The sequence below is a fragment of the Pinus tabuliformis genome, chromosome 1_1, assembly GCF_031772625.1.
Source record: "Pinus tabuliformis cultivar Carrire ecotype Pingquan chromosome 1_1, CPIR1, whole genome shotgun sequence".
NCBI classification, from domain to species: Eukaryota; Viridiplantae; Streptophyta; class Pinopsida; order Pinales; family Pinaceae; genus Pinus; species Pinus tabuliformis.
Genome location: NC_142297.1, coordinates 967,947,483 through 968,524,198, shown reverse-complemented (window position 1 = coordinate 968,524,198; position 576,716 = coordinate 967,947,483). Strand labels below are relative to the sequence as shown.

At 39.6% G+C, this 576,716-nt stretch overlaps 2 protein-coding genes across 2 annotated transcripts; one reads left to right on the top strand and one right to left on the bottom strand.

The window, feature by feature from the left end:
• Positions 1 to 94,485: 94,485 nt before the first annotated feature.
• LOC149217731 (alpha-mannosidase-like) lies at positions 94,486 to 562,806 on the bottom strand. The gene is made up of 29 exons (XM_089391406.1): positions 562,597 to 562,806; positions 562,394 to 562,486; positions 560,753 to 560,841; positions 560,482 to 560,656; positions 559,690 to 559,809; positions 559,486 to 559,578; positions 559,320 to 559,391; positions 558,979 to 559,092; positions 525,787 to 525,887; positions 525,608 to 525,701; positions 525,321 to 525,488; positions 525,083 to 525,169; positions 517,588 to 517,653; positions 517,368 to 517,424; positions 455,255 to 455,474; positions 454,907 to 455,046; positions 439,275 to 439,322; positions 439,078 to 439,137; positions 438,830 to 438,901; positions 370,391 to 370,438; positions 369,922 to 370,041; positions 317,467 to 317,532; positions 223,007 to 223,119; positions 222,764 to 222,848; positions 96,910 to 97,020; positions 96,726 to 96,821; positions 96,169 to 96,216; positions 94,936 to 95,004; positions 94,486 to 94,846 (listed from the first exon to the last, which is right to left on the bottom strand). Exons 1-29 carry the CDS (start codon positions 562,804 to 562,806, stop codon positions 94,658 to 94,660), a joined length of 3,024 nt encoding a protein of 1,007 aa, XP_089247532.1. The 3' UTR covers positions 94,486 to 94,657.
• Positions 102,019 to 104,988, top strand: LOC149217732 (uncharacterized). The gene is made up of 2 exons (XM_089391405.1): positions 102,019 to 104,069; positions 104,180 to 104,988. Exons 1-2 carry the CDS (start codon positions 102,137 to 102,139, stop codon positions 104,773 to 104,775), a joined length of 2,529 nt encoding a protein of 842 aa, XP_089247531.1. The 5' UTR covers positions 102,019 to 102,136; the 3' UTR covers positions 104,776 to 104,988.
• Positions 562,807 to 576,716: the final 13,910 nt, after the last annotated feature.

The window sequence follows — 576,716 nt, the reverse complement described above, 5'->3', positions numbered from 1 at the left end:
GCTCATGCATTGATGTTTCATCTTTGTTGTTGTTTTGATCATTTTCTTATGAAAGAAATGTGATATTTGAGAGGATTTTCAATGATTTGATATATATGATGACATTCTCCCCCTTGGCTTACCCAAAACCATGTCCTCATGCTTGAAATGCGGTCTTCAAAAGACAATGTTTGCTTCTGGCCATTTGTTTATCTTCCTGGAACCTGCAAAATCTTCGTACTTTTTATGCATTGAAATGTAAGTTTATCATAAGAGAGAGGTGATCAATATCTCTATTTATGAAATTTACAAAAACAACTGAGAATTGGTACTAATAAAACAAATTCATGAAAGAAAAATAGAAAGAATTTATACCTATGTCGAAAATAGTGCCTCATTTTACCTGTTATATCTTGTCAGTAATTTGTTCATTCTTTAAATGTTTCAAATTCTGATGATTTCTTTCTCATTAGGTATATCTTGTCGAGATATTTCCAACAATGCTTGAATCGTCGAAATCCGATGTCATATGAGAAATTTGTGCTTATTTGAAATTTGGGTGAAACAATGAAGATTGTCATAAGGTTTCTCAGTTGCAGGATTGTGCCCTTCCTGCATCTAAAAATATTGTCTATCTTCTTTGGCTGAGCCATGGCATAATATTTTCCAGTTTGTGATGTCGTTGGCTTCAGTACCTAAAACTATCATTCTTCCACCTGCGCTTGTGCTCCTCATTCACAATCGTTTGTCTTGTTGCAAATTTTTCCTTCCAAGGGTTAGTAAATCGGTGGTTCTTACTACACCAAAAAATCGCAAATTTATCCTAAAAATCACAAAAAATTGTTTGTTTATTTGTTAGTCCTATTCTATTGAAAAAGAAATCAAACATTCTCTTAAGTATAAGAGAATTTCCAATGCATCCATTTTCGCAACAAGATCATGAGTAGAATCATATCCAAGTTTGAAAAGTAAACGCTATTGAGTTCTTGGACATGATCATGAAGACTGATTAGTTGAAACCAAATTGGAATGTGATCTTTAGTTTTTTTTATTTTCTTCAACTATCATAGCATGAAGCTCTTTAGGTCTTGTTTTTGCAATTGGATGTATATATATATATATATAATGAATGGGGGCTTGATTTTAATGTTCTATTTTTTTATATGCAAATGAAAATAAACTTAAATGAAAAATGCCTATATGCATCTAACCCCAAATGAAAATGAACTTAAAAAAAATGTTTCCTAAACAATCCTCCTAACTTAGTTACATCTAAGTTTGCTTCCTTGGCAACCACGCCAAAATGTTGTGTGATTTAATTGTTTGTTAAATCCCTGCCATTTAATTTGTCAACCCGAGGGTTTCATAAACTTAGAAGCAAACCAAAATATATGGGACCTCAAATGAGATTTTTGTAGGAGGTTTGTTTAGAATGGAAATAAAGAATGGAAATGCATATGACAAATAACTTCTAAAACTAAAAAGTTTCTAGTTCAAGATGCAACAAGCAAAGGAAGAGGCTCCAAATTCAGGAGGCCCTGGTTGTCCTTCCCCACAGTACTGTCCTCAAGAAGAGAAACTAAAGAGCAACAATATGTGATGTATAGAAAGCAAGAGAAGAGGCTCCTAACATAGGAGGTCCTGATTGTCCTTCCTCATAGTTCTATTCCAACAACATTACCATTGCATAAACTCAAAAATAACTTGAAATAAAGAAAAGGAAATGAACTTTAATTATTGTTCATACCAAATAGAAGGAGAGCCTAACTTAGACTCTTGGTTGTCCCCTCATATGCTGATTGGAACTCAACTAAAATTCATTCATAAGCATCAAAAATCAAGAATTCATAAATAACTTGAAACTAGAAAAAGAGAATGAATTTCAATTATTACTCATATCAAATGGAAGAGAACCTAACTTAGACCCTTGTTTTTGCTTTCATATGTTGATAAGATTTAAACTAAAATTCATTCATTAATAATGGAAAATCTTCAAACATCTAAGTAATTAAATGAAAATAAAATCTATGATTAAATAAAATGTTTCTTTGATCCTTTTAGAGTGAGCTCAATTCTCTTAAGAACAAAGTGACAAAGTATTCCATAAATTCATATATTACACTAAGACAATTTGTATCTAAAATTGTAGAAAGAAAACTTTATTCTATTCCATCATAAGTTAGGATACATGCTCCAAGTTTATACAAAAACATAAACAACTAACTCATTAATGGAGATCCATTAATCCCTCCTAGATCCAGAAATCCTTCATATGGTTACAACCAATATGAGACACATATTCCTTTATCAATGATTTTTCTCCATGAGATATGCTTGACCCCTGTCCAAAATCTCCTTCAAATCTTCAAGAGAATTTGAATTTGGGTCTTGGAGGCCACATAAGAGTGTCTTGGAACCTTCCAAATCACCTACACATGTAACCAAATGTAATAGCCCCGAAATAAAAACATGTAATTAATTAGATTAATCATGCGATTTATAATCAACATGCAATTTATCAACTAATTAACATCAAATTTCAAAAGTATGAGTAGAGACAACTTACCTGTGGTGATGATGTTTTTCACTTGTGATTTCAGGGTTGAACTCTAGTTGAATTCTGCTAACTGCAACAAAGTCTTGGGGACGACTCTCCACCCAACCGTAGGCTCAATTGCACAAAATATTTCTACAACTAGCCACCCCTGAGCCCTCAATCAACGTACTACTGCCAAGGAATCATTTGTCTCACAACACTATTCTCCCAAGAGAATGGATGATGGAATGCCTCTCATCTTCCTCACCATCTATTAAATAGAGCAAACTTTGAAAGGGGAACCACATGCACACACTCCATGTGTCAACATGAAACTTTACTGCTTTCTTGTTTTATTTCTTTTGTTTTTACTTTTTGATAGCTTTGCTTATTTTTACTATTTTCCTGTTTATTTATATTTATATTTATTTAAAGCTTTAGTATTGTTATTTATTATTTATTTACTACTACAATTTTTTTATTTATTGTTTATTATTTATTTCTTGTATTTTAATATTATATTATATTATTTATTATTTATTATTATTATTATTATTATTATTATTATTATTATTATTTATTATTTATTATTAAGGGACATTACATACTCCCCCACTTTAAGGAACTTCGTCCCGAAGTTAAGTTGAATTATTTTTATTATTATTATTATTTATTATTTATTACTTCATGTTCGCCAACACCCTCTGCTGAACTAGTATAACCAGCACGTATCGAAAGTTTCACAACACCCGGGAAATCCCAAGGAATTTCTGTCCTTTCTCCCACTTTCGGAACCAGGCATAAGCCTCCCCGATCTGTATCCCAGTCCAAGGCTCGCGCCTGACTCAGACCTCATCTGCCCCAAGGCAGGCACCCGATACGGTACTCAATGACTCCGGGCATCTCGCAAGGTTGGCCCACTCCCTCCACAACTACTAAGGTGCACAGCCCCAAGTATTGAAGTCCTTACACTCCCAACAGACTTCGGCATCCCAATCCAATAACAAGCACCTAGCCTACAACATCAGGCACTTGGCCTCCTTAAGATGGTCCCATAGCCCTTCAAGAGCTATCCATCAAGAGCTACATAAGACAAAGGAACCACTGGCATATGTAGTGTTGATTGAGTTTGTCCCCAACCCATATGGTGTTACATATTCTCCCTCGCAAGTATGGGCTCCTACGAGATCATCAAATAAACCAGCCCTCTCGGCCCATTTGTGATTTCCTGTCAATCACCACATCTCAACATGCAACCAATGCATTAGCTATACCATCATAGTATCATAGAAAATAATCTACATGCCAACTCTTGCATGTCATCATGATAACATAACATCATTGTTAATCACCACATTCTCATGTTATAAAATCTACTTGCAATTACCACATGCTTCACATCATAATATCCTCATAAGTTACAACATCAACATATGAACATCAAAGATATATCAGGAAATCATATAATAAATTAACCGCATGTCGATATAAGTCATGTCATAACATCATGGTCTTTATGCATATCATATCTATCATGAGAATTCAACATCATTATCATAACAAATAAATAAATAAGCACCACATATACAACATTAGCCTCTCATGAGAACTATATCCATTTACCACATACCATCATATCATGAAACATCATTAATATGAGAATCGTCAAAATACTTATCAAATATAGAACAAAATACACTATAAGCATTCTTATCATGAATTAATTTTGTTTACATATATAAACAATGAATGCTAACTATGAATTAACATTATTTAACATCCCTCTAGGATCTATGTTATCTCATAAATACTATTAGTGTCATGCTTTAATCAAGATACCAATTGCTTTTCAATAATCGTTTCATGTTCTCTCAACTAGGAAGTTAGCTATTTATACAATAGGTAGAGTCGTTTAAGTAGATCTTTGAGCCTCATCATCTTTAGCCTTAATCTCTAGTCATGTATTATTCTTTCCCCAAAGAAATTTAATGAAATTCATCATTAAGTTATTACTGACTGCACAATTATTCTTTGAATGCTCAATATCAAAATTAAAATATCCATGATCACTATATATATTTTGTTTATCCATTATAGTGTTATTCTTCTTAATGGGACACAAACACTAGGTCATCATTGTTGAAGTCTTTTGTCATGCTCATTTGCAGAAGGGAGGGTTGATCCTTGGTGAATTATCCTTCACTCGGTGAAAGTAAATAATCGTTCTTCCCTTAGATCAATACACCCAATAAGCATTACTTATGTATTAAGTCACTATAACTCAATGCTCACGCTCAATTCATCACACATACTCAATCATTCACTCTATATACTATAAAATTGTCATAAGTTGTTTGCCTTATTATAACTTTTTTTTCAAAATTGAATAAGTAATGAGATATAATTCAAGCCTTGCATTACTTTCAATTAAAAATGTCACTAATATAAAAACAACTTCATGATTTAAAGTGCATATCAACACACCCATTAGCTAATTAAAAAAAACAAGATCTTTCATATTTCACATAAAAAAAAATTTAATATAACTTTATCATAAAATATATATATAAGCCTTCCTATTATCACTTACTTAATTTATACTAAACATTTAAAAACAGTATTTTACCGTTGTTGTTTTTGTTGTTGTTGTTGTTGTTGTTGTTGTTGTTTTAAGCCACCTCCAACTTGTACCATCTCAATTTAAATATTTAATTGTAAATTTCCCTAACTATACTCAATCAATTATGTTAGAAAATCCAAAATTTGTTCTTCATAATCCTTGTTTTAAAAAGCATCATATCTTCAATAATAGTTATATTTTGAGTCTGTTCTACACAATTATGGGAAAACTCTTGGTCTATTTGTTTAATCTAATCCTTGAGATCTCATGTCAGTTAGGTAGCTAATGCAGCCTAACATTTCATTAAAAAAAAATTGTTTATTTAGAGAACTATATGAGCATAACATTGAATGAATCTAGGTTTCTACTAGACTTACATGTGAGAATGACTTCACTTTTAGTTCTCATGTGTATAACCTTGAGTCAAGTACTAATGTAAACATAAATGAAACATGGCTCAGGAAATTGAGATGTTTTTAATGTGCACATAAATTTAATGAACATGCATTTTGAAAGTATACATTTGATTAAGTTCTAGGCATGTATTTTTGGAAAAACCCCTTTTTGTGAGCTAGGGATGTAGCCTCTACTCTGTTCTAGCTATTGTTGCCGCTGATCAAACCCTACTCCAAACTAAACTACAGCTCTCGATACACATACATGGTTCTATCTCTCTGCCTTGCGGTCTTTTAAGTTCCCATTAACCCAGTTTAATCATCTATATATTAAATTTATCCTTTCAGTTAACCCTCCTGAATTTTCCGCATTAAATTAATAGCCTTCCGTATTAGTTTAGCTCCCATCGGTTCTCTGTCATGCGATGAATCAAATGAGCATGCTTATTATTCAATCCAGTGTATTTGCCTCCGCTTGTTTAAGTTTTTTCATTCCTATTAAGCATAGGAGAACAGAGTAGCGCAGAGCAGAACATGTGGTTAAACTTACTAATGAAATGCATGAACTAGAGGGTTTAGCTGATAGATACAGGGTAAACAAGTCGATTAAATTAATTAAGAAATATTCTGACTGAATTAGGGTTAGTCTATTGGGAGAATATGCCCATATCGGAGAATATCACAAACATGAAGTCCAATACGAAGAAGAAGAAAGATGTGAGATCGATGCTAAGATTGAGATTGATCACCCAACTGGAAATTTAAGCAGAATTGATAAGTGGAGAAAGAGATAGACCAAGAAGAGTTTTATATATTTTGTTATTGATTAAATGGACAAAATAGTGCCGAATTCACAAGCAATTATATTCAACTATAATAAACTTAAAGTAATTTGCAACTTAAATACAATGTGGGGAAGTGCCCAGGTTTACCCACGAGGTTTTGCTTTGGGAAAAAAAATAGTGAGTCAAACTATGGGCTACTCTCCATCCACCCAATTGTTTGTAATCATGAGTGCAGATCACTTATCTTGAATCAGCAATTGACTGCTGCATTTAGATATTAATAGTTGATAAACAACTTAAATCAATAGTATGTTGTTTCGCTTTATATGCTATAGCTTCTAATTGATTTTCTTATTATAGTGTTCTTTATCTCCTAGATCCTGGCATCTAAATAGTTAAAACTTGAATACAGATTTTTATCATCACTATTATAATGACACGTCTGGAAAAGGTTTCCAAAGCTAGATCAGGTTTGAACACATGATAACCAGCAATTGCTAGAATGTAATGACACACGAATAATGCCAGCACATAATCATAAATATGAGATCCATACATGCCAAGTCAAAATTTTCCATAGAACTTGTCATTTTTAATCTTCGTTGCCATGAGAAGTGATATAAAACCATTTGTGTCAAGAGAATTCTCACAAAAGAATCAAAAGTTTGACATAAATTGAACAGCTCGTATAAGCATAAAAGCAATGAAAACCTACTCATCCAACCCATCATATTAATCCAATCTCCCAACATTCTCTAACTGGAAGAAAAAATTTACTTGCTGAAAACAAAGAGTAGAAGCTTAATACTTCTGAAGTTTAAACATAGAATATCTATTCTCATTTTTCATTCGGTATTGGCACAGGCAAAATGGCAGCTAAGAATGGTATGCCTAAGATCTTGCAGAGCCCGACAAAACCCCAAATAAATACCTAAAGTGTTATCCATAACAACAAAGGGATATCACACACTGTGGTATGCTTTGGTATGCCTAAAATGTTAATTGGACAATTTAACAACAATGTTGCAGGGTGTATTCTCTGTAAATTAAACTTCAGTTTACTGATCCTAAAAAGACATCTTCCCCAACTATTGAAATAGAATTTTTAAGCTTACTATTTTCAAGCACATGAAATCAAATGTGACACACCACTGTCTGCGACAGAGTTCTTGGCTGCAATAGATATTGAAAAGTGGCAAACCATTTTACAATGTTTATTGGCATGTCAATCATCTATAACTACATAACTGGGCTCTGTTAAGGACTCGTCAAGGCAGGAGCGTAAGAATATCACTCAAAATTTACTTTATAAAATGTGACTGTAATATTCCCTTTTAAGTGGATAGAATCATTAGGATGTGACTATAATTTTTTTTTTCGTTAAATCATTTAGATCGAAGTTTTCTACATTAAAATGTCTATAGGCCCTAAGAGTTGAACCTACCTCTGATACCATATGTAACAGCCCCAAAATAAAAACATGTAATTAATTAGATTAATCATGTGATTTATAATCAACACGCAATTTATCAACTAATTAACATCAAATTTCAAAAGTATGAGTAGAGACAACTTACCTGTGGCGATGATGTTTCTCACTTGTGATTTCAGGGTTGAACGCTAGTTGAATTCTTCTAACTGCAACAAAGTCTTGGAGACGACTCTCCACCCAACCGTAGGCTCAATTACACAAAATCTTACTACAACTGGCCACCCCCGAGCCTTCAATCAATGTACTACTACCAGGGAATCCTTTGTCTCACAACACTATTCTCCCAAGAGAATGGATGATGGAATCATGGAATGATGGAATGCCTCTCATCTTCCTCGCCATCTATTAAATAAAGCAAACATTGAAAGGGGAACCACATGCACACACTCCATGTGTCAACATGCAACTTTACTTCTTTCTTGTTTTATTTCTTTTGTTTTTACTTTTTGATAGCTTTACTGATTTTTACTATTTTTCTATTTATTTTTATTTATATTTATTTAGAGCTTTAGTATTGTTATTTATTATTTTATTATTATTTATTATTTATTTACTATTACTATTTTTTATTATTGTTTATTATTTATTTTCTTGTATTTTAATATTATATTATATTATTTATTATTTATTATTATTATTATTATTATTATTATTATTATTATTATTATTATTTATTATTTATTATTAAGGGACATTACACCAAACTCATTCCACCTTTAGGTTTAAGCAAATACATGTTATTTTTCTAACTTTTAATCCTAAATTCACTTTTAATATATAAAATAAATAACTTTGGAAAATGAAAATATGAACCCATATGGTAATGGAAATATAGGGTTATGTAATGATAATGTGATGAAATGAGGTGACAAAATGAGGATAAAGGTGAAAATGGAGTGAAAGTGTATGTTAATTTGGCAGCCCAACAACATTAATAACTAAATTTAAAGTCTTGTCATACAATAAGAAAAACAAGGATTGCAAGAAATCTAGTCCCTGCCGATTTAATAGGAGATCGAGAAAATTTGACAAGGAGATATGAGTTGAACATCATTTACTAAAATTAAATTTGTGTGAGTGGTATATATTATGTGTTATAAGTATGCATTGAAAGAACAGTTCTGCCTATCTAAACCAATTTTCTTGGATACACAACCTAGCGTGCCTGCAAGGGGACATACCTGCTAATCACAGACTTCAATAAATCGTATTGTGCGGCGATTGCACGGTAAAGTTGACAACAAAAAAATAATTATTCACAACCTATTGAGATGGGTGTAAAACAACTTTGCTATTTTTTTAAATGTTTAAAGATCCAGATTCATTTAGAGATTTTAAAAATCATTTGGTAAGAATGAATTTTCATTTTTTTTCACGTAAATGTTTGCTTAAGGTACAAAAAATAGGTAGCTAGACGTGTAGACTTTAAGCTTTGTAAACACTTTACATTGTATAAAATTATTCTTGTCACTTTAGTTCATCTTATATGATGCACAAAATCTATGTAAAAAAAATCTACTTAACTAGCTAAAATAGCTAACTAGTGACTCAAACTTATAAAATTCTATGCGATAAGAAAAATGTATCACAAATCCCAAGTCATAGCATCTGGTGTTGGGTGTCGAAGAGTGGAAACATAACAGTTGTGTTGGAAATAATACTGAGAGGGGGGGTGAATCAGTATTATTATATCAATAAGTTAATTTTCAAAACTGATTTGTATACGCTACTTCATCTCAGTGAACTAGCGTGTATACGCAACTATACTTAATGCAACTAGCGTATATGCAAAGATCTTTTGATTTACCCAAATTATCATGCATTGAACTTTAACCAGTATATCAGGAATTCTTTAGACAGTGCAGTAAAAGCATAATAAAGCATCACACATGAGCAACACACAAGAACACCAAGATATAAGGTGGAAACCCAATGTCGGTGAAAACCATCTGTTGTTGTCGTCTCTGTCTTCTTTTAATAATAAGAAAAATGTGTTTACAATTTTTGTACTGGTGTAGTCTTATACCAGTACGCAGGATTCTACCTGCAGAAGGCTACAACCTTCTCTCGTTCCCCAGCTTCCACTGGAAGGGAGATACAACCCCCTATCTCTTGTACTAGTTGATATGCTTACTAGTACGTAGGTGCCGGCCTACAGAAGGATACAACCTTCTCTTTTCTTCCAGGGACCATGTTTCATAAATTTTCATACTGGATCCATCAACAACATCATTCAATCATCAAATATATCTGTATCAACCAATCACCTATTGAACCAACCACAACCAAATCAATCAATCACTTTGACAACCCATCAATCTGATCTTTCAGAATGCTATTACCAGAATATAGTAACCAAAACCCAAGCCAGTACCTAGAACACTGCAACAAAAAATAGAAGCATCTAAGACATATTTTATAAGGTATACACTACTTCCATGTGTCGAACCTGCGTGCATACGCGCTTTTCCCAAAGTAAACCGGCGTACGGATCTGCAAAACAAATTTATGATGTATATGTTGTTTTGATATGCAGAACCAGCGTATATACGCCCCTTTTATAAAGTGAACCTGTGTATAGATATGTAAATGATGATTTAAACATTACAACAATTCCAGATTTCAGTCATACCCAGATCATCATATTTATAGACTAAAACATGCGCCAATTATTCAGATACATGATCAAACCACATAAAGATAGCTCACTTCAAGCCTTAAGATCCTGATACATCATTAGATCTTATCCTTCATCAAGTGCTAAGGTTCATCCTTGGTTCAGATCAAGCACAGCACCATAAGCCAATATCCTACATATTAGATCTCACACTTTATCAAATATTCGATACTTGCCCTATTTGGCCTAAAGATCTTCTCCTCCTTTTATAGTTTGTATGCCTTTCTCAATACCATGGAACAAAACCACTTAGGACCAATAACTTGGACCAAATACCTAGGGTCAATGCCTTGGACCTGATACCTTGGACCAATACCATGGATCAAAGTACTATGGACTAAATACTTTGGACCAAAAACTTAGTTTTCCAAGGTATATGTGCTTTTCCTTTTGTGAAAGTGCGTGTGTACGTATACACGACTTGTATACAGTGAACCCGCGTGTATACGCGACTTGGCCAATGGTGAACCTGCGTATACCTCTCTTTCTTCATTCTTTGAAGTCTGATCTGTAACTCTGTGTTGTTAACCTACTGTACTGTCTTCATTCTGTGAAGTTTGATCTGTAACTCTGTGTTGTTAACCTGTTGTATTGTGATTTGTCATCTGAGTGAGTTGCCATCAAGGACAACACCTGTGTCCTAATGCCAACAATCTCCCCCTTTGGACTTAATGGCAACACCAAGTCACTCTCCCCCTTTGTCATCAAGGGCAAAGGGTCATGCTCCCCCAAAGTACATGTTGAACTCTCTGATATGTTGAAGTGTGATGAATGAGCTCCTATGATCAAATCCATTCTCCCCCTGAGCACAAGCAAGGTCTACAAAAAGATAACTTGACTCTATACATACATCACCAATGACCTTCCTATCACCAAAGACTCATACATACATCCATCTCCCAATCAAATGGGGATATACCAAATTTGACTCAGCCACCCAACCAAGTGGGGATATACCAATTGTTTATAAAAGAAACATTTCATCGTCCGTCCCATGCATAGTGGGGTTACAAATTAGGTCTTTTCATGACCTTTACATTAAATTATATACATGACATATGTAATAGAGACCAAATATCTTAAACAAGACCATGATAGTCATCAGCAACTATCATCAACAGGAGCATCCAGACCAGCAACCATGTTCTCCCCCTGAACTTGTTCCACCTGAATAAAAAACAACTATGTGAATCTGTATCGAGATCTTCTAAGATAATGCCAACAATGCATTATTAGAAGCATATGCTCCCCCTGAACCTATGTTGGATGTTGACTGTCAGATTTGATCATATATCAGAAGAGTTATCAAGCCATCATCATCAATTAGATATACATCAAGTTATCAACAATTTATGAGAGCCAACATATTTCCACATGTCATCAACAGATTGTAACCATCATCAAGCAGAGCATATAATTCACTAAACCATATTAGACCCCTTTCTCCTGAGTCTGGCCCACTGCTTTTCCTCAAACTAACATATATGCGACTGTACCCACAGAAACCAGCATGACTACACTTCATGAAACTCGCGTATAACCACCTTTCTCTGAAGAAGATAGGATTTAACAGTAGGATGATGCAGCAACTACTCCCAGCTTTTGTCTAAGATATTCAAATGTCTCTCTGGGTAGTGGTTTAGTGAATATATCAGCAACCTGTTCTTTGGAGGGAACATACTCCAATTTAACCTTTTTTTCAAGCACCTGTTTACGTAGAAAATGATATTTGATGGGTATGTGCTTGGTCATGGAGTGCATGACTGGATTCTTTGAAATACTAATGGCACTTGTATTATCACATAGAATGGAGATGGGTGGAGTACATGTGATCTAAATGTCTTGCAAGGTTTGCATCATCCAAAGTAGTTGTGTGCAGCAAGATGTAGCAGCCACATATTCTACTTTAGTTGTAGATAATGTAATTGAACTTTGTTTCTTGCTGAACCTGTTATCACTCAGATTTTCCTAGAAGTTGTAAGAAGAGGAAAGGGGTCCGAGGTAACCACAAACCAACTTTTAGACACAGAATCTAGCCAATCTGTGTCCAGAGAGGGCTCTCTCTTTAGGATTTAGCTTTGTTTTATAAGGTTTTAGGCTAGTTATGAAAGCTTTGGGATTTTGGTTGAGTTTGGTGGTGAAATTCAATAGCAGAGGGTTGGAACTGAATAGTTCAGGCCATTGGGCTAATGGAGTCAAAAGAAATGGCTCAACTGGATTTGGTTTCTCAACAAAGGATGGTTTCACAGGGCAAGATAGCTAAAACAGGGATCAAATGATAACTTGATAGGATGGAATGGGCTTAAAGGGATGAAGGGAAATTAAGAATCCTTCAACATATTTTAAGAAAAAAGAACTTGAATGATCACCAGTAAAGAGCAATTAAGAATTCTTTAATAAATGATCAAAATGATTAAACTAGAAAATAGGAGCAATTAAGAATTCACTGTTCATGCTAGTTTAGAATGAAACATCAAGAATATAAATGATTGAAAACAGATTGCACTGAAGCACTTTCTGAGTTAAGTTTTTTCGTTTAAGTATTCAGATATGAAACATAATTGATATAATAAACAAGAAAACAATACCACATGAGTTATAAAATACTTATTTGTCCAATGTATTGCACATGAATCCTGTGAAAAGTCCTTTGTATTAATTCTTCATCCAACTAGCCATGAAAGATTTGTCCAACAGCACTTTATTCCAAAATAATCAGTTTTACAGCAATGTCTAAGAATCCACCACCAATACTCCGAGTGGGGGTGTATTTATACAAAAAACTTTACAATAAAATATCCCATAACAAAGTGAGATATAATCTAAGATGACTAACTAGAAGTTACATGAAGATAGGGCCAAATGGTCTTGTAGGTAGTAGATAAAAGCAAACTGACGGTTTGTTGTCCCTACTCTTGAGAATGTACTGGAGTCAGGTCCTATAATTTGGCATTTCACTATCTTTGATGTAATTCTGTCCTGGCTGCCCTATATTTCATCTTCTTACTGATACACTTTATCCTGCTCTGATACTCTTTACCTATTTGCTCTCTGTTCATCCTCTTTACCCTCATTGACTGTAGTAAAAAATCAAAATTTACCTTTTACCAAGGATAAATTACAAAATTTCTAGCATTTCTTCCCACCATTTTGGCTGTGGTATTCTGGTTTTCTGAAGTTTTCTGAGGGTCTCATCAGTCTCGGTATATCTGAAAAAGGTAGGCTGAATTGGAAACAAGTGTTTGATTTCATGCTCGACATAGAACAGGTTCTCTAGACTGTCATAGAGAACTCTGCCTGTAGGCAGTGCCTTTGATCCTGATGCACTTGTTGATGAACTTGCCTGGTTGCCTGCATATTGATTCAATTTATCCACATAGTCTATATGCCTCATTAATTTGTCATTAATAACTAAAGGACTAGGTAGCCCCTTGCTCTGCAAAATGCCAAATTTGTCCATAAAAGCATTAATCTCTGCCTACATGTCATGGAATCTTCTTTATAAATTTTGCATCAAAGTTCTTTTGGTCAATACCCTTTTGATTTCTAAAATGGTCCCTATTCTGTCTTCGATGCCAAGTTCTTCAAGATGGTATTTATTCTTATTATTCAAAAAATTTATGAGCCTGTTGGCTTCCTCAGGCATTCTTCCTAATTCTACTCTTGTCCTTTGAATTTCTTCTTGGGCTACCTTTACTAAATCAATCTGCTCAAAAATTATTTGAATTGATGGCCAAACATCATTTATTGATTGAGTGATGTTTTCCCAAAGAATTTTTCTAATATCTGCCAGAGGCTTGTCAAATGTAAGGTCCTTTTCTAATGATTTCACTTTGTTTTCTAATCCTTTAATTTCCCTTGTCTTTTCTGCAACATTTATTTTTGAGAGATCATACCTCTGCTCTAAGTTGGCATACTGTTCTTTTACTTTTTCTAGCTCTAAAACGTGCAGTGTCATGTCCTCCATTGATTTTATCAGTTCCTCTGTGCTCAAATTGGTAGTATTGTCCTGTAATGCTCCTATTGTTCCTGTTGTCGCTATACCTATGACCACCTTTGTTCTGGCTGCTGGAATGTTTGGTGCCAGAGCTGTTCCAAGGTGTTAGAGTAGGTCTGGTCAGCCCTCTGTCAGAGATCAAAACTCTTTATGCATTTCATTTTTAGGTGTCCCGCTCCATTCATTCAGCTGCATTCTGCTAGGGGCATGCCATGATCTGATGGAGAAGGTCATGCTAGTCATTTCCCCTCGTGTCTAGCTCCTGCTGGCTTAGGTCTTTTGTCAATGATCACCAAAGTCCATGACAGTCAAGGTCTGGTCCTTTAATGGACAAAAGTCATTTTCAGTCATTAGGTCTAGGGATTAAATCAATTTGGTCTTTAAATATGTCCAGTAAAGCCATGCAGGCCAGAGTGATGCCCTTGTAAAGTAATGATTCATAGAGTTTCATCGTCATATTGATAAACTTCGACTGTTCTTCAAAACTCTGTTTTGAAGAAAAGTCAAACAGTGTCATTGGTGATAAAATTTTCAAAGAGATCGTCAGTTGATTTCTTCAGATGCAGTCATGGTTTCCGTGGCCAAATGTCCTGTCGTGCAATCCCTGCAAAAAGTGCCAAAAATTTCATCATTTGAGCTACAATTTCAAAGGGAAAGTGAAAATCAACGTTGCTATTAATTAGTGAAAAAGTGTCAAAACATAACATTAGAAAAATGGGTTTTTGGAGAAGAAAAAATCTAACCCATCACTTCCAAGTCTTTATAAACAATTTTCCACCAAAATTGAAGTCATTGTGCAAATCAAGTGCGTAGGGAGACATTGCAAAAGGTTTGAGTGTGCATCGTGGTGTTTGGAGCAAAGTTGGAGGCGGTTTACAGGGCGCGGCGCATATAGACAGGGGCGTGGCGCACACAGAGCCCGCCCGCAGTGCAAATTCCTAACTGGCGCATCGCACACCCAGAGTGCGGCACACTGGGTATTGCGTGCGGCGCACACAGACAAAGGGCCAGAAACAGTGCCAAACTCCCTCAAATATTTTGTGAAGCTCATCAAATTGCAAGATATCACAAACAACACCCAGGTTCACCATCATTAAAGGGCAGCCTAATTACAGTATATAAACAGCACTCATGGCATCTGAGGGTTCATCAGAGTATGAGATAGAAACTCACAGTGATACAGCTTCAGGAGAATAGGCTCCCAGGAGACATCACATGAGTGGAAAACATGTTAAGGATGAGCCAAACACCCTCACTGAATTGCAGGCATGACCTCTTGCTATGTCATGTTTCCATCACCTAGCATGTTTGGAATTTTGTCAAAGGGTGGCAAATGTTAGAGTTCATCATGAGTTGGCTCGTCTTTTTGTGCTTCACCTACATGGAGGTCAGTCTATCTTGGCTGGGGTCACCTTCACATTGACACCCAAAACTATCTCAGTGGCAATAGGCATACCAAATGTTGGAGAACAGTGGCATAAGAAGAAGAAAGTGGATAGGCAATACTATGAGCCTTACATTAAGGCCAGTTGTTTGAGGCACCTCACAAGAGTCTTCCCATTCAGATATTTGAAAGATGAGTATGCTCCGCTCATGAAATTGATCATGAAATACTTCAGTTGTGAGGGGAGGTTCTCTCGCCTATATGCCTATCACATCAAGTTGCTCATGCACTTTACCAGGGTGCGGATGATAAACCTCCCATTTTTCATTTGCAAGAACATAGAGAGGATGAACAATTTCATGCAACATAAGACCCCTCAGCAGCAGCTTAACAGTGTTTATCACTTTGCTCTTATCCGGATTTTGGTGGATCATCAGTTGGGATTGCAGGGCATTGCTTGGGAGGACTTCATCTCCTGTGACTTCTTCAGCACTCCACAGGTAGTTTAAGAGGCAGAGCATGAGACAGGTGGTCCTTCTCATCAGTATGAGCGCCATGAGGCCACTACTATGCCAGTATTCATCACCTATCAGAGAGGCAGTAGACATTTGTTTGCAGCGGAAAAGCGAGTGCTATCCCCACCCAGGGTGGAAGGGGCCTCGCTTCCGGCATCGATGACACAGGAACAAGACAGAGGTAAAGAGCCAATGCATGATGAGGGGCCTTCAGGTGAGCCATTAGGTGAACGAGAGATATAATTTGTTCTCCTTCATGATGATGAGACAGATACAGAACCTACAAATGTAAAGCTTAGAGAGATCATCCAGGAGCAGTAATCAGTGATTAAGGCCTTATCCCTTGACTTGGAGAGGGCTAAGTTGAACATGAAATACCTGGAGTAGAGAAACAAGCAGCTTGAGGATCAGTAGGTGATTATGGAGCTACAAAACATTCGTGAGCATCGCCAAGCTGCACAAAGGAGAAGAGTTGAGCTCACATCATTAGAGCAAGAGATCAATGAGGACGAGGAAGCCCATCTCGAGAGCATTAACATGCACTTGGAGAGGCTGCTGGACAAAGCCGACAAGGACCTTGCCTTACTGAGACACATGGCTTTCCATTACAGGGCACGAAACATGAGTGCAAAGGCCTGAATAAAGAGTTTGAAGGCGAAATTGAGCAAAGCAACAAGAGAGGCAAAAGAGCAAGATCAACTTCGAATCTTGGCTAAGGCTTCTTTGGCACAGCATAGCACCCCATAGAGAACCTCCAACCCAAATTTCAAGGAATTTGGGGAAATTTTGGTCACATGACAAATTTTTGGGCAAAACACAGGTTTTTTCTCTCAATGGCGCGGCGCTAAAAATTGGGAGCTCCAAATGAAGAATGGTTTGAATTTTTGGATTCAACATGAAAAATCACGACTACTGGTGCTTGGACAAGAAATTTGGGCAATATCTGAGTCTCCAGGAGGTCAAAAACACCCAAAAAATGACCTCTCTGCCCCTATTTTGACACACAGGAAGCAGTCTTGGGAGAATGAAGATTTGGAGGGGCAAATGAGCACCAAATTCAGAAATTCTAGTTGGGTTAGAAAGTAGACAGGATAGGCTTTCCAACAAGCACACTTGGGCACATTTTGGACTCCTGCAAGTGCCTCAAAACAGGCTCCAAAGTGGCATGGCGCACACAGGGAAAAATGCCAAATTTGCCTCTGTTTCGCGAAATTTCGATTCGCGACTTCTCCAAGTGGGCCCGCTCATCTAAATTTCAGTTTTTTGGCACCTAAGGTGGCATTTAAAGTATTTTCTCTCCATATTGGCTTCTATCCAAGTGGCGAAGGAAGGCAAACGGTCACCCAAGCCATTTGTCATGTTTGTAACGCTACACCTGTAGCTGATGCTTGGCTCTTCACCTCCATTTTGTAATGATTCGAGTAACTCTCCAACCCTTGGGCGTTCTATCTCTTCATAGAAAATTCTATATATTGTATGCAAACTATTTGCAAAGGGTGGTTGGCTGTAACTTCTGGGAGACTGTGGGAAAGAAACTCTGCTTCTTCACTGTATATTTTTGACAGAGAATTAATGAAAGGCAGCGGCTCTGTTTCATGATATTCATGTGGTTGTGAGTGTAGCAAATGTGTCTCTTATGTTTTCATATGTATTTCGTTATGTTTCATAATTCAATTCATGTTCATTTCCAGTGAAATTTTCTGAGTTAGATAAGGTAGAATTCAATTTTATTGCTTTGCCTGTGGGAAAATTTCATGTTTAGTGTTCTTCTTCTGTTGAAAAGGATTCATGTTCCTATGCCCTTTTCACTCTCCTAAACAATCTCTCCATTTCACGTTATTTCAAACTAAATTGCTACACTTCCCGCCTACCTTGCCTCACGAAGCAATCTGTGCCTTTGTATTAAATTCTCTGTTCTTTGCTGACTGTCGGTCCCATACCATCCCAGAAGCTCAGTCATTCATAAAAAATTGTTTCTTGTATCCCTATTCACTTACTAGCCTAAGATCAATACTTCATTGTAAGTCATCTCAGGCCATTTTTTGTTTATCTATTCACTGAGCGTGACTCGGAGAGAGCCCTCTCCTGTTCTGGTAGGGCTAGCTACCAGACTGAGTGTGGTTTGTGGTTACCCTGAATTTTGCCTTCCTTCAGCCTAAGGCAGATTTAGGTGCTAACACAAGGGTTGATGGGACTGCAGTCGAGACTACTGGTGTCACATTGGGAGGCTGAGAGGTTGACTCTCCCTGCTTGTCCTTCAATGCTTTTTCTAGTTCTTGTTCAGTCTCATTCCGTCGTTCATTAAGTTTTAAGAGTAAATCCATCAGCTCATATTCATATTTTTTTATTTATGATCTCAGCAGTCTGTGAATGCCTTGAAGGAAGCAGCTTTAGCTGCTTCCTTAAGGTAGCAATATCTTCATCTTTCTTTTTTATTAAGGCTTCTGTAGCCTTCACATCCTTGGGATCATGACCCAATACAATAATTATTTCTTCTAAAGATTTTATTCTATTATCTTTAGCCTATGAGGAGGCTTTCTCCAGCTGTAATTGGGCAATTGTGTTATTCAAAAAAATTTCCAGCCTTTGGGCCATCATAGCCTTACAAGTCAAGATGGAATAAATCATCTCTCCAGTTTGTTTGTGCAATTCAATTTGATCCAAAGGATGAATATCCTTTGCCATGACCTCAAAATTGGTCCTGAGATAGTCTGCTGCTGATTGAGGTTGCTGCATTTTAGGTTTGAAATAATGCATTATCATTTTACCTTCTTTGATGTCATAGGTTGACATCAATCTGTTTTGATTGGTGGGAGCCATTTTCAAATATTGCTTGTAAACCTGAAGCCTCAATGGATCATTTCTGGATTTTATTTCTATAAATGTCTTCTTGATATCTGAAGTGTCCTTTCTTGGTGGTCTGAAAGATAATACCTCTGCACTTTGTTGTCTCTCTAGCTCCTGTCTCTGTGACCTAGTAGATGTACCACCTACTGGGAATGTTTGATGACTATCTACTCCTCCTTTCCTTTGACTATCAGTAGTCTCTTCAAAAAATTCCTCCTCTGAAAGAGGATTTAACCTTTTCCTTTTTGCACCAAGTTGCTCTGAGGGTCCACTGGTGGGGTAGCTACTTCCTTGTCTCTTTTTTTATTCCTTTCCTCATTCAGAGGAGTTTGCAAGATTTGAGGTTCTCCCACATTGCCCTGAGTTGTAGGAGTTTGCATTTGGGCCTGTTCCTTGGAAGTTTCAGGCTGTTTAGACATTGTAGACTGCTCTGTGGCTTGGGCATTGGTCTCTGGTTCCTTTCCCTTGGATGTTTCTGTAGCTGGTGTGCTGGTATCCTGTGAATGTTGCTGAGAGGTTTCAACAGTAGAAGCATTGAACCCTGACCTCTATGAAGACTCAAATCGTACCTGCCAAAAAGAATCTAGGTCAAGTGTTTTCTCAAGATCCCTCATAATATTTTCTATATTGACCTGTTCACTATCAGCTTCTACTAGGGTCCCCTCCCTCCATTCATCCATATTGGCAAATTGTTCAATCTCTGGGATTCTATGGTGTATATATGGTGACAGTCTGTTCTTCATTATTCTATCACAGATAAAGCTATTAGGGTCATATGGCCTCCAACCAAAACTTTTGTGCAACTTAAGATGATCTTCTAGAATTTTCTCTGCTTCTCTCCATGCTTCCCTATCGTTGCAGACAAAAGGGCCTAACTGATTTTTGATTCTGAGTTGAGCTTTCTTTTTGGCTTTATGAAAATGGACCAAGTCTGAATGTATCATTTTTCTGAAATATTCCAATGCAAACAGTCTCATTGGAACATATTTTGGTAACTTGAAAGGGCACACCCATATATCTTGATTTCTGTATGGTTCTTGTACATGTACGAATCACCTATTCTGTACTACTTGGAAAGCTGTAGGATCCTCTTAACGTCACCACTAATCCTGGGAGGGGAAACCCCTGTGTCTAGTCATTTTAATGTCTTAAATTGCTCTACATAAATTATCAATCCGCGTATCGTAAACTGATGAAGTGTGGTGCACCATATGTGCTTAGTTAACCTTTTTCTTACTTCGTTGTTTTATAGATTTTATTTTATTTTGGGGTTTTGTTTTTGTTGGTTTCCTAAAGTGTCTAATGCAAATGGAAATCATATTCTAAGGTCTTAAGAATACTTTTAAAGAACATGTATGGATATAGATTTCAAGACAAGGCCTATGTCCCTAATGGTAACTTCCAAAACTTAGAACTTCAAAAGATCTCAAAACATGTTATTGATAGAATTAGTACTTAAACAAAAGTGTAAATATGCAGCTACCTCAATCAAAATGGAATGCAACAACCAATCAATGAGCTAGTGACTGAAACCCAGTATCCTTGCTGCTGTATAAAAAGAAAACTGAACTTAAAGCAATTCAAAAACTATAAGCAAAGTAAACTAAATCATATTACATCAACTCATATTCTGACCCCTCACCATTCGACTCGCTCTGGCTATAGGAGGTAATCATAAACGAATTGAGCAATCTGGTATCTAATTTGCATAAAATGAAACTAATATTAAACTACACATTCATACTTCAATCCCTCACCATTCGACTCGCTTGGCTATAGGAGGTAACTGAAAATGACATGAGCAATTCAATAACTAACTTGCAGAAAAATAAACTAATATCAAACTACGCATTCATACTTCAATCCCTCACCATTTGAGTAGCTCTGGCTATAGGAGGTAACTGAAAATGACATGAGCAATTCAATAACTAACTTGCAAAAAAATAAACTAATATCAAACTACACATTCATACTTCAATCCCTCACCATTTGAGTCGCTCTGGCTATAGGAGGTAACTGAAAATGACATGAGCAGTCTAATATCTATCTTGTAGAAAAGTAAATGAACAAAACAAAACTGAAAGAAATAACAATGCTGGAATTAGAACTCAGAAAATAAATCAGAAGAAGGACAAGATGATTCCATCATGTCATTAGTCATTAAAAAGCTATGTGCATTACTAATCTACAATCAACCAGTTGAACACACTTGCATGAATTAAAATTGCATGAATGAAAAATCTAATCTATCAAACTTGAAAGCAATCAAATGACATAATGAAATCAAAGCAAAATTTACAAAATGAAATCTACTCTACCTTACATTCTAATATGCTTCATGACATCTACTTCACATCTCCTTCCATGTTGAGAACATCAAAGCTTTATTCAAATTCTTCAAAATTACAAAGTACAACAAAACTCTCCAAAGCTTTCAAAAGCCATCAAGGAAGAACTACAAACTCCAAGCTAAAGAAATTACAAGCTAAAAGACTAACAAATGAAGGAGAGAGATATCCTATTTATACAAAAAGATGAGAAGCCATCTCATTAATGAGAGTCCATGAATCTCTCCCTCTACTTCTAGAGTCCCAATCAAAATAGGAACTGATAAGACATATGTCTTCTTAGAGTTACAATACAATTAGGAGATGTGACACATATCCTCATGATCCCATGATTCTTTCCACTCAAATTCGAATTTAGCCTTAGAGTGCCACATAAGGGTCTTTTAGAAGCCTCCTTTCAACCTACACATGTCAACAATCTCAACCCATTTGTTAGGTATAAGCATATGCACATTATTTTTTAATTTTTAACCACAAATTCACTTAAAAGACTTAGAATTAATAAAGATTGGAAAAAACATAAATGTGGCCCAATGATAATGAAAGTGAGATGAATGTGGTGACATGGTAGTGAAATGGAGGTGATATAATGGACATAATAGTGAAAGTGTAATGGAAATGAATGACATTTTCAAGACTCAACATACCCCCTAACTAAAGCTATTGCATGTCCTCATGCAATATATATTACATTAACTCTTTTGATCCTTGAGCTTTGGCTTAACTTTGCATGATATCATTTGATAACTTCTTATTTCTGCAAAGTGTTTTACTTGAATTGCAACATGGTTGGTTCTTGTGTTACAACCATTTTTTTGTTGTTGCCTTCTATTTTGATCTTTGAACTTTGCATAATGATATTTTGATTATTTTTGCAAAGTATATCTTTATTGGATTGCATGATGGTTGGTTTTTGTGTGACAACCATGATTTTGTTTGTATCCAATTTATCCTTTAAGCACTTTTTCAAAAGCCATTGTATGCTCATAATAGCAATGTAATAATTAATATATGTTGGAAGTATGTGGGCTCTTGAATATGATATGGACATGGCAAGATATGAATATGAATGTATTCCACCCCCCAACTGATGGTATCGACAATTTTATGAAATGAGGAAGAGAAATGTTTTTCCAACAATTATCATTCTAACTTTTTATGGAATTCTATGCTCAAAAGTTAGAAAATGATGTACCTTCACTTACCCTTTGGAATGGATGAGTTGTATGTGTAGTGGCTGAAAATTTCTGATCATATTCTTCTTCAAGTGGTTGAACAAGAGTTGTCATGGATAGAGAGATAATATGACTTTTTATTGCTTCTACTAAAACTTGTTGAATCTGTTCCAAAATGCTGAAAATAATAGTCTTCATGTCTTCAAAACTCGTTGGCACAATTCCTACTATGTGAAAAGATGTTCTAATGTCGAACATAGTAGGGAAATTGTTGGCTTAGTGGCCATTAATTCATGCCATTAGTCAACACGAGAACTCTCACCATTGATGACAATGAGAGTCAAGATGCCCAAACACATCTTGCTAGGTATGAATGAATTTGCCGGTGTCGAGTCACCTAGAAGATCTAACGAACAAGGGACATTAATGTATTCACATTGTTTGTCAGCAGGAGGACTTGCATTTAAGGCATGCAAGCCTCAAGGTGTTTTTACAAAGAACTTAGACTCAAAGGACTATGGACTCAATAATTTTCATTGAAGCAGGACTTATTTGCGGAATGGAAATGATAGGAAATGGAAGATGAAAATAGAAGATGGAAATGGAGAGTAGAAATGGCAATGGGCAATAAACATATGAATGAGCCTCTTACTTTTATTTGTGGGTTATGAATGAAGAAAAAGAGATGGAAAGTATATGTGAATGTAAATGGAAAATATGGAGTGAATGGTTTATTATGAAGTATGGATGTGATAGAGACAATAGTATCTGAAATTTTTTCAAGTGTTTGGATCTGATTTTGCATCAACATATTTCCTCTTTGTTTCTAATCATCATTTTATGAAACAAATTGGTCTCTTAGAGAGACACCATTATCTTGTAGTCATTTGTCCTTCCTCCTAGAACCTGCAAAAAAAACTAATACTTCTTCTGCAATGGAATGTAAGATTATCAAAGGATAGAGATGGTCAATCTCTCTAGTTATGATATTTACACAGAAAACTAAGAATTTGTATTAATGAAACAAGTTCTCAAAGGAAAAATCAAAAGAGTTTATACCTGATTTGGAATTAGTGCCTCAAGTTGATGTTGCTTCTTTTCAGCAATTTATTTCATTATTTGTCATTTCAAACTCAAATGATGGATTTCTCATTGTGTAGATCTTGTTGAGATCTTTCCAATGGTACTTAAATCATCAAAATCTGATTTTGTATGAAAAAGTTAGGCTGATTTGAACAATGAGGTTTTTCTGGCTGCGGAATTAGACTTTAGCTGCGGAATGTGCACAGTTTCTGTAGCTAAAAATCTTGAATAAAAAGTTAGCCATTCATCTTTCATTATCAATCCAAAATTAATCAATACCTTTAGAAAAGTGAGCAAATAACTTATTCATTTCATTGATTCAATTTTTTTTTTCTTGACATGCAGTGACTTAGTGTGGCGACTCAGTGATAACACACAACTTGACTTCCCTTTGACCATGGTCTTTTTCATTGAATTGGATCAAATGAATAGGACACCATCCATGTACTGACATTCCCCCAGCTACCCATGTGGCTTGTTTTTCTTGATGACACCTGCAACCTAGAGTTTAACAAAACAGCTGCGGAAAGTTGAACCAGCTGCAGAAAGTTGAATCAGCTGCGGAAAGTGGCTGAAACAGTCAACCATCAGACGCATATCCCTGACTGCCCCTTTTATCTAGCTAAAGAAAGTCCAAGTCTAAGTGTGTTCAACTGATTTAGCTCTCCCAATGAGCCCCATTATTTTTGTTATTTTTTTTTGGTCTAAGCTTTAAAAGCAACCCAAAGTGATCACTTGGCAACACAGGAAGAGTCAAAATTTGAGACCGTACTCTTTTTATGGGAGAGACCAGGAATGGGATTTTTCCCTATCATATCAATACTCTCGACCTCAAAATTTTGAAAATGGCAAAACATTCTATCCAAACGCTTTTGCAAGAGACGATTTCCAGTTAGCATTTGATTAGCTTTAGTATCATATGTCCAGCCATCCTGACCAGGTCTCAACGTCACCCAAGCATCATACCATCCATAAGGAAGAGGAGGAGCACCATCCAGCTTATCATCCTAATTCATATCTCCTCCAAAAACAACATTTGGTAGATTATTCAATGGTTTACGTAAGGGAGTTAAAACAGAGCCGTATGATTTTTGGACACGTCTTTGCTGTTGGTCGTGAAACTGAAGCACAATCACGCGTTGCATGGGACTGTTAGTCATTAAAGATGTGTAATTAAGATTGAACACCAGCACATAGTTGATTCCTAATTAGATTTCTCTTCCTCAGGCACGCCGAATTACATCACAGCCTGTTCATTTAATTGAAATTCCGTTTTTTTACACGCGGCAGGCAAAAATGGGCTCCAAAGAACCGAGGATTTCTCCCAGACCGCCACGAATTTCTTAAAACGATTTCTGGGTTATCTAATTGACCCTACTGGCGAAAAAACCCATGTTTTATTTTTTTCAAATTCATCTCCGTTTGGCCAAATCATGCATTTTAAGTTAGACGTTTTTCTCAGCTATTACGCATTTTTTTGTTTTTCTCTGTCAGGTGTATTACACAGGTACGATGACAGGGCTGAAGAATTGGGGCAATGTATTTTGGAATGCAAATAATCTTAATCAATCTGGAGTGGCTAGAACCTTCAACGATTCATGAAAACCTTCACTTATTTTTTAGTACAGGTGATTCCATACTGACCCCAAAACCTGTTCAATAACAACGTTGTCTGTCAGAGGAATCCTCTGCGTGTTTATCTTTCTATTCATGTAAGTCAGCTCTCCAATATTCTTCAAATTAGGATAGCCATAAGTCACATATGTTTCACTCATTTGCAACATATTCACAGTTGCTTTGTTCACTTTCAGGAATACTCCATTGAAGATCTGCCTCAAACGCAGTAGTTGTAAGATGAATAATGAAAAGCAACTTGGCTTCTAGAGTCTTCTTTCGTTCACAATTTTGTTGCAAAGTCCTGCACCATAAATACCTATAAACTAACCAGTATACCAAGAAGGCCACTAAGAGATCAAGGTCTAAGGATTTTGATGCTGAGAAGGTTTTAAAAAAAATTATGTCACACAAATTGGACTCTGCACACATTATTTTGAAAGCCACACAAGGTTTTTTTTTTTCAATTGGCCTCATCTTAACAGTCCATGCAATATGTTGAATTTGCACTTTTTTTAATTATTTTGTTAATAAAATTATATATGTTATATTTCCAAAAACTAAAAATATACATATATATTTTACTAAACAAAATAATAAAATTTATTATATTTTTTTTAAATTGTTTTGTTAATAAAACTATATGTTATACTTTCATAAATTAAAAATATACATATATATTTCATTAAACAAAACAATGATTTTTTTTTTTTTTTTTAATTGAATCAATTGAAATGATGAAGTTTATTTTGTCTCCATTTTTTTTTTTCTTTTTTTTTTTAACATAACAATTCTTTTTCTGATCCTCCAGATCACACAAAGTGCAGGAGGAGAGCATACTCAAGCATACTCAAGAATTATTAAATTTTTTTTTACTTAACAATCCTTTTTCTGATCCTCCAGATCACACGAAGTGCAGGAGGAGAGCATACTCAAGAATTATTAAAAAAAATTCAGATGTAAGAAATAAGGTCCCCTAATTACACTTCCCCAGCAACGGCGCCAAAATGTCTAGTCAATTTAATGTCTTAAATTGCTCTACATAAATTATCAATCCGGGTATCGTAAACTGATAAAGTGTGGTGCACCATATGTGCTTAGTTAACCTTTTTCTTACTTCGTTGTTTTATAGATTTTATTTTGTTTTGGGGTTTTGTTTTTGTTGGTTTCCTAAAGTGTCTAATGCAAATGGAAATCATATTCTAAGATCTTAAGAATACTTTTAAATGACAAGTATGGATAGAGATTTCAAGACAAGGCCTATGCCCCTAATGGTAACTTCCAAAACTTAGCACTTCAAAAGATCTCAAAACATGTTATTGATGGAATTAATACTTAAACAAAAGTGTAAATATGCAGCTACTTCAATCAAAACGGAATGCAACAACCAATCAATGAGCTAGTGACTATGAAACCCAGTATCTTTACTGCTGTATAAAAAGAAAACTGAATTTAAAGCAATTCAAAAACTGTAAGCAAAGTAAACTAAATCATATTACATCAACTCATATTCTGACCCCTCACCATTCGACTCGCTCTGGCTATAGGAGGTAATCATAAACAAATTGAGCAATCCGATATCTAATTTGCATAAAATAAAACTAATATTAAACTACACATTCATACTTCAATCCCTCACCATTCGACTCGCTCTGGCTATAGGAGGTAACTGAAAATGACATAAGCAATTCAATAACTAACTTGCAGAAAAATAAACTAATATCAAACTACGCATTCATACTTTAATCCCTCACCATTTGAGTCGCTTTGGCTATAGGAGGTAACTGAAAATGACATGAGAAATTCAATAACTAACTTGCAGAAAAATAAACTAATATCAAACTACGCATTCATACTTCAATCCCTCACCATTTGAGTCGCTCTGGCTATAGGAGGTAACTAAAAATGACATGAGCAGTCTAATATCTATCTTGCAGGAAAGTAAATGAACAAAACAAAACTGAAAGAAATAACAATGCTGGAATTAGAACTCAGAAAATAAATTAGCAGAAGGACAAGATGATTCCATCATGTCATTAGTCATTAAAAAGCTATGTGCATTACTAATCTACAATCAACTGGTTGAACACACTTGCATGAATTAAAATTGCATGAATGAAAAATCTAATCTATCAAACTTGAAAGCAATCAAATGACATAATGAAATCAAAGCAAAATTTACAAAATGAAATCTACTCTACCCTACATTCTAATATGCTCCATGACATCTACTTCACATATCCTTCCATGTTGAAAACATCAAAGCTTTATTCAAATTCTTCAAAATTACAAAGTACAACAAAGCTCTCCAAAGCTTTCAAAAGCCATCAAGGAAGAACTACAAACTCCAAGCTAAAGAACTTACAAGCTAAAAGACTAACAAATGAAGGAGAGAGATCTCCTATTTATACAAAAAGATGAGAAGTCATCTCATTAATGAGAGTCCATGAATCTCTCCCTCTACCTCTAGAGTCCTAATCAAAATAGGAACTGATAAGACACATGTATTCTTAGAGTTACAGTACAATTAGGAGATGTGACACATATCATCATGATCCCATGATTCTTTCCGCTCAAATTTGAATTTGGCCTTAAAGTGCCACATAAGGGTCTTCTAGAAGCCTCCTTTCAACCTACACATGTCAACAATCTCAACCCATTTTTAGGTATAAGCATATGCACATTATTTTCTAATTTTTAACCACAAATTCACTTAAAAGACTTAGAATTAATAAATATTGGAAAAAACATAAATGTGGCCCAATGATAATGAAAGTGGGATGAATGTGGTGACATAGTAGTGAAATGGAAGTGAAATGGAGGTGATATAATGGACATAATAGTGAAAATGTAATGGAAATGAATGACATTTTCAAGACTCAACACCCTGTCAATAAGGTAGTCGTTGGATGAACAAATTGATCAATGAACTCATTGTATGAGTAAGGGGAGTCTAGGGAGGCATCGAAGATGGGACTCCAAAAGATGACAGACTTTGGATTGCCTTTGGTATCAAGTTTCATGACAGGGAAAGGGAAGTTTTCTGACTGATAATACAACATGAGATGATATATGAAGGTAGTATACTTGAAAACTCCTTCATTTTCCAGTCTCAAGAACTGGTCATGAATCTTATTAGCAATATAGGAGGCATAATCATACTTAATAGCAGGGGGTTGTCCAGGAGTAAAAATTGACAACAACACTAGGGTTACCTCATCAACATATTCACTAGTGTTGAAACCCATAATTAAAGATATCATATCAACAATGAGTCTTCCCATATCTGTGAAGAAAGTTTGAAGATAAGGAGGTGGGCCCTTAGGCTGATGTTTCTGTAATATGAAAGTCTGACAAATGCGATTCAGTTCTGATTGGGATAATTGAGTTGATTTCTCAAGTAAATATCCCATGGAGATGGGAGTGAGAGCTTGACTGGAGTGGAATTGCAACATTTCATTGATGGATTGAGCAGTTATTGGGAAGAGGACTGTTTGGCTTAGAGACATAACTGCTCTGCGGTTAGGGTCATAATTGGCCTGGCATTGATGAATTATACCGGGGAAAACATGGACTGAGGAGAGAAAATACATGGGAAGGTTAGATTCCCACTATCCAATGATGCCAGAGCCATTTAGGTAGTTGTCTCTACTTTGGCAAAAGACTTTAAGGTGGATTTTATCAGTGGATAAGTCTTTTATCTAGAAATCTTTAGCTGCAAGGGGCAGATAGTCTAAATCTTTATGAGGAGCATTCATGGGTGGAACATTCAATGCCGCAGGGGTTTCCATTTCTGGTTCTTGTGGATTCAGAAAGGGAATTCAGGTTTTCTGTGGGAAATGGGTGAAACAGAGGGTCTGGGAACTTATGTGACAAAACAAAGACTTAATTGTAATGAACTTGGGTCCTTTTTTGTCAAATTACAGTGAAAAATGATAACTTGCAGGGTTTCTTTGGGAATTGGGTAAATACCTATGTTCGGGGGATGAACAGTGAAATAGCAGGTACTGGTAGTGGCTAACAAGCTCTGGGCTGTGTCGGCTGCAAGTTTTTTGAGCAGGTTGGCGGTTGAAAACCTCAGACAGTTGACCTCGATGTTCTTTGCATGGGAGCACAGGTTTACAGTACAAAGCGACGAAAATGACATTTGTTTGTTTTATTAACAAAGTCAAGGGTTGGCGGGGGTTTTTGGTTTTCGGGCGGGTGACGTCAGCGGGGAGTGAAGTGATGTTTTGTCGTATGCGGGAAAGTGGTAAGCGGTTTCATATCGCACCACTTTTGGGGAGGGTGCTAACAGGCCTCGGACCAGCGATTCCATAGGTTTAGCGATGCGTGGCAGAGGCGTTGTGCGAAAACCACTTTGTGATCGTGCGCTAACGCGCGGTCACAAAGGGGTGTGTGATATTGATAATAGCCGTCGCATATGGGAGGTGTGATCAGACAGTTAACGGGAGGCGCAATGCGATGGGGTTTAACAACGGCGGGCCCAACACAATTAAGGTTTAATTAATTATATCGGGGGTGGTGTGATAGGTCGGGGAGGTTCTTAATTAACTGTGAGGGTTAATTAATTCCTTATTAATGCAATGGAGGATCAGGGTTGTTAACTAGTTACGAGTTAACTAGTTAATCCCGTTTAAAATGTATTTATGGTTATAACTTAACCAAAGGGGCGAGATATATAGAAATTTTGGGGTTTTTAATATATTTAAATAATACGGGAAAGGGTGAATTTTTGTGTGGGAGTTATATAATATAAGTTAATAGTTAATATGGTAATGTAATGAAAAAGTGCCAAGTAAAAAACATTTAAAATGTGTATTTTAAACTTAGGCTAAAGTGAAAAAAGGGTTTTTATGGGGTATTGTGTAATTTTCCTAAGTAAAATAAGGTTTTACTTAGAGAAAGACTTATTAAGGTGAATGAATGATTTATGGGTGGTTTTAAATACTTAGGCTTTTAAATTATTGGACCGAGCGTCTGGTCCCTCCAGAAGTCAGAGAAATGCTCTGAGCCCCTCCAATTTAGCATGCCTTAGTCCTTAGGGGAATTTAGTGAATAATTAGGGAAAATGAGAAGGGGAGTTAATTATTTTGACTTTGCTTTGCTTGAGATGCTTGTAATGTACTGTATGCCTTGGCCTTGTGATGAAAGTGAAAGATTAACACATTTAGAGACATTATTCATCACATGTGATTCTGCAACATCATCTACCTACCCTACCTACTTTAACCTAGCATTTTTTCTTCTTTGTTAGGGTGCACTTAGATTGGCAAACCCTTATCAAATCTTCCTTTTCTTTTACATGGCAAAGCCTATCTAAATCTGCACTTATTACATCCAAGGCCTCAGATTAAATTGTTGAGCTCATTTTATTTACTCTACCTATCTACTTATCTGCCAAGATTACACTGTTTGGTCAGACATTTATTATCTATTTCTACAACATGAAATTGAAAAATGAATTAGCCAAGTTTAAATAGTTTGACTATTCATGCATTGTGGCATAGGTGACAAGCTGCACACAATTGCTTATTACACAAAGTAAAAAAGTAGTGGCATTTAGACTTGCACACTTTTCTGGTCTTTTCTTTTTGTTTGGGGTTCATTTTCTTTCATTTTTTGACCATCTTTTATTCTTTTTACACTTTTATTTTTCTTTTAGGGTATACCCTCTTTACATTTTTTTTTTTTTGAAAATATGGAAAACCTTTGCAACAAGAAAAGGTATGAACATATTACATAGCTCATCAAGTCAATCATGACATATGACACCTATTGGTATAGGGGCATAATTGTGGCTCCACTTGGGGATGGCTTTCCATGGTGGAAAGTCAATAACAGTAGATCAGATAGCCTCTGGATCACTTTGACTATATTCTGCAATCTTCTTTTCCCTGTTGCTTTATTATATGTATGACAATGGTACTTCTAAAGCTTAGGGCCTTCTCTTCAAGCTTCAACTCCAAAAGTCACTGTCTAATCAAAACTGTGACATTACAAAGGATATAGTATGTACATGTTAATCATCATGATAAATCCTAATAAGTAGGATCAAAGTAATGTTTTAACATTCAACCATTGACTGGTCCTTCTTTTGATTTTGTGCCATCCAATTTTTTTAGAAAATATGTGTTGTTTCCTTGTAGGGCATGGATAATATATGGCCCTTTCCATAGGAAGTCAAACTTCCCATGTTTCCCCTTATCTTCTCTTCTAGAATCCCATCTTAGCACTTTATCTCCAAGGTGGAAATCTTCTGCCTTGGTTCTTCTGTCAAATATCTTCTCAAGCTTTTCCTACCATATTTGGGATCTTTGGTACACCTCCTCTCTATTCTGCTATAAATTGATGGTCTAATTTATCCTCCTTTGGATATTATTAGGTTCCACTTGAGCTTCTTGAAGTAATTTCATAACAAGAACTCCTAATGATGAAGGAAACACAACCTCCATACCATACACTAACTCATAGGGACTAGTGTCGATGGATTTTTTAGTTGTTAATCTGTCTGCCCATAGTGCATTTATTAGTTTCTTACGCCAAGTCTTTTTATTTTCTTCCAACAGTTTCTTAATGATATTAATAAGGCTTTTGTTGGAAGATTCAGCTAAATCATTCCCTTATGGATAATAGGTTGTGGAATGGCCTAAGGAAATGTGGTATTTGTTGCAAAAATTGATCATCTTTCTTGATTTAAAAGCTGCAGCATTATCAGTTATGATTTTAGTAGGGCAGCCAAACCTGGAAAATATGTTGGTTTCTAGGAAACTTATGATTACCTGAGATTGGTTGTGGATTCTATGCATCCTTGAAGTAAATTGAGCCTGATTTACCTAGTGGTCTGCTTTATGCCTTTGCTGACGATTGTCAACCTATTCACTACTCTTTACTGCATCAAGATAGCTTTTAGTGGAGGTTGACAGCTTCTGTGCTTGAGATGCTTCTTCAGTATATCCAAAACCTGTCTTTATCAGAGGAGAACGTTGCACTTTAATAATTTCATTTACTGTTTCTGATCCTTTAGAAAATCTAAGATTGAGAGATTTTGTTTTCTCAAGATCCTTTCTTAGACCCACAATTTCACATTCTAGTTTTTCATTGTGTTTTTCTCTTTCAGCAAGTTGGTATGTCAAGGTATCTATAATCATATTCTTTTCTTCTAGACAGATTTTGAGTTTAGAGATTTCTTCATAAAGGTCATCTTCATCTAAAGCATCCAAAAAATCATCATCTTCATAAGCCATCAGAAGTCTATAGTCATTACTATTTTCATCTTCATCACTATTTGATAAACCATCGCTATCTTCATGAGTATAGTAGCTCTTTTTACTTACACTTTGTTTTCTATTCCATTTTGCAGATTCCTTCCCTTTATCATATTTATCTTTATGGGGACATTTGGCAGCATAATGACCGACTCTACCACAAGCAAAACATTTGAAAGGTAGTTTACCTCTGAATCTTTTGGAACCCCATTGAAGCTTCTTGACAAAGTTTACTTCCTCTTCTTCTTCTGAAAGATGTCCTGATTCATTGAGTTCTTCTTTTCCTTTTGCTGAAGCTTTAAATGCAGCTTCTCTCATATCTGATGGACCTCCTTTTCTCATCTCAAAGGCAGTTAAGATTCCGTGCAGTTGTGTCATAGTAATAGTTTGTAGATCTTGCTTTTCTTCTATGGCATATACTTTTGATTCAAACTTAGCAGACAAGGATCTTAAGACTTTTTCAACTAAGGTAACTTCTTTTATCTCTTCACCCGGATTCTTCATGCAATTAACAATCTCATCTATACGTAAGAAGTAACTAGCTATACTTTCATCATTGTGCATCTTGAGAGTTTCATATTGAATTTTGAGAATTTGCAGTTTACCACGTTTTACCTGAGAGTCTCCTTCGTAGCGTAGAACGATTTTGTCCCATATTTCTTTGGTGGATTTGAGCTGCATAACTTTGACAAACTTTGATTCTGACAAACTTACCAACAATGTATTGACAACCTTGGCATTGGTTTCATATTGCTTTTTACCTGTCGTATCTGTAGGAATTGCTGATGGAAATGTATATCCTCCTTCCACGATTTCCCAGACATCTGTTCCAAGTGATTGAAGATAGGTTGTGGTTCTTACCTTCCAATAAACAAAGTTTCTTCCATCAAAGATTGGCAGTCTGATGGATCCCCCGCTTTCTTGATTACTCATGATGATGGATCTTCCTTCAAGTGATCAAGCTTCTTCTGAAGGACCTGCTCTGATACCAATTGTTGGAAATAATACTAAGAGGGGGAGTGAATCAGTATTATTAGATTAATAAGTTAATTTTCAAAATTGATTTTTATATGCTACTTCATCTCAGTGAACTAGCATGTATACGCAACTATGCTTAATGCAACCATCATATATGCAGATATCTTTTGATTTACCCAAACTATCATGCATCGAAATTTAACCAGTATATCAGGAATTCATTAGATAGTGCAGTAAAAGAAGAATAAAGCATCACACATAAGCAACACACAAGAACATCAAGATATAAGGTGGAAACCCAATGTGGGTGAAAACCACCTGCTACTGTCATCTCTGTCTTCTTTTAATAAAAAGAAAAATCTGTTTACAATTTTTTCACTGGTGCAGTCTTATACCAGTACACATGCTTCTATCTGTAGAAGGCTACAACCTTCTCTCGTTCTCCAGCTTCTATTGGAAGGGAGCTACAACCTCCTAGCTCTTGTACTAGCTCATATGCTTACTAGTACATAGGTACCGGCTTACAAAAGGCTACAATCTTCTCTTTCTTCCAGGGACCACATTTCATAAATTTTCAGACTAGATCCATCAACAACATCATTCAGTCATCAAATATATATGTATCAATCAATTTCCTATTGAACCAACCACAACCAAATCAATCAATCATTTTGAAAACCCATCAATCTAATCTTTCAGAATGCTATTACTAGAATAAAATAACTAGAACCCAAGCCAGTACCCAGAACAATGCAACAACAAACAGAAGCAGCTAAGACATATTTTAAAGGTATATGCTCCTTCCATGTGTCGAACCTACGTGCATACGCGCTTTCCTCAAAGCGAACCGGCATACAGATCTGCAAATCAAATTTATGATGTATATGTTGTTTTGATATGTAGAACCAGTGTATATGCCCCTTTTCTAAAGTGAACCTACATACAGATCTGTAAATGATGATTTAAACATTACAACAATTCCATATTTCAGTCATACCTAGATCATCATATTTACAGATTAAAACATGCGCCAGTTATTCAGATACATGATCAAACCAAATAAAGATAGTTCACTTCAAGCCTTAAGATCCTGATACACCATTAGATCTTATCCTTCATCAAGCGCTAAGGTTCATCCTTGGTTCAGATCAAGCACAACACCATAAGCAAATATCCTGCGTATTAGATCTCACACTTTATCAAATATTCGATACTTTCCCTGCTTGGCCTAATGATCTTCCCCTCCTTTTATAGTTTGTATGCCTTTCTCAATACCATGGACCAAAACCACTTAGGACCAATACCTTGGACCAAATACCTAGGGTCAATACCTTGGACCCGATACCTTGGACCAATACCATGGATCAAAATACCATGGACCAAATACTTCGGACCAAAAACTTAGCTTTCCAAGGTATACGCACTTTTCCTTTTGTGAAAGTGCGTATGTACGTATACGCGACTTGTATACAGTGAACCTACATGTATACATGGCTTGGCCAATGGTGAACTTGCATATACCACTCTTTCTTCATTCTCTGAAGTCTGATCTGTAACTTTGCGCTGTTAACCTGTTGTACTGTCTTCATTCTATGAAGTCTGATCTGTAACTCTATGTTGTTAACCTGTTGTACTGTGATCTGCCATCTAAGTGAGTTGCCATCAAGGACAACACTTGTGTCATAATGCCAACAAGTTGGTTCTACCTTCAATGCCATGCCATTCGTCTTTCTACTTCGACAGTTGGAAAGTTGCATGTAAATCATTTTACCATGTTGCTCATACAAGCATGGTAGGCAGAAAGGGTTAGGCGCGTCAACCTAAGAGTGTAATTACCAGTCGAAGGGCCACCATCGTATTGATCTCCCAATGGTATGTTGGATCAAGGTCCTAGTCTATAGCACACTTAAGGTTATTAATGGTAATATTTTGTTTGGCATAGTGTATATGAAAGAGGAAAAATGTAGGATTGAGAAAGAAGAACTTAAGAACTGAATTGAAGTAGAAATTGTTGCCCTAAATTTTCTAAATAATAAATAGGGTGTAGATTATTTTCAAGGCAGGGAATGAACCAACAGATATGGAGGTGGGAATTAAGGAAATGTGTTTTGAGTTTGCAGAAGGCCATGTAAGCTACCATGGCGTTGTGGGTGTGGGGATACTAATGGTTTCTATGGCAGTGGCAATCCTAGCTATGAAGAGTAGGTATCTGAAGAAGCATCTTCCTCCAGGGTCCAGTGGGTGGCGTCTAGTTGGAAACATGTTCTAGGTTGTATTATCTCAGAAACCTTCATGTGTGTGGTTCGAGACCTGAGAGGTAAGTTCAGCCCCATTTTCACTCTCAGAATGGGGTATAAGACTCTGATAATCATCACGTTCGTAGAGTTAGTACATGATGCCCTTATTGAAAAGGGGGCACTCTTATGCAATAGGTTTCCTAATACTCTGACGTAGATGTTCTTCAGTGAGAACAAATGCTCTATAAATTTGGCTGAGTATGGATTTGTGTAGCACACCTTGTGCCAGAATATGGTGTCCGAAATGATCACCCTCTCACACATCAAAGACTTCAATTGGATTCATGATTGGGACATCGAGTGTCTCATTCAGAGGTTGGAAATCGACATAGGGCAAAACCAAGTGATTGTATGTGTATTGGAGAATGTGTGGTTTTCATTTTTCAGCATTTTGTTCTGTATGTGCTTCAGGAAGTTGTTAGTGTCAGTCAGTTTTTCTTGCCACCAGTGATCAAATATTCTCTTTCAGGATGTCCATTAGGGTTTAAGGTCAAGCTTTTATCATTTCACTAGGTCTTCCATTCAAAAACTTTGGTCACTAGATAGTGTGTCTAAGTTGTTAATTCCTCCTTTACAAATTGCCATATTTTGGTCACTATCATCATACATTTGGATGTGCCACCCCAGAAAATATTTATGGTCATATCAGTCTCATTATCATGGTTTTCATCCATCTCACTATCATCCATTAGGTCACTAGGGTTTTAGTCATTGAATTTCTCATTCCATTCATAAATTGGCATGTAAAGGAGTAGCGATACAAAAAAATGGTTCAAAAAAGTTTCATTTCAAAAGAATATTTTGTAATAAGTTTAAATAATCTCAAGTTGTTTTCAAAAGGTTCACAAGTACATTATTTCCAAAGTAAAATTGAGAAAAATATATGGTAGGCTACCCCACTTCTCAAAGCTACAAAAGATCAGTTTTCTCTTATTTCTCTCGTTCATCACATTGTCAAGGGAGATCTCATCCATCGTCCACCATTTCCTCACAAGTTTAGGGCCATACACTCTTAAAAAATTAGTCTTTTCCCTCAGTCGCTACGCTTGTTCTCCAGTCATTTTGATTTTCTTCTTTTGCTACACTTTTCCAACTGCACATTGCGCTTTTCCTTAAAATGTTGCGCTTTTTGTAGTGATGCTACGCTTTATGGTAAAAGGCTTCTACATGGTTGCAGAAGGTATCCAAGCTCAGCAAAAGCTCTCACAAGGGTCAAACAAGTAATTGTAAGCCTCTCACGCTCTCTTTCACTCAGTTTACCAAATCTTATGGTGTGAAAACTTATCATTGGCTCCTACGCTGTGCTTTTTTACCAGTCTTGGGAGAATTGATTTTTGAGGGGAAAAACTTGGTCTTTTTTAGTGCTTGAGGACTCCATCATGTAGCAAATAGAAAGATATTTCTAATGAGCTATCATGAGCTCAATTTGGATTTCAGGAAGGCCTCCAAGAGTAGCCTGAAATATCACACTACGCTTTTCCTAGGCCACATTGCGCTTTTTCCAGGAGGCCGAATTTCATCTACAATTTGACCTGATTTGAATTTTTACCTATGTAAAGATGTAATTGATAATTTAATCATGTAACTAAGATGTAATTATGCTATATGAAAGTTAAATGAGGTAGATACATGCTAGTAAGTCTTTTGTTTTGGTCAAATGAATAAGTTTTACTATATGGAGGGTTTGTTTTAACCTCCCTAGTCATTAGGGTTTTGGTTGAGACCTTTGAGGAACAACTCCACAAGTCATGGATTCAATACCTGAGTGTAGGAAATGATGTTTTATTCTATATGTATCATTTTCTGAGTCATCTGAATGGTTGGACTTGAGAGAAGAGAACTATTGTAGCTTGTACTTAGACATTTTTTGGAATCAAAGGATACAGTTTGCAGCTATTATCTAGGAATTCATGTGTAGTAAGTTTGTGATGTTTTTTTCCTCTGTTATTACTTTATATGAAAGATATTCACCTTTTGTTTCCATGCATCAACTCTTCAATGGTTTTCCTTACAGTTTATAAACATAATTCTTTACATTAAGCTTTGTTTTGATGGAAAATTATTATATGTTACTTTCTCTCTTGCTTAATGAATTCATGTTTCATGCTCATTAAGACCTTTATGCTTCTTCTAAACACCATACTACATCGACAAACCTTAAAATCCATCACAAAAGTATTGCTACCTTGCTCCTTCATATCTTTGTTTTTGTAACCCTTTGATCCTCTGACCTAGCTACCTGGTTTTTCTCCCTTATCCAGCAACAAAACCCTAAATTTTCCAAAACCCACTGAGCCTAGCTATCTAGCCTAAAATCCTTTACATTCCAATCATCTTTTGGTTGTGATTTCATAGAGAGATCCCTCTCTGGTTTGGTAGGGCTAGCTACCAAACTAAAAGTTTGGTGTGTGGTTACCTCCATCGATTCCTCTCAGCCTGGGACATTGTGGAGAATAACATTTTGGCATCGTTGCCAAGGAATGACTGTTATATTATTCCTGGGATTATTTCTATAAGTTCTTTCAAGACTGGTTCTATGAGTGACAGATTCTAGTATCCAAAGAACGCTGATTTAAAAAATCACATCAAGTTCAAGCTGTAAAAAAACCCTGGATCGTAAAAGATACATGAGGTCAAATCCTGACCCAAATCCACCTACTATTGTTGATGATCTTGAGAAGTTTCTTAAGAAACTGAAATACCATATTCCTGAAAGTGAAGACATTTATTTTGATATTCAGTTTGAGCAATCTTTGTTTCGATCTAAATCTGATTCTTCCCTTTCGGAAGTGGTTTTTGACCTTATTAGGCTTGATTCCTACCTCCCTTCTATTAAATCTCTCTCTTCCAAAATTGATCATGAATTGTGGTTAAAATTTGATAAACTTCAAAGCATAGTGGACCAACTTCAAATCACTACTGAGAAAGCTTACATTCAATATCATCTTGAAAACTTGGTTGTTGCTTCATCCTCCACTTCATCTCCAAATACATCAGCTACATCATCTGCCATAGTTAGTTTACCACTATCTCCATTAGTGTTATCATCTCCTTAAACACAGCCTATTGTAATACCTACACAATCCATTATAGTACATCTACTACCTCCTCCAGTAGTCATGGCACGGTTTGCTCCTTTACTATTAGTTGGTCAACTTGTTGCCCTACCTCAGAACTATGGTCAAAGACTCCGTCTTTTTTATGGAACTTCAGAGATCACAACATAGCAACATGTTGACAAAATGATAGACTTTATCGACCTTGAAGAGGTTGATGAGGAGGATGCAAAGATGAGAATCATAGCCCATAGTTTTTTTGGAGATGTAAAGAAAGGGTTTCGTAGTTTGGCAAACAATTCCATCAATTGTTCCCAGCGGTTGATAGAGTTATTCATAGTTCGGTGGCAGGAGAAGAAAAATCTATTACAGATTTGGGCTGAGTATAGTTCCATGAAAAGAAACCCGAATGAGACAATGCATGAATTTACAACACGGTTCAATCTAGTTTACAATTCCATTCCTAATGATATCAAACCTCCCCCTGGTTTAGCCCTCTTCAACTCTCCTGATGCATTCGATACAAACATGGAATATCATATTAGGGAGAGAGATCCTACAACTTTGGAAGAAATGTCACGCAATGCTATAAGTGTGGAAGCTAATTTTATTATCAAGAAGTCCAAAATCAAACCAGAGAAACCTGAGAAGAAATTTACCATCAAGGAGGAGTCTTCTTCTTCTTCTAAGGTAAATCTTGACACTTTGATTAAAACAATGGAAAGAATGATGGACATAATGACTATCATTGATAGAAAAGCAAAGCCTTCGTTAAGGAATCCAAACTACAGGGGACAACAACAATCACAGTTTCGAAATAAGCAGAAAGAATGGAAAAATCAAGATCCTCAGGGACAAATCAGAACACCATTTCAGCAAAACTACACACAAGACCTGGAAGATGATGAAGAAGAAATTTCTAAGGCTAATCATTTCTTTGAGGAAGATGAATTACCTACCTTTTTGACTGAGGAACATCAGTTTTCTTAGGAATCAATAATTCCAAGTGATCAGCAGCTTGTCCTTTCCAATGATGATTCATGGGAAATGCAGACATGATAGTATAAAAGGGGATATTAGATTTCCCTCAATCATTTGCATAAACAATACAACTTGAGGAGTAGAAATGTCCTTGTCACACTACATCAGAAAATGAAAAATGTTCTGAAAGACACATCGGATAACAAAGCAGATCGTGTAGATCAAAACAGAGAAAAGAAAAAGAGACTGTCATTCTAAGTCGAGATAAAAATAATGAATCTTCTACCAGCAATGTGAGGAAGGACAAGTAGGTTCAAACTAAAAGTCAAAAAAAGGAATCTCAAGCCAAAGGACAGCCTGAAAGGAAGGACACTGCAGCAAAAGAGGTAGACAAGCAATCCAATATGTTTAGCTTAGAGAATGAAATTTACAAATTGAAGGTTTCAATTCCTCTAACTGAACTAGTCAAAAATGAAAATTACAAATTCCAAATTGTTAAGATGTTGAAAGTAGATAAAATGTTAGATACTATCAATGTTGTTGATGATGAGCCTGCAATTTTATTTGGTCCAGCTATAGAGGGAAGTCCTGAGGATAATGAAGTTCCCCCTTTCTATCTTAGTTTGAAACTCCATGAGTTTATACTCCATAATGCCATGTTAGACTCTGGTGCCTCACATAACCTGATGCCAAAAGCTATTATCAACAAATTGGGATTAGAAATCACTCGACCCTACCATGACTTGTATTCTTTTGATTCACAGAGAGTCAAATTCCTTGGCCTTATAAAAGATATGGTATTTTCCCTCGACAAAAGCCTAGCCAAGAATGTGTTGATGGAAGTAGTGGTCACTGATATACCTCCACGGTTTGGCATGGTTCTTTCATGGTCTTAAGGGGCAAAGTTGAAAGGAACCTTGCAACTTGTCTTTTCATATGCTACTATACCAGTATTTGGGCATCTTAGAAAACTATACCAGGAGAAGAAGATGAAATTCATGATTAGTAGCAAAGAAAGACCAAATCATCACCCAATCCACGTTGTACATACCGATCTAGAGCCCTTTATTTTGTATAGTGATATGAATCTAGTTGATGATGATAGTCAAATTGTTTAGATTTTTGAATTTTTGAATGTCATAAGTAATGTACAAGAAGATTGGATTGCAGAAAAACGGGAAAATGATGCAGAATGTTTGAATCCAAAAAATTCACCCGAAGAGATTGTTGAGAGAGTAAGTCATCCTCCAGAAAATCAAAAAGGTCAGTCTTCCAAAATTTTGTTTTCGGGTGAAGAAGAAGGTCTTTGGACCATGGAGTTTGATGGTGCATTGGGGAAAGAAGGAGCTAGGATCAGAATGTGGATTCATGGCCCCTAGCATCAGTCATGTAAAATTCCTCAGAATGTAAGATTAAGTTCTTATAAGTTGGCTTTTGATTGCTCAAATAATGAGGTGGAGTACGAAGCACTGATTGCTAGCCTTAAAATTCTGAAAAAGCTGGGAGCAAAGAAAATTTCAGTTTATGACGACTCCAAGTTAGTAATTAAATAGGTAAAAGGGGAGTACCAAGCCAATCATACAAGGATGTGAGCTTATCGAATTGTTGTCCTTGACATTCTTAAGACTTTTTCATAATATACTTTGTCTTTGATTCCTAGAACTCAGAATATTATGGTTGATTCCCTTTCTACTACAGCAAGTATGGTTAAAATTCCTACCTGTTTAAGTAAGAAGTATTCAATTCATATCAAGCATCACCCAACTATCCCTAACAATCTGAGATATTGGCAAGTGTTTTGGGACGGCAAACATAATAACTTTTTGCAGGTGGGGATGAATTTCTAAATTCCCATATTGATGATACATGTGATGAGGATGATCAGGAAATTGAAGCAACTGAGGTTGATGCATGTCAATTGAAAGACAATAACATTCCATGAGTTCTTGTACCTTTTGAAGAGTTATTTGATCATGATGATGTCGCTAAAAAGCCTACTATGGTCCCCACAGAAAAGGGTGTTGAAGATGTAAACATTGGTACAGCAGACAAGCCTAATAAGGTCAAATTGTCAAAGTCTTTATCTCCTGAGATTAGAAGTAAGTATATTTCTTCGTTAACAGAATTTTCTGATGAATTTGATTAGGATTATTCAGATTTAAAGGTGTATGATAAGAAAATCATTCAACACACTATACTGATCAAACCTGATCAAAATCCATTTCGCCGGAAGCTGAGAAGGATTAATCCTAAGTTGTTGCCATCCATTGAGAAAGAGGTAAACAGGATTTATAAATCTGGTATTATAGTTCCTATTCGATTTTCTGAATAGATGTCCAATCTTGTGCCAGTAAGAAAGAAGACTTGGGAGATTCCCCTTTGTATCGATTTCATAAATTTGAACAAAGTATCCTTAATGGAAAATTATCCCATGTCGAATATGGACCGTATCCTACAAAGGGTAGTAGGGTCTTCCAAGATTTCATTGCTTGACGGATACTTGGGCTAAACTCAAATTTTATTGCACAAGGATGAGCAATTGAAAACAACCTTCACGACACCATGGGGTACATTTATGTATGCCAAAATGATGTTTGGATTAAAGAATGTAGGACCAACACTTCAGCGAGCTATGGACATCGCTTTCGCTAATGAAAATGATGTTTTTCTAGTTATTTATTTAGATGATCTCACAGTTTTTTCTAAATCTGATGAGGAACACTTACATTATTTAAGAATCGTCTTTCCGAGATGTAGAAAATTCAGCATTTCGTTGAATCCTGAAAAGATCCTTTTCACTGTGGAGGAAGGTAAGATGTTAGGGCACATCATTTCCAAAGATGGCATCTGAATTGACCCTGCAAGAGTTGAAGCCATTTAGCAGTTAGATTTTCCGAGGAACAAAAAAGAAATTCAGTCATTTAATGGGAAAATTAACTTTTTAAGGAGATTCATCCCCAACCTCGTTGAACATTTGAGAGAGATGACAGACATGCTGAAAAAGGACAACAAGGTAAGATGGTCTGAAGATGCCAAGAAGTATTTTAATGCAGTCAAATTTTCATTATCTACTGCTCCTACTTTAATCAGTCCCGACTATACTTTAGATTTTATTATATTTTCATTTGCCTCGAAGCATACTTTAGCAGTTGTCTTGATGCAAAAGAAGGATCAGAAAAATGAACAGCCCATAGCATTTTTCAGTTAGACAATAAGGGATGCAGCACTAAAATACAACATTATTGAGAAGCAGGATTTGGCTTTGGTGAAAGCGCTTAAAGACTTCCAAGTATACATATGCATTCTCACACTATAGCTTATGTTCCAACAACAGCAGTAAAGGAAGTCCTTATGTAGACTAATCTAGAGGGTCGAAGGGGAAAATGGATAGCAGCAATGTTAGAATATGATCTGGAAATAAATCCAACAAATCTCATTAAGGGACAGGGTTTGGCCAAGCTCATGGCCGAATCTAATTTGCATGCATTAGATATCAACCTAATTGCTTCCCTTTCCAAAGAAGAAGCAGAAGATTCACAGGTACATGTGTCAAATATGTTGACTTCATCTCCATGGTACTCCGACATAGTTTATGTATTGCAGCATTTAAATCCTCCCCCAGAAGTTCCCAAAGGTAAAAGTAGATCATTAAAACTGAAGGCTTCAAAGTATTGCATTCTTGATGTTGTTTTGTTTTGGAAAGATCTGGGTGGTGTATAGTTAAAATTATCTAGTTGAAAATGAAGCGAAGGATGTGATGACTAATTTCCAAAAAGAAGATTGTGGTGTCCATCTCTTTTCGAAAACTAAAGCCAACAAAATTCTGAGGGCTGGGTTTTATTGGCCTACTATTTTTGTTGATGTGTAAAAAATAGTAATGAGCTGCGATGAGTGCTAGATTTATCAAGGGAAAAGAAAACTTTTTCCATTGCCTTTGTAGCCAGTTTTAGTTTCAGCTCCATTCCAGCACTGGGGTTTTGATTTTGTTGGGGAAATACATCCTTCATCTTCTGCACAACACAAGTGGATCTTGACAGCCACAAACTACTTTATAAAATGGATTGAAGTAATCCCAACCAGGCAAGCTACTGATTCTGTTGTCATTCAGTTTATTGAAAGTAATATCTTGTCTAGATTTAGCTACTCGCAGAAAATAATCACCGACAATGTTGTTGCTTTTAAGTCCAAGAAGATGGTGGAGTTTTGCGAGAAGTACCATATCACATTGGGGTATTCTACCACTTATTACACGCAAGGGAATGGCCTGGTTGAATCCTCTAATAAATCGTTGATCAACATCATCAAGAAAGTTTTGTAACAAAAAGAACTGGCACAAAAATCTCATTAATTCTTTATGGGCAGATGGAGTCACTACTAAGAAATCCATAGGCATGTCTCCTTTCCAGTTGGTGTATGGGGTTGATACTATTTTTCCTTCATCCCTTGTTGTTCCAGTCATGAAAATTCTGCAGGAAGTGAGTAGCGAACTGAATGATGTGCAGTGGAGGATAAGTCAAATGATCCATTTACAACAAACTAGGGAAGAAGTATTTCAAAATACTTCCAAGCTTTAGGAAAGGATTAAAAAGATTTATGACCACAAGACTAAAGAAGATAACTTCAACATGGGCGATGTGGTTCTCCGTTGGGATGCATAGAATGAAGAGAAGGGAAAACATGACAAGTTTGAAAACCTATGGAAGGGAATGTACAGAATCTTAGCCTTCAGGGGGAAGAATGCTTATCGGTTGGAAGAAATGAATGGGCAAAGTTATTTAGGAGGAGTGATCAATGGTAGGCTTCTCAAGCACTACTATACCTAAAGAAATTTACGGAAATTTTCATGATCATTATATATACCAATTTACATTTCATGTCAAAGTTTACAATGGCTATTTTTATGAGTTTGAAGCCCGAGGAGAAGGCCATAAGGCTTCTTTGATTAACTGTTAGTTTAAAGTTTCTATTTGTTTTGTTTATTGTTTGTAAAAGTTAGTCAATCAATTTTTAGTTTGAATTTAGTCTTTTCTTTTTTACCCCATGCCCAATGAATAAGGCTACTAGGTCTACGATGTTATTAACACCTCCTAGGGAGCTGCCATCCCCAGATGGAGCCAATGTTAGTGTCAGTCAGTTTTTCCTGCCACCAATGATCAAATTTTCTCTTTTAAAGAATGTCCATTAGGGTTTAAGGTCAATCTTTTATCATTTCACTAGGTCCTCCATTCAAAAACTTTGGTCACTGGATAGTGTGTCTAGGTTGTCAATTACTCCTTTACAAATTGCCATATTTTGGTCACTGTCATCATAAATTTGGATGTGCCATCCCTGAAAGCTTTATGGTCATATCAGTCTCATTATCATGTTTTTCATCCAGCTCACTATCATCCATTAGGTCACTAGGGTTTTAGTCATCGAATTTCTCATTCCATTTCATAAATTGGCATGTAAAGGAGTAGTGATACAAAAATGGTTCAAAAAGGTTTTATTTCAAAAGAATATTTTGTAATAAGTTTAAATAATCTCAAGTTGTTTTCAAAAGGTTCACAAGTACATGATTTCCAAAGAAAAAGTGAGAAAAATATATGGTTTCCACCCCACTTCTCAAAGCTACAAAAGATAATTTTTCTTTTATTTCTCTCATTCATCACATTGTCAAGGGAGCTCTATCCATCATCCACCATTTCCTCACAAGTTTAGGGCCATAAACTCTCAAAAAATCAGTCTTTTCCCTCAGTCACTGCGCTTTTTCTCCAATAGCTGCGCTTTTCTTCTTTCGCTGCACTTTTCCAACTACACGTTGCGCTTTTCCTTCAGACGTTACACTTTTTGTAATGATGCTACGCTTTGTGGTAAAAGGCTTCTAAATCGTTGCATAAGGTCTCCAAGCTCAACAAAATCTCTCACAAGGGTCAAACAAGTTATTTTAAGCCTCTCACACTCTCTTTCACCTAGTTTATCAAATCTTATGGTGTGAAAACTTCTCATTGGCTCCTATGCTACGCTTTTTTACCAGTGTTGGGAGAATTGATTTTTGAGAGGCAACACTTTGTCTTTTTTAGTGCTTGAGGACTCCATTGTGTAGAAGACAAAAATGGATTTCCAATGAGCTATCATGAGATCAATTTGGAGTTCAGGAAGGCATCTAATAGTAGCTTGCAATCTCATGCTACACTTTTCCTGGGCCACGTTGCGCTTTTCATAGAATTCGCTGCGCTTTTTCTAGGAAGCTGAATTTCATCTACAGTTTGACCTGATTTGAGCTTTTACCTATGTAAAGATGTAATTGAGCATGTAATCATGTAATTGAGATGTAATTATGCTAGATGAAAGTTAAATGAGGTAGATACATGCTATTAAGTCTTTTGTTTTGGTTAACTGAATCAATTTTACTATATGGAGGGTTTATTTTAACCTCCCTAGTCATTAGGGTTTTGGTTGAGACCTTTGAGGAACAACTCCACAAGTCAAGGATTCGACCCCTGGGAGTAGGGAAATGATTTTTTAGTCTATATGTATCATTTTTTGAGTCATTTTAATGGTTAGACTTGAGAGAAGAGAACTATTGTAGCTTATACTTGGACATTTTCTGGAAATCAAAAGATATAGTTTGCAACTATTATCTAGGAATACATGTGCAGTAAGTTTGTGATGTTTTTTGTCCTCTGTTACTACTTTATATGAAAGATATTCACCTTATGTTTCCATGCATCAAATCTTCAATGGTTTTCCTTACAGTTTATAAACAAAAGTATTTACATTAAGCTCTATTTTGATGGAAAATTATTATATGTTACTTTCTCTCTTGCTTAATGAATTCATGTTTCATGCTCATTAAGAAGTTTAGGCTTCTTCTGCACACCATACTACACCAAAAAACCTTAAAATCCATCACAAAAGTATTGCTACCTTGCTCCTTCATATCTTTGTTGATGTAACCCTTTGATCCTCTAACCTAGCTACCTGGTTTTTCTCCCTTATCCAACAACAAAACCCTAAATTTTCCAAAACCCACCTGAGCCTAGATATCTAGCCTAAAATCCTTTACATTCTACTCATCTTTTGGCTATGATTTCATAGAGAGAGACCTCTCTGGTTTGGTAGGGTGAGCTACCAAACTAAAATCTTAGTCTGTGGTTACCTCCGTCGATTCCTCTCAGCCTAGGACATTGTGGAGGATAATAGAAGAAACTGGAGGAAGACATTATTATCCATGTGGAACATGTTATGAAGGATATTTTGCTAATTGTGGAGCCCCAAATACATGATTTCTTGCCCATTCTCAAGCCATTTTTTGCCAAAAAATAGAACAACATCAGGAAGTTGCAGCGGATCCATATGGACAACATTTTGCCTCTCATCAATGCCCTCTGCACGGTTCTAAAATAGGGGATTCATACTCACCCAAGGTCCCCTGATGGCGCAAATGTGTATATCAACTCACTAATGAAGCTAGAGCTACTAGAAGGGCAACATATGTTCTTTGAATGATTTTGTGCCCAAATAGAACCTATCAGAATCAAAGTTACTTAAATGTGGGATATGAGTACATACTTAGCTTCAGAATACACCTCCATTTGGATATTTCTCTTCATCATGACTATTTGAATTTAACTGACTCTCCTGACCGCCAGAACTGACACAACAACTACTATGTTGGAATGGGAAATGCTTCACATGGTGATGCACCAATATATTCAAGAAACCCTCTATCAAGAGATTAGAAATGTTGTGGCTGACAGGAAAGTGGAGGACACAAACATTGATAACCTTCCATACTTGAACGTCGTGCTGAAGGTGACCCTGCGATGACACCCTCCAGGTCACTTCGTCTTGTCACACTCAGTCTAGATGACTACAAGCTGAGGGGTTATGAAATTCCCTACAAGGCCAATGTGGAGTTCTACATGGCATGGATGTAATTAAGTCATACCATAAATTGCTATCAATGTCTATTTCATATATGTCATATCTCCAACATCATCAGAGCTAGAAGCTTAAGCTGCAATTGCAGAAATTGATTGCATTTCAGACCCTAAATTGCTACCAATGTCTATCTATGATATATTACATGTATTATCATGAATGAATGAATATTTGTTTGTTTATTATTACAAAAAAATGAAAGAGGAAAAAGGTCAAATAGGTACTTGATTCCTACATTAGAAATCTCATAACTAATTAGGTTTGTCGCTTACCTGTTGTTGTGTCCCCATTTAGAACGTACGACTAGTTAAGCATACAATATGCAAGCTTGAGAGAAAATTTTACATGAGCTATTAATTACATATTTTTCAATTGTTTTGGTTAAATCATGATTAGAAGTTAACTTACTATGCATGGTGTAGCTGCAAGATTTTTTGTGCACAAGTTCCAAAAGACTTGGAAATTTGGAATTGCATATAACTTTGTCTCTAAAACTTGGAATTTCAAACACCTTAATTTTAAATGGCACATAATGTTGTATAATTTCGAATTAAAGATAAATTTTAGACAACTTCAAATGATGAATATTGCTCTTGTATGCTTCCCTTCAGAGTAAATTTCTTTGGCATAATATCAAATTGTTCGAGAAGCTTGGTGATATTCCTCAAGATTTAGTTTGTGGCTATGGTTATTTATTTCCCTCAAACCATCGCATTAATATTTAACACTAGTTCACTTGCTTGCCTCCAATCACCATTAGAATTAGATCTGTGTGTGGGAAACTTCTGGAAGTGTGATTAATCTAATCAGACGGTGACTCAATAATAACTTGAGCTATTGTTCATATGTAGAGAGGTTATCTGTCTACAATTTGGCCACAGAAAGGAAGTATTGTGTCCAACACCAGGGAGGTGATGACATGCAGCTTGCCACGAAGTTAAGAACTGCATGGGATATGTTCTACGATGGCTTAAGCTGTGGACTGCATTAGAGTGGTGGTATTCCATATATGTATTATAGTGGAGAAGCAAAAAATTAAATGTTTCCCAAGTAATGCTAAGTATAATCTAGCATTAAATTAGCATTCAAGTGAAATTTGAAACGATTATCCTAAGTTTTAATAAAATCACATTCTTTTGCGTGCAATAAGAGGTCCAAGTTAAAACTTTGCATAAAAAATTGTTTGATCAAATATTTCCGTTGAAACATTGGTTAAACCATGAATATAATGGTTAGTTAAAGAAATTTAATGCTTGATAAATGGTCATCGATCATTATAGTCCCTACTATGTTGAAAGCAAGGACTAATCAGAGGGTTTTTTTATCGTGTAGAACTTGACAAGTTGGGGTGTAACACTATAATATACAAGTAGATGAGATGGATCTTAAAACTTTGATATCTTCGAGTGGCGAACATTACCGGCTTCACACTATCAACAACACTTTGGAGGGAGAGCGACTTAAAGAAGAATTCGATGGGATGTAGAGATGGATTGCTTTTGTGTTTTTCCTAGATTTTGTGAAACAAAGTAAGACTTCATGCACTATCTCAAGCATAATATAAATGGTTTATACTATAAATGGACTCTAAAGTATTATATTACATTTTTCAAAGGTAAAAATCATTTTGTTAGATATTTAATTAATTTTATTTAAAATATTATTTTATTTTTCATAAATTATTTTAAGTTATATATTAAATAATTAAATATAAAAATCGAATTATGAATTAAGGGTATTTATTTGAAATAGTTTTTAATTAAGATGATTATATTATTGAATTTACAATTTTTATGTAAATGACTAATGATTAACATTTAATTGAGATTACAATTAATTTGTTAAAATTTAAGAAAGGTAAGAGATTACTTAGATTTCTTTATATTGTTATTTTTGTGCTTGAAAAGCATTAAGAGAAATGCTCAAATACTAGCATAATTTTTATGACTTAGAATGTTAAAAATATTGGTATTGTAGTGGGTATTTTGAAATTGTGATTTAATTTGCGTATAAGTGGGCACTCTAAAAGAAAGCACTTATCATTTTCAACTTTCTTAGTTTCACAAAATTCAGATATTCTTTTGCCCCACAATGTATTGAGAATTGTTCAATGATTGATTTTATTTGATCTTCCATATTAGAGTTGACCACCACCTTGTAGTATCTTAATTTTACTTTATTCTCTAATTCCTTATTACACCACGTATTCTCTTTAAATTTAGATGTAATACCATTTTTAATATTATTAGTATTTTGCATAATTAGTTATGAGTTCTTCCTATATTCCCAAATGATTTAACTAAGACTTGGAAATTTTATGTCATCCATACTTGAGTTGGTGGTGATTTTGGCTAGGGTTTGAAATAATTTTGGTTACTATCTTATTGTCCATTTTTTTTTTATCTTTTGTTCATACATCAAGTACCTAATTGTAACCTTTCTCTCAATGGGGTAAAGGTTCACTTTTAGGAAAGGATATGATAGGGTGTATTTATTTTAATTTTGAAATTTCAAGTTATAAAAATCTTTCTCAAATCTACTCTATGTTTGTCCAAGATTATCTAGAGATAATGCATCAAAAAACTTCACATTCATATAATATAATGGGAGTGATGATAATCTCAAAGAGGAGTTTTTTTTCCCTTATCCAAAGCTAAAAAATTCCATTAATTTATAATTATTTTCAAGCCCATTATAAGCTTTCCACTCTCCGTTTAGCCTTTTGTAAATGCTATAGTTCCAATTGATGTTGTGTGGAATATTGTTTTTAAAATATTTGTGAAGCTAATTCCTCCAAAGTTATTGTTGTCGTATATGAAAGTATCATAGGTGATATTTTCTATAATTAATTATCATAACCTTTTTTTGTAAATGTTCATAGTCACGCCTATAGTAGAGAAAAATCCCTTAAGAATTCTTAGTTACCTATTGAGGCCCTTGGGGCATAAGAAAATGATGATTGAGTAATTGAATTTTTGGATTTTCAATGGAAGTGGTGTAAATGTATTCCTTAATTTGATATTTTTTTATAAATTGGTTATTTGCATGCTTATTATTGGGGAAAATAATTCCATACTTATAATAAATGTTTGGTATAATGTTTGAGCATACTAAATACATGATGTTACTAGTATTATTAATGTAAAGTTCAATATTTTTACAATCAAGATTCTAATGATGAGTGACCTAACTACCATTTACCATTGCACTCAAATACTATGTCAAATCAAGCGATTGATATTAAGTGAGCATGGCTTGAAGAGAAAGCATTACAAACATGGTTGAATCCGTCTTCTATTCAATTCCCACTACGTCTTGATTCAACAATTCAAAATCTCTACATTAACACTAGTTCTTCACATGTTGATTGGAATGAAGGCAATGATATAGAGGTTGGTATGGATGATTTCTTATAGGATACCCATGCCATGGAAGGAATGTTATTACATGAATTATAGTAAAATAAACTAGGGGATGACATTGACATGGCCAATACCTTCTTCAAAACCTGAAGTCTACATCCACCACCCCTCTTTGGACATGGATCAAGGTCTACCCAACAAGGGACAACAATGTTACTATATAATTTGAAAGAAATTTATGGTATGCCAAATGCGTGCTTCTCAACACTTTTGTGGCAACTAGCTATTAAGTCCCTTTATTTTTTAATTAATCTTACCACATAATGAAAATTGAAAAAAAATTATTTTATACATGCTCGATAACAATGTTCATTGCTATTTCCCATTTATTGCAAGTTTCTTAAAGATAAGGTACTTTTGAGTGATAATTCATTTCCCGACAACTACATAGAGGAAAAACACACTACAAATGTTGGTGGTTGAGTAAATATCATACCATGCATGCCTAAATGATTATATTCTATGTAGAGATGAATATGTAAGAAATGAGATATGTCTAGAATATGGGAATGACATTACAAGAAATAATAAATCAAAGGTAAGGTGCATGGTCCTCCTCATAATATATTGAGGAACATTCCTATAATTCCAAGGGTTTAAAGGGTCCTTCGTTTCAAACAATTAGTTGTGTTGCAATGGTGGCATGACTCACATAAAATTGAGCCAAGATTTATGTGAATTCCAACAAATTCAATAACCATGAAGCATTTAGAGGATACATGGCTTGCTAGTTTCAAGAATAAAGTACTGAAACTATGATTGAGAATATTCATGGATGGAGTTAACTCATATTCCTTCAAAAACACCAACAATTCTATTTGGCTAGTGGTAGTGAACAAATAACAATATCCCCCTATGGTTGTCTATGAAGGATGAACAACTTATGCTAACTCTTACTAGTTAGGAGACAAGTAAAGAGATTGGATATCTACCTCCAACCATCTATAGATGAATTTAAAAAATTCTAGGAAGGGATACATGTATATGGTGTGTTGAAACCCATCCCAATGGAGAGGTCTTTTACGTTGTCTAGTATACATGCATACACCACACACAATTATCATGAACGAAGAGTTTTCTTTGGTAATAATGTTGATTGATTTGCTTAAATCTATAATGTTATTTGGGATATTTAATTTGAAGCAACTACCTTTTTAACACTGATGTGTTCCATATACAGTAACATTGGAGGTCTTGTAACAAAAGGGTATCATGAAAGTAAATGTTGTGGATCCTCTATAAAGGCTAGGTGGTCTAATCACCTAAGAAAGCTAGTGGATCACTACTCGAGGGTAGTCCTCCCATAAGAACACCCTTATATAAGACTTGTGTATGATTTCAATGGTAATCCAAAGAGAACCCATAGACTTGAAATAATGACACTAATGGATTGGATTAGGGAATACAAAACAAAGAAGGAGAAGGAAATTGTAGAATTGTTCAATTCAAATGAGGAACCTATATTTAATTATCCTAAATTTTTTGAGATCTATGTTGAGAAAATTCCTATTGGGATGAAAAGGAAGTTCAATATTTTATAGTATTCCATATTTGAAGTATCTTAATATTCACCACTTACTATTAATTTCTTGAATCTATTAAACAATTAGTTCCTAGCATATTTATGACAAATCTACTAAATAAATGAATGACTAGGTTCTTAACACAATTATTCAATGGAAGCAAAATTACAAACAATATCAATCGCATGTTACACATAAATTTTTCTAAATCAAATCATTTCTTCATTAAATCTTATTCATAACCCACTTGGGCTCTTGTCCAAGGATAATGACCCAAGTGAGAAATTTGTAGTTACAACATACCCTAGATCCAATCGAGAAAATTAGGCCCTAGATCCATCTTTGATATCCTTGGTTGATTTGGATCTCCTATGCTTCAACCTTACACCTTCCTCGAACCTGGAATACTTGAGTTGATTATCACACTCCTCACTTGAGAAAATATCTCTCTCAATGGCTTGTTCCATTGTATGGTGTGTATTTCTGCTCTCCTTTGCCTTTCTTTTATAAATTTACATTGAGCTAAATCCCTAACCCTAATATCCAAAGTGATTTATGATTTAGATTAGATTTTTCCTCGCTTGATATCGATGGTTGATATTAAAACATAATCACTAAGGTAAATACTTTAATTTTCCTAAGTTTATTTAGATCAATTGTTAACATACTTAATTATGTGATTTTCCTAAGTCAGACTTAGTCTAAGTTACAATAACACCTTACACATACTTGAGCATGTGTCATAAGGAGACTTTGGGTGACTTATGCATGCCTAAGCTACAAACATCAACACTCCCCCTTAGTGAGGTAGGTACTTCTGCCACTTGGAGCTTGCTTTGATCTTGGAGCTACATATTCTTCCATGGTTTCTTCTTTTGGATTGGAAGCCTTCCCTACCATATGGTTTGGAATCATCCTCAAAAACTTTCTCCCTTTAGATTTTTTCATAGAAACCTCTTGCTTCTGAACATCCTATAAGGTCATTGCATATCGAGAGACCCTCTTGATAGACTTGGAATAATCTGCTAAGAACTCCTCCCCGCCTAAACCTAAATTTTGACTCCCTTTGAACTGATTAACCTTTAGATATTCTCTCTCCTTGTTCTATGTCACTATTCTTCATCTTTCCATTGCTTGAATAGGCTATACTTTTAACCTAAAAATGTTTCCCTTTCTAATTCCAATGACATGATCATTGCATGAGATACATCCACAGGTCTAATCAGTGCATGTACATCATAGAATGATACAAAAAACCCCTTATTTTATATCATAGAGACTGAGAGAAAACTCCACCCAAGTTCCAAAACCCATAACACATCCTTCACTTCCAACCTACCTCCCAACTCAAGCTAGAATATCATTATTCCAACCCCCTTCACTACATGTTTGATATCAACACTATTAGACTCCGTCTCATGTTAGAGATTGATTCTTCTTCAAAACCCTGTTTTGAAGAAGAAATCATCTAATGTATTGTTTTAAATTATGTAATTTATTCTCCAGCTCTTCAAAAGGCAGCAGTGACTTCACGCTCCTATCCCTGCACAAACACAAAGTCAAAACATCATCAGCAATCAGAGGCATCATGTGTTTTGACACTGCAGATATGTATGGGCCTTTCACAAATGAAATCCAAGTTAGCAAAAAGGATTGCCCCGTGAGAAAATTCAGCTGGGTATAATAAAGCGGCAGATGACTCAAGAAGCAAGAAGCTATCCGACAGTCAAAAGTGGTTATTGGCGTTATTACAAGAGGAAGAAAGTTGCCTGACATATTTGGAGGGATGTCCATCGAGAGCAGTTTTATATCCTAGCCCTTTTTCTTCATTGCATTCTTGAATTAGTCAGGAGCATCTTTATTTAGTGGAACAAGACAGAGCCACGGTTGAATATCAGAACATTGTATAATCTTTCATTGTCAGAGATGAAAGTGTAGATGCTAGTGTCTTCAGGTAGGCTTTACGTTACGTTGGCATTACAGCCAAAGAATCACTCTGGCTAGTTTATGTGATCACGAGCCATGAAGCTGATCTGTTGCTTTTGTCTCATGAAAATGGCATCATGCCTTGGTGAATTTAGATATGGATCAGGGTGTAATGGTAGTTTTCCATTATCTGCATGGCGTTTGCTTTCATTCCTTCATCTTTTGCTGTGCCAATTGTAAAGGAACGTGAAGTCAAAGCAAAACACCAACAGATTATTAGCGGGGTTTCTGTTCTTACTTATTGGATCTCAACTTATTAGTGGATCATTTCTCTCAAACATTGAGCGGAGGCACAAACTTATGAGCCAGGAGGACTCGGGCACGCTACAGAGGGACTGCTCTATGATTAATAGGAGGATCAAAACTGACTATTATGATGTTTTACATGGATGCAAATATGGTCTTGACCATTTAAAAACTGAATTAGTGCCACCAGCAGTATTAACTACTTTTTATATATTTTGTGGAGAGCAGGTATTGCAAAATGCAGGTATATATTTTGGTTATCTTTATGGTGTTACAGCTCCATTGCAGTTGGATGACAGTGAAGAGATTCAGTGGTCAAAGCTGCTTGCAAATCTGCCTTTGCGCAGCTTATTGCTCTATATGGAAGATCACTGGACGGCATATGAACATTTATTTCCATGGTGGACTCAAAGGAACAAATGCCATAGCGGATCTCTTTCAGTAAATTGTTTGTGAGCCATTTTTTTTTTATCAGCTCAGGACAAAGGAACAGCTTGGATATCTTGTGAAATGTGGCTGTAGGATGATATATCGTGTACTGGGATTTTGTTTCTATGTTCTGTCTTCGAAACATAGCCCACCATATATACAGGAAAGAATAGATGCATTTATCGATTCAAATTGTGGAAAAAAGATATTTGTTTGAAAGGCTGGAACTGGAAGCAGATGAGTTAACCAGTGTACAGACATCAGATGTTATTGATTGGTATAATTCATTTCTCAACCCAAATTCTTCGCAGTGTCGTAGACTAAAAATTCATGTATGGGGTTGCAATGCTCATAAGGCTGAGGTAGCGGAGTCAACAAAGTTAGGTAATGTTATTGATGATGTCTCCGCACTGAAACTTACTAGCGAGTTTTATCCACCATTATGCTAAAATCGTGTGCCTATCAAGTGAATCTTCAGTCAGCTCCATCCGTTATTTAATGTATGGCATCTCAGTACCAGTCGATCCTGTTATTGCGATTGAAACATGTTCAGATGTTCTGCAACCTCTTCTAGTCGAAATAGATGGCAACGTTGATAGATATGGAGGACCTGTTCAACAAAATCAACAAAAATATATCAGTGCCAACAAAAATAACACTTCCAGTTTTTGAAACGCAGTATCCAAAATCACATAATACAAAGCTGGTTTATGTTCTTCTCCTCATGCTTCTTGATACATCAGCAAAACCTTTATCGAGGAACTTTTATTGGCTCCATTTGTCCGGAGGAAACTACAAATTACTGGAGACATATAGATCTAAAAAGAAAGAACAGAAACATTCAAGTGACAGAGACAAAAGGGGTTGGGGATATCTGGAAGAGCAGTCTTTACCGTTTCTCATTCAACAAACAACGCAAATGTAGGCGTAGATTCATATGTTAGTTTCATCAGTATTGTACCACGCTCAACCGATATGCCCATCATGAAAGATTCGGTGTTCTGGCAATTGAATACTCCGGCATTCAATTCAATATATGCGGTGGATTTACTCCAGATTAGCAAAGTCTTTCCCTAATTTCGGTAAAATGGCCAACGCATTGCAAGATGGCAAGATTTGGGAAGCAGTTGCACACCATTAGATTGCCCATATCTTCAGATCGACACCTGTGAACGCACTTGTGAAAAGGATGTGTTATTCCATCTTCAGCAGCGCTTAGTGGTTATTGTTTTTGGTTTTTTTTTTTTTAGTTTTATTTATTAAATAATAATAAAACAAATCCCTCATCTTGGGGTCGATTGGTTTTCCCCCAGCTGGTTTTTGTTTCATATTTGGTGATGTTAGTTAAAACAGCGCCCCTGTTTTGGGCAGCAGTTGTATTAATTGTATTAAAAAATTCATTTGTAAAGAATAGAGGGGAGGGGAGTTTTTCTGAAGCGCTGGGAGCTGCTGGAGAAGCAGAGAGCTTTTTATTGTACAGTTTTATGACAGAGAATTTAATGGAATTTCACAGCTCTGTTTGCTGAGATTCATGTGGTATGTTGATTTAGCATAAGTTTTTCCCTTTGTCTCATATGTAAACTGTTATGTTTCATTCACCTCATGATCATATCTATTTGAGCAAATGAAGTGATTAGGTAGGAATTCATAGTATTATATGCTCCTCCTATAAGTTTGTTCAATTCAATGTTTTCTTCTGTTTAAGGAGGATTCGAAGTATTATTTGCCCTCCTTAGCTCCTCACCGGTCTTGCCATCCCATTTGAAACCAGATTTGGTGTTAAATTGCATGCCTACCTTGCCTCAGTTGAATAACCTGTGTAGTCATTATATTTCTCTGTTTCAAGCTGTGATTTTGCCCATGCAGCCCAGAAAAGCCCCGTCATTCCATTAAAAAACCCCAAAAATCATTAAATCAACCCCCCTTATCAATTTACTAGCCTAAAATCTTTATTCTTAATTGGTCAGCGTAATCCTATTGAAAGATCTACTGAATCTGACCCGAGAGAGCCTTCTCATACCTCGTAGGGCTAGCTACGAGGTGAAATGGTTTGATGTAGCCTTGAGAGTTTGTCTATCTCAGCCTAGGTGAATTCCAAGCGCTAACATAGTGGCGACCATACTGGGGAAGAACAACTTGTCTGTTGATTGATGTGTTTGTTTCATAAGTCTTAGACGGAGCCTGAAGTTACGCCAGAAGCCTTCGAAAATGCTCCTGTTTTACATCAGCGTTAGTAGATAAACGCTGCTTCAGTCAATCTCCGTGAGCTTGTGAATACGACCACTTCGATTGCATTTTACCCCAGTACATATATCAAGTTCAGATCTGATGCTGATGGTGGACAGCAGTCAGACACTTATGCAGGCTGAATCATTCACCTGGCGACTCCAACTCGATCCAGACATTCCAGTGCCTGTTGATATGTTCATGCAATGGTAGGGTATGTGGCAGACCCTGCACTTTGTGAAGCTCTAGATGGCATTAGAGAGTTGTTAGCGGATATTGAAATTAATGAAGAATTTTTCAGTATTTTCCTTCAATGTTTGAAATCTCCGAAGCTTCATCTTGAAGGCAAAACTAGATTTTATGAGTTAGTTGTTGAAAGAGTTGAAAATGAGATTCAGTATCTCGATGAGCAAATTCAGTCTTATGATTTCCAAGACCCTAAAAAGTTCTTGGAAATCCTTCCTCCTTCGCAACAAGCAATAACAGACTTGCCTATAGAGGTATACATTGACAATGTGCAGCTGGAAGCATGTGTTGCAGAGTTGGGGCAGCCAACAGAGTCCGGTGTCCGTGATCCTATTGCGGCATACATGGATACATTTTTCAGGTTGATTGACAGATCAAGCTGTCTTTTCCGTGACCAGGGTCATCACGTGCATGAAGGGCTGCCAACACTTGCATCTGTGACTTCGTGGCAGCATTCTCAAGTGGCTTCATTCTCAGGTTTACTTGAATGGTTAATATGGCATTTTAGCATTACCTGATCTATTATTTGTACAGCAGATTAGAGTAGGATTTGTAAATAAATAAGCAGCCATAAAGGCAGCATCTTGTTTTAGTTTGCTTGAAGATTGTTTGAGTTCAGTTTCAGTTGGGAAATAAGTCAAGAGTTGTGTTGATGATGACTCCATTGCCCAATGGGTGGAGGCACTGGTCTACTCTCCCAAGAGGTCTGAGGTTCTTGGCACCTCCAGGAAGCTGCAGCTGCCATCCCAAATGGAGCCAATGTTAGACTCCGTCTCATGTTAGAGATTGATTCTTCTTCAAAACCCTGTTTTGAAGAAGAAATCATTTAATGTATTGTTTTAAATTATGTAATTTATTCTCCAGCTCTTCAAAAGGCAGCAGTGACTTCACGCTCCTATCCCTGCACAAACACAAAGTCAAAACATCATCAGCAATCAGAGGCATCATGTGTTTTGACACTGCAGATATGTATGGGCCTTTCACAAATGAAATCCAAGTTAGCAAAAAGGTTTGCCCCGTGAGAAAATTCAGCTGGGTATAATAAAGCGGCAGATGACTCAAGAAGCAAGAAGCTATCCGACAGTCAAAAGTGGTTATTGGCATTATTACAAGAGGAAGAAAGTTGCCTGACATATTTGGAGGGATGTCCATCGAGAGCAGTTTTATATCCTAGCCCTTTTTCTTCATTGCATTCTTGAATTAGTCAGGAGCATCTTTATTTAGTGGAACAAGACAGAGCCACGGTTGAATATCAGAACATTGTATAATCTTTCATTGTCAGAGATGAAAGTGTAGATGCTAGTGTCTTCAGGTAGGCTTTACGCTACGTTGGCATTACAGCCAAAGAATCACTCTGGCTAGTTTATGTGATCACGAGCCATGAAGCTGATCTGTTGCTTTTGTCTCATAAAAATGGCATCATGCCTTGGTGAATTTAGATATGGATCAGGGTGTAATGGTAGTTTTCCATTATCTGCATGGCGTTTGCTTTCATTCCTTCATCTTTTGCTGCGCCAATTGTAAAGGAACGTGAATTCAAAGCAAAACACCAACAGATTATTAGCAGGGTTTCTGTTCTTACTTATTGGATCTCAACTTATTAGTGGATCATTTCTCTCAAACATTGAGCGGAGGCACAAACTTATGAGCCAGGAGGACTCGGGCACGCTACAGAGGGACTGCTCTATGATTAATAGGAGGATCAAAACTGACTATTATGATGTTTTACATGGATGCAAATATGGTCTTGACCATTTAAAAACTGAATTAGTGCCACCAGCAGTATTAACTACGTTTTATATATTTTGTGGAGAGCAGGTATTGCAAAATGCAGGTATATATTTTGGCTATCTTTATGGTGTTACAGCTCCATTGCAGTTGGATGACAGTGAAGAGATTCAGTGGTCAAAGCTGCTTGCAAATCTGCCTTTGCGCAGCTTATTGCTCTATATGGAAGATCACTGGACGGCATATGAACATTTATTTCCACGGTGGACTCAAAGGAACAAATGCCATAGCGGATCTCTTTCAGTAAATTGTTTGTGAGCCATTTTTTTTTATCAGCTCAGGACAAAGGAACAGCTTGGATATCTTGTGAAATGTGGCTGTAGGATGATATATCGTGTACTGGGATTTTGTTTCTATGTTCTGTCTTTGAAACATAGCCCACCATATATACAGGAAAGAATAGATGCATTTATCAATTCAAATTGTGGAAAAAAGATATTTGTTTGAAAGGCTGGAACTGGAAGCAGATGAGTTAACCAGTGTACAGAAATCAGATGTTATTGATTGGTATAATTCATTTCTCAACCCAAATTCTTCGCAGTGTCGTAGACTAAAAATTCATGTATGGGGTTGCAATGCTCATAAGGCTGAGGTAGCGGAGTCAACAAAGTTAGGTAATGTTATTGATGATGTCTCCGCACTGAAACTTACTAGCGAGTTTTATCCACCATTATGCTAAAATCGTGTGCCTATCAAGTGAATCTTCAGTCAGCTCCATCCGTTATTTAATGTATGGCATCTCAGTACCAGCCGATCCTGTTATTGCGATTGAAACATGTTCAGATGTTCTGCAACCTCTTCTAGTCGAAATAGATGGCAACGTTGATAGATATGGAGGACCTGTTCAACAAAATCAACAAAAATATATCAGTGCCAACAAAAATAACACTTCCAGTTTTTGAAACGCAGTATCCAAAATCACATAATGCAAAGCCGGTTTATGTTCTTCTCCTCATGCTTCTTGATACATCAGCAAAACCTTTATCGAGGAACTTTTATTGGCTCCATTTGTCCGGAGGAAACTACAAATTACTAGAGACATATAGATCTAAAAAGAAAGAACAGAAACATTCAAGTGACAGAGACAAAAGGGGCTGGGGATATCTGGAAGAGCAGTCTTTACCGTTTCTCATTCAACAAACAACGCAAATGTAGGCGTAGATTCATATGTTAGTTTCATCAGTATTGTACCACGCTCAACCGATATGCCCATCATGAAAGATTCGGTGTTCTGGCAATTGAATACTCTGGCATTCAATTCAATATATGCGGTGGATTTACTCCAGATTAGCAAAGTCCTTCCCTAATTTCGGTAAAATGGCCAACGCATTGCAAGATGGCAAGATTTGGGAAGCAGTTGCACACCATTAGATTGCCCATATCTTCAGATCGACACCTGTGAACGCACTTGTGAAAAGGATGTGTTATTCCATCTTCAGCAGCGCTTAGTGGTTATTGTTTTTGGTTTTTTTTTTTTTTTAGTTTTATTTATTAAATAATAATAAAACAAATCCCTCATCTTGGAGTCGATTGGTTTTTCCCCAGCTGGTTTTTGTTTCATATTTGGTGATGTTAGTTAAAACAGCGCCCCTGTTTTGGGCAGCAGTTGTATTAATTGTATTAAAAAATTCATTTGTAAAGAATAGAGGGGAGGGGAGTTTTTCTGAAGCGCTGGGAGCTGCTGGAGAAGCAGAGAGCTTTTTATTGTACAGTTTTATGACAGAGAATTTAATGGAATTTCACAGCGCTGTTTGCTGAGATTCATGTGGTATGTTGATTTAGCATAAGTTTTTCCCTTTGTCTTATATGTAAATTGTTATGTTTCATTCACCTCATGATCATATCTATTTGAGCAAATGAAGTGATTAGGTAGGAATTCATAGTATTATATGCTCCTCCTATAAGTTTGTTCAATTCAATGTTTTCTTCTGTTTAAGGAGGATTCAAAGTATTATTTTCCCTCCTTAGCTCCTCACCGGTCTTGCCATCCCATTTGAAACTAGATTTGGTGTTAAATTGCATGCCTACCTTGCCTCAGTTGAATAACCTGTGTAGTTATTATATTTCTCTGTTTCAAGCTGTGATTTTGCCCATGCAGCCCAGAAAAGCCCCGTCATTCCATTAAAAAACCCCAAAAATCATTAAATCAACCCCCCTTATCAATTTACTAGCCTAAAATCTTTATTCTTAATTGGTCAGCCTAATCCTATTGAAAGATCTACCGAATCTGACCCGAGAGAGCCTTCTCATACCTCGTAGGGCTAGCTACGAGGTGAAATGGTTTGATGTAGCCTTAAGAGTTTGTCTATCTCAGCCTAGGTGAATTCCAAGCGCTAACAAACACCAAACTCCACATGCAATTCTAAGTCCCACTTAGTCAAGCTATCAAACAACTCTTGTGCTCCTTTAATATATCATATGGATCCACTATCTATTAGACATGCACCAACTGATATGATGCTCGAGGAAAGGTAGGAAAAGTGAGAGGCCAATTTCAAACTTCATAGAAAACTCTACCACCCAAGCTTCTATTGACGCAATTATGATTGGCTATATACCTTTCCACCCATATTTGTCTTTGGACACTATGGGGCATAATATCTTGGCATATGATAAAAAAACGCTTAACCTTAGTCAAGTCCTTCTTCGTCCTTGGCTATGAGGCTGACTCCTCACTCCTACTTGAACCTTTTCCCTTGTTCTTCATTGTCTTATTGATAAAAGCAAAATCCTCATCATCTTCGGTCTTATTGGCCTTAGCATATTATTATAACCTCATCCCCTCCTAGATTCAATCACCATATACCTTCTCAAATCGTGGTTGGTTCTCTTGAGCATCGAATCCTTTCAAAAACAAATCCCATGTCTTTGGGAAGCCATTCAACACCAGCCTTACTAACTTTGTTCCATCCACATTTTCCCCCATTTCTACAAGCTTATCATGGATCTAGGTTATCTTCATTAGGTAACTTATCATTATGTCAGATTTGGTCATCTTCGTGGACTAGAGCTTATCCCTCAACGTCATTTTTTTGTTAATGATCTTGCTTTGGTATAAAACCACTAAAGCATTAAACATATCCTTGGATGGCTTATTCTTAGATAAGTTAGGGACTAACTGGTCCTTTACTGCATCCAAGAGTACCATTTATGCACTTATCTCCCTCTTAGTTAGGGAAACCTTCTCCTTCACATTTGTTGCCTCTAGAATCACGTTATCAACAATCTTCTAGAGATTGTTTTCCTTGATAATTAGGGTGACCCTAATTTAAGGCTCCATCTAGACTGTGTTCAAACTAAAGAGACACTATAGTCATCTTGACAGGATCTTCAAAAAAAACTACCTGCTCCTTTAGGTACCCAAATTGTAAATTAATCTATTGTCACTTTATAGCTACTGCCTGTTCCTGAAACTTCCATTTCTATGGTTGAGTCTCTGCATAATGTTACATGTTAGCTCCATATATTCACTCCTATGCAATGAAAAATGGTTGGCATTTCTGTGTTGACTGAAAACTTATACTACCCCTCCTCTTGTAGCACTCCATGACCCTACAACACTCCTTGTGGTGGTTACTATTGACATAGCTACCTAGTGATCAACGGTTTTGATGGCCCAATCATAGTCATAGATGACCCAATTACACACCTCTTTAATTTTTATTTTACCTTTAATTTCATTCAACCACCGTACAATGTACATAATTTTTTTCTTTTCAACAATTTGGTTGCCATATTGTATTGCTTTTGGCCTTCTATTTTTTGGCCAATAACTTTGTTGCCTCACACTATTGCAACCAAACTTGGATTTGGCAATACCTGTATGAACTTGGAACCCAAAAAATTCTTGAGACTGATTTATTAGAGGTCAAACTCTGAGACCATGTTAATTTCCTAAACCTAACACCTGCCAATTAGTTCCTAATATATTTATCATAGATCTATTAAATAAATGCACAACTAGGTTCTTAACACATTTAGTTAGTGGAAGAAAATTAAAAACAACCTCAATCACATGTGACACGTAAAAATTATTCCCAATCAAATTAGTACTTCACTAAATCTTAATAAGAACCTCTTAGCATCTCATCCTAGGATAATGGCTCAACTGAAAAATTTATAGTTACAACATACCTTGGATCTAATCCAACTGATTAGACTCTAGATTTGTCCTTGATATCCTTGTATGATGTAGATATCTTACAATGCACCCTTGTACCTTCCTCAAACTCGACACATTTGAATATCACACTCTTCACTTGAGAAAATCCCTCTCTCAATGACTTGCATTATTGTATGTTGTCTCTTTATCTTCTCCTTAACATTGCTTTTATAACTTTACAGTGAGACAAAATCCTGAATCCTAATCTCCAAACTGATTGGCAACCAATAGCAGATCTCGCCTCACTTAATATTGATGGTTGAGATTAAAATATAATCACTAAACTAAATTCTTTACTTTTCCTAAGTTTGTTTAAATCAATAGCCAACATAATTAATATGTGATTTTCCTAAGTTAGACTTAGGCTAAGTTACAATATCAACTTACTCATACTTGAACAAGTGTCCTAAGGAGACTTTCGGTAGATTTTACACGCCTAGAAACTTAGGGCTATGCAGAAGTACCTACCCAATAGATCCCATTTGTATATTTACAAATATTTCATCTTCTTTATGGAGGCGCATATCATTGAATAAAAGTGACACATTGTTTGTTAGGATATATCTTATTTCATTGAATACTGAAATGATACATTGGACACGAAAACAAGTAAAAGAGAGGCTTGTCCCTCTTTCTCTTTTAAAAAAGGTGATGTCCAATGCATTCTGAGGAAAGATGTTCTTTCTATGGGGAATGATGTTATATCAGGTGTGAAGACACCTTCTTTATATGGGTCAGCTCTATAACATTGCTTCACTATGGAAGGGAATTTATCAAGGTTGAAATCACATGACCATCTAAATTTTCTAAGGGTATGTATATGTAACACATGATTTTTTTTCTATAGTGTAGGCTAAAATATACTATGCACTCATAGTTTTATGGAAATTTATAACGATGTGTCTATTATTTTGTAGTGTCATTATCATTTTCTCATGCATGGTTGTGTGAACAATGACTTTCCAAAATCTCGTGACATTCCATATCGAAATTATCTACATTTGTACATTGGATCACATCTAAGGAGATTCATATGGCTAGCATTCCATGATGGAATGGAGAAATAGTTGAGATTTTTTGTGTGTTTGAGAAGTAATTGTCCACAAGTTTATGGACTTACAAGTCCATATTCTAATTCACCTACCTAATGAGTTGAATTAACTAAGGTTCTCTCATGTCATTCAATGAGATTCATAGAGAGGTACATGAAAAATTAAAGAGTTTTGTTTGACAAAAAGAAAAATTAAGGGGCTCTATAATAGTGGGGTACATAATATATGAGTAGTTCTATTATGCTAGTGGGTACATCAAGAAAATTGATGACACACCAGAGGAAATGGTATTGGATGAAAAATATGATGAGGACAAAAGTGAAAGTAAGCTACTCCAAACAAATCGAAAAAGGTACATGACAAAGAGTAAGTAAATAACTTTTGTCAAATTTGTATAGATCAACTATTTACATTAAAGTTGATATCTTATATTTGATCTCATACCATTTGTTTTGTACTCTTGTGTACAATAGTGAATTTATAAATGATGAAATCAATAAATTTATTCTTTACAATGCAAACACAACACAACCATAGGTCATGTTGTATGAAGAGAACATAAGGAAATGGTATAATGATATGAAAGCATTCATGCTATTGAATTGTAGGAGCATGCCTTATCCCGATAATTTAAAAGATATATACTAAATATTTATACCAATAGCTGGGTGGAAAACCAAATCATAGAGATATATGACATGCTTGGTCATTACCCATATGGAGAAGAGGTGGATGCACTAAACATAGGGATCGAGTGTAGCAACACTATAATATCTCTTTGAGTATCATACATTTGAATTATAGGATGTATTATGCTTTTATTAATGCTTGGTTTACTAAACATATAACAACAAGATGTGGATGTTGAACTTTTAATCCCATCATATTTACGAGAACGTGAAGATATACTAGTAGTGTGCATTTATACATGAAATAAATGGGAACGATGGCTTAAGGTATGAGCATATTTGGCAGTATTTTGTGTGAGCTGGTTGCTAGCATGATGACAAGCACACTCATTGATCTCACCTGGTTAATTACTAAGACTTTCTTTCAGTCAGTCGGTAGTTGTTTATGTTTTGAGCTCAAGGTAAGTGAGTCTCTTATGGTACATGAAGGCTTTAATTTCCTAGATTTATGGGGTTTTCCATGCCACAAAATGTGTCAAACTGGAATTCTCCTTCTTGAGTTCTCACACACTCAAGTAATTAGTTTTTTCTCTTGGCTTTGTTTCGTTCAACCTTGTGGTGGTGGCCTTCCACATTGGGGCTCTAGGTCGCAAACATTGGGGTTTGTTAGCTTTCTCTGGATGTCATGTCATGGGTTAATATTAAGCAGTCGGTCCATAGTCCTCTAGTCACACTTCCCTTTGGATCAAACTTAGAAGGCGAGACAAGATGCGATTACAGTCTCAAATTTTTTGTGAGAGTGCTCACTCCTAGAGTCATGATGAGAGAGAGAATGCATGCTTGTAGATGCACAATGGGAAGAGGAGGCTTAGGGAGGTGGTAGTTTCCAACATGTCTTAACACAAGGTCAAATATCTTTCCCTGAAGCACCCCAGTGCATTGAAAACCCCTTCCCATCCACTAAGGTTGACCAATATAAGGGTCTTCTGCTAAGAGGTGGGCACCACATTTTAGTGGAAAATCTCTCCTCCCTGGTTTCCATGCAAGATTTATTTAGCTTATTGGAACAAATAGTCTTTCATGGAATAAAAGAAGGTAAGGAAGAACTGATAGCAAGGTTGAAAAATTTGGAAGAGAGGGTCTCATCCCTTAACAAGAAGTAGGATCTTTGTTTATCTCGACTTCAAATGTTATCCTAGGGGTTTGAAGAGGAACCTAATTTTGACAAGCCTAGTAATACTCCTCTCTAGGGTAGTCCCATACATATTGAAGGAAAGAAAGGGTAACCTCATCAATTCAGTTTCATTATTTTTTGTAATGTCCTATGCAAACTTGGCCATGAAGCCAAAAAATAGAATATATTTTGATGGATTTTTTAATTTATATAGAATAATACAAGAACAATATTATTTCTTAATGTATGATATAAAGGCTTTAAGCATGGTTTTGGTACATCAAGGGATGGTTTACCATAGGGAACCCCTATTTGTTATGACTGTATGCTATGTGTGTTATGCTTAAGAATATTAACATAGTAAAGAACCTTACAACAACAACAAAAAACTAGACATATGACACCATCCTTTGTTTGTATTTTTACAAGTGTATTTGTTCCCATCTATGTGGGAATATGGACGTTATTTTCGCATTGAGGATGCCAATGTTGAACACATCCCACAATCTTGTGGAGTGGAGGTTAAGTTCAAACAATCTAGTCATGCTAAAAATCATGATCAAAACCTAATAAAGGGGAAGTTAGGTTATGTTAGGAAGATATAAGAGATCATGCAAGTTGACTTTTAGTCTTTTCAATTTGTTAATTTTAGTTGCAAGTGGTGGAATACCTTTGATCGGATAAATTTAAATAAATGTCATGATATTGGGATAAAATGTATTAATTCTAAAAAAATGTTGGCTAGAACTAAGGAGCCTTATGTTTTCCCAAATCACTACAACCAAGTGCTCTTTTTATCCAAATATATTGTATGAGGATTGATGGTTCTTAATGAGACATGATATGTGATCAAAATTTCTTTTTGAGAACATTAATGTTATAATTCCAAGTAAGGAAGATAACCAAGGTAATGGGAACGAAGAGTGATATGTAAATGTTTTATTTGAGCATTTATATTGTGGATGTGTCATTTTATTGTGGACATATATAATTAGTTAGTTTTGTTTTTTCCCTGCATTTTATAGCATTGAATATGAAAAAATAACAACCATTTACAACCTCATATCGAAAATGCATTAAACAATAAAAGCACAATATGTAGCTTTGATTATTTTTGCTATCATTGTTATTGTTTACTATATTAACATATATTTATGCTAACTTTTGAATTACTAAGAATTAACTCAGACTTCACAAGTTGATGATATATTCATATGATACAATAGTAAGGATTTATTCTAATTATTTATAATAAACCAACGAATGATTAGCCTCCAAAAATCTCCTTTTAATTGTCATTAGATGTGTATCTATGACCAACATATGAATGGGCGTGCAACATGTAGACCTTATTGAATGGATTACTTACATTAAATATTCATAAACAAGATATATGCATTTGCGATATACCTACACTTGGACTCCTTTAATTGCTCCTTTTCCCCACTTCTTTTGGATGGTAGAATCTCTTCCCTAGTCATCTCCTTAAGCTAATCCAATTCTTAATATACTTACTCCCTTCCTTGTTTATTTTGTTTAATGAGTTTTATTAATATTTGAATTTTTTTAATAATAATATAAACCTTATTTAATTTAATATTCTTTTAACCATAAAAAATTAATTACTTTCTTGATGAACCAAATCTAATACTTATATTTACTTATGAAGATATTCATAAATTTAATGGTAGGGTACAAAATTACGAAGTCATGTACACCTTGAGTGAGCCTAATGGTTAAGAGTGGGTGTTCCCTCCTAAGAGGTCACAGGTTCAAATATGGAGAAAAGTATAATCAAATAAAAAATTGTAAAACCATTTCAAATCGAAACTTGTTATTTTTATTTATATTAAATTAATTTAATTTAATATATTATAATAGCTGATTAATAAAAATTAATAAAATCTATGGGAAATTTTTAAAAATAATAAAATACTGATTCTAATAAACAATTATATTATAACTTTGTCTTGTAATCTATCAATACTAAAAATTAATAGAATAACATTATTAGTACATCATTATTTAAAAATAATAAAATATTGATCCTAGCAAACAATTATATTATAACTTTGCCTTGTAATCTATCAATACTAAAAATTAATAGAATAACATTATTACTATTAGTAAATAATTCTATCATAATGCTATTATTAAAATACAATGAAAATACATAATTATTTGTATCACAATAATTTCACTCATCATATTTATGTATTTTATTTGTAAACATGTTTAGTCAACATATTCTATCTTGTTGTACAACAAATAATTCATCATGAATAAGAGTTAAACATTATATGGCATTGATGGTTATAAGTTTTTGCGAACACAATCAAATTAAAAAATTTCATAAAACTAACATTAAACATGTGACGTTAGTTCTAAATTTAAATGAGTGATATATATCAAATTAATTTAAAAGCAAAGAAATTATTAATATTGTTAACCATTAATGTACTCATATTAAATTATTTTTTGGATTAAACAACAATGATAGGATATGAAAATACATAATATACATGAGCGATAAAAATATCAAATATACTTGTCAAATATACATCTCCTCAAATTAATAAACATGTCATACATCTACAATAAAATATACAACAATCAATATGCATGCCAAGTACCACTGCTAGATAGGTACACCACTATAGCCAGAGGCATTAGTTCCTTTGCTACCATAGGTAAATGGTTTATCAATACCCATGTTAGATGGAAAATTTAAAAATAAAGCTTTAAATAACTCTCCACTAGGACCAAGTACAACACTTGATGTAAATATAGTATGCATAACATCGATCATTAGTGTAATTTGTGTAATAGATGTGGAGGAGGAGGAGGAAGCATGGGTGGATCTATGTGGGGGGTAGAAGTTGCTAACACATGGATGAGGAAAATTATTAGTGGATGGTGTTACCAATGACACATGTGGAGGAGAAGGAGGAGGACTAGGTTGAGGGAATGCTAGTCAGTTTGGTGGAGCACCAGGTGAAGGAGATGTCAATTGTCGTAGTGGATGACTAAGTGGAGTGGATGCCAATTGGTCTTATGGAGGAACATATGGAGGGGATGTTGGTTGATTTATGATTCATATTGGATCATAATATTGTTTTTCCTCCATCTTGATTCTTTCAAAGTGGAAAATGTGGAGGAATTAACTCACAAGAGAAATTTTATCGATGGGACCTAGTATGGTAAATTGGAGTATGAAACCTTCTGAGAGCATTTTGAGGCATCAAATGATGCTTTTTAGGGGTAAAAATTCATTGCATTAGTGCCACACATTTTTTTAATATTCTAAACATAACGACCTTTCCAACAGGGAAAAAATTGCCTCAATATGAGTATGTATTGAAAAGTTATGTAAATTGGAAGTTGAACTTCTTGTTTTCACCAATATAATATAATAGGATGCCATATCAGCCACCATAACTCATGGAAAAAGGTCTAGCCACGTGATTATAATGAATATAACTATGGAAGAGTCCATATTGTAACTTTGGTTAAGAGTTGAGGTAGTCAAACCTAACCACTAGTAGGTAATCAAGTTGTGTTATAAACGGCCCACCACTTGGAGGAAAAGGGGGTTCCATTCTTTTCGAGTACATTTGTTCCATAGATGAGAAAAAATAGACAAGAAGGATATGGGGAGAGAATATAGAGAGTATTTGTACATTTTAGTAGCCCACGAGCCACAGGTCACACTTCTTTGTACTAGCATCCATTTTTTATTCAGAGAAAGAGAGCAAAGATGCCTCACTTTCCAACTAGGTTTTCTCCCGAAAGGGTTTCCTAGGTTATATCTTTTGTCAAGTCATGGTTTGTGAGTATTTAATTTGTTTTTCTATATTTTATGCATTATTTTAATTTGCATGTATATGCAGTAAATAGTAATCTACATATCCATAAATCTAAAAAGAAATAAACCCTAATAGTGTATATTTTGGATTTTTAAATATAGTTTTATCAAATATGTTGTGAGGAACTGTCTAGTGGAGTATCCATGGTAGTTTAGGAATCATATTGGTATAAAAGTAAGTATCTTTGGATATATTTTGTAGGTTTTTAGGGGATCTAGATCAGTTAACCCAAAATTCATAAAACCCTAATCTTGGTTGGTGAATTTGTGAATAACCCTCCTAATTCAGCAGAGGAGAGGTTTTCGTGAATGGAAGCACAAGTTGAAGATATAATACATAATGTACATCTCCTCATGTCGATCCTAAATAATAATTTTGGGATACTCAAAGAAGATGGGTGTTTTAATGCAAATGATAGATCAAAGGGGAGATCAAGAGATCGGGAAGAAAAAAATAACTAGATGAAGAAAGGACCCGAAAGAGATCAACCCAGTTCAAGTGTCATGAACCATTCACAATCCTTGTTCAAAATGGAAGCAAAGGTCAATATCAAGCCATATCGAGGTGAGATTGATGCTCTGAATTTAATTAATTGATTGTAACAATTAGAAGTGTATTTGAGTTTTCATCATATCAAGGTGTTAGAAATTAGCTAGGAAAAGTGTTTTCCACATAGGCTTGGAGCTAGCATGTGGGAAATTTTCCTAAAGTGGCTTGGGATTTAATTTAACTTTATGAGATATAAAATTAATGAGAAAAAGTGTGCTTTATTAATGTTAATGATAGATGAAACACGACCATTGGATCAAAAGGGCACAAGATTAAATCTCATCCCTTGATCTTGGAGGCTAGGTGGAAGGTCAAAGGACACCATATCTTATATTTATAGTGGCATGAATTTCAAGAAAGTGTTGGCATGAATCCCAAGGAAGTGTGTGAATTAATTGTATGCAATACAACAAAGAAAAGGTAGTCCATACAAGAATCTAGAGGCACAAAAATTGAGGTTGAGGAGAGGAAAATATTTATGAGAGTGTTATATTGTACAACAATTGGTTGCATACTATCCAAGGAAATTTTTGCTCTGATTTTTTGGTTGTACAATCCATAGAAGATATACACTTCATAAATTCGTGGGCACACAATTCGAGGTAAGACATACAATGATTTTGGGGGCTATTATTGGCTCAAAAATTGAGATAAGTCTGTAATTTCATTATTGGGTTAATTATGCTACGTAAACTTTGATTGTTGAAGCATACTAATAAAATCCTCCCACTCCTAAACCAATTTTCCCTCAAGGTATTTTCCAAGGACTTTTGTCCAAGAATTTTTTAGTACAATTTCATGGTTTTTTTGAGTTATATGTTGATTTGAAAGTTCAGAATTTGTCATCTATGTTGTTGTTCATATCATAATTTTATTTTTTGAGTGAATGCAATTTTATGAGTATAGTTTTTATTGGAATTGTAACCTAAGTGTTGACAAAGTGTTTGATGAAAGTTCTACAAGTGAAATTTGAATTGTAGTGAACTTTTTGAGTGGTTTTCTTACATGGTATCAGAGCTTGGTTGTTCAGATTGAATCAACAATTGGGACAACACCTTGTACTCAACCTTTGCTCATCAATTGAAAAGGATTTCTTGCTTTTGTCATGGCTATTGGTTTGCATTTTGAGGACAAACTAGAAGGAGCTTCAAATTTCAGTGCATGGAAGGAGATGATTGTACTGATATTGGAGGAGAATGAGGTGTGGGACATCACACAGAATGTGTGTGTTATTCCTTAAGATCTAATTTAGTTGGTAGCCTACAACAAGAAGAAGGTGAAGGCAAATATAATTCCTTTTGATGCAGTCAAAGACCATGAGATTCCTCATATCATAGGTAAGACCCATGATTTTGAAATTTGGGAAGCACTTTGCAAATTATATCATAATACAAATAAAAATAGGAAATTGGTGCTTAAGGAGAAACTAAGGAGCACCAAGATGACAAAAAATACGTATTCTCTTCATAACTTACCAAACTAACACATATATGTGATGAGTTGAGGGATATTGGATAAGAAGTGGATGACTCTAAGCTGGTTAGAATTGCCTTAAATGACTTTTCTAAACCATGGGATAGCTTTGTGCATGGGATTGTTGCTAGGGAGAACTTGCTTGATTGGGCAATACTATGGGATGATTTCATGTAGGAGGAGCTAAGACTTGGGGGTTTCTCTTCTAGCCAACAACTTGGAGATGATGAGGAGAATGTGGCCCTTTTAGCTAAGGGCAAGAAGAAATTCAATAAGGGGCCCAAGGATGGGGCCAAGAAGAAGGGTGAGTAGAAGAAGGATATGAGAAAATTTAAATGTTTTTCTCACCATAAGATGGGACATTATGCAGTGACTTTCCAAAATAAGAAGAAGAAGTAGGTTGTATCCTCTACAAAGGTGGATGAGTTTTCCACACGATTTGAGAAGGAGTGCTTGTTGATTGCTTTCCATGCTTCTAGTGTATATTCCTTAGATGCTTGGTAGATTGATAGTGGATTATCATGCTATATGTTTTGTGTTAGAGAGTGCTTTATTGATCTCAGAGAGGATGGATTTGTTTGTGAGGTGGTACTTGGAGATGAGACCACAGTCAGGGCATTGGGCATGGGACTATTTCTTTTGAGAGGGAGTCTCAGTTTCCTATGATAGTGAGGGATGTTTTGTATGTCCCTAGGTTGAAGAAGAACTTGATATCAGTTTCTGCCTTAGAGGATAGGGTATTTGAGTTATTATTTATACATGGATAGGTACTCATTTACCTTAAGGGGTCCTACATCACTTTGGCCAAAGTGATTGGGATTAGACATGAGAAGTTATGTAGGCTCATATTTTAGCCTAGTCATGCCCTGATTCATAGCAGAAGTAGTAGCAAAGATATATGTGATCTATGGCGTAGGAGGATGGATCATTTACATCATGGAGATCTCCGGATTCTAAGGGATATTGTCACAGGATTACTTGAGTTCAGTGTGGAGCATGGGGATGTGTGCAAAGGGTCTGATATTGGGAACGCCAAGACTGATTTTCCAAGCAATGATAGTAAGGTAGTTTTTATACTTAATTTGTCTCATTATGATGTATGTGGTATGGTGTCTTTAGTCTCTCTTAGTGGTTATAAGTATTATGTTATATTCATAGATGACTTCTCTAGGAAGACCTGGATCTACTTCATGAAGACCAAGGGTGAGGTCTTCAAGTAGTTCCAAGAGTTCAAAGCTCTTGTGGAGAACTAGACAGGAAGGAAGATTCAAGTGTTGAGGTTGGATAATGGGGGTGAGTATACATACATTTCCTTCAAGGAGTTCTATGAGAAGGAAGGCATTAAGAGAGAGTTAACAATTCCTTACAACCTATAGCGGAATGGGGTTTCTAAGAGAAAAAATAGGGTCATTGTGGGAGAAGCTAAAACTATGTTGCATGATCATAGTTTATGATTATTTGGGTTGAGGCTTGTAGCACTACAATATATGTTCATAAAATGAGTCTTCATTGTGCATTGGGAAGGAAACTCTTGAGGAAGCTTTATATGGGAATAATCCTAAGGTTGGGCACTTTTGGATCTTTGGGTGCTTGACATGGTCACATGTACCTTCGGAGAAGAGGTAGAAGCTAGAATCCCCTGCAGAAAAGGGTATCCTTGTTGGGTATAAGGAGACTTCAAAGGCTTACAATAGATACATCCCTTCCTTGACAAAGGTTTTTTTGAGGAGGGATGTGAGATTTGAGGAGGATAGAACATTTTAGATACCTTTGGAGGGAAAGAAGCAGGGACCTCATGCACAAGGTCCTCAAACCACAGGGCCACAAATTTTAGGATGTACGAGTTCATTTGGCACTAGTTCTACACTAGTTTTAGGATGTACGAATTCATTTGGCACTAGTTCTACACTAGTTTCAAGTTTCACTAGATCCTAGATTGTCACTTCATAGGGTACTAGCACACCTAGTTCAATGTCTCAGAGCACTAGTGGACCATCTTCGAGTGTAAAATATTTGACTACACATTTGGTAGACGAGGAGGATGAGAAATCTTATGCCACTCCACTATGGAAGAAATTCAAGAGGCTACAAGAGCTCTTGAAATAAGCTAAGGTGTTAGTGGGAAGTCCCAAGAGCATTATCACGGAGAGTAAACCACTAGAGAGTTTTGTAGTTACTTGGCTATGGTGTGTAACATACAAGAGGTATAACTTTCCTCATATGAGGAGAAAACAAATCAAGAGGTCTAGACAGATGCCATGATGGAAGAGTATGCTTCCATCATGAATAACGATGTTTTGGAGGTGGTACCGAGACCATAGAGGAAGTTAGTTGTGACTTCCAAGTGGCTATATAAAACCAAGTATGTAGTGGATGGAAAAATAGAGAAATACAAGGTGATATTTGTGGCAAGAGAATTCTCACAGGTGGAGGGAGTGGGCTATAAGGAGACATTTGCACATGTTGCATGATGCACTTTGATCAGAGCAGTGATCTTCATTGCAGCAAAGATTAGGTGGAGGATACACCAGATGGATGTGAAGACCACATTTCTGAATGGGCTTTTACAGGAGGAGGCGTGCATTGAGTAGCCATAGGGATTTGATATTCATGGGAGAGAGTCTCATGTGTGTAAGTTGAATAAAGGCTTGTATGGACTGAAGCAAGATCCGAGAGTTTGGTACTTATAGATCGATTCATACTTGCAGTAGATTGGCTTCAACAAGAGTGGGTTTGATCTAAATATGTATTATATATGTATTGGTGGGGAGCCTCTCACTCTTTTCTTGTATGTAGATGATTTATTTATGATAGGGGAGGAGAGACTGATAGTTGTTTGCAAGCATGTTTTTCCTCCAAAGTATGAGATGAGGGGCACCAGGATGATGCATTATTTTCTTGGGATGGAGGTGTGGAAAGAAGATGGGAATATTTTTCTAGGGTAGAGAAAGTATGTAATTGATATTCTGAGGATATTCAAGGTGGAGGGTTGTAGGCATATGCCTACATCGACGATCACCAACTTCTAAAAGTTTAGCACTTTTAAGGGAGAGTTGGTGGATCCTACTTTGTGATGAGCCTCGGTATTGCAATAAGAATGCTGCAACTCCCAAGTCTACCGACTTTAATTATCAACCTGGGATTCATACAACCTTAAGAGGTATCGACACTATATGTGCGGCATACAATGTGTCCTTCCTTTGCTATCATGATGTAATGGAGTGCATGTACTAAAGTCAAATCCTAAACTAATTGTAGAAAATGAAATGTTTGAAATGGAACTTTAACCTATCGCAAGAAAGAAAGTACAAGGAAAGAGACAGAAATCAAATGCTAAAACACGCCATTTTCTAACTAACTGCTAAGATGCTTTACTTCAAAAGAATGTTAAGTTAACATGTATGCAATCCTACTGTCCTAAGCATGCAAATTCAAACCATCAAACCTTCTACTATTGTGCATGAGAATGAATAAAATAAATCTGTTTTTCTTTTTGTCTTTTTTTTCATGTGAGAGTGTGAAAGCTAATCTCTTTTGGTGATGTGGCAGGTGGCTTGGAGATGATGGTGAATGGTTAGAAGGCTTGGGGGACAAGTAGGGACCCTTTGCTAGCTTCCTAGAGGATTTTTCCTCAATTCGGCCTCAAAACAAGCCACTACAAGAAAACCTACAGGATCCCCTAAAAACCTACAGGATACAACCGAGAGCAAAAGGATGGATGTTGAAGGTGATGGAAAGCTTAGGGAAGGTGGTTGGTGGATGGAATGAGGCAAGGGAGTGCCTAGGACCACTTCAGAACTCAAAACAAAAGTTGGGAGATGGTCGGATTTGCTAAAAAAGCTTGGAGAAGTTTCCTTGTGAAATGATGAAATTGGTGAGGGTTTAGTGAAAGAAAGTGAGGACCATGGGTGGATGAAGTTGGGATGAGGTTGTTGACTATGAAATCTCTCTGTACTCCTGAAACACCTACACTGCATCAAACATTGATATTTACCCAAAAATCATGCAAACAAGAAGAATTTCAATTATCTAAAGGAAACATAATTTCATGAGCTAGTTGTCTACTTCATGCATGAGGAAAACTTTGTAGAATGATATAAAACATTGATGAGATCTAATGGAAGACTGAAGATAGAAGAAATGGAAATCAAATCCTACCCTTGAAAACTAGAAAAATGTTGACCTAAGTGTGGAGAAAGAGGGTTAAAATGGTCTTGATGGCATGGAGGTCAAGTAGAGGCCTAATCCCAACTTCAATGATGGTTTTTCTCAATTCGGGCTCAAAACAGGCTTTCCTACAGGATGCTACAGTGATTTCCTACAGGATGTACAGATTTACTATAATTCATCGAATGACCAAGCAACTCAAATCCAAATTGGATGGGACAAATTCTGTTATTAACTATGATTTCTTAGGTCCCCATTACAAGTGGAATCACTCAAAAATACCTATGTAAACCCATGCTAAAAAATAGAAAAACATTACTAGTCGAAAATCTAAAAATTCAAGAACTAGTGAGCTATTAAATCTAAAAAATGCCTAATCAAATCAAGTTCAAAAGCAATGGGGTAACTTTTGCTATGAACTAGAATGTTTTTTTGGTCTAATTCAAGTGGAACCAACTCGATTGAAGCTTGTTAGCATGCTCTAAAAAATAGCAGAAATTTATTGTTCTTTGCTAAAAAGGAGGTCCAACAATCTAGATTTGGGAATAAGAAGACTAATCCAAGCAGCTCAATGATTAATATGAACTTCCAAAGATTTTCCAAGGATGAAATAATGCTTTTGATCCTGCAAAATAACTTACATTAACCATTTAACTCAATCCTACAACAAGAAATCATTAATACTAAATGCAAAAATAGAAAGAAATAAAAACAAGAGATGCATGTGAATAAGTAGTGAAAAGAAGGAAATAAAATTATACAAAAGGGCTTTGAGGTTCCTGGGATGGCTAAGCCCAAGGAAACTCAGAGACCTATGGAGGAGAACAAGATTTAGAAGCTGAACATGACACCAATCTTCATTATTTTCATCAAAACAATTACATCCCTACAAGAAAATACAATGGATCTGCAAAAATATGAGTTCTCTCCACAAGAACACTAACGAAAATCTATATCTAGAGGCAAATTCGACTTGGTACTTATAAAAATGATTAGGAATCATTCCCCATGAATGGAGGAAGCTTTCCCCACCAAAATCCTTTGATTAGTGGATATGGTCCCTTGATTAGTGGAACACATTCCTAGATTTTCTCAATCATTGGAGTTCCACAACCTGTGCCATAGTTCAATAATATCTTGTTGATTTATTATTTATTATTGATACTCCTGTAATAGGGAACACGTCCCTAAATTATCTCCTCCTCCAAATCTTCATAATTTTCCCAATATTCTCATAATATTCCATAAAAATAAATAATATTAGGCACAAATATCCAATTATTCATAAACCTTCCTAATGAATATATTAAAGTTAAAAATAAATTATCTAATGTAGAAAGAGAGGTTTAATGTGCTGAAGGATGGTCATAGGCCTTAATTTATGTTTTAATTTAGAGGCATGGACCTTAATTTATGTCTAATTTAGAGGCCCATTACTTTGTATCATCATCTCATTGGTTCCTTGATGTATTTGATCAACACTATGCTAATCTTGTGTTTTGTTGTTAACCTTCTCAGTCAATATTAGGTGGACCCTAGGAGTGCATTGGATTGCAGCAAAACATGTGCTAAGTTACTTTTAGGGTACAATGGATTATGGATTGGATTAAATGTGAGGAGATGGAGTACACCTGATTAGCTACACAAATTCAAATTGGGAAGGCAGTGTAGAAGACTAGAGGAGCACTTCCAAATGTTACTTCAGTTTGGGCTCAACATTTTTGTCATGGCTTAGCTGAAAACAAAAATAAGTGGCATTGAGTTTTGCAGAGGCAGAATACTTAGTACCTAGTCAGGCAAGTTTTGAGGCTATATGGCTTCGCAAGTTGTTGGTGATTTTGTGTGGAGAGTAGTAGGATCCCACTACGATATACTATGATAATCAAAGTTTCATCAAACTCTCGAATAATCCAATATTTCATAAACGGTCCAAACATATTGACATTAGATACCATTTCATCTAAGATCATGTCCAGAGAGGAACAATGAAGTTGGGATACATTTCACTAATGAGAGTTGCAGACATTCTCATGAAGTCCTTTATGAAGGGAAAATTTGTATTTTTCAGGGACAAAATGGGAGTGGTGAAGAACACTTTCCTATCTAAGAGGGAGTGTTAGAAATTAGCTAGGAAAAGTGTTTTCCACATAGGCTTGGAGCTAGCATGTGGGAAATTTTCCTAAAGTGACTTGGGATTTAATTTAACTTTATGAGATATAAAGTTAATGAGAAAAAGTGCACTTTATTAATGTCAATGAGAGATTAAAACACAATCATTGGATCAAGAGGGTCCAAGATTAAATCTCAACCCTTGATCTTGGAGGCTAGGTGGAAGGTCAAAGGACACCCTCTCTTGTCTTTATAGTGGCATGAATCCCAAGGAGAAGCTCCATTCTTTTTGTTGAGTGAGAGACTCATGTGAAGGGAGAAGGTCGAGCTGAAGGAAGGAGGACGAATTGTTGAGTATAGCAGTCAAGTGGCATGAATTTCAAGACAGAGTGTTGGCATGAATCCCAAGGCAGTGTGAGAATTAATTGTAGACCATTCAATAGAGAAAAGATAGTATGTATAATAGTCTAGAGGCACAATAATCAAGGATAAGAAGGGCACAAATTTTTGAGAGAGTGTTGTAGTATACAACAGTTGGTTGCATGCTTTCCAAGACAATTTTGGTGCTAATATTTTGGTTGTACAATTTGTACATGATGTACAAATCAGATAACGACGGGCACACAACTTGAGGAAAGTCATATAGTGACTTTGGGGGTTGTTTTGTGGCTCAAAAATCAAGATAAGTATGTAATTTCATTGATTTGTTAATTTTGTTGTTTAAACTCTAATTGTTGAAGCATATTAATAAAATCTCCCCTCCCAAACTAGTTTTCCCTCCAAGTTTTTCCAGTGACTTTTTGATCGAGGTGCATATTGGTGGCCGCCTGCCTATTCCACTTGGACCCCCAACATTGTTTTCTATTAGTTTCCTATTTTCAACACAGTTTCCTATTTTGGAAGTTTTCTATTTTTGGCAAATTTCAGGTCCTAAACTTCTAGAGTTGTTTTTAGGCCCTAAACGATGTATTTCGGGGAAATGAACAAACATAATTTTGCTGTCAAAATTTTTGTCCTCAGATAGGCCTTTCTAATGAACTATCATACACACCAAACAAATATCATATGCCAAAGTTACTACCCTGAGAAATTGACATTTTAACTAACCCCATCAGGGCCCATACCTTTTGGCGCTTCATCTCCTAGGGTTAGCTTTTTGAATGATTAAGGTTTCTAATTGTTTCTTCATGATAAAAAGGCCTTCGAGCCTCATTGTAACAATGTTCCGAAGGCATGTATCCATCACATCTCTTCTTAGAGATAAGATACCATCACTAGAGCTAGTTTTTCAACATTTGTTATTTATTAATTGAAGTTTAGTTTCACTGTATCTCTATGTTTCTATTTTAAATCTATATTTTATTTCATTCCTTCATAAATCCGTATCACTTTTGTCAAAAATATTTTTAGTACAATTTGATGGTTTGCTAAGTTATTTGTCGATTTAAAAGTTCAAAATTTGTCATTTGTGTTGTTGTTTAAAAAAATCAGAATTATATTTTTTTGAGTGAATGCAATTAAGTATATTTATTATTGGAATTGCAACCTTAGTATTGATAAAGTGTTTGACAAAATCTCTGCATTTGAAATTTTAATTCTAGCGAACTTTCTAAGTGGTTTACTTACACGAGGAAGAACAAAATATTTCATTTTCACGATTGAAATTAGAGGGACATGCCTTGACCTGGTGCAAAATACACACAACGAACTTGATGTTGGAGAGAGATCCTTTAATGACTGTGGGAGGAATTTAAAACCCTCATAAAGTCACAACTTTACCTTATCAGATATGTAGAGGATTAGTGGATCTAGTGGCACTAATTCAGGCAGAAGTAGGGGAAAAGTGTACTGGAGTACACCATAGAATTTAGAAAGATGGTCACAACTTAATGATTAGGGAGATCCTTTAATGACCATGGGAGGAATTTAAAACCCTCATAAAGTCACAACTTTACCTTATCAGGTATGTAGAGGATTAGCGGATCTAGTGACATTAATTCAGGAAGAAGTAGGGGCAAAGTGTACAGGAGTACACCATAGAATTTAGAAAGATGGTCATAATGTTAGGTATCTCTCCAAAGAACCCAAATGCACTCGTATGTTCCTCAGGGGTCTACACAGTCATCTGCAGAAGTAAGTGATGTTATTGATCCTAGATCGGTGGACGAGGCTTGTGTACAAGCATAATACCTGGAGAACATAGGATTGAATAAAGGGAAATCAAGTGGATTGAAGCAGAAGGAGCAACATGATGCTTATAAGGAGGGGAAGAAGAAGTGGAAAGGGGGAAAAGATAAAAGGATGACAACCACAACACACCAATGAAAAGTTCCCAGCAACCATTGAAACCATTGCAACATTTACAACAATGTAGAGGAGAAGTGTTGGAAGTTGAATCCAGTGCTTAACCCAAAGAAAACAAAGAAAGACAACAAGAAGAATAATCTCATGGCCACCTATTTGAGTAATATGGTTGAAAGAAACTCTTACATGAATGAGAAGATCATATGTATGTCAATGTAGAAGGAGGTGAATCTAAGTAGCCTTCAACAATAGGAAGAGAAATAAATGACCAAACTCTTCCATATAAAGATATAGGTCAAGAACACAATGATTGATTCTTTGTTTGACTCAAGATCACAAGAGAATCTCACTGTAGCAGAGTTGTTCAACAAATTATGATTGGAGGTTCGTGATCATCTAAGCCCATATCTATTAGAATGAGTAAATAAGGATTTAGAGTTTAAGGTAACAAAATAGTGAAAATTTGGGTTTGCTATCAGTGTTGATTTTATGGATGAAGTATAATTAGATGTGGTTCCCCTTGATGTATCTGGAGTGTTGTTTGGAAGTATCTACATATACATGCAAGATGCAATATTCATTTGAAGATCCAACTAGTACCAGTGCGTCAACAATGGAAAATCATTTCCCATCAACTTGCATAAAGGCAAGTTGAAAATTCCGTTGGTAAGTGCCAACCAAGCCAAGAAATTGATTAGTTTTGACAAGACATGTGTTTTACTATTTATAAGAGAAAATCAATATGTAGAAGAGTCAGTAAGAGGAAAGGCATCCCTTAAGGGGTGTACTAAGAACTAGAAACAATAATGGAAAGAGTTGCTACAAGCATACAAGGATGTGTTATGGGAGCCCGAACCTAAGAGGAAAGTGGAGCATGAGATCCAACTATTGATGGACTCCTCATTGCCAAACATTGGGTTGTACAGGGAATTTTTTATAGAAGCAAGTGAGGTGAAGAAATAGTTGTAGAAACTATTGAAACAAGGTGTAATTCAACCAAGTACATCACCATGTTGGTCACCCATCATCATTATACCAAAGAAGGATGGGAGTTGGAGGATGTATTGACTACAAAGTGTTGAACAAAATGCCGCTCAAGAACAAGTACTCCCTACCTAGGAGAGATGATCTGTTGGATCAATTGCAACAAGAAAAATACTTTACCAAGATGGATTTAAGTATAGATATTAGCAAGTTCAAGTTAGAGAAGAAGATCTTTGGAAAATTTCCTTCAAAATCAGAAAATAATTGTATGAGTGGTGAGCCATGCCATTTGGCCTATTCAATGCATCGACTATATTTATGAGGTTAATGAATGTTACTATGCCATTTTATATATTCATTTGTTATTGTATATTTAGATAATATGTTGGTATACAATGCTACCTAGGAGGAGAACATCTCACATTTGATCCACACGCTGAAGACATTAGAGAAACACCAACTACTAGCAAATCTAAAGTGATTTTTCACATCATTCATTAGTGTATCTGGGGTATGTGATAGGTGGAGAGAGTTGAATATAGATCCTCTCAATATGAAGGCCATCATGAAATGGTTGGTGCCCACTAATGTTTCTGAGTTTAGTTGGGGTAGCATAATACCTAAGGAAATTCATAGCCTCATTTTCAGTGGTAACAATGCCACTCCATGCCATAACATCAAGTGGTAAGAGTTTTTAGTGGGGAAAGGGTTAATAGAGGGCCTGTAAGGAGTTAAATAAGAATATTGATCAAGCACCAATTCTAGCATTACCTAACTTGCAATAGTCATTCGAAGTGGAGACATATGCAAGTGGGTATGCTATGGGAGTGGCCTTGATGCAAGGAGGAAGTCATGCATGTTACATTATGAAGTATTTCATGGGGCAGTTCTTAATTTGCCTACCTACGACAAGGAGCTCTATGCCCTAGTGCAAGCTATGAAGAAGTGGAAGCACTATCTAATGGGAAAGGAGATAGTGATCGACATAGATCACCAGCCACTATAGTGCCTTCAGGGCCAAAGTAAGCTACAATACTCCATGAATTGCAAGTGGAAGAGGTTTTTATAGAAGTTTCATTTAGTGATCAAGTATAGTAAGGGCATCACATACAAGTTGGTCAACATGCTTTCAAGAAGCCATTCACCCATGATGCATACATAGAGGCACATTCATAGGATGAGGACTTCAAGGAGGTCTTTCAACAGTTGCAGAGATAGAGGCATGCATGATGGTGATAACACATTTGACTACCATCTACACAATGAGTTACTCTATAGGTTGGATAAGTGATGTGTTCATAAAGGTGAGAAATTGAAGTTGATTAGATAGGATCACACATCCAAGGTTTCAGGGTACTTTAGTGTAGGGAAGATAATGGCCAACTTGTTGAGGTATGTGTATTGGTCCAAGATGTAAGAACAAGTAGATAGGTTCATAAGAGGATGCATGCTTTGTTGTACCAACAAGCCTAGCAGCAGGAAACAAGGTCTATACCATCCCTTACCTGTGCCCACTCATCCCTGGAAAGGCAGTTCCATAAACTTTGTGGTAGATTTACAAACAACTAGGAAGGGACATGACTACCTATTCTTAGTAGTTGACATGTTCAACAAGATGCATGTTTTTATGCCCTATAAAAAGACCATAAATAGGAAAGAAGCATCAAAATTGTTCTTTATATAGGTTTGGATGCACTTTGGGATACCAAGGAGCATAGTTTTAGACAGAGATACAAAATTTCTCAATGAAATTTGGACTACATTGTGGGAGAATATGGACACGAAGTTGAAGAGGTATACAACATTCCATCCTCATAAAGATGGGAAAATAGAAGTAGTCAACAAGACTTTGGTGCAACTTTTGAGGGGTTACAATCATAAGCATATGAATACTTGGGATGAAAATCTGGTATATATACAACATTCTTATAACAGAGAAATCCACACTTCTACTGGTAAGTCCCCATTTGAAATGTGGTTTGGATATTTTCCTCCTTCACCTTTGGATATTGCATATGGGTAGCAAGGAGTGAGGGAGGATCTTACAGGGGATGCCTTAAGGGCTGAAAAATTTGTAGAAAAGATCACTAAAATATATATACAGATACAAAAGACATTATAGAAGTCGCAGGAAAAATACAAGGCCAAGCATGATCGACATAGAATAGAGAAATCATTCAAGGTGGGAGAAAGAGTATGGTTATAGTTGAGCAAGGAGAGGCTACAGGGTCCTAGTAAGAAAAAAAAGGTTTTACTATATGGTCCCTTTGATATATTGGAAAAGGTTGGATATAATTCCTATAGACTCATTCTACCCCCATACATGCATATTTACGTAGTTGTAAATGTAGATAATTTGAAACTCTATGAGCGAAGAGGAACAGGTCATATCTTCTGTAGAGGATTTGGCGCTAGATTCTCAAGTAGAGTTGACAAAAGATACAATTTTACAGAAGAGTTATAGAACTACAAGACATATGTAGCATTACCTTTGGCAGATTGGGTTGAAAGGACAAATTCCAGACAAGGCTAAATGGTACATTTGAGAAAAGGTGGAGGAAAAATTTCCTTACCTCATTTAGTAGAAGCTTTTGAGAACCAAAATCCTCCCAAAATGGGAAGGCATAATAATTATTAGATAATTATATTTTTTTTTACCCATATCAATTCTTTCAGAGTGGAAAATGTGGAAGAATCAACACATAGGAGTAGTCTTATCGGCAAAACCCAGTTTGGAAAATTGGGGTATGAATCCTTCTAAGAGAATTTTGAGGCATAAACTGACGTTATTTGGGGGTAAAAATTTGTTTCTTTAGCGTAGCACCTTTTTTTATATTCTACACATAAATACCTTTCTAGTGACAAAAAAATTGCCTCAATCAGAGTTTGTATGCAAAAGTTATGCCACTAGGAAGTTGACCTTCCTATTTTCACCACCATAATTTGAGAGGATGCCACATCAGCCCCCATAACTCATGTAAAAGTGGCTATCCACATGGTTATCATGAAGGTGGCTCTAGAAGAGGCCGTACTATAACTCTGGTTAAGAGTTGAGGTAGCCAAACCCAACTACTAGTAGGCTATCGAGTTATGTTATAACCAGACCACTAGGAAGAAACGGGAGTTCCATTCTTTTCAAGTGCATTTTTTCCATAGATGAAAAAAATTAGTAGAGATTGATAGGGGGAGAGAACATAGAGAGTATTTGTGCACTGTAATAGCCCACAGGCCACAGGCCATACTTATTTGTACTTGAAATCATTTTATATTCAGAGAGAGAGAGTAGAGAAGCCTCACCTTCCAACTAGTTTTTCTCGCAAAAGGGTTTCATGGGTTATATCTTGTGTCAAATCATGGTTTGTGAGTTTTTATTTTGTCCACTATTTTCTGCATAATTTTAATTTTCATGTATATACAATAAACAATAACCTATAGATTCAAAAATCTAAAAAGAAATAAATCCTAATAGTGTAGATTTCAGATTTTTAAATATAGTTTTATCAAAATTGTTGTGATGAACTTTCCAGTGGAACATCCACTTGCAATTTATCGATAAATTTAATGGATAACTAGATGGTGGAGGATTAGGTATAGGGGATGACAATTAGTTTGGTGAAGGGCCAACTAGAGGGGATGTTTGTCAGTCTGGTGGAGGACTAGCTAGAGGACCAAACAATGGAGGATGAGGGGCATCATCCTTAGAGGTTTAGACAAATGAATGAGCACCATTCCTCAACCTTTGGATAAGGTTGAGAGCACCAAAAACATGATGCGTGAGTGACGTCATGTCATAAGGAAGGGTTACCCATAAGTCAAATAGCTCTAGCTTATATAAGAACTATTGGACAAACACATGAACCATTCCTCACCTAGAAATAAGACTACATATATAATTCACCACCTAAATTCATACTTTATAATTGGTCTGCATAATATGCTAGGTCTATATACTAGAGGCCATTGATCTGCCTCATTCATCTTGTGATCCTATTGGGAAGGTTCATTATAATGGATCATGTGCTTTAAAAACTAAAAGAAGTCAAATAATACAATCCACTTTGAGAGGGAAATCCCCTTTTACAATGAATTCAATATACAAGATAAGATGAGATCCTTGTAAGACTAGGTCTCATTAGAATATTTTTAGAGGAGACAAATGGTATAATTATAATGAAAGGGTATTGTTCCCACCAAAAGTGCATAAGACCTAGGAGAATTTTTTTCTAGCCAACCACCCAATAACCCTTTGGTGACCCATAAATATCTTTACATTAGATCTCTCTACCTATGCTCCAATTAGTGCTCTCTCTCATATGGCATGCTTATTAAAGGAAAGTGGGTCATCTATAGGAAGGTACACTAGCCTTTTTTGTAATAATGTTCTTTCATTTAATTTTTTAGGGAAACCTAATATAGATCACAAGTCAAGTTGAATGATTGAATGCTCTTGATTTCACCCTTGTTCCCATGCTTACCTAGGAGGTTTTCCCTTGCCCCTAATCCAATATCACCTCTCGTGAGGTCCTTCCTTTAGGAGGGACACTAATAAGAGGTACTAATTGATATAACATGCCCAAAGTAATCCATACTTTCCAATTTCCATGTTTCCCATTATTATCCACCTCTATTCTTCAGGTTGATTATCATTGGTCATTGGAACTGGAACTCTATATTCTCATCACTGAGTCATGGCCCAAAAATGTTCCCTAATAGGTTGATGTAGTTGAAATAAAGATAAAAGCATATGAATCCACAAAAAATAAAATTAAAGATGAAAAATATGGTTGGGACATAATAATCACATTGGAAAATTCTAGCATGAACTCTACCCCCCTCATTAGCCATCACCTAGTTGCTCAGCATTTCATGCTCTATCTAAAAAAAGGAACTCATGAATGTCCCAACCCCAATGAGGAAATAACCTGATACATATTTAAAGGGTATTGGAGAAGCATAAAGCAATTTTAATCTCCTAAGCTATGCAAGAACGATAAATAAATCATTAAAATAAAACAAACACAAAATGTTGGGTGTGTATTATATTCTTTCCATGACTAGTTGCACGTGTGGGGGGAGAGGGTACCCCTTGTTCATTGCGTTGGGCACAGTCGTGGGGTCACAGGGGGGGCGCAACCTCCCTTGTCAAGGGGTTTTATGGGGGCATTAGCCCCCCTACACGAGGTCTGGGGTAGTGCCCCAAGAAAAACAAATTGGACCCTATATTAGGTGGGTAGACCTACTTATGGTTTTGGGCATGATGGTTTTCTGCCCATGGTATTTTGTAGATCCAATCAAGGGAACTATAGTTATGTTCTAATCCAGGGTTAATGGATTGGGGTTCATGAATGGTTTGACATGTATATATATGTATTGTAACATTGAAAGTAATATAATGAAAAATCAATCTAGTAGTCCCGGTTTTGGGATGCAGGGGAAATCTCTATGTATTTGTTTTATATTCTTGTCATTTTTTATTTTTTGTTTTTAGAATTTGTTTGCACATAATTTCTATACAGGGTTAAAACCTACACAAAAGGGGTGTAAAAAATAGGTTGAGGAAAGGAGTAACTCATGCCTATATGATTATTGCCTCTTCTCATTATAACATTTAGAGATGTTTAACATCCTTGAAATGGCACCATGACTATGGCCAACTTCCTTGAAGTCTTGCCCATTCCATCACAAACTTTATCACATGCATCATAGGATTGAAGAGTCTACCTATGAAATTCCCTTCTTCTTAGGGGATAGAAGCACCTAATAGGTTCAATGGCATAATCATCCATAACAAAAGTGTGGTAACTTGCTTACAAATCTTGACCTAGAAAGACATTTTAAGGAAATCTTTGTGTGAACTATTTTTGTGCCCCTGACAGTGAATATGGAGTATGATACTTTAAGGGTTTTTGTCCCTAATGATTTATCTTGAGGGAATGTTTCAAGTAATTCATTACACATGCAACATAGATCCCTTGAGGGATGGATTGACACCTCTCTAGCACCATTGAAATGAAGTCAAGCCTAATTTTGAGAGAATATGTGACCTTGCATCCCCAACATTGCCCTCCAACTATGAACATTGGAATTTAAGGAGCCCCTCTATAATTTTATGCCCCTTGCTACACCTCCAAATGTTAAAACACTGAGCCAGGAAGCTAAAGAATTTGCTTGATTTATGATGTGCCCAAGTGGATCTAGGACACCCCTAAGTTAGCCTTAACCATGTGTGATATACATTTACTTGTTCCAAATCCCATAAAACAGTGGAGACTATTGAGATGTTTTTGCAGTGCTAGAACACCATGCCTCAGTTCCAACACTTGCTCGTGAGGTTTCCACATCATCCATGCATCCCTAGAAGGGTGATGTGAGCCTCCTTAATGATGACATCATGATGGAGGAGATGTTACTTAGAGATGTACCCATGCACTTTGATGATGTAAATTGGTGTGAGGAGTACTATTGGACCTACTTTGTCACTTGCTTGATGGAAATGATCATTTTAGGAAGATGACCTCATGTTGAAGATAATTTATTCACATATGTGTGGGAGATTTGTGATTTTTTCTCTTTTTTTTAGCATTTTGTAAAGTTCTCTTAAGGTCGACTTGTGACATTTAGGCTTAGTTGAATGCTCCAAGCAAACTATTAGATATTTTTGTTGTAAATTTGTGAAAATTGACTTGGTTTCCATCATATAACTAAAGGGAATTCACTTTCACTAATTAGATTTCACTCACTTCTCTCTAAAAGGAGTGCACACTAGTTCTCTTGATATTTTCTCTTGGATGCAATGTGTATTTAGTGGAGCAAATTTTCTTGGGAGGTAGATTTTTGCATAGAGAGACTTTTTTCATTAATGAAGTGATTTTTGATGGAATAGTTTAAGTTTATTGTCATTTTTCTTCCATTTTCTAAAATTAGAGTTTATATTGTTCCCCATTAAAATATGCAATATCTTTCTTGAGTTATTGATTCTTTGTCATTATGCAAAATTCTTCTTTCAAAAATCCATCAAAGGAACTTAGCCTATGCATCCTTTGACTTTAAATATCCCACATAAAGAGGTTTCTAGGGTTATTAAGAGAAGAATTTTGATCTTCCACCCTCTTCATCCAAGAGCCTATATCATTGACCTTGCCATAATTAGCTCCATTTCCCAGTTGATTAAAGGCACTAGTCTAGTAGTGGTGACCATTTTAAATATTACCTCTCCTTCCTAACTTTTTGGTAAGTAGGGTTATGGTTTGGTTTTAATTTTCATTTTATGGTAATTTGGCATCTATATGTCATTATCCTATTAATATAAGTTATATTTAATAAACTAAAATGGAAAAATATGTCATTAATTGCATTCTTCACCATAAAGTAGAGTTGACATCTAGATTTTTAGCATTGATTTATGCATATAAAACCAATAAAGTTTCCTTATTCATTGCTTGCCTCTTGATATCCTCTGATCCATTGTTGAATATATAACTTAGAGGCTATTTCTTTGGTCTTATATGCTATAGCATGTTGTAAATATGCATAATATAAAAACCCTAGTTTGTAATAGCTTTCTTCTAGTCCATTGGGATTGGTGGAAAGTGTGCATGACTACTGATAATTTTTATCATGGGCATCAATGCATTTACAATAAAACTTTCCATAACCATTAGACCTTTGATATTCTTGAGCCTTTACTCATTGGAGATCTTATTTGGTTATATTATTTGCAAGTCCCTTAGAGATTAATTTTCCTAAGGTAAAATACCCTTTGAGCTTTGTTAGGGAAGCCTCCCCTATGGGAATAACATCAACCACGAAATTGGAGAGATCCCACTGAGGTGATAGTGGTGGATAATTTCATTATTGCTTTAAGACCCAGTCTGCCCAGTGGCTTTGAATTAGGCTTGCTAGATTGTGGTAATGTTTTCAGCATTGTTGTTTGGGAGGAGCTGAGTCCTTTCACTCATGATCTAAAGTCTATTCTTCAATTATTTTTTATGAGAACATCCAAAAGATAAAGTTAAATTTCTTGAATAACAACTCCTAATTATGAAACAAAAACTATATAAGATTTTTCCAATTAAAACCTACCAAATATTATGTAAGGATACTATTGATAATCCCATCATTGATAGGTTCAACATGATTGTATCTATAAAACCATGCATTGAATACACTATCTCTCATCATTATTAAGTTGGGCATTAATATCCTCCAGCTTGCAAATTTCCTTTTTCAAGGAAACATTTTCTAAATGAGGGATATCCTTAACATTCTCCTCCAAATCATCAACAAGGTTAGCCTTGTTCTCAAATTCATTTGTGATATTATGGAAAAAAGTTTCCATGGTTCTCCCTAGGATGTCAACCCTCCTAGCTTTCTCAACCGTAATAGTTTGAAATAGAATAACTTTAGTCTTCAATTGATTCTTCAATTTTTCATTCTCGATTTATAATAGGGCAATGATGGAGTACAATATTATGACATCATCACAAAGTTGATCAACATCCTTCTTCTAACATAGATTCTACAATATTTTACCCATCTTGATAAATTATTCAAACATAATAAGTTGGTAAATGAACTCAACGAGGAGTAATCTCCAATCCACCAATCGATTCACAAGAAGTTGAAAGTCAATTATGTATTATTAAAACTTAGCAAGAAATAAAATGTATCCTGATAGTCTCGATCAACTGTACTCAAATATCGATTTTCATACTGATAAGGTAAAGTATTATGCCATAAATCTCCAAAACACAAACTCCACACATGCAATGAGAATTTGTTTAATTCACTAAACATTAGTCTTTTTCTAGTTGAACAATGTGTGATGATCATGTTAAGATTGATTTCACAAAATAAATATTCCACCCACTTAAATCAACAGAGCACACACTACCACAAATTTCCTTCAGTTTTTGTTATGAAGCACCACTTCATGATCTCCCACAACTTGCAGCAATCAATCGAAGAGATGGGACACTACCAATATCTAATTGGTGTTGCGATCCTCATGTATTCAAAAAATTATATGGATGTGGAGATGTAGCCCCTATATAGGTGGATCAAAATCCACATAGAGGAGGAACACAATAACCAACATTAATAGATCCACAAATCTAAGGCAACGAGTGATGCTCTCCCATGACTTGTATAAGGTCACACTACTTAGGGAACGTTGTGATGTAGGCTACACAAATTCATCTAGGGAACGATGGACTGCTACAAGGTCCAAAAGTTATAGAAGACCATGGACTTACTGATATGGAAACACCCCTTCCAAGGCCTCGCGAAGGAGATCACCCATGACTTTAGGACCAACCTTGCTTCTAGTCCTCCATAGTCTCTTGTTTACCCTCTAAATGAGCTTATACTTCAACATGCGAAACCACATGATGACTAAGCTAGAGAACCAATGAATGGAAAACTAGGGATTAGGCGGATCAATCACACATTGCAGATATAGGAGTGATCTTGCACTCGATGCAATTTATAAATCCTTAGAGAAAATAAAACTATTGGTATTGGAGTTCCAATCGGTGCACCAATATCTAATTATAGTGCCCATCTTACGTTGTCAATTTCCATTCAATTGCAATTAGATTAGTTGGGCTAGGATCCTAAAGTGGCTAACTAACACCTAGCATTTCAAGGGACTTAACGATTTTCATAGCTGTCCAACCTCAAGCAACAGTAGACAACCTTTATCATAGACAACAATTCAAGAGAGTTAACAATTTTCATAGCTCTTCAAACTCAAACAAAAAATTGACCTCATTGTTATGTATCTCATTTCAGAATATTCTCGAAATCAATAATTAAGATAAAAATGACTACAACTTGGAAATATTCTCGAAATCAAAAATCGAGATAAAGATGACTACCTCGATCTATGCCTCAAACAATAGCAAGCAACCACAATCTACATTACTCAATCAACAATGTACTCCTGTTTAATTTGATCTAATCTATGTGTATATGATATAATCTATTACTTGGCCAATCCATTATATCCAAGAGAATTGTGGAAGTGTGACCTTACCAAAAAGCACCATTGTCTTGGAAACCAAAGCAGGTTGATGAAAGTGATCAATTCTATTTGCATTAAATAGTATCATATATGGATCATTGTGCAGATCAATTAAGGCAAGTTTGAGATCCTCGAGTTGCAAATCCAAGAGGTCAAAAAGGGAGTGCCACAAATCTCTAGATCAAGGAAAAAATTATGCGATTTGAGAATGAAGGGCTTGATTTGGATGTAGCACACGAGATTGATACAAGAAGCCTTTTTTGTAGTGTGTTTTGTATAAACTTCACAAATTCAAACATAAGATGCACAAGCCAAAGGTTTCCTTTGACATGCAAATCGACAATGCCACAATAGGTCGAATTGTAATGGAGCTTTGGCACTGATGTGGTGCCAAAGATGGCCAAGAACTTCCACATGTTGTGTAATGTTGTCTATGATGTGGAAAAGAACACAAACTATACCAAATCTAGTATACGCAAGTGAAAGATCACACACAACTTCTTAAATCAAAGAAATAGTAAAGACTTAGGCAAATAAAAAAATGAAATCTTCAATGTCTTGGAAATAGAGAATATGGAGTTGAATATACCTTCATATACAAATTTGTAAATCAAAGAAATAGTAAAAGCTTAAACAAATAACAAAAATGTAATCTTTAATGTCTTGCAATGGAGAATATTGAGTTGAATATGCAGTCAAGGTAGGAAGCATCCCTCTATATTATGAAAACATATTAAGAAAGGTATATTAGTTAAGAATAGTTATGATAACCAAATATTAAATGAAGTTACAATTAATAACAACTTGTTCATTGAAAAAACGAGAGGGATTAAAGGAATAATTAAACATATTTACAATAAAGACAAAAATAAATTTAATGAAACAATAAACCAAAGAGAATTAAATAAGTAAAAAAATATATAAACTAAACACTAACTGCAATACATAAAATAATAAAAACTTAAATTAAAATTAAAAATTAAAAAACTTAAAAATAAACTATTAAATCTAAATCTAAATTAATCTCTATAAAAATATAATTTTAAAAATAAACTAAAATTGAATACTTTTTCAGTTGGAAAAATAAATAAACTAAAATTGAATACTTTTTCAGTTGGAAAAATTAATAGCAAAAAAACTAAATAAACTAAAATAAAGTTAACAATAAACTAAAATTGAATATCCATTTTTCATTAGAAATATTAATTAACAAAAAAAAAAACTTACTTCAGAGGACTTAATATCCTCAATAAGAATATGTTTTTTGTTTTTTTAACATTTAGTGGACAAAATAGTAAATAATGTCTGCCTTATCTATTTTCAATGTAGAACCTTCAAAATTAGTTTTTCTAAGAATCTAATATGGTTGATTTTTGTTTTTTTCAATGTAGAACCTTCAAAGTTAGTTTTTCTAAGAATCTAATATGGATGATTTTTGTTTTTCAAAGAATCTAATATGGTTGAATTTTATTTTAGTTATTTGGAGGTTGATGTAAAATTTTCAAATCAACTTACATATGAGGAAAAACTTAGAACTTATATAATTTTAAAAATAAACTAAAATTGAATACTTTTTCAGTTGGAAAAATTAATAACAAAAAAACTAAATAAACTAAAATAAAGTTAACAATAAACTAAAATTGAATACCCATTTTCATTAGAAATATTAATTAAAAAAAAAAACTTACTTCAGAGGACTTAATATCCTCAATAAGAATATGGTATATTGTTTTTTAACATTTAGCTAGTGTTGATACGTGGACAAAATAGTTAATAATGTCTGCCTTATCTATTTTGTGATCAATGTAGAACCTTCAAAGTTAGTTTTTCTAAGAATCTAATATGGTTGATTTTTGTTTTTCAAAGAATCTAATATTGTTGAATTTTATTTTAGTTATTTGGAGGTTGATGTAAAATTTTCAAATCAACTTACATATGAGGAAAAAGTTAGAACTTATACTAAATTTACTTAAAAATTTAAGAAATTAAATAAAATATGTTCATTTTTAATAATATCTTAGTGATAACATATTCAGTAGTACAAATTGGGCGCACTTTGTTGTTTATTGGTAGTGTTTGAAATAAATAAAGTGAAAATATATAATTTCCTAAAAAAATTATTAATCAATAGTTAGAATATAATGGCCACATGTTATGTTAATATGATGACCAATCTCTTCAATAACAACTTAAACGATGTACGTCTAATTTCTTTAAAAAAATATTAATCAATAGTTAGAATATAATGGCCATATGTTATGCTAATATGATGACCATTCTCTTCAATAACAACTTAAACGATGTACCTCCAAAAGAATTCTCTAGAGGGTATATGATTCATAGAGTTATTTGAAATTCAAAATAAAAGTACGAATTTCCATAGGCCCCAACTCGACCACCATGTTATCATCGAGAGGGCGACCTCTTATGCCCACACCATCCATACCACTGTCACCTACTACTTTCCATTTCAATCTCTTCATTTTTGACTTTTCTTGATTGGCGGATAAACTCATTTCTTTCGCATTCAATATCTGTGTTATTAAAATTCAATTTATCACTTATTAAAACAAATGAATACCAAAAATAAATGAGAAAGAGAAAGAAAATGCTATGGACTTACCATTCTAGTGGAAAAAACTCTTTTAAGCTCAACTTTTGCAATCACTGAATACACCAGGTCCTCTCCGGCCTAAAGGGCAAACAAAATGTTAAAAAATATAAACAGAGGAGTCTTCTCTTTATTCTCAATCTATCTGATTAAACCTTTTTGTTTAATTTATAGGTCTATACATTTACTACCTTTACAGGCATAGAGCAGAAATACTCAATTCTAAATCTCTGGCTTAGAGGATTTTATTAACAAATGAAAAAGAATATAGTATGACACATATTCTTACTTGGGTAGAATATTTATTTACTAGGGTGGAATCTGGAAGTTTTAATTATTATTATTATTGTAAATTTGAATATAGCGATACAATTTTAAGTTAAATTACATTTTTTCCTTGATTTAAATTGTATTTTTAATGTATAAATGAATTCAGTTTTATAAAAAATGTATAAAGGGATTTAGTCTTATAAAAATTTTTGTGACATTGTACTTATTCAATTACTCAAATTTACAATTCACAAAAATTCTAATTTAATTTTAGACAAAATTAATTAAAAAAAATATTTAAAAAAACCAAAATCTAAAAAGTTTAGACTATGCTATCTTTATACATTCATGACCCACTTTTATTATTCAAACAATGGTGTAGAACTCCCAAAACTTGGATGCTTGATTAAAAAGGAATTACATTTTAGTCAGAAAATTCACCATCTCTTAGAAATATGGTTCAGAGTTCATAAGATCGTTAAAAACTCACTTGCATATAGGCATATACGCTCTCAGACAAGCATGCTAGAATATAGGCAAAAATAAGTAAATCACATTTATACATGTAAAACTTAAACATGCTTGTGCATTCCTAAATTTTGTAGTAGCCTGTTACTATTAGCATTCCTTAATGCATATGTTTAAACTTTTTGGGAGGCAATATCCTAGAAAATCTATGCTACATGTTAGTCATTATGCTTATTCATTAATCTAAATTCAGAGTTCCTTTTGACATTTTATATGTATATTTGAGACTTAAGATTGAGAGGAGAAACATGTTTATCTACTTGAATGTAGGATATTATATTTCTCAAGAAGTAAATTTAAAATACTTTCAAACAGACTAACCTATACTTGAGTGTGGGCCATTATTGGCAAACAAACTTATAGGAGAAAAAATATTTGCACTCCAGTAGATGAAAATTCTTGCAAACTGACTGACTTGAGTGCAGGCCATGGTCTGAGCAATCCTACCTCATAAAGATGAGCCAATCGAAAAAGCACACTTCCATCTTCAAGCTCCTGTTGTAAACCAAAAGTTCTCATTAGTATGAGAGGTGACCCTAATTTAACAGTAATTATAAAGTCACTTTGCTCCACCTGTGAAATAACAGCAAACACCATCTTTAAATATTGTACTGCTTCTTAATGGATCTCTATTTTTCTTTTCTTGAGGATAAAGACACATTGAAAGGGAGATTCATATTATAGTTATTATTATTGAAAGTGATTGGCTTCAATAAGCTAAACTGGAAAAATTAAACATAGGGTCCCCCTTGCATGGGACAAATTAATCGAGGACTAGTACTACAGAGGGGTCTTCTTGCATATGGAAGAGCCAATGCACACATGCCCTCAAGGAGATTGAAACCCTGAATGGTAGCTTCAAAATCCACCTCCATCGCCATTGAATCACAATAGGCCATATTGTTTTCATTAATATAATTGAAGGAAATTGTGAATTTTAGGAAAGCCAAACATTGTTTTTGTTTAATGTAGTAAAGGAGGCATAATGGAAGTGCGTCAATAACCTGAAGGGTGATTATTGCAACGTTCTTTGGTAAAGAATAAGTGGGATCCATTGCCGTGAAACTAGAAATATGAGAAGCATTCCAGTGGTCTCCATCCTGTCAAAACAGTAACAGAATGCATTAGTGAAGCAACTCAATTATTTGAAACTTGAAAAAAACTACTCAGCAGAGAGATGTCCATCACCTGCTCTGAGAAGGCTAATAGGAGTGGAGAATAGACTTCTTGTCCAGTAGTACGACGCCACTGTGCACCGCTTCCCACGTGATGGATACTAATATAATATGTACCTTTCACCTAGCAAAGAAGAAAACATTTGTTGATATTCCAATGTATCATATTCTTCTACAATGCACAAACAAACAAGCAACTCTCTAGATACTATATAACAATGTGCGTGTTATTAACCATGTCAATTCTGATATCAATTGAAAACTAGAGCATTGCACCTAGGATAGTGCACAAACACCAACTTGCATGAAGTTTGCAATAATGTCAGTTCGCATCAATTGCCTTGATGCCTCTCAGCCTAATCTGAGATGGATACAGAACTGAAGATCGAGGAAATGTCAGTTGAATGAGAAATGAGGAGCAGTGTTTTTCGGGATAAGAAATGATCCCCCTGCACTATGCATATCATGCAGATAAGAGAGTCCAAATCCATTTATGGTTCAAAAGTAATCTACAATATGTTATTATGCAATGGATAAAAGAATAATTCATCTGATAACCAACACTCCATCAGGTAACAGTAACTACTCAATAGAGATTTTTTATTTGGATAATGGAAAGAGGGTCGAGATAGAATACAAGGTGACAGTGGTAGGAGAGCCAAAGGAATTTAGTCACAGATCCAAAGTCATGATCTCATGGGTATTTTTGTTATCAAGAACTCTAGAGATAATTCCATGTCGACAGAATGCAAATAAATTATAAATCTAGATTTGAAGATCTTTGCAAAGGTAAAAAGAATGCAAGCTAATTGATTAAATGCATAGAATGAGAGTGTGGGTTGACCATTGGAGGGATACGAGTTAATAAGGTTGGATGCATATAAAAATTAGAAGGCATTAATAGCAGTTGCCAACGCATGATTGTGTTATTAGTTGTAGCTCTAAGTCGCACTGACTTGAATCTGCATTAAAAATTATAATTTCTTATGAGTATCTCACATGGCAGTGACATGGAAATAGTGTAAGCAGACAAGTATGTGAGTATTACAGAATAAAGAATCATTTACCGTGAGTATCTCACATGGCAGTGACATGGAAATAGTGTAAGCAGACAAGTATGTGAGTATTACAGAATAAAGAATCATTTACCGTGATACATTCAGCATGTAATAATACATACATATTCTATGACACTCTCTATAATATTATCCAAATAATATTTACGAGCATTTGATGTCATAACTACGCTATGGACAAATACGAAAGCTAGTGATGGAGCCATCTAATTGTGTAGCAAACTTCCTTCTAGCTGACGAAATCCAATGGTAAAGTCAGAGTTCCAATCGACTCATAATTCTGATCAATTCTGAGGGTCTGGGTGGATTTAGATGGGAAAATCCCTTGGCATGTCGTTCCACCATACACTAAATTTGGATATGGTGAAAATCCGATCATGCTTGGAAATTATGTTGGATTTTTGTCAGATTTGTGGTCAGGAAGAGGTCCTTTTGCTAAAATATTAGTGTAGTTTAGTTAGTGAAAACTGATTTTCTTTTTTTTGAATCTAGGATAATCGGTAACTGGTGAGAGTTATCCTGAACAGACCCAGGATCAAATCTGATTGGCTGCCACCTTCTAGCCAAGACACAACAGGTCAATATATACTCAATGGGATTTGAACCCTCATCTCGTGGGTATCACCCAACAAAACTCACGGCTAAACCCCATATCACTGTATGTGAAAACTGATTTTCTTACCTAATGCTTTGGCTTGCAATTTTGGGTTGCAACGTGATGTTGATGATCTGAGATTAGAGTCTAAGATTAGTTTAGTTTAGTTAGCGAAAACTGATTTGCTTCCCTAACACTTTGGCTTGCAATGTGATGTTGATGGTCTTGGATTAGAGTATAGACACATGGTATCGTGCTTGACTCAAGACATTGATGGCATTGGTATATATTGTGGCGTTATTGGGGAGTGATATAGCACACACGGATTGCCTGATACAAGCCAAATGGCATATGTAACACCACAAGTCTTGACTAACCGATAATATGAGTAGTTAGTTTTGTGTTTATGGCTTAGTGTCGTAACAATTATAAAAATACAAGTATAGACATATAAAGTAAATCAATTATGAATTTATGATAGGTATTAAAACATTCATTTTATGATACATCTCATATTGTCAAGATTTAAAAAATTCATAAAATTTAATTAAATTGTAAACTCATTTTAAAGTAGTAGTATTATTATTATTAAAAAAATTAATATATGAGTTAAACATATATACATTTAAAAAAACTGGTCATAAAATTCTTAAACATGGAGATTCACCTCTAATTTACAATGGAGATTCTTAACCTGTAAATAGGGTTTGGTACAATATCATGAGTTATCAATACGACATGCCCAAAAAACCATAACTCATTATATATATATATATATAATTTTATTTTTTAATAACTTTTTTAAATTAAATTGAAAAGCAAGTAGGGCATAACTACATTTGAGATAAATCTCAACCCTCTATCCTAACTGCAACTAAAAATATTCTTTGGATATTATGTAGAGATAAAATCCCTACAATTCTGGAAGCCTTATTCCAAAGTAGAAACACCTACCACATGCCCAAAAAGAAATAACTCATTTCATATATATATATATATATATATATATATATATATATATATATATATATATATATATATATTATTTTAATTTAATTTTATGACTTTTTAAAATTAAATTGAAAAGCAAGCAAGACATAACTACATTTGAGATAAATCTCAACCCTCTATCCTAACTGCTACGAAAAATATTCTTTGGATATTATGCAGAGGTAAAATACCTACCATTCTGGAAACCTTATTCCAAAGTAGAAACTCCTATAAATGTACTAACTTGGGATATATTAACTATTTATAACATGTTTGATGTATCAATAAGTATGGTGATGCAAGTTGTCTTCCATCAAATGGTGTAGTGGTGCAATGACATGACAATGGAACATTTTTCTTTTGATTGGAAGACTAGATGGTGGGACTACCCATAGGGTTTTGAACCAATGACCATCACACAAGGAATGTCTTAACAATGCACCCATTGACAAACTATTCTACACCCCCTGGGCTAACATGACAATGCCATGTTATTTGCTTGTTGATATTTGTATTTTTTTATGATGATATTTTTTATTGGTGATGATACATGACTTAGTCAAGACCACATTGAAAAATGTCAAATGATGGGAGAACTCTGACACTTCAGGAATCATAAAGAAAAATATGGAGGGACCCAAGCTAGTTTTAGAGAGTGTTGCATGGGGCAAGGTTCCCTAAGATGTATAAATTACTTGTTTTATGTGTGTGTTTACCTTGCTTATGAAAGTTTAAATCTTAACTAGAGTTGTGAACTGTAGAGATACATATGTTGAACCTAAGACCCTAAGCGATAGGTCTATGAGGGTAAAATGTGAAATAACTATAGACTTGTTCATCAATTTTTCATAAATGGTAGTGAAAGACATGGCCTTGATTAATAATTTAAAAAAAAAATGAAGAGTCACCTCCACAAATCTATATAAGATATTAGGCAAAGGGTTGAGGCTCATCATGGTAGCCATAGTGGTGGAAAGGAAGGATGAAATTTTTTTCCATTTATTGTCAAAAGAAATTTTTTCATGATTTGAAATTTAAAACAAGAAATTCAAAATATACAAAAAAATTGGGAAATTTTGATTTTAATAAAAAACTGCATTATGATTAAGAATAATCATTAAATGAGGGAAAGCACCTCTATGAGGCTAAGATTGGAATTTTTTAGGGGTTATTTCTTGTTGCAAAAATTTGGGATTTAGGGTGAAGGAGTTCATCATTGTCATCCACCAAAATTGGGAGGGCGTAACAATTAATTAAATTACCACCAAAGAAATTTTCTTGGAGTAAGGATTGATTTATATCTACAATTTTCATATTCCCTATTACCCACCAAAAGTGGGTGACCCATAGGAGAATTTTTTTCTCCTATCATCTCTTCCAGCCGAAATCCAACAACCCCTGATAGCCTCTAGTACTTGATGACGATGTGCCATTCATATCTCTGCCACCTACATTAGTCATATGTTTCCTCGCCCATTTGGCAAGAGTGCATGTTGGAAGGTGGGCTTCCGATCAAAAGGTACTTTATTCATTTTGCAATCGGGTGGTTATGCTTGTTTATATTTTGGGAATTTGACATGGATTATGGGGTAACCTAGAAGGAGAGGGGTTTTTATTGTGATCTTGTTCCCTCACCTTAAATGGGAGGTTAATATTTCATCTTACTCTAGTGGGACCTCCTCTAATGGTCCAATGGGTATAGGAGGGGCATTACTTGGAAAAACCCGATTGAGATAGCACAGTGTTATCTCTCCCTATTCCATGCTTACCACTTTCCACATTACGTTACAAGCCCCATATTCCACCTCCCTTCTTCGGGTTCAACTTACCATTGGTTCTCTGGGATTTGGCACCTTACATCCCCATACTTTGGTAGGGACTGGAACTTGGGCCTAGGATGTTGATGTAGCTAAAAGAACCATAGTTTTCAAAACCGTTCCGGTCTGACCGGTTACCGGCCTAACCGGCCGGTTAGGAGGCTCACCGGTCAGAACCGGTGAAAAAACCCGGTCAGCACCCTAACTTGCCCAGATTTTAGACCTAACCGGTCAAAACCGGCCGGTTTAGGTCCTAACCGGCCGGTTTTTTGCTAACCGGCCGGTTCCGTCCTAAACCGGCCGGTTTAGGGACAGGCCGCCGGTAAAGGTAAAAAGCGGACGGTTTTTTGCAGCTGAGGGCGGTTTAGGGTTTTTGGGGGTGAGGGAAAGGGATTTTCCCTCCAAAAAGACCCTCACAATTGCTATAAGACACCCCTCTCACCCTCATTTGTCTCACACAACTGATTTGGAGTGTTTGTGAGTGTTTGTGAGTTTGTTTGTGAGCTTGGAGAGTGTGGAGTTTTTGCTGAAGTAGTCATCTTGGAGTTGGAGTTGGAGCTATTTTGGAGATAGTGTGTAGCTGTCAGTGGAGTTGCCATCATCAAGAGGAGGCTAAGGAAGCTACTTTGCATTTCCAGGTAAGGATTTGCACTTGATAATTCCTCATTTGGGTCTGCTGTCCATGAATTAATTTTTTTGTGCTATAAACTTCTCATTTCAATGATCTATCATCTATGCTAAGCCTATGAACTCTCTAGCTCTATGCTATCAAATTTTTTAGCTTGCATGTGCATTTTTTTTCCTACATTTATCATTGGTTTTCCATGTTCCTTAGCTGCAATTTTTTTTTTAAATGGCAGATTTATTTGCAAATTGTTATTATTTCAAGCAAACATGGCTCCAAAAGGAAAGGACAGTGCATGGGCTCATTGTGATGTAGTTGAGGGAAAAATGATATGCAAATTATGCCATAAATCTATTGGAGGTGGGGGTATTCTTAGGTTGAAACAACACTTGGCTGGGGTAAGAGGCCAAGTAAAGCCATGTGATGCACCAAATGCACTGTTAGGTCCTATTAGGGTAGAATACATTGCCAAGCTTGAAAAATTTTATGAGGATAAGGCTAGGGAGAAGGCCATCCAAGATGAAATTGCAAGGAAGAGGGAATTAATGGAAGCCATGAATCTTATGAAAGACAGTGGGTATGATGATTATGAGATTCAAGACTCCACTTCTATCCCTTCCACCAATGACCCCTTTCACTATGTTCATCCTTCTGTTGGAGTTGGCCAACCATCAAAAGGAACAAAGAGACCAAACATCCAAAGTTATTTCTCATCTTCTGCCAACATTGCCTCTTCTAAATCTAATCCCACTTCCTCCCAACCAAGTTCTCAACCCACTTTGGATCAACATTGGAAAAAACAATGCAAAGAAACTTCTCACCAATACATTGCTAGATGGTGGTATGATTCAGATATCCCATTTAATGCTGCTCGCTCACCTTATTACCAAGCTATGTGGGACTCTGTTATAGCTGCAGGAGAGGGCTTCAAAGGCCCTAGTATGCATGACTTGAGGGGAGCTCTTTTGCAAAAAGAGATATCTTCCATTGATGAGTATTTGACTGAGTTTAGAGAGTCATGGGTCAAAACAGGTTGTTCCATTATGTCAGATGGATGGACCGATGGAAAGAACCGCACTATCATTAATTTCCTTGTTTCTTGCCCTCAAGGAACCATGTTTTTGAAATCAGTTGATGCATCTGATAGGGTAAAGGATGCAAGCCTTCTATTTGAGCTTTTGGATAACATTATTCAGGAAGTTGGGGAGCAGCATGTTGTGCAGGTCATCACTGATAATGCCTCAAACTATGTTCTTGCTGGAAAGATGCTTGAGGCCAAATATAAGACCATATTTTGGACTCCATGTGCTGCACATTGCATAGACCTCATGCTTGAGGATATAGGCAAGGTGGAGTGGGTAAAAAACACTGTAGAGCATGCCAAGTGCATTACAAAATACATTTACAACCACTCATGGGTATTGAGCCTAATGAGGAAACACACTGGAGGCAAAGAGCTTGTTAGGCCTGCAATTACGAGATTTGCAACTCACTTCCTCACGTTGCAATGTCTCAATGGTCAACATAGAAACTTGCAGAAAATGTTTTCCTCTGATGAATGGTCTGAATCTCGGTGGGCTCGTAGACCAGATGGAAAAGACACCAAAAAGAAAGTGTTAGACACTTATTTTTGGAAAAGGTCTGTAGAGCTTGTGAAAATTACCGAGCCCCTTGTTAAGGTGCTAAGGTTGGTGGATGGGGAAAGATTGGCCATGGGCTACATTTATGAAGCTATGGATCAGGCAAAGGAGCAGATACGGGCAGCTTACAATGACAGGTTAGCTAAATATGGCCGTATATGGGAGATCATTGATAACAGATGGAACAATCAACTCCATCGTCCTATACATGCAGCCGGGTATTTTTTGAACCCAAGGTATCACTATAAAAATCGGCTAGGAGATCAGCATGATGGGGAGGTCAGAGCTGGATTGATTGATTGCTTGGAGCGCATGGTCCCTAACCATGTAGACCAGTTGGATATACATAGACAGCTTACTATTTTCAATCAAGCAAGTGGTACTTTTGGCAAAAACTTGGCAAAGATGGCAAGAGATGTGGACCAACCAGGTAAGCAATTCCAATTTCCATTTTGTTTTTCATTTCAAGTTAAAATTGTTTACGTTCTTTACAATTCAAATTATAAACTAAGTTACTAATTATTGTCTTTTTCTTTGCAGCACATTGGTGGGAGTCATTTGGTGGCCAGTGTCCTCAATTGCAAAGGTTTGCAATTAGAGTCCTCAGTCAAACTTGCAGTGCTTCAGGTTGTGAGCGCAATTGGTCTGTTTTTGAGCGCATACACACGAAGAAGAGAAACCGTTTGGAACAAAAACGGTTAAATGATCTTGTTTTTGTGCAATACAGCCTTCGACTGAGGAGGAACCAAATGATGAGCAAATCACCTGATCTAGATCCCATTGTGTTGGACGATATTGATCCAACATCAGAATGGGTGGAGGAGACTGAAGATCCTGTGTTTGACGCTGATTTTGATATCGACATGGCTTTAGCGGAGGATGAGGCAGATTATGTGGCGGCATCAGAACCAGGATCAGTAGCGGCATCAAGGAAAGGCAAGGAACCAATGGAAGGCACTAGTCGTGCAGGTCGACAAACTCGTGCTTCCACTAGGTCCACTTCTATTGTCATTGGTGGCATTGATACTGATGTTGCAGATGAGGCAGAGGCATCCTCAGACTCTGAACCAGATGATGTCTATGTAGCTCCTGATGATGATCATGTGTCTAGTAGTGGTGATGATCTTGATGATTGATCATGTGTACACTGTAGACTTGTAGTAGGCCAATGGCCTCATAGCTTGCAGCATGGTTTTTGGACTCTATAGGCCATTTAGAGCCTCATTTCTTATGTATTTTGCTATTTTGTCGATGATATGTATTGCACTCGGTGCCATTTTGATATATTCACCTTTGCATGGTATATAAATGAGCAAACTTTGCATATTTTGTCTCTATTGGCTTGGAATCATGGTTTTACATCTTAAAAATAGTTTTTTTCATTAAAAATTAATTATTTAATGTATTTTTTAAAAACCGGTTCGTTTAGACCAAACCAGTCCCGGTTAGACCGGTTCCGGTCGGTAAACCGGTTAGCTAGGTGGACCGGTTCGGTCACCGGTTCCGGTTTTAAAAACACTGAAAAGAACAAGAAAAAACATATGATGGTCACAAGTAAAAAATAAGAAGATAAAAACGCAAAGGATGGTTGGGACAAGTTGATTTTGGGTAGTATCAGATGTGCTATAGCTCCGAAATTTTGTGGAAGGGCTAGAACACATGATATCTCCAAGACCGAGAAATCATTTGGTGAAATTCCACCCGGATTTTGTTTTATTAAAATAATTATATTTTTAATGAGGTTCCTAAGTCTAAACTTTGGAAAATAAAAATAGTAATGGATATTAATGAAAATATGGGTGAGAAGCTTCTAAGTGACAAAGATGAAGTCTAATTTAATCTTATCCATTGATTAGGCACTTAATCTCGGTCGTTGATTCATCAACAAGAAAAGTATAAGAGAAGGCTTGAGGGTCAATTAGAGATACATTAATTTGATCAATGAGTTCGATTTTTCTAGGGCGTGGGTTCTTGAGAAAATCAAACAAGTGAGCTGAGTTGTAGTGAAAGGGGTAGACGCAAAGATTTGGATTGAAGAGGGAGTTCTGAGCCAAAGAGTACATGGTAGAGAGGCAGCTTAAGCATCAGAAAGGTAGTGCAAAGGCCTACGCAGCGCAGGAGGGGCACATGCAGAGTTGACACAGGCCAGGAGGGCCTCTTGCAATGGAAATGCAGAGCATTCGTAAGAAGTCCAAGATTTTGCTGCAGAAGCGAGGTTTTGAGCCGGGAGGGCTGAACAACAGTCTTCCTCCAGCAAATCAATCCAGTAGAAGGGGTGATGCAGTCATCTGAAGGCAAGATACTGGCCCACATAGTGATTGCGTAGGGACTTCGCAATATCTATAGGGAGGATCCAGGTCGCTCATTGGATTAGTTGTGACTTGGGGAACGAGGTAAACCCTCATATTTATTTCTTGCTGTAGCGGCAAAGGAATCAAAGTCAAGAAGGAGGAAGAGTAGGATGCAACTATTGCATCAGTGGGAAAACAAGGGAAGCAAAAGAGGAAAAATAAAGACATATCCAAAGTCAGATGCTTCAGATGTGGGTAACTGGGACATTTTGCCACTCAGTGCCCTCAAAAAAAGGTCAAGGAAGAGAAGTCTGAATCAAAGGTTGCTCCAGCAAAAGCTGACAAGGAGGATGATGATGAGGATTGTTCCATGAGTGCTCATGCACCTCTAGGAAAGAGGTGGGGCGATATTGAGTTGTATTTGGGAGGACTACACCGAAAAGGTCAAGATCCTTGAGGTGCCCAAACTCTTGGATCACATACGGCTACGAGAGCCCTTAATGACAGTAGCAGAATGATGAGAGCCAGTTAGTGCGAGGGATGATGGAGCGACAGTGGCAGAGCTAGAGTGCCAAAGTCTGAAGCAGCGTAGTAGAGTGTTGAGCAGTGTGGGAGGCACAAAGAAAATACACCAGCGATACAGTATCATTAAAGGGTCAGCGCAGGTTAGCAACAGAGGTAGCTTCAGCATCACAGGGTATCTAGACAGACCAGCATGTCATCTTTTGGGTAGATTTTTCAGTTTCTTACTTCTCAGCAACTGAGTTGCAGTGCAGTAGTTAGCAGTGGCAGTGGTAGTGTCATAGGCAGCAGTACAGGCTATAGTAGTGCAGTGGATGAAGGGCAGTCGGTCGAGCATCAGCAGCACAGAGGATTGATGCCATGGATCAGTGTGCTACTTCTGTTGGGAAGTATTGCTAGAGCACATTCCTCGCTAAGAGGGAGTGTTGATTTGGGGTAGCATCGAATGTGCTCTAGTTTCAAGATTTCGTGGAGGGGCTAGAACACATGAGATATCCAAGACCCAGAAATCGTTTGGTGAAATTCCACCATAATTGTGTTTTATTAAAATAATTAATATTTTTAATGGGGTTCCTAAGTGTAAACTTTGGAAAAAAAAAATATTAATGGGTATTAATGAAAATATGGGTGAGAAGCTTCTAAGTGACGAAGATCAAGTCTAATTTAATCGTAGCCGTTGATTAGGGACTTAATCTTGGTCATTGATTCATCAACAAGAAAAGTATAAGAGGAGGCTTGAGGGTCAGTTGGAGATACACCAAGTTGATCAGTCAGTTCGATTTTTCTGGGGCTTGGTTTGCTAAGAAAATCAAACAAGTGATCTAAGTTGTAGTGAGAGGGGAAGAAGCAAAGATTTGGATTAGAGAGGAAGTTTCAAGCCAAAGAGTATGTGGCAGAGAGGCAACCTGAGCATCAAAAAGGCAGCGCAGAGGCCTACGTAGCCCAGGAGGGGCTCACGCAGAGCTGACGCAAGCCAGAAGCGTCTCTTGTAATGGCAGTGCAGAGCATTCGTAAGAAGTCTAAGGTTTTGCTAGAGAAACGAGGTTCTGAGCTGGGAGGGCTGAACAACATTCTTCCTCTAGCAAATTGATCCAGCAGAATGGGCGATGCAATCTTCTGAAGGCAAGACGCTGGCCCATGCAGTGATTGCATAGGGACTTCACAATATCTGCTGGGAGGAGCCAGATCGCTCATTGGATCAACTGTGACTTGGGGAACGAGGCAAACCCTCGTATGTATTTCTTGCTTCCACGATTTCTCTATAAAGGTTAGCCGGTGTGAGAGGCAACCTGTTGTACTCAGATTCTGATTGCTTAATAATACAAACCCTTTATCTGTTGCACCAATTTTCCCACATTGGGTTTTTCAGGGACATGTCCAAAAATAACGGCATCCCTTGTTTGTTTGTCTCATCTATTGTTTCAGTTTATGATTTGTATGTCAGTGTAGTCTGCAGTAGTGTTTTCATCACTATTTATAAATTAAATAACTTGTTGAGTGAAATAACAAGTAGGAGATGCTCAACCAGTGACTGCAGTAGGATTTCTATTTATAAAAGTTCAGAAATTTTCACAGTACATACACATTAGCACATGGGAAAAATCCTAGCATGAGCTCTACCACACTCATTATGGCCATCACCTGGTTCCTAAGCACATGTTTCTCTTCATATTATGAGAAGAAACCCTTGCATTTCCCAACCCCTAGTGGGCAATGAGCTGCCTCACGATTAAGGGGGTAACAATTGTTATACATCATTCAAAGAAAGCTCTGACCCTTTGATCTACGAAAAATAATACAAATAAAAATGGAGAAAAAGTAAAAGTCACACAAGAGGGGTGGAAAAACAAAGACCAAGTTGGTAACTCATGCATCCACGATTGGTCCCTTCCCACATCAATAAACTCAGAATGAGGATCCCATCATAGTTGGTCCCTTTGACCATGGTACTTTACCATAAATTGTTCTCCGCTCTGTTCCATCATTATTCACATGACACCTATTAATTGGCGGGTGGACCAAGGATATGTCGTGTATTAGCTTTTTAGCCTCAGACAAGTGTTCTAGTCTTGAATTTGGTTAGAGAGGCTACGGAACACAAGAGCTCCAAAACCCAGAAAATGTTTCAAGAGAAAAGACCGAGAGATGGCTCAATTAAGTTAATCAATAATTAAATATTTTCCAAGTCTAACTTAAGAAAAGTGATTAATTAACAACAATTAATTGAGAAAGGTGGGAATTGTCTAGAAAATCACATGGATCGACTCAGAGATTATCTTAGCCATTGATGGAGATTTAATCGAGGCCGTTGGAGATCCAACGAGAGATTATAAGACTAGGTTGATGGGGTTGAGGAGGAACACACTAGAGTAGCGAGTTTCCTTAGTAGAACGAGCTACCCAGTTGCAGAGTTCGAGCAGGGAGAAGAGTTTGAGCCAGAAGGAAGCAGAAATGAGAGGGAGATCAGTAGCAAAATTCCGGAGGAGTTTTCCATTGTCAGAAGAGTCAGCCAAGGGAAATCGAAGTTATCCACAAGAGGTTGCACGGGGGCTTAAGTAGAGCGTCAGAGAGGCAATTTGATTTGGCAAACAGAGAGGTCAATTTAGGTTTCGTAGGCTGAGATAATTTTCTAGAGGGCTAAAGAGTCACTTCCAGAGGCAGCAACAAGTAGGATGCCATCATCAGAGGAATATTCCGAGAAGTGTGAGTTTGGCTTGTGCAGAGGCATCACAGAGGCCTACACAAGGGTTTTCAAGAGCCAATTTTTGTGGCTCGTTTGTTGTAGGATTTCTTGTGGAGGAGGGGAAATTCCCTCAATAATTTTGCCAGTATTTCTCTCAAAGAGGATTTCCAGTTTGGTATCCATTTTATTGTACTTAGATTTGTTGCTGAAGAATTAATAATAAAACCCCCAACTGCTACACTAATTTTCTTGTATTGGGTTTTTCCAGGGACATTTGTCCAAAAACACTGGTGTCAATTTTATTGCGTGTGCGCATTATTTTCTCAGATCCTACTTTTTATTCCACGATACTTTTTATGGTGAAGAAATAACAGTGTGAATTCTTCTTTTTTGTTGTAGCAAATAAATTGCTTAATAATTAACTAGTTAGAAGAATAATTTCTAGTTGTTGCATTTCAAGGAATTTTCACATGGTGTGAGAGTGAGTTTGACAGATTAGAGGCTCAGAGGGAGAAATTTCCCAGTTCATAGGGAGTTTGAGCGAATTCCTTCTAGATTTGTGTAGAGGTCCAACCATGCAGTGTGAATTGTTACGTAGAAGTTTTATTTTCAACTCCAGGTGGAAGAAAAAGTCTTAACTACCCAGAAGAAGTTCCAATAGGCAGTGGTAGCGCTCAAAAGCAATTCTGGTAGGCAGATCAGATAGTTCATTGAGTAGATTTGGGTGTAGTGATATTTCAACAAGATTTGTAGTAGTAGATCAACGTCAGGAGGAAGAGAAATTGCACACACAGAAGGAGGAATTTCCACATTTTCCCTAAAGGAAATTTGTGATTTCTAGTTGCAGTGGACAACATGAAGATCTATGCATTCCAGGAGGGAATGCGATTAGCAGTGTAGGCAGCCGAGCAGGAAAAGGAGGAGAATCCTATTTATTTCTCTGATTTTATTTTTGCAAAAATGGACTCAACAAGAATTCAAGATTAGGATAGGCTAGAGGGGCCATCAAATTAATGTATTTGGAAAGCAAGAATGTCTTTCTGCTAGATGAGCATGGTTTGAAGATGTATGCAAAAAGAGTTATTTACATACCAACAAATCCTAATCAGCTGATGATATACAATAAGGAGATGGCCAAGGTGAAGAGATTGCTTCTTGATAGTGTAAGGATCATCTATTGTCACACTTAGCGACCAAGAATACGACCAAAGAAATGTGGGATGCTATCGCCATGCTATATCAGAATCCTTCCAAGAAATGGAAGATGTACTTGAAGGAGAAGTTGAGGACCACCAGGATGAATAAGGGTGAAGGGGTCACTCCTTATCTCACTAGAATTCATAATATCTGAGATGAGATTGCAACAGTTGGAGATGCACCTCAAGAGAGTGAGCTAGTGCATATAGCCAGTAATGGATTCACACCAGAATGGTCAAATTTCTTCCAAGGTATTACTAGACGAGATCATCTCCCTAGTTGAGATCGATTATGGTCTGATTCCACAAATGAAGAAATGAGGCTCGCTCTAGTTGAGAGCGACATTAGCAACAACAATAGCATAGGATCAAAGAGTGTGAATGAGGAGGAAAATTTAGCTCTTGCATCAAAGGGGAAGGCAATGAAAGGTCCCAATGAGGGACAAGGCTCATAGGGAGGAGAGAAGAAGAAGATGGATTTGATGAAGATCACATGCTTCAGATGTCGTGAGCTTGGTCACTACAATACCCAATGTCTGAAGAGGAAGAAAGATAAGAAGGAGAAGCAGGAGTAGGCAACAGCTTTAGCAAAGATAAACAATTTTTCTTCTAGACTAGAGGATGAATTCTCTTTGTATGTGACTATAGCTCCAGGACAGAGGTGGGGAGACATTGAGCTCTAGTTTCCAAAGTTGTAGAGATTTGGGCAGGGTCCAAGGAGGACTACATCAGACAGGTGTTTCCTCTTGGATAATTAAGCTTGTAACAGGGGCCCACCATATTCAATAGTAGTTGGATCAGTGTCATATGGCACAGTCAGATCTTGAGGGATGGTTGCAAAGCTAGTTGCAGTCAGTTATTGAGGGGCATAGAACCAGTCATGGTACAAACAATTAATCAATGGACAGTTGCAGAGGCTAGTAACACTCAGAACCTCAGGAGATAGTTGTGATCCATAAACATAGTTGATTCAAAGTTTAGTTCTCAGTTACAGCAACAACATGAGACCAGTCGCACCGTAGTGCAGAGTTGGCAGAAGTACAGGTTGTATAGTGCAGTGTCAGTAGCAACGAAGATGCAAGGTGGTTCAGCTCCAAAGTGATAGATGAATCAGGGTTGCGCAATAGCTAGGTGGGCAGTGGTAAGTTGTCACAATTTTCATACATCAACAATGTGTATGGGAGGATGTTATGAGATAGAGAGTGATGGAGAGAAAACCTTCTTTGCTAAGAGGGAGTGTTAGTTTTGTAGCATCAGAGACAGGTGTTATAGTCTTGACTTGGGTCAAAAGCTAAGAAATACAAGAGCTCCAAAACCCAAAAAATTTGCAAGAGAAAACACCTAGTGATGGCTTAATTAAGATAATTCATCAATAATTAAATGTTTCCTAAGTCTAGCTTAGGAAAAGTGATTAATTAACATCAATTAATTGAGAAAGGTGAGAATTCTTTAGAAACTCACATGGATCAACTCAAAGATGATCTCAGTTGTTGATGGGGATTTAATTATAGTTGGTGGTGATCCAACGAGAGATTATAAGAGAAGGTCGATGGGGTTGAGGAGGAACACACTAGAGTAGCAAGTTTCCTTGGAAGATTGAGCTACCCAGTTGCAAAGTTTGAACAAGGAGAAGAGTTTGAACTAGAAGGAAGAAAAGGTGAGAGGGAGATCAATAGCATGATTTCAAAGGATTTTTCCAGTGTTAGAAGAGTCAGCTGAGGGAGGTCAAAGTTATCCGCAAGAGGTTGTGCGGGTGCTTGTGAAGAGCCTCACAGAGGCAATACGATTTAGCCAATAGAGAGGTTGATTAAGGTTCTAGTGGATAGGTTAAATTTCCAGAGAGATGGAGAATCACTTCCAGAGGTATCGACAAGAAGGACATCATCATCAAAGGCAAATTTTGGGCAGTGTGAGTATGGCCTGCGTAGAAGACTGTGTAAGGGTTTTTTGAAGCTAGTTTTTGTGGCTCGTTTGTTGCAGGATTGCTTGTGGAGGAGGGGAAAATTCCCTCAATAATTTTTCCAGTATTTCTCTCAAAAAGGATTTCCAGTTTGGCATCCATTTTATTGTAATCAGATTTGTTGATGAAGAATTAATAATAAAACCCTCATATGTTGCACCATTTTTCTGTTAGGGTCCCATCCTAACCCCCTTATTCATGTAGTAGGATCGAGTCATAGTTATAGTTAAGTAAGGAGTCAATAAATCCCATATTAATAATTGTAAGTGGTTAACCCGCAATTAATGACAGGACCACAGTTAGTTGCAAATGGGCCATGGTATTAGATAGATGGTATTAATAAGAACCATGGTATTGATCCATGGTATTGCATGTATGAGTCATATATAAAGGATAGAGACTCCCTGCTAGGAGCAGCGTGTCTTATTTTGTAATCGAGCTCTGCTCTATTGGAGGTTGCCCCCTCAAAGAGGCAAGTGAACATTGCTTTCTGAATAATAAAATACTTGTTGTTGTTTCTCACTATTCTATGTTCTGGGTATATTTCTTCGCATATTCTGTATTCCGGTATCGTCTTGCAGATTAAGAGCATAACAAGTGGTATCATAACTCTTTCCAGGGCTGGTGGGATCTCCATTTCTTAGCAATTTTGTTTTGGCTAGAGACGTGTTCCGGCGTCTTTAAACCACGGGATCTGTCATTGAGCGCATAAACCTGTGGATTTGGGGAGGCATGCACGCAGGAAATACAAGAGGTGGTCACGCTTGTTGGACTCCCTTGTAACCCCAGTGGGTACCCCTTCGAGTAGTAGCGCATTAGACAGAACCGCGCACGGACTATCTTCCAAGTACCCTCTGGTTATATCGGAAGCCCCCTAGCTCCTTTGAAACCTCGCCACAGATAAACTGTCGACCGTCTTGCTGCTATAGTACACCGAGAACAACACTTGGAGAGATTACTCACCCATACAATAGGGTAGTCGGGTTGTACGGCTAAGGGTACGGTTGATCCTCCTTAGTTAGAGCCCTGAAACATTAGGCCGAGTACTACTGTAAGATCCTTATGTATATTGCGATCTGTAGCACCTGACACTCCTCGAGACCATAGTTCCCTTTTCTATCTTGGGATCACGCATAATCTCTGCCAGATCAGATCTCGCAAGTGGGGTTGCAGTAGCAGCAGACATCAGTCCCGCAGTTCCGAGTTAGCAGACCAGCCTTTCTGATCCATCAGATCCGCAGCAGCAGTCGGTGCCGCCGCTCAGAGCTATCCGATCAGCCATTCAGATCTCTCAGATCCACCAGATCTGAGTAGTTGTGTGGGGTTCCTATACCGGGGTGTGATTTTTGCAGGACTTTTGGTAGCATTGACATTTTGGGGATTCGGCTACTGTAGTATTCCTAAGAAAGGAGTAAAACTCCGTTAGGAGTTTTCAGGCAAAAAAAAGAGACCCCCCGGGGCGCTTATTGGTGATCTAGCCCATAAGAATCAGGATGACGAGCTGAGCAAGGTGGTACCATTCAATTGTCAGTGAAAAAAAATTTCGGGCGGTCCCAAATTTCAAGTACATAGGATCGGTGCATGGTAGAAACTAGAGCTCAAACTATGGCCAATGAGAAGATCGACAAACTTGAACAATCCTTGCAATCCATCCAATCTCAGCTTGACAGACTAACTAACACACTCTTTAAAGGCAAGGAGGAAGCCTGCGAGGAGGTGTATATTGGCAATGGACATAGTGAGGGTGAGTCTAGCCACTCTCTTCACCTCTGGGGCATCCACCAACAATCTCGTCCGCGACCTCCCAAGTTGGATATGCATAAATTTGATGGTACTCACCCGGCCGCATGGATAGCACAAATGGAGCAGTATTTCAATCTGAATAACATCTTAGATAATGAGACTCAGCTTATGGTGGGGAGCATGTACTTGGACAATGCAAGATGGCAATGGTGGGAATGGAATCAACGTTGCAATGGAAGTTTTCTGACTTGGTGTCATCTGCAGAAATGGCCGAAAGAAGAAAACATGGATTATGTTACTACTATGATGAAAAATACTCCCCAGGTCATAAATGCAAGGAGCCTAAATTTTTTCAATTTGATGCCACTGATTACAACTCATCGGAGGAAGCCCCACCACTTCAGGAACCGGAGGAGGTATAAGAAGACAACCAGAAGGACAATGTCCCTGACGAACCAGTTATTTCGCTGCATGTTTTGGCAGGGATTTCTTCAACTCAAACTCTCAAAATCAGAGGTTTTATTAAACATCGCCCAATAGTAGTCTTGATTGATAGTGGAAGTACACATAATTTCATCCATCAAAAAGTCGCAGAAGCAGTGCATTGTTTTGTACGAGCAGTTTCTAACTTCCAAGTCCAAATTGCGGATGGGGGAACAATGAAATGTGAAGGCCGCTGTGAAAATGTCAAACTTCAAATGGGGGATTATCAGTTGAAGACCCACATGTTTGCCATACACATGGGGGGGTGCGACATTGTCCTTGGTGTTGAATGGCTTCGCACTCTTGGGCCAATCACAATGGATTTTCAGGAGTTATATATGAGCTTTAAGCAGAACAACTCCACATATACCCTCTGTGGACTCCACGCAGGAGCTCCCTCTATCATCAGCTCACATAGAATGGAAAAATTGCTAAAAAAGGGCCATCATGGAGTTATCGCTCAATTTAATGCCATATAGGCTGTCAAACCCAATTCTCTACCAATTCATCCTGAGATGCAACAAATTTTAGATAACCATCTGCCAGTATTTGACAAGCCTCATGAGCTTCCACCCTCGCGAGGGGAACATGATCATAGCATCACCTTGGTTCCAAGGGCCCAACCACCAAATGTGCGCCCATACAGATATCCATTCACCCAAAAGAATGAAATAGAAAAAATAATCAAGGAACTTTTGGAAACAGGTGTCATTCGTCCCAGCATTAGTCCTTATTCATCATCGGTGGTCATGGTGCTTGAGAAAGATGGGGAATGGCGGATATGTCCAGACTTCAGGGCCCTCAATAAGTTGACAGTCAAAGATAAATTTCCCATCCCGGTTGTCGATGATTTGTTGGATGAACTCAATGGGGCTCAATTCTTCACTAAGTTGGATCTTCGCTCAGGCTACCACCAAATTCGCATGAAGGAAGTTGACATTCCAAAGACTGCTTTCAGAACTCACGAAGGCCATTATGAGTTCCTGGTCATGCCATTCGGTCTTTGTAATGCCACATCTACTTTTCAGAGCCTTATGAACCACCTTCTCAAACCATATCTCAGGAAATTTGTCCTTGTCTTCTTCGATGACATCCTCATCTATAGCTGCACTTGGGCCGCACATCTTTAGCATGTAGATCTGCTCTTACAACTGCTCCGCAAGCATAAATTATTTGTTAATATGTCCAAATGTTCTTTTGGCATGAAAGAAGTTGAGTATTTGGGCCACATTGTGGGGCGAGAAGGTGTCAAGGTGGACCCCAAAAAGATCCAGGCAATGCAAGTACCGAACTAGGTGCATAATTGAAAGTACCAAACTAGGTGCAGAACCAAAAGTATCGAACTGGGTGTAGAGCAGAAAGTATCGAACTGGGTGTAAAGCAGAAAGTATCGAACTGGGTGCAAAAATGAAAGTACCGAACTGGGTGCAAAACTGAAAGTATTGAATTGTGGTACCGAACTTGGTGCAGAAGTGTAGTACCGAACTAGGTGCAGAATAGGCCAAAGGTGCAGAACTGTTGATACTTTGACTTTGACCAGATTTGACTATTGGCTAATATTTTGGTCTTTGGTTGGTTATTCTCTTAGAGAAGTCAAAATTTGACTTGAATTATTATTTGTGGATTTTTTGTTCATTGTACTCTCTATTGAACATTTTATGACAATCTAATAGAAGAAGAATTTCAAAGGGTTTTCCCCATAGTGGGCTTTTCCCTAGATTCTGACCAATCCTAGTTCCTAGGTCCCTTATATTGGCCCCTTGCATCATTGACGAACCCATTATTGTCCCAACTCCTAGTGGGCGATGAACTGCCCAACCTTAAGGGAGGTATTCATTGCTATATCATTCACATCATGCTCCCATCCCCTAGAGCCCGAGCAGTTATAAAAGAAAAATCAATAAAAAGGAAAAAGGTATATGAAGAAGGGTGGAAAAACAAAGGCCGAGGTAACTCATGTACTATGGTTTCTCCTTCTTACATATAAACACCTAAGTGTGGGATCTCCTCATCATAGCTACCCTTGTACCATGGCATGTATCTTGGAACCTTTCCCTAATGCCCCACTCTATTCCATCATTATATCACATGACACCTACCACAGGATGGATGTACCATGGACCTTTCATTCCCTTAGAGGTTGAAAGCACCTAATAGGGTCCTTGATTACCCTCCTTCTTAAGTTAGAGATACCTGTACACTCTAAAGCGCATTATGGAAGGGCATGCTACTATGAAGTGCCCACTTGGTTCCATGATTTGTAAGATCATTTTCTCAATTACACTAATGATTTGTTGTACTGAAAGGTGAGGAGACACATTGGATCTTACACATGATTGTAGGTAGGTTTTCATCTTGGTGTTTGGTCTCCTATACAGGGTCCAAGCCCTCCAGAGGTTCATATTGGCATTTTTAGGATGTGCGTTGAGAGCCATAAGCCTCCACTACCGCGGAGAGAAGATAACCATGCCATGGTATCCTTCACCACCATTCATTGCTCGCTCGTTTCCCACTTATTTGATGATGATGATGAACCTGGACCACCTTTCTCAACCAACTCCACACTTGCACCACACACTTGGCAGTTGATCCAAGACCCAGTTAGGGTTGTGTCTTACCATGGGATATATACGGAGGGCTTGCATCATCCTTTCAACCATTGCATATGGGATACATGCTTGTTCAATTCAGTTAGAGACCCATGAGGATGTGTTTGTTCCCCCACAACCACTTGGGAGCACCACAGGCAATTTACTTGGAGATCAAGGGCCCATCCCCTTCATCACTATTTTTGGAGCCCTTCCATTCATTTGGGCACATATTAGACTTCACTAGGCCTTCCAACGGCCCTCCTAGTTATCGTATTATCACTGTGGCCCTCTTGAGAGGCTTATTTTTCATACTATGGGGCTATTTGGTGGGCTTTTCACTAAAAGTGTTGTTATTTTGCACATTATTTTACTTTAGGGGAATTGTTAGTCTAAAATAGGCTATTCAAATCCCTTAGAGGATTGTATAAATAGAAGAGAAGACATTCTCTCCTATTCATCATCACTTGGATTTGGGATATATATTTCTAAATATTTCAGACCTGCAATTTGTGGATTGCTTTAGATGATTAAATGCATTTTGATGTGTGGAATATTTTTGTTATCTCTCTTGGAGCTTCTATTTGGAAAGTTTATGGATGGATATACTCTTTTTGTCATGTAAGTGTTATTTTCATGTGAATTTCATAATGTTTCATGTCTAATGTATGGAACGCTATGTCACAATTTTACTTGCGCCCTAAAAACTAATGAAAAATTATGAAACACTTGTAATGTTGGCTTGTTTTAGTCTCAACTTGGGTCAAAGAGGCTAAGAAACACAAGAGCTCCAAAACCCATAAAATTTTCAAGAGAAAACACCTAGAGATGGCTCAATTAAGATAATTAATTAATAAATAAATGTTTCCTAAGTCTAACTTAGGAAAAGTGATTAATTGACATCAATTAATTGAGAAAGGTGAGAATTCTTTAGAAACTCACATGGATCAACTCAAAGATGATCTTAGTTGTTGATGGGGATTTAATTATAGTCGATGGTGATCCAACAGGAGATTATAAGAGAAGGTCGATGGGGTTGAGGAGGAACACACCAGAGTAACAAGTTTCTTTGGAAGATTGAGCTACCCAGTTGCAGAGTTTGAATAAGGAGAAGAGTTTAAATTAGAAGGAAGAAAAGGTGAGAGGGAGATCAATAGCAAGATTTCAGAGGATTTTCCCAGTGTTAGAAGAGTCAGCTGAGGGAGGTCGAAGTTATCCGCAGGAGGTTGCGCGGATACTTGTGAAAATCCTCAGAGAGGCAATACGATTTAGCCAACAGAGAGGTCGATTAAGGTTCTAGTGGATAGGTTAATTTTCCAAAGGGATGGAGAATCACTTCCAGAGGTAGCTACAGGAAGGACATCATCATCAAAGACAAATTTCGGGCAGTGTGAGTATGGACTGCGTAGAAGACTGTGTAAGGGTTTTCTGAAGCTAGTTTTTGTGGCTCGTTTGTTGCAGGATTGCTTGTGGAGGAGGGGAAAATTCCCTCAATAATTTTTCCAGTGTTTCTCTCAAAGAGGATTTCCAGTTTGGCACCCATTTTATTGTACACAGATTTGTTAATGAAGAATTAATAATAAAACCCTCATATGTTGCACCATTTTTCCCACATTGGGTTTTTCCAGGGACATTTGTCCAAAAACACTGGAGTCAATTTTATTGTGTGTGCATTATTTTCTCAATTCCTATTTTTGATTGCACAATATTTTCTATTGCGAAGAAATAACAATGTGAATTATTCATTGTTTTCCATAGAAAATAAATTGCTTAATAATTAACCAGATAGAAGAATAATCTCCAATTGTTTCATTTCAAGGAATTTTCATAGGGTGATCTATTAGCCACTCCTAGTTAGGTACGTAACACCATTGCGAGTTCAAAGCCTTAATTTTGGAAGGGAAGCTTTATTTTAAGTGTCAAATTTTCCATTACTTCCAATCTTGGTTCACTTAGATGCAAAAATGATTAAATGTACCTAATGATGTAGTTATTGGCACTGGATATTGTGCATAATTGTTAGGTTGTTCCACTGTCATGGCTTGGGAAACTTAACTCGGGGAGTGTTGAGAGTCGTGGGTCTCCGAGCTGTACGAAACTGGGTGAAGAACCGAAAGTTTCTAGCAAAAGCACCGAACTAGGTGCAGAATCGAAAGTACCAAACTAGGTGCAAAACCGAAAGTATCAAACTGGGTGCAAAACCAAAAGTATCGAACTAGGTGTAGAGCAGAAAGTATCGAACTGGGTGCAAAACTGAAAGTACCGAACTAGGTGCAAAACTGAAAGTATTGAATTTTGGTACCGAACTTGGTGCAGAAGTGTAGTATCGAACTAGGTGCAGAATAGGTCGAAGGTGCAGAACTGTTGATACTTTGACTTTGACAAGATTTGACTATTGGCTAATATTTTGGTCTTTGGTTGGTTGTTCTATTGGATAAGTCAAAATTTGATTTGAATTATTATTAGTGGATTTTGGTTCATTGTACTCTCTATTAAACATTTTATGACAATCTAATAGAAGAAGAATTTCAAAGGGTTTTCCCCATAGTGGGCTTTTCCCTAGATTCCGACCAATCCTACTTCCCAAGTCCGTTATATTGGTCCCTTGCATCATTGAGGAACCCATTATTGTCCCAACTCCTTGTGGGCGATGAACTGCCCAACCTTAAGGGAGGTATTCATTGCTATATCATTCACATCATGCTCCCATCCCCTGGAGCCTGAGCAGTTATAAAAGAAAAATCAATAAAAAGGAAAAAGGTATATGAAGAAGGGTGGAAAAACAAAGGCTGAGGTAACTCATGTACTGTGGTTTCTCCTTCCTACATATAAACATCTAAGTGTGGGATTTACTCATCATAGCTACCCTTGTACCATGGCATGTGGCTTGGAGCCTTTCCCTGATGCCCCACTCTATTCCATCATTATATCACATGACACCTACCACATGACGGATGTACCATGGACCTTTCATTCCCTTAGAGGTCGAAAGCACCTAATAGGGTCCTTGATTACCCTCCTTAACTTAGAGACACCTGTACACTCTAAAGCACATTATGGAAGGGCATGCTACTATGAAGTGCCCACTTGGTTCCATGATTTGTAAGCTCATTTTCTCAATTACACTAATGATTTGTTGTACTGAAAGGTGAGGAGACACATTGGATCTTATACATGATTGTAGGTAGGTCTTCATCTTGGGGTTTGGTCTCCCTATACAGGGTCCAAGCCCTCCAAAGGTTCATATTGGCATTTGTAGGATGTGCATTTAGAGCCATAGGCCTCCACTACAACAGAGAGCAGCTAACCATGCCATGGAATCCTTCACCACCATTCATTGCTCGCTCGTTTCCCACTTATTTGATGATGATGATGCACCTGGACCACCTTTTTCAACCGACTCCACACTTGCACCACACACTTGGCAGTTGATCCAGGACCCAGTTAGGGTTGTGTCTTACCATGGGAGATATACGAAGGGGTTGCATCATCCTTCCAACCCTTGCATATGGGATACATGCTTGTTCGATTCAGTTAGAGACCCATGAGGATGTGTTTGTTCCCCCACAACCACTTGGGAGCACCACAGGCCCTTTACTTGGAGATCAAGGGCCCATCCCCTTCATCATTATTTTTGGAGCCCTTTCATTCATTTGGGCACATATTAGACTTCACTAGGCCTTCCAACGACCCTCCTAGTTATGGTATTATCATTGCGACCTTCTTGAGAGGCTTATTTTTTATACTATGGGGCTATTTGGTGGGATTTTCACTAAAAGTGTTTTTATTTTGCACATTATTTTACTTTAGGGGAATTATTAGTCTAAAATAGGCTATTCAAATCCCTTAGAGGATTGTATAAATAGAAGAGAAGACATTCTCTCTTATTCATCATCACTTGGATTTGGGATATATATTTCTAAATATTTTAGACCTACAATTTGTGGATTGATTTAGATGATTAAATGCATTTTGATGTGTGGAATATTTTTGTTATCTCTCTTGGAGCTTCTATTTGGAAAGTTTATGGATGGATATACTCTTTTTGTCATGTAAGTGTTATTTTCATGTGAATTTCATAATGTTTCATGTCCACTGTATGGAACACTATGTCACAATTTTACTGGTGCCCTAAAAAATAATGCAAAATTATGAAACACTTGTAATCTTGGCTTGTTCTAGTCTCGACTTGGGTCAAAGAGGCTAAGAAACACAAGAGCTCCAAAACCCAGAAAATTTTCAAGAGAAAACACCTAGAGATGGCTCAATTAAGATAATTAATCAATAATTAAATGTTTCCTAAGTCTAACTTAGGAAAAGTGATTAATTAACATCAATTAATTGAGAAAGGTGAGAATTCTTTAGAAACTCACATGGATCAACTCAAAGATGATCTTAGTTGTTGATGGGGATTTAATTATAGTCGGTGGTGATCCAATGGGAGATTATAAGAGAAGGTCGATGGGGTTGAGGAGGAACACACCAGAGTAGTGAGTTTCCTTGGAAGATTGAGCTACCCAATTGCAGAGTTTGAACAAGGAGAAGAGTTTGAACTAGAAGGAAGAAAAGGTGAGAGGGAGATCAATAGCATGATTTCAGAGGATTTTTCCAGTGTTAGAAGAGTCAGCTAAGGGAGGTCGAAGTTATCAGCAGGAGGTTGCGTGGGTACTTGTGAAGAGCCTCAAAGAGGCAATACGATTTAGCCAACAGAGAGGTCGATTAAGGTTCTGGTGGATAGGTTAATTTTCCAGAGGGATGGAGAATCACTTCCAGAGGCAGCGACAGGCAGGACATCATCATCAAAGGCAAATTTCGGGCAGTGTGAGTATGGCCTGCGTAGAAGAGTGTGTAAGGGTTTTCTGAAGCTAGTTTTTGTGGCTCGTTTGTTGCAGGATTGCTCGTGGAGGAGGGGAAATTCCCTCAATAATTTTTCCAGTATTTCTCTCAAAGAGGATTTGTAGTTTGGCATCCATTTTGTTGTACTCAGATTTGTTGATGAAGAATTAATAATAAAACCCTCATATGTTGCACCATTTTTCCCACATTGGGCTTTTTCAGGGACATTTGTCCAAAAACACTGGTGTCAATTTTATTGTGTGTGCATTATTTTCTCAGTTCCTATTTTTGATTGCACAATATTTTTTATTGTGAAGAAATAACAGTGTGAATTATTCATTGTTTTCCATAGCAAATAAATTGCTTAATAATTAACCAAATAGAAGAATAATCTCCAGTTGTTTCATTTCAAGGAACTTTCATAGGGTGATCTATTATCTACCCCTAGTTAGGGACGTAACACCATTGCAAGTTCAAAGCCTTAACTTTGGAAGGGAAGCCTTCTTTGAAGTGTCAAATTTCCTATTACTTCCAATCTTGGTTCACTTAGATGCAAAAGTGATTAAATGTACCTAATGATGTAGTTATTAGCACTGGATATTGTGCATAATTGCTAGGTGGTTCCACTGCCATGGCTTGGGAAACTTAACTAGGGGAGTGTTAAGAGTCGTGGGTCTCCGAGCTGTACGGAACTAGGTGAAGAACCAAAAATTTCTAGTGAAAGTACCAAACTAGGTGCAGAATCGAAAGTACCAAACTAGGTGCAGAACCGAAAGTATCAAACTGGGTGCAAAACCAAAAGTATCGAACTGGCTGTAGAGCAGAAAGTATCGAACTGGGTGCAAAACTGAAAATTACCGAACTGGGTGCAAAACTGAAAGTATTGAATTGTGGTACCGAACTTGGTGCAAAAGTGTAGTACCAAACTAGGTGCAGAATAGGCCAAAGGTGCAAAACTGTTGATACTTTGACTTTGACCAGATTTGACCATTGGCTAATATTTTGGTCTTTGGTTGGTTGTTCTCTTGGATAAGTCAAAATTTGACTTGAATTATTATTTTTGGATTTTGGTTCATTGTACTCTCTATTGAACATTTTATGACAATCTAATAGAAGAAGAATTTCAAAGGGTTTTCCCCACAGTGGGCTTTTCCCTAGATTCCGACCAATCCTAGTTCCTAGGTCCCTTATATTGGTCCCTTGCATCATTGAGGAACCCATTATTGTCCCAACTCGTGGTGGGCAGTGAACTGCCCAACCTTAAGGGAGGTATTCATTGCTATATCATTCACATCATGCTCTCATCCCCTGGAGCCCGAGCAGTTATAAAAGAAAAATCAATAAAAAGGAAAAAGGTATATGAAGAAGGGTGGAAAAACAAAGGCTGAGGTAACTCACGTACTGTGATTTCTCCTTCCTACATATAAACACCCAAGTGTGGGATTTCCTCATCATAGGTACCCTTGTACCATGGCATGTGGCTTGGAGCCTTTCCCTGATGCCCCACTCTATTCTATCATTATATCACATGACACCTGCCACATGACGGATGTACCATGGACCTTTCATTCCCTTAGAGGTTGAAAGCACCTAATAGGGTCCTTGATTACCCTCCTTCTTAACTTAGAGACACCTGTACACTCTAAAGCGCATTATGGAAGGGCATGCTACTATGAAGTGCCCACTTGGTTCCATGATTTGTAAGATAATTTTCTCAATTACACTAATGATTTGTTGTACTGAAAGGTGGGGAGACACATTGGATCTTACACATGATTGTAGGTAGGTCTTCATCTTGGGGTTTGGTCTCCCTATATAGGGTCCAAACCCTCCAGAGGTTCATATTGGCATTTGTAGGATGTGAGTTGAGAGCCATAGGCCTCCACTACAGCAGAGAGCAGATAACCATGCCATGGAATCCTTCACCACCATTCATTGCTCGCTCGTTTCCCACTTATTTGATGATGATGATGCACCTGGACCACCTTTCTCAACCGACTCCACACTTGAACCACACACTTGGCAGTTGATCCAAAACCTAGTTAGTGTTGTGTCTTACCATGGGATATATACAGAGGGCTTGCATCATCCTTCCAACCCTTGCATATGGGATACATGCTTGTTCAATTCAGTTAGAGACCCATGAGGATGTGTTTGTTCCCCCACAAACACTTGGGAGCACCACAGGCCATTTACTTGGAGATCAAGGGCCCATCCCCTTCATCACTATTTTTGGAGCCCTTCCATTCATTTGGGCACATATTAGACTTCACTAGGCCTTCCAACGACCCTCCTAGTTATCATATTATCACTGTGGCCCTCTTGAGAGGCTTATTTTTCATACTATGGGACTATTTGGTATGCTTTTCACTAAAAGTGTTGTTATTTTGCACATTATTTTACTTTAGGGGAATTATTAGTCTATTCAAATCCCTTAGAGGATTGTATAAATAGAAGAGAAGACGTTCTCTCTTATTCATCATCACTTGGATTTTGGATATATATTTCTAAATATTTCAGACCTGCAATTTGTGGATTGATTTAGATGATTAAATGCATTTTGATGTGTGGAATATTTTTGTTATCTCTCTTGGAGCTTCTATTTGGAAAGTTTATGGATGGATATACTCTTTTTGTCATGTAAGTGTTATTTTCATGTGAATTTCATAATGTTTCATGTCTAATGTATGGAATGCTATGTCACAATTTTACTTGTTCCCTAAAAACTAATGCAAAATTATGAAACACTTGTAATCTTGGCTTGTTGCATATGTTAATCATATTGGCAAGAAGAACGGATTTTCCTAGGAGTAGGTTGTGCACCTTTTACCTTAAAACTCTATCAAATCTTTCATATCGAGTAAAAAGTATAAAATTGTCATGTAGATGCATCCATTATTAGTGAAGTTGCTTCTTCAGGCCTCCTTGGAGAGTTCCTAAAATTTGATCATTTTGACTCCAATATTTCCAATAGCCAAGTACTGGTTCTAGATCCTTGATGGTCAACCCAACAACTACTTTTCTTTCACCCATTTCTTTTTTTTTCTGCCCGAACTGTAGAAGGCCAATTAGGGCCTAGCATGAATTGCATTAGATGTGAGAATTTTTGAATCTATACATCATAAATCCTATTGCAATCTCTAGTTTATCATCTCCTACTTGTTTTTACATTCAACAAGTTATTTAATAATTAAACAGCGATGAAAAACACTATGCCGCCTACACATCCATACAGACCATGAACTGAAAACAGAATGAGACAAATAAACAAGGGCCACTGTTAGTTTTTGGACAAACGTCCTCGGAAAAACAAAATGTGGGAAAACCGGTGCAACATCTCTGAGGGTTTTATTATTAAGCAGTAGTTTTGAATACACTTTTCATGCCCTCTTGGCTATCGAGTTATAGAGATAAAAATATACTGGGAGAAACCTAAGTGATATTACCTCACTTCACCTGGCAAAAATCTCTCTGTTCCGGCAATTGGACTCATCGTCCCTGGCTACAACTGCGCTGCCCCTACGCAGTAGTTGCATGGGCCTGTGCGGAGCACACTCGAACACTACATCAGCACTGCGCCGCCTCCTCTGCCTCCTTAAGCTCTAACGTCAACCTTTCTGGTTGATTTTGTTGCTCCCCAGGTTGAATTCAGATTTTTGTTGGAGGATGGCTCTTCCCTATCGCTAGAAATGCATGGACCCTTCCTAGACCAGCATCAGACTCCCAAGGACTGCGCTGCCTCCTCTGGCATCTCTCTACCCCTCTCTGTTGTGTATTCGAGGTCCTGTAGAAGATTCTCCAAACTCATCTATCCCTGCCCCTTTGCTGCAACAGATCACTTGTTTGATTTTCTCAGCAAACCTCGCCCCAGAAAAATCGAACTCTTTGATCTCTCAAGTGTATCTCCAACTATCCCTCAAGCCTCCTCTTATACTTTTCCTGTTGATGAATCAACGGGTGAGATTAAGTCCCTAATCAATGGCTAAGATTAAAACAGACTTGATCCTCGTCACTTAGAAGCTTCTCACCCATATTCTTATTAATACGCATTAATATTTTTTCTTTCCTAAGTTTAGACATAGGAACCCATTAAAAATATTAATTATTTTAATAACTCCTCATCTGGGTGGGATTTCTCCAAATGATTTCTGGGTCTTGGAGATCTCATTTGTTCTAGCCCCTCCAAAAAAAATTCATAGCTAAAGCACATCCGATGACACCTAAAATAAACACTCCCTCTTAGCGAGGAATGTTCTCTAGCAATACTTCACAATAGCAGCATCACACTGATCCACGACATCGGTCCTCTGCGCTATTGATGCTTGGCCTGATGCCCTTCATCCACTGCACTGTTGTTTCCTGTACTACTGCCCATGACTCTGCGACTGTCACTGCTACATCTATACTGCAGCTCCCTCTCAAAATGTTGCCTCATGTTGCCCATAGCACTGCCACTGCTAATTGTTGCACTACAACTCAATTGCTGAGAAGTAAGCAACTGAACTTCACCCAAAAACTAACACGTTGGTCAGTATGGATACCTCGTGATGTTGAAGCCACATATGCCACTAATTTGTGCCGACCCTCTGCTGCTACTGTGCTGCTGCAAACTGCTCTGTTCCTGTCGCACTGCTACAACATCCACTACACTCCCTCAGACTTTGGCACTCTATCTCTGCAACTATCGCTCCATCACACCTTGCTCCAACCGACACCCGTCTTTTTTCTACTGTCTTTAAGGGCTCCCGCGGCCGTATGTGATCCAAGAGTTTGGGCACCTCAAGGATCCTACCCCTTCATGTCGTCCTCTCGACTACAACTCCATGTCACCCCACCTCTTCTCCAAAGGCATATGAGCACTCATGGCACAATCGTCATGCTCGCTTTCCTTGTTAGCTTTTGTTGGAGCAGCCTTTGAATCAGAAACCTCCCCCTTGACCTTCTTTTGGGGGCACTGAGTGGCATAATGTCCTAGTTCACCACAATTGAAGCATCTGACCTTGGTTATGTCCTTCTTCTTTCTCTTTTTCTTCCCTTTCTGTCCCGATGATGCGAGAATTGCATCCTCTTCCTCCTCATTCTTGACCCGGTTTCCCTTGCCGCTACTCCTTATCTTCGTCGGCCACACATCCTCCCAACTGGGGAGAATCGCTCTGCCCAAAATACTTTGGAAAAATGTCTCCCAGTCCTCGGTGACTGCATTCAGGGTAGTCCTGACCATTAACTCAGGATCTGGTGTAGACCCCATGGAAATCAACTGGTCGCAAATCCCTTGCAACCTGAGAAGGAAGGGATTAATCCCCTCTCCCTTCTGCATCTGGTACTGCCTCAGTTAATTTTCTAATAGCATCTTCCGTTGAACGGAAGAGCCTTGGTACAAGGTGATCAATGCCTCCCACATCTCCCTTGCTATGTCCTTCTCATCAATGTGTGGTACTACATGATCTTTGACCTGGTCTAGGATCATGCACTTGGCCTAGCTTGGGCCTCCTCATATTTCTGCAACAGATCAACATTGACCAGAACATCAACTAATTTCAAGGCGTATTCCTTGATGTGATGTTTGTCTAGGATTGCAAGGATCCTAGCTTTCCAGATGAAAAAATTGGATGCTCCATCCAATCTGTCATGATCCCTCAGCCCATTCACTGCCATCTCTGCTCAAAAAATAGGATTGGTTCTCTTCTCCCTCTCTTGTTGTCAATCTAGCAAGACTTGGATCTGCATTTCTTTGGCACAAGAAAACCTCTAAGGAACAAGCTCCTCTAGATTCCCTCTGAGTCTTGATTTCCTTCACGGAAATCCTCTGGCCAAATGTCAAATCACTCCTCTCTAATCCTCCTTTGCTGTTGCAACCCAGATCTAGATTTCTTTGGCTAGAAATCTGTCAAGGTAGTGACTCCCTCTACCTTGGCTCTATCTCCACAAACAATGTTCTACACTGACAGCAACAGTGTCCCACCAGCTCCTCAGATTGAATTTGTTCTGCTCCTCCAGCCCCAGCAACTAGCTAATTCGAACCTCTCAGGCTTTGTGCTAGCCTAGAGAGCTGACACAGTCACTACATGGGCTCGTCTCTGGCTCTACGTCACCCTATACAGGCTCGAAATGCTGACATAGGCAATGTGTGAGCCTTTGCGTCACTCCTCTGGCTCAGTGTCACTCCTGCAGCTGCTCCTCTGCCTCTGAAACAACATTGTCACTCGAGACAACTACTTCTCTATAGAAAATTCTTTGGATCTCTTGGTTGGTGTCTTCAGTCTCCTATGATCTGCAATGCTCTGATACCATGTGAGAATTTTTGATTCTATACATCATAAATCCTACTGTAATCACTAGTTTATCATCTCCTACTTGTTTTTACATTTAAACAAGTTATTTAATCATTAAACATCAACGAAAAACACTATTGCAGACTACACATCCATACAGATCATGAACTGAAAATAGAATGAGACAACTACACAAGGGACACCGTTATTTTTGGACAAACGTCACTGGAAAAATCCAATGCGGGAAAACTAGTGCAGTAGCTCTAAGGGTTTTATTATTAAGCAGTAGTTTTGAATACACTTTGGGTGCCCTCTTAGCTATCCAGTTACAAAGATAAAAATATATTGGCAGAAACCTAAGTGACATTACCTCACTTCACCCGACAAAAATCTCTCCGTTCCAGCAACTAGATTGATCATCCCCATCTACAACTGCGTTTCCCCTACGTAGTAGCTGCTTGGGCCTGCGTGGAGGCACACTGGGACATAGCGTTAGCACTGCGCTACCTCCTCTGCCTCCTAAAGCTCTGACGTCAGCCTTTCTGGCTGATTTTGCTGCTCCCCAGGCTGAATTCAGATTTTTGCTGGAGGGTGGCTATTCCCTTTTGTTGGAAATGTGTGGGCCCTTCCTGTCCCAACGTCAGCCTTCCAGGGGCTACGTTGCCTCCTCTGGCGTCTCTCTGCCTCTCCCTGCTGTGTATTTGAGGTCCTGTAGCAGATTATCTGAACTCAACTATCCCTGCCTCTCTGCTGCAACAGATCACTTGTTCGATTTTCTAAGCAAACCTCGCCCTAGAAAAATCGAACTCTTTGATCTCTCAAGTGTATCTCCAACTGAACCTCAAGCCTCCTCTTATACTTTTCTTGTTGATGAATCAACGACTGAGATTAAGTCCCTGATCAAGGGCTAAGCTTAAAACAGACTTGATCCTTGTCACTTAGAAGCTTCTCACCCATATTATTATTAATAACCATTAATATTTTATTTTCCTAAGTTTAGACTTAGGAACCCATTAAAAATATTAATTATTTTAATAACTCCTCATCCGGGTGGGATTTCTCCAGACTATTTTTGGGTCTTGGAGATCTCATGTGTTCTATCCCTTCCACAAAATTTTAGAGCTATAAAACATTTGATGCTACCCAAAATCAACATTAGAGACATATCCTTGTGATGCAAATTGGTACAATACTGCGATGTCATTTTCTCTAAGTGCCCTCAAAGTTTCAAGCAATTCCTGTGGCTATTTTGACAGAAATATCAACCCCTAGCTCCAAAACTATTTCTATTCTTCACCTTCCTTGGTTAGAGGCATTTCTAGGGTCATTTGCTCTTGAGAACTTTTTGGAAGCTCACCTTTATTCGACCATTTCTTCTAATCCTTGCTTGACCTAGTCATATTTTTTATGATCACCCCAAACCCTAGGCCTCCCTTGGATCTCTTAGGTCTCTCTTATGGCCCCAACCTTTGTATGATATATATTTCACAAAACCTTAAGAGAGGTCCTCCTCCCTTTCTAGGAAACCTTTATCTAGGCATAATTCTTACATTGAATATCCTTTCACCTAGGTCTAGGCCTCCTTCCCTCAAGACTTTCTTGGAGAGCCCTTATTTTGCCTCTAAAGCAAGCAACCTATTATCTGAGCCTCTCCTTTGAATGGGCTTATTGTTATTGACCTCATCATTCTAGTGATTTCCACCATACCGAGATTCCTCCCATTAGTGAAAGTTCATAAAGTGCAGGCGACATTGACTAAGGTGACAGTGGGTCCTTGTCCGATTGTTTCCATTTGGTCTAGTACTTGCCCTTTAGGAACCCCTCATAGGATACAAGCTATATTTAGTGGTAACAATTCAAAGGGTAGGTGATCGAATGAGAGATAAATTCAATGGGGTTGTAGGCTACACGATATGCCAACAAGGGTAAGAACCAAAAAGGAAGGAAGAAAAATAGTCGAGCATAGTAGGAAAGGAGGAAAACTAGTCCCCTGGTTGCAATTGGTTAAGGAAAATATTTTTTTGTAGTCAATAGGTTCTAAAGACAAAGGAGTAGGTGGAACTATGGATTATGGAGTCAATGCCATACCACAAGAAGAGAACATTGTTGGAAAATACTGAGAGGGGGGTGAATTAGTATTCCTTAGAAATTATCACTTTTAAATATTTTTAGAGCATTAGTTAATATTCAATTATTGACTATTCAATGACCACAACCAATTATGAGTGCCATGCCACAACCCCATAGGGTTTTAGCCCACTAACTGGGGCTACTAACTTCAAACGCAAATAGATCTCAAACCGTGAAGAACTGGGAGGCGTACCATATTTCAACAAAAACATATCGACGAGTAGAATCCATCGAGAAGATCTTTGATGCAAAATAATATGAGTTGTCAAGTCAAAATTCCCTTGCAAGATCGGGGTAGCCCCTGGTGCTGCTTGGGTTGACATCAATGACAACCACTGATCAACAATCTCCCCCTTTGGCATTGATGGCAACACAAGTACTCCCCCTGCAATCATGACACCTCTTCCTACTGCCTTCTCTCCCCCTTTGTCATCAATGGCAAAGGGTAACTCCCCCTGACAAACAACCATCTTGTGGACCTGTACACACCTCCACTCCCCCTTTCTACTCAAGTAGATAAGAGAAAGAGTCTAATGAAAACTTGGGAGAATCCCAATCTTTTGGCAAAGATACTCAAATGCTTCACGAGGTAATGGTTTGGTAAAGATGTCAGCAATTTGTTCCTTTGTGCCAACATATTCAAGCTTGATATTCCTTTCGATGATCTGCTCTCTAACAATATGATATTTAATCGGAATGTGCTTCGTTTTGGAATGCATCACAGGATTCTTGGAGATACTGACAGCACTGGCGTTATCGTAAAATATGGGAATAGGCTCATCAAACATGACTTGAAGATCTTGCAAAGTTTGCTTCATCGAGAGAACTTGTGTACAACAAGCTGCTGCTGCGATATATTATGCTTTTGCTGTGGATAACGAGATTGAAGACTGCTTTTTACTTAACCATGAAACAAGACAACCACCTAGATAGAATATTGCTCCACTGCTCTCTTACGATCATCAACACTTCCTACCCAATCTGCATCTGTATGAGCTTGGATAACGAGATCATTTCCTTTGAGATGCAATAGACCATATTTCGTTGTGCCCTTAAGATATCGAAGAATTCTTTTGACGACAATAATATGAGATTCTTTTGGTGCTGGTTGGAATGTTGCTACTTGTCCAACTGCCTGCATCACATCAGGCTGGGAGGCTGTCACATATAGGAGACTAACAATCATGGATCTATACAACCTTTGGTCCACATCCTTTGATGAATCTTCTAATCTTAACTTGGAACCTGTTATCATGGGGGTAAGGACTAGCTTGCAATCTTCCATCTGGAATTTTTTGAGCATTTCCTTGATGTACTTAGTTTGATATATGAATATTCCTTTATCCTGCTGAGAAATCTGAAGCCCCAAAAACTATGTCAACTCGCCAAGCATAGACATTTCAAACTCACTTTGAATTTTTGTGGGAAAGTCTTTACTTAATCTGTCATCATTGCTTCCAAAGATTATATCATCCACATATACCTTGATAATCGTTAGGTTATCTTGATCCACTTTCACATAGAGATTGTTGTCAATGCTTCCTTTCTTGAATCCTTGTTGATGTAGATACCTATCAAGACGATCATACCAAGCCCTAGGAGCTTGCTTGAGACCATATAATGCCTTCTTTAATATGCAAACGTAGTTTTCTTTGTCAGTGAGCATAAAACCTTCGGGTTGTTCAATGTAAACTTCTTCTTCCAATTCACCATTTAGAAAGGATGACTTAACATCCATTTGGTAGACCTTGATTTTTCTCGAGCATGCATAAGCAAGAAACATCCTGATAGATTCCATTCTGGCAACAGGGGAAAATGTTTCTTCAAAATCGATTCCTTCAACTTGTGCATATCCTTTGCAGACTAATATTGCTTTATTCTTGGTAACATGTCCGTCCTCATTCAATTTGTTTCTGAAGACCCATTTATTTCCAATAATATTTTTATCCTTTGGTGATGGAACCAATTCCCAAGTGTCATTCTTCTCAATTTGATCAAGTTCTTCATTCATAGCTACTACCCAGTGTTCATTTTGACTAGCTTCCTTAAAATTGCTAGGCTCAAAAGTTGCTAAAAGGCCAAGATGGGATTGTTGTGATGAACGAAGTTTTCGACTTCTTCTAGTTCCAATTCCTTCATTTATGTTACCGATGATATGATTTAACGGATGATTCTTTTGATACCATTCTTTTGAACCTTTTGGAGAAACTTCTTGTATATCCTGCTAATCATTTCTTATTTCTTCTTGGTTGACTGGTGTTGCCTTATTTGATTGGTCTTGTTCTGGAGCTTCTTCTTCATCCTTCATAGATTCTACCTCAAGCCCCTCAAATTTGCTTGAAGAGATGATCTCATTGTTATCCTTTCAAACATAGTATTCGTCAAAAGTAACATTTATACTTTCAACTGTTCGTTTTTGCCTTAGATTGTAGCATCTATAAGCCTTTCTTTTTCATGAATAACCAACAAAAATACCTTTGTCAACACGCGAATCGAACTTGCTCAATTTTTGGTCTTCTCTTTTGATGTAGCATTTACTTCCAAATATTTTTGAAGTATTTGACATTAGCTGATCTTCCTTTCCATAGTTCGTATGGAATCATGCTACAATTGTTCCTGAGTAGGGCTTTGTTTATAATAAATATGGTAGTATCAATTGCTTGAACCCATAATTTATTGTCTAAGTTTGAGTCTTTTAACATGGTTCTAGCCATTACCTGTATGGTTCTGTTTTTTCTTTCAGCTACTCCATTCTGTTGTGGTGTTCTAGCTGTTGAGAATTGCCTTTTTATTCCATGTTCGTCACAGTATTGCTGAAATGATTTGGACGTGAATTCTCCGCCATTATCTAATCTTAGACATTTGATCTTCAAATCGGTTTCATTTTCGACCAATTCCTTGTAGATTTTGAAATGTTCGAATGCCTCGACTTTTTCTTCAGAAAACTGACGGCTGTCATTCTGGTGTAATCATCTATCATTAACATAAAGTATAATTCACCGTCTAAACCTTTTGTTCTCATAGGACCACATAGATCATTATGTATTAATTCCAATGGACATGACACAAAATGTTCCTTTGTCTTGAACTCAAATTTTGTTTGTTTGTCATGCCGATAAGATTCACATATCGTATTGGTAGGTTTTGAGATTTTCAGCATTTCTCTAACTGCTTCCTTTTTGCTGATCTTGACCAAACTGTCGAAATTTATATGTCCCATTCATTTTTGCCATGACCAGCTCTCGTCTTCTTTTTCCAAGAAACACCCTTTAGGTGTTGTTGGCATTTTGGCACAGGTGTGGCGCTATGGTACAGGTGTTGTCCTTGATGGCAACTCACTTTGGTGACAGATCTCAGTTCAGGTTCTCAGAATGAAGAAAATCTTGTATACGTAGGTACACCTTGCCGAAGACGCGCATACACGTGGGTTATTCGTTCAGAAGTCACGTATGTGTATACACGCACTTTTATGCACATAAAAGCGCGTACATGGTGGAAAACTTATTTTTGGTCCATGGTTGTTAGTCCTTGGAACTTGAACCTATGGTTGTGGACAATGGTATCTCGTCAGAAGATTTGACCCCAGGTTTTGGGCCCTTTGTATTGTTTATTATGGTTTTGGACCGTGGTATTGTGGAAGGCCTAAAACTATATAAGAGGAAGGAGATCATGTGGCAAGGAATCATCTGAATTATTATTGAATATCTGATAATGTACGAGATCTGAAATATTGGTGATTAGCATTGTGGAGTAGATCTGGATCTGAATGAAGGAGGAGCCTTAGCGAAAAGAAGGATAAGTTCTATTGATGGGTCATAATCTCTTGGCTTGAATGATAATATCTTTGCATGATTTTGATCTGTTATATCTGGCACATGCGTGATCTATAAATCTGATAATCTGGGTTAATCAGTGCCTGAATAATTGAAAGAGCAAATTATGTTTGTAGATCTGTACGCAGGTTCAGTTCAGCAAAGGCGCGTATGTACACAGGTTCAGTGAAGGAAAACACCGTATACGCAGGTTGTTCCATACGCAGAAGCGTATGCATGCAGGTTTCAGGCCATTAAAGTAGCGTATACATTTTGAGTTGTGTTTTTGTTGCTTCTGTTTATTGCTGCAGTGTTCTGGGTTCAGTTTTGGTGTGTTTTACTGTTATTGTGATCTGGATACAGTCGTCAGAGAGGTGTTTATGTTGATTTAGTTTTTGGTGAAAAGGTGATCGGTTGATGCAAAAATTCTTAATGGTTGATTAATGTTATTTGTGGATCCAGTCTGAAAATTTATGAAACGTGGTCCTTGAAAGAAAGAGAAGGTTGTAGCCTTCTGTAGGCCAGCACCTACGTACTAGTATCTTGGCTAGTGCAAGAGCTAAGGGGGTTGTAGCTCCCTTCCAGGAGAAGCTGGAAAACGAGAGAGAGTTGTAGCTCTCTGCAGGTTGCAGCCTGCGTACTGGTAAAAGGACTGCACCAGTACATTTGTAAAAAGAAGTTTCTAATTAAAGAAAAGATAGAGATGAATTGCAGCAGGTGGTTTTCACCCACATTGGGTTTCCACCTTATATCTTGTGTTCTTGTGTGCGATTGTCTTTATGCTCTGCTTTACTGTTTCTGGTTACTGGTTATTTGCTTCTGAATCACAGATTAACAATCAACATCAGAAAGATAAAATAAATTAAAAGTTTGCATTGTATACACGGGTTTTCTTCTGCAATATTGCGTATATACGCGGGTTTAATTAACTGAAGTAGCGTATAGCAGTTGATTTTGAAAAACGAATATTTGACTTAATAATACTGATTCACCCCCCCTCTCAGTATTATTTCCAACAATTGGTATCAGAGAAGGTCCTTCTGAAGAAGCTTGATCACTTGAAGGAAGATCCTTTATCATGAGCAACTACAAGAGGGAAGCATCAATCAGGCCACCGGTTTTTTATGGGACAAACTTTGTATATTGGAAGGTAAGAGTTACTGCCTATCTTCAATCGTTGGGTACAGAAGTCTGGGATATCATAGATACAGGATATACTTTTCCAGCAGCAACTCCTATAGATCCGACTGAGAAGAAGAAATATGAAACAAATTCAAAGGCGGTCAATACTCTATTGGGATGTCTATCTCAATCAGAATTTGTGAAAGTTATGCAGTTAAAATCAGCAAAAGAAATATGGGACAAGATTGTCCTAAGCTATGAAGGAGATGATCAAGTAAAACAAGCAAAACTTCAAACCCTCAGGATTCAGTATGAAAATCTCAAGATGTATAATGATGAAAGTGTGGCTAACTATTTTCTTCGTGTAGATGAGATTGTTAATTGTATGAAAAGAGGTTGTTGTGGTTGAAAAAGTTCTAAGATCTTTGTCCCCTAGGTTTGAATCTAAAGTTTCTGCAATAGAAGAAAAGGAGAATCTACAAAGCCTTAAAATGTCACAGCTGCACGGTATTCTAACTGCTTATGAAATGAGGAAAGGAGGACCATCAGACAGGAGAGAAGCGGCCTTCAAGGCTTCAGGCAAAGGCAAGTACTATGAGTCAAGACACGTGTCAGAAGAAGAAGAAGAATCAAATTTTGTCAGAAATCTTCAACGGGGTCCTGGATGGTTCCGAGGTAAGTTACCTTTCAAATGCTTTTCTTGTGGAAGAGTCGGTCACTATGCTACCAAATGTCCTCATAAGGATAATATTGACAAAGGGAAGGAACCTGTTAGATGGAACAAGAAACAGAATGCAAATAAGAAAAGCTATTACACTCATGAAGATAGTGATGGACTTTGAAATAGTGACGAAGATGAACGAGGTAATAAATATAAACTTTTAATGGCTTTTGAAGATGATGACTACATGGATGCTATAGATGTAGAAGGTTTTTCTGAAGAGATGACTAATCTCAAAATCTGCTTAGAAGAGAAAAGTGCAATTATTGATTCTCTACAATATCAACTGGCTGAAAGGGAAAAACATCTTGAAAAATTGGAATGTGAAATTGTTTGTCTTAGAAAGGAGATTGAAAAAACAAAAGCTATTAATCTTAAATTTGTTAAAGGATCTGAAACTCTGGATGAGATTATCAATGTGCAGCGTTCTCCACTAATCAAGATAGGTCTGGGATATAATGGAGAAACATCTCAAGCTTCTACCTCCAAAAGTTATCTTGATGCAGCAAAGAATAGCGAGTAAAGGCATAATAGAAATCATCAGGTAAATCGGGGACAGTTTACCTCAAGAACGAATAAAGACTATCAAGAAAATCGGGGACAAGCTACCTTAAGGACAAACAGAAGCTACAATCAGCCACAGGTAAAATCTTCCCAATTTGCCTCAAGAATGGATGTCAGTAGAAACTACAATTGATTGGATGATAGATTTGATAATCGCAGGAGTTTCTTCAATGGCCAATGTTTCTCTTGCCATAATTTTGGTCACAAAGCAGCTCAATGTGTTGCCTATAAGACAATCATGACTAGAGAAGCTCAAAAACAAAGGAATATGAATGGAATCACGAAAAGGACTTATAACAACTTTTCGGCCCTTGAAAATGAAGTTGAATGTTCTATTTGTAATAACTTTGGTCATGAAGATTCTGAATGCAGGAGCAGGTTTTGGAAGACAACTCAGAAGGAACATACCTCAAGTGCCAGAACATGGAGAATGAAGGAACCACAACCAAAAAGATGTGGGATAGCCTTCTATGCAGAAGGATAGGAAAATATATGGTATATCGACAGCGGATGTTCAAAGCATATGACAGGGGATAAAGAAAAACTTGAATCGTATACTGCAGTAGAAAAGGGAAAGAAGGTGTCTTTTGGAAATGATACCCCTGCAGCCATAAAAGGAAAAGGCACTGCTCAGTTGAAAGAACAGGTCAAAGCTGGAAATGTTTTGTATGTTAATGGCTTGAAGCATAATCTACTAAGTGTTAGTCAGATGTGCGATCAAGGAACCGAGGTAATATTTCGATCAAATGGATGTAGTGTTCGTGATCTTGATACAGGAGAAACAGTGATCAAAGGCAGAAGAACTCCAAATAATCTATACATATTTGAAGAAGGACAACAACAATGCTATTTAAGCAAGGATGATGAACACTGGTTATGGCACCGGAGGTTGGGGCATCTAAGCTTTTCACAAATAAGGAAAGCATGCAAATACCAGGCAGTTCGTGGTCTTCCAGATATCAAAATTCCAGACAACACCATATGAAAATCATGTCAGTTTGGTAAGCAAACCAGAACTAACTTTCTTGAGAAGGAAGGATCAGCTAGCAGGCCTCTTGAGCTAGTCCATACAGATGTATGTGGTCCATTTAGGATGAGGTCACCTCGAGGAGAAGAATACCTTATACTATTCATTGACGACTTCTCCAGGTTTGTTTGGTTAGGACTTATGAAGCACAAAGACGAAGCATTCAAAAAATTCAAATCCTTCAAAGCCTTGGCTGAAAATGAATCAAATTACAAAATTAAGTGCCTCAGGTCCGACAGAGGTGGGGAATTTACCTCAAATGATTTTTTTGATTTCTGTGAAGAACATGGAATAAGAAGGGAATTCTCTATAGCTAGGACTCCTCAGCAAAATGGAGTGGCGGAAAGGATGAACAGAACAGTCCAACAAATGGCTCGTGCTATGCTTGATGAGTCTGAAACTCCCGCAACCTTCTGGGGTGAAGCTGCATACGCAGCAGTTGTTATTCTCAACAAAACAAATGTCCGAGTGAACAGCACTCAAACTCCTCATGAGCTCTGGTATGGTGAAACTCCTTCGGTAAAGCATTTCAAAATTTTTGGGAGCAAATGCTATATTAATAATACTGATGAGCAGCTTGGCAAACGTGAACCTAGAGCAGATGAAGGCATTCTCCTTGGTTATTCTCCCTACAGCAAAGCATATAAGTGTTACAATAAAAGGCTTGGAAGAATTGTTGACAACATTGATGTAGTGGTTAATGAAAAAGGATACATCCCTAGGGAAGTGAATCATGAAAATATCAATGAGGATGAAGACTACTCTCTAAATCAGACAGATGATGAAGAAGAACCCCAAGAGGCACCAGAGGAACAGATAAGGATAGAAGAAAAGACTCCATCCAGGTACGTTCAGAAGAATCATCCAGAATCTCAAATTTTGGGGCAGAAAGAAGCAGGTATACAAACAAGAAGAACAATAGCAGAAGCTTCAAGCTATTTGACATTGCTCTCTTCCACTGAACCACAAAATGTAAAAGAAGCATGCAAAGATGAGTGTTGGTTAAGGCAATGGATGAAGAGCTTGAGCAAATCGAAAAGAATAACACTTGGGAGTTGGTTCCTAGACCAAAAGGCAAAAATGTCATAGGAACAAAATGGATCTTCAAAAATAAGTTGAATGAAAATGGGGAAGTGATTAGAAACAAGGCCAGACTTGTTTGTAAAGGGTATGCTCAACAGGAAGGAATAGACTTTGAAGAAACTTTTGCCCCCGTTGCTAGAATTGAGGCCATCAGAATGTTCCTTGCTCTCTCTAGCTTCCAGAAGTTCAAAGTATTTCAAATGGAGGTAAAATCAGCCTTTCTGAATGGAGACTTAGAAGAAGAAGTGTACATAGAGCAACCAGATGGCTTTATCCTTGGGAATGATCCAAATCTTGTATGCAGACTTAAAAAGGCTCTCTATGGGCTTAAACAAGCTCCAAGGGCTTGGTACTATCATTTGGATAAATATCTTCATCAACAAGGTTTTTCAAAAGGATCAGCAGATAGCAATCTCTATATAAAAATTGAAAATAACAAATTGCCAATACTTGTTGTGTATGTAGATGATATTATCTTTGGAAGCAATGAAGAATCTATGAGTCAAAGCTTTGCCTTGGTGATGCAAAAAGAATTCAAAATGTCCTTGCTTGGAGAACTGACATACTTTCTTGGATTGCAAATCCAACAAAATGAAGGCGGTATCTTCTTGTCTTAAACCAAGTACCTCAAGAAGATTCTGAAGAAGTATGGCATGGATGATTCAAAACCAGTATGTACCCCCATGGTTACAGGATGCAGCCTCAGTGCAAATGATGAATCGGCAGCAGTGCATCAACCAACCTATAGATCTATGATTGGAAGTCTTCTTTATTTGACAGGTACCCGACCAGACATCATGCATGCAATGGGAATAGTTGGAAGATTTCAGACAAATCCAAAGGAAACTCATCTTCAGGTAGTCAAGAGAATCTTCAAGTACCTTCAAGGAACTCAAAACTATGGCTTATGGTACCCTAGAGATACAAATCTCACATTTCATGCTTACACAGATGCAGATTGGGCCGGAAGCGTGGATGATAGGAAGAGCACAAGTGGTGGTGCATTCTTTATGGGTTCCAGATTAGTATCTTAGTTCAGCAAGAAACAAAGTTCGATTGCTTTATCTACAGCTGAAGCGGAATATGTGGCTGCTGCATCTTGTTGCACTCAAGTTCTTTGGATGATGCAAACCTTGCAAGATTTTCAAATCACATGTACTCCACCTGTCTCTATCTTATGTGATAATACAAGTGCAAGAAGCATTTCAAAGAATTTTGTCATGCATTCAAAGACCAAGCACATACCTATCAAATATCACGTTCTTCGGGAACAAGTGCTTGAGAAAAAAGTCAAGTTGGAGTATGTTCCTTCTAAGGAACAAATTGCTGATATCCTCACCAAACCACTGCCCAGGGAAACTTTTGAATATCTCAGACAGAAGATGGGAGTAGTTGATGCTTCATCCTGCTGTTGAAGCTTGTCTGTATCAAAGAAAAGTTGGTGTACGCAAGTTGGAGGAGGGGAATCTGCGTACATACGCCGATTTATGCAGGTGCAGTCGCGTATATGGAGTTCTGAAGAAAATCAGCAAGGACAGACTCTGGTTGAAGAGAGTCTGATATGGGTCTATCAGAGACCATCAGGCACGGGTTCAGGGGGAGCATATAATCTTCTAATAATGCATTGTTGGCATTACCTTAGAAGCTCTTGGTTCTAGTACTCAAGTTGTTTTTGGTTCAGGTGGATCAGCTGCAGAAAGGAGAACAGAAGGAGAACATGGTTGCTGATATATACAGTGATTGTCAGAAGCTGCTGATAGTAGTTATTGGTCATTTGCATAAGTCTTGATATTTCGTCTCTATGTCATGTATATTATTTTATCAAGGTCATGTAACGGCCTATTTTGGTTTCCCCACTATGCCTGGGATGATTGATGTGATTGGTTGTCATATGTAAATTTCTGATGTATCCCCACTTGGTTGGGTGGATGATCCCCACTTGGTTGGGTGATGGTTGTATGTATTGAGTCTTTTGGTGATAGGAAGGTCTTTTATGATGTATATGGTTCTTCTTGAAGAACATCTTTTTGTAGATCTTGCCTACAGTCAGGGGGAGCATGTTCAACACAGCAAAGCAGAAATATCAGCATGTACTCAGGGGGAGCACAGCCCTTTGCCCTTGATGACAAAGGGGGAGAATGACTTTGAGGATCGTGGGGTTGCCATCAAGTCCAAAGGGGGAGATTGTTGGCATTTTGGCACAGGTGTGGCGCTATGGTACAGATGTTGTCCTTGATGGCAACTCACTTTGGTGACAGATCTCAATTCAGGTTCTCAGAATGAAGAAAATCTTGTATACGCAGGTACACCTTGCCGAAGACGCGTATACACGTGGGTTATTCGTTCAGAAGTTGCGTATGCGTATACACGCACTTTTATGCACATAAAAGCACATACATGGTGGAAAACTTATTTTTGGTCCGTGGTTGTTAGTCCTTGGAACTTAAACCTATGGTTGTGGACCCTGGTATCTCGTCAGAAGAGAATCAATAATTGCACTTTTCTCTTCTAAGCAGATTTTGAGATTAGTCATCTCTTCAGAAAAACCTTCTACATCTATAGCATCCATGTAGTCATCATCTTCAAAAGCCATTAAAAGTTTATATTTATTACCTCGTTCATCTTCGTCACTATTTCAAAGTCCATCACTATCTTCATGAGTGTAGTAGCTTTTCTTATTAGCATTTTGTTTCTTGTTCCATCTAACAGGTTCCTTCCCTTTGTCAATCTTATCCTTGTGAGGACATTTGGCAGCATAGTGACCGACTCTTCCACAAGCAAAGCATTTGAAAGGTAACTTACCTCAGAACCGTCCAGTACCCCGTTGAAGATTTCTGACAAAATTTGATTCTTCTTCTTCTTCTGACACATGTCCTGACTCATAGTACTTGCCTTTGCCTGAAGCCTTGAAGGCCGCTTCTCTCCTGTCTGATGGTCCTCCGTTCCTCATTTCATAAGCAGTTAGAATACCGTGCAGCTGTGACATTTTAAGGCTTTGTAGATTCTCCTTTTCTTCTATTGCAGAAACTTTAGATTCAAACCTAGGGGACAAAGATCTTAGAACTTTTTCAACCACAATAGAGCAGAAATATCAGCATGTACTCAGGGGGAGCATGTTCAGCACAGCAGAGCAGAAATATCAGCATGTACTCAGGGGGAGCACAGCCCTTTGCCCTTGATGACAAAGGGGGAGAATGACTTTGAGGATCGTGGGGTTGCCATCAAGTCCAAAGGGGGAGATTGTTGGCATTTTGGCACAAGTGTGGCGCTATGGTACAGGTGTTGTCCTTGATGGCAACTCACTTTGGTGACAGATCTCAGTTAAGGTGCTAAGAATGAAGAAAATCTTGTATACGTAGGTACACCTTGCCGAAGACGTGTATACACGCGGGTTATTCGTTCAGAAGTCACGTATGCGTATACACGCACTTTTATGCACATAAAAGCGCGTACATGGTGGAAAACTTATTTTTGGTCCGTGGTTGTTAGTCCTTGGAACTTGAACCTATGGTTGTGGACCATGGTATCTCGTCAGAAGAGTTGACCCCAGGTTTTGGGCCCTTGGTATTGTTTATTATGGTTTTGGATTGTGGTATTGTGGAAGGCCTAAAACTATATAAGAGGAAGGATATCATGTGGCAAGGAATCATCTGAATTATTATTGAATATCTGATAATGTACGAGATCTGAAATATTGGTGATTAGCATTGTGGAGCAGATCTGGATCTGAATGAAGGAGGAGCCTTAGCGAAAAGAAGGATAAGTTCTATTGATGGGTCATAATCTCTTGGCTTGAATGATAATATCTTTGCATGATTTTGATATGTTATATCTGGCACATGCGTGATCTATAAATCTGATAATATGGGTTAATCAGTGCCTGAATACTTGAAAGAGCGAATTATGTTTGTAGATCTGTACGCAGGTTCAGTTCAGCAAAGGCGCGTATGTACGCAGGTTCAGTGAAGGAAAACAGCGTATACGCAGGTTGTTCCATACGCAGAAGCGTATGCACGCAGGTTTCAGGCCATTAAAGTAGCGTATACATTTTGAGTTGTGTTTTGCTGCTTCTGTTTATTGCTGCAGTGTTCTGGGTTCAGTTTTGGTGTGTGGTACTGTTACTGTGATCTGGGTACAGTCGTCAAAGAGGTGTTTATGTTGATTTAGATTTTGGTGAAAAGGTGATTGGTTGATGCAGAAATTCTTGATGGTTGATTAATGTTATTTGTGGATCCAGTCTGAAAATTTATGAAACGTGGTCCTTGAAAGAAAGAGAAGGTTGTAGCCTTCTGTAGGCCAGCACCTACGTACTAGTATCTTGGCTAGTGCAAGAGCTAAGGGGGTTGTAGCTCCCTTCCAGGAGAAGCTGGAAAACGAGAGAGAGTTGTAGCTCTCTCAGGTTGCAGCCTGCGTACTGGTAAAAGGACTGCACCAAAACATTTTTAAAAAGAAGTTTCTAATTAAAGAAAAGATAGAGACGAATTGCAGCAGGTGGTTTTCACCCACATTGGTTTTCCACCTTATATCTTGTGTTCTTGTGTGCGATTGTCTTTCTGCTCTGCTTTACTGTTTCTGGTTACTGGTTATTTGCTTCTGAATCACAGATTAACAATCAACATCAGAAAGATAAAGTAAATTAAAAGTTTGCATTGTATACGCGGGTTTTCTTCTGCAATATTGCATATATATGCGGGTTTAATTAACTGAAGTAGCGTATAGTAGTTGATTTTGAAAAAGGAATATTTGACTTAATAATACTGATTCACCCCCCCCTCTTAGTATTATTTCCAACAGGTGTCTCATCCAAGATATATATGTCATTTGGAGTTTTGCTTGTTGTAGCCACAATTTTACCAAACTTGCCTTTCTTGATTTCACATTTCTTCAAGTTGAATAACATCTTGTGTTCTTGATCGTACAACCTGTCTAGCACTGAGCAAATTGTGATTCATATTTTCAACCAGCAACACATCCTTTGCTAATGCATCCTTGCTTCCAAGAGTGACCGTACTTGCTCCTATGACGTTTGAAGACTTCTCATTTTCAAAAGACATTGTTCCATCCTTATTTTCTTTCAAGGATATGAACTTATTTCTATCTCCAGTCATATGTGTTGAGCAACCACTATCAACATACCATACATTTCTGTTGCTTTGAGCCTTGAGAGCGAGAGCACACCTTTCAATCTTCCTTTTCCATACTTGTTCATTCTGATTTTGCGAGAATTCCTTTGAAGAACTTCCAAGTCTACAATCTTTGGTCAAGTGTCCAAAATTGTTACATTTGTAACATTCGACATCATCTCTCAAATGATAAAATCTGTTGATATTTTGCTGAGTTCTGGAATATCCATTTTTGAGAGATCTCATGGAATTATATTCATTCCAAACATACATGCAACATTTTTAAGCTCTATGTCCAAAACTTCCACATGAATAATAATGGTCATAAAATATAGTTTGATACCTGGGAGGAAATCTTCTTCGAGGAATTGTCTTCCAATGTTCTTCCTGCGAGTCTTGATCTCTCGATCTAGCTAGGAGATCTACCTGCTTGGTAGATTTTGCATATCCATCTTCTTTAGTTGTCATAGAAAGACATGACTCCTTTTCAAATTTTTCTTTGTAACCAAGGTCAGTCTTGTCGTTGCATGATCGTTGGTTGTTGATGAGTTTGTCCAAAGTCTTTGATCTGTTGGCATATTTTTGAAGAGTTTTTCCATTTTTTACTTCCTTTCGTAAAGAAATAATTTCAGCTTCCAATGCTTCTCTTTCCTTGTTGCTTTCCTTTAATTCTTTCCTTTGCGATTCTTCAATTCGTTTGTATTCTTCAACCTTGATTTTAAGATTTAGGACCTGTTCCCTTTCTGTCTTTAATTCTTCTTCAAGAGCGTTGACATGCTTCTTCTCGGCCTTGAGCTCTTTGATAACCCTGCTCACTTCATTCTAAAATTTAACCTCAGTCATTTCTTCTTATTCGTCTCCTTCTTCGTCAGGTGCCTCTTGCTTATTATGCTTGGCCATAAACAATACTCTTTCATTGAATTCTTCTTTGTTATCACTGTCTTCTTCGGATGAGAATCTATATTCTTTGGAGAAGAAACTTTTCTTAAACCATTTCTTCTTGCCTTGCTTGTTGAACTTCCTGGGACTTTTATTTCCTTTCGTAACAACCTCATTTTTGTGAGGACATTTGGCTGCAAAATGCCCAACCTCACCACAATCAAAACATATTAATGGAAGTTTACCTTTAAATTTTCCCGTACCTGTTCTCATTTTCTGCGAGAAATAGGCAAACTCTTTATCTGAGAATTCTTCTTCATCTTCTTCCTTTTCCTCATCCTTACAATTGCAAGTTTTTGCTTTCGGAGTTTGCTTGTCCTTACTATTCTTCTTGGATGCGGAAAATGTTGTTTCTAAGTGAGATGTGCCATCCTCTTCTTCAATCCTCATTTCATATGCCATAAGAATTCCATGCAATTCATCTATGCTGAGATTGGTCATATTCGATCTATCTTCCAAGACAGATACCTTAGGGTTAAATCTTGCTGGCAAGGTTCTGAGGATCTTTCAGACAACAATTTTCGTTTCAACAGGTTCTCCCAAACCTTCCAATGTATTTTTTGTTTCATCAACATGCTAAAAGTATGCAACAATATCTTCATCTTCCCTCATTTTGAGTTGCTCAAATTTTGCCCTAAAAATTTGAAGTTTTGCTTCTTTCACCTTTTAGTCACCTGCATATATATTTTCAAGCTTGCCCCATACCTCTTTAGCAGTTTTGCAACTCAATACCTTAAGATAAACAGATTTGATAAGCCCACTGATAATAATATCTTTAGCCTTTGCATCATATACCATATTTTTCTTACCTTGTTCATCCTGGGTCGGTGTGAAGCCTTTGTCAACGATTTCCCATACTTCGTATCCTTGCGCCAGTAAATGAACCTGCATTCTTCCACTCCAAAGTGCATAGTTATTTCCATTGAACAAAGGAACTCTATTCTTAGTATACTCCATGATCTCCTTCCAGTTGTTAGACTGCTATTGAAGGAACCAAGCTTTGATATCAATTGTTGGAAAATACTGATGGGGGGGGGGGGGCGGGGGGGTGAATCAATATTCCTTAGCAATTAGCACTTTTAAATATTTTCAGAGCATTAGTTAATATTCAATTATTGACTATTCAATGACCACAACCAATTATGAGTGCCCTGCCACAACCGCATAGGGTTTTAGCCCACTAACTGGGGTTATTAACTTCAAACGCAAATAACTCTCAAACCGTGAAGAACTGGGAAGCATACCATATATCAGCAGAAACATATCGACGAGTAGAATCCATCGAGAAGATCTTTGCCCCAAAATAATATGAGTTGTCAAGTCAAAATTCCCTTGCAAGATCGGGGTAGCCCCTGGTGCTACTTGGGTTGACATCAATGACAACCACTGATCAACAAACATGTTAGTTGATGAGGTATTGTAGAAGAAGAAAGAGTTAGTGAAGCACATTCCTAATCATTTTCAAATGTCATAGCACCAAAGGATGATAGTAGCATTGAAACTCAAGATCTGATGGGTAGTTGGAACAGGAACGAAGAATCTGTGGATTTGCAGGGGCTTGAGGAGAGATATAATTTGCAGCAGAAGGATCATGAATTATCTCTTCTAGAGAACTTATCAAAGGCTCTAATGGAATTATTGGGTGAAATGGTTGAGTATTCACATTATGGACCAACCATCAATGAAATAGTAGTTATAGGCCTTCTAGATGATAATCACCAAGAGCACATTCAAGGAAAGATTAATAATCTTATAGAAGACCTCTTACCTCTTAGCGATGAAGGAGAAACTCGGGAGGCTAAAGGGAACAGTATTAAAGAAGGATAGTGAGCTTAAAGAATGGAGGATCAAGACTACTAGGATAGCTATCAAGCTTCTTAGTATTGAGGAGCAGTTAAAACCCCTGTATGGAAACAATGGAAACATGTTCTTGAATTTCTTTTAGTAAGAGTAGTAGGTGAGATGTACAACAACCCTCTTAAGAAGTACATAAGCAAGGCTTGCGGTCCATTGAGTTCACAATTGTAGGGGAGTAGAATTGTGAGTAATGAGTAACCTTGCACATTATTGCTCAGACCACATAGAGAGAAGGTGATGACACATAAGCATGGGATGGATGGATGGTATGAGTGAGTAGGAATCCAAGCTTGCTAGTAGTTTGAGCAAGATGGAAAATATATCAGACTGCAGAATTAGGAGATAGAACATTGATGTATCAACATCCCAATGATAATCAAATTAGTGTCGTGCCAGCATGGTGGTTTATTTTAGGGATTGTTGATGGTTAGTGGGGAAGACAGTCCTTGGGAAGTCATGGATTACAGAGGTGATATGGTGAAAGTTGACATCTACTTTGATAGAGGTCCCTAACAGTTAGAATGGAGGGAGATTATGAATTGGTACTGTATCAAATGGGAAATTTATGGAAGATTACGTCTAGCCAGGGGTATAGCGCAATTGGATTGTTCAGGCATTGGGGATGATAGATTCCCTATTTGGCAGTGGGATCCAGGTGGATTATCCCCTCGTATGGCAAGGCTTTACCATGCATGGGAGAACAACTGGAAGGTAGGATGTACAAGAATCGATAATATCCTATTGATGTAGCAGGAGTTTAGCAGAGCCTTCTTTAGATTCCCTTGGGATCCAGGAATTGGTCTTTGCATACAAACTTTAGATTCCTGCATTTCAGTGATGCAACATGGATTCTTCATATTCATTTGGGATCTTGGTATCAAGGTTAGAATTGCTTGGGGTCAAGCAATTTCAGGAAGGGAGGATTGCAATTGTAATATTCCAACTAAGAAATACCACAAAATGGTCACCGAAATTTTTGAGTTTTAATGAACTTCTTTAGTGAGAGGTTTCATAAAACACTCTGTGTGTATACTTCTCTAGGTGTAATTTTTGTTTAATTAACCCACATAATATGCACAATGGTCATTGGATTTCATGAGAGTACACCAAAAAGATATGAGTGATTTATATCAAATTCAGAAATTGTTAAAATTGGCAACTCGGACCAAATTCCACCTTGGGACAACTCATATGATGGAGATGATTATTGCATTGGATTCCTCTTTTCGAGAGGTACAAATTTGATATAAAAATCATCTCATTCGAACAAGCATAAGTGGAATTTTGAATTTATTCTCTCTCATGCACAAATTGTTAAGGTCGACCTCAGTGTAATATTCGTAATTAGCCATGGCTAATTGGAATATTCGATTTTGTCCAATTTTTGCCTTCTATATTTATTTGTAAAAAAAAAGGTGAGGACGGGGGACATAACACACTTTTAGAATAAAAGTGACCTCTTAGTAGCACAACGTTGTGACTTAAAGGGGAGCCAAGGGGGCCAAAGGGGGACACAGAAATGGAGCCCACGTAGACACATGGAGAGACTGTGCAGGAGGGAAAGAACACGTGGCAAGAGGGGAACCACGCAGGAAGAGGTGAGCCTTGGGATTGAGAGAGGCAAAGGCTATAAAAGAGAGAGGAGCCCCTTCATTTTGATCATTCAGTTATGTGCATTTTGAGTTAGTTGTTTCGACTTTTGAGCACGCTTGTTGTTTAGCTGGTCTGCAACACTGTTTAGTGCATTGAGTGTCTTCGTTCGGAGATCTCACCCTTAGCCTTGGGGGACTTCGAGTGCTTACTCGGGAAAGGTATTCCCATTGGCATTTCAGCAATAGTTTTATCAGCATTTCAGCAGCAGTTTCATTAGCATTTTGGAGGACTGCACAACACTGATAGAGGGACGCAGTTCTTTCTGGCAGTAGTGTTGGATTGGGGTTTTTGTAGGAGGATTTGTGCTGGGAGATTGAGCAAGGGGGCAGCCCTTGCGTATTGGAGGACTTTTGGCAGAGTTTCAGGAAGAGTTCTGGAGGGGTTTCTTCAGTGGCAGCGCAGAGCATTGAAGAACTACACAGATCCCCAAGGGGTTGATTTTCGGGGGTCGGCTATTCTAGAAAAGATTTTTGAGTTTTATGGGGTTTCTTGAGTAGAGCCCGATTCCAGCAACATCCACGCAACATCCACGCAAAGAGGCCATTCTTTGTTATTCTGAGAGTATTTCTTCACTTCCCTTGTGCAAGTTGAGGTGCCATTTTTCTGATCACCTCCTGTACTCATTTTATTGCTCAGTATAATAAAATGGCTTAGCATTTCATGTTGCATTTCTTGAGTATCTGCTTATATTTCTTGTTTACATTATTGTATGTTGTACCACTATTATTTTGTCATTTTTGGGTTATTATATCATTTGCACGTATTTGGTTGGAGTTTTGCTGGGGTTTGAGGAATATTCTGGATTTGGGCTATTACAGTGGTATCAGAGCATAGATCTGGCTCAGCCTGTGGAGCTGGAAATCTATGACACAAGGGGAAAAGCCTTACATTTGTTACAGTGGTAGGAGATAAGGAGACACTGGGCATAGGTTGGAGAATACCTACGGAGAGGGAGACTGTGTTCCGGTGGTGGACGCAAAACAGGAGGAGCCTATGGTGGACACAAAGCCGAGGGATCCGATGGCAGACAAGGAAGGAAGAGATTTGTGGATATGCTCCTCAAATCAGTGCAGGATCTGTCAAGGCAAATTGAGGTGATGGGGCAGAGATTCACGACAGTAGAGGCCAGACAGCGTGAGAGCCCACAGGTTTTTCAGATTGGTGAGGGATCAGGTGCATCCCATCATTTGCCAGAGCAGCATGATACTGCGCAGCAGGTGGCCTCGCATGCCCCTACACGCTCTACCATGCCCACCTTCTTAGGAGCAGACACGGGGGCCGGAGCCCAGCAGGAGGCAGAGCCCGGTCATATGGGCGATTATTTTGCAGAGTACCAGGCCTATGGGCAGGAGTTCAGGGATGCTCTTTCATTCAGAGACTTTGTTCAGCTCCAGCGGGATAGTAGACCCCGCGACCATCACAGAGGGTACCGACATTACCATGATGGTGACACCCACCGTGCAGCGAGTAGATTCCACTTGCCTACGTTTGATGGTTCATCAAACAGTTCGGCAAAGTCTTGGGTGGAGAAGCTGGACATTTATTTCCAGCTTAACTAGATGTCGGAGACAGAGGCCATCAAGGTGGCAACATTACATTTGGATGGTGAAGCCCATGATTGGTGGTTTCATGGGATGGTTACACTCAGGCACTCTACAATGACGACATATGCGGAGTTTACCAGGAGATTGATGGAGCGATTTGATTGGAGGGATCCAGAGCAGCATTTTGTTGAGCTGACGAGGCTCAAACTGACAAGGAGCCCAGAGACCTACATTGCAGATTTCTTGAGGGTCTTTGTGATGGTGCCAGACCTGTTCACAACGCGGAGGGTCTATATGTATGTTGAGGGGTTAGCAGAGCCACTTCGGGGTCTAGTTCAATCCACTAGACCAGCCACACTCAAGGAGGCTATCAGCAGGACTCGGGACTTACAGGATGTCTTACCCAGGACCCGGACACCTTACCCCCAAAGACAGCCTTTTCAGTCTAAGGGGAAGGATGTGAGGATTCCACCTCCAAAGGGGAATCCAGGACGAGTACAGATTGAGGACGATGTCAGGAGGGAGCTGAAGAAGAAGCGGTTGTGCTTCACATGTCAAGAGCCATGGGCACCGGGACATAGATGTGCTGATGGCAAAGCACATTTTATTGAGGTATTCTCCGAGAGCAGTGGAGAAGAGGATGACGAGGATGATGTGGAGGCAGGAGATAGCCATGCCATACAAGGACCTTTGCCTCCACTGGCAGTAGCAGGTGGTGCATCTTTTGCACCCACCGGAGGGGCCCTTGCAGCATTGCGAGGAGTTCCAAGTATCTGACGCTACGTGTACAAGGGACAGTACGTGGCCAGCAAGTATCAGTGTTGGTTGACAGTGGGGCAACCCACAAATTCATCAATGCACAGATGGTTAAGTGGAGAGGTACACAGATAGAGAGCTTCGATGGGCTTTCAGTTTTGGTCCCAGGGTATCAGACCATGACGTGTGCTCGTTATGTTCCAGAGATTTCAGTGACGATGGGCACCTACACATTGACTGGCCACTTTTTCGTGGTCGATAACGCGGACACCAACATGATACTGGGTGTTCAGTGGCTTATTACTCTAGGGAAGGTCACGACGGATTGGAAGACCCTAGAGATGGAGTGGGATGATGAGAAGACGAGGAGGCATGAGAAGATACAGGGACAGCACACATATCCACCTCAGACTGTGTCAGCTCATCAATGGAGGCAGTCTTTCGGAAGGGAGACATAGAGTGGGTAGTAGAACTACGTGCATCAGAGGTAGGGACTACAGGGCAGATAGTACATCCAGAGATACAGTACATCCTTGATCGGTATGCCATAGTGTTTGGGGAGATTCCACCAGGATAGCCACCGGATCGGGGGTTTGAGCACACCATCGAGCTTGAGCAGGGCATATAGGCAGTGATCACCACGCCCTATAGGCACCCCAAGGCCTATCGGGATGAGATTGAGCAGGATATCTAGGAGTTGTTGGCTCTTGGGCACATTCGACCGAGCACGAGTCCTTTTGCTTGTTTTGTGGTGTTGGTGAAGAAGAAGGACGATACATTGAGGATGTGCATTGACTACAGGGCCCTGAACAAGAAGACCTTGAAGAACAGGTGCCCCATACCCAGGATTGATGAGTTGATGGACGAGTTGAGGGGGCCACGATTCTTCTCAAAGATTGATTTGAGATCTAGGTACCATCAGATTCGCGTGAGGGAGCAAGACATTCCCAAGAACGCCTTCAGGTGTCACTATGGGCACTTTGAGTTCTTGGTGATGCATTTTGGGCTAACCAATGCCCCCAGCTACATTTCAGTCCTGCATGAATCACATATTATGTAGTCACTTGAGGAAGTTTGTGTTGGTATTCTTTGATGGCATTCTCATTTATAGCAGGACTTGTGAGGAGCATCTCCAACACATTGAGACGGTATTATGTATCTTACAGGAGCAGCAGTTCTATGCCAAACTCTCCAAGTGTGAGTTTGGGTTGACGAAGATGTTGTATCTGGGACACATCATAGGGGTGGATGGAGTGAGAGTCCACAAGGAGAAGATCAGGGCCATCAGAGAATGGCTGGAGCTGAGAAATGTGACGGAACTTCGAGGATTCATTGGCATTTGTACTTACTACCAGAAGTTCGTCAAAGGTTTCTCATAGCTTGCTACACCCTTGACAGATTTGATAAGGAAGGGGGCATTCAGTTGGTCAGATATAGTTGCAGTGAGCCTTTGACAGGTTTAAGGAGGTTATGAGCAGCTGCCTAGTGCTTGCATTGCCAGATTTTACGCAGCCATTTGTTTTGGAGTGTGATGCATCGGGAGAGGGGATCGGCACAGTGTTGATGCAGGGAGGTCACCCTATAGCCTTTGAGATCCGGAAGCTCCTTCCGCACGAGAGATTGTATTCTATATACGACAAGGAGATGCTAGCCATCATGCATGCATTGGCTAAGTACCGACAGTATTTGGTGGGTAACAGGTTTAGGGTGAGGACTGATCACAACAACCTCAAGTTCTTTTTGGAGTAGAAGCAGCTACAAGAGAGGCAGCAGAAGTGGATCAGCAAGATCCAAGCATATGACTTTGACATTGAGTATGTCAAGGGTAAGAACAACATGGTAGTAGGTGCCCTTTCATGTAGACCAGCCACGTTGTCTCTTATGAGCTTGGATACAGACTGGAGAGCTCGACTCTTAGTAGAGTACACCAAGGACAGGTTTGCATGTGAGGTTTTGGATGGGCAGGTGGCAGATGACACGTGGAGGGTGGTCGATGAGATCATCTATTACAGGGAACAAATCTTCTTGACTGAGGTGTCTCGGCTCAAGAAGAAGATACTCCAGGCATCACATGATTCACCATTGGCACCTACGGGGCCATTAGGGAGAGGTTCTCATGGAAGGGCCTTGAGGAGTATGTACTCCAGCACATTCAGGAGTGTGATGTTTGCCAGAGGAACAAGGGAGAAATGAGCCATCCCGCAGGACTGTTGCAGCCTCTTCCCATTCCGGAGGGGAAATGGGAGAGTATTTCGATGGACTTCATCACAAGGTTGCCCATGGTGTAGAGCAAGGATTGTATCTTTGTCGTCGTTGATCGACTGACGAAGTACGCACACTTTTTTGCCATATCCGCACACTATATAGTAGCACAGGTGGCTGAGCTGTTCTTCAAAGAGATCTTCAGGCTACATGTTCTTCCTAAGACCATTGTTAGTGACAGGGACAGCCATTTCATGGGCGGGTTTTGGCAGAAGCTTTTCCGGTTGGTGGGGATGGAGTTGACACCGAGTACCAGTTATCACCCACAAATGGATGGGCAAACAGAGATAGTTAACAAGTAGCTAGATGGCTACTTGCGTAACTATGTCAGTGGGCAACAAAGAGCATGGTTGAAGTGGTTGCATCTAGGGGAGTACTGCTACAAAACTTCACATCACATGTCCATTGGTATGTCACCATTCTATGCCTTATATGGGTATCATCCTTTATCTTTTGCTGACATGATGTTTGGTGATAGTAAGGCTCCTAGAGCCAAGATTTGGATCCAAGAGAGTCAGGATATTCTCCAAGCTCTCAAGGATAACATGGCTACAACACAGAACTAGCAGAAGCTGTATGCCGACAGGGGTCGGGTGGAGAGACAGTTCGAGGTAGGGGACATAGTCTACCTACGATTACAACCATACCGACAGTCGTCACGAAAGCAGAAGGGGGCTGAGAAGCTCAAGCCCCACTTTTATGGGCCTTACAGGGTGATACGCAGGGCTGGACAGGTTGCATATGAGTTGGAGCTGCCCCAAGGCAACAAGATTCATAACGTTTTTCATGTATCATGCCTGAAAAGGCATTGGGTCAGCAGGTGACAGTGACAGATGAGCTACCACCCATGGATGACAAGGGGCATTTGGTATTGCAACCGAAGGCTATCATTGATACCAGGGAGAGGCAGCTGCGGAGCAAGACGGTCCAGGAATTCTTAGTAAGGTGGAAGAATTTGCCGGATGAGGATGCCACTTGGGAGAGTGAGAAGATCTTGCAGCATCCATCAATTCAGTTACTTGAGGACAAGCAACATTTTGTCGGGGGAGACTGTAATATTCCTAATTAGCCATGGCTAATTGGAATATTCGATTTTGTCCAATTTTTTCCTTCTATAGTTATTTGTAAATAAAAAAAAAAACAAGTGAGGACGGGGGACATAACTCACTTTTAAAATAAAAGTCACTTCCTAGTAGCACAACGTTGTGATTTAAAGGGGAGCCAAGGGGGCCAAAGGGGGACATAGAAATGGAGCCCACGCAGACACATGGAGAGACTGCGCAGGAGGGAAGGAACATGTGGCAAGAGGGGAACCACGCAGGAAGAGGTGAGCCTTGGGATTGAGAGAGGCAAAGGCTATAAAAGAGAGAGGAGCCCCTTTATTTTTATCATTCAGTTATGTGCGTTTTGAGCTAGTCGTTTCGACTTCTGAGCACGCTCGCTGTTTAGCTGGTCTGCAGCACTGTTTAGTGCATTGAGTGTCTCCGTTCGGAGATCTCACCCTTAGCCCTGGGGGACTTCGAGTGCCTGCTCGGGCAAGGTATTCCCATTGGCATTTCAGTAGTAGTTTTGTCAACGTTTCAGTAGCAGTTTCATCAGCATTTTGGAGGACTATGTAGCACTGAGAGAGGGACGCAGTTCTTTCTGGCATGAATGTTGGATTGGGGTTTTTGCAGGAGGATTTATGATAGGAGATTGAGCGGGGGGGCTAGCCCTTGCGTATTGGAGGACTTTTGGTAGATTTTTAGGAAGAGTTCTGGAGTGGTTTCTTCAGTGACAACATAGAGCATTGAGGAATTGCGCAGATCCCCAAGGGGGTGTTTTCGGGGATCGGCTATTTCAGAAAAGATTTTTGGGTTTTTCTGGGTTTCTTGAGTAGAGCCCGATTCCAGAGTTTTAGCTTTTTCCGAGGAGGGGAGCAGTCCCAAATCATCATTTGTTTTCTAGCAACAGCAACAGCACAACAGTTCTCCAGCAGCATCCACGCAAAGAGGCCATTTTTTGTTATTCTGAGAGTATTTCTTCACTTGCCTTGTGCAAGTCGAGGTGCCATATTTTTGATCACCTCCTATACTCATTTTATTGCTCAATATAATAAAATGGCTTAGCATTTCACGCTGCATTTCTTGAGTATCTGCTTATATTTCCTGTTTACATTATTATATGTTGTACCACTGTTATTTTTTCATTTTTGGATTATTATATCATTTGCGCGTATTTGGTTGGAGTTTTGCTGGGGTTTGAGGAATGTTCCGGATTAGGGATATTACACTCAAATTAATGTAGGCTCAAGAAGCCCAATAGACGTGTCCTTTCACCCTCAACGAATTTGTATAAATAGGAGTGACCTCTCTCCTCATTTTGGCATCACTCACTCATCATTTCTTCTCTCTCCTAATCTGATTGGTTGATATAGCTTGGTGATCATCTCTCTCTCTCACACACATGTGGATGAAGGATGAATTTTCTAGGTCAGATTGCAGGCCGCTTCAGAGTTCCAGGACAACGTTCACCAAGGCTTCATTGATCAAGTTTGACTGGGTTTTCTGAGCAGAATTTTTCTCTCTTGAGACCGCATTTATTGGCACAAAAATCGAGGTGTTTGGGACTATTTTACCAACATTGACTTCAGGTTGACTTCTGTTTTGACTGCAGAAAATCACAGCAAATTTTCTCTCCTTTAACTGGGTTTGACCGAGTTGTTTTTGGCAGCGTTTGACCTCCTGTTCAGGCTGAATTTGACCAAGGAAGAACAAGCTTCTTTGGTGTAGTTTTGTTGTTGTTTTGACCAATGTTGACTTTTTGGTTAGGGCTGAAATTGACTGCAGTCGACTGTAGAATTTCATAGGGCTGATTTGATTGTGTATTGGGCAAGTGAATTTGATTATTTCACTCTCTCTCTCTGCTGAACTATTGAATAATAATAAGAAGATCTGATCAAAGGGTTTTCCCCACATTGGGTTTTTTCTCTGGCATCCATCAAATCTTGTGTCCTCTTGTCTTGGCTTATCTTCCGCACATGCTTTTATGTTCTATCTTCATTTACTATCAATGTGATTAATTTAATGTGATTGCTACTGGAAATTTTCATTGGGATACTAAGGAACATTGAAGTAAATTGTGCTAAGCATAGAACATACCATTGTTATCTAAAATTAACATGGAATCAAAGCTCAAGTGAAGACAAAGCACAAGCAAGAGTGAGGAAAAGCAATCACTAATAGAAGTTGTTGGACAAGAACTAGGATGTTAAAATTGGCAACCAGGGCAAAACTTCATGTGGGTCATCTTATTCATGGCTAATAATATTTTTATTAGATTCCTCTCGTCGAGAGGTGTAGGATTGATATAAAGATCATCCAATTCCGATAAGTATTCATGGAGATATGAATTTATTTTGATTATAGAATTATTATCAAGCCGACCTACAACTCATGTAGGCTCAGAAGCCCAATAGTCGTATCTATTCACCCACCAACGTTGTGTATAAATATAAGAGGACTTTTCCTCATTTGGACTCACTCATCTCATCACATCTCTCTCTCTACTGCGCAGATATGAGTTTTTTCTCTACTGCGCTGAAATGGGTCTCTCTCTCTCACACATGTGAAGCCGGAAGCTGTTGAATTTGAAGCTGCAACTGCAGAAGTAAAGATTGACTTGCGTGGCCTAGAAGATCTCCTCTTTGGAACTGCGCTGTAGGTTCATCTGAACCTCCTTTGAAATCCGCAACTTTTGGTGGTGGAATGAAGTCAATCCGACGAACAGTTTGCAAGATATCGACTGCCCTAGTTTGAAGCCGGAAACTGCTGAAACTGAAGCTGCAACTGCAGAAGTAAAGATTGACTTGCGTGGCCTAGAATATCTCCTCTTTGGAACTGCGTTGTAGGTTCATCTGAACCTCCTTTGAAAGCCGCAACTTTTGGTGGTGGAATGAAGTCAATCCGACGAACGGTTTGCAAGATATCGACTGCCCTAGTTTGAAGCCGGAAACTACTGAAACTGAAGCTGCAACTGCAGAAGCAAAGATTGACTTGCGTGGCCTAGAAGATCTCCTCATTTGAACTGCGCTATAGGTTCATCTGAACCTCCTCTGGAAGCCGAAACTTTTGGTGGTGGAATGAAGTCAATCAGACTGTCGGTTTGTGAGATATGGTCTGCCCTAGTTTGATAATGAAGCCGCTAATGCTGATGCTACTGATCTAGGTTTTGCTACTGCTGATATGAATCAGATTTATTGTACTATTTCTCTCTGCTGAATTGTTGAAGATAAAAGAAGATTTGATCAAAGGGTTTCCCCACACATTGTGGGGTTTGTCCCTGGCTAGCCGCCACATCTTGTGTCTCTTGTCTTGGCTTGTTTTATGTCGATCGTTTAATGTTCTATCTGCATTTTACTTTATGTCCATGTGATTGCTAATCGGTGGAATATAATAAGAAAAAGAAGTAAATTGTTATAAGCATAGAACATACCATAACTTAACATGGTATCAGAGCTGAGGTGAAGACAAAGCCCGAGCAAGAGCAAGAGCACTCATTGAAGAGAAGATTGGCAAGGCTATCCTAAAAGAACTATGGGGTCCTCAACACTCTTTCCTGCCGAAGACAAGCTGACTATCAAGGAGTGTTGGACCATGTAAGAGGCAATATTGTTGAGCCTGCATCAAATGCATCTGCTGCTGCCTGGAACAAATGGAAAAATGGAGAAGTCAAAACAAAGAAGATCATCCGGGACTCTATCGACAAGCGCTTGGTGGCCTACATCTCTGATCTAGACACCTCCAAGGAATTCTACGACAGACTCGTGAGTTTATTTAAAGTTAATGATGCAAATCAAGTTTTGTTTCTTAGAAATAAGTTGAGGGAAATCAAGAAGGGTAAAGATGAAAGTATGCAAGCATACTTCTTAAGAATCACCAAGATCAAGAACGATCTCCTATCTATTGGGGAAACCATTACTGACAGAGAAATGGCACTCACAACTCTCGGAGGATTACCATCTGAATGGTATGTGTTCAGGACTACTCTTTTGAACAATAATGTAATTCCTAGTTTCGAGGAATTAATGGCTAGATGCATTCAAGAACAAACAAGGGTAGAAGTGCAAGAAATGCCCATGCCTAAAGGTCCTCCTGCTGCCTTTTCTTCTCATGCAAAGAAAAGAAATAATTCCGGGACTAAATCAAAAGGAAAGGCTGGACCTAAGGCTAGAAGAAAATGACGATGTTACATTTGCGATAAAGCAAGTCACTATGTATGAGATCATGAGCATCATGATGAATGAGATCATGGAAATAAAGGGCAACATGAGATCATAGACATATAGGATAGCATGATGATGATGCACACTAGTTTGAGCAGCATTATGATGGATAAAATCATGGATATGGGCAGCATGATGATAATCATGATTAGAGAAGCATGGTACAGTATGCAGTGGTGCAACTCGAAATCCCTCTGATGGCAATCAAAGGAATGACAAATTCAACAGCAAAGGTAAGAGGAGAGCTGGAGATCGAGGAAGAGGACAACCATTCAAGAAGGCTAGAAAGTCCAGGATGTACTAAATGCACCTGACCTCAAAAGGAACCTAGTGTCCATCTTGGCAATGGAAGACAGAGGCTACAAGGTAACCTTCAGCAATGGCAAGGTATGTATATGTAAAAATAATGTTAAAGATGCCTTTACTCTTGGGTTTAGTGTTGATTCATTACATCAGGTCGATGGAAGTCCGCTAGGTGTCATGTCTTGTGACACAACTCTTTAGTCCGAACTTTGGCATCGGAGGTTTGCCCACCTTCATTACAAAGCTCTACCCGATGTAAGACAGTTGGTAACAGGGATGCCCGAATTCCAAATAGAAAAAGAAGGTGTATGTCGGGATGTGCCAAAGGAAAGCTCAAAAGGGGACCATTCCCCTCAAGCCAAAGCAAGACCTCCGATATATTACAATTGGTTTACTCAGGCATACCTGAGGTTGGCATTAAGAGGGAGACTACTACACCACATACTCCTGAGCAGAATGGTGTGGTGGGAAGGAAGAACCACACGATGATGGAAGCTGTCCGGGCCATGCTACATGATCAAAGACTTCCAAAGTTTCTATGGGCTGAAACTACAATCACCGCCGTATATGTACAAAATCGATGCCCTCATCAAGCATTGGGTTCCTAGACTCCTGAAGAAAAATTCACCGATATACGACCATCCGCTCGATCATAGCCCTTGCCGCTTCACAAGGATGGAACCTACATCAAATGGATGTCAAGACTGCGTTCTTGCATGGCTTGATCAAAGAAGAGGTCTACGTGGAGCAACCCGAAGGATTTTAGATTTATAATCGAAAATCTCATGTATGCAGGTTGAAGAAAGCTCTCTATGGGCTGAGCACCCGGAGCATGGTATGAGAGGATCGATAGCTACTTGATGAAGCTGGGATTCACTAGGAGTGAAGCCGATCCTAACCTTTACTTTAAGGTTGAAGATGACAAGCCTCTCATACTGGTGTTGTATGTGGATGACCTCTTTCTAACAAGTGCAGACCCTCTCATTCACAAATGTAAGAAGGAGCTGGCCTCTGAATTTGAAATGAAAGACCTAGGACTGATGCACTACTTCCTAGGACTTGAAGTGTGGCAAAAGCCAGGAGAAATTTTCCTATCTCAAGGAAAATATGTGGTGAAGATATTGGAAAGATTCGGAATGGTGGACTGCAAGCCTGTAACTACTCCGATGGAGCTTGACTTCAAGAAGTTAAGCGGTAGTGCTGCTGGACCTGTTTTACGAAATGCTACAGAGTATCGGCAACTCGTCGGAGCATTAATGTTCTTAGTGAACTCCCGTCCAGATATATGCTTTGCAGTCAACACGTTGAGCCAGCATATGGTTGAACCCCACCACATACACTGGATTGGTGCCAAGAATCTGCTGAGATATCTTCATGGCACTATCACTTATGGGTTAAGATACATTGCCAGAGATGTGAGACTATTTGGATACACAGATGCTGACTGGGCAGGCAATGTGGAGGATCGTAAGAGCACTTCCGGTTACTGTTTCACCTTGGGATCTGCTTCGATATCCTGGATGAGTAGGACGCAGAAGTCGGTGGCTTTGAGCACCGCCGAAGCAGGATATATTGTTGCTAGCATAACCTCGTGTGAGGCAGTATGGTTGCGAAAGCTCTTCAGTGAGCTGTTTGGATTTACATTGAATACCACTGTGATTCTCTGTAACAACCAGAGGTGGGATTCGATTATTGAGGAATCCCATATTCGTCAATTGCTCCAGCAGATAGACATCATCTGGGATATGGTAAGTTGATGAGCAAGGAAGCTCCATCACATTAAGATGATGTACAAGTTGATACACCTTGTCAAAGCCCCGAGGAAAGATCTAATCTGTGATTTTCCCAAACGACTTGGAGTCGGCAAGAAACCCTTGTACAAGGGTCCTACATGTTGCATACATTGAGCTCTGGGAGCTCTGAGGGCTTGCGGTTCCTACTGGAGCAACATATGACCACAGGGTGACTCACCCTCCCCTGGTGGTGCACACTGGAACAAGATGATTCGCTCTCTTGTGGGACAAGATGATTCGCTCTCTTGTGGAACAGGATGATTCGCTCTCCTGTGTAGCAAGATGATTATTTCTCTTGTGAGCCCTGGATTGATGTGTTCTCCATGGCAGCGTGGATTGATGTGTTCTCCACGACGATTGTAGCAGGATTGATGTGTTCTCCATGGCAGCGTGGATTGATGTGTTCTCCACGGCGATTGTAGCAGGATTGATGTGTTCTCCTGTGAGGCCTGGATTGATGTGTTCTCCATGGCAGCCTGGATTGATGTGTTCTCCATGGCAATTGTAGCAGGATTGATATGTTCTCCTGTGAGGCCTGGATTGATGTGTTCTCCATGGCAATTGTAGCAGGATTGATGTGTTCTCCTGTGAGGACAGGATTGATTAGTTCTCCTGTCGAGGCATCCTACCCATGCAGTCTGGGACTCATGGGAAGTACCTCTCATCTGATCAATGAGCAGGGAAATGAAGTTAGGGACCATAGTAGTACCGATGGATGCATCGTTGTAACTACCGTACTCCCTATGCTAGGATGACCTCCATTGATCTGGGACCAATGATACTGGTCTGGGACCAGTGGTAGGAGTTGTGCCATACTATGACGCTGACTTCGGGTCGGTTGAGACTGGTCTGGGATCAGTGGTACATACTCTGAGACTGACTTTGAGTCAGTGGAGGATGATATTGGTCTGGGACCACTGGAGTTGTACTCACTATGACGCTGACTTTGGGTTGGTTGAGACTGGTCTGGGACCAGTGGTACATACTCTGAGACTGACTTTGAGTCAGTATGATACATCCTCGATCATTTCTTCTTCTTCATAATTCAGACAAAAGCAGAGTAAAACAGAACAATGCAAGAGCAGAGCAGAACAGAACAAAACAGTACAGATCAGTGCAGGGCAGAACAAGACAAAGCAGAACAGGCAAAATAGAGCAGAGCAAGGCAAGGGTCAGGCTGTACAAGGCAGTGCATTTGATGGATGAATAGTAACGACCGATAGTCAGATTGCAGATGAAGTTCTCCATGGTTGAGAGGGAGTGTTAAAATTGGCAACCAGGGAAAAACTTCATGTGGGTCATCTTATTCATGGCTAATAATATTTTTATTAGATTCCTCTCGTCGAGAGGTGTAGGATTGATATAAAGATCATCCAATTCCGATAAGTATTCATGGAGATATGAATTTATTTTGATTATGGAATTATTATCAAGCCGACCTACAACTCATGTAGGCTCAGAAGCCCAACAGTCGCATCTATTCACCCACCAATGTTGTGTATAAATATAAGAGGACTTTTCCTCATTTTGACTCACTCATCTCATCACATCTCTCTCTCTCTCTACTGCGCAGATATGAGTCTTCTCTACTGCGCTGAAATGGGTCTCTCTCTCTCACACATGTGAAGCCGGAAGCTGTTGAATTTGAAGCTGCAACTGCAGAAGTAAAGATTGACTTGCGTGGCCTAGAAGATCTCCTCTTTGGAACTGTACTGTAGGTTCATCTGAACCTCCTTTGAAAGCCGCAACTTTTGGTGGTGGAATGAAGTCAATCCGACGAACAGTTTGCAAGATATCGACTGCCCTAGTTTGAAGCTGGAAACTGCTGACACTGAAGCTGCAACTGCAGAAGTAAAGATTGACTTGCATGGCCTAGAAGATCTCCTCTTTGGAACTGCGCTGTAGGTTCATCTGAACCTGCTTTGAAAGCCACAACTTTTGGTGGTGGAATGAAGTCAATCCGACGAACGGTTTGCAAGATAACGACTGCCCTAGTTTGAAGCCAGAAACTGCTGAAACTGAAGCTGCAACTGCAGAAGTAAAGATTGACTTGCGTGGCCTAGAAGATCTCCTCATCTGAACTGCGATGTACGTTCATCTAAACCTCCTCTGGAAGCCGAAACTTTTGGTGGTGGAATGAAGTCAATCCGACTGTCGGTTTGTGAGATATGGTCTGCCCTAGTTTGATAATGAAGCCGCTAATGTTGATGCTACTGATCTAGGGTTTGCTACTGCTGATATGAATCAGATTTATTGTACTATTTCTCTCTGCTGAATTATTGAAGATAAAAGAAGATTTGATCAAAGGGTTTCCCCACACATTGTGGGGTTTGTCCCTGTCGATCGTTTAATGTTCTATATGCACTTTACTTTATGTACATGTGATTGTTAATCGGTGGAATATAATAAGAAAAAGAAGTAAACTGTTATAAGCATAGAACATACCATAACTTAACATAGGAACTAGTCCCAACGATGACTACATCTTACTTTAAATCCGAGGACAAGCTTAAGGACAAATCCAACTATCATGCATGGAAGATGTCTCTATATTTGACTTTGAAGAAAATGATGCTATGATTATGTCAAAGGAAGAGTAGTAGGTCCTCCTTCAAATGTATCCACTGTTGCACAAACAAAATACAAGAAAGGTGAGGTTAAACCTAAGAAAATTATTGTTGATTCTATTCACAAGCCTTTGGTTGCCTATATTTCTGATTTGGAAACATCTAAGGAGATGTATGACAAGCTTATTGGAATGTTCAAAGTAAATAATTGAAATGAAGTTCTCTTTCTCAAGAACAAGTTGAAATACATCAAGATGGATAGAGGAGAATCCATTCAATCCTACTTCATGAGGATTACCGAAATAAAAAATGATCTCCTATCTATTGGAGAAGTTATTGGTATCAGGGAAATCACTCTTATTGCACTTGGAGGACTTACAAGAGAATGGGATGTGTTTAACACTACCATCCTCAACAATAACAGGATTTTGGGATTTGATGAATGATTGGCTAGATGCACATAAGAGAAAATAAGGGTGATGGAAAGATAGAAGCCCTCAAATGGAAACTATCCTATTGCTTTCTTCGCTCATGCTAAAAGGAAGAACAATGTTGGTCCAAGAAGACAAGGTTTGGCCATTTCGCTAGAGAGTGTCCTCACAAGAAGGATACTCCAAGAGATGATGACAACAATAAAAACAACTACAAAGGCATTGGTAATCAAAGGAACAACATGTTCAACAACAAAGGAAAGAGGAATGCTCTCGCTGCTCAATGTGGAAATGGTCGTCCTCCCAAGAAGTCGAGAAAATCCAGGTATGAAGAAGTTAATGTTGTAGAAAAGAAAAAAGAATTTTATCTTATTTTTTCACTTACCACCGCCTCCCTCTAGATACATTGGATCATTGGTTGATTGATAGTGGTGCCTCAAGGCACTTCATTGGGTACAAGGAGGCCCTCTCAAGCTTGATTGAAAATAAGAATAATATGGAGATTATACTTGGGGATAATACCACTTGTCTCATGAAAGGATTGGGACCGTTACTCTTCACTTAAATCAAGGTCAAACCCTTCACTTACAAGTGTTGGAAAATCAAAAAGGAAGTAAAGATTTTCTTGATCTTGATAATTACTTGTGATGTTTCTTATTATTATGATTCTTTGTATCTTCTTTCTTTAGTTCATCAAGCAATTACCAAAAGCAACAACACATAAAACAATGAACACAAGATGTAGGCACATGCCAGGGAAAAACCCCCCTCAAGGGGAAAACCCATTCAAAGTAATTCTTCCTTTCAATAGTATTCTTTGAGATTCTTCACCCTAGACCTTGACCAGACCACCTCTCCACACCAAGTCAGCCTCCAGAAGATTGACCTCTTCCCAGCAACTTTGACTATGCAGCAACTTGAAGCAGCTAACAGCTTTTGGTAGCAGTCCAACATGGAAGACTTCGATCTCCCAATCCAAAGCACAAAACGGAGAGATACCACCACCAATATTTCAATTTTCATTGACTCGTTAGACTCACCCAAACTTGCATTCACTTCGACTTCTCGGTAATAGACTTTCCCAGCTACCCACTTCGTACTTCTGCCCAACAACAATATTTTCGCACTTCTGCCCAGTAGAGAGAATTCGAACTTGATGAGAAGTGATGCTCCAAATGAATTCAATGTCCTTCCTTTTATAGGCTTCTTTTGGGGTCGAATAGGGTCTTAGGTCGACTTGATATTCCCTTAGGCCACCATGGTGTGGAGGTTTCATAATTCATATTTAACTCAATACTTAACCTTTTTACATGATTTAAAATCCTAAGAAGGGTCTCTTTAAATGTACAATAATTCTATAGGCTCAGAATAAATCTTGGAAGTCCTCAATGGGGAATTTGACCTAAAACATGGTGACCCAAGCATGAAACCCATGCTTTAATAAGTCACAATAATAATAATAATTCTTTTCTTTATTATTTTGACAAGTGCATTACATAATGACTCAAGTACATTATTGAAGACCGAACATAGTTACATTTTCCAACACTCCCTCTTAACTAGGGAGGTATTCATAATGTACATATACAATGGAAGATCTCAAACTATATGAACTTTAGGCACCGCAATGCCATGGACTAGATTCCTAACCGGGGAAATCTATCCAACCAGTCACTTAACAATTTAGGCATCGCAATGTCATGGACTAGATTCTTGACCAGGGCAATATATCCAAGTCGGACTAAGGTGGACTCAAGATTTCAGCCCCTCTAGGTACCATAAGGCTTACTTTCTAACCACCAACCCAAACATACAAGTGTGTATCCAAAACAGAGCTCAATAAACAACACCACCTTTTCAATTTCAAGATTCCAGACATCAACACAGAGTGTCGGTCTGATGTCTCCCAAGGCAATGCTTCACTCGCAAAGCCTCAATACCCCTTGATCTAGCAGATCAAGAATGACCATTCTCTCCCAATCAAACTGATTGGTAACCTACATGTTATCAAATCGTTCAAGAGATTCACCTATACAAACACAACCCCAATCAATAATATACTTTCACATGTACATAATTAAATACAAACCTTCAGGGTCTTACAGACAACTTGATGTTGCTTCTCAACTCTTCATAGTAGGACTATCAACTGAATATTTAACAGAATATTCCTCAATAATATGTTTTCCTTCCTACTTCTCATGAAGCAACATATCCTCCGAAATTCATTATTCTATTAACACCAAGTTAAGCCCTCCCTCTCAACTAGGAAACACATCTTTATCCGGACTCCCTCTTAATCTTAGGGAGATCTCTTCTATTCGTGCTTTCTCTGGGAGATCAGCTTCTTCCTTTTCGACATCAGAGAATATTTCATGGCTTCCAACCATTTCATCAGAGTTATTATCATCCCCATCATGCTTATCACATCAATGAACATCTTCACCAAGTTGAAGATTGTGTACCTGCACAACTTTAATAGCAAGTACAACCAAAACTATAGAATCATGATGTTAGCCATATCAGAATCACAAAAGCATTTCATATATATATCAGATACCCAAACTTAATTATAAACAAGAGACATATACTCTTCAACATCTTGCTAGGGACTTTGTCATACACCCTAGACTACTTCAACTTTCATTCCATCTAGAGTTTCAATGTTACTTCCAAAGGTATGACATACCTTCCTTCAACATATAATAAACCCTAGAAACAATTTCACAAATATAGATCTACAAAGTATCTAACAATATTTCAAAATACATAAGTTAGACTTCTCACTAGGGATTCATACAAATCCTAGATTTCATACAAACAAATCAATCAAAGTCAATCATAGCTTAGTCATTAACTTGACCAACTTCCACTAGGGTGGTTCCAAACCCCTAGATTCTTTTTTTAATCAACCATCAATTAATCACTAACACGACCAACTACTACTAGGTTTAGTTGCAAACCCTATATTTCTGAGCAATCATCAATCTCAACCAAAAAATCAAATTTCAATAAATCTCTCACACATCTCAAGTTATCATATATTCATCATAAATTTCTACTTCAACTAAGGTTCAACTCCAAAACCATAGAATTCACAAATTCGCCAAACTTTACACAAATCTCAAATCATCATATTCCAGAAATTTTGCTTTGACTAAGGTTTAATTCCAAAACCTTAGAATTTCATTTTCACAATCTCAACAATAATTACATACATAGATCTCTGATTGTTACATATCACACTAGACAATGTCACTACTAGGATTTAACTGCTAAAACCTAGATTTTCAGATATCATCATCCTAGAATCTTAGACAAGGACTTCCATTAAATCCTAAAAGTCATGACTATCAGTGACTACATCAACACATATCTAGGAATTCATAACCATACATAAGCATATCATATGTCCAACAACATTAATACATCTTGTCCTAGACCAACCTAGGATTTCAACCAAAAGGACATATCTATATATGCCTAGATTCCATCATCATGCAAATATATTTCATATCATGTGTTAGTCAAACCCAACTTCACAACAATATCAAATAAGAGTTAGACACACAATCATTTTGATTACACTAGGGTTTGATCAAGTAACACACACATACCAAGGAAAACATTTTAAGACAATATAAGGGTCTTGCTCGCACATTCCGCCAAACCCTAATGAACTAGGGTTCCAATGTAGAACACACATTCCACCAAAACCTAATGAGCTAGGGTTCCAAAGTAGAACACGCATTCCACCAAACCCTAATGAGCTAGGGTTCCAATGTAGAACACGCATTCCACCAAACCCTAATGAGCTAGGGTTCCAATGTAGAAACATAGCAAACCCTATATTACCAAAACTTCAAAGGTTCCAGGATTTTAGACCTTATCATTCAACCCTAACAAGTTAGGATTTCCCAATCATACCAAAATTCCAAACATGAATTCATCAATAAGACTTCAACTAGCATTTCACAATATCCCTAAGCAACTTAGGATTTCAGACATTCACATTAGCATACCCTTCGGTTAGGGTTTTCCAAAACCTGTCTAGGGTTCTACATAGTCAATCAAGAATATGAGTGGGGTGGGTAGATTTATCAAGAGATGAATCACCCAAACAAGAATCACTAAGATTCAATACAGCTAGTCATAACAAAGTTAGTAATAGATCATCAAATGAATAATCATTTCAATCAATGTATTCAAAACATACCTTTGAATCTTGACTAACCTTGTCTTGAGAGATCCTCCTTTAAAATGTTTTCTTGATCAAGCAAACAGAGGGAGGAAGGTGATTAGTACTTAATATAATCAAAACTAAATGAGTACATGAACCCAAAACTAAAAAGACATGAGATACTTATCTTTTGAGAGTTGTTGGGAGATCCCTCCAAAGCTTGAGGGAAACCTACAAACTTAAAGAAATACAAAGAAGTCTTTTCCAAAATATGTTAAAAACCTATAAATTCTAAAATATATAAAACAAGTTATGTAAAGCAAATAACTTAATAGTGTAAGTCCCTAATGTCGGATTCTTCAAGCTTGACTTTCTTTGAGTCTCATTCTTCAACAAAGTTGGCTTGATCTCTTCCTCTCTTCTTATTCCTTGGATTCTCGGGATAGTCACTCTTGTAGTGACCTTTCTTATGACATTGATAGCACTTTATCTGTAATGTCCCAAATGAGAAAAATTTGGAACAAGCTCTTCAAATAAAATTACTATTCATTTAACAGAAGATTGCCATGTAAAATAAAGACAAACAGAGCACTGCAATCCATAACACACTCAATAAGAAAAATCCTCAACTTTATTATATTAGATAAACTGGGGTTTTACATGCACACACAACCCCAAAGAGTTGAGATGAAAAAATGGCCTCAAATAGATCTACAATATTGTTGCAAATCAACCTCCAAAACAAACTGAAAATCAATACACTGCAACCTATGAACCCTGAATGGATTCACCAAGGGAAGAGATGGGTGCTCGCCCACTCTCACTGAATCACCCGAGGGTTTCTATCTTGGGGCTACTGCTAGAGTAGAGAACCAAGTTCTCAACTTCTCATACAAGAAAGAATATCAAATCCAAGATGTATCCAAATGATCTCCTCCTCCCCTTTTATAGATCCGATGGATAGATCTCCAAGCCTCTAGAATAATCTTATTTTATTATTTTATTATTATTCTAGAAGCTCCTCCATTGACTTTATCTTAAGTGACCCTTTAATTTTATTTTATTTCACTTAAGTCACTTTTGGCCCTTTTTCTTCGATTAATTAGTTTTCCTTAATTAAATGACTAATTAAGGTCATTTTTCACTAAGGAAAATTAAAAATCCCCCAGCGTACTCTCTTTGGCCACTAGAAGTCTCTTCTTAGCATCCCATCCTGTAGATCTTTTCGTTCCGGTTTCAACGAGCTATTAGACTAAGGTGTTCTATCAATTAATCTCCTCGGAATGCCACCTCGAGCATAATTAATTAAGTTATGCCCAATAATAACGTTGATTTCTGAAAGTTGTCGAAATGCGATGGAACGAAAGAAAAACTGTGCGGATGATGAAATATGCCAAGCGAATGCCATCAAATCCCATAAAAACTCCTCAAAACTCCATCGAGACCCCCGATGAAATAAACCTGCTCCACTGACCTGGCCATCTCCTGCCCTGGAAATCCACCTTGGTTGTACTACGAAGAAGAATAAAAATGGGGAAATGACACTATCTTAGACATGTCAACTTTATTCTTTGGTCCCTTTGATCTCTTTCCTTTATGATGAGGAGCATAATAATTTGATACTCCTTCAGGATTGGCAACCATTGAGATCCTTAATTCTTCTTGACTACATGCGGTCCATAATTCTTCAAAGGTGGGAGCTACGTTCCAATTGTTGATACCTGAAACAAATGTGCCCCAAGAGGGTGGCAATCCAGTAGTGATCACCAATTCTTTTTCTGGAACAATCTCATCAATGGGCAAGAGATTATCCCTAAGTCTAGCTATCTTCACAAAGAAGGTTGCCACAATATCTTCTTTAGTCATCTTCGTATTCCTCAGCTCTTTCTTCAAACTTGCTACTTGAGCAAGGTTCTTAATAGTGAACAGCTTCGACAAGGCTTCATACATCTCCTTGAGCATGATCAATGTTAGCTATGAACGGGACAAGATTTTCTTTTATACCTTCTACCATAAGAGTCATAGCCACCAATTCTAAATCGCTGAATTTTGCTTTGTTGGCATCACTAGCTTCTTTTGTAGGCTTCTTTACATTTCCTTTTACCAAATCTAGCACCTTGTTCTTCTCGAGGATTAGGTCAATCCTTTTCTTCTAGGATTTGAAGTTAGATTCTCCTTCAACCTTGTTTTCACCGTTGATAGAGTTAGACATATTCCTTGAATATGATAGATTCTTTCCCTGAGATAGTGCCTACGAATGGATCTACCTTTTTCTTCTTTCTTCACCAAAGCTCTAATTCCATGTTGGAAAATCAGAAAGGCAGTAAAGATTTTCTTGATCTTGATAATTACTTGTGATGTTTCTTATTATTACGATTCTTTATATCTTCTTTCTTTAGTTCATCAAGCAATTACCAAAAGCAACAGCACATAAAACAATGAACACAAGATGTAGGCACATGCCAGGGAAAAATCCCCTCGAGAGGAAAACCCAGTCAAAGTAATTCTTCCTTTCAATAGTATTCTTTGAGACTCTTCACCCTAGACCTTGATCAGACCTTCCCTCCACACAAAGTCAACCTCCATAAGATTGACCTCTTCCCAACAGTTTGGACTATGCAACAACTTGTAGCAGCTAACAAATTTTGGCAACAGTCCAACTTGGAAGACTTCGATCTCCTAATCCAAAGCACGAAACAGAGAGAGACCACCACCAAAATCTCGATTTTCTTTGACTCCTTAGACTCACCCGAACTCGCATTCACTTCGGCTTCTCGGAAATAAACTTTCCTAGATACCCACTTCACACTTCTGCCCAGTAGAGAGAATCCAAACTTGATGAAAAGTGATGCTCCAAATGAATGTGATGTCCTTTTTATAGGATTCTTGTGGGGTTGAATAGGGTCTTAGGCCGACATGGTGTGGAGGTTCCATAATTCATATTTGACTCAATACTTAACCTTTTTACATGATTCAAAAGCCCAAGAATGGTCTCTTTAAATGTACAATAATTCTATAGACTTAGAATAAATCCTAGAAGTCCTCAATGGGGGCTTTGACCTAAAACATGGTGACCCAAGCATGAAACTCATGCTTTAATAAGTCACAATAATAATAATAATAATAAATCATTTTCTTTATTCTTTTGACAAGTACATTACATAATGACTCAAGTACATTATTGGAGACCGAACATAGTTACATTTTCCAACAACAAGAAGTGTTTTATGTACTTGATCTGAAAAAGAACCTAGTCTCAGCCCCACGGGGGTAGGTGAGTTGGTAATCACAATGCGGTGAAGTTCGTTAGAAAGGCGGGCTCCGTACTGAAGGTCACGAGTTCAATTCCCTCGGACTAACCCGGAGTTGTGGAGAGGGGGGAGCGCAGTTTCCCAGGGATTACAGTGGTAGCAGTAAGAATCGGCCCCATGTAACACGAGTTGCAAGGCTGCTCCAGTTGTCGATTTCTCTATTAACAAAAAAAAAGAACCTAGTCTCTATTTCTATGATGGAAGATAAAGGTTTCAAGGTGACTTTCATTGATGGGAAGGTTCGTGTTTGGCAAAGGAACCCGAAAGATGCATTCACTCTTGTATTTATGGTTGAAGGTCTCTATGAGGTTGGAGGAAGTCCGTTGGGAGAAATGACTAGCAATAATTCTCTTCAATCCGAATTATGGCACCAAAGATTTGCTCACCTTCATTACAAAGCCTTACTTGATGTAAGGAAGATGGTCATAAGTGTGCATGAATTCAACTTAGATCACGAAGGATTTTGTCAGGGATGTGCAACTAAACCACATACAAGGGGACCATTCCCCTCAAGTGGAAGTCAAATACCGATATTCTTCAATTGGTCCTTATGATCTATCAGGTATGTTTCCTGTAACATATTTTGTTGGATATTTGTACCATGCAATTTTTGTGGATGACTTCTCTCACAAAACATGGATATATTTCTTAAAGAATAAGGACAAAGTGTTCAAACGGTTCCTCTCTTTCAAAGCCTTGGTTGAGAATCAAACAGGGAAGAATATCAAAATATTGAGGACCGATAATGGGACCAATTATGAGTCAAACGAATTCAATGACTATTGTAGAGAAGATGGCATTAAGAGGGAGACCACTACTGCATATACTCCTAAACAAAATGGTGTTGCCGAAAGGAAGAATTGAGCTATCCTAGAAACCACTCGTGGGGTGAAGTTTTTATGGGGTGAAGTTGCCAACACCACTGTGTATGTTCAAAATAGATGCCCACATCAAGCATTGGACTTCAAGACACTCGAAGAAGTTTTCACCGGTAAGAAACTTGATGTTTCTAATTTTAGAATTTTTTGGTTGTCCCATATATTTTCATGTGCCGAAAGAGAAAAGAAACAAGCTAGATGCTTATGGAGAGAAAATAATGCTTGTGGGCTACAGTGAAACTTTGAAGGCAAATAGAATCTATCCGCCTGATCAAAGAGAAGTGGAAATAAATCATGATGTCACTTTCAATGAAGATTTTGCCCTTGGGAAAGTCTGAGATCTTCCTATCCCTAGGAAGGACAATGATGATGATGCAAGAAAGCATGATGAATCTCTGACAGATGATCTAATGCCCAATGCTGAAGGTCCGATGGATCCCACTGACCCACCTCCTTGTGAGCCCTTTACTTCAAGAAAAATATCGTTATGGCTCAAAGATACTCTTGAAGATGTCGAGAGACATGTTGCACCAAGGGGAACATTTCGTGAAAGAAAGAAGTTGTAATATTACAAACTTGGATAAACAGTGATATGTAAAGAAAAAACCAATGCAACACCAAAAATTTTAAATATTCAACAAATACATATAAAAACTCCAAAAGTAAGAACTAGTTGAGCCATTTTATTAATCCAATGGAGCAAGTACAATAGTATGAAGTAGTGAACCTGGGCTTGCCTTAATGGCAAGCATGACAAAACCCGGGTGATAAAACAATAATCTCAAATAGTTCTAATAATTGCTCTAATGAGGCTCTGCACTGCCTAGAAAACTACACTACTCGCTGAAAAGGGACTACTAGAAATCCCACCCCTAGTGCTCAGAAAATTCTACAAAATTAACCCCAAGCTCCTTGACCAAAACCCACAAAAACCTAGAAATGGTTTGTTCTGGTTTGGACCTCCAAAAATCTACCCCAAAGAGGCCCTACACCCTCCAAGATTGTTGAAGCTCGCGACCTGCAAATATACCAACAAAATCCTCCTCCAATGCTCTAAAAAAGCAACAATCACCTCCGCTAGTGTTTCCCTTGCTCTCCCGACAAGAATCAGCCTCAATAGCTGAAACTCCAGCTCCGACATGTGCACAATATTCTCCCTCTATGCTGGCCTAGGAAGTGCAAAAACCCCACTAAATAGAAGCTCTCTCTCTCTCATCTCCAAAACTCACCCAAAATTCATCCAAACACCCAAGCCTCCCTTCCGAAATTTCTTCCAGCCAAGTTTCATCTAAAAGATGTCAAAATAACAACTCGGACTCTCCTCATTGCATCCTCCAAGAATACGCACCACCTAGAGACACCGGATACAAATGCTAGAAATCACAATGAAAACCTCCTCTGAAAGAATGTAGATGAACCTCTCTAGGGTGGCACTCGAAGTCCCTTGAAGAAAGGGCGAGCTCTCCGCTTGAAGAACTCTTGCTAAACAAGTGACTCGACTAAGCAGCTCAAGCAACCAAAGAGAAATTTGATATGCCAAAGATGATCAAATGAGGAGTGTTTCCTTCCTTTTATAGATTTCGTGGAGCTCTTTTCCCTCCATTTTCCCTCCATCGTGGGTCCCTCACTTAACCATCGACTTCCCCTCTCATGCAATTCGAACTAGGGAGTGCGTATTTTCCTAGTGTGGGTGGCCCCCATGCATAACTTAACCAAACCAAAATAAATTGCTACTAAAGTCTAAGTCTCCTAATAAAATCGAATGGGCCCCATCTCCTCCAAAATTGGCCCCAAAATGTAGAGATTAATCCTATTCCAAATTAATTTAGGAAGGGACATTATAGTCCTCCCCTCCCAAATGTTGCTTGTCCCCAAGCAACTTCAATGCTAGATGCTCAAGTATGTGCTCACCCTCCCAAGTAGCATCCTCATCCGGTAAGCTCTTCCAACACACCAAGTATTCTCTAATTATCCTGCTTCTGAGCTTCCTTTCCCTGGTCTCCAAGATGGCCTCCGGTTCTAAAACCAGGTGCCCCTCATCATCAAGTGGAGGTAACTCCACAACTGTTGTAACTTTTTGCCCCAACGCCCTCTTGAAAAATGAAAGATGGAAAATATTGTTGATCATGCTCCCTGGTGGTAGCTCCAACTCATAAGCTACCTCTGCAATCCTCCTGATCACCCTGTAGGGCCCAAAAAATCATGGTTGCAGCGTTTCGGGCCCCCTTCTATTTCAGAGTGGACTGCAAGTATGGCTGCAATCAAAGGTACACCAAGTCCCCTTCCTCAAAATGTCTCTCCACCCAATGCCTATCAGCATACATCTTCTACTGATTCTGAGCTTGCAAATTGTCCTTAAGAGCCTTGTGGATATCTTCGCTCTCTAAGATCCAATCTTTGGCATTTGGGGTCTGACTGTCTCCAAAAACAATGTCAGCAAAAGATAAAGCATCATAACCATATAAAGCATAGAAAGAAGTCATACCAATGGATATATGATGTGTCGTGTTGTAATAATACTCTTCCAAATGCAGCCATAGAATCCAAGCGTTTTGGTGCGCTGTAACATAGTTCCTGAGATAACCCTCTAACCATTTGTTCACCCTCTCTATCTGGCCATCTTTTTGTGGATGGTAACTAGTGCTCGGGGTGAGCTCAGTGCCAACTAGCCTAAAAATCTCCTGCCAAAATCCCCCCCATGAACCGGCAATCTCGATCACTGACTATAGTCTTAGGGAGTACGTGCAGGAAAAAGACCTCCCTAAAAAACAACTTTGACGCTTGTGAATCTGAATACCATGTCAGAATGGCAACTAAATGTGCAAACTTGGTCAGTCGGTCGACCACCACAAAAAAGCAATCCTACCCTTGCATCGAGGGAAGCCTAGTGATGAAATCCATAAAGCTACTCTCCATTTCCCCTCAGGAATGGGAAGAGGCTGCAATAGTCCTGCTGGATGGGTCAACTCCCCCTTGTTCCTTTGACAAGCCTCACACTCCTACACATATCTCAACACGTCCCCCTTGAGGCCCTTCCAGGTGAAGCACTCTCTCACTGCCATATAGGTCTTCCTGAACCCTTGGTGTCCAGACAAAGGAGAATCATGAGCTGCACGAAGGATGCGCTCCCTCAACTGGGACCCTGAAACCAAGAATATGCGCCCTTTGTAGTATATAACCTCATCCATCACCCTGTAGCGCTCATTTGCATAGCTGCCCTCCAAGGTCTCTCATGCCCGACGATCCTTGGAGTACTCTACTAATAGTTGTGCCTTCCAATCATGGCAAATTCTCATGAGCAAAAGTCCTAGGGTATCCTGGATAGTGCATCTGCAACCACATTGTGCTTTCCCTGCACATACTCAATATCAAAATTGTAGGCCTGCACCTTGCTGACCCATCTCTGTTGTCTATCATTGAGGCCCTATTTCCCCATGAAGTGACGAAGACTATTGTGATCCGTCTTCACTCGAAACTGGTTGCCCACCAAGTATATTCTAGACTCCAAACTTGCCCAATGCATGCATTATGACCAACCAATGTTGCAGGAAACGTCCCCCCTCAGGATCTAAGGCCCAAAGCGCATCCCGTACGGATTAGTACAGGAAGCGTCCTCGGAAGTGCGACTCCAAAATTCGGAAACGTGGTTCTGCTTGTTTTGGACGCTTCTTGGAAATTCTGGAAGCGTCCCTCCCAAGTGCACTTCATACGGTGCTTCGGCCGTACGAAGCGCGGTGCTTCGGAGGGCGAATCGTATGGTTCCGTACACGCTTCCGGAAAAAGCGTCGTGCGGGCTTAAAAAATCGATTTTTTTATTTTTTGGTGAGTTTGCTTGTTGGGGATGGGTCCACCTTGGGTTAGGGTGAGGAATGAAGGCAAAATAAAAAAAAAAATAAAAAAAATATAAATATAGCAGATGCTCCCTCATGGTAATGTTAAATTCTTAAAGTAAAAGTGACATTCTCCTTATTTTTCATTTTCATCCTTTTACTTAAATTTTTAACATTACCATGAAATGACTCAGGATGTTTGAGAGTGGTTCCAGCCTCATTGGACTTCATATGGAGAAAATAGAATTTCATATCCTATTCAAAATTCAACAGACTTAACAGTTTTCAGGAATTCAGGATCAATGGGATTGTGGCATCTCATTAGATTATATCAAGCATGAAGGTATGCGATTAGCATTTAATCAAGAGCACCAAGCCCTATATGTACCCTAGTGTTGGTGGTGTTAATTGTTGAACTCCTTTGTCACGCCCTTAGCAAAAAATTACCTTTCAATCAAGTCAAAATCATCAATCAAGCATGTTAAGCTTTTTCTACCATATTTTAAGTCTTGAATTAGGTAGTTTGATCAAAATTGGGCAATGTTGACTAATATCCCTAGACAATCGAGGTAGAGGCAAAGGCTAGACAGGAGGAGAAGAATCTAGATTCTAGATGGTTGATGCATCTAAATGTTTGATGCTTGAATAATTAACCATTAATGTACAATGGATGCTATATCTATATTGATTTATGCAAAAATATGCATGTTTTCATGTCTTCTACAACTAATTTGGTATTTGGGATGTTTGTTTTGAGTATAAATGCAAAAAAATATAAATATATATATATAGCAGACGCTTCGCTTCCTAGATTTTTGGAAAATGATGCTTCCGCGTCCCTGCTTCCAAAAAACGTCCCCATTTCTTCCCTGCTTTGTGCAACATTGTGACCAACATCTCCTTGTCATATATGGAATACAACCTCTCGTGTGGTAGGAGCTTCTGACTCTCAAAAGCAATGGGGTGCCCTCCATGGGACAAGACTACCCCAATTCCCTCACCCGATGCATCGCACTCCAATGTAAAAGGTTGTGTGAAATCCGAGAGTGCTAATACTAGGCAACAACTCATCACCTCCTTGAGGCGATTGAATGTTGCCTGAGCTTCATCTGTCCATGCAAAAGCCCCCTGCCCTAGAAAATCGAATTCTTCATCTCTCTCTGTGTCCTCCAATTGACCCTCAAGCCTCCTCTTATACTTTTCTCGTTGGTCCATCAACGGCCAAGATTAAATCTCTAATCAATGGCTAAGATTAGATTTGGCTTGATCCATGACTTTTGGACCCTTCTAACCAAGTTTTATATTAATACCCATTAATATTTTAGTTTTCCTAAGTTTAGAGTTACGAACTCCATTAAAAATATTAATTATTTCCAAACCGGGTACAATCTATCCAAACCATTTCTGGGTCTTGGAGATCTGATGTGCTTTAGCCTCTCCACCAATTTTCACGGCTATAGCACATCTGATGCTACACCAAATCAACACTCCCTCTTAGCGAGGATTGTGCTCTAGTAATACTCCTCACTAAGTATCACCCTGATCATCCAGCATCGGTTCTTATGCCAATGCTAGGCCTCCCTGCCCAACATCCTCTAGACTGTTGCATCCTGTACTTCTCCCCATGGCCGTGCCACTGCCACTACTGCATCCGTACGAAAGCTCCCTCTGCATTTGTGCTGCTGCCCATGGCCCTGCCACTGCCACTGCCACTGCCACTGCTACATCTACACTGCATCCCCTCTCATCATGCTGCCCATAGCACTGCCACTGTTAACTGCTGCACTGCAACTTAGTTACTGAGAGGTAAGTAATTGATCCTCCCAACTCTAACATCCCTGTCAGGCTAGAGACTCTCTTGATGCTGAAGCTCCCTCTACCGCTAACAAGTGCTCCCTCTACTGACCTCTGCGCTGCTGCAACAACTCCATGCTTCTCGCACTGTTGCACACCTATCTGTGCCATCCTGCATTGGTGCAATACTCCCGTGTTTCTCGCACTGTTGCATCCTGCTAGCCTCTTCGCTGTCCCACGACAACTCCACTGTAGCACTCTCTATCGTTCCATCAACATCTGTCAGTCCTGCTACTCCTTTTCAGGGCTCTTGTAGCAAGGTATAATCCAAGAGGTTGGGTACCTCAAGGATCCTGCCCCTCATCGCCTATAGCCCGTCTGACTACAGCTCGATGTCTCCCCACTTCCTCTCAAGTGGTACATAAGCACTCATGGCACAGTCGTCTTCTATCTTGACTTTTTTCTCTGCCCTTGCTGGCACTGTCTTGGTCTTAGAAGCCTCTCCCTTGCTCTTCTCCCTAGGAAACTAGTTCGCATAATGACCCAACTCCCCACAATGGAAGCACTTGACCTTGGAGAGGTCCTTTTTCCTTTTCTCGTGCTTTCCCACAGATGCTAGAGCCGCATCCTCCTCTTCCTCCTTCTTTATTCTGACCCCTTTTCTACTACTCCCTGCCTTGGTCAGCCGTCTAATCTCTTCTTAACAAAGATCCGCCCACAATTCCTCCCAATCCGGAAGGCTTGTCCTACCCAGTATGCTCTGGAAAAATACCTCCCAATCCTTTGAGACTCTGTTTAGTGCGGTCCTCACCAACATATCCTCATCCGGCATGGCCCTTATGGAAGTTAGCTGGTCCCAGATCTCCGTCAATCGCTCGAGGAAGATATCTATCTGCTCTCCCTTCTACATCTGGTATGACCACAGATGATTTTCAAGCAACATCTTCCTCTGCGCTGAAGTATGCTGATACAACTTCTTCAAGGCCTCCCACATCTCATTTGTCATATTCTTCTCGACAATATGCGATACCACATGATCCTTGACGCCATAAAGGATGATGCACTTTGCCCTGCCCATTGCATCCTCGTACTTCTCATTTTCATCTGGGTCAACTAGGATTGCTATAATTTTCAAGGCGAAGTCCTTGATGTTATACCTGTCTAGAATAGACAAGATCCTGGCCTTCCAGACCACAAAGTTGGACGCTCCGTCCAGCCTATTTTGATCCCTCAGCCCATTCACTGCCATCTCGCTGCTCTTCTTTCAACTCTTATGAGTCTCTCAACTTCCCATCTGGAAGTTCTCGATTCGACTCCCTCTGAGTCTCGATTTCCCTTCAGGAAATCCCTCTGCCAATGTTGAGTTGCCCCACTCTAATTGTCTGTGCAATTGCACCACTGATCCGGATTCCTTGGCTAGAAATCCGCTTCGGCAACAACTCCCTTAACCTTGGTCTTGCCTTGTTAGGCACTGTTCTGACCACAGTACTCCACCATCTTTGCTCCGCAAATTACCCACAGCCTCCTATGCCCCAGCAACAGAAGAACTGAGCCTCTAAGCTCTGCGCAATCCCGGCACTAGCAAAATCTGCACCTCCTGGCCACAGCGTCAATACTTCCTGACTGAGAAAGATGACAGGGCACTATGTAGGTCAAGTCTGCTCCTCTCTGCCTCTGCGCTGATCCTCCTCTTGGCTCAAACTAATGACGTAGGCCCTCTGCATCACCCCTTCCTTGCTGCTTTCTGCTAGGAACAACTTTTGTCACTCGGGACAGTTGTTTTTGCTGCTACTGCTCTGCTCGGCTGATGCCTTCAGTTATCCTGTGATCTACAACCATGCTCTGATACCATGTTGGAATTTCTAAGTTTAACCCGTTAGAAATTCTTCCTATATTATCTGATTTATTTATTCCTACTTGTTGAATTACTTAACAAGTTATTTACCATGTAAATACTGAAAATAAATACAACTACAATATCAACACATACAAATCATCAATTGAAAGTAAACAAGCACACAAGTGACATCGTTGTTTTTGAACTAATGTCCCCGGAAAAGCCCAATGCGGGAAAATCGGTGTAGCTATTCAGAGGGTTTTATTATTATGCAGTTTCAAAATACAACCTGGGTGCCAGAAATGGCTCACCCAACAAAGAATGCCCTCGGCAGTAGTACCTCTCAATTGGAGACCGATATTCCGGCTAAATCACTGGATGAACAATCCCACAGCAACCCTACAGCTTCTACTGCTCTGCGTCACTCTGATAGCAACATCATCACCCTATCTGGCTCTCCAGCTCCCAGTCTGTCCCACGAAATCCTCCAGCACTGCCTCTAGGCCCTGCGTCAGCCTCTTTGGCCTCTGCATCAGCTTCTGGAGCCTCTGCATCAGCCCCTAAATCCTTTGCATCTCACATGCTAGCTTCTCTGGCTCTGTGCAGCTCCTAGCTGCCTCTGCATGGCCTCTAGCTAGCTTTGCACCAACCTCTCTCGGCTCTGCATTGATCCTCCTGATACTAACTCTGCCTCTCTGCTATGTATTCACTGCCCCTCAGCTACAACTCAGATCACTCACTCGATTTCCTCAGCAAACCCTCCCCAGAAAATCGAATTCTTGATCTCTCTCTATGTGTCCTCCAACTGACCCTCAAGCCTCCTCTTATACTTTTGTCATTGGTCCATCAACAGCTGAGATTAAATATCTAATCAATGGATAAGATTAAATTTGGCTTGATCCATGACTTTTGGACCCTTCTAACCGAGTTTTATATTAATATCCATTAATATTTTATTTTTCCTAAGTTTAGACTTAGGAACTCCATTAAAAATATTAATTATTTTAATATTTCCCAAACCAGGTACAATCTGTCCAAACCATTTCTGGGTCTTGGAGATCTCATATGCTTTAGACTCTCCACCAATTTTCATGGCTAGAGCACATTTGATGCTACCCCAAATCAACACTTCTCCTCGTGCACCTTGACCCCATATGCACCTATGATGTGCCCCAAGTAGAGCATCTTTGCCAATCCAAACTTGCACTTGGACATCTTTGCATAGAACTATTTCTCCTCCAAGATACACAATACTGTCCCTAGATGTTGCAGGTACTCCTCCCATGTCGTGTTGTAGATCAAGACATCATCAAAGAACACTAGTACAAATCTCCTCAGCTGACCTCCGAACACATGGTTCATGCATGATTGAAAGGTAGCCGGAGCGTTGGTCAACCCAAAAGGCATGTCCAAGAACTCGAAATACCCATAATGACACCTGAAGGGTGTCTTCGGAATATCCTGCTCCCTCATCTGAATCTGATGATATCCAGAGCACAGATCTATTTTAGAGAAGTACTTGGCTCCTCTAAGTTCATCCATCAACTCATCAAAACGCGAAATGGGATACCGGTTCTTCAATGTCTTCTTGTTGAGGGTCCTATAGTCAATGAACATGCGAAGAGTCCCATCCTTCTTCTTCACCAACACGACTGAAAAAGAGAATGAACTAGAACTCGGTCTGATGTGGAGAATGAACTAGAACTCGGTCTGATGTGGCCCAAGGCCAATAGCTCCCTGATGGCCCTCTCAATCTCATCCTTATAGGCTTTGGGATGCCTATAGGGTGTAGTAATGATTGTCTGCAAACCAAACTCCATCTCTATAATGTGCTCGAACCCCCTATTAGGTGGTTGTCCTAGCGGTACGTCTCCAAAAACTACCAGATGTCTATCCAATACAATGTTGCACGAAGCGGGGACGAAGCGGAAGTGTTTTTTGGAAGCGGGGATGCGGAAGCGTCATTTTCCAAAAATCTAGGAAGCGAAGTGTCCGCGGAAGCATCCTCTATATATATATATATATATTTTGCATTTATACTCAAAACAAACATCCCAAATACCAAATTAATTGTAGAAGACATGAAAACATGCATATTTTTTGCATAAATCAAGATAGATATAACATCCATTGTACATTAATGATTAATTATTCGAGCATCAACCATTTAGATGCATCAACCATCTAGAATCTAGATTCTTCTCCTCTTATCTAGCCTTTGCCTCTACGTCGATTGTCTAGAGATATTAGTCAACATTGCCCAATTTTGATCAAACTACCTAATTCAAGACTTAAAATATGGTAGAAAAAGCCTAACATGCTTGTTCGATGATTTTGACTTGATTGAAAGGTAATTTTTTGCTAAGGGCATGCCACGTGACAAAGGAGTTCAACAATTAGCACCACCAACACTAGGGTACATATAGGGCTTGGTGCTCTTGATTAAATGCTAATCGCATACCTTCATACTTGATATAATCTAATGAAATGCCATACTCCCATTGATTCTGAATTCCTGAAAATTGTTAAGTCTGCTGAATTTTGAATAGGATATGAAATTCTATTTTCTCCATATGAAGTCCAATGAGGTTGGAACCACTCTCAAACATCCTGAGTCATTTCATGGTAATGTTAAAAATTTAAGTAAAAGTGATCACTTTTACTTTAAGAATTTAACATTACCATGAGGGAGCATCTGCTATATTTATATTTTTTTTGCCTTCATTCGTCACCCTAACCCAAGGTGCACCCACCCCCAACAAGCAAACTCACCTAAAATTTAAAAAAAAATTGAAAAAACGCTTTTCTAAACGCTTTTCCGGAAGCTTTTCAGGAAGCGTACAGAAGCGTACGGGAAGCGTACGCTTCCTCCTCCGAAGCGCCACGCTTTCGACACCCGAAGCGTCGTATGAAGCACGCTTCGACGCTTCGGAAGCGGCCACACTTCCAAATTTCCAGGAAGCGGCAAAAAATTCGAAAGCAGCGCTTCCGAATTTCGAAAGCGCGCTTTCGGCGAAGCTTCCTAGGCGCTTCCGTACGATATGTGCTTCGGGGCTTGGAACCGTGGGGGGGGGGCGCTTCGTGCAACATTGATCCAATATTTCCTGTATGTCTGGATGTGGTGGCTTGGTCTCCCCCAGCTTCTGAAATCCTCAACTCCACTACCCACGTTATGTCTCCATGCCTCAAATTGGCCTCCATCCTGTGGGCCAAAATTGTCTGTGGAGGATATGAATGCATGCCCCGAAGAACCAGTAAACTCCATCTCTAGCTGCCTCCAATTGGTGGTAACTCGGCGATGGGAATACAACCATGGATGCCCATCACCACATTGGTGTCTGGTAAGTCCACCACAAAGAAGTGGTCTGTCATCGAATAGTTCCCCATGTTCACTGTCAGAGTCGGAACATATCGAGTGCACTGCATAGTTCTATCTCCTGGACCTAGAACTGAAAACCCCTAAAACTCTACAATGGTGATGCCCCTCCTCTGGACCATCTAAGCATTAATAAAATTATGGGTGGCCCCACTGTCTAATAAAACTGAGACACTCTGCCCCTGCACTATGCCTCTAATCCTCATGGTCAAAAATTTGGGAACCCCGCACAAAGAAGCTAGGACTCCCCCAGCTGGTGCAAAAGGTGCTCCACCACATGGTAGTGGTGGTGGTGGTCCCTTCTGCTGGATCCTCGCTGTCTCCCCCACCAAGCTCCAACTCCACCTCATCCTCCTGATCATTTTCCGAGAAGACCTCGATGTAATGGGCCTTGCCTACTGTGCACCGATGGCCTGGTGCCCATGGCTCTCGACATGTAAAACACAACTTCCTCCTCCTGAGGTCTCTCCTGGTCTCATCGTCCAACTGTCCCCACCCTTGGGCTACTCTCTGTGCTGGTGGCACTCTAGTGTCACTTCCCTTCTGAGGGTAGGGAATGCATGGACGAAAGGGTGCTCGGGTCTTGGGGATGACCCTCTCGTACAAGTCACTACCTCTAGTAGACTAGATCGTTTGCGTGACTTCACCAGTCCCTGCAGTGGCTCTTGCAACCCCTCCACAAATGTGTATACTCTCCTAACATCTGACAAATCTAGCACCATGACTGAGACCCTCCAGAACTCTGAAATATAATGCCCGAGACATCCTGTCCTCCTAAGCTGTGTCAACTCCCTGAAGTGAGCCTCTGGATCCCTCCAATCAAAATTCTCCACTACTCTTCGTGGGAAGTACTCATAGGAGGTCACGTTGGCATGCCCCAAAGTGGACAAGCCATGAAACCACCAGTCGTGTGCCTCCACCTCCAAATGCAATGTGGCCATTTTAAAGGCCTCTACCTCCGTCATCCTGTTGAGCTAGAAATATGTATCCAGCTTCTCCACCGAAGCATGTTCTGTGCACTTGGTAGTGCCATCATGTGAAAATTTGAGAATCCAACCTAAATCAACTACTACAACAATTGATTAAACGTCTTCTGTTTGTTAATTACTGAAACAAATTATTTACTGCTTCCTACAACAAATATCGAAGCTAATACAACTGCAGCCTTCACTTAATTAATTAATTTTCCCAAAACAAGAACAGAACAATAGAGAAAGATACACACAAGTGACAAAGTATTTTTTGGACAAATGTCCATGGAAAAAATCAATGCGGGAAAACCGGTGCAACAACTCTGAGGGTATTTATATTATTAAGTAGTAGTTTTTGAATACAACTCTGGATGCCCTTCTGGAAATCCAGTTACAGAGAAATAAACTGGCAAAAAAACTTAGTGAGATTACCTCACTCTATTCGGCAAGTCCCGGTTGTTCCGGTAGCTGAACCAGCTGTCCCCGGCTATCTCTATGTTGGCCCTGCGTAGGCCCTGCATAAACCTCAAAAGTCTCTTCGTCAGATCAATTGGGAAATGTATTGCCTTCTGGAGTAGTTTCCAGCCTTCTTGGCTTAGAAATGTCAGCTCCTTTGCAAAACTCGGACTTCTACTCTGGATGACTGCGTTGTCTCTGCGTGAGCCCTTCTGCCTCAACGTTAAGCTCTGCGTGGGCCCTTCTGGTTCAGCGTCAACCCTTTTGGCCTAGCGTCAACCCTTTTGGTGTCTCTTTGCCTCTCTCTACTGCTTATCCTGGGTCCTCGAGAAGATACTCCAACCCAACTATCCCTACCCCTCACTGCAATAGCCCACTATCGAAAATCTCTCGGCAGCTCCTTTGTTCTGCTTCAGAAAATCGAACTTCTAAACTCTCTTTGTGTGTCTTTCCAAATGACCCTCAAGCCTCCTTAAATAATCTCCTCGTTGACATTCAACAGCCTAGATTAGAAGCTAATTGACGGATAAGATCATTTCTTCTTGATCCTCGTCTTCTTCTAGAAGTTATACCCACAGTTTGTATTAATATCCTTTAGTTATTTTATTTTCCTAAGTTTAGACTTAGGGTCCCATTAAAAATAATTAATTATTTTAATAAAATTGTTTCTAGGTGGAATTTCCCAAAACTCTTTCTAGGTTCTTTAGAATACATGTGCCCAAGCCTCCCTGCAAAATTTGAGACTTAGAGCACATCCGATGCTACCAGAAATCAACACATCGTAGGTGGTTAAAGTACATCTTCCTAATGGTGCGTTGCATCTCATAGTTCTGCGTACCATGGGCTCTGTTGACCACTACGTGTCAACAACCCATAGCAGTACACCCCCTATTTTCGCAAAAGGGATAGCGCCTGATCAATATGTCCGTGCCATCCAGCTATTATCATCAACCTGATCATTATGTTATAATGTAAACGCATTCTGCATGTATATGATGTAAATAATCTCAGCAGATCCATGCCATGTATGTAATTGCCTAGGTAAATGTATTTTTTTGGTGACGACCTACATTCTGGGAGGTTTTTTGTCTCACTGATCCATTCTCGGATGGTCGGCATAGTTTTCCTTCAGTGTCACCCCAAAGCCGGAATGTATTTTGTCACAGGGATCTTAGGCGAGTCCTAGTGTTATAGATCGAGTCTATGTAAAAGTGATTTGGGAATAACATGGTTAGGTTATTTTATTACAATTTTTTTGGTCTGCTAGATTATATTTGTGCCGCAGAAATGGGTAATCTGTGAGGGTCTATTACAGATGGGTTTTCCCCCTTATGATGTAAAAAATATGAAAAGCATGATGTAAAGTGTCTTGAGGGTTGGAAAAATAATTTATCCCCTCATATGTTAATTAATTAAATTTTCTGGCCAGAAATTGATTAAAATCCTAAGCCAAAAATTTAATTAATTCTAAGCCCTAGGTGAATTTAATTTTTCCAAAGGAAAAATTCGTTGATCCTTAAAAAATAAACTTAAGAGGTCTAGGGACTAAGGTAAATTGATTATTTTGATAAATTTTAAGCATTTGATCCCTGGGGTTAAGTCAAAGTCAAAATTTTGAGGAAATTAATTCAAAATTTTAATTGTTGAATTAATTAAAATGCATTTTATTGAAAAATCTAATTTCCTCAAGAATTTAAAATGTCGACGGATGAGATTAAAACAAATTTTGATCCTCATCAACGGTCGAGATTGCTTTGACAAGGATTACTTGAACTAGCCGTTGGAGGATTTATCTTTAAATAGGAAGTCATTTGTCAATAAATTCATTCGATCTTTGAGTCGTGTGCTAAGCGAAAAGCTCTCGTGTAATTTTTTTTGAATAATAAAGAAAGACTTTGGGGTTAATCTTTGTCGGTGTTACTCTTCATGGAAATACAGTAAGATGTGTCATTCTTCACGCGTAATTTTTTTTTAGCCATTGATGATAGCTCCTAAAGAGTGATTTGATTACAAGTATCTTGCTTAGTTGTTGGAGTTTGAATAATAATCTAAAGTATGAACGTAATAGCAGGTATCTCTATTTGTTTGATTTTTATTATTGTTTTCTCACTCTATTTTGATGGTTGAATTGAGTTTTGCAGGAAAGTCTTGATTTTTAGAACATTAGGTGTTCGGGGAAGTTTTCAATTGGATCAGCCAACTCCCGATCCGTGTTTTCTGAAGAGCCCAACTTAATTTGATCCCGGGCTTGTCATAAGATTTTTACTGGTGATGCATGAAGGGTTTTGAGCTAAGCACCTCCTTTAAAATTTAAAAATTTATTTATTTTTATGTGCGGAATTAACAGATCTGGATTTTGAGAGCCTTAGATCATCAAATTTGGGAGCAGAGTCAGACTCACACTCCTCAGATCTGATAGATCTGCCATTCCTGTGCATAGATCTATAAAATTATTTTTGGTTTTCTGACTTGGGTTTTTTCTGGGTTTTACTTTTTATCATTTTATATATCGTTTGGGTGTTTCTTGTTGTCTTGCAACTACAGATCTGAGGAAGAAATTTGTGTAGAGTCTAGATCTAGGCCCTCAAGGGTAAGATCTGGATCTTTGGGGTTCATCAACATCATTTTGCAGGATATTATTCAAATTAATTTGCAATCCAAGGAGTCTTAAATTTGGAAAATTTTATAAGGGTTTCAAATAAATCTGAAGCAGAAGGATTTAACATTTTAATCAGAATTTCTGGGGTTTTCTGGCTACCATTTGTCTGAGTTTTTCGATCTGCTGGTTGGGTTTTCGTTTCGCTGCAAAATTTTGATTTTTTTTTACAAGGCCCACAACCTTTTGCTGCTACTTGCATTCTCTACGAATCTGCAAACCCCAACCTTGTTGCCATCTCTCCCATCTACATTTTCTTCAATCATCCCATCACTGCCTTCAAACTCTGCAAATGCATCCCTCTGCCCAACTCCTTTTACCCTTGAAATTCGTCCATCGCCTTGTTGCTCTACCTGTGAATTCCTCTCCTACTACGTGTGGTATCTCCTTTTCCTCACAGTGGTTCCGTCCCACAGCTCTCAACTCTTCACATCCCACCTCCGTTTTCCTCACTCCTTAACTCTTCGTCCAGCCTGCAGCCATCATTCCACATTGTTCTGTCTGCAAACGCTTCTTCTTAGCTCGTAGATATCCTTTACACGTTGTTGTCCATCATCATTTGATCCACATGTCCAAACCCTCGGCCCTGACGTTCCTCTTCATTGGCTTCTCCTCCATCCGCAACCATACCCCTCTGCAATCTATCGAGTTGCCATCCCTGCTCCTCTCTATGTCGCCTATCCAACCTACAAACACAAACAAGCCCACACTTCCTCGCTTATCTTAGCCCGTGCATCACTTTCCCTCGGTCTCCTCATCCACCGTCATGTTTCAAACCTGCACAACACATACAAAAAGCATTCGATTTTTTTTTTAAGTTTCATTTGTTTATATTTGTATTCACTTTTAGGTTTTGGTTAGTTACGGTTAGAATATCAACCCTTTTTTTATTTATTTCATTTGTTTTGAATGTATGTTAGGGTTAGCTTCCTTTTACTCATTAGACTTGGTCATGATTTTTTATTTTAATTTGATTGTTGTTTTGGTTGGCTTTCGATTTGTTTTATTTTAATTGTTTTGTTTGGCATTTTATTTTTATTTTTTATTTCATTTTGTTTTTATTTATGATTTTTATTTTTGGATTTGCGATTTCCCTTTTATTTTCGATTTGATTTTTTTTATTTTGATTTTATTAAAAAAAATCTAAAAATTAAAAAAAAAAAATAAAAAACATTTAAAAAAAAAAAAAAAAATGGTGGCTAAGGAATTAAATTAAAAAGGGATTTGCACTATCACATTAAAATTTTTAATGTGGCCTATGGCCCATTAAAAATTTCAATGTGGCCTATGGCCCATTAAAATTCAATTTATTAACCCTTTGATTCGTTTTATTTCCGTCACATTAAAAGGTTTTGATTTCTTCATTTACCACATTTAATTAATTTCCCAAGGAACAATTGAATTGATTACATAAATTTCTTCGATGTCATTCTGTGGTAATATTTCTCTATGGTCAAGGTGCAATAAATGTTTTAAATCATATTGATTGTTGGAGAAAGTTAATTGTTCTAGAATGGATCATTAATGAAAATTATTTTAAATCTAGAATTTCTTCCATATTACAGTTTTGGGTGTTTACATTGATTATTCATTATTGTCACTATTCATCACATATTGGAAAATTGTTCTGGATAATTTGTTTTTACTTAATCTACAGTTAACTGAACATAAAGGCACTGGTCTATAATCATTTCTATCTTGTGGTCGTGTCTTGGTTACATTAGCGTTTAATCTATTCATTTGAGTTAATCAAGACTCATTTACATTCGTCAAGTTGTCTATCTTTAAATCTCTTAGAGCTTATGTTCCACAGGCTATTCTCATTCATTCACCTTAGGGACTACCCCCCTTGACTTGTCTAGGAGAGAGTCTAAATGGAGTGAGTAAGGATTAGAGTGATATCCCTTACTCTGAACGTTGTTGTGGTGCCTAGACACTTCGTGCGACAACAGGCTCCATAGCCCTTCCCCTTCTCATTCTGCTTGAGCTGGAAAAAGTCTCCGAAAGATAGTGCCTCTCTGATGTCTGCTCCCATGGACCGCCACTGCCTGAAATGCTCCCCCATAGGTGATTTATCCTCAACTCCTCCTGGTTCACCTTGTGCCAAAGGTAAGAAAGAAGGTAGAGTAGCTCGAGTTGGCCCACTCGATGATGGAGGTTGCACAGTGGTCGAAATATGATCACGCTGTTGAGGGGCCCTCGAAGTCTCTCCAAATAGAAACTCTCAGTGAGTGCTCTACTCCCAGTTCTGCATTTTGATCTCATCCAATATCTCCTTCTACAAATTTGCCAAATCACTCAGTGCCTTCAAGAGACTATCAAAGGAAATCTCTTCTCTGCTCTTGGTCTCCCCGATGTCTTTTGTTACCACTGCCTTCCCACATTCCTCTATGTCTAGAGTGATCTCTAACTCCCTCTCCCTGCTTTGATACCTTTGCCTACTGTAAGTAATATTCTGTCAGTCCTCCTCACTCATAAGAAAATCCCCCATTGTTGAGCCAAGATCTGAGCTCTGGTACCACTATAATGTTCGAAACTTGCATAAACAATGATATGTAAAGCAAAAACAAATGCAACACCAAAAATTTTAAATATTTAACAAATACATATAAAAACTCCAGAAGCAAGAACCCGCTGAGCCATTTTATTAATCCAATGGAGCAAGAACAATAGTATGAAGAAGTGTACCTAGGCTTTCCTCAATGGCAAGCGTGACAAAACCCAGGTGATAAAACAATAATCTCAAATGTTGATAATAACTGCTCCAATGATGCTCTGTGCTGCCCAGAAAACTACACTGCTAGCTGAAAAGGGACTGCTAGAAACCCCACCTCCGGTGCTCAGAAAATGATGAAAAACTAACCCCAAGCTCCTCGACCAAAACCCACGAAAACCCAGAAACGGTTTGGCCTGGTTCCGACCTCCCAAAATCGAACCCCAAGAGGTCCTACGCCCTCCAAGATTGCTAAAGCTCACAGCCTGCAAATATAACAGCATAATCCTCCTCCAATGCTCCGAAAAAGTAACAATCACCTCCACTAGTGTTTCCTTGTCTCTCCCGACAAGGATCAACCTCAATAGCTGAAACTCCACCTCCCACGTGTGCACAATATTCTCCCTCTACGCTGGCCCAAGAAGTGCGAAAACCCCACTGAATAGAAGCTCTCTCTCTCAGCTCCAAAACTCACCCAAAATGCAGCAAAACACCCAAGCCTCCCTTCCGAAATTTCTCCCAGCCAAAGCTCCTCTGAAAGATGTCAAAATCACAACTCGGCCTCTCCTCACTGCGTCCTCCAGGAATACGCACCACCTGGAGACACTAGATACAACTGCTGGAAATCACAATGAAAACCTCCTCCAAAAGAATGTAGATGAACCTCTCTAGGGTGGCACTCAAAGTCCCCCGAAGAAAGGGTGAGCTCTCCGCTTGAAGAACTCTTGCTAAACAACAAGTGACTCGGCTAAGCAGCTCGAGCAACCAAAGAGAAATTTGATATGCCAAAGATGATCAAATGAGGAGTGCTGCCTTCCTTTTATAGATTTCGTGGAGCTCTTTTCCCTCCATCGTGGGTCCCTCACTTAACCATTAACTTCCCCTCTCATGCAATTCGAACTAGGGAGTGCATATTTTCCTAGTGTGGGTGGCCCCCATGCATAAATTAACTAAACAAAAATAACTTGCTACTAAATTCTAAGTCTCCTAATAAAATCGAATGGGCCCCATATCCTCCAAAATTGGCCCCAGAATGTAGAGATTAATCCTATTCCAAATTATTTAGGCAGGGGCATTACAGAATTCGAATAGGTACCAAGGGTACGTATCTTCCATGAGTACCATTGTATAATCTAAGCCATGTACATTCAAGGAAGCCATGAAACACCAAGTCTGGAAGGATGCGATGAACGAGGAATATGAGTCGATCATGAAGAATGATGTCTGGGATGTGGTTCCAAGACCCAAAGACAAGTTAGTGGTCACTTCAAAATGGCTTTACAAAATCAAACATGGAGTTGATGGGAGTGCTAAAAAGTTCAAAGCTAAGTTCATTGCTCGAGGCTTCTCTCAAAAGGAAGGAGTGGACTATGATGAGATATTTGCAATCGGTTGCCCGATATACCACCATCCGTTCGATCATAGCCCTTGTTGCCTTGCAAGGATGGAGCCTACACCAAATGGATGTCAAAACTCCTTTCTTGCATGGCTCGCTTAGGAGGAATTCTATGTAGAACAACCAAGATCACAAGACACATGTATGCAGGATGAAGAAATCCCTCTATGGGTTGAAGCAAGCCCCCAAGGCTTGGTATGATAGGATAGATAGTTATCTTATAAAGTTAGGATTTACAAGGAGTGAAACTGACCCGAACCTATACTTCAAGGTTGAAATGGACATGCCTCTCTTTCTGGTCCTTTATGTGGATGATCTCTTTCTCACAGGTGATGACCTTCTCATTCATCAATGCTGGAGGGAGTTGGCTTCCAAATTTGAGATGAAGGACCTAGGACTGATGTACTATTCCTAGTGCTAGAGGTCTGGCAAAAGCTAGGTGAGATTTTCCTTTCTCAAGGAAAATACATTGTGAAGCTACTTGAGAGATGGGGAATGGTGGATTGCAAGTCCGTGTCTACTCTGATGGAGCTCAACTTCAAGAAGCTATGTGGAAGCGCTGTTGGGCTCGGATTAGTGAACCTTTCTGAGTATCGCCAACTTGTGGGGGCCTTAATGTTCTTAGTAAACTCTTGTCTTGACATATGCTTTGCTGTAAACATGTTGAGTCAATTTATAGTCGAGCCTCATCACATTCATTAGATTGTTGCTAAGAATCTCTTGAGATATCTTTGGGGCACAATCCACTATGGACTTAAATACACTACCGGAAATTTGAGGCTTCATGGATATACAGATGCTGACTGGGCTGGCAATGTGGTGGATCGTAAGAGCATGTTTGGGTGTTTCATCTCTTTGGGGCTTGCTTCACTACCTTGGATGAGCAGGAAGCAGAAATCAGTTGCTTTAAGCACCCCAAGGCCAAAAACATTGTTGCGAGTATGGCCTATTGTGAAGTTGTTTGGTTGAGGAATCTCTTCAGTGAGCTATTTGAGCACATGATGGATACCACCATGATCTTCTGCAACAACCAGAGTAGGATTCGCCTTTCACAGAATCCCTTGTTCCATGACTACTCAAAGCACATTGATATCAGGTACCACTTTATTTGAGATATGGTACAATGAGGAGCAATAAGGTTCCAACACATTAGGACAGATGAGTAGGTTTCAAACATTCTCACGAAGCCTTTGGGGAAGTTCAAATTCTTAACCTTCCGAGAGAGAGTTGGAGTTGTGAAAAGACCCTCGTACGAGGGTCCCGTATGAGTTGGACACTGAGCTCTGGGAGCTCTTGGGGGCTTGGGGTACTTCTTGGAGCTATGAGCGACCATAGGGTGAATGTTTCACCTTCCCCTAGTGGTGCGCTATGTACAAGGTGAGTGGTTTACCTTCCCTTGTGACACCCCATGATGGTGGACATGTATGTAGGGTGAGTGGTTCACCTTCCCCTATGATTGAGATAAGCATAAGATGAGTAGTTCACCTTCTCCTATGGCATATGAGCAGGATGAGTGGTTCACCTTCTCCTGCTGATGCCCTAGCATACATCCTACCCATCGAGTCTGGGACTCATGGGAAGGACCTCTCATCTGGCCAATGAGTTGGGAAAAGTGGTTAGGGACCATAGCACTACAAATGGATGCATCGTGTACTGTCGTACTCTCTATAACTAGGATGCATTGTTAGATTTTGTAGCATTAGATGTCTTCTAGCCATGAAATTTGGTGGATAGGCTAAAATACATGTATTCTCCAAAACCCAGAAATCGTTTTTGGAAATTCCACCTAGAGACAACCTAATTAAAGTAATTAATCATTTTTTAATGTTTCCTAAGTTTAAACTTAGGAAATCTGATTAATTAAAGGGTATTAATTAATTCATGGTGAGAATCTTCTAGAAGAAGACATGGATTGAGTTTTAGTTAATCTTAGACATCGATTATGTTTTAATCTTGGTCATTGGTACCTAAACGAGAGATTATAAGAAGAAATTCGATGGGGGTTGGAGAACACACTTTAGACACCAATAATTCAATTTCACTCACAAATCGATCTCTAGAGTAGCAGCGCTAAGTTTTTAGAGAAAGAGATAGTGAGCTTGATGCAATGAGAGATGGGCAAGGATAGTAAGGTTGAAGGAAGTTTTTCCAGCTCCGGTGAGTGCACTATAGAGAGGCAGTGAGGACCACAGAGAGGTAGAGCATAGCCACGCAGAGGCAACACAGTGTTTCAGAGGGGATTTCGTATTTTGCTGGGGAGAAGCAGTGATTCAGTGCCAGAAGTCGGAGAGAGATTCTAGAGGCCAGGAGGATCCATCTTCTAGACAATAGTTGATCAAATAGAGAGAGGGAAGCAGTTCCAAGTTGTGGGATGTAATACTGCATACGCTGATGTAGTGACTGCGCAGAGGCAACAAAGAGCCGCTCAACTTGAGCCAAGATCAATGTATGATCGCCAGTGGGAGTGAGATTTTTCTCACTAGATTTATTGTCAGTGATTTCTCTCTATGGATTGCTAGATTTGAGCATCCATAGTCTTGTACTCAAATTTACTACTGCATAATATCAAAACCCTCAGTTGCTGCATCGGTTTTCCCATGTTGGGTTTTTCCGAGGACTTTAGTCCAAAAAACTATATTTTTGTGTGTGTGCATCTATTCTTCCAGCATTTTTATTTTTCGCAGTATTTATTTTGTGAAGGTTGCAGTGTATTTAATTCGATATTTGTCGTAGCACACAAGAAGTAAATTGTTTAATCGAATTAACAACTAGAAGAATTAACATTAGTTGCTACAATAGGATTCGAGATCACCGAATTTTCACATGCATGGTGTTCACCAACTTGATCTAGGATCGAGGACAGATTTTTGTTAGTGGAGAGTGGTAAGGTCTTGTGACTCATTCTCGATCACTTCTTCTTCACTATTACTTCATGGTTCAACACGGCAAAGCAGCGTAGTGATGACAAAGATGGTACATGATGACAGGATGGCATGACGATGACAGATGGAGTGGCAGGTGGAATTCTCCCTAGTTGAGAGGGAGTGTTAAATTTGGAAACTAGGGTAAAATTCCACCTTGGGATAGCTCATATGATGGATATGATTATTGCATTGGATTCCTCTTTTCAAGAGGTCCAAATTTGATATAAAGATCATCTCATTCGGACAAGCAGAAGTGGAATTTTGAATTTATTCTCTCTCATGCACAAATTGTTAAGGTCGACCTCAACTTAATGTAGGCTCAAGAAGCCCAATAGATGTGTCCTTTCACCCTCAACGAATTGTATAAATAGGAGTGACCTCTCTCCTCATTTAGACATCACTCACTCATCATTTCTTCTCTCTCCTAATCTGATTGGTTCATACAGCTTGGTGATCATCTCCCTCTCTCTCACACGTGTGGATGAAGGACAAATTTTCTGGGTCAGATTGCAAGCTGAATTTCAGAGTTTCAGGACATCATTGACTAGCATTGATGAAGGCTTCATTGATGAAGTTTGACTATGTTTTTTGGGGCAGACTTTCACTCTCTTGAGAATGCATTTATTGGCACAAAAATCGAGGTGCTTGGGGATGTTTGACTAGCATTGACTTTAGGTTGACTTCTGTTTTGACCATAGAAAATCACAGCAGATTTTCTCTCTCCTTTGACTAGGTTTGACCAAGTTGTTTTGGGCAGTGTTTGACCTCCTCTTCAGGCCGAGTTTGACCAAGGAAGACCGAGCTGCTTTGGTGAAGTTTTGTTGTTGTTTTGACCAGTGTTGACTTTCTGGTTAGGGCTGAAATTGACTGCAGTTGACTGCAGAATTTTACAGGGCTGATTTGACTGTGTATTGGGCAAGTGAATTTGATTATTGTACTCTCTCTCTCTCTTTGCTGAACTATTGAATAATAATAAGAAGATTTGATCAAAGAATTTTCCCCACATTGGGGTTTTCCCGGGCATCCGTTAAATCTTGTGTCCTCTTGTCTTGGCTTGTCTTTTGCACATGTTTTTATGTTCTATCTGCATTTACTGTCAATGTGATTAAGTTAATGTGATTGCTACTAGAAATAATTGGAAATTGTCATTGGGCTGCTAAGGAACATTGAAGTAAATTGTGCTAAGCATAGAACATACCATTGTTATCTAAAACAAACAGAAATACAAATATATCATGTTGATACAAGCTTTTATGAAAATAAATCTGAATATAGCACATTTGTAATTAAATTTGGAACAACATACACAGTGCCCAACAATGCTCTTAAAACACTTTAATCCCACTACATATTCTTACAAGATTTGAAAAATATTTGGATCATTGTCATATGCAGTGTTGCGGGGGTGCGCCCCCCCCCCCCCCCCACTCGATCCCGCTCCCAATTTGCACTCCGGGCGGGAGTGACTTGGGAGCGGGTCGGGAGCGCGCTCCCAAAATCGCTCCTGGTAAAAAAATTGTGCTCCCTGCCAATTTCGGGAGCGGATTTGGGAGCGTCACTCCAAGAGCGGTCAGGGAACAAACACTCCCCACCACTCTCGGGTTATAAAATCTGCTCCTGGAGCAACGGGCACGTAGGGCGGGAGTGAATTGGCAGAAAAAAAATAATAAATAAATAAAAATTCGGCGTTAAAAGAATCGATTTTTTTTTATAAATTGGGGGAGGGAGGGACATAAAGGCTTCATTGTGACTGTGAGAGTTGAGTGAGAGGCTCATTTGAGGAGGGAGATTGAAAATGTGAGAGTGAGGACTAAGGAGCAAGGATAGAGTGAGACTGAGAGAGAGGAAGGTGCCAAGGAGAGAGCAAGGAGCAAGGAGAGAGCAAGGAAAGAGAAAGGAGCAAGGAGCAAGGGGAGATTGGAAGCATTTGAGGTAAGTTCGCCGCTCTACAATGTTGAATAGAATGTTTAGCATTTTTTTTAATGTTTATTAAATTATTCTTAATTTCTAAATAAATAAATAATTTTTTTCCTATTTCGGTTTCTCATTGCCATCGGGCCATTCCCATTCCATTTTATTAAATTTTGCAGATTCAAAACTACAGATTTCAAACATCATGGTTATATTTCTTGGCATTTTCTTCTTCTTGGTTCATTTTCTGGTTATTATGGTGCTGGAGAGTAGGAAAAAGAGCGTTCAAAATGAAGAAGGGGATGAAGAAGGGGGACAAAGTGGATTTGATGAAAACACCGATGAGGAGGAGCTGAAGGAGAGTGAACATGATTCAGCTCAAAAAACTAAACAAGACCAAACCCCATTGTGGAAATATGTTAACAGGCCTGAAGCAGGGAAAGGGGGTGGAACCACTAAATTTCATTGCCCCCATTGCAACAATAATTACACAGGTTCATACACCCATGCCAGAAAACACCTCTGTGGGAAAATGCCATGGGATGGAGATAAACAAATAGGAATCAAAACTTGTGCAGGTGTGTCAGCAGCAGATAGAGCCAAATACATAAGGGAAGAGGAGGAAGCCCAATACAAATCTAAAAAATCAAGGGGTTTCTTTGAACCAAGCTCACAATCACAAGCACAAAGAACTCCTTCAGCATCCTCCCAAGGTAGTGGATATGGAGGCACAGGGTCACCAGGTTTAAGGCGTAGAACCATATCAGATTTCCTTGATGAAGGGTGTAGGAATGATGTGGATTCAAAAGTTTACAGGTTTCTCTATGCATGTGGGATACCATTCAATGTTCTTCGCTCACCTTATTGGCACGAAATGGTTTCTGCCATAAATGATGCCCCTAAAGGATACAAAAGCCCTGGGTATGACAAGGCAAGAACCGTTGGACTTTATCATGAAAAAGCAAAAATATCACATTCTTTGAATAGAATGACAAGTTCTTGGACTAACCATGGGGTGTCCATTGTATCTGATGGATGGACAAATGTAAAAGGCAAGCCATTGATAAGTGTTCTTGTTGTGTCTGTTAGTGGTGCCATCTTTCTTTCAGCATATGATTACTCAGACAAGTTCAAGACCAGCATCAACATTGCAAAAACATTACTTGAAACAATTGACTGTATTGGGCCATACAATGTCATCCAAGTCATCACTAATAATGCTCCTAATTGTAAGGTAGCGGGAGCAATTATTGAGGATAAATACCCCAAAATATTTTGGTCTGGGTGTTTGGTTCACACATTGAACCTTTTGACGCATGATGTTGTTAAGAACAAAAATGAACAATACAAATGGATTGGTGATTTGTACAAAAAAGGCAAACAAATGATAAAATTTATTACAAATCATAGCAATACCCATGGCCTTTTCTGCAGTCACTCAAGATTGGAGTTGTTGAAGATTGCGAGGACTAGATTTGGTAGCTATTATCTCACCTTCAGGCGCCTTTTGAAGGTAAGAGAGTCATTGGCTAGCATGGTATCAAGAACACACTGGCAAGTATTAAAGGAAAGGGCTACAAATGCAGTTGACAAGCAAGGTTTTGAACTGGTGGAGGAGGCCGCTCTTGATGGTATGTTTTGGGTACGTGTGAGGCAAGTATTGGATTTCACCAAGCCTATTTATCACATGATTCGGTTTGCAGATACAGATAAACCAGTGATTGGCGAGGTGTATGAGTAATGGATACCATGTTAGGGCAAATAAAAGATATTGTTCATAACAATGATCCCAACTTGTACAAACGGATTACGATTTTGTGTGTGTACGGTGGAATAAACTTAATCTTCCACTACATTGCTTGGCGTATATCCTTACACCAAAATACTACTCTACATCTTGGTTGGGCCAACCTGCACTAGGGGGTGGGGTTAGGACCAAACCCCATATAGATGAAGAGGTATCTAAAGGATATTTGGAAGCATTAGAAAATTTGATACCTAACAGGGAGGAATGTGCTAGTGTGCGCCTTGAAATAGGCAGATACTTCAGTAACACTGGTTTGTTTGGTACCTTCCATGAAATGGAAGACAGAGACAAATTTGATGCTCTCACATGGTGGGAAACATATGGCGGTCATGGACTTTTGCCAAAATCACAGGTTGTAAATACTTCTTCTGCAGAGAGGTGTTGGAGCACCTACAACTTCATACATAATGTGAAAAGAAACAAACTCAATGAAAACCGCGCAGAAAGCTTGGTTTATGTGCACTACAACTTGAGGTTGTTGACTCATTACTGTGATTGGGCTTATGAGGATCCAACATATAAAATTTGGGACAACCACCAGGAGGATGACAATTTGGAGGATGGCACTATACATCTTGAAGAACTGGGAGAGGAACTTATAAGGGAGGAAGATGAAGCAACAGCCATGCCACCCCACCATCCAGTAGCAGTGCTCGAGTTTCGAGTCTTGTTCCTTTGCTGTCGCCACCTCCATCTACACCCTCACGTGGAGGGCATGTGCCTTCTAGTTCTGGTCGTCGGTCTGTGCGGGAGACTCCTAGAAGACCACCACGACGTGCTTATACATTAGACTCTCGTGGCAAGGGCCACATGCAGTAGTAGATAGTAGATTTACAGTTTACTTGTCTTTTCCAGTTTCTATTAGTTTTCATAATTGTTGAGTCTTGAGTCTTGACTCTTTCTATCATAATGATATTTTTTGTAAACAATATATGACTATGAGTCGTGACAATGAAAGTTTGAAGTTGGCAATTATAACTCATTGGTAATGATTCTGAATTATGAATATGATGCTTCGTGAAAGTTGTTTCTTTTCATTCCATAGTTCATTTTATAACATTTCATTTCATGTTAAGTTGTTAACAGTTAGATATTATTTCTTGTAATGGTTAAACTTAGCTTACAAGTACAACTTTGGTGATCAATGATGATAAATGTTATGTATTGAATTTTCAATTTTGAAAGCTTGAAGTTGAAACTTTAAGATTGATGAATCATGATTCATGAAACTCAATTGTGGACGTGGTTGATGAAGATTATAACTTCTAGATGATTGATGTTATATGGTTCAATGATCAATCTATGTATTTTTATGTTTTTTTATATCTAATTCATCATTCTACATGTTTTTGTTGACATATATGTATCAAAATATAAAAAATATATATATTATATAAAAATCGCTCCGGGGTTCACTCCCAAACTGGGAGCTTTTGAAATGTCACTCCCGCTCCCATGTAACACTGGTCATATGTAAGAAAAGGCATATAACTCAGATTTACTAGCTAATATAAAGGTTCTATATTAAACAAAGTTAAGAAATCTGAATTTAGTTTAGTTGTTTGTACCCTGGAATCTTCACTAATGATAAGGATGGCAGCCCCTTCAGCCTTCAGCTCATAAATCAGCAAATAACAGTGATAATCCAGCAATGTATACAATCTGGAATGATGGCTCTATGAGTTAGCACACACAGAAAACTAGTTTTTAACCTTTGCTCCAGCTAGGAATACGCTACAGTACCTTGGATCAGCTTCACGAAATGGACAATGTGCCAAGGAATGCTGCCCTCTCTTAGTGCAAAATTCAACCACAAAGATGACAGCTCTTGAAGACTTGACATTTGGGAATTAAGTAATATGACCTCCTCTAATTTTGATGTCAAATGCCAAGAAAATGTCAAAGGACTGTGTTGCTTCACCTGAGATAATAATTTTGAAAAATGCCAAGACATGTGTCGCTTCACCTGAAATGATAATTATAAGTCTGGTCTGATCTTTAGTGTGCAAAATGTAATATTCCTAGTGGAAATATTAAGTGATAAACAAAGCAAGATCATGAACATGCAACCAAAATAATCATACATGCAAAACACATCAGTGAACACCCAAAATAATCTCCAAAAGCTGAGCCATTTTATTACTGAAGCAAAATGGAGTACATCAAGTGGAAATAGAGAAACTTGGGCTTGCTACAGCAAGCAAGGCAAAACCCAGGTGGAGATAGTGAAGCCCAAGTGCTGAATACGCCCCTCTCCAAAGACTGCGCTGGCCCAAAAACTGCTAACTGCTGCTGCTGTAGGTGAACTGCACTTTCTTCCCTCTAAACAACTCCAAAAATTCTGAGATTTTAGTCATGAGCTCCCCATGCCAACTCCATCAAAACCCAGAAATATTTCAGCCCAACTCCCAAGCTCCAGAATACCCACAAAATAGGGCGAAAATGCCCACTCTCCCAGCTAGTACGCACCACCAGAAATTGTTGTAAATTCTTCCCCAAAAATCTACCATTTCTCCTGAAATTTCCCTTATTTCTCCAACTCCCACCTGCACCAATTTCTCCTTGCCTCTTAACCCTTGCGTAGGCCAGCTAGTGACCCTCTGTGCATGCCCAGAAATTGCCCAATTCACTCCCAGAAATTCCCCCAAATTCAGGCCTACAAAACACCACTAACCTCCAGCCAAATCCCAAGGGAAAATTCCCTCAAAACCCCGGAATCTGATCTGCACTGAAGCTGGTTCTCCCAAGCGGTGCGAGTTCCTCTTCTATGCCCAGTCTGCCCACAGAATTCACTAGAAATGCCTGAAATTGCCTCTGGATCAGCTCCCAAAATGTGTGCTAAACTCTCCTAGGGATGGCACTCAAAGTCCACCGAAGGAAGAGGTGAGATTCCCGCTTGGAAACCTCGTGTGTTGAACAACATGGTGTAGACTTGGCTTAGCGGTTCAAACGTACAAGAATTCTGTTATCAAATTGGCAAAATGTTCCAAAATGAGGTGGCTCCCTCCTATTTATCTTGGCTGCCTCCTTTCCCTTGTGAACCCCATCAATTTCGACCCCCTTTGCCTTCTTCTCCCTCCAATTCGACTTGCCTCCAAGGAGTTCAAATTTCTCTCTCTAGGGGTGGCCCCCACACTCCACTAATTTCTAAATTTTCTCCCATCCTCTAATGTTTGCCCAAAATTTGCCTAACCCCCAAAATTGCAAAATTGTGTGGCTGCCTTAATAAAATTTAATTGGAGGGAACATTACAGTCCTCCCCTCTGAAAAGTTTCTTGTCTTCAAGCAACTGTAGTGTTGGGTGTTGTAATATGTGTTCTACATCCCATGTAGCGTCCTCCTCTGGCATCCCATTCCATTGAACAAGATACTCCTTGATGACCCTGCTCCTGAGTTTCCATTCCCTCACCTCCAGGATCGCCTCCGGTACCAGAATCAAATGCCCCTCATCTTCTAGCAGTGGTAACTTGGTGGTTGTTGTAACATGTTGTCGCAGTGCACTTTTTAGGCAAGAGACATGGAATATGTTGTGCACTTTGCTCTTGGGTGGGAGCTCTAGCTCATATGCGACTTCTCCAACTTGTCGACTCTAACCACTCTACAGGTTCCATACAAACGTGACTCAATTTTTCTACTCCATTCTACTTAAGAGTGGACTGCCTATAGGGTTGGAATCTTAGAAAGACTAAATCCCCAACCTCAAAGTGTCTCTCTACTCTGCCCCTGTCTGCATATAATTTTTGTTGGTTTTGGGTTGTTTGCAAATTGTCCTTGAGAGCTCTAAGGATGTCTTGGCTCTCTTGGATCCAATCTTTGGCCCTTGGGGCCTTGCTTTCTCTAAAAATCATGTCCACAAAATTCAAATCATCGTAAACATACAAGGCACAAAATAGAGACATACCTATAGACATGTGGTGGGTGGTGTTGTAACAATACTCTCCCAGATGAAGCCACTTCTCCCATTCATGTTGCTACCTGATAACATAATTGCACAGGTAACCTTCTAGCCCTTTGTTCACGGTCTCAGTCTGACCATCTATCTGTAGATGGTAATTGGTACTCGATGTGAGCTCAGTCCCCACCAGGCAGAACAACTCCTGCCAAAATCCCTCCCATAAACCTGCTATCTCTGTCACTATCTATGGACTTGGGGAGACCATGTAGCCGGAATACCTCCCTAAAAAACAACTCGGCTACCTGTGAGGCTGAATACCGAGAGGGTATGGTGAAGAAATGGGCGTGTTGTCGCATAGATTGTCACGACAACGCTCAGACCGGGGGCTGTCACCCTGATCCCCGATCTCTCCGTTTAAGCCGTCTCTCGAGGCTAAGGGGGCTAGACCCTATGGGATGAATGAAGACCAACTGTGGACCAGTTGGGTTGGGAGACAGAACAAGGCGATTTAGCACTTGAATGGTTTAGAAATTAATGTACCAGTGCCTTATGGAGTTGATGATTAAATGATTATTTGTTAGATGTTGCAGAAAATATGAACCTTGTAAAACAATAATTTACCATCAAATAACCCGAGCAATGCAAGATAATCGATAAACGCACAACGCTTTAACAATGTTCCAGCAATTAAACTTCAAGAAAAATCAAATGCTTTAAATGATCATAAAATTTAAATGCTGACCAGTTACCACTTTCAAATAGCTAACTTCAAATAAATATTTAAGTGCATTTAACTATAGAAAAGTGGAACATAAATACCATGAAAGACGCCAATAAATTTTCAATTTTTTGTTAAGCTTTTCAAAAATTTTAATATATATATATATATAAAATAAACTTTTAACTCTAAAAATAAAACAAAACTAAAATAGAAATAAAATCTAATCTAAAGCTAATAAAAATAAAAAGGAACTTTTTCAACTTTTATGAATTTTTTATTTTTTATTGATTTTTTTAATCAAAATATAAACTTTAAGTAAATCTGAAATAAAAAAAATAAAACAAAACATTAAAACTAAAACCTAAATAAATAAAATTTAAATCTAAATAAAAAATCTACTTTTTTTTTTAATGTTTTTGATATTATTTAAAAAATAAAACCAAAACTAAATTAGAAATAAAAAATTAAACTAAGACCACAATTAAATCTAATTAATACTAAAACCTAAAAGGAAACCTTTATATTTTTTTAAAATTTTAAAATTAAAAATCAGAATAAAGCCTAAATCTATTTTAAACTAAAAAATCTAAAAATTAAAAGGAACCTTCTAATTTTTTTTTTTAAACGATTTAGATTCTAAACTAAATGAAATCAAAGTTGAAACTAACTAACCAAAATAAAATGGAAAAATGAAACTTAGGTTAAACTAAAACTAAAATCTAATTTAATTAGCAAAATAAAAAAATGTAAATTAAAATCTAACTAAAAAACTAACGTATGCATAAAAAAAATATGAAAATTTGAAATCTATCTAAATCCTAAATTAAACACCATAGGCAAACAAGCTAAAAAATGAAATCGATCATGAATTTCCTGTTGTGTGTATGTGCAGGTTGGAGAACAAATACGGCAGCAGAGGAGATCCGCAGCTCGCGTGGAGAAATCGATGGTAGATGGGAAGGGTCTCACGCAGGTTTTGAATAGTCAGTCGAACAAGCCAAGAGGGCACCACGGAAGGGCAGGTGGACAGCAAGGAGAGAAGACGAGTTGGAGCTGCAATGAGAGAGAAAAAAGCAGGTTAGCCGAGGGAGTGAGGGAATGAGGACTTGGATTGGTAACGCAGTGTATGGCAGTGGTTTCACGCAGATTAGCAGCGTAGGATTTAGGAACAACGAGGGGAAAAGAATGCTGGAGAAATAACGTGAAAGAGAAGCTGCTGTTGGAATATGCTGGGTGATGAGCAGATATAGCTGCGGGATTTGGTAGACGGCTGGAGCAATGGCAGCTGCGTGGTTTTCAATGGTTTTTTTTTTTCGAAGTGTGGAGCTAACAGCGTGAGGTTTTTGAGCTGCGTGGGCAGCACAATGGATGAAATACGTAACAGGTAAGGGAGAAAAGGCCTGAAGAGAAGGAGCTGTGGGCCAGGGAAGGAATGGCCAGTGTAACAATGCCAGAGAGACTAACTAAGGAAATAAAATAAAATAAAATAAAATAAAATAAATTTACCCTAGTCTATTATTAATAATAATATTCATACTATTAATTTGAAATTAATATAATAATATTAGTTTGGAGTTAATATAATAATATTACTAATCGTTAATACAATAATATCACTATTAATAACAATATTTTAATAATTTGATGTTAATATAATAATATTGCAAAAAATAAATAAATAAATGAAAAATAAATACTAATAATAATAATTATTATTATTATTATTATTATTATTATAATTATAATTATAATAATTTATATATATTATAACCGTTAAAGGTTTCTTTAACCTCGTGTTCATATAGCCGTTGAAGAACTTGCATGCTCTATTTAACGGATCGCTCAAAATTGTTCCTCAACTTGTCCTGACGATGAACCACACTAGTTGGTTCGAAACGCGTCGACAAATGATTCTCTATGTGATTTTGCCGAAATCATTCTCACAATCTAGTATGGATCACAAAAGTCTGAACTCTTTAAAAAGTGAATTTGTGATGGCAAGACAGTGCTTGAGGGGGAGTGCAAGCAAGCAGCAAGTGAATCGATGCAGATGGTAACGAATCTGGAGATGGTGAAGCAGCAAGGGTTTTACCCAGTTCACAACAATAATTTTTTTCGAGAAATTTTTTCCTGCAATACAAACGAAACCCTCTCAAAGACTTCCAGATCTGAAAGCAACTGAAATTGAAACCCTCGGTCAGCAAAACTGCTTTGATAAACCCTCAAATTCCCTCGGAAAATTTGAAAATCCGCTGATATCTCTGCAAAAATGATGCTGAGGCCAGATCTTACCCTCTAGGGCCTAGATGTGGTTTCAAGCAAAAATTTCTCCTCAACGCTGTAACCTGTAAGCTGTTCCTGAAAGTAAACAGCGAGAACCTGAAAAATGCAAAAAATAAATGAAACCCTAAAAACCCTAAGAACCAGCTAAATAATTACAGTATTTACAAATTTAAGGCTCTAAATAGCCACATTTATTGCTATGCCACAGAAATATTTTCAGAATTTAAATTTAATGTGAGATGCTTTAGAAAACCCTTCATGCATTCATAAAAAAAATAAAAATTAAAAAAATTTAAATAATAAGCTCAGGATTAAAACTAGCTGGGCTCTTTCAGAAAACACAATCTGAGAGTTGGCTGGTTCAGCCGAGAACTTCCCCGAACGCCCGTTAATGTAAAAAAAAAGGGATTTCCTATACAGCTTAAAATCAACCATTAACATAGAGGGAGAAAACAATAGTGAAATCCAGATCAAATGGAGATACCTGCTATTATATTTCAGAATCTAAACTATCATTCAAATCCCAAAGATCAGACAAGATACCTGTGCCTGAATCAATCTTCATCAAGCTATCATCAATGGCTGAAAATAAAATTATGCAGAAAAATACAACATCTTACAGCATTTCTAGAAGAGTAACACCAGCAAGATTTTCAACCCCAAAGTCTTTTTTATTGCACAAAAAATGACTACAAGAGAGCTTTCTTTAGCACCAGACTCTCAGATCTCATCTGATCTCAAATGACCCCTAACACCCTATTTAAAGGAAAAATTCCCAACGGCTAGTTTGAGTGATCTCAAACTAATCTCGACCGTCAATGAGGATCAAATTTTTTTTTAATCTCATCCGTCGAATTTTTAAATGAATTTTAATATATTAAACAATTAAAATTATGCATTTATTTACCCAAAAAATTGACTTATTATTATTTTATTATTTTATTTTATTTTTCAAATTTTAATTTATTTTTTAAATTTTATTTTATTTTATTTTTTTATATTTTTAATTTATTATTTTTTTTTTAATTTTTTTTTTTAATTTTTTAGTTATTTTTAAAAAAATTATTATTATTTTTATCTATTTTTTTATTTTTTTTATTTTTTAATTTCTATTTTTTGGATCCTCGAACTTAGCCTTTGGAAAAATTACCTAGGACCTAGGACTTAGGACTTATGAGGCGATTAAAACATTTTCTAACCCTCAAGACACTTTACATCATGACTTTTACAATTTTACATCTCAAGAGGAAAAACCCATTTGACATAGACCCTCATGGACCACCCAGTTCTGCGACCATATATAATCTAGCATATCAACGCACTAGGATTCCCCTAAGATTCTAATGACAAAATTCATTCCGGTTTTGGGGTTAGGCTGAAGGAAAACTCTGCCGATCATGGATTGGTGAGAAAAAAAACCTTCCGGAACATTAGATTATCACTAGAAAATTAGGTCCACCAAGGCAATTTACATACATGACTCAGATCTACTAAAATTATTTACAATTTACACATGCAGACTGGGTTTACAAAACAATATGATTAGACTGATGATGACAGGCACGGACACGTCGCTCAAGCGCTATCCCTTTTGTGAAAAAGGGGGGTGCACTGCTATGGGTAGTTGACACGTAGTGGTCAACAGGGTGTACTTGGCCAGCCGGTCAACCACTACATAAATGCAATCTCGCCCCTACACAACCGACAATCCCGTGATAAAATCCATAGACATGCTCTTCCATTTCCTCTTAGGGATGGTCCTCAGTTCGCAGTCAGCAGTGCCTTGCAGCCCCAACTAGCTCATTGTGCCATTTCTCCGCCACTTTACCCATCCATGTGCCCACTCACCCATTTGTCATGGTCATATGTTTGAAGGTGGGCCTCCCAAACCTAAAGGTATATCTTGTCATTTGGTAATTGAGCACTTTAGTTTGCTCATTGTGGAAATTATTGGGCATGAATTAATGTGGGGATTTGGCGGAAAGAGTGGACTAGGCCTCTGCCCTTGTCCCCTAGATCTCTTTTGGGGTGTTAACCTTGAACCCTAGTCCCGTGGGATCTCTTTTACTGACTTTTGGGCTTCTGAGATAGTATTTCATGGGAAACCCCAATTTTGGATGCGTGGTCCTGCTCCGTGATTCATACATATCATTCCCTTTCCGCTTATTATACTCCCTTTCATCACTTCTCCCACCTGGGTCCACATTCCTCCACTGGGTCCACATAGGTTCAACCACCCCCTCCCCTTGCCCCACATCTTGGGTTAGACCTAGAACGAAGCCGAAGGTTGATGCAGCTAAAATAAAAAGAAAAAGCATAATTGGCCACATTCAACAGGAAATTGTACTACAAAATGCAAAAGATGGTCAAGACAAACACATTTAGCACGTGGAAAAAATCCATTACATGAGCTCTTCCCCTTTCATGGCCATCACCCTGGTTCCTAGAGGCCCTTGACGAGTCTCCTTTATCGTTCAGGAACCCTTGATTGTCCCAACCGCTAGTGATAGATGAAGTGTCGCACCTTAAAAAGGGGTATCCACTGCTATAATTTGTACGTCATAATCTCATCCCTTTGAGACCCTAGCAATTAACCAAAAAAAATCACAAAGGAAAAAAGGCGTTTGAAAAAGGGTGGAAAAAGCAAGGTCGGGGTAACTCATATACCACGATTTCTCCCTCTTATACATTATTTGCCCAAGTATGGGGCTTCCCTTTATTAGATACCATTGTGCCATGGGATGTGACCCAAGTTGTTCCCCTCTATCCCCTACTCCACTCCATCATTATATTACATGCCATCACCATTTGATGGATGTACCATGAACAAATCACCCCCTTTAGAAGTAGAAACCACCTAATAGGATGATTGGTTAACCCCTTTTGGAGCTTGGAGACATTGGCACATGCCAAAGCCCACTATGGAAGGGCACGCCATTATGAAGTGCTCACTTATTATCCATAGTTTGTAAACTCTTTCACTTTATTATTTTAATGACTTGATATGTTGGAAGGTATGGGAACGCATTGGATCTTATGGAGGATTACAGATGGTCTCCATTTTGTGATTGGTATCCCCATATGGGATCCTAACCCTCTAGAGGGCTACATTGGCACATGTAGAGTGTGTGTAGAGAGCCATGGGTCTCTAAAGCAGCAAATACAACCACACAGATCCCCTGAGTCATTCAGAGATTTCTTATGGTTCACCTATTGGACGAGGAGGATGCACTTGATTCACCATGCCTAGTTAGCCCCACAGTTATATGATGCACTTGGTAGATGACCTAGGACTTGTATGGTGATGTGGCATCACTTATACCATTATCCAAGCCCTTGCATATGGTCTACAGGCATCTTCGACTCATTTGGAGACCCATGAGGACATTTGTGTGCTTCCACACCCACTTGGGAGCACCACAGGTTTATCACTTGGAAAACAAGGGGTCACCCCCTTGTCCAATGCTTTTAGGAGTCCTATTTCACATTTTGACACTTATGGACTTCATCAAGCTCCTCCAAGCCCCAACGACATGTTTTTTGATCATTTCGACCTCTTGGAAGACTTATTCTTTTGTTTATGAGCTAGTTTGGTGGGCTCGTCACCAAAAGTTAGTTATCTTGTACATTCTTTTATTCTAGTGGCTTAATTAGGCCTAATTAGCTAAATCAAACTCATTTGAAGTATATAAATACAAGTGATGTAAATTCATTTTAGATCATCACTTGGTTTTGGATTTGTATCTCTTTAGAGATTTTCGCTATTCCTTCTTGGTGGATGAAATTTTGGAGGATGGAATGAATTTTGATGTTTGGATTATCTTCTCTTGTCTTGGAGCTTCTTGATTGGAAAAGTTGTTGATGGTTGGGTATATTCCCTCACATGTAAGTACAAATTTAATACTATTATTTCTTTTACTTTGTCACATGCATTGATGATGAGATTTTCGCTATACTAGGGCTAATTGTTGCATTCATTATTGCGAAATTGTGGAATTATGTTTCTAGATAATATCTCTCCATGTATGAGCCATGTATGTTGAACGAATCTTCCTAGGGATAATTCTATGGTCGAATTTATCTTGATAAGACATCTCATTTTTAAAAATGAAGTATAATTTAAGGTCACTCTCTTTTGCCCTAATGGTAAGTGAAGTTGTCCTTGAAGCCTCCTTGACCTAGAATATCAAATTCATTCTCATTATTCTTCTTGACTCCAATCTCCCTAAAGGATTAGGCACTAGTCTACCATAAGGTGATCACCCTAAAACTATTTTTCTTCACCTTCCCTTCTTCTCTCTAGGTCTAGCCCCATTAGGTCTCCTAGGGCATCATTTTCCCGACAAACTACCCATAGAAAAACTTCGATCTCTTGGCCTCTTATATGTTGGTGTGTCTCCTAGGTCTCCTCCAAATTTGAGGAAATTCCGACGGTGGGATTGTGAGATATCCCAAGCCCTAGCCTTGAGACCGGTTTTTTCTCTAAGTTCCCCTAGGTTAGTACCTCATAGGGATCATTGTGTCACCTTTAAACAAAGATTCTTTCTTTGATACCCTTCTCTTCCTTGTTTAGGTCAATCTCATCATTGGTTTCTAAATCCCCTCTGCTTGACCTAACCTGGGTCTACTTGGTCCCGTATGGTCCCATCCAATGTTGCAGGAAGCGTCCCCCCCCCCCTGCCCGATTCTAAGGCCTGAAGCACGTCTTGTGCGGATTTGTATAGGAAGCGTCCCCGGAAGCACCACGCTTCCGCCTGTTTTGAGTATAAATGCAAAAAAAATCAAAATATATATATATATATATATATAGCAGACACTTCCGCAGATGCTTCGCTTCCTAGATTTTTGGAAAATGACGCTTCCGCGTCCCCACTTCCAAAAAACATCCCCGCTTCGTGCAACATTGGTCCCATCTCTCATCAAAGTCAACTCTTCAAATACAAATCGGGAATCAAAGTTCCAAAAGGATTTTAGGGATTAAGAAACTCATTTGCAAGTCACATTCCTTAAAGCTAGCCCTTAAATCCCATCCACCTATCCTAGAGAACCTTGCACCTTGCTTAAGAAGCAAGCAAGTCCCACTCTTGAGTTTCTCTTAGGGAAGGGTCATTGAAATCACTTCATATCCACTTTATTTTATCTATCCTCCATAAGTGATTCCCTATATATATCGGGTCTCCCCCATTGGTTAAAGTCCGTAAAAAGTAGGAAGCTTTAGTTGTGGTGACAGTGGGCTTTAGCTTCATTGTTGCTCTTGACCTACCAAGTTCCCCTCTAGGATCCCTGCTAATTTGAGCGGTAAGAGGTACGAGTGCATGCTCCTTAGCAACACTAACTTCCCATCTGGCCGTGTGAATTCCATCTCCAACTTCTTCAAATATGTGGTCACATGCCCCAAAGAGTAGAGCCACTGGATGTTGATTTGGGGTAACATTGGATGTGCTCTAGCTATGAAAATTGGTGGAGAGGCTAAGGCACATGAGATATCCAAGACCCAAAAATGGTTTGGACAAATTGTACCTGGTTTAGGAGATATTAAAATAATTAATATTTTTAATGGAGTTCCTAAGTCTAAACATAGGAAAAATAAAATATTAATGGGTATTAATATAAAACTAGGTTAGAAGGGTCCACAAGTCATGGATCAAACCAAATCTAATATTAGCTGTTGATTAGAGATTTAATCTCAGTCGTTGATGGACCAACGAAAAAAGTATAAGAGGAGGCTTGAGGGTGAGTTGGAGAACACACCACAATGATCAGTCATTCTATTCTCTAGAGCGAGGTTTGCTAAAAGAGATAGAATCAGTGATCAGCAGCGAGGGGCAGTGAATACATAGCAGATAGGAAGAGTTCGTACCAGAGAGACAGCGCAGAGCTGTGAGAGGTTGACGCAGAGGCAGCTGGGTGCTACGCAAAGGCAGCCAGTAGACGCCAACGTGTGAGACAGAGAGGGTCTAGGGGCTGATGCAATACCTCCAAAAGCTGACGCAAAGCCAAGAAGCAGCGTTGGGAGGATTTCGTGGGGCAGACTGGGAGCTGGTGAGCTGAATATGGTGACGAAGTCCCTATCAGAGTGACGCATAGTAGTGGGAGCTGCAATTGTTGCTATAGGATTGTTTATCCGGTGATTATTTAGCTGGAATATCTGTCTTCGAGGAGAGGTACTACTGCCGAGGGCATTCTCTGTTGGGTGAGCCATTTCTAGCACCCTAGTTGTATTATGACAACTGCATAATAATAAAACCCTCTGAATAGCTGCACCAACTTTCCCGCATTGGTTTTTTCAGGGGACATTGGTCCAAAAATAATGGTGTCACTTGTGTGCTTGTTTTCTTTCAGTTGATGATCTATAGATGTTGATACTGTACTTGTGTTTATTTTCAGTATTTACATGGTAAATAACTTGTTAAGTAATTAAACAAGTAGGAAGAAATAAACCAGAAAGTACAGGAAGAATTTCTAATGGGTTAAACTTAGAAATTCCAACATGGTATCAGAGCGTGGTTGCAGATCACAGGATAACTAAAGGCATCAGCGGAGCAGAGCATTTGCAGTAGAATTAGTTGTCCCGAGTGACAAAGCTGATCATTACAGAAGGCGACAGAGGAAGGAGTGATGCAGATGGACTGCGTTGTCATTCTAGGCCAGAGAGAGGCAGCATAGAGGCTAAGGGAGGCAGAATCAGGCTCACACAGAGCCACGCAAAGGCCAGGAGCCTGATGCAGTTGGCTGTGGGAGCTGATTTGCTGGTGTCAGGATTTCACAGAGCCAAGTGGCTCAAGCCTTCAGTTGCTAGGGCATAGGAAGCTGTGGGTAATTTGCGGAGCGAAGCTGGTGGGGTACTGTGGTAGAACAGTACCTAACAGGGAAAGACCAAGGAGGAGGGAGTTGTTACCGAGGCGGATTTCTAGCCAAGGAATCCAAATCAGTGGTGCAAATGCACAGACGATCAAAGTGGGGCAACTCGAAGTTGGTAGAGGGATTTCCAGAAGGGAAATCGAGACTCAGATGGAATCGAACTGAGAACTTCCAGATAGGAAGTTGAGAGACTCAACAGAACTCGAATAGAGGACTATCAGGAGGGAAGTAGAGAGACTCAAAGGAGTTGAAAGAAGAGCAGTGAGATGACCGTGAATGAGTTGAGAGATCAATATAGGCTGGACAGAATGTCCAACTTTGTGGTCTGGAAGGCCAGGATCTTGTCCATTCTAGATAGATATCGCATCAAGGACTTCGCCTTGAAAACAATAGTGATCCCAGTTAAAATGAGAAGTACGAGGAGGCAATGGCTAGGGCAAAGTGCATTATCCTTAATGGGGCAAGGATCATGTGGTGCCGCATATTTCTGAAAAGGATACGGCAAATGAGACGTGGGAGACCCTGAAGAAATTGTACCAGCATACTTCCATGCAGAGGAAGATGTTACTTGAAAATTAGTTGCGGTTCATAGTAGATGCAGAAGGGAGAGCAGATAGATGTCTTCCTCAGTCGATTGAAGGAGATCCAGGACCAGCTGACTTCCATAGGGGCCACGCTGGATGAGGAGACGTTGGTGAGGACACACTGAATGTAGTTTCCGAGGATTGAGAAGTGTTTTTCCAGAGCATACTGGGTAGGTCGAAGCTTCTAGATTGGGAAGAATTGTGGGCGACTCTTCGTCAAGAAGAGATCAGACGGCTGACCAAGGCAGGGAGTAGCGGTAAAGGGGTCAGGATCAAGAAGGAGGAAGAAGAGGATGCAACTCTAGCATCTGCGGGAAAGCAGGAGAAGCAGAAGAAGAAGGACCTCTCTAAGGTCAAGTGCTTCCATTGTGGGGAACTGAGTCATTTTGTGAATCAGTGTCCGAAGAAGAAGAGCAAGAGAGAGGCTTCCAAGACCAAGGCAGCATCAACGAGGGCAGAGAAAGAAGTCGAGGAGGATGACAATTGTGCCATGAGCGCTCATGTGCCACTTGAGAATAAGTGGGGAGACATCGAGCTATAGTCAGGAGGACTACAAGCGATGAGGGGCAGGATCCTTGAGGTACCCAACCTCTTGGATTATACCTTGCTATGGGAACCCCGAAGAGGAGTAGTAGGACTGGCAGATGTTGGTAGAGATGGATGAGGATGAAGCAGCGGAGAGTGCTACAGTGCAGGAATCCTGGGACAGCGCAAGGCTAGCAGGCTGCAATAGTGCGAGAGGCACGGGAGTGTTGCACCAGTGCAAGATGGCACAGAGAGGTGTGCAACGCTACAAGATGCATGGAGTTGTTTCCGCAGCGCAGAGGTCAGTAGAGGGAGCACTTGTTAGCAACAAATAGAGCTTCAACGTCGGGAGTGTTTCTAACTTGATAGGGATGTCAAAGTTGGGTGGATCAGTTACTTCTCAGTAGTTGGGTTGCAACGCAGTAGCAGTATGCAGTAGCACGAGAAGGGGATGCAGTGCAGATGCAGTGCTGGGTGTATGGACCAGCGGCAGCACAGATGTAGAGGGAGCTGCCGTACGGATGTAGTAGTGCAAAGGATGTTGGGTGGGGAGGCCTAGCATCAGCACAGGGACCGGTGCCGGATGATCAGGGTAATGCTCAGTGAGGAGTATTACTAGAGCACAGTCCTCACTAGGAGGGAGTGTTGATTTGAGGTAGCATCAGATGTGGTCTAGCCATGAAAATTAGTGGAGAGGCTAAGGCACATGAGATCTGCAAGACCCAAAAATGGTTTGGACAGATTGTACCTGGTTTGGGAGATATTAAAATAATTAATATTTTTAATGGACTTCCTAAGTCTAAACTTAGGAAAAATAAAATATTAATGGGTATTAATATAAAATTGGGTTAGAATGGTCCAAAAGTCATGGATCAAGCCAAATCTAATCTTAGCCATTGATTAGAGATTTAATCTCGACCATTGATGGACCAACGAGGAAAGTATAAGAGGAGGCTTGAGGGTGAGTTGGAGAACACATCAGAGTGATCAATCATTATATTCTCTAGAGCAGGGTTTGCTAAGAGAGATAGAATCAGTGATCAGCAACAAGGGGCAGTGAATACATAACAGAGAGGTAGAGTTGGTACCAAAGAGATAGCGTGGAGCTGGGGAGGTTGACGCAGAGGCAGCTGGGTGCTATGCAGAGGCAGCTAGGAGAGGCTAGCGTGTGAGACGTAGAGGGTCTAGGGGCTGATGAAGTAGCTCCAGAATTTGACGCAGAGGCTACCAAAGCTAACGCAAAGCCAAGAGGCAACGCTGGAAGGATTTTGTGGGACAGAGTGGGAGCTGGTGAGCCGGGTAGGGTGGCGCAGTCCCTATTAGAGTGATACAGTGCAGTGGGAACTGCAATTGTTGCTGTGGGATTGTTCATCTGGTGATTATTCAGCTGAAATATCTATCTCCGAGGAGAGGTACTACTGCCGAGGGAATTCTCTGTTGGGTGAGCCATTTCTGGCACCCTAGTTGTATTCTGAAAATTACATAATAATAAAACCCTTTGAATAGCTGCACCGGTTTTCTTGCATTGGGTTTTTCTAGGGACATTGGTCCAAAAATAACGGTGTAACTTGTGTGCTTGTTTTCTTTCAATTGATGATCTGTAGATGTTGATACTGTACTTGTGTTTATTTTCAGTATTTACATGGTAAATAACTTGTTAAGTAATTAAACAAGTAGGAAGAAATATACCAGATAGTACAGGAAGAATTACTAACGGGTTAAACTTAGAAATTCCAACACTAGACACCCATCACCACGTTGTTGTCTAGTACATCAACAACAAAGAAGTGGTCTGTCATCAAATAGTTTCCCATAGTCACCTTCATGCTAGGGACATATCGAGTGCACTACATAGTCTTGTCCCTCGGGACTAGGATTGAAAATCCCTCAAAACTCTCAGTATGTATCCCTCTCCTCACTACCATTTGTGCATCAACAAAATTGTGGGTAGCCCCATTGTCCACCAACACTGACACACATTGCCCCTTCACTGTGCCCCTGATCCTCATCGTCAAGTACTTTGGCACTCCCCGAAGTGAAGCAATGACTCCCCCTATAGGCAGAAAATGAGCTCCTCCAGGTGGGAGAGGCAGGGCTCCTCCTTCAGTAGCCTAGTTCCCACCATCACCTCCATCATCCTCCAGCGTGACATCATCCTTCGGCTCACTATCTGAGAAAACCTCTATGTAATGGGCCTTGCTCTTGGTGCATCTATGCCCAGGTGCCCACAGATTCTGACAGGTAAAGCATAACTTCCTCCTTTGGAGTTCTCATCTAGTCTTCTCATCCAACTATCTACGCCCTTGAGTCTCCCTTTGTGGTGGGGCCCTGGTGTCTTTGCCCCTTTGTGGAAAATTTAGCCGAGTGGGTACTGGTGCTCTAGTCTTAGGAATTGTGTCCTGCAAATCTTGGGTACAACTAACTATGTCCTGGAGAGTAGTAGGTTTGCTCACCGCACCAATCTTCACAAAGGTTCAACCAACCCCTCTACAAACAAGAAAACCCTCCTGGGCTCTAATACATCTCACATCATCACTGACACCCTTAAAAATTCTGCTATGTAGTGCTCTCGGTGGCTTGTCTGTTTGAGCTAGGTCATATCCCTAAAATGTGCCTCGGGATCCCTCTTGTCAAAACATTCCACAACCCTCCATGTGAACTCGTCATAAGAGGTCACACTGGCATGCCCTAATGTAGATAAGCCATGGAACCACCAATCGTGGGCCTCCCCCTCTAAATGCAAGGTAGCCATTTTGATGGCTTCCACCTTTGTCATCTGATTGAGCTGAAAATATGTATCTAATTTATCCACCCATGCTCTTGCAAAACACTTGGGAGAGCCATCAAATGTGGGGAGGTATAATCTCCCAACAATATTCTATAGCTCTGAGCTTTGCATGTATGAGCCTCATGGTCCCTTCCCCTTATTACCTTTCTTGAGCTAGCAATAATCCTTGAAGCTCAAGGCAGCTCGAACATCCTCTCCTTGAGACTGCCACTCATGAAAGTACTCCCCCATAGGCATCTCGTTCTACCCTAGCTTCTCTCCAGCACCGTGAACCAAAAACATGGGTATGGTAGACATTGCAGTGTTAAATTTTCTTAGGGCTATATCGTTCTTTGCTTTGATAATTGCATTTCATTATTTCCATATTAAGTTCACCCCATAACATCATAACATTATTTAGATTTACATCATTATTCAGCAACATATGCAACTATGTAGAAAGAACAATATCATCATCAATGCAGTGGAACATAAAGGAACAATAGAACAACATTCACACATAGAGACACCAGGATTGGTCGGAGACTAGTGAAAAACCCACTACATGGAAAACCCCTTAAAATTGTTCTTCTTATTAGATTGTCATTGAATGATTTAACAAAGAGAGAGTAAAATGATCCATATATTTCATCATAAACCTATCCAGCAAAATCAACTAGACAATATCCATGAAACGAATCCAAAAAATCCAATAATCCAAAACCCTAATTCATAATCATGTGATCAACTATTTCTAACTGAGGTCAACTACCGAACTCTGTAGTCAATTGGAAAAATATTCGGTCAAGTGAAAAATTCAACCTTTAGGTCTCAACCGCAAGGAATATTTGTCATGTATGCAGCTAAAACCCTTTAGCTGAATTCATAGGCTTGCATGCTTGCGACTATAGCTGAAAATTTCTTGTTACAAGCCTGCGATGGTGACTCAAAACCCTAGACACATGTGCGAGCCAATTGTAGTGCCCACTCTAGTCTCCTGACCCTAATACGACATTATCTTAGACACTCTATTCTTCAAGGACCTCAGATTGAGGATCTGGACCCATGACACTATTATTAGCGATTGAGATATTCATGGTTGTGATGTTATGAATGCATTCCATTGATATTATGGTAGCATGAATGGTTATGTATCTTATCTATCAGTATTCTGATGATTACAATATTAATAGTTAAGTTGGTCTCTATTTGAAATTATGATGAGGGTAGTAAAGAATATGTATGCGCTCTACTAAAAGCATAATGAGGATAAATTTTATGGATAGGTATATTTCTATGATGTTACGATGTTGATAGCTAAATGAATATGTATGTTTCCATTGATGATTATTGATGATAGCCATGAGGGGTGTGTCCCTACTTCTTTTAGTTCAGACTTACAATGGACAATGATGTGAATGACCAGGGATTGTTAATGATGCTATTATGATAACTGACTAACATTGAGAAACTGTGTTACTGATGATTATTGAGTATGGCAGGAAACCATCAGAAGCACTCGCATATGACATGTCGATGACACCTGGTTTGATGAAAATTTATATTACTTTACCTTTGAAAGTCTAAGTCGATCTTGGAACCTGCCATATATGTTTAACTATATTCTGATGATATATTAATGGTTGTAGGCACAGATTAGTTGCTTGACCGAATGACTCACATATGGGTGATGGGGTTGTACAAGTGGATGGAACTACATGGGAGGGGTGGGACAGAGTCCCTGATCTCACCCACTAGCACTCCCGCCATGACTTGGGCTGGAAGGGTTGAAGCACCTTTGCCTTGAAGATCACGATGCCATGAGGGCGGGTTCCAAAGTTGGTTCGCTCATGAGGACTTTATCGGGGGGCGCGCATCAAGGCGGATTCCTTGATCCCCGACACCATTAGTCTCACTATAGCAGGCAACATAAGAGATGATAGTGGTCTATGACGTTGCACTATATTTTCCCCTCGTAATCACTGGATGCTTGAAGGGCAAGTGGTGTGGCACCCTTGGAAATTCAGGGGAATTTCTTGAAGGGCACGACCAACTTGGCACCCTTGGCATCACAAATAAACTATTAGGTGTGGCACCCTTGGAACTTCTAAGGAAGTTCTTGAAGGGCACAACCAAACTGGCACCCTTGGCAGCACAAATAAACTATTAGGTGTGGCACCCTTGGAACTTCTAGGGAAGTTCTTGAAGGGCACAACCAAACTGGCACCCTTGACATCACACATAAGCTATTAGGTGTGGCACCCTTGGAACTTCTAGGGAAGTTCTTGAAGGGCACAACCAAAGCTTGGCAGCCTTGGAATCATTAAAAATAAATAATAATAAATAAATATAAGCAAGGAATGAAAACTAGGTAAATTTACATCAAGGGTAAATGATGATTAGAAACCAATGTAATTAAATCAAAAATAAAACTTGAAATAAGGGGGGTCATAGGAAGAATTAAAATAGAGTACCTTAAAAACTCTACCCCTCCCATTTTGGAAAATACTAGGAAGATTATGTGGTTTAATTAGGAAAAAGGGGAAAGACAAACATAATGGTAAGGATAAAGATTAATCCTAAACTAATTTAAACCTAATTAAGAAAAGGGGAAGGTGAATTAAAATGAGAATAATAAATTAAATTTAGAGAAAGGTAGAAAAATTCCATGTGTCAACAACCAACATAAGAATATCCATCTAGGAGATAACCTGAGTTAAATTAGGGAGTAGATTGGGGATAAAATCTTGACTCATTAATTGACTTCAAGTAATGAACACAAATTAAGGAATAAAAGGGGGGAATCAAGAGACAGCTAGGAGAAGAAATAGGAATCTTGTTGAGGTGAGGAAATATTAGTTTTAAATAAAAAATTAATTAAATAATTTTGGGAGACCCTTGATGTGAGAATGACACATGGGTGGGTGAATAATCAAGCTATTGAATTATAAAAAAAAAGAAAAATAATTAATTATGCATGACATGACAAGTGTCACCTATGAGGACTCCTATAAAAGAAGGGGCAGGCAATGGGAGAAGGGACTTTTGGGGAACCCTATGGTTGGATGGATGAGATGTTGTGAGAACAGTGATTACGAAGCTATAGTGAGTTTGGTGAGGTAGAGGATTTAGAGAGGGGACTCTTGAGCCAAGGTGTGCTCTCCTCTACTAGCTAGTGTTTGTCTCCATTGTACAACCCCATTGCAGCTCGGGGGTCCGCGGGGAAGAAGAGTACCCAAGGAGTAGGCTGGGAGGTTAACCAGTGGGTCTTTGCATTTGGTTCAAGTGTGTCATCACTCACTCGCGGATGTGACCAGCTACAAGAGAATACCAGCAACAGCAGAGCAAGTGGAGTCTCGCCTTCTGGTGAACGGTACATATGTATTTCATTACTATTGATCTTAGTTAAACGTATGAAATGTTATGATATGTTTCCTGAAATGTGTGGCTGGTATGTGTGTGCTAAATAAATTTGAATTTTCAATGCGTTCTTTTCTGGTTGTATTTGCTGTTTTAAAAAAAAAAATGTATATAGTCTGGATGTGATCCTCACACTATACCAATATTGATACTTTACATAGACAATATTTTACATAGACAATATTGACCTATTACAAAGTGTGACGTGACTTCATTTACATGATAATGACTCTTTTATGTCTAGATGAATAAACCCTAAAGACTCTCAATGGAAGTCTTGACTCAAAAACAAAATCCCTTGCTCATGAAACCCATGAAGCAAGTCAACATAATAATTACATTTTTCTTATTTACATCTCTTTACATAAAATCATAATTACATGTCATTATGAAGACCGAACCTAGTTACACTTTTCAACAAGACTCCCCACTACTCCATTTATTGGGTTAGCCAATGTATTAGCGGGATGGTGGATCCAGTGATTGGACTCAACCCCATTTTCATATTCCCACCAGAGTTCTAGACAACACCAGTGACAGGTCGAGCTGACAGAGGAGCATGAAGACTCCATGAGTTGTCTTGGCATGTTGGCCATGTGTGGGGGCATTTGATGATCAGTCTACCTTGGCAGGGGGTTGTCAGAGGAGGTGGCATTAGTAGGCCACCACATAGTTCCTTGTATGGAGAGGATGATTTTTGATGGATATATGGGGCACAAGGGTAACCGAGAAGCAACACCCTAGTGACACCCGCACAAGTACAGAGGGAGATTCACCTGCCAAAACTCTCAGGAAGGATCATAAGGGAAGGTCCACTCATTTGAGGTTATGGAGATAAGAGAGTGGATACTATGGTACTGACAAGATGTGGACGGATACTTACTGACTCACTTTTAGACCATGGCATCCAGGGATGTATAGGGGCATGCAGTGGTGTGCAGCGATATGCAAAGGTGCACGGTGGTGTGTAGTGGTATATAGGGTGGCACCGGGGTGTAGGGGTGGTTCACGTCACAATGATTTTCCTCATAGTGTGACAGACGCATTGATATAGGAGGGATGCCATTTGATCTGAGGCGATGCGATAACATGTAGCAAGGTCTAGCAGTTCACAAAGATGTGCAATGGGGTGCAGTTGTATGCCAGGGGGCATGAGAACCCATGGTTATATGCAACAGCGCGCAAGGCTGCACTGCAAATTGGGGGAGTGCTACTAGCAGGGAGACTACTTCAAGAGAATGTTAGGCATGCCATTAAGGGGGACATACCCATGTTTAGAGAGTGGTTTGGTCACAAGGCTGGTCAGGAGTGTCCACGCGAGTTCTCGACCATACCCTTCAGGAGCCTAGGCATCTCTCACTCATTGGCATCACAGGAAATTGAGGGGAGCCTTTTTGTGTCCGATCGAAGCATACGTTATGGATAGCAGGACTTGGGAGACTTGCTTGAGATGACTCTATGGGATTCATTGCATCAGGGGCACGGTAGGGATTCCCTAGTGGAGGAACAATGTCAGTACGCAAGTTGGCAACCACAGGCTAGGAGATGAGGTGATATTCTACAGGGGTGTATACCGTTCATCTCTAAGCCCACACTTGGGGAGTTGATCATGGGTGGGACATGTGCCTCTACTTCAGTAAGGCTTGTTGGGATCCTGCATGAGCAAGGGATACTGTGTACAGTTGAGGGAATTTTCCAATGGGTATTCGAGCTTCATACATTGGCCTTGCGTCAGCTTTCTAGGCCTCTGCATCAGACATGCTGGCCTCTCTGGTGCTCTGCGTAGCACTTGGCTGCCTCTGCATGGCCCTTCGTGAGCCCTTGCTAGCTCTGCGTCACTCTCCTTGGCTGCTGCACTGCTCTCCCGGCACAATCTCTGCCTTCTCTGTTTCTTTGTACTCAATGCCCCTCAGCTGCTCTCCCGATCACTGATTCTATCTCTCTTAGCAACCGTGCTCTAGAGAATAGACTGACTGATCACTCTGGTGTGTTCTCCAAGTGACTCTCAAGCCTCCTCTTATACTTTTCCTGTTGACATCTCAATGGCCGAGATTAATTCGCTAATCAATGGCTAAGATTAGATCTGGCTTGATCCATGTCTTTTGGAGCACTCTAACACAGATTCATATTAATACACATTAATATTTTATTTTCCCTAAGTTTAGACTTAGGGACTCCATTAAAAATATTAATTACTTTAATATCTCATTATCTGTTTAGAATCTACCCAAACTCTTTCTGGGTATTGGAGATCTCATGTGTCCCAACCTCTCCACCAAATTTCGTGGCTAGAGCATATCCAATGCTACTCCAAATCAACAGACCCTATAATTTTGGATGTGTGTGAGCCAAAAACAAGAAGAGAATGGAGCAATGTCTCATGATGATTGTCCAAATGAGGTTGAGGTCACTTGTATTTATAGCCTTCCAAGGGTGTCCAATTTTCAATAGTATCGCCATTAATAAAATTTGTCAGAGGATCAGATCAAACATAAAAGGTTTGGGAAACATAACACTCAAGCATGTGTTTGAGAAATCAAAACAAGGAAGCAGATAACTATGCCAACAAAGCACTTGAAAGATTAGGTGGGATTGTAAAAGAAAACAATGAAGTCTATGTTGAAAACATACCATGAATTCCATAATTATGATGAGGACTGAGAAAGGAAAGAAATGGAAAGAAGCATAACAAAAGGAAAAAAAGGGTGATCAAAACTTCACTCCAAGAGTCAAATTGTCTATAGAACACAATGAAGATTTAATAACAGTTGATCTCAAATGCAATCTACATGGCTCAGAACACAAAATCTACTCAATCCCAAAAAAGCTACAAAGCACATATGATTAGGAACACAAGCATCCTTTAGTACTAAGAAAAGACGGTAATGGTCATATCAATTACAAGCAACAGGATCGAAATTGTCACACAAGATCAAGGTTTGTTACAACAGGCAGTTGTACAAGCACAAGGTCAATTCGCATCATGACTTTTACCTATAGCAGCAGGTTATCCCTCCGCCCTGAGTTCAATAAATCGGTAGCAGAGCTCAGTAATCTCCACTACCCAGAAAAATCAGCCTATCCACACTCGGGCCTTCTCATAAGTGATCCCCTCGCCCACAGTCAGCCTGAAGCCTTTATCTTGAAGCATTCAGCAGTCAGTCAAATTCTCCCTCTCAACTCATCAAGTTGTATTTCCAAGCTCAAACTTCACCAACGGGGGACATCTTCGCTGACATTTGCTCCACAGTGCTCTCCCTCAGCTGTCTGCTCCTCTGGTTCCCTTTACGCCTATAATTCAAACTCCCAGAATTCTGTAATAGTCTCTCCCCATATCAACGTTGCCTTCCCCTGTTTAATACACAGGCTGTCTCATAGCCCTACCGTCCTCACGCATCATTTTCTTAGACTAAGAAGTACTCTCATACTGAAAGCAGCCTCTCCTCCTCAACGTCCTCAAGCCTCAGATTTTCTGGAGCCAACCTCTCCATCTACTTTTTATATTTCACCAATCCATCATCTCCCAGCCAACACCACAGATCAAGACCACTCCACAGATTGGTTTTGGAACACAAAGCAGGGTCAGAGCTACATAGTTTTTCTCAAAGCTTTGGAGATTTGTCTTCAAGAGGCCAATAATCAGAACTCCACCATCAACAATAGAGGAACAAACAGAACATATCAAAGTAAGAGGGCCATCACTGGGACCAAAAAAGACACAGCCTCTACAGTAAATCAAAGCAACAGAATGGCCTGCAATCCACTAGAGAGAGCAGAAAAGAATGACAACTGCCCAACTTGTAGGGCCAATAGATTTATGATTGGAAGGTTTAACCAAGCTTTAAAGGACCTCAGGGCAGAGATGAAGACAACCAATGTGTACAAGCAAAGAGACATAGATTTACAGAGAGCTGAAATAGAAGATCTAAAAGACAAATGCAAACACTTGGAAGAAATAGTCGAGTACATCAAGATCCACAATCAAAGCTAGCGAGGAGAAACATCCTCTAGGTGCATCAAGAAGCGCCGCCCCCAGCAAGAGGAATCAGTAAATCAGTTCTGGTGATCTTGTCTCTTCTATTAATGCAGTGCAAATATAGTTTGTTTCTAGGACAATATGTAAGGCAATATGCCACTTTAGTTTTTGAATTTTATAGAATCAAGGATGAAAGTGTAGATGCGGGGATTGTGCTCCCATTTTGTGCACTACATTTGAATCAATCTTCTTTTGAATGTATAAGGAGCTCGCTCCTTTTCTTTTTTGCAATATAAAAAAAAATACCCGACTATGTTAAAAAAATTATTGAAATGCTGATAATTTCTTGTGCAAAATTGTTCCATTTCTTATTGAAAAATTTATGGCACATTTTTCTGAAGCAATTTCCTAAAAAAAATAATCAAATAATATTAAGGAATATTACATCAACTTACTATCAGACACATTAAACTACATATATTGATAAAAAAAAAAATTACAACTAAAAACATTTTTGAAATCACATACTGTTAGTCCTTGACACTTTGATTGATCACAAACAGTTTCATTAAGAGGTTCACCAACCCCTTTACCATCATCATAGAGCAATCGCCTGGTAAAGCAAAAAAGAAAAATATTTTAGATTTTCTAGTGTTTATATGAAATGATATATAGAAATTTGAAAACTCTCTAAGAATGCTATAATATTTAATAATGATGATGATAATGTGATATTTTGATTTCTCTCAATTATAAAGATACTCAAAAAACCTGTGAAGCATTAGTTCAAGTTGCCCATCTTTAATGCTTGCACCTCCAACAGCACGATCAACCAAAACTGAAAATTCAGCTTTGTCATCCATCATATAGATCCCAAGGTTAAGCTGCAAATACTCACAGAATTCAGTAATTCGTGAAGCTTTTGTGATTGAAAAACGGAAAAAATATTTATGCAGGATACTATAAGGTTCACGAATTCACCGAAATAACTAAAATCTTGAGACAAAGTTGCATATTAATATTCATCTACATTTGTTCTTTTAAATATCATTATCCTTCAGACAGTTTTTACCATAAGGAGCCTATATTTTCTATTACCTAAAAAGGAGAATTCATTTTCTTTTATCCTAAGAATATCAGTCCATAAGAAGTGCCATTTTACACTACATTTTTCTTAGGGTTTTCACCGCCTAAAATTTTAATTAGGTTTTGGTTTCACATGTTCTAAAGATGACCCAATAACTGAAAGTGATGCATTCTATCACACAGCAAATCCTTTTCATCTTTGGTGAATGAGGCACCAATAAACACACTATTAAAATTTAAGGGGAGATTTTCACATCAGAAATCACATTAATTTGATGAAGGACCTATATTTTTATTGCTTATTAAATGATGGATGATACATTGCTACATCTACCTATGAGTAATAAATAAGATGGGCGGATACTTGAACTGTCACTCGTGTCTTAGATAGAATGTTGTCCTTCAATTAATTGCAGTGATCTATACAACAAATTGGACCACTGCTTTAGACAATTTCCTTTTCTTATAAGATGAAGCCATGCAGGGAGTAATGAAGAATATGCTTAAATGCACAATCTTGAAATTGATTTCTTCAAATGCTGAGCCTCCAAGAAATAGAATAGAAGTGCATGAAAATACTCCACAATCAATGACAATATCAACGTGTAAGGAATAAATATTGAAACAAAAGGAAAAGAGCATATTTCATTCATAATGAAACTGTAATATCCCTAAAGAAAATTTACAGTAATAAACAAAGCATGCATAGTAAAAATACACAGAAAAATTGCACACAAATCAGACCACGATATAGAGCCAAAAACTGCACTGTGCTAAGCCATTTTATGATGAAAGCATGGGGTTACAATCTAATGTTTGGAAAGTGTGCACCTGGACTTGCCTAAGGCAATCTAGCAAAATCCCAAGTGAAGAAGACAAACCCCCCAAAGCTGCTGGCTGATCTCTCTATGGCTTTGCGCTGAACTGCCCAGAAAATAAGTTGTTGGCTGTAAACAATCGCTGCTAGGGCCTCCTCCTGTTCTCAGAAAATTCTGAGAAATTAACCCGGTGATCTCCTCCAATAACACACAAAAACCCATGAAGGAATTGGCAAAATGTTGACCTTGGAATTTCGGCCCAATTTCCCCTGGCTGCTGTTGTTGTTGGGTATTTTGACCCACCTGTAAATTCTGTTGCTGAGTGTCCCCAAAATGGATGAAATCTTCAACAATTCTCCTTCCCGGACTCCCCCACAAATCTCAGCCCCAAACTCCCTTCTCTCCTCAAGTCCCACATGTGGCACTAATAAGGACAATGCAGTCTCTACGTTGTTGTTGCTAGAACTCCTCCACACTCCCACTACATTGCTCCCAGATCAATCTGAAAAAGATGAGACTTCCTCGCGCTGACACTCGAAGTCCACTGAAGCAAGGGGTGAGATTTCCGCTTGGAAACCTCTTGTGCTCAACAACACTTGCAGACTTGGCTTCAGCTCAAGCGTGCTAGTGCAAGAGAAAACTCAAATGATCAAGAATGCCCAAAAGTGATTGTCTCCTCCTCTTTTGTCAAAGTGCCTCCCAGTTGCCTATGTGTGCCCCATCATCGACTTTCCCCCACCAATTTCCCTCCAATGAGTGTGTACTTCCTATGGGGCCATATTTCTGCATGAGTGGCCCCCACTTACCACTAGCAATTCAATTTTCTCACCTTCTCCTAATGTTTGGGTCTCTTCCTAACTCCAAAATTAAAGTGGGATCCCCAAACCCACTTTTCTTAAGTGCCAGTACGAAATAAGACAAAATTGGGCAAAATTGATATTTCCCCTTAGCAATATTCTAAGTGGGAATGTCATAGTCCCCCTCGCCAAAACGTTGCTTTTCTTCAAGCAACTGCAATGAAGGATGCTTAAGTATCTGCTCTCCCTCCCATGAGGCATCCTCATCTAGTAGGTTCCTTTGCCTAATTAAAAATTCTTTGATAACCCTGTTCCACAAGTGCCTCTCACAGGTGTCTAGAATAGCCTCTGGCTTCAAAACCAAGTGCCCCTCATCATCCATGGGTAGTAGCTCTATGGCTGTGGTGTAATGTCCCAAAATAGGAGAAATAGTGATATGCAAGCAAATAACAATTTTTCACCATAGAGATTTCAAAGCAATTAGAATACACCCATAACAAACAGAAATATGGAAGCAGATGAGCCATTTTATTATAAACTGGTGCAAGAATACAAAATATGGAAGGAATGCACCTGGGCTTGCCTCAAAGGAAAGCGGAGAAAAGCCTAGGTGAAGCAATGACAATCTGGAGCTACAATCAGTTGTCCAACTACTGCACTACGCAGTCCCCAACAATTTTGCACTGTCTGCTACAAAGATATGGCTGAAAAACCCATTTTCTATGCTCATAAAATTCTGTAAAAGTATTTCTAGGCTCCTAAAGCAAAATCCACAAAAACCCAGAAATGGTTTTTCCTGGTTTTGACCTTCCAAAATTGACCCCCAAAAAGTTGTATGCCCTCCAGAGCTGCTGAAGCACACTGACTGTCAATACACCAACAAAATCCTCCTCAAACACTCTGGAAAGGTAGCAATCATCTCCACTAATACTTCCTTTATTTCTCCCGACAAGGAACAACTCCAATGGCTGAGTCTCCACCACCCACGTGTGCCCAGTCTCTTCCTTTTGTGTTGGCCCAAGGAACTACGAAATCCTCACTGAAGAAAGCTATCACCTTCAGCCCAAAAACTCACCCAAATGAACAAAAAATCACCAAAGCTTCTTTCCCGGAATTTCTCCTAACAATATCTCCTCTGAAGAATGCAAAGGACCTCAACTCGATTTTCCCCCTGCATCCTCCTGGAATACACACCACCGTAAAAACTCTGAATACAAATGTTGGAAACCACACTGAAAATCACCTCCGAAAGATTATGGATGAAACTCTCTAGGCTGGAACTTGAAGTCCCCCAAAGAAAGGGTGAATTCTCTGCCCGGAAAACTCATGCTAAACAACAAGTGACCCGGCTAAGCAGCTCGAGCAATTGAGAAGAAATTCGATATGCCAAAGATGCCAAATGAAGAGTGTTTCCTCCCTTATATAGATTTTGTGGAGCTCTTTTCCTTCCTTTTTCTATCCTTCATGGGTCCCTCACTAAGCCTTCGATTTTACCTCTCATGCATTTCAAACCATTGGCTTGGGGAGTGTGTATTTCCTTGTTTGGGTGGCCCCACATGCTACTAACAAAATCCAATGTAACTTACTTCTAGCTCCTAAGTCTTCTAATAAAAATAAAATGGGCCCTGTCTCATCCAAAATTGACCCCAAAATGTAGAAATTAATCCTGTTCCAAAATAATTTAGGAAGTGACATTACGTTCGGTCACTTGTTGACCCAGTGCCTTTTTCGGGCAAGACAAATGAAAAATGTTATGAACCCAACTCTCAAGGCTAGTTCTAGCTCATATGCTACCGCCCCAACTCTCCGAGTGACTTTGTATGGCCCATAAAAGCGAGGTTTGAGCTTCTTGGGCCCCTTTTGTTTGAGTGTCCACTGTTTGTATGGCTAAAGTCTCAAGAAGACCAAATCCCCAACCTCAAACTGCCTCTCTACTCGACCTCTGTCTACATAGAACTTCTGGCGGTTTTGCACAGTCTGCAAGTTATCTTTGAGAGTCCACAAGATGTCGTGGCTCTCCTATATCCAATCCTTGGCCCTAGGGGCCTTTCTGTCTCCAAACATCATGCCAGCAAAAGATAATGCATCATAACCATACAAATCTCTGAATGGTGACATACCTATGGACATGTGATACGTTGTGTTGTAGCAGTACTCGCCCAAATGAAACCACCATATCCATGCACGCTGATGGCCCATCACATAGTTGCGTAGGTAACCCTCCAGCCACTGTCTACCCATCAGTCTGGGGGTGATAACTGGTACTCGAAGTGAGCTTTGTGCCCACTAGTCGAAATAGCTCCAGCCAAAATCCCCCCATGAACCTGCTATCACGATCACTAACAATGGTCTTCGAGAGACCATGAAGCCGAAATACCTCCTTCAAAAATAGTTCGGCCACCTGTGAGGCCGAAGACTGGGCTGAGATGGCGAAAAAGTGAGCAAACTTCGTTAATTGGTCCACCACCATGTATATGCAGTCCTTGCCCTAAACTATGGGAAACCCAATAATAAAATCCATCGACACACTCTCCCATTTCCCATCAGGGATAGGAAGAGGTTGCAGCAACCCTGCAGGGTATGTCTGCTCACCCTTGTTCCTCTGGCATGTGTCACACTCTCGGACATGCCTCAGAACATCATCCTTAATGTCCCTCCATGCAAAACGCTCCCTGATGGCCCTGTATGTCTTGGTAAACCCCTAATGCCCTACTAATGGTGAGTCATGGGAAGCCTACATGATCTTCTCCCTCAACTGGGAGTTGGGTACTATTAAGTTATGGTATGTTCTATGCTTATAACAGTTTACTTCTTTTTCCTATTATATTCCACCGATTAGCAATCACATGTACATAAAGTAAAGTGCAGATAGAACATTAAACGATCGACAGAAAACAAGCCAAGACAAGAGACACAAGATGTGGCGGATAGCCAGGGACAAACCCCACAATGTGTGGGGAAACCCTTTGATCAAATCTTCTTTTATCTTCAATAATTCAGCAGAGAGAAACAGTACAATAAATCTGATTCATATCAGCAGTAGCAAACCCTAGATCAGTAGCATCAGCATTAGCAGCTTCATTATCAAACTAGGGCAGACCATATCTCACAAATCGACATTCGGATTGACTTCATTCCACCACCAAAAGTTTCGGCTTCCAGAGGAGGTTCAGATGAACCTACAGCGCAGTTCAGATGAGGAGATCTTCTAGGCCACGCAAGTCAATCTTTACTTCTGCAGTTGCAGCTTCAGTTTCAGCAGTTTCCGGCTTCAAACTAGGGCAGTCGATATCTTGCAAACCGTTCGTCGGATTGACTTCATTCCACCACCAAAAGTTGCGGCTTTCAAAGGAGGTTCAAATGAACCTACAACACAGTTCCAAAGAGGAGATCTTCTAGGCCACGCAAGTCAATCTTTACTTCTGCAGTTGCAGCTTCAAATTCAACAGCTTCCGGCTTCACATGTGTGAGAGAGAGAGACCCATTTCAGCGCAGTAGAGAAGAGACTCATATCTGCGCAATAGAGAGAGAGAGATGTGATGAGATGAGTGAGTCTAAATGAGGAAAAGTCCTCTTACATTTATACACAATGTTGGTGGGTGAATAGATGCGACTGTTGGGCTTCTAAGCCTACATGAGTTGTAGATCGGCTTGATAATAATTCCATAATCAAAATAAATTCATATCTCCATGAATACTTATCGGAATTGGATGATTTTTATATCAATCCTACACCTCTCGACGAGAGGAATCTAATCAAAATATTATTAGCCATGAATAAGATGACCCACATGAAGTTTTGCCCTGGTTGCCAATTTTAACACTCCCTCTCAACCATGGAGAACTTCATCTGCAATCTGTCTATTGGTCGTTACTATTCATCCATCAAATGCACTGCCTTGTACAGCCTGACCCTTGCCCTGCTCTACTCTATTTTTCCTGTTCTGCTTTGTCTTGTTCTGCCCTGCACTGATCTGTACTTTTTTGTTCTGTTTTGCTTTGCTCTTGCATTGTTCTGTTCTACTCTGCTTTTGTCTGAATTATGAAGAAGAAGAAATGATCGAGGATGTATCATACTGACTCAAAGTCAGTCTCAGAGTATGTACCACTGGTCCCAGACCAGTCTCAACCAACCCAAAGTCAGCGTCATAGTGAGTACAACTCCAATGGTCCCAGACCAATATCATCCTCCACTGACTCAAATTCAGTCTCAGAGTATGTACCACTGATCCCAGACCAGTCTCAACCGACCCGAAGTCAGCGTCATAGTATGGTACAACTCCTACCACTGGTCCCAGACCAGTATCATTGATCCCAGATCAATGGAGGTCATCCTAGCGTATGGAGTACGGTAGTTACAACGATGCGTCCATCGGTACTACTATGGTCCCTAACTTCATTTCCCTGCTCATTGATCAGATGAGAGGTACTTCCCATGAGTCCCAGACTGCATGGGTAGGATGCCTCGACAGGAGAACTAATCAATCCTGTCCTCACAGGAGAACACATCAATCCTGCTACAATTGCCATGGACAACACATCAATCCAGGCCTCACAGGAGAACACATCAATCCTGCTACAATGTCGCCACGGGGTGTACATGTATACCACCAGGGGATAGTGAATAATCCTGTGGTCATATGCTGCTCCAAGAAGCACCCCGCATCCCCCTGGAGCTCTCAGAGCTCAATGCATCATACATGACCCTCATTGGAGGGTCTTTGAACAACTCCAAGTTGTTCACGGAAAGTCGGAAATTTTACTTTCCCAAGGGGTTTTGTCAGAATGTTGGCGACCTGTTCATCTATACCGATATGATGGAGCCTTATAGCTCCCCGTTGCACCATATCTCGAATATAATGGTATCTGATATCAATATGCTTGGAGCGATCATGGAATACGGGATTCTCTGACAAACGAATCCCACTTTGGTTGTCACAAAGGATCACAGTGGTATCCAATGTGAATCCAAACAACTCACTGAAGAGCTTTCGCAACCAAACTGCCTCACAAGAATCCATGCTAGCAGCAATATATCCTGCTTCGGCGGTGCTCAAAGCCACCGACTTCTGCTTCCTGCTCATCCAGGATATCGAAGCAGATCCCAAGGTGAAACAGTACCCGGAAGTGCTCTTACGGTCCACCACACTGCCTGCCCAATCAACATCAGTATATCCAAGTAGTCTCACATCTCCGGCAGTGTATCTTAATCCATGAGAGATTGTGTCCTGAAGACATCTCAGAAGATTCCTGGCATCAATCCAGTGAGGCTCAACCAAATATGAGCTCACAATGCTAACTGCAAAACATATGTTCAGACGGAGGTTCACCAAGAACATTAATGCGAATGAGTTTTTGAAACTCAGAGGCATTTCCCAAGTCTGGTCCGACATCACTACCATATAACTTCTAAAAGTTAAGATCCTCGAGGTAGTCACAGGCTTGTGGTTCATCATACCAAATCTTTCCAATATATTTACCACATATTTTCCTTGAGATAGGAAAATTTCCCTTGGCTTCTGCCACACTTCAAGTCCTTGGTCCTTCATTTCAAATTCAGAAGCCATCTCCCTCTTACATTTGTGAATGAGAGGGTTTGCACCTATTAGAAAGAGGTCATCCACATACAACACCAGTATGAGAGGCTTGTCATCTCCAACCTTAAAGTAAAGGTTAGGATCAGCTTCACTCCTAGTGAATCCCAGCTTCATCAAGTAGCTATCGATCCTCTCATACCATGCTCGGGGTGCTTGCTTCAGCCCATAGAGAGCTTTCTTCAACCTGCATACATGAGATTTTCGATCATAAATCTCAAATCCTTCGGGTTGCTCCACGTAGACCTCTTCTTTGATCGAGCCATACAAGAACGTAGTCTTAACATCCATCTGATGTAGGTTCCATCCTTGTGAAGCCACAAGGGCTATGATCAAGCGGATGGTCGTATATTTGGCAACAGGTGCAAATATCATAGTCTATACCTCCCTTCTGGGATAAACCACGAGCAACAAAATGAACCTTATACTTTTCCATACTTCCATCTGCTGCATGCTTTATCTTGTAAAGCCATTTGGAAGTAACAACAGTCTTGTCCTGGGGTCTGGGAACTACTTCCCAAACATCATTCTTTATGATAGACTCATATTCTTCGGTCATAGCATCCTTCCATACTTGATGCTTGACGGCATCTGAGAATGACGAAGGCTCATTTTGTATGATCGTGCTCATGATGGTCAGGTATCCTTGATACCTATTAGGTTTCTTACTTTCACAAAAGGTTCCTCGGGGTGCAGCATGTCCTTCAGCATCATCAAGTAACCCCTTAAGCCATGAAGGCCTCTTCCTAGAAGAGGAAGGCTCATATGGAGGAGGATCAATCGGATCCATGGGTTCTTCTATATCAGGCATTGATTCATCATCCTTTTCTTTCAGTTCCCTGGTGTCAGCTTCTTGAGAGCTCCTCAAAGTCGGAAGATTGATCACCTTGCTAAGAGCCATATCTTCGTCAAAGGTGACATCATGACTAATTATGACTTCCCTTTGACCGGCTACATAGATTCTATAGCCTTTAGTATTTTCACCATAGCCCACGAAAATTCCCTTCTTTCCAGATGCTCCCAATTTATTTCTTTTCTCTTTCAGCACATGAAAGTATACAGGGCTTCCAAAAATTTTAAAATGAGAAGCATCAAGTTTCTTACCGGTGAATTTTTCTTCAGGAGTCTTGGAACCCAATGCTTGATGAGGGCATTGATTTTGTACATATACGGCAGTGTTTGCAGCTTCAGCCCATAGAAACTTAGGAAGACTTTGATCATGTAGCATGGCCTGGACAACTTCCATAATTGTGCGGTTCTTCCTTTCTGCCACACCATTTTGTTCAGGAGTATATGGTGTAGTAGTCTCCCTCTTAATGCCAACCTCAGGTATGCCTGAGTAAACCAATTGTAATATATCGGAGGTCTTGCTTTGGCTTGAGGGGAATGGTCCCCTTTTGAGCTTTCCTTGGCACATCCCGGACATACACCTTCTTTCTCTACTTGGAATTCGGGCATCCCTGTTACCATATGTCTTACATCGAGTAGAGCTTTGTAATGAAGGTGGGCAAACCTCCGATGCCAAAGTTCGGACTAAAGAGTTGTGTCACAAGACATGACACCTAGCGGACTTCCATCGACTTGATATAATGAATCAACACTAAACCCAAGAGTAAAGACATCTTTAACATTATTTTTCCATATACATACCTTGCCATTGCTGAAGGTTACCTTGTAGCCTCTGTCTTCCATTGCCAAGATGGACACTAGGTTCCTTTTGAGGTCAAGTGCATTTAATACATCCTAGAATTTCTAGCCTTCTTGAATGCTTGTCCTCTTCCTTGATTCCCAGCTCTCCTCTTACCTTTGTTGTTGAATTTGTCATTCCTTTTGATTTCCATCAGAGGGATTTCGAGTTGCACCACTGCATACTGTACCATGCTTCTCTAATCATGATTATCATCATGCTGCCCATGTCCATGATTTTATCCATCATGATGCTGCTCAAACTAGTGTGCATCATCATCATGCTATCCTATATGTCCATGATCTCATGTTGCCCTTTATGTCCATGATCTCATTCATCATGATGCTCATGATCTCATACATAGTGACTTGCTTTATCGCAAATGTAACATCGTCATTTTCTTCCACCCTTAAATCCAGCCTTTCTTTTCGATTTAGACCCAGAATTATTTCTTTTCTTAGCATGAGAAGAAAAAGCAGCAGGAGGACCTTTAGGCAAGGGCATTTCCTGCTCTTCTACCCTTGTTTGTTCTTGAATGCATCTAGCCATTAATTCCTCGAAACTAGGAATTACATTATTGTTCAGAAGAGTAGTCCTGAACACATACCATTCAGATGGTAATCCTCCGAGAGTTGTGAGTGCCATTTCTCTGTCAGTAATGGTTTCCCCAATAGATAGGAGATCATTCTTGATCTCGGTGATTCTTAAGAAGTATGCTTGCATACTTTCATCTTTACCCTTCCTGATTTCCCTCAACTTATTTCTAAGAAACAAAACTTGATTTGCATCATTAACTTAACATAAACTCACCAGTCTGTCGTAGATTTCCTTGGAGGTGTCTAGATCAGAGATGTAGGCCACCAAGCGCTTGTCGATAGAGTCCCGGATGATCTTCTTTGTTTTGACTTCTCCATTTTTCCATTTGTTCCAGGCAGCAGCAGATCCATTTGATGAAGGCTCAACAATATTGCCTCTTACATGGTCCAGCACTCCTTGATCTTCAAGGGTTAGATCGATAGACATCTTCCATCCGTGATAGTCAGCTTTCTCACGGAGCTTGTCTTCGGTAGGAAAGAGTGTTGAGGACCCCATAGTTCTTTTAGGATAGCCTTGCCAATCTTCTCTTCAATGATTTCTCTTGCTCTTGCTCGGGCTTTGTCTTCACCTCGGCTCTGATACCATGTTAAGTTATGGTATGTTCTATGCTTATAACAATTTACTTCTTTTTCTTATTATATTCCACCGATTAGAAATCACATGTACATAAAGTAAAGTGCAGATAGAACATTAAACGATCGACAGAAAACAAGCCAAGACAAGAGACACAAGATGTGGCGGCTAGCCAGGGACAAACCCCACAATGTGTGGGGAAACCCTTTGATCAAATCTTCTTTTATCTTCAATAATTCAGTAGAGAGAAATAGTACAATAAATCTGATTCATATCAGCAGTAGCAAACCCTAGATCAGTAGCATCAGCATTAGTGGCTTCATTATCAAACTAGGGTAGACCATATCTCACAAACCAACAGTCGGATTGACTTCATTCCACCACCAAAAGTTTCGGTTTCCAGAGGAGGTTCAGATGAACCTACAACGCAGTTCAGATGAGGAGATCTTCTAGGCCACGTAAGTCAATCTTTACTTTTGCAGTTGCAGCTTCAGTTTCAGCAGTTTCTGGCTTCAAACTAGGGCAGTCGATATCTTGCAAACCGTTCGTCGGATTGACTTCATTCCACCACCAAAAGTTGCGGCTTTCAAAAGAGGTTCAGATGAACCTACAACGCAGTTCCAAAGAGGAGATCTTCTAGGCCACACAAGTCAATCTTTACTTCTGCAGTTGCAACTTCAAATTCAACAGCTTCCGGCTTCACATGTGTGAGAGAGAGAGACCCATTTCAGCGCAGTAGAGAAGAGACTCATATCTGCGCAGTAGAGAGAGAGAGATGTGATGAGATGAGTGAGTCCAAATGAGGAAAAGTCCTCTTATATTTATACACAACGTTGGTGGGTGAATAGATGCGACTGTTGGGCTTCTGAGCCTACATGAGTTGTATGTCGGCTTGATAATAATTCCATAATCAAAATAAATTCATATCTCCATGAATACTTATCGGAATTGGATGATCTTTATATCAATCCTACACCTCTCGACGAGAGGAATATAATAAAAATATTATTAGCCATGAATAAGATGATCCACATGAAGTTTTGCCCTGGTTGCCAATTTTAACAGGTACTAAATAAATCCGACCCTGGAAGTAAATCATCTCGTTCATCACCCTGTACCTGTCATCTTCAACTGCACCATCAAGGACGTCACATGCAAGTCAGTCCTTGGAATACTCCACTTGTAACTGCCCTCTCTAGTCTAGTACAATGCTCATTAGTGAAATGGTAGTTGGCCTCCTGGACAACGCATTGGCTACCATGTTATGCTTTCCTTTGACATTCTCAATGTCAAAGTCATATGCGTGGAGCTTGCTCACCCACTTTTGTTACCTCTCTTGCAACTATTTCTGCTCCAAGAAGAATCTGAGACTGTTGTGATCTGTCTTGACTTGGAACCTATTTCCCACCAACTATTGCCTGAACTTGGCTAGCGCATGCATTATGGCTAGCATTTCTTAGTGTAAAATGGAGTACAACCTCTCGTGGGTAGTAGCTTCCTGCATCAAAAATTCTCCTACACCCTCCCTTGATGCATCACACTCAAGTAAAACGGTTGTGCAAAATCTAGGAGTGCCAACACTAGGTAGCTGCTCATGACCTGTTTGAGGCACTTAAAATCCTCCTGCACCCCATCTGTCCACTTCAACGCCCCTTCTTCGTCAAATTGGTGAGGGGAGATGCCAACTGAGAGAATCCCTTCACAAACTTCTTGTAGTAGGTGCAGATACCCACAAAACCCCTCAACTCCGTCACATTCATGGATTTTGGCCAATCTTGGATGGCCCTGATCTTCTCCTCATGGACTCTCACACTGCTCTCCCCAATAATGTACCCTAGAAAGAGCATCTTCGTCAAACCGAACTCACACTTTGACAACTTAGCATAAAATTGTTGCTCCTCCAAAATACACAATATTGTCTCCAAATGTCGCAAGTGTTCCTCCGAGGTCTGACTATAGATCAAAATATCATCAAAGAACACCAACAAGAACTTCCGCATTTTCCCATAAAACACGTGGTTCATGCAGGATTGGAAGGTGGAAGGTGCATTGGTTAGCCCAAAAGGCATAAACAAGAACTTTAAGTGCCCATAGTGGCACTTGAAAGTTGTCTTAGGGACGTCCTGATCCCTCACCCTGATCTGGTGATATCCCTAACACAAGTCAATTTTGGAGAAGAACTTAGCCCACCTAAGTTTGTCCATCAACTCATCTATGTGTGGGATAGAGTAATGGTTCTTCAGGGTCTTCTTGTTGAGGGCCCGATAATCGATGCACATGCGTAATGTCCCATCCTTCTTCACGAGGACAACTGATGAAGCAAAAGGGCTGGAGCTAGGCCTAATGTGCCCAAGTTCCAATGACTCATAAATGGCCCTCTCAATCTCATCCCTGTAAGCCTTGGGATGTCTGTACGAGGTAGTAATCACGGTCTGTACCCCTATGATCAAGTGCTCAAAAAATAGCTCAAAAATCAAAGTTGTCAGATTGGTGTGAAACCGGATGACTGCGTAGTTCTCATCATCCTGAATCCGTCATAGCTCGTTTCGTGCGAAACGGACTTTGTATGACTCCAGAAACGAGTTTTGTCCACTTTCCCAAACAGGCAAATTTTTTTAAAAAAGGACAACCCAGTCATCTGTCAGTACTATTGACTGTGCATCCTTACTGCTGGCTGGGTGCTGAGGTGGTAGAGCTGACTATGCAATTTGACTGGTCAACAGTTTATTTCGGCGAATGAGGTGTTGACAAGTGTCGTTTTATTATGGATGCAATTGGTGCAATCTTATTGGTTGGAATGGTGGCCAACCACGGGTTGACACGTGGCCCAGCCGGAGGCCGCCACGTGGTAGCCCGAGAGGGCACCAAAATTTTGTTTGAAGATCGAGTGAAGGGAGTGGGGGTCGAACCCGTGACCTCCCAACTCTAATCCAAAGCCAATACCATTGCACCATAACCGTTGTCGCTTAACCATATAGACTTCAAGTTATATTTAAGTTCACGTTGTCGCGCTGTATGGAAATGAGCCAACCCGTGTGGGGCTAGCCACAGTTGCAATTATATAAACTGCCCATGTGACCACTGTGGCGGAGGTGGAGTGGGGGCCCGAATAGCGAGGGCTGGCCGTTGGCCTTGGCCCCCAGGCACGTGGCCCCCCATGTGACCTAAATTTTCGGAAATTAAGCGTTAGTGGTCTTTTTAACTATCCAACAATTTCACCTGGTTTTCGGCGAAATTTTCGCTCCATTAGCACACTTTGTGGGCGAAATTGTAGGATGATGCCGTATTTTGGGGAATTTGTGGTGCGATTAGCAGAGGATTGGGAAAGGCCATAACTTCTTCAATTCTTGACCAAATCAGGAGCAGAAATAGGCTAGATGGCCATTTTTGGACATTCTGGACTAATTGGAGTAGGTTGCAGAAGCATTTGAGCACTGTAAACACATATTTTTAAACATTTGAGAATAATAGAGAGACCAGATCCATTGAATGTTGGACTAAGGAGATGAGTTCAAGAGGGGTGAACTCCTTCATCATGTTCCTATTATGATATGTTGTCAGTGATGTTCTAGACATTTATATGCTGTTGTTCAATTTCTTATTTATGTTAAATTGCTCATAAAATTAACATAAAAACTCATTTTCACTTGCAATAAACTCATGAATCCTTAAGCACATGAATAACATTTTGTTTATAATCTGAGGAGGATCATAGCATAGTAAAACTAATATTCCTAATTAGATCATTTTTGGTATCAGAGCACTAGGTTTGCTTTGTGCAAGAAGGATTTAACTATTTGCAAGTTTTTGTCATGCTTACAAGGTTAAAACTCAAAAGAGGAGAAGGGAAACTGGTTGAAAGCCCTGAAGTTGGGTCAAGGGGAAGGAGGGAAAGGTTGCCACGATCTCCAAATGAGTATGGCTCATGAAGGAGAACCTACAAACATGACAGAGGATGAGAAGGTCTTCAGAAAGGCTTTCTTTGATATGACAAAGATGGTGAAGGTCCTATATGAAGAGAGGAATACTAGGTTGCAGGGTGAAGCTCCAAACCTCCACGAGGAGAAGGTTCTTCAAGAGGAGGTAAACCTCCACCCTCTCCACCATCTTCTTCATCTTCTTTTCAACAGGCATCTTCACCCTCTTCCACTAACACAACCCTTACTCGTACTGATCAACATACCTCAAAAGGCACTGGTAAATCACCCTTATTAAAACTTGATGTTAAATTTGATCTACCCATGTATAATGGTGAAGTGAATGCAGAGAAGCTTGATAATTGGATTCGTCAATTGGAGGTAGAGATTCAGTTAGCTTCCTTGAAAATAGAGGGTGCAACACTAGTATTGTGGAAATCAAAGACGCAAGAGGAGATAAAAAAACACGGTAAGATCTCAATTTCTTGGTCTAATTTCATTGCTGCAATTAAAAGAAAATTCTACCCTCTAGCTTATATGCAGAAAGCCATCATGAATTGGAAGAACTTTATACAACTTAAAGGTCAAAATGTGCAAGATTACACCCAAGAATTTAGAAAAAGGTCTCTAATGTTAGGTGTAGATTTGCAATCACAAGACACGTTGTTGAAGTACATAGAGGCTTTAGACAGTTACCTTAGGCATACTATCTTAATTTTAATCCCAATAATCTAGATGATGTGTGTGTGCAAGCCACTCATCCTGAGGCAAGAGAGAAAAACACTCCAAAAGAAGGTAGTAAAAATCCATATAAGGGTAAAGAAAAAGAAAATGGTTTTAAAGAAAAGAAAAATGCATCCATTAAAAAGGAAGGAGAGAAAACAATATGTAAACATTGTTCCAAAGAGGGTCACGATGAAGCTAATTGTTAAAAGCTTCATCCCAAGATGAAACCAAAGAAATTCAGCAACAAAGGAAAAGAAAAGACACTTGCTGTCATTCAAGAGGATTTAGGATCCGATTCGGGTGATGAAACTAAAATTACAGCCATGGGTGTTGTTGACCACTGGAGTGGCACCTGATGATTATATGAAGACTCCATGCCCAAGGATGATCCAGAGGACAATTGTACCATTAGATATCATCAGTCAACAGAGTTTTTTAACTCTACTTCTATCTTCTCATCATTTTTCTTGTACCCGAATTCCACACCCTGCGAGGAATTGTAATAAGTGATACTATTAATGATGAGTTTTTGAGTCTGTAACAGGCCTAGGATGTTGGGACTCGATCAGAAAATGAGTACACCTTGGAGTGCTTTTTTTATCTGGTTAATTATCCCTTCTTTTTCAGAGGCAGATAATTTTTTGGGTTTTTCACTCACGTTTTACCCCAAAGCCGGGTTGACAGTTTGAAGGTTGAGCCCCTAACACATCTTAGTGTCTAGAGTCGATGTATATTACCATACTAGATAACACAAAAAAATTCGTGGAATTTGGTTAGGTCTAGGTAATCATTTTTTAATTTTTTAGATTTTCCGCACTACGAAAATTGCTAATAAAATTGTATTTGTAATGTAATAACTGATGTCTAGAGAAGTTGTATGGGGTATGATTAATGAAATTTGCACCTCTCACCTTCAACTTTCTGTTGTGACACACTTTGATGAGTTAAAAATGTGTTTTGAACCCTCAAAACTCACTTTTCCTAGGTTTAGTGGGAAATCTGATGATTAATTAAGCCAGAAATTAAATAAATAGAGAAAATTAAATATCCACACATGTTAAATGTTGTGGAAATGAGGTGGAAAATTATGGGGGAGTTAAAGTGAAGTCCCAAGGTGATGCGGACTCCTAAAATCAAGGAAAGGACATGTGCTCAAATAAAATCGAATTTCTAGCATTAATGGAGAAAGTTGCTTACTTGGAAATTCGAATTTGTGAAGTTAATGCACATTTGGGAGCATTTGGGAGAATATTTGGTGGAAATTTTTGTGGGAAATTGTCTCCACATGGGTTACCACCCATATACACTTGTCATTCTATCATAAAATTCGAATTTCGCACGTAAGGGAAGAAGAAAATGATGTCCACTTGCCAGAATTCGATTTTTACACTAGGCATTGGAGCTCCATTCAACAAATTCAAATTCATCTTTGGGGTTATCACCTCATGCCACTTGTTTAATCACTTCTACATTGGGATTGGCTCCAATGCCATTTGTCATTGTCATTTTTCATTGAGATTTTCTCCCAATTCTCTATATAATATAGCCATGGGCTCTCATATGATATCATATAATAAGCTATTGGGCTTGAGAAAACTCTATCATTTTGTACTTGCATATTTTCTTAATATAATCAAGACTTTGGGGATATCTGGCTAATGTTATCTTGGCGTTATGAGGTAATGTCCTTTCATACCACTGCTATTGTGTTTAATTTCTTTCGCATGTTGAATTAATGTTAGTTTATGCTTGCCATCTTGCTTGGATTGATGTGGGAAAGTTATCTTGCACATATCATTGATTTAGAATAGTATTCTAGGGATAAGCTTGTTAATTCAGTTTAGAAGGAATGCTTGGTTTCTCTTATTCATTATATTTCTCTAATATTGTGCAAACTAATACGTGTTCAAATGTATGGGAAAGATCTTTTGTATTGTGTGCAAGAATTCATCTGAAAATGAGAGAAATCTCAATTAGATTAACTCACTTCTAAAATCACAACGATCCAAGACTCAACCATTTTTTCGCTTCAAGTTTTCAATCCAACGAAGAGAAAAAGGGAGTTTTCTTAATCTATAGCTACTTGATCATCCATTTAAAATTCAAAATACTTCTTTGATTCTATTTCTTTCAAAGTTATATCTCCTATTCAAGAGTCATTTTTAAAGCTAGGCAAGTATGGGGGTTCACTCCCATTACTTGAGCTAGTACTTTGTAAATTAAATTTTGAGTTTAATTTTGGTTTATTTTTTTATAATTTTACACTGACAATTGGTATTTTTTTTGTGTTCTGCAGCCGATAGGCTTGAGCATTGGGCAGCAAGGAGCTTGAGGAGAAACTTTGGAAAACTACTAACTCGTGTGTATGCAGGACCCCTTCACGCTATCCAAACACTGATTTCTAGAGAGGCCATAAGCACTTGGGAGAGAGTTGCAAACTCATCAAGGCCATGTGCCTTTTGAGCCTTGTGAATCTCTTTTGCATAGTTTTTTCCATCTTCAAGTTTGTTGTTGTTATATTTTTTGGGGAAAGAGTCTAGCTTTGTTAGTCTCATCTTTGTAAAGATCACTCTTGTATTGTTGGCTACCCTCTTAGAGGCATTTTAAGCGCTAATAAAAGATAAAAGATTTTGTTGGAGGGAGCTTGGGACTTTTTCCATGGCATCCCCCTTCCTCGTTTAGAGGAGGGATTCTTGTGGGTGGCCTAATCTTGCTTTTAGTTTTTTCTTAACTTTCTAGCTTTTAAATTTCATATTGTGCATGGTTAAAATCAATACATTTCACTCCACATGCAAATTTTTACTAATCTTGTATTTAAATTCCCACATGCATATGCTCTCAAGTTTTGCAAACTATTTCTCTTTAAAGCATTAGTTTAATTTTGGGAATTAACACAATTTGCAATTCATCTAGGCATTTTAGTATAGGAAGGCCCCAAGCTTCATTAAAACTTACCTTCAACTTAAGTTGGTTAAATAGACTTTTAGGGGCCCTCTACCTCTATTGACTCCTCATTGTGAGATCCAAACATTTGGGCGAGGATGAGGTCTGAGGACTAGAGTTGAATTATAACTTTGCCTTAGCACTAATTAATAAAATAAACCAAGAACTCATTCCATCATATTTTCTTTGTTTGCAAAGTTCCTAAATTTCTTGCTATCTTGATGGTTTAAAGTCTCACATGCAAATCTTATTTCAAAAGGCACTTTGGATGCAAGCGTTGTAATCTCTTTTAATCTTGCAACAAGTTTAATTTTCTTGTACTTGGAAATTGACTCATATTTTGGTTTAATTGCATATTGTCATGAATGTTTGATTTCACTTTCAAGTACTATGGGTTGGAAACTTAATTGCATGTTGTCATCTTGGTCTAACATTTGAGTTTTTTTGTATCCTTTTGAGAAGTATAGTTTCCATGCTTTGATTTGTAGACTTATTCATCTTGAAAGCATTTATAATATCTCGTGCTAAAAATTTATTGTTTCAGTTTTCAGGGTTTTTTGGCTTTCCATTTGAAAGAATTTCACTTCATTTGAAGCAAAATACAATTTCATTTCTTAAAGAGAAAATACTTGGAAGGCACTGGTTGTTTATGTATTTCATTCTTATCTTATGATGGTTATTGATCATATCAATTTTTGCTTATAAATCTTAAATAGATAATCTATTTAACTCTAACAATTCTTCTAGAAACTCACATCTTTTTTAACTTAAATTTTCATTAGGGGCCACCCTCCTTAGCTAACCTAGGAGATAGCCCACTCACATAGTTACGCAAGTAGCCCTCTAGCCACTTGTTAACTATCTCTATCTGCCCATCCATCTGTGGGTAATAACTGGTACTCGGTGTCAACTCCATCCCCACCAACTGGAAAAGCTCCTGCCAAAACCCGCCCATGAAACTGCTGTCCCTATCATTGACGATGGTCTTAGGAAGACCATGTAGCCTAAAGATCTCTCTGAAGAATAGCTCGGCCACCTGTGCTGCTGTATAGTGTGCGGGTATGGGAAAAAAGTGTGCATACTTCGTCAGTGGATCAATGACGACAAAGATACAATCCTTGCCCTGTACCATGGGCAACCCTGTGATGAAATCCATCGAAATACTCTCCCATTTCCCCTCCGGAATGGGAAGAAGCTGCAATAATCCTGCGGGATGGCTCATCTCTCCCTTGTTTCTCTGGCAAACATCGCACTCCCGGATGTGCTGGAGTACGTCCTCCTTAAGGCCCTTCCATGAGAACCTCTCCCTAATGGCCCTGTAGGTTTTGGTAAACTCCTAATGTCCTGCCAATGGTGAATCATGAGATGCCTGGAGTATCTTCTTCTTGAGCTGAGACCCCTTAGTCAAGAAGATTCGGTTCCTGTAATAGATGATCTCATCAACCACCCTGTACCTATCATCTGCCACCTGCCCATCCAGAACCTCACATGCAAACCTGTCCTTGGAGTCGTGACCTTCCTGCATCAACCCTGCGTCGATCCCCTCTCCCGACACATCACACTCCAAAACAAATGGCTGCGCGAAATCTGGCAACGCAAGCACTGGGCAGCTGCTCATAACCTCCTTGAGACTATCAAAGGCTCGCTATGCTGTATCTGACCAACTGAATGCCCCCTTCCTCCTCAAATCTGTCAAGGGTGCAGCAAACTGTGAGAAACCTTTGATGAGCTTCCGGTAGTAAGTACAAATGCCAATGAATCCTCAAAGTTCCGTCACATTTATCGGCTCTGGCCATTCTCAGATGGCCCTGATCTTCTCCTTGTGGACCCTCACTCCGTCCACTCCTATGATGTGTCCCAGATACAACATCTCCGTCAACCCAAACTCACACTTGGAGAGTTTGGCAAAGAACTGCTGCTCCTGTAAGATACGCAATAACGTCTCAATGTGCTGGAGATGCTCCTCCCAAGTCCTGCTGTAAATGAGAATGTCATCGAAGAATACCAACACAAACTTCCTCAAGTGACTACGGAAGATGGGATTCATGCAGGACTGACATGTAGCGGGTGCGTTGGTTAGCCCAAAAGGCATCACCAAGAACTCAAAGTGCCCATAGTGACACCTAAAGGCCGTCTTATGGAATGTCCTGCTCCCTCACGCGAATCTGATGGTACCCACATCTCAAATCAATCTTTGAGAAGAATCGTGCTCCCCTCAACTCGTCCATCAACTCATCGATCCTAGGTATGGGGTACCTGTTTTTTAGGGCCCTATAGACAATGCACATCCTCAATGTACCGTCCTTCTTCTTCACCAACACTACAGAAGAAGCAAAAGGACTCGTGCTTGATCGAATGTGCCCAAGAGCCAGCAACTCCTGAATAGCCCGCTCAATCTCATTTCGATAGGCCTTGGGGTGCTTATAGGGGGTGGTGATCACTGCCTGTATGCCTTGCTCAAGCTCGATGGTGTGCTCAAACCCCCGATCCGGTGGCTGTCCTGGTGGAATCTCCCCAAACACTATGGCATACCGATCAAGGATGGACTATATCTCTAGATGTACTGTCTGTCCTGTAATCCCTGCCTCTGATGCACACAGCTCCACTGCCCACTCTATGTCTCCCTTCCGGAATACTGCCTCCATCCAATGAGCTGACACAGTCTGAGGCGGATATGTGTGTTGTCCCCGTATCTTCTCATACCTCCCTGTCTTCTCATCATCCCATTCCATCTCTAGGGTCTTCCAATTCGTCATGACCTTCCCTAGAGTGATAAGCCACTGAACACCCAGTATCATGTTGGTGTCTGAGATATCGACCACAAAAAAGTGGTCAGTCAACATGTAGGTGCCCATCATCACTGAAAGCTCTGGAACATAACGAGCACATGTCATGGTCTGATCTCCTGGGACCAAGACTGAAAACCCATCGAAGCTCTCTGTCTGAATACCTCTCCGCTCAACCATCTGTGCATCGATGAAATTGTGGGTCGCCCCACTGTCAACCAAAACTGATACTCGCTCGCCACGTACTATCCCTCGTACGCGTAGCGTTAGATACTTGGGAACTCCTCGCAATGCTGCAAGGGCCCCTCCAGTAGGTGCAAAATATGCACCACCTGCTACTGGTGGTGGAGGTGGCAAAGGTCTCTGTATGGCATGGCTATCTCCTGCCTCCACATCATCCTCGTCATCCTCTTCTCCACTGCCCTCCATAAAATGTGCTTTACCCGCAGCACATCTATGTCTCGGTGCCCACGGCTCCTGACATGTGAAGCACAACCGCTTCTTCTTAAGCTCCCTCTTGACATCATCCTCGATCTGTACTCGTCCTAGATTCCCCTTTGGAGGTGGAATCCTCACATCCTTCCCCTTAGACTGAAAAGGTTGTCTTTGGGGGTAAGGTTTCCGGGTCCTGGGTAAGACATCCTGTAAGTCTCGGGTCCTGCTGATAGTGTCCTGGAGCATGGCTGGTCTAGTGGATCGGACTAGACCCCGAAGTGGCTCTGCTAACCCCTCAACATACATATAGACCCTCCATGCCGTGGATAGGTCTGGCACCATCATGGAGACCCTCAAGAAATCTGCAATGTAGGTCTCTGGGCTCCCTGTCTGTTTGAGCCTCGTCAGCTCAACAAAATGCTGCTCTGGATCCCTCCGATCAAATCGCTCCATCAATCTCCTGGTAAACTCCGCATATGTCGTCATTGTAGAGTGCCCGAGTGTAACCATCCCATGAAACCACCAATCTTGGGCCTCGCCATCCAAATGCAATGTTGCCACCTTGATGGCCTCTGCCTCCGACATATGGTTAAGCTAGAAATAAATGTCCAGCTTCACCCAAGACTTCACCGAACTATTTGATGAACCATCAAACGTAGGCAAGTGAAATCTACTCGTTGCACGGTGGGTGTCACCATCATGGTAATGTCGATTTCCTCTGTGATGATCGCGGGGCCTACTATCCTGCTGGAGCTGAACAAAGTCTCTGAATGAAAGAGCATCCCTGAACTCCTGCCCATAGGCTTGGTACTCTACAAAATAATCGCCCATATGGCCAGGCTCTGCCTCCTACTGTGCTCCAACCCCCGTGTCTGCTCCTAAGAACGTGGGCATGGTAGAGCGTGTAGGGACATGCGAGGCCACCTGTTGTGCAGTATCACACTACTCTGGCAAATGATGGGATGCACCCAATCCCTCACAAATCTGAAAAACCTGTGGGCTTTCACGCTGTCTGGATTCTACTGCCGTGAATCTCTGCCCCATCACCTCAATCTGCCTCGACAGATCCTGTACTAATTTGAGGAGCATATCCGCAAATCTCTTCCCATCCTCGTCTGCCATCGGATCCCTCTGCTCTGCGTCCACTACAGGCTCCTCTTGTTCTGCGTCCACCACAGGAACACAGTCTCCCTCCTCGTAGGTATTCTCCAACCTACGTCCAGTGTCTCTGTACCTCCTACCTCTGTAACAGATGTAGGGTTTTTCCCCTGGTTTCATAGATTTCCAACTCCACAAGCTGAGCCAGATCTATGCTCTGATACCACTGTAATATCTCTAACCCGAAATATTCCTCAAACCCTAGTAAAACCCAAACCAAATACGTGCAAATGATATAATAACCCAAAAAGGACAAAAAATAACAGTGGTACAGCATGTAATAATGTAAACAGGAAATATAAGCAGATAGTCAAAAATGCAGCGTGAAATGCTAAGCCATTTTATTATACTGAGCAATAAAATGAGTACAGGAGGTGATATCTCTAACCTGGAATATTCCTCAAACCCTAGTAAAACCCCAACCAAATACGTGCAAATGATATAATAACCCAAAAATGACAAAATAACAGTGGTACAGCATATAATAATGTAAACAGGAAATATAAGCAGATACTCAAAAATGCAGCGTGAAATGCTAAGCCATTTTATTATACTGAGCAATAAAATGAGTACAGGAGGTGATCAGAAAGATGGCACCTCGACTTGCACAAGGCAAGTGAAGAAATACTCTCAGAATAACAAAGAATGGCCTCTCTGCGTGGATGCTGCTGGAGAACTGTCGTGCTACTGCTGCTGCTAGAAAACAAATGATGATTTGGGGCTGCTCCCCTCCTCGGAAAATGCTGAAACTCTGGAATCAGGCTCTACTCAAGAAACCCAAAAATATCTCCTGGAATAGTCGATCCCCGAAAATCACCCTCTTGAGGTTCTGCGCAGTTCCTCAAAGCTCTGTGCTGCCACTGAAGAAAACCCCTCTAAACTCTGCCTGAAACTCTGCCAAAAATCCTCCAATAGACAAGGGTTGGTCCCTTGCTCAATCACCCAGCATAAATCCTCCTGCAAAATCCCCAATCCAACACTACTGCCAGAAAGAACTACGTCCATTTCTCAGTGCTGCGCAGTCCTCCAAAATGCTGATGAAACTGCTGCTGAAATGCTGATAGAACTACTACTGAAATGCCAATGGAAATACCTTGCCCGAATAGGCACTCAAAGTCCCCCGAGGCTAAGGGTGAGATCTCCGAACAGAGACACTCAATGCACTAAACAGTGTTGTAGACTAGCTAAACAGCCAGCGTGCTCAGAAGTCGAAACGACTAGCTCAAAATGCACATAACTGAATGATCAAAATGAGGGGGCTCCTCTCTCTATTATAGCCCTCGCCTCTCTCAATCCCAAGGCTCACCTCCTCCTGCGTGGTTCCCCTCTTGCCACATGTTCCTTCCCTCCTGCGCAATCTCTCCATGTGTCTGCGTGGGCTCCATTTCTGCGTCCTCCTTTGGCCCCCTTGGCTCCCCTTTAAGTTACAATGTTGTGCTACTAAGAAGTGACTTTTTATTTTAAAAGTGAGTTATGTCCCCCATCCTCACTTTTTTTATTTACAATTAACTATAGAAGGCAAAATCTGAACAAAATTGAATATTCCAATCAGCCATGGCTAATTAGGAATATTACATGTAGGCAGGTGTAGGAGGTAGGGTCGACAGGTGTGAAGGGAAAAGAATTCATTGCTAGCACGAGTATATAAAATTGTCACACTAGTACTCCAAATGAAGAAACAAGGATTGAATTATTTCATGTAAGGGTAATCTCAAAACATACAAAAATTGACACACTATTTGATAGTGGGTCTCAAGCCAACTTGATATCTGATGATTTAGTCAAAAAACTTAATCTTGAAACCATTTTACATCCCAAGCCATATCCATTGGGTTGGATATGCAAGGACACAAATTTACAGGTTACAAGAAAATGTATTCTTTGGTTTGCAATCACAACAAACTTCATTGACGAAGTTGAATTAGATGTTGTACTGCTTGATATATCAGGAAGGTTTTTGGGTAGTCCTTACCTCTATGATAGAAAAGCAATCTTCTATCGTCATGAAAACAATTACCACTTGTTCAAAGATGGTGTGGAGTATATTGTTCATTGCAAGAAACGAAATCTTTCATTAGTTAATGCAGGGAAAATGAAAAGACTAGTGAATTCAAGCAAGAATTTAGTGCTTCTTATGATCAAACCCAATGTTGATGTTGATTATGAAGCGTTTGATGGTTGTAATTCAAAATTGAAAACTGATTTGGCTGATGTTTTTAACCATGATGATGAGGTTTTTCATAAAGCAAAGGGATTTCCTTTCAAGAGGAGAATCCAACATGAAATACCATTGCAGCAAAAGTGTCTTCTTTCTAACATTGACATGCGTCGGATGTCAAGAAGGGAAAGTGCAGAAATAACAAAGAAAATCCAAGGATTGTTGAACAAAATGATCATCCAACCATCTCCTTCACCATGTGGTGCACCTATTGTTTTGGTGCCCATGAAGAATGGAAAGCATTTCATTAAATGGGATTCAAGAAGTGGCTATCATCAAAGTAGAGTTGTTGAAGGAGACATATGGAAGACAACATTCAAAACCAAGCAAGGTTTGTTTGAATGGCTTGTTATCCTTTTTGGTCTTTGCCATGCTCCTACTACTTTCATGCATATCAAGAAAGATGTATTGAATCCATTTCTAGACATGTTAGTCTACTTGGATGACACTTTCATTTTCAAAAAATTTCATTATGAACATGTCATGTGTGAGAAAGAAATACTTGATGTCTTATGTCAGGAACATTTGTTATTGAAGAGGTCAAAGTATATGTTGGATAAAAATTCTTTGATGTACTTGGGCCATAATATTGGAGAAGGTGAGCTAAAATTAGACCTCTCCAAGGTTGATGCCAATATGGATTGGTCAATGTTGAAGATAGTCATTTGTATAAGAGGTTTTTTGGGAGCAGCCCAATAAGGAGGAATTTTTCTTTTAAATTTACTTCTAATGTAGCTCATTTTCATTCTTTGGCAATTGTGCAAAAGGTCTTCCAATGGGGAGGAAAAAACAAGAGGCATTTCCTGCTTTGAAACAAAAGATCAATTCAGTCTTTATACTTGTTCTTCTAAACTTGAAAAATTCATTTGAGTTTCAGGTTGATGTATGTGACTATGCCATGGGCGCAGTCTTTATACAATGTGGTAAGTGTTGATTTGGGGTAGCATCGGATGTGCTCTAGCCATGAAAATTAGTGGAGAGGCTAAAACACATGAGATCTCCAAGACCTAGAAATGGTTTGGGCAGATTCTAACCGGTTTGGGAAAAATTAAAATCATTAATATTTTTAATGGAGTTCCTAAGTCTAAACTTAGGAAAAATAAAATATTAATGGGTATTAATATAAAACTGGATTAAAAGGTTCCAAACGTCACGGATCAAGCCGAATATAATCTTAGCCATTGATTAGAGATTTAATCTCGACCGTCGAAGGACCAATCAAAAAAGTATAAGAGGAGGCTTGAGGGTCAGTTGGAGAACACACCAGAGTGATCATTCATTCGATTTGCTAGAGCGGGGTTGCTAATAAAAGTCGAATCAGTGATCAACAGTGAGGGTCAGTGAGTACTGGACAAAGAGGCAAATATAGTGTCAAGAGACCAGTGCAGAGGCAGAGAGCGAGAAGCAGTAGCCAGAGCAAGCCACACAGAGCCCAATAGAGACAATGCAGAAGCCAAAGGGCCTGCGTCATCCACGCAAAGGGCAGCAAGAATGATGCAAAGGGTCCCAGAGGCTGCACAGTGCCTTAGAGGGATGATGCAGAGGGTTCTGAGGTTGACGCAAATGAGCAGGAGGCTGACACAGGGCTTCTGAGTTGCTGGAGAGGGTTTCGTGGGACGGGTTTTCTGAATACTTGTTTCCCAATAGAGAGGTATTACTACCGGTTATTTTTCTTTGTCGAGTGAGCCAGTTTGGCACCCAGTTGTACTCAAGTAAATAATGCATAATAATAAACCCTTAGAATAGTTGCACTAGTTTTCTCGCATTGGGTTTTTTAGGGGACGATTGTCTAAAAATAATAGTGTCACGTGTGTGTTTGTTTTCTTTCAGCTGTTGATTGTAGATGTTGAGGTTCTATTGTGTTTATTTCGTTATTTATATGTTTTAAATAACTTTTCAGAATTAACAAGTAGAAGAAATAAACCAAGTGAATACAGATTAAATTTCTAAACGGATAGAATTAGAAATTTCAACATGGTATCAAAGCGTGGTTGCAAATCATAGGAGAGCTGAAGGCATCAGCTAAGCAGAGCATTTGCAGCAGAATCAACTGTCCCGAGTGACAGAAGTTGATCCTTGCAAAAAGCGATAAAAAAAGGGTTGACGCAGAGAGACTGTGTCATCAGTCTGGGCTAGAGAGAGGTCAGTGTAGAGGTTGAGGAGGCAGAAAGAGGCTCATGCAGAGCCACACAGAGACTAGGAGGGTTGACGCAGTTGACTGAGGGAGTTGTTTTGCCAGTACTGGGATGGCGCAGAGCCTAGAGGCTCAGTCCTTTAGTTGTTGGGGCATAGGAAATTGTGGGCAGTTTGCGAGAGCAAAGATGGTGGGGTACTATGGGCAGAACAGTACCTAACAGGGCAAAACCAAGGTAGAGGGAGTTGCTACTGAGGCAGATTTCTAGCCAAGGAATCCGGATCAGTTTTGCAGGAGCACAAAAGATCGGAGAGGTGCAACTTGACGATTGGTAGGTGGATTTCCAGAAGGGAAATCGTGACTCAGAGGGAGTCTAGTAGAGAACTTCCAAGCGAGAAGTAGAGAGACTCAACAGGAGTCGAAGAGAGAACTTCCAGAGGGAAGTAGAGAGACTCGGAGGAGTCAACAAAAGAGCAGAGAGATGGCCATGAATGGGCTGAGGGATCAGGACAGGCTGGACGAGGTGTCCAACTTTGTGGTCTAGAAGGCCAGGATCCTATCCTTTCTAGATAGACATCGTATCAAGGCCTTCACCTTGAGAACAATGGCGATCCTGGTTGATCCGGCTGATAATGAGAAGTACGACGAGGCAATGGCCAAGGCAAAATGCATCATCCTTGATGGGGTCAAGGATCATGTGGTCCAACATATTGCCGAGAAGGATACAGCAAAGGAAATGTGGGACACCTTGAAGACGTTGTACCAGCATACTTCCGTGCAGAGGAAGATGTTACTTGAGAATCAGTTGAGATCATACCAGATGTAGAAGGGGGAGTAGATAGATCACTTCCTCGGTCGGTTGAAGGAGATCCGGGACCAACTGACTTCCCTAGGGGCCACGCCGGATCAGGAGTTGATGGTGAGGACCGCACTAAACGCAGTCTCCGAGGAGTGTGAGACATTTTTCCATAGCATACTGGGCAGGGTGAGTCTTCCAGATTGGGAAGAATTGTGGGCGGTTCTTTGCCAAGAAGAGATCAGACGGCTAAGCAAGACAGGAAGTAGAAACAAAGGAGTCTGGATCAAGAAGTAAGAGGAAGAGGATGCAGCTCTGGCATCTGTGGGAAAGTAGGAGAAGAGGAAGAAAAAGGACCTCTCTAAGGTCAAATGCTTCAACTATGGGGAACTGGGTCATTATGCGAACTAGTGTCCGAAGAAGAAGAGTAAGGGAGAGGCGTCTAACTCTAAGGCAGTGCCAACGAAGGCAGAGAAGGAGGTCGAGGAGGATGACGATTGTGCCATGAGTGCTCATGTACCTCTAGAGAAGAGGTGGAGTGACATTGAGCTGTAGTCAGGAGGACTACAAGTGATGAGGGGCAAGATCCTTGAGGTACCCAACCTCTTGGATTATACCTTGCTACGGGAACCCCGAAGAGAGAGTAGCAAGACTGGTGGATGTCGGTAGAGACAGATGCGGATGAAGCGGCGAAGAGTGCTACAGTGCAAGAGTCCCCAGGCAGTGTGAGGCTAGCAAGCTGCAATAGTGCAACAGGCACGAAGAGTGTTACACTAGTGCAGGATGGCACAGAGAGGTTTGCAACGGTGCGAGATGCAGGGAGTTGTTGCAGCAACGCAGAGGTCAGTAGAGGGAGCACTTGTTAGTGGCAGAGGGAGCTTCAACATTGGGAGTGTTTCTAGCCTGACAGGGATGTCAGTAGTTGGGTGGATCAGTTACTTACTTCTCAATAACTGAGTTGCAGTGCAGTAGCACGATGCAACATGATGAAAGAGAGTTGCAGTGCAGATGCAGTGTTGGGAGAAAGGACCAGCAACAGCATAGATGCAGAGGGAGCTGCTATACGAATGCAGCAGTGGTAGTGGCAGGGGCATGGGCAGCAGTATAGGATGTAGTAGTGCAGACGATGTTGGGTAGGGAGGCCTAGCATCATCACAGGTACCAATGCCATATAATCAAACTGATGCTCAGTGTGGAGTATTACTAAAGCACAACCCTCGCTAAGAAGGAATGTTGATTTGGGGTAGCATCGAATGTGCTCTAGCCATGAAAATTTGTGGAGAGGCTAAAGCACATGAGATATCCAAGACCCAGAAATGGTTTGGGAAGATTCTAAACGGTTTGCGAGAAATTAAAATAATTAATATTTTTAGTGAAGTTCTTAAGTCTAAATTTAGGAAAAATAAAATATTAATGGGTATTACTATAAAACTGGGTTAGAAGGTTCTGAAACTCATGGATCAAGCCAAACTTAATCTTATCCATTGATTAGAGATTTAATCTCGGCCGTCGAAGGACGAATCAGAAAAGTATAAGAGGAGGCTTGAGGGTCAGTTGGAGAACACACCAGAGTGATCATTCATTCGATTTGCTAGAGCGGGGTTGCTAATAAAAGTCGAATCAGTGATCAACAGCGAGGGGCAATGAGTATTGGACAGAGAGGCAGAGATAGTACCAAGAGACCAGCGCAGAGGCAAAGAGCGAGAAGCAGTAGCCAGAGGAGGCCACACAGAGCCCAGCAGAGACAGTGCAGAGGCAAAAGGGCTTGCGTCATCCACGTAGAGGGCAGCAAGAGTGACGCAGAGGGTCCCAAAGGCTGCGCAGTGCCTTAGAGGGCTGACATAGAGGGTTTTGAGGCTGACGCAGAGCAGCAGGAGGTTGACGCAGTGCTTCAAAGTTGTTGGAGAGGGTTTCCTGGGAAAATTTTTCTGAATATCTTTTTCAGAATAAAGAGGTATTACTGCCAATTGTTTTTCTCTGTCGGGTGAGCCAGTTTGGCACCCATTTGTACTCAAGGAAATACTGCATAATAATAAACCCTCAGAATAGTTGCACCGATTTTCCTGCATCGGGCTTTTCCGGGGGACGATTGGCCAAAAATAACAGTGCCACTTGTGTGTTTGTTTTCTTTCAGTGATTGATCTGTAGATGTTGAGACTGTATTGTGTTTATTTCATTATTTATATGTTTCAAATAACTTGTTCAGAATTAACAAGTAGAAGAAATAAACCAGAAGAATACAGATTAAATTTCTAAACGGATAGACTTAGAAATTTCAACAATAAGCCCATTTCATTTCATTCAGAAATTTTCAGTGGTGCAGTGTTTAAGTTGCAACGACAAAGGCACTTTCATTGGATGGGTTTTCTTCTATTATTCCACTTGGTTAAAAGGAATAAGAAAGGTATAAGCGACAAGTTTGTTGATGTACATTCTAGGCCTAATGTTTCTGTAACTACTTTCCTCAAGCGTCATTTTGTTTTACATGAAAGTTATGTTCAGCAAAATACATACTTTCAAGATGTACATTCAAGCTTGAGTCAAAAGAACCAAGTAAAGGAATTTGTTTACCATTTGAATCATAATGTGTTGTATCATCTTGGTAAGAAGGATGTTGCTACTGATATTAACATGGACAAAGCCAAAGAGTTCATTGAACGAATCCAAATGGTACATCTAGCAGTGCAAGATCAGCTTGAAAAGAGCAAAGGCAAGCACAAAGCAAGGCACAACAAGCATCGTGTAGATCACAAGTTCCAAGTCAGTGATGAATGGATTGAGTTTGGAAAGGTGAGGGAACTGTACCATCACTTGTTGAACAGTTGAAAGTGATCTTTTGGGATCCAAAAGGCTTCCAGTAGGAAGAATGATTAGGTGCTCAAAAAATAGATCAAAATTCAAAGTTGTCAGATTGGTGTGCAACCTAGACAACCGTGTAGTGCTCAACATCCTGAATTGGACGCAACTTGTTTCACACAAAACGAACTCCATATGACTCCAAAAACAAGTTATTTCCACTTTCCCAAACAAGCAATTTTAAAAAAACAAGACAACCTAGTCAGTAGTCCGTACTATTGACTGTGCATCTGTACTTCTGGCTGGGTGCTGAGGTGGCAAATTTGATTGCGCAGTTTGACCGGTCAACGGTATATTTCGGCGAATGAGGTGCTAACAAGTGTCGTTTTATTATGGGTGCAATTGGCGCAATCTTATTGGTTAGGATGGTGGCCAACCACGAGCTGCCACATGGCCCAACAATTCTCCTTCCCGGACTCCCCACAAATTTCAACCCCAAACTCCCTTCTTCCTCAAGTCCCATGTGTGGAACTAACAAGGACAACGCAGTCCCTATGTTGTTCCTGATGGAACTCCTCCGCACTCCCACTATGCTGCTCTTGGATCAATATGAAAAGAATTAGACTCCCTCCTTGGGCTGGCACTCGAGGTCCACCAAAGCAAGGGGTGAGATTTCCGCTTGGAAACCTCTTGTGCTCAACAACACTTGCAGTTTAATATTCCTAATGGAAATATTAAGTGAATAACAGAAACATGCACTATAACAACAACTAGGAAATTCAACACATACACAAGAAATCAAAACACGAGGAAATGCACCAAAACTCTAAGCCATTTTATTTATTTTGAGAAAAATGAAGTACAATAAGTATGGAATAGGAACCTGGACTTGCCACAACAAGCTAGGTGAAACCCAAGTTGGAATTGTGATGCCCAAGTATTGGAATAACTCCACCAAAAACCTCTATGTTGTCCCAATAAATGATTGCCACTAGTGTTGTAGGTGAATTGAGATTTTGACCCTCAAATCTAGTCCAAAAATTCTGCAAAATTAAATGTAGACTTTCCACATCAGCTCCAACAAAGCCCATAAATATCTCATGCACTCAAGTGGTGGAAATGGTTCCGAGATAAATTGTGCCCTCCTCCAATAATTTATGTTGAACTAGGAATTCTGCCCTCAGAAGTGCTCAGAAAATTCTGTAAAATTAATCCTAGCCTCCTCTCACCAGACCCACAAAAACCCAATAAGGGTTTGCGCTGAATCCACTAACCTCAAGTGACCCCCAACAAGTGTGAATTACCCAATTTGGCTAGAAAATGCCCCAGAGAATGGAACTATTGTAGGATGACCAAATTATGCCACTGAAAACCTCCCAAAGTCCTGCAAAGATCCCCTTCGGAAATGGCCTCATTTCTCCAACCCAAATTTCCTCGAAAAGAAGCTACCTCTTGCTCATACACAGATTTGAGTTAGTGAGCTTTGCATGCTATCAAAATGAGAGGGAATTCGTCCCAAATTTTGACGTCACTTGCTACCCTACAAAATGATCCAAATCTTCGACCTTAACTGTGGAGAATGCTCCTCTCTTGAAACCTGGAGGTGAAATATCGACGAAGGCCAAGCTCATCCTGCCTAGGTGTCTCTATGATGTCAATATCTACCCACCCATTGCTAGTCTCGATCCTAAGCTGCAACTGAAGAAACCTGCCTCGCCAAACAATGGAGGCCTTAGTGATCCCCCATGTGTCAACCCCAAAGTGAGCTAGATCACCCTCTGCTATGGTCCTTCTCCTCACAAGATGGAGTGGTCTGTCAACCAACTGAATCCCTAGATCCCCTAGCCAGACCTGTTGCAACATAGCTCTAACAATTGCTAGAATCTCTTTGTGCCTCATCCCTATTCCCTGCATGCAACCAACATATAAGACCCATATATCATGCACTAATTTGATGCATGCTAAACTACCATGTGCCTACCACTGCGTAGAATTGATGATTGTTGGAAGCCACTTGTGCTAAATAACTACCCCCTGAAGGCAGCCAATAGATGGGTATCTGATACTCATAATCGACTCATTGTATGCAAACCCGTCCTGTTCCTTCCAACCATCACCACTGAGTCTGCCATCCTCCCTCTCGATAACGTGACAATACAATGTCTGGAGGTCAGACACATAATAGAAAGATACCTTAGTCGTACATGGTATCCTCTGCTCATGCATGGTCCTAACATGCACTGTGGAAAGAGTGACACATGTCTCCCTCATGACCAGCCCCCAAGGAGTAGGCTCCCTAATGAATTATATGCCACCCCTACAGATGATCACCACATCCCCCAACCTGTGGCTATCAACTCGCGCACCGACCCAATTCCATCGCTGAGAAGTCTCTCTCCTAGTGCGTTGAGTATCATCCTAATATCTCGGGTGAGTTGCCTGTCCCCTGTTGCTCACGCCCAGAGTGTCAAAGGACAACAACCAAATTGTATGTGCCTATAAGTGATGAATAAGAGGGACATGCGTGCGAATTCCCATGGATACCATCGAGCATCACTCATCTGCATCCCCATCAATCTTGGGTGAACTACACGCAAAGGCATGCCCGGTGTCCCCGTCCATAAGTCTCCCTAGAGGCCATCCTCCAAGACCTCGTTGTGCAGCACCATATGCCCATGCATCCCACTGAGTATCCCTGTACTCCTTGACCTGGCACTGTACCCTGTGGCCTATCCCTATACACCACTACATATCTCGTGCTACTGCTATACCATCCTGTACCGTCCCATATCCTGCTTGTGTCACTGTACCTGGCACTCCCTGCGTGTACTCAATGTGATGTGAGTCGCTCAATGCAAACCAACATGCTACATCAAACAACCACGCATCTCCATGCTCCTCTGCAAGCCATTGCTCATCACTACATACCTCTATACAACACTGGATGCTAGGGTCTAAAATTGGGTCTGTATGCATTAATTCACATCCCTTTGCATAACACTGGACTCTGCAGCATATCTCTGTGCACCCATGGGTACCACTTCTTACTGTCGAACCATCCTGTATCATATTCCACCCCACATGCACCAACACATCCACCACTCTGCTAGTAAGCCCTCCACTGTGTGAACTATATCTCTTCATCTCCCTAGATAAACCTAAGCGGCCTAACTCCTCACATGCTAACGTGAATGACACTACTAATCCTATCCTCAATAGCTCCTGTGTCTAATATACCAGTGAGAGAGCATGGTCTCCATACAATACCTTATTTGGTGGCCTGTCGATGCCACCTCCTCCTACCAACTCCTGCCAAAGTAGGCTAATCATCTTACAATCCCATGTGCACCCAACATGCCATGACAACTTAGGAACTTTTCCTGCTCCTCTGTCAATCCATCCTGTTACTAGTGCTATTAGGAACTCTGAAGGGGATATGAAAAGGTGTTTACACATAGCCACTAAGCCCATCATGCAGCTACTACCATCACCTACCGACTCCACGATGTGATGGAGAATCCCACTTGGATTCCAACAACAGTTTGGCCCTCGAGCCTCTCTGGTAATCCATAGCCTACGCTATTCTATGGCCATGGATGCATCTAACCTCCTAGCCAACTCCACTAGATACCAACTCAATATATCTCACCATCCAACCCCGAGAGAGGGATCGAATGCACAAACAACCAGACACGGAGAAAGTCCTCCATCCTGCAAATGTTGCACCCTGTGCAACTCATCTCACCTCATCTCGCTACTTTGGCCAAACCATGTAATCTTCCTGGGTAACACGGACTCTCTCTCAACAACACGAGGAGGTGGCCGAATAATGTTGGAAGCCCCATCGATGTATGCCTGAAGGGGACTATCGTCTGAAAGCATGACAACTCTGTTGGATACCGAGGCACATAAATGCTCCTCATTGATGTTTGACTCCAAGGATGACTGCTCATCCTCCACCATAGGCTCAACATGAGCCACTAACTTCCACTCCACAGTTAGCTCATCATGCATAACATCCTCAACAATCAGTGATAGGTAGCTATCGTCTAGAAACTTTGTCACAGATCTGGATACCTCTATACCTATCGGCTCCTCATCAAAGGTGGATATGTCTCCAGGCACCTCACCAATACGATGTGCCTTGCTGTCACCTGAAAACTTGGACACAACACCAAGTACCTCATCAACGGTCGACATCTCTTCAACGAGTGTATGCCCAACTGTCTCCTTGCCAACCATGGCCCCTTCAACTAATTTTTCTTCTTTTTCCTTGATCCTCCTCCTCATCCCTGTGTAATTCCATTCAATTCCAACTAATTTGTGCATGTCTCTTAGTTCACAGAACTCCCAAAAGGAGAGGGATACCTGAATGTCATATCCCAATGAGCTTTGCGCACTATCAAAATGAGGGGGAATTCGTCCCAAATTTTGATGTCACTTGCTACCCTACAAAATGATCCAAATCTCCGAACTTAACTATGAAGATTGTCTCAACAAAATCTTGGAGTCTCCAACCAACTATAGCTGCTCCAAATGATGTGCCACGAATTCCTTCCACGCCCAAGAAATGTGCATAGCTGGGAAAACTCCTGCAATGAAGCTCAAAGAAAGCCCTAAATTCGACTCCAAAATTACCTCACTAGGGAGACACTCGAAGTTCTCCGAAATGAGGGTGGAATTCCACTTGGAATTTATGGTGCTAAACAACACTTTTCTTCTTGTGCTAAACAACCTCAAGAGAAGATTAAAGGTGAAATGTAATAGTCAAAGATGATTAGAAAATGAGTCCATCCTCCTTTTATAATCCCTCCCCATGCTTTTAGACTCCTTGTTTAATTATTATTTTATTGGTGGGGGGCATTTTCCACGAAGTGAATTTTGCCTCCATTTTAACAAAATAATAATTTGCTGCCAATCTCCAATAAAATAATACTTGCCACCTTTCTCCAGGATAATATTTGCCCCTTTAATTAATATCACCAAAATTAGGCAAAATTCTCATGCTCACAAAACTGGGAATATTACATGCAGACTTGGTTTCACCTCAAGCATGCTAGTCTAAGAGAAAACTCAAATGATCAAGAATGTCCAAAAGTGATTGCCTCTTCCTCTTTTGTCAAAGTGCCTCCCAATTTCCCATGTGGCCTAGCCATCGACTTGCCCCCACCAATTTCCCTCCAATGAGTACGTACTTCCTATGGGCCCATATTTCTCCATGAGTGGCCCCCAATTACCACCAACAATTTGATTTTCTCCCCTTCTCCTAATGTTTGGGCCTTTTCTTAACCCCAAAATTAAAGTAAGACCCCTAAACCCACTTTTCCTAAGTGCAAGTACGAAATAAGACAAAATTGGGCAAAATTGATAATATCATAGAAACAAGGAAATGTTGTAAAAAATTAACTTTATTTGCTTATGGAAATCTTAGACCCATTCCTCAACATTAATCTGAGGACAAATGTTGGTGGTGGGAATCCCTATATTTAAGTAATAATCTTTTCTGAGACACATCATGTTCATGGTACACTAGCTTATCAAAAAATTCACTGCCCTTTCAGGGCCATTTTAATACATTTTATCCTTCCAATAATTTTGTAACTAAATTTTTTCCAAGTGGTATATGTAACACAAAAAACTTTCAATCAAACATATCCTTATTGTGCCCTATTAGAATCCATAGAATGGTCATACACTCTTCACAATATTTCACTTATTAAGGACTTGTGAGCACCAAGTAATCAACATTTACATAACATTTTAGCCACATTAAACATAGAATACTACATCCAAATGTAAGGAGTTGCACTAGAGGGTTTACATTTTATAGAAAAGGATTGATATTGTTTTAATGTATCAAAGGCGGTCCACAGAAAGTTCAACAAAATGGAGGATGTAGCAACAAAACTATTATTGAAGTATGAAAACTGATAGCTTGGAGACTTGAATGTAAAAATACACGAGGTATTTTAAATAATAATTTATTATATATAAAAATGTACAAGATGATATAAGATGTTACAATGAAGCCCTGCTTTTATACCTCAGCAAGTGACCTTTCGTGAATGGGCATGTCTTTTAGACATGCATGTTCAATTAATTTATTGACTATTTTTTTTTTTCTCGGCAACACTAACTAATCTATATTATTATATACAGGTAAACATTACATTCACAAAAGACTGGCTGCCCAGGGCCAACTGTGGCTCCTTGGGTGGCTCTATCAGACTCAGAATTCTCCCTCGCAGGGCAATATTTCCAGTTTAGACCAGTACACATGACACGGTGATGTTTCCATGTAATACCAAAACGGCCCACGCAGGGGCATCCCACAAAAGACGCATGACCCAGAAAGACTATAGTAGCCGCTAACATGACCCAGAACAGAAAGACTATAGTAGTCGCGAACATGACCCAGAACAGAAAGGAAACAAACAAAGACATAAGACATAAACCAGATACCAACCGAGACCTCGTACCAGACCTGAGAGTAGGAAGCAAATGCGAGGGAGTGCCGCTGGGAGTTACTCCTCTGGTTTTTCTTCAAGGATTCTGCACCAGCCTTGTCCCTCTGGGATGCCATCCCACACTGCCATGGGATCTTGCGCGGGGGCTGGCGGCGCTTGTTCTTGAGTTCGGGTGGGGGCTTGCTGAGGCTCCCTCTCTGAATTACCCTCTTCATTTGATGGCTCCCCCATTGGGCGCTTCCCCCTATTGCCCTCTGGACGTTCCTCAGCAGGGACCAGTTGCGATACTTCCTCATTCTCCTCAGGAATTTTGGTAAACAGAACTGAGATGTGTGCATTAATGCCAGCATTGTCCCTGGAGCTGCCCAGGGTAAAAATGACTGAGCCAAACGCTGGGAGCATGGGCACTCCATCATTGGAGCTGCCAGCCTCCAGAAACTGACTGACTGGAATTGGGGTAGCTCCCGCCCTTCTGTAACAATAGCAGCAGCAGCAGTGATGGTGAACATCCGCTGCAGGGGGACGTGAAGATTCACCACGCCCTGAGCCTCTTCTACACGGCATCCTTTCACGCAGTCGCACCATGGTATCCGCAGCTTCCTTATCTTGTTCCAGAGCAGAGGAGGGCCTGTTGTTACTGCGTTCCCTCCCAATTGATTGCCGTCCCCAAATTGGCTCGAGGCAGAGCTCAATTGAGCATAGACAAAGACTAGGAAAAACAAGCATGGAGCGAACCTCGTCCGAGCTCTCAGCATCAATATCACAGCATCTTCGCTTAGAGATCTGAGTAGCTTTCTCGGCGCTCTGAGCCCCGCACAACAACATTCCATCATTCTTAAACCCATTAACATTCCCTTGGAACTTGCCCGCATTGAATGCTCTCTGCAGGCTCGCCATCGCCTCCAGCGCCTTCATTAAGGCTACCATTATGCGTCTCCCGGCTTAATGTCTCGGCGGCGAGAGGCATTAAAGTCCTCTGATCATCACGTGGCAGCCCATGCTGGGCATGTGGCTCTCCATGTCCTAGCTCGATGACACCCGCATCCGGGGAATTTAATGACTATTTAACCTAAATAATATTTAATTATTTAATATTTATTTTTATTTTATTTATCTAATTGTTATGAATTATATTCATAACATAGCCTTTTCTTTCAGAAGCTTTGTCCTCAAAGCTTTAATGCTAGGGGTTTTTTTCACTTAGTGTCTGTCGTCTCGTCGTCAATTCAACTGTAGCTTATCAGTACTATTTCCTTGTATATATTCTTTTATTTTATTTTATTTTATTTTTATTTTTTTATATATATTTTTTAATAATACTGTTTTGTTTTTTTTTTTTTTTAATTTTTTTTGTAACTCTATATATATATATATATTTTTTTTTTTTATAATAATACTTTTTCCTCTTAATTTTATATATATATATATATTCTAACTTTTTTTAAATTTTTTTTTTTTAATATATATAGTTTTATTAAACTTGTCATTGAAACCATACTATGGAACGTTATGACGTTTGGCAGGTAATAACGCACTAATATGGCACATAGAGATTCTCTCTTTCTAATAAGGCACTAATATGGCACATAGTGATTATTTATTTGTCTTTCTATACATCAATGTCTAGTTTTATTGGATGCCATGTGTCCCATCGATCACCAATGCACATCTTCTTTAGTATTTCATTCCCTCAAACACTCTTCTGGTTCTGCATGACTTGTGCATAGATATAGTGCTAGGCAAGAATAGGAAGGCTCTGAGCGAATAAGTCTCTAGCGACGATACTGTAAGTTTTACTGGTCGGATGGAAAGCATCCCAAAATACGTATTTGGATGGATCCGGGCATATTGGCGTCGTGGGGGTGGCCCTGCGTAGATCAACTGCCCCCCTCGTTTCATCAAAAATAACTCATCGAAGGCTTCAAAGATATCTATACTGGGTTGATGGACAGGGCAAACAATGGTCCGCCCTGTGTCCACGATATTCCTCACTGTTCTCATGATAATGGCTGCTCCACGGGCATCCAATCCTGAAGTTGGTTCACCCATGAATAACATCTTCCTGGTTTCTGAACCAACTTCGGCTGGGAGACGAAGCCATCCGGAATAAATGAGGGATTCATAAACTGTTACATGAGGTGAATGAACGTCGTTTTGTTCGCAGTAGCCTGAAATCCTCGCAAATGTTTCTTGCTTCTTTGGATAACCAGATATACTAATGTTGCCCTCTATGTAGCCCCCTGTTTTCCTCCGGGCCAATACGTTCATCAAAGTAGTCTTACCAGCTCCGCTAACTCCAACAAAGGCCGTGAGGATACCAGGTCTGAAAGCCCCACTAACATCTCTCAGCAACTGCAGCCGATCCTCTGGTATGCCTTGTTTCTTTACATCCACAGGCATGTCGACAAAATAGTTGATATGTTACATGGAAGAACGATGAGGCCAAATAAAGAGGCACCTTCTTTGTAGATATTCTAGGTAAATTTCGAGAGAGACTGGAGGAGAAGATCCTGGAACTGGTCAAGAGTATAATGTGCTCTTGTACTGGGATTGATATAATAATTATTGATAAAGTCATTGGTTCCTGTGGTTAACGTAAAGAAAGCTCCTGCTATTACCTCGCTAGTATTCTCCCGGCCCAACATATTCACAAGTTGTTCTGCATAATGCTTGAAGTTATCCACCTGCTACTCCAAAGTTAGAACACTAAGAGCGAGTGACATAGTATCACTGTACCCAGAACCAGCAGAAGCAAAGTTGGCATCAGTCAGAATCTGCGGTCCTTGAAATTGACGATCCAAATATAGCTCCATCTCTCGCTCTTCCAGAATTTTTGTATGGTCTTCAATTATTTCGAGCTTCGACTTTCTACACGCAGAAAAAAAAGTTTAAAATAGTCTTCCATTTCCAGCCTTAATTCTCTTTGTGAAATTGCACTTCTTACGATGGAGATATAAACTTTTCTTCAAAGCAAATAGTGTTGAAATAAAATCAGAATACTCAGTTCTATCCTAACATCAGGCATCTTTTATCAAAAAAGATCCTTTAGCTCGGAGCTGACATCAAACCTCATCCCACCATAAAGGACAAAAAGAAAACAAAGAAATCATCTCATCAGAAACCTGATATTTATCAAAAAAGATCCTTTAGCTCGGAGCTGACATCAAACCTCATCCTACCATAAAGGACAAAAAGAAAACAAAGAAATGTCGTTGCACTTAATTTTCCAAAGAATAAATAAGGCAAAAATCCTAAAGCATTACCAAATCCTTGCAAACTTAAGATGAACTGGAGAGTTTAAATAGCCAAATAATGTAGGCCTCTCCCAACTCCTATCCTGAAGCAATCTTGAGCACTAGTCCTTAAGAAACATCCAAAATTGCTAGACAAATTAACACTCGCAAAAGATGTGCTTAACTATCTTTGAGTACTAGCAAATAGTGAAATGGCAATAAAAAAATCCCACTCTTGGCTACCCTAGCCTTTGACAAAATCCTCTTGGGATATCACCAACCATGCAAAAAATATCATCTTGTAGGAAAGTAGAATCAACCCCACATTGTGAAAGCAATGAATCCATCTATTTAAATCCATGGAGAGCTAATGATCACTAAGCACTAGGGATATTTGATGTCTTTGAGGAAGCATGTAGTACAAACAATGGGAATCATACACCAAAGGTGGAAAACCAAAGCACTGTTCAGGACGGTGCAACAACGCTCAAGACGGGTTGTCACTCTGATCGCTACCCTCTCCATTCTAGTTGTCTCCTAGTAGGCTATGGGGGTGGTCCCTATGAAATGTGACGATGAGAAACTTGTTGATAACCAACAAGTCCGATAGACACAACTGAATGACCTAACAACTTGGTTAATTTAGCAAGTTTAGAGATTTGATTAGATTATCTTGAAAGACCAGTGCTTAAATGGAGTCAAATGACTTCTTTATATTGAATTATTTACCAAGTAACCATTTGAATAGTTGCTACCTTAGGATGGTTCACTATACTAAATGAGATGCAAGTCCTAAGATCTAAGTGAGATGCAAAATATTCGTTTATTTTAAGTTATATGCCTACCTAGGTAAATTCTTTCTCTTGATTGTTTCCAAGCTAGTCTCTAGAGTAGGTTGTGAGAGAGAGACCAAGGGGAAGCAAGCTATGGACTGATTAACGATCCCTCCCCTTAAGTTCTAACCACTCGATGCCTTTGGCGCTGCAGAGACTGTAGCATTGATGACTGCAAGGTCACTGTGTTAACCACTAAAAAAGTTTTATTGACCAAGCTTATACTTGAAAGTAAGTTAATTAATGCAAAACTAAACCTAAGATGCAAGTGCACAATATGAAGGATTAATCTTAAGGTGAGATTTTTTTTTTTTGTAAGCTAAGGAGAGACCTTCTTTTTCTATTAATGCAAATTGAAATCACTACATGCATGTGGTGATCTCAACCCGCCCCGAGGGGAAACTGGGTTTCTTGACCACCTTAAGTTTTTGATAGCCAACCAAAAATAATAGGTTCTCATTCTGTCTTTCCATGCTTTATACACACCAACCTTATATCTACTAAAGCTGTTTTTTGTCTGCGTATTAAAATAACAAAGGTCCTACAGGTAACTAATTATCACTAGAGAGAGACATTATAGAAACCTCTAATTATCATGCTATCTCTACTGGTTCGCTGGGCCTGCCTGTTGCTCCTTCTCCTTCTTGATTCCCGATCCACTCGCTTGTAACTGCTGCTGAATTTCGTCCATCTTCTTATCCTGCATGAACAAGGTGATTTGGATGTTCCTTAGCTCCTTTCTCAGATTAGAAATTCCTTGGGATAATTCTGCCATTTCCATGGCCACTTGTTCCATAGCCTTGGTCAGCGTTCTCTTCATAACCCAATAGACGTGAAGAGACTGTTTGTATAAAGTCATTCGGCCACGTGTATTGCCCGGATCCGGGAGAAGGTACTCCCAATCCTCTAATTCCGACTCTGACTGAGCCTAAATTGCCTCCTCTTCCTTAAGGTGAGATTTTAAGTTATGAAGTACTTCATGATAAATTATGATTTCAACTTGGAACAATAAAGTACTTAAACAACGAATAATGACAATCTTCACCACAAGAGAAAGTTTTCAAAATAAACAGTGCCAAAAAATGTTACCAATATTACCAATGAACAATGCATATGAAATAGACAATCAAATTGACAAGAACAATGCTTCTTAACACAATCAGCAACCTTCAATATTATAACAATGGAACATCAGTATGCCAATTAGATACATGAGAGAGATGGACACAATTAGATTGCTTTAAGATTCTTCTTATCACAATTGCGATTAGACTCGATTAAGTGCTTTGAGAGTGACTTATATTAATCGAGATTGTAAATCCACAAGAGTTAATTATTCCACAATAATAATTAAGAGCAATTAATTCACTTGTCCAATAGCCAATGATAGCAATGAAAAACTAGAGCATTAATACACAATGTTACATTTTAAACCGATTAGCCAATCTAATCAAATAATTACCAACTAGAGAACTTGCATTTGTTAATGCAATGAGAGATATGCTTATGCAAGAGTACAAATGGATGCCAATGATACAAGAGATGCAAAAATGAAATGATATGCAAGATGGGGTAGCCAAGAGACTAATGATTTCCGCAGTAAGAAATACACTCAATTCCAATAGAAAACACCTTTTCATGATTCACAAGATGCAAGATGAAAGGAAAGATTGCAAAATGAAATTAGATGACCTTCAACACTTTTTTCCACCGCTGTAATTTTTATATCAGACCTTATGCAGTATATATCAGACCTCAAATTATTGTGACAGCCTTCAAGAAATGATAAGATATGCTAAGTATGCAAGTCCAATAAGTACAAATGATAAACAATGATAAAATATGACTGCTAGCTTGCCTTTATACCACTATTATGTTATTTACCCTTTGTTGTAGATGAAATTATATGGCTGTAGCAAACATATGTAATATTCCTAGGGAAAATTTACAGTAAATATGCAAAGGAAACATAGACAGAAGCCACAAAATTAAAACACACAAATCAGATGACAGAAACGCACCAAAACTATGATGCTAAGCCAATTTATTAAATTCTGAAGAGGGTACAATTAGGTGCTGGAAAGAGTGCACCTGGGCTTGCTCAAGTGTCATGTCCCCATTTTTTATTCTTCTTCATAGTACAACCAGGGTGGATTTCAAGGGCGGAGGATGGCCAAGTCAATGGAGCAAGTTATGTCATCAGGGGTTCCGATGGAGTTTTGAGGAGTTTCTATGAGGTCCGATGACATTCGCTTGGTATATTCCATCATCGCACAGTTTGCCTTTCGTTTCGGCACATTCTGACAACTCCTAGAAAACTGAGTTATTAGTGGGCTTGACTTAATTAATTACGCTTAAGGTGGAATTCCGGGAGGAATATGTGGCAGAACACCTTAATGTAATAGCTCGTTGGAACCAAAACGAGAATATCTACATGGTGGTATGGTTAGATGAGACTTTCAGTGACATGGGGAGACATGATGGCTAATTTACCATTTTCCCGCATTAAAAGGAATATTTTAATTAAAATAAAAGAGGGAAAAGTGCTCCATGATTAAAATAATAATAAAATAGGAGGTTCTAGAGGGGTCCATAAATATTATACAAGAGGAGGATCAGGCCATTGGAGGACATCTTGGAATTGATTTTGTTTCTTGTATGTGAGGTTGAGAATGTGGTTTTCTACTCTAGCAGTAGCCTCAGGACGAAAACCCTCGGGTGATTTAGAGAGATTGGGCAGGCACCTATCTCTTCCTTTGGTGAATCCATTCGGAGCTCCAACATTCTTCTCGCTTAGCAGGGCACCACATCACCTGCTGGTCGTTGGCCCTGCGGGCCTTCTCCCTACCATCATCCATCGTTGTGCATACTTTGTGGCATCCCCTCTGCATCTGTTCCCTACACCATTGTGCCTCCCACCGTCATCTTCCCCTATTCTCCGCAACTTCTGTCCACGTCCCCGGCTCACCTGTTGTCGCCCCTTTGTGCTTCCCCGATGGTTGACAAACCACGTTCGCGGCGTGACAGTGTAGCTCCATCGCCGTTAGTAGGATCCATCCACCGAGTCGTCCATTCGACAACTCCTGACATACTTTTGCGGCTCCCTCCTATCTCTGTTACCAAGGTTTTTGAAACTGCCATCAACAGTCACCTATGTTCGGACTACCAACGGTTGTGACATTGGTCAGCAGGCATGGCCAATGTATATTCTATTATATTATATCATATAGTAATTAGATTATAGTTAGTAAAATTTAATTAATTATATATATATATATAGATAATTAAAAATAAATAAAAATTGGGTCCACTAGGAAGAAAAAGAACAAAATGGGTCATGATGATAATTCAAAATAAAATTCAAAAAGAACTCGACAAGCTACAGAAATACCTTGACGATGTCAAAAGGAAGCAAGATGATTTTGGAAAGACTCAAAATGACATGGCACAAAATATCCGAGCCATAAAAGACATGGTGAGCCAGTCTAATAGAGGAGCCAATCCACCCTCGGCCACGCAAAGTCCTCGGATCCCAGAAGACGAAAATTCTCCAAACCCTGGATTTTTGAGGCACAAGCAGCCGAGAATACTAGAACTACACTTCGAAGGAAGCCAATATTATACTAAGTCTTCTGGAAGGAACCATCTTAAAATTAAAAACGAATTACCTAAGTATGATGGTAAGGACCATAAAGGCGTCGTAGTATGGGTAAATAAGATGGACGCCATCTTTTTAGCAAACCCACTACTCTAGGAGCAAGAAAGGGTCATGACTACATCCAACTATCTAGAAGCAGAAGCCTATGATTGGTTTTTGTGGTGGTGTTCTAAATGTACAGGTTGCTTGTTCAATTGGAAAAACTTAAAAAATGCCTTGCTGAAAATATTTCATGACGAGGAAGAGGATGATGTATACGAGAGATTCGTTCACCTCAAATAGAAAGGATTGGTGAGTGAATACACTCACGAATGGGAAGTGTTAGAAGTAAGGCAAAGAGGATTTTCAGATGAAGAGTTATTAAAAATGTATCATTGTGGCTTTAAAGATTATATTCGGGAAGAATTAAAATTACATAAACTCCAAATCATTGAGAATGCCAGACACACAACTATAATTATCGAACAGAAATATAAACTCCATAAGGCACCATATGTCAATAATGAAAAATCAAACAGTTACTCCAAGGTGAAGTCAAGTAAACCATCATCAGAGAACACCAACAAGTATGTTCCACCACCAATTCGCAATGAAGGAAAACAACAACCGATTATCGAAAGAAAAAAGGATGGCAAATGTTGGAAATGTGGAGACAAGTATTACACGGGACACAAATGCGCAATGCAAAAACTTAACAACTGCGAAACAGAAAAGAAGAAGAATCTTGAGAAGACAACTCTAACGAAGAGAATAATGAAGAAAATGCAAAACCCTAATGTAGAATCAGAAGAGGATATGCCACAAATTTCTTTGGAAACCATCACAGGGATAGCTCAACCATAGACACTAAAGCTTAAAGGTCACATCAACAAGCAAAACTTTATCATTCTAATAGACTCACGGAATATGCACAACTTCATAGATGTCAATGTCACAAAAATATTGAACGGTTTTGCTTACCCTGTAGAAAATTTAAAAGTTATGGTAGCAGATGGAAAACAAATAGATGGAGTAGGAAAGTGCCATAAAGTCAAGTTGCAACTAAGCGAATATGAAATGGAGTCCAGTTTCTATACAGTCCCCCTAGGGGGAGTAGACGTCATTTTAGGGATACAATGGTTAAAAACACTAGGCACGTATTCAACAAATCACCAAAAGCAATTCATTTAATTCAAATTGGATGGAAGGAAATATAAGTTGTTTGGGTTTCAAGTTCCACCAACTCAAGTCATCTCCACTCAGCAGATGAAGAAACTTATTCGCAGGGGAGCCCCAACATTCGTTGCACAATGTCAACAGTTGGAGTTATTATTGATAGAAGGGACTCACCAACCATCAAAAATCTCATCCTTGATCCAGAAATACGAAAAGCTTTTTCAAGGTCTGCCAATTAAATTACCCCCTAAAAGGCAAATTGAACACATCATCAAAGTCAAACCAGACTCGACACCTGTAAACATTAAATGATATCACTATCCCCATCACCACAAGACAAAAATGGAATGATTAATACAAGATCTATTGAAGCATGGAATCATTATGAAAAGTAGAAGTCCTTACGCTGCACCCGTAGTATTGGTTAGGAAGGAGTAGTCCTTCCATTTGTGTATAGACTATAGATGGTTAAACAAAATCACTATCAAACATAAGTTTCCAATTCCGTTCATTGATGAAATGCTAGATGAACTACACGGTGCAGAATACTTCTCAAAATTAGATCTAAGATCAGGGTACTACCAAATATGGGTAAGACTAGAAGACGTTGAAAAGACAACATTCAAAACTCACGAAGGGCATTATGAATTTAAAGTTATTCCATTTGGTTTAACAAATGCACCAACCACCTTCCAAGCAACCATGAATGAACTTTTTCACCCATATTTACGAAAGTTTGTATTAGTTTTCTTCGATGATATTCTTGTCTACAGTAAGACATGGAAAGAACATCTCAAGCATCTGGAAGAAGTATTACATGTATTGGAGAAGAATCAGTTCTACGCCAAGTTATCAAAGTGTACCTTTGGGCAAAAGGAAGTTGAATACCTAGGACATGTTATATCTAAGGAAGGAGTCAAAGTGGATCCCAACAAAATCAAGGCAATCAAAGAATGACCCAAACCCAAGAACGTATCCAAGCTAAGAGGATTTCTAAGGCTAACCGAGTATTACAAAAGATGTATAAAAAACTATGCACATCTGACAGAAACCCTGACCAATATGTTAAAGAAGAATGCTTTTAAGTGGAATGACCAAGCAGACAAGTGTTTCAAGAATTTAAACGGAGTAATGTCAACCACACTAGTGCTAGCGACTCCTGACTTCTCCAAACCGTTTATAGTCGAATGTGATGCTTCGGGATTTGGAATTGGAGCCATATTAATGCAAGATAACCACTTGATAGCATTTGAAAATAGGAAACTTAATAAACGAGAAGGTTTGAAATCAACATACCGAAAGGAGATGCTCGCCATCATATATGCTTTATCAAAGTGGCGCCAATATTTGCTTGGGAGTAAATTTTCAATCCGAACCGACCACAACATTCTTCAATTCTTACTTCAGCAAAAGACATTATCAACTGAACAATAGAAGTGGATGGAGAAGCTGTCAGCTTTCAACCTAGAAATATTGCACAAGAAGGGGAGGGAGAATGCCGTAGCTAATGCACTCTCACGTAAGGATGACGACAACACAACATGTGCTGCCATGATTGTTGTTCCGGAAAGACTAGATGAAATAGAAGCCAAATATGCCAAGGATGAGGATTGTGACTTTATGATTAAAAACATCAATCAATATACCAATTTCGAGTGGAAGAATGACATAATATGGTACAAAGTTAGAATTTACCTAACACGAGCATCCAAAGTTAAGATGAAGATTTTAAAAGAATCTCACAATTCGCTTGTGGCTAGACATGTCGGATTCTTCAAGACTTACTACAACATCCGGCAATCATTTTATTGGAAGGGCAGGAGCAAGGAAATTCATAAATATGTTGCAGAATGTGATGTGTGTCAAAGGAATGAGAGTGAAAATATACCAACCCCAGGGTTGTTACACCCACTACACATTCCAATTTAGAAATGGGAAGAGATTTAGATGGAATTCATTGAAGGACTACCTGCATCTGACGGTAAGGATAAGATATTTGTCGTAGTTGATAGACTCACTAAATATGCCCATTTTGTGGCCATCAAAAAAACTAACACCACTAAGCAAATTGCGTAAATGTTTTGTAAAAACATATACAAACTACATAGGTTTCCCAAAGTTATAGTAAGTGATAGAGCCGCAAAGTTCAAAGGTAATTTTTGGAAGGAATTCTGCCACTAGGCAGGAATATCCCTCAACATGAGTTCAACTTATCACCCCCAGATAGATGGTCAAACTGAGGTCATGAATGAATGCTTGGAAACATATCTCCATTACTTCGTCAATGATAAACAAAATAAGTGGACCCACTGGCTACACCTGGCGGAGTGGTGGTATAACACCACCTACCATACGTTAGCTAAAATGACACCCTTCTAAGCTCTCCATGGTAATGAGCCACCCAGATGGAAGGACTTTGCACTACTTGATTCTAGGGTTCCAGCCATCAAAAACCACTTAGAAGAAAACCAAAGAATCATTAACTTATTAAAAGAGAATCTAACAATGGCACGTAATAGAATGAAACAACAGGTCGATCGACATCTCACTGAAAGAGAGTTTGAAGAAGGAGATTGGGTTTTTGTCACACTCCAACCTTATAAGAAATTATCATTAAAACAACAAGGGAAAAATAAACTATCACCTAAATATTATGGGTCGTACCAGATAATAATAAAAAATAAGTAGTGTAGCCTATGGATTGAAGCTTCCAGATAAGTGTTGAATCCATAATACCTTCCATGTATCAAATCTCAAGAAAGTACTGGGGCAAAACCAAAAAGCCCAAACAGAGATACCAGAGACTGATGAAGAAGGGAGGATCATCTTAGAACCTAAAGGCATACTCACTACTAGGGAGAAGGCATTACGGTACAAGACAATAAAGGAGTACCTCATCAAATGGAAGAAATTACCAGAGGAAGATTCGCCCTGGGAGTCAGAACGTTTCCTTCAGCAACACTCGAAATTACCCATGCTTTGAGGACAAAGCATTTTTAAGGGGAAGGCAATGTTACGAATTTAAAATTAATAAAGAAAACTAATATTTAAATATTATGAAATTGATTAAATAAATAAGCATAAATAAATTAATTAACAAATTATTAAAAATTAGTTAAATCAAAGAGACTCCAGTTCCTAAGGGACATGTCTCTCTCATTTGGGCATGGCCAGTCAACTCTTATTAAAGGAGCACCGCCAGAACCCTGTAAATCATCATTCTGTCAATTAATAAAATATTGTATTCTGTTATATTTCAATATGTTTGAAATATAATAACAAACAATGTACGGTTGATCGTACCATCCCCACTCTCTCTCTCTCTCCTAATTGACACTTCCTTCTCTTTCCTATCTCCAAGAGTGCGAGTTCCCTCCTTGGGTTAAACTCTCTTTCTTGTGGCCCCCACATTCCATTAGAGCCACAATTTTTCCCTTTTCCTCCTAAGTCCCAAAGCCGAAATTGTGTCCTCTCCCAAAACTCATCTCTAATGCCGAAAATCAAAATTGGGGATATTACAGTCCTCCCTGCTAAAAATTGCTTGTCCTTAAGAAACACCTAAACAAGCGCTCCCCCCATGATTGTTGATCAACATTAAGATCACCAGTAATACCGGGGTCCCAAATGTGCCATTGAGCCACTCGCAATCTGTTCCCTAACCTGTCATAAAGGAGTCCCCAGATACTAGGGACCCAAATCATCCCACTCAATGTGAAGCACCCCTTGCTCCATGCGCAAACCCAAGGTGTAGGGGTGTGAGAGTCCTCCCACCTCCTGTCGGTAAGTAGAGCACCTCGATGCTGCCAAACCCCTATCAACTCCACAGAAAGTTGTCTCGCAGGAAAACCAATCCTGGATACCTCAAGAGGGAACTCCTGAACATACCCAAGTCCCATAAAATAGATCCCTCATCCTGGCGTGCCAATCATAGCCACCTCCTTCCAGTCATATAGCCACCCAAGTGAGGTGCCATCCTGTCTCAACTAGTCTCTTGGAAGTGAAGTCGCTGCTACCAAACGAAGTCACAATGGTAGATCTGGGTGACCCCCCCCCCCCTGTGAGAACCCACTCTCCCCAATCCGTAACCCAACTACTTAGCCCTGTAGCTCTCGAGTCCCAAACTAATCTCAAAGTGAGTCCACCAAGTGGATGTTGCCCCAGTCTAGTCATAACCGCAACCCCTTCGTGCTCTTGCTGTGAAAATTTCTAAACTGAAATTCTACTACTGCAGCAACTGATTTATTTCACCTACTTATTATTTACAATAAGTTATTTATGAAATATCTTCAGCAAATATTAAAATAAATTCTACTGTAGTTATCACACAATTACCCAGAGAAAAATACATGCACAAGAAGCAATCACATCAACACAATTATTTTTAGACAATTGTCCTCGGAAAAATCCAATGTGGGAAAACCGGTGCAACAAATGATGGCTTTATTAATCTTCAGCAACAATTTCTTTTACAAGGAATGATTTTATAGAGAAACTAAAAGAAAACACATGAGGCTTTCCCTTTGAGACCTTTTGACACTTTGGAGACCTTGCTCCCACTTCTGCATCACCCCTGCGTGGCCCAACATGGCTCTGCGTCCCTCTGCGTCAGCCTGCGTAAGCTCTGCGTCTCTCCTCTGGACTGTGTCTCTCTCTGCGTTGTCTCCCACTATGCCTGCATCACCTCCTCCTCACTCAATACCTACTGTTGATGCCCTCCTCTTCCTCCACCCTGCAACTCTCCCTCTAAAATCGATCTCCTCTACTTGAGAATCGATTTTCCTTGAGATATTGAGTATCTGCCGGTGTGTCTCCAAATGATCCTCATGTCTTCTCTTATACTTTACCTGTTGACGAATCAATGGCAGAGATTAAGTCCCTAATCAATGGCTACGACTAAAACATACTTGATCCTCGTCTCTTAGAAGCTTATCACCCTTATCTTTATTAATACCCATTAATATTTTTATTTTCCTAAGTTTAGACTTAGGAACCCATTAAAAATATTAATTATTTTAATAACTCCTCATCCGAGCAGAATTTCTCAAAACAATTTTTGGGTCTTGTAGATCTCACATGCCTTAGCCTCTCCTCCAAGTTTCAAGGCTAGAGCACATCTGATGCTACCAAAAATCAACACTCCCTCTTAGCAAGGAATGTGTTGTAGCAATGTTTCACTATAGAAACATCACACTGATCTTCCGCATCGATACCTGTGTTGATGCTTGGCCTGCTGCCTCACATCCCCTGCACTGCTGCTTCCTGTACTGCTTCCCATGACACTGCCACTGCCATTGCTGCACCTGTACTGTAGCTCCCTCTCAACATGATGCATCATGTTGTCCATAGCACTGCCACTGCTAATTGCTGCATTGCAACTCATGATACTTATCCATTTCTACTACTGAAATGGATTCTTTATCATCCCCATCTTCTCCCTAAAATAAATGAACTTTGTTCTTCCTAGAGCCTTGGTGAGGATGTCTGCCACCTGTTCTCCTGTAGGAGTGTATATCAACTATACTGCTCCTCGTTGGACATGGTCACCGACAAAGTGACACATGATATCAATGTGCTTCGATCGATCATGAAATACTGGATTCTCAGAGGGCTTGATGCAACTCTGATGATCACACATGATCCTGGTCACTTCCATCCTTCTCTTGAATAGATTCACAAGCAATTTCCTAAGCCATATGAATTCGCATGAAGCTCTGCTAGCTGCCATATATTCTACTTTAGCTGAGCTCAGAGCAACGGATTTTTGTTTCTTATTGCACCAGGAGGTCATTCCTGATCCAATTTTGAAACAGTACCCAGTTGTACTTTTCCGATCTACTGAACTTCCAGCCCAATCTGCGTCAATGAACCCACTCAGCCTAATGTCATTGCCTCTAGTGTACAATAGTCCATGCTCGACTGTTCCTTGTATATACCTAAGAACATGTTTGGCTACTTCCCAGTGCGCCCTCTTAGGTTCCACTACGAACTGACTGAGGTGTTGACAACGTAACAAATGTCTGGCCTGGTATTGACCAGATACATCAAGGACCCTAAAATCTCCTTGTACAAGGTGGGATCAACGTCTTTATCTTCTGATGCATCAATCTTCTTCTAGGTGATGATCATTGGAGTAGCCATAGGTCTACAGTCCTGCATCCTGAATCTCATCAAGATTTTTGTTGCATATCTCCCTTGTCCAAGGAAGATCTCACCATTCTGCTGCCAAACTTCCAACCCCAGGAAATAATGCATCTGTCCCAAATCCTTCATGTCGAATTTTGTGTCTAGGTTCTTCTTACAGTCTTCGATGAGCCTGGATGATCCTATCAAGAAGAGATCATCCACATATAGCACTAGGATTAGAGGCTCATTCTCTATGACCAATTAGTAGAGATTAGGGTCTGCATCAGTCTTGACGAACCCCATCTTCTGCAAGTAGCCATCAATTCGACTGTACCATGCCTTAGGTGCCTGTTTAAGCCCATACAAGGCTTTCTTTAATCTACATACATGAGATTTCTTCTTATATGTCTCAAAACCTTTTGGTTGTTCAATGTATACTTCCTCTTCTATTACCCCATTCAAGAATATCGTCTTGACATCCATCTGATGAATCTCCCACCCCATCTGTGCTACAAGAGATATCACAGTTCTCATAGAAGTATACTTGGCTACTGGGGCAAAGGTTTCTTCATAGTTTATCACTTCCTTCTGAGGATACCCCTTAGCCACAAACCTGGCTTTGTATTTTTCTACACTGCCATTTGCAGCATATTTGACCTTGTAGATCCATCTCGAACCTGCCACTGATCTATCCTGAGGCCTAGGTACCACTTCCCAGACATCATTGACCATTATAGAGCTGTATTCATCCACCATAGCATCCACCGATACTTGCTGTTGAACGGCCTCCTGAAAACTAGAAGGTTCCCCAACCTGAGCTACTAAGGCCTAGTATCTGTCTGGCTGTCTTCGCTCCCTTATACTATTCCTGGGTGCACCAATGAAGTCTTTTGCATCCCGTAGAATCTGTCAAAGTTACCGGCTTGTTCTTCCACTAGTAGTAGGCATATCTATCAGCTCTTCCTCTTCCTAAGATTCCACCTGTTCTAAAGTTTTGTCTTTAGCAGAATTTCTGGTACTAGATTCCGGTGGTTGAAGTGGTTTGACCAATAACTTATCTTTCAACTGCTCCTTGAAAGGCATTTTTCGGGATTTCCTTAAAGCTATATCCTCCATGAACTTTACATCCCACCAAACTACTACCTTCCTACTCCCTAGAAGATAGACTTTATATGCCTTATCATTCTCGCTATATCCCATAAGATATCCTTTCTCAGTAGTTTGATCTAATTTCTTCCTCTTCTCTTCGAGTATACGTCAATACGCTAAACGCCCAAATATACTGAAATGACTGACTTTAGGTGTCTTCCTAGTGAAGACCTTCTCCGGAGTGATTTTGTCCAATGCCTTGTGAGGAGTCTTGTATTGGACATAAACTGCCATGCTGCATGCTTCTGCGCATAGGAATATATGCATATCCTAGTCATACATCGTTGCCCTAGCTGCTTCCACAATAGTCTTGTTTTTCCTTTTTGCTACTCCATTCTGCTCTAGATTGTAGGGAGTTTTCCACTCTCTTTTGATGCATTCCTTAGTGCAAAAATTGGTGAAGTCATTATCAACATACTCACCATAATTTTCTGAGTGCAACACTTTTATCTTCTTTCCTGTCAGATTCTCCACTAGAGCCCTAAACTCTTTGAATCGACCAAAAACCTCATCCTTGGTTTTCAGAAAGTAGATCCAAGTCTTCTTGGAATGGTCATCGATGAAGGTGACAATGTATTCGGCACCACTAAGAGCTTTTGTGGACATCGCTCCACAAATGTCAGATCGTATCAATCCTATCACACTCTTAGCCCTATTGTTACTTTAGGAAAATGTTGCTTTGGCATACTTGCCTAGAGCGCACCCTCTACATACATCATCTCGTTCAATACTAAGATCTGGAACTCTTGATACTGTTTTCCTGAGAATTCTCAGAGCCCCATGGTGTAAGTGTCCCATCCTCCTGTGCCATAGTTCATTCAAATTTTTGTCTCCATTACTGCCTATTAGTGCCATTGGTAATTCTAGATGCAACCTGTACAACCTGTTACTTCTGATTACAATATGGGCCTTCTTTTTCCAACTCAAGTGTTTGACATATACTTTCTCCTTAATGAATAAAATGTCATAGCCCTTGTTTTGAATTTGAAATACAGAAAGTGAGTTCATCCCCAATTCTGGCACATGTAGCACATTGGTTGCTCGAAGCCACTCTCTTGCTTCGGTTTGAAAAACTATAGTAGCTTTTCCTACTCGAGTACACTTTCCCTTATTCACCATGGTGATCTGAAAATTCATTCTTTCTTCCTGATAATCTGAAAAACATTCTCGGATTCCTGTCATATGCCAGGAAGCTCCATTTTCTATATATCAAACCTCCGAGGAGGTAGATCTTGCTAAGCAAGCGACTTCTTCTTCCAATCTGGAAGCTAACATAGAATAATCGTAATTTATGTCCCTTGTGCATTCTTCCGGAAATCTGCGTGAGTCCCCTTGAGTGGATGCCTCTACAACATGCTCTTGACCCATAATCGTTTTTCCTCTCCTATTGTTGGATATCCGTTCAGATTCCATGTGAAAATTTCTAAACTAAAATTCTACTAATGCAGCAACTAATTTATTTCACCTACTTATTATTTACAATAAGTTATTTACGAAATATCTTCTAGAAAATATTAAAATAAACTCTACTGCAGTTATCGCACAATTACCTAGAGAAAAATACATGCACAAGAAGCAATCACATAAACCCAGTTATTTTTGGACAATTGTCCCCAGAAAAAACCCAATGTGGGAAAACTGGTGCAGCAAATGAGTACTTTATTAATCTTCAGCAGAAATTGTTTTTACAAGGAATGATTTTATAGAAAAACTGAAAGAAAACACCTGAGACTTTCCCTTTGAGACCTTCTGACACTTTGGAGACCTTGCTCCCAATTCTATGTCACCCTTACGTCACTCTGCATGGCCCAGCGTGGCTTCGCATTCCTCTACATCAAACTGTGTAAGCTTTGTGTCTCTCCTCTGGACTGCGTCTCTCTCTGCGTTGTCTCCCACTATCCCTGCGTCACCTCCTCCTCAATCACTGCCTGTTGTTGATGCCCTCCTCTTCCTCCACCCTGCAACTCTCCCTTTGAAATCGATCTCCTCTACTTGAGAATTGATTTTCCTTGAGATACTAGGTATCTGATGGTGTGTCCCCAAATGATCCTCAAGTCTTCTCTTATACTTCTCCTGTTGACGAATCAACGACAAAGATTAAGTCCCTAATCAACGACTAAGATTAAAACAGACTTGATCCTCGTCTTTTAGAAGCTTCTCACCCTTATCTTTATTAATACCCATTAATATTTTTATTTTCCTAAGTTTAGACTTAGGAATCCACTAAAAATATTAATTATTTTAATAACTCCTCATTCAGATTGAATTTCTCAAAATGATTTCTAGGTCTTGGAGATCTCGTGTGCTTTAGCCTCTCCTCCAAGTTTCAAGGCTATAGCACATCCATGCTACCAAAAACCAACACTTGTAGAGTCATCCACTCTGGTAAACCTCTGCTACAAATCCAATAAGGGGCAACTCTACTACACACAGATATATCCTCCCAGGGTACACCACTAAGGCTACCATCTACTGATCCACACCCAGTTTCCTATCAAAACAATAATGAGAAGGGCCTTCCTCGATGGTCTCCGACCTGTCATCTGAAGGAGGATGCAATCTTGTCTCTGTCATCCCCATGATCCTCCCGAAACAAGGTATTCCTCTATACCAATGGATCGTGGAATTCCACAATCAGATTGGAGGCCCATCGCTCCTAGTTCCTGTTGCCTGCCATTGAGTAGTGCTAATGACTGCCAAGAACCACGTGTGCCAATCATCCTTCCATACTAGCGAGTGCCCCAATTCATTAACGAAACTCTAGTGGGTGAACTCCTCTCCATGCAACTGAAACACAATAGAAGACCTATACGATCTTTCCCTATAGAAACTAGCACATCCTTGAATGTGGATGAACTGCCAAGCCTTGAGAGGTCGAGATCCCGTGCTAATCGCAAAAGGAAACTTCCATGCTAACGTTGCAGATCTCTAGTCATAATCGGCAGTCCAACATGCTCATTCTGAGCCCTCCTCTCTTGGAATTCTCGACCACCATACAAGTAATGATCGAAGTTATGCCAAACTTGTGAGGACAACTCGGCAATGCCTGAACCTCCCACCCCATGGCTAGCCCCGATCTTGGGAAACAACAGTGAATACCTGCACCACCACATGGTGAAATTCTTAGCGATCTCACTTGTGTTAACTCGGGGATGAGCTAGATCACTCTCTGTTAGGATCATTCTCATCTCGAAGTAGAGTGATCCACTCATCAACCGAAACCCTCGCTCCCAAGTCTGTGTTGACATAATTCTAACAACTGTTGGGATCCATCCACGCCTCACCTGTAATCCCGACAATTATAGGCTCCATATATCAAGGGACAATCTGGTGTATACCCCACGACCCTACTCCTACCTAGTCACACGACGAACTCTACCATCCTGTCTCTGGATGGTGTACCCAAAAACTGCCAGAAGCCTACGTGCCCTCCTGTAGAACAGGTCTATCATCCCCTGTGCCGCATGCCCCTACAATGCTTCGAAATTCCCTATCAAAGGTGTGTCATACAAATCCCCCATAATCATACCCTCAAGGGGGGACTCAGGGGAAAAGCATATGCTACCTCTGCAACATACCATGTCATCCCTATGCCTCCACATGCCAACACACGCATAGTTTGTCTGCCCCAACGAGAAAACTCCTCTCCTGTCCAAGATACTATGGGTCACATCCATCTTCCTCAAGTGAGTCTCTTGCGCTGTACTGCTCATGATGAGGGCACCAAGGGACAACAACTGGCTCCTTTGTGATTGTAAGCAAGTCCCTGTGGATATACTTAAGAGGTGCTCATCGCTGCATATCTCTATACACCACAGAATGCCACAGCCAGAGGTTGAGTCAGTGTGCAACAACTTGCATCCTGTCAAGGTCACCATCTCTACTACCACACCTCCATGACCTTTGAATGGGTGAACCTCCCCTCCTGATCCTCTCAGAGAGATCCAACAAGCAAATATCCCTACATGTTAGTGGCGGTGTCACTAAGGTGTTGTTGCCTAGTGTCCTCTACACCCCACATATCCATAGGAAAGCCTCATCCCCGTACAATGCTCTATCTAGTGGCCTGTCGATGCCACCTCCTCCGATCAGCCCCTACAAGAGTATGTTAATCATCCTGCGACTCCACGCTTGATCCACATGCCAGGACAACTCACGGAGTCCACCTACTCCCTTGTTGATCCAGCTAGCCACTAGTGCTACTCGGAACTCTGATAGAAAACTGTGGGTGTGTGTGCCCTCAATCCCTAGATCTAGTGCACGGCTACCGCCATTGCCGATTAACTCCATGATGTGATGGGTAATCCCACATGGATCCAAAAAATAGTTTGAACCTCGAGCCCCTCTGGTAACCCATGGCCCCTATTGAACTATGGCCATGGATACATCCCAACACCTAACCCACTCCATCGGGTACCAACTCAATACCTCTCGCCATCCAACCCCATGAGAGGGATCAAATGCAAGAGCACCAATATACATAACAACTCCACCCTGCGAGTGCTGCACCCTGTGCAACTCATGTTGCCTCATCTCACTGTCCTAGTCAACATATACAATCTATCTAGGTAACTTAGCCACTCTCCCTCCAACGTGCAGAGGTAACCTAACAATACTGCAGGCCCCCTCTATGTAAGCCTGAAGAGAGCTATTGACTGGAAGTACTGCAACTCTGCTAGCTGCTTGTGTATCTATCTGCTCCCCGTCAATGGCAGGCCCAAAATATGATTGCCCATCCTCCTCCATCATGGGCTCAACAAGAGTCCTGAGCTGCCCCACCACAGGTAGCTCCTCAAGCATAACATCCTCATCTAGCTCACACTCCTCAAGGTGCTCTCCCTGCTGCTGTAGGTAGCAGTCATCTGGGAACTTTGTCACAACTTTGGATACCTCTGCACTTATTGGTACCTCATCAATGGAAGGTCCTATGGGTGTGTACCCAACTGTCTCCGCCAACGTGTCAATCAGGGCTGCCAAAGGAAACTCCCGCAAGGGTGGATCCTGTGTCACACTAAGTGTATCTACGTGCTTCTCACGACCCTGTGTACCCTCGATCTCCTCCTCAAGTTCCTGATGTCTAAAACCCTGTCTCCACTAACATAAATACCTCCTAGTCTCATCCTCTAACTGCCCACCTCTACATGATGATCCGACCCCTGAACTATACTTTTCCCTTCCCTTGTTCATCCAAGGAATGAGGCATGGTAGGACAGTTAGACTGGCCATACGTGTGGGTGTTGTACTGTTGGGTTGTGTGTGTATGTGCTTTCCTTATGTGTTGGTTATGTATCATTCATTGCATCCCCTCTAGAATTTGCTAGTTTGCCTCACCAGTTGTTGGCTCTGCCTCATCAACTCCTCCATGATCTTTCTAGCCCCTTGCCACAGCTGGCCAAGATCATGCTCTGATACCACTGTAATATTCCTAGGGAAAATTTACAGTAAATATGCAAAGCAAACATAGACAAAAGCCACAAAATTAAAACACACAAATCAGATCACAGAAATGCACCAAAACTGCACTGTTGAGCCATTTTATTAAATTCTGAAGAGGGTACAATTAGGTGCTGGAAAGAGTGCACCTGGGCTTGCTCAAGGCAAGTTGGCTAAGCCCAAATGAACAATAGGAAATCCCCCTCAAGTACGTTGTTGCTCTGTCTCCTGGCTCTGCACTGAACTACCCAGAAATACGCTGCTGGGTGATAAGATCTGCTGCTAGGGCCTCCTATAGTGCTCAGAAAATTCTGGGAAATTAACCTCGCACTCTCCACCAAATACCCAAAATAACCCATGAAGGAATTGGCCAAATGTTGACCTCAAAATGTCGACCCAAATTCCCCCTAGCTCCCTAACTACTAGCTGAGTTGGGACCCCTGTTTGACCCATCAAATATATCTAGAAAATTATGCAAAATTAATCTCGGGCTCCTCTCATCAAACTCACAATAACCCAGAAAGGGTTTGGCCTGAATCCACCGATCCAAAATTGATGCTTTCTCCTCCAACTGCTAGCCCAACACCCAGTTCAGAAATCTCTGCTAAATCCCTGCTCCAAAACTCCTCCATTTAGTTGGAAATTCCTACAATATTTCTCCCAGAAGAGAAGTGAGAGTCTAGCCTTCAAATCCCGCTAACTCTAAGTAATTTTATTGCTGCAAGCTAAGCCCAGAAAATGATTGTGCAGGCCCGAGGAAGGTAAATTCGTCCCACACTGAAGCAAGTAGCTTTACCCCTGAAAATTGCTCCATAATTTCCTCCTTCCCCAAGGAAATTTCCTGTAAATTCTCGAAGGGAAATTATCTATGAATCTACTCCTCCAAGCACCACGAATTAGTTTCTATGTCCCTGTCGAGAGGTAGGAAAATCAACCCAAGTGATATTCTCCATTCCAGCCCAAAAATCCCTCTCCAAACTCTAGTCTAACTATAAGAGAATTTCCTGCAAAAACCCGAGCCTCTAATCCACGATTTCTCCCACAATGTGCTCCATGAAAATACTTATGCGCCCAAGAAATGTGCACTGCTAAGTAACTCCTGCAATGATGCCCAAAGGAAACTCTGAATTGAGCTCCCCAAATTTCCTCACTAGGGAGACACTCAAAGTTCTATGAAATGAGGGTGGAATTCCCGCTTGGAAATTCCTTGTGCTAAACAATATGATTGTCTCGGCTGAGCAGCTCAAGAGAACAATTGTCAGATTGTCAAATGATCAAAGATCTCCAAAAGTGAGACCCCCAAGCTCTATTTACAATTTGTTGGTCCCTTCTCTCCTTGTGGTCCCCACTCTCTCTCTCTCTCCCTATTTGCACTTCCTTCTCTTTCCTCTCTCCTCCAAGAGTGTGAGTTCCTTCCTTGGGTCGAATTCTCTTTCTTGTGGGCCCCACATTCCACTAGAGCCAAAATTTTTCCTTTTTCCTCGTAAGTCCAAATGTTGGAATTACATCCTCTACCAAAACTCATCTCTAATGCTGAAAATAAAAAATGGGGATATTACAACATATCAAATCTGGAAATTACCCAACAATCCACAAAATTTCTCTTATATGCGCTCAATTTGATGTCAAAACTAATTTCAAATGCCTTGAGTGATTAATTAGTGAATTTAGGCTTAATTTAAATGTGTTTAGGCCCTAAATATGCTACTGTGACAAAATGCTTCAAAATGTAAAATGAGATCACTGATAAGAATGAAGGATTGAAGAGAAAACAAAGAGGCCTAGTGGCCTTGTAGATGACTAGAGAGGCTCCCAATGAACTTGGATACCTACAACCACCAACTTAGCTCAAAAAATCATTGCAAAACCCAACGTTAGCGATGAAATAGTAATGCAAACTAAATCAATGACTAAAGAATGACTGAAGGAGAGCTAGGAAGATAGGCTAGGGCTAGGAAAAGGCCAACGTTAGGTTGAAGAGGCTAATAAAGGGCAACGATGAGGGAAAGGAGGCCCAAGAAGTCCACGACTAGGGAAAACAAGCCCACAAGGGTTGATGACAATCCGTAAAGGGCTGACGCAGGGCAATGGAAGGCCCTATAGGGCCTGCGGCTAAGGGTTAAGCTCCTTTAGAGGTTGCAACTATGGTAAAGGAGGGGTTTCGAGGCCCCTTAAGGCCCGTGGCCTAAGGTTAAAGCCATAAAAGGGCTATTGCGAAGCCTAGAAGCCTAGTGGCCTAAGGGAAAGCCCCCTGAAGGGTTGCGACCAAGCAAAAGAGGGGGGTCGAGGGCCTTAAAAGGCCTCTACGGCTCATGGCTAGGTCATAGGAGGAGGACGACTAGGCTTCAGGGCCTAAAAAAATTTGAAACCCCTGCAAACACAAAAGTTCACCACAAAATACCAATATTAGGCTCAAAATGTTGGATGACTTACCTTCTTTAGTTGGATGTTGAATTGCTGGAAGTTAGATGTTACCCTCAAGGGCCTAGATTAGGATTCCTTGGATGAATAACCTAGAAAAATATGTTGCTTCAAATCCTTGAGCTATCACCTATAAAAATGAATAAAAGAATTCCAAACCCCAGATATATATACAAAATTATAAAGCCCCAAATACCCAAGTGTTGCAAAATAAAATTGTTGGAAAAATTATTTACAAAGACAATACTTACAAAATAAATTTACAAGCTCTCATTAGCATATTATTTCTTTTTAGCCCAAGAACAAATAAAAATTTTGAAATAATATTTTTTGAATAAACGAAAATGGATCAAAAATTTCGAAAGATATATTGGCCAAAACCCTTCTGCAAAAATTAATTACAACAACGAAATCTTAGAGCCCAAACATAGTCGGATCTTTCTCCCAGTCTATGAACTTGGAGCCCAAGGTTTAGCGTACTTGTAAATATATATAATTTTCTCAAAATAAGACTGTTAGATCGTGTGGTGAATTAGATCACCTAAGAAAGCATGTACCAATAAAATGTTCTTATCACCGACAAATGAAATAACAATTCATAAAAATTTATTCAACACAATATAGGATAACACATAGCTAACACATACCACAGATCAACAGAAGAAGAACACCATGAACTGAACCCCAAAGTCTTTCTATTATGATAAAAAAATGTTCCCAACAGAGCAGCAACTCAATACCAATGTTACAATTTTTTTCTCATCTAGAGATCATCCAAAGATAAAATAGAAGCTCAATAGCTTCTTTATATAGAGAAATCCCTCCAAGTGGAAAATAACGACTTGTTGACTTGATCCTCGTCAAAATAATCTCGACCGTTGAAAATAACTTGATCATCTTTTAATTTCCACCTTCGAATTTTTTATTTTGAGGAAAAATTCAATTTTTTTTAAAAACCACTTTTAATTAATCCAAAAAATAATATTTTGGATAAATTTCCTCAAAAATTTAACTTTGACTTAACCATCAAGATCCAAGGGCTCAAATTTTCTTAAAATATTCATTTTTTCCCATGGTAGAGGACCTCCAAAAATTGACTTTCCTTTGACCCACGACTTTCCTTTGACCCACACATTTTCTATTATTTTCCACATGGAAAGAAATTAATTTCTATATAATTATTTTTTAACTCAAAATTAATTAATTTTCTGGATTATGATTTTAATTTAATTTAGCCATAAAATTAATTAATTGACTATAAAGGGGATTAATAATTTTTTTCACCCTCAAATATTTTAGCCACGGTTTCTCATTGCAAGGGACCATGTACTAGAATATTTTTACATCAAATAATTACAAATTCAACCCTTGAAAAGAGAAAACACCTTTACACATAGACCCTCAATAATTTACCCAATTCTGTGACACAATATGATCTAGTATAAAACCAAGTATGCTTGTAATAAAATAATTTAGCCAATGTGATAAAATTATTCCCAAACACACTTTTATAATAGACTTGATATAACACTAGGACTCACCTATGATCTTGTCAACGAATTCCACCTTAGCTTTGCGATTTAAGCTGGAAGAAAAACTCTATTGATTATTCGTGCTTACAAACACACATAATTCGGGGAGGTTGAAAAACCTCCTAGGATGAAATCCTTTGCCAAATCATAGGCCTACCTAGGTGTTGTTATACAATTAAATGGTCATACTAGAATCATTTACAATAAAACTTGCAGAGATTGTGTCTACAATGATATAATCATATTAGTTGATGATTTTGATCTTTAAAAAAAATTCTTTACTTCTTTGTACTTTGCTTACTTGGACTATTGACAAAGTGTGGTCAACATCTGGCTCTACTTGGGGACACGTTTCTTTGTTGAAGGAATGTGAGAATCCATAATCCTATATCCAAGAAAATAGAAGTCCATCAAATAGATATCCACTCAAAATCAAAATCATCTTGTATATATAGAACATTTGTTGGAATAGAAAAAAACTATGCTAACATATCAAAACATAAAGACATGAAACTTAAATGCATGAACACAAACTAACTAATGATAGAAATGAAATTCTATCTAAGAGAGTAGGGTTAGATATACTATACAAAGATGCCCTATGGCATCAAATGCATTTCCATGAAGTTCATGCTAAGCATCTGCTGACTTTCAGGAAGATACATGGGTTGCTTTTCTGATGTGCCATTCTGAATTTTGAAGATCAGAGGACTTTGACTTATCTGAATATTGTTAGTTTTTGTAGCATCGGATGTGTTCTAGCCACAAACTTTGGTGGAGAGGCTAGAATATATAAGATCTCCAAAACCAAGAAATAGTTTCTAGAAATTCCATCTAGAAATGACTTAATTAGATTATTAGCCATCTTTTAAATATTTCCTAAATCTAAACTTAAGGAATATGGCTAATTAATCAAAATTAATTAATTAAATGTGAAAATAATCTAGAAACTCACACAGATTGATCCAGAAATGATCTGAGCCATTGATTAAGATTTAATATTGGTTGTTGGATTCCCAACATGAAGATATAAGAAGAGGTCGATGGGCACTAGGAGAAAATACACCAACAGTTCGATTTCCTTGGCAGATCGATCTCCAGAGAGCAGCAGAAGTTGTTGGAGAGCTAGAGATCAAAGCAAAGACAATGAGGGGAAGATACAGTGATCTGGAGGAAGTTTTCCAGATCTAGAGAGACAACAACAAAGGCCTGAGTTATTCCCAGTGAGGCAGCACAAAGGACTGCACAGTTGCTTCAGAGAAGCAATTCAATTTGGCTGGAGAAAATTTGTTTTCAGTTCCAGAGTCCGAGCAGAGGCTCCAGAGTGTCGGAGAAGTGATTTCCTCAGCAGATACAAGTATAATGACTTCATCAGAGGCAGTTCAGAGGCTAGACGTCATAGGGTCTACACAGAGGGTCCAGGAGGACGAGTTTCTAAAGAGCAGTTGTGTCACGATTGCTTGTGGAAGAAGGGTAATTCCCTCAGATAATTTTTCCCAGAATTTCTTGCTATTTTGATTTCTAGTTGAGCATCCATAGATTGTACTCAAAATTTCACTGTTTCATAGTAATAAAACCCTCAGCTACTACACCAATTATGTTGAGTTTTTCTGGGGACATTTGTCCAAAAATAACGATGTCATTTTTGTGTGTGTGCTAGAATTTTCTCAGTTTCCAGTGCTATTTTTCTTTCCCAGTTTATTTGTGAAGGTTGCAGTGTGAGTTATTTGATATTTGTCGTAGCAAATAAATTGTTAAATTAATTAACAATTAGAAAAATAATTTTCAGTTACTACAATAGGATTTGAGTTTTGAAATTTTCACAAATATCAAGTTGCTCCTAGCCTTCAGATGCATCAAACCCCTTCCTTCTTCTTTCATGCTTTTTAATTTTGCTTCTGCCAGGTTGCGACAATGACGATAATGCAATCGGTATAGATTTTCTGTCTTGATCTTGAAAATCCTCAATTAAAAAAATTGAAATATCTGAGGCATGCCCAATCTCATTCTGAATATATTTTGTCAAAGGTAAATCCGACAAGTACTGTGATTGACCTCAACAGCCTGATTTTTCTTAGTCTCTTTTCCAACTATGGCATTCTGAGTTAACCTATTTCCAATGGGACGGGTTATCTCACATTGAGATGGGAATTACTTCAGTGGACTGGGAGGCTTGTCATTAGTTGAAATTTCTTTGTGCTTGCCTTTTGGATCCTTTGGTCTAAGTTGGAGCTTTTGAACATGTGATTTATCCATCCTCTACACTTTACTCTAAAGAGTGATCTGTTCAATTCTCATGGCATTCATTTGATTAGAATGTTCAACCTTCATAGCATTGATTTCCTTGGCATGGTTTTCCTCCATGGTCAACAACTTATTCTGAAGACATATCTGACCAACTTCCATATCTTTTATTACTTTGACATGATTTTCCTCCATGGTGATCAAATGGTTTTGCATGGTGGTCATCTGATTAGAATGATTAATTTCCATGATTTTCAGTTCCTCAGCATGTTTTTCTTCCATAGCTAATAACCTGTTTGGAAGACTGACTTCCATATCTTGCGTATAGCTCATTTCTTTCCTATGATTTGCTTTTATGGTGCTTATCTCCTCAACATGCCTTTCTTCTATAGCCAACAACTTGGTGTGCATGGATTTCATTTTCTTAGAGTGATTCTCTTGGTTGAGTTCTGTATTTTTCATCAACTAAGATTGATTGAATTGCATGTCTCTAAGCATTTTAGTTAATTCCTTGATAAGATGCTTATCATCAATGCCCCTTTTATCATTTGTTCCTACCTTCCCAGTATGAAGTATTCTCCTTGCAATGACACAAGTGGATTCATCATGAAAATGCTCACAAGGTCTACAATATGGCAAAGATTGATGCAACGCATTCTCTTGAAACCTTTCTACGATAGTTGGGCACTTTACAAGATCACTTTCATTTCTCTTTACATTGTAATTTGCACAAGGGTAATCCCTTTGATCTTCATATATATTTTTAAAAGCAATGACAATGCCTTGCAGAGAATCAAAAGAATTGTTAGGAAAATCACCTTCCAAGGAAAAGGCAAAGAGCCACATGATGAAGAAGAATTAACCAAATTTACCTGATGTAGAGGCAATTAAAAAAGCTGCATAAGTGAATATATAACCTACGGAAAAGTGCGCTAATCCAACTAATCGTGCTTGAACAATGGAAAGAGCTATTGGCTTGTCTCTCCATCGAACTAAATTAGCTAAAGGCGTGCATTCATGGGCCCATGCAAGAGTTTCGATCAGTTCCTGCCAATATCCACGCTAGGAAATAAGGAACATAAATCCAGTAGCCCAAACAAGATGCCCGAATAAGAACATCCACGTCCAAACAGATAAACTGTTCATACCAAAAGGATTGTATCCATTAATAAGTTGTGAAGAAGTCAACCATAAAGGAAATGGATCTAATTTGTTCTCCGTCTTTCTTTCGATCTGACTATTTTCATTAGGAAATTTTCTAAGTGAGATTAACATTTAAGAATGGTTTGATTCATTCGTTCATAGCTCCATTTCACGTGGTTGGAAGAAAGTATCAAAGTACCTCTTCCTTATCCTTTTTTTTTTTTTTAATTGGAAGTATATCTGGATACGGGTAGAATTTCTTGGGATATAGTGAAGACTAAATATACATCCGAATCTTTTTTGTCGGATTGATCCATATAGATCAATCGGGAATAATTGAATAGATTTTTCTACAGATGGGAAACTTCCAATGCGATTAGATGACGTCTTCATGATTATAACGTGCAGAGTCACAAAACCTTAGCATACAATGAGTAAACTTTATGAGATGACTTCTAACGGTGATTGTATTATTACCCGTGAAAGAAAGTTATTAATGGCATTTTCCGGAATATAATGAGGAATATTAGTAAAACGACAAGGGGTGAACAAGTCATTCATGATGACTTGTTTAAAGGGAAAAGGAGCTAATGGATGTCAGAGATAGATCCTCATTCAAGAATTAGAGTTGCCACTTGAACATGAATCTAACTCTAAAATCCAAAAGGAAAAAACAAAAAAGTTAGTCAAGAACCAAGAAGAGAAAAAATCTATCCCTGGGCCAGGGAAAAACAAGTGGATATCTGGGAAGGTTTAGTGTCTGAGAAAAATTCTTACTAGAATGTAGTTTACTTAACCAAGCTTTGAGAGCGAGGTTAACCAAGCTACCAAAATTCTTTCTAGTATAAGCTCTTGTGAATAGATGAATAAGTGGGGTTGCCACACAAACAAGAAACTAACCCAAATGTCCAAGTGCTAAACGTGCAAATAGAAACAGAGATGGTGAACAAGTTGATGAAAATATTGTTGAGATGTCAAAGCGCTAGGAAATGTGTCGCTTGACCGTGTGAAAATTTTATCTATTGTAGCTATTGGAAATTATTCTTCTAACTGAAATTTTAATTATGCAGTTTATTTACTACAAAAAACAACAAATAAAATCACAATTGCAATTTTCACCATAAAAATACTGTGGAAAATAAAATACTGGAAACTAGGAAATTCTAGCACACACATGAATTTTGACACAGTTAGTTTTGGACAATTGTCTTTGGAAAAACCCAACTTGGGAAAATCGGTGCAGTAGATGAGGGTTTTATTATAAATCTTCATCATTAATTCTGAGTACAATAATTTAGATGCCCAACTAGAAATCTAATATGAGGAAAATAATGAAAAAAATATCATGAGAATTTTCTCTCACCCACATTTTCTGTCTTTGAAATTTCCTCCTTAGCCTCTGCGCTGAGCTCCTTGCATCACCCTCTACGCAGAGCTTATGTTGGTCCTCTGCAAATTTCAGCCTTCCTCCCTTTGCCTCTTCCGAGGACTGGAAATCTTCGTCCTGGAATGTTGCTGCCCTCCTCTTCCACCTGCTACTCACTCTCTGGATCTATCTTCTCTGTTGAGTTGTTTCTATTGAGAAAATCGAACTACCTAGGAAACTGAGTATTTACTCTGGTGTATTTTCCATCACCACATTGACTTCCTCTTATAATCCATTGTTGGAGCACCAACAACCAAGATTGAAACTTAATCAATGGCTAGGATCATCTCTAGATCGATCTGTGTGAGTTTCTAGATGATTCTCACCTTATCTCAATTAATATTGATTAATTAACCATATTTCCTAAGTTTAGACTTAGGAAATATTTAAAAATAGGTTAATAATATAATTGAGACGGTTCTAGGCAAAATTTTCAAAAACAATTTATGGGTTTTCGAGATCTCATGTATTCTAGCCTCTCCACAAAATTTCATGGCTGGAACACATCTGATTCTACAAAAACTAACACCCCCTCTTAGCGAGGAATGTGTTTAGTGCTACTGCACACCCTATCTCTACATCATCTCCTGTCATGCTTTTGATGTCTGTCCATACTTCCCACCAACCACTGCGCAACTCTAATATATGCTGCATCTGTGTTACTGCTAACACTGCCAACACTCCATCTACATTGCAACTGAAAAGCATCCAAAATAGTCTATCCCTACTACTAAAATGGGTTGTCCACCATACCCAATTGTTCTCTAAAATAGACAAACTTAGCTCTCCCTAGATCTTTCGTGAGTATATCTACAACCTTCTCTTTTGTGGGAACATACTATAGTTGGACTGCTCCACATTGTATACAATCTCTGATGAAGTGACACAGAATATCGATGTGCTTCGACCTGTCACGAAACACTGTATTTTTAGAGAGCTTTATGAAACTCTGATTATCACAATAGACACTAGTTGCCTCCATCCTCTGCTTGAACAAGGTTACTAGCAACTTTTGAAGCCATATAGCTTTGCACGTAGTTGTGCTGGCTGCCATATACTCTGCTTCTGTAGAGCTCAGTGCTACTGACTTCTGCTTCCTACTACACCAAGAAACCGTCCCTGATCCAACACTGAAGCAGTACCTGAAGGTACTTTTCCTGTCCACTAAACTCCTTGCCCAATCTACATCTGTGTATCCACAAAGTCTGACATCATCCCCTCATGTATATCTTAACCCATACTCGACTGTGCCACAAACATACCTCAAAATATGCCTCGCTGCTACCCAATGTACCCTCTTTGGCTCTACCATGAACTGATTAAGGGTATTGACTGCGAAGAAGATATCTAACCTAGTGTTGACCAAATACATGAGAAACCCAATAAGATGTCTACACAAGGTGGGGTCGACATCCTTGTCATCTGATGCATCTATCTTCTTCCAGTTGGTCATCATGGGTGTAGATATGGGTGTGCAATCCTGCATTCTGAACCTCTTTAGAATATCTGTAGCATAGCTTCCTTTCCCAATGAAGATCTCCCCATCCTTCTGCCACAATAACAATCCTAGGAAATAGTGCATCAATTCCAAATCCTTCATGTCAAATTCTTCTACAAGGTTTCTCTTGTAGTTCTCTATGAGCCCTGATTATCCTATCAAAAAGAGATCATCCACATACAAAACTAGAATGAGTGCTCACACTCTACCATCAAATAGTAAAGGTTGGTCTCTGCTTCACTCTTAATGAATCCCATCTGTTGTAGGTAGCTGCCAATCCTACCATACCATGCCCTGCGAGCCTGCTTGAGTCCGTATAGATATTTCTTCAATTTGCACACATGAATGTGCCTCTCATGAGTCTCAAAGCCCTCTGGTTGTTCTATGTACACTTCTTCCTCTATCACCCCATTCAAGAAGGTTGTCTTGACGTCCATCTGGTGAATTTTCCATCCCATCTGAGCTGCTAGAGATATAATTGACTGGATAGAAGTGTATCTGGCAACTGGGGCGAAGGTCTCATAATCTATCCCTTCTTTTTGTGCATACCCCTTTGCCACGAACGTAACCTTGTACTTTTTCACACTGTCGTCTGCCGCATATTTGATCTTATAGATCCATCTAGAACCTACAACCGATCTGTCTTCCGACCTTGGCACTACCTTCAAAACATCATTCATCATGATAGAGCTATACTCTTCTACAATGGAATCTATCCACACCTGATGCTATGCGGCCTCCTGAAAGTTAGACGGCTCTGCAACCTGAGCCACCAATGCTTGGTACCTGTCAGGTTATCTGCGTTGTCTTTTGCTCGTCCTAGGAGTTCCAATAAACGCCTTTTCATCTCTCAATGTCTGACAAACCTCTCTGTTGGCTCGACCACTAGTCGTGGGAGGTTATGCAAGTTCCTCCTCATCCTATCTATGCTGCTCCATCTGCTGAGAACTCCTCGAATTTCCTGCATCTGAGGAAATAATTGTACTGGTCATAGTGCTTGATCCTTGTGACTATCCTCCTGCCTGTCCCACTGGGTGGCCCTGCTGCAGGACCAAAGAAGCTTTTTCTTGTTAGTTTTTGTAGCATCAGATGTGTTCTAGCCTTGAAATTTTATGGAGAGGCTAGAATACATGAGATCTCCAAAACCCAAAAATCGTTTATGGAAATGTCGCCTACTAATGACTTAATTAGATTATTAACTAGTTTTTAAATATTTCCTAAGTCTAAAATTAGGGAATATGGTTAATTAATCAGTATTAATTAAGTCAAGGGATGAATGATCAGATCAACCCAAAGATAATCCTATCCATTGATTAAGTTTTAATCTTGGCTGTTGGTGTTCCAACAGAGGATTATAGGAGGAGGTCCATGTGGTGATGGAGAAGACACTTGAGTAGTTCGATTTCATGAGCAGATCGATTTCCTGAGTAGTAGTAGTCAGTTGCTGGAGAGAGAGCCTAAGATCGAAGCAGTGAGAGTGGAGAAGAGACAGTGAAGTCGGAGGAAGGTTTCCAGATCCATTCAGTGCATTTGCAGAGAGGCCAGAGAGCCACAAAGAGGATGACACTAGGGCAGTGCAGTAACCTCTAGAGGAAAAGTCAATTTGTTGGGAGAGATTGACATTTTCAGTTCCAGAGGCTGGGAAGGAGTCCTAGAGTGCCAGAGAAGTGTCTTTCTAGTCAACATAAGGCAAAATGACTTCATCAGAGTCCAATCCATGCCTAGACGTCTAGCGCAAAGGCTGATGTAGAGGCTCAAAGGGCCGAAATTCTGAAGGCAAGTTGTGCTAGGAGATTGCCTATGGGGTGAGGAAAATTCCTCTCTAGATTTTTGCCAGTATTTGTCTGTAGGATTTACAGTTTCGACATCCATTTGTACTTATATTATTTCATTGCTGCATAATAATAAAACCCTCAGTTGTTGCACCAATTTTCCCAAGTTGGGTTTTTCCAGGGACATTTGTCCAAAAATAACTGTGTTGATTTTATGTGTGTGTGCTAGCATTTCTTCCAACGTTTATTCTTCTACAGTTTTATTTGTGTAGATTGCAGTGTGATTTATTATGTATTTATCGTAGTAAACATCAAATAAATTGTTAAATTAAATGAACAATTAGGAGAATAATTTCTAGTTGTTGTAATAGGATTCTAGTTTTGGATTTTTCACATGGTATCAGAGCGCAGTTGATCATCTGAAGAGATTAGAGGCAAAAAGAAGAGAAATTTTGCTGCTCATTATGGGCAGCAGGTCGAAATTCCCAAGGGCAGCGTAGTCATTCTGCCAGGAGGCAAAATTACTTGTGGAGGTTTGATTTTTTTGAGAGGGGCGAAAAATTTGATCTGTCCAGATTGAGTGATTCCAGAGGCAGAGGGAGCAGCTTAGATTTTTTGTTGAGAAGATCTATATCTGGAAGCAGTGGTTTTTGCAGCAGTTTGCTAGAGCAGAGCCAACATCGGGTGGAAGGAAGAAGAGCACACACAGGGAAAAATTTCCTCAGGGAACTTCTAGTCTCAAGAAGTTCAATTTTTTGTTGCAAATCAATAGTCTCTGTGAGCAGATCTTCTCACTGCAGAAGGGAGTGTGAATAACAGAGCAGCAACTGAGCATAAGGGAAGAGGATATTTTCGACATTTTGTTGAGATGGCCACTGCTAGGCTTTGTGATCGGGACAAGTTGGATGGAGCTTCCAACTATGTCATCTGGAAGGCAAGGATGTCCTTCCTTCAACATGATTTTAGCCTGAAAATGTATATAGACATAGTGGTAGCAGTTCCCACGGATGCGGATCAGCTGAAAGAGTACAGAAAGGAGATGGTGCGGGCAAAGAGGTTGATCCTAGACGGAGTCTGAGATCATATTGTCTCACATATAGTGGGCAAAGGAACGACCAAAGAGATGTGGGAGACTCTCTCCACGCTATACCAAGGTACTTCTAAGCAGCGAAAGATGTACTTAGAGGAGAAGCTGAGATGCATCAGGATGCAGAAGGGGGAAGGCATAGATCCCTTCCTCACCAGGATTTAGGAGGTCTGAGACCAGTTGTCAGTTGTTGGGGCAGTGCCTCAACCCACAGAGCTAGTGCGATTGGCACTCAACAGTGTCTCAAAGGAGTGGCAGGTATTTGTCCAAAGTATCTTGGGTAGAGATACCTTGCCAAGGTGGGATAGGATGTGGGTTGATTTGCAGTAGGAGGAGTTGAGACGAGCTTTATTAAAGAGCTCCATTAGTGGCAGCAGCAGCGGATCGAAGCAAGTGAAGGAGGAGGAGAATGTGGCCCTCGCATCTAAGGGTCCTAGTCAGGGACAGGGGGAGCAGAGGAAGAAGAAGAAGGACCTGTCGAAGGTCAAGTGCTTCAGATGTGGTGAGCTTGGTCACTATAGTACCCAGTGTCCTCTCAGGAAGAAGGAAAAGGAGGAGAAGCATGACCAGTAGGAAACTTCAACAAAAATCGATAGGCTTTCCTCCACGCTGGAGGAAGACTTCGCCATGTTTGTTGATATACGTCTAGGAGCCCCAGAGCACTACAGATGGGCAGGATCCTTGAGGAGTCCAACTCATAGATCAATACCTTGCTATGGGGGCGCACATTATTCAGTAGTTGTATGGATCAGTGACAATTACTGCAGTTAGATGCTAGAGTGACAGTTGCAGAGACTAGTAGCAGTCAGATGTTGGGGAGCGCACTGCAAAGTTGGCAGCAGTGCAGTTGTCACACGTAGAGTTAGCAGCAATGCAGATTCCTCAATGACACTGTAGATACTAGCAGCAGCCAAAGAATCGGGTGATAGATGCATTATACGGATCGCAGTAGATTCAATATTTTGGATAATTTTTAGTTGCAGAGGTTGCAGTTGCAATAGCAACAGATGAGAGGGACTTGTAGTGCACATGCAGTGTTGGCACCAGTCTTAGAAACAACACAGATGCATCGTATATCAGAGTTGCACAATGTTGGCTGGGAAGAATGGCTAGGCATCAGTAGCATGACTGGAGATGATGTAGAGATAGGGTGTTGCTACAGGGTGTGCAATAGCGCTAGAACACACTCCTTGCTAAGAGGGAGTGTTAGTTTTTGTAGCATTGGATGTATTCTAGCCTTGAATATTTGTGGAGATGCTAGAATACATGAGATATGCAAAACCCAGAAATTGTTTCTGGAAATTCCGCTTACAAATGACTTAATTAGATTATTAACTAGTTTTTAAATATTTCCTAAATCTAAACTTAGGGAATATGGTTAATTAATCAATTTTAATCAAGTCAAGGTATGAATGGTCTAGAAACCCACATAGAACGATCCAGAGATGATCCTAGCCATTGATTAAGTTTTAATCTTGGTCATTGGTGCTCCAACAAAGGATTATAAGCGGAGGTCAATGTGGTGATGGAGAAGACACTTGAGCATTTCGATTTCATGAGCAGATCGATTTCTTGAGTAGCAACAGTCAATTTCTAGAGAGAGCCTATGATGGAAGCAGTGAGAGAGGGGCAGAGATAGTGAAGCCGTAGGAAGGTTTCCAGATCTGGTGAGTGCATTTGCAGAGAGGTTGACACTGGGGCAACGCAGTAGCCTCTAGAGGTAAAGTCGATTTGCTCAGACAGATTGACATTTTCAATTCAAGAGGCTAAGAAGGAATCCCAAAGTGCGGAGAAGCGTCTTTTCGGTTAGGAGAAGGTAAAATGACTTCGTCAAAGTCCAGTCTGAGGCTAGACGTCTAGCGCAGAGGCTTAGAGGGCCGAAATTCTAAAGGCAAGTTGTGCCAAGAGATTTCCTATGGGGTGAGGAAAACTCCTCTCCATATTTTTGAGAGTATTTCTCTGTAGGATTACCAGTTTCGGCATCCAGTTGTAATCAGATTATTTCACTACTGCATAATAATTAAACCCTCAGTTGTTGCACTGGTTTTCCCAAGTTGGGTTTTTCCGGGGACATTTGTCCAAAAATAATTGTGTTAATTTTATGTGTGTGTGCTAGCATTTCTTCCAACATTTATTCTTCTGTAGTTTTATTTGTGTAGATTGCAGTGTTATTTATTCAGTATTTGTCGTAGCAAACAACAAATAAATTGTTAAATTAAATTAACAATTAGGAGAATAATTTCCAGTTGCTGCAATAGGATTCCAGTTTTGGAATTTTTACACTGTTGACTGATTCTGATCACCTGCAAGCATCTCACGAGATCTCCTGAAAGCTCGATCCTCCATGAACTTCACGTCTCAACTTACTACAATCTTCCTATTGCTAGGAATGTAGATTTTGCATGCCTTTGAGGTTTCATTGTACCCAATCCAGAACCCATTTTGGTTATTTTATCATCTAGCACATAGCAATAAGCAATGCTACCAAAAATTATGAAGTGGCTAACTTCTGGCTTCTTCCCCGTGAAGACTCTTTCTGGAATTTTCTTCCCCAATGCTTTATGAGGAGTCTTGTTCTAAATGTATATTGTTGTGTTACATGCTTCTACCCATACAAATCTGGGTAGATCCTGGTCATATAACATAGCCTTTGCAGCTCAAACAATGGTTCTATTTTTCTGCTCTGTTAGACCATTCTATTGTGGATTATATGGAGTTGTCCATTCTCTCTTGATGCCTTCCTTTGCATGGAAATCTGTGAAGTCCTTATCAATATATTCTCCACCATTATCTCAGTGAAGCACCTTGATCTTCTTCCCTGTCGCATTCTCCATGGGAGCTTTAAACTCTCTGAAACGATTGAATACCTCATCCTTGGTCTTCAAGAAGTAGATACAGGTTTTCCTGGAATGGTCATCAATAAGAGACCGAAAATGTCCCAAAATGGGCTTGCCAATTTGTTTTCAGCCTCCTCTTTGAGATCTTCGAAATGAGGGATTATGATGGCCAAACGAAGATCATATGCCAAAGTTACAACCTTGGGAAGTTGATGTATCAATTTACCCAAATGGGACCCACAGTTTTGGCGCTTCATCTCCTAGGGTTAGGTTTTTGGATTCTTAGGGTTTTCCATTGTTTTTCAATAATAAATAGGCCTTTGAGCATCATTGTAACATAGTTCAGAGGCATGTAGCTGCCACATCTCTTCTTCGAAATAAGCTACCATCGCCCAAGCTAGTTTATTTCCATTCTACTTGTAAGCATATTTCAGTATTTTGATATTAATGAAATGAAGTGTTATTTCTACTTCATTTATGTATTTACAGTTATATGTATAATTTGTTGCGTTCCTGTTTAAGTTCAAATCAAACTTTCACTTTGATCTTTCTTTCATCTCCATATTTTTCTTCAAAGGCGTCAATGATTGGTTCTAGAGAATCAAAATCGTTAGCAGGTAAGTCTATGAACCAATCCATAGGATCACCATCTAACGAAAAGATGAAAAGTCTCATTTTAATATCGTCATGGTTAATATCATGGCACCATTTTCTCACACAAAAGTGGAAATTCCTAAGGTGAGTTTTAGTACTAAAGGCATTGTTACCTAGAAAACTAGGCAACTCTTCAATAGCTTCAATGGATTCATCCAGAATAAAATTCGGATAGCCTGGAATGTTAGTAAAATCACAAGGGGCGAATAAATCATTCATGATGTCATGCTCACTTGACCCTGAAAGAGAAAATAGATACTAGAGAGAGGCTCCTATACAAGATTAGCAAAAATTCTATGAGAAGAAGGCTTCAAGCAGAAATCCTTGCAGAAAATGAAATAAGTGGAGTCGCCACTTGAACAAGAATCTAAATCTAAAATCCAGCATGCAAAAGCCAAAAGTTAGTCATATTCCAAGTATAAGAGGACTTGTCCCTAGCAACAACGCCAAAAGAATGTTGTTTCCATCTTTCACAAACCTTTGAATTCCCATCAATTTGCCTTGTCACCTGGTTGACTTATTCTGACTTTGGAGAAAATTATGAATTTGTTCAATTATTGAGTTTTTTTGAATCTTTTCCTCATTTTTCCCACTAAAATTAGAAAAAGTGGCTTTTGAGGGACTATAACTCATTTTTTTTACCATCAAAGTGGGTCCTAAGTTAATGTTGGGCCTCTGAGTATGAATTTCGAGTAGTCACACACCCCAAACATTTCCTAAGGCCACTATTTACATCATTACATAGAAATTAATTAAAAAATTTCATTTTTCAAGAAGCTTTTAATTATTAAAAAATCATAGTTAGACCTAGAAAAAATCTACGAAGTTTCAGAGATGAGATATCATGGTAATATACATTGACTCCAGACACTAACATGCATTAGGGTCTCAACATTCAAACCGTCACCTCAACTTTGGGGTAATGCAGTGGGTGAAAAAGCCTAGAAAATTATTCACCGCTAAAACGCCAGAATAATTAACCAAGTAAAAAAAAACTCTCCAAGGTGTACTAGCTTGCTGATCAAGTCCCAACACGCTAGGCCTGTTACATGGATTTATTGATCGTGCTAATGACATTTATACAATATCCCCGCAGGGCCGTGGAATCTAAGGAGTGAAGAAAAGAATGAGAAGAAGAAGCAAGAGTTTAAAAACTTTGATGATAATAAGAAATTTGATGGCACATTGAAGCCTCTGACATATCCTTGGTCATGGAGTCTTCAAAAAATTCCAGGTGCAACTTCAGTGGTCAAAAGGTCCACATTTTTTTCCATTGGGTCCACAAGGAGTTAGCCTCCCCCTCCCCTTGTCCTCACTTTGGGTCGAGCTTGGAATGTTGCCCTGGAAGCTGATGCAACAAAAATGAAAGTTAAGAGCATAATTTGGCCACTTACAACAAGAAATGTACCATAAAATGCAAAAGATGGTTGGGACATGAAAATTTAGCATGTGGGAAAAATCCAAACATCAGCTCTACCCCCTATCATGGCCACCACTGTGGTTCCTATGGACCCTATTTGATCCCCTTGCATCATTAAGGAACCCAAGATTGTCCAAAGCCCTAGAGGAACTGCCCAACCTTAAGGGGGTAACTAATGTACAACGATTGCTCCTTCCTACATCTATACATCCATGTCTGAGCTTCCATTTATAGCTACCCTTGTACCATGGCATGTGGCTTGGAGCCTTCCCTGTTGCCCCACTCCATTCCATCATTATTTCATGTGACACATGCCATCTAACGGACGTACCATGGACCTATCATTCCCTTAGAGGTTGAAGCCACCTAATAGGGTCCTTGATTAACCTCCCTCTTGAACCTAGGGACTCCTGTACATTCTAAAGCCCATTATGGAAGGGCATGCCACTATGAAGTGCCCACTTGGTTCCAAGGTTTCTAAGCTCATTTGCACTAATGAATTGTTATACTAGAAGTCGAGCAGACACAGTGGATTTTATATGGGATTCCAGATGGGTCTTCATCTTGGGGTTTGGTCTCCCTATATAGGGTCTGATGAGCCCCAAATTTTGGTAACAATTTGGGCTCATTTGGCCTACTTACCTTGCTCAACCCTTCATTTTTTATCACTTATGCATCATTTCTTAGTATATTCGTGTTATTTGTAGGAAGAAGGGTAGTCATTATGCCTATGTGACTAATACATGATGATTTCAGGTTTTTTGGCATTAAATGGAGCAAAAACTACGCAAATGGAGACAAGGAGACAGCCAAGGTGGCATTGCGGGTTTATAGGGGGGTTGTCCACAGCCTTGAATGACCTTCCTCGTGATCTCCACCCCAACTCCGAGCTCCAACAGCTATCACCACCGAGCTAGAAGGCAGCCAACGGATTCTACAGGAACAACAGTTTACTTTTAGTTGGACAACCAAGCTCCACTAATTGAGGAGGCCAGCTTGGCCCTCATCATGTATAAATATTGAAGTTGTAGCCTTCGATAAAGACTCTTGAACCTTTGTTGTAGATTTTGAATTACGAGCTGTAGCTCTATTTTTAGCTCTTTGTAAGCCAATTTTGGCATATTGTTAGACTCATGATTATGATCTTTTAATAAAAGGCAGGCAGATTTGGATTCAATTCTGAGTTCTTAGAGGAGCTATAGCTCTCAGGTTAGGGCCCAACCTGAGAGCAATAGACCTCCTTTTCTTTGTATTGTTACTTGTCTTTCTTTTATCATTGCATTTCTTTCCTTTACATGCACTTGGAAAACACAGTTTGCTGAGTTGACTGTTTCGGTTTGGTTATGTAGGTTAGTTTCATGAATGCAGTTGTTTCAGTAGTTCAGCATTAGCGTAGGGAGATTGAAGTTACGTTGAGTTCAAAAAAGGGTTGAATGCATGCTCACTTTCACCTCTGTTTGGGGACCGGAAGTGTAGACCGTGCCAACTGCCAAAAACACTGTTTTAACATATGCATGCAAGTATTGATGTAATGTTTTCGGTTGAAGAATTGTCCATACGATTATATCTTGAGTAATGACTCTTTGGTTCAGCATCATGCACGGTTTCCCTTCAACTTACATTGTTGTTCTTTGATTTCTAATAAAACAGTTAGAATAGGTTGGTGAACTTTTGCATCACATGCAAGATAAGGGTGATTTGTTTCATTTACACTGCGCAGCACCACTCCATCGTGTTCTTATCCTTCTAAACCGTGCCTAAGCCACCTACTCATCCTCTGTTTAGCTCATTTGCCTTCCAACCCTTCTATTATCCACGTTGCCTCAACTTTTCGGCCTTCCATTGCCTCTACCCTTCTATCGACCAACCAGCTCTATCCCCTCTCTCTCCATCTCATCTCTCTGTCCATAGGCCATCTCAAGCTCCTCTTTCATCTTACCCATCCATCCATACAGCTCCTTCACTCCTCCATCACCTAAAACTCCGACTGCAGAACATCCTGTAGAAGTTAGCAGACTTCCTGTAGAAATCCCGAGCTTCCTGTAGGATCCCCTACAAACATCCTGTAGAAGCCTGCAAACACGGTTGCCAAGCACCTGAACGTTGTGGACTTCTGTGGAATGATGTGAGGGATCCCCTGGAACCTATCAGAGTCCTCCTGACCGTTCCCAAGCCTTCCTTCCCTTTGAACTACCCCTGCATAGTCAAGACCCAATAAGAAGCACAATCATAACAACTCCACCCACTTGAGCAAAAATACAAAAAAACGTGTTCTCTTCAATAGAAGTAGTTTAAATTCATGCATCTCATCTCACTAGAAGTAATGGCATCATTTCTAGAAGTTGCATTCCCACCATTGCATCATAAGGATTAAGCTAGTGAGATTAGGGTTTACTAGGGTTTCCATGTTTGGTTGGCTTTCAGTTCATTCTTGCAAAGTAGGTTAACTTCCTTTGAGATAGCCTTCGTTCATCATTTAGAAAGCTTCTTCTGAGAACATATAGAAGTTGGCTTGAGCCCTAGCGGACTTGTGCCAGCTGACCAAGTGACAGCTGCGACAAGAGCTAGTACTTGTGCATACAGCACCGTCGCTTCCAAGTTTGTTACGAACTACCGGGTTGATAAAATTAGAGAAGGAAGCTCCAGGAGTTGTAGCATTATTGCTACAATACTGGAGCCCACCATCTTTTTGGCACCGTTGCCGGGGAAGCGTTAGAGTATTAGTAATTGTTGCTTTTCTTCTGTTTTCTTACTCTTGCTTTCTGCCAAGTAGTTTATTTCATTTCCATTCTGCAAAAGTAACATAGACATTTCCTGCTTTCATAGATTAGCATTTCAATTCCACAATTTCAATTTTGCAAGCATAGATTAGCCTTTCAATTCTGCAAGCGTAGACTAGCATTTCCATTCCTGCAATTCCATTTGAGAAAAGTAGATTAGTCCTTTCCTGCTTTCATTTCAATTCTGCATTTTTATTTCAGCAAGATAGTTAGTTGTAGATCAATTTGTTTCAGTTTTGTAGGTACCAAAGAAAAAAACAAAAGCAATCAAAAAGTCTTTCCATTTCATGCCTCGTAGGAATCGAGATAAAACAGGCAATTCCTACCCAACACCCCCACCACATCAATGAGTCACCCTTCTCTCTTCTTCGGTGACAGTGATCCAGAAGAACCTATAGGTGAACCTCTTGAGATATACGAAGATCCTATAGCAGAAGAAGAATTAGAGACCATCCCATCTGAAGCTATGGCTGACAATAGAAGAGAAGATGAGAGAATAGAAGGTGCCTTCCCCATCCGAGAAACCAATGGAGACATGAAAATGAAAAACATTAGCCCCTCCGCTCTGCCTCACTTCCATGGACTGACTACTGAAGATCCTGATACCTTCCTGTTTGAGTTTGCTGTCCTTTGTAGAACCTATGACTATACTGAAGATGAGCAGACGCTGAAACTCTTCCCTTCAACTCTTAAGGATGCAGCATTACGCTGGTTTATGGGCTTACCTGGGAATAGTATCACCACTTGGGCTCAGATGCAGCAAGCTTTCAATACCAAGTACCGGGACTACTGTAGGTCCAAGGAAACCAAGGGAGAAATCTTTCGGATGACCATGGGAAATGATGAGTCCTTAGAGGATTATGAGGAGAGATTCCAACTTAGCTATAAGCGGGCCAGGTGCACACTTGACCCTGAATCCCTCAAGTTGGTCCTGCTCCGAGGAGTCCCTGAAGACCTTTTAGATACCCTTCACATGTTAGCTAGGGGAGATATTTACCAACTGCCTTATGAGGACATCAAGACTGTGTTCAGAAACCACTCTAGGGCAGCCCGGAAACGAGGTAGAGGAAACCTCCTCTCAGCTGGTATCCCTTTCTCCAAGCATGAGTTTGCAAATCAATTAGAAGATCTTAACAGTGAGGTGAGACAGACCATCGCCATGCAACTGGACACATTCAGGATCCAGCAGAAGAAGGAAGAAGCTGAGAGGGCCTTGGCTATCTTCTGCCCTAGATGTACAAGGAGACACCCTAAGAACGAATGCCCATTGCATTTGGTGGAAGTGTGCTTCGTTTGTGAGGAGGAGCATCCCACAAATCAATGTCCAACCTTACCTGGGCTTAAAGCTATGTACCAAGGGACAGAAGCTCCCACTGAACCTCTCTATTTCCTCAACCAAAGGAGGCCACAAGGACCTAGACCTTACCAGCAGGGGATGCAAGGGGCACCTCAAGCTTATTACAGCCCCAACCAATCGACTCCTATGCCTTCCTGGGGTCCCCCTGCTCATCCTTCCTGGTCTATGCCTCCTCCATGGTCTTATCCACCTCAGTACCCTACTCAACCCACTACTCATTCATATCACTCACATGCCCAGCCACAGCCTCAGTGGAATGCACCTCAGTCGGGGTGGAGGCCCCAGTACAACACTCCTCCCGCCATTTTGCCTCCACCACCAGTTCAACCTCAACCATTACCTCCTGCTCCTCCAAGGCAACCTCAAATGCCTGCTCAACCGAACCCGAACCCCAACAATAGACAGGCCCAGCAGGTATACACTGGGGAAACATCATGCCCTACCTATGCTGTGGAGATCCAGGAGATCAATCTTCGATCTGGAAAGACTCTTTCGGATCGCCAACCTCCTCCCCCAGAGGACGAGGAGGACAAACAGGAAAGTGAACCAAAGGCTATTCCACCCTTTCCTGAGAGACTAACAGTCACCACACAACCCAACCCAGAGGAGGATGAGCTTCTGGGAGAGCTCAAGCAGTTGTGTGTGAAAATACCACTTCTCCAAGCCATCAAGGATGTGCCAATATACAACAAACTAGTTAAGGAAAAGTGTTTTAAACACCCAGGCAGGCGAAAGAGAGATGCTTCAACCATCAATGTCTTAGGACAACTGTCTGACCTTATGTTAGGACAAGTCATCTGCCCAAAGTACCTAGATCCTGGGAATCCTGTAGTAGATGTCCACATCAATGGCACCATCATACCTCACACCTTGATTGATCTGGGGGTTGCCATTAATGTGATGACTAGGGATACCATGCTCAAACTTAATCTTCAAGGTTCCTTGAGGAAGACCTCGACAGTACTGCAACTAGCAGATCGCTCCACTGTGACTCCCGAAGGGATTGTGGAGGATGTCTTGGTCTCTGTCGACTCTTGGGAATACCCTGCAGATTTCTTGGTTCTGCAACCCAAGGCAAAGCTTACTGGATATCCTCTTATTTTGGGAAGGCCTTGGTTAGCCACTGCAGATGCTTACATAAGTTGTCGTGCAGGAAACATGACCATCAAAAATGGTCCTATGTCCAAGCAGCTAGTCCTATACCCTCTTGCCCAACCCTCCTTAGAGCATGACTTACCACTGTGGTTGGAGGAAGGAGAAGAGGATGAGGTGTACTCAGCACCTTTGTGCACCCTAGATACCACTAGAAGAGACCCCCCAACCAAGGATGACTTGATTGAGACTTTGATCCAGAATCCACCTTCCAGTGCACTATCCTTAGAGAAATTGGTGGAGGACGCCCAAGCCAGCACCTTAGTGGACCTTTGTGCCACCAACCCTGTCACTCCCAGAATCCAGAATGTGGAGTTCGGCCCTGAGAGAACGTTAAAGATTAGCTCCTCCCTATCTCCTTCCCAAGAAAAGGAGCTGTGTAGCCTGTTGGCCAGTCACCTAGATGCTTTTGCTTGGAGCTATAAGGAGATGAAAGGAGTCCATCCTTCGGTCTGTACCCATCACATATACATCAAAGAGGGTTGTAAACTGGTTAGGCAACCTCAGAGGAGAATGAATCCAGCCCTTAAGGACATTGTCAAGGAAGAATTGCAAAAACTGTTGGATGCCGGATTCATTTACCCCATCTCAAATAGTGAATGGGTGTCCCCTCTGGTGTTGGTTCCCAAGAAAAATGGGAAGTGGAGAATCTGTGTGGACTACCGAGAACTGAACAAAGCTACCAAGAAAGACCATTTCCCTCTACCTTTCATAGACCAAGTGTTGGATGGACTGGCAGGAAAGAGGTTCTTCTCTTTCCTGGATGGGTTTAGTGGGTACAACCAAATTCAAATCAGCCCGGAAGACCAAGATAAGACCACCTTCACTTGTCCTTGGGGTACCTTTGCCTACCGAGTTCTCCCCTTTGGGCTATGCAATGCTCCTGCTACCTTCCAGAGAGCTGTCTTGAGCATCTTCTCGGAGCTGGTCCATGATGCGGTGGAAATCTATATGGATGACTTCACTCCTTATGGGTCCAACTTCCAGGAAGCATTGTCCAATCTGGGAAAGGTCCTGACCAAATGCATTGAGATGAACCTGTCCCTTAGTCCCGAAAAATGTGAATTCCTGATGACTGAAGGGACTGTGCTAGGCCATACCATTTCTTGCCAAGAGTTACAAGTGGATCCTAACAAAATTGCTCTCATCAAGAAGGTTCCACCTCCCCAAAAGGTAAGGGATGTCCGGAGTTTCTTAGGATTAGCAGGGTATTACCGGAGATTCATTAAAGACTTCAGCAAGCTAGCCTCGCCATTGTTTGGCCTGTTGGCAAAAGATGTGGAGTTTAAATGGACTGACGATTGTCAGAGGGCTTTGAATGAATTAAAGGACAAGTTGGCGTCAGCCCCAATCCTGAGAGGTCCAAATTGGGCCCTACCTTTCCACATCCACACTGATGCCTCAAACAAAGCCATAGGGGCAGCTTTAGGACAAGTTGAACAAAAACTTCCATATGCCATTTACTTTGTTAGCAAAAACTTGTCCAAAGCCGAGCTGAATTACACGGTAACCGAGAAAGAATTCTTGGCTGTGGTCCATGCACTGAACAAGTTCTGACATTATATCACTGGCTATCAAACCTTTGTACATACGGATCATGCTGCAATTAGATATTCAATGAATAAACCAGATGTGAATGCTCGTATTATTAGATGGTTACTTTTGTTGCAGCAGTTTGATTTGACCATTGTTGACAAACCAGGTAAAGAAAATGTTGTTGCTGACTTTTTATCTAGATTGGATTTGTCTGCAGATGAGGATGGAACAGTGGATGACCAGATGCCCGATGAACATCTGTTTGCTATCTCAGTACTCTCTCCATGGTTTGCTGATATAGCAAACTACCTTGTTTCAGCACAGTTCCCTCCGCACCTGTCTTCAAGAGAGAAGAGCAGAATCATCAGAAAAAGTGCCTCGTTTACTTGGATCGAGGGCAATCTGTTCAAGCTTGGCCCTGATCAGATCTTAAGGCGTTGTGTAAGGGAGGAGGAAGTCTTTGATATCCTCCTCACCTGTCATGATGGGCCTTGTGGAGGACATTTTGCAGCAAAGAGGACTGCCTTCAAAATCCTGCAAGCAGGCTACTATTGGCCCACACTTCATTAAGATGTCAGAAGATATATCAGCCAATGTGACCGATGCCAAAGAATGGGGAAACCGACTCCAAGGGATGAGATGCCTCTCCAACCTCAAGTGACTCTTGAGCCATTTGAGAAGTGGGGTATGGATTTTGTGGGTCCAATCAACCCTCCTTCGAGGCAAAGGTCTTACATCATTGTGTGCACTGACTACCTGACAAAGTGGGCAGAGACTAAAGCAATCAAGGCAGCAACAGAAGAGAAGGTGGCCGAGTTCTTAAGAGAAAACATCTTCTACAAATTTGGCTACCCAAGAGAACTGGTCACCGATCAAGGGAGCCAGTTCACATCCAACTTGATTGAAGACCTGCTAGCTCACCACAAAATCAAGCATAGGACTTCCACCCCCTATCATCCATAGGAAAATGGGCAAGTGGAAGTCACCAACAGAGCATTGGAAGGGATTTTGACTAAGGTGGTGAGCAGCAGTAGGAAAGATTGGGCAGATCGCCTGGTTGAGGCCACATGGGCTTACAACACCACCTGGAAGACCACCACCGGCTTCACACCTTATGAGCTGGTCTATTGGAAGAAAGCTTTGCTGTCCATTGAGTTTGAATACAACACTTTGAGGATGGCAACTCAGCTAGATCTAGATCTCAGCCATGCACAACAAGAAAGGTTATTGCAGCTGAATGGACTGGACGAGCACCGGATGCAGGCCCTCCTTCACTCAGAAGTGGTTCAACTTCAAAGAAAGGTGTGGCATGAACAACACCTCCATGACAAGCAATTCCAGCGGGGAGATTGGGCCTTGTTGTATGACTCCAGATACAAAGATTTCAAGGGGAAGCTGAGAACCAGATGGCTAGGACCATATGCAGTGGAAAAATGCCATGACAATGGATCTGTTCTTATTCGAACCATTGATGAGGAAGCCATCCCCATGCTTGTCAATGGGCATCGATTGAAGATCTACAGGAAACCTCTCTCAAGACAAGAGTTCATCAAAACTATGGAGAATTCAGTGTTGGTCATAGAGAAGGGTTCTGCCTCTGCTTTGGGCATACTCTGAAAGATCTAAAAAAAAATAAATAATAAAGATCCTTGGGTGAAAACCTTTCTGAGGCTCCCAAGGCAGGTGGTAGGGGTGAAAACCTCATTGAGGTGCCCCTATTATCTTTCAAAAAAAAAAAAAAAGAGAGAGATTTGAAAAAGATCCTTGGGTGAAAACCTCTCTGAGGCGCTTAAGGCAGATGGCAAGGGTGAAAACCTCATTGAGGCGCCCCTGCTATTTTTCAAAAAAAAAAAAAAAAGGGAAAAAAGAAAAGAAAACAATAAGCAAAAAGATAGGGACAGCAAGTTTATAATGTGAAGATGCATGCAAGTTGCAAGTGTTCTATGAAGGAGAGGAGGTCTTTTAACGCAAAGCCAAAGATCCTTATCATGCTGCCAGGAGACCTCACCAGCACCTCCTCCAAAGAATACTCATTTTCTCCAAGGTATGTGCACAATTTCATCACGGCTTGAGTCTTCTACAGGAAGATGCAGACTTTCTACAGGAAGGTGCAGACTTTCTACAGGAAATGCGACCTTTCTACAGGAAGTTTTGTATTTCTACAGGAAACTTCTTGTAGAAGTTCGGGACGGCCCAGAATTCATTTTATGAGAAGATCTAACGACCAAGGGTCGGTTTGGATGCATGCAAGCTACTGTTGGCACCCTTATACACTGTTGTCACCTCTTTCTACCATCCCTGTCGACATGCAATGAAGTTACCTGCACCATCAACGCAGATCATTGAGTTATCAAGAGAAAAGCAATTTTTGAGATAAAAAAAAAAACGCTGAGATGTCATACCATATCCATCCCAGCCATCCATGAGCTCTGTGAGCGTGATCGTGGGGCCATTGCCTTCGTCGTGCAGCATGCACCCGAGGAGGAAAAAACTGTTACAGGACATCCTGCAGGAGTCCCGTAACAGTTAAGCCCGCTAGAGTGCACACCATATACAATGAAAACGCGGGCGCATGCAGCCGAAGCATCAAATCCATCGTCAGCGGCCTGTGAATTTGAACCTTTGGGCCTGTGCAAATCCACCAGCAGCAAATAAATCCGCTCATCATCGTCCAAGAACCGAAAAATCGCGTTGCGGCCGCACAGGTAAGTGTCTCGACCCTTTCTTCCGTCGAATTGCATGAATTTTACTTTGAAAATGTTTGCAAAGTGTGAAGTGAATGGGTTGAGCGGTGGTATGGCCATTCGACTGGCCACGTCGATCAGTTAATGGTCTAGTCGTATGTTTGGGTGGCGGTCGTGGCAAAAGAGACGGGCAGTACACACGTGAAAGCAATCCCGTCGAAAAAACAAGTTTAACAGAAGAGACGGCGGCGGATCTGCGGGAAATGATGCAGCAGTAAGGGAACTCGCAGGCAAATGATGGGATGACGTCGTCCAACGGTCCGGCAGGGACAGCTCACCCCCGCGCCATGGATTCCACCGATTCAAATCTAATCGGCTAGATTGCCACCCCATGCATTTATCATCCACCGTTTGAGACTCGAGTGATCATCCGGATCCCTCTGCAGCTCGATACTCCGAGTCTTTGGCCATCAGAACGCCTGTGAAGCAACACCAAGAGCGCAGACCCATTGCAGTATCCCCCAGAAATCGCGCGCTGCTCCTACAGGAAAGCTGTTTCTACAGGAAGTCGGGTTCCTCACGTCAAAAGGTGGCGGATTAAAAAGGTAAGCCTGAACTCTCCATGCAATTGGGTTTTGAAGGTGGCAGCATCGTCGTCTACAGTCTGGTCGTAGGAAATTGTTGCAATTTTTGTCTGCCGTGCATGAACTGTCGTCCTACAGGATGTCAGTGTAATTAGCTGTGTTAAAGGTTCTCAGGGGATAAGCTTTGTGAATTATGTGCATGACAGAGGCGTAATCCTACGCTCTGTCCCAGTAGACCAAATTTCGTCTGCATTTGCCACCTCCAGCTAACGCAGCAGTTTTTCACCATGCCGGGTGGGTTCATCAGAAGGGAACCCACTAATTCAGCGAAGTTAAGAGAAAATCCTGAGGTGGTGGAGCTCTTCACACAAGCACAATGGATATCCTTCTGTGACAAATTGCAGGGCTATGACGACGAAGTGGCAGAAGAGTTTTTGCAAGCTCTGAAGCCAAAATCTAAAACGTTGGCCACCGTTAACTTCAGGGGTTTAAGCCTCAAGCTCACCCCACAATTCATCAGCCGAGTTACAGAACTCCTAATGGGATTACCATGGGATAAAGAAGAAAGGAAATTGGGCCAACAAGCTAAGAAAGAATTCTTTCCACCAGAGGAGGAATTCTCAGAAGACAAAAATGGGGTTCGTAGAACCAGTTTACTGCCACCGTGGAATGAAGTTAGCCTGCAAATTATGAAGTACATCACCTGCGAAGGTCGTTTTAGCATTGTATACGGGTATCATTTTCGGTTACTCATTGAATTACGGCACCAGATGGATTTACCTGTAGAAAACAAACTCAGTCTCCCTTACTTTCTACTACAGTCTCTGATTGAGTGTGCAACCAAGCTGAAAGAAGGCACACCAGACCAGGTAGCCCACCATGGACTGATCAAACTCCTCATGGAGGATGCGCTCCACACATACAAGGTTCCTCTCTCATGGGAAGCCTTCAGAAATTTGACAAAGGACGGGGACATAAAGATGCTAACCGAAGAGCTCGGTTCATCTAGCAGTGAGGAGAAAGAGTCAGTGCCTGCAATGAAGAAAGAAAAAGGTCAAAAGACCCCGACCACAAAGCAGAAGAAAAAGCAAGAAAAGAAACAAGAGAAAAAGGGTGACAAGGAGAAAGATGACACACCCATCTTGACAGCAAGAAAGCAAAGGTTGCAAGGCAGAGTGGACAAGGCTGAGAAGGTCCACATCAGCAAGAGTGCCTCGACAGCGACCGCAACCAAGTCAAAAAGCGAAACTCATGCAGCAAAGCAAACGAAGGCGGTGACACCTGTTTCTACAGGAAAGCCGAAACCGGCTTCTACAGGAAGCCCGAAATTAACTGAAAAAAGGGTCTTCTACAGGAAGCCCGAAATTGACTAAAACAGGGTCTTCTACAGGAAGCCCTGAAAAAGTGAAACCCAAGGAGAAGAAAGCTGACATTCGTGAAAGGGAGGTAGCAGCTGTGCTGGCCGCCCTCAGTACACCTCCTAAGCCAAAGGAGAAGAGAAAGAGGGAGACCCCTCTATACTTTAAAGCTCGAAGAAGCGTGAGAATAAAGACGGGCAAGCCACAGCCTCCGTCCAGCAGCCCGATCATCATTGAAGATGCTCCTACTTCGCCCAAGGAAAGGTCCCCCTCGAGGATATCAGTCACCTATGAGAGGGGGAGCCCGAAGAAAACTACGTGGCAAGGAAAGTTAGACCAATTGACTGAAAAAGCTCGGCTACAGGATGCTGAAAATGCTCTACAGGATACCTTAGCCAGGCTTAAAGAAACTGAGAGAATGGAAGGAGAAGCGCCCTTATCACCACCAAGGGAGGGTGAAGTAGAGCCACCAAAGGAAGTGGAGAAAGAGCATATACCAGAGCCCAGCCCTCAGCCAAGTCTGAGTTCATACTACAACTTTTTAGAGGCTGGCAAGATTATACCTCAGAAATTTACTGTGCCACTGTTTTTTGCATTAGAGGAAGAAAGAGTCCGTACACACACGTGGATGAAAATAGCCAAGTCAAAGGGTGTGGCGGACATAGGTCCCTTACAGGAGCAGCTCAAGGAGGCCAGAAGTGAATTGTCCATGGCCAAACACGTGGAAAATTGCCAACGCGTGTTTCTACAGGAAGAAAACCAGAAGCTGAGATTGCAGCTACAGGAGCTGAGGGCAGGGACAGGTACATCCTCCAAGGACACCACAGAGGAACAGCAAGGCAAAAAGGCACTAAACACCGGTCTTGGGGAGCCAACCACACTTCTACAGGAAGCAGAACAGCAAGCACAAATTGAGGTGCAAGCTCTCAGAGAACAGCTGCAGCAGAAAGATGCACAATTGGCCTGCATGGCCAGCTGGGCCATGGATGCTATCCAATGCAGACAGCCAGCCAAATCCTATGGCTTGTACTTGAAATACCAATGGCTGCAATTCCAGATCAATACCTTGGCGCAAAGAGGTATCTCTCAGCTCCAAGACCCGCAGCAATTCACTGAAGTTTGCAGTACTAGCTCATCAGAGGATAGGGCCAAATTAGCGGAGTTCTACCTCCATAATCTGGCCCTGCCTAATGAAGTTTCATGGGATCCCAATACGGCCTTGGGAGATATGCAATTATTGGCATTTGCCTCATGGCTGAACCATGAGGACAAAAGAGCAGCAGAAGCCAAAGCAATCATGAACCGAGGGCTGAACAAGCCATTGCTCATCAGACCAGAACCAGGAGATCCAGTTGCACTAATCTCGGCACACCAACATTTGTCCACTGACCCTCAAGCTTCATTAAGATATATGGATCAACAGGCCCAAGCCATAGCTCATTTTGAGGACATGGAGAGACTGCTAGGAGACAACGCTGTCCAAGCATGCACACGCAGATGGAATACATTGGCACACAGTCTGAAAATCCGAGAGTACCATACCCCAACTCGGATGAGGGAAGCTCTGGTACGGGTAGCCCTCTATAAGAAATCCATGCAAAACCTCTAGGCCAGCTGGATTGGCCTTAAACTCAGCCCACCACTGCTGCTAGGCTTGATGGAAGGCAGCACAGAGACAGATGATAATGAACAGTGGGAAGAGGTCAACAGAAGGGCTGGGTTTCACATCAGCAAGGAGGACACTACTACAGAGGCTTGGGATGTAAGGGTAGCAGTAAAGGCAATGAAGGATGAAGAGTTGGACTAGTTGCTCAAGGATGAGCAAATATTTTAGCTGGGGGGTGATGATGAGCCCCAAATTTTGGTAACAATTTGGGCTCATTTGGCCTACTTACCTTGCTCAACCCTTCATTTTTTATCACTTATGCATCATTTCTTAGTATATTCGTGTTATTTGTAGGAAGAAGGGTAGTCATTATGCCTATGTGGCTAATACATGATGATTTCAGGTTTTTTGGCATTAAATGGAGCAAAAACCACGCAAATGGAGACAAGGAGACAGCCAAGGTGGCATTGCGGGTTTATAGGGAGGTTGTCCACAGCCTTGAATGACCTTCCTCATGATCTCCACCCCAACTCCGAGCTCCAACAGCTATCACCACCGAGCTAGAAGGCAGCCAACGGATTCTACAAGAACAGTAGTTTACTTTTAGTTGGATAGCCAAGCTCCACTAATTGAGGAGGCCAGCTTGGCCCTCATCATGTATAAATATTGAAGTTGTAGCCTTCGATAAAGACTCTTGAACCTTTGTTGTAGATTTTGAATTACGAGCTGTAGCTCTGTTTTTTGCTCTTTGTAAGCCAATTTTGGCATATTGTTAGACTCATGATTATGATCTTTTAATAAAAGGCAGGCAGATTTGGATTCAATTCTGAGTTCTTAGAGGAGCTATAGCTCTCAGGTTAGGGCCCAACCTGAGAGAAATATACCTCCTTTTCTTTGTATTGTTAATTGTCTTTCTTTTATCATTGCATTTCTTTCCTTTACATGCACTTGGAAAACACAGTTTGCTGAGTTGACTATTTCGGTTTGGTTATGTAGGTTAGTTTCATGAATGCAGTTGTTTCAGTAGTTCAGCATTAGCGTAGGAGATTGAAGTTACGTTGAGTTCAAAAAAGGGTTGAATGCATGCTCACTTTCACCTTTGTTTGGGGACCGGAAGTGTAGACCGTGCCAACTGCCAAAAACACTGTTTTAACATATGCATGCAAGTATTGATGTAATGTTTTCGATTGAAGAATTGTCCATACGATTATATCTTGAGTAATGACTCTTTGGTTCAGCATCATGCACGGTTTCCCCTCAACTTACATTGCTGTTCTTTGATTTCTAATAAAACAGTTAGAATAGGTTGGTGAACTTTTGCATCACATGCAAGATAAGGGTGATTTGTTTCATTTACACTGCGCAGCACCACTCCATCGTGTTCTTATCCTTCTAAACCGTGCCTAAGCCACCTACTCATCCTCTGTTCAGCTCATTTGCCTTCCAACCCTTCTATTATCCACGTTGCCTCAACTTTTCGGCCTTCCATTGCCTCTACCCTTCTATCGACCAACCAGCTCTATCCACTCTCTCTCCATCTCATCTCTCTGTCCATAGGCCATCTCAAGCTCCTCTTTCATCTTACCCATCCATCCATACAGCTCCTTCACTCCTCCATCACCCAAAACTCCGACTGCAGAACATCCTGTAGAAGTTAGCAGACTTCCTGTAGAAATCCCGAGCTTCCTGTAGGATCCCCTGCAGACATCCTGTAGAAGCCTGCAAACACGGTTGCCAAGCACCTGAACGTTGTGGACTTCTGTGGAATGATGTGAGGGATCCCCTGGAACCTCTCAGAGTCCTCCTGACCGTTCCCAAGCCTTCCTTCCCTTTGAACTACCCCTGCACAGTCAAGACCCAGTAAGAAGCACAATCATAACAACTCCACCCGCTTGAGCAAAAATACAAAAAAACGTGTTCTCTTCAATAGAAGTAGTTTAAATTCATGCATCTCATCTCACTAGAAGTAATGGCATCATTTCTAAAAGTTGCATTCCCACCATTGCATTATAAGGATTAAGCTAGTCAGATTAGGGTTTACTAGGGTTTCCATGTTTGGTTGGCTTTCAGTTCATTCTTGCAAAGTAGGTTAACTTCCTTTGAGATAGCCTTCGTTCATCATTTAGAAAGCTTCTTCTGAGAACATATAGAAGTTGGCTTGAGCCCTAGCGGACTTGTGCCAACTGACCAAGTGACAGCTGCGACAAGAGCTAGTACTTGTGCATACATCACCGTCGCTTCCAAGTTTGTTACGAACTACCGGGTTGATAAAATTAGAGAAGGAAGCTCCAGGAGTTGTAGCATTATTGCTACAATACTGGAGCCCACCAGGGTCCAAGCCCTCCAGAGGGTCATATTGGTATTTATAGGGTGTGCGTTGAAAGCCATGGACCTCCACTATAGCAGAGAGTAGATAGCCATGCCATGGGATCCTTCTACACCACTTATTGCTTGCTTGTGTTTCAATTATTTGATGATAATGATGCACCTAGACCACTTTGTCCAGTCAGCGACACATTTGGTAGTTGATCCATGGCCCATATGGGGTTTTGTCTCACCATGGGAGACAAAGGGAGGGCTTGCATCATTGTTCCAACCCTTGTCGATGGGATACATTCTTATTTGATTCAGTTGGAAACCCATGAGGATGTTTTTGTGCCCCCACAACCACTTTGGGGCACCATAGGTCATTTGCTTGGAGATCAAGGGGGCACCCCCTACATCACTATTTTTGGAGCCCATCCATTCATTTTGGCACATTTTGGACTTCATTTGGCCTTCCAACGACCCTTGCTACTTGTCTATCATTTCGGCTCTCTTCAGAGGGTTATTTTTCATATTATGGAGCTATTTGGTGGGCTTGTCACCAAAAGTATTGCTATTTTTCACATTATTTTGTTATAGGGGCATCAATAGGTTAAATTAGACTATTCGAGCCCCTTCGAGGATTGTATAAATATAAGAGAGGTGTTCTCTCTCATTCATTATCACTTGGATTTGGGATATATCTTTCTAAAGATTTCGGACTTGCAATTTGTGGAATGATTTGGATGATTAAATGCATTTTGATGTGTGGAATAATTGTTCTATCTCTATTGGAGCTTCTATTTGGCAAGTTTATGGATGGATATACATTTTTTCATGTAAGTTCTCTTTCATGCAGATTTCATAATGTTTCATGTCTAATGTATGGAATTCTATGTCATGATTTTACTTGTGACCTAAAAATTAATGTGAATTTATGAAATGCTTTTAATCTTGGCTCGTTGCATATGTTATTCATCTTGGCAAGAAGAACGAATTTTCCTAGGGGTGGGTTGTGCACCTTTTACCTTGAAACTCCATCAAATATTGCATATTGAAGTATAAAAGTCTAAATTTGTTGTGAAGCTGCATCCATAGAGAGCGTAACTACTTCTTTAGGCCTCCTTGAAGAGCGAAGTTACTAAATTTGATCATTTTGACTCCAATCTTCCCAATAGTCAGGCACTAGTCCTAGATCCTTTGTGATCACATTAACTTAAAAAAATATCATTTTTTCACCTCTTTTCTTCCTCTCTTTTTCATCGCCTAAGGATATGGATATTTTCTAGGGCTTGGTGCAAAATTTTAGGGAGGAAGATTCTGCCTTGACAAGCTTCTTCATTTATGTCTCCTGTAGGCATCCTCTAGTTTTGAATGAATTCTGATGGTGGAATTTCAATTAAATTGATGCCCTAGCTATCACACCAAGAGGGAACCCTTGAAGTTGTTTTGACTTAGGAATTTCTTGAAGGTTTTCACTTTGGAGTTCATCATTCAAAACCTTTTCTCTTAATTATAGGTGATCATTGGATGATCCTTTACCACAATATATCTCTCAACCCTTGGTCTCTGATAGTATTTCTTTCAAGGGGTTTTTCGTGGAAAGACAACCTAGCTTCTCCCAATGCTCACACTTTAATTGAATCTTTCCTTTGAATGAGCCATACTTGCCTCTCTTTGAACCCTAGTATAAACACATCGATTACAAGTGAGGAACCTTCGAAGTTTGGATCTTGGGCATTCATCATTATTGAATATTCGTTAACCCAAGGTCATCCTTCATAGGTCTTTCTTGGGGAGCCTTTCAACTTTTCTTTAAGCATTTGAACCATTAATTGAGCCTCTCCTTTGAACGGACCTTGGAAATCATGTTATACCTTGCCATTGATCCTATCATTCAAGTGATTTCCTCCATACCAGGACTCTCCCATCGATGAAAGTCCGTAAAGAGCTGGGGGTATCGACTAAGGTGACAATGGGTCCTTGTCCCGTTGTTGCCATTTGGTCTAGTAGTTGCCTATTAGGTACTCCTCATAGGGCCCCTGCTAAATTAAGTAGTAACACGTGCTTCACTGATGAGCTGCTACAGGGAACACCAACTCATCCTATGTCAATGAGATTCTACATACATGTAAAATTTGGTCATAGAATGCCTTCATCCCTCAGTCAATGATGGTGGTTCTAGGTTGTTGTAGGAGATAATTCACTCAGGCAATAGCAATACGTGGCATAAGACTACTACTACAAAACAATCTCTCTCAGGTTTGCTACACTTTATTCAAGTTTTCTCTGATAAGCAGCAATTTGATATCACGAACACTCCATCGCTCTCCATTCAAATTTGATCCACGCACAGGCATTCAATCTAGTGTTAACAAACCCCTTCAAAATCACAACATGCAATAGCCTTATAATTTTATGTAATCCATACCAGTTGATATGGCTTCATAAATTTTTATAATAATGGTTTTAAGTGTGCCTCACATGTCCACCAATCAACAAAACATGAAAAATATATATCAAAATTCCATTTCATCATCAAAATATGCACATTTAATTATAGAATAACAATTTATAAAGCCAACCTTAACATGAAAGAAACAAGGTTTATATTCAAATGATTACTAATATATATTCGATGTGTTGGTGATGATAGTCTTTTTTTTGTCGAAAGAATCCAACACAAAAAAAGGCTAAAGCATGTAATAATTTCAACAAACTCACAGGATAATAGTTTCCTGCCACCGGTTCATTTACTTGTAGATCCCAATCTGTCCTATGATCCCTCACCTATCAAACAAAATAAAAATGTCAGTTCAAATTTTTTGTCTCAAGTATTAAACACATAGGAACTTTGTGTGCATGAACATGTGTCTTTAGCATTATTAATCCTCAAATAAATGATGTGCTAACACTTGGTTAAATTAATTATAGCTATGTTGCATAAGTATTAAACATATAGGGATTTTGTGTGTATGAACATGTGTATTTAGCAAAGTTGCATTTATCATTAGTGGAAATTTATAGACAGGGTCCAAAATTTAAATTATCGGCAATATTGGGGAAAATATTGGGAAAGGTTAAAAAAAAAAATCATTTTTTAAAAATTATTATTCTTTAAAGCAACATCAACATCAACCAAACACAATGTCACACAAATATGAAAATAAAAATACAATATAAAATGTATAAGATGTCAAGTGGTACATTAATCATTAATAGTAGATACTGAAATATGATATTTGTCCTCAATCATAAGTTCTAACAAGATAATAGTTAATACAAAATCACATTAAAACAAAACTAAATATATCTCATGAGATGATCATCATGGGGCATCTAGATACAACAACGATAATCAGATAATAAAAATGCACCAAGGTGTGGCCAAGGATTAGATTTCCCTCGCCCTTGAGAAGCTTGTGGATCCCATGCAATTCCTTAGTTCCTCCCTCTAATCTCTCTTTCTAGCAGTATCAAGAATTGAGTTCTTTTCAGTGAGAACAATGTCTGGGTAGCTATAGGGAAAATATCCACTCATGCCCTGGGATTTTGGCAAGGTGGTATTTCAAGCGGGTTATTCCACCAAACATTTCCATTCCACATAGCTTGAAACTCAGCTTTGTTCTAGTATCAACCTCACATGGCTCACCATACTCCCACATTTGGTCCAATGGCTTTGCCATTTTGTAGAGCTCGGTTTGAAATTTTAAGTTTTGGAACTACGACACAAAACAAATGTGGATATTCAGAAAGGTTAAGAGGCAGACTCTAAATGTACAATATATACTAATCTTGGAAAACAAAGAAAAGGAAGGCAATTTTTTTTCATACCTAGAAATATGGATATGGTATACTATAATAAATCTCCACTCCAAAAATGCTCAGTTGATGGCAAAGAAAACTAGGGATTTTCCCTTGTTTGCTAGATGAAAAATGGTCACAAGAAAAAGTGAATTTGACACTAAAAAACCCAAACCTTAACTTTATCTCACCTTTTCCAACAGCAGGGTGATAATTTCCTTTCGACTCACAATAATTTCAAAATTGTGACAATAATTTCAAAAATATTGCACAATAATTTTGACTAGGAAAATTATCACGATAATTTCAAGCAATAATATCAGCGATTGTAGTTTTGGCGATAATATCGAAATAATTATGATATTATCATGATATGTGCAACACTCGTATTTAGCAGTATGAATCCTCAAATAAATGATGTACTAATACTTGGTTAATTTAATTATACCTATCTTGAACAAGTTTTTGGAAGGTGGGAACAACAGAAATATTGATATAGATGTCCATAAAACTAGAAACCTTTAGATGAATTCGAGAAATGACAATTTCTTGGCCCAATCTTAAACATACAAATGGTGCTTTATTCATACCATAGATGGTATTAGGTGTATATTTATTGTAATCACGATCCAACTTATGAATGTTGCATAAATTAGGGAAGAACTTGAATTTTGTAAGAATAAAATAGAAAAAGGGAGTAATTATAATGTTTGTAGAATATTGGTCTACATGCTACAGAATTATCCATGCAATTGAAACCGAATGAGGAAGTTCAACCCACTCTCAAATAATCTGGAGATAGTAAATCAAATTAGTTGGGATTATTTTCCACCTCATTTAGATAGGTTACCACCTAGCTTGGTTTGGTTAGGTTTTGTAGATAAAATTAGCTAGAGTTGTTTCCAATTCCAACCAATCTAGTAAGATCCTAATTTTTCTCTAGGTTGTTAGGTAATTTGTTTGTATAGCCTCTCTATAAAAGAAAAGGCATATTGTATTGTAAGAAGGGGGAAAATAACTTTTTTTTGTTGTTCAATCAAAATAATAGTGTTCTATCCATGCTCCAATTAAATTTATCTTTATTTTTGGATTAAGGAGGGCCTAGAGATCTCCTTTGGATTAAGCAAGAAAGGTCCCTTCGTTTGTATAAGGAAGAGAGCTCCATACACTATTAGAATAATAGTTGAATAAAAGTTTCATTTTAGTTCCTTTTTTCTTCAATGCTATGTTAGTTTTTGTAGCATCAGAGGTGTTCTAGTCTCGAAACTTTGTGGAGAGGCTAAAACACATGAGTTCTCCATAACCCATAAATAATTTCTAGAAACTTCACCTAGAAGTGTCTCAATTAGATTATTAGACTATTTTTTAATATTTCCTAAGTCTAAACTTAGGAAATCTGGTTAATTAATATAAATATTAATTGAGATAAGGTGAGAATCATCTAGAGACTCACATGGATCGACGGGGAATTAATTTGGGCCTTTGATTAAGTTTTAATCTTGGTAGTTGGAGGTCAAACAAAGGATTATAAGAAGTCAATGGGTAGATGGAGAACACACTTGAGACACTTGTGAGAACCACACAGAGTTTGATTTCCTTAGAGAGTTCGATTTTCAGAGAGACAACAATGCTGAAGTGTTCGAGCTTCAGTAGGTAAGCAGAGATAGAGAGGGGTAGGGACAATGATCCGGAGGAAGTTTTCCAGATCCAGACAGGAAGCAACAAGAAGCTGAGTTATTCCCAGTGAACCAATGTAGAGGACTACACAATCAGCTTCAGAGGGCAATTCAAGTTAGCTAAAAAAAACCGATTCATCTTCTAGAGGTCTAGAAAGTCTTTCAGAAGGTTGAAGAATCATTTTCCTCAACAGAGACAAGCAGAACGACTTGATCAGAAGCAATTTCGGGCTAGACGTCAAAGGGTATGCGTTGTGTAGAGTGTCCAAGAGGATGAGTTTTCTGAGGAAAATTTGTGTCGAGGTTGCTTGTTGAGGAAGGGGAATTTCCTTAGATAATTTTGTCCAAATTTTCTTGTTGTTTGGATTGCTAGTTGGTCATCCATAGATTGTACTCAAAATTTCACTATTGCATGATAATAAAAACCCTCAACTATTGCACCAGTTTTCCCGCATTGGGTTTTTCCGGGGACAATTGTTCAAAAATAACAGCATTAAATTTTTGTGTGCTAGCATATTTTTCAGTTTCTAGTGCTATTATTTTTTCACAGTTTTATTTGTGAAGGTTGCAGTGTGATTTATTCGATATTTTCTAAAGAAAATAAATTGTTAAATTAACAAACAATTAGAAGAACTAATTCCAATTGCTGCAATAGGATTTCAGTTTTGAAATTTTCAGATGGTATCAGAGCGTGATTGATCCGCTGGGAAGCTCAAAAGTGGAAGAAGAAAATTTCATTGTTCAAAGCGAGTATCAGGTCAAAATTTTATGGTGTTGCACAGTTCGAATTGTTGGGCAAGGATTCAATTTTCAATTACAAAGGTGGCAAAAAAATCAATTTGTCCAAAATAGTGATTCCAGCAGGCAGAGGGAGCAGCAGTAGCTCAAACTTTTCGCTGGGTAGATTCCTTGGTTGGGCAAAGAGGGTTTTGCAGCAAGTTGCAGTAGCAGAATCAGCGTCAGGTGTGTGAAAATTCGGAAACCCGAATCCTATTGCAACAATTGGAAATAATTCTCCTAATTGTTAAATCAATTTTTAACAATTTATTTACTGTTTGCTACAACAAATACTGAATCAATCACACTGCAACCTACACAAATAAAATTGTGGAAGAAATAAACATTGGAAGAAATACTATCACAGACACAGATTATACTAGCACAAGCACATATATTTACAAAATTATTTTTGGAACAATGTCCCCGGAGAAGCCCAACTTGGGAAAACCGATGCAGCAGTGAGGGTTTTATTTATTACACCACAATGAAATCTAGGTACATCTATGGATGCCCAACTGTCAATTCAAACAACAAGAAAATCTGAGAAAAATACTAAAGGGAATTACCCTTCTCCCACAAGCAATCTCTGGCTAGACTTTCCCTATCAAAATTCGGCCTCCTGGAGCAATGCATTAGCCTCTACGTTGCTCTGCGTAGCTGGATGGACAACTTTCTCTGGACTGGGTTCAAATGAAGTTGTTATGCCTTTGAAAGCTAAGAAAATTGTCTCTCCGACCCTCTGGGACTCCTTCCCAGCCTCTGGAATTGAGAACAAATTTTTCTCTTCCTCAAATCGATCTACCTAATTGAAGGACTGCGCAGTCCCTCAGCGTTGCCTCTCTAGGATACTTCAACTCACTTGTTGTTGTCTCCCCGGATCTAACAAATCTTTCCTCTGGCTCACTGTCCCTGCCCCTCAATCACTGCTTCAATCTCACTGGATCTCTCTCCGGCAACTGATTGCCGCTACTCTGGAAATCGATCTGCTCATGAAATCAAATTGCTGAAGTGATTTCTCCAAGCCCCATTGACTTCTTCTTATAATCCTATGTTGAGACATCAATGACCAAGATTAGATCTTAACCGATGGCTAAGATTAAATTGAAGTCGATTCGTGTAAGTTTCTAGAAAATTCACACCTTAACTTAATTAATTCAGATTAATTAGTCATATTCCCTAAGTTTAGACTTGGGAAATATTTAAAAACCGATTAATAATCTGATCAAGTCATTTCTAGGTGGAATTTCCAAAAACGATTTCTGGCTTTTGGAGATCTCCTATATTCTGGCCTCTCCACAAAATGTCGTAGCTAGAACACATCTGATGCTACAAAAAATAACACTCTCTCTTAGCAAGGAATGTGTTCTAGTATTGTTTCCCCCTGTAGCAACCCCTTGTCTCTGCATCATCTCCTGTCACGTTGTTGATGTCTGGTTGTTGTTGCCCACCAACTACTATGCAACTATGATATCTGCTACATTTGTGCTGCTGTTGTCCCTACTGAACTGGTGCCAACACTGCATCTACACTACAACTCCCTCTTCATATGTTGTTGCTGCAACTACAACATCTGCAACTGAAAAGCATCCTAAATACTGAATCAACTGTGATTAGTATGATGCGTTTTTCTCCCGAGTCTCTGACTGTTGCTAGTATCTGCACTGTCACTGAGGTATCTACATTGCTATAGACTCTGCATTGTGCCACCTGAACTGCTGCCAACTCTGCACTGCGCTCCTCAGCATCTGACTGCTACTAGACTCTGCATCCATCACTTTGGCATCTGATTGCATCTACTGCCAGTGATCCATCCTGCTACTGAATATTGTTGGGCCATGTAGCAAGGTATTGATCCAAGAGATGGACTCCTTAAGGATTTTTACCATCTGTAGCACTCTGGGGCTACAACACCAAATCTCCCCATCTCACTCCTAGAGGTATGTCAGCAAATATGGCGAAGTCTTCCTCCAGCCTGGAGAACAACCTATTGATTTTTGCTGATGCTACCTATTGTTCCTGCTTCTCCTCCTTGTCCTTCTTCCTGAGAGGACATTGACTACTATAATGACCGAGCTCACCATGTTTGAAGCACTTGACCTTTGACAAGTCCTTCTTCTTCTTTTGTTGTTCCCCATATCCCTGACTTGGACCCTTCGATGCAAGGACCACATTATCCTCCTCCTTCACCTCCTTCGATCTGCTGCTGCCATTGATGGAGCTCTTTAGAAGAGCTCACGTCAATTCCTCCGGCTGCTAGTCATCTCACGTCGTGTCCAACTCTGGTAGCTTGTCTCTGCCCAATATGCTTTGGACAAAGACTTGACATGCCTCAGAGACACTCTTAAGTGTCGATCTCACAAGCTCTATGGGTTGAGGCGCTTCCCCAACAACTAACAACTAATCTCGGACCTCCTGAATCCTAGTGAGGAATGACTTTATGCCTTCCCCGTTCTACATCTGGATGAGCCTCAACTTCTCCTCTAAGTACATCTTCCACTGCTTAGAAGTGCCCTGGTATAGCGTGGTGAGAGTCTCCCACATCTCTCTGACAGTTCCTTTGCCAGCTCTATGTGAAACAATGTGATCCCGAACACCATCAAGGATCAACCTCTTTACCTGTGCCATCTCCTTCTATACTCCTTTAGCTAATATGCATCCTGGGGCATAGCTACCACTGCATCTATGTATGTCTTTAGGCCAAACTCATCCAGAAAGAAGGACATCCTTTCCTTCTAGATGACACAGTTGGCAGAATAATCCAACCTGTCCTGGTCTTGAAGCCCAGTGGTGGCCATCTCAAATAATGTCAAAAATCTCTTCTTCTCTTTTTCTCATCTGTTTCTTAACTATTCGCACTCCCTTCCTGGAGTGAGAAACTCTTCACACAACGACTGTTGAACTGCAAGGGAAATCGAACTTCTTGAGACTAGGAATTCCCTGAGGAAAATTTTCCCTCAGTATGTGCTCTTCTTCCAACTCACGCTATCTCTGTTCTAGCAAATTACTACAAAGCTACTGCGTCTAGCTAGAGATATGCTCCCCGAAAATGCTATGCTTCTCCCTCTGACTCTGGAATGCCTCGATCTGGAGAGATCAAATTTTTCATCCTCACACTCAGAAAAATTGAACCTCCTCAAGAAATTCGGCTTCTTGGCCAAGGTGACTACGCTTTCCTCTGGGGTTTCGATCTATTGTCCTTAGTGAACAACAAAACTCCATATTGCTTCGCTATTGATCTCTCTGAATGATCATCTACTCTCTAATACTGTGTGAAAATTCGGAAACCTGAATCCTATTGCAACAACTAGAAATAATTCTCTTGATTGTTAAATTAATTTTTAGCAATTTATTCATTGTTTGCTACAACAAATACTGAATCAATCACACTGCAACCTATACAAATAAAACTGTGGAAGAAATAAATGCTAGAAGAAATGCTAGCACACACACATAGATTTACACAATTATTTTTGGACTAATGTCCCTGGAAAACCCAACTTGGGAAAACCGGTGTAGTAGTGAGGGTTTTATTTATTATGCAGCAGTGAAATTTGAGTACATCTATGGATTCCCAACTTGCAATCCAAACAGCAAGAAAATCTTAGTATAATACTAAAGGGAATTACCCTTCTCCCTTAGACAATCTCTGGCTAGACTTTCCCTATCAAAAATCGACCTCCTAGAGCACTACATCAGCCTCTTCGCTGCTTTGTATAGCTGGCTGGACGGATTGCTCTGGATTGGGCTCAGATGAAGTTGTTTTGTCTCTGAAAGCTGAGAGAATCATCTTTCCGGCCCTCTGAGACTCCTTCCCAGCCTCTGGAACTAAGAACGATTTTTTCTCTTCCTCAAATCAATCTGTCTAATTGAAGCACTGCGTAGTCCCTCTGCGCTGCCTCTTTGGGATAATTCGACTCACTTGTTGTTGTCTCCCCGAATCTGGAAAAACTTTCCTTCGGCTCACTGTCCCTGCCCCTCAATCACTACTTCATTCTCACTGGCGCTCTCTCCGGCAACTCATTGTTGCTACTCTAGAAATTGATTTTCTCATGAAATGGAACTGTTGAAGTGATTTCTCCAAGCCCCATTGACTTGTTCTTGTAATCCTCTGTTGAGACTTCAACGACCAAGATTAGATCTTAATCGATGGCTAGGATTAACTTGAAGTCGATCAATGTGAGTTTCTAGAACATTCACACTTTAACTTAATTAATTATGATTAACTAGTCATATTCCCTAAGTTTAGACTTAGAAAATATTTAAAACTGACTAATAATCTAATTAAGTCATTTCTAGGCGGAATTTCCATAAACAATTTATGGGTTTTGGAGATCTCCTATATTCTAGCCTCTCCACAAAATTTTGTGGCTAGACCACATCTGATGCTAGAAAACTAACAAGGTGGAAGAGAAATAGCACATGCAGAGGGAAGATTTCTCTTAGGGAATTTCAAGTTCCACAAGTCTGATTTTCCAATTGCAGATTGGCAGAAATTGTGAGCAAAGATTATCACTCTAGAAGGGAGTGCATATAGCAGGTCTAGCAGCCAAGCAATGGGAAAGAGTGAGTTTTCGACAAGATTTTTGAGATTACCACAACTGGGCTCAATGAACAGGATAGGTTGGAAGGAGCTTCCAATTATTTTGTTTGGAAGGCTAGGATGTTCTTCTTTATAAATGAATATGGTCTAAAATCCTATAAAAATAATGTGGTAACTGTTCCCAAGGATCCAGATCAGCTGAAGGCGTACAAAAAATAAATGGTGAAGGCAAAGCAGATGATCTTGGATGGAGTTCGAGATCAAATAGTCTTACATATATCTAGGATGGCCCTTCCAAGCTATATCAAAGTTCTTTCGAGCAACAAAAGATGTTTCTCCAGGAGAAGATGAGAAGCATCATAATGCAAAAGGGTGAGGGCATGGATCCCTTCCTCAATTGGATTCAAGAGGTCATAGATCAACTTGCAGCTATTGGGGAGGCACCCCAACCCACAAAACTTGTACAGTTGGCATTGAATAGTGTCGCTGAGGATTGGCAAGTGTTTTTCCAATGTATTTTGGAAAGAGACACTTTGCTTGGATGGGATAGGATGTGGTCCGATCTACAGTAGGGGGAGTTGAGGTGGGCTCTAGTAAAGAGCACCATCAGCGGAAGCAGCAACAAGACTGTGAAGAGTGAGAAGGAAGAGGAAAATGCAACTTTAGCATCGAAGGCTCCCAACTAGGGACAAGGGGAGAAGAAGAAGAAGAAAGACCTATCAAAGGTCAAGTGCTTCAGATGTGTGAGCTTGGTCACTATAGTATGCAATGTCCTCTTAGAAATAAGGACAAGCAAGAGAAGCAGGGCCAGGTGGCAGTGTCAGCTTAGATACACAAGTTGTCCTCTAGGTTGGAGGAATACTTCGCTATGATTGTAGCCATACCTCTAGGAATGACGTGGGACAACATGGAGTTGTAGTCCAGAACTACAGAGATTGGACAGGATCCTTGAGATGTCCTTCTCATGGATCATTACCTTGCTATGAGGGCCCACAGTATTTAGTAGTAGGATGGATCAGTGTCAGTGATGCAGTCGGATTCCAGAGTGACAGCAGCAGACTAGTAGTAGTCAGGTGCTGAGCAGTGCAGTGCAGTGCTGGCAACAGTGCAGAGTGGAAAAATGTAGAGTCAGTAGCAGCGCAAATTCTTCAATGGACAGTGCAATAGCTAGTAGCAACTAGGACTCGAGAGACAGATGCATCATACTGAACACAATCGATTCAGTATTTAGGATGCCTCTCAATTGCAGTAGTTGAAGTTGCAGCAACAACGAATGAGAGGGAGTTGCAGTGCAGATGCATATTTGGCAGCAGCATGGAAGTGTTAGCAGCAACACATATGCAATTAGATTTGCGCAGTGGTTGGTGGGAACTGGCAAACAATCATAGTGGCCAAACATCAACAACATGACAGAGGGTGGTACAGTGACAAAGTGTTGTGGCAAAATGTGCAGCACTAGAGAGAAAACCTTCCTTGCTAAGAGGGAGTGTTAGTTTCTGTAGCATTGGAGGTGTTCTAGTCTTGAAACTTTGTGGAGAGGCTAAAACACATGAGTTATCCATAAACCATAAATTGTTTCTAGAAATTCCACCTAGAAGTGTCTCAATTAGATTATTAGCCTATTTTTTATATTTCCTTAAGTGTAAACTTAGGAAATCTGGTTAATTAATCAGAGTTGATTGAGATAAGGTGAGAATCATCTAGAAACTCACACGGATCGACAGGGAATTAATTTGGGTCCTTGATTAAGTTTTAATCTTGGTCATTGGAGGTTCAACAAAGAATTATAAGAAGTCGATGGGCAGATGGATAACACACTTGAGACACTTTTGAGAACCACAGAGAGTTCGATTTCCTTGGAGAGTTCAATTTTCAGAGATCCAATAGTGTTGAAAGAGTTTGAACTTCGGTAGGGAAGTAGAGACAGATAGGGGCAGGGGCAGTGATCTAGAGGAATTTTTCCATATTTGGAGAGGAAACAGCAAGAGGTCGAGTTATTCCCAATGAGGCAGCGCAGAGGATTGTGCAGTCAGCTTCAAAGGTCAATTCGATTTAGCTAGAAAGAAAAAATCGATTCAGCTTCCAAAGGCCTGGAAAGTCTTTCAGAAGGTCATAGAATCATTTTCCTCAGCAGAGACAAGCAGAATGACTTGATCAGAAGAAGTTTCAGGTTAGACATCAAAGGGCCTGTGCAAGCACCGCGCAGAGGGTCCAGGAGGATGATTTTTCTTAGGCAAAGTTGTGTCAGGGTTGCTTGTGGAGGAAGGGAAATTCCCTCAGATAATTTTGGCCAGCTTTTATTGTTGTTTGGATTGCCAGTTGGGAATCCATAGATTGTACTCATAATTTCACTACTGCATAATAATAAAAGCCCTCAACTATTGCACCGGTTTTCCCACATTGGGTTTTTCCTAGGACAATTGTCTAAAAATAATAGTGATAAATTTTTGTGTATGTGCTAGCATATTTCTTAGTTTCCAGCGCTATTATTTTCCATAGTTTTATTTGTGAAGGTTTCATTGTGATTTGTTCAATATTTTCCATAGCAAATAAATTGTTAAATTAATTAAGAATTAGAAGAATTAATTCTAGTTGGTGCAATAGGATTTCAGTTTTTAAATTTTCACATGCCACAACAAGAAGCTAGATCTAGGTCTCTCTTATGGATGGGTGTATATAACACATACCCTTGCTAAGTTTGAATGATCTAGGGTTCACAATTTATGTGGATCCAAATGTCATGTTAATGGTGTTGGTCTGCACCCATCATTTTTGTGTTGTTGTCAGGGAGCCAAGGCACCATTCATAGTCACGAAATTTGTTGAAAATGGTTATGAACACGTAGTGGATGAAATTGATCCATAAATATGGGACATATAGCCCTCACACTTCACCAACATAGATACAGACACAAATCATTTTTGGAAATGAATATTATTCTTTGCAATATTTTCTTAGGATTGATCATATGGATCCTTTCTCTATGTAACATGCACATGAGCAACTAGATGACAATGCAATGAAAATAAGGTCTTTGTCATGTCTCCAATTTTATTTTCCTCTATACTAAAGCCAGGATGGGTTTTCAGGGTATGTGATGTCCAAGCCGCAGGAGCAGGATAACATCATTAGGGGTTCCAAAATAGTTTTGTGGAGTATTTATGGGATCCAATAGCATTCCCTTGGCATATTCCATCATCTGCACAACTTGCCTTTTTTCTATTACATTCCAACAAATTTCATAAAACGAATTATTACCGGGCCTGAATCAATTAATTATGCTTGAGGTGGCATTCGAGGAGGCATATTTGATGGAATACCTCAGTTTAATAGCTCATTGGAACTGAAACAAGAAGATCTTCGGGATTGGATGATGAGAAGAGACTTCCAATGGCCAAATGAAGCATGGTGAGCGATTTACCATTTTCCCAAATTAAAAGTGACTTTAATTAGTCACTAAATTAAATAAAAGGAAGGGGAAATAATTAATTGAAGGAAAAATGGCCAAAAGTGACTTAGTGAAATAAAATAAAATTAAAAGTCACTTAGATGGAGTCAAAAAGGGAGTTTCTAGAATAATATTAAAATAATCAAAATAAGATGCTTCTAGAGGCTTGGAGATCTATCTATGGAGTCTTTAAAAGGAGGAGGAGGAGATCATTTGGGACATCTTGGATTTGTGTATTCTATCTTTAGTGAAGGTTGGAGAACCTAGTTCTCAACTTCTATAAGCCCTAAGATGAAAACCCTTAGGTTCAATATTTTGTGTGTTGGACGAAATTCCAGCACCCTTGAGGAGATTCCATCCAGGAATTTCACAGAGCTTCAGTTTCAATTTGCAGTTGTTGTGATTGGTATTGCAGCAAAATATTTGGAGGTCTTCTCAACTGTTATCTCAACTATTGTTTTGGCATGTAACATTTCTCCCATATTATAATAAAATAAAGTTGAGTTCCTTGTTGCAACATTATTGGTTGTTTCTTGTGTTGTTGTAATTTTCTGGTGATATTTCTCTTAAATTGGTGAACTTTTATATGAAGAATTGTGGTTCTGGAAATTGGTCAAAAATTTTGTTTGGGACATTATAGTGGTATCAAAGCTGGTTCTCTTGCCATCCTGAAGGGTTTATCCGAATTCTATTATAGTGACCAAAAGCTAGGGCTCAAATTTCCTTGCATTTGCTAGGATATCAAAGATACTTTGTAAGAAGGATGTATTTTAAGAAATTTTCATACAACCAAGCCAGTTTCAAAAGGAACCCTGTCTCAAAATCTTTTTATGGTCAAATCACCAAGTTAAATTCAACAAATGTTGATGGTAAAGGTGTTGAAATTATTGAATTTTCTAGGGCCAGATTGATTAATTGTTACAATGTTAATTAGAGGCCGAAGTCGATTTTAGAGGCTCTGCATTGTCGGTTGAGCAAGAAAACCCTTGTACAGAGACTTGCGTGAGGTTGTATTTTCCCGTGTTAGAACAAGTTATGCCAAATTAATATTCATAGGAGCCGTCAAAAGAACTCCACACTTCATCGCATGCTTGGGACGTGCGATGGATTGCAAAGATCATTGATTGAGTTCATTAGTGGGTTGAGGGTATTTGGGAGACTGAATTCGTCCTAATACCAAGAACCAGTGGAAGAAGCATTGTTTGATGGAGAAACAGAGTCAACGTGCGAGTTGTTGGATGGTGGTTGCGTCCTTGAAGTCGCATTCACGTTGGGCTCCCTCTGCACCAAACAAGCAAACATCGAAGTTCGCAGGCCATTCACATTGTGGAAGGGCTTCCAATCAATGTATACCTTCAATTTATGGAGCAAGAAGCCTTCAATAAGACCCAATTTGTAGCCTAGTGAAAAATAGGGCTTTTATAGATCAAAATATTACTAGGGCACAAGACATTAGTCCTAATATGGATGGATCAGCCACTAAAAGGTGTTGATTTTGAGGCAAACAACTCTTTTTCAAGTGTTAAATCCTCCCAAAGGCCAATGACTTCAACCCTAATTGAGTTTTGTGCCCTAGCCCTAACTAGTGGCTTCTCCTTGAGGGGCTGAAATCAAATTTTAGAGAAGAGGAGATTTTAGTGTAAGTTTTATGGATGACCAACAAAGCGACCAAGGCTAGTGCCCTTGTTTGTAATGTCCCTATTTTCAATTTCCTCTATAGTACTGGCAGGATGGATTTATAGGGAACGTGATGGCCAAGTCACTAGTGTAGGATTATGTCACCAGGGTTTCTAGAGGGATTTTGAGGATTTTTATGGGGCTTGACAACATTCGCTTCGCATGTTATATCATTAGGAGCAGTTCTGCACAATTTTTTTTTGGTTCAGTTGCATTCTGATAATTCCTGTAAAACATGGTTATTATTTGAGCATAACTTAATTAATTATGCTTAAGGTGGAATTCCAGGAGGAATATTTGATGGAAAACCTTAGTTTAATATCTTGTTGGAACCGTAACGAGAAGATCTACCAATTCCATTTCCTGAGGCATCACATTCCACAATAAAGTTTTTTGTGAAGTCCGGAGTCCATGAAAATGCATCTTTATTCAATAATGTCGTTAGAGGTGCTGCTATTCTCCCATAATTCTTAACAAACTTGCGATAATACCTTGACAGCCCGAGAAATCCTCGCAGATGCTTTATGGATGTGGGAATTTACCATTCCTTAATGGTTTTAATTTTTCTAGGGTCTACCTTAACACCTTCATGAGATACAATATGACCCAGATATTCCACCTCTTGTACTCCAAAGAAACATTTGGAGCTTTTTGCATATAATTGTTTCTCCTCCAATAGTTTGAGAACCCTATCAACATGTTGAACATGATCCTTCCAAGACTTGTTGTAGATTAGTATATCATCAAAAAATACTAACACAAATATTCTAGGGAAGGGTTTGAAAATGGAATTCATCAAACCTTGAAATGTAGAAGGTGCATTGGTAAGGCCAAAAGGCATGACCAAAAATTTATAATGACCCTCATGAGTTCTAAATGTTGTTTTCAGAATGTCTTCAGTCTTCATTCTGATTTGATGATATCTTGAACGAAGATCCAACTTGGTGAAGTAAATTGATCCATGCAATTCATCCAATAATTCATCAATGACAAGAATGGGAAATTTATCTTTAATATTGAGCTTGTTGAGCTCCCTATAATCTGGACACATGCACCATGATCCATCCTTCTTTTGAACCAATAATACTGGAGCAGAGAAAGAACTTTGACTAGGTTGAATTATACCAACCTCTAGGATTTTTGCAACCATACATTCAATTTCACTCTTTTGGGCATATGGATATTTGTAAGGCCTGATGTTTGGAGGAACACTTCCTGGAATCAAATGAATAGCATGATCATGATCACGAATAGGTGGGAGGCCTTCGGGAGTATCAAATACCTTGGAATGATTGTTCAAGGCTTTTTGGAGATCTGGAGAAATAGATGATTTTGATGTCGAAGCCTCTAGTGAACATAATTGTGAAATTATGCCTCATTGTTCTTTCTTTATAAGCTTTGTCATTTCGTTAGAGCTGATTATCTTTCTCGGTTTCCCTGCGATACCCTTTAATTCAACTTCCTTTCCTTCTGAAGAAAACTTCATGAAAAGTTCTTGAAAATTAAAAGCTATTGTACCCAAGGATTGTAGCCATTGGACTCCTAGTACAACATCAACACCACCCATTAGAATGGGAAGCATTGGGCTATTCAATACATATTCTCCCATGGATAGCTTGATATTATGGCACTTTCATGAGCAATTTATGGTTCCTCCACTTGCAACCATCACTTGACACTGGTGCTAGATATAGGAAGCAATTCAATTCCTTGGCTATCTTACAATGAATAAAATGATGGGTACTACCTGAATCAATCAACACTATTACCTTTTTCTTCTTGATATGCCCTTCTATCTTGATAGTTTGAGGAGTCGTAATTCTAGCCAATGCATTACAATATGGTCAGATTCATTTCTTCTTTCTCTAGGGTTTTGTTCCTAGTGTATATCCTCTTCTTTTGACATTTCTTGTTCCTTTTCTTCCTCCTCTTCACAATCTATGTAAAATAATTTCTTCTCAGCACACTTATGACCTTTAGAGTATTTGCTATCACAACTATAACAAAGCCCTTTTGCTCTTTTTTTTACAATTTTTGTGGTGTCAACCTTGTAGGTTGTGGATGGCTAGAAGAAACAACACTTCCATCTTTATGATTGTGAGTGGTAGGCTTCCTTGTTGCCATAATTTTGCTTCCCATTTTTCTTGCCAACCTGAATGTCTTCTCCAATGAATCAGGTTCCCAAAGGCAAAACTCATGTTGGATGTTATCCTTTAAAGTCCCTATGAACACATCAATCCTATGCTCCTCTGGAATATCTTTTACCCTTATATTCAATTTTTGAAAGTCCTCAATGTGCTCCATCATTGAACCCTTTTGTTTGAGATTTATCAATTGGCTAAAAAAATTGTTGCTTTTTGTATCCTCATAATGTGCTATCATTTCATCCGTAAAAATAACCCAAGTGAAAATTTGTTTATGAGAGAAAAGCCATCAATACCATACAAACTAATTTGGTTCCAAATATAAAGTTGCAATGCATACCTTTTGTGTGTTTTACACATTATGGAGATCGAAAAATTGCTCCATCTGTAGTATCCATGTTATGGGATCTTTGCCATCAAAATTCCTCATATCAATCTTTGGAACATGGTGGTTCTTCGATCCAACTTTAGAGTCTATGAAATCATTATTAACATATATTTTGTTCTCATCATGAGTTTCCTTTACTAAACTTTCGCAATTAGTAAGCATTTCTTGTAGAAATTTTGTCAAATCTGTATTCAAATCTTCCATCTTAGCTTCCACGCCTTTCTTTAAATCATCCATCTTAGCTTCCACGCCTTTCTTTAAATCATCCATCTTAGCTTCCACGCCATCCATCTTAGCTTCCACGTCATTCATCTTACCTTCTACGCCTTTCTTTAAACCATCCATTTTAGCTTCCACACCATTCATTTTAGCTTCTACGTCTTTCTTTAAACCATCCATCTTAGCTTCTGTTACTTTTCGTGCGAGTGAATTTTGTTGCACTTGGTCTCGTAATTTTGACATATCATGTTGCATTTCTTCCTCTTCTTCATGAGTCATGCTAGACCTTTCAGGTTGCTTACTAGGTGTTTCCATGTTATTTATTTGGGGCATCAATTAATAATAATAATTCTTCACTATGTCCTTTGAATTTCTTCAAACTAATTTTTCAAACCAAACTTATGCAAAAGTTTAAAAAAACTACACACATTTTTTCACTTTGTAAGAGCTCGATATTGAATCTGCTGTATCTCTATAATTTTGGATCTCCAAGGTCTGAAATTTCTTCCCGTGGTAACCCTCTGAGTACTCTTTTTAACCCCACAAGTATGATCAAGATTGGGTTCTCCAATGATTACCTAATTATAGACTAGTTCAGTAGAGCGAGCTTGTACGAAGTATCATGTGTCACTATTTTTACCTTAGGAGCTGAAATTGATACACAACAAACTTCAGGGCGTCCTCTTTTTGTAACTGCTTATGAAATTTCAATTTGATGCTAAAAAAAAAAAAAAAAAAGTTATGACGATTTTCACCAGGTCAACTATTTGAGATATAATTTGGGATCCTACAAAAACCCCAACTTCCTTGAATCATATATCCGAAAATATAGCGAGACAAGATCTGAAATTCGAACCCGAGGTTCAAAGAGATTTCGTCTCCAATGGATTTTTTTTTAGCTTCTAAAATGTTGCAGGAAAAAAAGTTATAGCAAAAATTCCACGATGACCTGTTTGAAGCAGCAAAACCCTAGAATCCAAGCTCTGATACCAAATGTTATGAACCAGCTCACAAAAAGATAGAAAAGATAGATCAACGACTTATAAAACAGCCTCTTCGAGGGGGCAACCTCCTTTACATTACGCAAATGAACAATTCTTGGATGATATAAATGACAAAACCTCCTTTCTACATATAGGAGCCTAAGGGGTCACAATATAACCAAAGCCGACCTAACAATAATAATATAAGGGTACAAAAATAACAATATTGGGCTTCTATGGGGCACAATAATAACAATATGGGGACAATAGGGGAACAACACTAACAATAAAGGATACAATGACAATAGTAATGGGGGAATCACTAGTATTATAGGGACCTAACATGTTGAGAAGTGGCTTTTAGTGGCCAGAGAAAGCATTGTGGGTTTCTAGCGATTCCTTTCCAACGAGCAATGTAGTTTTATGGGCAGCGCAGAACATTAGAGGAGCAGTCATTATCAACATTTGATATCATTGTCTTATCACGTGGGTTCTGTCACGCTTGCCATTGAGGCAAGCCCAAGTGAATTTCTCCGTAATTGTACTTGCTCATTGGATTAATAAAATGGCTCAGTTGGTTCTTCGTTCTGAAGTTTTTATGAGTATTTGTTGAATGTTTTAAATTTTTGTGTTGTAAATTGATTTTGCTTTATATATCACTGTTTATCCAAGTTTGGAACATTACATAGAGATTTTAGAAATCATGGCCATGGTCAAATCATATAACATCATGTTTTATTTAGAGTGTGATGACATGGTTCTTCAAATGTTCCAATGCTTCTTCAACATTAAGAAACATCATCCAGACATGGTCAAAACAAAAATGCAGTCCATTTTGTATTTAGTTATGGGAGATCGTGATGCCATTTGCAAGTTGTACTCTAAGTTGTTGGCCATTTGGAGAAAGGAACAATTGGTCTCACCTGTTTCTTATGAACTAGCTGAAAGGTCGGTGGAGCAAAACATAAAATTGTTCAGAAGACAATTGACGTGGGAGGAGCTGCTAAAGATTCATGGACCATGCAACAAGAATGAGTTAAGTAGAAAGGGCCTTTGCTTCATCTATAGGGGACCTTGGGGGCCTAACCACTCATTTTTGGGTGACACAAAGGAGATGACATAGGTAGATCGAGAGGAAATTCCTTCTAATTTTATGGATGAGGATTCTTCTTCTATAGTTGAGTCCATGGGTTTTTACGAGGATACCTCTGAGGAGCATGAGAAGTCATGTGCATTTGTTGATAGTAGCCGAAATATGCATTCATGTATGATGGAAGAGTATCATGAGCAACAGATTGTCCCCATGAGGGAAGAAGACCAGGGAGGAGACTTACGAGATGAGCGACTGATAATTCAGCATGGAGAGGACATAAAGGAGCATGAGGAGGATGATATGCATAGTGTGCGTGATGAGCCATTTTTGGAGCGCCAGTTAGTGACTCATATTGAGTCCATGGTGGAGAAGGATGAGCAACCATCTTTTGGACCAGCCATTGATGAGGAGCAGACAAATGCACATGCAGCCAACAAAGTTGTAGTACTTTTAGACAACAACCCTCTCCAGGAGTACATAGATATGGCTTGAAACATGATTTTCCCACTTTTTTCCGTTATAGGAAGAGGGTCAAGGTTTCCTAGATGAATCTTGTTGATTGACTGAGAAAAGCTACATGAGTTGATCACAATATAGCATTGTGCACTTGTTCCATATACAAGTGACTATGCATCTGATCCTTCCCATAGGATGGATTGGCGAGTTGGTATCCTATTGAGTGGAAATATTCTTAGTCTGGGGCGTAGTATAGTATAGGCTCTTAGATGTAAGGGATACTACATGCTCCAATTGGCAGTGGGAGGTAGGCCAACAATTCATCAACATTCCAGTTGCGCTAACCCTGCATTAGCATAGTGGCATTGACCTTGGTATATGCCAAGGGTTGGATTGGAGGAAAGTGATGAGTTGGTACTGTTGACCACTGGAGTGGCACCTGTTGATTATATGAAGACTCCATGCGCAAGGATGATCCAAAGGACACTTGTACTATTAGATATCATTAGTCAACAGAGTTTTTAAACTCTACTTCTATCTTCTCATCATCTTTCTTGTACCCAGATTCCTCACCTTGCGAGGAATTGTAATAAGTGATACTAGTAATAATGCGTTTTTGAGTCTATAACAAGCCTAGGATGTTGGAACTCGATCAGCAAACGAGTACAACTTGAAGTTTTTTTTTTATCTGGTTAATTATCCCTTGTTTTTTAGAGGCGGATAATTTTCTGGAATTTTTCACTCACGTTTTACCTCAAAGTCGGGGTGATGATTTGAAATTTGAGCCCCTAACACATATCAGTGTCTAGAGTTGATGTATATTACCATACTAGATCACAAAAAAAATTTCGTGGAATTTGGTTAGGTCTAGGTAGTCATTTTTTAATTTTTTAGATTTTCCGCACTATAGAAATTGCTAATAAAATTGTATTTTTAATGCAATAAGTGATGTCTAGATAAGTTGTATGGGTTATCAGCAATGAAATTTGCACCTCACCCTCAAGTTTCTACTATGACACACTTTGAAAGGTTAAAAATGTGTTTTTAACTCTCAAAACCCATTTTTCTTAAGTTTAGTGGGAAATCTGACAATTAATTAAGCCAAAAATTAAATAAATGGAGAAAAATAAATATCCACACATGTAAATTTTGCGGAAATGTGGTGGAAAATTATGGGGGAGTTAAAGTGAATTCTCAATGTGATGTGGACTCCTAAAATCAAAGAAAGGACATGTGCTCAAATAAAATCAAATTTCTGGCATTAAATGAGAAAGCAACTTACTTGGAAATTCGAATTTGTGAAGTTAGTGCACATTTGGGAGGATTTGAGATAATATTTGGTGGAGATTTTTGTGGGAAATTTCCCCACATGGGTTACCACCCATATACACTTGTCCTTCCATCATAAAATTCGAATTTGGCACATAAGGGTAGAAGAAAATGATGTCCACTTGCTAGAATTCGATTTTTACACGTGGCATTGGAGCTTCATTCAACAAATTCGAATTTCTCTTTGGGATTGTCATCTCATGCCACTTGTTTAATCACTTCTACATTTGGATTGGCTTCCATAGTTCTATATAATAAATTCTTGAGGTGTCATTTGTATCATATTGTTACTAGCTATTTTGCTTGCAAAAGAATTGTTGCCTTGTACACTTTCAAAAATATCAATAAAGACTTCGGGGTTTCATTCATAAGGTGTTCCTCTTTTTCGAGTGTGATGAATTGTCGATCACTGGTATAATTCTTTTTAATCATGCTTTGATCTAATTTGTTTTCATATGCACTTGTAGATTTGTTAATATAAAACTATCTTGCATTGACATTTGATTTAAAAGTATGCTCTAGGTATAGAATGCTCTAGTTGGTTTTAAATAAATCTATAGAGTTTCTTATCATTGTTTATTGCTAAATCTATATGGAACCAATTCTTGATTGAAGTTTTGTAGAGGGAAATCTTGTTAGGATCACATAATCAAGCATGAGAGGAAGTCTTTGCAGATACCAACCCACTCTTGATACATTCTTAAAGGAGCTCTCATTTGTTCTTTGAGCCTTCATAGTCTTATCTTACAAAGTGGTTTTGCAGGGATTTTGGCACATAGCTTGTACACAAGCCAAACACTTCTAAATTTAAATTTCTTTTAAAAACATATTGTACTTCATTTCTTTCATTTGCTATCTAAGAGCTTGAGAATAGCTAAGCAAAGAGAGAGTTTACTCTCACTCTTTAACTTAGCCTTTTGTAAATTATAATTGTACATATACATTTTATCTTGTTGATTTTTTCACTAATACTTAACTTATTTTGCAGTCATTGTTTGGATTGTTTGCTAACTCTTGTGTGGCAGATTTTGAAGAGCAACCTCCTGCAAAATCTAACAAGTGTTTTCAGGACCTTTGGCAAATGTTGGGGGTTCGATTTCCAAGGATGTCATGAGCCCTTTTGAGGCTTATTTTGGCCAAGTCAAGTTCACTAAATATCGGCCCATTTTCCTCTATAAGTCGTGGGAATTTGGAGGAAACTCACACCTTGTTTCCCTTGCATAAGTTTTGTGAGATATTGTCACCACTTTCTCAAGAAAGGATGTCTGGTGTCCAAGTTTCAAGCAATTATTGTGAGCACTCTCCTTGAAGTTTAGTTGAGGACTTTGAAGGGCTCTCTTCTCATTGTAATATTAATAAAATATCTAATTTGCTTGTGGGAGCTTGAGATTTCTCCCATGGTATCCTATCTCCCCATTTAGAGGGAGGTTTCTCTTGGGTGGATTGACATTTGCATGGTTTAAGTTTTCAAACTTCATTCACTTACATGCATGCTGTATTTGGGAATTAACACAACCTCACTATCACATTTCATTAAGTTAAAATTTGTTACAATTTCACTTGAGCTTTACATTCTATATCTCATTGTTGTTTGAAGCTACAAGATTACGCTTTACTTTGGGCAATTCATCCTTTACATGAAAGCATTTTATATTCTTAACAAACTTTGATTTGTTTCCGTTTACCTTGGTAAATTTTTTCATGAGCACTCAAATACATGCTTCAATTTTATGCTACATTGTTATCTTGAATGTTGGAGCAATTTATTGTCATTGTCTATTTGAACCAAATTTTATTTTCAAACAAATTACTTGTATCATTTTAATTCATTGATGAAACACATGCAACACTTGTAAGCTAATTTTATTACTCCAATTGAAGTTATAATTGCAACATATGTTGAACACTATTTCATTTTCAAGCATTGCAAATCAATCTCTTTGAAGCATTTGCATATATCATTATTTTAATTTGGAGAATTAACACAATTTGCATTTCATCTAGGCATTTTAGTGTAGAAAGGCCTCAAGCCTCATTAAAATTTTACCTCCAAAATAAGTTGGTTGAAGTACATATCTTAGGGATCCTCTACTCCTCTATTGACTCTTCACTGTGAGATCCATATCTTTGGGCGAGGGAAAATTTTGAGGATTGAAGAGTTAAATTGTAATTTTATTGCAGAGATAATTAATAAAATTAACCAAGAGCACTTTCCATTACATTTACTTTACTTGTCTCTTGATGGTTTGAGTTTTCATATGCAAAGTCTATTCCAAAAGCAAGTATTGTAATCATTTCAAACAAGTGCTTTCTTTTCATGCTTCAAGTCTAATTGCATATTGATGTCTTGGTTTAGCACTTCCTTTCTTTTACATTTCCAAGTTAATTACTAATTTTTGGGTTTTGGCAAGATATGTTTCACATGTTTTGATTTATAAAGTTGATTATCTCAAAAGCATTTTGTATCTTACATATCTTGTGCTAACAATTCTTATTTACATTTCAAGGTTATTTTGCTTTCTCTTTTTGAGAGCATTGTATTTTACTTTGAGCAAATATATTTTTAAGTTTTTGAACAAATTCCTTTTAAGGCACTGATTTTATGGTTTTTAATCATATTAATGATTTACATTGTTATTTCAAGTTGCTCACTTCATATTTTCTCATAAATCCTTAAGAGTAATACATTTTCACTGTAACACTCTCATAGAAATTCACATATTTTAACTTAACGTTTCATTAGCGACCACCCCCTTAGCTAACCTAGCATATAGCTCAAACAAAGAGAGTCTTGATTAGTGTGACAGCCCCTTCTCTTAGTTCCCTGCCACCAACCACACCTTGTGGGGTTGAAGGCTTTTCTCACTAACTTGTAGGTGGGTGTAAGCGGCAAAGTCAACATTTTTGGTGTTTTTGCCGGGGACAAGTCTTCTTGTACCTGGGAAATACGACTAACTTTTGGTTTTTGCATGTTGGATTTTAGAGTTAGATTCTTGTTCAAGTGGCGACTCCACTTATTTCATTTTTTGCAAGGATTTTTGCTTGAAGCTTGCTTCTTGTAGATTTTCTGTTAATCTTGGACATGAGCTTCTCTCTGGTATCCATTTTCCTTTTCAGGGTCAAGTGAGCATGACATCATGAATGATTTTTTCGCCCTTTGTGATTTTACTAACATTTCAGGCTATCAGAATTTCATTCTGGATGAATTCATTGAGGCTATTGAAGAGTTGCCTAATTTTCTAGGTAACAATGCCATTAGTACTGGAACTCACCTTAGGAATTTCCACTTTTGTGTGAGCAAAAGGTGCCATGATATTAACCATGAGGATGTTAAAATGAGACTTTTCATCTTTTCATTAGATGGAAATGCAATGGATTGGTTCATAGAATTACCTGCTAACAGTTTTGATTCTCTAGAATCAATCATTGATGCCTTTGAAGAAAAATATGGAGATGAAAGAAAATCCAAAGTGAAAGGAAATGAGAATGATAAGGATCTCATCAAGGGATTGACTCAAATGATTAAGGATATCCAACTCAACCAAGTTCAACTCATTAAGACCATGGAGGTAAATCATGCACAAGCAATAAAGTCCATGGAAGTCAATCATTCTAATCAAATGGCCATTTTTCAAAATAGGTTCCTCGCCATGGAAGAAAAACAAGTACAATTAATCAACGCCATGGAAACAAATCATGCCAAGGAAATAAGTGTTATGAAGGCTAACCAGATCACTTTTCAAAATAGGCTGGAGGAAATTGAAAGATTACAGGGACAAAAATTCCAACTTTGGTTAAATGATGAATGGGAAGAGAACAAAGAAAAAAATCATAAGCCTCCCGATCCACTGAAGCAATCTTCATCTCATTATGAGGGGGTCATTTACTCCATTGAAAAATGGTTAATTGACGGAGATTTGGATAGCAAGGAAACTGAGGGGAATCAGGTTTATCCTTATGAGATTGATCCATCACCCATGTCAGAGTAGAAGCAAAATGGACAAAGGCAGATCAAAGAAGTCTTGGATACATTGAATTTGCCACCAGAGCATCTTCAAGATCGGGCAGAAAGGTCTACTTTGATCACCTCAACATCAACATCACAATCTATTAAGAAAAAAAAAGAAAAAAATGGAAAGGATTTGCTAAATTTGATGGCCACGTAAAACACAATGTTGTGATTGATCGAAGTCCTCAAATATTCAGAATTGGACAGGGCACATCAGAAAATCAGCCCACAGATCTGCTTGAAAGTAAGTAGGTTCTCAGCATGAACTTCATTGAGGACATCTGATGCTATTGGGCATCTTTTTGTATCATATTTCTAACCTCATCCCTTTTCATTTTTGTTTAATTAGTTTTGTTTCGTGAATAAATTGTCATTTATGCCCTTAGAATAATTTTTCATTTCTTCATTTATGTACTTGAATTCATTTGATAATATTTAGAATGGATACTGCTAATATATGTCTTTTTTCGATAGATGCAGATTCCAGGTCCTTGCACACTATCACTTTATATTTAGCATATATCCCCATATGGAGCCAAATGTTGACCAATGGAGTGGCACCTGATGATTATATGAAGACTCCATGCCCAAGGATGATCCAAAGGACACTTCTACCATCATATATCATCATTCAATAGAGTTTTTTAACTCTACTTCTATCTTCTCATTATATTTCTTGTACCCAGATTCCACACCTTGTGAGGAATTGTAATAAATGATACTAGTAATGATGAGTTTCTGAGTTTGTAACAAGCCCAGGATCTTGGGACTCAATCAACAAATGAATACACCTTGAAGTGTTTTTTTATCTGGTTAATTATTGCTTCTTTTTCAAAGGTGGATAATTTTCTGGGTTTTTCTACTCACGTTTTACCCCCAAAGTCGGGGTGATGGTTTGAAGGTTGAGCCCCTAACACATATTAATGTTAGAGTCGATGTTTATTACCATACTAGATCACACAAAAAATTTCATGGAATTTGGTTAGGTCTAGGTAATCATTTTTTAATTTTTTAGATTTTCTGCACTACGGAAATTGCTAATAAAATTGTATTTGTAATGTAATAAGTGATGTCTAGATAAGTTGTATGGGGTATGAGTAATGAAATTTGCACCTTTCACCTTCAAATCTCTACTATGACACACTTTGAGAGGTTAAAAATGTGTTTTTAACTCTCAAAACCCATTTTCCTAAGTTTAGTGGGAAACCTCACAATTAATTAAGCCAAAAATTAAATAAATGAAGAAAAATAAATATCCACACATGATAAATGTTGCGGAAATGTGGTAGAAAATTATGGGGGTGTTAAAGTGAAGTCTCAAGGTAATGTGGACTTTTAAAATCAAAGAAAGGACGTGCTCAAATAAAATTGAATTTCTGGCATTAAATGAGAAAGTTGCTTACTTGGAAATTCGAATTTGTGAAGTTAATGCACATTTGGGAGGATTTGAGAAAATATTTGGTGGAAATTTTTGTGGGAAATTGTCCCCACATGGGTTAACACCCATATACACTTGTCATTCCATCATAAAATTCAAATTTCGCACATAAGGGAAGAAGAAAATGATGTCCACTTGCTAGAATTCGATTTTTACACTTGGCACTGGAGCTCCATTCAACAAATTTGAATTTCTCTTTGGGATTGTCACCTCATGCCACTTGTTTAATCACTTCCACAATGGGATTGGTTCCCATAGTTTTATATAATAGAGCCTTGAAATCTCATTTGTATCATATTGTTACTAGCTATTGTGCTTGCAAAAGCGTTGCTGCCTTGTACACTTTCAAAAATATCAATAAAGACTTTGGGGTTTCATTCATGAGGTGTTCTTCCTTTTCGAGTGTGATGAATTGTTGATCATTGGTATAATTCCTTTTACTCATGCTTTGATCTAATTTGTTTTCATATGCTCTTGTAGATTTGTTAATGTAGAACTATCTTGCATTGACATTTGATTTAGAAGTATGCTCTAGGTATAGAATGCTCTAGTTGGTTTTAAATAAATCTCTAGAGTTTCTTATCATTGTTTATTGCTAAATCTATATGGAACTAATTCTTGATTGAAGTTTTGTAGAGGGAACATCTTGTTGGGATCATAAAATCAAGCGTGAAGGGAAGTCTTTGGAGAGACCAACCCACTCTTGATACATTCTTAAAGGAGCTCTCATTTGTTCTTTGAGCCTTCATAGTCTTATCTTACAAAGTGGTTTTGCAGGGATTTTGGCACATAGCTTGTACACAAGTCGAGCACTTCTAAATTTAAATTTCTTTTAAAAAAAACACTGTATTCCATTTCTTTCATTTGCTATCTAAGAGCTTGAAGATGGCAAAGCAAAGACGAGAGTTTACTCTCACTCTTTAGCTTAGCCTTTTGTAAATTATAATTGTACATATACATTTTATCTTATTAATTGTTTCACTAATACTTAACTTATTTTGCAATCATTGTTTGGATTGTTTGCTAACTCTTGTGTGGCAGATTTTGAAGAGAAACCTCCCGCAACATCTAATAAGTGTTTGTAGGACCTTTGGCAAATCTTGGGGGTTCGATTTCCAAGGATGTCATGAGCCCTTTTGAGGCTTATTTTGGCCAAGCCAAGTTCACTAGAGAGATACCCATTTTCCTCTGTAAGTCGTGGGCATTTGGAGGAAACTCACACCTTGTTTCCCTTGCATAAGTTTTGTGAGATATTGTCACCACTTTCTCAAGAAAGGATGTCTGGTGTCCAAGTTTCAAGCAATTATTGTGAGAACTCTCCTTGAAGTTTAGTTGAGGACTTTGAAGGGCTCTCTTCTCATTGTAATATTAATAAAATATCTAATTTGCTTGTGGGAGCTTGAGATTTCTCCCATGGTATCCTATCTCCCCATTTAGAGGGAGGTTTCTCTTGGATGGATTGACATTTGCATGGTTTAAGTTTTCAAACTTCATTCACTTACATGCATGCTGTATTTGGGAATAAACACAACCTCACTATCACATTTCATTAAGTTAAAATTTGTTACAATTTCACTTGAGCTTTACATTCTATATATCATTGTTGTTTGAAGCTACAAGATTACGCTTTACTTTGGGCAATTCATCCTTTACATGAAAGCATTTTATATTCTTAACAAACTTTGATTCATTTCCATTTAACTTGGTAAATTGTTTCATGAGAACTTGAATACATGCTTCAATTTTATGCTACATTGTTATTTTGAATGTTGGAGCAATTTATTGTCATTGTCTATTTGAAACAAATTTTACTTTCAGGCAAATTACTTGTATCATTTTAATTCATTGATGAAACACATGCAACACTTGTAAGTTAATTTTATTCCTCCAATTGAAATTATAATTGCAACTTATGTTGAACACTATTTCATTTTCAAGCATTGCAAATCAATCTCTTTGAAGCATTTGCATGTATCATTATTTTAACTTGGGGAATTAACACAATTTGTATTTCATCTAGGCATTTTAGTGTAGGAAGGCCCCAAACCTCATTAAAATTTTACTTCCAAAATAAGTTGGTTGAAGTACATATTTTAGGGATCTTCTACTCCTCTATTGACTCTTCACTATGAGATCCATATCTTTGGGTGAAGGTGAGGTCTGAGGATTGAATAGTTAAATTGTAATCTTGTTGCAGAGATAATTAATAAAATTAACCAATAGCACTTTCCATTACCTTTACTTTACTTGTCTCTTTATGGTTTGAGTTTTCATATGCAAAGTTTATTCCAAAAGCAAGTATTGTAATCATTTCAAACAAGTGCTTTCTTTTCATGCTTCAAGTCTAATTGCATATTGATGTTTTTGTTTGGCACTTCCTTTCTTTTACATTTCCAAGTTAATTACTAATTTTTCGGTTTTGGAAAGATATGTTTCACATGTTTTGATTTATAAAGTTGATTATCTCAAAAGAATTTGTATCTTACATATCTTGTGCTAACAATTCTTATTTACATTTTAGGGTTACTTTGCTTTCTCTTTTGAGAGAATTGCATTTTACTTTGAGCAAATATATCTTTAAATTGTTGAGAAAATTCCTTATAAGGCACTGATTCTATGTTTTTTAATCATATTAATGATTTACATTGTTATTTCAAGTTGTTCACTTCATATTTGCTCGTATATTCTTAAAAGTAATCCATTTTCACTATAACACTCTTCCAGAAACTCACATCTTTTAACTTAACTTTTCATTAGAGACCACCCCCCTTAGCTAACCGAGGAGATAACTCAAATGGAAAGAGTCGAGATTAGTGTGACAACCCCTTCTCTGAGTTCCCTGCCACCAACCACACCTTGTGGGGTTGAAGGCTTTTCTCACTAACTTGTAGGTAGGTGTAGGCAGTAGGGTCAACATTTTTGGCACCGTTGCCAGGGACAAGTCTTCTTGTACCTGGGAAATACGACTAACTTTTGGTTTTTGCATGTTGGATTTTAGAGTTAGATTCTTGTTCAAGTGGAGACTCCACTTATTTCATTTTCTGCAAGGCTTTCTGCTTGAAGCTTGCTTCTTGTAGATTTCCTGCTAATCTTCGACAGGAGCTTCTCTTTGGTATCCATTTGCTTTTTCAGGGTCAAGTGAGCATGAATGAATGATTTTTTCGCCCCTTGTGATTTTACTAACATTTCAGGCTATTCGAATTTCATTCTGGGTGAAGCCATTGAGGCTATTGAAGAGTTGCCTAGTTTTCTAGGTAACAATGCCATTAGTACTAAAACTCACCTTAGGAATTTCCACTTTTGTGTGAAAAAAAGGTGCCATGATATTAACCATGAGGATGTTAAAATGAGACTTTTTATCTTTTCATTAGATGAAAATGCAATGGATTGGTTCATAGAGTTACTTGCTAACAGTTTTGATTCTCTAGAATCAATCATTGACTCCTTTGAAGAAAAATATGGAGATGAAAGAAAGATCAAAGTGAAAGCAAATGAGAATGATAAGGATCTCATCAAGGGATTGACTCAAATGATTAAGGATATGCAACTCAACCAAGTTCAACTCATTAAGACCATGGAGTTAAATCATGCGCAAGCAATAAAGTTCATGGAAGTCAATCATTCTAATCAAATGGACACTTTTCAAAATAGGTTGCTCGCCATGGAAGAAAAACAAGTACAATTAATCAATACAATGGAAAAAAATCATACCAAGGAAATAAGTGTTATGAAGGCTAACCAGATCACTTTTCGGAATAGGCTGGAGGAAATGGAAAGGTTACAGGTACAAAAATTCCAACTTTGGTTAAATGATGAATGGGAAGAGAACAAAGAAACAAATCATTAGCCTCCTGATCCACTGAAGCAATCTTCATCTCATTATGAGGAAGTCATTTACTCCATTGAAAAATAGTTAATTGTGTTGAAGTTTCTAAGTTTACTTAGTTAGAAACCCTCCATGCACTTTATTTGATTTATTCCTAGCTACTTGTTATTTTCCTTAACAAATTATTTACAATGCAAATACTGAAAATAAACACCAGTGCATGCTCAATATATTATAGATCAACAACTAAAAGAAACAGAAACAAACACACCATATGACACCGTTATTTTTGGACTAATGTCGCCGTAAAAACCCAATGTGGGAAAACCGGTGCAGCTATCTGAGGGTTTTCTTATTAAGCAATATCAGAGTACAATCTAGGTGCCGAAACTGGCCAACCCAACAGAGAATTTCCTTGGCAGTAATACCTCTCAGTTTTTGACAAATCTCCTGGCTGAAAACACAAACAATCCTTCCGGCTGCTACTCAACACAAATCTACCCTAGAAACCCCAGTGTCAGCCTTTCTCTAAACTGCGTTAGCCCCTCTCTGCCTCAAGCTGGCTCTGCGTCACTTCAGAAGGGTCTGCGACAGCCTTAGGAGGCCCTACGTCAATCCTCTAGCCCTCTGCGTCAGCAACGCTGGCCTCTCTAAGGCTCTGCGCAGCTCCCGGCTGCCTCTACATGGCCCTGCATGATCCCTGGTTGGCTCTGCGTCACTCTCCTTGGCTATTGCGCTGCTTTCCTGACACTATCTCTGCCTCTCTGTCTCTTTGTACTCAAATGCCCCTCAGCTGCATCTCCCGATCACTAATTCTATCTCTCTTAGCAAATCCCGCTCTAGAGAATAGAATGACTGATCACTCTGGTGTATTCTCCAAGTGACCCTCAAGCCTCCTCTTATACTTTTCTCATTGACATATGAATGGCCAAGATTAAGTCTCTAATCAATGGCTAAGATTAAATCTGAATTGATCCATGTTTTTCGGACCATTCTAACACAGATTCATATTAATACACATTAATATTTCATTTTTCCCTAAGTTTAGACTTAAGGACTCCATTAAAAATATTAATTATTTTAATATCTCCTGATTTGTTTAGAATTTGCCCAAACCCTTTCTGGGTATTGGATATCTCATGTGCCCCAACATCTCCACCAAATTTCATGGGTAGAGCACATCTGATGCTACCCCAAATCAACAAATTGACGGATATTTGGATAGCAAGGAAACTGAGGGTAATCAGGTTTATACTTATGAGATTGATCCATCACCCATGTCAGAGCAGAAGCAAAATGGACAAAGGTAGATCAAAGAAGTCTTGGATACATTGAATTTTCCATCAGAGCATCTTCAAGATCAGGCAGAAAGGTCTACTTTGATCACCTCAACATCAACATCACAATCTATTAAGAAAAAAGAAAAAAGCGAAAAGGATTTGGTAAATCTGATGGCCATGTACAACACAGTGTTGGGATTGATCAAAGTCCTCAAATATTCAGAATTGGACAGGGCACATCAGAAAAACAGCCCATGGATCTGCCTGAAAGTAAGCAGGTTCTCAGCATGAACTTCATTGAGGACATTTGATGCTATGGGGCATCTTTTTGTATCATATTTCTAACCTTATCCCTTTTCATTTTTGTTTAATTCGTTTTGTTTCGTGAATAGATTGTCATTTATGCCCTTAGAATATTTTTTCATTTCTGTACTTGATTTCATTTGATGATATTTAGAATGGATACTGCTGATAAATGTCTTTTGTCGATGGATGCAGATTCCAGGTCCTTGCACACTATCACTTCATATCTAGCATGCATCCCTATATGGAGCCAAATGTTGACCACTGGAGTGGCACCCGATGATTATATGAAGACTCCATGCCCAAGTATGATCCAGAGGACACTTGTACCATCATATATCATCAGTCAACATAGTTTTTTAACTCTACTTCTATCTTCTCATCATCTTTCTTGTACCCAGATTCCACATCCTACGAGGAATTATAATAAGTGATACTAGTAATAATGAGTTTTTGAGTTTGTAATAGGCCTAGGATGTTGGGATTCGATCAGCAAACGAGTACATATTGAAGTGTTTTTTTATCTGGTTAATTATCCCTTCTTTTTCAGAGGTGGATAACTTTTTGGACTTTTTCTTTCACGTTTTACCGGAAAGCCGGGGTGACAGTTTGAAGGTTGAGCCCCTAACACATCTTAGTGTCTAGAGTCGATGTATATTACCATACTAGATCACACAAAAAAATTCTTGGAATTTAGTTAGGTCTAGATAGTCATTTTTTAATTTTTTAGATTTTCCGCACTACCAAAATTATTAATAAAATTGTATTTGTAATGTAATAAGTGATTTCTAGAGAAGTTGTATGGGGTATGAGTATTGAAATTTTCACTTCTCACCCTCAACTTTCTACTATGACACATTTTGAGAGGTTAAAAATGTGTTTTTAACTCTCAAAACCCATTTTCCTCAGTTTAGTGGGAAATCTGACCATTAATTAAGCCAGAAATTAAATAAATGGAGAAAAATAAATATTCACACATGCTAAATGTTGTGGAAATGAGGTGAAAAATTATGGGGGAGTTAAAGTGAAGTCCCGAGGTGATGTGGACTCCTAAGATCAAGGAAAGGACGTGCTAAAAAAAAGTCGAATTTTTGGCATTAAATGAGAAAGTTACTTACCTGGAAATTCAAATTTGTGAAGTTAATACACATTTGGGAGGATTTGGGAGAATATTTGGTGGCGATTTTTGTGGGAAATCGTCCCCACATGGGTTACCACCCATATACACTTGTCATTCCATCATAAAATTCGAATTTGGCACATAATGGAAGAAGAAAATGATGTCCACTTGCCAGAATTCGATTTTTACATTTGGCATTGGAGCTCCATTCAACAAATTTGAATTTCTCTTTGGGATTGTCACCTCATGACACTTGTTTAATTACTTCTACATTGGGATTGGCTCCCATTGTTCTATATAATAGAGCCTTGAGCTCTCATTTGTATCATATTGTTACAAGCTATTGTGCTTGCAAAAGCGCTACTGCCTTGTACACGTTCAAAAATATCAATAAAGACTTTGGGGTTTCATTCATGAGATGTTCCTTCATTTAGAGTGTTATGAATTGTTGATCATTGGTATAATTCCTTTTACTCATGCTTTGATCTAATTTGTTTTCATATGCTCTTGTAGATTTGTTAATGTAGAGCTATCTTGCATTGGCATTTGATTTAGAAGTATGCTCTAGGTATATAATACTCTTCTTGGTTTAAAATAAATCTCTAGAGTTTCTTATCATTATTTATTGCTAAATCTATATGGAACTAATTCTTGATTGAAGTTTTGTAGAGGGAACATCCTGTTGGGATCACATAATCAAGCGTGAGGGGAATTCTTTGGAGAGACCAACCCACTCTTGATACATTCTTAAAAGAGCTCTCCTTTGTTCTTTGGGCCTTCATAGTCTTATCTTGAAAAGTGGTTTTTCAGGGATTTTGGCACATAGCTTGTACACAAGTCGAACACTGCGAAATTTAAATCTCTTTTAAATAAAACATTGTACTTCATTTTTTTCACTTTCTGTCTAAGAGCTTGAAGATGGCTAAGCAAAGATGAGAGTTTAGTCTCACTCTTTAGCTTAGCCTTTTGTAAATTATAATTGTACATATACATTTTATCTTGTTGATTTTTTCACTAATACTTAACTTATTTTGCAGTCATTGTTTGGATTGTTTGCTAACTCTTCTATGACAGATTTTGAGAAGCAACCTCCCGCAACATCTAACAAGTGTTTGCAGGACCTTTGGCAAATGTTAGGGGTTCGATTTCTAAGGATTTCATGAGCCCTTTTGAGGCTTATTTTGGACAAGTCGAGTTCACTAAAGAGATGCCCATTTTCCTCTCTAAGCCGTGGGCATTTGGAGGAAACTCACACCTTGTTTCCCTTGCATACGTTTTGTGAGATCCTGTCACCACTTTCTCAAGAAAGGAGGTCTAGTGTCCAAGTTTCAAGCAATTATTGTGAGGACTCTCCTTGCAGTTTATTTGAGGACTTTGAAGGGCCCTCTTCTCATTGTAATATTAATAAAAGATCTAATTTGCTTGTGGGAGCTTGATATTTCTCCCATGGTATCTTATCTCCCCATATAGAGGGAGGCTTCTCTTGGGTGGATTGACATTTGCATGGTTTAAGCTTTCATACTTCATTCACTTAAATGCATGCTTTAATTGGGAATTAACACAATCTCACTATCACATTTCATTAAGTTAAAATTTGTTACAATTTCATTTGTGCTTTACATTCTCTATCTCATTGTTGCTTGAAGCTACAAGCTTACACTTTGCTTTGGGCAATTCATCCTTTACATGCAAGCATTTTATATTCTTAACAAACTTTGATTCATTTCCATTTACCTTGGTAAATTGTTTCATGAGCACTTGAATACATGCTTCAATTTTATGGTACATTGTTATCTTTAATGTTGGAGCAAAATATTGTCATTTTCTATTTGAAACAAATTTTACTTTCAAGAAAATTACTTGTATCATTTTAATTCATTGATGAAACACATGCAACACTTGTAAGCTAATTTTATTCCTTCAATTGAAGTTATAATTTCAATTTATGTTGAACACTATTTCATTTTCAAGCATTGCAAATCAATTGCTTTGAAGCATTTCCATATATCATTTTTTTAATTTGGGGAATTAACACAATTTGCATTTCATCTTGGGGTTGTAGTGTAGGAAGGCCCCAAGACTCATTAAAATTTTACTTCCAACATAAGTTGGTTGAAGTACACATCTTAGGGATCCTCTACTCCTCTATTGACTCTTCATTTTGTAATCCATATCTTTGGGCAAGGGTGAGGTCTGAGAATTGAAGAGTTAAATTGTAATTTTGTTGCAGAGATAATTAATAAAATTAACCAAGAGCACTTTCCATTACATTTACTTTACTTGTCTCTTGATGGTTTGAGTTTTCATATGCAAAGTCTATTCAAAAAGCAAGTATTTTAATCATTTCAAACTAGTGCTTTCTTTTCATGCTTCGAGTCTAATTGCATATTGATGTCTTGGTTTAGCACTTCATTTCTTTTACGTTTCCATGTCAATTACTAATTTTTGGGTTTTGGCGAGATATGTTTCACATGTTTTGATTTATAAAGTTGATTATCTCAAAAACATTTTGTATCTTACATATCTTGTGCTAACATTTCTTATTTACATTTCAGAGTTACTTTGCTTTCTCTTTTAAGAGCATTGCATTTTAATTTGAGAAAATATATCTTTAAATTGTTGAGCAAATTCCTTTTTTTTTTACAAATTCGGTTGCTGTATTAATATCTGAAAAAAAGAAAGGAGTTTGGACTCCTGAGGTACATTAAGTGCCGAGGAAAGCTAGGATCGGTGGAGTTACAAAACAGAATTTTCTCCTTAATCCTGCTTGTTCTGGCTTTGAGAAATTCTAGACTAAAATAGACTCTTACATATTGAAGCAACAGAAACTGGCATTTGTAGAACATATCTAATCTATGTTAATGTGACTAATATGCCTTGCTGTGGATTCCTCCGGCTTTTCATCCCCATCAATTTGCTTGGCGCTTGAAGAGCTTGGGGCTGCGTTGTTGCGCTTGTCCATCATGTATTTCAGAATCGCTATGGACTCTTCCGCATGGCTGCACCTGTTAGACAGATGGTTGAATTGCTCATGAAGAGAAGAGACCCTATGCAGGAATAGATCGATTTCTGCTCGATACTTGTCGTTGATGATGCGGTTCTGGTTGTCGATTTTTGCTTCTAAAATCCTCTGTTGATTGTCTAATATATTCTGTTGGGCTCTGATTTCTTCCAGTTCAGCTTGAAGATCCGAACAGTGCAAGCAATCCTCATTGCGAGCCATTGAAGAAGCTAGGAAGGAGAGGATAAGAAAGTGGAGAGAGGCAAAAAAGAACAGCCTGAGGGTTCGGACAGAGGAGGAGACAAAAACTACAGCACGGGCAGCAGGGTTCCAACGCAAAACAGAGGCAGGAAGATTATGCCGAGAGTGATCGCACAGAGAAGCAAACAGGAGGAGGGGCGCTGAGAATAGGAAGAGGGAGGGGAAATATAAAGAAAGGCGGGGGGGATGAGGACCAAACACGGGGAATGAGAGGGAATCCGGAGAAAGACGCGGGAAGATCAGGTGGCTGTCCAGAGAAGCCCGATAGTCGAGAATGATAAGATAGAAAACGACGAGATTACTGAGTATATGCAGAGTTTTAGGGAGATCATATCTGTGCCAAATCCCTATGCGGATAATGATCTTGTTGTATATCTGGAAAATCTGAATCCACTCCTTTCTGTCAGAACTATCCGATTTGATGCAGGGTAGACTGATTCGGATCATGGCAAAGGCTGTTGAATCTCCTCGGCATTACAACGTAAGCTTCCTGTTGTCCTTTCGCAAGCCTTGTTGGCGTGCCTGTCAGCTTGCTTATTGAGAGTACGAAGAATGTGATGATACTGCAGGTTACCCATTGTCTGGTGCAAGAGTTGACATCTCTGAATGACCTGCTGTAGGAGAACATTGGGCGACTCTTTCTGTTGAACCATAAGGTTAATAACAACCGAAGAATCTCCGAAGATCTTTGCAGTTCTTATTCCTAATTTGCTGAGCTGAGTTAGCCCCTGATAAAGGGCCAACACTTCTGCCCTGTTATTCGATATATTCCCTAGACCCCATTCATAGTATAGGATGCATTCCCCATTAGCATTAAGGATCAATCCCCCTGCTCCAGCGATTCCTGGGTTTGACTTAGATGCTCCGTCGAAGAAAAGATAGTAGCTGTTGCTTTTTTGTAACCAGTTTACAAACTCCTCCTGATTGGGTTTCCTGACTGCGCTGATCTTTCACCATGTTGCCTTTCTGAGTGTTGTTATTTTTGTCCAGAATGTAGCTAATGAAACTTCTTTCTTCAACACTATACATTGCTACATCTATGTTGCTTTGGGTTTTGACAGAAATAGTTTCAAGGGCAAGATTCTTGGCCTTATTGCAAATAATTCTTGTAGCCGAGCTCTTGTTCTTGAAGATTTTCCGGTTTCTTGCTAGCCAAATACTCCATAACATGGTGTAGGGGAGAGTATTCCATACTCTCTTCATTAGATTGCTCCTCTTATTTTTCCAAGGACAACTCTTTTTCCAGATATGAATCACTTCCCCTATAGAATGCTGAGAGTTCCAAGGTAAATTATCAGTGAGGGACAATTTTTTCCAACAATCAACAGCAAAGGGACATTCGACAAAAAGGTGATGCATAGTTTCTTCAGCACTGTAGCAGTTGGGGCAACGAGATGGACCGTTGATACCCCTCTTTTGCAAATTCTCTGCTGTTAAGATTTTCCCTTTTAGAAGGACCCATATAAAAAATTTGATTTTTGGAAGGGCCTCTGACTTCCAAACCATTTTCCAGTGATTCCATCATGGGGAAAGTGCTATTGCAGATGTGCTGGTGGCCTGCTTGGACAGTGTAATTCGATCCGGTTAAGTCCCATCGAAAGCCATCCATCTCATTCTTTTTGATGGGAGCTTTACTGTGAAGGAGAGACTGCAGAGTGGACAGACTAGAATTAAGATCACTGGGGATAACAGGAAAGGACCACCCAAGCCAGATATGAGACTGTGGATCCCAGCTAGAAATTTGGTCCAGATAATGGATACCCCTATTGTTGAAAAAATTAAGAATAGGAATGGTTTCTTCATGCCTGTTTATTGGCTGCTGTCCTAGGATTTTATCAGCCCCAATATTAATACTAGCTCCTCCCCTGGGGACTTTGGATATATTCTGAGTCATGAATGGAATAGCTTTTTTACATAATCGCCAGATTTTTGAAGAGTCTCTATTGGGAATATCAGAGTCAAGTAACTGTTGTCTGGGGAAGTTCAAGTATTTGGTTTCCAGAACCCTTTTCCACCACGTAGAGGGACCAGTTATGAGCCTCCAAGCAATCTTCCCACCAAAGGCTAGATTTAAGAATTTGGGGGACCTAATACCGAGACCTCCTCTGTCCTGTGTTTGAATGACATGTTTCCAATTGACTAAGTTGAATTTCTTTTTGTCGTTCTTCCCTCCTTGCCATAGGAAATGGCGGAGAACAACTTCCATTTTGTGATGAAAGGTAGCTGGGGCTTGGTATAGAGAAAAACGATAAAGGGGAAGAGAAGAAATACCTGATTTAAGGAGAATGAGGCGGCCTGCTGGGTTGAGCCACATTGATCCCCATTGCTGCACTTTCCGCTTCACCTTGTCAATGATACTGTCCCAAGTTCCAGCCTTCAGAGGTCCTAGGCTCACTGGCATGCCCAGGTAAGAGAAATGGGTCCAATCCAAATTGCAGGGGACACCAAAAATATTTGCAATATTGTGGATGACCTGATTTGAAGCATTCCATCCATATATACAGCTTTTTAGCTGATTGACCAAACCTCCAGAGTACCCCATAAATTGATCAAGAAGATTCTTGAACCTCCTTGCTATTGTAGTGGAGGCTCCTCCAATTAGCAAGGTATCATCGGCAAACTGTGAGTGGTTGATGTTCTTGGCTCCATTCCCGAATTTGATTCCAGTGATGAGACCCACTCTTCTGTTGTAGTCCAGAGCTTGACTGAAGGATTCTGCCATAAGGATAAAGAGATAAGGAGAAAGGGGGCAACCCTGTCTAAGACCCCGGGAGGATTGAAAGGCTTCACCTAGTCTGCCATTAATCAGAGGGGAAATCCAGGGTCCAGAGATGCAAGCAGTGATAAGACTAATGAAGGGCGACTCAAACCCCATCTTTTTTAGAACAACTATAAGGAAGGAATGCCTAACTCTATCAAAGGCGTTGGCCAGGTCAAGTTTGAGGATAAACCCTTTCTCCTTCCTGGAGAGGCTCAAATGAATGGCTTCTTGCACAAGTAGAATAGAATCAGTAATTTGCCTGTTGGGCAAGAAACCTCCTTGGTTTTCAGAGATCAAAGAGGGGAGGAGGGGTTTGAGACGAGATGCTAAGATTTTGGACAGAATTTTATAGGAGGAGTTGCAGAGGGATATGGGCCTAAACCGAGAGAAGGAAGTGGGCCGATTTTCTTTAGGGATGAGAGCGAGAAAGGTGGCATTGGTGTAACCTCCTATTTTACCCTTTCTCTGGATCCATCTGATCATCTTGATCAGATCCTTTTTTATTAAACCCCAGAACGCCCTATAGAAACAAATGGGGAATCCATCAGGCCCAGGAGCCTTATCAGGATTCAGAGTCCAAATCGTTCTTCTGATTTCCTCCTCATCAATTTCCTTATTCAGGCTGTCATTCATCTCCTTAGTGATTCCTTTAGGTAAGTATTGAAGCAAATCGGCATAATCCTCTTCTCCTTTAGTTTCAGTTAAAAGGTCTCTGTAATGTTCAGTGGCAGCCTTTCTAATGGCCTCTTGGGTGTTATGCAGATTGCCTTCATTATCCAAGATTGAGCTTACGTTGTTCCTGAGCTTTCGAGCAGTGGCCTGTTTATGAAAAAAGGTTGTATTTTTATCGCCTCCTTGAAGCCAGAGTTGCCTTGACTTTAAACGCCATTTGGATTCTTCTTCCCTGTTTATGTGGCTCAACTGTGAATAGAGAACGCTTTCTTGCTCCATATTCTGCTGAGAAAGGCCATGTTCTTCTATCATTCTTTGGATGCTCTCTAATTCATTCTTGATTTTCTTTTTGGTCTCCTCAGGTTCCTTATAGTTAGCTCTTGCCCATTCTTTAATAGCCTGTTTGGTTCTTCTTTGTTTAGTTTCCCAAATGAAGCCTGGTGAGCCTTCTACGTGCTGATTCCAAGTTCCCTGAACAATTTCTCTGACAGCTGGGACCCAATTCCAGAGGGGACTGTATTTAAACGGTATAGGCCCAAGGGGGCAATGAGTTTCCAGGGTGAGGGTTATGGGATAATGATCAGAGGCTGAAGTGGTAAGGACGCTAGCATAACCTACGGAGAAGGAGGAAAGAAACGAAATATTGATTAAAAACCTGTCGAGCCTTTCCATTATATTGCCAATGCCAAGCCTGCGATTGCTCCAAGTGTACCTGCGGTTTTTAGGTGCAACATCCACTAATTCATGATCTTGAATGATAGTCTCCAACCGGCCTCTAAAGGGGTCTGGAGTAAAACAGCCTCCCCGTTTTTCGTTGGCATGTAAGACAAGATTGAAGTCGCCTGCCACTATGATATTTAAGTTTAACTCACCATCGATGCTAGCCTTAAGATCATCCCAGCAAATTTCCTTTTCTCTGTAATGGTTGGGGGCGTAAACATTATAGATGATTACAGTATGGTTGTCTATTCTGCTGTCCAGAGCGGTTCTGATCCAATGCTGATGAAGATTTACTGAAGTGCAGTTCCATTTACTATGATCCCAGAGGGTGGCAATTCCTCTGGAAGCTCCTCTTGAATCACTGGTGCATCCTTTGTATTGTTTCTGTTGATCTATTATTCTTCTCATTTCTTGTTGGTCTTGTTTTGTCTCCTGAATCAATAAAATATCTGGCTTTTCACTATGTATTAAATCTCTGAGGGCTAAGACTTTGGAGGGGTGCCCTAAACCCCTGCTGTTCCAAGACAGAATTTTCATCATTGGATATTTGGCGTGCAGAGAGGTGCTCGCCTCTCTTGATCTTTGTGATTTGTCTCTTTCTCTTGATGCCCCAGGATGAAAGATTCTATTGGGGTTTGTGTTCCCATGGCTATGTCTTTCTGAGCATTCTCGTCCCTATGCTGCTTGGCTGATTTTCTACCAGGTCCAGGTTTCTTATAAGTGTCGCTGGAAGTTCCATGGTCTTTAGAGGAGCTTCTGGTTATCCTGGAAAGAGAGGGATCAAGGGAAGCCTGCGATGAGATGATCTGGGAGGGGGGAGGATCGGAAGGCTCGGATAGGACCAAGGGGGGCAGGGAGGGGTCCTCGGAAGGAGGTTCAAGGGAAGAAAGGACTAGAAAGGGATTAGAAGAGGAGGGGAGGGGCAGATCAGGAGGGGGTGGGCAGATAAAGAAGGGGAGGAAGAAGAGGGACGCGATGCAAAGGGAGCAGGAGGGTCAGACTCCAAGGGAGGCTTGGTAGGCAGGGCAGACTTCTTCTTTTTGACAGTTTCCCATTGGCCTTCTTGTTCGTCGCTCTCTGCATCAACAAGTTTAGAACATCTATTGGCAAAGTGTCCGTATTCATGACATACCTTACATTTAAATGGTATCTGCTCGTAATCCAGCTGCTGGACATGGCTCCATTCGTCCACTTTCAGTTTTATTGCTTCGGGAAGCCCTTTGCCAAGATCCACTTCGACACAAATCCTTGCGCAGGCCTGCATGTTATCTTTCGGTTCGCTACGGTCAATATATTTGCCAACTGCGTTCCCGATGGCTCGAACAGACTCATCTCCCCAGCAGTGGAGAGGGAGATGAGGGAGACGGACCCAAACCGGAACAGCACTGGGGACATCCAGTTCAGGGTCAAAGTCTGGGGTCCATTTGTTGAGGTAGAGGCCCCTGGAGTCCATGAAATAGGGCCCATTTCTGAAAATTAAATCCTTATCCTCTTTGGATTCAAAGTGGAATGTGTAATACCCTTTCCCACAAAACCTAATGGATATTTTCCCTTGAATTTTGTCAGACCAATTTCTTTCAACCCATCTTTGAACTATTCTAGGAGAAGGCCAAAGGCCTGTAAATTGACCTATGAGACCCTTTTCAGCAAGAGACAAAGCCGCCATGCGAGGCAGGACTGGAGGTAACTGAACTTCCTGGAGTACATCCAATTTCTTAACAAATCTTGAGAGAGCAGGTCTGGGGCGTTGCGGTGGAAGGGATTTCACCAAATCTGAAAAAGCTCTTTGAGGGTCGACTCCCTCCAGAGGAGGATCCGAAGGGGCCATGGCAGGAGGCCAAGGCCCAAGCGGCCGCGAAGCCGGAGTATAGAAGCAGTCTCAGAGAGCGCGCGTGGGCAGCAAGCTCCGATCCTGGGCGCTGATTGAGCAAATTCCTTATAAGACATTGATTTTATGGTTTTTAATCATATTAATGATTTACATTGTTATTTCAAGTTGTTCACTTCTTATTTGTTCATAAATCCTTAAAAGTAATCCATTTTCACTATGACACTCCTAGAAACTCATATCTTTTACCGTAACTTTTCATTTGGGACCACCCCCTTAGCAAACCTAGGACGGAGAGAGTCAAGATTAGTGTGACAACCCCTTCTCTGAGTTCCCTGCCACCAACCACACCTTGTGGGGTTGAAGGCTTTTCTCACTAACTTGTAGGTAGGTGTAGGCGGCAAGGTCAACAAGTGCTCTATTGTTGGAGCAGCATCTATGGCGAGAGATAGAGCACAACTAGAGCCATGGGGTATGGACGCTGATGATTGGCCATGGTGGTTTTCAGATCTAGGTGGATCCATTGATGGCAGATTGAGTCAACGACTTATTTGGGATCCAAGTATTGAGGAACACATTCATTTTTGTCTAGCAAGGAGGCATGATGTGACCCAGTGATTTGTATGGGATCTTGGTATCAATGTGTAGATGCCTCTGCGGCGGATGGATATGGATTTCTTGAGGGCAACAATCTTGGGGCAGGAGGACTTGTAATGTCCCCATTTTCAGTTTCCTCTAAAGTACAACCAAGATGGATTTTTTTTCATGTCCCCATTTTTATATTCATCTATAGTATAGCCTCTATGGTGGATGAATATGGATTGCTTGAGGGCAACAATCTTGAGGCAGGAGGATTTGTAATGTCCCCATTTTCAGTTTCCTCTAAAGTACAGCCAAGATGAATTTTTTGTCATGTCCCCATTTTTATTTTCATCTATAGTACAGACATGATGGGTTTCTAGGCTATGTGATTGCTAGACCGCAGGAGCAAGATTATGTCATCAGGGGTCCTAGAGGAGTTTAAGGACTTTTTATGGGATCCAACGATATTCACTTACCATATTCATCATAATGAGCAGTTTTGCACAATTTTTTTCTGGTTTTGTGGCTTTTTGATAATTCCCTTAAAACAAGGTTATGATTGGGCATAACTTAATTATGCTCAAGGTGGCATTTTGAGGGGAATATTTGACGAAACACCTTAGTGTAATAGCTTGTTGGAACTGGAACGAGAAGATTTACAGGATGAGATGCTGAGAAGTGAATTCCAATGGCCAGAGAGAGTATGGTAGGCGATCTACCATTTTCCCAACTTAAAAATGACTTTAATTAGTCATTTAATTAAAAAGGGGAAAAATAATTAATTAGAGGAAAAATGCCAAAAGTGACTTAAGGGAAATAAGATAAAATTAAAAACACACTTAAGATAAAGTCAAGAGAAGAGCTTCTACAATAACAATAAAATAATAAGATGCTTCTAGAGGCTTGGAGATCTATCTATGGGGTATTTAGAAGGAGGAGGAAATCATTTGGGATATCTTGGAGTTGATCTTCTTTATTGTGGAGAGGTTTGGAGAATCAAGAACTTCAGTAGTAGCTTCAGGATGAAAACCCTCGAGTAGTAGCCCCTACCGCCTTCAGGCTTGTAGCTGTTTTGTATTTTCTATTTCTATTTGCCATTGCCATTGGTACTACCTATGTAACACTATACACATTTTGATTTTGATGACATAATGAGAAAACTATAGTATCTTGTATTTCTCCTATTGGATCATTGATGAATATGTATTATGATTTATCATTTATGTCACAATTGTATTTGTCTGCATAATGTTACTTTGTAAAACTTACATCTAGATGAAGATCTATGTTTAAATCAATGAATGAGAATTTGTGTAAGAACTATATAATTTTTAATATATATATATATATATATATATATATATATATATTTAATAAAATAATATATAATGTGTCCTAATGTGTCCTTTTCCAGGGAGTCAACGTGTCCGTGCCTTACACGCGAATCTCCGTGTCCTTTGTGTCCTGTGTCCCTGTGTCTGGTGACTTAGGGTGCTATTGAAGCAAAGGGAGACATCGACAGTAAGGGTTTCAACAGAAATTTGGGAGGAGAATTCCAGAGGAGATTTCCAAAATGATTTCCAGTTTCTGAATACAAGGAGGTCGATTTTATCTACAGAAGAGGAGGCTGATTTAGCTAGTGCGAGTAGCCAGTTAGCCAGTGCAAGTTGTAGAGAAAAGCTCGTTTCGTGTGTCAGTGTCAGATCTATCACCCGAATACAAAGCGAGTGGGTCAAGCAAAGTGTTGGAATCAGCTTTACTTGCAAGGACATTTTCTCGGGGGCTATGTGAATTTTCCAGAGCAGGAAATATGCATTTCTGGGCAACAATGCAAGTTCCAAGAGGAGGTGCGAGTTTGTTGGAGGAGGCTACTTTGATTTGCAGAGGAGACTTTGTGTCTAAAGATTATTTTTGCCAATGGAGATTATTATTGCCAAATCTTTGCCAATATCAGGAAACAAGATTGATGTACTCTTAAATTGTTGAAGAATTAATAATATAAACCCTCTTCTACTGCGCTAGTTTCCCCACATTGGGGTTTTTCCAGGGATTATTGTCCAAAAATATTGGTGTCTATCATTTGTATGTTCATTATTTTTCTCATTTCCAGTATTTAATTTTGTGAAAATTGCAGTAGTGAATTAATCATTATTTTCCGTAATAATTTCTAAAGACAAATAAACTACATAAGTTAGGAGATTAATTTATAGTTTTTGCAATTAAGGAAATTTCACACTTGTGAGCAGTACAAGAGGTGGCAAAGGACCTACCATATGAAAGGGTTGTGGAAGTGCTATATCAAAAAGTAAGTAAAGTTTACTTTTCTCAGAGATAGATTGGTAGTCATAAGTTGTTGACTCCACGCCCTAATTGTTCTTGTATCAGGGCTAATTGTAAGGGCCATGATCCCTTGTACAGGTGTAATGACCCACCTACAATTACAAATAGAATGTGAATATTAGCATGCATATGGGGCATCCATATGATAACTACATATGCATGACCTGCATGTATTGCAACAGTATACATACTGGCTAATTTTGGAAAATATCTAAGTTTAAGTTAATAAATCGATTATCGAAGTAAATTTCTAACTCACCATAATAATATATATATCAAATGGGGCCTTTGATATATACCACATGTGTATATATATATATATAACAAAAAAAGAAAATTATTAAAATATAAATTTAATTTAATTGATTTGTAATAAATAAAATAATGTAATTAGATATTAAAATAAAATGATTTATTAAATCTATAAATAAAACAATTTAAATTAATTAAAAATAATATAGCTATAAAAATGTTATTGTAGTAAATAAGGTACCAAAGTGAATTGTATAAATTTTATTATATAAAATATTGTCAGGCCAAGCAGTAACTCCATTAGGCAGAAAACTGATTCGTGTATTCATTCAATCAGGTAGGTCTGTTATATACATGAGGGAGAGACCGTTCAGTTCATTTCCCGATGACTATTCACATTTCTCATTTATTTATTTACATATATTTACCCAATCACAAGGATTAGGTGTCAACATCCCCCCCCCCCCTTAATCTGAAGGGATGTTGGTGAGTCCAAGCATCGTTCTGAATCGTTCAAGCTTTTCTCTTCCAAGCGCTTTGGTGAAAATGTCTGCAATTTGCTCATTTGTGGAACAATGACGGAGATGGATTGTTTTGGCCTCAACATGATGTTGAATCAGATGATATTTAGTATTGATGTGCTTTGTTCGATCATGGAACTTTGGGTTCTTGGCCAACTTTATTGCAGAGGTGTTGTCAATCATGAGTGGAGTTGATTGTACTTGTTTTACCTGCAAATCTTCAAGAATTTTCCTAAGCCACACAATTTCTTTTTTTGCTTCAGCTGCTGCCACATATTCTACTTCTGTTGTGGAATCTGCTGGAACTGATTGTTTGCGTGATCTCCAGGAGACAGTTCCTGATCCAAGACTCATAGCATATTCTGAAGTAGATACCCCAGTTTCTTTGTCTCCATCGAAGTCTGAATCAGAGTATCTGATCAAGTTGAAGTCATCCACCTGTGTGTACTTAATTCCAAAGTCTTGAGTTCCCTTCAAGTACCTTAGAACTCTTTTTGCAGCAGACCAATGTCCCTCACAAGGCTTTTGCATAAACCTGGAGAGGATTCCAACAGCAAATTAAATGTCTGGTCTAGTAGTAGTTAGGTAGTTGAGACTTCCTACAAGCTGTCTATACTTTGTTGCATCCTCAAATTCCTTTCCTTCAATGGATGTGAGCTTTAAGTTTTGTTCCATTGGAGTAGTAAGAGGATTGCACTCTGTCATGCCAAACCTGTTCAACAAATCTCCAATGTATTTCTTTTGAGAAAGAAATATGGACTTTGGATGTTGGGTTACTTCAATGCCAAGATAGTAATGAACATAGCCCAAATCAGTCATTTCAAAACTTTTCCCCAATTCCTTCTTTATGGATGCAATGTAGCTTTCATTGTTCCCTGTCATTAAAAGATCATCTACATATACCACAAGATATACAACTGTTTTGCCAACTTTCTCGACAAATAAAGTTGCATCATCAAGATGAAAATGATTGAAATTGAGTTTCAGAAGATGCTCAGTTAGTTTTTCATACCAAGCTCGCGGTGCTTGTTTGAGGCCATACAAGGACTTCACAAGTTTGCATACTTTATGTTCATGTCCTTTCACAACAAATCCTTCAGGCTGGGACATAAAAACATTCTCTTTTAGATCTCCATTCAAGAAAGCAGTTTTTACATCCATTTGATGGACTTTCCAACCATTCTGAGCTGCTAGTGCAAAGAGTGTCTGGATGGTAGCCCATTTTGCTGTGGGGCCAAAAGTCTCCTCATAATCGACCCCTTCCTTCTGTGCAAAACCTTTTGCCACAAGCCTAGCTTTGTGCTTGTCAAGTGAGCCATCAGCTTTATACTTGTTCTTGTAGACCCACTTGCAGCCAATTGGTTTGGTTCCTAATGGAGGATCAACCAGCTTCCAAGTGTCGTTCTTTATGAGGGCATCATACTCCTTTTGCATCGCTTCTTTCCATTCATCATGAGAAGCAACTTCTTTGAAGGAAGTTGGTTCAAAATATGTAGACAAGATTCACAATCATAAGAAACATCCATATCAATAGGTGAATTAGAGTCATCTACATCACCTCCATTTTTCCAATTTGAATTTCTGGTTCCTGTCTTTCCAACTTCATCAGGATGAACACTTTCAAGTGTCTTTGTCAGCCACTTTGGGGGACCTTTCTGAGATGGTCCAGGCTGCTCTATTGATTGAGTTGGGACTGAATCAAGATTGAGCCTCCCAATTCTATCAATTACATCACTTAAAGCATCATCCGGAGTTTCATGCGAGGGAGAGTGTTCTTCAGAAGAAGATTCCACATGTTGATCTAGTATAGGAATCCCCCCTTCAAGATGTGGAATCTGATTATCAAATTCTTGAAATGATTTTGCTTTTGCGAATCTATCCAAGCGATCAAGTTGCCGCTCAACAACATTGTCAGTTTTGGATGATTCAAGAAAAATTACATCTCTAGATACAACAAACTTTTTATTTACTTCATCATAGAGGCGGTATGCTTTAGAGGTCTTTGAGTACCTCAGAAAGATACACTTACGACTTCTAGCACCAAGTTTGTTTCTATGTACCTTTGGTATCAAGGCATAACAGGTGGAACCAAAGACCCTGAGATGCTTTATCGAAGGAACATGTTCATACCACATTTCATAAGGAGTCTTGTTTCTTATAGCATTAGATGGACATCTATTCTTTATATATGCAGCACATAGAACAGCATCAGCCCAAAACATTATCTTTACATTTTTGAAGAAAAGCATGGATCGTACCATATTTAAGATTGTTCTATTCATTCTTTCAGCTACACCATTCTGTTGGGGATTATAAGGCACAGTTGTTTGATGTTTGATCCCATGTTGGCGAAGATAGTTTTGAAATTCATTTGATGTGTATTCTTTTCCATTATCAGTGCGAATAGACCCAATATGAGATTATGCATCATTTTCAATCCATTTATGAAAATTCTTGAATGTTTGAAAAGCATCAGGTTTGTTCCTCAATAAATAAACCCAACACATTCTGGTGTGGTCATCAATAAATGTCATGATATATTTATTTCCATTTGCAGAAGGAACAGGCATTGGACCACATAAATCTGAATGAATGAGTTCAAGTTTCCTATGTGCTCTTGAATGTGAATCATGAAAAGACTGTTTGCTATGCTTTCCTAGAATGCAAGCATCACATTGCTTAAGTTTCCTAGGAATTGTAAGCAAACCAGCGACACCATTTTTCTTCAACAAGCGGAGACTGTCATAGTTCAAATGTCCAAATCTAGCATGCCATAGTAAAATTGATGGAAGTGTACCTTCTTCATGATGAGCATTGTATGAGAAATTTTGTGCATGAGCAGAGGTTCCTTGCAGTTTGAGAAGTCTTTCTTCTTCTATTCCCCTCATGACAAGTGAGTGGTCAGATGCTTTTCTTACCTCAAGCCTGCCATCAAACATATGAATGGAGTGACCTTGCTGGCGAATGTGGACCAAGGACAACAAGTTTCTCTTGAGCTGTGGGAGTTATAGAACATGATCCAGAAGAAAGTCTGGAAGACCAGGCAGTTTAAGCCTGATTGTGCCAAGCCCTGATGGCTTGATTTTTGATTGATCTGCAAAGTATACTGCTCCATTAACATTTTCAGTGATTGATCTGCAAAGTATACTGCTCCTGAATCAAGCAACCAATCATTTTTCCATGAAGCAAGTGAAGCATTAAACAAATCTTCATTTACTCCAATGTTACATTGTGCCTCAACATAGTGAGTGGATTCAGGTGCTTTACCTTTGTCTGTATCATCAGTTTTACCTTTCTGTTGGTTTCTTTTCTGCTCAATTTTGTCCCATGGTAGCTTGCATGTAGAGGCATCATGTGATCCATTTCTTTTGCAGCGAATGCAGTGCAAATCTGCCTTTTCTCCTTGAGAATGTCTGCCCCCCTGCCTCTGAAATATCTTCCTCTTCCTCTTCGTCCACCTCTTCCTCTTGTAGAATCTTGAGTAGGATGCTTTTTTTTATGAGCAAGGCACACAGTCTCTTCAGAAGATTCAGGGGTTGTCTTCTTTGCAAAAGCTTTCTCTCTTTCAGCAAACTTTCTCACAAGAGAATCAAAGGTTATATCTTTGAGATTTCCATTTGCTTGCAATGACTCAAGATAATTGGAGTAAGTAGGATAAAGTGCCTTGAGAAAAGCAATAAGAGGAATATCCAATTCAACCTTAGTAAATTTGATATCATGCATTATAGACTTTACTTCAGATGCAAGAGCAAGAGGATCATTATTTTGCAGTTCAAGAGTGAAGAGTTTAATTATGAGTTGAACAACTTCAAGTGCAGAATGTGAGTCATAGAGTTCTTTCAGCTTTTGTAAGGCTTCAAAGGCAGTTGAATATGACGAAATATGACAACTCACCTCTTCATTTACAGATGCTGCGATTAATGCATAAGCTTTGCTATTCTTGTTTTCCCAAATGACAAGTTCTTTGTCTGAGGTAGGTTGTACTGGGTCATTGTCTCCTTCTCCGACACACACTCCTTTCCACAACTCATTGAAAATGAGGGTGCGTTTTATCATCCGGAACCATTCAAGATAGTTCTCTTTGCCAGTGAGAACTATTCCCACCATAGATATGATTGAATGCATTGTAAAATCCAAGAGCTGTAAAAATACTTCTGTTGCTAAAAGAAAATTGATTCTGATATCAAAATGTATTCTGGCCTCAAACAATATATTAAACACAGTCAAACGCAGGAGCGTTAACTATGTTAGTCACTTTGAAAACAGCTTTATGAAAACAACACTATGGTAGCCCAAACAACACTAAGGTATAATACATATGTATGTATTATCAAATAATACAAACATTATACCTCGATGCCCTAAAAATATTTACTGCATATAACAATTTAATGCATTATATGTCATGTCCATCATATAAAAGGCAAACACGCATATAAAAGGCAAACTCCATGTCCACGCATCGGTTTCCATGTCCACTTCAAACACTCATCGGTCTCCATGTCCACGCATCAACAACATTACAAAGGTATAAAACACTTAATGGTTCATATTAGTGTCCACGCATCACAGGTATTATGACCACAATAACCATGCATATCAAGTGTTATAACCACAATAACCATGCAAATCCATTAACAAAACATGTCCACGCATACGCATATCAGGTCCACGCATGTCATGCTGTCTCAAATATTCACGCGCAGTGTTAATATCAACGCGCAGTGAATATCTCTCACGCGCAGCATTTAATAACAACGGAGCAGTGTTAATATCTCTCACGTGCAACGTTTAATATCAACGAAACAATGTTAACACCATTTCTGCATGCGTATTAACAGATCTATATGCATTTTCATTGAAAAAAACTGTGTATAACAGCGTTCAGATACCAAAACGATTTCTAATGCATACTCCAGCAATCACAAGACAGGATTTGAATGTTTAGTGGTATGGATTCCATGCTCACTGCACCAGGCGCCTCGCCCAAACTCAGAGATACAAACTGAAGACAGCATTGCACGAAGAATAGGCAGGGGAACGTTTCAACTTGGAGCAACGATTCATTCAGGTGAATGCACAGTGCTTCAGGACAGCTTGGACAGCGCTGGTAGTGTCAGGCAGAGGAGCGTTTGCAATGTCAGGTGCAGGTCTGTATAAAAAGAATATGGCAGATAGGCAGAGGAGTTACAAGGAGCATGAGAGCTAAAAAAGGAGCTGGCTCTGATACCATGTCAGGCCAGGCAGTAACTCCATTAGGCAGAAAACTAATTCGTGTATTCATTCAATCAGGTAGGTCTGTTATATACATGAGGGAGAGACTGTTCAGTTCATCTCCCGATGACTGTTCACATTTCTCATTTATTTATTTACATATATTTACCCAATCACAAGGATTAGGTGTCAACAAATATAATCAAACAACATATAAAGTCCACTGTCCCAACAGGGGGCGGACAGACGGACCAAAAAATATAATAGACACTAAAGGTGGCAAGTAATGAGAAGGGTCAAGAAGACTATATGTATAGGCGGTTGAGGGATAGAGACGGCAAAATTGAGTATATAAGGGAGTCGAGGAAATCATAGCAGGGGAGGATTTTCCAAAGTTGTTTCTGGGGGATTGAGAAGGAAATTACAACAAAGAGCCATAGACAGAGTGAGGACCACTGAGCTTTGATTGTTCTTGAGGCTTTTGGGCATGGGTGCCAGAGTGCTGCAATTCTGAAGCATTCTGGAGCTGGGTACCAAAGTTGTGCCCAATTTAGCAGGGAGGTTTTGGTCTTTTGGTAACGGGAGCAAATTCGGAGCGACGAAAACCCGGGATTGACATCAAAAGCGAAAGCCAAGTAGGTATAGTGAATTTAATTGGTAAATTATGCTCCTAAATTTCACTATCTGTATTGTTAGAATTATTTTTTCCTAAATTTCTGAATTTAGAACCCTACAACAGGAGCCTTATGTTTGTTGTATTAAATATTGTAATATAACAAGTTTTGGGTTCAAAATTTGTCGTGTACTACATTGATTCACTGTTGTACATTTTCCGCTCTGCAAACTGGTCGTGTTGTGACATTTTGGTATGTTTGTGATCGTGTCTTAGACATAAACCTGATTCTGAAGTGCTAAGGAAAAATCAACAGGTTGGTTTCTCTTCTTTTGCAAATTTCAAATATGCGTCTCTTAACTGATCTCTTGTGTTGGAACTATGTCCTTCAATTATATGCAACACCTCTTCTTCTATTGTTGGAATTGATTCAGTAATTCTACCTGCCAATCTATTTATCTATTGTTGGAATTTCTTCAAGTTTAACATCATTTTGACTCTGATATTAGATGATCCGTAGTTTCAGCCACATATAACGATCCAACCCCAATAGGCTATCAATCTTCCTCCCCTCCTATTGCCTTTACTGTGCTTGTTACTCTAGTTTCCTGAAACTTTGTTACTCGCTTTTGAACATCACTTGGATAGTTAGCCAAACAAATGGATGTTCTCTTTACATCCTTTACATGCTTTATTGATATGAGCTCATATGCTGGAAGAGATGCTAGAACATTCTCTACAACGGCTCCTGGATATTGAATGGTAACAGGCTTTGGAAGGAGAGGATATGAAATGGATGGTCCATGTATCTCAAACTAACAAGGATGCTAGGATGGATTTCCTTGTCCTTTCTCCCTATCTTGCTCTCTATCTCGCTGTTTATCTTCTTCTTCATCTTCTCCTTTTTCCTTTCATCCTCTATTCTATTTGGCCATGGCGTCTTCTCTCTCTTTTCTTTTCTTTTTCTTTGTGCATTGCTAGTATTCTATTTTTTCTACATTTCTTCTTCAGTGGGATCTCTCTCCTCTTTTTGGACATCTATGGGAGGTGGGGGAATCAAGTATGCCCTCTAGAAGTATTGGTCTCTAATGCCTGATTGCCAACTCTCCAATCTCTCCTATTGGCACCCATGCCCTAGCGCAATTAACTGCTAAAGGAGACAGATCCCTTCTGCTCCAGTTTTCCACCAAAAATCCGTAGCGTCTAACTGGCATTGACAATTGAATGTCAAAATTGTTTGGTATGTTGATCCAATCAGATGATCTAATGGCTGTCCTTTTATTGTGGATTTTTTAAATGCTGACCATTGTATGATAAACAAATACCACAAACAAATAAGGTTCGATCTGGGTTTTAGGTTGACAAGAGAACCTTGATCACAAATCCATTGGATCCATGGTGTGTGATCCAACGATGTAGAAAACATCAGTGCCCACTCATCCATTAAAACAAATGGTTTTTTAGGTGCTAAGTAAAACAAGAGAACATGAGCCAAAGCACGATGTCCCTACGTCATTGTGTCACATTTTAGGCAAGGAGTAGACGAGGACATTGAAGGAGAAGGCAATATATAGGACACTAATGGGGGAGGAGGAGAGGGAGTTTGGAAGAATAAAAAGTATTTGTTGTAGAGAACAGAGGGATTTTCTTCTCCGATTAACCTAGGAAACAACATATGCTAATGTCTTTTGTAGATTGACTCCTTAAATCAAGATAATGACATTGCTTTCTAATGTCACAGAATGTTTCGTTGGAAAGAAATGCTGATTTTCTATAGCATGCAATTAACAGAAGGCTTATTAACTTCTATATTTTTCAGTTTGGAATTTTCTATTTCAAATAACAAATATATGCAGCAACTCAGAGATGCACTGTGAGATGTTTAGAGACATTAACACTACCCGCTTTATAAAATCTCTTGCATTAGAATCTGTGTAAAACACTTTTTTGGTAGTCATATTTGTTGTCATTTGAGTTATCACTTCCTTTCCAACACCATCGTCGACTGGGATGGGACCAACCTTCAGGCACATTTAAATATAATGTATGTTAGCAATGAAAAATATGTCCAAAAGTAAAAATGCACTCATCCATTATTTGAAATGAGTTACTCTAATCAGTCAAACAATGATACAAACTTCTGAATTAACAAGATAAGCACCCTACATCTCTTAATATGGTTTGTTTGTGGGGTCTTCCTCTAATAGTCTAAGTTGTGCAAATACTATCTAACCGTAAAATAATGTGGTATGCATAATAAACAAAATGTTATGACTGGGATAGAATAAAAACAGACTATAAATTTTCAAACATTGACATGGATATCATATCTATATATATCAACCAAAAAGTAGTGAGAATTGCTCTTACAGTGAACTCCACTTCGGCATGTTCCTTATCCTTGTAAAGTCTGGTTACCTGCATGTTGAATTGACAAATAGACATGAACATATATGCCTGAATAAACAATTACTCTAAATCTGTGTACAGCATCAAACCAAGTACGTGAAGCTTAAGAAGAAAATATCAGCTCATGCATTACATAGTTGAACTGTCACTCCCGTTCTGGAGTTACAACTATGCCACAAGGAATTACAAAATTGCAAATATGTGAAATTCACTGGCAGCCATATCCTATCAAAAATACAAAAGATGGATTGATGGGTAACAAAGAAATACTTTCCATTAGACTAATAAAATAGACCCTTTACAACTTGTTACATTCAATATGTTGACAGTCCAATGTTTATGAGCACACCAACCGGTTTTTCTGAATATATATATTTTCTGGCTAGCATGTGGGATTTTAAGAATATTTATTTATATTTTATCGTAATAAAATTCATATCTATTATTTTGAGTGATGTATATGAGACATGTTATCACCTAAAATAGCATCTCAGTGGAATAACACAGTCCATGGATGTCATCTGTAATATTCCTAGTGGGAAATATTAAGTGATAATAGCAAATAACACATAAATATGTATCCATAAAACTAACACATCAGCATATTGACAAATTGCACCAAAAAATGTATCAAGAGCTGAGCCATTTTATTAACTAAGAAAGCAAGGTACATAAAAATGAAGAGGAACTTGGGTTTGCTAGAGTAAGCTAGTCAAGTCCCAGGTGGAAATGGAGTTGCCCAAGTGTTGGGAACTGCTCTCCCAAGTCTTTGTGCTGGCCCAGTAAATTTTGCTACTGTTGACTGGAAAGGAATTGGTATTTCAGGCCTCTAAACTGCTCAGAAAATTCCAAAAAATTAACTGGAGCTTCCTCACAAGGAACCTAGAATAACCCAAAAAAATATCACAGACCCAAGTGCTGGAAATGGTCCTAGAATAAACTGTGTCCTCTTCCAACAATTTATGTTGCTGACTGCTGAGTGGTACTAGGAATTCTGCCCTCAGGAGTGCTCAGAAAATTATGCAAAATTAATCCTAGTTTCCTTTCATACAACCCACTAAAACCCAAAAAGGGTTTGGGATGAGTCCAACTGATCCAGGTGGATATTGGTGGCCACCTGCCAAGTCCACCTGGACCCCCACCATTGTCTTTCTCAGCATTTTCAGTTTCCTTAATTGTAGCACAACTTACTATTTTTAGCAGTTTTTCGGGTCCTGAACTTCCGGAGCCGTTTTGAGGCCCTAAACGACGTTTTTTGGGGAATCCGAGGGCAACATGGGTTCATGGTATTGGACCGATGTTGCCCATTCCAACAATGATAGTACTCGGATAGATCTTTCTAACGAGCTATTGTATGCGTCAAACGGAGATCATATGCCAAAGTTATGACCCCGGGAAGTTGATGTACCAATTTACCCCCAAACGGGGCCCACAGTTTGGCGTTTCATCTCCTAGGGTTAGGTTTTGGAATGTTAAGGGTTTTCCATTGTTTCTCAACAATAAATAGGCCTTCGAGCCTCATTGTAACACAGTTGAGAGGCATGTAGCCGTCACATCTCTTCTCAGAGATAAGCTACCATCGCCCTAGCTGGTTTATTTCCATTTTTGGTTGTAAGCATATTTCAGTATTTTCTATTAATGAAATGAAGTATTATTTCCGCTGCATCTTTGTGTATATGGTTATCTCTGTAATTTGTTGCGTTCCTATTTAAATCCGGATCACCAACATGCCCCAGTGATCCCAATTTCTGTGTGGACCTCTAACTAGCTAGCAAACTGGCTATAGATGAAATCTGCTACAAATTGCTCCAAATCTCTCCTAGAAAATCACCTTCCCACCGCGTTACTTCCTCCCAAATTTTCCTGTAATCCTCCTGTTGTTGCACAGAGTGTCTAGGCACCGCAACAACGCTCAGATCGAGCGTTGTTACTTTGATCCCCAATTTCTCCGTTTAAGCTATCTCCCTACAGCAAGCTAAGGGGAGTAGATCCTATGGAAAAATTGGAATGATGAAGAATTAGTTGGGAACCAACCAGTTTGGGATACACAGCGAGGCAATCAAGTACTTGATTAAGATTTAGCAAGACTTAGAATTTGATTAGATTTTAAATGGTTAATACCAATGCCTTATAGAGTCAACGATCTTGCTAGGGAAATGAAGACCAAGTAGTCGATTAACGACTGCTGCTTAGGTGAATGACTATCTTATATGAAATGCAGATCCTAAAACTAATGTGAGATGCAAGAATCTTGGTTGATTTTAGTTAAATGCCTACTTAGATTGTGAATCCTTCAATCCTTTCTGTGTTGAGCCTGATTTCGTAGTAATTGGCAGAGAGAAGGTCAGGAGAAGCACACTAAGGTGTGATTAATGATACCTCTCCTGAACTTCTAACATACCCGGTGCCTCCGGCACTACAGAGAGTTGTGGCTCTGACGACTGCAAGGTCACCGTTTTAAGTATTATTAAAATAGGGTTCTCAAGAAAAGACGAATGGAGATCTATCTGTCTATTGACCAAGCTTATGCTTGGAAGTAAATTTTATTTATGCAAAACTAACTTATATGCAAATGCACCGGAAGATGAGATGAAGTTAGACTCGAGGATGGGGAAACACTTGTGTTGCTAAAGCCCTCAATTACCCAAATGAGATGCTCACTTTATTAGATGAAGACTTAGAAAATAAACTCTTCAAGATATTATAATTAAAACACCAGCTTATTTCAAATCTTCATGATACAATTTAGCTCAAAGAGAACAAAAAAAACTTTGCAATTCGGTATCAATGTCAATAAATTTTCACAAATATTCAGCTTATGAAACAAAGGTATGCAATCTATTATAGTTCCACAACAAGATTCTTTAACAATCACTTGAAAACATTTGCAAAACGTCTAGCATGTAATGAGCATTAAATAATCTAAGCAATGACGATATATAGATGCAAGATATTCAACAGATGCACAATGTCTTAGCAATTAAATTTTTAGAGATCCAAATACTTTGAACAACCACGAAATTTAAATGCTAATCAATTTAGATCCTAGAATTTAAATGATTATGCTTAGTGATCCAAATCTAGGAAATTAACCACCTTCCTATAGTTAAACTTAGGATATAAAAAATTTAAGCACATTTAACTATGGAGAAAAAGAAATGCTGATACCACAAAACTCTCCTTTAGATTTTACCCTTGATAAATTTGATTAGTCTTTAGGAAAACTTTTCGATGCGCTAAGCAAGACTAAATGTGACCAAAATAAATCGAAAAAAGGATTTAATAATTTTTAAATTTTTTAATGGACCAGAGGCCACGTAAAAAATTTTAAAATCTTTAAGTGTGAAAATTAATTTTGATTTATTTCCTAGCCACATAAAATAAACTTTTTTATGCTTTTTTAGATTTTGATTAGAAGTTCAAATTTTTTACGATTTTTAATGATTTTTTTTTTAATTTAAAAAAAAAACAAAAAACGAAAAACAAAGTTAAAAAAAGAAAAGAAAAATAAATAAAATAAAACCAAAACCTAACCTCCCCTTTTTTTATTTGCTTTTAGATTAACAAAATTAAAATGATTCCCTACAAAATCAAATTCATAAAACAAAATGTCAAACCTAACTTAACCAAACAAAAAAAATAATGAAAATCGAAATCAAAATCTTTTATTTGTTTATTTATGTTCTAAACCCAAAAAAGAAATAGACAAAAAAAAAAAAATCAAAACTATATTAAAAAATAAATCAAAACTGAAAAAAAATCGAAAACCGAACATACATAAAAACCTAAGACACCTTATCTAACCCTACCAACATAAACAAAAGATAATAAAAAAAATGAAAAGTATGGTTTGCAAGTCCAGCGGTAGTGTATGGAGAGGAACTCGAAGGGAGCTGTGAGTGATTTCGACAGCTACTGCGAGAGAGAAGGGAGTCTACTCGTTGGAATGATGGGCTGGACGGAGTAGAGAAGTGGACACAGCGGGCTAGGGAATAGAGGTTGACGGTAAGCAGGTCAAGGTAGAAGCGCGGGCTAGCAACAAGGAGGGGTTAGCAAGCTTGGACAACAGCGAAGAGGGGTTCTGAAGATTGGAGCTGCGTGGTTTTTTATTTTTATTTTTATTTTGTTTTGCAGGTTAGATGGTTGCTGGAGAGATGCACGTAGGCAGCAAGGAGGGAGAATCGAGAGAAGAAGGGATGGACATGTAGGCAAATGATCAGTGTGGAGGGAAAGGGATTGCAGGGGAGGACTACGTGAGGACGGAAGGGAAATGGAGGCTGCGTGGAGAGGTGGAGCACCAAACAGGTTTAGCATGGGCAACGGATTAAGGGATGGACGCAAATGGCAAAAATGGGCAGCGTACAATATGAGAATAAGCTGCGGAAAGAGAGAATTTCACGTGGGTTTTGGCAGGCAGTAATTTTTTTTTCGAAAAGCTCCTAGAGAAGAGAAAAACACGCAGCAAGAGAGGAATAAACCCCAGCTAGCAAACAAATCCAAAAATCTTCTGTTGAAAACCCCAGGCAGCAGAAACGATTTCAAAAACGATTTCGAAAAGCCTCAGGAAGACAGCCCAATAAAACCCAGAAATTTCCAGATTAACTTGATATGTTTTGATTTCAGATTTATAATCGAAGCCCCTTCCAGATTTAAAAAATTTTAAGAAACCCTTGGACTGCAAATAATGCCCCTGCAAAAGCTGGTTTTGAGGCCAGATCTTACCCTCCAAGGCCTAGATCTGGCTTCAAAATCAAACTTCACCTTCAGATCTGCAACCTGTTCCTAAAAACACAAACACCCAGAACCAAGATATACAAAAAAATGAAACCCCAGAAACCCTAGTCAGAGAAATAAATTTACAGATCTATGCACAGGGACAGCAGATCTATCAGATCTGGCGAGTGTGAGTCCAACTCCGCTCCCAGATCTGATAATCTAAGGCTCTTAAAAGCCAGATTTATCAATTTAGCACAGAAAAAATTTGAAGTTTTGATTTTAAACAAACGTGCTTCACCCAAAACCCTTCATGCATCATCAATAAAATTTCTCATGATAATCCCAACATCAAATCAAGCTGGGCTATTCAGCAAATACTAATCGGGAGTTGGTTGGTCTAACTAAAAACTTCCCCGAACGCCCGATGATCTAAAAATCAAGAATTTATTGCATAACTCAATTCAACCATTAACGTGGAGCAAGAAAAAGATAATAAAATTCAGATTTAATAGAGATATCTGCTATTATATTAAAAACTTAAATTACCATTTAAACCCTAGTGATTTAGCAAGATACCTGTGCTCAAATCACTCTTCAGAATGCTATCATCAATGGCTAAAAGGAAATCTATGTATAAAAATAACACATCTTACAACATTTCCATGAAGAGTAACACTAGCAGAAATTAACCCCAAAGTCTTTCTGTATTGCTCATTAAAAAAATAATTTACAAGAGAGCTTTTACTTGGCACACAACTCAAAGATCGAATGATCTCAACTGACAACTGACCTCCTATTTAAAGATAAATCTTCCAACGACTAGTTCGAGTGATCCTTGTCAAAGTAATCTCGACCGTTGATGAGGATCAAATTTTATTTTAATCTCATCCATTGAAATATTAATTATTGAAGAAATTTCGAATTTTTCAATTAGATGCATTTTTATTAATTCAAAAATTAAAATTTTGAATTAATTTCCTCAAAATTTTGACTTTGACTTAACCCCAAGGACCAAAGGCCTAAAATTTAGCAAAATAATCAATTTACCTTAGTCCCTGAACCTTTTAAAATTTGAATTTTAAAGACCCATGAATTTTGCCTTTGGAAACTTTAAATTTACCTAAAATCTATAATTAATTAAATTTTTGGCTTAGGATTTTAATTAATTTTGGCCAGAAAATTTAATTGATTAACCTATGAGGGGATAAATTATTTTTCCAACCCTCAAGACACTTGACATCATTATTTTCATATCTTTTACATCGGAAGGGGGAAAACCCATCTGAAATAGACTCTCACAAACTACCCATTTCTGCGACCCAAATATAATCCAGCAAACTAAGTAATTTGTAAAAATAACTTAACCAAATAGTCAGGATTATTCCCAAATCACTTTTACACAGACTCGATCTATAACACTAGGACTCGCCTAAGATCCTGGTGACAAAATTCATTCTGGATTTGGGGTAAGGCTGAAGGAAAACTCTGCCGACCATCCGAGAATAGATCAGTGAGACAAAAAACCTCTCGGAATGTAGATCGTTACCAGAAAACTAGGTTTACCTAGGCAATTACATACATGACACAAATCTGCTGAGATTATTTACATCACATACATGCAGAATGGGTTTACATTATAACATGACAATTACGCTGATGATGATAGCTGGACGACACAGACACATCAGTCAAGTGCTATCCCTTTTGCGAAAAAGGGGGTGTGCTGCTATGGGTTGTTGACACGTAGTGGTCAACACCTCCATAGCCACACCATAAATTCTCCTTGCCCAAGTGATTGTCCAACAATGCCTAGTGAGCCCCAGCACAGGCCAAGAATTGGAGCAGCTCAGCTCTCCCAAACGCCTCACCAACAAACCTGCAAATTGACAAGAAACTCCAACCCTCTTTGTGGAAGGATTCTCTGCTAATTGGTTGGTCTAAATTTCCCTTATTGTTGGCCCTCCCAACAGCCAGAAATTTCTCTCCTGCGTCTAAGGAAAACTTGCTCCAACTGAAGGAAATGATTGTAAATGTGCCCAATGGAAACTCCAAACTGAGCTCCCCAATTGCCTCACTAGGAAGACACTCAAAGTTCTTTGAAATGAGGGTGGAATTCCCACTCGAGAATTCCTTGTGCTGAACAACACAGTTGTCTTGGCTAAGCAGCTCAAGAGAACTAATGTTAAATTGTGAAATGATCAGAAGTACCAAATGGAGGCCTCCAAGCTCTATTTATAATTGTTGGCCCTCTCTCCCTTGGTAGTCCCCACCTTCCACTAATTCGCACCCCTTCCTTTCTCTCTCTCTTCTAAATAGTGCGAGTTGGTCCATTGGGTTGAATTTCCTTCTCTTGTGGCCCCCACATTCCAGTAAAGCCATAATTTTCTATTTCTCCTAAGTCCCATATGCCAAAAATGTCTCCAATGCCCAAATTACAAAATTGTGCTATGCTTAGCACCTCCCCAATAAACTCTATTAATCTCCTCAAATGAAAAATCAAAATTGGGGATATTGCATTCCTCCCCACCAAAAATTGTTTTTCCTCAAACAATTCCTGAACAAGCACCCTCTCTGATTGTGATCCCCACTGTCACTGCAAACTATACCAGGGTCCCAAATATGCCATTAGATCATCCATGATCTTTGCACTGTTGATTTGGGGTAGCATCAGACGTGCCCTAGCCATGAAATTTGGTGGAGAGGTTGGCGCACATGAGGTCTCCAATACCCAGAAACGGTTTGGGCAGATTCTAAACAGATCAGGAGATATTAAAATAATTAATATTTTTAATGGAGCCCCTAAGTCTAAACTTAGGGAAAATAAAATATTAATGTGTATTAATATGAATCCATAGTTTTAAAAACCGGCCACAAAAACCGGTTACCAGTCAAACCGGCCGGTTAGATAGCTGGCCGGTCCGAACCGGCCTAATAAACCCGGTCAGCTCTGTCCTGTGCCCAAAATATGGCCCTAACCGGTCAAAACCGGCCGGTTTAGGACGGAACCGGTTCCGTCCTAAACCGGCCGGTTTATGGACAGCCCACCGAAACATGACAAAAAACGCCGTTGTTTAGTGGTTTAGTGGTTTAGGGGTTATGATTTTCATGACTTTATCAATAGGAATGATACATGTTCTAGATACTTCATCTCTCAAACCTTACTACAATTTTCTAAGTTCTTAAAATATCACTGCAATTCGGGAAAATTGAAATACCATTGGAATTCAGACCTTTGTAATCCACTGAAATCTTCAGACCTTCTTTAGTATCATTATAGTTTCGGACCTCTATTAACCAAGGAAGATTTTGTACCTCTGCAATGTTATTAGGCCTACAATCTTCGGACTTCTATATGAAGTTACTGTGATTCTTGGGTTTCTGTAATACTCCGGACTTTGGATCTTTGTGATTCTTGGGTCTCTGAAATACACCAGACTTTGAACCTCTATGATTCTCGTGTCTCTGAAACACCTCAAAATTTGGACCTCTATGCAGACCTATTTTAATTTAGGGGCAGACTTTTTGTCTGTCGTTTGGTTCTCTTCTTTTGTATAAGCTTCTTGCTAGTCTTGTTATACTTGATCTCCAAATGATCAAGCTACAGATGAAATAGTGATATTTCCAGCTACCAAGGATACAAACCATAGCTTTGATACCATGTTGGAAAATGGTTAGGGCAATATATTAAACCTAACATTTTCCTTAGATGAAATTTACTTGTGATATTAGTATCTTCTTAGTGGTTTAGAGCCTCATTGCTTATGTATTTTGTCGATGATATGTATTGCACTCGGTGCCATTTTGATATATTCACCTTTACATGGTATATAAATGAGCAATCTTTGCATATTTTGTCTCTATTGGCTTGGAATCATGCTTTTAAATCTTAAAAATAGTTTTTTTCATTAAAAAATAATTATTTAATGTATTTTTCTAAAACCGGTTCGTTTAGACCAAACCAGTCCCGGTTAGACCGGTTCCGGTCGGTAAACCGGTTCATTAGGTGGACCGGTCCGGTCACCGGTTCCGGTTTTAAAAACACTGTATGAATCTATGTTAGAGTGGTCCAAAATACATGGATCAAGCCAGATCTAATCTTAGTCGTTGGTTAGGGACTTAATCTCAACAGTTGATATGTTAATAGGAAAAGTATAAGAGGAGGCTTGAGGGTAACTTGGAGAATACACCAGAGTGATCAGTCATTCTATTCTCTAGAGTGGGGTTTGCTAAGAGAGATAGAATTAGTGATCGGGAGAGCAGTTGAGGGGCATTGAGTACAGAGAAACAGAGAAGGCAGAGATTGTGATGGGAGAGCAACACAACAACCAAGGAGAGTGATGCAGAGCCAACAAGGGCTCACGCAAAGGCAGCCAAGTGCTACGCAGAGCACCAAAGAGGCCAACGTGTCTGACGCAGAGGCCTAGAAAGCTAACACAAGCCAAGAAAGGCTGACACAGGGCCAGCGTCAGACAAAGAGGGGTTGATGCAATCCAGATTGGGCAGACGCTAGGGTTGCATAGCAGTTTTGTGCTGAGGAGCTGCCGAAAGGATTTTTCGGGGTTTCAGCCAGGAGATTTCTTACAAATTGTGAGGTATAGCTGCTAAGGAAATTCTCTATTGGGTAGGCCAGTTTCGACACCTAGATTGTACTCTGATATTGCTTAATAAGAAAACCCTTAGATAACTACACCAATTTTCCCGCATTGAGTTTTTCCAGGGACATTGGTCGAAAAATAATGGTGTCATGTGGTGTGTTTGTTCTTGTTTCTTTTAGTTGCTGATCTATAATATGTTGAGCATGCACTGGTGTTTATTTTCAGTATTTACTTTGTAAATAACTTGTTAAAGAAAAATAACAAGTAGGTAGGAATAAATCAGAAAAAATGCCTGAAGGGTTTCTAAACTAAATAAACTTATAAACTTCAACATGCACTGTCCTATAATGGAGTCCCTTGATACCAGGATCCAAATCCAACTTGATCAATGTGAAGCACCCCTTACTCCACTCACTATCCTACCAGATATAGGCATTAGAATCCCTCTACCTACCACCAATAAGTAGAGCATCCCAATAATGTAAAACTCTGTCCAAATCCTCATGAAGTTTCCCTACCAAGTAGTCCATTTCATGCACTCTAATGGTGGGCCCCTAAAGATACAACCCAATCCCTATGCGAATGAAGTCTCTCCTACATGAGCTCCTCCTAATATCGCCCTACTGACCAACTTGCCATGTTGATGAAGTCCCCCATGCCATTAGCGAGTCACTAAAGCCTAATGGAAGATCTGAGTGAACTCCTCCTATAGCATCTAGCTCATCCCTAAAGGTCGTTGAGCTGTCAAATATTGTGATGCTTGGGTCCCATGCTAGTCTCAGAAGGAAACTGTCCCGCCGACCCTGTAACATTTTGGTCATGACTGACCAACTAATATGATCGTACCAAAACATCCTCTTTTGTAACTCTCAACCATAATATATGTGATGATTGAGGCTATGCCTAGCCTACCAAGGTGTTTGAGCAATGCCCGCGCCTGTCACTCCATGGACGGCCCAATCCTGAACAACCACCTACCTCGCCATATAATGAAGACCTAGGTGATCCCCCATATGTCAACCTGATAATGAACTAGATCACTTGCTTTCTTGATCGTACTCACTAAGTGGTGGAGTGTCCCACCGATCAAATGGATCCCTGGATCCCATACCCATACTAGAGGTCCACGACTCCCCATCCTCATTGCCTGCTGCTGTGACATTTTGCTGGTTGTTGGGACCCCCCTTGTGCTTCATCCTTGACCCTTGTATGTATCCAATGGATGGGCACCCAACATCAAGGATTTGTCTCGCATATGACAAACGACTCTGCTCCTACCAAACCACACAACGAAATATGTTATCCCAACTCTTGATGATGTATCCTGATATTGCCTGGAGCCTAAGCATTTGCCCACTAACGAGGAATACCATCCCCTTTACCTCGTTCCCACATAACACCTCGAGTTGTCCTGCCAATAATGCACCCTACAACTCACTCATGGTCACCTCCCTAAGCCTGCACCCGTCAACTTGTGCCCTGACCAAATACCACCACTGAGAAGTCTCCCCCTAGATACTCTGTGTACCAACTAATTGTCTCGATCAAACCTCTTGTGTCCTATTGCACATGATGAAGGTATCAAGGGACAACACCCAACTATTTTTCACCTGCAAACAATGTATAAGTGAGAGGCACACGAGTCCCCATGGATATCATCAAATTATGCTCATATGCGTCCTCATCGATCCCTGGTTATTGATAACCAATGGCATGGCTGTCATCTCTATCAAGTGGTCACCTTGGTGGTAATTGTTGATTTTTGGTAGCATCGGATGCGCTCTAACCATGAAAATTGGTGGAGAGGCTAAGGCACATGATATCTCCAAGACCCAGAAATCATTTTGAGAAATTCCATCCAGATGAGGAGTTATTAAAATAATTAATATTTTTAATGGGTTCCTAAGTCTAAACTTAGAAAAATAAAAATATTAATGGGTATTAATAAAGACAAGGATGAGAAGCTTCTAAGAGACGAGGATCAAGTCTGTTTTAATCTTAGCCGTTGATTAGAGACTTAATCTCGGTTGTTGATTTGTCAACAGGAAAAGTATAAGAAAAGACTTGAGGGTCATTTGGAGATAGACCAACAGATACTCAATATCCCAAGAAAAATTGATTCTAAGAGAGTGAAATTGATTTCAGAGGGAGAGTTGCAAGGTGTAGGGAGAGGGGGTGATTAGCAGGAGTCAGGGTGCTAAGAAGAAGTGGCGTAGGGACTCTGAGAGACAGCGCAGAGGGAGACGCAAATCATAGAGACGCAAGGATGACATAGAGAGGGACAGAGCCATGCAGAATGACACAGGGCTGACGCAATAGGGAAAGAAAGCTCTCCAGGGTGTCAAAAAGTCTCGGAGAAAAGTCTCAGGTGTTTTCTCCCAGGGTCCATGTAAATTTTTTTGTAAAAGCGATTGTTGCTGAAGATTATTAAAACCCTCCTCTGCTACACCGGTTTTCCGATATTGCGTTTTTCCAGGGACAATTGTCCAAAAATAACTGTGTTGATGTGATTGATTCTTGTGCATATATTTGTTTCTATATAATGGTGTGATATCTGCAGTAGAATTTATTTTAATATTTACTTAAGGGATTTCATAAATAAATTATTGGGAAATAAGTAGGTAAAATAAATCAGTTACTACAGTAATATAATTTCTGTTTAGAAATTTTCACATGGTATCAGAGCAAAGATTTGTTGACAGAAAGGGAAAATCAATTATGGGTCAAGAGCATGTTGCAGAGGCATCCACTCCAGGAGACTTGTGCAGATTTTCAGAAGAATGCACAAGAGATAGAAATTACGATTTTTCCATGTTGGCTTCTAGATTGGAAGAAGAAGTTGCTTGCGTAGCAAGCTATGCCTCCTCGGGGGTTCGATATATAGATAGTGGAGCTTCCTAGCATATGAGAGGAATCCGAGAATGTTTTTCAGACTATCAAGAAGAAAGGATGAATTTTCAGATCACCATGGGGAATAAGGCAAAGTGTACTCCAGTAGGGAAAGGTAATATAGTTTTTCAAACAGAAACAAGAGCGCGGTTCCGAGCTACCAATGTGTTGCATGTTCTAAGATTGGGGATAAACTTAATTTCTGTATATCAACTTCAAAGCAAGGCCTATGACGTTTTATTCATTAAGGAGAAAGTATACGTCAAACACCTGAGTTGGAAAAAGAAGGTCTAGATTGGAATCAGAAGTAATAGGTTGTGTAGGTTGCAGGTAGAATCACCAATGGCATTGATAGGTAGTAATGGAGACAAGGATTTGAATGAACTATGGCATAGAAGGATGGGACATTTGCACCATGGGGCTCTTAGAATTCTCAGAAAAACTGTAACAAGAGTTCTAGATCTTAGTACTGAACGAGATGATGTATGCAGAGGGTGTGCTCTAGGCAAGTATGTCAAAGCAACATTTCCAAGAAGTAACAATAGGGCCAAGAGTGTACTAGGATTGATACACTCAGACATTTGCGAACCGATGTCCACAAAAGCTCTTAGTGGTGCCGAATATTTTGTGACCTTCATCAATGACCATTCTAGAAAGACTGGTGTGCTCTAGGCAAGTATGCCAAAGCAACGTTTCCAAGAAGTAACAATGGGGCCAAGAGTCTACTAGGATTGATACACTCAGAAATTTGTGGACAAATGTCCACAAAAGCTCTTAGTGGTGTCGAATACTTCATCACCTTCATCGATGACCATTCCAGGAAGACTTGGATCTATTTTCTGAAAACCAAGGATGAGGTTTTCTGTCGATTCAAAGAGTTCAAGGCTCTAGTGGAGAATCTGATAGGAAAGAAGATAAGTGTTGCATTTAGACAATGGTGGAGAGTATTTCAACAAGGACTTCACCACTTTTTGAGCTAGGGAGGGCATTAGAAGAGAGTGGACAACTCCCTACAATTCGAAGCAGAATGGAGTAGCAGAAAGGAAGAACATGACTATTATGGAAGCAGCTAGGGAAATGATGTATGATCAAGATATGACAAAATTCCTGTGGGCAGAAGCATGCAGCACGACAGTCTATGTCCAGAATAGAACTCCTCATAGGGCATTGGGTAGGATTACTCCAGAGTAGGTCTTCACCGGGAAGACACCTGAAGTTAGTCATTTCAGGATATTTGGGAGTTGAGCATATTGCCGTATACCGAAGGAGAAGAGGAAGAATTTAGATCAAACTGCAGAGAAAGGATATCTTGTGGGATATAGCGAGAATGCTAAGGCATATAGAATCTTTCTTTCGAGGAGCAGGAAGGTAGTAGTTCGGTGAGATGTAAAGTTCATGGAGGATAGGGCCTTCAGAAAATCTTGAGAAATGCCTTCCGAGGAGCAATCAAAAGATGAGCCGTTGGTCAAACAACTTCAACCAGCGGAAGCTAGTACCAAAAATTCTCCTTCAGAACAAGAGGAATCACAGGAAGAGGAAGGGATAACAGATGCACCTACTACCAGAGGAAGAACGAGTTGGGAACTCCGATAGATTCTACAGGATGCAAAAGATTTCATTGGTGCACCCAGGAACAATAAAAGGGAGTGAAGACAGTCAGATAGATATCAGGCCTTAGTAGCTTAGGTTGTGGAACCCTCCAGTTTTCAGGAGGTCATTCAGCATCAAGTTTGGATGGATGCAATGGTGGAGGAATACAACTCTATAATGGTGAATGATGTTTGGGAAGTAGTGCCTAGGCCTCAAGACCGATCAGTGGTATGTTGAAGATGGATCTACAAGATCAAATATGCTGCAAACAGCAGTGTGGAAAAATACAAAGCCAGGTTTGTGGCTAAGGTGTATGCTCAAAAGTAAGGAATAAACTATGAAGATACCTTCGCCTCAGTAGCCAGGTATACATCTATTAGAACCGTGATATCTCTTGCAGCACAAGTGGGGTGGAAGATTCATTAGATGGATGTCAAGATGACATTCTTGAACGGAGTGATAGAAGAGGAAGTATACATTTTATAGCAAGAAGGCTTTGAGACACATGAGAAGGAATCTCTTGTATCCAAATTCAAGAAAGCCTTGTATGGGCTCAAACAGGCACCTAGAGCATGGTATCGTCGAATTGATGGTTACCTGCAGAAGATGGGGTTCATCAAGAGTGATGCAGATCCCAATCTCTACTATCTGATTGTAGAGAATGAGCCTCTAGTCCTAGTGTTATATGTGGATGATCTCTTCCTGACAGGGTAATCCAAGCTCATCGAGCACTGCAAGAATAATCTAGCCACAAAATTCGACATGAAGGAATTGGGACAAATGCATTATTTTCTGGGGTTGGAAGTTTAGCAGCAGAAGGGTGAAATCTTCCTTGGACAAGGGAAATATTCTACAGAAATCCTGAAGAGATTCAGGATGTAGGACTGTAGGCCGATGGCTACTCCAATGATCACCAACTAGAAGAAAGTTGATGCATCAGAGGACAAAGATGTTGATCCCACCTTGTACAGGCCACGCATAGGATCCCTAATGTATCTGGTCAAAACCATGCTAGACATTTGTTACGCTGTCAACACCCTCAGTTAGTTCATGGTGGAACCTAAGAGGGCGCATTGGGCAGCAGCCAAACATGTTCTCAAGTATTTATAGGGACCAGTCGAGTATGGACTATTGTACACCAGAGGTAACTACATCAGACTAGGTGGGTTTACTGATCCAGATTAGGCTAGAAGTTTAGTAGATTGGAAAAGTACCACTGGGTACTGTTTCAACATTGGATCGGGGATGACCTCCTGGTGCAGTAGGAAACAGAAATCCGTAGCTTTGAGCTCAGATGAAGTGGAAAATATGGCCGCTAGCACAGCTTAGTGCAAAGCCATATGGCTTAGAAAATTGCTTGTGAACCTATTTAGTAGAAGGATGAATGCAACTAGGATCATGTGTGATAATTAGAGTTGCATCAAGCTCTCTGAGAATCCAGTATTTCATGATCGGTCGAAGCACATTGATATTCGGTGTCACTTTGTCAGAGATTGTGTCCAACGAGGAGCAGTACAGTTGATCTACACTCCTACAAGAGAATAGCTGGCGAACATCCTCACCAAGGCCCTAGGAAGAACAAAGTTCATTTATTTAAGGGAGAAAATGGGGATGGTAAAGAATCCATTTCAGTAGCAGAAATGGATAAGTATAAGGTGATGCAGTGTAGCAGTGAGTAGTGGCGGTGCAATGGGCAACACGATGCAGCAGATTGAGAGGGAGCTGCAGTACAAATGTAGCAATGGCAGTGGCAATGTCATGGGCAGCAGTGCAGGACGATGCAGTGCATATGATGTAAGGCAACAGGCCAGACATCAACACAGGTACCGGTGCGGAGGATCAATGTGATGTTTCCAATGGTGAAGCATTACTAGAGCACATTCCTCGCTAAGAGGGAGTGTTGATTTGTGGTAGCATCGGATGTGCTCTAGCCATGAAAATTGGTGGAGAGGCTAAGGCACATGATATATCCAAGAGCCAAAAATATTTTTGAGAAATTCCATCCGAATAAAGAGTTATTAAAATAATTAATATTTTTAATGGGTTCCTAAGTCTAAACTTAGGAAAATAAAAATATTAATGAGTATTAATAAAGATAAGGATGAGAAGCTTCTAATAGACGAGGATCAAGTATGTTTTAATCTTAGCCATTGATTAGAGATTTAATCTCGGTCGTTGATTCATCAACAGGAAAATTATAAGAGAAGACTTGAGGGTCATTTGGAGATAGACCTGCAAATACTCAGTATCCCAAGGAAAATTGATTCTCAGAGAGAGTGAGATCAATTTCAGAGGGAGAGTTGCAGGGTGGAGGAAGAGGGGGTGATTAGCAACAACTAGGGAGCTCAAAATAAGTGACACAGTGACTCTAAGAGATAGCGCAGAGGGAGACGCAGATCATAGAGACGCAGGGATGACACAAAGAGGGACAGAGCAGTGCAGAGTCACGCATGATGACGGAGGGCTGACGTAGTAGGGAAAGGAAGCTCTCCAGGGTGTTAGAAAGTCTCGGAGAAAAGTCTCAGGTGTTTTCTCCTAGGGTCTATGTAAATTTTTCTGTAAAAGCGATTGTTGATGAAGATTAATAAAACCCTCCTCTACTGCACCGGTTTTCCCACATTGTGTTTTTCCAGGGACAATTGTCCAAAAATAACTGTGTTAATGTGATTGATTCTTCTGCATATATTTGTTTCTGTATAATGGTGTGATATCTGCAATAGAGTTTATTTTAATATTTATTGAAGGGATTTCGTAGATAACTTATTAAGAAATAAGTAGGTAAAATAAATCAGTTACTGCAGTAATAGAATTTATGTTTAGAAATTTTCACAGTCATGTTTCAAATCCCAATGGCAAGCATCACCCATCACTAGGTCCAGACAAGCATCCCTATGCTCCCCTACATGAGAACATGTATGTTAAAATTGGAAACCAGGGAAAAACTTCATGTGGGTCATCTTATTCATGGCTAACAATATTTTTATTAGATTCCTCTCGTCGAGAGGTGTAGGATTGATATAAAGATCATCCAATTCCGATAAGTATTCATGGAGATATGAATTTATTTTGATTATGGAATTATTATCAAGCCGACCTACAACTCATGTAGGCTCAGAAGCCCAACAGTCGCATCTATTCACCCACCATCGTTGTGTATAAATATAAGAGGACTTTTCCTCATTTAGACTCACTCATCTCATCACATCTCTCTCTCTATTGCGTAGATATGAGTCTCTTCTCTACTGCGCTGAAATGGGTCTCTCTCTCTCACACATGTGAAGCCGGAAGCTGTTGAATTTGAAGCTGCAACTGCAGAAGTAAAGATTGACTTGTGTGGCCTAGAAGATCTCCTCTTTGGAACTGCGCTGTAGGTTCATCTGAATCTCCTTTGAAAGCCGCAACTTTTGGTGGTGGAATGAAGTCAATCCGACGAACGGTTTGCAAGATATCGACTGCCATAGTTTGAAGCCGGAAACTGCTGAAACTGAAGTTGCAACTGCAGAAGTAAAGATTGACTTGCATGGCCTAGAATATCTCCTCATCTGAACTGCGCTGTAGGTTCATATGAACCTCCTCTGGAAGCCGAGACTTTTGGTGGTGGAATGAAGTCAATCTGACTGTCAGTTTGTGAAATATGGTCTGCCCTAGTTTGATAATGAAGCCGCTAATGCTGATGCTATTGATCTAGGGTTTGCTACTGCTGATATGAATCAGATTTATTGTACTATTTCTCTCTGCTGAATTATTGAAGATAAAAGAAGATTTGAGCAAAGGGTTTCCCCACACATTGTGGGGTTTGTCCCTGGCTAGCCGCCACATCTTGTGTCTCTTGTCTTGGCTTGTTTTCTGTCGATCGTTTAATGTTCTATCTGCACTTTACTTTATGTACATGTGATTGCTAATCGGTGGAATATAATAAGAAAAAGAAGTAAACTGTTATAAGCATAGAACATACCATAACTTAACATGGTATCGGAGCTGAGGTGAAGACAAAGCCCGAGCAAGAGCAAGAGCAATCATTGAACAGAAGATTGGCAAGGCTATCTTAAAAGAACTATGGGGTCCTCAACACTCTTTCCTGCCGAAGACAAGCTCTGTGAGAAAGCTGACTATCACGGATGGAAGATGTCTATCGATCTAACCCTTGAAGATCAAGGAGTGCTGGACCATGTAAGAGGCAATATTGTTGAGCCTTCATCAAATGTATCTGCTGCTGCCTGGAACAAATGGAAAAATGGAGAAGTCAAAACAAAGAAGATCATCTGGGACTCTATCGACAAGTGCTTGGTGGCCTACATCTCTGATCTAGACACCTCCAAGGAAATCTATGACAGACTGGTGAGTTTATTTAAAGTTAATGATGCAAATCAAGTTCTGTTTCTTAGAAATAAGTTGAGGGAAATCAAGAAGGGTAAAGATGAAAGTATGCAAGCATACTTCTTAAGAATCACCGAGATCAAGAACGATCTCCTATCTATTGGGGAAACCATTACTGACAGAGAAATGGCACTCACAACTCTCGGAGGATTACCATCTGAATGGTATGTGTTCAGGACTACTCTTCTGAACAATAATGTAATTCCTAGTTTCGAGGAATTAATGGCTAGATGCATTCAAGATCAAACAAGGGTAGAAGAGCAGGAAATGCCCTTGCCTAAAGGTCCTCCTGCTGCTTTTTCTTCTCATGCTAAGAAAAGAAATAATTCTGGGTCTAAATCAAAAGGAAAGGCTGGACCTAAGGGTGGAAGAAAAGGATGATGTTACATCTGCGATAAAGTAGGTCACTATGCAAGGGAGTGCCCTGATAGAAAGGACTCACACCGGGACAATGATCAAAATCCCTCTGATGGCAAATCAAAGGAATGACAAATTCAACAGCAAAGGTAAGAGGATAGCTGGGGATTGAGGAAGAGGACAACCGTTCAAGAAGGCTAGAAAGTCCAGGATGTATTAAATGCACCTGACCTTAAAAAGAACCTAGTGTTCATCTTGGCAATGGAAGACAAAGGCTACAAGGTAACCTTAAGCAATGGCAAGGTATGTATATGGAAATGCCTTTACTCTTGGGTTTAGTGTTGATTCATCATATCAGGTCGATGGAAGTCCGCTAGGTGTCATGTCTTGTGACACAATTCTTCAGTCCAAACTTTGGCATCAGAGGTTTGCCCACCTTCATTACAAAGCTCTACCCGATGTAAGACAGATGGTAACAGGGATGCCTGAAGTCCAAGTAGAGAAAGAAGGTGTATGTCTGGGATGTGCCAAAGGAAAGCTCAAAAGGGGACCATTCCCTTCAAGTCAAAGCAAGACCTCCGATATATTACAACTAGTTCACTCAGACATATCAGGTATGATGCCTGTGAACTCCTTGGGAGGATACTCATATTATCTCACTTTTACAAATGACCATTCTCGAAAGACCTGGATATACTTCTTGAAAAAGAAGGATGAAGTGTTCCCTTGATTCCGACACTTCGAAGCCCTAATCGAGAATCAAACCGAAAAGAAGATCAAGATCTTAAGAACTGACAATGGGACTGAATATGAATCTAATGAGTTCCATGATTTTTGTAAAGAGGCTGGCATCAAGAGGGAGACTACTACACCATATACTCCTGAACAAAATGGTGTGGCAGAAAGGAAGAACCGCACAATTATGGAAGCTGTCCGGGCGAGGCTACATGATCAAAGTCTTCCTAAGTTTCTATGGGCTGAAGCTGCAAACACTGCCATATATGTACAAAATCGATGCCCTCATCAAGCATTGGGTTCCAAGACTCCTGAAGAAAAATTCACCGGTAAGAAACCTGATGTTTCTCATTTTAAAATTTTTGGAAGCCCTGTATACTTTCATGTGCCGAAAGAGAAAAGAAATAAATTGGGAGCATCTGGAAAGAAGGGAATTTTCGTGGGCTATGGTGAAAATACTAAAGGCTATAGAATCTATGTAGCCGCTCAAAGGGAAGTCATAATTAGTCATGATGTCACCTTTGACGAAGATATGGCTCTCAACAAGGTGATCAATCTTCCGACTTTGAGGAGCTCTCAAGAAGCCGACACCAGGGAACCGAAAGAAAAGGATGATGAATCAATGGCTGATGTAGAAGAACCCATGGATCCGATTGATCCTCATTCACATGAGCCTTCCTCTTCTAGGAAGAGGCCTTCATGGCTTAGGGGGATACTTGATGATGCTGAAGGACATGCTGCACCCTGAGGAACCTTCCATCAAAGTAAGAAACTTAACAGGTATCAGGGATACCTGACCATCATGAGCACGATCATACAAAATGAACCTTCATCATTCTCAGATGTCATCAAGCATTAACTATGGAAGGATGCTATGACCATAGAATATGAGTCTATTATGGAGAATGATGTCTGGGAAGTAGTTCCCAGACCCTGGACAAGACAATTGTTACTTCAAAATGGCTTTACAAGATAAAGCATGCAGCAAATAGAAGTATGGAAAAGTATAAGGTTCATTTTGTTGCTCGTGGTTTATCCCAGAAGGGAGGTATAGACTATGATATTTGCACCTATTGCCAGATATACGACCATGCGCTTGATCTTAGCCCATGTGGCTTCACAAGGATGGAACCTACATCAGATGGATGTTAAGACTGAGTTCTTGCATGGTTCTATCAAAGAAGAGGTGTATGTGGAGCAACCTGAAGGATTTGAGATTTATGATTGAAAATCTCATGTATGCAGGTTGAAGAAGGCTCTCTATGGGCTGAAGCAAGCACCCCGAGCATGGTATGAGAGGATCGATAGCTACTTGATGAAGCTGGGATTCACTAGGAGTGAAGCTGATCCTAACCTTTACTTTAAGGTTGAAGATGACAAGCCTCTCATACTGGTGTTGTACGTGGATGACCTATTTCTAACAGGTGCAAACCCTCTCATTCACAAATGTTAGAGGGAGATGGCTTTTGAATTTGAAATGAAGGACCAAGGACTTGAAGTGTGGCAGAAGCCAAGGGAAATTTTCCTATCTCAAGGAAAATATGTGGTAAATATATTGGAAAGATTCGGTATGATGGACTGCAAGCCTGTGACTACCTCAAGGATCTTAACTTTTAGAAGTTATATGGTAGTGATGTCGGACCAGACTTGGGAAATGCCTCTGAGTTTCAAAACTCATTCGCATTGATGTTCTTGGTGAACCTCCGTCCGAACATATGTTTTGCAGTTAGCATTGTGAGCTCATATTTGGTTGAGCCTCACTGGAATGATGCCAAGAATCTTCTGAGATGTCTTCAGGACATAATCTCTCATGGATTAAGATACACTGTCGGAGATGTGAGACTACTTGGATATACTGATGTTGATTGGGCAGGCAGTGTGGTGGACCGTAAGAGCACTTCCGGGTACTGTTTCACCTTGGGATCTTCTTCGATATCCTGGATGAGCAGGAAGCAGAAGTCAGTAGCTTTGAGCACCGCCAAAGCAGGATATATTGTTGCTAGCATAACCTCGTGTGAGGCAGTCTAGTTGCGAAAGATCTTCAGTGAGCTGTTTGGGTTTACATTGGATACCACTGTGATTCTCTGTAACAACCAGAGGTGGGATTCGATTATTGAGGAGTCCCGTATTCGTCAATTGCTCTAGCAGATAGACATCATCTGGGATATGGTAAGTTGATGAGCAAGGAAGCTCCATCACATTAAGATGATGTACAGGTTGAGACACCTTGTCAAAGCCCCAAGGAAAGATCTAATCTGTGATTCGGCAAGAAACCTTTGCACAAGGGTCTTGCATGTTGCATACATTGAGCTCTGGGAGCTCTAAGGGCTTGCGGTTCCTACTGGAGCAACATATGACCACAGGGTGACTCACCCTCCCCTGGTGGTGCACACTGGAACAAGATGATTCGCTCTCTTGTGGGACAAGATGATTCGCTCTCTTGTGGAACAGGATGATTCGCTCTCCTATATAGCAGGATGATTAGTTCTCCTGTGAGGCCTGGATTGATGTGTTCTCCATGGCAACCTGGATTGATGTGTTCTCCACGACGATTGTAGCAGGATTGATGTGTTCTCCTGTGAGGCCTGGATTGATGTGTTCTCCTGTGAGGACAGGATTGATTAGTTCTCCTGTCGAGGCATCCTACCCATGCAGTCTGGGACTCATGGGAAGTACCTCTCATCTGATCAATGAGCAGGGAAATGAAGTTAGGGACCATAGTAGTACCGATGGACGCATCGTTGTAACTACCGTACTCCCTACGCTAGGATGACCTCCATTGATCTAGGATCAATGATACTGGTCTGGGACCAGTGGTAGGAGTTGTACCATACTATCACGCTGACTTCGGGTCGGTTGAGACTGGTCTGGGATCAGTGGTACATACTCTGAGACTGACTTTGAGTCAGTGGAGGATGATATTGGTCTGGGACCATTGGAGTTGTACTCACTATGACGCTGACTTTGGGTTGGTTGAGACTGGTCTGGGACCAGTGGTACATACTCTGAGACTGACTTTGAGTCAGTATGATACATCCTCGATCATTTCTTCTTCTTCATAATTCGGACAAAAGCAGAGTAGAACAGAACAATGCAAGAGCAGAGCAGAACAGAACAAAACAGTACAGATCAGTGCAGGGCAGAACAAGACAAAGCAGAACAGGCAAAATAGAGCAGAGCAGGGCAAGGGTCAGGATGTACAAGGCAGTGCATTTGATGGATGAATAGTAACGACGGATAGACAGATTGCAGATGAAGTTCTCCATGGTTGAGAGGGAGTGTTAAAATTGGCAACCAGGGAAAAACTTCATGTGGGTCATCTTATTCATGGCTAACAATATTTTTATTAGATTCCTCTCGTCGAGAGGTGTAGGATTGATATAAAGATCATCCAATTCCGATAAGTATTCATGGAGATATGAATTTATTTTGATTATGGAATTATTATCAAGCCGACCTACAACTCATGTAGGCTCAGAAGCCCAACAGTCGCATCTATTCACCCACCAACATTGTGTATAAATATAAGAGGACTTTTCCTCATTTAGACTCACTCATCTCATCACATCTCTCTCTCTCTCTATTGCGCAGATATGAGTCTCTTCTCTACTGCGCTGAAATGGGTCTCTCTCTCTCACACATGTGAAGCCGGAAGCTGTTGAATTTGAAGCTGCAACTGCAGAAGTAAAGATTGACTTGCGTGGCATAGAAGATCTCCTCTTTGGAACTGCGCTGTAGGTTCATCTGAATCTCCTTTGAAAGCCGCAACTTTTGGTGGTGGAATGAAGTCAATCCGACGAACGGTTTGCAAGATATCGACTGCCCTAGTTTGAAGCCGGAAACTGCTGAAACTGAAGCTGCAACTGCAGAAGTAAAGATTGACTTGCGTGGCCTAGAAGATCTCCTCATCTGAACTGCACTGTAGGTTCATCTGAACCTCCTCTGGATGCCGAAACTTTTGGTGGTGGAATGAAGTCAATCCGACTGTTGGTTTGTGAGATATGGTCTGCCCTAGTTTGATAATGAAGCCGCTAATGCTGATGCTACTGATGTAGGGTTTGCTACTGCTGATATGAATCAGATTTATTGTACTATTTCTCTCTGCTGAATTATTGAAGATAAAAGAAGATTTGATCAAAGGGTTTCCTCACACATTGTGGGGTTTGTCCCTGCCTAGCCGCCACATCTTGTGTCTCTTGTCTTGGCTTGTTTTCTGTCGATCGTTTAATGTTCTATCTGCACTTTACTTTATGTACATGTGATTGCTAATCGGTGGAATATAATAAGAAAAAGAAGTAAACTGTTATAAGCATAGAACATACCATAACTTAACAATGTATCTTTGTGTGCCTTGGCACACGAATGCACCTAGTTGCACACCTTTGTGCATTACTGGACACCACTACCAACTGCCATATCATCCCGAATCATCTGGTATCCCTCCTGTGACAAAGTAGTTGTCATTCCATGCAAAACCTCGAGGTGGTGTGAATTGCTCCTCCTACTCTACAATGCAATCCTGCACAACACGACACTCCTCCGTGCACCTTCGTGATCCTCTGCAGAACACTGAAATCTGTGGCACAATCTGCGCACCATTAAACACCTATGCCAACTGCCACACCACCCTGCATTCTCAACCATGCCACATCCACCCATGCATCTGTTAGTGAATCCACTACATGATAACAGAAATGATACTATTGTGCCTAGCCTTAGTAGATCTTGTGTCCAATATGCCAATAAGAGAGAATTGTCTCCATACAATGCCTTGATTGATCGCCTGCTGATGGCACCTCCTCCGACCAACCCCTGCCAGAGTATGTTGATTATCCTACAATCCCATGTATGCTCAACAACCACGGACAACCCGTGGAGTCTTCTTAGAGCCTGTCAATCCAACCTGACAATAGTGTTGATGGAGAGTTGAAAGTGTGTGGGCGCTCAGTCACCAGATCCATTGTACTTCTAATACCATCACTAACCAAGCCCATGTTGTGATGGGGAATCACACCTAGATCCCAACAACAATTTGGCCCTCATACTCCCCTAGTAATCCACGCCCTCTGCTGAAATATGACCATGGATGTACCCAACAACCTAACCTGCTCCATTAGGTACTAGATCAGTACCTCTCACCATCCAATCCCAAAGGAGGGATCAAATGTACAATCTCTTTTATACGGAACAAGCCCTCCATGTTGACATTGTGCCATACTCAACTCAAGTCACTGGCCCCTGCTAACCTGGTCATCCCCTATGATCTGTCTAGACAACTTTGCCTCTCTCCATCCAATGCATAAGGGTGAGATAATAACGTTGTGGACCTTGTCAGCGTGCCTCTGAAGCGAACTGTGTTGGAATCCCAACATGTGCTCTCTGCGTTGCCCCTCGTCAATGTCTAGCCTCAAGGACGGTTGCGCATCCTCCTCCATCACGGCCTCAACTTGAGCCTCCAACTGCTCCTCCACTGACAACCCATCATATAAAACATCCTCACTGGTCATTTGTAGGCAATGTCACATGGTTCGAGTTCGAATTCGGGTTCGACAATGATTAGGTTCGGTTCAAGTTCGAATTTTTTGATGGGGTTCGGATAAGGTTTGCCATTAGGTTCGTCTATATACATTTTCTATATGTATAGATATATTAACTTGAAAATGAAATATGGGATAAAATTGTAAGAAATCAACATCAATAAAAAAAATGCTATCACGAACATGGAAACTGCAAGGATAGATTACAAGCTTGAGTTGTGACATGAGGTTATGAGTTTTGATCTATGGACTTGGTTAATGGCCATGAGGTTCGATGAGGTTCGCCGAACCTCAAAATCTTTTTAAGGTTTGCCAAAATTCGAACCTCAAGGTTGAAGTTCGATGAACCTTGTGACATATGTTGTAAGTGACTGTCATCTGACAACTCTGTCATAGATTTGGATGCCTCTCTACCTATCAACTCCTCATAACCATACAAAGCTTGGAATGGTGACATACCTATGGACATGTGGTGCATAGTGTTGTAGCATTATTCACCCAAGTGTAGCCACCGTATCCATGCTCTCTGCTGACCTGTCACATAGTTATGCAAGTATCCCTCCAACCACTTGTTAACTATCTACGTCTACCCGTTTGTCTGAGGGTGGTAACTGGTACTTGGGATGAGCTCAGTACCCACCAACTGTAATAGCTCCTACCAAAATCCACCCATGAATTGGCTGTCCCGGTCGTTGACAATAGTCTTTGGGAGACCATGTAGCCGAAACACCTCCCTGAAGAACAATTCGACCACCTGTGAGGCCGAGTACTGGGCTGGGATGGCGAAGGAGTGAGCATACTTTTTCAAACGGTCCACCACTATGTAGATGCAATCTTTGCCCTGTACTATGGGCATTCCGATAATAAAATCCATCGATATGCTCTCCCATTTCCCCCTCGGAATGGGAAGCAACTGCAATAGGCCTGCAGGGTGTGTCTGCTCTCCCTTGTTTAGTTGGCATGTGGCACACTCCCGAATATGCCTCAGAACATCGTCCTTGAGGCCCTTCCACGCAAAGCACTCCCTAATGGCCTGATATGTCTTCATGAACCCTTGGTGCCCCGCTAATAGTGAATCGTGGGCAACCTGTAAAATGTTCTCCGTCAGTGGTGAGTTGGGTACCAAGTAGGTCTGGTCTCAATAATAGATCACCTTGTTCATCACCGAATACCGATCATCTATCACCAACCCATCAAGGACCTCACACTCAAACTGGTCCTTGGAGTACTCCACTAGTAACTACACCCTCCAATCTGGGGCAATTCTCATCAAAGAAAGAGTGGCTATCCTCCTGGACAACACATCAGCCACTACGTTGTGCTTCCCTATGACATACTAAATGTCAAATTCATATGCCTGGAGCTTTCTCACCCACTTTTGTTGCCTCTCCTACAACTATTTCTGCCCCAAGAATAACCTGAGGCTATTGTGATCTGTCTTGAATTTAAACCTGTTCCCTACCAAATACTTCCTAAACTTGGCCAACCCATACATGAGGGCTAGCATCTCCTTATCATAAACAAAGCACAGTGGCTCATGGGGTAGTAGCTTTCGACTCTCAAAAGATATGGGGTGCCCTCCCTGCATCAACACGGCCTCCACACCCACTCCTGTTGCATCACACTCCAACACGAAAGGATGAGTGAGGTTAGGAAGTGCCAACATCGAGCAACTACTCATGAACTCCTTGAGGTAGTCAAAAGCCTCCTGCATTGTAGTGGTCCACTCAAAAGCCCCTTTCTTCGTCAAGTCTGTGCGTGGTGCTGCTAATTGGGAGAAGCCCTTCACGAACTTCCTGTAATAAGTGCAAATGCCTATGACACCCCTCATCTCGGTCATATTACAGGGCTTTGACCAATCCCGTATAACCCTAATCTTCTCCTCATGTACTCTAACACCGTCCACCCCAATGATGTGCCCTAGGTAGAGCATCTCAGTCAGCCCAAACTTGCACTTGGACAGTTTAGCATAGAACTGTTGCTCCTCCAGAATGTGCAGTACTGTCTCAAGGTGCTGCAAATGCTCCTCCCAAGTTCGACTATAAATCAGTATGTCATCAAAGAACACCAGCACAAGCTTCCTCAACTACCCACAAAACACGTGGTTCATGCATGACTGGAAGGTAGTTGGTGCATTGGTCAGCCCGAAGGGCATAACCAAGAACTCAAAGTGCCCATAATGGCACCGAAATGTTGTCTTCGGGACATCTTGGTCCCTCACTCGGATCTGATGGTACCTCGACCATAGATCAATCTTCGAAAAGAACTTAGCTCCCCTCAACTCATCCATCAACTCATCTATACATGGGATGGGGTAGAGGTTCTTCATTGTCTTCTTATTGAGGGCCCGGTAATCGATGCACATACATAAGGACCCATCCTTCTTCTTCACCAGCACAATTGATGAAGCAAAAGGGCTAGAGTTGGGCCTGATATGCCCAAGTGCCAATAGCTCGTGGATGGCCCTCTCTATCTCATCCCGATATGCCTTGGGATGTCGATAAGGAGTGGTGATGACGACCTGCACTCCTGACTCCAGCTCAATAGTGTGTTGAAACCCCCGATCAAGTGGTTGACCCGGTGGTATTGTTGAAATTTCTAAGTCTAACCGTTAGAAATTTTATCTGTATTCTTCTGGTTTATTTCCTACTTGTTAATTACAAACAAGTTATTTAAGCATATAATCATCGAAATAAACACAATACAGTCTCAACCATCTATAGATCAACAGCTAAAAGAAATAGCAAACACACAAGTGACACCGTTATTTTTAGACAACTCATCCCCAGAAAAACCAACTTGGGAAAACCGATACAACAATTCTGAGGGTTATTTATTATGCAGTATATCCTTGAGTACAACTGGGTGCCAAACTGGCTCACCTGATAGAGAAAATAATCTGACAGTAATACCTCTCTATTCGGAAGCAGATATTCAGAAAATTTGCCCCACGAAACCCTCTCCAGCACAATTGAAGCAGTGCGTCAACCCTCCTGGCCTCTACGTCAACCTCAGAACCCTCTATGTCAACCCTCTGAGGCACTGTGTAGCCTCTACGGCCTTCTGCGTCACTCCTACTACCCTCTACATGGATGACGCAAGCCCTCTAGCCTCTGCGCTGTCTCAACTAGCCTCTGCGTGGCCTGCTTTTGCTTCTACGTCTGCCTCTTTGCCTCTGCGTTGGTCTCTCGGCACTATCTCTGCCTCTCTATCCAATACTCACTGCCCCTCGCTACAAACTGATCGTTGATTCGACTTTTCTTAGCAAACACCTCTCTAGAAAATCGAATGACTGATCACTTTGATGTGTTCTCCACCTGACCCCCAAGCCTCCTCTTATACTTTTCCTGTTGGTCCTTCAATGGCCGAGATTACATATTTAATCAACGACTAAGATTAAATTTGGCTTAATCCATGTTCTTTGGAACCTTCTAACCCTGTTTTATATTAATACCCATTAATATTTTATTTTTCCTAAGTTTAGACTTAGGAACTCCATTAAAAATATTAATTATTTTAATATCTCTTAAACCGGGTAGAATCTGCCCAAACCATTTCTGGGTCTTGGAGATCTCATGAGCTTTATCCTCTCCACCAATTTTCATGGCTAGAGAACATCTTATGCTACTCGAAATCAACAGGTACATCCCCAAGCATAACTGGATACCTGTCAAGAATAACTTGTATCTCTAGATGTGGTGGCTTGGGCTTGCCCCCAGCCTCTGAGATCCTCAACTCTACAGCCCACTAAATGTCTCCATGTCTCGAGTCAACCTCCATCCAGTGGGCTAAAACAGTCTGTGGTGGGAATGATTGCATTCCCCGAAGCAACATTGTCTTGCCATCTAGCCCTACAAACTCCGTCTCCAACTTCCTCTAGTCGATTGTGACTCTGCCAAGCGCATAGAGCCACTAGACTCCCAACACCACGTTGGTATCTAGAAGGCCATGATCCTGACAATCCTAGATAAACATCGCATCAAGGACTAGGCCTTGAAAACAGTAGTTGTCCCAGTTGACCCTGATGCAAATGAGAAGTATGAGGAGGCCCAGGCGAAGGAAAAATGCATGATCATAGATGGGGTCAAGGATCATGTAATACCAAATATTGCTAAGAAGATACCAACAAGGGAGATGTGGGAGACCCTGACCACCTTATACCAGGGATCTTTCGTGCAACGAAAGATGTTATTGGAGAATTAGTTGAGTTCATACCAGATGCAGAAAGGCAAGGTGAGAGATCCCTTCCTTCTCAGGTTGCATGGAATTCGCAATCAACTTACTTTCTGGGGTCTAAACCGGATCCAGAGTTCATGGTCAGGACTGACCTGAATGCAATCTCCGAGGAGTGGAAGACATTTTTCCAAAGCATTTTGGGCAAAGTGACTCTTCCCAGTTAGGAAGAGATGTGGGCAACTCTTCAATAGGAAGAGCTCAGGAGATTGACCAAAGCAGGGAGTAGCAGTAAGGGAGTTTGAATCAAGGAGGAGGAGGAGCAGGATGCACCTCTCGCATCAGCAGGACAACAGAGGGTACAAAAGAGGGAGAAGAAAGACATCTCCAAGGTCAAGTGCTTCAACTGTGGGGAGTTGGGACATTATGCTTCTCAGTGCCCCAGGAAGAAAGGCAAGGGAAAAGCTTCCGACTCAAAGGCTTCTCCAGCAAAGGCGGAGAAGGATGTCGAGACTGATGACGATTGTGCCATGAGTGCTCATGCACCTCTAGAGAAGAGGTGGGGAGACATGGAGCTATAGTTGAGAGGACTACAGAAGTGGGGCAGGACCCTTGAGGAGCCCAAACTCTTGGATCACATATGGCTACAGGAGCCCTTAATGACACTAGTATGATGACAAGTGTCGAGTGGATCAAGGTATGATGGAGCGACAAGGCAATGCTAGAGTGCAGAAGTCTGTAGCAGCGCAGTGGAGATTGCAGCAGTGCGAGAGGCACAGAAGAGGTTGCAGTAGCGTAGTGGCAGCAGAGGGAGCACAAGATAGCAACAGAGGTAGCTTCAGCATTGCGAGGCTTCGAGACTGACCAGGATGTTAGTGTTTGGGTGAAGTCAGTTACTTATTTCTCAGTAACTAAGTTGCAGTGCAATAGTTAGCAGTGGCAGTGTTATGGGCAGCATGATGTAGCAGTACAGATGTAGCAGTGGCAGTGGTAGTGTCATGGGCAATAGTACAGGAAGAAGCAGTGCAGTGGATGTGGCGTAGTAGGCCAAGCATCAGCACAAAGGACCGATGTAGAGGATCAGTTTGATGCTTCTTGTGAAAAATTATGAATCTAACACATCAGAAATCCCTATTGCTATTTCTGGTTTATTATCTCCTACTTGTTCTTTACATTAACAAGTTATTTAATCATATAAACATCGAAATAAACACAATAGCAACGTTCACAAATATACAGATCAACAACTGAAATAAACTGAGACAACACAAGGGACACCGTTATTTTTGGACAATCGTCCCTGGAAAAACCCAATGCGGGAAAACCGGTGCAGTAGATATGAGGGTTTTATTATTATGCAGTTTTCTAAATACAACTAGGGTGCCAGAAATGGCTCACCCTTTAGATATTTTCCTTGCCAGTGGTACCTCCCTTCGGAGACAGATATTCCGACTGATCAACAACCGGATGATGAGCCCCACAGTGACTTCAACTATTCCTCAGCTGGACAGCGAAAACTACTCCAAGCTTCTCTCTGGAACTGCGTCACTCTCTATGGCTCTACGTCTGCCTCTCAGCTCTCAGTCTGCCCCACGAAAACGCCACAACGCAACTCTTTCTACCCAACGTCAGCTCTGCTAGCCTCTGCGTTAGCTTCTCGGCCTCCTGTGTCCTCAGCACTGGCCCTCCAAGCCTTTGTGTCAGCTCTGCCTGCCTCTGCGTTAGCCTAGACTGCCTCTGCATTGTCTCTCCGACACTCTCTCTACCTCTCTGCTATGCATTCTCAGCCTTCTACCGAACTACCCCTCAATGCAACAGATTACTAACTTGATTTCTTAGCAAACCCTGCCCCAGAAAATCGAATTGACTGATCAACTTGGTGTGTCTCCAACTGACCCTCAAGCCTCCTCTTATACTTTCCTGTTGACGATTCAACAGCTGAGATTAAGTCCCTAATCAACAGCTTAGATTAGAAATAGATTGATCCTCGTTATTTAGAACTTTCTCACCCATATTATATATATATATTATATATATATATATATATATATATATATATATATTTTCTAGTTAAGACTAACCTAAGTACCCATGGGGGAATTTGAACCAGTGACCTATCGCAAGGAGTGCCTTAACAGCGCACCCATTCACCGTCAATCCAAAGCCCCGTGGGCCTCACCCATATTATATTAATACACATTAATATTTTAATTTTTCTTAGTTTAGACTTAGGAACCCCATTAAGAATATTAATTATTTTAATATCTCTTCATCCAGGTGGAATTTCTCCAAACGATTTCTGGGTCTTGGAGATCTCATGTGCCTTAGCCTCTCCACTAATTTTCATGGCTAGAGCACATCCGATGCTACCAAAAATCAACACTCCTTCTTAGCAAGGAATGTGCTCTAGTAATGCCTCACCATAGAAACATCACACTGATCCTCCACATCGGTACATGTGCAGATGCTTAGCATGCTGCCTCACATCCACTGCATTGCTGCTTTCTGTACTACTGCCCATGACACTGCCACATATCTACTACAACTCCCTCTCAACATGCTATATCATGTTGCCCATAGCACTGCCACTACTAACAGCTGCACTGCAACTCAGTTACCGAGAAGTAAGTAGGTGAATAAATAACTTGTTAAGGAATAAACAGGTAGGTGAAATAAACTAGATAATGTAGTAGGAATTTTTGACATGTCGGACTTAGAAATTTCAACATGGTATCGGAGCATTACAGATCACAGAAGCACTGAAGGCATCAACAATATTGGAAATTTGCAGCAGTAGCAGCTGTCCCGAGAAACAGAGCTTCTCCTAAGTAGAAGGAAGCAGAGAAGGAGTGATGAAGAGGGCCTGCGTCATCATTTCGAGCCAAAGAGAGGGCTAGCGCAGAGGCAAAGAGAGGCAGAAGAGGCTCACGAAGAGCCACATCATCCTACTTACCCAGGTAGGCTTGACACAGCTAGCCAGAGGAGCGATTCAGCCTTTGCTGGGATTGCTCAGAGCTGGAAGGCTCAGTTTCATTAGTTGTTGGGACCTAGGGATTTGTGGGTAGATCGTGGATTGGGAAGCTGGTGGGGTGTTGTTTCTACCGAAGAAAAACAGTACCTAACGGGACAAAACCAAGGTAGAGGGAGTCACTACCTTAACAGATTTCTAGCCAAGAAATCCAGATTCGGGTTGTAGTTGCAAAGAGGATTGGAGAGGAGCATTCGACATTTGGCAAGAAGATTTCCAGTAGGGAAATCAGGACTTAGAGGGAGATTTCCTGGAGGGAAGTCGAAACTTAGAGGGAGACCAGAAGAAGAGTGGATATGGCAGTAAACAGATTGAGGGATCAAGACAGGTTGGATGGGGCTTCCAACTTTGTCATCTGGAAGGCCAGGATCCTAGCAGTCCTAGATAGACATCGCATCAAGGGCTTTGCCTTGAGAACCATGGCTATCCCCGTTGACCCAGCTCATAATGAGAAGTATGAGGATGCAATGGTGAGGGCAAAGTGCATAATCCTTGATGGGGTCAAGGATCGTGTCGTACCACATATTGTTGAAAAGAACATAGCAAAGGAGATGTGGTATACTTTGACAACATTGTATCAGGGCACTTTCGTGCAGCGGAAGATGCTATTGGAGAATCAACTGTGGACGTATCAGATGCAGAAGGGGGAGAAGATAGATCTATTCCTCCTTAGATTGTAGGAGATTCGTGACCAAATTACTTCCATAGGGGCCACACTGGATCAAGAGTTCATGCTGAGGACCGCCTTGAATGTACTCTCCGAGGAGTGGGAAACATTTCTCCAAATCATTTTGGGTAGAGATAATCTTCCAAGATGGGAAGAGATGTGGGCAGCTCTTTGCCAAGAAGAAATCAGACGGTTGACCAAGGCTAGGAGTAGTGGGAAGAGAAGTCGAATCAAGAAGGAGGAGGTGGAGGATGCGGCTCTAGCATCTGCAGAATAGTAGGGGAAGAGGAAGAAGAAGGATATCTCCAAGGTGAAGTGCTTCCATTGTGGGGAGCTGGGTCATTATACATCCCAGTGTCCAAGGAAGAAGAACAAGGGAGAGGCTTCTGACTCCAAGGCAGCGCCGGATAAGGCAGAGAAAGAAGTCGAGACTGATGATGACTGTGCCATGAGTGCTCATGCACCTCTAGAGAAGAGGTTGGGAGACATCAAGTTGTAGTCAGGAGGACTACATACCAGGGACAAGATCCTTAAGGTGCCCAAACTCTTGGATCATATCTGGCTATGGGAGCCCTTAACAATAGTAGCAGGATGACAGATGTTGGGAGAAAGATGCGATGGAGTAACAAGGCAGTGGTAGAGTGCAGAGTTCTCTAGCAGCACAGTGGGGGTTGCAGCAGTGCGAGAGGCACAAAGGTGGTTGTAGCAGTGCGAGAGGCACAAGGTGTTTGCAATAGTGCAAGAGACACAAAGGTGGTTGCAGTAGCGCAAAGGCATTAGAGGGAGAACAGGATAGCAGCGTAGGTAGCTTCAACATCAAGAGGCTTTTGGACTGACAAGGATGTCAGAATTTGGCTAGATTAGTTACTTACTTCTCGGTAACTGAGTTGCAATGCAGCAGTTAGCAGTGGTAGTGTTAGGGGCAGCACGGGCAGCGTATTGAGAGGGAGCTGCAGCACAGATGTAGCAGTGGTAGTGGCAGTGGCAGTGTCATGGCCAGCAGTATATGAAGCATCAGTGGAGTGGATGTTGGGTAGCAAGCCAAGCATCAACACAGGTACCGATGCAAAAGGATCAGTGTGATGTTCAATGGTGGAGCATTACTAGAGCACATTCCTCGCTAAGAGGGAGTGATGATTTGTGGTAGCATCAGATGTGCTCTAGCCATGAAAATTGGTGGAGAGGCTAAGACACATAAGCTCTCCAAGACCTCGAAATGGTTTGGGGAAATTCCAACCGGTTGGAGAGATATTAAAATAATTACTATTTTTAATAGGGTTCCTAAGTCAAAACTTAGGAAAATTAAAATATTAATAGGTATTAATATAAAACTAGGTGAGAATGTTCTAAATGACATGGATCAAGCCAAATCTAATCTTAGCCATTGATTAGAGACTTAATCTCGGTCGTTGAAGACTCAATAGGAAAAGTATAAGAGGAGGCTTGAGAGTCAGTTGGAAATACACCAAGTTGATGAATCAGTTCGATTTTCAGGAGCAAGGCTTGTTGAGAAAATTAGAACAAGTGATCTGAGTTGCAGCAAGGGGCAGTGAGTACATAGCAAAGAGGCAGAGATAGTGCCAAAGGGTTAGCGCAGTGACTGAGGAGGCTAGGCAGAGGCAGCAGGAGCCACGCAGAGACAGCTAGAGACTACGTAGAGGCTGAGGGGCCTACGTGGGTGACACAGAAGGCCAAAGAGCTGACGCAGAGAGGCAGAGGGCTGACGCAGGGGGTTTCAGAGCTATGCAGAGGCTAGCAGGGCTAACACAGAGCCTTGGAGAAGCATCAGAAGGATTTTAGTGGGGAAGACTAGCATTGAGAAGTTGAATATCTGTTTCTAAGAAGAGGTATTACTGCCGTCAAGAAATCTCTATTGGGTGAGGCAGTTTGACACCTTATTTGTACTCGAGAAATCTGCATAATAATAAAACCCTTAGAAATGTTGCACCGGTTTTCCCGCATTGGGTTTTTTCGGGGACGATTGTCCAAAAATAACGGTGTCCCTTGTGTTTTTGTCTATTATTTCATTTGATGATCTATATATGAGTTGAGACTGCAATTGTGTTTATTTTCAATGTTTATATGGAAAAATAACTTGTTAAGGAATAAACAAGTAGGTGAAATAAACCAGATAATGCAGTACGAATTTTTGACGTGTCAAACTTAGAAATTTCAACACCTACAGGTTCTATGAACCTCCTCCATCATATAGGAATCCATGATTGCCCCAACCCATGGTGGGTAATGAACCTCCCTACCTTTAAAGGGGGTATTCACTACTATATCTTATACATCACGCTCTTACCCCTTGCGCCCCGAGCAGTTAATCAAAGAAAAACATAAAAAAGCATAAGGAATATAAATAAGGGTGGGAAAATCAAGGTCAAGTCACGTCATGTACCACGATTTATCCCTCCTATACATTATAAACTCAAGTGTCGGCTTCCCTCTTATTAGCTACCCTTGTACCCTAGCATGTGACCCAGGGCTGCCCCTTCTCATCCCCTACTTCATTCACCTATTTGTCACATGCCACCACCTTTTGAAGGATTTACCTTGAATATATTATCCCATTTAGAAGTAGAAACCACCTAATAGGATTCTTGGTTAACCCCATTTGGAGTTTAGGAGACAGTGGCACATCCCGAAGCCTATTATGGAAGGGCGGCCCATTATGGAAGGGCAGCCCATTATGAAGTACACACCTATGGTCCATGATTGGTAAGCTCATTTACTCGATTTCTCTAATGACTTGTTGTACTGGAAGGTTAGGGGATGCATTGGATCTTATACAGGATTGCAGATGGTCTCCATTTTGGGTTTGGTCTCCCTATATGGGGTCCTAATCCTCTAGAGGGCTACATGGGCACATGTAGGGTGTGCATTGAGAGCCATGCGCCTCCACAGCAGAAAATAACACCCCATGGATCCCCACAGCCATTCATAGATTGCTCATGGTTTACTTATTGGACGAGGAGGCTGCACCTGATCCATCATGCCTAGTTGGCCTCAGACTTGCACCATACACTTGACAGATGATCTAGGACTTGCACAGTGATGTGGAATCACCTACACCATCATCCTAGCCCTTTCAGGCGATCTACAACCATATTTGATTTGTTTGGAGATCCATGAGGATACTTGTGTGCCCCCACATGTCATTTGGAGTACCACATGTTATTACAAGGGGCCAACCCCTTGTCCACTAATTTTGAGGGTCCTACTCTTCATTATGGCACCCATGGACCTCATTAAGCCTCTTAGAGGGCCATACGACATGCACAGATTATTATTTGACCTCTTGAGAGGCTTATTCTTTCATTTATGAGCTAGTTTGGAGGGCTTGTCACCAAAAGTTAGATTATTAAAACATTTTTTTTTTTTGGGCTTATGTAAGCTAAAGAGGCTAATTCGAACTCCTCATTAGTGTATAAATACAAGTGAGATGATTTCATTATCTCATCATCACTTTGGATTGGATCTTTTCTCTCTTCAGAATTTTGCACTTTTTCTAGAGGATGAATTGGAGCTTTATGGCTGAATTTTGATGTGTGGATATTGATCTATCTTATCTTGGAGCTTAACTTTTGTCAATTGTGGATGGTTGGATATATTCAGTTACATGTAAGTACATGCGTTTAATGTTATTCTTGTTTTACTTTTTCAAATACATTGGACTGTGATTTTCATTGTTTCTAGGGCTAATTCCTGCATGCATTTACTGCTTTAAATTGTGGAATTTTGTCTCTATTATAGCATCTCTCAATGTATGGGCTATGTAATGTGAACGGAATCTCCTAGGGGTAATTCTCTCAGCGAATTGACCATGATAATTCATATCCTTTGCACATCAAAGTATAAAATCCACAAGATTGCATCTCTTTGACCTAGAAGGCTAGCGAATTGGTCCTAAGGCCTCCTTGACTGGGAATCAAAGATCCTCACTCATATTCATCATAGACTCCATTCTCCCAAGACTAAGGCATTGATCTACCAAGAGGTGGTCACCTAAAATCATATCTTTTCACCTTTTCCTAGGTCTAGCCAAGTTGGGTCACCTAGGGCATCATTTTCCTAGTAAACTACCCATCCAAAAAGTTCGATCTCTTAGGGTCTCCTGCATTGGTGTTTCCTCAAGACCTCCTCCAAATTTGAGGCCATTCCGACAGTGGAGTTGTGAGAAAATCCAAGCCCTAGCTTCGGGATCAAACTTTTCCCTAGCATCCCCAAAGGCTAGTACCTTATTGGATCAATTCAAACCTTTAAGTGGATATTCTTTCTTTGATCCATTTCCATACCTTGTCCAGGTTAGGGACATCATTGGTTGCCATACTCTTCTCCCCTACCCTAGACTGGGTCCACTTGGTCCCATGTGGTCCTGTTCCTTAAAAAACACAATTCTTCAAGAACAAACCAGAATACTAATTTCAACAAGGATTTTAGGGATTGGGAAATTCCTTCACAAGTCATATCCCATAAAATTAACCCTTAAATCCTCCCTTCCTTTCCCTAGAAGACATTGTACCTTACTTAGAAAGCAAGCAAGCTCTATCTTTCTAACTCTTTCAGGAAACGGATAATTTGGGTCACTCCACATCCTTTCATTGATTTATCCTTCATCAGTGACTCCATAATATACCAGGTCTGCTCCCATCGGTTAAAGCCCTAAATAGAAGGGAGCCTTAACTAAGGCGACAGTGGGCTAAGTCTCCATTTGTTGCCCTTGGTCTAACATTTCTCCTTTAGGGATCCCCCTTAGGTCCTCTGCTAGTTTGAGTGGTAACAGGGTCCACATAGGGCTATCTCGCCCCTTCCCCTTGCCCACACCTTGGGTCAGGCTTGGAATGATGCCCCAGAGGTTGATACAGCTAAAAATAAAGATAAAAGTATATTTGGCCGCATTCAATAGGAAAATGTACCACAAAATTTAAAAGATGGCCAGCAAAAACACATTAAGTGCATGGGAAAAAGCCAATACATGAGCTCTACCCCATCATCATAGCCATCACCATGGTTCCTACAGGTTCTACGAGCCTGTTTCATCATATAGAAACCCATGATTGTCCCAACCCCTGGTGGGCAATGAACCGCCCTACCTTAAAAGGGGGTATTCACTGTTATATCTTATGTATCATGCTCTTACCCCTTGAGCCCTGAGTAGTTAATCAAAGAAAAACATGAAAAGGAAAAAATAATATAAATAAGGGTCGAAAAATCAAGGCCAGGGCACCTCATGTACTACGATTGCTCCCTCCTATATATTACAAACCCAAGTGCGGGGTTCCCTGTTATTAGATACCCTTATACCCCAAAATGTGGCCCAGGGCTGCCCCTTCTCATCCCCTACTTCATTCACCTATCTGTCACATGCCACCACCTTTTGAAGGGTGTACCTTAAACATATTATCCCCTTTAGAAGTAGAAACCACCTAATAGGATACTTGGTTAAGCCCATTTGGAGTTTAGGAGAAATTAGCACACCCAAAGCCCATTATGGAAGGGCAAGCCATTATGAAGTCCCCACCTATGGTCCATTGTTGGTAAGCTCATTTAGTCGATTTCCCTAATGAATTCTTGTACTCGAAGGTTAGGGGACGCATTGGATCTTATGCAGAATTGCAGATGGTCTCCACCTTGGGTTTGGTCTCCCATACGGGGTCCTAATCCTCCAGAGGGTTGGCACATGTAGGGTGTGTGTTGAGAGCCTTGGGCCTCCCCAGTAGTCGAAAACACTCCATGGATGCTCGAGGATGATCAAAGATGCTCAAGATACTTCCATTGGATGAGGATGATGCACCTGGTTTACCTTTGCCTAGCCAGCCCCAAAAATGTAACATGCACTTGGCAGTTGACCAAGGACTTGTAGGATGATGTGGCATGCCCTACCCCATGATTAGAGCCCTTATAGATGATCTATAGGCATCCTTGACTCATTTGGAGACCCATGATGTTACTATTGTGCCCCCACACCCATTGGGAGCACCACAAGTTTATTGTTTGCAAAACAAAGGGCCAACCCCTTATCCATCACTTTTGAGGGTCCTACTTTTCATTATGGTACCCATGGACCTCATTAAGCCTCTTAGAGGACCATACGACATGCATAGATTATTATTGACCTCTTAAGAGGTTTATTCTTTCATTTATGAGCTATTTTAGTGGGCTTGTCACCAAAAGTTAGATTATTATAACATTATTTTATTTTAGGGGCTTATGTAGGCCAAGAAGATTAATTCGAACTCCTCATTAGTGTATAAATACAAGTGATATGAGTTAATTATCTCATCATCACTTTGGATTGGATCTCTTCTCTCTCTTGAGAATTTTGCACTTTTTCTTGGTGGATGAATTGGAGCTTTATCGATGAATTTTGATGTGTGGATTTGGTCTATCTTATCTTGGTGTTTCTCTCTTGTCAAATTATGGATGGTTGGATATATTATATTACATGTAAGTAAATGATTTTAATGTTATTATTGTTTTACTTTGTCATATGCATTGGACTGGGATTTTCGCTATTCTCAAGGTTAATTGCTGCATGCATTTACTGCTTTAAATTGTGGAGTTTTGTCTCTATTATAGCATATCTCAATGTATGGGCCATGTAATGTGAACGAAATATCCCAAGGGTAATTCTATTAATGAATTGATCTTTATAAGCCATCACCTTTTGCAAATCGAAGTATAAAAGCTACAAGATTGCTTCTTTGACCTAGAAGGCTAGCGAAGTAGTCTTGAGGCCTCCTTGACCAAGAACCAAGGATTCTCACTCATTTCATCATAGACTCCATTCTCCCAAGACTAAGGCATTGATCTACCAATAGGTGGTCACCTAAAATCATACCCTTTTCACATTTTCCTAGGTCTAGCCAAATTGGGTCACCTAGGGCATCATTTGCCTGACAAACTATCACTCCAAAAAGTTCGATCTCTTAGCCTATCCTACGTTGGTCTCACCTCAAGACCTCCTCCAAATTCGAGGCCATTCCGACAACGGAATTGTGAGAAAAACCAAGCCCTAGCTCCGACATCAAACTTTGCCCTAGCATCCCCAAGGCTAGTGCCTCATAGGATCAATTAAACACCTTTAAGTGAAAATTCTTTCTTTGATCCTTTCCCCCACCTTTCCTAGGGTAAAAACATCATTGGTTGCCATATTCCTTCCTCCTATCCTAGATTGGGTCCACTTGGTCCCATGTGGTCCTGTTCCTTTAAGAAGACAATTCTTCAAGAACCATTCCGGATACCAATTTCAATAAGGATTTCAGGGATTGAGAAACTTTTCATGAATTATATCCCTTAAACCTAACCCTTAAATCCTCTCATTCCTCTCCTAGAAGTCATTGTACCTTGCTTAAAAAGCAAGCAAGCTCTATCCTTCAACCTCTTCTGGAAAGGAATCATTTGGGTCACAATACATCCATTCACTGATTTATCTTTCACTGGTGACTCCACAACATACTGGGTCTCCTCCCATCGGTGAAAGTCTGTAAATAGTAGGGAGCCTTAACTAAGGTGCAAGTGGGCTAAGTCTTCAATTGTTGTCTTTGGTCTAACATTTTCCCTTTAGGGATCCCCTTTTAGGTCCCCTGCTAGTTTGAGAAATAACATTTTGGCGCCGTTTTTGGAGAAGCGAAACGTGTGTTTTTCCCCATATGACATATTGACATATCATTATTGGTGACTCCATTGGAAGAACGAAGCCCTAGTTCTTCAATGAAATTTATGGTTGATGCTTGTAGGGTGAAGCAAGCATTTTTCCTAGGCATCTTTAATTTCACCTTGTCGACTCCTACATATTTTTCATGTATACCTCAAATAGGTTGTGTTTCTTTGATAAATTTCCCGCTTTGGACATTGCTAGCATACTTGGGCATCCTAATCATGCCGCAGGAAGGATGGTACATGGGGTGCCGTGTTTGATGGTGATGGGCATAACTCATGGTTGCATGATCATGAACCTAGGAGCATCTCATCTATTGAAGAGTTTTTTGATGACTTTCTGAGACATTTTCGAGTACACCTTGCATTAAGCATCCAAGAGGAAGCCTTCACCAAGCATCATCAACACATTAAGAATATAGGTAATGAGCAAGAAGACGGGTCCTACTTGGGTCCACATGATGAAAATGATGATTTTGAGGACACATGTGCTGGGAAGGATGAGTTTATGGAAAGTGAAATTGAGACCAACCTTACCTTTCTCAAGGATATTACTCCTGATGAATCCTATTTTGAAAACCCTGAGAAAGATGATCCCATTAGCCCCTTGGAAGATGACATTGAAGATTATTTCCACATTGAAAAGGAGAAATGGGAAACTGCTAGTCCTCACTTTGATTATGCTCCCCTTTACGACACGGACAAGGAGTGTGAGTATGAGATTGCTCTTCCCTTCCCCTCAGGCACTATTTATGATGACATACCCATTGATACCCTTAGAAAGGAGAATCTTCATTTGCCTTTGCATAAAGAGGGGCAGTTGGAAGTGATCAATTTTCCTTTTAGGAGAGACCCAATCTTTGATACTAAGGAAATTGAGAAGGCTCCCACTTCTCCTGAGTATGATTCTATGTTCAAATCACTTGAGCCTTTAGATTATGATTTTTGGAAAGCAAAGCCCGTTGAATACAATACTTCTTTCTCCCTTTTTCCTATTGGTCATCATATTGGGTCTTCATCAAGTGATTCCCTCACCCCTGGTCATATAATCTCCAGTAACTGTGAGCCCTTGCCCCCTCTCGAGTATAGTGTCAAGGAAAAGTCCATCATTGATTATACTTTTCCTCCTTAGACACACCCTCAGGGTTTTGATCACTCCATAGTCTCCCCTCTCTAGTGAAATCATAATGTGCAACCTACTTCTGTTTCTCCATCTCGTTAGCCTCCTTTTCCTGCTAATCATAACCCGATGAAGGCCATAAGCCATGACGTAAATATGTTGGAGGTCACCTTCCATCGAAAGTTTATGAGCTTGCTTCTTGACATCACTATATTTTGGTTGCAAGAGAAGATCTCAGTAACCAGATTACATCCTTTTCTTACCTCTTCTCACATAATCTTCCATATGTGAAATGTAATATCCCGTTTCAGAGATATTCCCCAAACCCCAGCAAACTCCAACCAAATACGTACAAGAGATATAGTAACCGGGAAGATCAAAGTGAAAAAAATAACAGTGGTGCAACATATAATCATGTAAGCATGAAATATAAGCATATACTCAAGAAATGTAGAGAGAAATGCTAAGCCATTTTATTATACTGAGTAATGGAATGAGTACATGAGGTGATCAGAAAGATGGCACCTCGACTTGCACAAGGCAAGTGAAGAAATACACTCAGAATAGCAAAGGAATGGTCTCTCTCTGAACTACTTCCAAGCTATTGGAGAACTACCGTGCTGTTGCTACTACTGGAAATCAAATGAGGATTTGGGGTTGTTCCCCTCAGAAAATTCTGAAACTTTGGAATCAGCCTCTACTCAAGAAACCCAACAAAACCCAGAAAGCTTTTCTGAAATGGCTGACCCCCGAAAATCGCCCCCTTGGGGATCCACGCAATCCCTCAAGGCTCTGCACTGCCCCTGGATGAAACCCTCCAAAATTTTGCCTGAAACTTAGCCAAAATCCTCCAATATGCAAGGGTTGATCCCTTGCTCAATCTCCCAGCTCAAATCCTCCTCAAAACCCCCAATTCGGAACTCCCACCAAAAGAACTGCATCCCTCTCTCTCAAGACTGCGCAGTCCTCAAATACTCAGCTCCTCCACAATGCCAAAGATCAATCCTACTGAAAAATAATGCTGAAAAATACCTTTCCCAAGTAGGCACTCGAAGTCCCCCAGGGCTAAGGGTGAGATCTCCGAACGGAGACACTCAGTGCACTAAACAGTGCTGCAAACAGGCTAAACAGCCAGCGTGCTCCAAGTCAAAGTGACTAGCTCAAATGCAAATAATCAAAATGACAAAATGGGGAGGCTCCTCTCTCCTTTATAGCGTTAGCCTCTTTCAATCCCAAGGCTCACCTCCTCCAACGTAGCCCCTCTCTTGCCATGTGTTCCATTCCATCTGTGCAGTCCCTCCAAGTGTCTGCGTGGGCCCCATCTCTAAGTGGTCCTTTGGCCCCCTTGGCTCCCCTTTAAGTCACAACGTTGTGATACTAGGGAGTGACTTTATTCTAAAAGTGAGTTATGTCCCCCTTTCCTCACCTTTTTATTTATAAATAACTATAGAAGGCAAAATTGAGCAAAATCGAATATTCCAATTAGCCACGGCTAATTAGGAATATTATAGTCTCCCCCGGCAAAATGTTTCTTGTCCTCAAGAAACTGAAGTGATGGATGTTGCAATATCTTCTCACTCTCCCAAGTGGCATCCTCATCCGGTAAATTCTTCCACCTAACCAAGAATTCCTGGACCGTCCTGCTCCACAGCTGCCTCTCCCTGGTATCAATAATAGCCTCTGGCTGCAACACCAAATGCCCATCATCATCTGTGGGTGGTAGCTCTTCTGTCACTGTCACATGCTGCCCCAGCGCCTTCTGCAGGCAGGATACATTAAAAACGTTATGAATCTTGCTGCCTTGGGGCAGCACCAACTCATATGCAACTTGTCCAATACTGCGTATCACCCTGTATGGCCCATAAAAGCGGGGCTTGAGCTTTTCAGCCCCCTTCTGCTTCAGTGACGATTGTTGGTATGGCTGTAATCGTAGGTAGACCAAGTCCCCTACCTCGAACTGTCTCTCCACCCGACTCCTGCCAGCATATAGCTTCTGCTGGTTCTGTGTAGTAGCCATATTATCCTTGAGAGCTCGGAGAATATCCTGACTCTCTTGGATCCAAATCTTGACTCTCGGAGCCTTGCTAGCACCAAACATCACGTTATCAAAAGATAAAGGATGATATTCATACAAAGCATAGAATGGTGACATACCAATGGACATGTGATGCGTAGTGTTGTAGCAGTACTCCCCCAGATGCAGCCACTTCAGCCATACTCGCTGCTGCCCATTGACATAGTTACGCAAGTAGACCTCCAGCCACTTGTTAACTACCTCTGTCTGCCCGTCTGTCTGTGGGTGATAACTGGTACTCGGTGTCAACTCCGTCCCCACCAACCGGAAAAGATCCTGCCAAAATCCGCCCATGAAACGGCTATCCTTGTCACTGGTGATGGTCTTGGGAAGACCATGTAACCTGAAGATCTCTCTGAAGAACAACTCGACCACCTGTGCTGTTGTGTAGTGTGCGAATATGGCGAAGAAGTGTGAGTACTTTGTCAGTCGATCAACGACGACAAAGATGCAATCCTTGCCTTGTACCATGGGCAACCCTGTGATGAAGTCCATCGAAATACACTCCCATTTCACCTCCGAAATGGGAAGAGGCTGCAATAATCCTGTTGGATGGTTCATCTTGCCCTTGTTCCTCTGGCAAACATCGCATTCCCGGACATGCTGGAGTACGTCCTCCTTGAGGCCCTTCCATGAGAACCTCTCTCTAATGGCCCTGTAGGTTTTGGTAAACCCCTGATGGCCTGCCAATGGTGAATCATTTGACGCCTGAAGTATCTTCTTCTTGAGCTGAGATCTCTCAGTCAAGAAGATCCGGTCCCTGTAGTAGATGATCTCATCGACCACCCTGTACCTAGCATCCGCCACCTACCCATCCAAAACCTCACATGCAAATCTGTCCTTGGAGTACTCTACTAAGATTTGAGCCCTCCAATCTGTGTCCAAGCTCATAAGAGACAACGTGGCTGATCTACGTGAAAGGGCATCTGCTACCATGTTGTTCTTACCCTTGACATACTCAATGTTAAAGTCATAAACTTGGATCTTACTGATCCACTTCTACTGCCTCTCCTGTAGCTGCTTCTGCTCCAAAAAGAACTTGAGGCTATTGTGATCAGTCCTCACCCTAAACCTGTTACCCACTAAATACTGTCGGTATTTGGCCAATGCATGCATGATGGCCAGCATCTCCTTGTCGTATATAGAATACAACCTCTCGTGCAGAAGGAGCTTCCGGCTCTCAAAGGCTATAGGGTGACCTCCCTGCATCAACGTTGCGTCGATCCCCTCTCCCGATGCATCACACTCCAAAACAAATGGTTGTGTAAAATCCGGCAATGCAAGCACTGGGCAACTGCTCGTAACCTCCTTGAGCCTGTCAACGGCTCGCTGCGCTGTATCCGACCAACTGAATGCCCCCTTCCTCGTCAAATCTGTCAGGGGTGCAGCAAGCTGTGAGAAACCCTTGATGAACTTCCGGTAGTAAGTACAAATGCCAATGAACCCTCAAAGTTCTGTCACGTTTCTCGGCTCCAGCCAATCTCTGATGGCCCTGATCTTCTCCTTGTGGACCCTCACTCCGTCCACCCCTATGATGTGTCCCAAGTATAACATCTCTGTCAACCCAAACTCACACTTGAAGAGTTTGGCATAGAATTGCTGCTCCTCCAAGATGCGCAATACTGTTTCAATGTGTTGGAGATGCTCCTCCCAAGTCATGCTGTAAATGAGGATATCATCAAAGAACACTAACACAAACTTCCTTAGGTGACTGCGGAAGATGTGATTCATGCAAGACTGGAATGTAGCTGGGGTGTTGGTTAGCCCGAAGGGCATCACCAAAAACTCAAAGTGCCCATAGTGACACCTGAAGGCGGTCTTGGGAATGTCCTGTTCCCTCACGCGAATCTGATGGTACCCAGATTTCAAATCAATCTTTGAGAAGAACCGTGCTCCTCTCAACTCATCCATCAACTCATCGATCCTGGGTATGGGGTACCTGTTCTTCAGTGTCTTCTTGTTCAGGGGCCTGTAGTCAATGCACATCCTCAATGTGTCATCCTTCTTCTTCACCAACACCACGGAAGAAGCAAAAGGACTCATGCTCGGGTGAATGTGCCCAAGAGCCAGTAACTCCTGAATGGCCTGCTCAATCTCATCCCGATAGGCCTTGGGATGCCTGTAGGGGGTAGTAATCACTGCCTGTATAGGTTGCTCAAGCTCAATGGTGTGCTTAAACCCTCGGTCCGGTCGCTGTCCTGGCGGAATCTCCCCAAACACTGTGGCATACCGGTCAAGGATGGACTATATCTCTGGGTGCACTGCCTACCCTGTAGTCCCTGCCTCTGATGCACGCAGTTCCATTGCCCACTCTATGTCTCCCTTCTGGAAGACTGCCTCCATCCGATGAGCCAAAACAGTCTGAGGCAGATATGTGTGTTGTCCCCTTATCTTCTCATGCCTCCCTGTCTTCTCATCATCCCACTCCATCTCTAGGGGCTTCCAATCTATTGTGACCTTCCCTAAAGTGATAAGCCACTGAACACCCAGTACTACGTAGGTGTCCAGAATGTTGACCACGAAAAAGTGGTCAGTTAGTGTGTAGGTGCCCATCGTCATTGATAACTCTGGGACATATCGAGCACACACCATTGTCTAATCTCCTGGGACCAAAACTGAAAATCCATTGAAGCTCTATGTCTGTATACCTCTCCACTCAACCATCTGTGCATCGATGTAGTTGTGGGTTGCCCCACTGTCAACCAAAACTGATACTTGCTGGCCACGCACTGTCCCCTGTACACACAGCGTCAAATACTTGGGAACTCCTCACAATGCTGCAAGGGCTCCTCTTGTAGGTGCAAAAGTTGCACCACCTGTTGCTGGTGGTGGAGGCAGCAAGGGACCCTGTACGGCATGACTATCTCTTGCCTCCACATCATCCTCTTCTCCGCTGCTCTCGGAGAAGACCTCAATAAAGTGTGCTTTTCCAGCAACACATCTATGTCCTGGTGCCCATGACTCCTGATAGGTAAAGCACAATTGCTTCTTCTTCAAATCCCTCTTGGCGTCATCATCGATTTGTGCTCATCCCAGATTCCCCTTTGGAGGCGAAATCCTCACGTCCTTCCCCTTAGGCTGGAAAGCCTGTCTCTGGCAGTAAGGTGTCCGGGTCCTTGGTAAGGCATCCTGTAAGTCCTGGGTCCTGCTGATAGCATCATGGAGTGTCGCTGGTCTAGTGGACCTGACTAGACCCCGAAGTGGCTCTGCTAACCCCTCAACAAACATGTATATCCTTCGTGCCGTCGATAGATCTAGCACCATCACTGAAACCCTCAAGAAATCTACAATGTAGATTTCTGGGCTCCCTGTCTGTTTGAGCCTCGTCAGCTCAACAAAGTGTTGCTCCGGATTCCTCCATTAAACCTCTCCATCAATCTCCTGGTGAACTCGGCATACGTCGTCACCGTGGAATGTCCGAGTGTAACCATCCCATGGAACCACCAATCCTGGGCCTCACCATCCAAATGTAATGTCGCCACCTTGATGGCCTCTGCCTCCGACATCTGGTTAAGCTACAAATAGATGTCCAGCTTCTCCACCCAAGACCTTGCTGAACTATTTGATGAACCATCAAACGCAGGCAAGTGGAATCTACTAGCTATGCAGTGGGTGTCTCCATCGTGATAATGCTGGTGTCCTCTGTGATGGTCGTGGGGTCTGCTATCCCACTAGAGCTTAACAAAGTCTCTGAATGAGAGAATGTCCCTGAGCTCCTACCCATAGGCCTGGTACTCTGCAAAATAATCGCCCATATGACCGCGCTCTGCCTCCTGCTGGGCTCCGGCCCCCATGTCTGCTCCTAGGAAAGTGGGCATGGTAGAGCGTGTAGGGGCATGTGAGGCCATCTGCGGAGTAATATCACACTGAGTGGCACACTGCTCTGGAAAATGGTGGGATGTAACCGATCCTTCACCAACCTGGAAAACCCGTGGTTCTCACGCTGTCTAGTCTCCATTGCCGTGAATCTCTGCCCCATCACCTTGATCTGCCTCGATAGATCCTGTACTAATTTGAGGAGCATGTCCGCAAATCTCTTCCCGTCCTCATCTGCCATCGGATCCTCCTGCTCTGCATCCACCACAGGCTCCTTCTGTTTTGCGTCCACTACCAGGACACAGTCCCCCTCTCCGTAGGTGTTCTCCAACCTACGCCCAGTGTCTCTGTATCTCCTACTTTTATAACAAATGTAGGGATTTTCCCTCGGTGTCATAGATTGCTAGCTCCACAGGCTGAGCCAGATCTATGCTCTGATACCACTGTAATATCCCGTTTCAGAGATATTCCCCAAACCCCAGCAAACTCCAACCAAATACGTACAAGAGATATAGTAACCGGGAAGCTCAAAGTGATAAAAATAACAGTGGTGCAACATATAATAATGTAAACATGAAATATAAGCAGATACTCAAGAAATGCAGAGAGAAATGCTAAGCCATTTTATTATATTGAGTAATGGAATGAGTATAGGAGGTGATCAGAAAGATGGCACCTCGACTTGCACAAGGCAAGTGAAGAAATACACTTAGAACAGTAAAAGAATGGCCTCTCTCTGAAACTGCGTCCAAGCTGCTAGAGAACTGTTGTGCTGCTGCTACTGCTGGAAATCAAATGAGGATTTGGGGTTGTTCCCCTCAGAAAATGCTGAAACTCTAGAATCAGCCTCTACTCAAGAAACCCAAAAAAACCTAGAAAGCTTTTCTGAAATGGCTGACCCCCGAAAATCGCCCCTTGGAGATCCACGCAATAAATTCTACTTGAAACTCATCGAAAATCCTCCAATATGCAAGGGCTGATCCCTTACTCGATCTCCTAGCTCAAATCCTCCTCAAAACCCCCAATCCAGAACTCCCACCAAAAGAACTACGTCCCTCTATCTCAAGACTACGCAGTCTTCAAATGCTCAGCTCCTCCACAATGCCAAAGATCAATCCTACTGCAAAATACTGCTGAAAACTACCTTGCCTGAGTAGGCACTCGAAGTCCCCCGGGGCTAAGGGTGAGATCTCCGAACGGAGACACTCAGTGCACTCAAATGCAAATAATCAAATGACAAAACAGGGAGGCTCCTCTCTCCTTTATAGCATTGGCCTCTCTCAATCCCAAGGCTCATCTCCTCCAACGTAGCCCCTCTCTTGCCATGTATTCCTTTCCATCTACGCAGTGCCTCCAAGTGTCTGCGTGGGCCCCATCTCTACGTGGTCCTTTGGCCCCCTTGGCTCCCCTTTAAGTCACAACGTTGTGATACTAAGGAGTGACTTTATTCTAAAAGTGAGTTATGTCCCCCTTTCCTCACCTTTTTATTTATAAATAACTATAGAAGGCAAAATTGAGCAAAATCGAATATTCCAATTAGCCACGGCTAATTAGGAATATTACATGAAAATCATATTTTCCCACCACCCGCTCACAGCATCTCCATGTGTTTTGGTTTGCATTCGCTTTGGGACTTGTTGCATGAGTAATCATATAGGCAGGCATACTTATATTGACTTGATGATATGTTGGTTGCATTGGCTTTATGATTACACTTAATAATAGCTTCGGCATATGCATGTGAGGGTAGGATGTGTTGCATGCTCATTTCCGCATTAGAACTAATGTCATATGATATTTCTCATGATAGATAGATGCATACTTGCATATTTTATTTTATGTTGATTTTATGGTCTGACATGTAGTATGTGCAATCATGAGACGCCGCGAAAGCATGCTGCCCCGTGTTTTACCACATATTATATGTGCAGGTGGGTCTACCATAACCAAGAGATTTCTAGAGTTCTCTGACCTCCTGTTCAAGTAGCTTCACCCACTTCTTCGAGAGATCACATCCCAGTTGGAGCTAGATGTTACCCACCATTTTATGGGTGATATCCCAAGGATAAAAAAAAAATTCTCCAAGATGGTCCTCAGTTGGCAGCCAACAACCCCTTATAGCCACCAGCTAGCTCATTGTGCCATTTCTCCACCACCTGAGCCAGCCATGTGGTCCCTCGCCCATCTGCCATGACTGTATGTTTGAAGATGGACCTCCCAAGCCTAAAGTTATGCCTTTCCATTTGGTAGTTGAGTATTGTAGTTTGCTTATCATGGACACTTCTGGGCATGTATTAATGGGGGTATTCGACGTAAAGAATGGGTTAGGTTTGTGCCATCGTTCCTTAGAGCCCTTTTGGATATTAACCTTGCATTCTAGTCACGTGGAATCACTTTTACTGACCATTTGACTTTAGGGATGGTATTTCATGGCAAACCCAATTTTGGTTGCATGGTCCCGCTCTCTTATCCACTTATATTACCCTCTTTCCACTCATTATCAGTGATGATAATATCTACGAAATATCGCCGAAAAACGGAAATATCGTGATATTTTCGGCGAGCCGAAATATCGCGATATTTCTAAGATATCACTGATATCTCGGCAAAATATCGCGAGACGACATAAAATATCGCCGGACGTGTTATGCCGCGGCTAGAAAAAGGGAAAATAGTTTTTCTTTTCTTCATTTCTGTTTCTAAGTGTTGGAGAAGGAAGGGGAAGATTTTTGTGGTGGTTGTCAAGGAGGGTTTGAGGATCAAACAATGATTATCACCACCAAGATTTTTTTGTGGATCAAAGATTGAAGAACAGTGAGACAAACTTCATTTCTTCCATTAATAGGTATGTTCTTAAAAACCCCTATGTTAATGATTTTTTCATAGATTTAGGGTTATGCTTGCTTGCCTCTTTGCCTACCAACATTTTGTTTCCTTTTTTTTTCCATTTGCTATGATTTTCATGTCCATGAGCCAATGCAAGGGTTTACTCCATATTTGGACAACAAGCTTCATTTTTTTTTCAACTTTCTTATGCACCCTCTTATTGCCATTTTTAATTCACATTGCAAAATGCAAATAATGTAGTAATTTTTTTTTAAATGAGGTGGTTATTACTTACTATTTTTTGTGTTGGGGGGTTTAATGCCAATTTTTTTTTTGTGCCCTAGGTTTGAATTAGTTCACTGCAAATGTCAAATATGCCAAAAGTCTTGGGACCCATTTTGGGAGTATGGGGAGGCTATTGGTGGGGCAAATCGGGCATATATATCATGCAAATTGTGTGGGACCAAGATGTTAGGAGGGGTTACACGATTGAAATACCATCTGGCTAGACTCCCTGCATGAATAATGAAGGACCAAATGGATGATAGAAAGAGATCTCTGCTCAAGAAAATCAAGAGATGAAATAAGTGGAGTCACCACTTGAACAATGAATCTAATTCTAGGATCCAAAAAGCAACCAACAAGCAGATATGAGGGAGGCTTCTTGTCTGAGAAAAAATAAATGAAAAGAAATGGAGTTGCCACCCAAACAAGAAACGAATTGAAGTGTAAGTGCTGATATAAGGTGATGAAAATATCCAAATGTGCCAAAAACTGTTGACTCTGCCAGCTCAAATGAGAGATGAGAAAGATGAAAGAATGACGAGAAATGAGAAGATGAATGTCTTTGAAATGCCAGGCACAGGAAAACTCTATCCCCGACAACGGCGCCAAAAAATGTTGTCGCACAGATTGTCACGACAATGCTCAGACCGAGGGCTGTCACCTTGATCCCCGATCTCTCCATTTAAGCCGTCTCCCCAGGCTAAGGGGGGTAGACCCTATAGGATAGAGGATGACCAACTGTGAACCAGTTGGGTTGGGAGACACAGCAAGGAAAATTAGCACTTGATTGATTTTAGAAATTAATGGACCAGTGCCTTATGGAATTAATGATTAAATGATTATTTATTAGATGTTGCAATAATATGAACTTTGTAAAACAATCATTTATCATCAAGTAAACCAAGTGATGCAAGATGCACAATGCTTAACAATGTTCCAGCAATTAAACTTCGAGAAAAATCAAATGCTTTAAAAATTTAAATGTTGACTAGTTACCACTTTCATATAGCTAACTTTAGACAAACATTTAAGCGCATTTAACTATAAAGAAGTGGAACATAGATACCACAAAAAGACACCAAAAATGAATTTTCAATTTTTTGGTTAAGCTTTTTTCAATTTTTTTATTATATATTTTTTCTTATATCAAAATAGACCAAAATACCTAAATTTAAACTAAATGAAAATGAAATTTAAATATATATACAAATGAAATGGAATCTAAAACTAAATATTATAAAATAAAATCTAAAACTAAGATCTAAATTCTAATTTATATACACAATATAAAATCTAAATTCTAAATAAAACTCAGACTTGCAAAAAGAAACTTTTTTTTTTATGAATTTATTATTTTATTTTTTATGATTTTTGATATATTTATATAAAAAAAAAAAAAAACAAAACTAAGATCAAAATTTTATTAAAGTCGAAGTCCTAAGTTAAAACAAATCAAAATTGAATAAAACTAAAAATAACACTTTTATTTTTATTTTTTATTGTTTATGGCTTTTTTTATATTTTATGTTTTTTTTTAGATTTTTTAATATTATTTTTAAAAGGTCAAAATAAACAAAATTTAAATCTGAATTAAAACTGCAAAGAAATAAATCTAAATTATTTAAAAAAAATCTAATTCTAAAAGAACTAACGTATATACATCATAATAAAAAAATTGAAAATTTGAAATCTATCTAAATCCTAAACTAAATCAACTAGAAAATAAAAGAAAAATAAAATACGACTAAACCTAAACTAAACACCATAGGCAAACAAGCTAATAAAAATGAAATCGATCATGAGTTGCTGTTGTGCGTATGTGCAGGTTGGAGAACAAATACGGCAGCAGAGGAGATCCGCAGCTCACGTGGAGAAACCGATGGCAAATAGGAAGGGTCTCACGCAGGTTTGAGAAAGGATCTCGAGCAAGGGGAGGACAGATTGCAGGAGAGCGATGGATGGAGCTGAGGGAAACTGCGTGAGGAAAGCAGGTTGAAAAGCAGCGTATTAGAGTGGGACGCACAGGTAGTGACAGCCACGAGCAGCGAAAGGAGGCAACGCGTGGATGTGAATGTGGGTAGCTGCGTAGGGAAGTTTGCTGCAAGGAATGGTGAGAGAGGAGGCTGCTAGCAGCGTGATTAGAGGAGAACGCAGCAGAGAGGCAGCACGCAGGTGGGCAGCGGATGGATGACGTGGAGAGGTTTTCACGCAGGGAGAAGAGTTGACTGCGGTATGAAGTTGCGTGGGCAGAAGGAGCGAGGGTTTGAGGCAGCATGGAGCTGGAATGAAGCCGCAGGAGGAACAACGTGAGGATGCCAGAGAAATAATCCACGTTTGGGCGATGAGGGATTGCGTGACAGCACGCAGGTTGAGAAGATTGCGGAGTGGGGGAGAAAAAAGGTGAGATGGCAGCGTTGAAGGAGTATGGCCAGCAGATGGGCAATGGCATAGAGATGGCAGCGTGAAGGCTGCGGGAGCTATGGAAAGATTTTGAAGGCACCAACAGCAATGAGAGAGGCTTGAGGGTCCTGAAAAATTTTCGAAATTTTGATGCAGCATGAAACCCTACCAAGAAGCCAATCGATCCATGATCCAGGTGGATATTGGTGGCCACCTACCAAGTCCACCTGGACCCCCACCATTGTTTCTCTCAGCATTTTCAGTTTCCTTAATTGTAGCACAACTTACTATTTTTAGCAGTTTTTCGGGTCCTGAACTTCTGGAGCCGTTTTGAGGCCCTAAACGACGTTTTTTGGGAAATCTGGGGGCAACATTGGTCCTTTCCCAAAGTGGTAGTGCTCGGATAGATCTTTCTAACGAGATATTGTACGCGTCAAACGGAGATCGTATGCCAAAGTTACGACCCCGGGAAGTTGATGTACCAATTTACCCAAATGAGGCCCACAGTTTGGCGTTTCATCTCCTAGGGTTAGGTTTTGGAATGTTAAGGGTTTTCCATTGTTTCTCAACAATAAATAGGCCTTCGAGCCTCATTGTAACACAGTTCAGACGCATGTAGCCACCACATCTCTTCTCAGAGATAAGCTACCATCGCCCTAGCTGGTTTATTTCCATTTCTGGTTGTAAGCATATTTCAGTATTTTCCATTAATGAAATGAAGTATTATTTCCGCTGCATCTTTGTGTATATGGTTATCTCTGTAATTTGTTGCGTTCCTGTTTAAATCCGGATCAGTGGTATCAGAGCGGTCTGCTTTTTCTCTGTTTTTCTTTGCATGTCCCCAACAAGGTCGGGATATAAGGAGTTAGGGCTTGAACTGGTCGAACGTTTGCAAGACCAGCCTCGCAAATCCCAACGGCCTCCCATGGCGGATGAGAAGAAAGACGAGGGGGCAGGAGATCCCATCAAAATCTTGCTCGAAGAAGCCCTCGAGCGACAACGGAACGCGATGATGGACAGCTTTTCCCAGATCCTTCAGCGGCTACCCAGAAGCGATGCATCGGCTTCCAGCAGCTACTCTGGAAACGCCACGCCCTTTAAGGTACAAGTTAATTTTGAAATCCCCATATTCGAGGGTCAGATAGACGCATATGCCGTAGATAAATGGTTAAATCTGCTAGAGGGTTATTTTTCTGTTCATGAATTTTCGAGTCGGGAAAAGATTGTTTTCGCTCTTCTCAAAGCAGCCCCCACGTCAAGGACTGGTGGGAAACCTACTGCGAGCAGAAGGATGAAAGTACTGGCTCACTATTTTCAGCCGCATCCACCTGGAATTCATTTCAGGATGCCATCAAGGAGCAGTACTACCCTGTCAGAAGCTATGAGGATGAATACATAAAGTGGACCACGCTGCGCCAAGGAAGGGACCAAGACGTGCCGGAGTTCACCAATCTTTTCCATACCCTTCGCACAAAGTTGGGTATCAAGGATTCGGAGCAACATTTGATACTCAAATACCGTGGCTGCCTGCACAAGTACATCCAGGAAGAAATACAATTCCTGAACATCTCCTCGCTCGGCGCAGCATACCGATATGTCGTCAAGGTCGAGCAGAAGTTTAAACAAAAGAAGCGAGACTTTGGATCTGCGAATCCAAAGCAGGGGAAAGGTGCCCCTAAACCACAGAACAAAGGACAAAGCCAAGGCGGGATAGCCCAAGACAACCTGTCGAAGCTGCAAGCAAAGAACAGCGCCGCGAAGCCGAAAAAGGACACTGGAAAATGGTGTGAATTCCATAAGAGCTCCACTCACAACACAAGTGAGTGTCGGGTCAAGCAGTCACTGGTGGCTGAGCTAAAGGTTTCAGAATCAGATGCATGTTCCGACTCTCAGTCAGAACCCGATAAGGGGAATGACAAAGGGAAGCAGATCATTGATGCGGATCCCAACGCCTCTGTTGCTACCGCCAAGATCCATAAAAATGAACCCGAAGATCCAGAGGAGGAGGAGCGTCTCTTCCACTCCCAGATGTGGGTAAAGGGCTGCCCGATACAGTTCATTGTTGATAGCAGGAGTCAAAAGAATCTCATTTCAGCAGAGGTCGTGAAGCGGTTGGGCTTACCGACCACAGCACATCCACAACCATACACCATTAGGTGGCTTCACCAAGGACGAGATCTTCGTGTGAGCCAGCAGTGTCGCCTTCCATACAACATCAAGCCCTTCACGGATGAGGTATTGTGTGACATTGCTCCCCTTGAAGTTTGTGATGTATTATTAGGACAACCTTACTTGTGGAAGCGACATGCTGTGTATGAATCAAGGCCCCGTGCTGTTATTATTACATTGGAAAATAAGTTGTACAGGATATCAGAGGTAGCACCACCTACCGCCATCTCTTTGATTACTGCAAAACAATGCAGTAAGATCATTTCCAAAACCAGGAAATTTGTTTTCCTGATGATACGCCCTCAAGGAAAGAAGAAGACGGTGGTCGCGGCCTCCAAACGGGGTCCCTCTGCACGACAACTACAGATGAACAAGGTTGTGGAGGAGTACGAGGACATCTTCACCTCCCCTGCAGGGGTTCCACTGCACTGTCAGGTCAAGCACTCCATCGATCTGACCCTAGGTGCGCCGCTACCCAATGGACCAATTTATCGGCGCTCCGTTCTGGAGAACAATGAAATCAAGAGGCAGATTCAGGAGCTCCTGTAGAAAGGTCACATCCGTCCGAGTTCATCGCCTTGTGGGAGCTTGATCGTGTTGGTACAGAAGAAGGATGGGACGTGGAGACTCTGTATTGACTATCAGGCGCTGAACAAGATCACTGTCCGTAATAGGTACCCGATCCCACGGACTGACGACCTCCTGGACCAACTAAAGGGGGCGAAATATTTTAGCAAGATCGATCTGAAGTCAGGATATCACCAGGTACCAATCGAACCCTCTGATGTGTGGAAGACTGCCTTCAAATCCAAGGAGGGCCTTTCCGAATGGTTGGTTATGCCTTTCGGATTGACGAATGCTCCTGCAACCTTCATGAGGCTAATGGATGACATCTTGCGGCCATTCACCAACTCCTTTGTAGTAGTATACTTGGATGACATTCTGATATTCAGCCAGAGTTGGGAAGAGCACCTCCACCACATCCGACAGGTTCTCTAAACACTGCGGCAACACAAGCTATGTGCCAATTTGGAGAAATGCACTTTTGGCATGACCCAGGTTCAGTATCTGGGATACATCATTGATGAACAGGGGGTGCATGTCGATCCAGCTAAGATCCAAGTCATTCGGGATTGGCCATCTCTAACCACTCTAACAGAGCTTCGCAGCTTTCTAGGTCTTGCCAACTTCCACCGCAGGTTCGTGTTGGGGTTTTCTCATATTACTTGGCCCTTGAGTCAAGTCACCAAGGGAGAGGCGAAAGCAAAATTCTTTTGGTCTGAATCTCAACAGAAGGCATTCATGGAGTTGATGGATCGCCTCTACAGGGCACCAGTGCTCGCATTACCAGATTTACAACAACCATTTGAGGTCGAGACAGATGCCTCTGACTATGCTATTGGGGCAGTCCTTACTCAACATGGACATCCAGTGGCATATCACAGTGAAACACTTTCAGACACACTCCGGAAGTACCCCACTTATGATAAAGAGATGTATTCCATTGTACAGGCCTGCCGACAATGGAAGCATTACATTTTGGGGAAGGAAACGGTCATCCACACAGACCACCGACCCCTGCAGTTCATACAGACCCAAGGGAAATTACAGAATGATTGCCATCAGAAGTGGTCTACATACCTGCAACAGTTCCACTTGAATATCAAGTATAAGGGCAGTACCAATAATGTTGCAGATTGCCTCAGTCGACCACTGATCATGGCGTTAACCACCGTGCTCAACTCTTGTGGGCACGAGACCTCTGATTGGCCACTTCTCTACAAAAGCGACCCAGAATTCGGCCACACATACCAGACACTCTTGGAGGGTCGGCATGTTCCAGATTTTCACCTCCAGGATGCCCTGTTATGCCACCTGGGTCACCTTTGTGTTCCTTCAAGCGAGAGTGCCAAGATGATTTGGGAAGCACACTATAGTCGGGCTGTTGGGCATTTCGGGGTCGAGAAAACAGTGGCAGTACTGCAAAATTATTTCTATTGGCCGAATCTTCGACAGGATGTTGGGAAGTACATCAGATCATGTACTGCCTGTGCCATTGCCAAACCGACCATTAAGAAGCATGGCCTCTATACCCTGTTGCCTACCCCTAGTCGACCTTGGGAATCCATCTCCATGGATTACATGTCAGGCCTTCCTTCCACTAAGCATGGAAATGACTGTGTTTTTGTGGTCGTCGGCAAGTTCTCGAAGATGGCCATTATGGCGGCCTGCAAGAAGAATATCACAACAGAAGCCACTGCTAAACTCTTCTTTGAACGAGTGTGGGTGCACTTTGGGATCCCACAGTCTATCATCTCAGATCGGGACAGTCGATTTCTCAGCACATTTTGGTCCAGTCTCTGGTCAATGCTAGACACCAAACTCACGAAGTCCACAGCCTTCCATCCTCAAACTGATGGCCAGACAAAGGTTGTCAATAGGATGATTGTGCACATTCTGTGCATGTATAACTCAAAGCATCCACGCACATGGGACGAAAGCCTCCCCTATGTTCAGCACAGCTACAACCGAGCTCTTCACAGCTCCACTGGCCATAGCCCTTTTCAGGTGGGTTTGGGATTCCAGCCACTATGACCCATTGATGTGGCCATGCCACTTGCAGCTACTCACATAAATTCAGCTCATGTCCAGTCCGAAACAGATAAGGCCGCCAGCTTCATTGAGCGCATCCAACATATTCGCTAGCAGGTCCATGACATTCTGGAGAAATCAAATGCCAAGTACAAGCAGCAACACAATCAACATCGAGTGCCATACAAGTTTCAGGTGGGCGACAAAGTCTGGTTGCATTTGCAAAAGGAACGCCTTACTGGAGCCTATCGGAAATTGAGACCACTCCGATATGGTCTTTACACCATTACTAAGGCTATGGGAGACAATGCATTTGAGCTCAGCATTCCCCCATTCCTTGGCCTGCACCCAGTGTTCAATGTGGACCGCCTTCGGCCATACTTTCCACCATTGCTAGACACATCCGACATTGCAGAACAGCTCAAACCCACAGAATTAAATCCAGATTGCATGGAACAAGCTGTAACTGATCGGATCATGAACACACAGATCAAGAACACTCGCCAACAAAATATCCAACTGTATCGAGTTGTCAAAGCAGGCCAACTCCTTCAGCAGGGCAAGTGGCTCACCAGGGAACAAGTTCAGCAAAAGCTTCCTCATTTCATGGAGGAACTCAACGCAATGGGGACCATTGCTTCCTAAGGGGGGGGGAATGATCTAGGTGGATATTGGTGGCCACCTTCCAAGTCCACCTGGACCCCCACCATTGTTTCTCTCAGCATTTTCAGTTTCCTTAATTGTAGCACAACTTACTATTTTTAGCAGTTTTTCGGGTCCTGAACTTCTGGAGTCGTTTTGAGGCCCTAAACGACATTTTTTGGGAATTTTGGGGGCAACATGGGTCCATGGACCGATGTTGCCCTTCCCAAAGTGGTAGTGCTCGGATAGATCTTTCTAACGAGCTATTGTACGCATCAAATGGAGATCGTATGCCAAAGTTACGACCTCGGGAAGTTGATGTACCAATTTACCCAAACGAGGCCCACAGTTTGGCGTTTCATCTCCTAGGGTTAGGTTTTGGAATGTTAAGGGTTTTCCATTGTTTCTCAACAATAAATAGGCCTTCGAGCCTCATTGTAACACAGTTCAGAGGCATGTAGCCACCACATCTCTTCTCAGAGATAAGCTACCATCGCCCTAGCTGGTTTATTTCCATTTCTGGTTGTAATCATATTTCAGTATTTTCCATTAATGAAATGAAGTATTATTTCCACTGCATCTTTGTGTATATGGTTATCTCTGTAATTTGTTACATTCCTGTTTAAATACGGATCAATCCATACAAATTTTACCAAAAAAATATTTTCCAGAAATCTTAAAAAATTTAAACTGCTCTGCTTCAAATTTCTCAATGAAAACCTTCGAATAACAGTTCCCAGATCCAAAAAAACTTGGACTGCAGGAGTAATGCCTCTGCAATAAATGGTTCTGAGGCCAAATCTTACCCTCCAGGGCCTAGATCTGGCTTTCAGAATCAGATTTCGACTTCAGATCTGCAACCTGCAACCTGTAAACAAACAGCGAGAACCTGAAAATGCCAAAAAAAATAAATAAATAAATGAAACCCTAAAAACCCTAAGAACAGCTAAGTAATTAAAGTATTTACAAACTGAAGGCTCTAGGTAGCCAGATTTATCATTATGCCACAGAAATATTTTCAGAATTTTAAACTTAATGTGAGGTGCTTCAGAAAACCCTTCATGCGTCTGCAAAAAAAAATTCTAATCAGTGTTGTGAAAATCACGATCAAATAGCGATTTAATGAAAAAATCGCAATTTTTATTTTTTGCCGATCAAATCGCGGTAATTTTTTTTGCCGATTTTTTCTGAAAAAATCACAAAAATCGCGATAAAAACGAAAAAAAAATCGCGATTTTTTAAGAAAAAATCGTGGGGGGTCGGGACAGCACGATTTTATAAAAAAAATTTTGGTTTTTCATTTGCTCATTTGGACAGTCACGGAGGGAGGAGGAGCTGTTGGAGACAAGCTGAAGAGGGTTTTCAGCCGAATCTAAGTGCTTAGAGGAGAAAATCAAGAGGAGACCACCGATTTCTCCATAGAAAGGGTATGAGGATTAATTTTTTTTGTTTTCATTGTTTAAAAACATTGTTTTTGTATGTTTTTCATTGTTTTTGGTTGGGAAACTTGGTATGGGCACCATTTTTTTGTTTTCATTGTTTTTAAAGAATTTTTTGTATTTCTTCATTGTTTTGGGTTGGGTAACTTGGTATGACTATGGGAACAAATTTTTTTTTTTTGCTTTCATTTTTTTTTAACATTGTTTATGTTTTTTAATTTTTCATTGTTTTTGCCATTTGGTTGGGTAACTTGGGTTTGGAATGGTTGGGTAATTTGTGTTTAAAACTTTGAACTTTGGAATGGTTGTTTTAGGTTGGGATATGGGTAACTTGAATTTTCATTCAATCATCAATGTAAAAATTAAAAATTAAAATACTAAATTGTAATTTGTAAATTTGTAACTTGTAATTTTGTAAATGCTAAATTGTAATCCTAATCCTTATTAAGTTATTTTCCCATAGGTTCACAACAGCACCAAAACACCATTCAAGACTTCAAATTTGCAACTTCAAAGTTCAAAAACAAACATGCCAAGGAAATTGGATCCTTTCTGGGAATATGCTGTACCTCGTGCTCCGAATGATGGACAAAACTTGAGTTGCAAGTTGTGTGGAAAGGAGATGTACGGGGGGGTGTACAGGTTGAAGTTTCACCTTGCACAAATCCCTGGACATGATGTGGGGCCCTGTATAAATACAAATGGTGAACTTATCCAAAAAGCCATGAGAGCATTGGAAGAATTAGAGCAGACTAGAGAGGCCAAAGAAGAACTCAAAAGGCAACTAAAAAGGTCAGCTGAAGGAAGTGGGCGAAGTGGCACTCGTTCTACTGCAGCATCAGTCAATCTGGTAGTTGCATCATCATTTTTTGTTCCTCAAACCACACCTGGCTCATAGCCATCTATCGGTTCAATGCTAAAAAGAACTGATAAAGAACAAGCTGACAAGTTGATGGCAAAATTTCTCCTCTGGAGTGATATTCCTTTCAGCGTTGTAAGGAATAATCCATTTTTCCAACCTACTGTTGATGCTATTGCCAGTGTTGGCCCGGGGTACAAAATCCCTTCTTATCATGATTTCAGAGGCCGGATTCTTCAAAATGAAAAGCGTGACTGCACCCAAAGATTGGAGGATTTTAGGGCATCATGGGCACAAACAGGATGCACTGTTATGTCAGATGGTTGCACTGACCAAAAGGGGAGAACCCTTATAAACTTCTTGGTTAGTTGTCCCAAGGGGACTATGTTTATCAAATCTGTTGATGCATCTGCACAAATCAAAGATGCAAGAACTTTATGTGATTTGCTGGATGTGTTTATTTTGGAGGTGGGTGAACAACATGTTGTCCAAGTCATAACGGACAATGCTGCAAATTATGTTGCTGCTGGTAGAATGCTTATGGAGAGGCATCCTACTTTATTTTGGACACCTTGTGCTGCCCATTGTATTGATTTGATGTTAGAGGACATAGGGAAAATTTCCTTTGTCAAAGATATTGTTGACTCATCAAAAAGCATTACAAAATTTGTATATAATCATACATCTGTGCTTAGCTTGATGAGAAGATTCACCAACAACAAAAAGTTGGTGCGCCCCGCCATTACACGGTTTGCCACGAGTTTCATATCTCTTCAATCCCTCTTGAATTCTATGTGGGATGTGAAGAGAATGTTTATTTCAGAGGAGTGGCGTGCTTTGTCAATGAGCCGCAAACCAGAAGGAGAGGCTGTATGCAGACTAGTTTCATACCAGGAAGACTTCTGGGCGGGAGTGCAGGATGTGTGCGCCGTTACTGAACCTTTGGTAAAGGTTCTTTGGTTGGTTGATGGTGAGAAGCCTGCAATGGGCTATTTGTATGAAGCCATGGATAGGGCCAAAGAAGCCATTCGGGCCTACTATGATGATAAGGGAGATGATGGGTTTCAGAAAGAACTACTTCTATGGGGAGTGATTGATAAGCGATGGAACAACACACTACATCGTCCCATTCATGCTGCTGGGCTTTTCCTGAACCCTGCATTTTCTTATGCATGTGGGTTTGATTTTGATGCTGAGATCATGGATGGATTCTTATCCTGTGTCTAGAAGATGGTGCGATCTCTAGAACAACGTATAGAGATCTCTAAACAAATTGAGACATATAAGATGGCAGGTGGCACATTTGGCTTTGAGATGGCTGTCACTGATAGGATGATTAAAATGCCAGGTATTTTTTAGTTTGTAACTTTGTTTCAAATTTCATTGTCTCTTCAAATTCCATTTTTTTCTTATGTTTATTTAAAATTTTATTTGTAATTTTGTTGTAGATGCATGGTGGAAAATGTATGGTGGTAGGGTACCCCTTCTGCAAAAGCTTTCCATTCGCATCCTCAGCCAGACATGCAACTCCTCAGGATGTGAATGCAACTGGAGTGTATTTGAAAAAATACACAACAAGAAGCGCAACAAGTTAACACTTAAACATTTAAAATATTGCAAATTTCCAAATAAATTTTTGAATTCATTAAACAATATTTTTTTATAATTATTAATTACTATTTCATGATCTTTGTACAGGGTGGAGTCCCAGCGACTTAATGACATGGTCTACGTCTACTACAATCTTCGATTGTGGGTGAGGCAACTTGAGAGGACACATGATGTGGATGCCATCTCATTGGATGGGATTGACACCACTGCTGCATGGAGGGTTGAGGCCGAGAGGCCTCTCATGGATTTTGCTGATGATTGGTTAGTGTAGGATGTAGTGGAGGGGGAGGAGGAGGAGGAGGAGGAGTAGGTGGAGGAGGAGGAGGAGGAGGAGGTGGAGGAACAGGAGGAGGAGGTGACACCGCCTGCTCGGGCTACCACTGCCACCAGTAGAGGACGTGGTCTACCTCCTATAGCTCCTACTTCTAGTTCTTCAGCTTCTAGAGCACATCAGACTCCACTACCATTTCCACCAGCACGGGCACTAGCATCTACATCTAGAGGGAATGGGAAAGCTGTGGCATTTTCTCGCAAGAGGGGCAGAGGAAATCAATAGGATTAGACTTTTATTTTATTGTATATGACATTATGACATGATGAGATACATTATCATATTTTTTGTTGATATTTTGAGGCTGAGTTGGGACTCAAGAGTCAGGACTTACTATTCAGGACATGATTCAATGTTATGTGTGATTTTAGCACTAGAAATGATATTAAACATCTTATATATTAGTTTTTTTATCATATTTATGTGTCAATGTATTTATTTTATGTTGTAGATGATTTAGATATTAAAAAAATTGAAAAAAATGAATATTTTTGTACCAAACGATTTTTTCCCGATTTTTTCCGATATTTTCCCGATTTTTCCGATTTTTTCCGATTCGTTCCCCGCGCCGATTTAATCCCGATCGTGATTTTCACAACATTGATTCTAATGATAAGCCCGAGATTAAAACTGGCTGGGCTCTTCAGAAAATGCAATCCGGGAGTTTGTTGGTTCAGCCGAGAACTTCTCCTAACGCCGGGTAAACTCAAAACTAAGGATATCCTGCACAACTTAAATCAATCATTAACATAGAGGGAGAAAACAACAGAGAAATTCAGATTAAATGGAGATACCTGTCATTATATTTCAGGAATTAAACTATCATTCAGACCCCAGAGACTAGACAAGATACTTGTGCCTAAATCAATCTTCATCAAGCTATTATCAATAGCTGAAAATAAAATTAGGTAGAAAACTAAAACCTCTACAGCATTTCCAAAAGAGTAACAACAGCAAGATTTTCAACCCCAAAGTCTTTCTTTATTGCACAAAAAATGACTACAAGAGAGCTTTCTTTAGCACAAGACTCACAGATCAAATCTGATCTCAAATGACCCTGGACACCCTATTTAAAGGAAAATTTCCCAACGGCTAGTTCGAGTGATCCATGTCAAAATGATCTTGACTATTGATGAGGATCAAAATCCCTTTTAATCTCATCCGTCGATTTTTGGAATATAAAAAAAAATTAAAATCTTGCATTTATTTTCTCAAAACTTTAACTTATTATTATTTTATTATTTTATTTTATTTTTCAAATTTATTTATTTATTTATTTTATTTTTTATTTATTTATTTTTTTAATTTTCTAATTTTTATTTTTATTATTTATATCTTTTATTTTTAATTTTTGGATCCTCGAACCTAGCCTTTGGAAAAATCACCTAGGACCTAGGACTTATGAGGGGATAAAACATTTTCTAACCCTCTAGATACTCTACATCATGACTTTTACAATTTTACATCTCAAGGGGGAAAACCCATTTGACATAGACCCTCATAGACCACTCAGCTCTGCAACACAAATATAATCTAGCAGATCAAGCAATTTGTAATAACCTAACCAAATAGTTATAATTATTTCCAAACTACTTTTACATAGACTCGAAGCACACTAGGATTCCCCTAAGATTCTAATGACAAAATCCATTCCAGATTTGGGATTAGGTTGAAGGAAAACTCTGTCGATCATGGATTGGTGAGACAAAAAAACCTTTCGGAATGCAGATTATCACTAGAAAATTAGGTTTGCCTAGGCAATTTACATATACGACACAGATGTGCTAAAATTATTTACAATATACACATGCAGACTGGGTTTACAACATAACTTGATCGAGTCAACGATGACTGTCGAATGGCACGGGCACGTTGATCAAGCGCTATCCCTTTTGCGAAAAGGGGGTGTACTGCTATGGGTAGTTGACATGTAGTGGTCAATAGAGCACATCCAATGCTACCCCAAATCAACAAAAAAAAGAGTGTCAAAATCAAGGTTAGGGCACCACATGTACCATGATTGCTCCCTCCTACACATTATAAACCCAAGTGTGGGCTTCCCTCTTATTAGCTACTCATGTAGCCTAGCATGTGACCTAGGGATGCCCCTTCTCATTCCCTACTTCATTCATCTATCTGTCATAAGCCACCACATTTTGAAGGATGTACCTTGACTATATTATCCCCTTTAGAAGTGAAAACCACCTAATAGGATTATTGGTTAACCCCATTTGGAGTTTAGGAGACATTGGCACATCCCGAAGTCAATTATGGTAGGGCCATTTATTATTAAGTTCCCACCTATGGTCCATGATTAGGTAAGCTCATTTACTCTATTTCTTTAATGACTTGTACTAGAAGGCTAGGGAACGCATTGGATCTTATGCAAGATTGCAGATAGTTTACATCTTGAGTTTGGTCTCCCTATATGAGGTCCTAATCCTCCAGAGAGCCACATTGCCACATGTAGGGTGAGCGTTGAGAGCCATGGGCCTCCATAGCAGCAGATTACACTCCATGGATCTCCACAGCCATTCAGAGATTTCTCGTGGTTCATTTATTGGACAAGGAGGATGCACTTGATCCATCATGCCCAGCTGGCCCTAGATCTATACCATACACTTGGCAAATGATCCAGGACTTCCACGATGACGTGGCACAGCCTACACCATCTTCCTAGCCCTTGCAGGCAATCTACAAGCATATTCAATTTGTTTGAAGACCCATGAGGACACTTGTGTACCCCCACATTTCATTTGGAGCACCACAGGTTACCTAGTAATAACCTGTGGTGCTCCAAATGAAATGTGGGGGCACACAAGTGTCCTCATGGGTCTTCAAACAAATTGAATATGCTTGTAGATTTCCTGCAAGGGCTAGGAAGATGGTGTAGGCTGTGCCACGTCATCGTGGAAGTCCTGGATCATTTGCCAAGTGTATGGTATAGATCTAGGGCCAGCTGGGCATGATGGATCAGGTGCATCCTCCTCGTCTAATAAGTCAACCACGTGTAATTTGTTGCTATGGAGGCCCATGGCTCTCAACGCTCACCCTACATGTGGCAATGTGGCTCTTTAGAGAATTAAGACTTCATATAGGGAGACCAAACTCAAGATGGAAACCATCTGTAGTCTTGCATAAGATCCAATTCGTTCCCTAGCCTTCCAATAAAAGAAGTCATTAGAGAAATCGAGTAAATGATCTTACCTAATCATGGACCACAGGTGGGGATTTCATAATAGCATGCCCTTCCATAATTGACTTCAGGATGTGCCATTGTCTCTTAAACTCCAAATGGGGTTAACCAATAATCCTATTAGGTGGTTTCCACTTCTAAAGGGGATAATATAGTCAAGGTACATTCTTCAAAATGTGGTGGCTTGTGACAGAAAGATGAATGAAGTAGGGAATGAGAAGGGGCATCCCTGGGTCACATGCTAGGTTACATGGGTAGCTAATAAGAGGGAAGCCCACACTAGGGTTTATAATGTGTAGGAGGGAGCAATTATGGTACATGTGGTGTCGCAACCTTGATTTTTCCACTCTTCTTTTTTTTGATTTGGGGTAGCATCGGATGTGCTCTAGCCACAAAAATTGGTGGAGAGACTAAGGCACATGAGATCTCCAATACCCAGAAAGAGTCTGGGCAAAGTCTAAACAGTTTGGGAAATATTAAATAATTAATATTTTTAATGGAGTCCTTAAGTCTAAACTTAAGGAAAATAAAATATTAATGTGAATTAATATAAAACTGTGTTAGAATGATCCAAAAGTCATGGATCAAGCCAGATCTAATCTTAGCCATTGATTAGGGACTTAATCTCGGCCGTTGATTTGTCAACGAGAAAAGTATAAGAGGAAGCTTGAGGGTCACTTGGAGAACAGACCAAGAGATCAAGATTTCGACTTTCTGGGGATGGGTTTGCTGATAAAGTTGAGAGAGTGATTAGAGTTGCAGCTGAGGGGTAGTGAATACAGAAGCAGAAAGGTAGAGATAGCATCGAGAGGATTAGCGCAGTAGTCGAAGAGAGGGACACAGAACCAACCAAGGGGTCACGCACAGCCAGCCAGGGCTCACACAGAGGCAGCCAAGAGCTGCACAGTGCCTCATAGGGTCAGCGTGAGTGATGTAGAAGGCCAGAGGACTAACACAGTGCCTCTAGAGGCTGACGCAGGCCGAGCCAAAGTGACGCTGGGCTAACGCTGGGCCAGAGAGAGCTGACACAGTCCCTAGAGGCTGACGCTGGAGTTTCGTGGGGCAGATTAGCGCTATGGAGCTGCCAAAGTGTTTATCTGGGGTTTCAGCCAGAATTTCTGCTTCCGAGTAGAGAGGTAATACTGCCGAGATTTTTCTTTGTTGGGTCAACCGGATTTGGCATCCAGATTGTATTCTAAAACTACTTAATAAATCAAACCCTCAAATAGCTGCACCGATTTTCCCGCATTAAGTTTTTCGGGGACATTATTCCAAAAACAATGATGTCACTTGTGTGCTTGTTTCTATTCCCTTCAGTTGATGATCTGTAATGTGTTGAGCATGTACTTGTATTTATTTCTAGTATTTACATGGTAAATAACTTGTTAATTAACAGAACAAGTAAGTAGGAATAAATTATAAAAGTACACGAAGGGTTTTTAATAGATAGACTTAGAAATTCCAACACTTTTATGCCTTTTTCCTTTTAATGATTTTCTTTGATTAGCTGCTCGGGGCTCAAGGGGTTGGAGCATGATGTATAAGATATAGTAGTGAATTCCCCCTTTTAACGTGGGGCGGTTCATCGCCCACCAGGGGGTGGGACAATCATGGGTTCTTATATGATGAAGAAGGTTCATAGAACCTGTAGGAACCAAGGTGATGGCCATGATGATGGGGTAGAGCTCATGTATTTGCTTTTTCCCACACGCTTTTGCATTTTGTGGTACATTTTCCTATTGAATGCGGCCATATATGCTTTTATCTTTCTTTTCAGGTGCATCAACCTCCAGGCTTCTTTCCAGGCCATGACCTAAGGTGTGGGAAAGGGAAAGGGGCAAGCTAGCCCTATGTGAACTCAATGGAGGAATGTGGACCCAGGTGGGAGAAATGATGAATGGGTTGATAATGAATGGAAAGAGGGTAATATAAGCGGATAAGGGAGTGGGACCACACAACCAAAATCAGGGTTTCCCATGAAATATCATCCCTAGAGCCAAATGGTCAATAAAAGAGATCCTCCGGGACTAGAATCCAAGGTTAATGCCTAAAAGGGGTCTAGGGGACAACAACACAAACCTAGCCCATTCTTAACGCCGAATCCCCCATTAATCCATACCCAGAAGTGTCCATGATAAGCAAACTACAATACTCAATTTCCAAATGACAAGGCATACCTTTAGGTTCGAGAGACCCACCTCCAAACATACGATCATCGTAGATGGGCGAGGGACCACATGGCTGGCTCAGGTGGCAGAGAAATGGCACAATGAGCTAGCTGGGAGCTGCAAGGGGCTGTTGGCTGCTGGCTGAGGACCATCTTGGAGGAAAAAATTCTCCTAGGGATATTATCCACAAAATGGTGGGTAGCACAACAATAAGGGTAGTTTGTAAAAACACAAACTACCAAAGTGGCAACATACTAAAGTTTGTTCATAGTGACAACATCCTAATGAAAAGTACTAAAAGACACTCAAGAAAAAACTGAAATTTTACATAGAAAGTTGGATACCATCTCCACATATTTATTGTCATTTAGAAAGCATTCTTTGCCTCAAAAGGTTATAGCTCACCTATTTCCAACTTTTGTTAAATCTATCTTCCACATTATTTCATATTCAGAATTTTTGTACATGAAAGGATATGTCATTAATAAAAAATATCTGAAAATAAATCCACAATTCTGAAAGAATTTTGAAATTTTTTTTTTCTACCTGATAGATCCATGAGCTGAATTCTTGATGCACTTCATCAACAAAAGGTCCCCTCATGATCGTCAATGGTACCTGCAATATGAACGGCTTTATAAAAAGATAAACATTGTTTTGACATTTTGTCCAAGAGAATGAGATTTTAAATGAAGCGACATATTTTCCATGAAAGAAACATTATAGTGATTCAATCCTTTAGTCAATTATGTGACTGGTGATGGGAAGTTAACACAAAGTTGCAACATTTATACCAATCTTGAAACAGTTGTTGGAGGGGCACCATTTGGAGAAAATACATATGCTCCAGAACCCTTGAAAAACATTCATAGATTTAACACAAAATTATATTAACCAAGAAGGATATGTAAAGCTTTGAATATGCAATTGAGGAAAAGTAATATATGTTCCAAAAATTTGTACTTGAAATGCGGCAATAATATTAGAATACCTCATCGGCACCATACCAAAGATATGATTGCTGCATTGGAACCTTTACCTATTGCAACAGAAATAAAACATTAGCCAACTTAAGTATAAGCTAGATATTGACAAGATAAAATTCATCATGGAGTACTAACTAGCAAACATGCTTTACTTGGCAGATAGTGGTATTTTGTATCTTGATGTAAAATCTTAACGACGTTACTCCTTTTTCGTAGATAAGGTTTCTGAATTTTCATTACTGTTGAATATTGAAGCTACAAAACAGTCGTTTTGACTGTTGACTATGAACATACCTAATCAAACATAGATGTTATTTGATGATACTTCACGTAAATGAGCAATGCATACTTGAATTGTTATAATATTTCTAAGGAAATTTTATAATACCGCAAGGAAACCATGCATAAATTTCTGTACTCCATTGGAGATAATAATGCATTCAGGCTTTTTATTGATTAGGGACAGTAAAAATGTTCATGTGCTTGCCAACTCTAACCTGATTTCAGTCCTGGTAGCACTGAGAAAAAGGTTACACTTGTTGCGCACACTTTCTTTCTTTTTGTTTTGTACATATTTGATATGTTAATACAAGAAGCATTTTCTCCAAAAAAAATAATGCATTCAAAAACTAAAATCACAAAGTGGTCAAATCTAGTAGCATGAGACCTAGCTTATAAACTGGTGATAAGATAGTATATTGTATATAAATATTATAAAATATGTTTTTGTAACATCCCCAATTTTGATTTTCCGCATTAGAGACGATTTTTGGAAGAGGAGGCAATTCTGGCATTGGGACTTAGGAGGAAAAAGGGAAATTGCAGCTCTAGTGGAACGTGGGGCCCACAAGAGAGAGAAATTTGGCCCAAGAAGGGAACTCACACTCTTAGAGGAGAGAGAAAAGAGGAGGGGGTGCGAATTAGGAGACAAAAAGAGTAGGGGCCACCAAGGAAGAGAAGGAGGCCAGCAATTATAAATAAGGAGAAGAGGCCTTCATTTGCATCTTTTGACAATTTAACTTCTGAACACAAGTTTTCTTGAGTTGTTTAGCCAAGTCAACCAATGTTGTTTAGCATGAGGGATTCCCAAGCGGGAATTCCACCTCTACCTTTGGTGAACTCTGAGTGTCACCCTAGGAGAGTAGAGAGAAGTCTATCTCAGGACTTCTAAAGGAGCTACATTGCAGATCATTTCTAGCTGGTGCATATTTTCCTTGGGCGCAAAAGTTGTTCGAAGCACCCCAATTGAGATCAACTATAGATTGCTAGAGTTTTGGAGGATTTGTAGGAGTTTTTCCCACACATAGCTAGAGATTTTGTAGCGAATTTGTTGGGCTGTGAGGCAGGGATTTTGAGGAGCCATTTCTCTCACTTTGAGCATTGTGCAGGGGTTTCTGGCTTAGCCTGTGCAAGGGAAGAAGGGAGAAGAATTTGTGGAGAGATAGGGGCAGGGAATAGAAGGTGTTTTTCCGGGGAGATTTGCAGGAATTTGGGAGGCATTCCGGTGAGGATTGTGGCACGTATTGGCTGAGCTATTTCTAGCAGTGTGCATTGTCTGACAAAGAGAGGAGCTCGCACCATTTTGGGGGCACCGATGACTTGTGGATCTAGCCCAAACCCTTTCTGGGCTTTTGTGGGTTTGGTGTGACAAGGCTAGGATTAATTTTGCAGAATTTTCTAAGCACTTCTGAGGGCAGAATTCCTAGTTCCATCCACCAGCAAGCGACAAAACTTGTTGGAGTATGGCGCAGTTCACCCTAGGACCATTTCCACCACTTGGGTTCATGAGATATTTCTGGGTCTTGTCGAGTATCTAGTGAGGAGGCCACCATCAGAGTTTCAACTCATTTCGGGCACTCTTCAGAGCAGTTCCTCCAATTTCCTTCCAACAATGGCTAGTAGTTCTTCTTGGGCATGCGCAATTCTTCCTGGGGAATCTTCCCAGCATTTGAGCAGTGTAGTCACACCTGGGTTCTTGTCATAGCTTGCAGTAGCAAGCCTAAGTTCTGCTAATCTCATTTATTGTACTCATATTTATCAAAATTAATACAATGACTCAAAGTTTTTGCTCCTATTTCCATGTTCAAATGTGAATGGTTTTGCATTTATGAATTTTGTAGTTGCAACTAGTTCATTGCTTTTGTTATCTACGGTACTTTTCCATTTGGAATATTACAGTGGTATCAAAACATGATCTTGGCCAGCTGTGGGGTAGCCAACAAGATCATGGAAGATTTGGGCATGTATGCACAGTGATGTTGGTTTTTGTAGCATCAGATGGTGTTCTAGTATCCAAGAAATCAAATAGATTCAGAGGGAGATCAATTTGGCTGAAGGGAAGGGCGATTCAATTGCAATTGGTCTGGAAATTCTCCAGGAGGCCAAGCAAATTTCTTCTAGAGGCAGCATCAGCCAAGACATCATTTTTTCTAGCAGTTTCGGGGCTTAGCGAGTTAGATCCTCTGCAAGTGTTGCACAGAGGCTCACTCAGAGGCTATACGACTAGCTAGTTTGGCCAGTTGTCGAAGTTGGGTCAAGCATGGTGTGGAGGTATTTGCCTCATAGATATTTTGGCCAAATTATTTTGCTGATTGGATTGACAAGAGGGTATCTATAGATTGTACTCAGAATTTCTCATTGCTGCTTAATAATAAAAAACCCTCAACTATTGCATCGGTTTTCCCAAGATGGGTTTTTCCGAGGAATTTTGTCCAAAAATAATGGTGCTATATTTTCGTGTTTGTGCACCAGTATTTTCTCAATTTCTAGTTAGAAAAATTAATTCCAATTGCTGCAATAGAATTTCAGTAGTGAAATCTTCACAAGTGATGGGTGAAACCATAGAAAAATCCATGGCTCAAGGAAGATTTAATATGCAAGAACTCTAGGGCGGAATCCGCTAGAACGATGAGAGGTTGGCCTAGTTGAGGAAGGTGTCAGACCAGATCCATCCTCATCCTTACAGAAGATACACTAGAGGTACACAAGTTGTGGGGATGCAACCATCTACACTATGTGGGGAAAGTCAACAGAATCAGGGCACCAGATCTCCTCAAAAGGAGGAGACGGGACAGAGACAATTAGAGGGTGAGACCAAGAGGTCATTTTGCTGGTGCAGACCTAGCTTTAGATATCAGGAGCCTAAGGAGGAGGTTGAGCGTGAGGCTGAGGGCACGCAGGGTTGTGAGGAGCACATAGATATACTCAGCATGACACAAGAGTCAACTTTGTTGGAGATTCCTTTGATAGCTCCAACTAACACCTTGTGGGAGAGAGTAGAGCATACACTTATAGGGCCATCGATTGACGAGGTGCCAGGAGACACAGAGGTGTCCACCGTTGAGGAGTTGCCATCCGTTGTTGAGGTATCCATTGATGAGGTGTCCGGGGTAATGTCCGAGTTTTTGGGTGATAGTAGTGCATAACAAATTGGTGAGGTGCCAGGAGACATATCCACCATTGATGAGGTGCCAAGAGACACTGAGGCATCCACCATTGATGAGGTGCCAAGAGATACAGTGGTATTAGATGATGGCCACCCATAATAGTTTCATCAATTCTAGGTCAGCCTTCTAACATTGAAAAGGAAGGCCACCATAGTGCGAGAGGCCATTCTGCAGCAGAACGAGGAGCTGGAGGGCATGAGAGCAGTTTTTCCGAGTCAACAACCAAACTAACTCACGTGGGGAAACGATTGGATTCCCTAATGGTACAACTAGAATGCACATTGGAGCATTGGAGTGGCCCTTTTCAAACATACATATATGGGGCTTGTAGCACTAGTAGGTTACCTCTGGATGTTGGTGAGAAAGAGGCCATGTCACCTAAACAAATTTTATATGAGACTCATGGACAGAGACACCAGGTATACCTTTGGGTATAGTTTACCCAATATTGATGGGGACATAGATGAATGATACTTGATGGTATCCATGGGGCTCACACGCCTGACCCTCTTGGACATCCCTCACGGGCACAGTCAATTTTGTTGTTGTCCTTTGGCACTCTGGGCATGAGCAGCAATGGACGAGGAGCTCATCCGAGATATTTGGATGACACTCAGCGCACTAGGGGAGAGATTTCTCAGTCGTGGGCTTGAGAATGCTACTTGGGAGGGCGAGCAAATACTTGAGCATCCAGCACTGAAGTTGCTTGGGGAAAAGCAACATTTGGGAGGGGAGGACTCTCATGTCCCTTCCTAAATTATTTTGGAACAATATTAATTTCTACATTTTGGGGCCAATTTTGGAGGTGATGGGGCCCATTCTATTTTATTAAGAGGCTAGACTTAGTAGAAGTTAATTCGATGTGGTTAAGTATACGTCGGGGCCACCCATACTAGGGGAATATGCGTTCCCTAGTTTGATTTGCTTGGAGGGGAAATCGATGGTTAGGTGAGGGACCACGATGGAGGGAAAATGGAGGGAAAAGTGCTCCATGAAATCTATATAAGGAAGGCAACTCTCCTCATTTGGATATCTTATCTTTTTGACATATTGAACTCAACCTTAGTTGCTCAAGCTGCTTAGCCGGGTTACTATGTTGTTTAGCACACGAGTGTCTCCGAGAGGAGATCTCAACCCTTTCTTTGGTGGACTTCGAGTGCCACCCTAGGAAGGAAATTCGTACTACCTTGGAGGAGAGCCGATGGAGTTCCACAGTCACATCATTCAACATTTGTCTTAGCGAGTGCGTGTTTCTAGAGGACGCAAAAGGGGAACACGTAGGTGTTGCTTGTGGGTTCATCTAGGCAGCAACTGCCAGGGGAGTTTGGGCATTGGAGCTACAGTGGAGGATCAACCTTTCGGGAGAGTTTTGGAGCAGTAGGTTGCTGCATTGGAGCAGATTGATTTACAATCACTTGGGCTTGTGCAGAGAGCCATCACTGGGCTCTCATGGGAGTTGGAGGAAGGAATTGTAGAGCTGGAGCTAGCCGAGAGAAGTAGGAGATCATTTGGAGGGCCATTTGAGGAGGATTGCTGCAGTTGGGAGAGCAGAGATTGATAGGATCAGTCACAGCAACAAAATTCGAAATTGGAGGGCCAACTTGTGGAGGGCTAATTTTTGAAGGTTGGAACCAAGGGAAACCCTTTCTGGGTTTTTCTGGGTTTTGGGCAAGGATCATACTCCTAATTTTATAGAATTTTCTGGGCAGATCTAAGGGGTCAAACTGGGGTCCCAACTCAGCTAGCAGCTAGAGGAGCTAAGGGGAATTTGGGCCAAAATTCTGAGGTCAACATTTGGCCAATTCCTTCGTGAGTTATTCTGGGTATTTGGTGGAGAGGCTGGGGTTAATTTCCCATCATGTTCTGAGCACCGGAGGTGGGGTTTCCAGCAGCACCTTTGTAGGAGACAACACTATTTCACAAGGGCAGCGCAAGGCATCATTGCTGCAGTTATTTCTGCCATCTGGGCTTGATCACGCTTACCATTGAGGCCAACCCAGGTGCACCACTTCCACATTATTGTACTTTCCTCCTAGATTATAATAAAATGGCTCAGTTGGTTATTCTTGGACTTTTTATGGGTGTGCACTAAATGTTTCAATTTTATGGTGTTGCTTTTATTGTTTGCTTTGCATAGCACTATTTTTTCTAGTTTGGAACATTACAGTGGTATCAAAGCATGATCTTGGCCCAGTTGTGGGTAGCTAAAAGATCATGGAAGATTCGGGTATGAGTTCACAGTGACAGGTGAAACAGGAGACAAACCCATGGCTGAAGGGAAATCTAGTATGCATAAATTCTGGGGTGGAATCCATTGGGACGATGAGAGGTTGGCCCAGTTGAGGAGGGTGACAGACCAAACCCATCCTCACCCTTACAACAGAGACAATAGAGGTGAGCAGGTCATGGGGGTGCAACCATCTACCTCATGTGGGGAAGGTCAATAGGATCAGGACACTATATCTCCTAAGAAGGAGCAGGCAGGACAGGAACAGTTAGAAGGTGAGACCAAGGGACGCTTTTGCTAGTGGAGACCTGGATTAGATATCAAGAGCCTAAGGAGGAGGTTGAACATGATGTTGAGAGCCCACAGGATGGTGAGGAGCACATTGATCTACCCGGTGTGGTGCAGGAGTCACCATTATTCGAGACCTCTTTGATAGCCCCACTTGACACCTTGTTGGAGAGGATAGAGCCTACACACATAGGGCCATCTGTTGAGGAGGTGCCACCCATGGTTGAGATGCTGATAATTGTTGAGGTGTCCAGAGCTGTGACCAAGTCAATAGGTGATACATACCCACGACAGTTTCATCAGTTCCAGGCCAACCTTCTAGCATTGAGAGAGAAGGCCATGACAATACAAGAGGCCATTCTACAGCAAAACAAGGAGCTGGAGGGCATGAGAGCAGTTTGTGCCGAGTCCACTACCAAATTGACTCACATTGGGGAGTAGTTGGATTCCCTACTGGTGCAGCTAGAGTGCACGTTGGGGCGTGAGAGTTGCCCTCTTTGGGCATACATAGATGGGGTTGGAAGCACTATTAGGTTTCTTTGGCCCACTGGACAAAGAGAGACAGAGCTACCTAGTCAGATTTCATGTATTGACTAGAATAGCGAGATGAGACGACCTGAGTTGCATAGGGTGCAGCACCAGCATGATGGGGTTGTTCTATGTGTAGGAGTTCGCGGGAGAGAGACTCTGAATTGTTACCCTATGGAGTGGGCTATGGAGATGGTGGTGGACTTGGGTGTAGCTCAATAGGAGCTTCCAGGCACTCAGGATATTGACAACACAGACTGGCATTAGGTTCCGGGTGGGACTACCTATCATTTCCAAGGTATGTTGGTTGACTACAACCAGGATGGTGCAGTTGACCTAGCAGTTGAGCATGCACATTCGCTAGGGGAGTCTCCATTAGCACCAGTGGCCGACCAGTTTATGGACATACTCTTTTGGTTTTCTTGGTATGGCATTTGTACACGGGATCACTGGGTGATCAACATAATCTGGCAGGAGTTTGTCAGAGGAGGTGGCATTAGCAGGCCACAAACGGTGCCTTGTATGGAGCTAGGGGCGCTTCACTTTTGTGTGGGGCACAGAGGACGTAGAGGAGCGGAGCAGTGGTGGCATCATTGCTGACACATAGGGAGAGTCACTTCTCGGATCCCTTAGGGGGGATTTGGGGGCAAGATCCATTCATCGACCAGGATAACGATGCGATGGTGGAGATGATGATACTGATTGGGTGTGGCCTGACACATAGAGACATAGCTCTAGGCCACCACATCTAGGGATGTGTGGGAGTATCTAACATTGAGCAGTGGTCTACTGGTGGGCATGGAGATGCATGGTGGTGTGTTGTAGTGTATTGGATTGCATTGTGGAGTGGGAGTGCCTCACATCGCATTGAGTACATGCAGGGAGTGATGGGCGTAGTGACACAGTCGGGAAGCAGGATGGTATGGGATGCATAGTTGTAGTCGAGGGTATCCAACATTTTACAGGGGTAGGCCACGGTGTACAGTGGCATTTATAGGAGTACTAGGATGATCGATGGTATCCAGAGGTGTATGGTGTTGCACAGTGAGGTCTGGAGCGTTGCCTCCAGGGACACCCATGGACAGAGATACCAGGCATACCTTTGGGTCTAGTCCACCCAGGATCGATGGGGACACAGATGAGTGATACCTGATGGTATCCGCAAGGACTCACATGCTTGACCCTCTTCTACATCAGTTACAGGAACGAGTGAACTAGTTGTTTTCTTTTGACACTCTATGCATGAGCAGTAGGGACGGGGAGCTCACCCAAGATATTTGGATGACACTTGGTCAGATAGAGGGGAGACTTCTCAGCAGGGGCATCGAGTCAGTGCGTGAGTTGATAGCCACAAATCAAGGGATAAGGTGATCACCGACAGGGATGGCATATCATTCATCACTGGTCCTATGCTTTGGGAGTTGGTCACAAGGGAGACATGTGTCACTCTTTCCACAAGGCATGTCTGGACCATGCATGAGCAGAGGATACCATTTACGGCTGAGATAGTTGTCCAGTATGTATCCAAGTTCTTAACATCATATCGATACATTCTGCAGGGGTTGGGTAGCCGAACTAGTGGCAATGGTTGGCAGGAGCAAGATGGATCCGCATATATTGATTCGATTGCGTGTATCAGATACCCATCTATTGGTTGCATTTAAGGGGTAGCTATTTGACACACATGGTCATCAATACTACACAGCAGCAGGCACATGACAGTTTAGCATGCCTTAGAATAGTTCATGATGTATGGGGCCTACATATGGGTGGCATGCAGGGACTAGAGATGAGGGCTAGAGGGATTCCATCGGTTTTCAAGGCTATGCCGTAGCAGGTCTGGCTATGGGATGCAGGGATTCAGTTGATCGATAGATCACTCGTGATGAGTGAAGTCGTGGCAGAGAGTGATATAGTTCGCTCTTGGGATGACACATGGGGGTTCACATAGGGTTTCATCATATGGGGAGGCAGACATTTTCTGTGGCTGCACAGGTTTAGAGTCAGATTTGAATGGGTAGGCCTTGGCACCATGGAGATGCCTAGGCAGGACGTGTCTCGCCTCTTTCAGTATTCCACCATCGGGTTCCAGGAGAGGAGGATACTGTCTTCAAATGATGGAGAGTATGACATAGTCAGAGTAGCGCAACGTCAGCATGGTGGCACCACTCTGGGACTAGCAGGGAACTAGGGCATCACAACTCTTCACAACTCAATAACCTTTAGGGATGTGTCGGCTACTACAAGTGGAGATCATACATATCTTCCATTGGGCTTTAGCGAGTCACTGATGGAGCAGGGGACTTTTGGTACTTACACCGGGCAGGGTAGTGAGTGGAGCGAGGGAAGCTTCATGTTGGACAGGATGGCATGGGATCCTAGTATTGAAGGATTCTTTCATATTAGGATAGTGCTGAGTTCAGGGACGATTCAGTGGCACATCTCGGACCCTAGCACATGTTGCAGTGACAGTGGGGAGCAACAGTTAGAGAGGATGCTCGTTCAGGCATTGCTTGAGGACAAGCGATTTTTGGTGCATTGGAGGAGCTTGCCGGTTGAGAATGCTACTTGGGAGGGCGAGCACATACTTGAGTGTCCAGCACTGAAGTTCCTTGGGGACAAGCAACATTTGGGAGGGGAGGACTGTCATGTCCCTTCCTAAATTATTTTGGAACAATATTCATTTCTACATTTTGGGGCCAATTTTGGAGGTGATGGGGGCCCATTCGATTTTATTAAGAGGCTAGACTTAGTAGAAGTTAATTTGATGTGGTTAAGTATATGTCGGGGCCACCCATACTAGGGGAATACACATTCCCTAGTTCGATTTGCATGGAGGGGAAATCGATGGTTAGGTGAGGGACCCAAAATGGAGGGAAAATGGAGGGAAAAGTGCTCCATGAAATCTATATAAGGAAGGCATCTCTCCTTATTTGGATATCTTATCTTTTTGACATATTGAACTCAACCGTAATTGCTCAAGCTGCTTAGCTGGGTTACTGTGTTGTTTAGCACACGAGTGTCTCCGAGCGGAGATCTCAACCCTTTCTTCAGTGGACTTCGAGTGCCACCCTAGGAAGGCAATTTGTACTACCTTAGAGGAGATCCGGTGGAGTTTCACAGTCACATCATTCAACATTTGTCTCGGCCAGTGCGTGTTACTAGAGGACGCAGAAGGGGAACACGTAGGTGTTGCTTGTGCGTTCATCTGAGTAGCAACTGCCAGGGGAGTTTGAGCATTGGAGCTACAATGGAGGATCAACCTTTCAGGAGAGTTTTGGAGCAGGAGGTTGTTGCATTGGAGCAGTTCGATTTACAATCACCTGGGTCTGTAGAGAGAGCCATCACTGGCCTCACGTGGGAGTTGGAGGAAGGAATTGTAGAGCTGGAGTTGGCTAGGAGAAGTAGGAGATCATTTGGAGGGCCATTTGAGGAGCATTTTTGGAGTTGGGAGAGAAAATATTGATAGGGTTAGTCACATCAACATAATTTGAAATTGGAGGAGGGCCAAGCTGTGAAGGGTCAATTTTTGAAGGTTGGAACCTAGGGAAACTCTTTCTGGGTTTTTTTGAGTTTTGGGCAAGGACCACAGTCTTAATTTTATAGAATTTTCTGGGCAGATCTAAGGGTTCAAACAGGTGTCCCAACTCAGCCAACAGTTAGAGGAGCTAAGGGGAATTTGGGCCAAAATTCTGAGTTCAACATTTGGCCAATTCCTTCGTGGGTTATTTTCGGTATTTGGTGGAGAGGCCGGGGTTAACTTCCTGTGATTTTCTGAGTGCCGGAATTGGGGTTTCCAGCAACATCATTGCAACAGACAACACAGTTCCACAAGGGCAGTGCAGGGCATCATTGCAGTTGTTATTTGTGCCATCTGGATTTCACTTATTACCAGTTGGGCTTGATCACGCTTGCCATTAAGGCAAACCCAGGTGCACCACTTCCACATTATTGTACTTTCCTCCTAGATTATAATAAAATGGCTCACCTGTTGGTTATTCCTAGACTTTTTATGGGTGTGCACTGAATGTTTCAATTTTATGGTGTTGTTTTTATTGTTTGCTTTGCATAGCACTATTTTTCCTTGTTTGGAACATTACACTATGCGTCGGCCCACACCCAACTGGTATCATCTCCTACATTGTCGCATCATCATACCCTCCGGTGAACGGATCTTCACTCCAAATCCTCCCTGAGGCTCCGAGAAGTGAATCTCCTTATGTGTCAGCAGTGATGCTACTCCTGCGCTGCTCCTCTGCGTCCTTTGTGCCCCACACGAAAGTGAAGAATCCCCAACTCCATACAAGGAGCCATCTAGTGGACTTCCAATGCCACCTCCTTCGACAAACTCCTGCCAGAATGTGTTGATCACCCCGTGATCCTATGTACAAATGGCATACCAAGTCAATGCAAGAAGCCTGTCCATAAACTGGTTGGCCACTGGTGCTGATATAAACTCTCCTAGTGGAGGTGCATGCTCGAATTCTAGGTCAAGTATACCCTCTAGGTCGTAGTCAATCAGTATACCTGGGAAATGATAGGTGGTCCCTCTCGGATGCCAATGCCAGTCGGGGCTTCCAGCATCCCCAATGCATGGAAACTCCTTTTGAGCTCCACCTAGGTGCACTACCATCTCCATTGCCCACTCCACCAAGTACCAACTCAGAATCTCTTGCTACCCAACCCCAAGAGAGGGATCAAATGCACGAACTCCCACACATAGAACCCCAACATGCGGGTGTTGCACCCTGTGCAACTCAAGTCGTCTCATCTTGCTATCCTGGTCAATACATAGAATCTGACTAGGTAGCTCTGTCTCTCTCTGTCCAATGGGCAAGGTAACCTAACAATGCTGCCAACCTTGTCTATGTATGCCCGAAGAGGGTTGCCCTCATGCTCCAACATGCAATCTAGCTGCACCAATAGGGAATCCAATAGCTCCCCAATGTGAGTCAATGTGGCTGTGGACTCGGCACAAACTGCTCTCATGCCCTCCAGCTCCTCGTTCTATTGCATAATAGCCTCACGCACTAATGTGATCTTCCTTTGTAATGCTAGAAGGTCGGCCTGAAACTGGTGGAACTGCTGTGGGCATCTATCACCTGTAAACTCGGTCACAACTCTAGATACCTCAGCAATTGTTGGCATCTCATCCATGGGTGGCACCTCGTCAGCGGATGGCTCTGTGTGTAGGCTCTATCCTCTCCACCAAGGTGTCAATTGGGGCTATCAAAGAGGTCTCTAATAAAGGTGACTCCTATGCCACATTAGGTATATCGATGTGCTCCTCACCATCCTGTGGGCTCTTAGCATCATGCTTAACCTCCTCCTCAGGCTCCTGATATCTAAAGCCAGGTCTCCACCAGCAAAAGCGCCCCCTAGTCTCACCCTCTAACCATCTCTGTCCTACCTGCTCCTTTTCAGGAGATTTGGTGCCCTGATCTAGTCGGCTTTCCCCACATGATGTAGATGGTTGCACCCCCATGGCCTGCTCACCTCTAATGTCTCCTTTGTAAATGTGAGGATGGGTTTGGTCTGTCACCCTCCTCGACTGGGCCAACCTCTCATCGTCCCAATGAATTCTACCCCAAAATTTCCCTTGAGCCATGGGTTTGTCTCCAGTTTCACTCATCACTGTGCACTCATACCCAAAACTTCCATGATCTTCTAGTTAATTTCCCACAGTTGGGCCAAGATCATGCTTTGGTACCACTATAATATTCCAAACTAGGGAAAATAGTGTTATGCAAAACGGACAATAAAAATAACGCCATAAAATAAATCAGACCATCAGACCACAAAATTGGCAACCAAATTACGTTGTTTACTCATTATATTAAATGGGAAGAGGTGTACAACAAGGTGCTGGAATGTGTGCACCTGGGCTTGCTCTAGGCAAGCTAGCAAAAGCCCAAAATGAATAATGGAACGCCCTCCTCAAATCTGTTGGTAATCTGCCCCAAGAGTTGCGTTGTTACTGCCTAGAAAGGTGTTGCTGCCTGAAATGATCTATTGTTAGAGCCTTCCATGTTTCTCAAAAAAATTTGGGAAATTAATCCTAGCGTTTACGCAAGAAACCCAGAATAACCCACAGAGGAATTGGCCAAATGTTGACCTCGAAAATTTGGCCAAAATTCCCCTTAGCTCCTCTAGTTGTTGGCTGAGTTGGGACCCCTGTTTGACCCCTCAGATCTGCCCAGAAAATTGTATAAAATTAGGAGTGCCATCCTTGCCCAAAACCCAGAAAAACCCAGAAATGGTTTCTCTTGGTTCCAACCTTCAAAAATTGACCCTTCACAACTTGGCCCTCTTCCAATTTTGAATTCTATTGCTGTGTCTAATCCTATCAATCTCTGCTCTCCCAATTCCAACAATCCTCCTCAAATGGCCCTCCAAATGATCTCCCAGCACCCCAACTCCAAACTCCCCCGAATGGTGCTGTCCCAAAGAGTCTTACTCCAATGACTGCGCAGTCATGGAGGAGATGATGCAGTCCTATGGAGAGTTGCGTGTAGGATGGCCCTCTTGTCTGTAGCTTCCCTCTATACTCCTGAAAATGATGGAAGGATGCTCCTATCTCCCCAAATTCCCGGAGTGCCTCACATTGTGACTGTGCAATTCCTGCGCTGCTGTAACTCCCCGTGCTGTTGGTACTCGACTTACAGCTGTTGTAACTCGTCTCCCTACTGTTGCTACGAACTGAGATGAAGAATAACTCCCTCCTAGGGATGGCACTCGAAGTCCACTGAAGCAAAGGCTGAGATCCCCGCTCGGAGACACTCGTGTACTAAACAACATAGTAACTCGACTAAGCAACTCAAGCAACTAAGATTGAGTTCAATATGTCAAAAGATAAGAAGCTGAAATGAGGAAAGTTGTCTTCCTTATATAGATTTTGTGGAGCACTTTTCCCTCCATCGTGGGTCCTTCACTTAACGATCGATTTCCCCTCCATGCAAATCGAACTAGGGAATGCGTATTCTCCTAGTGTGGGTGCCCCCCACTTACAAATTAACCACATTGAAATAACTTCTACTAAGTCTAGCCTCCTAATAAAATCGAATGGGCCCCATCACCTCCAAAATCGTCCCCAAAATGTAGAAATTAATCCTATTCCAAAATAATTTAGGAAGGGACATTACAACATTGTAGTGGGCAATACTTCATTTTTAAGGGCATAATAAGACTTCAAACTAGGATCACCTTCAAATATCTAACTAGACCAAGTCCTATAAAAGTGTTCCCTACCTTGTTAGGGATGGCTAAATGTTCAACCCTATTAGGTGCTTCCATCCCCTAAGAAGAGGTGACACGTCCAGGGTCAACCCTTCAATTCATAGGTGTTTTTGATAATGTGGCAATGAAAGAGAAATGCTTCATGGCAATATGCCATGGTCATGGGACTAGCTAATGGAGGTCCATCATCCTAAGTGTATAAATGTATGAGGGGAGAAATCATGGAAGCATAAGTTACTCCTTTCCTCAACCTACTTTTTCTACCCCTCTGATGTGCCCTTTACTTCTTTTTGATAATGATTTCTTGAGGAGCATAGCTCAAGTGTCCAAGCTTGTTTTTAATGATATAGATTTGATTTACCCCTTAATCATGAGTCGGGGTTCCTTATTATGTGATGGAGCATCAAGTGCTCAGGAATTGAGTGATGGCTAATGAGGGGGTAGAACTCATGCTAAGCTTTTACCCACGCGCTAATTAATGTTCCAACCATCTTTTGCATTTTAACTTTTCTTTTTCTATCATTGTAGCCATTTTGTGCTTTTACCTTCTTTTCGCTGCATCAACCTCCAGGGTAAAGTTTTTGACCCCAACTCAAGGACGAGACTATGAAAGTGCCAATCCCAATGAACCAATGACAACAAACCAAAAGGATGGATGTGAAATCAAGGGAATGGTAAAGAATGGTAAGCATGGAAAGGTTATGGACATGTGACTTCAATCCAAGTTTCCCACGTAATGCCCCTACTATAACCCTAAGGCCTCAAAGGAGGTTCCATTGGACTAGGGTCAAAGATTAACCCCCTTAGTAAGAGAGAACAAGTTTACAGTCAAGGTCAATCAATCAAAATGATCACCACTCAATCCATGTTACAATACCCAAAACATTAAGTAAAAGAAAATTGCAAAAATGGTTAAAGTACCTCCCGAGTGGTAACCCACCTTCCTTAAAGAGGAATGTCGGATGGTTAGAGGTGCCTGACTGGTGCAAATGGCAGAGGAATGTGGCATATCATCATATATTGAGCAAATACAGGGCTGTTGGCGGGCTGGCTATCCAAAATAGGAAAAAACATTTCTCCTATGAGTTTACCCACTTTTGGTAGGTAACAGGTGCTCAACCCTGGCTGTATAATGGAGGACACCATCCGCATGTGAAAAAACTATCTCTGTTATATATGATGATATTGACAGGGATACCATCCCTCGCCCCTCCCCATCGTCCTTGGCCACCAGCTCCAGATCACTTTGACATCTTTAGATTTGTTTTGGCCTCGCTCTCACTAGGGGAACTGGTTCTCAACCTACATCATGTCTTTTCTATCTTATCCTACCTTATTGTGCAACACTATATTTTACTTTACATGTTCTTTTAGATAGCTCAACCTGTTCCCTTGCTTTTATGGGAGATGGCTTCACACTGCCAAATTGTCCAGGGAATGACCACATTAATATCCTACTTTGGGGTCATTTCCTGGACATTAATTTCCTCTTCTTATCTTATAAGCCATTTTAAAGATAACTAAATTTGTGAAAAAAATCTGAATATGAATAATAATGCAACACTTCAGAACTACAAATAACAACAAATAATGTCTTATACACAGCATTTTGATCAAGGAATTGACAAGACAGAAGGAAGATAACTGGTGGTTTAACCTCATTGTTTTAATAAGAGTGAAAACCTATGTTTAATTCAAGATTTTCCAAACATTTGTCTATGCAATTTCATATATACTAGTATAAATAGAAAATATATAACCTTGGCCTCGTCATCAATCACTTATGCAAATTTCCAATTATTGGACTCATTCATAGTTTCATTCACCAATTGTCTATTACACAACTGACATGCCTGATAGGGACTAACAGCTAATTGAATAGAATGGGTTGTGATAAGGTCTGGAGATTTACCCCTGTCCTGTGATTTGATATCTGCTGACATTGGCCAGATGCAGAGGAAAATAACATTTTTAGGTTGCCTGATCCAACTTCAAAAATCCTATTCTCACTTACTACTGCAGATTCTATAGTTGAGAGAATAGATCTGCCTTCTGCACATTGAGACAACATCAAAATTTATTATCTTCTCAAACATACATCTTGAACAAATCTGAGATATCAGTGCCTCTTATAATGTTATAAACTTATATGGTATTTGTGCTTTACAATGCAGAGTATTATGCCATGGTTCATCTCGAAAAAACTATGATGATATATAAGATGAAAAAACCTTTAAGCATGGAAAAGAGAGGTACTGACCTTTACCATTATCATTTGAGATAACATATGTGCTGAATCCAAGGGGTGGCACAGATGCTGGAAACATAAGCGAAAAAAGGGGGGATTTTCCTGACGTTATGCCAAGATATGCCCTCATGTAGTAGCTTCTTGTCTTACCTGTAGAATTTCCTAGAGGTACAAGCTGTGACTCTATTATCTTTCCATCAGAATCTTTGACAACTAGTGATTCACTGTTTACCTGGAAAAGGCATTTTTTGGCATCAGAAAATGGGGAACATCTTTTAAGTATCACTAGAAACACACATCACAAAATCAAGAGTCCAGACACAGCTTATTGCAGAGCCAAATCATACAGTCAAGCAAAAAGATACACTCAGAGTATTGCTGTACCTGATATAACATATGCAATGCTGTTACATAGGATGAGTGGCATAGTCTCAACATGGGGGAATATAGGATTCCACAGTCCAATACTGTTTATCATGAAACTGTTTTCCTAATCTTGGTAATGATGACTCGACACAGTTCATTTGACATGATTGTTTTCCTAGTATTATTACATTCACCGACAGATTTAGTGATTATTAAGAAACAGTTAATGATTTTTCTGAAATCTTCAATAATGTTCATAGAAAATCACTCACACGGCAGTTTTATCTGCTTAAAATAATCATTTGAAAGCATAGGGGAGAAACTCAACCCAGAATAATCATAATTTCTATTTCACATGATAATGAGCAACTGTTGACATAAACAGATATGTATGCAAGATAAAATATATATGATACGGTCAATCATGATTTAAGTGATAACAGAAGGTAAAATGTTTCAAAATGCACAGCAGCTAAAGAAAAGAAAGATACATGAATCATCAGATTAAATGGAGAGATTTTGTACGGGACATGCAAGGTAAGCACAAATTCATCATGCAAAGCCAACAGGCATATTAACCATCGTTCTATTTCATAGAAGACAACAAGGAAGACAAATCCAGTGAACATTATGAAGATGATACCCACGACAACATGAATCTGATACCATTGCCTCTTGAGTATCACTGCCCAAGAAATGCACCAGAAAGGGATTTCCAAATTTAAACAACACATGCACTTTAAGAGTTTATAACAGTCATAGTTTAAGACTAAGAGCAAATGAGCTCAGAAATGCTACTTAATTAGTTCCAATAATAGAGGACACAACAACCTGACTTACTTTCTGAATTCATTTTGTCTTGATATCAATATAGTCCAAAGTTGTCAGACTTGAACTCGACAAAGACATGGCTGGCCTTGGACTTGGCAAAACTTGGCAACTTGGCAAATACAAAGATTTAAAATTTAATTTTTTTCTAGCCTAGGCCTGTAGTCTGAGATGTAATTCCACAAACATGCAGGATGACATCTCAGCCTACAAGCCAATCCCATAGGATGACAACCTCAGCATACAGGACTGTAGGTTGAGATGTCATCCTACAAGCCCTACAGGCCTACTAGCATATTAAAAAATAAACAACCAAGTTATTTTTTAACCAGAATGAGTAGTGTTTTTATATATATAAATCGTGCCCATTCACGTGCAAAATCGTGATTTTACATCATATTTTCAAGCCTGTTAAGGGCTTCTAAAACATCCATTGTTCCCCATCCCTTCCCATAGAGTTTTTCCCATTCTTCTTACAAAAAATTCTCATTTCTGGTATTATATGGCTATACAATCGACATAACTGACATAGTAAGTATATACATTTATAGTGTGCCATTCAACAAAATTTTACAAAAACAAGAGAGTGAATAGACTATTCTTCCATTGGCGCTGGACTGTTCAGATCCAGGCTAGTGAATTCTTCTTCCTTGCTCTTGCTGCTCTCCTCCATCTTGAGCTTCATGCTCTTGCTGCTCTCCTCCATCTTGAGCTTCAATAGCTCAGTTTGTTGATGCAACACATCCACCTCGTCTTCCAAATGTCGGATGTGCTCCTTCTTTTCCAATTGTTGCTCCTGCATGGCCAGAGTGTCAAATTGTTGTTGTTGGATACAACGCTGTAGAATTGCCAAACCTTCATGAATCATCAAATGTTCTTGCCAACAGTCGTTGCAGGCATGCCTGTTGCTGCCTTCCTTGGCTTTTCCTTCCGTCGACCCCCAGTCCTAGGCCTGCGGCGGCCCTAGGAGCCAAACAAAGCATTATCCTCTGTAGTGTGCATGCTCATGGCGTTGACTAGAATGCCACAGTCCCCCAACTCCAATTTACCAAAGACCTCCAACTTCAGAATGCTCGCATAGTTCTGCTCCAGAACCCCCACCTGACTCTGATTATCCCCACAATTCGTGGCCTCTCTCAGGCAACCAACTCTCTGTAAATTGACACACAGAAGTAAGTCGACACTTAGATTCCCTTTGCAGCTGCAAATTCCTCCAGAGACCCCCCTGAATGTCGGTACTTTGACCCAGAACTTGCAACAAATGCTCAGAGTCCCAAGCTTGAGCCGCCAGGCCTTCACAGAGGCCACCTGAGCAAAAATAAGCCTGAACCCATAATAGCATATCAAACTATTACTCTTTAAATAGAAGGAGTAGATATAGATATGGATGTTGTACTAGAGATTAGTACTAATGGAGATGGGATCCCCATGCTCATCCTTAATTTCCCAACTAACAACCATAAATTCCTAGGTCTTCTCCTATTCCTTCATCCTCGCCCACAACTTCTTCCCACGAGCGACCAGAGAAAATATGAGCTGAGGATATAAATGTTTCTCCCAATCTTCCATTAACCTGCCTTCGGCGGTACTGGAACGCCGACCTTTGCAACAAATTTATGCCGAGGGGACTGTATTCTCACGAATTGTGATCGCTCGAGCCCAAGTGTAGTACCTCCATGAAGGATGTAGACACGTTGTTGCGGCAGACTAAGGTAACCCATGCCACGAGGCACAAGGATAGGATGGGCCAAGCATTGGCCGATGCAACAGGTACCAAGGAGCGGGGAGGGGGCCCTAATGAAATGGAGAAGAGGAGGAGAGATAAGAATGAGAAGATTAGTGGGATGAGAGGAAGAAAGGGGATGGATAATAGGGAGGAGAGGGAAAAAAGGAGAAGAAGGGGCGGGGGGTAAGGGGGGCGGTGAGGTGGGCAAAAAGAGAGAGAGTGAGGTGAGGGGGATGTTGAAAACTTAAGACCAACTAATCTTGCAAAATCCAACTTGTTGATACTTTTTGACCTTTTGGATGAGCCAAGAATGCCATCCTCAGACCAATAGTATAAATCCATGAATAAGATTAGGGAATGCATACCGTTTCCTCAACCTCGTTCACTATACTTTTTTTTACCTTCAACTGGCAAGCCAATATTTCTTGCTTATCTGCTTCCTAGTTATTCTTTCTTAGGATATGAAAAAATGACACAAACTCAAATAAGGGGATCATCCCTTGGGATCTCTTAATTATTTGATTAAGGCTAATATTTTTTGTTGTTGATCTATGGTTCATATGATTTATGATCAACATTGAGTCTCCTAAGACCTGGATCTTTCTAATGCCCTTTTTCTGAGCCAATGTTAGGCCGAAAAACAAACCATAAGCTTCAACTTGATTGTTTGTCTTCTTACCTAGGCCCAAGCATATATGTATTCAATGATTCCTTCGGGATTAATGAGAATCCCTCCCCCTCCTACCAACCCAGGATTTCCTTTTGATGCTCCATCAAATTGAAGGGTCCATTGATTTGAATATCTTATCCATTCCACTAGCCCCTCAGAAGACAGTCGTATAATCCACTGGGCACTAGAGGGGTTACCTTTGGCTGAATGTTGACAAGCAGGGGTGCCAACCCATGGCGTTATCCAAGCGGATTCAATCTCCTCCAGGGAAGGGTCCGATTCCATTCTATGCAATTCCATACACAATGAAAGGGCTAACATGGTTTTTAGTCCCGCAGAAGGACGAGTATTTTTTAATATAGCTTTGTTCCCTGATAGCCAGATTTGCCAACAAACATACTTAGGAAGAGCAGACCAAATATATTTGAACTTGCTTTTGGCTTGAAAGGAGCCCAAATAAAATTTGGGCCAAGATCTGAATAATGTCAGGAGGTCAAATAGCGATGAAACTCTATGGTATAGAGGGTCGAGTACCACTTACCAAACTGCCTTAGCTACCTGACAATGGAGAAAGAGATGGGGAATAGACTCCTCCAAAGATTCACATAGCGGACATCTTGAGTGGCCAATTCGACCCTACTTCTGGAGGTTCTCTGCTGTGAGGATTTTTTTATGCGAAAGTAGCCAGCCAAAAAAATTGAACTTTCAAATAGCAGTAGTTTTCCAGATTTTATTCCAAATGATGGATTTAGGAGGGACCTGGGAATTAAAGAGCAAGTGTGAATACCCTTCCTTGACAGTGTAGCTACCCTTTTTCCATCCCACTTATCTTCAATTGCGAGAGCAATGGGGGCACATCCTCTTAGTTTCTTAATTAGCTTATCTCTTTGGTGGAGAAGAGCCTCAAGAATGTTATCTATCTTCCATCCCTTTCACCCTCCTTGCTGATTCCAGTCTGATATCTGGTCCAAATTTTCCACCCCTCCTTATCTCATGAAAGATAGTTCCACCAAGGAAGGATTCAAACCCAGGGGCTGGATGCCCAAAATTGAATCCATGAAAATCTTGATGGAGGCTCCATTCCCCAGGACTTTGCTTAAATTATTTTTAATGGTGTCCATGGAGGAATTGATCAAATTCCATATGGGGGAGCCCAAGCATGGGTTCATTCTGCTCGCTCTGTCATTTTGATGAATTAAATACTTAGCATTGATCACCTAAGTCCACCATTGATTCAGATTTGTAATCATATTCCAATACATTTTTGCTCCCATTGCCAGGTTTTCTAACCCGGGTCTCTTATTCCCAAGCCACCATGTTGTTTCGGGACTTTGACCGTTTTCCAATTTACCAAATGATACTTCTTGGTTTCTGTTCTTCCTTCTTCCCACATAAATTTCCTTATATACATCCCCATTTGATGTAAAATGCTCTTGGAGGCCTGTAGGGCAGTAAACTGATACAAAGGGATCACCGACAGGACTGACTTCACTAGAATTTCCCTTCCCACGTAATTGAGCCATATCCCTCCCCAATTTACAATTTTTGTTTTCATTACACTTTTTGCCAAGCATTAGGAGTAGCCCTTCTTAGGAATATAGGGACCCCTAAATAATTAAAATCTTTCCAATCTCTGACTGCTTTGAACCCAGAATTTCTTTTATTTTCTTCTCTTTTTGTCTGGAGATATTCCAGTTGTAGATGTGGCTCTTACTATCATTAGTGGCTCCCCCCGACGCACAAAGGAATCTTTCCAAATTTCTTTTGAAGCGCCGAGTAATTGTTACCGAGGCTCCGCCCATCAAAATTGTATCATCCACAAACTGCCCATGATTTATGCTTTTGATACCTTATTTATACCTTATTCCGGAAGGTTGAGAGTTGCTCTTTCATATTCTAATTTCCTACTCAGGGCATCTGCCATGATAATGTATAAGAAAGGGGAGAGGGGGCATCCTTGAGGAAGACCCCTTGAGGCTTTGAAGAAGCTCGCCACCCGACCATTAACCAGAAGAGCGATCCAAGGGGAAGCAATACAAAGGTTGATCCATCTAATGAATGTTTCATCCAGCCCCATTTTCTTGAGAACTTTTATCAGGAACCCATGCTTAACGCGATCAAAAGCGTTTGCCATGTCCAATTTTATGATCATCCCTTGATCAACCCTGCGCCAGCTAGAATCAAGTGCTTCTTGGATCAAGATAATATTGTCATAGATTTGCCTACCTAGGACAAACCCCCCCTAGTTGTCAGAGATCAAAGAGGGCAAGAGAGACTTAAGTCGTGAGGCCAAAAACTTTGAGATATGAGACATTACAGAGGGAAATTGGACGGAATCTAGAGAAGGAGGAGGGATTCGATTCTTTGGGGATCAAAGCCAGGAAGGAAGAATTTATGCCACCCCCCATGGCGAAGTGCTTTAAAGAATATCCCACCAATCTGCATAGGTCCTTTTTTATGACTTCCCAGAAGGATAGATAGAAGTTGGCCAAGAAACCATCCAGACCGAGAGCCTTATCAGGGGGAAGGAGAAAATGACCCTCCTAATTTCTTCTATTGCAGGGGGGATATCAGAGCTCTATTCATTTCTTCCATCACCATCACAGGGATACCTTCTAGGAAGAAATATTCATTGTCAAGATCACTCAAATGATCTCTTGTATATAACTTTTCATAATGCTCTACAACTCCTCTCTTAATTTCTGAAGAATTTTGTGTTCTTATCCACAGCCTTCAACCAATTATTTCTATATTTTAAACTCCAGAACTCCTCTCCCCTCCTAAGGTTTGTGTGAAGGGTCTTGAATATCTCTGCTTCTTTTTGGAAGTCTACTTGTTTTACCAGAGTAGATTCCATTTGTCCTTGGATTGATGCTAGTTTTTCCTCCATCTCTTTAATATTGTTTTGTCTGCCTGATTTGTTTTCCTTTATCCACTTTTTAATGTCACCTTTCAGTCTACGAATCTTGGACTCCCAGATAGTTATTGGGCTTCCCTCAATCCAGCCCGACCAGGAGAGGGAAACCAACTCCAAGAATTTGAGGACTTCCAACCATAGGGGAGAATAGCGAAAGGGGATAGGGCCCAAATCCAAGGGTTGGGAAATTATCAGACTGATCGGCCAGTGATCAAATCCGGACCACGGAAGAATAGAGGATTTGAGGCTGAAATTTAGGATTAAGAGATTGTTAGCGACTAGGAAACGATCCAGTCGGGCCGCAATATGGCTCACTCCTACTCTTTTATTGGTCCATGTATACAATTGAGGCTTAACATCAAAGAGGTTCAAAGTTAAGATTAGATCTTCCATATGCTCCTGTAGGGCATCACAAACAATGGAGCCCCCTCATTTTTTCATGATCGCTCATTGTTGTATTGAAATCTCCTCCAAGAAAACGGTATGTCCATACTCTGTGCCTTTTAACTCCATTAGGGAATTCCAACAATCTTGTTTTTCCCAGAAGTGAGTGGGCATATAAACATTGATCATTGTGAAGAGTTGTTGCTTTTCTATTGAATTAAAAGTAGTTGCTATCTGTGTAGTTTTTAGAGAACTTACCAAATGAAATTTTGTTGGGTTCCACATTGTGCAAAGGCCTCCCGATGCTCCTTTTGAGCTAATTGTTTCAAGATTGCTGCTACTCCAGATCTTATTTTGGATTGAGTTGAGAGTCTTCTCATCCAGTTTGGTCTCCTGAAGGAGGGTGATATCTGGTCTTTCCTTTCTGATTAGGGATTTCACTTCCATTATTCTTTTTACTATACCCAGACCCCTATAGTTCCAGGATATTATATTCATTAATCACTTTTTTATGATCCCCACCCCCTTACCAGGGCCCATATTATTTCCTTTCCCCCCCTCCTTTGTTCCCTGCTCCTGCTAGCTGACGAGGGATAGTGTGTTGGACTCCAAACTCTTTGTCTTTTTCTGTTTTTTCCCTCCTGACTTCTTTATTTGTTTTTCTTCTTGCTTTTTCCCTTTTCTTTCTAGTTTCTTCATCCTTGCATTATATGGTCTTTCATCTGCTGAACTTAGCTGCAAAGATGGCCCTGTTGACCCTACCGCATACGCCTACCTACACGTCAGTGAGAAAAGCCTTCAACCCCACAAGGTGTGGTTTGTGGAAGGGAACTCAGAGAAGGGGTTGTCACACTAATCCCGACTCTCTCTGTTTTAGCTATCTCCTCGGTTAGCTAAGAGGGGTGGTCCCTTCTCTGAGTTCCCTACCACCAACCACACCTTGTGGGGTTGAAGGCTTTTCTCACTAACTTGTAGGTAGGTGTAGGCGGCAAGGTCAACATCTTTGGCACCATTGCCAAGGAAAGTCTTCTTGTACCTGGGAAAATCGACTAACCTTTTGGTTTTAGCATCTTGAACTTTAGATTTAGATTCTTTCTCAAGTGGCGACTCCACTTAATCCAAATTTTGCAAGAGTCTCTACTAGGAGAAATTCAAGTGGTCTAGTTAGCCCCTCTATTGATCCTGAAAGGGTTTTTAGAGAGAGGTTGAATAGACTTTCTCGTAGTAGAGCTCTTGCTAGTCTTGGGCAAGAGGTTATTTTTGATATTCATTTGCTTTTTCAAGAACAAGTAAAGCCTAGCATCATGAATGATCTTTTTTCTCCTTATGACTTCACTAACGTAAATGGCTATCCTCTCAATATCCCTGACAAGGCTATTGAAAAGTTGCCTTACTTTCAAGGTAACAATGCCATTAGTGCTACATCACATGTGAAAAAAATTAATGATTGTATCTTTAAATGGTGTAACACTGCTAATTATGAGGATGTGAAGATGAGGCTTTTTGTTTTATCTTTAGAAGAGGATGCTCTTGATTGGCTCACTGAGCAACTTGCTAACTCATATAACTCTTTGCAAGCCATTCGGGCTGAATTTTTAGATAAGTTTGGAGAGAAGAAGGAAAATAGGCATTTGATCAATGCCATTAGCAACATGAAGAAAAATGAGAATGAAACTATGGACGAGTTTAACAAGAGATTCAATGAATTAGTAAAAAGCATGCCTACTATTGTTAAACCTCCTGATGAATTTCTTTTATGCTCATATCTAGATGCTTTTGGGGTTGACACTGCCTATGAGTTGAGGAGGAAGGAACCTACGAATCTAAGTGTAGCTCAATCTGAAGCCTTGAAGATAGAAAGGGCTAGAAAGCAGTAAGGAAAATCTAAAATTCCTGGTTTCAATAGAGGGCCATCAAAATCAAATGATTACAACGGCAATGCCAAGGAAGAGACTACACATGATCCTATTAAAGAAGTAACTCAACTCATCAAGAGCATGGAAGCAAATCGCATCAAATAAATGCAGACCATGCAAAATAGGTTGGTGGCCATAGAGAGATCACAAGTGCAAAGATTCCAAACTAGGCCAAATGATAGATGGCAAAATAATAAAGGCCCTCAGCAGGGGCATAGGCCTCCAAATCCATTGGAATCCCCCAACATGGTAGATCAAATTCCCCCTTTTGTAGGCCATGTAATGAGTTCCATGAAGAAGCCACATGCCCATATGTGAAGAGAATCATGGAAAGTGGCATGTTAGGAGGGACAAGTGGTAAAATCAATATGTTCTCCATGGAAGATCAGATATACACCTTTGAGAGAAATCAAGAGATTGACCATAGGCCTGATAATCTTGGGGTTTACAATACGATTGCATATTTTGACGAGGTCACTAAGATTTTTGGGGAAAAACCTACATCTTGACAGATTTAATCTTGGGGTTTACAATATGATTGCATATTTTGACGAGGTCACTAAGATTTTTGGGGAAAAACCTACATCTTGACAGATTCTTGCTATGGCAAAACCCAAAGGGATGACTTATCAGAGAAGGGAAATCCAAGACCGAAATAATCACATAATTTTTTCTCCTCCTACTTCAGAATTGAATTTTAACTTGGGAAATTGGGTGAATAATGCAAAGGTTTCTATTCCAGTGAATTTTTTTTTAAAGATACCATCTCAAAGGGCCAAGTTACTAAGTGCCATTGAAGTTACTCAAAGGGAAGAAAAGCCTAGTGATGAATCGGAAGATGAGGAAATTGTATTGAAAAGTATGAACTGTTATGTCGGGAATGAAGATCATCTACCATTTTATGTTTCTTTGATAGTGAATGATTGTTTTTTACACAACTACATGCTTGATTCAGGGGCTTCATCAAATGTCATGACAAAGAAAGTCATGGAGCAACTGAATTTAAGGGTTTCTAGGCCCTATCACAACATATGTTCAATGGATTCTAAAAGAATTGTGTGGGATAATAAAGAGTTACAGGTTTTCCTAGCTGCATACATAGATAGAATAATGACTATGGATATTGTTGTGATAACTGTTCTAGATTCATGGGGAATGCTCCTATCAAGAAAATGGGCATCAGATCTAGGTGGCAGCCTTCAAATGGACTTATCATATGCCACCATCCCCATGCCTGATAATGTCAATGTGGAAAAAGTCAAAGTCGAGATTAATTCGGCAAGGGTTCAAAAGTTGAAAAACTCAGCAAAGTCGGGAGTTTTTTGAAAAATTCGGCAAAATTAAAGAACACAAAATTATTCATTTTTTTTTAACATCTAGAGTATCCACAACATCAAATAAATGCATTTCCACGTAAACATGTAAAGAAAGCTAATATATTGTATGTATATGAAGTCTAGTGCTACATCACATATCAAAATAGTGAATCAACTCTTGAATTTTGAGTTCTGTCCGAGTCTCAACTCTCAAGAGTCAAAATATCAACAAAAAATATAATAAATGTATATCATGAGTCATCTAAAAGTCATCAAGTAATTAGTCATTGAGATCCTCTTCCCCTTTTACGGGAATAGGGAATGGCTTTGCCTTTTCCTCTAGAGGAAGAAGGCCCTACCCCTGGGAATACAAAATCAAATGGACTCAATCGTCCTCTAGAAGCTGATGGAAGAGGTGGCCTCTGTGCTATGCTGTTGCTGCTGCCCATCCTAGATGGTGTCACCTCCTCCTTAGCATCCTCATCCAGCTTTGCTACTGCCTCCTGACCCTGATGTTGCTCCTCCTCCTCTATCTCTGGCTCTCCCTCCCCTGCAACTACTACATCCTCTAGATCCACACCTAACCAATCCGGGATCGAGTCCATGATCGGCCTCTTAGTCTCGACTCTCCATGAAGAGGTGGTATCAATATTGTCCAATGAGATGGCTTCCACATCAGTAGGTTTCTGAAGCTGTCTCACCCACAATCGAAGATTGTAGTAGACATAGACCATGTCATTGAGGCGTTGGGACTCCAATTTGTATTAGGGTCATAGATTGTAAATTAGTACTTAGAAAATTTAAATATTAAAATTAATCAAATGAATTCAAAAAATTTAATTTGAAATCTTTTTACCTATTGCGCTTTTTGCTGTGTATTTTGTCAAATACACTCCAGTTGCGCTCAAACCCAGAGGAACTGCATGTTTCGCTAAGCACTCGAATGGCAAGCTTTTGGAGATGGGGTACTCTAGAACCATGGCTTGTCCACCAAGCATCTACAAGTTAAAAGAAAAATGATAAACATAAAAAAAAACATTGAAATTCTAAACTTGAAAGTTTGAAACAAACTGAAGCTTACCTAGCATTTTGGTCATCCTATTCTTAATAGCCATGTTAAAACCAAATGTTCCACCTCCATAGACCTCCATTTCTTTAGAAATCTCCTCACGTTCTTACTTAGATGACAGCATCCTCTCAACACAAGTGAAGAATCCATCCGTCACCTCAGCATCAAATCTGAAACCACAAGCGTAAGAAAATGCAGGGTTGAGGTAGACACCTGTAGCATGAATGGGGCGATGGAGGGTATTGTTCCATCACTGATCAATCACTCTCCATATGACCTGTTATTTCTCTAACCCCTAGTCTCCCTTATCTGCATAATAAGCAAGAATGGCTTATTTGGCCCTATCCATGGCCTCATACAAGTAGCCCATTGTAGGTTTGTCTCCATCAACCAACCGAAGAACCCTTACCAAAGGTTCTGAAATGGAACACACCTCCTCTACTCCTGCCCAAAAGCTCTGATCATATGAAACTAGTCTGCATATGCCCTCTCCCTCCGGTTTGCGGCTAATAGATAAAGAACTCCAATCCGTTGAGAGAAACATGCTCTTCACATCCCACATAGGATTCAACAAAGACTGAAGAGATATGAAAGTAGTTGCAAATCGTGTAATGGCAGGACGCACCAACTCTTCGTTGTTGGTGAATCGTCTCATCAAGCTAAGCACAGATGCATGATTATATATAAATTTTGTTATGCTCTTGGATGATTCAACAATATCCATCACAGTAGGAATCTTACCTATATCCTCCAACATCAAGTCAATGCAATGAGCAGCACAAGGTGTCCAAAACAAGTTAGGATACCTCTCCATAAGCATCTTACTAGCTGCAACATAATTTGCAGCGTTGTTCGTTATGACTTGGACAACATTGCTTGGGCCTACTTCCTGAATGAAGATGTCCAACAACTCACATAATAAACGTGCATCTTTAATGTGTGCAAATGCATCAACAGATTTCATAAACATTGTCCCCTTGGGACAACTAACCAAGAAGTTAAGAAGGGTCCTACCCTTCTGGTCAGTCCAACCATCTGACATGACTGTGCATCTAGTGTGTTCCCATGATGCCCTAAACTCTGCCAATCTAGCAATGCAATCAATCTTTTCATCTTGAAGAAGAGGCCCTCTCAATTCTGCAAAGGTGGGGGCTTTGTACCCCGGGCCAACGACAGCAACAACATCAAACATAGGCTGGTAGAATGGGTTTGTCTTGGCAATGTTGAAAGGAACATCACTCCATAGAAGACACTTATTGACCAACCTGTCAACTTCTGCCTTTTCCTTTTTTTCATTGATGATTTGATCCTAGGTTGTGAACCAGCTGTTGTTCTAGGAACAAAAAAAGATGAGATAGAAGGATGAGTACCCATGGGTGAGGAAGGTGATGCTGCTGAAGAAGCACTGCCACTCTCAATTCCCCCCACTCTTGAGCCCCCTACAAGTTGGTTTTTTAGTGCTGCCCTGGTGTCTTTTCCGTCCTCTTTATCCATCAATGATTGAATGGCCCGTCGGATGATTTCTGGAGTTGTATTTGTGCAAAGTTCAACATTTTGCCCTGGAATTTGCCCCAAATGGAATTTTAATCTGTTGATGCCTCCTGACATATGCTTGCCACACAACTTGCAAGTCAAATACATTCTATTGACCCCCCCAGTTTCGGGTGTAGTATCAGGCTCACCAAACTCCCACATAGCGTCCAAAATCCTTGGCATTTTGTTTTAAACTTTGAGCTTGAATTTAAAGTTTAAACCTGGGCACAAAAAAAATTGAAACAAATTAAATTGCTTCAGCCTTCAAATCAGCAAAATATAATTTGTATTGCACTCAGAATTTAGAAACAAATTAGTAAATTTAAAATTTAAATTACAAATTTACAGTAATTTTAATTTTTAATTTTTTAAATTTTTAGACCCACCGAACAGTGAACACTTAAGCCATATATATTTATTATTATATGTTAACAGCTATACTGTTTTGGGCCTTCCACTGATTGTCCATTGTTGACGTAGTCAATTTATGCAGTGTTCACTGTTCATTGATATGTCTTGAGTGACAACGTTGACTGTGCTTTGAAAGAGACAAATTACTTATGCAGTGGAGAGTTGATTAGGGACATTTAAAGTCAAAACTCAAAAGGATAGTGATATCTCTATAATAGATTTATTAAACAAGGCCCTCAATGGGTTGATTTTGTCAAGGTTGATATCTTTGATCATATTTGATCTAGTCCCAGAACTGAGAAAAGTTCTATAAAAGAGCAAAAACACAAAATAGAAGGGGGCCTGCATATTCTAGGCAGTGTCTGGACGTAGACCATGTAATTGTTTGGCAGCTGGCTTATTAAAAAACCCAACAGTTTCTGTTTGGACAGTGTGTTAAGGGACTTACAACTTTACAAGTTACAATCTGCTGTGAGCATAATAGAACGATGTGTTTAAATTATACATATAAGTTTATAACGAATTTGGTATCATTGTTAACAATTATACATAATACATATAACAAATTTGGAATTTGGATAATGGCTTTCCGCTGCCCGCAATGCGCATAGCCATATGTAATATTAAATATATATTATATATTAATCATAATGATATTACATAATACATATTACATATATGAACATTGAATAATGATATTACAAATTTATTACAAACAATCCGCTGAAACCTGAAAGATTTTCATTTAACTGTTAAGAAACATTTAAGTTTTTAAGTTTTAACAGCGTACAGGTAACGGGTAGAAATCTGAAGACTGAAGTCTGAGCATACCTTGAGGCTTGCGGGCTCCTCTTGAGTCTTAACGCAATGGCAACGTTGCAAATGCAAACTGAAAACTTGAAACCCTCGATTCTCCACAGCGCGGAACAAGCCAAAACAGACAGTGAAAAATTAAAATGAACCGAAATGAACGATTTCCGGCATTTTATCCACGCGGTCATAATGGAAGCCGATTTTTTCAATTGACTCCCGATTAAATCGGGATTAATTCGATAATATCGTGATTTTTTCGTTTATGAAAAAATCGCCAAAAATTTGCACGATATAATCGTTTAGCCCAAAAAATCATGATTTTAGGAATAAATTGCGATTTTTCGCGACTTTTTCCACACTGGATAATAACTTTGTCAGACTTGATCGAAAGTTAGAGAAAAGATATCATGTTGAAGATCCAAGGAAACCCAACAATGAGATTATCTATAGATCATGCCAGACAGGGAGTGATGTAGTGTTGACAAATTTCCTTCCCCACTTAACAGAGTATATTCAAAACAAAGAGATTAGGCATAGCTCAAAAAGATTGGGTACTTCAAATTTTCCATCAAAGCATTTTCAAGACAAAGCAGTAGGATTGGAAATAAATATATCATCATCACCACGCAACTAATCAAGAAGAAAATAAAAAAGATATAAAAAATGAACCACCAGTTTTGAGCAGGATCAAGCCTCAACGCATCAGTAATCGAAAAAGTAAAAGGAAGAGGTTTGGTATATCTGATGGCCACAAACATGTTAATATTGGGGCAAGTCATAGTCCCAAGATAGTCAGAATTGGGCAAGGCACATCAAAGAAAGAACCTATGGACTTCCCTGTAAGTAGACAAGTTCTCAAGATGGATTTCACCGAAGATATCTGATGTCATGGGGCATCTTTTTGTATCATATTTCTAACCTTATCTCACGTCATTTTTGTTTAAGTAGTTTTATTTCATGAATAAATTGTCATTTATGCTTTTAGAATAAATTTCCATTTCTTTGTTTATGTACTTTATTTCATTTGATGATATTTTGAATGGATACTGTTGATATATGTCTTTTGTCGGTTGATGCAGATTCTAGATTCTTGCACACTATCACTTTGTATCTAACATGCATCCCCATATGGAGCCAAATGTTGACCACTGGATGGCACCTAATGATTACATGAAGACTCCATGCCCAAGGATGATCCAAAGGACACTTGTACCATCAGATATCGTCAGTCAACAGAGTTTTTTAACTGTACTTCTATCTTCTCATCATCTTTCTTGTACCCAGATTCTACACCCTACGGGGAATTGTAATAAGTGATACTAGTAATGATGAGTTTTGAGTCTGTAACAGGCCTAGGATGTTGGGGCTCGATCAACAAACGAGTACACCTTGGAGTGTTTCTTTTATCTGGTTAATTATCCCCTTCTTTTTCAGAGGCGGATAATTTTCTAGGTTTTTTCACTCATGTTTTACCCCAAAGCCAGGGTGACGTTTTGAAGGTTGAGCCCTTGACACATATTAATGTCTAAAGTCAATGTATATTACCATACTAAATCACACAAAAAAATTCGTAGAATTTGGTTAGGTCTAGTGTAATATTCCTAATTAGTCATGGCTAATTGGAATATTCGATTTTGTTCGATTTTTGCCTTCTATAGTTATTTGTAAATAAAACGTGAGGAAGGGGGACATAACTCACTTTTAGAATAAAAAGGCACTTCCTAGTAGCACAACGTTGTGACTTAAAGGGGAGCCAAGGGGGACGCAGAAATGGAGCCCACGCAGACACATGGAAGAACTGCGCAGGAGGAAAGGAACACGTGGCAAGAGGGGAATCACGCAGGAGGAGGTGAGCCTTGGGATTGAGAGAAACAAAGACTATAAAAGAGAGAGGAGCTCCCTCATTTTGATCATTCCGGTTATGAGCATTTGTGATAGTCATTTCAACTTAGAGCATGATGGCTGTTTAGCTAGTCTGCAACACTATTTAGTGCATTGAGTGTTTCCGTTTGGAGATCTCACCCTTAGCCTTGGGGGACTTCGAGTCCCTGCTCGGGCAAGGTATTTCCATTGGTATTCTAGCAGTAGTTTCATCAACATTTCAGCAACAGTTTCATCAGCGTTTTGGAGGATTGCGCAGCACTGGGAGGAGGATGCAGTTCTTTCTGGCAGGAGCCTGGGTTGAGGGTTTGCAGGAGGATTTGTGCTGAGAGGTAGAGCAGGGGATCAACTCTTACATATTGGAGAGTTTTGGCAGGAGTTTCAGGCAGTTTTCTGGAGGGTTTCATTCAGTGGCAGCACAGAGCATTGAGGGACTGCGCAGAACCCCAAGGGGATGATTTTCCGCGGTCGGCCATTTTAGAAAAGCTTTCTGGCTTTTTTTGGGTTTCTTGAGTAGAGTCCGATTCCAGAGTTTCAACCTTTTCTGAGGAGGGGAGCAGCCCCAAATCCCAATTCGATTTCCAACAGCAGCAGCAGCACGACAGTTTTCCAGCCGCTGGGACGCAAATCAGTGTGAGGCCATTCCTTTGTTATTTTGAGTGTATTTCTTCACTTGCCTTGTACAAGTTGAGGTGCCGTCCTTTTGATCACCTCTGTACTCATTCCTTTACTCAGTATAATAAAATGGCTTAGCATTTCTCGCTGCATTTTGTGTGTATCTGTTTATATTTCATATGTTCAATATTGTTGCTGCACTACTATTATATCTCTGTGATTTTCTCAGCTACTATACCACTTGTGCGTTTTTATAGTTGAGATTTTGTTGGGGTTTGAGGAATATTTCGGGTTAGGGATAATACAGTGGTATCAGAGCATAGATCTGGCTCAGCCTGTGGAGCTATATGACACCGGGGGAAAAACGCTACATATGTTACAGAGGTCGGAGATACAGGGACACTGGGCGTAGGTTGGAGAACACTTACAGAGAGGGAGACTGTGTTCTGATGGTGGACGCAGAACAAGGGGAGCCCGATGGCAAATGATGACGGAAAGAGATTTGCGGATATGCTCCTCAAATCTGTGCAGGATCTATCGAGGCAGATTGAGGTGATGGGGTAGAGATTCATGGTAGTAGAGGCTAGACAGCGTGAGAGCCCACGGGTTTTTCAGGTTGGTGAGGGATCGAGCGCATCCCACCATTTGCCAGAGTAGCGTGATACTGTGCAGCAGGTGGCCTCACATGCCCCTACATGCTCTACCATGCCCACTTTCTTAGGAGCCGACACGGGGGCCGTAGACCAGCAGGAGGCAGAGCCCGGACATATGGGCAATTATTTTGCAGAGTACCAGGCCTATGGGCAATAGTTCAGGGAAGCCCACTCATTCAGAGATTTTGTTTAGCTCCAGCAGGATAGTAGACCCCACGACCATCACAGAGGGTACCCGCATTACCATGATGGTGACACCCACCATGCAACGAGTAGATTCCACTTGCCTACGTTTGATGATTCATCAAACAGTTCGGCAAAGTCTTGGGTGGAGAAGTTGGATATTTATTTCCATCTTAACCAGATGTCGGAGACAGAGGCCATCAAGGTGGCAACATTGCATTTGGATGGTGAGGCCCAGGATTGGTGGTTTCATGGGATGGTTACACTAGGGCACTCCACAGTGACGACATATGCCGAGTTTACCAAGAGACTGATGGAGCGATTTGATCAGAGGGATACAGAGCAGCATTTTGTTGAGCTGACAAGGCTCAAACAAACAGGGAGCTCAGAGACCTACATTGCAGAGTTCTTGAGGGTCTCTGTGATGGTGCTAGACCTATCCATGGCACGGAGGGTCTATATGTATGTTGAGGCGTTAGCAGAGCCACTTCGGGGTTTAGTCCGATCCACTAGACCAGCCACACTCAAGGATGCTATCAGCAGGACCCGAGACTTATAGGATGTTTTACCCAGGACCTGAACACCTTACCCCCAGAGATAGACTTTTCAGTCTAAGGGGAAGGATGTGAGGATTCCACCTCCAAGGGGGAATCCAGGACGAGTACAGCTTGACGATGATGCCAGGAGGGAGTTGAAGAAGAAGCGGTTGTGCTTCACTTGTCAGGAGCCATGGGCACCAGGACATAGATGTGCTGTAGGTAAAGCACATTTTATTGAGGTCTTCTCCGGGAGCAGTGGAGAAGAGGATGACAAGGATGATGTGGAGGCAGGAGATAGCCATGCCATACAGGGTCCTTTGCCACCACCACCGCCAGCAGCAGGTGGTGCATCTTTTGCACCCACCAGAGGGGCCCTTAGCATTGCGAGGAGTTCCCAAGTATCTAATGCTACGCATATGAGGGACAGTACGTGGCTAGCGAGTATCAATTTTGGTTGACAGTGGGGTGACCCACAACTTCATCGATGCCCAGATGGTTGAGCGGAGAAGTATACAGACAGAGAGCTTCGATGGGTTTTCAGTCTTGGTCCAAAGAGATAAGACCATGACGTGTGCTCGATATGTTCCAGAGGTTTCAGTGACGATGGGCACCTACACATTGACTGACCACCTTTTCGTGGTTGATATTCCGGACACCAACATGATACTAGGTGTTAAATGGCTTATCACTCTAGGAAAGGTCACGACAGATTGGAAGGCCCTAGAGATGGAGTGGGATGATGAGAAGACAGGGAGGCATGAGAAGATACGGGGACAGCACACATATCCGCCTCAGACTGTTTTGGCTCATCGGATGGAGGCAGTCTTCCGAAAGGGAGACATAGAGTGGGCAGTGGAGCTGCATGCATCAGAGGCAGGGACTACAGGGCAGACGGTACATCCAGAGATACAGTCTATCCTTGATCGATATGCCATAGTGTTTGGGGAGATTCCACTAGGACAGCCACCGGATCGGGGGTTTGAGCACACCATCGAGCTTGAGCAGGGCATACAAGCCGTGATTACCACCCCCTATAGGCACCCCAAGGCCTATTGGGATGAGATTGAGCGGGCTATCCAGGAGTTGCTGGCTCTTGGGCATATTCGACCGAGCATGAGTCCTTTTGCTTCTTCTGTGGTGTTGGTGAAGAAGGACGGTACATTGAGGATGTGCATTGACTACAGGTCCCTGAACAAGAAGACCCTGAAGAACAGGTACCCCATACCCAGGATTGATGAGTTGATGGACGAGTTGAGAGGGGCACATTTCTTCTCAAAGATTGATTTGAGATCTGGGTACCATCAGATTCGCGTGAGGGAGCAGGGCATTCCCAAGACCGTCTTCAGGTGTCACTATGGGCACTTTGAGTTCTTGGTGATGCCTTTTGGGTTAACCAACACCCCAGCTACATTTCAGTCCTACATGAATCACATCTTCCGTAGTCACTTAAGGAAGTTTGTGTTGGTATTCTTCGATGATATTCTCATTTACAGCAGGACTTGGGAGGAGCATCTCTAGCACATTGAGACAGTATTGCGTAGCTTTCAGGAGCAACAGTTTTATGCCAAACTCTCTGTTGACCTCTACTGGTCAACTACCCATGCAGTACACCCCCCTTTCTTTGCAAAAAGGGGCAGCACCTGATCAGCGTGTCCGTGCCATCCAGCAGTCATCAGCAGCTTGATCTTCTTGCTTGTAAACCCAGTCTGCATGTATGAATTGTAAATAATCTAAGCAGATCAGAGTCATGTATGTAAAATTGCCTAGGTGGACCTAACTTTCTATGATAATCTATGTCCCGGAAGGTTTTTTGTCTCACCGATCCACGGATCGGCAGAGTTTTCCTTCAAACCTGACCCCAAAGCCGGGATGGATTTTGTCATTGGAACTTTAGGAGAATCCTAGTGTGTTAATCTGCTGGATTATCGTTGTGTCGCAGAGCTGGGTGTTTTGTGAGGGTCTGTATTAAGTGGGTTTGTCCCCTTGAGATGAAAATTGTAAAAAGTCATCTTGAAATGTGTCTTGAGGGTTGAAAATGGTTTAAATCCCCTCGTGAGTCCTAAGTCCTAGGTCCTAGGTGATGTTTCCAAAGGCTTAGTTCGATGATCCATTTAAAAAATGAAATAAATAAAAAATTAATGAAATAAAGCAAAAACCCTAACTAATAAAATAATAATATTTTAAGTGAATAAATCGACGGATGAGATCAAGAGATGTCTTGATCCTCATCAACGGTCGAGATCATTTCTACATGGATCACTCGAACGAGCCGTTGGGATCATTTCCTTTAAATAGGGTGCTAGGGGTCATTTCAGATCATTCGATCTGTGAGTCTGGTGCTGAAGAAGCTCTCTTGTAATTCATTTCTTGTGCAATAAAGAAGACTTTGGGGTTAAAAATCTTGCTGGTGTTACTCTTCTGAAAATGCTGTAAGATTGTTCTATGTGTTCTGCATAATTTTATTTTCAGTCATTAATGGTAGCTTAACGAAGATTGATCTAGGCACAGGTATCTTGCCTGATCTTTGGGGTTTGAATGATAGTTTAGATTCTGAAATACATTGGCAGGTATCTCCATTTGATCAGGGTTTCACTATTGTTTTCTCCTTCTACGTTGATGGTTGATTTTAAGTTGTGCAGGAAATCCTTTTTTCAGATTACTGGGCGTTAGGGGAAGTTCTCGGCTGAACCAGCCAACTCCCGAGTTGTGTTTTCTGAAAGAGCCCAGCCAGTTCTTGATCCCGGGCTTATCATTCGAAATATATTTTTATGAATGCATGCAGGGTTTTCTGAAGCGTTTTACATTAAATTTTGATAATAATTCTGCTCTTATTGCCAAATCTGGCCGTTAAGGGGCCAAATCTGTACATTAATAAACTGTTCTAGGGTTTTAATTTTTCTGATCTAGGGTTCAAAATTCTGTTTATTGCACATATTATGTTAGGGTTTTTCTTTTCTCTTGCAGAAAACAGGCACGTGTGATCCAGAAGAGTCTCGAGGGTTTATAAAAAATTGATCATTTGCAAACAAGAAGTGCTCAGATATCAAAGCTGCACAACGGGTGAAATAAAGTCAAAGGACGCAGCCGTTTTTAATCTATCCCGCATCAGGCAGCAAGTAAATCTCAAATCGACTCAGTAATCTGTTTGTCGACTTCAGCATTTGGCCAATCTTCTCATGCAATCGTTCATACAATCGTAGCTCAATTCCACTGTGCGGTTTTCATACGTGTTAGCTTTCAGAAAATCTGCCGTCGGCTCAGGTATTTACTCTGCAACGTCTGCATATTTCCCTAAGCTCGTCAACACGCCTAAATCGATTTCGAAAACCAGGTAAAGTTTGCTCAGGTAAGTGCCAAAATTGATTTAAGTCTTTCATTGTTTGTCACATTCTATCCTGTCGAAGTTTTTCTCCATGCGTTCGGTGATCTCCTTTGAGCCAGGGTTACGATTATCGTTCTATTCATCAGAGTATATCATTTGATTAAACGCACTTTCGGTTTCCTCATGAGATTCGCGTGGCCAGGTTGTAGTTCTTCAGGGTTTCAATTCTTCAAGCGCCCATTGCAGACATTCGCTGTTTACGTGATTAACCTTCAGTCTTTTGATATGCCACAGTCAGTCGCAGTTAATGTTTGATTTTTGCAGTTCAGATCTCAACGCTTGCCATCCGCAGGTTTTACTCGCTGAAATCCGCAGGTGACATTGAATCACGCACAGGTAATATATTGTTGTTTCGGTGGTTTTGGATTTGGGTTCCGTCGTAGGGTAAAGCATATTGCTGTCGGCTCTTCCTTTATTTTGATAATCGTTTGCAGTTTTCGATTTAGGCTAACGTAGATTTTATTTTATTTTAATTAGATTTCATTTAGTTTTATTTTAGTAACGTATTTAGAATTTAGTCCTTTTTTTTTTTATATAGTTTCATATAAATTCAAAAAAAATCAAATAAAAAAATGTGACTTTGCCTTTTTAGACTCAGGCTTTAGTTTGATTAACTTAGTTTTTATTTTATTTTTTTTAGATTTAATGATTTTAGATTTTTATTTTTAGATTTGTATTTTAATGTTTTAGCTTTAGTTTAAAATTTGCATAGTTTTGTTTAGATGTAAAATACTTTTTTAATATTTAGTTCTTAGATTAAATTTTAATTAGTCTTTATGTTAGATTTTAATTTATTTTTATAGTTTAGTTTTAAATTAATTTAGTTTTAGAATTTTAATTTTTTAGATTTTTAATTTTCATTTTATAAAAAAAAAAAAAAAAAAAAAAAAAAAATTTCAAAAAAATATAAAAATTTTGTGGAAAATTCTCTTCGTCAGGTCCAGTCATTTTCAGGAATTGTCGTATCTTTCATGCTGAGATCTAAATTTACAAGTCGAGATGCGAATATGATATCTGGTTAATGGTTCATGACTCGTGGTGGTTTAAAGCATTCATCTTTTCAAATTTCTCAGTTGCTGGATATCGTTTTGATCATTCTATGAGCATTTTGATTTAGCTGATTCCTTTGATGATAGATGATTGCTGTTCATGGTCCATCTTTTTATATCATTTAACAAGTAATCATTTTAATAACAATCTCTTAAGGCACTGGTCTGCTAAGTTAACCAAATCCATCGAGCCTTTTTTATATCGTATCTCGTGTTTCCCAACCAACTGGTCGACAGTTGGCCTCATCATCTCACAGGGACTACCCCCCTTAGCCGCGGGAGACAGGCTTAAACGGAGGGACCGGGGATCAGAGTGACAGCCCCCGGTCTGAGCGTTGTCGTGTCAATCCGCGCGACAACATTTTTTGGCGCCGTTGCCGGGGACTTTGTTTTCTCGGCATTTCATCATCTTTTCATCATTCATCGTTCATCTGTCTATCATTCGTTTGAGCCGGCAACGCCAACATTTTTTGGCGCCGTTGCCGGGGATAGAGTTTTTCTGTCCTTGGTGTTTCATCATCTTTTCATCATTCATCGTTCATCTGCCTATCATTCGTTTGAGCCGGCAACGCCAACATTTTTTTGCGCCGTTGCCGGGGACACTTTTTCTCGGTGTTTCAAACGACAAATCATTTTTCTCATCTCTTCATCTGGCCCGGCAACGCCAACATTTTTTGGCGCCGTTGCCGGGGACAGAGTTTTTCTGTTCCTGGAGTTTCATCGACATTCACCTTATCATCTTTCTCATCTCTCATTTTGAGCTGGCAAATTCAACCTTTTGGGTTATCATTTGGATCTTTTATTGCTTTATTTTTCGCCATATCAGCAGCATCTCTTCGGTCTGTTTTTTGTTTGGGTGGCGACTCCACTTTCTCATTTTTCCCAGACAAGAAGCTTTCCTCATATCTTTTTGTTGATTGCTTTCTAGATCTTAGAATCAGACTTATTGTTCAAGTGGCGACTCCACTTCTTTCATCTTTTGATTTTCTTGAGCATAGATCTAGTTCTATCATCCATCTCATCCTTTATTATTCATCATGGATTATTCATGTAAACCATGTCGTTTTACTCACCGTCTCCATGATTTTCCGGAGGAGGCCCTTCCTGAATTACCTATTTTTTCAGATGGTGATCCAATCGCTGCTAAAAGGCATATTGACTTGTTTATTCGCATCATGATCATATATTGTAGATCCCCTCAGTTTAATCATGACGATATCAAAATGCGTCTATTTGTCCTTTCTTTAGAAGATGATGCTTTGAATTGGTTTAACAATTTTCCTAAGGATTCTTTCACTTCTTTGGTTGATATTATCAATGCTTTTGAAGATAGATATTGTTATCCGAACAGCTTGCCTTCTACCTCTAAAATTGTTGAACAGAAAGAAGGTAATTCCGCTGTTGAAGAAAGATTTCAAAGTCAGAATGTGTCATCAACCGAAAATACTGCAGATCAAGTTCATGATAATGAAAAATCAGGGGCAAATGACAATGAAAGGGAAGAGCAAAAGAAAATTTTGTTAGATCTAATGATGCTGGTGAGAAATATGGAAAACAATCAAACTAATTATGTCAATGATGTGAAAACTTTATGCACTCATCTGGAAAAACGTATTAGGGAGATTGAGGTCACGCAAAGTCACCATGCTAAAGAAATTGAGGCCATAAAAACTAAATATGAAACAGAAATTGGAAACATGCATAGCAAGATGTCAGTCTTAGAGGAAAATATGGTGACCATGAAAGCTGATCATGATAGGGAAATCGACTCTATGCAAAATAAGTTATTCACTATGGATGAGGAAATGACTATCCTGACATTCAATCATAATAATCAGTTGGCTGACATGCAAGCGAATCACAGAGAAGAAATAAATTCCATACAGCATTGTTTGATGAACATAAAGGAAGGAAATGTTAAAGTAATAAAAGATATGCAAGAACACCATGCCAGACAAATCAGCGCTATAAAGGTTGAACACTCTAGTCAGATAGATGCATTTAAAATACAAGTTCAAAGGTTTCAGCAATTGAAAAATGAGAGAAACCAGGAAACATCAACAAATCATGAGCCTTCTCATTTGTTGCAACAAGATTCATCTTATTATTGGGAGGTTGTTGATTCGATTGAAAGATGGTTGATTGAAGGTGATCCAGACAGACTTAAGAATGATAAAGATCAGATGCAAGACAGACATGTCACGCATATCTTACATACTTCATCTGATAGTTTTGAAACAGAAAGTACCAGATCATCAGTAATTCAACCTGCCAGAAAGAAAAAACGTAAGAGAAAGAAGATGAGAAGAAGATTTGACGCATCAGACGGCCGCGAGCAGCTTGATTTTCGGATAGGAAGGAGTCCTACCATATGCAAAATTGGACATGGCACATCCGACAAGCAGCCGACAGATTTGCCTGAAAGCAGGCAAATGCTCAGTATGCACTATATTGAACACATCTGATGTCGTAGGGCATCCTTTGTATCGTATTTCTAACCCTACTTCTTGTCTTTTCAGCATTTCATTTCTGTTTTTAGGATTAGATTTACTTTTCATGTTATTAGTTAGTTAATAAATGAAGAGCTTTTATCTTTCCTGTGCTTAATGTATATGATGATTTTGGGCGGACGCTACTTATATTTTGTTGTGTGTTGCATGGATGCAGATTCTGGATTCTCACATTCCTGCAAGCAGCAACGTGTCCCCAAGTAGAGCCAGATGTTGACCTCTACTGGTCAACTACCCATGCAGTACACCCCCCTTTTCTTTGCAAAAAGGGGCAGCACCTGATCAGCATGTCCGTGCCATCCAGCAGTCATCAGCAGCTTGATCTTCTTGCTTGTAAACCCAGTCTGCATGTATGAATTGTAAATAATCTAAGCAGATCAGAGTCATGTATGTAAAATTGCCTAGGTGGACCTAACTTTCTATGATAATCTATGTCCCGGAAGGTTTTTCGTTTCACCGATCCACGGATCGGCAGAGTTTACCTTCAAACCTGACCCCAAAGCCGGGATGGATTTTGTCATTGGAACTTTAGGAGAATCCTAGTGTGTTAATCTGCTGGATTATCGTTGTGTCGCAGAGCTGGGTGTTTTGTGAGGGTCTGTATTAAGTGGGTTTGTCCCCTTGAGATGAAAATTGTAAAAAGTCATCTTGAAATGTGTCTTGAGGGTTGAAAATGGTTTAAATCCCCTCGTGAGTTCTAAGTCCTAGGTCCTAGGTGATGTTTCCAAAGGCTTAGTTCGATGATCTATTTAAAAAATGAAATAAATAAAAAATAATAAAAAATTAATGAAATAAAGCAAAAACCCTAACTAATAAAATAATAATATTTTAAGTGAATAAATCGACGGATGAGATCAAGAGATGTCTTGATCCTCATCAACGGTCGAGATCATTTCTACATGGATCACTCGAACGAGCCGTTGGGATCATTTCCTTTAAATAGGGTGCTAGGGGTCATTTCAGATAATTCGATCTGTGAGTCTGGTGCTGAAGAAGTTCTCTTGTAATTCATTTCTTGTGCAATAAAGAAGACTTTGGGGTTAAAAATCTTGCTGGTGTTACTCTTCTGAAAATGCTGTAAGATTGTTCTATGTGTTCTGCATAATTTTATTTTCAGTCATTAATGGTAGCTTAACGAAGATTGATCTAGGCACAGGTATCTTGCCTGATCTTTGGGGTTTGAATGATAGTTTAGATTCTGAAATACATTGGCAGGTATCTCCATTTGATCAGGGTTTCACTACTGTTTTCTCCTTCTACGTTGATGGTTGATTTTAAGTTGTGCAGGAAATCCTTTTTTCAGATTACTGGGCGTTAGGGGAAGTTCTCCGCTGAACCAGCCAACTCCCGGGTTGCGTTTTCTGAAAGAGCCCAACCAGTTCTTGATCCCGGGCTTATCATTCGAAATATATTTTTATGAATGCATGCAGGGTTTTCTGAAGCGTTTTACATTAAATTTTGATAATAATTTTGCTATTATTGTCAAATCTGGCCGTTAAGGGGCCAAATCTGTACATTAATAAACTGTTCTAGGGTTTTAATTTTTCTGATCTAGGGTTCAAAATTCTGTTTATTGCACATATTATGTTAGGGTTTTTCTTTTCTCTTGCAGAAAACAGGCACGTGTGATCCAGAAGAGTCTCGAGGGTTTATAAAAAATTGATCATTTGCAAACAAGAAGTGCTCAGATATCAAAGCTGCACAACGGGTGAAATAAAGTCAAAGGACGCAGCCGTTTTTAATCTATCCCGCATCAGGCAGCAAGTAAATCTCAAATCGACTCAGTAATCTGTTTGTCGACTTCAGCATTTGGCCAATCTTCTCATGCAATCGTTCATACAATCGTAGCTCAATTCCACTGTGCGGTTTTCATGCGTGTTAGCTTTCAGAAAATCTGCCGTCGGCTCAGGTATTTACTCTGCAACGTCTGCATATTTCCCGAAGCTCGTCAACACGCCTAAATCGATTTCGAAAACCAGGTAAAGTTTGCTCAGGTAAGTGCCAAAATTGATTTAAGTCTTTCATTGTTTGTCACATTCTATCCTGTCGAAGTTTTTCTCCATGCGTTCGGTGATCTCCTTTGAGCCAGGGTTACGATTATCGTTCTATTCATCAGAGTATATCATTTGATTAAACGCACTTTCGGTTTCCTCATGAGATTCGCGTGGCCAGGTTGTAGTTCTTCAGGGTTTCAATTCTTCAAGCGCCCATTGCAGACATTCGCTGTTTACGTGATTAACCTTCAGTCTTTTGATATGCCACAGTCAGTCGCAGTTAATGTTTGATTTTTGCAGTTCAGATCTCAACGCTTGCCATCCGCAGGTTTTACTCGCTGAAATCCGCAGGTGAAATTGAATCACGCACAGGTAATATATTGTTGTTTCGGTGGTTTTGGATTTGGGTTCCGTCATAGGGTAAAGCATATTGCTGTCGGCTCTTCCTTTATTTTGATAATCGTTTGCAGTTTTCGATTTAGGCTAACGTAGATTTTATTTTATTTTAATTAGATTTCATTTAGTTTTATTTTAGTAACGTATTTAGAATTTAGTCTTTTTTTTTTTTTTTATAGTTTCATATAAATTCAAAAAAAATCAAATAAAAAAATGTGACTTTGCCTTTTTAGACTCAGGCTTTAGTTTGATTAACTTAGTTTTTATTTTATTTTTTTTAGATTTAATGATTTTAGATTTTTATTTTTAGATTTGTATTTTAATGTTTTAGCTTTAGTTTAAAATTTGCATAGTTTTGTTTAGATGTAAAATACTTTTTTAATATTTAGTTCTTAGATTAAATTTTAATTAGTCTTTATGTTAGATTTTAATTTATTTTTATAGTTTAGTTTTAAATTAATTTAGTTTTAGAATTTTAATTTTTTAGATTTTTAATTTTCATTTTATAAAAAAATAAAAATAAATAAAAAAAAAAAATTTCAAAAGAATATAAAAATTTTGTGGAAAATTCTCTTCGTCAGATCCAATCATTTTCAGGAATTGTCGTATCTTTCATGCTGAGATCTAAATTTACAAGTCGAGATGCGAATATGATATCTGGTTAATGGTTCATGACTCGTGGTGGTTTAAAGCATTCATCTTTTCAAATTTCTCAGTTGCTGGATATCGTTTTGATCATTCTATGAGCATTTTGATTTAGCTGATTCCTTTGATGATAGATGATTGCTGTTCATGGTCCATCTTTTTATATCATTTAACAAGTAATCATTTTAATAACAATCTCTTAAGGCACTGGTCTGCTAAGTTAACCAAATCCATCGAGCCTTTTTTATATCGTATCTCGTGTTTCCCAACCAACTGGTCGACAGTTGGCCTCATCATCTCACAGGGACTACCCCCCTTAGCCGCGGGAGACAGGCTTAAAAGGAGGGACCGGGGATCAGAGTGACAGCCCCCGGTCTGAGCGTTGTCGTGTCAATCCGCGCGACAACACTCTCCAAGTGTGAGTTTGGGTTGACGGAGGTGTTGTATCTGGGACACATCATAGGGGTGGACGGAGTGAGGGTCCACGAGGAGAAGATCAAGGCCATCAGAGAATGGCCGGAGCTGAGAAACGTGATGGAACTTCGAGGATTCATTGGCATTTGTACTTACTATCGGAAGTTCGTCAAGAGTTTCTCATAGCTTGCTGCACCCCTGACAGATTTGACGAGGAAGGGGGCTTTCGATTGGTCGGATACAGCGCAGCGAGCCTTTGATAGGCTCAAGGAGGTTATGAGCAACTGCCCAATGCTTTCATTGCCAGATTTCACGCAGCCATTTGTTTTGGAGTGTGATGCGTTGGGAGAGGGGATCAGCGCAGTATTGATGCGGGGAGGTCACCCTATAGCCTTTGAGAGCTGGAAGCTCCTTCTGCACAAGAGGTTGTATTCCATATACAACAAGGAGATGTTGGCCATCGTGCATGCATTGGCTAAGTACCGACAATATTTGGTGGGTAACAGGTTCAGGGTGAGGACTGATCACAACAGCCTTGAGTTCTTTTTGGAGCAGAAGCAGCTACAAGAGAGGCATCAGAAGTGGATCAGTAAGATCCAAGCATATGACTTTGACATTGAGTATGTCACGGGTAAGAACAACGTGGTAGCCGATGCCCTTTCACGTAGACCAGCCACGTTGTCTCTTATGAGCTTGGATACAAATTGGAGGGCTTGACTCTTAGTAGAGTACTCCAAGGACAGGTTTGCATGTGAGGTTCTGGATGGGCAGGTGGCAGATGACAGGTACAGGGTGGTTGATGAGATCATCTATTACAGGGACCAAATCTTCTTGACTGAGGGATCTCAGCTCAAGAAGAAGATACTCCAGGCATCACTTGATTCACCTTTGGCAAGACATCAGGGGTTTACCAAAACCTACAGGGCCATTAGAGAGAGGTTCTCATGGAAGGGCCTCAAGGAGGACGTACTCCAGCACATCTGAGAGTGCGATGTTTGCCAGACGAACAAGGGAGAGATGAGCCATCCCGCAAGTTTATTGCAACCTCTTCCCATTCCGGAGGGGAAATGGGAGAGTATTTCGATGGGCTTCATCACAAGATTGCCCATGGTACAGGTCAAGGAATGTATCTTTGCCGTCGATGATCGATTGACAAAGTACGCACATTTTTTTGCCATATCCGCACACTATACAGCAGCATAGGTGGCCGAGTTGTTCTTTAGAGAGATCTTCAGGCTACACGGTCTTCCTAAGACCATCGTCAGTGACAGGGACAGTCGTTTCATGGCTGGGTTTTGGCAGGAGCTTTTCCGGTTGGTGGGGACGGAGTTGACACTGAGTACTAGTTATCAACCACAGACAGACGGGCAGACAGAGATAGTTAACAAGTGGCTAGAGGGCTACTTGCGTAACTATGTCAGTGGGCAGCAACGCGCATGGCTGAAGTGGCTGCATCTGGGGGAGTATTGCTACAATACTTCACATCACATGTCCATTGGTATGTCACCATTCTATGCCTTATATGGGTATCATCCTTTATCTTTTGTTGACGTGATGTTTGGTGATAGTAGGGCTCCTAGAGCCAAGATTTGGATCCAAGACAATTAGGATATCCTCCGAGCTCTCAAGGATAACATGGCTACAACACAGAACCAGCAGAAGCTGTATGCTGACAGGGGTCGGGTGGAGAGGCAATTCAAGGTAGGGGACATGGTCTACCTACGATTACAGCCATACCAACAGTCATCACTGAAGCAGAAAGGGGCTGAGAAGCTCAAGCCCTACTTTTATGGGCCATAAAGGGTGATACGTAGGATTCGATAGGTTGCATATGAGTTGGAGCTGCCCCAAGGCAGCAAGATTCATAACATTTTTCATGTATCATGCCTGAAGAAGGCATTGGGGCAGCAGGTGACAGTGACAGATGAGCTACCACCCATGGATGATGAGGGGCATTTGGTATTGCAGCCGAAGGCTATCATTGATACCAAGTAAAGGCAGCTATGAAGCAGGACGATCCAGGGATTCTTGGTGAGGTGGAAGAATTTGCCGAATGAGGATGCCACTTGGGAGAGTGAGAAGATCTTACAGCATCCATCACTTCAGTTGCTTGAGGACAAGCAACATTTTGTAGGGGGAGACTGTAATATTCCTAATATTACAGTAACTCACTTTTAGAATAAAAATTCACTTCCTAGTAGCACAACATTGTGACTTAAAGGGGAGCCAAGGGGGCCAAAGGGGGACGCAGAAATGGAGCCCACGCAGACACATGGAGGAACTGCGCAGGAGGAAAGGAACATGTGGCAAGAGGGGAATCACGCAAGAGGAGGTGAGCCTTGGGATTGAGAGGCAAAGGCTATAAAAGAGAGAGGAGCCCCCTCATTTTGATCATTCAAGTTATGAGCATTTGTGATAGTCATTTCGACTTAGAGCACATTGGCTGTTTAGCTAGTCTGCAACACTGTTTAGTGCATTGGTGTTTCCGTTTGGAGATCTCACCCTTAGCCCTGGGGGACTTCGAGTGCCTGCTCAGGCAAGGTATTTCCATTGGTATTCCAGTATTAGTTTCATCAGCATTTCAACAGCAGTTTCATCAGCGTTTTGGAGGATTGCGCAGCACTGAGAGGTAGACACAGTTCTTTTTGGCAAGAGCCTGGGTTGAGGGTTTGCAGGATGATTTGTGCTGAGAGGTAGAGCAGGGGATCAGCTCTTACATATTGGAGAGTTTTGGCAGGAGTTTCAGGCAGTTTTCTAGAGGGTTTCATTCAATGGCAGCGCAGAGCATTGAGGGACTGCGCAGAACCCCAAGGGGGTGATTTTCGGGGGTCGGCCATTTCAGAAAATATTTCTGGGTTTTTTTGGGTTTCTTGAGTAGAGTCCAATGTTTCAACCTTTTCTGAGGAGGGGATCAGCCCCAAATCCTCATTCGATTTCCAATAGCACGATAGTTTTCCAGCAGTTGGGACACAGATCAGTGTGAGGTCATTCCTTTGTTATTCTGAGTGTATTTCTTCACTTGCCTTGTGCAAGTCGAGGTGCCATCCTTCTGATCACCTCTGTATTCATTCCTTTACTCAGTATAATAAAATGGCTTAGCATTTCTCGCTGCATTTCGTGTGTATCTATTTACATTTCATATGTTCATTATTGTTGCTGCACTACTATTATATCTCTGTCATTATATCTCTGTGATTTTCTCGGTTACTATACCACTTGTGCGTTTTTCTAGTTGAGATTTTGCTGGAATTTGAGGAATATTTCGGGTTAGGGATATTACATCTAGGTAGTCATTTTTTAATTTTTTAGATTTTCTGCAGGTCAAAAATTGCGAATAAAATTGTATTTTAATTGTAATAAGTGTAGTCTAGAGAAGTTGTATGGGGTATGAGTAATCAAAATTACACCTCTCACCCTCAACTTTCTACTATGACACACTTTGTGGGGTTAATAATGTGTTTTGGACCCTCAAACCCCACTTTTCCTAAGTTTAGTGGGAAATCTGGCAATTAATTAAGCCAGAAATTAAATAAATGGAGAAAAATAAATATCCACACATGCTAAATATTCTGGAAATGAGGTGGAAAATTATTGGGGAGTTAAAGTGAAGTCCCAAGGTGATGTGGACTCTTAAAATCAAGGAAAGGACATGTGCTCAAATAAAATTGAATTCTGGCATTAAATGAAAAAGCTGGTTGGAAATTCGAATTTGTGAAGTTAATGCACATTTGGGAGTATTTGGGAGAATATTTGGTGGATATTTTTGTGGGAAATTGTCCCCACATGGGTTACCACCCATATACACTTGTCATTCCACCATGAAATTCGAATTTAGCACATAGGGGGAAAGAAGAAAATGATGTCCACTTGCCAGAATTTGATTTTTACTCTTGGCATTGGAGCTCCATTCAACAAATTTGAATTTCACTTTGGGATTGTCACCTCATGCCACTTGTTTAATCATTTCTACATTGGGATTGGCTCCAATACCATTTGTCATTGTCATTTTTCATTGGGATCTGCTCCTAACTCTCTATATAATAAAGCCATGGGCTCTCACATTGTATCATATTGTTACTAGATATTGTGCTTGTAAAAGCGCTACTGTCTTGTACACTTTCAGAAATATCAATAAAGACTTTGCGGTTTCATTCATGAGGTGTTCCTCCTTTTCGAGTGTGATGAATTGTTGAGCATTGGTATAATTCTTTTTACTCATGCTTTGATCTAATTTACTTCCATATGCTCTTGTATATTTGTTAATATAGGGCTATTTTGCATTGACATTTGATTTAGAAGTATTTTCTAGGTATAGAATGCTCTAGTTGGTTTTAAATAAATATCTAGAGTTTCTTATCATTGTTTATGGCTAAATCTATATGGACTAATTCTTGATTGAAGTTTTGTAGAGGGAACATCTTGTTGGGATTACAGAATCAAGCGTGAGGGGAAGTCTTTGGAGATACCAACCCACTCTTGATACATTCTTAAAGGAGCTCTCATTTGTTCTTTGAACCTTCATAATCTTGTCTTACAAAGTGGTTTTGCAGGGATTTTGGCACATAGCTTATACACAAGCCAAGAACTTCTAAATTTAAATCTCTTTTAAAAAACATTGTACTTCATTTCTTTCATTTGCTATATAAGGGCTTGAATATGACTAAGAAAAGACGAGAGTTTACTCTCACTCTTTAGCTTAGCCTTTTGTAAATTATAATTGTACATATACATTTTATCTCACTAATTTTTCCATTAATACTTAACTTATTTTGTAGTCATTGTTTGGATTGTTTTCTAACTCTTGTGTGATAGATTTTGAACAACAACTTCCCGCAACATCTAACAAGTGTTTGCAGGACCTTTAGCAAGTGTTGGGGGTTCGATTTCCAAGGATGTCGTGAGCCCTTTTGAGGCTTATTTTGGCCAAATCGTGTTCACTAGAGGGCTGCCCATTTTCCTCTTTAAGACATGGGCATCTGGAGGAAACTCACACCTTGTTTCCCTTGCATAAGTTTTGTGAGATCTTGTCACTACTTTCTCAAGAAAAGAGGTATAGTGTCCAAGTTTCAAGCAATTATTGTGAAGACTCTCCTTGAAGTTTAGTTGAGGACTTTGAAGAACCCTCTTCTCTCTGTAATATTAATAAAAGATCTAATTTTCTTGTGGGATCTTGGGATTTCTCCCATGGTATCCTGTCTCCCCATTTAGAGGGAGGCTTCTCTTGGGTGGATTGACATTTGCATGGTTTAAGCTTTCATACTTCATTCACTTGCATGCTTTAATTGGGTAATTAACACAACCTCGCTATCACGTTTCATTAAGTTAAAGCTTGTTACAATTTCATTTGAGCTTTGCATTCTCTATCTCATTGTTGCTTGAAGCTACAAGCTTACACTTTACTTTGGGCCATTCATCCTTTACATGCAAGCATTTTATATTCTTAACAAACTTTGATTTGTTTCCATTTACCTTCGTAAATTGTTTCATGAACACTTGAATACATGCTTCAATTTTATGCTACATTGTTATCTTGAATATTGGAGCAATTTATTGTCATTGTCTATTTGAAACAAATTTTATTTTCAAGCAAATTACTTGTATCATTTTAATTCATTGATGAAACACATGCAGCACTTGTAAGCTAATTTTATTCCTCCGATTGAAGTTATAATTGCAACTTATGTTGAACACTTTTTCATTTTCAAGCATTGGAAATCAATCTCTTTGAAGCAATTGCATGTATCATTATTTTAATTTGAGGAATTAACACAATTTGCATTTCATTTAGGCATTTTAGTGTAGGAAGGCCCCAAGCCTCATTAAAATTACCTCCAACATAAGTTGGTTGAAGTAGACATCTTAGGGATTTTCTACTCCTCTATTGACTCCTTACTGTGAAATCCATATCATTGGGCGAGGGTGAGGTGTGAGGATTGAAGAGTTAAATTGTAATCTTGTTGTAGAGCTAATCAATAAAATTAACCAAGAGCACTCTCCATTATATTTACTTTACTTGTCTCTTAATGGTTTGAGTTTTCATATGCAAAGTCTATTCCAAAAGCAAGTATTGTAATCATTTCAAACAAGAGTTTTCTTTTCATGTTTCAAGTCTAATTGCATATTGATGTCTTGGTTTAGCACTTCCTTTTTTTTACATTTCCAAGATAATTACTAATTTTTGGGTTTTAGCAACATATGTTTCACATGTTTTGATTTATAAAGTTGATTATCTCAAAAGCATTTTGTATCTTACATATCTTGTGCTAACAATTCTTATTTGCATTTCAGGGTTACTTTGTTTTCTCTTTTGAGAGCATTGCATTTTACTTTGAGCAAATATATCTCTAAATTGTTGAGCAAATTCCTTATAAGGCGCTAGTTTTATGGTTTTTAATCATATTAATGATTGGCATTGTTATTTCAAGTTGCTCACTTCATATTTGCCCATAAATCCTTAAAAATAATCCATTTTCACTATAACACTCTCCTAGAAACTCACATCTTTTAACTTTAATTTTCATTAGGGACCACCCCCTTTAGCTAACCTAGAAGATAGCTCAAACAGAGAGAGTCGGGATTAGTGTGACATCCCCGTTTCTGAGTTCCCTACCACCAACCACACCTTGTGGAGTTGAAGGCTTTTCTCACTGACTTGTACATAGGTGTAGGCGGCAGGGTCAACAGGCCCCATACCTTCTGATGATGTATGGAATCCATACACCTCCTGCTCTTCTTCTGATGATTCTTCAGAATTGCTATTAGTGTCCGAGCTAGATCTAGTTGCTTTTTGACTTTTTGGGGTCTGGATCAAGGGTGTAGACCGGAAGGCAGGGGCCTCCTGAGAGGAGGAAGGGAGGCGGGGGAGGCGGGTGGAAGGGCGAATGGAGCATTCAAAAACGACAACAGAGTCCAGGATCCCAAAACGATTCTATGACACCAGACTAGAACTGCCCCCTAGAAGGCGTGCTCGAGGGAGGCAGGTGTTGAAGGAAATGTAACTAGGTTCAGTCTTCATAAATGTACTTTTGATATTTGTACTTATTCAAGAAAAGAAATATTATTTTTATAATATGTGTCAATGAGTTTCTTGCTCATTGAAGTAGGTCTAGCACATGTCAAAGTGCTATAGGTGAGTCAAAGAGTCAAAAGAATTATGTTGAAGACCTTAAGGGCATGTTACACCATGTATAAATATATATTAAAGTCAAAAGGAAAACGTCCAAGCAAAGTCAAGTCTACTCCTATGAAATGGCACCATCAAGAAGCTCCTTCAAGCATGCTACACCACCATGGAAACTATCCGAAGTCTGCTCAACAAATCAGCCTCCAAACAACCCTCAAAGTTGGCCTACAAACAAGGTGACTAGTCGGCCTAAATGGAGGGACATACCTCTATATATAGAGGTTGTCCACTCCTCCATAACACATTCAAGGATCTCTGAAATAAGTGAAGACAAGGAGCCGAGTTTAGAGTGAAAGAAGTGGAAGAAAAGGAGCCTCTAGTGCAGTGAAGGAGGGAGAATTCCAAGCGAAGTTTGAGGGACTGTTTCTAGGGAAAAATGCAATCACACGTGCAAGAAAAGGAGGGATTTCTGTGTACATATCAACAGCAATATAACAGTACCATACTTCTCATTGTTTGGGCTTGCAACTTAGATCTATAAGGCCTCTCATTGAAGCGAAGAAGGGACTCTCACATATGAAGGATAAAGGAACCAAATACACCATGAATCCTCCCACACGTGCGAGAATTTAGGGCTGCAGTGCTGCCATTTTAGGTCTGCAATCCTACATGCAGAAGAAGCTCGATTGGTGAAGAAGAACATAATCCTATGTGAGTAGGTGCACTTAGGATCAAGAAGAAACATCTCTTCTAGAACTAGCATAAGAGAGCCTATCACCAAGGAGTAGGAGAATGAAGTGCCGGAAGAAGGAGGACGAAGTGCCAGGAAACGAAGTGCTAGAAGAAGTGTCGGGGTATAAGGTGCAGAAAGGAGGGAAGAATTGACTTGTGCTTGGAGGATCCTCTTATCAGGGGTCTAGGGTTTGGCATTGATCAATAGAAGCTTCAATAAGAGAAATTCACTAAAAGGTTTTCCTCTCAAGAGAATAGAGGTTTTGGCTTTGGTAGGGAGCCAACATCTTGTGTTCTTGTTCTTATGTTTTGGTAGAAGTTTGATGAAGTACACACATATGCACTAATAATAAGAAGAAGAATAAAAAGCTAATAAGGAAAAGTAAAAATACTCCACAAATTGTTATCAAGCAATGAAGAATCACACTACACTTATTTGCCCTAGATTCTTCAACATGGTATTAAAGCTAAGGTGACACACCAATAAAAGGGAAACTCAAAAACACTCATCAAGAAGAAGCATCTACAAAGTTGAAGCATCAAGCCTAGAAGTCTCAATCAATTCAAGGACAAGAAGGGTATACAATCCATCATTCATCAAGGAGATATACAAAGCCAGAAGAACAACCTTACATAAACACACCTACATAGAAGAGCAGATTGAAGCAAGACCTACATCGAGCCATAAGTCATCAAGCAAATATCATCATCTAGCAAGTCCACTTGAAAAAGGCAACTTGAAGAACATCAAAATCAAAGGAAGACAAGCCATCAAGCCTTCAAGGAGGAAGCAAATCCATTACATATCAAAATCTATCAAGATTCAAGTAAGTACATGTCCCCTTCTGAATATACATCAATGTCTTTTTGCAAGGAAAGCAAAATATTGGTAGGTACCAATAACTTTCTTGCATGGAAGAAGAAGACTGATCTACTTCTCAAGGAGAATGAACTCCTAAAACATGTCAAAAGGAATATCACTGTCCCTGCTAAGGAACAAACTCAAGCCATAGCCAAGTACAATAAGGATGAGACAAGAGCTCAAAGGATTTTGATAGAATCAATCAAAGACTCTCTCATTCCCTATGTCTCCAAATTTGAGACATCAAAAGAAATTTATGATAAGCTAGTAGAGCTATTTTCAATATCCACAAATGGAGAAGTAATATCTCTAAGGAATGAATTGTACAAGATGAAGATAACAAAGGAAGGAATAGATTCCTACTTCATGAAAATCTCTGAAATGAGAGATCAACTTCAAGGACTTGGGGAAGTCATGTCTGACAGAGAGATGACAACTGTAGTACTCAATACTCTCCCTGAGGAGTGGGGAAACTTCACGTCAAGCATATATGCCAACAAGGAAGCAACCACTCTCAGTGAAATGTAGTCTCTATGCAGAATAAAGGAAACAGACTTGTTAAATTGGCAACTAGGGCCAAACTCCATGTGGATCAGTTTATTTATGGCAACTGATATTTTTATTGGATCCCTCTCGTCGAGAGGTGTAGGATTGATCCAAAGATCATCCGATTCCGATAAGTATTTATGGAGATACGAATTTATTTTGTTTATGTAATTATTATCAAGCCGACCAGCTCTTATGTAGGCTCTAGAAGCCCAACCGAAGTGTCTATTCAACCTATACGTTTTAGTATAAATAGAAGAGGACTTGAAGTCATTTGTGACACACTTATTCTTGATGTGATCTCCTCTCCACGTCTTGGGTTTTTGGAAAAGGAGAGTCACAAAATGAATATGCTGGCCTAGTTTGATGATGCCCTAATCCAACACACTTAGCCACAGTAAGGAAGTTATTATTTCGCTGTTCATGATGGAGACTATTACACTGTTAATAGAGACACATATATAGTGGCAAACAATGAGGATATTACACTGTCCAGGAAGTAGTTTATACGCAGGTCATGAAGGTCCTCATCCGCTGTAAGTGGAGACACCTTATCCACCTTAAATGAAGACACCATATACGCAGACAAATGGAGATGTATTAATTACAGTCATCTATGAATTGGGCCAAGGTAACAAAGCCACAGTCATGATAACCTAGCCGCAGTAAGCAGCAGGAAGATGATCTACATACGCTGTAATGGGAGTCAATCATATGCTGTAATAAAGACATCTAGACACAGCATGAAAACTCTATACGTTCCTAGTGACACAGTCTATACGCAGCCATGGACTGGTCTATACACAACCATGGAATATGCGGCCTTGGAAACACTGAATCGCAATCATGAACCAACGTAGTCATGAAGATGGATCCAACGCAGTAAACACGTTGTTACGAAGACTCATTCGCAGGTCATACGTAGATATGGAGACACTGTTATAGATTTGGAAGACCTTATACGCTGCAATGGAAACCAAACGCACAACAATGGAAACATTCCCTAATCCATTGTCAATGGAGGCATATATATGCAGTTATAGAATCTATACACACAGCGTGGATAGACTATACACAGCAAAAGAAGCCCTAGCCGCAATTCTAGAATAGACCTAAAGACACAGCTAAGAAAACATCAAAAGAAGACCTACCCGCAGATCTAAGAGGCTCTAATCCATAGCCAGAGGGAGGCTCTACTTCCGCAGCAAATAGACCCTAATACGCACAGCAAGCAAAGGATAGGACAGCGAGGAATGGAACGCTGTTTCAGGCAGGCTGATGTGTTGTCTTGCGGGTTGTAGTCTTGATCTTGAAGGCCGAGAATGAAAGGAATGTCTCAGAGCATTGTTGAAGGGTGAACAGTTCTATTAAGAGAATGTCGCAGTCATTTTTGGGGTGAAAGGTTTGTGCGTTGGGACTGCCCTTAAAGAGTAGCGTGGAGGGCAGCACCCTATTGGAGGACAGCCGCAGTAAGAAGAAGCAATTCTGGGTTAGTTTAAGGGTTGTTAGGGACTATGGTTGGGTGCCCTAACCAGTCCAGAATTGCGGCAGCCTAATTACCCTCAAACAGTGAGCTAATGCACATATTCTGAAGTGCATCTTGTATGTGTTGAGACAGCTTGATGGGCAACTTATAGGAGTCCTTAGGACAACTAGTTTTCTGTGATAAAAGAAGGTACTTATCATATGCCTTAAGGATTGTTTGATAAGCCTCAGTTATACAGTAAAAGAAAGCATTGAAGTCTGCTCCTAAATGTTGTTGCATTAATGATATTTATGTAACTAGTAAAGCATAGACAGCAGTAAGTACAGTGCAACAAGGACATTGGGACAGCAGTAAGCATGGTGCAGCAGTGGCACCATGTACATCAGTGATGAACACTGGGACAACAGCTGCATGAAGACCAGCATTGTGATGATGGGTGCATCACAGTGTAACACGGTGAGCTACAACACATGGACAAGATACAGCAGAATGATAGGTGAAGGAGTCACCTTGAGAATCAGTTGAAGCAGAATGTCTTCAACTGATCTCATCGCTATACGAAATGATCTATGCTAGATCTAGATAAGTCAAAGTGTTGACTTCTGTTGTAAATGTAGTATCTCTCTCTCTCTCTCTCTCCTGAACTTTGAAGATAAAAGAAGATTTGATCAAAGGGTTTCCCCACACATTGTGGGGTTTGTCCCTGGCTTGCGCCATATCTTGTGTCCTCTTGTCTTGGCTTGTCTTCTGCGTATTATATTTATGTTCTATCTGCAGTTTATCGTAATGCTGATGTGATTGCTAACTGTGAAAATTTAAATAAATTGCTCTAGCATAGAACATACCTGAAATTAACAAGACTTAAGGCAAATGAATATGTGGGATCAAAGGAACAAGAATTTTCTACCATGGGCAAAAGAAAGGGTAAATTTGGCAAGTTTGGTCCACGAAGAACAAACAACAAAGACATGTCCAAAATCCAATGTTTTGGATGCCAAGATGTTAAGTTATGGCATGTTCTATGCTTATAACAGTTTACTTCTTTTTCTTATTATATTCCACCGATTAGCAATCACATGTACATAAAATAAAGTGCAGATAGAACATTAAACGATCGACAGAAAACAAGCCAAGACAAGAGACACAAGATGTAGCGGCTAGCCAAGGACAAACCCCACAATGTGTGGGGAAACCCTTTGATCAAATCTTCTTTTATCTTCAATAATTCAGCAGAGAGAAATAGTACAATAAATCTGATTCATATCAGCAGTAGCAAACCTAGATCAGTAGCATCAGCATTAGCGGTTTCATTATCAAACTAGGGCAGACCATATCTCACAAACCGACAGTCGGATTGACTTCATTCCACCACCAAAAGTTTCGGCTTCTAGAGGAGGTTCAGATGAACCTACAACGCAGTTCAGATGAGGAGATCTTCTAGGCCACGCAAGTCAATCTTTGCTTCTGCAGTTGCAGCTTCAGTTTCAGCAGTTTCTGGCTTCAAACTAGGGCAGTCGATATCTTGCAAACCGTTCGTCGGATTGACTTCATTCCACCACCAAAAGTTGCAGCTTTCAGAGGAGGTTCAGATGAACCTACAGCGCAGTTTCAAAGAGGAGATCTTCTAGGCCACGCAAGTCAATCTTTACTTTTGCAGTTGCAGCTTCAAATTCAACAGCTTCTGGCTTCACATGTGTGAGAGAGAGAGACCCATTTCAGCGCAGTAGAGAAGAGACTCATATCTGCGCAGTAGAGAGAGAGAGATGTGATGAGATGAGTGAGTCCAAATGAGGAAAAGTCATCTTATATTTATACACAACGTTGGTGGGTGAATAGATGCGACTGTTGGGCTTCTGAGCCTACATGAGTTGTAGGTCGGCTTGATAATAATTCCATAATCAAAATAAATTCATATCTCCATGAATACTTATCGGAATTGGATGATCTTTATATCAATCCTACACCTCTCGACGAGAGGAATCTAATAAAAATATTATCATCCATGAATAAGATGACCCACATGAAGTTTTGCCCTGGTTGCCAATTTTAACACTCCCTCTCAACCATGGATAACTTCAGCTGCAATCTGTCTATCGGTCGTTACTATTCATCCATCAAATGCACTGCCTTGTACATCCTGACCCTTGCCCTGCTCTGCTCTATTTTGCCTGTTCTGCTTTGTCTTGTTCTGCCCTGCACTGATCTGTACTGTTTTGTTCTGTTCTGCTCTGCTCTTGCATTGTTCTGTTCTACTCTGCTTTTGTCCGAATTATGAAGAAGAAGAAATGATCGAGGATGTGTCATACTGACTTAAAGTCAGTCTCAGAGTATGTACCACTGGTCCCAGACTAGTCTCAACCAACCCAAAGTCAGCGTCATAGTGAGTACAACTCCAATGGTCCCAGACCAATATCATCCTCCACTGACTCAAAGTCAGTCTCAGAGTATGTACCACTGATCCCAGACCAGTCTCAACCGACCCGAAGTCAGCGTCATAGTATGGTACAACTCCTACCACTAGTCCCAGACCAGTATCATTGATCCCAGATCAATGGAGGTCATCCTAGCGTAGGGAGTATGGTAGTTACAACGATGCGTCCATCGGTACTACTATGGTCCCTAACTTCATTTCCCTGCTCATTGATCAGATGAGAGGTACTTCCCATGAGTCCTAGACTGCATGGGTAGGATGCCTCGACAGGAGAACTAATCAATCCTGTCCTCACAGGAAAACACATCAATCCTGCTACAATTGCCATGGAGAACACATCAATCCAGGCCTCACAGGAGAACACATCAATCCTGCTACAATCGCCATGGAGAACACATCAATCCAGTCCTCATAGGAGAACTAACATCCTGCTACACAGGAGAGCGAATCATCCTGTTCCACAAGAGAGCGAATCATCTTGTCCCACAAGAGAGCGAATCATCTTGTTCCAGTGTGCACCACCAGGGGAGGGTGAGTCACCCTGTGGTCGTATGTTGCTCCAGTAATAACCACAAGCCCTCAGAGCTCCCAGAGCTCAATGTATGCAACATGCAGGACCCTTGTACAAGGGTTTCTTACCGACTCCAAGTCGTTTGGGAAAATCACAGATTAGATCTTTCCTCGGGGCTTTGACAAGGTGTATCAACCTGTACATCATCTTAATGCGATGGAGCCTCCTTGCTCATCAACTTACCATATCCAAGATGATGTCTATCTGCTGGAGCAATCGACGAATACGGGATTCCTCAATAATCGAATCCCACCTCTGGTTGTTATAGAGAATCACAGTGGTATCCAATGTAAATCCAAACAGCTTACTGAAGATCTTTCGCAACCAGACTACCTCACACGAGGTTATGCTAGCAACAATATATCCTGCTTCGACGGTGCTCAAAGCCACCGACTTCTGCTTCCTGCTCATCCAGGATATCGAAGCAGATCCCAAGGTGAAACAACACCCGGAAGTGCTCTTACGGTCCACCACACTGCTTGCCCAATCAACATCAGTATATCCAAGTAGTCTCACATCTCCGGCAGTGTATCTTAATCCATGAGAGATTGTGTCCTGAAGACATCTCAGAAGATTCCTGGCATTAATCCAGTGAGGCTCAACCAAATATGAGCTCACAATGCTAACTGCAAAAAATATGTTCGGACAGAGGTTCACCAAGAACATCAATGCGAATGAGTTTATGAAACTCATAGGCATTTCCCAAATCTAGTCCGACATCACTACCATATAACTTCTAAAAGTTAAGATCCTCGAGGTAGTCACAGGCTTGCAGTCCATCATACCAAATCTTTCCAATATCTTTACCACATATTTCCCTTGAGATAGGAAAATTTCCCTTGGCTTCTGCCATACTTCAAGTCCTAGGAAGTAGTGCATCAGTCCTAGGTCTTTCATTTCAAATTCAGAGGCCAGCTCCCTCTTACATTTGTGAATGAGAGGGTCTGCACCTGTTAGAAAGAGGTCATCCACATACAACACCAGTATGAGAGGCTTGTCATCTTCAACCTTAAAGTAAAGGTTAGGATCGGCTTCACTCCTAGTGAATCCCAGCTTCATCAAGTAGCTATCGATCCTCTCATACCATGCTCGAGGTGCTTGCTTCAGCCCATAGAGAGCTTTCTTCAACCTGCATACATGAGATTTACGATCATAAATCTCAAATCCTTCGGGTTGCTCCACGCAGACCTCTTCTTTGATCGAGCCATGCAAGAACGCAGTCTTGACATCCATCTGATGTAGGTTCCATCCTTGTGAAGCAGCAAGGGCTATGATCGAGCGGATGGTCGTATATCTGGCAACAGGTGCAAATATCTCATCATAGTCTATACCTTCCTTTTGGGAGAAACCTCGAGCAACAAAACGAGCCTTATACTTTTCCGTGCTTCCATCTGCTGCATGCTTTATCTTGTAAAGCCATTTGGAAGTAACTACAGTCTTGTCCTGGGGTCTGGGAACTACTTCTCAAACATCATTCTTTATGATAGACTCATATTCTTTGGTCATAGCATCCTTCCATACTTGATGCTTGACGGCATCTGAGAATGACGAAGGCTCATTTTGTATGATCGTGCTCATGATGGTCAGGTATCCTTGATACCTATTAAGTTTCTTACTTTGACGGAAGGTTCCTCAGGGTGTAGCATGTCCTTCAGCATCATCAAGTAACCCCTTAAGCCATGAAGGCCTCTTCCTAGAAGAGGAAGGCTCATATGGAGGAGGATCAACCGGATCCATGGGTTCTTCTACATCAGGCATTGATTCATCATCCTTTTCTTTCGGTTCCCTGGTGTCGGCTTCTTGAGAGCTCCTCAAAGTCGGAAGATTGATCACCTTGCTGAGAGCCATATCTTCGTCAAAGGTGACATCATGACTTCCCTTTGACCAGCTACATAGATTCTATAGCCTTTAGTATTTTCACCATAGCCCACGAAAATTCCCTTCTTTCCAGATGCTCCCAATTTATTTCTTTTCTCTTTCGGCACATGAAAGTATACAGGGCTTCCGAAAATTTTAAAATGAGAAACATCAGGTTTCTTACCGGTGAATTTTTCTTCAGGAGTCTTGGAACCCAATGCTTGATGAGGGCATCAATTTTGTACATATACGACGGTGATTGTAGTTTCAGCCCATAGAAACATCAAAAGTCTTTGATCATGTAGCATGGCCCAGACAGCTTCCATCATCATGCGGTTCTTCCTTCCCACCACAACATTCTGCTCAGGAGTATGTGGTGTAGTAGTCTCCCTCTTAATGCCAACCTCAGGTGTGCCTGAGTGAACCAATTGTAATATATCAGAGGTCTTGCTTTGGCTTGAGGGGAATGGTCCCCTTTTGAGCTTTCCTTCAGCACATCCTAGACATACACCTTCATTCTCTATTCAGAATTTGGGCATCCCTATCACCATTTGTCTTACACCGAGTATAGCTTTATAATGAAGGGGGGAAAACCTCTAATGCCAAAGTTCAGACTGAAGAGATGTGTCATAAGACATGACACCTAGCAGACTTCCATCGACCTGATATAATGAATCACTAAACCCAAGAGTAAAGGCATCTTTAACATTATTTTTCCATATACATACCTTGCCATCACTGAAGGTTACCTTGTAGCCTTTGTCTTCCATTCCCGAGATGGACACTCAGTTCTTTTTTAGGTCAGGTGCATTTAATACATCCGGGAATTTCTAGCCTTCTTGAATGCTTGTCCTCTTCCTTGATTCCCAGCTCTCCTCTTACCTTTGTTGTTGAATTTGTCATTCCTTTGATTGCCATTAGAGGGATTTTGATCATCGTCCTAGAGTGAGTCCTTTCTATCAGGGCACTCCCTTGCATAGTGACTTGCTTTATCGCAAATATAACATCGTCATTTTCTTCTAGCCTTAGGTCTAGCCTTTCCTTTTGATTTAGTCCCAGAATTATTTCTTTTCTTTGCATGAAAAGAAAAGGCAGCAGGAGGACCTTTAGGCATGGGCATTTCTTACACTTCTTCCCTTGTTTCTTCTTGAATGCATCTAGCCATTAATTCCTCGAAACCAGGAATTACATTATAGTTCAGAAGAGTAGTCCTGCACACATACCATTCAGATGGTAATCCTCTGAGAGTTGTGAGTGCCATTTCTCTGTCAGTAATGGTTTCCCCAATAGATAGGAGATCGTTCTTGATCTCGGTGATTCTTAAGAAATATGCTTGCATACTTTCATCTTTACCCTTCTTGATTTCCCTCAACTTATTTCTAAGAAACAAAACTTGATTTGCATCATTAACTTTAAATAAACTCACCAGTCTGTCGTAGATTTCCTTGGAGGTGTCTAGATCAGAGATGTAGGCCACCAAGCGCTTGTCGACAGAGTCCCGGATGATCTTCTTTGTTTTGACTTCTCCATTTTTCCATTTGTTCCAGGCAGCAGCAGATGCATTTGATGAAGGCTCAACAATATTGCCTCTTACATGGTCCAGCACACCTTGATCTTCAAGGGTTAGATCGATAGACATCTTCCATCCGTGATAGTCAGCTTTCTCACGGAGCTTGTCTTCGGCAAGAAAGAGTGTTGAGGACCCCATAGTTCTTTTAGGATAGCCTTGCCAATCTTCTCTTCAATGATTGCTCTTGCTCTTGCTTGGGCTTTGTCTTCACCTCAGCTTTGATACCATGTTAAGTTATGGTATGTTCTATGCTTATAACAGTTTACTTCTTTTTCTTATTATATTCCACCAATTAGCAATCACATGTACATAAAGTAAAGTGCAGATAGAACATTAAACGATCGACAGAAAACAAGCCAAGACAAGAGACACAAGATGTGGCAGCTAGCTAGGGACAAACCCCACAATGTGTGGGGAAACCCTTTGATCAAATCTTCTTTTATCTTCAATAATTCAGCAGAGAGAAATAGTACAAAAAATCTGATTCATATCAGCGATATCAAACCCTAGATCAGTAGCATCAGCATTAGTGGCTTCATTATCAAACTAGGGCAGACCATATCTCACAAACCGACAGTCGGATTGACTTCATTCCACCACCAAAAGTTTCGGCTTCCAGAGGAGGTTCAGATGAACCTACAACGCAGTTCAGATGAGGAGATCTTCTAGGCCACACAAGTCAATCTTTGCTTTTGCAGTTGCAGCTTCAATTTCAGCAGTTTCCGGCTTCAAACTAGGGCAGTCGATATCTTGCAAACCGTTCGTTGGATTGACTTCATTCCACCACCAAAAGTTGCGGCTTTCAGAGGAGGTTCAGATGAACCTACAACGTAGTTCCAAAGAGGAGATATTCTAGGCCACGCAAGTCAATCTTTACTTCTGCAGTTGTAGCTTCAAATTCAACAGCTTCCGGCTTCACATGTGTGAGAGAGAGAGACCCATTTCAGCGCAGTAGAGAAGAGACTCATATCTGCACAGTAGAGAGAGAGAGAGATGTGATGAGATGAGTGAGTCCAAATGAGGAAAATTTCTCTTATATTTATACACAACGTTGGTGGGTGAATAGATGCGACTATTGGGCTTCTGAGCCTACATGAGTTGTAGGTCGGCTTGATAATAATTCCATAATCAAAATAAATTCATATCTCCATGAATACTTATCGGAATTGGATGATCTTTATATCAATCCTACACCTCTCGACGAGAGGAATCTCATAAAAATATTATCAGCCATGAATAAGATGACCCACATGAAGTTTTGCCCTGGTTGCCAATTTTAACACAAGAATATGGACACTACAAAAGGAATTGCCTTAAGCTTAAGAAGGACAACGACAACAAAAGAAAGAGGGAAGAAGCTCACATAACTCAAGAGGTGAAAGAAGAAAAGAATCAAAAGAAGGAATATCCTCTGGATCTCTACTATGACTAGGTCTAACTCTTTACTTCCAAACTTCTTTCAAAGATTTGAGTAGTATAGGAGCATGTAGGAATAGAATAAAATTGCATGGCTAGAAACATCCTCTAGAATATAGAAGCATGATGTACATAGAGCTCTAGATACTCATGAAGATGTAGCATTTATAATAAGAATAAAAAAATGCATGAGTAGAAAATATCTTCTAGAATATAGGAGCATGGCAGATATAGCTCAAGATATTCATGTAGAAGAAGCATACCTAGTATAGGACCTCATCCACAATGAAAGGAAAATTGATCATGATTAAGAATCTTAGAAGACCTCCATCATCAAAAGGAAAAGAAACATTTGCAAGGCAAGGATATTTAAGATCCTGTGATAGAATCTTCAAAAGAAGGTTCATGGACCAAAGCAGATGTCTCATTGGGAATCCCATTCATGGGATTCAAGAAAAGGATGATATGCAGGCAAGCTAAGATGAAGTAAGAAGGGCCACACCAAGGACAACCAAATGAAGCTAATATGATCAAAGGAGAATCAAGATGAGGTATGTATGCATCAAAGTTTACGTCATGTTATCATTTGTATATCATTAAGTCATGGGAATAGTTCTGCAACATGATCAAGTATGAAAGAATCTCTTTCACCAAGAACATGCTCGAAGGCATGTAATACCATGCAATGAAGATCATCAAAAGAATATACTCACCTAAGGAGTATAAGATTGTTGACTACGAAGCAAGAAGAAATGTTGAGTAGTCCGAGAAGCAATAAATGAAGGAATTCTCTCACATGAAGCATAAGATGGTTGACCTATCTATCTGAGAAGAAGCATGTAAAGAAAGAGATCAAGCATGTGAAGAACACCATGATCACCGAGAATCACTATTTGACAAAATGCTTTGAAGAGATCTCCCAAAAGAAGGCAGGACAACTCTGACAAAGAAAGAAAGGACCATTGACACCTATGAAGGCCTTGAAGATATGAAAGACACAGAGACCCGATTCTACTCTACGAAGATGTCGTGATGAAGAAGCCATCCAACAAAAGAAAGAGCAATGTTGAAGAAACATTATGATCCAAATTGGATCCATGAAGAATAATCAGAGCACCATGACTGTATCAGGTCGATACAAACTTCAAATTCAAGAGCACAGAGTGGTTAGAAAAACCTCTGAACAGTGGCAGTTGGCAGCCAATGTGGAACGACGAGGACCTCAGTCAAAGCGCGTTGACCGAGGCCCATGGAGGCTGCGCAAGAGATGAAACTGGCACCTGGGAAGCCCGAATCGGCAAAAGGAGGCGGTTTCTGATGCGCGAATGGAAAAACCCCTAGAAATGGAAAGGCCTCGATGTGCTCAGTCTCATGGAAGCTGGGAAAACCATGGGGAAAAGCGCAAAAGGCTAAAGGCAGGACCCGTGCTCCAAAACCAGCGGTATGTATCGAGGGCACCCTTGGGCGGTAAGCAAATTTGGCTAAAACCTAGCGATTCCATTCAGCGTCCGACATGTGGCAGGCGAAGGAGAGAGAAAACCGCCACTCATTGCACGCTAACGGTTGAGCAAGTCAACCGCGCAAAATGAGTGAATGACGTTGGATCGGGAGGCTCCAGATCTAACGGCTAAGAACGTGCCCGATGAAGGAACCGGATTTAACAGGGGATTAAGCCGCGATCTACAAGGATTTGAGGTCCGATTTGACCACTGAGGTGGTGGATGAGTCATTTCCCGACGTAACCAAAGAACCGAACTGACGAGGAAGAGCTGGCGCAGTTCGCAAAAGGACAAGTGGCCACTCCCTGTGAGCCGTTGATGATGACGCCAAGACAGGGAACTCCAAGCGAGCAGCAGCAGGCGACCTGACGGAGGAAGGAGGGGAATCAAACAGTCATGAGATCCATTGGCTTTAAAGCCATGAACAGAGAACAAAAAAAGACATCGAAGACGGAGAAGAGAAGAAAAGGAAGAAGATAGAGAAAACGAAGAAAAGACAGTGAAGCAAAAGTAGAAAGACAGAGGGTCGAGCTAACCACAGGCAGCGTCAAGCACCAAAAAGCTTGAGAGGTTCAAGCCACCCCTGAGGGGATCTGTCGGGAATCGAGTACCATATTGGGCTCCTCCCCTTAAAGACCAGAAAGGTCAAGAGCTAGTAAGGAAAAGAGTCCATGCACTCTAGTGGCTTGGGGAATACAAGAACCACCCTGCCAAGCAATTCTGTTTCAGGAGACTCAGATTGAGCTCCTCATTGTATTTCTCTACTTTAAGACGCAATAAAACAAGGCCACCATTGAAAGCTGGACTGGAGACGTAGCCCTGGAGGATAGGGTGAACTCCTTATTAATTGTTGTGTTCTTGTATTTGCTTACTGTGTTTCTCTGTTGTTTTCCAATTTCCAGTGTGTGTGTATTTTGCAATCTGATCGATCCGTTGCCTAAAATAATAGACACACACCAACACATGAGTTTGTAATACCTTCATTCAATAATTCTTTAACTGAGATCACTCAAAGGGTGATTTTCAAATTAAGTGGTATCAGAGCTTTAGGCTGTTAAAGTTAGACAAGCTTTTGTTGGTTTAGCTGTGAATGCTCACTAGATCAAAGCTCAAATTAGGAGAAAGAGAGTTGGTTGAAACTAATCCTAAAATTGGGAGAGTCTATCCTCGAAAGACAATGTCAGAGGAAGGTCCTATGGGTCCAGACCCTCAATTCATAGAAAGTTTCCTAGCCATAAAATCCATGGTAGAAGAAATGTATAAGGACTTTAGAAAACACAAGGATGAAGATTCATCAGGCTCTAAACAAGACAAAGGAGAATATGAATCACATTTCCATGACCACTCAAAAGGAAAAGGGAAAGAGGAAAGCTTTCTCATACCTCCTAATAGCCCTGTGCATAACAAGAAAGCATCTTTAATCAAGCTAGATGTTAAATTTGATTTTCCTATATATGATGGGGAGTTAAATGTAGAAAAGTTGGACAATTGGATTAGACAAATTGATGTGTATTGCAGAGTGCAGAACATCAACTTAGACAAGAGCAAGATTCAGCTGGCAAGCCTACGCCTTGGAGGCACTGCCTTGGTTTGGTGGGAAGGCAGAACCCAAGCTGACCTGAAACGACATGGTAAGACCATCTCTGTCTAGAGTGAGTTTGTGTCTACAATAAAAAAGCAGTTCTATCCATTGGCCTACATGCAACAAGCCATGATGAGTTGGCAAACTCTTCATCAGTTGAAAGGGCAAAGTATGCAAGGGTACACCCAAGAATTTAGAAAGAGAGCATTGATTCTAGGAATATCATTAGACTCACCAGAGACTCTGTTGAAGTACAATGGTGGTCTACACAGCTACATGAGGCATACCATCCTCATGTTCAATCCCACCAGTATAGATGAGGTATCTGTACAAGCTACTCATCTAGAAGCTAGAGGAAAGAATGGAAATCCAGAAGTTGGGGGACCATCCCAACCCCCTACAAGCAAGAGCAAGGAGAAAAGAAAGCAAAAGTTGAAAGCAAGGAAGGCTAACACTGCACAAAAAAGTAAGGCTTCATGCACTCACTATAAAAAGGATGGGCATGATGATAAGCATTTTTGGAGTCTACATCCAGAGCTGAGACCTAAGAAGTTCGAGGGCACGAAGAAGAAGACTGCTGCAGCGATTCAAAAAGATTTGGGGTCAGACTTGGGAGATGAAACAACCATTGCAGCCACATGTATAAAAGGTAAGGATTCCGAAGCATCTACTAGTAATTCTGCACAATCTGTTATTGATCAAGAAAATGAGAGAAAAAGGCATGAGCTTTTCCATATTCGAGTTATTTCCAAACATCAAAAGATTGATACTTTGTTTGATAGTGGCTCACAAGTAAATTAATTTATGAAGCAATTGTAAAGAAATTGGGATTGTCAACTACACCTCACAAGAAACCATACCCATTAGGATGGTTCAATGACAAAGCACAACTACAAGTGACTAGACAGTGCAAACTCAAGATTTCTTTTTGGTTAGCATTTGTAGATGAGGTTGAGTTAGACATAATTCCTTTGGATATATGTGGAATTGTTTTAGGAAGTCCTTAATTGTATGATAGAAAAGCTATTTTCTATAGAGCTGAGAACAAGTATCTACTTGTCAAAGATGGAATCGAATACTTTGTAAGAGCTCATAAGCTCAAGAATAATTATACTCTCATAAACTCAAGGCAGATGAAAATAATGAGAAATTCATGCAAACAATTCTTACTGATGGTTGTAAAGGAAAATAAACTTGATAAAACCAATGTATTTGAGGGCTATAATGCTAAACAACAAGCTGATTTAGAAAAGGTTGTTTCAGAGTATGATATCTTGTTTCAAGAACCTAAAGGTCTGCCACCCAAAAAGGAAATAGTACATGATATTATTTTGCAGCAAGATGCTCCCTTGCCTAACATTGGAATGTACAGGTTGTCTACTTTAGAGAATGCTGAAATCAAGAAGCAGGTGTAGGAGTTGCTCGAGAAAGGGTTCATCAGGCCTAGCACATCACCATGTGGGTCACCAATCGTTTTGGTGAGAAAGAAAGATGGCTTGTGGAGAATTTGCATTGATTACCGAGCACTGAATAAGATAACAATTAAAAATCGTTATCCCCTTCCTCGCATAGATGATCTTTTAGATCAATTGAAAGAAGTTGTTTATTTCACCAAGCTAGACTTGCTACCATTAGGTCAGAGTTGCAGAACAAGATGCATGGAAAACTTCTTTCAAAACAAAGCAGGGATTGTATGAGTGGCTAGTTATGCCTTTTGGCTTAACTAATGCTCCTGCTACTTTCATGAGATTAATGAATGATGTACTAAGACCTTTTCTTGATGATTTTGTTATTGTGTATCTAGATGACATTCTGATTTTTAGTAAAACGTGGGAAGAACACTTAAAGAATGTTAAGCAGACATTAGATGTTTTGAAAAGAGAAAAACTTCATGTTAAACTCTCAAAATGTGAATTTGGCAAAGCATCTCTGAATTATTTGGGTCATATAGTTGGGGGTGGTGAATTGAAAATAGATTCCTCTAAAGTAGCAGTCATTGTAAACTGGTCTAAACCCAAGTCTGCTACAGAAGTGAGAAGCTTCTTAGGGGCAGCACAATATTGGAGGAAGTTTATTTCTAACTCTTCCTCAATTGCAGCTCCCTTACATGCTTTAAAAGGATTGAACAAGGTGTTTCAGTGGGGAGGCAAACATTAGAAAGCCTTCGACACCTTGAAAGAAAATATTAGTACAACACCTGTACTAGCATTGCCTGATCTACAAAGACCATTTGAGATCCAAACAGATGCCAGTGACTATGGCATGGGAGCAGTGTTGACACAGCACAGTGAACCCATATGTCATCATTTTGAGACTTTTAATCCTGCAGTAGTTAACTATCCTACATATGATAAAGAATTGTATGCATTAGTTCAGAGTGTGAAAAAGTGGAAACATTACTTAATGGGCAAAGAGAGAGTAATACATACTGATCATCAACCACTTCAATATCTACACTCCCAAACTAAGTTGCAGCAATCAAAACACTACAGATGGATGGGTTTTCTACAACAGTTTCATTTAGTCATCAAATATAAAAAGGGCATACACAATAAAGTTGCAGACATGTTATCTAGACCCATTATAAATGCATCTACTATACTTAAGCATAATTCTGTGCTACATGAAAGCTAAATTGAACAATATGCTCAAGATATAGATTTCAAAGATTTATATGCAACTTTGAGTCAAGGAAAACGGGTAGAAGAATTGGATTATCATGTAAAGGATCGACCCTTGTACAATTATGGGAAACTCTGCATTCCACAAATTGAGAGAGTAAAGATAATTAGAGAAGCACACACTTCTCAGATATCGGGTCACTTTGGGGTAAGTAAAACAGTTGCACAGCTACAAAGATTTTGTTATTGGCCAAAAATGAATGAGATAGTTTCTAGATATGTAAGAGGGTGTACTATGTGTGCTAAAAGCAAGCCCAGCAATAGAAAATTAGGCTTGTACACTCCATTACCAGTACCTTCTCACCCTTGGGAAAATGTTTCCATGGATTTTGTTGGAGGACTGCCTAAATCTAGGAAAGGTCATGATTACCTATATGTTGTTGTGGATAGGTTCAGTAAGATGTATATTTTGATACCTTGTAATAAACAAATTATAGCTGAACAAACTGCAAAATTGTTCTTTAAACATGTATGGGTTAATTTTGGATTACCCACTTCCATTGTATCTAATCAAAACACCCGATTTATGGGGAAGTTTTGGTCAAGTCTGTGGGAAATGATGGACACCAAACTGAAGAAAAGCACAGCTTTTCATCCACAAACTGATGGCCAGACAAAAGTAGTTAACAGGACAGTGATCCAGTTACTCAGAGGATATTGCAGCAAACATCCTAAGCTTTGGGATGAACATTTGTGTTATGTGCAACATGCTTACAATAGAGCAAAACATTCTTCTACACAAAGATCTCCTTTTGAGACCTGTTTTGGTTTCACCCGAAGGTATCCTTTGGATTTTGTCTTTGGTAAAGATGCCATAGTTGAGGGACACAGTGATGTGGACAGGGCAACTAGGTTCATTGAACAAATCCAGGAGATCCACCAGGTAGTACAGGCACAGCTAGAAAAAAGCCAAGCCAAATACAAGGCTAGGCATGACAAGCATCGGATGGAGCATAGTTTCCAAGTTGGTGACCAAGTCTGACTATATATCAGCAAGGATAGGATGCAAGGTGAAGGTAAAAAGCTAAAGCCCATCAGGTATGGACCTTTCAAGATACTCGAGAAGATTAGTGAAAATGCTTTTCGCCTTGACCTACCAGCTTACATGCACATCTACTCAGTTGTGAATGCATATTGCTTGAGATTGTTTGAACCCTCTCTAATTGAGGATCCCATAGAGCAGAGTCAATTGCCTTCTATTGATGACCTGCTACCTGAGTATCCAAATGAATTGCAGGAAGACATAGTTCTGGACAGGAAGGTGAGGACGAAGCACAGAGGAGATGTTGAGTACCTCAGAGTAGGGCTCAAGGGTTCAAAGCCAAGCAGTGTAAAGTGGATTGAGATTGGACAAGTGAGACAACAGTACCCTCACTTAGTCAATGCTTGAAAACCAACTTTTGGTGGTCCAAAAGCTTTTTCAGTGGGAAGGCCGTGATCCGAATTGGATTCATGCAGAATAATCAGAGCACCATGACTATATCAAGTCGGGACAAACTTAGAATTCAAGAGCACAGAGTGGTCAGAAAAACCTCTGAACAGTGGTAGTTGGCAGCCAGCGTGGAACGACGAGGACCTCGGTCAAAGCGCGCTAACCAAGGCCCATGGAGACTGCGCAGGAGGCGAAACTAGCACCTAGGAAGCCCGATCGAGAAAAGGAGGCAGTTTTTGATGTGCGATTAGCGCATCGCTGGGAAAAACCCCTCAAAATGAAAAGGTGCCAAAGTGCTCAGTCGCAGGGAAGCTGGGAAAACCGTGGGGAAAAGTGCAAAAGGCTAAAGGCGGGACCCGCACTCCAAAAACCGGCGGTATGTATCAAGGGCACCCTTGGGCAGTAAGCGGATTTGGCTAAAACCTAGCAATTCATTCAACGCTTGATGCATGGCAGGCGGAAGAGAGAGAAAACCGCCGCTCATCCCATGCTAATGGTCGAGCAAGTCAACCGCGTGAAATGAGCGAATGATGTTGGATCGGGAGGCTCCAGATCTAACGGCTGAGAACACGCCCGATGAAGGAACTAGATTTAAGAGGGGATTAAGTCACGATCTACAAGGATTTGAGGTCCAATTTGACCACTGAGGTGGCGGATGAGTCATTTGTCGACGTAACCAAAGAACCGAACCAACGAGGAAGAGTTGGCGTAGTTCGCGAAAGGACAAGTGGCCACTCCTTGTGAGCCACTGATGATGACGCCAAGACAGGGAACTCCAAGCGAGCAGCAGCAAGCGACCCAGCGGAGGAAGGAGGGGAATCAAACAGTCATGAGATCCATTGGTTTTAAAGCCATGAACAGAGAACAGAAAAAGACACCGAAGACAGAGAAGAGAAGAAAAGGAAGAAGACAGAGAAAACGAAGAAAAGACAGTGAAGCAAAAGTAGAAAGACAAAGGGCCGAGCTAACCACAGGCAGCGTCGAGCACCAGAGAGCTTGAGAGGTTCAAGCCACCCCTGAGGGGATCTGTCAGGAATCGAGTACCATATTGGGCTCCTCCCCTTAAAGACCAGAAAGGTCAAGAGCTGGTAAGGAAAAGAGTCTGTGCACTCTAGTGGCTTGGGGAATCCAAGAACCACCCTACCAAGCAATTATGTTTTAGGAGACTCAGATTGAGCTCCTCATTGTATTTCTCTGCTTTAAGACACAATAAAAGAAGGCCACCAATGAGAGCTGGACCGGAGACGTAGCCCTGGAGGATACGGTGAACTCCTTATTAATTGTTGTGTTCTTGTATTTGCTTACTGTGTTTCTCTGTTGTTTTCCAATTTCCAGTGTGTGTGTATTTTGCAATCTGATCGATCCGTTGCCTAAAATAACATAGACACACACCAGCACATGAGTCTGTAATACCTTCATTCAATAATTCTTTAACTGAGATCACTCAAAGGGTGATTTTCAAATCACATTAGGATGACATCATGATGGGCTACTAGGTCAAATCTTGTAAACAAGCAAGTACAACGAAGCATCCATGAGAAGAGTATTCCGAAGCATGGAAAAGATGACAAAGGAGTAGCCAGATGACAAGCAAAACCTGATGTATGACATGAAAGCCACTTTCCACGAAGGAAGCAATGACATGAAAACCAGGAAGGAAAGTGATCGATGGATGGTTCCCTACCTAGAAGAAGTTTGAACAAAGACTTCATGACATCAAAGAAAGGAAGGAGATCAAGCAGCTGAAGGACCCCCAAAGAAGAAGTTGTTGATGAATGAAAGAGTTCCTAGTTAAGGGGGAGCTCTAACAGGTCCCTGATTAAGAGGGAGTTTTGAATCACCCTTGATTACAAGGGAGAGATAATTGTGTTTTTCCATTTCATGGGTCATGCACTAGACCAGGACTAACAACCGTAAGTCTAGATGAAGGCCATGAATGGAAATGTAGACACAAGATAGACACAACATTCTTGTCTTCACCTTGGAAGAAAGAATGGGAGGATTGGGTAATCATCTGGCATCTGATACTATTTGAGGATATGTAGGGCATCCAAGACAAGAGTAGGCAAGAGGACCGATATTCTTTGAGGGTTGGGAACCCAAGATAAGAATAGTCCTAAAAGGTCATACTCAATGAACACCGGGTGGGTATGTACCTTGAGAGACAATGATGAAGGTGTCTATAAATCATTGGTCTCGCTAGCATTGTAGCTCATGGTCTCGTAAAGAGATGGAGTTGTTAGTCAAGGCCTTGCACTATGACAATGCTGATGGATATGAAGCTATAACTGATGGATTGCTAATCTGGTTTCTCTTATGTGAATTCTTCAAGATTGATAATAGCCAAACACCTTGTAATGTTGTATGAATACCTCCCTAATTAAGAGGGAGTGTTGAAGGAAATGTAACTAGGTTTGGTCTTCATAATGTACTTTTGATATTTGTACTTATTCAAGAAAAGAAATATTATTTTTATAATATATGTCAATGAGTTTCTTGCTCATTGAAGTAGGTATAGCACATGTTGCACATGGGGGCTACACTAGTTTTATGGAGACCTAGCAATTAACCTAGTTGCAACAATTCCATACATTAGACTTATTTCAAGAACAAAATTTCAATACAAAGCACTTACAATATGACAACATGATATATCCATCCATAGTCCAAGAGATAGCTCCAAAGAAGATAAATATTCCAGCTCCAACTATCAAAATGCATCCAAGATCATCCAATATCCAACCAAAGAAAAAGTGTGAATTTGCCAAGAAGTTCGAAATTCCCAAATGTGATGATGATCCATGACAGATGAAGTCAAGTTCTATTTATATGAGACCTAAGAGGTAGAATTATTAGCCTAATCCCCCTAACATTATAAAAATGTGCAGAATATAAGCCTTGGTCACAAGCCGACCAAGTAGATTTTACAAATTATGAATTAGCCATCCAAATGCTAGCCAAATTCACACGATCATGTTGATGTAGGGCCGTTGGAGGGCCACATTGAGTTCCAAATGATTAACAAGGGGATGGGCCCTTAGTCTCCATGCAAGTCATCATGTGGGGCCCCAAAGTGAACTTGGGGCACAAAATCTGGTCTCATGAATCTCCCAATGATAAAATAGCCTGTAATGCTCCAATACTAAGGGCTTTAATGATGGTGTTTTCCCACCCATGTCTCAAGGAGTGAGTCAAACCTCCTTTGGGCCTCAAATCAACTATTAGACCATGTGATTATTGTTAAGCTAGCTGGGGCACACCAGTTTAAGTGCATCATCTCGTGAATAAGGTGGGGCAATGAGTAGACTGCTGAAGGTACCCATGGCATGGAATGATGCTCTGCACATGATGGGAGTCCCATGGCTCTGAACAACCCCCCTGGGGGTATCAATATGATCCTTTGTTGGACTTGGGCCCCAATTAAGTTGCTCTTACCATGATGAAACCACATGCAAATTACATATAATGTCCAATCCACATTCTCACTATCAGGTACACTAATTCATTTAGTGCATCTAAGTGAACCAAGCTTGTTTATCAAGGCTATGATTGGGACTTCATTTTGGGCTTCCCTTCTAAATTTTGGGTTTCAAACTCATATAATGTTACCTACCTAGGTAGGAGTGGCTAATAAACAACCCTACTAGGTGTTCCCATCCTCTAAGGGGAAAGACAGTTCCCTGATACATCCTTCATTTAATAGGTGTCATGTGAATGATAATGAATGGATGGGGACAAGGGCGTCACAAGGTCCAATGCCATTGGTTCAAGGGTGGCAATAATGAGGGATGTCCGCATATCAGGTGTATAGATGTAGGAGGGAGCAATCATGGATACATGAGTTACCTCGGCTTTGTTTTTCCACCCTTCTATATTTTCCTTTTTCCTTTTCTTGAGTTTTCTTTGCATTACTGCTTAGGGCTCAAGGAAATGAGATCATGTTGTGAATGATGTAAACAGTTATTACCCCTTAAGGTGGGGTAGTTCATCGCCCACCAGGGGTTAGGACATGCATGGGTTCCTTAATGATGTAGGGGCACTCATGGGGCCCTAGGAACCAGTGTGATGGCCATAGTAAGAGGTAGAACTCATGCTTGGATTTTTCCCACATGCTCTTTTAATGTCCCGACCATCTTTCGCATTTTAATAATATTCTTTTCTTTTGTTTCTTGCTTGTGGCCATGATATGTTTTTGACTTTCTTTTAGCTCCATCAACCTCTAGGGAAACATTTCTAGGCCTGACCCACATATGTAGGCAAAGCGAGGGGGTGTGCCAGTGCCTTATGGACCCAATGGTCATGTGGACCCAGAGAGGGAAAATGATGAAATAGAGCCAGTAATATATGGAGGGGAGTAAAAATTGTGGAATGGGAAAATGGGACCATGCAACCAAAATCGAGGTTTTCCAAGTAGTGCCCTTCCTAAAACCATAGGTCAATAGGGGAGATCCCACGGGACTAGGATTAAAGATTAACACCCCATTTAAGGTGAGGGAACAAAACTACGATAAAAAACATTCCTTGTTCCAAGTCACCCAATAATCCATGCCCAAGATGCCCAAGGAAAACAAGCATAAGCACCTGATTGCACAATGAAGAACATACCTTTCGGTTTGGGTTTTCCACCTTCGAACATATGCTCTCAAAAATGGGCGATGGGACATATGAAGAGTGTAGGGAGTTGAGATCAAAATGGCACAATGCATCGGCTACAATGGTGGTTTTCAAGGGCTACTCCCTGCCAGCTAAAGCGATATCTAGGAGAAAAATTCTCCTATAGGGTCACCCACTTTTGGAGGGTCACAATACTCATTCTTGTCCTATATGTGGACAACTTGTTCTTGATAGGTGCATTAGGGCTCATAGAGGAGTGAAAGAGGGACCTAGCAGCAGAGTTCGAGATGAAAGACTTGGGGCTTATGCACTACTTTATAGGCATGGAGGTGTGGCAGACAGATGGGTAGATTTTCCTTGGGCAACGGAAATACTGCATCGAGATTCTAAGGAGGTTTGGGATGGAAGATTATAGAGACATGTTCACACCCATGATAACCAATTGGAGGAAGGTAGATACATCCAGGGAGAGGGATGTGGACCCCAAGCTCTACAAACAGTTGATTGGCTCTCTTATATATTTGGTCAACACTAGGCTAGATATATCATTTGCAGTAACCTTTCTTAGTTAGTTCATGGTTGAATCGAAGAGGGTGCACTAGACAAAAGAGAAGCATGTGTTGTGGTATTTGTGTGGTATAATTGAGTATGGGATTATATATACTTGAGGTGATGGTATCAGGTTGATGGGCTATATTGATACATACTAGGCAGGCAATATAGTGGATAGGAAAAGCACTTTAGGGTGTTGCTTTAGCATGGGATTGGAAGTTGTCTCCTGGTACAACAAGAAGCAGAAGTTCTGGAATTGAGTTCTGCAGAAGAAGAGTATATAGTAGCTAGCATGGTGACATGCGAGGCCATTTGGATTCTTAAGTTGTTAGTAGCTTTGTTTGGTCAGAGAGTTGAGACGACAATGATACAGTGACAATCAAAGTTGCGTCAAATTATCTAAGAACCTGGTCTTTCATGACAAGTCTAAGAATATAGACATCAGATATCATTTCATCAGGATTGTCTACAACACAGGACATTTAAGCTATAGTATCTACCTACAGATCAACAGGTAGCAAACATTCTTATGCAATCTTTGGGGAAAGCGAGATTCATCTTCTTTAGAGATAAGATGTGTGTTGTACAAAACACCTTCCTTAGTAAGAGGGAGTGTTAGTTTGTGTAGCTCAGACAAGTGTTCCAATCTCAAGTGGTATCAATGAGGCTAGGAACACAATTGGATTAATTATCTTGAAGCCCAGTTTATTTTATAAAGGGAAAAATGTCTTGATTAGATTTATTAACTAGTTTTAATTATTTTCCTAACTTAGGGAAATGGGTTAATTAACCAGTATTAATTGAGACAAGTCGGTTTCTCTCTAGTGACTTCTTGAAAAGTGACTTGATGGGATCAAGATGATCTTAGCCATCGATTGTGATTAGATCATGGATGTTGATTCATCAACAAGATATTATAAGAGGAAATCAATGGGGCTATTGGAGACACAACGCGAAAGCAAGGGATGCATAGTGATAGAGTAGGAGACACCAGTAGCAGGGTTTCAGCAGTAGAAATTGACGAGATATTTGCTGGAGGAAATTTTTCACAGCAATTCCAATCTCCTGAGAGACAGAAGGAGGGTGAAATTACTAGTGTGAGTTGTCAGTTTGCCAATGCGATTTGTCGAAGACTTGGTTTTTGTTTCCATTTGCCAAATAGATTTACTAGAGGTAGTGTGAATAAGCTGAGCGTATTGTTGGAGGCAGATAAACTTGCGAGGTTAATTTTCCAGAGGAAGAGCGAATTGCTAGAAAGTGCGCATTTCCAGTGAGCGGTGTGAGTTCAATAAAGCATTGCGAGTTCACAGAAGTAGTGAGAATTCAATAAAGCAGTAAGAGTTGCTCAGTAGAGTTCAATTTTATTCGTAGAAGTTCAATTTGGTTAGCTATAGTGAAGAGAAAAATTGTCGAAGCTTTGCCAGTAAAAGGAAAGTAGTTTATGTATATTCTCAATTCGCTGAAGAATTAATAATATAAACCCTTATCTGTAGAAACAGTTTTACCCATATTGGGGTTTTTCTAGGGACACTTTTTCCAAACATATTGGTGTTGATTTTGTGTGTGATGTTTTCACAGTTCCTGCGGTTTATTATTTTGTGAAATTTACAGTTTTGTTTTTATTCAATATTTGCAGTAAATAATTTACTGGGACAAATAATCTAAAATATAGGTGAATAATTACCAGATTAACTGCAATAGAATTTTCACTTTATTTGACAACTCCTTTGTTGGTTGTTTAGGACGTGTTGCACCTAGGTAGCAGGGGCTTGGGCTAAAGTGACAGTGGGTCCCTACCTTCTGTGTGCCCATCTAACCTGATGTCAATGCCTTAGCAACACTACTAAACTGATTGGTAACATGAATTTTTACTATTTAAATGATGATGGATGTGATGTATCAAGGTATTTCATTTTATTTTGGACAACAATGGTTTTATAATGAGGAATGCATTGATTTTCCTATTCTAAATGATGTTGTTGTTTTGGGTATATAAAACTGTGAATAATTATATAGAAATAAATATCTATTACTTTTACATGTAGAATTTGTTTTAGCTCTATATATTTAATGTTTGGGGTAGGGTCCCCTATGTGAAAGACCTCAACAACCCAGTGAGGTCCCATGAAATTTTCGGGCTCTCTCCACCAATGTAGCAAATATCGATTCATGGAATATATCATTGGGGATCCAGAACTTTTTTATCAGAAATATCATGGGAACTATTGAAAATTATTGGAAAATGTTGAGATGAACGAACTTAAACCTAAATAATTCTAAAGTATTGGACAAATTGGTAACTTGAAAAATTTAGGAGAAATCAAATATATTTGCGACAATGTTCTCCACACATCCCTGTAAGGTGCCCCCACATTCTCAATACTTAGTGGAACATTGAGAAATAGAAAAAACAAAATAGTGGTTAGCTTCAAATTAACTATGTCACCAACACAAATTGGTATGAAAATACAAAACTTTATTCTAAACAATATTACAGTTTACTAGTCTGCTTGGGGTAGCTCAATTGGCAATGGCCATGGAAATGAAGTCTCACCAAATAGGGAAGTCTTGGGTTCAAATATTGTGTTATCCCCCCGATTGGGGTGAGAAGTTGGAAATGATGAAGATGTAGTCCTACCAAGCTTACAAAAAAAAATATTACATTTTACTACTATAAGTAGCCAAGTGTAGGTGGAAAGGCAACATTTTATCCCAAGTTGAACTTCCATTCATATGGAATCTGGGTAGTTCTTATAAATGTATATATTATATGTACAATAACAATGAAAAGTAAAGTGGAACTAACAATAACAGTCATAACAGACAAGCAACCGAGCCATGCAAAGTCACAATTAACAGTAAAGACAGTTGAGAAGTAGGATTGAATTGCACCAAACACCCCAAAAATGAAATCTAGTATTTCATAAAAATATAAAGCATAAAGTTAAAAAGAATACATACTGGCACTCTTATAGTCTCTTTGCGCTTCCAACCGAGAGGATTGTATGCGACTACAACCTAATGAAAGTTTGATCAAGTGAATCACAAATAATAAAACAAAAGGACACAATTTTTAGTCATATATACTTGTAAAAAGCATCATTTTTTAATCTCGAAGAAAAATATTCAGCCATAAAACTAACTACCATCCAAAACTAAATTAAGGAAGAAGAAATCTAACCACGCTCTTCCCAAGTGGAAGGTCTGCTTCTGTTGGTGGGCAAAAACTGATGTTTAGGTTACCACACTGCAAATTATGACTCAAAAATAAAGCAAAAGTCATAATATAATACAAAAAATCACAAACTACCCAATTTAAATGCTTCTAGTTATAACCATTTGCACCTACAAAAATATTGTAGCTATCATAAAATAAACTGGTCATGGTATATGTTGTTTAAAAAGATCTAAAAAAGGATGTCTACCATGCGGATATGCCAACGGTGCAACTCCTAGACTAAAGAGTCCAAAATCAAAGCAAAAGAATCATAATTCTATTGCATATTATTCTCAACTGCATACATCACCAATATAATAACATCATGCTTGTTAATTAAATACGCTTGTTGCACAATTGTTCTATAACGACATAAGCCATTATATAAAACCCTTTGTCACCCCACTATCCAATTGGTAAATTAATTCCAATGAAAAACTCATCATCTTACAAACAAAAGCCTTAATCTAGAAAATAACTACCAATGTGCAGGTCAAGACACTGATCATGATAATTTGAGATAGGCAATATAGACATTTTGAAACCCTTTCCAAGGTGAATTACTTTATTGACTCCTAAGGAGGCCCCTCCTTATTGCACTCTAAGTTGCATCCATAACTAGGTGTAATATCCCTAATTTCTTAAACTACATAAGAGAAATTTCAATTTTGACAAATTTTGGGTTTGGCAGCTATTTTTGGCACTTGACTTAGGAACAAGGGAAAAATCAAAATTCTGGTAGTTTTTGGGGGCCACTCACCCAAGGAACATGCACCCCTTGAGGCAGCACGCATTTTTGGAGACAAAAGAAGAGGAGGGAAATTGAGCTAGTGGAAAAAGGGACCCACAAGGAGAGAGATGGAGGAAGCAAGCATAAATAGGAGGTGAGGGCCAACATTTGGGGCCTTTTGATAATTTTACAAATGAACACTCTATTTGCTTGAGATGCATAGCCAAGTTAACATCGTGTTGCTTAGCACAAGGAGATTTCTGGGTGGAGATCTCAACTCCTTCAGTGAACCACGAGTGTCACCCTAGGGGAGTCTTTGGACATTTGGGAGCCATTCCAAAGCTGTAGCAAGAGTCTCATACGGAGGTTTGCATGTGGCCAGAAAGCTAGGCGAAATTCGCACTAGTAGGGGGTAGCTATGGTGCAAGATGAATTCCAAGAAATTCAAGGGCAGTTTCGCTAGACATTTGCTAAAGATTTTGTGTGGTTTGCAGAGTGGAGATTGAGGGAGTAATATAGGCAGAAATTGTCTTTTGGGGCCTACATAGGCCCTTACTGGAAGAATTGTGCAGAGGTTAAGGAGCAACAAAAATTGGGCCTTGATGGTTGGAGGCATGAGGAGTTTTGGTGGAGAAATTTAGAGGAGAATGAGGGAGGTTGTGGCTCAATTTCTGGGGGCATTCTACAGCAAATTTGGGTAGTGCGTACAGGCATAGAAACTGGGTCGTATACCCCATTTTGTGGGTTTTCTAGGGTGTTGGATTGAGGTTAATTCCCTTCCGGGTTTTGTGGAGTTGCTTGATAAGGAGCACCAACTGCATTTTCAGGAGTTTCTGAGCACTATAGAGGGCTATTTCTTAGCTTTCTCCTAGTAGCAGTAGTAGAAAAATTCCGAGTCAACGCAGATATTTGGAGGGCAAAGTTTCAAGCTCTTGGGAAGTGATTTCACAACTTGGGATTGGCTTCACTTGTTGTAGCAAGCCCATGTTCCTCTTCCCTTGATTAATAAAAAGATCTAGATTTTGGTGCCAGTATTTGTGTGTCTAATTTTTTGTGTGTGCATGTAATTGTTGGGTGTTATTCATGCTACATGTTTTCTGATATTCAATGTTAATTTCCCATTAGGAATATTACAGTGGTATCAGAGCATGTTCTTGGTCAGAGTGGGAGAAAGTAGTTGGTAATGCCACCCAGATACCATGACATTGTATTTCAGATAGGCCGAGGCAGAGGTAGAGGCAGAGGACATGTTAGAAAAGGATGGCTTGACCATTTTTCAGACATTGAGTTCAACAATGCTAGAGAATGCATGGAGGGCCAAGAAGGTGATGAACAACCAAGACAAGGGGGCCAAAACTAGGTTATGGATGAGCTATTGAGGGTGAACCAACAAATGTTGAGACAGGGCCAGTTAATGATGGACATGATGCAGCAGATGATGGGCCTACAAGTGCATAACAACCAAAGGCGTGAAAACAATGGAGATGGGGGTTTTAAAGCTGGAGGTGGAAGCCACCACACACATGAGCATGCATTTCATCAGCAACATACTCCAGTGCATGGCCAAAACAACTATCCCACTATGCCACAGTTCATGGATGAGTTAGAGAGAGAGAGGGAATCAAATCCTATTGCAAATTTGGTGCACTCTATAGACACAGGGGCTAGACCCCAGGATTAAGAAAGTCATTTCCTTTGGGGAGTTTGTACACCTTAAGGAGAGGCGCAAGACTGGGGCTGGTAGATCTTATAGAGGAGGGAAGTCGATCCAAGAGGTGCAGAAGATGGTAGGGAAGGTCACACTTCCCAACTATGGTGGGTCTGCCAAGAGCTCAACCAAGACATGGGTTCAAATGTTGGACACTTACTTCCACCTGAACCCCATGCATGAGACAAATGCCATTCAGTTTGCCACATTGCATTTGGAGGGGGATGCACAGGAATGGTGGTACCATGGCATAATTACACTTGGGCATATCCACATCACCTCTTACATAGAGTTTACCAGACAATTGATCAAGAGGTTTGATAGAAAGGACCCAAAGCTACACTTCAGAGAGTTGGCACACCTGAGGTAGACCGACAGTGCAAAGGCATATATATCGGAGTTTTAGAGGCTGATCGTGATGGTCACAAACATTTCGGAGGCTCCATTTATTATGTTGTTTGTAGAAGGGTTAGTTGATCCCTACGTGGATGGGTGAGGGCTTATAAGCCCGCGACATTGATGGATTCCATCTCTAGGACTAGAGATATGATTGACATAGTGCCCAAGACCAAGGCTCCTCTACCTGCCAGACCCACTACTCCCCACGGGAGCAGAGACGCTAGACAGACACACAGGGAGGTTAGGCACGGTCAGCTCGATGATGAGACTAGGAGGGACCTCCGGAGGAGGAAGTTATGTTTCACATACCAAGAGCCGTGGGCACCAGGGCACAAGTGCACCAAGGGCAAGGCATATTACATCGAATGGACTTAGATAGCAAGCTCGAGGATGAGATTGAGTAGAAGGTGGATGTAGGAGATGGAGGACCCCATTCCATGGGAGGAGGACCACCACCAATACCATTGCCTCAGGGGGGAGGCCCACTGCTACCTACTCGAGGGGTCATTGCTTCACTTCGGGGAGTTCCAAAGTATTTGACACTATGGATTCAGGGCATAGTCCAGGGTCAGTGTGTCAGTGTTAGTGGAAAGTGGGGCTACCCACAATTTTATTGATGCTTAGATGGTGCAACGGAGAGGCATACACATAGAGTGTTATGGAGAGAGAACACCTGCCTCACTACGAAGGAGTGTTATTTTTGTAGCATCGGATATGTGTTCTAGTCTGAAATTTGGCCAAAGAGGCTAAGGAACACAGGAGCTCCAAAACCCAAAAAATGTTTCATGAGAAAACACCTAGAGATAGCTCAATTAAGTTAATTAATCAATAATTAAATATTTCCCAAGTCTAAATTAGGAAAAGTGATTATTTAACAACAATTAATTGAGAAAGGTGAGAACTCTCTAGAAACTCACATGGATTGACTCAGAGATGATATTAGTCACTGATGGGGATTTAATCATGGTAGTTGGTGATCCAACGAGAGATTATAAGAGTAGATCAATGGGGTTGAGGAGGATACACTAGGGCAGTGAGTTTCATTGGCAAATTGAGCTACCTAGTTGAAAAGGTCGAGCAAGGAGAAGAGTTCAGGCCAGAAGGAAGCAGAGGTGAGAGGGAGATCAGTAGAAGGATTCTGGAGGAGATTTCCAGTGCCAGAAGAGTCAGCTAAGGGAGGTCGAAGTTATCCATGGGAGGTTGTGCAAGGGATTGCACAGAGTCTCAAAGAGGTAGTTTGATTCAGCCAAGAAGGAAATTGATTCAGTTGTTGGAGGCCGGGATTTTCACCAGGAGGCCAAGCGAATCATTTCCAAAGGAAGCAATAGGCAGGATGTCAGCATCAGAGGTAGATTTCGAGCAATGCAAGTTTGGCCTATGCAAGGTTTTTCTGGAGCCAGTTCCGTGGCTTGTTTTATTGCAGGATTAGTTGTGGAGGAAGGGAAATTCCCTCGATAATTTTGCCAGTATTTCTCTTAGAGAGGATTGCTAGCTTGACATCCATTTTATTGTACTCAAATTTGTTGTTGAAGAATTAATAATAAAACCCTCATCTGCTACACCAGCTTTCCCGCATTGGGTTTTTCCGAGGACTTATGTCCAAAAACACTGGTGTCATATTTTTATTGTGTGTGTGCATCATTTTCTCGATTCCTATTTTATTTTTGCAGCTTATTTTATTTGTGAAGAATTGCAATGTGATTTATTCATTGTTTGTTGTAGAAAATAAACTGCATAATTTAATCAGTTAGACGAACAAATTTCCAGTTGCTGCAATTTAAGGAAAATTTCACATGAGACAAAAGTGGAAGCAACTAGCCCAAGCACTCCAAATTCACTACATGTGCAAATTAATTTAAGGGATGATCTAGAAAGGGTTGTGATCACAATCTAGCACAAAGAAGTAATTAGAGTGGTATAAGGTAAGTCATATCTTCAACTCACAAAAAATTTCAAAATTCAAATTTTTTTTTTCAATTTCTTTGTCTATTTATATTTGAACATAAAAAATTAGAAAATAATAAAAACAAAAATAATTTCACTAGCTTGTGCTTAAGTATTTCTTCTTTAAGCTAGTTTGACACTTGGGGTTTGCTACAAAAGTCTATCTAATTGGCCCAAGAAAGATATAGTGGTTTGTTGTGTGCAAATAAGGCTTAAAAACTTCAAAACAAATTGTTGTCCAAGGGTTTGAAAGTCTATAACAAGTTACAGCCAATTGTTATAATGTAAGCCAAGTCTTCATCAAGGGGATTTGTCATCCAAAGGTATATCTCTTTAATCCTCTTCAATTTTCTTACTTCCTAAAGGTGTTTGAATATTGTTTGAAGCAGAAAATTCATCCCAAGCTTTCCGAGGACCAAAAATTTTGCGATTAAAAATTTGGGTTTTCACCCCAATGGGGTTTCACCCCAAAGCTGAGTAGTATTTTCCAGATTTGCAAATCTTTTGAAATATTTAGTGTTTTGAGGTCCTAATAAGCTCCTTGAAAATATATTTTAGTATACTAACATCTCCAACCCAAAGCCATACTTCATTTGCACATTTCTAGGCCTATGGGTGGCCTTGAATTGGTCCCTACCTTGCTGATTTCTGCATTTTTTTTTTTTTTTTTTTTTTTTTAAATTACAACTTTGCAGGTTTAGAATAGAAAGAAAAGAAGTTATTTTCAGGCGCATACCAAGGAAACAATCAAGATTAATCACATCAAATTTCATGAGGTCTGTCTTACACTCAAACTTGTGCTTTTCCGAGGATTTACTGTTCAATTTATTGAATGTTTTTATTGCTAGTCTACATTTTTCTGTGGTAGAATACGATTTACAAATTTGCAATCATTTAAACTAACCCCTAGGCCCCATCAGCCAACATATATTGTGGGTTGTTTGCTTGTGTGGGGAAGCCTCCCGTGGAATTTTGGGAGTTGGCCTACAGTGTGGGCACCCGTGCCAAGGTGACAATGCACACTTATCTTATGTGGTTCCACTTTAGCATCTTGCAAGACCTTTGCATGACTGCTAATCCATGTGATAACAATTAACTTTATGCATATTATAAATAGACCTTCTTAGTGTCCAATATTTTATTATTTTTGGACTGATATAGTATATTTTATTATTTTTGGACTGATATCGTATATGAGATATTTATAGATGAAATTTTGGACATCTATTGATATTATACATTGTATTGTCAAGGATTTATTGGATATCATGAAAAATGTTTTTATTTTTTAAAAATATGTGTAATTTATAGTTTTGAAATTCCCGAGTTTTTTCGAATCCAAGTCAAACTCTTGGTCCTTTTGTCTCTAACTTTTCTTAATTCTAGACCTCAGTAACTATTCCTTAATGATATTTGATGATCAACTTCTTGTTCCTGTAATAGCTTGTCCACAATTATGTGTTGTAGGAGAGGGTATTGATTTGACAACTTGGGAAACATGAATTTTATTAATTGGGCAATGTTACGGATGGTTATTGAATCAAACCACTCATTCTATAACCTATCATGAGAGATGTGTAAATGTGTATAATAAAAATAAAAATTATATTCCAAATAGAAAAACAATGTTGGTTATAAAAAAATGAATATGTTGTAATAAAAAAAATGTGTTATACTTTTCAAAAATATTTCAACAAGAGATCGACTTTAACTAATTTATGTGGATATCAACTTCATATATATATATATATATAATATTTTGTTCAGAGGCTCATTCTACCACCTAATATGAGAGATGTGTAAGTTTGTCCTTCCATCCATTCTCTTTAAAATAAAATAAAAATAAAAAATAAAAATTATGTTCTAAATAGAAAAAGTAATGGCAACTATAATAAAAAAATGTATTTGTAAGATATTTAAATCTTATACTTTTTAAAAATATTTTAACAAAATATTTAAATAAATTATTTGAAGAACTATGTTAACTAATTTATGTGGATATCAACTTCATGTATATCTATATATAGAAGAAATTTCTTAAAATAAAATATTTTGATGTTGTATATAAAAAAATATTCAATGTGCGTTATCAATAAAATATTTTAATACAAACTAATCTTGACATATACTTTACAGTAATAATAAAAAAAATCATTTTAACTCGGACGTACATGTTATGCTAAATATTTTAATGTCAACTATATATATATTATTTATATATCATGAAAAAATTAAGTCTTTAAATATTTTTTTGATGCTATATATCCTCTATTTAATATTTAAAATACAATTTAAATAATGAAATTTTATATTCTAAAAAAGTTTGTATGATGAAATTTGATCCCTCTCAACCATGTTAAATCTGTACTTAAAATAGATCTATGCTGATTTATACTACACATTTTCTCCACATTTACATGAAACGAGCCATACCACCACAAAACTAGAAATTAATAAATTATTGTGAATTTCCATACAGGTGAGACGATGACAAAAACAACAACAACAAAAAAAAAATAATAGATAATAGATATTTAAAATTAATTTCTGGAAAGTAGGAATAACTTAATTGCAAAAGTTTGGAACCATTTGGAATTGAAGAAAAAGGCTTAGTCTAAAAAGGGTGTAGGTTATGATGCTTCTCTCATATTTGAAATAAAAGTTAATGATTTATGTACCTGTTCAAACTTTGTCGATGTATTCCGGCATCCATAAGATTGTGAACTCGTCAAGCAGGAAAGAGCTGAATTCACTACCTCTTCTGCCTAAAAAAGTTCCAAGTCATAGCAAGTGTATGTTACACTCCACATACAGTAAGTATGAATGGAATGTAGAATATGAAATGCATACTTTTCTATATTGAAAGATAAAAAGAAATTGTAAAAGCAACAAATGTTGGTTCCTCTAAGGCCAAACCTGAGAAGCTCCGATTGCAAGGCGTTTAGCATAGTCACTAGCTGTATGGCTCTTCTCAGTGCCAGAAACAGCATCATGATGCTGTGCAGTAGCCAAAGCATCACCTAGAAGGTCCGTTGTTGGGCCAGAATCTCTTCTCCCAACTAGGAACTCAAGCTGTCGTGCGGCCTATTCATATAAATCATGCCATGACTACTTGCAGATTCCATTTATCTTGCAAATTAACTTCAATTAGAGATGTTAAATAAAATGGCATTGTTAAAAAGATATGGTTTTAAGATGCTTACAACATAGTAACCACTCAGGAAGCGAACATATCCCTTCAGAGCTGGCCTACTTGTGAAATATCCTGTCCAATAAGAATTTTCACCGTCTGCATACCTGTACATTTCTATCAATTACAATCACAGGAGATTAAGAGGATTCAGGGAACACTAACATAGATAGACAATCAATTTCCACTCACGGGAAGTAATCATCAAGTTTGAGAGGCCATGATTCTTTTGCAGCATTCTTTGAATCGGTGTAAATTGATGGAGTTGAATATAACGCATTGATTCGTCCATCCTGAGAATTCTCAGCCATTATAAATAACCCTTGAGGAGATGTTTCACAAATCATCTTTACAAAAACCTATTCAAATTTAGAATCTTCTGGATGAGGTGACACAATGTCCATGAGTTCACACTTAACGCATGTCAGTTTCTCAATCACACTAATCATCATGTTAAATTGCTTTCTATTCCTATCATTTTAAAATGCTATTGTTAAGAATAAGTTATATACACCTAAAACATGGTCATAATTTAACTTAAAATGAAAATGTTTAGAAAGCTATCCCATTATAAATGGGATGCCATAAAGTATAAAAAAATCACCACCACCTAGTTGAGTCTTTTAAGGATTGAAATTGCAATTTATAGGTGAGGCATTTTTTTGGTTTTGTCCTTGGGTTACACATAATTTTTTACAACATTGAATAGTATTATAAGTCTAAGTCTAAGTTCACAAGTAAAAGTTTTGTAACAATTTAACTCATCCGTTTTGGTGAGCAAAATTGATTAAATTTGAAGTTTGTCTAATTCCATTGTGGCGTTGTGTAACATGCGACAATTTCACTCACACAGTGATTTTCACGAAATCAGATGTTTTTTATTTTGCAAAATATTGATTTGGAAGTGTTCCAATCCAAATTTTGAAGATAGAAATAAATTTAATGCCCTCAAAAACCCCCCGGAAACCTAAAATTCTATAGTTTGATATCCGTACTCTAGATTTCCAAAAATTTCAACTGGATTTTTCTAAAAATGTGACAAAAAAATTTATATTTTAAGGGTGAATTTGTGGCCTAGTTAGACTACTTGATTTCATGGTTGGACGAATTGATTCGATGAAGTTCGCAAATCTCGAACACAAACAAGCCAAACATGAATGAATAATTTCATGAAATTCATCTCAAATCATATTGAAATTCATTTCAAGCTCATTATGCAATCACAACAAATTCAAAGGGGTTAAAAAAAAAAAAAAAACCCTAAAGGCTAAAACCTACTAGCTTTAAAAAAAAATTTCCCTGCACTAATGGGATATTGTCTTTGAATGTCAAACTTGACCACGTTGGAGAGACCAATATAGAATAAGTTAACTTTAAGAGGATGCTTGGAGTAGTGTTGTTCATTTACATAGAACACAATTTTTTTTTAATAATAATTTTCATTTCTATTTGTTTATCTTTAACAATTTTAATATGATAATTTTTTATTTATACCATACAAGTTATAATAGAAGTGTAATATTTCAATAAAACATAAAAAATAAATATATAAAAGAGACATATGTAAAATAAAATAAAAAAATTTAATCTTTAAATTGTGTTGTTATATATATATATATATATAGGAGTTGTCTTTAGTGCGATTTTTGGAGTTTCTAGTGCCGGCTTAAAAAATTGTGGTGAAATCATGATTTGTGTTATTTAAAGTAGTTTTTTGACTCTATATATAGATTCAGCACCCTGAAAAACTCGTAGGGCACTTCTATTGTGCAGATTTAACCATCAAACTTGTGATTTCAATGAATTCCTGCCGGATTTTAGAGAAATTAGGCCATAAAAGTCCACCGGAAAAGCTTCAAAAAAGTCCACTAAAAACAACTCATATATATATATATATATATATATATATATATATATATATATATATATATGTATATGTATATATATATTACACTTCTATTATAATTTTATAAATCTATAAATTTATATAATTTAAGTGTGTATCATATAAATAAAATAGTTATCATATTAAAATTGTTAAAGATAACAAATACAAATGAAAAATATTATTGAAAATGTAACAAGAAAATCCTAATTTAATTTTGTCCTTGAATAAAATTGTAATTAACTAAGTTATTTTGACCTAGTTGCCTCAATTAATTCGAGTTGAGGGTCTAACTTGAGTCATGTAGAGTGTCTCCTACTTTATAGGAGCTCTAGTCGAGTTTATTTTGAGTTGTAATTAATTAATTCAGTTTAACTGACTTCCAACTTTTGGAAGAACTAGTGGGAGGTCTAGTAGTGTGATGTGCCTACAGTGATCAACCAGTTAACTGATGATCCACTCATAAATAACTCATGCGTGTTAGTTCATGGATAGTGTACTATCAATTGTATAATCATCCGCATTGTATAAGTGGTGCATGCAGTGAGAGGAAGACCTATGATGGATTGCACAATTCCAATTGAGGATTTCCCTAATTTATAGGGGCTAATTCCCAAGGAAACAACGCAAGGAAATAGGAACCTGAGAAAACGAGAAATTGATCAAGTATTTTCCTAGGCTTGCCTGGGAAGCAGTGAAACAAATATAGATAGTGCAAAGGTTGCTCGGGCCTGAGCAAAGCATCGTAATCTTCTCATATTTTCTTACTAATGCAATATACAAATAGCAAGGGTTTTTAGTTGTGGATTTCCCTAGGAAATCATTGTATAATGTGTTGATTGAATTCTTTCTCTTGTATGCTCTGTGATTTCGCGATCATTTATTTGTTTCTGCTGATGAGTAGAATAAATTCATGTCTATTGTTTTAGTAAATTACAATTAGTAGTTTGAATCTACAAGGAATTTCTACAAATATTATTAAAAAAAATCATGTTCTAATAAACAACACGACTCCCATCAACCTCTCAAAGCTAACTTTTCCTATATTGGTCTCTCCATCGTTGTCAAGTTTGACATTTAGAGACAATATTCCATTAGTATATGTGTGTGTGTGCGCACGCGTGTGTTTTTCTAGAGAAAAAAACACTGTAATTTTATTCATCAAAAATAGAGAACAAAATTACATTTTGTATACGTTGAACACATTCAGGAAATACGCCTCATGACTTTGAGCTACAGAGAAAAACAACAGATAGGAAAAGATGTTGATCAAAGAACATAAAGCTAGGAGTGGAAATAATCATTTAACTTTTCTTTTTTGCCTTTCATTTTTTTGCACTTTCTATCAACTCTTCAGATTTGGTTCAACAAAAACCAATGTTAGATGTCTTAGGAAGGTGTGGGTTCTTTATCAGAATCTCAACTCTCAGATATATGTGTCCTCGTGTTAGGTGACGTAGTTGTCTATTGATTCTCTATGATGGAAATCTTCATATTTTGCAACAATACCAACAATGCCCCTAAATCTACTATAGAGCTATTCATACATAATGTTTAGAACCATTTTGGCTTACCATTGGCCATTATTTCCAATTGTGAGTCTAGATTTTTAATCCAATTTTGGAAACACTGTGTAGGATTTTAGGTTTTAATTGCAATTATTTATTAATGGTCAAACTAGTGTTATTAGAACAAACATAATGGTTGTGATCCAAATAATCTACACCATTCACACTTGGATAACCTCAAACTAGTGGGTGAATTAGACTGAAGATTTAGTTCCATCTGAAATTGGTCAGCTCAACATTTGAACTAGTTAGTTATATTCTAAACCAATTTCATTGTGGTCAATAAAGTGTCATTGGTACATCTTGGGATTTCCTTCACTTGAACCATTGATGGTTGTTGTTGAGGTAATTACTAAATAAACATAATTAATTGGTGCAAAATATATACACACATTGTGGAATTATCAACTAAGGAACCTGAAAGGTTTCTTGAGGGGATATCCAAGAGAAAATTGTTGTCCACTTTTAAAATCTTTAACATATAAACATTAAATGTTCTTTAGATGGATTACCTGTAATGTTCTCATTTTTATTTTCCTCCATAATACAGCCAGGGTGGATTTCCAGAGCAGGGGATGGCTAGGTCAGTGGAGCAAGTTTATGTCATTAGGGGTTCCGATGGAATTTTGAGGAGTTTTTATGAGATCTGATGGCATTCTCTTGGCATATTTCATCATCCACACAGTTTGTCTTTCGTTATGTCGCATTCCAATAACTTTCAAAAACTAGCATTATTACCAGGCCTAACCTAATTAATTATGCTTCAGGTGGCATTTCGGGGAGATTAATTGATGGAACACCTCAATGTAATAGATCGTTGGAATCGGAGGAAGAATATATATAGGATGGAATGTTGAGAAGTGACTTCCAGAGGCCAAAGAGAGTATGGTGGGCGATTTACCATTTTTCTTAGTTAAAAATGAATTTAATTAGTCATTTAATTAAGGGAAAATAATTAATTGGAGAAAATGGGCCAAAAGTGACTTAAGTGAAATAAAATAAAATTAAAAGGTCACTTAAGATAAAGTCAATGGAGGAGCTTCTAGAATAATAATAAAATAGTAAAATAAGATGCTTCTAGAGGCTTGGAGATCTATCCATTAGATCTATAAAAGGGGAGGAGGAGGTTATTTGGAGACATCTTGGATTTATGTATTGTATTTGCGTGAGATTTTGAGAACCCAGTTTTCTACTTCAGTAGTAGCCCCAGGACGGAAACCCTTGGGAGATTCAATGAGAGTGGGCGAGCACCCATCTCTTCCCTCAGTGGATCCATTCGGGGTTCACAGGTTGCAGTTTATTGATTTCCTGTTTGTTTTGGAGGCCAATTGCGGAATTATTGTAGATCTATTTGGGGCCATAATCTCAGCCATAATCCTGCTCTTGTACTAGCTTATTTACATATTAATAAAATAAGGCTGAGATCTTCTACATGTTTATATTGTCTATTATTTAGTTGCGGATTCTATTTCCCGTTTTGCCATAAATTTTGTGATTTAATTTGTGCAAATTGTTTATAGTATTGATGACTTAAATTTATGAAGTATTTCTGAGCTGGAATTTCTAGAAAACCCCAAATTGTTCCATTTGGGACATTGTATTATCCTCTTATCCTTATCCTTTCTTAGGATTCTACTAAGTTTTTTAGAATCAACAACATGCCCTAGTTTCCCTTTTAACATGGAATTGCCATTGTTGTCCTCACCACTTGCATCACTAACACCACCTACTTGAGTTGTGCATTCCTTTATGCACATATAATTAGATATTTGTCATTTTGTCAATTAGAAAGGGGTTTACCCTTATAGATGGATTTAAAACAAGCATGGGGATGGACCAAAGAAATATATTCATTAACAAAATCTACCAATTCAAAATGTGCGTTGGGATTGTAATCAATGTTAATAACTCTTGTAGAAGAGCTAGTAATGAGATTGGACTCATTCTTTTTGATGATGTGTAATTTTTTTTAATCCATAAACTTCCATGCATATTCCACTAGACAATTCGTCACAATTGATCTGATAAAATTATTCATAAAATTCGAATTCTATTATATGAGTGTTAATTTCTCCTTAGATTTTCGGATTTATTAATTATTTTCTTATCCTTATGGATGTAATAGATAAAATATGTAGAAAATTGAGAACAACAAAATAAAACGCACAAGCCACAAATTAACACAAGATATAACCTAAGAAACCCTTTTGGGAGAAAGCCCAACTAGAAGGTGAGACCACTCTGCTCTATTTCTGTGAATGGAAATGGATGCAGGTACAATGAAGTGAGGCTTGTGGCCCATGATATACTACAATGGAAAAATCCTCTCAATTTGCTCTCTCCCTATCCCCTCTTAGATACTCTAATCATCTATGGAACAAAATGCACTCGAATAGAATGGAACCCCTTTTCCGCATGGCGGCTCGATTATGACACAACCCAATAGCCTATTAGTGGCTAGGTTTGAATCCCCCAACTCTTAAATAGAATTACAACCTTGACTCTTCTAGAGCCTTATTCACCATTATCACATGGCTAGCCTCTTTTACATGAATAATGGGGGCTAATATGGCATCCTCTCAAATTATGGTGGTAAAAGAAGGTCAATTTCCATGTGGCATAATTTTTGCATGTGGACTCCGATTGAGGTGATTCTTGTGTCGTTAAAAAGTATTTGTGTGTATAATAGCACTTAGAGGTATGCACTAAAGAAATAAAGTTTTACCCAAAAAAATGTCGTTTGATGCCTCAAACTATTTCCGAAAGGTTTCCTTGCCCAATTTGCTAAATTCGATCCTACTTGTAAATATGGTCCTATGAGCTAATTCCTCCACTTTTTTTGCTTTGAAAGATTCAAGATGGATGAAAAGTAATATAATGATTTAATTTAGATCATTTGTTATAGAATAACATTTTTTGAACTTTAAATGCCACTTTGAGATGCAATGTTTATGTATTTTGTTTCATAGTTATATCACACTTGGTACACATTTTCCATATTCACCCTTACATGTTTATATACATGAGAAAATTGTACATATTTCGATATTAGACTCGTGATAATGAGAGATAGGTTTTGATAAGCATGAGATACTTATTATTCAAATGATACATATATAATTAGAATTGTGTGACCCTTCATTTCATCTTCCGAGCAATTTCCTCGACTCCCTATGAATTTTCATGCTCACTTGTGGATTTTTTTCCCTCTTCACAAGTGAATAATCTAAATTCTCAAATTTACATAATCCCTAAGGATTACGTTTCCAACATTCCCCACTTAATCCACTAGGGTGTATGTGAGACCAAGAAGAGAGTTGAAATATGGAGATGGGTAGCAGTCAATCCAATGCTTGGATGTGCTATCTAAATATGGTGGTTTAAGGAAGACAATAAACCATATGGGTGGTAGAAGTCGAAGACTTCTATTGGTGGTGGCTTAAGAAAGACCAAGAACTAAAAGGGTAGAAAAATCTAAAGTTTTCTATTGGTGGTGGTTTAAGGCTAATCACCAACTCTAGAACTTGAATTGAAGTAGTTCCTGGAACAAATTCAAATTTCGCTAGAAGTTGATGTATTCTACAAAATGGAAGTGCTCTCTGGTGATGGTTTAAAGATGACCACAAACTATAGAAATGGTGCTTTGTAGACGACCAAAAATGATTGTCTAGAAGAAGCAGTGAGTCTCAGTATTAAGTGATGGTTTAGGGAGGACCAAAAACCAAATGTCACTCATGGAATATCAGTCTATCTCTGGCTACAACTTTGACTCTAGCTCTAGCTAACTCTAGTTCTAGGCTCTATCTATTAGATTTGGTTCTAGTTTTGCTTAGACCCACTTGACCTGACTTTGAAACAAATAACTAGATATTTCTAATTATCAATTCCCCCCTTGTAAAATATAAGGTGAGAAGTTGAAAATATCACTACTATAAGATGTGTCAATACTTGAGAATGAATTCTATGGTGTGATTAATATCTTCATGGATGTTGAATACCATTGGCAAGAATCAATCCATCCAAGGTGAATCTTTGCTTTTGCAGTGTTCTTGTGACTATAACATCTATTTGAATGATGAGTACATTTTCTACAATTTTCACAAGGGTGAAGATCAAAATTCTAATCTTTCGTATGGCCAACTCGATGACAATGCTGGAATTTTAGAATCTGATGTGTAAGTGGAGCAAGTGAAGACAAACGTTCTTGAAGAAACCTAACAATTTGAAACAAGATTTGTTTGGAGTATTTTGGAATGTGAAAGGTCACTTTCTTTTTGTATCCAAGACTGGTTATGTGCTTATTGTTGATGACTTCTTCCCAAGATATAATAACGGGCTTGGGAAGTGCAAGTGAAACTTTTGCATCTTCATGTGAATTTTCTACTGAAATTACATCACTAATCTGATCATGTGCTAGTTTTTGACAAGAATATTTCTCAATTCAAACATAGAATTGCTCTGAACAAAGATTAGTTTAGAGTGTTGGTTCCTTTTTAGTATTTAATCTTGTTGAAGTTGTGATTAAAGCTATAGAAGATCAATTTTGTCTTGTGTATCTTATAAACAGATTTGACCATCAACGAGAATTGTTTTGTCAACTATGAGTGTATTGTCAACCACAAAGAGTATTAGAGCATTTAGTAACTCTAATAATCCACAAATTTGACCCAATTTCCAAAAAATTCAAGATCAACAAACAAAGAGTGTTAGCTTCCACTGAAAATGCACCTCCAAGCGGTCTAGCTATGGTTCCACGAGCTTTCATAAAAAAAAGTTCGTTGTAGTGTTGCTCAAACTAGAATCTTTTGAGTCCTTTACTTGTTGTGGATTTGACTCAAAGAGCATTGATCAAAGAACAACTTGGACACTGAATTTTGAAGGATGCCTCTATTTTGAAAGAAGTAATATGCAGTGCCAATGAAAAAGAAGACATTGGAGGAATACTTGAGCACTCGCTAACAATAGTAGTGACACTCTATTGACAACAAGAGAGTACTAGTTGATAGAGGAATGCCATATCTCATAAGAATGCAAATGATCCTTGAAGTTGATGAAGGTTGTGCACTAGAAATTACCTTGAGATATGATATTATTTGGATCTCCAATGTTAGTTATTGGAGCCTCTATTACTAATGCAAATGCATGTCAAAACATACAGAATGAAAAATTCATTGGCTATTATTTTGTCCTCTATGGCTACAAAATGTAGCTCAAATTCTCACAAATACCAACCCTGCTATCCTCTATGAATGTTTCTAAATGCAAGTTCTAGGGAAAATAGCAAGTGGGTATTAAATATGCTTGGGTTGGATAAATCACAGAGGCTTTTAGAATCTTGAATTATGCGACTTGATCAAGTTTCCAAGCAAGATCAATCGAATGCAATTTGATTGCCAATGCAACATATTGAAGGTTTAATTTCAGTTTGTATCTGTGATGAGAGCTAGGGTGTGGAGCACTTCTAATAGTGTGTTTTCATCTGTGGAGTCCAAACACATCTGTTGCTGTTAAAATTGGCAACTAGGGCCAAACTCCATGTGGGTCATCTTATTTATGGCAACTGATATTTTTCCTTGCTTACTCTTGTCAAGAGGTGTAGGATTGATCTAACAATCATCCGATTCAGAGAAGTATTTATGGAGATATGAATTTATTTGTATTTACTTGACAAATTGTCAAGGTCGGCCAACAGCTAAATGTGTGCCACACATGCTCAACATTTCATATAAATGCAAGTGAGGTTGAGGCATTATGGACTCATCTCATCTCTCACACATTCTTCTCTCCTTAGCTAATTGGGTTTACACACAAGGAAGAGAAGCTCACACGTGGGAAGAAGGAGGACACAAAAGGGCAAGGAAGGAGGATGCAGGAAGATGCAAAAAGGACGTAGAAGCTGTAGCAAGACTTTTTTACCAATGTTGACCAAGAGTTGACTTTTCAGGAGTGAGCCTTTGGTGTGGATGCCTCTCCTAGGTAGGCCATAGTTTTTGGCATGCAAACCGAGGCAATTTGACCTCTAGTTTGACTAGTGTTGACTGCCCTAGTTTGTGGTAGTAGGTTGACTTCAATTGACTGTGTTTTTTGGACTGTTTATGGGCTGCCTCTTCTTGCTGTTGGAGGCCTAAATGACTGGGAAATTGACCAAGCATGTTGGAGGTGAATTTCATCTTGTTTGACCATATTTGACTTTGTTGGTTAGGGTTTGTTGCTGCTGTCATAAAATCATAGATTTATGTATTTGTACTATTTCTCTCTGCCGAAATATTGAAGATTAAAGAAGAATTGATCAAAGGGTTTCCCTACATTGGGGTTTGTCCCTGGCTAGCCGCCAAATCTGATGTCCCTTATCTTGGCTTGTTTTCTGTCGATCTATTAATGTTCTATCTGCATTTTACTTTAAAATTGACATAAACTGCACTAAGCATAAAACATGCCATAAATTAACAGTCGCACCATGTAATGTTGATTGAATTCGAAAAACCAAGAGATGGAAGCCCACGTATTTGTTACTGAAATAAATAGAGATGTGAATAAAGAGAGAGAACATTAACAGGAAATGATGAGACTGAACCTTCTTGGACTATCAACAAAATTTTGATAGCAAATTCACCAACATTAACTGCTATGATATTCAATTTATCTGAATAGGTTGCGAGTATAAGCCCATCATTTTTGGAAATAACTTCAACTTTGTCCACAACTCCATTCTCATTGATCTTTAATGAAATATGTGTATTGTATCGAAAACCTTATTGTCCTTCGACATTGAGAGTTCTACATGCACTAATATGTTCGAGGACCATATTTTCACCACTTCAAAAAAATTGCTTCCTTAAAATAGCCCATAACAATCATAAAAAATACTTGGATTCTCTTTACTAGCATAAATTGGCATTTTTATGGAAGCAACCTTTCTGTTTTCTGAAACATACAACTGGTTAGCTAATATCCATTGGTGTTTTCTCCGAAAGATTGTTGACGTTCTTTGTCATTGCAAGTATGTTTCAAATAACACAGACAATGCCCATATTCTCACAGATAATATAATATGTGATTAGAACATGTGGATCACATCCCAGTCATGAAGGAATGATTCTAACGTGAAGAATCGAATATGCCTTGATAATCTAATATTCTTTTAAATTGAATGCATATTGAACACATGTTTTTGAGTCCAATAGAATGGAAGCTTAGGGGAACATAAGATCACGATTCAAAACCTTCAAATTTGTCTCTAATCCACACGATTCAGCACAACTTCTTCAATGTCACTAGAAAGTATGAAGCCCACGTCCTTGAGGTCTAGGAAGTCCACTACGATTGGGTGATGTATGGGATTATCTGTGTGGAGGTGTTTGGGATAACTGGAGTCATGAACTTGCTTGAATACAATAATGGCCTTATCCTTAGGTTGGAAATTTATAGTGCAACTCCTTACCATGAGGACATGAAGGGGATTTACCCTAGAGGAGCCAAGGTGGCCATCAAGGAGACCTATTTTAAATGCGATGTCGATGACACCATTATTTTTAGCATGGATAACCCTGGAAATGTTGTGATGCCCATGACTCGGAAGGACAAGCGAATGGAGAGCATGTTAAAAGTGAATGTCAAGGATGAAAGGAAGAAGGGAAATAGGTTCCTGTTGTCACTACTACAACACCCTCCAAAATTTTGGCCTACACTTAAATTTTGGAGCCTACTTTGATCTTGCATACTATCGTCACAAACATTAAGACTCATCACATGTGTTTTATCTACGTGTTTTGGTCCCATTTGCATGAAAATCAAGTGTAGTCTTTTCGCATGTTAAGTGTCGCACATCAGACGGAAGATAGTTTTGTTGGTTTCAAGGGGTAATATTTACGTAAATAAGTTGGTCTTACCATTTAAACATGTGTCACGCTCATTTCCAAAGTTTTAAGCATTGTCGCACAAGTTTCGTCACGATCATCGCAAAGTGTATCTTTGATGTCGCACTTGGCATAAGTTGTCGCAAAGTTGTCTCGTTGAGGGAAGTATGTTGTTCATGTGTTCAGGATGATCTCTGTTGTGTTGTCAAGTGTTCTAGGTTTGTGATCATAGTCAATAATTGTTACTGTTCACATCAGCTTCATGGATCCCACACTTAGTCAAATCCGGAAAACTTCTCGACCTAGAAAATTAGCCTCATCCAGCCTTCCTGAACTACACATTACACAGTCTCAGCCCTCAAGCAGCAACCTTGCCTCTTGGCACTACACCACGTAGTTCCTGCCTCCTAGAACTACGCATTGCACAGTCTCAGTTCTCAAGCTCTACCGCTGAGCTCCAAAATTGTGCAGTCCTTCCCTCTAGCCAGGCCTAAATTGTGCATTCCACAATCTCAATCATCAAGCCTAGCCCTTGAGCTCCTGAACTGCACAATTGTGCAATCACCTAGCCTCCTTTTCCTTCCAGCTCTATGCAGTGGGAAACTTCAGTCATCAATCCCTCATCCTGGATTCTTAAGCTCCCTAATTGTGCAATCATCTAGCTCAGTCTGGCTTGAACTGTGCATTGCGCAGTCTCAAGGCTTAGACCTGACCCTTCACTGCCTGAGTTGCGCAATTACACAATCACTGAGCCTCTCCCTCATCCTGCCACCCGGTTCTAGCTTAGTCAATGGATCATCATGCATCATCTTAGACTAGGGGTTTATCAGAGTGATGTCATCTTGTCATGAGTGAATTACAGATGCAGCAATTCTATCATGCTATGATAGGATGATGAAGAAGGAGATGGAGAAGGAGAATATGCTAGGAGACACCTCTATAACTGAAGATACAAGTTGATCAATCAGAAGAAAGAAAAGGGACATCAGTTTGCGACCACAACTCAAGACCTAATAACACTGAAGACTCCTCATCTCTAAGCCATATGGAGGTGTAAAAGAGATCACTCTCAAGAAGACACACAACAAGCAACAACAAAGAATGACATGACATTGCCATGTCACCATGCAATCCATGTCATCAGTGTCATGTCATGTCATGAGTCATCATATGCCACATAATTTGTGGATTTTGTAAATTCTTATTCGAAAATGTATTGTAATATGGAAGTACAAAGGACATGTAGAGAATATGAAGAGTCATGTAAAATCGAGAAGTCATAGGGAAGTCAAGCAGTCATGAGGGTAGTCAAAGAGTCACAAGGGAGGTAAAGGATCACCCCATTGGTTATATATACACCCACATTTTATGAGCAAAGGAATTTTCACCTTGGCTTCTCCCATAAGGCATCAGAGAGAAACGCTAGTTCTTTTGGGGAGTAAGTAGTGGCTCCAACACTCCACTATTGGAGCTAGGGGTGTTTGATATATACATGTGTCCTTGGAATTTTACTTAATGTATGAAGCCTGGTGGCTAGCACGTTCTTCATACATGGATTATGAATATTTGTAAGACTATTCTGTGAATATTTATGATTCATGGTTTTTTCACCTGCACTAAAGTAGTTGAACTATTTTGGTTATTTTAGTGCTTATTATATTGAGAATATGTTGTAATGGTTGCAGTAACCATCACATTTTTGTGGACTATTCTGCTGGATGTTATATTTATCTTTCCGGTTTATGTGTGTCTTTGCTATGGTGGTACTATTACCGCTCTCTTAAAGGCTCACTTTATTTTCCCTCCATAGTAGAGGAACCTTTACACACCTACAATTGAAGACTTACCAAGCACACGTACTTGCTTTTCGAAGGCACATATGAAATTCTCTCTTTTACTGACAACTAAAACCAAGGAAAACCTTTAAGAAAATGGTAATTGGGACATATTCTGGATGGGGCTCCTATCCTAAATGGTGTGAGCTCTAATTGGGACCACATATTGGGGAGACCCCTTTGAATGTTGGCAGGTCCAACATTGTCAACATTTCTAGCGCTAGAAGGAGGGAAACCAAATTTTTATGGTTGATAACCTCACCCACCCTCATCGTACTTCTTCTGGTTAAGGCAAAAATATTCCTAGCACCTCCCCTGCTCATATTCCTGAAGTTGGAAGGTCTTCTTAGCCAGGTCTTGAAAATCTTGTGAAATCTCCTACGAGCACATCTAGACCATCTGACCTATAACTTGTAAGTTCGCAAAGGCTATTGGATTGATCCATGGAGTACATAATCTTCCTTATTTTCCAAAGAAGAATGCAATCACTCCTACTTGGATAGTGGTTTCGACAGTCAAAGATTTGGTTCTCACCACCCTTAAAGAGTTTGCAGAGACTGCAGAAAGTGTAGAGAAACTAGAGCAACCTCCATCTTTTAATAGTGGTGATGGAGACAATGTTGTAATCTCAAATGATAGTTTCCACGGTTTAGGCGATGAAGGAGAAGAGGAGGAAGATCCCTCAGATTCTGAAGAGGAGGAGGAACACAAAGACGAAGACATGGTGGAACAAGATCTGGATTGGATGTCTCAGGGCCCACTTACTCTACTGAGTATTTTACACAAGATGCCAAGACACCTATAGAAGTTGTTAACGAATTATGACCCTCACAAAGGAGTCAAAGCGAAATACCATCTAGACAATTTCTACCTACACCTACAGATGCTTGAGGTACGTTATGATGATGTCACATATAGACTTTTCGCTTGTAATTTAGACGGTAGAGTAGTTATATGGTACCAAAATCTTCCACCAAACTCAATCAAAAATTGGAAGGGGTTCAAAAAGTTATTCCTTGAAAAATTTTCCGATGACAAAACCCCAGCCATGTTATTGAAAGAGCTGGGAAATTTGAAGATGGAGAAGAAATAAAAAGTCAAATATTTTAATCAAAGGTTCAATCACATATTGAAAAAATTTCTTGCGAATACGAAACGTCATGACTCCATCACAATTTACTATTACACTTATGCCTTATCGAAAAACATCACACTGTTCGTTAAGAGAATTGCAAAGCAAACTTTGGCAGAAAATTACGAAGAAGCTATTGCGGTTGAAAAATACTTGCATGCAATTGGAGTCATTGTTGATGAGGAACCATCGAAAGACTCCAAAGACATAGTTAAAAGGTCTTAGGCCTCTTCAAGTAATGCTAAAGATAAGGGTGCCACCGATCTTGAGAGCTTAATCCGAACCATCAAGTCTCTGTCCAATAAGCTGGCAGAGTTAAAACAAAGGTCAAGTGAGACCACTGTGAGCAACAAAACCTCAAAATTCAACTTCTTGAGAAGGGTTGCCAACCCCAGCAACAACAATAATCAGTTATCCAAGTCTACAAAGAGCTCAAAAATCGTGTTGAATGTCAAAAGCATGGGAATGGACCAATATTTTTCTTTTGATTGAGAGTACCATTCAGAGAAAACATGCCCACTATGGAATCACAACATGAACACTCTAGTTGCACATATTATTGACACAATACTTTCAAATGAGTAGACTGAGCCAACAGAAGAAAAGGAAGAAATAACTACGACTGAAGAAACTACGAATGTTGGACACGCAATGAATACTTTCAGTTGTGTATTCACAACTATTAAGAAATCTTCCAAAGAACCGCCACTGAGTGAGGCCTCGACTCAAGAGAAAAATAGTTGATATAGGTTGAGAATCCAAGGGTCAGTTTCTGAACAAGAGCTGAAAAGGAAAAAATTGAAATAAAACTTTCTAAGGAAAACTTAGCTCAAAACACACAAAGTAAGTCTTGAAATATTGCTTCAGCAAAATACACTTCCGACAATAGCAAAAGCAAGCTTACCATTCCAAAAGTATCAAATAAAGTCACTCCTATAGACACTTCGGTGATGCCCACCATGCTTGATTATAATATAGTCGAAGACATGACGAAAATTCGTGCTAATGTTTCTATCTTCAAACTTACAAGGATCATAAGCCAGCGAGAACTGCTTTTCTGGTCTCTTGAACCACCTGCCTCAGGTAATAATGCTTCTTTGTAGAAGGGATTTGGTAATTCTTCTGGTCCCCTGGAGTTTGTGCTTAATGCATTAACATTAGATGCTAATACACTTTTCCCTCTATTTTTATTGACATTTGAAATTTTTAATTACAATGTACACAATTGCTTAGTTGATTCTAGTGCATCCGTAAACATAATTCCATTGTCTATAGCTAAGAAAATCAATGCTAAATGGGATAAGACAGATGCATAAATTATTCAGCTGGAAAGGACTTTTGTCCAAGCTATTGGTGAACTCAAAAATGTGCTTATTCACCTCTCATTTGATTAGAGAGTTCACTAATGCATAAATATAGTAATTTTGGACATCTCGGAATCATATGGTGTATTGTTGAGTAGAGACCGGTCCAACAAATTACAGGGATATTTTGCTACCGATTAGTCACATTTACGACTTTCGTATAAGGGCAAGAATAACCAAATCTAGGTAGACCTAGAACCTTACATCAAGCACATTGTTACACCCTTCGAGGGAAAGAACGAGCAAGTAGCTTTCACATATATGATCTTTGGAAATTGCTTCCTAGAGACTAACCATGGGTGCTAACTTCCTCAGCCTTCTCCAGTCCCACTAGACGCACAGTTGGAACTCCTTCCTAGTCCAACTGGCGAAATGACCTTTGCACAATAGATATTAGTAGTACCAGTGTAGGTAATAGTTCTTGTACATATGATGTTTGGACTTTGTATTTTGATGGTTCTAAGACACAGGAGGGATTTGGAGCTGGTTGCGTTTTAATAAACCCTTGACAAAGAAAACACCTGATCTCTAGCCACTTAGAATTCGAGTGCACTAATAACACCATAGAATGCAGAGCACTCATACTAGGTTTACAAAAGGCCATCGACCTCAAGGTTGGGGTTCTAAAAGCAACAGGTGACTCTGAGATCATTGTGCGGTAGGTACGCAACACTATAAACTTTGTCACCTAATCTAAAAAGTTATCAACAATAGGTATGGTGTTTAGTTTCTCAATTCCAAGCTTTTAATATTGTATCTGTTCCTAGAATGTGTAACGCAGTTGCAGATGCATTAGCAAATGTTGCTGCTAGGTTGTCACTGCTTAGGGACAGTTTTTCTATTGAGATTCTTTATAAACCATCTATCCCTGATAATATCACTAATTTACATGTTTTTAATGATGACCAACAAATATTGCATTTCATGGTGAATGTTGATGTATTCAAAGATGCAACCATTGACGAAGACGAGCACGATAAAGCATTGCAAGATGCAACTCAATCAAACAAGTAGAACCCCATGTCGAAGGGTGTGGTATCATTAGAAACGTTGTATGACATGTATAACCACTTTAGAGGACCCGTCAATATGAAAACCCACAATTCAACATTGTCGCATGAGAATATCAATCTTTGAGCACAGAAAGATCCGAAGTTTGTTAATTGCGGTACTTGTTGCACACCTCAAAAGTGGCAAGCATTCATCTGCTTATTTAAGCAGTATTGAGGTGTTTTCGCGTGGACATATGATGAGATCAAAACTTACGACATGCGATAATCCAGCATGTTATCCTAGTAAAGGAAGGGACCAAACCTTTTCAACAAAAGTTGTGAAAGGTGTATCTGACACTTGAGCCCCTGATTCAGAAAAGGTTGAGGAAGATGCTAGATGATCAGATCATCTACAAAGTGCGATATTCAACATGGGTTTCTAATCTGGACCTAGTGAGGAAGAAGTATGAGGAAATATGCTTATGCGTGGATTTCCGAAATCTCAATGATGCCTCGGACAAAGACAATTACCATGTGTCATTAATGGAACAAATATTACAGACAATATCGGGGTCAAAAATATTTTCTTTACTTGGCGGATATTTTGGCTACAACCAGGTTCTAGTCTCAGAGCTTGAAAGACTCAAAACTACTTTCCAAATGAAGTGGGGCACATTCGCATTTAGAATAATGTCTTTTGGGCTAGTGAATGTTGGTGCAACCTTTCAATGTTGGATGGACATCACATTTCATGGAATGATCTATTAGAGTGTGGTGGTGTATCTTGAAAATGTCACGGTGTTTTCAAGAAAGAGATCCAACCACCTATGCTACTTGAAGCAAATCTTTGAGCGATGTCGAAAATACATAATATCTCTTAATCCCAAGAAGAGCATTTTTGCAGTGTCTGAAGGAAGCCTCTTGGGCTATATCATAACGAAAATTGGGATTAAAGTAGACCCTAAAAGGGTCAAGGATATTACACAAATTCTCTTCCCAATGAACAAGAAAGCCATGTAGTCCTTCTTGGGGAAGATAAACTTTCTCCATAAGTTCATCTTTGATTATGTGCAAATTGTGAAACCTAAGCTGGAGATGGTAAAGAAGGATGCAATTTACAAGTGGGACTAATCTAGGTGGATATTGGTGGCTACCCACCTATCCCACCTAGATCTCTAGTCAGTTTCTTTTTTTTGCTTGTGTATTTCAACATTTACTATTTTTAGCAGTTTTTCGGGTCCTGAATTTTCGGAGCAGTTTTGACCCCCTAAACGGCATTTTTTTGAGGTCCGATGTAGGCCCATATCCATAGGTAAGGGCTTGCAGAAAATCTATAGTACTCGGAGAGACCTTTCCAAAAAGGTATCGTACGCGCCAAACGCAGATAATATGACCATGTTATGACCCCGAGAAGTTGGCTGCCCAACTAACCCCAACAGGGCCCACAAACTCTTGGCATTATATCTCTTGTGGTTAGGGTTTTTCTTTTTTAGGGTTTTCTCATGTTTTTAAATAATAAATAGGTCCTTGAGCCTCATTGTAACACAATTCGGAGGCATGTAGCCACCACATCTCTTGTCAGAGCTAAGTTACCATCGCTCGAGCTAGTCTTATTTCCATTCTGTTTGAAAGCATATTTTAGTATTTGATATTAATGAAATGAAGTGTTATTTCTGCTGCATCTTTGTATTTATGGTTATATCTATAATTTTTTGCGTTCTTGTTTAAATTAGGATCAGTGGTATCAGAGCAGTCTGCTCTTTCTCTGTTTTTCTTTGCATGTCACCAACGAGGTCGGGATATAAGGAGTTACGGCTTGAACTGGTCGAATATTTGCAAGACCAACATCGCAAATCTTGATGACCTCCCATGGGGGGAAGGAAAGAAAGACGAGGGGGAAGGAGATCCTTTCAAAATCTTGCTTGAAGAAGCCTTCGAGCGACAAATGAACGTGATGATGGACAACTTTGCCTAGATCCTTCAGCGACTACCCAAAGGCAACACATCTACTTACAACAACTACTCTGGAAGCGCCACACCCTTTAAGGTACAAGTTAATTTTAACATTCCCATATTTGAGGGTCATATAGATGCGGACGTCATAGATAAATGGTTAAATTTTCTAGAAGGATATTTTTCTGTTCATGATTATTCCAGTCGGGTAAAGATTACATTTTCTCTTCTGAAACCCACCCCCCACATTAAGGACTGGTGGGAAACCTACTATGAGCGGAAGGATGAAAGTACGCCCTCATTATTTTTTACCGTACCCACTTGGGATTAATTCTGGTACACCATCAAGGATCAGTACTACCCTGTCGAGAGCTATGAGGATAAATACATAAAGTGGATCACACTGCGATAGGGAAGGGACTAAGAAGCGCTAGAGTTTACCAATGTTTATCATACCCTTCACACGAAGTTGGGTATCAAGGATTCTGATAAACATTTGGTACTCAAGTACTGCGACTACCTACACAGGTACATCCAAGATGAGATGGAGTTCTTGGACATCTCCTCACTCAGCACAACGTATTGATATATTGTCAAGATCAAGTAGAAGCTTAAATAGAAAAAATGAGACTATGGATCTGCGAATTTAAAGCAAGGGAAAGGCGTCCCCAAACCACAAAACAAAGGGCAAAGCCAAGGTGGTGTGACCCAGGATAAACCGTCGAAGCTGCAAGCAAAGAACAACACCACGAAGGCAAAGAAGGACATAGGAAAGTAGTGTGAGTTCCATAAGAGCTCCACTCACAACACAAGTGAGTTTCGGGCCAAGCAGTCATTGGTGGTTGAGCTGAAGGCTTCTGAGTCCGACACATGTTCCGACTCTAGGTTAGAACCCGACAAGGGGAACGACAAAGGGAAGGAGATCATTGACATGGAGCCCAGTTCCACTGTGGCCACCACCAAGATCTAGAAGATTGAGATTGAAGATCCAGAAGAGGGTGAGCACCTATTCCACTCACAGATGTGGGTGAAGGGTTCGCCACTACAGTTCAATGTCGACAATGGGAGCCAAAAGAACTTCATTTCAGCAGAGGTCATGAAGCAGTTGGGCCTACCAACTACAACACATCCACCGCTGTATATCATCAGGTGGCTTCATCAAGGACGAGATCTCCGTGTCAGCTAGCAGTGTCGCCTTCCCTACAACATCAAGCCCTTCATAGAAGAGGTATTATGTGATGTTGCTCCTTTTGAAGTTTGTGATGTATTATTAGGACAACCATACTTATGGAAGCAACATACTGTATATGAGTCTAGACCTCGCTCTGTTATTATTTATTTGGGTAGTAAGTTATATAGGATATCGGAGGTAGCCCCACCTACCACCATCTGTTTGATCTCTGCTAAGAAATGCACTAAGGTTATCTCCCAGACTGGGAAATTTGTTTTCTTCTGATTCACTCTCAAAGTAAGGGGAAGGTCATAGCCACAGCCATGGCCCCCGGGAAGGGTTCCTCCAAGTAGCAGAAGCAAGTGGATGCAGTCGTGGAAGAATACAGGAACATCTTCTCCTCATCCACAGGGGTACCCTTGCATTATTGGGTAAAACATTCAATCGACCTAGCTCTCGGGGCACATCTAACCAAGTTCCTTGCCTTGTGGGAGCCCAATTGTACTTGTACAGAAGAAGGATGGGACCTAGAGGCTCTGCATTGATTATTGGGAACTAAACAAAATCATTGTCAGGAATAGGTATCCAATCCCATGGATTGATGACCTGCTGGACCAACTCAAGGGGGCCAAGTATTTCAGCAAGATTGATCTGAAGTCTAGTTATCACCAGGTTCCAATAGAGCCCACAGATGTATGGAAGACCGCCTTTAAATTCAAGAAAGATCTTTTTGAATGGTTGGTTATGCCCTTCGAATTGACAAATTCCCTTGCTACTTTTATGATGCTAATGGATGACATCTTGTGGCCCTTCACCAACTCGTTCATGGTGGTTTATCTAGATGACATCCTCATCTTCAGCAAGAGTTGGGAAGAACACTTGCAACACATTCGGCAGGTCCTTTAGAACTTTGACAACACAAACTATGTGCCAAGAGAAATACACCTTTGGCATGAGCTAGGTCCAATACTTGGTTACATCATAGATGAGCGTGGTGTGCATGTGGACCCGACCAAGATCCAAGTCATTCGGGACTTGTCGGCCCCAACCACTCTAATGGAGCTTCGTAGCGTTTTGGGCCTTGCAAATTTCTAGCAGAGGTTTGTGTTGGGATTCTCCCATATCACTTGGCCTTTGAGTTAGGCTACTAAGGGCGGGGCGAAAGCAAAGTTTTCCTGGTCCGAGCCCCAACAGAAGGTGTTTGTTGAGTTTAAGCACCGCCTCTACTCTGCATCGGTACTTACATTGCCAGACCTGCAACAACCATTTGAAATCGAGACAAATGCCTCTGACTATGCTATTGGTGCAATCCTCACTTAGCACAAGCATCTAGTGGCCTATCATAGTGAGACACTTTTTGATACAATTTGGAAGTACCCCACCTATGATAAAGAGATGTATCCCATCATGTAGGCTTGCCGATAATGGAAGCACTACATTCTGGGGAATGAGATGACATCCACACCAATCATCAACCTCTTCAGTTTGTACAGACACAAGGGAAGTTACAAAATTATCACCATCAGAAGTGGTCTACATATCTGCAACAATTCCACCTGAACATTAAATACAAAAAGGGTAGCAACAATCATGTTGCAAACTACCTCAGCGGTCCCCCAGTTGCAACAATAACAACTGTTTTAAGCTCTTGTGGCCATGAGACCTCTGGATGGCCGCAACTATACAAAAATGTTCTAGAGTTCACCTAAACATACCAGATGCTAGTAGATGGAAAGCAAGTTCCTAATTTCCACCTCCATGACACATTATTATGCTACCTGGGCCAACTTTGTGTTCCTTCAATCCAGCATGCCAAGCTTATTTGGGAGACGCACTACATTCGAGTAGCAGGACACTTTGGTGTGGAGAAAACTATGGTTTTATTACAAAAGTACTTTTATTGGCCCAAACTCCGACTGGTGTTGGGAAATATATCAGATCCTACACTACCTGCGCCAAACCAACCATCAAGAAGCAAGGCATGTACACTCCTTTGCCTACTCCCAGCCAGCCGTGGGAATTCATCTTCATGGACTATATGTCTAGTCTCCCTTCTACCAAACATGGTAATGACTGTGTATTTGTGGTTGTAGACAAATTTTCTAAGATGGCTATATTGGCAGCCTGCAAGCAGAGTATCACAGTAGAGGACACAACCAAACTCTTCTTTGAATGAGTATGGGTACATTTTGGGATCCTAAAGACAATTATATCAGATCGGGATAGCAAGTTCCTAAGCACATTCTGGTCAAGCCTTTGGACACTATTGGACACCAAGCTCACCAAATCAACTACCTTCCATCCCTGAACTAATGGCCAGACGAAGGTCGTTAATAGGATGATAGTGCACATACTTTGCATGTACAACTCCAAGCATCCTCGAACCTGGGATGAGAGTCTTCCATATGTGTAGCACAGTTATAATAGAGATCTCCATAGCTCAACTAGTTGTAGTCCCTTTCAAGTGGGTCTAGAATTCCAACCATTGTGTCGATTGATGTTGCCATGCCTCATGCGACTACGCAGACAAAATCCACACATATACTGTCCGAGCCTGATAAAGCGACCAGATTTATTGAATTCATCCAACATATCTGCCAACAGGTTCACGAAATCCTATAGAAGTCAAATGCCAAGTACAAGCAGCGACATGATCAACATCGGGTGCCACACAAGTTTCATGTGGGCGACAAAGTCTGGTTGCATTTGCAGAATAACTCCTTATCGGAGCCCATTGGAAGCTCAGACCACTCTGATATGGTCTTTACACAATTACCAAGGTTGTGGGAGACAATTATTTTGAGCTCAACATTCCCCAATTCCTTGGCCTACATCCAGTGTTCAATGTGGATCACCTTCAACCATACTTCCCACCATTGTTGGTCACATAAGACATTGCAGAACAACTCACACCAACAAAGTTAAACCCAGATCACATGGAATGAGCCACAACTGATCAGATTATGGACACATAGGTCAAGAACACTTGCCAACAAAAGATCCAACTACATCGGGTTGTCAAAGCTGGTCAACTCCTGCAACAAGGCAAGTGGACCACCAGGGAACGGGTTCAACAAAAATTTTCTCACCTCATGGAGGCTTTGCACACAATGGGGACCATTGATTCCTAAGGGGCGAGGAATGGTTAAGGTGGATATTGGTGGCCACCCCCCTTTCCCACCTAGATCTCCAGTTAGTTTCTTTTGTTTGCTTGTGTATTTCAACATTTACTATTTTTAGCAGTTTTTCGGGTCCTGAACTTCTGGAGCAATTTTGACCCCCTAAACGATGTCTTTTTGAGGTCCACTGTAGGCCCCCAGCCATAGGCAAGGGCCCGCAGCAAAACTTGTAGTATTTGGAGAGACCTTTCCAACAAGGAATCATACATGCCAAACAGAGATAATATGACCAAGTTATGACCCCAGGAAGTTGGCTGCCCAGCTAACCCCAACGGGGCCCACAAAATCTTGGTGTTACATCTCCTAGGGTTAGGGTTTTGATTTTTTAAGGTTTTCTCATGTTTTTCAATAATAAATAGGCCCTTGAGCCTCATTGTAACACATTTCAGAGGCATGTAGCCACCACATCTCTTCTCAAAGATAAGCTACCATCGCTCGAGCTAGTCTTATTTCCATTCTGTTTGTAAGCATAGTTCAGTATTTGATATTAATGAAACGAAGTGTTATTTCTGCTGCATATTTGTATTTATGGTTATATCTGTAATTTGTTGTGTTCCTATTTAAATTCGGATCAGGGACAAAGGGGAAAAAGATGTGTTCTCTCATATTAAGTAACCAATTGCATAAGCACAAGCCTTGTAAAACCCAAATTTCAACAAGGATTTTATGCTCTACACCTTTACTTCTGATACTTATCTTGTCACGTGCTTACACGGAAAGATTATCAAAGGAATGAGCAGCCAATATCTTTTATGAGTGTTAGCCTACAAAAACCTGGACTTAACAATCCTGCCATCGATAAGCATGTGCATGCAGTCTATAAGGTGATGAAGCACTTCCAACCCTATCTTTTGAAAAATCAGTGTATTCTCTTTGTTCCACACCTTGCAGTCATATCATTGTTTGTCCAACAAGAGTTGGGTGAGAGAAGAGCAAACTGGATGACTAGTTTGCAAGAGTATGATCTAGAATTCAAACCAGTTCATATTATTAAGGGCCATGGTCTATGTCAGTTAACAACAGAAGCGATGAATGAAATAGAAGATGATCCATCTAGATGGGAGCAGGAAATCGAGATGTACAATGTTGAGCGAGCCACCCCCACTACTATCTCAGACTCTTGGTATGCAAATGTGCACCAATATCTTGAGCATGGAACTTTTCCCTCTCACTTATCCGTGCAACAGAAGAGGGCAGTCAGATTAAAATATTTATCTTACTAGTTAGTGCATGGGGTGCTTTTCATAAAGCACCATAACGAAGTATTGCTTAGATGCTTGGAAGCACATGATTCAAAGAAAGTGTTACGTGACCTCCATGATGGACCAGCTAGAGGGCACTTTGCGGGTGACACTACAATGCACAAAGTCATGCGGGCCGATTTTTATTAGCCCACATTATTCAAAGATGCTCACGCATATGCCCACAAGTGTCCAGTCTGTCAAAAGTGTGCCGGTCGAGGAAAGAAGTCAGCCACCCCATTGCAGCCTATTGTTGTGGAAGAACCATTTCAATAATGGGGCTTAGATGTCATCGGTGAGATTTTTCCACACTCATCGAAGCAACACTGCTATATTCTCATTGCCACAGATTACTTCATGTGGTGGACAGAAGTAGTTCCACTCAAGCAAGTGAACGATCAGGAAGTCATCAACTTCCTTAAGCAAAATATCATCTCCAGGTTTAGCGTTCTGACTTCACTTGTTTTTGAAAATGCAATGTACTTTTCATCATTAAGATTATATGATTTTGCATTGGAAAATGGCATTGTATTGAAACATTCTACTAATTACTATTCATAGGGAAATGGTCTTGCTAAGTCTACCAATAAGAACCTTATCTGCATCATTAAGAAGATTGTTTTCTCTAAACAAAGGAACTGACACTCTACTTTGGTGAATGCCTTATGGGCTGACCAAGTCACACCTAAACCTTCTCTGAATACATCTCCCTACTTCTTGGTGTATGGAAAAGAATCCATCCTACCCTCAAACATCTATTTGCCTACCCTTCAACTTTCACAAGAATCTTAGGGCAAGCCATGCTTATTAGTTCAGAGTAGGATAGACACCCTCCGCAAGATGTAGGAAGAAAGATAGAAATATAAAGAAAAAATTCTCTTCACTAGAGTCGTATCAAGAGGTGGTTTGACAAGAAGTCTGCAGGGAAAAATGAATTCAATGTGGGTGACCTAGTCTTAAAGTGGGAAAAATCCCATGAAGACAAAGGCAAACATACTAAGTTTCAATCCATGTGGATCAAACCGTTCACTATGCACGAGAAGCTTGGCCAACACATGTATCGTATTCAATCTTTAGACAAGAAGATTGACTCCCTTCCTATTAATGGCCAAGATTTAAAATGATATTTTCAATGATGGTATGGGGCTATGCCCTACCCTATGTTGATCTGAATTTGAAACTACTTGTAAATGCTTAGCAAGGTATTCAATTCAGTAAACATACATGTTTAAGAGGTGTATGTATTTTATTTTGTTTATGTGTTTTAACTTGATTTGTTTCAGCTGATATTAGACATATATATTAGACATATAAGGCAACAAATAAACCTCACACATAACAACAAATTTAATAAGGAGTTCACCCCAATCTCGTGGGCTACGTCTCCTGTGAGCTCTAGTCAACTAGACTTGGCTCCTTGGGATTATGGCTTTAATTCTTTTACAAGTTCCACACTCAACTCCAAAAGGTTACTGAATGAACCTATGGGTTTAGAAGAACCATATACATCCCTGTCATGGCTGTCCACTTTGTGCAGGCAGATCTAGGCTCCCTTGGACTTGATTCCTTCAGTAGGTGCACTAAGCTTCCCTGAGCTTCTTAATGGCACAAACTCCTTCAAAATGCTTCGAATGTCTCTAAAACCTTTGCTACTATCTCCAGCACATATCTGACATAAACAAATGACTATTCATTAGCTTAGAATGAGCACTGCATCCCCAATCTAGGCCTTCTCCCATGGATGGCTCTGGGTTGCCTGAAACTTCTCTTCAGCATATTGGCCTTTAGAAGTCTGCAAATGCTTCTGAAAACACCTTCATTGGATTTAGAAGGTTCCTTACAACAGAAATAGGCTTTTGTTTCACCTCAAATAGATGAACCTAGCCCAGCACAGCTCAATCACTGAAATGGCCCTAGTGGCCATGAAAGCTTCCCCGAAGCTAAACAGTGAGAAGAATGCCTCAAAAGGAAAAATGAGCTATAGAAATGGATTCAGAATACTGAAATCCTTCAGGAATGACCTTCGCTCCACATTCAATGGCTGCACACATCCCAATGCAGCTCCCAAACTGATATGGTCCTAGTGGCTCCTGGAACTTCCATGAAGCAAAACTACCTGAAAATGACCTCAGATGGCTATGAAACCTATGCCAATGGATTCAAAAGGTCGAAGAGACCCAAAATAAATAAATAAAATCGTCCAAAAAGGACTTTCCTAGCCAAAGTTATGGCTCATTGAAGATTTCCTCAAGTTTGGCCTAGAATCACTCTAGCTAACTGTAGTGGAAGTTTAGTTAGCTCTGCCAATTATGGCGGGACCGGCCAAATTTGGCGGTCTGCCAAGTTTCCAGCCAGGTTGACCATGCTCTAACTGTTTGTTGGATGGTGTATGTGACTGCATTACCCGGACTTGGCGGTTCTCTGCCTCGGATTTAGTGCCAACCTTTAATGGAACGGTTAGGTGAAGTGGTTGTTTGTCCCGCGTTTGTGGCAATGTGACCATGTTGCATAAACATTAAACGTGATTGTGATACATTTCGTCGGTGGTTGTGTAATATGGCCCAAGGTTTCGAGCATGGTGGTCACGTGTATGGGGATTGGCCCTTAGGGGCTGGCCCCCTTCGGGCCCTGCCCAAATAGAATTCAAAACTCTTAACCAATTCATTCCATTCACATATCGAGTCCCCACCACATGGTCTAACGGTAAGACGAGGAACTGTTATAGGACAAGTCGCGGGTTCAAACCTCTCCGCTGCCAACAAAATTTTAATATGGCTGATGCCCTCCGCTGATGTCATCCAGGCCATGTTGCTGCCTCCGGGCCTACCACATGGCAGCCTGCCATTTGTTTCCCAAAACGGAATATTCCAAAAAATATTTTATGGAATATTCTATTTTAAATTTTTTGAAAAAATTCAAAATTTCAATGTTATTGGGCAATTCTTCTTTTTGGCATAACTTTCTCATATGGCGACCGTTTTCCGAACCGTTCATGGTGCCAGAATCAGGAAGACGAGCTCTATCCGATTGTTCAAGTTCAAACTAGTTCTAAGCACTTTCATTTTTGACCATTTTACAACACTTGGTCCTGAGCTCCTGATCATATGTACACAGTTTGTTTTTTTGTTTCTTTGTTTGTTTGGTCTTGCATTTTGTTTTAGTTCATGTAAATAAGAATCATGTGTGAATGTGTTTTTTGGCTTCTTTGTGTGTGGCTGAGTTGAAAAGAGTCTTGTGACACTACAACATTTGGCTAACCTTCGGTCCTCCTTCTTTGTTTTGGTTACGTCTTTTGGTCAATGATGTTCTGACAGAAAATATGATCCTTCTATAAGGAGAGTTTTGTGTTGAACCATGATACCTATGTCTATTTTGGAAACCTTATGCCCATACTCAGTTCTTTATGTTTCAGTGTTTTCATGCTTATCCAATCAAGTAGAAGAGGAAAAGGGGAAAAATCTAAATGAGAAAACCTAAATCAGAGGTCTTTATATGCTTCTCTAAAGGAACAACTTCTCCAACTCTCAATTTGTTGGGATCCTTCTTTTGCCCACGAAATGAATAAGTGCCTATGCACAGTCCTATATAAATATATAAATAAATGTGAAAGAAGAGAAAGGCTTCCTGCACAGAGAGGTGAAGCAAGAAACTCCACCAGGGTACTTTGTAGGGTCGCTGGAAGGGGATAAATGTTTGTGTTCCTGAAGTGACATTGTTGGGGTATTGTCTAGGCCTACTACCAGCGGAACAACACCAACGATGAAAAACTATACTCTGAAAATCTAAAGCTCGTGAACAAAGGGGACTATGTTTATTCACGGGGTAAGTGGGGAAAACAAAGTGATTTTCACGATGAATCAATACTCCCCAAAGAACTAGACCCTGCACAAAAGAATCAACCTAGACAGAGAAGTTGGAATTCTACTAATGTGTCGCCAAGTGTTGTCGTTGCTACAACACCCTCCAAAATTTTGGCTTACACCTAAATTTCGGAGCCTACTTTGATCTTGCATACTGTCATCACAAACATTAAGACTCATCACATGTGTTTTCTCTGTGTTTTGGTTCCATTTGCAAGAAAATCAAAGTGGCATCTTTTTACATGTTAAGTGTCACACATCGCACGAAAGCTAGTTTTGGTGGTTTCAAGGGCTAACCTTTGCGTAAATAAGTTGGTTTTACCATGTAAACATGTGTCGCATTCATTTCCAAAGTTTTAAGCACTGTTGCAAAAGTGTCGTTATGGTCATTGCAAAGTGTATCTTTGGTGTCGCACTTGGCATAAGTCGTAGCAAAGTTGTCGCGCTAAGGGAAGTATGTTGTTCATGTGTTCGGGATGATCTATGTTGTGTATTCAAGTTATCTAAGTGTGTGATCATAGTCAAGTCTTGTTATTGTTCACATCAACTTCATGCATTCCACACTTAGTCAAATCTGGAAAACTTCTTGACGGAGCAACTTAGCCTCAATACTCCCTGAAGAACTAGACCCTTCACAAAAAGAATCAACCTAGACAAAGAAGCTGGAATTCTACCAATGTTTCGACAAGTGTTGTCATTGCTACAACACCCTCCAAAATTTTGGCTTACACCTAAATTTCGGAGCCTACTTTGATCTTGCATACTGTCATCACAAACATTAAGACTCATCATGTGTTTTCTCTACGTGTTTTGGTTCCATTTGCAAGAAAATCAAAGTGGCGTCTTTTTACATGTTAAGTGTCACACATCGCACGAAAGCTAGTTTTGGTGGTTTCAAGGGGTAACCTTTGTTTAAATAAGTTGGTTTTACCATGTGAACATGTGTCGCACTCATTTCCAAAGTTTTAAGCACTGTTGCACAAGTGTCGTTATGGTCATTGCAAAGTGTTTGGTGTCGCACTTGGCATAAGTCATAGCAAAGTTGTCGCACTGAGGGAAGTATGTTGTTCATGTGTTTGGGATGATCTATGTTGTGTCTTCAAGTTATCTAAGTGTGTGATCACAGTCAAGTCTTGTTATTGCTCACATCAACTTCATGCATTCCACACTTTCAAATCCGGAAAACTTCTTGACTGAGCAACTTAGCCTCATCCAACCTTTTTGAATTGTGAATTGCGCAGTCTCAGCGCTCAAGAAACAACCTTTCCTCTTGGCACTGCGCAATGCACAATTCCTGCCTCCCAGAACTGTGCACTACGTAGTTTTAGTGCTCAAGCCTGACCCCTGAGCTCCAAAATTGTGCAATCCTTCCCTCCAGCTAGGCTTGAATTGCGCATTGTGCAGTCTCAGTCCTCGAGCCCAACCCTTGAGCTCTTGAACTACGCAATTGCGCAATCACCTAGTCTCCCTGTCCTTCTAGCACTGCGTAGTGGGCAACTTCAATCATCAAGCCCTCAGCTTGACTCCTTGAGCTCCCCAACTGCGCAATCATCAGGCCTAGTCTAGTATAAACTACACATTGTGCAATCTCAAGGCTCATAATTGAACCTTGACTACCTAAGATGCATAATTGCGCAGTTTCTGAGCCTCCCCCTCAGCCTACCACCCGGTTCTGGCTTAGTCAGTGGATCATCATGCAACATCTTAGACTAGGGATTTATCAGAATGATGTTGTCCTGTCATGAGTGAATTGCAGATGCAGGGATTCTATCATGCTATGACAGGATGATGAAGAAGGAGAAGGAGAACATGCTAGGAGACTCCTTTGTAGCTGAAGATACAAGTTGATCAATTAGAAGAAAGTAAAGAGACATCAGTTTGTGACTACAACTCAAGACTTGATAACACTGAATACTCCTCTTCTCTAAGCCATATTGAGGTGTAAAAGAGACCACTCTCAAGAAGACAACCAACAAGCAACAAAAAAGAATGACTTGACATTGCCATGTCATCAGTGTCATGTCATGTCATGAGTCATCATATGCCATATCATTTGTGCATTATGTAAATTCTTATTCAAAAATGTATTGTAAATTGGAAGTCCAAAGGACATGTACAAAATATGAAGAGTCATGTAAAGTCAAAAAGTTATAGGGAAGTCAAACAATCATAAGGGTAGTCAAAGACTCACAAGGGAGGTGAAGGATCACCCCATTGGTTACATATACACCCTCAATGTATGAGCAAAGGACTTTTCACGTTGGCATTTCCCATAAGGCATCAGAGAGACAAGCTAGTTTTTTTGGGGAGCAAGTAGTGGCTCCAACGCTCCACTATTGGAGCTAGTGGTGTTCGATGTATACATGTGTCCTGAGAATTTTACTTAATATATGAAGCCTGATGGCCAACACGTTCTTCATGCATGGATTATGAATATTTGTAAGATTGTTCTGTGAATGTTTATGATTCATGTTTGTTTTCACCTGTACTAAAGTAGTTGAACTATTTCGGTTATTTTAGTGCTTATCATATTGAGAATGTGTTGTAATGGTTGCAATAACTGTCACATCTTTATGGACTATTCCGCTGGATGTTAGAGAATATTTCTGGTTTATGTGTGTCTCTACTAGGGTGGTACTATTACCTCTCTTTTAGAGGCTCACTTCCCTCTGTAGTAGAAGAACCTTGACACACCTACAACTGAACACTCACCAGGCACACCTACTTGCTTTTCGAAGGCACATATGCAATCCTCTCTTTTGCTAACAGCTAAAGCCAAGGCAAACCCTTAAGAAAACGATAATTGAACCGTATTCTGGATGGGGCTCCTATCCCAAACGGTGTGAGGTCTAATTGGGACCACATATCGGGGAGACCCCTTTGAATGTTGGCAGGTCCAACACTATCAACAGTTCCTCAGAGAGAAAAAGTGGGACACGGAGACAAAGCATTATACGAAATGCATCAACGCTGCTCTGCTTCGGCATAAGAAGAGGGCCATTGATGACAATAATAATATCAACACATACCTCTTCCATTCGTACTCCAATTTTGCACAGAGATGTGGCTGAAAATGAAGAAATTCTTAGTAAGAATGTTTAACCCTGTAGTCAATGGAGGCGGAGTCGACGAGAGAAACTCCTAGTTGCAAAGCATGGGTAATTGACATAAAATGGAGTTCATTTCTACATGCATAAGATTCATGGACGTAGATGTGGGTAGAGATCTGACATTATAGAAGAAGCAAAGTTGAGAGGCCAAGATGGCAGAAAGGCCAGGAGACATTTCTGATGAGCAGAGAGGCCAGGAGTTAGGTTAGCTCCAATATCACTATTAAACTTTTGTTTTGATAAGCATGAGATACATATGATTCAAATGATATACATAAATACAATTGTATGACCCTTTTTTTCATCTTCCAAGCAGTCTCTTGGACTCCCTATGACTCTTCACATTTACTTATGGCTTTTCACCTTCCCAAGTGAATAATTCAAATTCACATAATCCCTAAGTATTACATTTCCAACCATCTAAATGTTTGCATCTGATTTGATATACATGATAGATGGATTTTTTTTTGCTAATTTTGCATATTTTATGTATGATTTTAGTGGACCAAACCTTCTTCCTGGTTCTTTAGCCAATTCTAATCTGACTATCATCTGGCTATGGTCCCATTTTCAGCTTTGATAACTTTGGATTAAGCCAAGATAGTCAACATAACTTTGGTTCATGCTCTTTGCATCTATGACCAACAAAATAAACAATGGGGTTAGTAATACATATTTTGCAACACAACTTTAATAGGGCCCCTTGTGTCTCTACAATGCCTTCCACGTCATTTTAGATTATATCCTATTGTCCTTTATGAAATTCCAATTGCTTTCACATATCCAGCCACATCCCACCAATAGAAGAAGCATGGCAAAGCTTCTTTTGTTGTGCAAAACTTGGCCAAGATTCACAATAGAGTCCATGGCATTCTTCAACAAACACATGCCGAGGCATTGCATAACCAACATCAAGTTGCTCCACATTTTAGGTTAGTGAAAAGGTTTGGCTTCACTTGGACAACCAACTTTTCAAAAATAAGCAACATCGCAAGCCAAGACCATTCCATATAGTCCTTACACCATCACTCAACAAATGGGTCCTAAAATTTTCAAGTTAAATCTTCCATCTTAGCTGGGATCCATGATGTGGTGAATGTCAGTGGGTGAAATGAGCCCTCCTCACTTGAAGGAATCAATTTCAATCACATGTCTATAAGCCACAATTCCATATCTCCAATAATTCACTAGCAATGTCAATAATTCACTAGCAATATCAACTCACAACTTGATGGGTTGGCCATAGAGGCACTTTACCCTCTCAAGCCAAGTGGTTGTCCCATTCAGCACTTGAACAGAATTTCCCCATCTTCAACAGAAATTGAGGACAATTTCATCTCTGCTTGGAGTAATTTATAAAACTTATGATCAAATTTGTACATTAGTACACTTTGTATTTCATCTTTTCTCTTTTTGGGTGACTTTGTACAAACTGATCACTCACCGACTTTATTATAATCTATCAGACTTGGTCAAACATAATATTCTCTTGCAATTTTGCAAGCCTATATATATCCAATACAAATCACTATACAAGTTGTTTACAGTTCCAGCAATCTCTTCTCTCATGCTTGCATACTTGTCTCCTTGTTTGGTATCCTTGCATTGCTGTAACTGAGATCATATCACCTATAATGTTGTAAGCTTGCTCTCATCGCCTAACTAGCAATGACCACACTTGTTTACAGTTCCAGCAATCTCTTCTCTCATGCTTGCATACTTGTCTCCTTGTTTGGTATCCTTGCATTGCTGTAACTGAGATCATATCACCTATAATGTTTTAAGCTTGCTCTCATCGCCTAACTAGCAATGACCACACTTAAAAGCCTCCAGAAATGAAGTTTTGGCTAAGGATTATTGGTTTGCATTAACGTGTATTGTCTATTGGTATCTTTATTAATGTAGATGGCAGGGACGGAGCCCTTAACAGCTAAACAGTGTGTTGTATGCAAAGAATGTAACTTGGCTATTGCTTCATTGAGATGTTGCTGTGTCATAATTTTTTGGTCAAACTTTCATCTTTTTCGTTGAACGACGTCTTAACAACCTTGAAATATTTTCCCTACAGCTAAAGTAATAAATGATTTTGGAGAAATATCTTACACTCTATTAATAATTTTTATTATAAAGCAAAACTGAGGAAAGCGGATCAAAGAATTTTCAGGATGCGTACTGAATAACTACAATGTCAAAAAGAGATTTATATGATAAATAACCAAGAGCAAATGCAACTATGACCTTATTCACATAGTGGATTAACTTGTCCATTTGGCTGAACCAAGAATCCGCATATAGATATTCAAAGTCATCTCCCATTGTCCACATAATATGATTTGTACGGGTAACATTAGCCTGCACACAATCAGGCAAAGTCACGATATCCAATCAATGAAGTAAAACAATTTTTTTTTATAAGAATGCGTTAAAGTAGTTATTCATACTTCTCTGGGATGGAAAATTGAATTTTCGACAGTTTATTCTAGATGTAAAAAGTAATGTGAATGAACTACATAATTGGTCAAGTTAGGCATGATTATCCTAATATCTATTGGATTGCTATCAAAAGCAACACCAATTACCTGAGTTGTTGCTGCTTCGACAAAATCATCAACACGTTGTTTAACATTGTTGTCAAAAAGCAGAGCATCATCCTGCAGTAAATTACGCACGAACATGACTTAAATAAAGAGATCACTGGAATTAGTGTGCATATTCCATTCTGCAATTTACCCACAGAAAACTTACCTGAATTGGAGGAGAATTATCATCCCCATAAAATATTTCATATTGAAAACGTTCCGGAGGATTATAGTGAACAGGAAATGCATCAGTAAATATCTGCAATTAAAAGAATTAGTGATCAGAATACCATGTAAACAGCATAGTATTCTTGACACCTCCAAGAAACCTTCAAGGGTGTACGACACATTTACAAGACTATGTGGTTACCTGAGCAGAGGGACCAAATGTCTTGGAACCCTGCCATACAACCTCCAAGGTCTTCTGATTTTTTCGGTTTGCTCTGTCCTGGTAGTCGATCCGTGCAAAAAAGAGAGAGTCGAACCCAAGCTACAAATAAAAGAGAAGAAAGAAATGCTATTATTAAACACATTCGAAGTGCAAACAGTGCCAGCCATAACCCGGGAAACTGACCCAAGGATTTATTCAGATGTTCATGCTTATTAGCCGGAAACCAATGGAGGCTGAGACATTGACATTTGGACTTCTAGACTATTATTGCAAAGAACCAAAGGTCCATCAGCTCTATGACATGCACTTATTAACATGGGTGAACACCGATCCCAAGATACGATTACTGATTTAACTTACAAGGAAACCCTGTCAACCTACACAAAACAGAGAAGCGCATCACCTATAACAGAAATATGATTGTCCTGCATCAAGAATATGCCGAAAATGTCAAATGGTAAAGATGGCACTCTGTTGTGTGGTATCTGTTTTGCATAATTCTCTAAAATGCAGGTAACAAAACCAAACTAGTCGCAACTCTAGTATGTGCTAAAGTAGAAGGAAACAGAGTTCTTCATCAAGGGTATAAAAATGACAACTAAGAAAATAATGGCAAAATCATGATTTCCATTAACAAAGAAGTATCATAATTCTAAAGAATATATTAGGAGGAGCAATGGCAAAAGACAAAGAGAGCTCCTCAGACCCAGTAACATATCTACATTCTATTTATTGCAATATCAATAGCACTTCCAATATCATAAGACAGACCTCTGCACCTAGCAAATACGCTTGAACTGCGGAATGCCCAAAAGGATCAATCTGCCATCCAATACGTGGGGTTTTATTAAATTGCTGCTTGATAAAACGGTGTCCAAGTGTTGTCTGATCGATCATGTCTATGTAATGTGTTGCTGCTTCATCATGCATACACCAGCCACCATTTCTGGAATTTGAAATACAAAAATAAATCAGCACAGCCACTAAGTGATATTAATCCTTGTAAAAGAAGGTGGTTTTTTTCCAAAGGAAAGAAAAATACACGAATTCCAGCTGGCCTGAATCAACTAGTTTCTTGACTTGTCCCTGCTTCTCCTCACTTTGCTCCAACCACCACCTTTGAAAAAACGCCTGCAACCACCACACCCAAGGATTTCACACACATGTACCAGTTTTGGGCAGAGCTATTCAATGTTCAACTCATCTGATCGCCTTAAAGAAAAAATTGTGAAAAGCTATATGTAGGATCTAGATCTACTGCACATGCCCTACTTGCATGGGTAGGTAGGGGGAACACTATTTTGACATAATCAAGGCTTAGCATGCACACATTGAAGAAATAACATCTGCATCCTTTTCAGTAATATAAGTATCAGGTTTAAAAAAAACCTTTAAAGTATGCAAGATGTAATGCACAAGGTTTAGCTTAATATATAGCCCTTTCAAGGTCTACCACAACTTGGTAGAGGAGACCATAACTTCTGTCATCCAATCTTCCCAAGTAAAAGCAAATCAGTCCAATGAGTGCTGGGCAGCATTTATCAAGTGGGTGTCAAAAGATTCATATAGACAAGCTTACCAAAAATATAGGGACCAGATGAAACTGCAACCACAGTCATATGATAGCCATATAGGCAACGTTTTCTTGGTAACATCCGGCAATATAACTTTTTGGGTTTATGTTTTGGAGTATGATTTTTCTTTTGAGTATTCAGAAAATCTAACTAGTGAGAGTAGATTTTTTTGGCAAGGAAAACCTCTGAGACCCCTCTTCTCTGGAATATTCAGATGGAGGGTGACTCAACCACCTGTCACAATACCAGCGGATAACCCAGTAGAATTTAAAAAGACTTGAAGCCGAGCCAGACCAGAACCAGAGACTTCACGGCTCAGCCAGGCTAGAACTGGACACCTCATGACTCAGCCAGACTAGTTGGAGGCCTCATGACAAATCAAACCAATTGAGCTAACCCACTGGGTTCTTGGCAGTAAATATTTACCTTCATTATTGGATAGAGAATATTTCTGATAACATTCAATCTCCGGACGAACATGGGGGTGTTGGCCAATTTATCCCATTGCAGATCACCTTGACAAGAATGGAACATTCAGGATACCGAAACAAGGTGGATGAGGAGGCCTCAAGCTTCAAGGTATCTAGCCATCCAACTATTTTGAGGTTAGAGTTCTTGGGTGGTTCAATCTTCGTATGGGTTCAGCAGCAAAAGATAGACTATATAGCACTGACCTTACAAATGCACGTTGTGTAGTTTGCTGGGAGATGCATAACGGTTAGGCATGTTATGTGGATTTGCAAACTTGCCAAAACATTTTGGGTCTGGATTGCCGCTTAGTACAGGGGTGTCCTTTTCTCTCCTTCACATAGGAAAAGGATTTTTTTGGGGATCAAATGAATGATTTGACAAGTAGTAGTGGGTGAAACGTGATAAGATTGATTGGCATATTTTTCTTCTGAAAACCAAGAGAAACAATTGGTCCATTCAGCTTGAGAGAAGTTTTAGCTGTTCAATTTTCCCTCGTTTGAATTCAAAGCACTACAAGTCAGATATATCAACTTGAAGAGACTGGGTACTGTAAACTCAGTTATAAATCATTTCAGTATACATATATACTCTCCATTATTCATAAGGACGTTGATGATTTATTTGGTAAGAAAACATACTTGTTCTACATAAACGAATTTACGGTTCGGATCTTCTTGCAATGAGTAGACCAAAGAATCCAATATGTTCCTCACACAGGTAGGTTGCCCCGGCTGCAGATATGATTCACAGTCTATGGTAAATACATTTCATTCAGATGCATTATAACAAACTGATTAATGTAGAATAAGGCTTGATATTTGAGTAGAGGAATTAATAAGACCTGAAGACTGGCATTGGAGCCTACGTAGTACTGATCAACGGTCTTAAGCCACCCCACGTCGTTGTGAGTATGGGCGACCATATGCACATTAAGCTTGCCTTCCACAGGCCCAGCTGTTGTATTGTAGTGAATATACACACCATTAATCCCATGCTGGGATAACAATATTGAGCTTACCAGTAACAAAACCAGTGCCCTTAATGCAATCATCATTCTGCAGTGCACTAGTATATTGCAGGAGCTTGTAGTTGCCTGCAACAATGGATATGATCACAATTTTATATTGGGATTGACTGTAGCAAACTTGCAGTTGCCTGAAGCAATGGGTATGACGAAAAATTTATATTGGGATTGACTGTAGCATTAATGTGTGACATAGAGCTTATGTAGGATGGCTGGTTCAAGAATGGAGAGCGGAGATGTGGCTTATGCTCTCATACCCTGCGTCATCGCTTACTTCTTTGTCTGCGTGAAAGGCTCTAGAAACCGTGGGCAAAGTGATTACAGTAAGGTGGTAGAATCTCCATGTGAAGTTTAAATATTGCAAAATGCGATCAGCGTTCGAAGTTAGGGTCAGGAAGGAATTGATAAAGCAATTTACAGTCTCTTGTAATGCTAGTTTATGGCAACATTTTTAATTATTTTTACGTCAGACAGTGTAACAATGGAGTCGATGGAAACTTTATTTTCTTAAGAGTTGTGGAGTAAATGGAAACTCTATTTTTTAACAGTTTAGTTCTGGAGTGAATGGGAACTTCATTTTTTAATGGTTGGGTTGTGAAGTAAACGTAAAACTTGATTTTACAATAATTTACTTCCATTAAAAAAATTTAGAAGATAGAAGACATATACATATATATATTTTGGGATTATCTTGCTTATTCATATTCTCTAATTTTCAAAATTTTTACCACACTGCTTATTTTCATTATGTTAAGATCATAGAAATAAAATGTTTTGAAGCATCTCAACTAGATTTATCTTTTAAGGTGTTAAGGAGAATTGATCCATTATTTTCCAATAGCAAAGTGTTTTAGCAATTTATTTTCATTTTTAATTTTATCAAGGCTATTTTAAGTTTATATAGTACGAAATGTAACATCAATTTACTATGAGGTTTAACTTTCATAGGTTTTTTTCTTCTCTCTCATAGTTTGATGATATAATTCGTTCGATCATGAATTTAGTTGTTTGAATATATATAAATGGATTCAACCTTTTGAAGAAAAAAAAAATAGGTATTAGATTTTTGCTAATCACAAGATTCCAAGAAATTTCAATCCAAAATTGATTGGAAAATATGCTCAAAATGAATCAAAACATCTAACAATGAGATTATTAAAATTTAATAAAACATTCCAGCAACAAAATTAATTTTCAGTTAATATTATTATTATTATTTAAGGCGTGCTCCCCTGAGAAGAAACTCATATATATTTCATTACAACAACATATTCCGCCTACTTCATTTAATAATATTACATTGTAATAATTTAATTTTAATATCACAACAAATGTAAAATCAATTTATAATACAACTTGATAAAATACGTCTACCCAAAATAACATCAGGATAACTTCCGCATATTTCATTTAATAATATTACATTGTAATAATTTAATTTTAATATCACAACAAATGTAAAATCAATTTATAATACAATTTGATAAAATACGTCTAGCCGACATAACGTCGGGAATAACTTCCGTGTACTTCATTGAATAATATTACATTGTAGTAATTTAATTTTAATATCACAACAAATGTAAAATCAATTTATAATACAACTTGATAAAATATTCCAGAAATGTAAGATGCATTTATGATGCGATTCACTTGATAAGAGTGATATTGTTTTGTTTTTTTGAAACATTATTTATAAATTATTAATGACTTAATTTATCAATATTGTAAGGTTTTTCATTTGTTTATTAAAGACACTTTGGGATATTTTCTAATTTATATATATTATGTATGACATTATCACTAAAATCAAGAATTTATGTTTTGAAAATATTTTTTAATTCATAAAAGCTTTTGGTATGAATAATGTTATTTTCAAAATTAGTATAAAAGTAAGTTTTTTTTTATGATATTTGTATATAAGTCATTAGGTTTTGCATACAATATTAACTAAATTCCAAATTCGTTTAATTTTATTATAGGACGGATTTATTCAATGAAATGATATTGACAAGTCTTAACTAAAAAACTAATACTAATAATTTCACAAAATTCATCTATTTTTTTTTTAAATTCGTTTTGATATGAAAGTACATGAAATTCAAAAAGGTTTGTAATAAAAGAATAATAATAATAAAAAATAATCTAAAGGTTAAAATTTATTAGTTAAAAAAAAAAAAATCCAAATTTCCAACATTAATAAAAAATACATTGAACAAAGTTTTTTTAATAATATTTTTAATTTCTTTTTATTTATTTATACCATATACTTAAATTAATTAAATTCATATATTTATAGATAGTTAATTAAAATGTAATATTTCAATAAAATATAAAAATTAAATATACTAAAAAGTATATGTAATTAATATATATGTATAGTAATATTTTATTAATATATAAAAGTTAAATATACAAAAGAAGTATATGTAAATTATATAAATTTATAAATAGTTATAATAAAAGTATAATATTTCAATAAAAATTATATATATATATATTAAATGTAAATTTAATAAAAGTATAATATTTTTATGATATATAAAAGTTAAATATATAAAAGAAACATATATATTAACAAATAATTTTATATTAATTTTGATTATTAATATATATGTATAAGAGTTAAAGACAATTTTTAGCATCCTATATAAAAGAGTTAATATATATAATTTTTTTTTTTAATATGTCAAATTTAATAATGAATTTTATTTTTAAAATTTTAACTTCTAATTTTTGTCAAACTTTAAAAATACTAATAGACTTAGTTGGTTTGTATCATCAATATTAACTCATATATGATTAAGTAAAAGAATATGAATATGACACAAAATCTCATATAATAATATGTCATTAAATAAAGGAGTATGAAAATGGGACAAAGTCTTATATAATAATATGCCATTAAATAAAGGAGTATAAAAATGACTCAAAGTCTCATATAATAATATGTAATTAAAGTAGTATGAAGATGAGACAAAGCCTTATATAATAATATGTCATTAAATAAAGGAGTATATAATATGTCATTAAATAAAGGAGTATAAAGATAACTCAAAATCTCATATAATAATGTCATTATAAAAATAGCATATAATGTCACATAAATAATAAATATAACTTTAATTTAGTACATAAAAAAAATGAGGTAGAAAATACTACTTTACCATTGTATTATTATTATGATGTCACTTCCTCATAAAACAATAGAATTAGTTTATTGAAATGGTAGTTTATATCAATGTTTTGGATTAGTTTTGTTTTCATGCAGTATAGTTATGGGGTAAAAAGTAATTTTATTTTTTATAAATTTTAACTAAATTTTGTTTAATTATAAATTATTATTTCTAATTTAAAAGTAAAAAAAAAATCATAATTATATATAATATATATACATATTCATCATCACATGTCTAGGGGAGCGTGACTTGCACAGTCCTCCCATGACTCCAGGTTCTAGAGGGTAAATGGTGGGCAACACCTCCACCCTTCTTGGTAGGACCAAGGTCAACACCCTATCATGGAATCTCATTAAGCCTTCATTGTTCTTGGAGTTTTGTCATCATGTGATCGGCTTGGTAACGATACCATATGCAATGAAAACACTTGTCCACACATTATAACATATGGATCAATATGTTCAAAACCCATTGTATACAAATAACAGTTCCCCTGCATTCCTATTGTGATACCATCTATGATATTGATCTTTGAGTTCATATAACATATTTGGCTATGTCTAACCAATATATCTGCAGGTTAGCTTTCACAAGTGTAGTCATACTTTCTATTTCCATCCCATCATTAATGTTGATACATAAAATAAAATTGTGGACATTAGTTTCATAACATAATTCATATTGGTATCCATGTACCAACAACATTACATATAATAATTTGAAATATCATTTTTACATGTAACCTTTCATAGTTATGGAATAGTTCAAAATGATAGTCTCAAGTATCTAGCTAAAATTAATTAAGATATACAAAATAAATTTTTAAGTGCTTCAAGATCAAAACAAGTTGGGGCACTTCTGGCATATAGTTTCTGTATCTTCCCAGGTAGCAGATCTAGGACTATCTACATAAAATAAAATTGTAGACATTGGTTTCATAACATAATTCATATTGGTATCCATGTACCAACAACATTACATATAATAATTTGAAATATCAATTTTACATGTAACCTTCCATAGTTATGGAATAGTTCAAAATGATAGTCTACAATATCCAACAAAAAATTAAGTAAGATATACAAAATAAATTTTTAAGTTCTTCAAGATCAAAACAAGTTGGGGTACTTCTGGCATATGGTTTATGTATCTTCTCAAGTAGCAGATCTAGGACTATACTTATTCCTTTGGACCTTAACTTGGTCCACTAGGCAGTTCTTGAGCTGTGAACCCTATGTTCCAGTATACATAATGGTTCGACCGAGACGGTTCCCTCGTTCGATACTTGTAGTTCTTACGATTGAAGGTTATGAGATTCGTCAACTATGTAGTGCTTGAGTATAGATACATGAAAAATATTATGAATTTTATGCAAGTGGGGTGGCAGTGCAAGGTGATAGGCGACATGTCCAACTTTTTCTAAAACTTTAAATGGCCTAATAAAATGGGGCGACAATTTTGTTCTTTTTCCGAACCATATAGTCATTTTGTTTGTCCTGATGTGGATAAAAACTTGATCCCGTACTTCATAATTCCTATATGTCCTATGAGCATCAACATAACTTTTATGTCTATCTTGTGCTTCATTTAACCGTTGCCTAATTTGTTTTACTTGCTCTTCCATATCTTGTCTTCATTATGGTCCCATAATCATTTGGTCCTCTAACTTGTCCCAACTTAGTAGTGTTTTGCAAGGCCTTCCATATAATGCTTTAAATGGAGGCATTCTGATTGAACTATGGTAATTGTTATTGTATGAAAATTCAACCAAGGGAAGGTACTTTTCCCAGTGTGTTTGTTAGTCCATAACATACATCTTCAACATATCTTTCGTTAGTTGGTTCACCCTTGTGGTTTTATGGATGGCTAGGTTAGTATAATTGACGCCATAACATATCTCAGTAAAGGAAAAATAGGATGAAAGTGGAAGATATTATGAAGGATATGATGATTCTAGAATAGTGTGGGAACTTTATTGGGGCAGGCATCAATGTTCAAAACAAATTTTAAAAAATTTCCTCACATTATAAGAAAGAATTAAATCACGGAATATAATCCTTATATGATTATACTAAATACTAAATTAATTATTGATATACTATATAAACCCTAACTTTGAAACGAAGTCTTTTGAAGGAAGGGTGTATGCAACGACCCATCTCAAAATATGGGTAGCATAGAAATATTAGCATGCATACGATGCATGCATATGATAGGTACATATATAGGCATCACATGCACTGTAATAATATACATAGTAACTTATTATGAAAAAATTTCTGAAGTAAAGGATGAATGAATTAACTATTGAAAATTCTAAGTGAATACCTAACTTGATACATATATATATTAAAGGCAATGTGTTATATATATATATATATATATAAAATGTGTTATATATATATATATATATAACACATTATATATGTGTTATATATATATATATAACACATATATAATGTGTTATATATATATATATAACACATATATAATGTGTTATATATATATATATATAACACATTGCCTTTAATATATATATATATATATATATATATATATATATATATATGTGGGGCAATGTGTTATACAAATAGCAAGGGAAATACAAATATAATATACAAAATAAAGAATTATAATATATATTAATTATTATACAAACTAAAAATAAAAGAATTATATATAATAATTATTTTGCAAAATAAAAGTAAAAAACTTATAATATATAATAATTATTATGAAAACAAAATGGGAAATGATAAAACATATACTATACAAGCTAAAAGGGTCTATAACGTATGCTATACAATAAAAAAGGATGTTGATGTAAACAAATCACCAAGATATCAATGGACAATAAATTATAATAGCTCAAGCTAGCATGCTTAAAAATCTCTTGAATACATGTAATTACCTTTGTGTACCTTTTTGTCATTGCTAAAGCCAAGACCACTAACATTAGAGGCGTGAGGATCAGTGATCGCCTAAGAATACTTTAAAGGCCATTCATAGCAGTGTCAGTGGTAGGAAAAATTGGGAATCTTGACAAGGTAGTAGGAAAGGGGAAATTGGTTGGTGAAAATAGAAGGGAAAGAAATAGAGGAATACCCACAGTGAAAGGGGAAATTTTGAAAGTGGAATTTACTGAGAAATCAAGATTTGAGCACTGTTCTTGGGGTTTTGGGCATAGGGGCTAGAAGACCTCAATTTCAAAGTCTTATGGATTTGGGAACCGAATAGGTTGATCCCAGACAGGGTCAGAGGAAATGATCAGTTTGGTAGTAGGAGTAGATCGAGAGCAACGACAACCTGAAATCAACTTCAAATGGGATATCCAAGTATATATCTACGATTAAATTTGGTAAATTTAGGTTAATTTTTTTTTTGTAAATCAAGGTTCTATTCATTATTAAAGGGAAAGTACATAGTTATCAAAAAACAAGTAGTCTCACCCCGACTAGGTATGTTGACTATTGCCATATGACAAATAAACAATAACAAAACCAAATTATAAGTCAAAAGCCTGACAAACCAAAAGCACCAAAAGACCAACTGACAGAAGAACACTTGTGACCATGCTCAATCATCAAAAGTATTGATGCTAGATTATCTGGCCCAGTCCCTGGAGGCGGGGGGGGGGGGACAATATGAATACTAAACATGTTGCTCAAAGTAAGCCATCCACGTTTACAACTTATCAAACTTTTCTGTTGGTAGATTTTGTTCATGCCAAACCACCATAATCCTTTATCTGATATGACATTGAAAGTAATGAAACTGATTTAGCATGGCAATGACAGCCTCATGTTCTTCTTTTCTAGTCATATCTTAAACTTCCAGGCGATCAAGAATAGTCTGGAGCAATTCATGGCAGGCATCGAAGCGAATCTGTCGAGCAACAATTCCTGCACGCCCCTACCAACGAATCCGACCCCACACACCTACTCCACCCCCACACACCACACTACCTTTCTTACCACCACTGGTTTCATGTCCACCCCGCATTGCGCCACACCACCTCTGCTGCCACTAGATCCTGACGCCGCTCTAATAACACCTCCAACAGTGCATCCACCTTGCTTTGGTCACTCAACAACCCGACCCTCCAATGCCACCTTTAGCTCATTGTCGGAACCACGCTGATTGGTCAAAGCTCCCCTTCGCTTGGGCTGGGAGTGAGAATTACGCAACAGGTCACATGGTGAGTGCCTAAGGATATGCCCCCAAGACAAGATCGACAATGATCTGAAGTACCTCTCGACAAACCGTGAACCAAAGAACGCTAGACCCAAAATATCGAGCAGAAGCCTACTCCTCAGAACTGACAACAATCACACACTAGCTAAGAGGGTGGAAAGCACAGCCACAAATGAGATACACTCCAGCCAGACAGATACCTCTTCTTCTCCTCTAACAAGGGAGGCACCTGGGAGCAGAGACATAGACAAAAATACTTGACACCAGAGCACAAACATGCAAGAAATGAACCCAAGCCACTTACAAACCACAACAAACTCCTCTAGACCGCCCTTCCACCATCAAGACCAATTTTTTTCTCACCTAGTGATGTGTCTTAGGATTTTAGGGTAAGACCATAGAGAGAGGAAGACCCAAAATATTTCTGAGGGACAAAAGACTTAGACACCATCCTAAACACATAGAACACTCAAGGAGAAAGCTAACAAGCAGCGAAATTATAGACACTAGGGTTGACCATATTACCATGCAAAGTTCCCTCAAACCACTGAAAAAAGTAAGGAACCATGCATTGGAGAAAAAATTGATGTATTTTCTAACCATTCAAGGTGGAGGAAGCAGCGACAATGTTTTCTCCACCACTCTTAGACTACCCAAGGGTCAAAGAAACCAAACATACTCACACTGCTCAAACCACAATCTACCATCTTCCATACTACCAACGCAATATAACATTCTTGAACCCTGACGGTTGCCATTAGCCAACTTACCTTACCAACATTCATTCCCGTGGAGAATGAATGAGATTTCACACACCACACTGTTACACTCACTTACACCTTACGTAATAGGAGGACAAGCTATTTGTCTTCCTTCCCATATGTCGTATGTATACATTCATTGCACATGCGTCTAGCACATCTCGATGTTTGTTACCCCCATCGAGGAAAATTTAGGTTAAATTTGATTAACATGTTCTTGGTAAAATTTAAGTGTATACTTTTTTAAGTTACATTATAAATTGATGTCACATTTGTTGTCATATAAATATTAAATGTTCATAATAAAATATTAAATGAAAATGGACCTATTTTTATGATAAAATTAATATTTTAAAATCAATTATAATTTAAGAAAAATCATCATTAATAATTTAATTTATATGTATATGTATATGTACACACACACACACACACACACACACACATATATATATATAACTTGAAATGAAAGCATGGGAAACTTCAGAGTACTTCCCCATCGTGTAACCTATTGGCCCTAATTACAGGGTCTCACCCCAAGGGAATCAAAGAGAGTCGAACCAATGCTCAGAAACAACTAACAACAACATCAAAGAACTTCATGTCTAGCTCTATACCACATGAACTAACCCTCGAAGCTATATATATAAACTTGGAAAATAAATTATTAATAGTGTTTTTTATTAAATTGTAATTGGTTTTAAAATATTAATTTTACCATAAAAACAAATCCATTTTCATTTAATATTTTATGGTAAACATTTAATATTGATATAACAACAGATGTAACATCAATTTATTATGTAGCTTAATAATTTATTCCAACCAAAAAAACATTCTTCATTCAATATTCCTGTAGTGCCCACTCTAGTTTCCTGACCCTAATACGACATTATCTTAGACACTTTATTCTTCGAGGACCTCAGATTGAGGATCTGGACCCATGACACTATTATTAGCGATTGAGATATTCATGGTTGTGATGTTTATGAATGCTTTCCATTGATATTATGGTAGCATGAATGGTTATGTATCTTATCTATCAGTATTCTGATGATTGCAATATTAAATAGTTAAGTTGGTCTCTATTTGAAATTATGATGAGGGTAGTAAAGAATATGTATGCGCTCTACTAAAAGCATAATGAGGATAAATTTTATGGATAGGTATATTTCTACGATGTTACGATGTTGATAAGCTTAATGAATATGTATGTTTCCATTGATGAGTATTGATGATAGCCATGAGGGATGTGTCCCCTATGTTACCTACTTCCTTTAGTTCAGACTTACAATGGACAGTGATGTGAATGACCAGGAATTGTTAATGATGCTATTATGATAATTGACTAACATTGAGAAACCTTGTTACTGATGATTATGAGTATGGCAGGAAACCATCAGAGGCACTCGCATATGACATGTCGATGACACCTGGTTTGATGAAAATTATATTACTTTATCTTTGAAAGTTTAAGTCGATCTTGGAATCTGCCATATATGTTTAACTATATCCTGATGATATATTAATGGTTGCAGGCACAGATTAGTTGCTTGACCGAATGACTCACATATGGGTGATGGGGTTGTACAAGTGGATGGAACTACATGGGAGGGGTGGGACAGAGTCCCTGATCTCACCCACTAGCACTCCAGCCATGACTTGGGATGGAAGGGTTGAAACACCTTCGCCTTGAAGATCACGATGCCATGAGGGCAGGTCCCAAAGTTGGGTCGCTCATGAGGACTTTACCGGGGGGCACGCATCAAGGCGGATTCCTTGATCCCCGACACCATTAGTCTCACTATAGCAGGCAACATAAGAGATGATAGTGGTCTATGACGTTGCACTATACTTTCCCCTCGTAATCACTGGATGCTTGAAGGGCAAGTGGTGTGGCACCCTTGGAACTTCAGGGGAATTTCTTGAAGGGCACGACCAACTTGGCACCCTTGGCATCACTAATAAACTATTAGGTGTGGCACCCTTGGAACTTCTAGGGAAGTTCTTGAAGGGCACAACCAAACTGGCACCCTTGACATCACAAATAAGCTATTAGGTGTGGCACCCTTGACATCACAAATAAGCTATTAGGTGTGGCACCCTTGGAACTTCTAGGGAAGTTCTTGAAGGGCACAACCAAACTTGGCACCCTTGGAATCTTTAAAGAGAAATAATAATAAATAAATATAAGCAAGGAATGAAAACTAGGTAAATTTACATCAAGGGTAAATGGTGATTAGAAACCAATGTAATTAAATCAAAATAAAACTTGGAATAAGGAGGATCATAGGAAGAATTAAAATAGAGTACCTTAAAAACTCTATCCTTCCCATGTTGGAAAGTACTAGGAAGATTATGTGGTTTAATTAGGAAAAAGGGGAAAGACAAACATAATTGTAAGGATAAAGATTAATCCTAAAACTAATTTAAACCTAATTAAGAAAAGAGGAAGGTGAATTAAAATGAGAATAATAAATTAAATTTAGAGAAATGTAGAGAAGCTCCATGTGTCAACAACCAACATAAGAATACCCATCTAAGAGATAACCTGAGTTAAATTAGGGAGTAGATTGGGGATAAAATCTTGACTCATTAATTGACTTCAAGTAATGAACACAAATTAAGGAATAAAAGGGGGGAATAAAGAGACAACTAGGAGAAGAAATAGGAATCTTGTTGAGGTGAGGAAAATATTAGTTTTAAATAAAAATTTAAGTAAATAATTTTGGGTGACCCTTGATGAGAGAGTGACACATGGGTAGGTGAATAATCAAACTATTAAATTATAAAAAATTATAATTATGCATGACATGCCAAGTGTCATCTAGGAGGACTCTTATAAAAGAAGGGGCAAGCCATAGGAGAGGGGGACTTTTGGGAACCCTATTGTTGGATGGATGAGATGATGTCAGAGCAGTGATTACGAAGCTATAGTGAGTTTGGTGAGGTAGAGGATTTTAGAGAGGGGACTCTAGAGCCAAGGTGTGCTCTCCTCTACCAGCTAGTGCTTACCTCCATTGTATAACCCCATTGCAGCTCGGGGGTCCGCGGGGAAGAAGAGTACCCAAAGAGTAGGTTGGGAGGTTAACCGGTGGGTCTTCGCATTCGGATCAAGTGCGTCATCATTCACTCGCGGAGGTGACCAGCTACAAGGGAATACCAGCAACAGCAGAGCAAGTGGAGTCTCGCCTTCTGGTGAACGGTACATATGTATTTCATTACTATTGATCTTAGTTAAAAGTATGAAAATGTTATGATATGTTTCCTGAAATATGTGTGTGTTAAATAAATTTGAATTTCAACGCGTTTCTTTTCTGGTTGTATTTAAAAAAAAAAAAATGTACACAGTCTGGATATGGTCCTTACAATTCCATTCTAATAATTTAGTTCTAACGTGGAAACAAATGTAAGATCAATTTATAACGTAGCTTACTTGATGAAAGTGATATTGCTTTGTTTCAATTTCAATTTCAATTTTGTTTTTAATTTTTTAAAAATTTTGTTTTCAAAAAACACGATTTAAAAATTATTAATGACTTTGTTAGTATAATATTTTGTTATCTTTTTATCGGGGATAAATTGTGATTTATAAATATTGTGAATAACATTATTACTAAAACCAATAATTTACTCATTAAAATTAATTTATAATTGGCAAAAAAATATTGTAAATGTGGGCTTACTCATAGTATTTGTAAGCATCGGGAATGTTAACCCATATATAAAATTGAGAAGACGAGTATGATTGTGGCACAAAATCCCATACACTGATATTTAATTATAAATATAACATATAATGTCATATAAATAACAAATGCAAGTCTAAGGTGGTCCACAAGGCATGGCATCAAAACTACCACATATAATAATATTGGAGTAAGAGAAGATGTTGTCACATCAACCTAAGGACTTGTACGCCAAAAACAATATCTGTTTTTTTTTGTAAGCTAAAATCTTTCCATTGATAATTCATCACAACACATGTCTAAAGAGTTATTAAAAGCTCTAGCATACCACTAGGAAAGGCATACTAGTGGAAATGCATGAGGCTTTTGGCCATGAGATGTTTGTAATCAAAATTTGAACTTGAAATATTACATCTTTCTTTTTATGAAAATTGATTTTTTCTATCAACCTACTATACCTAGGTTGACAAATTGTAGAGGAAAAAAAAAACTAGTAAACCAAGAGATTCACATGAAGTAAACCAGGAGATTCACATGAAATATATGAGGTTTTAGAGGGATTCACCTCAACGGGGTCTTCATCCTTTTTCACTGGAGTTCCATGGACCATATAGAGGAAAAAGTTGAGCTTCAATGCACTCCAATTTTTGAGCTAAGTCTTTTGTTGACAGTTGCAACTTATCCAGCTTGAGAAGTTTTTTTCTTTAGTGCCATTGTGATCCATAAGCACCTTGTCGGGTAGTGTTTGAATTTTCCAATATAGACCCATGTCATGTAAGTATTTATTATGCCTTCCTCTAGTGTGTCATGTATCTAGGATCCAAGTTACAACTTCAGTTACAATGTCAAAGTATGACAAACACCCTCTGTCTCTCATTGCTTTATATTCAACCTCTTGGAGCTCTTATTGGACTTCCATTGGATTTTTTTAATGGAACCATTTGGATAAAGACTTCGCCCTAAGTCGGGCCCACAAACCACCCCTTGCTTCATAAAAGGCTACTCCTCTTCTACAACGATAATTTTTACTTGTCATAACTAATGAAGGGAGAGTGTGTTGTAGCAGGGGTGGGACTACTCTAAAGGAGGGAAGCCATCAATCACTTCAAGGACAAGAAGGATGGGGAAGGAGAATTCCATCAACAATATTAATCCAACTGCAGTTACAACACTGTTTGTTCCCGATGAGAAGAGGAGAATGTGGATAGGCTAAGGGCTCCAACCAATCACACATTTATTGCATTCTTGAAGGATGGAAATAATGGTTAGATCATGCAATAGAGATAGTGTTTGAGGAATTCACTACAAGGAAATACTTCTGAGCTGATAACAACAAATGCAAAAAGAAACACCATGAGCATGATGGGAAGTAATACATTCTCTTGAAATTTGATGAAATCCACTATGTCATTAGTGTTTCGTCCATCATACACATGGAGGTAATTACCATGTTTATGAACTAGCATGCCTAAATCCTTTGTAGATATGGGTCATATTTCATTTAGGGAGGGACGACACAACACATCTCATCCATTCATTGCTTTGTGGAACAACTGTTGTACCTCCTTCGCGCTTGTCCCCTCCCTTTTCACCCCACATAGGGATTATATAATATATATTTGGTTGAGTTGTGATCTATTATTAAATTGGTGTGTTTTAGTTGTTAGTATATTTTGGATAATTTTATTTGAGAATCCTTGAACTAACACTTCATTAGGGAATAAATCCACTTTAAAAAAAAATGAAGTTATTAAAAAGAGAAAGATGGAAATATAGATTATATGATGGCGCCAATACAAAACAAACATGAAATAACACAGAGAGCAGACATTTTGGGACTCATATTTAAATAGGCAATAAACACTTTCATATTCATATTGAGATATATATTATGTGTTAAAAAATAGAAATGAAATTTGCAATAGATTTCCCTTTCTAAAAATTCAAAAATATTTATTAATAAAATGTATGTAAATTACAAAATTTAAATTTTCCTTAGAAAAGGAAGATTACAAACCTGCAGAGTGAGTAGTGTTATGTCACCATGTAAGAGACTTTATCACAATACTTACTGACAAATTTGAAATTAAGTAGTGAAATTTACCAATAACCAT

What these genes read in the sequence shown, in the direction of transcription:
- LOC149217732 (XM_089391405.1), top strand. Translation starts at nt 102,137, where the DNA reads ATGCTATCAAATTTTTTAGCTTGCATGTGCATTTTTTTTCCTACATTT. An exon ending in AAGAGATGTGGACCAACCAG is followed by an intron (nt 104,070 to 104,179) that starts GTAAGCAATTCC and finishes TTTTCTTTGCAG; the next exon opens with CACATTGGTGGGAGTCATTT.
- LOC149217731 (XM_089391406.1), bottom strand. Translation starts at nt 562,806, where the DNA reads ATGATTGCATTAAGGGCACTGGTTTTGTTACTGGTAAGCTCAATATTG. An exon ending in CGTATTTGCTAGGTGCAGAG is followed by an intron (nt 559,810 to 560,481) that starts GTCTGTCTTATG and finishes TTTTATTTGTAG; the next exon opens with CTTGGGTTCGACTCTCTCTT. An exon ending in TTGCAATAATCACCCTTCAG is followed by an intron (nt 96,217 to 96,725) that starts GTTATTGACGCA and finishes GGTTTACAACAG; the next exon opens with GAGCTTGAAGATGGAAGTGT.